Source organism: Schistocerca nitens, chromosome 1, assembly GCF_023898315.1.
Source record: "Schistocerca nitens isolate TAMUIC-IGC-003100 chromosome 1, iqSchNite1.1, whole genome shotgun sequence".
NCBI classification, from domain to species: Eukaryota; Metazoa; Arthropoda; class Insecta; order Orthoptera; family Acrididae; genus Schistocerca; species Schistocerca nitens.
This window is the reverse complement of record NC_064614.1, coordinates 146,892,327-147,469,042: the sequence shown is the minus strand read 5'-3', so window position 1 is coordinate 147,469,042 and position 576,716 is coordinate 146,892,327. Positions and strand designations below refer to the sequence as shown.

General features: G+C 41.0%; 1 protein-coding gene across 1 annotated transcript; it reads right to left on the bottom strand.

The window, feature by feature from the left end:
• Positions 1–168,114: 168,114 nt before the first annotated feature.
• LOC126243507 (WD repeat and FYVE domain-containing protein 3) lies at positions 168,115–492,356 on the bottom strand. Its single transcript, XM_049948168.1, has 55 exons — positions 492,155–492,356; positions 473,821–474,027; positions 471,406–471,651; positions 471,140–471,292; positions 469,440–469,632; positions 441,092–441,278; positions 439,359–439,525; positions 438,392–438,594; positions 431,868–432,016; positions 421,221–421,348; positions 415,020–415,187; positions 407,637–407,752; positions 398,263–398,502; positions 394,268–394,413; positions 393,956–394,103; positions 384,484–384,675; positions 367,428–367,609; positions 363,451–363,785; positions 359,325–359,540; positions 353,997–354,169; positions 342,650–342,878; positions 338,858–338,994; positions 338,331–338,514; positions 337,918–338,189; positions 333,686–333,918; positions 331,542–331,787; positions 324,271–324,491; positions 309,156–309,346; positions 308,547–308,695; positions 303,227–303,428; positions 297,109–297,282; positions 295,776–295,977; positions 290,799–291,003; positions 285,182–285,274; positions 282,325–282,481; positions 275,361–275,525; positions 274,970–275,250; positions 273,470–273,590; positions 268,834–269,011; positions 265,576–265,742; positions 264,109–264,347; positions 256,847–256,963; positions 250,722–250,860; positions 250,324–250,535; positions 249,959–250,091; positions 249,308–249,461; positions 248,691–248,925; positions 242,079–242,302; positions 238,466–238,719; positions 220,015–220,242; positions 218,094–218,285; positions 211,533–211,740; positions 184,405–185,109; positions 177,097–177,406; positions 168,115–169,020 (listed from the first exon to the last, which is right to left on the bottom strand). The coding sequence occupies exons 2-55, from the start codon at positions 474,016–474,018 to the stop codon at positions 168,903–168,905; spliced, it is 10,815 nt and encodes a 3,604-aa protein (XP_049804125.1). The 5' UTR covers positions 474,019–474,027; positions 492,155–492,356; the 3' UTR covers positions 168,115–168,902.
• Positions 492,357–576,716: the final 84,360 nt, after the last annotated feature.

Sequence of the window (576,716 nt, the reverse complement as noted above, 5' to 3'; positions counted from 1 at the left end):
TCATTTCGCTAGCTTTAGACGCCTGTAGAAATCGCAGTCAGAGACCCAATGCCAAGCGCTACACAGTGCTGCCAACACAGAAGCAGCCCACTTACACGTGTTTCAGCACTTTTTGTGCTATCTTCAGTGGTTTATTTTTTATTTTCTTACTTACATGGTGCTACTGGACATTTACGTTGGTAGCTAGTCTGCTACATACTCTACAATTTCTCATGCCTTTGATGTTGTAGTGCTTTCTCATATGTAGTTGGCGAGGTGAATGGGTTGATTCCGTGACCTATGGTCGCTTGACACTGCACTGCTGTGTCTTGCATAAGGCGGAATTCCTCGTCCTATTTGTTACGATGTTGATCTGCGTGTACTATACTACAAACCTCTCATAGAATGATATTACATGTGTCCTTTACTGGCCGAGCTGGTGACGTTTGCACGGGATCCAAGCATGACAAAAAGGAGGGTCTTACTTTCGTATTTTCGTATCTCTTACTCCTTTTGCCAGTGGTAATTAAAAGGGTTCCGAGTGAGCCAACAATCTCGGCCACACCGGAAGCTATACGGCCCTGAGTAAATACAGCGCGGGCTCCTGCCTCGGTAAAATAACAAACTCGGAGTAACAAGACGGGCACACTGTACATTCACACGAGACTGAATAAACAGGACAGCAAGAAAGGCTTCCAGCTCACTGCGTCTCTAAAGCGTCTGTTTCGTTTTCCAAGTCTTCCGAGCTAAGGTACAGCGGTGTGATGTTAAACGTGAGACGTTCGCTCTACTGGGAAGCACCGTGTCGTTGAGAGAAATAGACCGTCGTAGAGAGGTTGGAATGACGACTTACCAATTTTCCCACATTCACTCGCTGCTTCGAATAAAATGGTAGCTGCAACGCCCTCTGTATCTAGTACTGCGACGGACTTTTGCAAGAAGAAGAACCGAAGAGCACTGTGCAAGTTTCCTGCTATTTTTAGAAATGATTTTGACTAATGTAGAGTAAACCTAACATTCCCATTCCCTGATATCAAGGAACCGTACCTCGCAATAACCATTATAGCAGTAACACATTAATAAACGCATCCCGACGAAACAAGCGACTGAGTTTAACAGAGCAGTAAATACTTAACATTATCCAAGCACCCTAAAATATACCACGGATTAGTACAAGGAACTGAGTAGCACTAAACATGGAAAATCAGTGAAAAGATCCTAAAAATATTTACGTGATCTCGTGAACAAGATACAGTAGACCACTGTGCCATATGGATGTAGACCCAAATACCGTAATCACAACAGTGGAATACGTACATTGATGCGCCAAAGAAACTGGTATAGTCATGCGTATTCAAATACAGAGATATACAGGGTGTTTCAAAAATGACCGGTATATTTGAAACGGCAATAAAAACTAAACGAGCAGCGATAGAAATACACCGTTTGTTGCAATATGCTTGGGACAACAGTACATTTTCAGGCAGACAAACTTTCGAAATTACAGTAGTCACAATTTTCAACAACAGATGGCGCTGCGGTCTGGGAAACTCTATAGTACGATATTTTCCACATATCCACCATGCGTAGCAATAATATGGCGTAGTCTCTGAATGAAATTACCCGAAACCTTTGACAACGTGTCTGGCGGAATGGCTTCACATGCAGATGAGATGTACTGCTTCAGCTGTTCAATAGTTTCTGGATTCTGGCGGTACACCTGGTCTTTCAAGTGTCCCCACAGAAAGAAGCCACAGGGGTTCATGTCTGGCGAATAGGGAGGCCAATCCACGCCGCCTCCTGTATGTTTCGGATAGCCCAAAGCAATCACACGATCATCGAAATATTCATTCAGGAAATTAAAGACGTCGGCCGTGCGATGTGGCCGGGCACCATCTTGCATAAACCACGAGGTGTTCGCAGTGTCGTCTAAGGCAGTTTGTACCGCCACAAATTCACGAAGAATGTCCAGATAGCGCGATGCAGTAATCGTTTCGGATCTGAAAAATGGGCCAATCATTCCTTTGGAAGACATGGCGGCCCAGACCAGTACTTTTTGAGGATGCAGGGACGATGGGACTGCAGCATGGGGCTTTTCGGTTCCCCATATGCGCCAGTTCTGTTTATTGACGAAGCCGTCCAGGTAAAAATAAGCTTCGTCAGTAAACCAAATGCTGCCCACATGCATATCGCCGTCATCAATCCTGTGCACTATATCGTTAGCGAATGTCTCTCGTGCAGCAATGGTAGCGGCGCTGAGGGGTTGCCGCGTTTGAATTTTGTATGGATAGAGGTGTAAACTCTGGCGCATGAGACGATACGTGGACGTTGGCGTCATTTGGACCGCAGCTGCAACACGGCGAACGGAAACCCGAGGCCGCTGTTGGATCACCTGCTGCACTACCTGCGCGTTGCCCTCTGTGGTTGCCGTACGCGGTCGCCCTACCTTTCCAGCACGTTCATCCGTCACGTTCCCAGTCCGTTGAAATTTTTCAAACAGATCCTTTATTGTATCGCTTTTCGGTCCTTTGGTTACATTAAACCTCCGTTGAAAACTTCGTCTTGTTGCAACAACACTGTGTTCTAGGCGGTGGAATTCCAACACCAGAAAAATCCTCTGTTCTAAGGAATAAACCATGTTGTCGACAGCACACTTGCACGTTGTGAACAGCACACGCTTACAGCAGAAAGACGACGTACAGAATGGCGCACCCACAGACTGCGTTGTCTTGTATATCTTTCACATCACTTGCAGCGCCATCTGTTGTTGAAAATTGTAACTACTGTAATTTCGAAAGTTTGTCCGCCTGAAAATGTACTGTTGTCTCAAGCATATTGCAACAAACGGTGTATTTCTATCGCTGCTCGTTTAGTTTTTATTGCCGTTTCAAATTTACCGGTCATTTTTGAAACACCCTGTAAATAGACAGAATACGGCCTTGCGCTCGGCAACGCCTATATATAACACAAGTGTCTGGCGCAGTTGTTACATCGGTTACTGCTGCTACAATGGCAGGTTATCAAGATTTAAGTGAGTTTGAACGTAGTGTTATAGTCGGCGCAAGAGCGATAGGACACAGCTTCTACGAGGTAGCTATGAAGTGGGGATTTTCCCGTACGACCATTTCACGAGTGTACCGTGAACATCATGAATCTGGTAAAACATCAAATCTCCGACATCGCTGCGGCTGTAAAAAGAGCCTGCAAGACCCGGACCAATGACGACTGGAGAGATCCGTTTAACGTGACAGAATTACAACCCTTCCGCAAATTTCTGCAGATTTCAACCCTGGCCCATCAACAAGTGTCAGCGTGCGAGCCATCCAACGAAACGTCATCGAAGCCGGAGACCTACTCGTGTACCCTTGATGACTGCACGACGCAAAGCTTTACGCCGCGCCTGGGCCAGTCAACGCCGACGTTGGACTGTTGATGACTGGAAACATGTTACCTGGTCGGTCGAGTCTCGTTTCCAATTAGCCGGTTCTGTGGCAGAGCGGTTCTAGGCGCTTGAGTCTGGAGCCGCGCGACTGCTACGGTCGCAGGTTCGAATCCTGCCTCGGGCATGTATGTGTGTGATGTCCTTAGGTTAGTTAGGTTTAAGTAGTTCTAAGTTCTAGGGGACTGATGACCTCAGATGCTAAGTCCCATAGTGCTCAGAGCCATTTGAACCATTTTCGTTTCCAGTTGTGTCGAGCGGATGGACGTGTACAGGTACGGAGACAACCTCATCAATCCATGGACCTTGCTTGGCCAGCAGGGGACTGTTCAAGCTGGTGGAGGCTCTGTAATGGTGTGGGGCGTGTGAAGTTGAAGTGATATGGGATCCCTGATACATCCAGATACGACTCTGACAGGTGACATGTACGTAAGCATCCTGTCTGATCGCCTGCCTCCATCCAAGTCCATTGAGCATTCCGAAGGACTTGGGCAACTCCAGCAGGACAATGCGACACCCCACACGTCCAGAATTGCTACAGAGTGGCTCCAGGAACACTATTCTGAGGGTAAACACTTCCACTGGTCACTAACCTCTGCAGAACTGAACATTAACGAGGATATTTGGGACGCCTTGTAACGTGCTGTTCAGAAGAGATCGGCATCCCCTCGTACTCTCACGGATTTATGGGCAGCCTACAGGATTCATGGTATCAGTTCCCTCCAGCACTACTTCAGACATCAGTCGAGCCCATGCCATAACGTGTCGCTACACTTCTTCGTGCTCGCGGTGGTCCTGCATGATATTAGGCAGGTTTATCAGTTTCTTTGGCTCTTCAGTGTACGAACTAATGAATAGCTGCTATCAGTACGAGAAAGTCCATTGAATCTCGTTGCAGTTCGAATAACTAGAATAGGCATGGTTTGCCAAGTCACGCCAGACACCTCGACATAATCCTCTGAGATTCCTTGTGTGTTCTGGCATTGTTATCCTGAAGGAGAGGGTGCTGCAGTTGTGGACGAACTCTTCGAATTCGAAACGAATAGCGAGTACGCTATTTTTCACGCGCCGACGTAGTTACGTTACACATCGCCATGTTACACACTGCAATTCGGAGCCCTCTAGCGGCAGAGGCCTGCAAATATGCAGACATGAAGAATAAAGACGTAGAATGTTAATAACGTTCGCTTTATCTAAAAGGCTTTAAAAGTTTTCCCATAAAAAATTCGGAGGCGTCTTTTCAGCACGCCATTGTGTGCCTGAAATCTCATGCATGCATCCATACATGTCTTCATACTACAAACTGAAAACGAAACGAAAATCTGTTTCCTCAGTTTCAATTCTTTAAATAGTATTTTAATACAAAAATCTTAGGTAGCATGAGGCTATTTAATAACAATTGGGAATGTGGTTTATTAAGATTCTTTGGGGACATTGCTTTCATTGTAAACATTAAAACACAGTTTTAGTTGGTCGAGTTAAACCACTGGAGTATTCCGCACTGCAACTTCAGAAAACAGCTTCCACTTCAAACAATATATCATATTTATACGATAATTGGTAGTGTGTAAAATGCATGTCAGTCTCACGAAATTTTCACAAATGGTTAAGGAATCTGGACATAGCTGTAGCAATATTTAGTTGCTTGCTGATCAAAATCTAAATCTGTAATTATTGAAGACTTTTATCCCTATTCTTTTTATTTTTGCATATTCCTCTACACTAACATTGAACTTCATGCTATACGAAATAATAATAGCAAAACACAAAAAATTGTTTGTTTACTTTTATTTAATTAACTAAAAAGGTTATTGGAAGACAGATATAATTGCTTTTCAGCTTTTCGTGGCAATTGTACTGCTGATGTTTCCTGAAGTTACAAAACTTTCAGTTACTCCTAACATATTTTCCACCGCAATGTCCTCTCTCATTACCATGGTACCTTTTACTGTTTTTCCCATGAAATCATTAATAATTTTCATAAAACAAGATACATTTGATTTCAGTGAGCAAATTAACTTGGAGTAGGTTGCTTTTCTCTCTCAACCACTCATGTACTATTTTTTTGTTATTTTTGAAGTTTCTGTGTTACGTCACATGCTGGTGCTTATGGTACCTTGGTTTTATTAGATTAGATTTACTTTCATTCCAATTGATCCTTAGTGAGAAGATCCTCCAGGATGTGGAACATGTCAGAAAAACAACAATACATGACAAATATTTACAACTAAAACAAATAAGCTAATGTACCATTCCACAGGTCCCTAGTGGAATGATCGTCATTTTTTAATGAACACTATATGAAAGAGGCATTTTACAAATACTAATGCACTGAATTTAAAATAAAAAAGTTTTTATTAATTATAAGGCAATAAACATGTAATACAACTACTATAATACTTATTTACAATGAACACATTACTACACTGAAATGGTGCAGAAGTTAGATTGTACTTACACACACACACATTTACAACGAACACATTACTGCACTGAAATTGTGCACAAGTTACATATATATATGCATACACATACATACACATATACATACACACAAATCAGTTAGTTTTACTGAGAAATTCATCAATGGAGTAGAAGGAGTTGGCCACCAATAACTCCTTTAGGCTTCTCTTAAACTGAATTTCATTGGTTGTTAAGCTTTTAATGGCTGCTGGCAAGTTATTGAAAATGTGTGTTCCTGAATAATGCACACCTTTTTGTAGAAGACTGCGTGACTTTAAATCCTTGTGAAGATTATTCTTATTTCTAGTATTGGTTCCATGAATTGAGCTGTTGGTTTGAAAAAGTGATATGTTTTTAATGACGATTTTCATTAAGGAATAAATATATTGGGAAGCAGTAGTTAGTATCCCTAGTTCCCTAAAAAGGCTTCTGCAGGATGTTCTTGAGTTCGCACCACATATAACTCTCACTGCACGTTTTTGTGCCCGGAAAACTTTAGCTTGGCTTGATGAATTACCCCAAAAATAGCCTCATATGACATTATGGAATGAAAGTAAGCATAGTATGCCAGCTTTTTCATTTTTATATCCCCTATGTCTGACAAAATTCGCATTGCGAACAGAGATTTGTTAAGACGCTTCAGCAGTTCTGTGATGTGCTCCTCCCAGTTGAATTTATTATCAAGCTGTAATCCCAAGAATTTAACACTGTTCACTTCTTCTATCTTCTTGTCATCGTATGTTAGACATATACTCGTGGGACACCCCTTACAAGTTCTGAACTGCATGTAGTGTGTTTTTTCAAAGTTTAGTGACAAAGAATTGGCTAGGAACCAGTGATTAATGTCCACAAATATTTTATTAGCTGATCTTTCTAAGACTACACTTGATTTGCTATTTATTGCAATGTTTGTATCATGGGCAAACAAAGCGAACTTGGCATCTGGTAATGTTACTGATGAAAGGTCATTGATATACACAAGAAAAAGTAAGGGCCCCAAAATGGAACCTTGTGGGACTCCACATGTAATTAGTTCCCAGTTGGATGATGCCTGATAGCTTGATACATGTCTCTTTCCTAATAACACCCTTTGTTTCCTGCCAGAGATATAAGATTTGAACCAATTTGCAGCATTTCCTGTTACACTATAATATTCTAATTTACTTAAAAGGATATTGTGATATACACAGTCAAATGCCTTTGACAGATCACAAAATATACCAGTTGCCTGCAATTTATTTTCTAATGAATTAAGCACATTTTCACTGTAAGTGTAGATAGCCTTCTCAATATCAGAACCTTTTAGAAATCCAAACTGTGACTTTGACAGTATGTTATTTGAGATTACTTTTTCGAAAATTTTTGAGAATGCTGGCAACAGTGAAATTGACGGAAATTTGATGCTATTTCTTTATCTCCTGTCTTAAACAGTGGCTTAACTTCAGCATATTTCAACCATTCAGGAAATATTCCACTTATAAATGACTGGTTACACAGATAGCTTAATATGTTACTTAGCTCAGAATCACATTCTTTAATTAACTTTGTTGATATTTCATCATACCCACTAGATGTTTTTGATTTTAAAGATTTTTATGATGGACATTATTTCTGTTGGGGTAGTGAGGGTCAAATTCATATTATGGAAGTTACTTGAAATGTCTGGTCTGAGGTATTCCATAGCAGCATCTACCGACCCTGACAACCCCATGTTTTCAGTAACAGTTATAAAATGTTTGTTAAAAAGTTCTGCAACACTACACATCTGTCACCAATGTATCATTTACTCTTAATGCTATTCGTTCCTCTTCATGTCTGGTTCTACCGGTCTCCTCCTTCAATATATCCCATATTGTCTTTATTTTGCTATCTGATATGACTATCTTTTTCTTGTAATATATTTGCTTTGACATCCGTATTACAGTCTTTTATATTTTGCAGCATTTCTTGTAATGTGCTATAGCATCAACATTGGAACTGTTTCGGATTGACAGATACAGTTTTCTTTTTGTTTTACAAGATACCCCTATTCCTCAAGTAATCCATGGCTGCTTTGTAGACTTTGTTCCAACCTTGGTAAGTTTTGGGGGAAAACAGTGTTCAAATAAGGTAAGCACTTTATTAGCAAAAGTGTTATATGTTTCATTCATGCCATGAGCACTGTAAACATCAGTCCAGTGAATGTCTCTGAGGAGTGTCCTAAAATAATCAATTTTTGGCTTATTGATTACCCTCTTGAGCTCAGATTTAACAGATTTTATATCCTGTTCAGTATTAACATTTAACAGAAGGAACTGCATGTCATGGTCTGAGAGGCCATTGACTATTGGTTTTGAAATATAATTTTGTTCATTGGACTTTTCTATAAAGATATTATCAATGGCTGTTTGTGAGCAAGTGGCTACCCTACTGGGGAACTCTACAGTGGGAATTAAGTTGAATGATAGTGTTACTAACTCAAATAAGTTCTTATTGGGAGAGTCTGTAAGGAAATCTACATTGAAATCACCAGCAACCACTATTTCTTTGTATTTGGTTGTTAAATGGGCCAGTACAGCTTCAAGGTGGTTTACAAACAGATTAAAGTTACCTGCAGGTGCTCGATATACACTTAATATTATGAAGGATTTTTTGTGACATTCTAATTCTGTTGCACATGCTTCCATATGCTGTTCTAGGCAAAATTTATGAATGTCTATGTTCTTAAATTTATGACAGTTCTTGATGAATGTGGCAACTCCTCCTTTCTCCATTTCTGATCTACAAAAGTGAGATGCTAACCTAAACCCTGTAACACTTAAAAGTTCTATACCAGTGGTCACATGATGTTCAGAGAGGCAGATTATGTCAGCTGGGTTGTAGACTCTAATTCATCTATGCAGATACTTAATTCATTAATTTTATTTCTCAGTCCTCGAATATTTTGATGCAATAAAGATAGCTGACATTTCACACTGACTGAGTTAAAATTGGGTAGAGTTAAAATATCTGCTGACTGTTGAAAATTCTTAACCAATAGCTATTTATGCTGATGCAATAAGCTGGAATTGTTTTTTGATTTCTTTCTCAAACTGAAGGTTTGTCTCAGTTCTAACCTCTCTTAAAATTTGCTTTCTTTCTGTCCTCCCTACCCTAAAAAAGGGTCTTTTCTGAACCCTATAACCACTGGTATTTTACCACTCATGACAGTGCCTCCCCCCTTTAACTTTCTTGCTATTTCCCCAGCCAGTTTACCCTTCCCCTTCCTGTTGAGGCGAAGGCCGTGGCTAGTATAATCCCACCTACAGAGAGAATCAACAGGAACCACACCAATGTGTGATCCTGCACCCGACATAAGCAGCCGTTCCAGCTCCAAATTAACTGTCTTGACAGAAGAGTTCAAATAAGGTCGGTCATGGCACCCAAGAACAGATACAAACTCAACACTAGTATGCTTAGATGCTGATGCAATCTTCGCCAGTTCACACTCTATACTGCACCCAGGATCTCTGTCAATACTGTTACCTGCCCCACCCACTATAACCACGGTGTCTTCCTTAGTGAAATCTTTGCAAAGTGATCCTAAATCCTCTGTCACCTGCTCCAGACCAGCACTAGGTTTAAAAAAATTGGTGACCTGGTATTCTGATCCTAGTTCATCCTGCAAAAGTTGGCCAAAACCTCTTCCATGGGAACTACCTAACAACATCACTTTCTTTCTCTTTACTGATTTCCTTACATTCTTACTTTTCAGTTTGCTGCTGAAAGTTTGTTGTGCCCTGTCTACACCTGCAACTGCTTGAGGCTCACCAGCTTCTAACTGAAGCAACAGGTCAAATCTATTTTCCACATTCACCACGAAGCTGTCAGAGAAAGTTCTAGTCCTGTTCCTCCTGTTGCCTGTTGCCACTTCCCACCTCTCTTTACCCTTCTCCCTCCTTAACCTGTCAAGATCTCCCCTGGCCTAACTCAGCCTGAAGTGCGGCAATTTTCCCCTCTTGGTGGTGTACAAAATTGAAGCTTCTAAGTCAATGCAATCAAATGACATGGCTATTTCTGTCCCATATTTTAATACTCGTAAACTCATTCATCAAAATCTGTACGGTGCTTCCTTCTGGCCTAGAATCACGAAATTTGGCAAAAAGGAGGGTTTCACAGTACAACTAAAAATTAAAAAAATGTAATTATATCACATGAAAGAATCTCTCATTTGTCATGTATTATCCGACATCAAACTTGAAATTAAAACAATTAGTAGTTCTGAATTCAGTATTATTGGGTCAAAAAGGTCAGACATTAGGCAAGGATTGACTTTATTGTTCATATCATTGGTTTTGGAATTTATCCATCATCAGATATCCGAGAACGATTATTGCCCATTGATACACTGTTTCAAAATGTATGTAGAACAAACATTCACAGACCAGACATGAACCTTTCCTTTCACTTCACTCTCAGTTATCTTACCATAGATTCGCCATTCAACTTCTGAATATTTTATAGCTTAAAGTAAAATCTTCATCACATCAATTTTATCATTTTTTAAGTAGTATCATTGTGGTCCAGTCGATGCCCAATTTGTAACCATTTATTATTTCCAAATTCATCAGTCCATTTGCCTAACATACATCCTGTTTCTGCAATGTTTTCGCCATTATCAATGTATATTACACTGTCCATATCAAAATCTACAACTGCTCTCCTAGCTTTTCTAACATATCATACACCATAAGTCTTGCAGCTGATGTAGAAAATACTGGTATAACAATATTTATAGCTTTGTTATTTTCCGAAAAACAATTCTTAAAATTGTCCTTCATCTGTACCATATTTTCATTAATTATGATCGATAACCTGCTAGTATCGCACAAAATTATTGTAAATCTGTAACACACTATGTTTTACTCATATTTTGTCATCTTCCAATATTTTCCTTTAATGAACTCTGACATATCACAGCAACAGCTTGCTTTCCCGGACTTTCATTTATCTTGTCATAACCGAATTCAATGTCGTTTTTTCTTTGACTGTTTTGCTATATAACTCCTAGGAATCAGTCGTGAAGGCTGGTTTCTAAATTTATTTTGATAAGGTCTTCTAAAAAATGTTTAAACAACTTGTTACTTTTTGTCTAAAATCCCATACTTCATAAATATCTAAAATTTTATATCCATTTTCCTAAGCTTTCTTTAATTCATCAGTTGCCTAAACCCCCAAAAAAACTTCTTTAGCTGTTGTTGTGATTACATTTCTTCTGCACATATGCCTCACAATGGAAACAATAGTTTTTCATTTATTATCGATCTTTATTTGTACTGGCAAAACTGGATTGTATAATCCTCTAGGTGCCAATACTTCACATTTTATGAAAATATACCATTTTTAGTATAATATCTTGGTCTGTATATTTTTGTTGGATGTCGCTCAGGATAATAGTCATAATATTGCACAGTTTGGTAAAGACAACAGACATAATATATTTTATTTTTGTGATAATGCCATCTGCTTTAGCTCTTACTTTTATTGTGTTTGTACAACCACCATAACTGGAGTCTCTTGGATTTTTAATTTCTTAAGTCTTTATATTTTACTGAATTAATCCAATCACATTTCCATATCTCTACTGAATTATATTCAGAATTTCTTATTCTTCTACTTCTTGTTAAAGTCTTTCGATGTGGGTTATCCATTGATTCATTTTTTATTTAGTCGTTTCAGGTTTTATAACCACGCCAAAAACAACCATGATGTTGATAAAGAGTATTGTTTTCTTTATCAAAACTATCTGCTTTTGCTCCAGCTATACTTACTTCACCACCATTAAGGGCATGATGAACTTTATTATTGTTGTCTGCCAGCTTGTCATGCCAGGGTGCCTGGGTTAGATTCCCAGCTGGGTTGGATGTTTTCTCTGCTCAGGGACTGGGTATTTGTGTCATCTTCATCATCATCATTTCATCCTCATCGACACACAAGTCGCTGAAGTGGCGCCACCTCAAAAGACTTGCACCAGGCGATCGAATCTACCATCTGTAGGGATGCAGCCTACTCACGCTGTATAAGATTCACATCAGTCTTTCCATTGTGTGCCAGCCTAGTCCGCTGTAACTAGCTCTGACGTCATAAATGTTGCGCAATACTTTAAAAATGTAGTAAATAACCTGAAACGTTTCTAGCATGTCAGGAGTAAAACTAAATCAATATGTGTTGAATGTCAGTTCAATAACTTTAACCATTTTCAAAATTTGGACGTTTTTCTGCAAAAATCATTGGCGCAACATAAGAGAGCTAGAGACTTAAAATTTTTTATTTAGATTCCAATTTAGTAGAAACAGTATTCTGGATCTCACAAATTAAAATTTTAGTTGACATTCATGATTTTCTGGTTTTTGTCTTAAAAATTAAGGAAGCAAGATAGATTAAGTAGGCTAATAAATAAGGCTAGGATGTTTATATTTAAGTAGAATGGAGATCCGCTATAATCAAAAAGATGTGAGAAGTTTCAATTGAATAACTATAAAACTATAGCGATAGCGTATCTCCGAAGGGCAAGTTCAGAGCTCGTCTACTGCGTGTAGTGTAATTAAATTAATTCTCTCGCCCAAAATATTTTACTTAGCCACGTCAGACTTTTATTATGATTACTTACCTGTGTGGTGATTGCACATTTAAATTGAGAGCTTCATCGGCCATCAGCAAAGAAAGCAATGATTTATTCAATAACTTAATGTGGTGCATTACTAGCCCAGCGGCTAGTCGGGAGAGCCGATTTGATCAGGCGTTCCCTTAGCCGTCCGCACCGCGGCTTTATATATAAGAACGCTGCGCGAGGAAATAAGGCCCCAGTTCTCTCCCGAAGCTGAATAGCACGCCACCTGTGCCGCGAGTCGCGTCGCGTCGGTATCACTGCTATAAACAGCCTCGGATGCCGTATTAAGTTACTAGGGATACGCGTAACCATGATATCGTTTTCGAGTGAAGTGTTAATTCTGGGATGACTTTAATAATCTATCTTCACTTAGCGTATGTCGTATTTTCACGTGCCGCCGCGGGACAAACATTCTACCATTATTTAGCGTGGCGTTTGATGAACATTATCATCAAATTATGGCGAGCATTCACTTAAACATTTAGTTTGAACAGTTATAGTTGCATCAGTGCGTTAGACTCTGAACTGCTCTGGTAGTTCGATTGTGTGGATTCCTTTGGTCTGTGACTTTAAGAATATACTGAACAATTTTTAGAAAATCGTTTTTGATTATGAATCCCAGACAATCTCCTAATTCCTCAGAGCTATAAGCTGTAGCTATAAGTGTGTTTCTCAGATGAAGTGGGCACTAGGAATTCTAATTACAGGCTTCACGCTTTGCTAATCACTTTCTGGTTGCCAATATTGTAGTTAGAGAGCCAGTGTTGAGATCGGCAAACAACATTAAATAAATAATAGGAACATTTAAATAACAATAATTCTACCCGCCGCCCCACATATGGTTAATCGGCCAGGAAATGCATAATTTCCACATTACATTTTAAATAACAACATAAAATCCACCAGCCGCCCCACATATGGTGCATTGGCCGGGAAAAACCATCCATCAAACAACAACATAAAATCCACCAGCCGCCCCACATATGGTGCATCGGCTGGGAAATGCATAATTTCTACATTACAAAACATTAAATAAACAACAACATTCATTCCACCAGCCGCCCCACACATCCAGGAGGCACTCACCACACAACAGTTCATTATTATTGTTTAGAATGTTAAGTCAAGCACCAGACTGTTTACCATAATTTTCTTTTTGTTCTTTATCTAGCACAGCAGTTCTTGCATTAGGCAAATATTTAGATCTGTATATAGCCATACAAACTCCAGAACTTTTTAGATAACAGAAAGGATCTATATCAGCTTTTTCCATGAACTTTTCCTTAGTACTAAACAATCTCTTCTTAATATATCTACATCAGACTTACAGTACTCATTAATTTCTTTCCTCATGTTCAATGTATAGTTTTCTTCAACTTTTTGACTATGCCATTTGAGAAATATTTCTCTTTCTTTTGGTAGTATCAGTACAATAATTCTTGACATCAGGGATATGCTCTATGTAATTTTCATTTTCTTGTGTATTGATCAAATGTGAAAAGCAATCTTTCTTCAATTCTTTCAAATCAAGAGTATTTGGGAAGCTATTAAGAGGTCCTTGTAAAAGATTGCCTATATCTATAAGTTTTAGTTCTAACTGCTTAATCCTCCAATAATATCAGTTTAGTTCCTGTGTAAATGGAGTATTGTTTTATTGTATTTTCAACACAATACTTCAGAATAAATCACAAATCATAACTTTTAGCATAATGAACTCAGGGGACACCACCGTAACATAGCACTGTCTGTGCAGGCAAGGAGGTTTGCGTGCTCTGGATCTGGAGGGCTATGCCAGGGGTAGCTTAGCTACCAGAAGGATCGCCCAAACTGAACAGACCGAAAGGGAGGAGCCACACAAAGTGAGTGCCACAACGATCTACCGATATCCTGCATTCTATCCTATCCGATCCTAAGGCTATCCTTTTACCTTATCATTCTCAATCAAAATTGTAGCGTGAAAATTTCAATGGCTTTTGGGGCAGAAGGAGCTGGCCAGACATTTCAAAAGAAGATCTGGCAAATCCCAGCGGTCATCAAGGCGGATGAATCTTCTTACAACAGAGTGGCATCTGTACTCCCGTGGAGCGGTCACAAAAGGCGTCTGAGCCCAGTGCGGTGGCCTGATTACACCCTCTGGGGCTAACCACCTCGGTTATAAACACGCTACTGGAAACGCGTTAGCGAAAGTCGAAACTTCGGCTTGTGAAGCAGTCATGAAGCTTGTGATAATTCCAAATACTTCCCTCGTAGGCCGAGGTCAACGCAAGCAGGCTATCGTATTCTGGAGAGCCTGAATCATGTGCGAAACAAAACTGTGAACCTACCAGTACCTCAAAATCCAATCTAAATCACGGACACAAAATCATATCGAAGCAGACTTTTAAAATGGGAACCATAAACATACAGGGAATGATGAATGTGGGCAAACTAAAGCAAGTTCTTGACAGTACGAGAAAACTTGGGATTGGCATACTGGCAATACAGGAAACAAGATACAGGGACGAAAGTGCGATGGAATCAGAGGGATATGTAATTCTGAAAGGGAAACCCAATGTTTGGGGGCCAAATCAACCTTTTATATTTGGCACGGCCTTTATGGTGGATCATAGGTACCTGGATAGCATCACTGCATGGAAAGGCATAAAAGTGACGCTGTCATATCTGCCAATGAAAATAGGAAACAAAACCTATGTACATGCACCTATGTACATGCACCAACAAATGAGAAGAACAATAAAGACAGCAAGAACTGAACATATTTGGTCTACTTTGGATCAATAAAGACAACAAGAACTGAACATATTTGGTCTACTTTGGACAGTGACAGATGTGGACAAAAGAGGTGTCACTATTTTGCTAGGAGATTTTAAAGCGCAAATAGGCACGGAAAGGAAGTTTAGAGGTCCTGTGGGGGATTATCCAGGCCATAGGACAACAAACTAGAATGGTGAGAGATTATTGGACCTGTAGAGGAGACACAAGATGAGAATAATTATCACCCATTACAAAGCAAAGGCAAGCAATAAAACAACGTGGATCAGGCCTGAAACAGGATTGAGGAGAAACAGCTAAATCATGTAGCAATCCGTGATAAGAATCACAAGAGATTATGAACATGAAAATGAGGAAAAATAGCAGGATGGAATCATATCACTACCTTGTCGATATAAAATGCAGATGGATACCCAACAGAGCAAGGAAACGCAGGACCATAAACACTCACAGAATCGCCCTAGATCTTCTGGAAAAGCACAGAGCAGAATATGCAAAGAGAATGGTAGTTCAGAGTGATTGGAAGAGAGTGAGAGATATGATGGAAGAAGAGACAGTGCGACTGGCTGCTAACAACAAGAAATGGAAGCAAAAGTGGTGGACAGATGAACGTGAGAAAGCAGTCGAGATCAGAAGGAAAGTATGGATGAAATGGCAATCGTGTAAAAAGCAATGAGACTGGTCGACCTTCCAGAATGCGAGAAAAATTGCTAGCAAAACGATCAGGAATACCAAGAGAAGTAGACGGAATGAGAAACTTGAAAAAGGAAACACAGCCTACAAGAAACATAAATTACGAGTCTTTTTCAGAGAAATGAAGAGCAGAATTAAAGGCTTCGAAGCAAATGAACCCTTCGTAATAGGACAAGATTGCACAATAAATATTGGCGAGAAAGAGGTGTGCGAAGAAATGGCTAGGTACTTTAGGGATTTGCTGAATGCAAAAAACACCAACAGTAGAGTGGACACACTTAAGCTCTAGGGATAAAAGTCAGGAAAGTCTAGACAATGTACCCACCAGGGCAGAAGTAGCAGAGGCAATTAAAAACGCCGCGCGGAGTGGCCGCGCAGTTTGAGGTGCCACGTCATGGACTGCGCGGCCCTTCCTGCCGGAGATTCGAGTCCTCCCTCGGGCATGGGTGTGTGTGTTGTTCTTAGCATAAGTTAGTTTATGTTAAGTAGTGTGTAAGTCTAGGGACCGACGACCTTAGCAGTTTGGTCCCTTAGTAATTCACACACATTTGAAAATTTGAACAATTAAAAACCTCAAAAACAACAAGGTATCAGGCAATAATGGTATCTGTGCTGAAGAGATCAAGTGGAGTGGGCCAATAGAAAGAAGTATGTATAATATAATAATGGACATCTGGAGAAATAAGAAAATACATATAGACTGGAAAGAAGCCATTATAATGCCACTACACAAGAAAGGGGACAAGAAAGTACTGGATAACTACAGGGGCATCTCTCTCTTAAGCATAGGGTGCAAGGTTTGTCGAGAATCTTGCTGAACAGTGTTGAAGAACAACTGGGGCTCATAATAGCAGAGTACCAGTGTGGCTTTAAAAAAAGGGAGGAACTGTACAGAACAGATATTTGGAATAAAAAGGGTAACAGAACACAGACACAGGAAAGTAAAAAAGATACTAGTGACAATTTTGGACCCCCAAAAGGCCTACGCTTCAGTGTGCGGAAGTACTCTGCCTGATGTGTTAGAAGATAGAGGACTGGATGCTACAACACACGTAATAATAAAGGTAACGTTAAGCGACACTGCTGCCAGGATCAGGTATCGCAGTACTCTGTCAGACAGCTTCGAAATAAAAACATGAATCCGGCAAGGGGATGGACTGTCACCAATATTCTTTAACCTGGTTTTGGACAAAGTAGTGAGACAGTGGAGGCAACTAAATAGTAACATGAAGATCAAAGGTATGCAAATAGGGTGCATGGTCAAATATAATGCAACAGTCGACTGCCTGGCATTCGCAGATGACATGCCACTCTTAAGTGAGACAAAAGAAGAGGCAAAGACAGTACCAAAAATCTAGCCGAAACAGCAGAAAAGGTCGGACTGAAGATTGCATATAAGAAGACCAAGACATTGAACACTGAGTCTGACTGGAAGATAGATGGCTAAGTGGTTGAGAAAGTCGACAGTTTTCATTATTTGGGGGTTGCATACAGACCTACAGTAGCGCAGTAGATAGGGCACAGCTTTTGTAGAAGCTTCGGTATGTGGTGAAAACAACATATGGCAAGAAAAATCTGTCATAGAATGCCAAATTGCGACACTGCACAACAACTATAAAAAATGCTGCTTTGTGTCTGTCAGAAACGATCACATTCGGCAAGAGAGCCTGTAAACAGTTGGAGAAGGAGGAGCGGAAAATTTGGAGAGACATATGGGGCACCAAAAAACATCCGGAAATCTGGATACACGGAACACGACAGGGACTGTATGAAAATATTGAACCCATATCGAGCGAGATACGGAAGAGGAGGTTACGTTTTGTTGGGCACATCGTGAGGATGGACGAGGAGAGGTTGTCCAAGAACATATGGAATGCAACGTGTCATACGTGTAACAACTGGGTCAAGGAAGTCAGAGATGACTGGAAGGCTGTAGGAATAAAAGAAAGGAACCTGCAGGCAGTAGTACAGGACAGGGAGAAGTATAAAGGGTTGGTGGATGGTCACAGGTGCCCGGACACCAAAATTAAATTTGTATGAACAGAAGAAGAAAGAAACAGAAGAAGCGAGAGGATGAAAAGGTACTGGGAAGAAACAAGAGGTGTAAAACAAACCACACATCATCCTGAAGGGTCCTAACGAAGCAGAAGAAGAGCTACAAATGTGTAATTCTGATGTTTATCAAGTATCATCCATTTGGAGAATTCATTTGTCTTAAATTTTTAAACACTATCATCTTTAAAATTGTGTTCTGTTATTAGATTTGGAAAAAATATACCATTTTGTAATTGAGCTTCGTAATCAAACCAATCATATCTCTCAATATATGTACAAGGAATTCTCAATAGTATTTATTTTTCACAACATTTAAAATATTTACCTCTAATTATTTTTTTTACATTTCCAGCATCAGAAAACATAACAATATTGGTATTCTTCATTAATGTAACAGCCACCTTTACTACAATTTTGCCACCCTGTGACTGTAATTTCATCATCAAACTTTCTTTCATGTGTACCGCCTTTTTTCGTCCTGTATTGCGTTTAACACTGATGATTTTGAATATTTACAACTAGATTACAGTTTCTACATTTTTATGTCCTTCAGATCTCAAACAAATGCACTTCCACTCTTCATATTTATAACTGAATCTCAAGCTCCTTCGTGATTGTTTATTCTTCATTGTGACAATATCTGTTGCAGTTTTCACAATATATTCAATTGTCGACAGTATTGTGTTCTGCACTTCTTCATACTCTACATACTTTTCTTTCTACTTTGTATACATATTTTTTTCTGGTCGTTGTATGTCTTGTTACATCTATCACAGAAAATGTGATGATTCTAAGAAAGCTGACATACTGTTAATTACATAAAAACGGTTTTGATTTTTATACAGACATATCTTTATTGGTTTCTCTGGACTACTATAGATAACTGAATCGAAATTCTCAAAACATACAACACTTATTTGGATATCTAGCAGTTGCTTAACTTTTTTTTGTCTACCCTAGTACATCCTTCTTCATTATATTCCCCTAACTGGTTATATAATATGTTGGTTAACTCATTTTGTTATTTGTATTCATCTTCTCTATATTGAGGAAATATCTGTTAAAGAACGGAATAATGGGACCTTTAGAATGCAAGGAAATATAGGAATTACGAAACAAAAAAGCCTTCAAAGTGGGAAATCGCTTTGGGGACCTAGAAACCACACAAAATTCACATTTCTGGCATGAGGACACTTTACAGAAGACTGTAAAAACACGCACCACCAGGCAAGAATCTAATCTGATCATAATAGGTAACATAGACGAAACGACAGTCAAGATTACCAGACTAACAAGGGGCAATAATAACGAATTCATAGTAGGAACATTGAACGTACAAACGCTGAGAACCATAGAGAGAGAAGAAGAGCTCGAAAATGCACTAAAAGAAATAAAATTCTATATACTCAGACTGTCCAAAGTAAGGAAAACAGGGAAGCCATCATAGAAAAATCAAACGGCGATCTGCTGTATTATAAGGGATCAACCCCAGAGGCATAAACTTCATCATCAACAGCAATTTAAAATCATCCATACAAGAATTAATGGGAGTGTCAGCAAGAACAGCACCTTTGAAACTTACCATACAAAGTCATCAAATAACAATCATACAGATATATGCCCCAACAGAAACGAGTACCGATGAAGAATTAGAAGATTTCTATTAGAAACTAGATGACACTTTAGAGAGATATCAATCACGAATAAACCTAATAATTGGAGATTTCAACAGTCAAGTCGGCACCCACAGTAATGATGATGAAGAACTAGAGGAGAAAGAATGGTACAATTAGCTCAAGAACACAAACTGAAAATAACCAACACCTTCTTCAGGAAAAATCAAAACCAAAGATGGCAAGACGAAAAACTAAATAGATTACAATCTAAGGGACAAAAAAGAACATGCAAGTAATCTCACAATTAAAATTTAGCACAGACCATAGAATTGTGAGGGCAAAAATAAAAATTCCAAAGAAATGAAGAAATGTAGGAAAAGCAAGCAAACCAGAAATAGAAAACCTGGACACAGACAAATTTAAACAAGAACTACAGAAGCAACTACAAGAAGCAAATACCATTACAAAACAAAACACTCAAGAAATGTATAACGCACTAGAAAAAATCATGTACCAACCTCACAAGGACACAAGCAAAGACGAACAAATGAAGAAAAGTAGAAGCCAGAGTACCTTACAGCTAATCGACCACAGGTGGAATAGAGATATTTCAGACAGGAATAAAGAAGAATACGCAAAACTAGACAAAATAACGAAAACGGAAATACAGAAAGATTCCGCAATCATCGATCAGCAACAACGAGACAAACACTAGAAACAAACAAATCAATTAGAAAAGCGTGGATATGCGCCCAGAGCAGGAAAAAATGGATACTAGGAACGAAGAATCAGGCGGGAGAATATCTGAACACAAGAGAGGATATACTCAAATCAGTAACGGACTTCTACAACGTAATTTAAACAAGTTCTCTACCAAACAAAGCTACAGATCGCTGCCCATCCAGACCCAAACACCACTGAAACCATATCCGCTATAATACACAGCGAGATTAGAACAACCATCATTAAATTGAAAAATGGAAAGTCACCTGGAGAAGACAACATACACAATGAGCTTTATAAAGAAGCCCAATATCTCCTAACACCAATCATCACAGAAGTGTTCAACAAAATCATACAAACTGAAAACATTCCCAACCAGCGGAAAACAAGTCCAACTGTACTGTTGCACAAAATAGGTTCGAAAGATGAGATAAACAATTACAGACGAAAATACTAACAACACGATTAACAAAAACACTAGACGAGAACCAAACCTCAGAACAATCAGGATTCCGCAAAGGATTTAGCACAGTGTACCATATTCAAACCATGAATCAGATAATAGAAAAATCGGCAGATCGCCACCTCAAAATATACTTTCCTTTCGTTGATTACAGCAAAGCATTCGGTACTATTGAACACAAAAACATACTTCAAGCACTAAGAAATCAAGAAGTAGAAGCAAAATACATTCAATTACTAAGAAACATTCAAAACAACAGCTTCACTAGAGCTAAAACCAAAAAGACAGGCCAACCTTTCCACACGGAAGGGGGAGTTAGACAAGGGGACTCCATCTCTCCAAAACTATTTACTTGCATATTTATATACTGCAAATCTCCCTGCACATGAGTTAAGGAAGTCTGATCCAAATGCAGGTTTGATTTCTGCCTAGTATTAACTGAGTGAAGAAGGTAATACCGTTAACAAGAAATGATACTATGGACTATATGTATTGAGAGGCCAATGTCAATATACCCACACTTGTGAACAGGGGTCGACAAGACGTTCGCGAAGTTACACCACTTATTGCCTGAACCGCCCGTTTCTGAGCCAAAAATATCATTTTAGAATGGAAAGAGTTAACCAAAAATATAATACCATATGACATAAGCGAATGAAAATAAGCAAAGTAGACTAACTTTCATGTCGAACGATCACTCACTTCAGATACCATTTGAACAGTAGAAATTTGAACTGTTCAGTTTCACTAATCATAAGGCCTTCTGTGGAATTAAAACGTCAGGTTTTGTTGAATTGTGTGTTAGAAACTGTAAAAACTGAGTCTTACTCTGATTTAGTGTTAGTTTATTTTCTACGAGCCATGAACTTATGTCATGCACTGCACTATTTCAAACCGAGCCAATGTTGCACACAAAATCCTTTACTACCAAGCTAGTATCATCATCAAACAGAAATATTTTCGAGTTACCCATAACGCTAGAGGTCATATCATTTATATACACCCCTGGAAATGGAAAAAAGAACACATTGACACCGGTGTGTCAGACCCACCATACTTGCTCCGGACACTGCGAGAGGGCTGTACAAGCAATGATCACACGCACGGCACAGCGGGCACACCAGGAACCGCGGTGTTGGCCGTCGAATGGCGCTAGCTGCGCAGCCTTTGTGCACCGCCGCCGTCAGTGTCAGCCAGTTTGCTGTGGCATACGGAGCTCCATCGCAGTCTTTAACACTGGTAGCATGCCGCGACAGCGTGGACGTGAACCGTATGTGCAGTTGACGGACTTTGAGCGAGGGCGTATAGTGGGCATGCGGGAGGCCGGGTGGACGTACCGCCGAATTGCTCAACACGTGGGGCGTGAGGTCTCCACAGTACATCGATGTTGTCGCCAGTGGTCGGCGGAAGGTGCACGTGCCCGTCGACCTGGGACCGGACCGCAGCGACGCACGGATGCACGCCAAGACCGTAGGATCCTACGCAGTGCCGTAGGGGACCGCACCGCCACTTCCCAGCAAATTAGGGACACTGTTGCTCCTGGGGTATCGGCGAGGACCATTCGAAACCGTCTCCATGAAGCTGGGCTGCGGTCCCGCACACCGTTAGGCCGTCTTCCGCTCACGCCCCAACATCGTGCAGCCCGCCTCCAGTGGTGTCGCGACAGGCGTGAATGGAGGGACGAATGGAGACGTGTCGTCTTCAGCGATGAGAGTCGCTTCTGCCTTGGTGCCAATGATGGTCGTATGCGTGTTTGGCGCCGTGCAGGTGAGCGCCACAATCAGGACTGCATACGACCGAGGCACACAGGGCCAACACCCGGCATCATGGTGTGGGGAGCGATCTCCTACACTGGCCGTACACCACTGGTGATCGTCGAGGGGACACTGAATAGTGCACGGTACATCCAAACCGTCATCGAACCCATCGTTCTACCATTCCTAGACCGGCAAGGGAACTTGCTGTTCCAACAGGACAATGCACGTCCGCATGTATCCCGTGCCACCCAACGTGCTCTAGAAGGTGTAAGTCAACTACCCTGGCCAGCAAGATCTCCGGATCTGCCCCCCATTGAGCATGTTTGGGACTGGATGAAGCGTCGTCTCACGCGGTCTGCACGTCCAGCACGAACGCTGGTCCAACTGAGGCGCCAGGTGGAAATGGCATGGCAAGCCGTTCCACAGGACTACATCCAGCATCTCTACGATCGTCTCCATAGGAGAATAGCAGCCTGCATTGCTGCGAAAGGTGGATATACACTGTACTAGTGCCGACATTGTGCATGCTCTGTTGCCTGTGTGTATGTGCCTGTGGTTCTGCCAGTGTGATCATGTGATGTATCTGACCCCAGGAATGTGTCAATAAAGTTTCCCCTTCCTGGGACAATGAATTCACGGTGTTCTTATTTCAATTTCCAGGAGTGTATATAAGCAACAGGAGCGGCCCCAACACTGAGCCTTCCCCCCCTCCCCCTCACTTGACTATACCCCACTCAGACCCCCCATTACAGCCATTCTCAACATTCTGAATTATGACCTTTTGCTGTCTGTTGCTAAAGTAAGAGGTGAACCAATTGTGAGCTAATCTCTATACTCTATAATGGTCCACCTTCTGGAGCAACATTTTGTTATCAACACAATCAAACACCTTAGTTAAATCAAGAAAAATATGCCTAGCGTTCGAAATTTTTTTAACCCATCCAGTACCTCACAGAGAAAAGAGAATATAGCATTTTCATTTGTTAAGCGACTTCTAAAGCTACACTGTACATTTGATAGCAAATTGTGTGATATAAAATGATCAATTATCCTTAAATACACAGCCTTTTCAATAACTTTAGCAAACACTGATGGCATAGAAATAGGTCTAAAATTGTCTGCATTACCCCTTTCTCCCTTTTTATAAAGTGGCTTTACTACTGAGTACTTTAATCGTTCAGGAAACCAACCATTCCTAAAGGAAATTTACAAATATGGCTAAGTACAGGGCTAACACGTGCAGCATAGTACTTGAATATTCTGCTAGGCACTCCATCATAACCATGAGAGTCCTTAGTCTTCAGTGATTTAATTATTGACTCAATCTCCCCATTGTCAGTATCACAGAGTATTACTTCAGACACCAGTCTTGGAAAGCCATTTGCCAAGAAAGTTATATGATTCCCTGTAGAAACTAAATTTTTATTTACTTGACCAGTATTGCTCAGAAAATGATTGTTAAATATTGTACATATATCTGATTTATCAGTAACAAAAATATTTTTACTACATACTGACTTTATATTGTTGATCTTGTGCTGCTGGCCAGACACTTCCTTCGCAACTGACCATATGGTTTTAATTGTATCCTGTGAATTAGCTATTTTATTTGCATTCCACATACTCTTTCCTTTCCTAATAACATTTTTAAGCACCTTACAATACTGCTTGTAATAGGCTACTGTAGCTTGTTTGTGACTACTTCTAACATTTTGATATAATTCCGACTTTGTTGTACATGATATCCTTATCCCACTAGTCAGCCACCTGGGCTGCCTATTACTGCTAGTACCCTGTTTAGAGCATTCTAATTAAAAGCAACTTTCAAAGAGCATAAGAAATGTGTTAAGGAAAAAAATATATTTGTTATTGGCTCTGTAACATCCTGCCACTCTTATTCCTCAACAAGGTTTAAAAAACTCTCTATTGCTGTTGGATTAACTTTCCAACACAGTTTGTAATTAAATATGACATTTGTTTGAGTACAAAAGCCTTTTTGTGTTAAACATTTGTGCATCCTGATCTGAAAAGCCATTCACCCTTTTACTAACAGAATGCACAACTAATAATGAATAATAAATAAAAATATTGTCTATGGCTGTGCTACTATTCCTCTGCACCCTAGCTGGAAAAAACACAGTGTGCACCAGATCATATGAATTTAGGAGATCTAACAACATCCTTTTTCTTGTACAATCATATACAAAATTTATATTGAAGTCACCACATCTAACTAATTTCTGGTACTTCCTACAAAATGAATCAAGAACCCACTCTAGCTTGAGCTGAAATGCTCTGAAGTCAGAGTTAGGGGACCTATGTTGTTGTTGTTGTGGTCTTCAGTCCTGAGACTGGTTTGATGCAGCTCTCCATGCTACTCTATCCTGTGCAAGCTTCTTCAGCTCCCAGTACCTACTGCAACCTACATCCTTCTGAATCTGCTTAGTGTATTGATCTCTTGGTCTCCCTCTACGATTTTTACCCTCCACGCTGCCCTCCAATGCTAAATTTGTGATCCCTTGATGCCTCAAAACATGTCCTACCAACCGATCCCTTCTTCTAGTCAAGTTGTGCCACAAACTTCTCTTCTCCCCAATCCTATTCAATACCTCCTCATTAGTTACGTGATCTACCCACCTTATCTTCAGCATTCTTCTGTAGCACCACATTTCGAAAGCTTCTATTCTCTTCTTGTCCAAACTGGTTATCGTCCATGTTTCACTTCCATACATGGCTACACTCCATACAAATACTTTCAGAGACGACTTCCTGACACTTAAATCTATACTCGATGTTAACAAATTTCTCTTCTTCAGAAACGATTTCCTTGCCATTGCCAGTCTACATTTTATACCCTCTCTACTTCGACCATCATCAGTTATTTTACTCCCTAAATAGCAAAACTCCTTTACTACTTTAAGTGTCTCATTTCCTAATCTAATCCCCTCAGCATCACCTGATTTAATTTGACTGCATTCTATTATCCTCGTTTTGCTTTTGTTGATGTTCATCTTATATCCTCCTTTCAAGACACTGTCCATTCCGTTCAACTGCTCTTCCAAGTCCTTTGCTGTCTCTGACAGAATTATAATGTCATCGGCGAACCTCAAAGTTTTTACTTCTTCTCCATGAATTTTAATACCTACTCCGAATTTTTCTTTTGTTCGCTTTACTGCTTGCTCAATATACAGATTGAATAACATTGGGGAGAGGCTACAATCCTGTCTCACTCCTTTCCCAACCACTGCTTCCCTTTCATGCCCCTCGACTCTTATAACTGCCATCTGGTTTCTGTACAAATTGTAAATAGCCTTTCGCTCCCTGTATTTTACCCCTGCCACCTTCAGAATTTGAAAGAGAGTATTCCAGTTAACGATGTCAAAAGCTTTCTCTAAGTCTACAAATGCTAGAAACGTAGGTTTGCCTTTTCTTAATCTTTCTTCTAAGATAAGTCGTAAGGTTAGTATTGCCTCACGTGTTCCAACATTTCTACGGAATCCAAACTGATCTTCCCCGAGGTCCGCTTCTACCAGTTTTTCCATTCGTCTGTAAAGAATTCGCGTTAGTATTTTGCAGCTGTGACTTATTAAACTGATAGTTCGGTAATTTTCACATCTGTCAACACCTGCTTTCTTTGGGATTGGAATTATTATATTCTTCTTGAAGTCTGTGGGTATTTCGCCTGTCTCATACATCTTGCTCACTAGATGGTAGAGTTTTGTCATGACTGGCTCTCCCAAGGCCATCAGTAGTTCTAATGGAATGTTGTCTACTACCGGGGCCTTGTTTCGACTCAGGTCTTTCAGTGCTCTGTCAAACTCTTCACGCAGTATCTTATCTCCCATTTCATCTTCATCTACATCCTCTTCCATTTCCATAATATTGTCCTCAAGTACATCGCCCTTGTATAAACCCTCTATATACTCCTTCCACCTTTCTGCCTTCCCTTCTTTGCTTAGAACTGGGTTGCCATCTGAGCTCTTGATATTCATACAAGTGGTTCTCTTCTCTCCAAAGGTCTCTTTAATTTTCCTGTAGGCAGTATTTATCTTACCCCTAGTGAGACAAGCCTCTACATCCTTACATTTGTCCTCTAGCCATCCCTGCTTAGCCATTTTGCACTTCGTGTCGATCTCATTTTTGACACGTTTGTATTCCTTTTTGCCTGCTTCATTTACTGCATTTTTATATTTTCTCCTTTCATCAATTAAATTCAATATTTCTTCTGTTACCCAAGGATTTCTATTAGCCCTCGTCTTTTTACCTACTTGATCCTCTGCTGCCCTCACTACTTCATCCCTCAGAGCTACCCATTCTTCTTCTACTGTATTTCTTTCCCCCATTCCTGTCAATTGTTCCCTTATGCTCTCCCTGAAACTCTCTACAACCTCTGGTTTTTTCAGTTTATCCAGGTCCCATCTCCTTAAATTCCCACCTTTTTGCAGTTTCTTCAGTTTCAATCTGCAGTTCATAACCAATAGATTGTGGTCAGAATCCACATCTGCCACTGGAAATGTCTTACAATTTAAAACCTGGTTCCTAAATCTCTGTCTTACCATTATATAATCTATCTGATACCTTTTAGTATCTCCAGGATTCTTCCAGGTATACAACCTTCTTTTATGATTCTTGAACCAAGTGTTAGCTATGATTAAGTTATGCTCTGTGCAAAATTCTACCAGGCGGCTTCCTCTTTCATTTCTTCCCCCCAATCCATATTCACCTATTATGTTTCCTTCTCTCCCTTTTCCTACTGACGAATTCCAGTCACCCATGACTATTAAATTTTCGTCTCCCTTCACTACCTGAATAATTTCTTTTATCTCGTCATACATTTCATCAATTTCTTCATCATCTTAGAGCTAGTTGGCGTATAAACTTGTACTACTGTAGTGGGCGTGGGCTTCGTGTCTATCTTGGCCACAATAATGCGTTCACTATGCCGTTTGTAGTAGCTAACCTGCACTCCTATTTTTTTATTCATTATTAAACCTACTCCTGCATTACCCCTATTTGATTTTGTATTTATAACCCTGTAATCACCTGACCAAAAGTCTTGTTCCTCCTGCCACCGAACTTCACTAATTCCCACTATATCTAACTTCAACCTATCCATTTCCCTTTTTAAATTTTCTAACCTACCTGCCCGATTAAGGGATCTGACATTCCACGCTCCGATCCGTAGAACGCCAGTTTTCTTTCTCCTGATAACGGCATCCTCTAGAGTAGTCCCCGCCCGGAGATCCGAATGGGGAACTATTTTACCTCCGGAATATTTTACCCAAGAGGACGCCATCATCATTTAGTCATACAGTAAAGCTGCATGTCCTCGGGAAAATTTACGGCTGTAGTTTCCCCTTGCTTTCAGCCGTTCGCAGTACCAGCACAGCAAGGCCGTTTTGGTTAATGTTACAAGGCCAGATCAGTCAATCATCCAGACTGTTGCCCCTGCAACTACTGAAAAGGCTGCTGCCCCTCTTCAGGAACCACATGTTTGTCTGGCCTCTCAACAGATACCCCTCCGTTGTGGTTGCACCTACGGTACGGCCATCTGTATCGCTGAGGCACGCAAGCCTCCCCACCAACGGCAAGGTCCATGGTTCATGGGGGGACCTATAAACAACAACAATTAGAAGTTTAGTTTCACTAAATTCAACATCTCCTGCACAACATTCAAATATCTGTTCAGTGCAGTGCCATGATATGTCTACAGACTCAAATGAAATACTGTTTTTCATGTACACAGTCACTCCCCCACCCCGCAAGTAACTCCTTGAAAAACAACCAGCTTACCTGTATCCTAGAAAAGAAAGCCTCTGAATTGTCAAATTATTTAAGTGGTGCTCCAACATATCAATAACTGCAGAGTCAACATCTATTAGCAGTTCACTAACTTTATCTCTAATACCTCACATTACCTTTTGATGAACTATGCTAATCGCTTCTCTATTTGGAAACATGACATCCTCTGAAGGAGAGCCCTTAGAGGGACTTCCTTTAAGCAGGTATACCTATCACCTGACTTCATTCTGAAAAAGGTGCAGCACTAACACCAATTACCACAGCAATTGTTCCATGAGTGATCCCACCACGACCACCCACTACACTGTCATCGATAAGCTTTGCCAGCCTCCCCTTCCCATACCTATTGAGGTGCAGTCCATGCCTAGTGAAACCCGATCTACTGATAGACCCAACTGGCACCACTGAAATGTGACCCATGCCCTCTGCCATCAGTGCCCTCTCCAGCCCCATGTTAACATGCCTAATAGCCACATTAAGATGAGGCCGATCTTGATGCTGAAACATCTGCCTGAAATGCTCATTAGTGCCATCAGTTTTAGTAGCTATCTAACCAGGTCACCATCTACATCATATTCCCCATCCCTAACAAGACTGTTACCTGCTCCACCCACTATCACTGCCTGATCCTCCTTCATAAAATTCCTACATAACTCCCCTACGCTGTCAGTCACCTGAGCCAACCCTGCACTAGGCTTCACAATGCTGGTGGCTTGGTACTCACTCCCTAACACTTCCTGCAACTGCTGGCTCACACCTCTATTGTGTGAACTACCTAGCAGCATAACCTTCTGTTAGACTTTGCAACTAACCTAGGCCTCCTAACTGCTGAGGACTGGTGAATGTTCCTTACATCTACAGCATACTGGAGGACATATTCAGGAAACTAAAATGGAATAAGAAAGATGGAATATGCCTCAATGGTAAGAGACTAAGAAATTTGAGATTAGCTGACAACATAGTCCTCTTCGCCAAAACTGCAGGCGAACTACAATCAATGCTACAGTAGCGTAACACACAACGCAAGATGGCAAGACTCAGACTGAACAAATCTAAAACGCAAGTAATGACAAATGGATCAGACACCCCAATATATTCGTATCTTGAAGGAATGGAACTAATGTATGCATCACAATACATATACCTAGGCCAAATAAATTCCTTAAAAAACATAATGGAAAAAGAAATAAAACGAAGAGGTTCCTTAGCTTAGAAAGCTTTCTGGGTCTTTAAGTTCATATTGCTAGACAGAACCCTGAATAAGAGGCTCAAAATTGAGGCACTCGAAAGCTGCTTTTTCCAGTGTTATTATATGGATATCAGACATGGGCTCTCAAAGCCAAAGAGAGAAACACTCTACAGGTATGCCAGAGGAAAATGCAGAGGAAAATCCTTGGCATCTCTCTGGATGACAGAATATTAAACACCTCAATACACAAGATGTCAGCAAAAGTAGACATAGCACAACAGGCTACGAAGACCAAATGGAAATGGGGCTCCCACTTGGCGGGCTGCAAGGCGACAGGTGGACAGCATGAGTTACCACATGAGACCCCTATATCGACAAGAAACTCCCAGAAAGACCAAGACGCAAAAGGTTGGACTTATTCAGAACACAAGCAGGATCACAGTGGACCAGCATAGCCTGAAACAGAAAGGAGTGGAAAGAACTAGAACTTTAACTAATTGATCAAGTGTAATTCAACGTGCAGTGTGCATTAAGTGCAGTACCCTCTTATGCGGACTATCTCACCGCATGAGTCTAAAATCAGTTACCCCTACTTGTAGGAGGCCTTTGCCCTCAATGGGACAACACAGGCTATTTTCATTCACTCATTCATTCATTCTAATTTTCTTAATCTCACCTGCAGTTAGTTCTCCACCCCAGATATTATCATTAATTCTTGTAATACATCTTTTAGTCTTTTTGTTCTAAACTAAATTTATTATTTTTTTCACCTCTACTGCCCTAGGAATTGCTGAGATCTGACTATTAAATTTGGTATCTACTATATCAGTAGACTCATCAGATCATACTATAACCCTGATTTTATTGCACAAAACTGGAACAGACTGGTGAATATTAATTGATGCTTTATATCCTGTAGAAATTGGATAAAATGTTTTTGGATTTGCGGTTTTTGTATTTAACTTATCTTCTTTTCCTAAGTTAGTTCTCTTTTTAGCCACTTCTGCCATTTAATTGAGTGCCTTCATTACATAATCTGTTTTTGCATTAATAGTATTGAATTTACTAACATTAGTATAGTTAAAGACAATTTAAAAGTCATCAGACCATGCCTTAGAATTTTTCATCAAATCTTGATCTTGTTTCTTTAATCTAAAATAATTTTGTTTTCAATGTTTTATCCTCCTTTTCTTGGTCAAATAGTTTACTGTGGAGTGGAATTATTTCATCTAGTCTCACGATTTTTTATGTTCTTAGTGTTTGAGTTTTTTCAAAAATATCGTCATCAAATTTGGAGAAGTATTTTATATTAGGCACACATTTTGGTTTTGATTTAGTCTTTTGGAATAATTCAGTATGTGATGGAAATTCCTGTAACATTACTAAATTAACTAATTCTTATTTCCTTAATTTGCTGCATCCTCTAACGCAAAGATTTTTAATTATAGCTTTGAGCACAATTACTCCCATAGCATTGAAATTTGAAGCATTTTAGTAGGGATAGATAAATTATGTAAAGTAATTAGCTTAATTGAACTGTCTTCTTTTACACATCTTTAATACATAAAATTATTTCTCCTAAACCATCATGAAGTTGAGTGACTAAAATTTCTCAATTTCCTCTCCATTTAACAGGGAAAATTTTTTATTGGGTTTGAGAAAAATGAAAAAAAATATGTTAAATTTAAGAAATTCTATAAAATAATTTAACAAAAGAGCAAATGTAATGATCATTTAATCTCATTTTCAATTAATTTTATATATGTGGCTGACCGTAAATATTTTCTAAGTTCTTTCTTAATTAACTTTTTTCTATATTTACATATAACTTTTCTATTTTCTATATGGTTTCAATGAAAAATTTTGCAACTACCTGCGAGCTTCTTCCTAGATATAGGATTTAAGTAAAACATCTGAAATCTTTAATTTCTTGACAATTAATAATTTTTTTACAACTTGTTTGTTGTACATTATCACCATTTTTATCTATACTAACATTTTAAAATGTTCAACCGATATTTGTTTTAATTAATTGTTATAATTTTAGGTGTAATATATTTTCCACATGCACAAAGAATTTTACTGCAGCTATTTGTTTGATGTCTGCTGACACATTCTTTATGTGTATGTGACATCTTATCCCTGGTATATTTATGTCAGTGGAGATTATCAATTAATTCTCCAGTACACAGTTTTTACACTTCTTGGATTTGATCATTTCCATTTAATAGAGGTAATTTGCATCAGATTTAATTAACATAATTTTGTAACTAGAGTAAAATTGCATGAAATGCAAGTAAAATTAGAAAATTTACAAAATGGTCAACCTTTATACACTAGCTTCAGGTAATTTGAAGTCATTTAAATTTTTTGGTTATATATTATTTTCATTTATCTTCATTTTTTCTTCATAATGGATTTCATTAAAGATTTTGTAATGGATCTGGGAGATGTGTTATTTTTTACTGGATCTGTCGATACCAAACTGTAAATGTTTTCTTATATTTTTTGTCAGAATTTTTTTATTATAATTTGACTTATTATATGTTAATTTACTTATATTTTTGAGAGTGAAAGCATATTGATTACTATTAGTAAATGTCTCGAAGAATAGCAAAGAGACTGATTACAAGTGGAAGCTTGTGTGTTGTGTAAAATGTCTTTGACGCTGGAGTCATCTTTGACTATAGTCAGTCAGCAGTTAACTCTTGGTGTGTGTTGACGGTAGAACAATGTGCAGGTCGCCATCATAAATAATTTTGAATTATGTTACTATTTTTTATATAAACTTTAAGAAGAAACTACATTCGAAGAAATTGTATTTGAAGCACCAAAAATGAGGAAAACACATTGAACCAGGTCATTTCTGCAGCCGACAAAGATGCATTGTGGAATCATACTTCCACTAGACAACTGAAGCCAAGACCAATACCGCCTTGTAATCATCTAATGGAAAAGGTACTGCCATGAAATATGCCAAATTTAAGTAAATAAAAAATAGTGAGCATATTTCAACTTTGTGTCTCAGCCAGGAGACCATATTTCAACTGGGGACTGTAGCTGGGATATTGTGTTCACGTGATCTTCAACAGTGCTATGAGGAAGAAAATTTTTGTGTGTTAATATCAGTTTTTTGAGAATGTGTGTTACAGTATTTGGGTTCATCGGGAAGTAAAAGTTTTGGAGAAGAAATGTTTCGGCAAAATAAATGTAGTTCATGACAGAAGAAGTAATTTCAAGAATTTTGGTCAACAATCAGATGGATGGAAAACTTGGATTTGCAACAGTATAAGAGTGTTCCAGATAAGTCACGAAACAATCTTTTTATCTTGTTTTGTATTGTTGTGTATAAATTTTTTTTCTTCACAAGACTTATGAGATTTTCGAGAGTATTGTGCCTAAAGTAGAAAGTAATAACCTAATAGACTTCGAAAATCAGGACAGGTCACATGAAACAGAAAGAACCGATCAATTCGATTTAAAAAGTTTTCTTGTAAATTTCACGAAAGAAATTAAACAATCAGTTGACGACAATAAGACTTACTGGGATGAAAAAATTGATAATATTTTGTTGCAAGTCCAAGCAGTCAACACCTAAGTGGGTGATCTTTCGAACAGAGTTGGCTGTGTTGAGGAAAAAAATGAATCTGTGGAATCAAAAGTAAATGAAATTGATGCTAAATTGAGCGATGAAATTAATACTGTAAAAAATGAGTTACTGGCAGATAGGGAAAGAGATTTAATTGATTTTAATGAGATAAAAGGGGAAATTAAAAATTTGGATGCGAACACAAACGTTTTAGTAAAAAATGTACAACAAGAAACTGACAATCATTTGGCTACTCTAGAAAAAAAGTAGAATGCCATGATTTAGAAACAAAAAATCTGTCAAAGAACTTAGCGAAAAACTGGAAAGTTTTGACATTGAATTTCAAAGCAAAAATCACAATGTCAACACATGCAATCTTGTATCTAATATTCCAGTGAAGCACTTTTCGGTAGATGGACCCTTACATCCCGTTGATTTTATACAGTATTGTAAGGATTGCTTTTTACCTCACTCACCAGATGATATGAAAATTAAATTTGTAAAAAAATTCTTGGAAGGGGAAGCTTTGACTTGGGCAAACCAGATTGTAACTGTGGGGATGACCTTTTCAGATTTGAATCAAAATTTCTGGAAAATTTTTGGGATGATCTTAAACAAACTAGAATCACAAGTGAATTTTTGAATGGGAGAAATTATAGAGAATCAGATGGGAGCATGAAACAATTTTGCAAAAGTGAACTTCAAAAACGTATTCATTTAACAAAACCTTTGGTTAACTTGATCAAAAGTGATACCTTAAAGAGAAAATTGCCATCAGCAATGCAGTTGGGTTTAGTTCATTGTCCTGATAGTAATGTAGAGCAGTTTCTCAATTATATTGAAAAGTTGGATAGGGTAACAACAAGAACACATTGTGTGTTTACTCAGAAAGGTAATGATCAAAATTGGGGAAATGATAACTTTCAAAAAAGGGAACAAAACAATTATCATGGTGTCAGTCAAAATTCAGGGGGATATAATAATTTTCAAAAGAAGGACCATAATTTTTATCCAAAACAAGAACAACATTTTCGCGGAAATAATCAACAAAATGGAGAACACTTTAGGGATCAAAATCACAGCAATTTTGCTAGAGATCAGTGCAATAGAAACTACCAACAATCAGGTAATGTTTGGCATAGAAATGGGAACAGAAATGTTGATCAGAGACATTGGCAGAACCAAAATCAGCAGTTCAAGCAGGAACAAGTTGTAATTCAGGAAATAAAAAACGAGTAGACGCCCCCTTGAAGGTCCACAGGGTTGAGGCAGGTGGTGAGCATGATGAAAGGACCAGTGGATGTGACTATCATAAACCCAAACATGACAATTCCAAACCTAAGCTATCACATGAGGTCATTAGTTGTTACTTATTGAAGAAATTTCAAGAGGAAAATAATGATGATATTGATAAAGATAAAATTTTCAGTACACAAGAATATACAGTAGATAAAAGTAATTGTGATTCATTTAATTTAACAGAGTTTTACACTTGGGCAGAAAAGAACAACACTTTGTCAGATGATGTAATTTGTAGTAGTTCAGAGACATATGTGAATGAAAGAGAGAATGCATGCTGTGAGAATGAAAATATTGGTGAAAGGGATCTGGTAACTTTAGAAAGGGGAAATTATATTTTGGGGAATAATTTGAATGTGTATGACCTGAATATGTATAATGATAATGATGTTGATGATAAAGTTGATTATGATTGTAATGGTATTGATGATGATGTTGAGGAAAGGTATTTCATTAGTTTAAATAGGGAGTTGGGTATACACATGGTTGAAAATGGATTAAATAGAATATTATAGAAATTCCCAGGGATGTTACCAGGATGAATAAGGCATGCAAGCAGGGTGTATGTAAAACTGTGAATTTTGATGTTGTTGGTAAAGAATCTGACTACACAAATAATGATGACACATGTATAACTTCTAGCCTAAGTGAAACTTTTACAGATACTAATGACACATACACATTTCTTATGAATCTGTGGCTGAACAGTGAAACTATTTCTTTTGACAAGAACTTTAGAAAGATGCTTATTAATGTATGTGAAACTGTATGTCCTAAGTGGTGGAAAAAGATGAGATATTTTATTTTTGAAAAAACAGAAGGATAAGTACTTCAATAGTATACAATATGATTTGGATGAAAATTCTTGGCTATTTGAGATAATAGAGAGTACTAATGACAATTTTGTATCTTGGGCAAATTTTATAACTGTGACAAATAATACATGTATTGATATACCATATGATTTTGATAAGTATAGGTTTGGGGAAATTGAAAGTGATTTATTACATGAGGATACAGGTTCTGAGCAAAGTGATCAATTTTGCAGTCCTTATATAAAAGTTCAAATTGGGTCACGGATTGGTAAATGTTTAATTGAGACAGGAAGTGAGATCTCGGGAATATCTTAAAGGTTAAGCAAGAAATTGAAAGTGGGGAAAGATTTTGTTGAAATGCCAGTTGTTGGGGTAAAGATAAAAGGTGCTACTGGGAAGAGCAGTAAATTGGTAAAAAGCCAGGCTTTAGTGACATTTTTAATAGAAGGCAAGTTGTTCACACATGGATGTTTTGTAATTCAGGAATTTAATGAGGATTTTCTTTTGGGTATGAATTGGATAGTAAAAGTAAATACAGCATTTGATTGGGTTGGAAGAAAACTGGATAGAAACTAGTGAAAGGGAATACATTCAGACAAATTTTGTGAACGCACTTGGTGATCAGAGTAATGGAAATTTTGACAGTATCAATTTACTAAAAGAAAATAGATTGGAGAATATTGAAACTCATAGATTTGATACTGATGAAGTTGAATTTGGGAATTTAGTAAATTTGAAAATTTCAGAAACACAAAATTTATCTGGGGAGCAAAAGCAACAGTTAGAAAATCTGCTGTGGGAATACAGTGATGTTTTCAGTGACATACCTGGTAGGGTAAAGGGATATCAGTGTGAGCTTCAGGTAAAACCTCATGAACCATTTTTCATAAAACCATACAGTATTGCAATATCAAAAAGACCTGCCGTTGAGAAAGAGCTGAAAAAGATGGAAGGTTGTAATATAATAGAAAGGAGTATTAGTGCATATAATAATCCTCTAGTAGTAGTTTCGAAAAAAGATGGTGGAGTAAGATTGGTTTTGGACTCTAGACACTTAAACAAAATTTTCTTCAGACAGACAGACCATCCCGAAAATATTGATGAGTTACTCTATAAATTTACAGATATAAAATATATGTCAAGTTAGGATCTAACTTCGGGTTTTCATCAGGTACCACTTTCGGTTAATTCTAGGAAATATACTGCTTTCTTGTACAATGGTAAAAGTTACCAATATTGTGTTGTGCCATTTGGGTTAAATTCTTCTGTTTCTGAATTTATAAGAGCTTTGGATCATGTATTGGGGCAAGAACTTGCGTCTAAACTGATAATTTATGTAGATGGCATTTTGGTTACAGGGCAAAATTGGGAGGCACATTTTTCGTTTTGAAGTCAGTTTATGAAAAACTTAGAAAAGGGGGATGACATTGAAATTAGAGAAATGTAAATTTGCAGTTTCTGAGTTAAGATTTTTGGGTCATGTTGTCACAGACAAGGGAATTTTGGCAGAGCCAGAAAAAATTAAAGCAATTTCAGAAATTCCTATTCCTAAGACTAAAAAACAATTAAAGTCGTTCTTTGGGTTATGCGGTTATTACTGAAAACATATAAGTGATCAGAGTCTGAATGCACCATGTTTAAGTCAGTTACTTAAGAAAAACACTGTTTGGGTTTGGGATAAAAGTTGTCAGGAAGAGTTTGATAAAATTAAGCAAGAGTTGAGGAAGCAACACTTATTACACAGACCTGATTTTAATTTACCATTTTGTTTGAACACTGATAGCAGTAATTATGGGCTTGGAGGAGAGTTATTTCAAGAAAGAGTAGAGAATGGAGTTAAGATACATTGTACCATAGCATTTGCAAGCAGAATGTTGCTCAAGCATGACAAAAATTATACAGTCACAGAGAAGGAACTTTTGGCAATTCATTGGGCTTTTACAAAATTTAGAATTTACCTTATTGGACATAAAACCATAGTATTTTCGGATCATAAAGCTTTGAGTTACTTACAAGAGTGCAAGTTATACCACAGTAGATTGACCAGATGGGCAATATTTCTGCAACAGTTTGACTTTGAAATCAAGCACATAAAAGGTTCTGAGAATGTAGTAGCTGATTCACTTTCAAGGTTACCAATTGGGAGAGAAAAGGAGATTTTTGAAAAAGAGGAGGAAAAGCAATTCAAAATTAGATATCTGAAAGGGGTGGAAAATAAGAAAACAATTAGAGCTATGTGTAACAAAATTAGAAAAAATCAAAATTTAGATCAAAGTTGGAAATTAATCAAAGACTGTTTAGGCAAGAAGGGGTATGAGAAACTTGATAAATTTTACAAATTACATAAGGGGATTTTATTTTGGAGAACAGATGTAGATTCTGATAATTGTAAACTGTGTTGGCCAGAGGCAGATGCTGGTAAGCTGATCGTTTACATACATGAAAGTTTTGGTCATTGTGGGATACAGAAGTGCATTCAAAAGATACAAGAAAATGTTTATTTTTACAGTATTGGAAAGAAGGTAAGAAAAGAGTAGGCAACCTGTGACAAATGTCAGAGAGTTAAAGTCAGCAATCAAAGATGTGGTGGAGAGATGCAAAACATTATTCCGGAAAAACCTTTAGATCTTATCGCAGTGGACTTATATGGAATGCTACCAAGGAGTAAAGGTGGTCACTGTTACATATTTGTTATGGTAGATATATTTTCAAAATTAATTAAACTATATCCAGTGAAAAAAGCTACTTGCCATGACATTATAATAAAAATTGACAGGGATTATTTCGCACAGGTGGGTAAACCAAAAGCTATATTATCAGATAATGGTTCACAGTTCACCTCTAAAATTTGGAAAAAGTTTATTGAAAGATCAGAATTGAAGCATATACTTATATCTGTTTATTCTCCATCCACCAATCCTGCAGAAAGATATATGAGGGTGATTGGGATCCTTTGTAGAACCTATTGTAGCCATAAACATCCAACCTGGTTTGAGCACATTCAAAATTTTGAAGATATTATGAATAGCCTACAACATAGTTCCACAGGATTTTCACCGTATGAGATTATGTTTAATATTAGACCTCCAAATCTTATATCAGAACTTATTGAATTTCCTAAATGTACACCTTAAACTATGCAAGGGAGAGAAGATATTGTCAGGGAAACTATGAGGAAACAAGGGGAAAAGAGGAATAAAAGACAAAACAATAGGGTAAAGTTAACCACTTTCAAAATTGGGGATCTTGTTCTAGTCAAATCTCATGAAAAATCAAAAATGTTAACTTCAGAAATTAAAAAATTCTTTGATATCTATATTGGGCCTTTTGAAGTCATAGAAAATCCACACCCTAATGCTTATCATTTGGTGTATCCTAAGTCAAAGAAATTATTTGATCTCAGGAATGTTGTCTCTTTGAAACTATATAAACAGAAATCATAATTTCGAAATTTAAATAACCTATTATCATCTAAAACAAAAGTCCTCCACTGGAATATGCTTGTTAGAACAAAACTACCTGTACAACCAAGTATGTATAATTGCATGTATAAATTAATAATTTGAAGTCACATGTTAATTGAAACTGATGAAAAAACACTGTTGTAACAAAGAATGAGAGAAAGATTTATTTTTACTTTTTTACAAAAAAAAGTTTCCCTAGTGATCATTTCTGAATTTTTCTAATTTTTGGAAGCTAAGTCTTCCCTGTGGGTGAAGGCATGCATGTGAGGACATGCATGCAAAGATATAAGTTTCAAAAAAATTTTAGATAAAGCCTCATGATATATGAGCAATTTATTGTTGTTTATACTGATGTTGTGGGGAGCGAAAGTACTCTTCACAAGAATGTGACTTGTAGTAATATTGTAGTAGAGAGGCAAGTGTACATAAATAATTGCAAAAAGTTTAGATAATACTGATGTATCTTTAGCTGTACTAAAAGAAGAAACTCATAAGCAAAAGAAAAAAATACAAAATAAGAAAAAACCATGACAAAAAAATAAAATTAAAAAAAAATCAGAAATAAAAATATATAAAAGGCAAATATATAGAAAAAAAACACTACACTATACATGTCCAGTATCATTTTTACTGTACAATATGTAAACATAATGAAATTAACATTAATATATAAAAAAACTATTTAAATCTTATTTTAGGAAATGAGTTTTACCTTTCTATTATTTTCAATCTGTATGCTGTATGTTAGAATATTTCTCTTGTATGTTTTATACCATGTATATTTGTCATGTCAAATAATTTCTTTACTTGAATTTTTTGTGTATGAGATTGATGGGGAAGAATCATTGCAACAACAGCCAGTAACAAATCCACAGATTCATAGAGTCCAAATTGGGAAGAGGTAATCAGACTGCATCATTAATGTACTAATTGTGTAATACAGATCTGTTACTGAGAGTGGTCGGGATTTTGTTGTATATGTCCATAACAACAAAAGCCCTGGGGAGCAGTTATAATGGATCTGGGAGATGTGTTATTTTTTACCGGATTTGTCGATACCAAACTCTAAATGTTTTCTTATATTTTTTGTCAGAATTTTTTTATTATAATTTGCATTATTATATGTTAATTTACTTATAGTTTTGAGACTGAAAACATATTGATTACTATTAGTAAATGTGTCGAAGAACAGCAGAGAGACTGATTACAAGTGGTAGCTTGTGTGTTGTGTAAAATGTCTTTGACACTGGAGTCGTCTTTGACTATAGTCAGTCGGCAGTTAACTCTTGGTGAGTGTTGACGGTAGAACAATGTGCAAGTTGCCATCATAAATAATTTTGAATTATGTTACTATTTTTATAGAAACTTTAAGAAGAAACTACATTCGAAGAAATGGTATTTGAAGCACCAAAAATGAGGAAAACACATTGAACCAGGTCATTTCTGCAGCCGACAAAGATGCATTGTGGAATCATACTTCCACTAGACAACTGAAGCCAAGACCAATACCGCCTTGTAAACATCTAACGGAAAAGGTACTGCCACGAAATAAGCCAAATTTAAGTAAATAAAAAATAGTGAGCATATTTCAACTTTGTGTCTCAGCCGGGAGACCATATTTCAATATGAAGTGTAATTATAAAGAATATTAATGGTAATCTGTATATCAATAATACCAAAATTTTATCGAAACATGAATCAATTAAGCAATATCAAGACATTTAAATAGAATAATTTTTTATTAATTACATTTCCATTATACATGGAGTGTACCCAGTCTTAAGTCATCAACTATGTTAAATATATTTGATTTTATTAAAAATAATAATTAGTGGCTAAATTTAAAGAGGAACAATTTGTTTCTCTCACCAAATTTGCTTCATGATACTGTTTTCATTAATCAAACATGTCTATATTTCCTTACTTCACACCATAGAAAAAACCTTAGTAATTATCTTATATTAAATTGTGTCAAACATCAACATGGCACAGCCTAAAGACTACTTAAGCAGCTATTTCATCAACAACAAGTTTGCACATAAGAATAAACAAGGATTAGTGGTAACTATAAACAGAATAATTACAGTTTAAAACTAATGTTGCAGAAATGTAAGAAAATGTCAATATAAACAAGTTGTTCATAACAAAGGTTAGAGAAAAATGTTGTATCAATTATGGAAATTTTAAGAGGAACGATTTATTCACCTCATTAAATGAATATCCACATACTGTTTGTCTTAATGAATCAGGTCTAGATGATGTCATAATAGGATAGGCTGAAAATTTTCAAAATAGGGTAACTGAAGAAGTTTTACCATCAATTCATAAATATAGAGTATATACAATTACAGAAATGTATCAAGGTCAAATAACGCACTTGGGAAACTTAAATAAAATTCGAAATGATACCATATGAAACTTATATTGAGTAGCTGATAACCTTAGAGAAATAATAAATGAAAAAGAAACAGAGAAATAGCTACACTATTACCACATGTTGTACCTGAAACACAATTTATGACCACTTTTTGTTCTTTTAAGATAATTTCATGATAACTGTGAGTATAATTATTATGTCATTAGAGTACAAAGAAGAAATTTGTAAAACCAACTGAACAATATTGGTGGTTATCATCCAAATTCTGAAAAATATTAAGGCTTGGCAATAATCCTAATTCAATAAATTTATACCAGAGGATGACAGAAAGATTGAAATTATTTACTGATACACTTGTTATCCTTGAGGGTGGCTACACAGTAGAAGGATTGGTTGGTTAATGGTACAATAAATCATCAGGTTGAGGTAGTATTATAATGTGTAATGTGATTCCAAAGAACAAAGATTCGCACCATGCATTTTTTTATTTTATTTCGTTGTGGACTATCTACTAATACAAGTTCTGGAAAGCCAGACTCGGAGGAGATTAAAAAGAATGTGTTCATACTAATGGTATACCAGCCACCAAGTATTTGACACCTGCAAATTTTATGGTATTGCAGGGTACATGAGTGTACACCCTGAACAACTATGCCAACAATGCAGGGCTCAGTATACCAAACCCCTGAATTACAAGACCTCCTTGAATCAAAAGGAAATAAAATCAAGGAAAAGAAAATGATATGGAATGAATCAATGAATACTTTAAAAGAAGTTAACTCAAAGATAAAATATAAATGCTGCACTAATTAACTCACATCACATTATTTTTCAATTAAAGTGAAAACCCAATTACTTTTTTCATAATTGGATTTGATATAACAACATCTAATAAACTATATATGGTAAATCCATCTGATTTAGTCAACTCAAATTTAAAATTGTCAAATAGTTCTCAACTTACATCATGCCTACTAACTTTTATTTTAATATCAAAATATATTTTGCCTTTTTTAAAAAAACAATGAGCAAGAAATAGCAATATAATCAATACCAAACAGTTTTAAAATTTCATTAATGAATTCCATTTATGTGTTGTAACCGCCCTGTTGAATTTTTAGAAACTTAGTCAGTTGGTGTCGTAATTTAGAAATGAGAGTTAATATGACTGTCAAATAATAAATATTTCACGTGAGGCTCTGTTACAATACAGGCAAAGGTCAAATATGGAAACTAAGCCACTGAATATTAAAGTAACATTATTTAGGAATACACCCAACTGACTGCACAAAATAAGAGAGCACAAACATTCGCAAGTGAGTGGTTCAAAATAAGAATTAATACTGTAAGGACAATGGGTCATAAGTATAGTTACATCAGTACACACTCAGTTGTATTCGAACATATGATCAGGATAGAGTCATCTAAATTCTAAGTACTATCATTCGCCGTGGCCTGGGTGAAAAGAATTGTGGTTAAAATGCAGTTTTTTCAGCTGAGAAAGAAAATAATCAGACTTCATAATTAAATGAAAAGAAAGATTGCAGGTTCTCATTTTCATGGCAAATTTGACTTGAATATTAGAAAATTAAGATAATAATAATCTTCCATAGTTACAGGAGCTGGGATACATGGTATTGTAAATGAGAAAATTGTGTTGTTTCAGGAGTTGCTTTCATTATTCAGTACAATTTCACTTAAAATTATGGAGCACATCGTTTATACATCTTATCACCAGGACATGAGAACAACAAAAGGTCACTATTACTACAACTAATAAACGAAGGGCGTAAATCTTTTTTTGTCCATCAGTGTTAAATACTCCCAAAATTTATCCTTGGTATGAGAGTCGCATAATTATCTATACTTTTATCAATAAGAAAAAATATTAAGTTTCTTTACAGTATATAAAAGTGTTATAGAACAATTTTTTCTTTAGTTACCAAACTATTTGTGATTTATCATACTATAGCCAGTTCACAAAGGCTATAACATCTTTATTCTTCAAAACTTTCCCAACAAGATACACATCAGGATCATTTTTTTTGTAGTTCTTGCTCATAAAAATTTCCTTTCACTTCTTCTCCATCTAAATCCTTTAATCTCTATGTGATTGGATTAGAAAGAATAACACTTTTAATTTTGAAAATTTCTGTGGCACAATTGGCTGTATATCCTTTTTCAAAAAGTCTTTTAAGTTAACTAATTCCAACTCTATCTCGCATTTTAAACTTTGGTTTATCCTTAGACAAAATGGCAGATGGCTTATAATTTTTGTCATTAACTTCTGTTGACATCATTTTAACGGTTGAATGTTTTTATTATTGTATTCATCAACTACTTTCACTACTAAGTCATCCCACTTATAATTTCCTTGAAAAGCAGATCTCTTCCACATTTTTTCCATTATTGCAGGAGATGTGCTATTATTCAACCTGCTTGGCATGTTTCAATTGTAAACTGAAAACACTTATCTTTGTTTCATAATAATTCTTTAGTTGGTTAGGGTCACTCATTTTTAATTTGAGACATGTATTTGATGACAGAACATCAATACAAGAATATTGTTTGAATAATGTTAAATGTGTATGTGCTTGAGGCTGATGTTACATACTTCTGTTACTTACGAGTCGTTGTGGCTCTCTCGATGTCGACCCTTGCCCTCTGTTTCGATCTTTGGCAGTCAGTTGTGACTTGAGTGCAAGGTGGCGAACTCTGGCGGGGAATGAAGGAGTCGCTGGAGAGAGGTGAGGCCAGCAAGTGCCTCGCCAGGTGGTCGCTGGCTGTCCTTGTGGTGTGCTGTGGATTGTTCAGGCAGCCCAGGGACTTGGGGGCTGTTGGCAGATGTTGCTACGTGGACCCAGTTCACTTATCTGTCACGTGGAGAATTTATGCTATCAGATGTGGACTCTTGCAAATGTTCTAAAGTGATTTTCCTGTGCTTACATCGTTTTATTTTAAAGACGTTTTCTGGGCTCTATATCAGTTCGTGTGTTTACCTCATGTTATTTTAAGTGCAGTTTGCTGTTTGCTCTTGAACTCTGAATTCTTATTCACGATTTATTGCGTGGGTCAGTGTTATGTTCCATTAAGTTCAGATGGGTACTGAATAGTAATTCAAGTTACCTGCACCAAGGTTTGAGTTCATTCACTTACCTTGAAAATCTGTGATCGTTATGTGAATTTGTTGTTGTACCCTCACTCAGTGCTAGCATTTGTTCTGTTCCAGGAATTTCTGGGCAGAGGTCAAATTCCACAGCCCTGTCATTCCATCAGATGTTTTTTGTGGAGCTTTAGGTGTTGCCTCAGCACCAGATATGCAATGCCTGTAAGTTTGGTGGCAATTTTGATGTGACTGTGACCCAGTCGTTTTAAGATTTAAATTTCCTTGGGTAATTAACTTGATTTGGCTGTAGTTCGCCATGTGCTTGTAATTTATATTTTGTATATCAACCTGAAATTGGAAATGTTGGGAGTTGTGGACTTAGTTGTGTTAATTTTATTTTGTGTGCACACGGTTAGTGTGTCCATAATTTAATATTTACTAATTTACACTCTGTACTCCTGGTGTCTACACTAACCTTGATTGCTTGTGGGCCTTGTACTGCTATGTGCAGGAGTGAGCATTCATGCATGGTTAGGGGTTGTGATCTGTATTTCACACTCCCATATTTTGTGTAGAGCGAAATATAGAACAATGTGCCTGTGAGCTTAAACTGAATACTGGCACTTCGATGTTTGTAGCTACATATAGGTCCCCAATGGGAAATTTTCAGCTATTTTTTTAAAATTTGGATTCTTTGTTTTGCTGTTTATCACACAGAGGGAAGTAAATTATTGTTTGTGGGGATTTCAATGTATATTTTCTGAAAGAGTAAGATAGATAGGTTGACCTTGAAGTATTACTTGATTCTATCAATTTGATATGAGTTATTGATTTTCCAACTCAGATGGTACAGGATAGCAGCAGACTGATAGATAATGTTTTTATAGTCTAAGATAAATTTAATCAAATAAAAACTTTTCCTGTTACGTTTCGGTATATGAAATAACTCAATATAGTAATGAAAAACAGTCATCCAAAATAGTGCAATCAATTGACAATTAAACAACTGAAAATTTTAGGGAAAGCTTGCAACAGTAGCACTGGGATGAGGCGTACAGGGAACCTGATGGTTATTTAAAATTTAACCTATTTCATGAAACCTTTCTCAGAATATTTGAAAACAGTTTCCCTAAGAAAACAGTAAAATATAATTGTAAGAAACCATCTAAAAAGCCATAGCTTACCAAAGCGATAAAAAAATCTTGTAAACAGAAAAAGGAAATGTATCTTATAGCTAGAAGTAGTTATGGTACAGAAGCAGTCAAACATCATAAAAACTACTACACTGTATTAAGAAAAGTTATTAAAAAGTCCAGAAGTATGTGCATTATGTCTGAGATTAGTACCTCTGATTCTAAAATCAAAACAATTTGAAATATTGTTAAAAGGGAAACAGGACAACCAACAGCACAGGTAGACTGTATTTCTATCACACTCCACAAAAAGTTTGTTAACAAAAAGTCAAAAGCAGAAAATATTTTTAATAATCATTTTTTAAGTGTTATAGAGAAAACAGAATCCAGCTATTCATTAGAAAATAGAAGAGTGTATATAGAAGAGGCAATACCTTCTCAATTTGACAAAATAGAAATTCAACCAGCTTCTCCTAGTGAATAATAAATTCGCTCATAAGTAAAAGCTCGCATGGGATTCATGGCAAACACAGTACTAAAAACGTGTTCCCAACACATAAGTAGAATTGTAGTAGCTCACTGAATCAGGGCATTTTTCCTGATAGACTGAAATGTGCTGTTATTAAACCATTGTATAAAGAGGAGATAGATCTGATGCTGGCAAATACCACCCAATCTCACTTCTGAAAGCTTTATCCAAAATTCTTGAAAAAGTAATATATTCAAGAGTAGCATCATATATATGTAAAAATGAAGAAGTAACAAAATCTCAATTTGATTTTCAGAAAGACTTTTCAACAGACAATGCTATAAGTGCTTTCACTGATCAGATATTAAACGCTTTGAATAACCAAACTTCACCCATTGGGACATTTTGTGATTTCTCAAAGGCTTTTGACTGTGTGAATCATGAAACTCTTCTAGATAAGCTTAAGTACTGTTGTATGAGTGGGACAGTGCATAAATGGCTTAATTCATATTTAACTGGAAGAATGCAAGAGGTTGAAATTAACAGTACTGATAGTCTGCAAGAATCAGTGTAGTTCCCTAAGAGGGGAGGTATCAGGAATGGTGTCACTCAGCATTTACTCTTGGGTCCCTTATTGTTCTTAATATATTTTAATGACTTGCCACTCTATATTCATGAAGTTGCAAGCTAATTTTTTTGCTGACGATACTAGTTGAGTAATGACACCCAACAAACAAGAATTAGCTGAGGAAATTGTAAACAATGTCTTTCATACAATTATTAAGTGGTTCTCTGCAAATAGACTCTCAGTAAATTTTGAGAAGACACACGATATACAATTCTGTACGTTAAATGGCATAACACCATTGATAAATGTAGACTTTGGACAGAAGTCTGTTGCTAAGACAGAATTTTCAAAATTTCTGAGTGTGTGCCCTGATGAGAAATTCATTTGGAAGAAACACATTTATGATCTGCTGAAACGGTTACATTCAGCTACTTATACTATTAGTATTAGTGCAAATTTTTGTGATAAACATATAATTCAATTAGCCTACTGTACCTGTTTTCATTCACTGTTTTAATATGGCATCATATTTTGGGGTAATTCATCATTAAGAGAAAAAGTATTCATTGCACCGAAGGGTGTAATCAGAATAATAACTGGAGCCCACTCAAGATTATCTTGCACACATTTGTTTAAGGAACTCGGAATATCCACCGTACCTTAACAATACATTTATTCACTTACAACATTTGTTATTAATAACACATCACAATTCAAAAATAATAGCGAAGTGCATAACTACAGCACTAGAAGAAGGATGATCTTCACTATTCTGGGTTAACTTTGACTTTGGCACAGAAAGGGGTGAATTATGCTGCCACAAAAATCTTTGGTCATTTGCCAAATAGTATTAAAAGTCTGACAGATAGCCAACGAATATTTAAAAACAAATTAAAAAATTTCAGAATGACAAATCCTTCTACCCAATAGATGAATTTTTAGATATTAAGTAGTAACTGTAAACAGAAATTATGTTGTGCAATGAAAACTTATGTTAAACTGACACATTCCACATCATTACAAAATGTCATATTCATGGTCTGTGGAGCAAGTATTAATATAATGTAGTGTAGAGGTGCACTGTTTGTCTCTCCACCAGCTGTCTAGCAGTCGGCCTAGTGAGGCACGCACTGTGTCTAGCGCTGTGTGCACCGGTGTTCTTGGAGCCTACTATGTGCAGGTAAGTTGTATTTGTTTGGTACCATCATGGTCTTTAACATGATTTTGGAGTGTTTGTCATAACAGCTTGTGCTCCCCAAGCAATCACAAAATTCTATGTTAGAGAAAAGCATTTTAATTTCATATATTACCATATCTTCAGGCTATATATTGAGATTGGTTTAATTTTACTTTGTTGTATTTTTATATTTCTAAAAGAGAAAAGGTTCATCTGTTAATCCTTTCCTAAAAATTTTGGTGGGCATGAATAATTTCATCTGTGGTATTCACTAAGACTATGGGGTCTCTTGTCCCCAGTAATAGCGATTATCACGTATTGTTCAATATTATTTTAATAAGCAGTGTTTGTGATCCCCTCGTAATCCTGGATCGAGTTCTTCTCCTTTATTGCCATCATCTTGTCCTTTTATGGGCAAGTTATTATTAGTATGACTGCACAAGGGGCATCTTATCTGTTGTAAATAAATTTCGGGAATTGTCATTATTGCTTCAACAGTTTGTTGATTGCTAAAAATGTTGTTAATTGGTTCGTGTGGAATGAAATGTTACTTACTGGTCTCTCACCCCCTAAGGTCATCCAAAAAAATTGTGAAATTATTTTAAAATAAATTATTATTTTCCTCTCTGAAACCGTCATATTGTTTAATTTTTTTAAAATGGTAAAACTTGTTTGAGTTTAAATAAACTTTATATTTTCTTGTAAGGTTTATTGCTTTTATGAATAAATCATTTCCTGTGCAATAAATGGTGAATGATGATCCAGACTCTAGGATCCAGTCCTTCCGCTAAAATCCTTATTGGCGATTTCGGGGTGCCGAGATTTCCCCGTTACATCTTAAACTAGTTTTCGCGTAAAGTAACGTCTTCTGGAACAAGATTTCAAAACACGTTGGCAGATGGATTGTGTGCACCTTCCCCTTCCTTTTCCCTCGCCTTGTCACTCCAATGTACAATACTTCTCGCTCGGGCATTAGGCGACTGGAGTGGAGATGAGCGAGGGAGAGCCAACCGCTGCGCGCCAAGTTTAAAAGCCGTACATTCAGAAGGTCATACGGCGTACTGTCAGAATTATGGCCCAAATTTTCGTGGCTGATATCTTGCAACTGTAATTTTTCGTTCTTAAAATATGAGGTCAAGTTGGTGATGCTTCCTTGCAAGACTGAAACTTTAATATTATACTTATCTGCCTAATTATTGCACATTTATTAACTTGTAACAGCAGTGGCCCATAAAAATTGCTGCTGTTGATACAAATCGAAATATGCCAAAGGAGAAGAAATTACTTTTTGTAGGTAACCACCTAAGAAGACCTAATTCCAGTTATCATATAAAAAAGAACCATTTTGTGTGTTGAAAATACTGAGACACAGGTTAATTAAGAGTTTAAAAATACAGCACCAGTAATTAAAGCTGAAAGAGTTTCAATCCGAAAAATATATCGTTGTGTGGTAAATCGATAATTTGCTGCATATCATTTTACCATTTTTTTTTTCTTTCGCGACTCTTTAACGTATTAGGAAGCCATTTAACAACGCCACCGCAGTGACTGAAACAGAGACTTGGGAAGGCAGTACAACACCTAAAAAAAGCAGCGGCTGTTCCTTCTCTGCCTATAGCAAAAAAAAAGCTACATCTGAGTTCTAACACTTTGGCATAAAAGCGAGATGGCCTTGCATTTCTCATTATAAAGGTTTCATCTAAGTTCAAATGTAAAAGCCGTGGCCAGTGGCGTATTTGCGTGTTTCATGGAGCAACGTTGTCAGGGCTCGCCGTGAGGGATGGTGGAAAGGAAACTGGGTGTGAACTACTGGATCTGTGCACTCAATGGCAGAGCAGCGGGCAGACTATTTGTTTCGAAGCAGTACTGTCACACTCTTACGTCAAAATATCACAACCTGAGAAATCGTAACACATTCGGAAGAGACGGGCAAATATTTTGTCAACCACGATTATTAACTGAATGTAATCTATGCTATTAGCCTCCAGCCTAACCGCAACCTCATAATGCACCACATATTTCTAAGAAACAAATATATATGGTACAGCACTTGCCCGCGAAAGGCAAAGGTCCCGAGTTCGAGTGTCGGTCCGGCACACAGTTTTAATCTGCCAGGAAGTTTCATATCAGCGCACACTCCGCTGTAGAGTGAAAATTTCATTCTAGAAACATCCCCCAGGCTGTGGCTAAGCCATGTCTCCGCAATATCCTTTCTTTCAGGAGTGCTAGTTCTGCAAGGTTCGCAGGAGAACTACTGTAAAGTTTGGAAGGTAGGAGACGAGGTACTGGCAGAAGTAAAGCTTTGGGTGGCTCAGTTGGTAGAGCACTTGCCCGCGATAGGCAAAGGTCCCGAGTTCGAGTCTCGGTCCGGCACACAGTTTTAATCTGCCAGGAAGTTTCATATATGATAACAGTTATTATTAATTTTTTGCGACCAAAACTATCGCATCCCAACGTAACCTTGGCCTCGGGCTAAGCTACAGATCAGTCTGTCTCCACAACCAGGTTTACCTTTCACATTCATCGGCTTCGACAAACTCACTAACAAATCGTTACATTCCAACGAACACACAACCTTGTTATTCGTAACATGTTGGGTAGAAACAGAGAAATATTTGTGACAACGAAGATTATAAATCTAATTGCTGCTCATTTCACTCATAGCAATTTAAGCTATGCTATTGGATCCCAACTTAACCGCAACCTCGTAATTCGTAAAAAATTCGGACAACAGCGAAGCAAAGAGTCGTATCCATTCCGGGGTTAGAAATTCACTGCCTCTTTTCTCGCCTCTCATTCATTAAATCATCGTCCCACTGGCCACACAACTAGAAAATTCGATGCACTTTTGAACGATATCTGTTTGTATTAGCGTTGTAATGACATTCAAAAACTGTAGAGCGCTTGTTGGCAAATCTTACATCGCATCATAGTTGCGTGACTTTTGAGTCACCGTACCGCATATTGACGACAAAAATTCAGTTGAGCGCATCGAATGTTCACTCCAGAGATAGTCTTACTCTATAGAAAAACATAGCGATCATAAACCTGTAATTGATACAGGACATGACTAAAAAAAAAAGCATACTTCGTTGCTATAATATACTTGTGATGCATCCATAAATACTGAGAAAGTTGAAACTATTTTATACTTCAAAAATTCTCAACTTCTTACTTTCTTACCGGCGATAATATAGTCACAAATTTCTCACTTTCACAGAACAAAAGACTACGAGGAGAGGGATCGTAACAACTTTGAAACTTTGTAAAGACGTTGTTCATATGAAATGGCAGTCTCACAGCAGTGACGAAAGAGACGTTTTTACCGTGGTAAACAGTTACATTCATTTACCGCTTGGAAAAACATTGACGGAGAAGAGAAGCCCAGCCATTTTTATTGATTTTAACCAGACGAGTGCATCTTTACTGCAATATGTAAAGCAAAACGTGTGTGCGCTGTCAAATGAGCTGGAATATTTTCCGTCTACTTAATTGCGAGGCGGTTGTGCTGGCCGTCGATCTGCAGTCCTTAGCTGAGTTTTTGTCGCCATGGATTGTGGAGATCCAAATCTATACGTTGTCAAGTCTATTGTCATTCTTGACGGAGGAGCCAACAGAATATATTCAAAATATTACAGCAGTGAATTCGTCGCCTTGAAGGAGCAGAAGGATTTCGAGAAACGCTTGTATTCTAAGATACTGAGAGAAGATCACGAAGTCTTCGTTCTACGTGGACTTGTCTGCGTTTTTAAGCATGTTAGCGATTTGCTCTTCTTCGTCGTCGGAGATTACGACGAGAATGTTCTCGCGCTGACTAACGTGCTAGACTGTTTGTGCGACGCCTTGAATAAAATATTCAGGAAACACGTAGAAAAAAGGACAGTTTTAAAAAATTTAAACATTTTGATGCTTACTGTGGACGAGATTTGCGACGGCGGAATTATTTTGGAAACTGACTCCTCTACAGTTGTTGAAAACGTTGTGCTCAAGCCAGAATATCTACCGTTTGACAGAAGTTCGCCATCACACAAAATTATGTGGGATACTATCAAATCGATGAATTAAAGTAGTCAAATCTCTCTTATCGTGGCACACTATCAATGGTTATTGTGTAATTCTGCTTTTCTTTCAATGAAAACGGTTCTGAATAATTAAATAAAAATTATTGTAGCCGTATTAATCGTGTGTTGTGAGTTTTCAATGAACTTCGGTCTATACGACGTACAAAATGTATCAAATGAGAAGTTGATGGAAAACATGTCGAAACGCCATTGTTAATTCCACATGCAAGATAAAACGATGAAAGAAGAAGAGGACTTTCGCCATTGATTTGGTAATAAAAATACTTAAATCTAACATAAGGTTTTAACGTGTCCTAGCATTGTTTAAAAATGTGTAAGTCGTACATTGTATCTTAAGGCAGAGAAACGATCAATACATCCGGTCCTTATCTATCATTTACAAAAGTAGGCCTTAATCTCAGAAAAACATTTTCATCAATTTCCGCAAGAAATGTAGGCCCTATGTTGTCAATGACTGCCTGCATATGTTCAGACCAAATGTGAAAGCTTTTCTCTTGACAAACTTCTATACTAAGCAACATAAGCCAAGCTTCATTACCTAAGAGTATTACAGTGGTTTAGAAATATGAATTAAGTTTAGGGGAAATGCTCTTCTTCCGATATGTGCTTTTCATGATTTATATACGTCAATCCAGGTAGATGCTGACATAGTTTTCAATAATAGACTATGGCAGTCACCTTCTCCATTCCCTGCACATCATTAGAATTTTTAACGTTTTTGCTGACACATTATTATTATTATTTCTTTAATTTCGTGGCATGTTCCAGAATAGTGTGGCATAGCAGACTTTTGCAGCACAACATTGACGGAATTAGTTCCAGTAACATGATAATTTTACTTTGGTGTTAAAATATTTAGTTATTGCACATTATTTGGCAAAGTCGCCATTATATGCATATGTAACACTTCTAATGAATAATTTACGGTTATTGAGTGATTGTGATCTAGCTGAGTCTATTTCCCAACATCGTTTATTCTCAACGTCTAAAAATGCACCCCTATGTAAACAGTCAACAGCAAGTTACAGCAATAATTAAAGTAATATACATCTTCGGCTTTGTAACAGTCAACATATAAATATGCTAGCTTAGCGGCTGATTCAAGAAAAATAGTTTTGAAGCTGCCTGGCAGATTAAAATTGTGTGCCAGACCGAGACTTGAACTAGGAAACTTTGCCTTTAGCGGGCAAGTGCTCTACCATGGTAGATCCCGCGAAAGACAACGGTACCGAGTTCGAGTCCCAGTCCGGCACACAGTTTTAATCCGTCAGAAAGTTTCATATCAGCGCAGACTCCGCTGCAGAGAGAAAATTTCATTCTGAAAATAGTTTTCCCATTATCGGAATTTGAGACCGTGTGAGAATAGAATCATTACGTTTGTGTTCAGCAGAAATCCCTCAATTACCTTACAACGCTTGGGATAAAATGGCCAGAATTTGCCAGTTCATTGCCTTTTTTTTAGCTCTTTTGCGGAAACGGAATGTTCTATCTGGTTCGAAATGACGAAAAAATAAAAACTGGTTGATTTCTGCTTCGGTAAATTATTAGTAATTTCGTAAGCAAGGAATAAATAATAATAACATGCTTTTTAGAATACGTAGTCTTAATCTTGAAACTTCTTTTTCTGATGCAGAAGTTCCTGCTACAGTTTAATAATTAAAACATCTTTATTCATGTTTAAAGACCTGTAAGATTACGGATTAAAGTTCATCTCGATCTACGAAAAAACCATATGGTATGAAATACTTTGGATAAAATATTTTAAAAAGAATGTGCGAAATTAATATTTTGTTAAATTTAATTGATGAAAAATAGAAATTTCGATGATTTTAGTGTACACTCTGCTATCTTGCCCCCGCCCCCTTCCTCGAGCGTTTGAGATAGGACGTCAAAAATTTTAAAAATCGATTTTTCACAAATACGTTCATTTTGTAGCGCACATCTTTCTGAAGGGTTTGTTATATAAAACACACATGTTCGAGGAAATGTAGAACATGTTATTTGGTCTTAAGTGTGGCAAAGTGCAGTGCCACGCCTCTTCAAACAGCGTTCTCCTATCGCACGTCAAACTTGTATATTTTGTAATGGAAGCCATCAAACCTATATTCAGGACAGTGGAAATTAAAATGTCCTGTGGTGCCTCTCCTGTTCCCAGTCGGCCGGTTTGACATCCTAAATGGTTCAAATGGCTCTGAGCACTATGGGACTCAACTGCTGTGGTTATCAGTCCCCTAGAACTTAGAACTACTTAAACCTAACTAACCTAAGGACATCACACACATCCATGCCCGAGGCAGGATTCGAACCTGCGACCGTAGCAGTCGCACGGTTCCGGACTGCGCGCCTAGAACCGCGAGACCACCGCGGCCGGCGTTTGACATCCTACTCCCTTTTAAAAATACAATTAATACTGGGTGGGATTATCTGTAACCGTTATAATAAGAACTCTTCAGATAATTTATACTCTTTATTGCCTATTAGCTAGTAACTTTCTCTTTCGTGTGACATAAAATTGAATGTAGGAAACAAAAAACAAAACAAAAAAAAAACCGTAAACACAAGAGACAAGGAAGACAGTTCACATTTCTTCAGTCCCAGCTTTTTTTTTCTCTCCAATCTTGCTACAGCTTTACACGGCGTGCTTTCCTTTCTGCGAAAGAATCCAGTATCTCATCAAAGTTCGTCACACGTTTTGTTACATGAAAAATCAAAATGTCCTTCTCTAGTACTGACGAAGCTGTCATCACGAATAGTACCTAAGGCTGGTGTGGTTATTCGATTTGATTGCGTCTATTTTGTCATATCTGCTAGATAAAACGAAATAGGCCTTTCTATAATATTGCAACAACTGTAACACATGCCAAATAAGCGAGACTGTTTTGGCCAAATGTTATTTTTATCTACCTCATTACATAAATAACACGACAGAATATAATTCATGAAGTACCAACATCAAATGCTTATTACGCTTAACAACAAGCAACAAGTTTTATGTTAGGAAATAGTTCCAAGTTTCATTCATACGCTACAGTTTCTCAAGCATGAGATCAAAAAGTGGTAGTACGCAATTTTTAAATTTGTAATCGTCATCAAACAAACTTGTCATCACTAATTCTGATTTTATTCCTGCCATTGTCAAAACTTATTCTCCGGTTAACTTCACTAATCCTCCCAGAACCACCGGTTCAGTTATCCCACGTTTATTCTCCGGTTAGGCGATGTTAGTTTGTACAATGCGTTTTCCGCGCTTTTCCGAGAAAAGCATTTAAGCGGTTGCTAACCAGGGACTCTACAACTGGCCTTAGTGTGTAGCGATCTGGCAAAAATTTTCTGTCAAAATTTCTTGGATACACCGAGAAGACAATAAGCAATCTTTCTTACCTGTTATTCCTGTTAGTCGTTTATTTCCACTCTGGTAGACTACATCTATGGAATTCGCTAATAATTATAACAACGCTGATCATTCGCACACCCAGTCCGCCACGAAACAAACAGCGATTGGCTCAAATGGCTCTGAGCACTATGGGACTCAACATCTCAGGTCATAAGTCCCCTAGAACTTAGAACTACTTAAACCTAACTAACCTAAGGACATCACACACATCCATGCCCGAGGCAGGATTCGAACCTGCGACCGTAGCGGTCACGCGGCTCCAGACTGAAGCGCCTAGAACCGCACGGCCACACCGGCCGGCAGGAAATGCATGGCGACGACTCTGAACGTCGTGTACAGTTATGCCACTGGGCACAAGAGAAGTTACGGGCCGATGACAGATTTTTTGCACGCGTTCTATTTATCGACGAAGCGTCATTCGCCAACAGCGGTAACGTAAACCGGCATAATATGCAATATGATGCAACGGAAAAGCCACGATGGCTGCGACAAGTGAAACATCAGCGACCTTTGCGGGTTAATGTATGGTGCGGCATTATGGGAGGAAGGATAATTTGCCCCCATTTTATCGATGGCAATCTAAATGGTGCAATGTATGCTGATTTCCTACCTAAAGTTGTACCGATGTTACTACAAGATGTTTCACTGCATGACAGAATGGAGATGTACTTCCAACATGATGGATGTCCGGCACATAGGTCGCGTGCGGTTAAAGCAGTATTGAGTAGCATATTTCATGACAGGTGGATTTGTTATCGAAGCACCATACCATGGCCCACACGTTCATCGTATCTGACGTCCCCGGATTTCTTTCTGTGGGGAAAGTTGAAGGATATTTGCTATCGTGATCCACCGACAACGCCTGACATGCGTCATCGCATTGTCAATGCATGTGCGAACATTACGGAAGGCGAACTACTCGCTGTTGAGAGGAATGTCGTTACACGTATTGCCAAATGCATTCAGGTAGACGGACATCATTTTGAGCGTTTATTGCATTAATGTGGTATTTACAGGTAATCACGCGGTAACAGCATGCGTTCTCAGAAATGATAAGTTCACAAAGGTACATGTATCACATTGGAACAACCGAAATAAAATGTTCAAACGTACCTACGTTCTGTATTTTAATTTTGAAAACCTACCTGTTACCAACTGTTCGTTTAAAATTGTGAGCCATGTGTTTGTGACTATTACAGCGCCATCTATCACAAAGCGAAAACAGTGGTCCAACTGAAACATTCATATTTCTTTACGTACTACAAGAATATGTAATAAAAATTGGGCTTCCTATTTAAAAAAACGCAGTCGATATCCGTTTGGCCTATGGCGGCGCTATCTAGAGGGCCAACCATAGCGCCAACTGGTTTCCCCCTTCAAGCTAGACGAGTTTCGTTCTTTGTAGTTTTTTCGTTTGACGCTTATTTCGTGAGATATTTGGCCCGGTCACGATCAATGGACCACCCTGTATATTTATGAAAAATATTGCATATAACAAACTAACTGTGTCATCGTGGTAAGTATACTACTTTCTAAAAAAATTGAAAACAAAACAAAATCTATTTCTTATTGGTAATGGCAGCTACTGTAAATTGTTTTTAGTATTGTTCATAAGAAACAACATACTTCATTTGCTGCTCATATATTGTAGTACATGTAATAAAAGATAAAGATCTACATTTAGGTTCGATTATTCGAGGGTTCAACTTACAATCAGACGAACAAAATATGTCCATCTACAGACACAACTACTAACAACTCCCGTAAAATTATTAATCACCCACACAATGTTTATTCTTGACTTCATTTTTGTTTCCTTGCGAGCAGCAAAGGCATTGCCTGCAGGAGCCAATGAATTTCATATCCTCTCCACCATTTTTGCGTGCTTTTTCCAGTGTGCCGACTCATTCCAGTCGTCAGAAATCGGTAAAAATCAGGAGCATTCGGTTAAATAGCATATTTGATTCAGCAGCTGTTCCTCGACCTATCAGATCCCGCATTACTGTAGCAATGTAGCAGCAGGAACCCCATTGTTTAACATGAGCCAACTGTGTGGCAAAAGGTGCTAGAACCGAGAGCAGTGTTGCCACATAAACCACGTTAGTGATAGGTGTCTGTGAGGTGGTAGTGGTTGCTTTACGCTGCTACTGGGACGAAATGACACTGTGACCATACCGTGCGCTTGCAGTCGCGGGCCGAGGAAAAGACTTCCTCTCGAAAGCAGAAAACAGGAACACGAGCGGATCTTTTCTGGTTAATTCTTATACCGCCTGGTTTTCTTCTTTTATTTCGGTCAGCTTTTGCGCCCATCTGCCTTTAGGTCCTTGGTGAGGCCACATCCCGCCACCTTTTCGGTACGGTCCTGGGTTCAAGTACTTACTGGAATAAATGTCTTTTGTAGATCTCGTATTTCGCAATATGTCCGTCCAGTTTTTGGTCGGGATCGTGTCCGTTACAGCTTTTCCATTAGACTCAGAGACGTGTTGCGGCTTGCAGTTCCGCTGAATCGTTTCCGATCCTTGGCACCATGTATCAACGAATGTGATTCAGTTGTTTGCATTATTGCAGTAAGCTTGGCAACAGTGAAGAGGTAATCGAAAGGCCATACTGGAGGAGTATAAACTGACCCACGGTTCTACGCGCTGCAGACGACAAACGCCTAAGAACACTGCTAGCCTACATGCAACAGTCGGGTGCTACCTACCACCGTTTAATTCGTTTGCCATGACTGTGAGACATGCACTGCGTGAATCCAACACTTCATTCGTTAATATAAGTAACACCTTTAATCAAATGGTTGTGATGTATTGTATTACATTGAACTGGGGACCTAGAAACGACGGAGATGTTTCGTCCCCGCCGTAGCCGTCAGTGGTGCATAACCCCACAACATGGTACAGCAGTCCACTCACCCCACCGCCGCCCCACACCGAACCCAAGGTTATTGTGAGGTTCGGCCCCCAGTGGACTCCCCCGGGAACGTCTCACACCAGACGAGTGTAACTCCAATGTTTGCGTGGTAGAGTAATTATGGTGTAAACGTATGCGGAGAAAGTGTTTGCCGACATAGTGTAACTGGGGCGGAATAAGGGAAACCAGTCCGTATTCGCCGAAGCAGATGGAAAACCGCCTTAAAAATCATCCACAGATTGGCCGGCAAACCGTACCTCGACACTAACCCGCCGAGCAGATCCGTGCCGGGGACCGGCACACCTTCACGCCCGGAAAGCAGTGAGTTAGATTGCACGGCTAACCGGGCGGGCAATGGTTGTGTTACTTGTGTTTTATGTAGGCATTTCAGACTCGGTTCACTGAAGTGATCTATCAAATTTAATTAGTTCATATTTAGAAAGATCAGGTGGTACAAGTTATCGTATTTTTCAATGTTTACGATTTTCCTGTCGTTTGTCGGAGAACTGAAGATACACCAGAAATACACTCCTGGAAATGGAAAAAAGAACACATTGACACCGGTGTGTCAGACCCACCATACTTGCTCCGGACACTGCGAGAGGGCTGTACAAGCAATGATCACACGCACGGCACAGCGGACAAACCAGGAACCGCGGTGTTGGCCGTCGAATGGCGCTAGCTGCGCAGCATTTGTGCACCGCCGCCGTCAGTGTCAGCCAGTTTGCCGTGGCATACAGAGCTCCATCGCAGTCTTTAACACTGGTAGCATGCCGCGACAGCGTGGACGTGAACCGTATGTGCAGTTGACGGACTTTGAGCGAGGGCGTATAGTGGGCATGCGGGAGGCCGGGTGGACGTACCGCCGAATTGCTCAACACGTGGGGCGTGAGGTCTCCACAGTACATCGATGTTGTCGCCAGTGGTCGGCGGAAGGTGCACGTGCCCGTCGACCTGGGACCGGACCGCAGCGACGCACGGATGCACGCCAAGACCGTAGGATCCTACGCAGTGCCGTAGGCGACCGCACCGCCACTTCCCAGCAAATTAGGGACACTGTTGCTCCTGGGGTATCGGCGAGGACCATTCGCAACCGTCTCCATGAAGCTGGGCTACGGTCCCGCACACCGTTAGGCCGTCTTCTGCTCACGCCCCAACATCGTGCAGCCCGCCTCCAGTGGTGTCGCGACAGGCGTGAATGGAGGGACGAATGGAGACGTGTCGTGTTCAGCGATGAGAGTCGCTTCTGCCTTGGTGCCAATGATGGTCGTATGCGTGTTTGGCGCCGTGCAGGTGAGCGCCACAATCAGGACTGCATACGACCGAGGCACACAGGGCCAACACCCGGCATCATGGTGTGGGGAGCGATCTCCTACACTGGCCGTACACCACTGGTGATCGTCGAGGGGACACTGAATAGTGCACGGTACATCCAAACCGTCATCGAACCCATCGTTCTACCATTCCTAGACCGTCAAGGGAACTTGCTGTTCCAACAGGACAATGCACGTCCGCATGTATCCCGTGCCACCCAACGTGCTCTAGAAGGTGTAAGTCAACTACCCTGGCCAGCAAGATCTCCGGATCTGTCCCCCATTGAGCATGTTTGGGACTGGATGAAGCGTCGTCTCACGCGGTCTGCACGTCCAGCACGAACGCTGGTCCAACTGAGGCGCCATGTGGAAATGGCATGGCAAGCCGTTCCACAGGACTACATCCAGTATCTCTACGATCGTCTCCATGGGAGAATAGCAGCCTGCATTGCTGCGAAAGGTGGATATACACTGTACTAGTGCCGACATTGTGCATGCTCTGTTGCCTGTGTCTATGTGCCTGTGTTTCTGTCAGTGTGATCATGTGATGTATCTGACCTCAGGAATGTGTCAATAAAGTTTCCCCTTCCTGGGACAATGAATTCACGGTGTTCTTATTTCAATTTCCAGGAGTATATATATATATATATATATATATATATATATATATATATATATATATAGTGATACCCTCACCGTAACTGATGAAAGCTTCATTTTTAGAAACTGAGGATTTCCTACACAGCAACATTGCAATAACAGCTTATTTTGCCAGTAATCAACGTCAACAGTTATAATTTAGTAACATCATTGTTTGGCATTTGCCTCTTCGGACGCAATGTACTCCATTACTCCTGGCAAAGACTGCCGCCATCTGACACAAAACAAGAAGAAGCGAGTTTCCACAAAGTCCGGATGTTATTGACATTCTTCCGCTATTCTGAGCGAAGCTGCCACGAATAAAATTGTCAAAAGTGACAGCCGCCGACGGCAATACTATTTTCGACTGTTGCACGCGTTACAGGAAACGTATTAATAAACTCCTGTGAGATCTATGTTACTACGTTGTAATATTAGGAAGTTAGACGTAAGTCAAGAACTTATTTTCGGTTTATTTATGATCTGGAATAAATACAAGGAAGGTGCAATTTCTACACACTGCTGAATTTTTAAGAATCTGTTGTTAACTGATGCCACGTATTCCGAAGCTTCACTTTATCTACAGTACATCAAACGGCCTGACTATCGGAAAATACGCAAAGCGCTAGCGAACATTGAGCCTGTGTTCCCTCACGTGAACCCGCTATCGCAGACACAACTGTGATTGCCATGTCTTCAGTGCAACCGTGTCCACATTATCTACATCCATACACTGCAAACCACTGTGAAGTGCATGGCAGAGGGTACAACCTATTGAACCAGTTACTACACTCCTTTCATCATTACAATAAATCTCATGTAAACATTACACTATGTATTCTTCCTCTTCTGCTGGAACCTCCGTTTCTGCTTGAGTGGCGAGCCTATTGTTAAAGTCACTGTATGGATGTGGTACGAGGTGCATTCAAGTTCTAAGGCCTCCAATTTTTTTTCTCCGGACTGGAAAGAGATAGAAACATGCGCATTGTTTTAAAATGAGGCCGCGTTCATTGTCAATACGTCCCAGAGATGGCAGCACCGTACGGCAGATGGAATTTTACCGCCAGCGGCGAGAATGAGAAATGTTTTAAATACTTAAAATGGCGACGTTTTCCTTACTTGAACAGCGTGCAATCATTCGTTTTCTGAATTTGCGTGGTGTGAAACCAATTGAAATTCATCGACAGTTGAAGGAGACATGTGGTGATGGATTTATGGATGTGTCGAAAGTGCGTTTGTGGGTGTGACAGTTTAATGAAGGCAGAACATCGTGTGACAACAAACCGAAACAACCTCGGGCTCGCACAAGCCGGTCTGACGACATGATCGAGAAAGTGGAGAGAATTGTTTTGGGGGATCGCCGAATGACTGTTGAACAGATCGCCTCCAGAGTTGGCATTTCTGTGGGTTCTGTGCACACAATCCTGCATGACGACCTGAAAATGCGAAAAGTGTCATCCAGGTGGGTGCCACGAATGCTGACGGACGACCACATGGCTGCCCGTGTGGCATGTTGCCGAGCAATGTTGACGCACAACGACAGCATGAATGGGACTTTCTTTTCGTCGGTTGTGATAATGGATGAGACGTGGGTGCCATTTTTCAATCCAGAAACAAAGCGCCAGTCAGCTCAACGGAAGCACACAGATTCACCGCCACCAAAAAAATTTCGGGTAACCGCCAGTGCTGAAAAAATTATGGTGTTCATGTTCTGGGACAGCGAGGGCGTAATCCTTACCCATTGCGTTTCAAAGGGCACTACGGTAACAGGTACATCCTACGAAAATGTTTTGAAGAACAAATTCCTTCCTGCACTGCAACAAACACGTCCGGGAAGGGCTGCGCGTGCGCTGTTTCACCAAGACAACGCACCCGCACATCGAGCTAACGTTACGCAACAGTTTCTTCGTGATAACAACTTTGAAGTGATTCCTCATGCTCCCTACTCACCTGACCTGGCTCATAGTGACTTTTGGATTTTCCCAACAATGAAAGACACTCCGTGGCCGCACATTCACCAGCCGTGCTGCCATTGCCTCAGCGATTTTCCAGTGGTCAAAACAGACTCCTAAAGAAGCCTTCGCCGCTGCCATTGAATCATGGCGTCAGCGTTGTGAAAAATGTGTACGTCTGCAGGGCGATTACGTCGAGAAGTAACGCCAGTTTCATCGATTTCGGGTGAGTAGTTAATTAGAAAAAAAATCGGAGGCCTTAGAACTTGAATGCACCTCGTATGTCGGTGGGAGGTAAGATGCTTCACCATTCTCGCCAACTGGCTCGTTGCCCCTAATAGCAACATGTCCCAGAATCCACTGTAGATGAAACGGTTGACCAGCTCTTTTGTTCGATAGAGACATCCCTGTATATCGTGTGCCAAGGGGTTCGCAGTTTTTCTTTCAGTTGTCCTCATAAGACAATACGGCACTTCACAAATTACACATTAGAATTTCGTCGATTATTTAGAGAATATCTCAGTGATTAATATCGAGGCTTCTGTTCCCAACAAGAGGGATAGTTGCCACGTCGTTCGGTCGAACAAAAATGTGCTCCTGCAGATATGTGTATTTGCGAAACATCCGTGTACTATTTGTAGCAGTTATCTCCACGAACCAATTTCGGCAGTATGGAAGCTCACAGACCAATCGAGGGTACGGATCTTTTAGTTACATGACCATCACATACAGCACAGTGAATTTGCGAAGATTTATTGTTTGACTCACATCATTTGCACTCTGACAAACCGATGTTAACATTCCAGGATATCATCATGGTATATAATATTGGTTTCTTCGACCAGTATGACTTTGTGCTAATCAGATTTGGTATGGCCACAGCTTTATCGAGTTCGATGAGAGAAATATCTCGAAATAAATTTCGTGTCGCAGCAGCGCGTGCGTCGGGCGAGAATCGATGCTGGAATTGTTTTCCTTTCGCGCTGACCAGCTGGTAGCGGAGGGGACGTGACGTGGGGCAGATCAACAAGTGAGGTAATCTTGCTTGCGTGCCGGGCGACGGAGGGGGGCGGCGGCTGTCTCTGAGCCGGGGATTTGGCGCCTAATTGAAAACTCGTGACAAGTGGACGCCGGCCGTGCAACCAGCGTCCAGCCCACGTGACACGGCTTAGCAGCGCCGGAACAACGCCCGCCAGAGTGATTCACTGGAGGCGGGAAAGCTGCAGATGCTGCAAGTTATTTCGCTCGATGGGGCTGAGACAAATTACAGCCCTGAACTTGCGCTTAAAAAGCTCAAGTTGGCAGTCTTACTCGAAATTACACTGAAGCGCCACAGAAATTGGTATAGGCATGCGTATTCAAATACAGAGATATGTAAACAGGTAGAATATGGCGCTGCAGTTGGCAACGCCTATATACGACAAGTGCCTGGTGCAGTTGTTAGATCGGTTACTGTTGCTACATTTGCAAGTTATCGAGATGTAAGTGAGTTTGAACGTGGTGTTATAGTTGGCGCACGAGCGATGGGACACAGCATCTCCGAGGTAGCGACGAAGAGGGGTTTTTCCCGTACGACCATTTCACGAGTGTACCGTTAATATCAGCAGTCTGGTAAAACATCAAATCTCCGACACTGCTGCGACCGCAAAAAGATCCTGCAAGAACGGGATCAACGACGACTGAAGAGACTCGCACTACGTGACAGAAATGCAGCCCTTCCACAAACTGCTGTAGATTTCAATGCTGGGCCATCAAGTGTCAGCGTGCGAACCATTCAACGAAACATCATCCATATGGGCTTTCGAAGCCGAAGGCCCCATTCGTGTACCCTCAATGACTGCACGACACAAAGCTTTACGCCTCGACTGGACCCGTCAACACCGACATTAAACTGTTGATGACTGGAAACATGTTGCCAGGTCGCACGAGTCCCGTTTCAAATTGCATCGAGCGGATGGACGTGTACGGGTATGGAGACAACCTCATGAATCCATGGACCCTGCATTTCAGCAGGGGACTGTTCAACCTGATGGAGGCTCTGTAATGGCGTGGGGCGTGTGCAGCTGGAGTGATATGGGACCCCTGATACGTGTAGATACGACTCTGACAGGTAAGCATCCTGTTTGATCACCTGTATTCATTCATGTCCATTGTGCATTCCGATGGACTTGGGAAATTCCAGCATGACAATGCGACACTCAACACGTCCAGAATTGCTACAGAGTGGCTCCAGGGACTCTCTTTCGAGTTTAAACACTTCAGCTGGCCACCAGACACCCCCCCCCCCCCCAGGTTTATTGAACATATTTGGGATGACTTGCAACGTATTGTTCAGAAGAGATCTCCAGCCGTTCGTACTCTTGCGTATTTATGGACAGCCCTGCAGGATTCATGGTGTCAGTTCCCTCCAGCACTACTTCTGACATTAGTCCACGCCACGTCGTGTTGCGACACTTATGCGTGCTCGCGGGGGCCCAGCACGATATTAGGCATGTGTACCAGTTTCTTTGGCTCTTCAGTGTATGTAATAATAGTGTTGTGTAAATGGGAGCAGAGAGCAGATGTCCAAACACCATAGCAGTACAAATAAAGATGGTTAATGCGAACTACCAAAGTTTTGGTAGCGGTTTTATTCTATAATATGTCATCGGTTAACTGTCACATTTAACCTTGAATGGTTATACATCATGAAAGATGACAGCTTTGTTTGGAATGTTTGCCTTTACGATTACCTCTGAATGCTTGAACAAATGAGCGGTGTGTTACCGTTTGGCTGCCAGAGATGCATTAGCAGCAGAGGTCGCGAGAGATAGAGAATGTGCTATAGGTGTGTTGATAGAGCGGTCGGCATATGAGGTGCTTTGATGCCGGACGTACTGAAGAGAGAATGAATTTTATTTGACATGTTCGCTGGTGTGACTGAGAATAGAGGGTGATTTCTCAGATGATTTTGTAGAGAGAGAGCACATTTGGAAAAATGAAAGGGCCTCCCTGGATAGACCGGTTACCTGGTGCAAGCCTTTTTAGTTTACGCCATTTCGGTGACTTGCGTGTCGATGATGAAATGATGGACAACACAACATTCATTCCCCCGGCACCGAAAATGCCCCACCCGGCCGGGGATCGAACGTGAAGCCATCACATGGCGTTCCACGGGTCACTAAGATATGGAGACAGACTTTTGAAAAAAATCTAACATAAACAGAGTTCTTATTTGCTGCAAGCGTTAGCCGTGTATTTATAGTACTGTAAATAATCTCTTTTGTTCAACAGTATCTACTTTTTAGTATCCACTCAAAGTATCAGTCATGAGTTCAGCATTTTAGTTATTATTCCTCAACGTTCACTTGCAGTCAAAAGTTTTTTATAAGAATAGCAAAGAGGAAATTTTGTAACTTAAGTATTGTGTGCCTGAATCAGCTTCCATTGTTCAAAATAATGCTAAAGAAAGGATATGGTCTGCAGGTTAATTGATCCATTTTTGTTCTGTTAAAGAATCGTAATAACATTTCAGTTTAAAGCAACCTTCTGATTTATTTGCCAACATTTCACTAAGTATATTCTCACAGTTTGAATGCAAATCCTGACATTACTGCACTGTCATACCTTGCACAACTGCGTAGACAGTTAGCTGCATTTATTCTTGTTTGGAAACAGCTTAAAGTAAATGATAAGGCAGCTAGCCGAGCAGTGATTCGTTTCAGGGACATGCAGTTCAGCGTCTCGTATTAAGCAGATAAGCAGACAGAACAGAGATGAGCTATCCATTGCAGGTAAGAAACAATAATAGAGCCTAAACATACTTTCTGAGATGAAGGTAGGATATAGTACTCATTTGCAGTCTTTTGTACATAATTCAGTAGTGCATTTTCTAACAGAGCAAAGTTTCAGTTTTCTCAGGAAGCCATCCTGTATACTGTTGATAGTGGTTCATTCACAGTTTAGAGTAAAGCCTAGTTTATACGACGCCACCAGGTTGCAGGCAACTATGCTACAGGCCACTGCACATGCGCGCCGCGCGTTTACGCAACTCGGTGAAACACTTTCGGCGTGTCCCAACTTTGGCGACACTAGTTGCATGAGTTTTGAGGTTATGTGTGTTCGTAGAGTGTAGACAAACCGAAATATGAAGTGGAGAACGAAAAAAAGTTCGCTTTTTGGATATCTATTCTTTGCTTAGGTGTTTGTGGGATTTCAGTGATGCTGATTACAAAAAAACGCAACATATTGCTGTTCCTGAGACCGTTATGTGCGATCATAACACAGATGGTTTAGCAGTATCTGAGCTGCAGGGCCAAATATGAGTTAGGAGCACATATACAGCTGAATTAAGAAAAATACAAGCAAGTAATTCTAGATGTTTCCAGAATGAGATTTTCACTCTGCAGCGGAGTGTGCGCTGATATGAAACTTTCTGGCAGATTAAAACTGTGTGCCCGACCGAGACTCGAACTCGGGACCTTTGCCTTTCGCGGGCAAGTGCTCTACCAACTGAGCTACCGAAGCACGACTCACGCCCGGTACTCACAGCTTTACTTCTACCAGTACCTCGTCTCCTACCTTCCAAACTTTACAGAAGCTCTCCTGCGAACCATGCAGAACTAGCACTCCTGAAAGAAAGGATATTGCGGAGACATGGCTTAGCCACAGCCTGGGGGATGTTTTCAGAATGAGATTTTCACTCTGCAGCGGAGTGTGCGCTGATATGAAACTTTCTGGCAGATTAAAACTGTGTGCCCGACCGAGACTCGAACTCGGGACCTTTGCCTATCGCGGGCAAGTGCTCTACCAACTGAGCTACCGAAGCACGACTCACGCCCGGTACTCACAGCTTTACTTCTGCCAGTACCTCGTCTCCTACCTTCCAAACTTTACAGAAGCTCTCCTGCGAACCATGCAGAACTAGCACTCCTGAAAGAAAGGATATTGCGGAGACATGGCTTAGCCACAGCCTGGGGGATGTTTCCAGGATGAGATTTTCACTCTGCAGCGGAGTGTGCGCTGATATGAAACTTTCTGGCAGATTAAAACTGTGTGCCCGACCGAGACTCGAACTCGGGACCTTTGCCTTTCGCAGGCAAGTGCTCTACCAACTGAGCTACCGAAGCACGACTCACGCCCGGTACTCACAGCTTTACTTCTGCCAGTACCTCGTCTCCTACCTGCAGAGTGAAAAACTCATTCTGGAAACATCCCCCAGGCTGTGGCTAAGCCATGTCTCCGCAATATCCTTTCTTTCAGGAGTGCTAGTTCTGCATGGTTCGCAGGAGAGCTTCTGTAAAGTTTGGAAGGTAGGAGACGAGGTACTGGCAGAAGTAAAGCTGTGAGTACCGGGCGTGAGTCGTGCTTCGGTAGCTCAGTTGGTAGAGCACTTGCCCGCGAAAGGCAAAGGTCCCGAGTTCGAGTCTCGCTCGGGCACACAGTTTTAATCTGCCAGAAAGTTTCAATTCTAGATGTGGCAATGCTCTCGACTACAGGACTAAAATCGCATCGTCCGAGTTGGCCGACACTTTGTTAAGGAATACTGTTGACAGGAGGGAAGCTACACAAATCAAGAGGCTGCATTCTTTATTCAATATTCATCTATTTAAAACGTCGCAGCAGTGATCCCTATTCACATATGTTAGAATTTTGAAATATTGGCACTGTACAGATCTATCTTCAAGAGAGTAGTTTGCACACCTTTCTCTTCTTAATGCGGCCTGCTTCGAATAATTATTGCTGTTAATGTTAATAATTATTACTGTTAATGTTAATAATTAATGGTGTAATCAAAAAGCGTCACCACCAACTAAAACCGCATCTTATAACATGCCGAGTGCTCTCGATTGTCAGTTCTGGCAATAGTGCTTCGTGCATTACAGTATCTTTACTTCTTATAGCATAATTAACTCTGTTTAGAAGAAACGTGAACAGTTCTCGTGACATTCTAAGATACACTCCTGGAAATTGAAATAAGAACACCGTGAATTCATTGTCCCAGGAAGGGGAAACTTTATTGACACATTCCTGGGGTCAGATACATCACATGATCACACTGACAGAACCACAGGCACATAGACACAGGCAACAGAGCATGCACAATGTCGGCTCTAGTACAGTGTATATCCACCTTTCGCAGCAATGCAGGCTGCTATTCTCCCATGGAGACGATCGTAGAGATGCTGGATGTAGTCCTGTGGAACGGCTTGCCATGCCATTTCCACCTGGCGCCTCAGTTGGACCAGCGTTCGTGCTGGACGTGCAGACCGCGTGAGACGACGCTTCATCCAGTCCCAAACATGCTCAATGGGGGACAGATCCGGAGATCTTGCTGGCCAGGGTAGTTGACTTACACCTTCTAGAGCACGTTGGGTGGCACGGGATACATGCGGACGTGCATTGTCCTGTTGGAACAGCAAGTTCCCTTGCCGGTCTAGGAATGGTAGAACGATGGGTTCGATGACGGTTTGGATGTACCGTGCACTATTCAGTGTCCCCTCGACGATCACCAGTGGTGTACGGCCAGTGTAGGAGATCGCTTCCCACACCATGATGCCGGGTGTTGGCCCTGTGTGCCTCGGTCGTATGCAGTCCTGATTGTGGCGCTCACCTGCACGGCGCCAAACACGCATACGACCATCATTGGCACCAAGACAGAAGCGACTCTCATCGCTGAAGACGACACGTCTCCATTCGTCCCTCCATTCACGCCTGTCGCGACACCACTGGAGGCGGGCTGCACGATGTTGGGGCGTGAGCGGAAGACGGCCTAACGGTGTGCGGGACCGTAGCCCAGCTTCATGGAGACGGTTGCGAATGGTCCTCGCCGATACCCCAGGAGCAACAGTGTCCCTAATTTGCTGGGAAGTGGCGGTGCGGTCCCCTACGGCACTGCGTAGGATCCTACGGTCTTGGCGTGCATCCGTGCGTCGCTGCGGTCCGGTCCCAGGTCGACGGGCACGTGCACCTTCCGCCGACCACTGGCGACAACATCGATGTACTGTGGAGACCTCATGCCCCACGTGTTGAGCAATTCGGCGGTACGTCCACCCGGCCTCCCGCATGCCCACTATACGCCCTCGCTCAAAGTCCGTCAACTGCACATACGGTTCACGTCCACGCTGTCGCGGCATGCTACCAGTGTTAAAGACTGCGATGGAGCTCCGTATGCCACGGCAAACTGGCTGACACTGACGGCGGCGGTGCACAAATGCTGCGCAGCTAGCGCCATTCGACGGCCAACACCGCGGTTCCTGGTGTGTCCGCTGTGCCGTGCGTGTGATCATTGCTTGTACAGCCCTCTCGCAGTGTCCGGAGCAAGTATGGTGGGTCTGACACACCGGTGTCAATGTGTTCTTTTTTCCATATCCAGGAGTGTAACTGAGAGAACTTCTTGGGTCTTCCATTATAAATTATTTCAGCACGGATGCTGAGCAACCGAGCTGACGTCTGTTCTTCATCTAGTCACGAATCTAAACATGTTTCTGTTTTTTTTTCTTATGCAGTGATTCCACGCAATTAGATTTAACTCCATCACAACTCGTGCCACGTGCAGCTGCCAAAACTTTCATTTCAGACACGACTCAGGGACCCTCATAACGACGAAACTGAAGTGTATACTGGTGGTGCCGTGTCTAGTTAAATGTGAAACCAGTTGCCTGCAACTCATTCCACGCAACGAGTGGCGCAACCCAATGTCGTCGTATAAACTAGGCTTAACATTCACCGCACACTTCGACAGTCGTTGACACAGACAATGTTCCTGTTCAAAAGTAGGTTAGCAGAAGCAGATCACAATACGTGGACGATATTGTAATCGGAATTTAGAATATCTGCTTTCACATTGCTAGCAATACAATGAGACACTGTATTTTTATAGAAACAAAAACAGGGTTCGTACTACTGCTAACGTGTAAAATGGTTCCAAGAAACATGGTTAAGTAAAAGATAGATTTGTCACACACAGTTTCCAAGATTCAGCACACAAATTTCAACCTTTTTAAAACTTTGATAATTCAACGGCACCCACCAACACGCAGTCCACAAAAATGGCGTCAAATCGGTTAGTTTGTGCTGGGGTAGTAATTACACGGTAGTATCTATTTATTTGTTGTTATTGCGTTTCTAGCATTTGTAGACTTAGAGAAAGCTTTTGACAATGTTAACTGGAATACTCTCTTTCAAATTCTGAAGGTGGCAGGGGTAAAATACAGGGAGCGAAAGGCTATTTACAATTTGTACAGAAACCAGGTGGAAGTTATAAGAGTCGAGGGGCATGAAAGGGAAGCAGTGGTTGGGAAAGGAGTGAGACAGGGTTGTCGCCTCTCCCCGATGTTATACAATCTGTATATTGAGCAAGCAGTAAAGGAAACAAAAGAAAAATTTGGAGTAGGTATTAAAATTCATGGAGAAGAAGTAAAAACTTTGAGGTTCGCCGATGACATTGTAATTCTGTCAGAGACAGCAAAGGACTTGGAAGAGCAGTTGAACGGAATGGACGGTGTCTTGAAAGGAGGATATAAGATGAACATCAACAAAAGTAAAACGAGGATAGTGGAATGTAGTCAAATTAAATCGGGTGATGCTGAGGGGATTAAATTAGGAATTGAGACACTTAAAGTAGTAAAGGAGTTTTGCTATTTAGGGAGTAAAATAACTGATGATGGTCGAAGTAGAGAGGATATAAAATGTAGACTGGCAATGGCAAGGAAATCGTTTCTGAAGAAGAGAAAATTGTTAACGTCGAGTATAGATTTAAGTGTCAGGAAGTCGTTTCTGAAAGTATTTGTATGGAGTGTAGCCATGTATGGAAGTGAAACATGGACGATAAATAGTTTGGACAAGAAGAGAATAGAAGCTTTCGAAATGTGGTGCTACAGAAGAATGCTGAAGATAAGGTGGGTAGATCACGTAACTAATGAGGAGTTATTGAATAGGATTGGGGAGAAGAGAAGTTTGTGGCACAACTTGACTAGAAGAAGGGATCGGTTGGTAGGACATGTTCTGAGGCATCAAGGGATCACAAATTTAGCATTGGAGGGCAGCGTGGAGGGTAAAAATCGTAGAGGGAGACCAAGAGATGAATGCACTAAGCAGATTCAGAAGGATGTAGGTTGCAGTAGGTACTGGGAGATGAAGAAGCTTGCACAGGATAGAGTAGCATGGAGAGCTGCATCAAACCAGTCTCAGGACTGAAGACCACAACAACAACAACAATTGCGGCCTTCAGTTTGAAGACTGGTTTGCTACAGCTCTCCACGCTGCTCCGTCGTGTACAAGCCTCTTCACCTCCGAATAACTACTGCGACCTGAGTCCACTTGAGCCCGTTTACCGTGGCCAAGCCCGCCTCCCTCTGCAGTTGGTAACACCCCCTTCCTCCCACTCTTCCCTCAACTACTGTATTAACTATTCCTTCATGCGTCAGGATATGTTCCCCTATCATATCTGAGTCAAATTGTACGTTAGCGCTCTTTTCTCCCCAAAATTTCGACACATTATCGGTTCAAACCAGACTGCAATTATAAGAGTCGAACAACACGTTTTTTTTTTCCTTCTGACAGTATTCATTCTGCCAGCCACCAATACATGATTTGTTAAAAATGAAAAGGTATATCCAGCCACATTCATCATACACACACACACACACACACACACACACACACACCAACGTTTATACAGAACAATTAAGTGACGAAGGGTTCTGCTTCCAAAAACTGATATATACAACGACACATCACCAGCTGTGAATAGCGTCTCCACATAGTAGGAAGCTGTTGTCCACTAAACAACAACCACTGCAGCAGATCGGCTCTAGCGTGGTATCGCAGTATGCAGCTGTGAATGATGTGGTCCACGTCCTCTCCCGTGCAACAATGGCAATCGGTTGTAGCCGTTAGATGTGCAGTCTGAACCGTCAGTGATTAAAACGGAAGCGGAACACAGCGACCAGAGACTTTCTTTAGTACATACCAAGGGAGCACCACGGTCGTGCAGGGATATGTGAGAGTATAGCTGCACAATGCCTTCCCCTTTGTTGATACGATAGACGCCACTTATTATTCCACAAGATTCGGGTCTGCTGCCGCACGTCTTGCAGACATCCCCGATGTTATTCAATTTGTACAGTGAGGATGCAGTGAAGGGTCCAAGGTGAAATTTGGAAAAGGAGCCGGCCGCAGTGGCCATGCGGTTCTAGGCGCTGCAGTCTGGAAACGCGCGACTGCTACGGTCGCAGGTTCGAATCCTGCCTCGGGCATGGATGTGTGTGATGTCCTTAGGTTAGTTAGATTTAAGTAGTTCTAAGTTCTAGGGGACTGATGACCTCAGATGTTAAGTCCCATAGTTCTCAGAGCCATTTGAACCTTTTTTTTTTTTTTTTTTTTTGGAAAGGGAATTAAAGTTTAGGTTGAAAAACCAAAAACGTTGAGGTTTGCAGAAAACATTGTAATTCCATCAGAGATGGAAAAGGACTACTACTTAAGATGGGTTAAAGGAGTGAATAGTCTCTTGAAAAGAGGTTATAGGAGACACCGACAAAAGTAAAAGAACTTTTCCGGAATGTAGTCGAACTAAATCACACAATGATGAGGAAATTAGGTTAGTGAATGAAACACAAAAAGCGTTAGAAGAGTTTTCGTATTTGGGCAGCAAAGAAACTGATGAATGGTGAGTTGGTGTGGATACAAAATGGTGACTGGCAATAGTAAGAAAAACATTTCTGGAGAAAAGGGTAATATGCTCAGGTCGAATACAAATTTAAGTGCTAGGAAGTTTTTCCGTAAATATTTGTTTGGAGTGAAACATTGGCGGCTCCCCCCGTCGGAGGTTCGAGTACTCCCTTAGGCATGGGTGTGTGTGTGTTGTCCTTCGTGTAAGTTAGGTAAGTTAGTTTAAGTTAGATTAAGAAGTGCATAAGCTTAGGAACCGATGACCTCCGCAGTTTGGTCCCATAAGACTTTACCACAAATTTCAATTGAAACATTGGCGATAACTAGTTCAGACTTTATTTCGCACCTGTTCTATGACATGCGACCTTGAGCAATAAATTCTCAGTCATATTTATATTACTATTGCATACGCCGCCATACCTACACAGGATGAGGTATTTAAAACTGTTTTTGGAAACATCTGGAAAACTATTCGTTGGATAAAAAGAAAGGTTATAATAGAAGTTGTTCGTCTCGAAGCGGGGTACACAGCGACACCAAACTCGACCCTCCCCCTCTGCCATACCCCCAGGGGATGGGAGGATGATCAATAAATAGGAATCCCCATGTTTTACTGCAGATTAGGATTCCCTGGGAAACAATACGTAACTTTTCTATATAACATTTGTTTCGTTGTGTGATAGATGGCGCTGTCAAAATGGGTTAAAAACCGCTGAAAATGACAATATCTGAAGAAATGTAGCTTTTGATGCGACGATAACTGATGTGGGTGGAATTTATGTTAAAGCAGTATGAGCAGAACACTTCTTTGCATAATTCCTGAGACTCGTGCGATATGTCGAGAACTAAACTCCTTTTTACTATTAAATCCGGTTTCTCATTAAAGATTTTAGAATAACTGCCTTTCTCACCCCTGTGATCCTACTATGGTTCAAATGGCTCTGAGCACTATGGGACTTAACTGTTGAGGTCATCAGTCCCCTAGAACTTAGAACTACTTAAACCTAACTAACCTAAGGACATCACACACATCCTTGCCCGAGGCACGATTCGAACCTGCGACCGTAGCGGTCGCGCGGTTCCAGACTGTAGCGCCTAGAACCGGTCGGCCACCCAGGCCGGCGATCCTACTATGATGTGTATTTCTTGAGATATTATTTTTCAAGGGTGTTTAACCCTTTTGATTTCTGTCGATTACGGCGCCAAGTACGAAGTAACGAAAAAAATGTTAAATACGAAAGTTACTTGTTTTTCCAGGAGAATCAGAATCGACAATAAAAAATGGCCGTTCCTGTCTAAGATTTCAAAGTCGGCCACCTCTGCCGTTTCCTGGCGTCATCGGATGTCACCGTTCAAGACAAACAATTGTTATTAGAACCTTTATTTAATCTGACTTTTAGTTTTCCAGATATGTTCAACAACAGGTTTAAAAGCCTCGCCATTTTAGTTGGTATGTAATGGCGGATTAAGTCTTCCGTATATCAGTTTACGACTAGTGACGGACAAAACAGGGAAATCTTAATTATCTATAAGAATGGCGTGCTACAACAGAACTTTGTGCCCATTGTCTCCTTTGTTGTCTTAAATATTCATTACAAGACGGCAGATCTAATTCCTAGGCCATATGGAGGCGGGAAAATAAGGAGATATTACATTATTTGCGAATTCAACAAGCGAGAACGTGCAGGGAGGGAGGGGGACAGATGCTCACTTTTCTTGCTATTACGCTATTGTAGGTCACGCAGGATACGGTGGCCGATGGGCAATGCCAGTTTTCGTCCATAGAGCTGGGCGAGTTCATTCGTTTGTTCAGAAGGGGAGGCCGACAAGCTTTTGCCACCTATCGGCCGGTCGGCAATGAAAGAATCGGCGTGCACAACCTGCAATGTTTCTCAAACGTTTTTGCAGAAACTGTTTGTTTAAAAAATTTGCTTTTTGCTTTAATTTTAGCCTTAAATGTCAAGTTCGTCATGATGTGCCCATTATTGGCTCTGAGCACTATGGGACTTAACTTCTGAGGTCATCAGTCCCCTAGAACTTAGAACTACTTAAACCTAACTAACCTAAGGACATCACACACATCCAAGTCCGAAGCAGGATTCGAACCTGCCACCGCAGCGGTCGCGCGGTTCCAGACTGTAGCGCCTAGAACCGCTCGGCCACTTCGGCCGGCATGCCGATTATTTCTTTAACGGTCATAGTGACTGTGATATTTATGTAGAAGTAAGACACTACGTGAAATTCGAAAAAGTTTGCGATGAACAATAGGGGTCGCTATGATTTTTCGTCTGGTGCATATTGCATAATATATTGCTGTGTACGAAATTTAGCTAACACACTGAATTTTTCTTTAGAGTTGGTTGAGGTTTCTGTCTGTCACCAGTCTCGTGAAAATTGATCTGATATAGAGCGCTCATTTGCGATCGGACGGCGCCAGCTATAAAACCAGAGCCAAATATCCACAACATTCCTCATGTTTCAAATCGATTTGAGATATCGAAATCAGGTTTTGGGAAATGATAGCACACAAAGAGGAGAGTATTTTTCCCTGTGGTTATTACGCAAAATTTCATTATCTACTGTGTTATTCCACTAGCTACAGGCATTTCCGACGAAAGAATGTTGTTTTTAAGAACCATCGATAGCTGGTGAAAGTAGAAATGCTGTGGGTTTTGGAACAACATAACTGAAGTCATTACACGTTTATTTTGTACCGACGATGTGCTTTTACATAAGATGGTGACATTGCTTTTCCTCAGTTCCTCACTTTACAAACTTAATGAACCACTGTTTCAGAATTCTCTCACAATTGCGTATGCACATGTTAGTGAGGTGAGATTGTGTAAGCTCCGCTGCATTTTGGCAAAAGAAGCAAATTTTAATGTGGCAAGCAGAGAAATGTTTATATTTTACTCAAAATTCCCCACTCATGACTCTTCTCTGGAAGTTACAAATGGTTAACAACCAGGCGAAAATGAATCGCTGTATTTTCGGCAGAAATCTTTTTAGGTACATGACAGATCTTTTTGAATGACCACCATTCAAGTGTGGGCGTGGAGGGGCCCTGCTTAATCATTCCCAAAAATGGGAGTGTAGGCTTGAGTTTAGAACGGCACTTCCCCTCCAGCGCTCGGAATTTCCCCTACAGCGCACTGAGCGCCCCCCCCCCCCCACTTCCCCCCTCCCACTACTGCCGCTCACCATAAGCTTCAACAGCCCACTGAGCGTCTAGCGGCCACAGCATTTTGCGCACACTTATACCCTCCATTGAAGAGTGTACTATGTCTTGCAGGTTGTAGATGTAACTGGGGACTTCAGAAACAAAGTTACATGACATGTCATCCCACGCTAAGAATATTGCGAGACGACGGTGGCTCAATGTCAGAAGAGAAGACATGTTACGAAGACGCAGTTCTTCTGTGGCACTGATAACCGGTGTGTCTCAGTGTGCGATTGAAGTGACACAGCAACTAGAAACGTACACCAAAGTTGAAGTTTCAGAGATAGTACGATTTTTGTGGGTGTAATGTCTAAGTTGCATGCAGTTTCACCAGCGGTTCTGGCAGTATACAAACCAGATGCAACCTCACGTTCAGCCATAGTGTAACGGTGCCAACAATTTGACGAAGGCCACAGAGGCATGCATAATGGTGATCGGCAAATCCAGATCTTGTGAGAAGCGATTTGCATCTAGGCAGAAGGAGATTTTCCAACGATGAGGACGTTCACAGAGCAGTTCTGGTATCACTCTATGAAGATGGAGATGATTTCATTTACACCTACATTACTCTCCGACCGAGAGAGGTGGTGCAGTGGTTAGGACACTGGACTCGCATTCTGTAGGATGACGGGTCAAACCTGCATCCGGCTGTCCTGATTTGGATTTTCCGTGACTTCCCTAAATCGCTTCAGGCAAATGCCCGGATGGTTCCTCTGAAAGGGCATGGCCGACTGCCTTCTCCATCCTTCCCTAATCCGATGGGACCAATTACGTCACTGTTTGGTTCCCTACCCAAAATTCAACCAACCATCATACTTCGCAACCCACCGAACGGTATGTCGCGGAGGGTATTTCTGGTACCAATAACTGATTCCACCTTCCTGTTCCAATCACGAATGGCGCATGGGAAGCATGATTGTCGGTAGCCTCTGTACTGACTCTTAATTTCTCGAATGTTCTCCTCATGGTCATTACACGAAACATTGGTGTGGGGAAGTAATAATGCGTGTGCCTCTTTCCGGAAAGCGCTCTGTCGAAATTTCAATAGCAAACTTCTCCTTAATGGACAACCGCTCTCTTGTAAGGTCTGCCACAGGAGTTTGTCGAGCATCCCTATAATGTTCTCACACAGACTAAACGATGCTGTGCTGAGCGCGCCACTCTTCCTTGGATGTTCTCCGCCGCCTTTATCAGTCCCACATCGTAAAGATCGCATATTGATGAACAGTACTCAAGAATCGGCCCAACAAGCGCCTTGTAAGCCTTTGCATTTGTGGATCAATTGAATTTTCTTTAGGCTGTTCTTATGAATCTCAGTCTGGCATCAGTCGTCGTCGTCGTGGTCTTCAGTCCTGAGACTGGTTTGATGCAGCTCTCCATGCTACTCTATCCTGTGCAAGCTTCTTCATCTCCCAGTACGTACTGCAGCCTACATCCTCCTGAATCTGCTTAGTGTATTCAACTCTTGGTCTCCCTCTACGATTTTTACCCTCCACTCTGCCCTCCAATACTAAACTGGTGATCCCTTGATGCCTCAGAACATGTCCTACCAACCGATCCCTTCTTTTAGTCAAGTTGTGCCACAAACTCCTCTTCTCCCCAATTCTATTCAATACCTCCTCATTAGTTATGTGATCTATCCATCTAATCTTCAGCATTCTTCTGTAGCACCACATTTCGAAGGCTTCTATTCTCTTCTTGTCCAAACTATTTATCATCCATGTTTCACTTCCGTACATGGCTACACTCCATACAAATACTTTCAGAAACGACTTCCTGACACTTAAATCTATACTTGATGTTAACAAATTTCTCTTCTTCAGAAACGCTTTCCTTGCCATTGCCAGTCTACATTTTATATCTTCTCTAATTCGACCATCATCAGTTATTTTGCTCCCCACACAGCAAAACTCCTTTACTACTTTAAGTGTCTCATTTCCTAATCTAATCCCCTCAGCATCACCCGATTTGACTACATTCCATTATCCTCGTTTTGCTTTTGTTGATGTTCATCTGATATCCTCCTTTCAAGACACTGTCCATTCCATTCAACTGCTCTTCCAAGTCCTTTGCTGTCTCTGACAGAATTACAATGTCATCGGCGAACCTCAAACTTTTTATTTCTTCTCCATGGATTTTAATACCTACTCCGAATTTGTCTTTTGTTTCTTTTACTGCTTGCTCAATATACAGATTGAACAATATCGGGGAGAGGCTACAACCCTGTCTCACTCCCTTCCCAACCACTGCTTCCCTTTCATGTCCCTCGACTCTTATAACTACCATCTGGTTTCTGTACAAATTGTAAATAGCCTTTCGCTCCCTGTATTTTAGACCTGCCACCTTCAGAATTTGAAAGAGAGTATTTTAGTCAACATTGTCAAAAGCTTTCTCCAAGTCTACAAATGCTAGAAACGTAGGTTTGCCTTTTCTTAATCTAGCTTCTAAAATAAGTCGTAGGGTCAGTATTGCCTCACGTGTTCCAACATTTCTACGGAATCCAAACTGATCTTCCCCGAGGTCGGCTTCTACCAGATTTTCCATTCGTCTGTAAAGAATTCGCGTTAGTATTTTGCAGCCGTGACTTATTAAACTGATAGTTCGGTAATTTTCACATCAGTCAACGCCTGCTTTCTTTGGAATTGGAATTATTATATTCTTCTTGAAGTCTGGGGGTATTTCGCCTGTCTCATACATTTCGTCGAGGAATTCAGCGACTGGTACGATGTTCCAGCTGTTGATTACAGAGACTTTTGGACTATGTTGACAAAAAGTGAGTGTCACGTATCTATGCACTCTGAAGTGTGAAGCAACATTCAATAATTTTTTTTGGCCTTCCACAATAGTGTTACCTACCCTTTGAAATCCCGACGTATTAGCAGTGGAGACTATACCGCGCGGAAGCCATTATGGCTGTCGATGCCGCGACACGGCTGCGTCGTTTCGTAACAGCGCTGCCACGGCGTATCAGTGCGGGACCTGCCCTTTAGAAGGCGGAGCGTCAGAGCGTGTTCTGTTCGCAGCCCGCTGGGAAGGCAATGTCCCCTGGAGCCCGGCGCGCGTGGCCGGCCGGCCGCCTCTTTTTTTTTATTATACAGCGTCACGTCGCAAAAACAAAAACACGCGTCAGGAAGCGGCTAGGCCGGCGGGCGCCGGCGCGGACACGTCCGCAAACAGGCGCCTGGCGCCAAAAATCCCCGCCACTTACCTACGGCCCATTTGCATCGGCCGGGATCAGCGGCGCCACTGTCCAGTTCCCACCCCTCCCCCATCCCCCGCCCCGGCGCTTACCCCTGCCTCTTCTTGCCTGCGGATCAGAGCGACCGCGCGAGATCGCCAGAGCGCTGCTTCGGGGAACACTTTCAGCCTCATCTGTCCGCTACCAACGCACTCAACTGCGCACCAGAAACAATAGGTTACGCGATCAAAAGTACTGGGACACGGATGACTGGATGTTAGCATCCACCCTTCGCCTTTATAATGCCTTGGGCTCTGCTGGTGACACTTTCAATCAGCCCATATTCCCTCGAGAGTCTAAACCAGAGAAATAGTGATCTTGGACACTGGGGCCTGGAGCGAACTCGACTTTCCAACTCAACCCAAAGGTGTTCCACTGGGCTGTGATCGGCACACTGGGCAGGCCAGTCCAGTTCAGGAATGGTATCGTCCACCAACCATCGCCTCACAAGTGCTGCTCTATGACAGTGTGCACTGTAACGCTAATACAGTCCTCATCTCTGAACTGTCCCTCTACTGTACGCAGAAAACAATGCTGTAAAATGTACACTACTGGCCATTAAAATTGCTACACAACGAAGATGACGTGCTACAGACACGGAATTTAACCGACAGGAAGAAGATGCTGTGATATGCAAATCATTAGCTTTTCAGAGCATTCACACAAGGTTGGCGCCGCGCCGGTGGCGACACCTACAACGTGCTGACATGAGGAAAGTTTCCAACTGATTTCTCATACACAAACAGCAGCTGACCGGCGTTGCCTGGTGAAACGTTGTTGTGATGCCTCGTGTAAGGAGGAGAAATGTGTACCATCACGTTTCCGACTTTTATAAAGGTCGAATTGTAGCCTATCGCGATTGCGGTTTATCGTATCGCGACATTGCTGCTCGCGTTGGTCGAGATCCAATGACTGTTAGCAGAACATGGAATCGGTGGGTTCAAGAGGGTAATACGGAACGCCGTGCTGGATCCCAAAGGCCTCGTATCACTAGCAGTCGAGATGACAGGCATCATTTCGACGACGTTTGCAGCAGCATGGACTATCACCTCGGAGACCGTGGCTGCGGTTACCCTTGACGCTGCATCACAGACAGGAGCGTCTGCGATGGTGTACTCAACGACGAACCTGGGTGCATGAATGGCAAAACGTCATTTTTTCGGATGAATCCAGGTTCTGTTTACAGCGTCATGATGGTCGCATCCGTGTTTGGCGACATCGCGGTGAACGCGCATTGGAAGCGTGTATTCGTCATCGCCATACTGGGGTATCACCCGGCGCGATGGTATGGGGTGCCATTGGATATACGTCTCGGTCACCTCTTGTTCGCATTGACGGCACTTTGAACAGCGGACGATACATTTCAGATGTGTTTCGACCCGTGGTTCTACCCTTCATTTGATCCCCGCGAAACCCTACATTTCAGCAAGATAATGCACGACCGCACGTTGCAGGTCCTGTACGGGCCTTTCTGGATACAGAAAATGTTCGGCTGCTGCCCTGGCCAGCACATTCTCCAGATCTCTCACCAATTGAAAACGTCTGGTCAATGGTGGCCGAGCAACTGGCTCGTCACAATACGCCAGTCACTACTCTTGACGAACTGTGTTATCGTGTTGAAGCTGCATGGGCAGCTGTACCTATACACGCCATCCAAGCTCTGTTTGACTCAATGCCCAGGCGTATGAAGGCCGTTATTAAGGCCACGGGTGGTTGTTCTGGGTACTGATTTCTCAGGATCTATGCACCCAAATTGCGTGAAAATGGAATCGTCCAGTGAATACCCGTTTATCATCTGCATTTCTTCTTGGTGTAGCAATTTGAATGGCCAGTAGTATATTCATATGCTTCCGCCCGCATTTCACTAAGTACAGCAAGGGTCCCTCACCCTAACTACAATTAACAGCACGTCATTTGTACTTCACCATTGGGCCTACACTTGGTCGCAGGTAACGTTTTCTGTGCGTTAGTCAAACCCAAAGTCTGCAGTCGGATTGCCACTGGGTACGCCATCTTGAATCAACACATATCACTGGTTTCCAGCGATCCACTGTCCAATGGCGCTGCTCTTTGCACCACCTCAAGCTTCACATAGCGTTGACTACCGAAATCTGTGGCTTAAGCGACGCTGCTCACCCTCTGAACCCCATTTTTTTTAACTCCTTACATACAGTCAACGTGCTAGCTGGACTGCTGATCGCTCTTTGGTATACATGAGTGATTCCTTTCACTGATGTCTTATAATTTTCTACAACCAACCTCCTCAGTATTCGACAGTCCCTGTCCATCAATACATGAGACTTGCCTGTTCTTGGTTTAGGTGTGGTTGTTCCTTCACATTTCAGCTTGACAGTCGTATCATCAACAGTCGACTTGTGCAGCTCAACGAGAGTTCAGATACGCCTGATGGATTCGCTTACTTAGGTGACTCGCAGCGACTAGTCCAGCTCGAAGTCACTGAGTTCTTATGACCCACTCATTCTTTGCTTTTACTCTGGCGGACAAGCCTGTCGTGACGTCCAATGGTCAATTTCGAGTTTCATCAGGACGTCTGGATAGTTTTCGTTGAATAGGATATTCAGCTCAAAAAAACAAAAATGAAATGTGCTTATAGCATTACAGGCCGGAGACCCCACCTGGGGATTTCGGCTGTCTGGTTCAAGTGTTTTATGCAATGCCATCACGGCGACTCTTGGGGCAGTGATGATGAAATGATATGAGGACAAAATACAGAGCCTGTCCTGACAGGAGAAAATCCTCTACTAGGCTAGGAACCAAAACCAGGACTCGACCAACCAATAGGGCACAAGCAGTCAGCTCAGTATTACTTCAGGTGGGCAGGAGGACATGGAGGCGAGGAGCAGAGTTGCCACGTCCCACACAGAACACATGCGTAGTCATACGTTTCGCTCAAATCGCTCACACAAATTACTCCATGTATAAATATGGAACTCACATGAGCGCCTTCTGGAAGAATTGCAGTGTGTTTTCTTCTTCCTTCCTTGTTGTGAGGATCCTACAGCTGTCGCCGCCTCCCAGATTCTGTCGCCAAATGCGTCGATCTCACCATTCTTCTCCATCCTCTTCCATTCCTCTCCTCTCCATCACACTTTCCGTGGTCTTCCTCTTCTTCTCCTTCCACGAGGTTGCCATGATATTTCTCTCTTGGGCCGTCTGTCTCCATCCATTCTTATGACACGCCCAAACCATCCTAGCTTTCTTCTATTTTATTCGTAATGCAACAATGAATCTGTATTCTTTCCCTTATTTCCTCATTTCTTACGTAGTCAAGTCGGCAAATTTCACAGGCACTTCTCAAGTGGTCCATGACTAGAGCCCTAAGCCTCTTTTTATTTCTTTCAGTGAGTTCCCAGTACTCATCCCCACAGCTCGTTATTGGTTCCACGATACGATAGCATAAATGAATTTTAACCTTTAAACACATTTTTGAGGAGCAAAGTACAGGGTTTAATGTGTGGATAGCCGCCCTTCCATGCCTCATCCGTTGTTGGACATCTCGGTCACGTCTTACGTCACGTGATAAGATACTACCCGGATGTTTAAACTCTTTACGCACTTTAATAAAATGTCTGTCAATGTCCAGGTTACTTCCATCTTCTCCACAAATTCCGTCTTCTCCAAATTAATTTACACCCCATTTACTCTTCCAACAACTTCCTATGCGTGTAAGATCTATCATGTTTATAGTTTGCTCCACTGACCTGCTAATCAGCGTAGAAAAGTGTGAACATACACTGGATCCCTGCTTCAGTCCCGGTGTCGCGCCCAGCGAGCGGTCTAGACGCTCATTGGAGACTGGAGAAGGTCCGTCCAGTCAGCTAACGTGGAGGTGGCTAACTACTAGTCTGAAAGAGTTATGGAACTCGATCGAGAAATAGTTGAACAGCGACAAGACTTGAATAACTACAATCTTTAATTGCTCGTCTGAGCAAGAATTGGATAATGACTTGAACGAAACGACGCTTCTCCTCATCTCAAAATCGGATGCAGATGACGCTGTCGTTTATCGATTACTAAAGTCATCAGAAGATTAAAACAAATTGGAAAACGATTTTGAAAATATCTGTATGGTGCTAAAATTGGCAATCGACCCTAAATAACGGAAAGTGTGTGGTCATCCACATGAGTGGCAAAAGAAATGTGTTAAACTTCGGTTACACGATAAGTCAGTCTAATCTAAAGGCCGTAAATTCGACTAAATACCTAGGAATTACAATTACGAACAATTTAAATTGGAAGGAACACATAGAAAACGTCGTGGGGAATGCTAATCAAAGACTGCTTTTTATTGGCAGGACACTTAGAAAATGTAACAGATCTACTAAGGAGACTGCCTACACTACGTTTGCCCACCCTCTTTTAGAATACTACTGCCTGGTGTGGGGTCCTTACCATATAGGATTGAAGGAGTACATCGAAAAAGTTCAAAGAAGAGCAGCAAGGTATTGTATTATCGAGAAAGAGGGGCGGGTGTCACGGACATGATAGAGGATTTTGGATGGACATCATTAAAACAAACGCGTTTATCAAATGGTTCAAACGGCTCTAACCACTATGGGACTTAACATCTGAGGTCATCAGTCCCCTACACTTAGAGAACTTCTTAAACCTAACTAACCTAAGGACGTCACACACATCCATGCCCGAGGCAGGATTCGAACATGCGTCCGCAGCTCGTGGTCGTGCGGTAGCGTTCTCGCTTCCCACGCCCGGGTTCGATTCCCGGCGGGTCAGGGATTTTCTCTGCCTCGTGATGACTGGGTGTTGTGTGGTGTCCTTAGGTTAGTTAGGTTTAAGTAGTTCTAAGTTCTAGGGGACTGATGACCTCAGATGTTAAGTCCCATAGTGCTCAGAGCCATTTGAACCTTTTTTTTGTAACGGACTCTCCCACGGGCTACGCCGTCTCCGCCTTTATACTGTGCCGCAGGCGATAGCCAACTCTTCAGCGTTGGCGATTCCGCACACCACCCTGTGGGGCCTTGTATATGACCACATAAGGCCACGGCCAACGCACTGCCGTGAATCGCGGCTCTACACGTAAGCTCACCTGATACCTCATCTACATCTACATGGATACTCTCCAAATCACATCTACACTCCTGGAAATTGAAATAAGAACACCGTGAATTCATTGTCCCAGGAAGGGGAAACTTTATTGACACATTCCTGGGGTCTGATACATCACATGATCACACTGACAGAACCACAGGCACATAGACACAGGCAACAGAGCATGCACAATGTCGGCACTAGTACAGTGTATATCCACCTTTCGCAGCAATACAGGCTGCTATTCTCCCATGGAGACGATCGTAGAGATGCTGGATGTAGTCCTGTGGAACGGCTTGCCATGCCATTTCCACCTGGCGCCTCAGTTGGACCAGCGTTCGTGCTGGACGTGCAGACCGCGTGAGACGACGCTTCATCCAGTCCCAAACATGCTCAATGGGGGACAGATCCGGAGATCTTGCTGGCCAGGGTAGTTGACTTACACCTTCTAGAGCACGTTGGGTGGCACGGGATACATGCGGACGTGCATTGTCCTGTTGGAACAGCAAGTTCCCTTGCCGGTCTAGGAATGGTAGATCCATGGGTTCGATGACGGTTTGGATGTACCGTGCACTATTCAGTGTCCCCTCGACGATCACCAGTGGTGTACGGCCAGTGTAGGAGATCGCTCCCCACACCATGATGCCGGGTGTTGGCCCTGTGTGCCTCGGTCGTATGCAGTCCTGATTGTGGCGCTCACCTGCACGGCGCCAAACACGCATACGACCATCATTGGCACCAAGGCAGAAGCGACTCTCATCGCTGAAGACGACACGTCTCCATTCGTCCCTCCATTCACGCCTGTCGCGACACCACTGGAGGCGGGCTGCACGATGTTGGGGCGTGAGCGGAAGACGGCCTAACGGTGTGCGGGACCGTAGCCCAGCTTCATGGAGACGGTTGCGAATGGTCCTCGCCGATACCCCAGGAGCAACAGTGTCCCTAATTTGCTGGGAAGTGGCGGTGCGGTCCCCTACGGCACTGCGTAGGATCCTACGGTCTTGGCGTGCATCCGTGCGTCGCTGCGGTCCGGTCCCAGGTCGACGGGCACGTGCACCTTCCGCCGACCACTGGCGACAACATCGATGTACTGTGGAGACCTCACGCCCCACGTGTTGAGCAATTCGGCGGTACGTCCACCCGGCCTCCCGCATGCCCACTATACGCCCTCGCTCAAAGTCCGTCAACTGCACATACGGTTCACGTCCACGCTGTCGCGGCATGCTACCAGTGTTAAAGACCGCGATGGAGCTCCGCATGCCACGGCAAACTGGCTGACACTGACGGCGGCGGTGCACAAATGCTGCGCAGCTAGCGCCATTCGACGGCCAACACCGCGGTTCCTGGTGTGTCCGCTGTGCCGTGCGTGTGATCATTGCTTGTACAGCCCTCTCGCAGTGTCCGGAGCAAGTATGGTGGGTCTGACACACCGGTGTCAATGTGTTCTTTTTTCCATTTCCAGGAGTGTAGTTTGCTCCACTGACCTGCTCATCAGCGTAGAAAAGTGTGAACATACGAGGTGCGGCTAGAAAATAACCGGACTGATGCTGGAAAAAACATTTATTTACAATTATTTACAATTTCATGTTATCTCCTTCAATGTACTCTCCTCCTCGGTCTCTACACCGCTCCATACGAATTTTCCACTGTTCGTAGCAATGCTGCAGATCATTTTCGGTAAGTCCATACATTACTTCCGTCGCTTTTTCTTTTACTGCTTCAACAGTCTCAAATCTAGTTCCTTTCAAAGCTGACTTGACTTTAGGGAAAAGAAAAAAGTCACAGGGGGCCAAATCAGGTGAGTAGGGTGGATGATCTAAGATGGGAATGTTGTGTTTTGCCAAAAACGTCTTCACTGACAACGCACTGTGTGATGGGGCATTGTCTTGGTGAAGGATCCATGACTTTTTTCTCCACAAATCGTTCCGTTTTCTCCGTACTCGCTCACGTAGGGTAGCCAGGACGCTAATGTAGTAATGCTGATTCACTGTTTGTCCCTCTGGTACCCAATCAATGTGCACATCCCTTTGATGTCAGTTTTTGCTGACAATGGTCTGCCAGTGCGAGTGTCATCACTGGTGTCTTCGCGGCCATCTTTAAATCGTTTAAACCACTCAAACACTTGTGTTCGCGATAAACAATCATCGCCGTACACTTGTTGTAACATTACAAACGTTTCACTTGCAGATTTTCCTAGTTTGAAACAAAATTTGATGTTAACACGCTGTTCTTTCTGTACACTCAACATTTTCCGACGCACAGACAAAACGTCAACTACTTAAAACAGACGCCACGGGCAGACTGAGTGCAGGAGGCAGATGAAACTCGAGCAGTAGGCGGAGCGAGACTCACGTGACAGGCCACTCGACTTTCAGCCTTATTGCATTCGTTTTATTGTTTCACCAGTACTAGTCCGGTTTTTTTCTAGCCACACCTCGTACCCTGGATCCCTGCTTCAGTCCCGGTGTCGCGCCCAGCGAGCGGTCTAGACGCTCATTGGAGACTGGAGAAGGTCCGTCCAGTCAGCTAACGTGGAGGTGGCTAACTACTAGTCTGAAAGAGTTATGGAACTCGATCGAGAAATATTGAACAGCGACAAGACTTGAATAACTACAATCTTTAATTGCTCGTCTGAGCAAGAATTGGATAATGACTTGAACGAAACGACGCTTCTCCTCATCTCAAAATCGGATGCAGATGACGCTGTCGTTTATCGATTACTAAAGTCATCAGAAGATTAAAACAAATTGGAAAACGAGAGAACTTCTTAAACCTAACTAACCTAAGGACGTCACACACATCCATGCCCGAGGCAGGATTCGAACATGCGTCCGCAGCTCGTGGTCGTGCGGTAGCGTTCTCACTTCCCACGCCCGGGTTCCCGGGTTCGATTCCCGGCGGGGTCAGGGATTTTCTCTGCCTCGTGATGACTGGGTGTTGTGTGGTGTCCTTAGGTTAGTTAGGTTTAAGTAGTTCTAAGTTCTAGGGGACTGATGACCATAGATGTTAAGTCCCATAGTGCTCAGAGCCATTTGATTCGAACCTGCGACTGTGGCAGCAGCGCGGTTCCGGACTGATGCGCCTAGAACCGCTCGGACACCGCGGCCGGCAAAGGCGTTTATCGTTGCGGCAGAATCTTCTCACGAAATTACAATCACCATCTTTTTCCTCCGAATGCGAAAATATTTCGTTGACGCCGCCGTACACAGGGAGAAACATTCATCATCGTAATAAAATAAGGGAAATCAGATCTGGAACGGAAAGATATAAGGGTTGGTATTTTCCGCGCGCTGTACGAGATTGGAATAATAGAGAATTATTGTGAAAGTGGTTCGATGAAACCTCTGCCAGGCAGTTAAATGTGATTTGCAGAGTTGCCATGTAGATGTAGATGTAGAGGGAGGCATGAGTTTGAGCAGAGCCAGAGCGAATAATACAAGTTCAGGCGTCGGGTCTGATATACGCAGACATCCCTCCTGCCTGTAACGGACTGCCGGCCGTGGTGGCCGTGCGGTTCTAGGCGCTGCAGTCTGGAACCGAGCGACCGCTACGGTCGCAGGTTCGAATCCTGCCTCGGGCATGGATGTGTGTGATGTCCTTAGGTTAGTTAGGTTTAAGTAGTTCTAAGTCTAGGGGACTGATGACCTCAGATGTTAAGTCCCATAGTGCTCAGAGCCATTTGAACCATTTTTTTGTAACGGACCCTCCCACGGGCTACGCCGTCTCCGCCTTTATACTGTGCCGCAGGCGATAGCCAACTCTTCAGCGTTGGCGATTCCGCACACCACCCTGTGGGGCCTCGTGTATGACCATATAAGGCCACGGCCAACGCACTGCCGTGAATCGCGGCTCTACACGTAAGCTCACCTGATACCTCATCTACATCTACATGGATACTCTCCAAATCACATCTAAGTACCTGGCAGAGGGTTCATCGAACCACATTCACAATTCTCTATTATTACAATCTTGTACAGCGCGCGGAAAGAACGAACAGCTATATCTTTCCGTACGACCTATGATTTCCCTTATTTTATTGTGATGATCGTTTCTCCCTATGTAGGTCGGCGTCAACAAAATGTTTTCGCATTCCGAGGAAAAAGTTGGTGATTCCAATTTCGTGAAAAGATTCTGCCGCAACGAAAAACGCATTTGTTTTAATGATGTCCACTGCAAATCCTGTATCATTTCAGTGACACTCTCTCCCCTATTTCGAGATAATACAAAGCGTGCTGCTCTTCTTTGAACTTTCTCGATGTACTCCGTCAATCATATCTGGTAAGGATCCCACACTGCGCAACAGCGTTCTAAAAGACGACGGACAAGGGTAATGTAGGCAGTCTCTTTAGTAGATCTTTTACATTTCCTAAGTGTCCTGCCAATAAAAAGCAGTCTTTGGTTAGCCTTCCCCACAACATTTGCTACGTGTTCCTTCCACTTTAAGTTGTTCGTAATTGTAATTCGTAGGTATTTAGTTGAATTTACGACCCTTAGATTAGACTGACTTATCGTGTACCGAAGTTTAACGGATTCCTTTTACCACGCATGTGGATGACCTCACACTTTTGTTATTTAGAGTCAGTTGCCAATTTTCGCACCATACAGATATCTATTCTAAATCGTTTTCCAATTTGTTTTAATCTTCTGATGCCTTTACTAGTCGATAAACGACAGCGTTATCTGCAAACAACCTGAGACGGCTGCTTAGATTGTCTCCCAAATTGTTTTTATATATAAGAATGAGCAAAGGGCCTATAAAACTAACTTGGGAAAGGGAAATCACTTCTCTTTTACTCAATGAATTTTCCCTTCATTTTATACGAACTGTGACCTCTGTGACAGGAAATCACAAATCCAGTCACATAACTGAGACGATATTCCATAGGCGCGCAATTTCACTAAAAGTCGCTTGTCGGGTACAGTGTCAAAAGCCTTTCGGAAATCCAGGAATACGGAATCAATTTGAAATTCCATGTCGATAGCACTCAACACTTCGTGCGAATAAAGAGCTAGTTGTGTTTCACAGGAACGACGTTTTCTAAATCCGTGTTGAATGTTTGTCAATAGACCGTTTTCTTCGAAGTAATTCATAATGTTCGAACACAATATCTGTTCCAAAATCCTGCTGCACATCGCCGTTAATGGTATGGCCCTGTAATTTAGTAGATTACTCCTACTACCTTTCTTGAATATTGGTGTGACCTGTGCAACTTTCCAGTCTTTGGGTATGGATCTTTCGTCGAGTGAACGGTTGTATATGATTGTTAAGTATGAAGCTATTGCATCAGCATACTCTGAAAGGAATCTAATTGGCAAACAGTCTGGACCAGAACACTTGCTTTTATTAAGTGATTTAAGTTGCTTCACTACTCCGAGGATATCTACTTCTACGTTACTCATATTGGCAGTTGTTCTTGATTCGAATTCTGGAATATTTACTTCGTCTTCTTTTGTGAAGGCATTTCGGAAGGCTGTGTTTAGTATCCCAGCTTTCGCAAAACTGTCTTCGGTAGTGCCTCCATTGCTATCGCGCAGAGAAGGCATTGAGTGTTTCTTGCCGCTAGCATACTTCACATACGACCAGAATCTCTTCGGATTTTCTGCCAGATTTCGAGACAATTCTACGTAACATTCTCGCCCAACGCCCTTCCTGTGGCGTCTCCTTTGTACTCTGAGTAGTTTCTGGAAAACTTTTTCGTTCTGGCTGCTGTTCTGTTGCCTTTCAGCTGTTGCACTTTTTTTTTTTACAAATATGCGACACCATGCCCGTGCACTTTCTACACCACAAGTCCAGTGCCTTCTTCACATACATCGTAAAGAATCTTGGAGGTAGACAGCAACCTTGCGTCAGTCCTTTAGTTATTTTGAAGGCCTCTTTAGAAATTTCTTTCCCTACTTTAATGACACATTCTGCTGAATTGTGGAGGTTTATGATACTTCTCACATAAAGTTTTGACAGTTCCTCTGACCACAGTAACTCGAACAATAGCTTTATTAGCACTGTGTCATAAGTTTTCTCATGATGTGTCTTGCACTAAAGATGTTATCTACACATGACCTGTCTCTTCTAAAGGCACTTTGTCCTTCCATTTCCTTCACAAACTTCTCTATTCTTGATTTTAAAATCCTCCCGTAAAGCCTGCTAATACTACTTGTGACACTTATGCCATGGGGCATATATACGCTAAGTTTCACTCTGCTGGAATATCCTCCCCATCCTGCGTACATTTACTAAATAACTTGCTTAACTATTCATACAGAATTCTTGGTTCATACCTCGCCAATTCCATTGGTAAACTTCCAGGCCCTGGTGTTTTTACTGATTTTGGAACAATTTATTTAGGGATTGAGTATATTTATCACACTGATGCAGAACACATCCTCTGACATGCTTGGTGTCGCGCCACACAGCCGACAAACCTGTAAACTACTCCTAAATAACGCTCTGCGGACACACAAACGACTCATAAATTACCGAAATAATTTCAGTACAGACATGCAAACTCCTTCCCTAACTAATGCAGTACACAGATGTGCAGACACGAAATCAACTCTTAAACTGTCTAAATAATGCATAGCACAGCCTAGAGACCTGCACGAAAAATAAAGCAAGAGACACACAAACAACGTATACAGGCACCGCCTGCCGCCCCCGTCCACTGGACCGCGCGGGAGGCTAGCAGCAGACCCCGCGAAGTGATGCAGCCATCAACTGCCAAGCCACACACAGGTGCCAGTTCGGTTCCCTCAATCATGAGGTGATGGCATCCCCTTCATACTTGACATTTGAGGAATTCCTCTTGAAATACGTGATGAGCTAATTGCTGAGCGAGGCTGCAGAAATCCATTGCAGAGTAGCACAAGCTGCTTTCTCCCTAGTGCAGGGCTTCACAACATACGTGCTCGCGGAGCTAGCTGTGAGCAGCAAGGCGCGAGCACCGAGCAGCGCGAGCACGCTACCGGACCAGAGCGGAGAGTGGGGAGAGTCAGGTGGGGCACACAACAGCTGCCGCCAGTCAATGTAAATCCGCGGCCACCTGCAGGCATATCACTCACGAATTATTACTGCGACAAATGAAACAAATAAAGGAGAATCTACACGTGCCACATAATTTTATTAGCTTAGTGTATGCCTCTACATTCGTATTAATTTGTGAACTGTTACACAATAAAAGGTGCCACTGAAGTGTGGGATTCTCGGTTATCTTGTACTTTTTGCCCTTTACAATTGCGTCTACGTTTGGAGTAATTGTTCTCGTGCATTGTAGGCGCAGCGTGCAGTTTAAATTTTGATCAGAGAATGCGTTTCTCAGGCGCTTCTTGTTACATTTCATTGTAGAGAACAGTTGTTCATAAACATACATGGAACCGAACATTGATATTATTGTAGCCGCTGGTGCACCGTCTGTAGAGACTGAAACTAAAGAATTCCACGACAATCCTATATTTTCAACACTACTTAAAATATCACCTCCGGTTGTAGTGTTCTTAATGGCTACTACATCGAGGAGCTCCTCCCTCACCTGAAGATCTCTATTAACACCTCTAATAAATATGGCAAGCTGCGCTGTTCCAGTGATATCAACACTTTCGTCCAGAGCTAGAGAATACGCCATAAAATCTTTACAGATATTTGCAAGTTGGCTCTGGACGTCGTCTGTCATGTCCTGTATGCGACGCATAATGTTCATGTTAGATAATGGCACAATCCGAAACTGTTCGACTTGAGATGGACACAAATGTTCTGCTGCAACCACCAAACATTCTTTTATTAAATCGCCATCAGTGAAGGGGCGCAGGGATTTTGCTAAAAGCAAAGCAATTTTGTAACTCACTCTGAGAGCTGCCTTAGTTGATTTTTCTTCGTCGGCCAGATCTTCTTCGGATAGCTTCCTTTTAAGTTTAATAGCTTCCTGTGCACGATCTGGTCCATCACGTTTTCCACTTCCGTAGTCTTTCGCGTGGTACGACATATAATGTCGCTGCAATTTAAATTTCCTAAAAGAATTCAGCTTTTTGTGACATACTAAACATTTTGCAACACCATCTTTTTCTGTAAACAGATACAATGCCTCCCAGTGGGGGTTGAACTGCGAAAGCATGGTTGGGGTTACACAACGGCGACTTGACATGATTCTTAACCAGCGAAATGACTGTTGGAGCTGATCGTAGTACTTTAAACGTTACACAGTCGGCGCGAATTCAATAGGCACGCTACGGCCCTATTCAAACGTGCGCGCGCATTTCCCCTCCCTCCCTGCTCCGCGACCTTGCACCTGCTCGCGAGCACGCGCCTGAGCAGACGCCAGTACTCCTGCTCAAAACCGGCCAGTTGTTAAGCCCTGCCCTAGTCATTCTAATGGACCATGCGTGATGTATCTACCCCCGCCTGCATACCCAGCATGGCTCACGGTTCGCGGTGGAATGCACGTCCTGCTGTCAATATACCTCTCAAAAAGGTTAAACGTTCACACAGTTAAAAGGCCCTTCACACTTGCGAAAACATGCTTAATCATAAAAGCATTCTCCTTGTTTGGAAATAGATCACTGTCTAAACACAGAAGGGGACTTTTCAGAACAATTAAGCAAACGGAATTCGAAGCACTGTCATACAGAAGAGAAAAAAATGTCATGACCCAAAACGTATCCATATCATGCAATAGATGGAGCCACCCAGAGGCGGGCTAAGGGTGTGTGACGTGTGGCATCACGTGTCCTCACGTTCGAAGACTACTTGCAGTGCCTGTACGCTGGTGTTCACGGTGCTCTAACACAACCTCTGCACTTGATACAGAAAACTACACTCCTGGAAATTGAAATAAGAACACCGTGAATTCATTGTCCCAGGAAGGGGAAACTTTATTGACACATTCCTGGGGTCAGATACATCACATGATCACACTGACAGAACCACAGGCACATAGACACAGGCAACAGAGCATGCACAATGTCGGCACTAGTACAGTGTATATCCACCTTTCGCAGCAATGCAGGCTGCTATTCTCCCATGGAGACGATCGTAGAGATGCTGGATGTAGTCCTGTGGAACGGCTTGCCATGCCATTTCCACCTGGCGCCTCAGTTGGACCAGCGTTCGTGCTGGACGTGCAGACCGCGTGAGACGACGCTTCATCCAGTCCCAAACATGCTCAATGGGGGACAGATCCGGAGATCTTGCTGGCCAGGGTAGTTGACTTACACCTTCTAGAGCACGTTGGGTGGCACGGGATACATGCGGACGTGCATTGTCCTGTTGGAACAGCAAGTTCCCTTGCCGGTCTAGGAATGGTAGAACGATGGGTTCGATGACGGTTTGGATGTACCGTGCACTATTCAGTGTCCCCTCGACGATCACCAGTGGTGTACGGCCAGTGTAGGAGATCGCTCCCCACACCATGATGCCGGGTGTTGGCCCTGTGTGCCTCGGTCGTATGCAGTCCTGATTGTGGCACTCACCTGCACGGCGCCAAACACGCATACGACCATCATTGGCACCAAGGCAGAAGCGACTCTCATCGCTGAAGACGACACGTCTCCATTCGTCCCTCCATTCACGCCTGTCGCGACACCACTGGGGGCGGGCTGCACGATGTTGGGGCGTGAGCGGAAGACGGCCTAACGGTGTGCGGGACCGTAGCCCAGCTTCATGGAGACGACTGCGAATGGTCCTCGCCGATACCCCAGGAGCAACAGTGTCCCTAATTTGTTGGGAAGTGGCGGTGAGGTCCCCTACGGCACTGCGTAGGATCCTACGGTCTTGGCGTGCATCCGTGCGTCGCTGCGGTCCGGTCCCAGGTCGACGGGCACGTGCACCTTCCGCCGACCACTGGCGACAACATCGATGTACTGTGGAGACCTCACGCCCCACGTGTTGAGCAATTCGGCGGTACGTCCACCCGGCCTCCCGCATGCCCACTATACGCCCTCGCTCAAAGTCCGTCAACTGCACATACGGTTCACGTCCACGCTGTCGCGGCATGCTACCAGTGTTAAAGACTGCGATGGAGCTCCGTATGCCACGGCAAACTGGCTGACACTGACGGCGGCGGTGCACAAATGCTGCGCAGCTAGCGCCATTCGACGGCCAACACCGCGGTTCCTGGTGTGTCCGCTGTGCCGTGCGTGTGATCATTGCTTGTACAGCCCTCTCGCAGTGTCCGGAGCAAGTATGGTGGGTCTGACACACCGGTGTCAATGTGTTCTTTTTTCCATTTCCAGGAGTGTAGTATTCGATCGCGAGGTCACGACATGTACACTGTGCTGCAATCTATAGTTGGATTGTCACCTTATGACAATAAAAGAGACATTTTTGATGACGGGATCAAAACCTTCCCACAATCACACTATTTACTTGAAGCGCAAGAGGGGTGGGGGACTCCGACGGTGTGAATGAGAGAGAGTAGTGGTTGAGTGATGGACTGAGTGAGAGCTTGTACCTAATAGTATGGCTCTTTTATCATAGTTTAAATATTGTATGTGAGATGTATGGCGTGCCTGAATGTATGTGTGCTCATGTGCGTCTGTGTGTATGCTTCTGAGTGCGTTTGAGTGTGGATGTCTGTGTAAATATGTATGCCTGTCTGCACATATATTCTGTTTTCTTTTCTTTAAAATAAGAACCATAATAACTAGGCACGACTATATAAGCAGTATGTGCTGGGAAAAAAAATATAAAAAATTATTTTAAAAAATAAAAAATTGCAATGTATATAAAAGATTTAAGAAACTGTACCAAAATCATTTAAAAATTTTTAAAAAATGTAAGTGAAGGAAAAATAATAATTTAGGTATTCCTCGCTTTTGAACTACATGTGTGTGTGAGAGTGTATGAGTGCATGTGTAAATAGATTGGTTTTTAAGTTTCACCTACTGATAGCTATCCAAGTCATACTATTTCCAGCCAGTTCATTTTAGTGCAGCTGTTTGGGATGAACATTTCAGTGGCACTGTATTATTAAATTATTGCATTATTAAATTATTTCAGCTGCTTGAGGTGGAAAATGTTTAGAGCCACCCAGTTCAGAGTATAAATTAAGTCTTCTGTTTGGGTGGAATTTCACTAGTAATAATATTAGTGTAAGAGGAACTATACCTCTGCAATAGCTGTAAACAGTACTACAATGTAAAGTACAAGGAAAATTTCAATCAGTACTATTATTTTTGAAAACTATGAACTGTAAATAAAAAAAATTACAAGAACTGTGAATTTAAAAGTAGTATTACTACGTGTATTGTAAAAACAACAAGATTTGTGTATGTAAAGCTGTATTACTACTGTGAGTACTTATGTCTCAATAAAAAATTGTTATTCGTTACCAAACGTCTTTTTGTTATTTCACAAATCCCTTCCCCTAAAAATTAATATAAAGGCTAAGCAAGATGCACAATATATTAGTTTACAGCATGAGGGAGGTGACGTTTAAGATGGAGGAAAACAGAATGTATGTAATGATTGCATGGAATTGCGCCTATCATGTTGCATGTACAAGTTATTGGGAACAGGCGGCGCGTGATCGTATCCGCTTCCAAAGACATGTAGCAAACATGGCTGAAAGTATATCTCCTGTACTTGAACAAAGTCACAGACATAAGATCTGGGCAAAGCTACGTGCTATCTAAATAGGAGCTATGTAAAAAAAAAAAAGAGAAAACACATAATATGAGGTAAAAAATTAATTTATTTTCATTAATCCAACTTAAAAGTAATTTTACATTTTCATAAGAAGACACAACTCCATTTTCCCACATCTTCTTCTTAAGCTTATGGATAGCAGGGAACCCGTAGAATTTCAGGTCTTGAATAGATGCAGACTTGAAGATTCGCTGCATCCTCGCCTTTGACGTAGATGATGCTCTCAGGATGATGGAATATTGGAAGTGACGTCATCATTTCTTTATAAGGTATACTAGAATCGTCTCAGTGGAGTCCATGAAAGAAACGTGTTAGCCACTTTGCATTCCTCCGTGTTTTAGCATAGCTCACATCCTTAAAAGGCCTCGGTGATACGATTCTTGCTGAGAATATCTCTATTATACCAGCGTCTTCTGTGTATGCTAAAACTGCAACATCTTTAAATCCGAATTGTCTACACTCATTATCATAGAAACCTTAAATCTCGGCAACGACGTTCACACTGCAAGCTGCCATTGTGAAGTGCTCTGGGCATGCCACAGCACTTGATCATTTTATACAGCACGCTGCACAACACCAGTAAGTGGGCAATAGTTAATCACACTCTTATGTAGAACTAGAGCATACGCTGCAGTGTGTTCTGGCAAATTTGATGAAGATTCATATTCGATTCGTACATCTATCGGTCCTGATTTAACTATCTCATTCTGCTTAGAACAGTGTGTCACGACGATTGGTGCTAGCTCCTTGAATTTCCGTGGACTGAGTAGGCATCCTTCTTCTTCAACACCTTCATAGTAAGAAGCACGGAATCTTGCATACATGTCAAATGCAAAACTGTATACATTACGAACCTACTGTAGCAGTAAATTGTTATACGGATAGAACTCGGAATTCCAGTAGACTCGGGCATTAGTTAAATTACAGTTGTCAAATACGGCGGAATCATTTGCTAAACTCTCCCTTCTATTGGTCTGGAGTGCAAGTATAATGAATCTTGATTTTCCAGCTGCACTGGGGTTTTAATAGCCCATGTTTGTCTGCTCGCTGTCGGTAGCACCGGGTACTCAAAAACCTTCCATGAGCGGAAAGTTGATGGCAGATATGTACGGGTATTCAGAACATTTAAAAGCTTCAAACGTTCCTCGTCTGCCATAGTGATGTGCGGCATTTACCATATAATTTTATCGATGATTATCTGATTCTCCTCTTGAGTTGCTATCTGTTGCGCTCCACACCAGAATAAACTCCTGTTTAGCATTCATAAAAATTCGCTGCATGTCCTCAAAGTACCCCACAAGCATTTTTAGTGGTGTGCATGCAGTAAATCGGCGGTACTCTTCAGCTGTTCCGCCCACAGGCTCGTCTATGAATCATCCTGCGTTTTATAAGCCATTCAAATCCGAGAATGAGGATGTGGTTTAAGTTTTAAGGGTTGATGCTATGCTGGCATTACGTGTACGATCAGTCTCTACCCCATTAAGTTCATAACGTTTTTCCTGCAACAGGAATGCCAAAGCATTACGTCTAAGCCTTGGATGACAATCCTAATTTCATCGTTATTGTTAAATGTCGTTGAAGCATAAGGTTTATGCGAGAAGTATTCCTGACTTATGATTCGCTCATCATATTCCAGTGGGTGAGATATATTGAGCGACGACATCATTGCGAGGTTTCAACCCTACTGATTTAAGAACCTTGTAGTTCGCACGTTTTATCACCTTGCGGTTCTGCTGCGAAGCGCTATGCTGTGCGCTGCGTGTGCTGGTTTTATACCTTACGCCCGTCTTCGCGTGGATGTACTCGCACAATGATTTCCTCACCACGAAAGTCAACAAGTTGGTTATTCTGATCCACAACACGCAGCTCCGGATAGTCCATTGTCTGAACTGTAGCTGGGAGGTATGTAGCGGTGGTAGGAGTCTCAAAAATCTTATACCCCGTTACAACTGATGGGAAGAATCCGTAAATTGAATGAACCAATCTATCGTTGAGATATGAGTTCGTTGCAATGTTACACTCAACACGGATTGTACTGACAGGGAGAATATCCACTGTCTCATCAGATTTGTAAAATTTATCGGGATCCGTCTTCAAAACCTGTCCCTTTGTGAAACCCAGTAGTGGGCCTATTGAACCTTTCTGCTTAAAGTCAATCGAAGCATCCACCGTCCTTACTTCAGATTTAAGTGTACTGATGTTTGCACGGAGCTCAATCCTTTTCCAAATGGCTCTGACACTATGGGACTTAAATCCATTTTCCAGACTGTTTTTAAACTTCGTTTAAATCGTCAATATCGCATGCACCAGGTTCAATTTCTACGATTTCTTCTTTACCATTAATTTCCAGGTGCAGTTTATTGTTAGCCTCTGTGATATTTGGGATGGTGGTGTATGTCTCCAGTCCAATCAGCGCGATGCTCCAATCTCCAACGTTTAAATCAATACCTGGGAAGTAATTCGCACGTAGTACAGACGATCGTTCTTTTAACGTCAGAGTGTACGACATTGCATCTAAACGTAGACTGGTGAATGGGTGCTTAATACCCGGCCTTATACGAAGGGCTTATTTCTATAGTGGTACAAGTCCATTTTTGTTCATTCTGAGATAGAGCCCTAAAGTTCAATGAGCGCTGCAAAATCTGCAGTTGAGATACCAGAAATATTCAAGCATATACACTTGAATATTTCTGATATCTCAACTGCAGATTTTTCAGCGCTCATTTAACTTTGGGATGAACAAAAATGGACTTGTACCACTATTGAAATAAGCCCTTCATATATCATTCGTAAAAGTCAGAAGGAACATGATGCATAGATGACCACACAGGAATGTATCAAAGTCTTGGTAGCGTCGAAAATTGTAGAACACATGTGTTCTGCCTGTGAAGTATCGTTGTAATTCTTCTGGGGGGTTGCAGGTCGCCGAATGAGTCGAAATACACTCCTCGAAATGGAAAAAAAGAACACATTGACACCGGTGTGTCAGACCCACCATACTTGCTCCGGACACTGCGAGAGGGCTGTACAAGCAATGATCACACGCACGGCACAGCGGACACACCAGGAACCGCGGTGTTGGCCGTCGAATGGCGCTAGCTGCGCAGCATTTGTGCACCGCCGCCGTCAGTGTCAGCCAGTTTGCCGTGGCATACGGAGCTCCATCGCAGTCTTTAACACTGGTAGCATGCCGCGACAGCGTGGACGTGAACCGTATGTGCAGTTGACGGACTTTGAGCGAGGGCGTATAGTGGGCATGCGGGAGGCCGGGTGGACGTACCGCCGAATTGCTCAACACGTGGGGCGTGAGGTCTCCACAGTACATCGATATTGTCGCCAGTGGTCGGCGGAAGGTGCACGTGCCCGTCGACCTGGGACCGGACCGCAGCGACGCACGGATGCACGCCAAGACCGTAGGATCCTACGCAGTGCCGTAGGGGACCGCACCGCCACTTCCCAGCAAATTAGGGACACTGTTGCTCCTGGGGTATCGGCGAGGACCATTCGCAACCGTCTCCACGAAGCTGGGCTACGGTCCCGCACACCGTTAGGCCGTCTTCCGCTCACGCCTCAACATCGTGCAGCCCGCCTCCAGTGGTGTCGCGACAGGCGTGAATGGAGGGACGAATGGAGACGTGTCGTCTTCAGCGATGAGAGTCGCTTCTGCCTTGGTGCCAATGATGGTCGTATGCGTGTTTGGCGCCGTGCAGGTGAGCGCCACAATCAGGACTGCATACGACCGAGGCACACAGGGCCAACACCCGGCATCATGGTGTGGAGAGCGATCTCCTACACTGGCCGTACACCACTGGTGATCGTCGAGGGGACACTGAATAGTGCACGGTACATCCAAACCGTCATCGAACCCATCGTTCTACCATTCCTAGACCGGCAAGAGAACTTGCTGTTCCAACAGGACAATGCACGTCCGCATGTATCCCGTGCCACCCAACGTGCTCTAGAAGGTGTAAGTCAACTACCCTGGCCAGCAAGATCTCCGGATCTGTCCCCCATTGAGCATGTTTGGGACTGGATGAAGCGTCGTCTCACGCGGTCTGCACGTCCAGCACGAACGCTGGTCCAACTGAGGCGCCAGGTGGAAATGGCATGGCAAGCCGTTCCACAGGACTACATCCAGCATCTCTACGATCGTCTCCATGGGAGAATAGCAGCCTGCATTGCTGCGAAAGGTGGATATACACTGTACTAGTGCCGACATTGTGCATGCTCTGTTGCCTGTGTCTATGTGCCTGTGGTTCTGTCAGTGTGATCATGTGATGTATCTGACCCCAGGAATGTGTCAATAAAATTTCCCCTTCCTGGGACAATGAATTCACGGTGTTCTTATTTCAATTTCCAGGAGTGTAGTAGACGTTACTTGTAATTCTTTTTTTAACATATGCTACGCAGTGAGTTCTAGGTCCTCCTTCTACATCCAGATTCACGATTCCACATTCTCCTGATTTCCACATAGTCTTCAGTAATGTATTCCGCATAAAGACACCTCGAAATGTTGAATTTCTTTGTAACAAACTTAAGCCGATCCTTATTTGTAAACGCCCTATCTGGTAGGACTTTTTTTCTTTTTATGACGAGACCTAGTCCTTTCGTCCATAGTTTCAAGTATAGCCCTTTTCCACTGGCTGCTGCCTCCATCATGCGGTTATGTCTTCGTGCCTCCTTCAGTTGCTCCTGAGAGCTTTGTGCATTCTTGACTGTCGTGACAATAGCCACAGCACCCCAGCCAGTGAACCCTCCGCTGAGAGACCGGCTAAGGCAGGAACAAGAAAGGCAATAATTCCACCCGACGTCTTGGGTATTGGTAGAACCATGGGTGGTTTAATCGAACTTTTTTCTCACTCCTTTCTGCTTCAGGGCGCTTTTAGCTGCTTACTACGCTGTCAGGGTACAGTTTTTCATTCACCCTTTGGTTTTCATCTTCTTCCTTAGCGCCCTGCGTGAAGCGCTCATAACTTGGGTGAACTTCCTCAGATCCAAACCCAACGTAACTTTACCACGCATAGTTTTTTCAACTGCAAATGCTGCAGTGCGTTGACCTATACCCACATCATTTCTCGCACTTTTTGCTTCAGCCTTTATCAACTAAAATTCGATCGGCAGTATGACGATCTTTATTTGCTGCGTAAGCGATGTCGTGTTCCATACACGTTTGGTCGAGTAGATTTATTCCCTCATCACCGCGTGCCAATCGTTGTGGAAGTTTCGTTCCAGGTCGACAATAGTTATATCCAGGAATGTGTAATTCGACTGGTAGTTTGTCGAGAATACCGCCTCCTCCTCCTCTAATGCGTCTCCTATCACGCTTGTTATGCCACTGAGGTGCTTGTGGTCTGCGCTCCCCGTTATATAATAAATCGTCACCGTCAATCCAGCTATTCTGTGATGTGGGAAAACCAAGCCATTTAATCAACGCTCTATTCCCTCGACGCCGTATGACCCTCTCCACCAGATACACATGTGGTTCCGAGCTCTTCTGCAACTCTTGTGTGTAAATGCATCCTGTGATTTCAGTGTGACTGTTGTCCTTTGAGGGGTAAGTTCTAGGATTCGTTCTCTGCACTTTGGAAACTATGAATATATCGATTAACTAGTTTGGTATGTATGACTTTTCAAATGTTGTCATGTGTTTTGAAATACGTACTAAATCACCTACATTAAATTGCTGTTTGAACGGATCTACCATTTTAATACGATTATATACTGTATCTAGAAGTCTGTTATCACAAATATCGATTGGTCTCATTTTTATTGTGCGATGTTTGGTTCGATTACACTGTGCAATTATTTGCGGGAGGATATCGATCCATCTGTGTGACGCACGAAGATTGGACTGCATCCATATATGGGTTTTCACTGTTCTGTTCAGACGTTCCACGATACTCGCCTTCTGGTGGGTGAACGTCGAATAGTGATGTATTCCATACCACTCCATCACAGCCTTGAAATATTTGTTGTAAAACTCACCGCCGTGATCTGTTTGAACGTTGTCTGGGCTTCGATTCGTCCCCGTCTGCAACAATCCTTCAAACGCATGCACGACTTGCTTTCCTGTTTTCGCTTTCAAGGTAATGCCCAGGCATATTTAGAATAAGTATCAATGACTATTAAAATATATTTGAATCCGTTATTCTCACGTGAATATTCCCTCATGTCGAGAAGATCCTCCAGCCTTTAATCCTAACAAATCTTCGAGGGTATGTTTTGCATGCTGGTTTGAGTAGTTCTCGAACTACAGTCTCCATACTTATTCGATGATGCCTCTCTCGCTAAGCTCAGAAATTATTGAAACAACTTCATTCGAATGAGCCGTATTACCTTCGGCAGTTGATGCCGTGAGTAGTCGTAGCCGGTCTATTAGCTCATTGGGGTCGTCGATATACACTCCTGGAAATGGAAAAAAGAACACATTGACACCGGTGTGTCAGACCCACCATACTTGCTCCGGACACTGCGAGAGGGCTGTACAAGCAATGATCACACGCACGGCACAGCGGACACACCAGGAACCGCGGTGTTGGCCGTCGAATGGCGCTAGCTGCGCAGCATTTGTCCACCGCCGCCGTCAGTGTCAGCCAGTTTGCCGTGGCATACGGAGCTCCATCGCAGTCTTTAACACTGGTAGCATGCCGCGACAGCGTGGACGTGAACCGTATGTGCAGCTGACGGACTTTGAGCGAGGGCGTATAGTGGGCATGCGGGAGGCCGGGTGGACGTACCGCCGAATTGCTCAACACGTGGGGCGTGAGGTCTCCACAGTACATCGATGTTGTCGCCAGTGGTCGGCGGAAGGTTCACGTGCCCGTCGACCTGGGACCGGACCGCAGCGACGCACGGATGCACGCCAAGACCGTAGGATCCTACGCAGTGCCGTAGGGGACCGCACCGCCACTTCCCAGCAAATTAGGTACACTGTTGCTCCTGGGGTATCGGCGAGGACCATTCGCGACCGTCTCCATGAAGCTGGGCTATGGTCCCGCACACCGTTAGGCCGTCTTCCGCTCACGCCCCAACATCGTGCAGCCCGCCTCCAGTGGTGTCGCGACAGGCGTGAATGGAGGGACGAATGGAGACGTGTCGTCTTCAGCGATGAGAGTCGCTTCTGCCTTGGTGCCAATGATGGTCGTATGCGTGTTTGGCGCCGTGCAGGTGAGCGCCACAATCAGGACTGCATACGACCGAGGCACACAGGGCCAACACCCGGCATCATGGTGTGGGGAGCGATCTCCTACACTGGCCGTACACCACTGGTGATCGTCGAGGGGACACTGAATAGTGCACGGTACATCCAAACCGTCATCGAACCCATCGTTCTACCATTCCTAGACCGACAAGGGAACTTGCTGTTCCAACAGGACAATGCACGTCCGCATGTATCCCGTGCCACCCAACGTGCTCTAGAAGGTGTAAGTCAACTACCCTGGCCAGCAAGATCTCCGGATCTGTCCCCCATTGAGCATGTTTGGGACTGGGTGAAGCGTCGTCTCACGCGGTCTGCACGTCCAGCACGAACGCTGGTCCAACTGAGGCGCCAGGTGGAAATGGCATGGCAAGCCGTTCCACGGGACTACATCCAGCATCTCTACGATCGTCTCCATGGGAGAACAGCAGCCTGCATTGCTGCGAAAGGTGGATATACACTGTACTAGTGCCGACATTGTGCATGCTCTGTTGCCTGTGTCTATGTGCCTGTGGTTCTGTCAGTGTGATCATGTGATGTATCTGACCCCAGGAATGTGTCAATAAAGTTTCCCCTTCCTGGGACAATGAATTCACGGTGTTCTTATTTCAATTTCCAGGAGTGTATATATACTGCGGGAGTCGATTGCTCACTCTTTCATGCTGAATGTCAGTACCACCACCACTGCTGTTTTTTCCACCATCCAAAATAGGTCTTATAATGGATTTGTATTTCACATTGCTTCGCCTTTTTGCATTCTTATGCAGATCAGTTAAAAGCAATATTTCACGATACATTTACAGGTCTTGTAAGGGGTCCGTAGGCCCTTACTATAAATTTGCACTCGGCACAGGTCGATAGGGCGAACAATCGATTGTGTTGTGTTGCGAGAGCGAGTGTGGAGTTGAGCAAGTGCCATGTTGCGGGTAGAGGTGTGTGGAGGTGTTTGTTGAAATACAAGGCTTTAACGGAGAAGGGAGTCGCCATCGCTGTGGTTAGACCCCTTTGTACTAGAATAATACCGGGAAGGTGAAGAAGTATTATTACGAAAGTGGTCAGTGACATTTCTAGGGCCGATATTTGGTTTCGCGTCTACCGCGCCGGCATCACCTTGGATTGCAGTGTTGGATTGCAGTGTTGGATGCAGTGATGGATTAGCGTGTGACGATAATGGAAAACGAAGAAGCCTGTGCTGAGATAAGCCGTAATTAGATATGTATGACGAAGGCAGTGGCTGTCTCCTTTTTTTGTGTTTTTGAGACGAATATAGGTTCGTAATTAGTGAATCTGTGTTGGTGTTTTTCTTGTTACCGGACATTTCATTATCATAGTATTGAACAGGACGAACAGGAAAGTAACAACTTCCGTAGCAGTCAATTCCGATTACCAGCCCCATTAGGTTCACGGTCACATTAATAATAAATATTGGGCTGCTATTCGATCAGATCGGGACGGGACCCAACGGAGGTGTTACAATCTTTAGGCGAATAATTTACAGTTTTTGTGAGTCTGAGGAAAATAAGGTTCAGTAGACTAGGTGTTCCTTGAAATTGTTTATCGCCGATCTGTATCGTTTTTTCATTTAAAGTTATAGGCTGTGTGCCCAACATGTATGGTTTTTCACCACTAACACCGAATGTTTTGTCTATTCTAGCGTCGCTGTGACGGTTAATGAAATCGGCAATAGCATCATCGTCGTCGTTACGGAATTTCGTTGCGAGTTCATTGAGAATTCAGTAACTGGTTTAAAGGTTTCTCGCAGTGTCTGCTTCCGCTTCAAATGCCCTAACCTCACCAACCGTAACTTCTCGTGAACGGCCTTTCGTACCTCGATGACTTTATGCTTAGTTGACATATCTGTGCATACTAATCAGACTTCTGTGCAGCGTCAGGTTTTATATATCCGCTCTTCTTCTTCTTATGCTGTTCCCAGTTCTCGGTAACAGCTATTTTCCCTTCAGTTAAACTGCCTGTTTTCTTTTCAATTGTGTTAGCCCGTTCGTACAATGTCCCGTTCTCAGTCACAGCTACTCCCCCTTCAGCTAAACCGTTTACTTTCTTCTTGATTGCATTAACCCGATCATTCAGTGTATTGTTCAGTCTCAGAAGGGTTTGACAATACGTCTCTAGTTCCTTGCGCACACCTCCAACTTTACGTTCGAGAGTTTGAATTGTCACGTCCACGTACAAGCGATTGTTTTGTCTATGTCCACTCATCCTATCAAACTGAGCTCCGGCATGAGTGCGAATTTATCCATGGTGATTCGTACACTGATGTACTCACCTCTTTGCATAGCTATATATTTATATAGGAACTCCTGTAAGTTCCGTCTGTACCTGCCATCATTCAGTTTTCTTGTTTTATCAATAACGAGAAACCCATACTGTGATTGATTCCAGCAATCTGCACATATCTTTACAAAATCATTGAACGATATGTCGGTTCCTACATGAGCCTGGTAAATGTGTTTTAAATTCAGATTGTCCTGTTTGAATACTATAATTAGGTTTGTGTTATCCCTCACCAGCTGTTTTGGGATTCTGGAATATGCCTGACTCAGATAAAATTCATCAACAGCCATATGGCGACCGAAACAGAAATATCGCCTAGTTTGATCTTGGTTTTCCACAGCAACACCATCAAATATGAACATTGTGTTTGGCTTTGCTTTTTCCGGTGGGGGGATATCACCGCTTTCACTGTATGTCACACCAACTACACCCTGCAGAAACTCATGTAATAGTTGGTATTTGGGCTGAAACAGTGTTTTTGAAAATACACATACAAGCGGACTCCATCCGGATGTGTTAGCAGCGACATGAGAACATTTGTCTTGCCGCAGTTGGATGGACCTACAATTATTGCACGTATGTTGTCGGGAAGGAGTGCGCCATTCTTTTTCTGCTGGTCTTCTTGCGCACCGTCACAGCTCCAGTCGCTTACAACAAAGTCTTGATGCTTCACCCACCCTTCCATGATACCTACTACGACAGGTACTGGCGTGCAAAGGGTTTTTATAGAAAATAATGAACACTACGCCCTTTCCACGATACCGACGATTTCAGGTACTGGCGTGCAATAGGCTTTTACGGAGAATTTAGTTAAATGACGTAATTTCCTGCTGTTGCATGTTTCCAGTGAAAATACTGGGGCAATAGCTTTAGTACTTGCAACATAATAAGAGGTAGGAAATAAAAAACACATACATGATTACATACATTTTTTTATTCAGTAATAATACACAGGCTACACTACATTAACTGGTTCTTTCTTTATCTTAATGCTAGTACAGAATATAGAAAATATAGCCTTCTTGTAAGCACAGAATTCAGCACATATTGCTCTAAAATTTATTGGCAGTACATTAGTTTTCGCAATGTCTCTGTACACAACTTTGACACAAGGCAGCCATCTGTTCAGTCTTTCCAACACAATTGATAGTACTATCTGTAGATCGAAAAAGTTTTGAACGGTGGAGTGCTGTAGATAATGGATATGTTACCTGATTTCACACGGAGTGCAGAGTCATTGTACACTGTTGTAATGGCTAGAGTTAGAGCAGCACAGAAAATGTCCGGAGGAGGACGGCTCGGGTGATACTCGGCGGTCAACTGCTGTATGATATACGCTTTTGTACGACAGAGTTCATCCTGTTCCACCTCCGTAAACCGCACTTTAATACTTTTAGCTGCATTCTCGATCTCTATCACAATACGCCACTCTCTGCCTGTGGTTGCTCCTATACCAATATGTAAACGTTTGGAACCACAAGCAGTTAAATTATACATTGAAGGGAAGAGTAGTGGTGCACAGGGCTTAATTGGTATCTTCTCATCCAGTACATCCTCACTCTGTCCATGCAATATCACTGGAATATTTTGCGATGGCGTTTATGATGGAGGCCAGTACCGACCTGCATCATGCTGATTGGAACCTCCGGTGCACTTCAGCGAGTCAGGGGCTGGCTGGATGTCTTCAACCGACAATAACAGTTGACTGTCAAAAACTGGTTCTAAGAACTATGGGACTTAACATCTGAGGTCATCAGTCCCCTAGACTTAGAATTACTTAAACCTAACTAACCTAAGGACATCACACACGTCCATACCCGAGGCAGGTTTCGACCCTGCGACCATAGCAGCAGGTTATTTCCGGACTAAAGCGCCTAGAACAGCTCGGCCACGGCGGCCAGCAGCTGATTGTCCTGCTCCATCAAGCTGACAAGGTGTGCGACGTGATCTCATGATGCTGTCGCTGCTACAGGTCCCGACGGGCTGGGACACCTCGCTGTTGCAGACCCCGACAGGCTGGAGGACGTCGCATCCACAGATGAGCAAAGAAGAAAAACCGTTACAAGTGATGACAGAAGCACAAAGACCCTCACACGGCAGTAAACACAGAGATTAGGCAGGGGATACTTACTCTTCCGCGGATTCTTCGTATTTCATTGTTTCTGTGGCTGGACGGCGCTGGACGTTCTCGACTGGCGCCTCATTCTGGATGACTGACCGCAACTGAGGCTGCAGAGCAGCTGGGCCCGCCTTATATCCCCGTTGTGATCAGATGCTGCGTTCCTGTTGGCTACTACCAATTTCAAGGGCCTCTGGTGATTTAATTGCGTTAGGGGGTTGCAATTGGGCTTTCTGCCCAGTAGGACCAGGGTTCGAGTCCGAGAAGTGATACCGCCAATTTTAATTTATCGACAATTCCCGGATGGGAGTGGGGTGGGATATCAGCACAGCCCTAGGACCAAGAAATTGCCACGAAAATTTGAAATTCCTGCCAAAATTCGAAATTCTCGCCAATAGGGTAGGTTGGGGGAGGGGGGTTGGGAGGGAGGAGGAGGGGGCTGGGGCCCACGTGCAGCTGAGAAAAACACGTGACGTCATCCGGGGGCCGGGTTGGGTGTAGTCAGGGCAGGGGTTACCAGGGGCGGGGGCGATTAATTGATCAATTTAATTAATTTGCATATCAATTTGATATCAAAAGTCTCCTAAAAACGGCTTAATACTACTACTACAGTCGGCTCGAACGAATTCAAGCAGCCCGCTGAAAACATCTTTTAGAAACGAACGAACTGTGCAGTCGACAGAACCCTCTCCCCTCTCCATTGTTCCGTGCTGGAATTGGTTTTCGTAACCGAGTACCGCCACTGTCACCAGACTGAGCGGTATTTTGCCATTTGGGCTCTTAATAACAGACTTTTGAAGAACTGCAACCATCGATCTTTGGGCAATATTGTTGATCTCCGCGATTTTTGGGCGACACAGGCAAATCCACGTGTATTTTTATGCAATCATTTTAACGTAATGTCATTCGTAATATGGTTTTCCGTTCCGTTTCCTTGTAAATACTGAATTATTGCAACCCCAAGGTTCTACCAGTGTTCAAATAACGACTCCAGTTGTAAAATTAGATAACTTCAGGTATAGTATTGTAGTAGTGTGTATATATTTTTAACTTACCGTAACGCTAGTGGACGAATCGAAATCTGGTTTCCTCTTCAATCTTGGTAAAAACTTATTCATAATTAGAAATTATCATAACAGTACACTGCACAAGAACAACAAACGCAGACCTTACATTAAATTCAAATACAAGTAACAACTGAACCGATTAACAAAACAACAACCGAGCTCAAGTAAGGCCGACAATGTACAGTAGCTGGTCTTGGCTAAATGAGGGCTTAGCCATAGCCGCTCGTGCTATCGATATATCGATAGTTTAAATCTATGGGATGCCTTGTTGACTATCGATTGTGCGTATCCCTGTTTAGTCGCAAGACTGAAAATCAAAATAACTTTCAGTACGCTACACGGCCACTAGATCGTGTGTAACTTAATTTATGTGATAGGGGAGGGGGCCCTGGAACCCATCGGTCCCCCCTCCCCTCCTCCTTTGGCTACATCCCTGAAGTCAGCGATAGCTAAGGAGTCCAATATCGATACGCTACAACATAAGAGATAGCGGCACTCCTTACACTGCACTCGTCCCTCAGTACCTCAAAGAGCGCCCATTTGGCTTTGTTGAGCGCTACTTTGTGTTTTGCGATCAAACTTTCTGCTTACATTTATCTTTATCGGATTGGAAAAAAAGGAATAATCGTAGTAACGACATACACTGTCTCAGAATTATAAGCAACACTTAAGGATTTCCTGCATGCAGTTACACTACTGGCCATTAAAATTGCTACACCACGAAGATGACGTGCTACAGACGCCAAATTTAACCGACAGGAAGACGATGCTGTGATATTCAAATGATTAGCTTTTCAGAGCATTCACACAAGGTTGGCGCCGGTGCCGACACCTACAACGTGCTGACATGTGGAAAGCTTCCAACCGATTTCTCATACACAAACAGCAGCTGACTGGCGTTGCCTGGTGAAACGTTGTTGTGATGCCTCGTGTAAGGAGGGGAAATGCGTACCATCACGTTTCCGACTTTGATAAAGGTCGGATTGTAGCCTATCGCGATTGCTGTTTATCGTATCACGACATTGCTGCTCGTGTTGGTCGAGATCCAGTGACTGTTAGCAGAATATGGAATCGGTGGGTTCCCGAGGGTGATACGGAACGCCGTGCTGGATCCCAACGACTTCGTATCACTAGCAGTCGAGATGACAGGCATCTTATCCGCATGGCTGTAACGGATCGTGCAGCCACGTCTCGATCCCCGAGTCAACAGATGGGGACGTTTGCAAGACAACAACCATCTGCACGAACAGTTCGACGACGTTTGCTGCAGCATGCACTATCAGCTCGGAGACCGTGGCTGCGGTAACCGCACAGGTAACCTGCACAGGTAACCTGCATCACAGACAGGAGCGCCTGCGATGGTGTACTCAACGACGAACCTGGGTGCACGAATGGCAAAACGTCATTTTTTCGGATGAATCCAGGTTCTGTTTACAGCATCATGATGGTCGTATCCGTGTTTGGCGACATCGCGGTGAAAGCACATTGGAAGCATGTATTCGTCATCACCATACTGGCGGTCGGCGTGATGGTGTGGGGTGCCATTGGTTACACGTCTCGGTCACCTCTTGTTCACATTGACGGCACTTTGAACAGTGGACGTTACATTTCAGATGTGTTACGACCCGTGTCTCTACCCTTCGTTCGATCCCTGCGAAACCCTACATTTCAGCAGGATAATGCACGATCGCATGTTGCAGGTCCTGTAAGGGCCTTTCTGGATACAGAAAATGTTCGACTGCTGCCCTGGCCAGCACATTCTCCAGATCTCTCACCAGTTGAAAACGTCTGGTCAATGGTGGCCGAGCAACTGGCTCGTTACAATACGCCAGCCACTACTCTTGATGAACTGTGGTATCGTGTTGAAGCTGCATGGGCAGCTGTACCTGTATACGCCATCCAAGCTGTGTTTGACTCAATGCCCAGGCGTATCAAGGACGTTATTACGGCCCAAGTTGGTTGTTCTGGGTACTGTTTTCTCAGGATCTATGCAACCAAATTGCGTGAAAATGTTATCACATATCAGTTCTAGTCTAATATATTTGTCCAATGAATACCCGTTTATCATCTGCATTTCTTCTTGGTGTAGCAATTTTAATGACTAGTAGTGTCAGACTGAGCTCCCGATATAAACTCCATTCACACTCAGCCGGTCTTATTAATTGTCAACACTTACCAAAATATAACTCCGCTATTGTGAAGGTACACCATTTGATTTCTTGCCTATTGAGTGGATAGGGTTCTTTAACTGTATAGTTTAAGTAAATAAATGACTTTGGCCCTGCGATATCTGAGACACGTAAGTGATCGCTTATCAGTATCAATGCAGGAATGATCTAGAACTGCATCTTCCTACGAAATCACATAATAATCACTACAAAGTCACTTATTACAATCTTTATCTTTTTACATGGAAGTAATGATATCTCACAAGAAAACATATTCAGCGATTGATGAAAACAGTAAACTAATATCTTGGCGAAACTGGATTAAGTATCTGGAATGGTAATTGAAACACAATATTTACTACTTCGGAGATCATACCGCAATTGCCATTTGTCAGCACATACAACAAGAAAATAGTACAGAAAGATTTGTGCGGGCATCTATTGCTGGCGTTGCAAGCAGGTTGAACTTCTGATTGCAAATAAGTCTTAGAAATTCAAACTGGAATTACTGGACATCACTGCATAAACTTCACCTTTCCCTATCGTTTGCTTCCCTGTTACGACTGTGTCTTGGCACATTTGTGGCCTGCAAATGCCAGGTGCGGCGATCATTGGCTCGGTACCGATAGCTTGTCTCCGCCAAAGTCTAAGTTCAACCTCAGATGGATGATCTAGAACTGAAGTCCAGGAGAGAAGTGACTGTCTGCAAAGCGCTTCCGACAAGCAAAACTTTGAGCTCTGGGATTTTAAACACTGATAATTCTGGTTGGCAGAATACTAGATTTTGTAAGTGCCAGCCAGTAAGATGTCTTGTGAGACACTGGCTTCCCCTCTGTTACTCGTGTTTCAGGTGGTTAGCCGGCTAAAAAGCCCGTTAGTCTCTGTGTTCCAAAAACGCTTTACTCCCTCTCTCTCTGCCTTCCTTCGTGCACTGACCAATTCTGTTAGATTCCGTAAGCACAGTCGCACTCTCTTCTCCCACTCCTAGATTGTTAATACACTCCTGGAAATGGAAAAAAGAACACATTGACACCGGTGTGTCAGACCCACCATACTTGCTCCGGACACTTCGAGAGGGCTGTACAAACAATGATCACACGCACGGCACAGCGGACACACCAGGAACCGCGGTGTTGGCCGTCGAATGGCGCTAGCTGCGCAGCATTTGTGCACCGCCGCCGTCAGTGTCAGCCAGTTTGCCGTGGCATACTGAGCTCCATCGCAGTCTTTAACACTGGTAGCATGCCGCGACAGCGTGGACGTGAACCGTATGTGCAGTTGACGGACTTTGAGCGAGGGCGTATAGTGGGCATGCGGGAGGCCGGGTGGACGTACCGCCGAATTGCTCAACACGTGGGGCGTGAGGTCTCCACAGCACATCGATGTTGTCGCCAGTGGTCGGCGGAAGGTGCACGTGCCCGTCGACCTGGGACCGGACCGCAGCGACGCACGGATGCACGCCAAGACCGTAGGATCCTACGCAGTGCCGTAGGGGACCGCACCGCCACTTCCCAGCAAATTAGGGACACTGTTGCTCCTGGGGTATCGGCGAGGACCATTCGCAACCGTCTCCATGAAGCTGGGCTACGGTCCCGCACACCGTTAGGCCGTCTTCCGCTCACGCCCCAACATCGTGCAGCCCGCCTCCAGTGGTGTCGCGACAGGCGTGAATGGAGGGACGAATGGAGACGTGTCGTCTTCAGCGATGAGAGTCGCTTCTGCCTTGGTGCCACTGATGGTCGTATGCGTGTTTGGCGCCGTGCAGGTGAGCGCCACAATCAGGACTGCATACGACCGAGGCACACAGGGCCAACACCCGGCTTCATGGTGTGGGGAACGATCTCCTACACTGGCCGTACACCACTGGTGATCGTCGAGGGGACACTGAATAGTGCACGGTACATCCAAACCGTCATCGAACCCATCGTTCTACCATTCCTAGACCGGCAAGGGAACTTGCTGTTCCAACAGGACAATGCACGTCCGCATGTATCCCGTGCCACCCAACGTGCTCTAGAAGGTGTAAGTCAACTACCCTGGCCAGCAAGATCTCCGGATCTGTCCCCCATTGAGCATGTTTGGGACTGGATGCAGCGTCGTTTCACGCGGTCTGCACGTCCAGCACGAACGCTGGTCCAACTGAGGCGCCAGGTGGAAATGGCATGGCAAGCCGTTCCACAGGACTACATCCAGCATCTCTACGATCGTCTCCATGGGAGAATAGCAGCCTGCATTGCTGCGAAAGGTGGATATACACTGTACTAGTGCCGACATTGTGCATGCTCTGTTGCCTGTGTCTATGTGCCTGTGGTTCTGTCAGTGTGATCATGTGATGTATCTGACCCCAGGAATGTGTCAATAAAGTTTCCCCTTCCTGGGACAATGAATTCACGATGTTCTTATTTCAATTTCCAGGAGTGTATAAACCAACAGGGGCTGTCTTTAAATTTATTTAACACTCATTTAGTTTGGCGTCACTCAACCAGTTGTCGGCGTCTCACGCTCTACAGAGAAATCTCGACTCTCTGTTCCCGTTCCATTCTCTAAGGTACTATCTCGCAGCCCATGTTTCTTTTTTTTTTTTTTTTTTGTGACGTTTGGCCTCCGCCGAGTCCTCCTACAAAAGCAGCTGTTCCGGGTCTCTGTACGTTAGGTGGCACGCATCATCCGGACATGGCCTGTCGAAAACTAACTATGCTGACCTGAACATTCCTGAGATCAACTCTGCATTGTCTGACGGCAGATGCACGGTGCCAGCTTTGTCGGGATCAGCTTTCTTCCCTCTCTCACCCACTAAACAAACCACGGCTCCAGCCGTGCCAAGAGCTGCCTCGCATTTCCCTTCACACGGGGAGACAACGGCGTTCAGCTTGCTTTCCCAGTGGCCTCTCATTTAGCTATGGCTGGCTCTGAGCACTATGGGACTTAACATCTATGGTCATGAGTCCCCTAGAACTTAGAACTACTTAAACCTAACTAACCTAAGGACAGCACACAACACCCAGCCATCACGAGGCAGAGAAAATCCCTGACCCCGCCGGGAATCGAACCCGGGAACCCGGGCGTGGGAAGCGAGAACGCTACCGCACGACCACGAGATGCGGGCATTTAGCTATGCATGCAATTTACTTTATGGAATCAAAATCCAAGTTGGTATGTATTGCCAATCACTAGAACTAACACATATTGTATTACAAAATGGGCGTTAATTTATTCCAATTCAACTTGTCTATCTGTAATGGGTTTTTCACATGTCACAGAACAGTTTGATGAAAATTATGTAAGTTATAAGCACTCTCTTCGTCATCCACAAGCAGTTTTTTCTTTGCTTGCCCTCTTAAGTTAACCTGATTCTCAAACTAACAATAATATCAGCTGCATGAATTCTCCTCTTATCGATTTCCTTCAATATCGACTGCGTGAAAGCTCCTGAATAAAATCCTAGTCTCCTTAGAGTCCGTAGTCTGCCAAGATCAGCATAGTTAAATACTAAACAAGCATCATACGCTGCAACTTCATCGGCAGTTGTGGGAATAAATGTTGTCCGGGGACACGGCTTTCTTATCAGAGACTTGTAAATTTCATTAGGGTTTTGAGTTTTTCCATGCAGACACTTTTGTAGAAGTTCTGGACCTGCCAAAAACCAAAACATTCCCCACAACATTACTGCATAAAACTGGAAGAAAACACTGCAGAAATAAATGAGGAAATACAGGAAAATAAAGGGGCGTGATTCAGTGCAAGCTGTTGTTAATTATTATTTTTCTCACACTTAAGAGTGGAATTGGAATTTAATATTCAAGAATTTAAATTTCAGTACCATAAGCCCATGACTACTATGACGGAACTCGTGATTACACAATATGAAGCCGCAATTGAAAACGTGATTTTTATGTAATTCGACTTTTTGTTTGAAGGGGGCAGGACTAGGCAGCTGCTAGGACTGCTACGCATCTTTCATGCGTCTCAGAAAAGTCTCTACGTTACAGAATGTGGTCACACAGTGACCGAAATCGATCTGTAAAATAAAGGATTTCAGTATTTAGGAACGATGCTGCCATTTATCCAAAATATATTCATTAACATTGACAATACTTACGCGAATGGACAGTGATTGTTGTTGCTAGAACCGAAATGGTTTGCGTGTAAATGAGTTTTGTCAACTAATGGTCTATAAAGTTATTATCTTGTTTGTAACTTAATTAACTACCGAGCGCGTTAAAAAATTACATGTGATCCTGGAGACTTTCAAATCGTTTATGACGTGAGGTGTTGTTTTCGCCCGAACCGTGAAATCGAGCAAATTTAGTGAACTGTATACTGTTTCAAAACTGTGCATGAAACAAAAACAGAAACATATGTGTATAATAATGAACTTTGTAGTCGCACACATACGAACGTGGATTTATCAACAGGTATATCCGATCGGGCTGTGTCTAAAGGAGTGCAACAAATAATAACATTACCGCCTGGAGAAGCCTGTACTAAGCAAGAGGAAGTATCCATGACGATTTCACCACTGATGGAGCTACATTAATTACGCCGCCAGCACAAACGAACTGCCGGTGACGTCACAACACATCGACTACAAAAAGACAAGCTTCAATTCAACGCGCACTCCCATTACGAAGACTGAGCATTTTATGTGGTTATCCAACGGCCTTGCCACAGTGGTTCAAATGGCTCTGAGCACTATGGGACTCAACTGCTGAGGTTATTAGTCCCCTAGAACTTATAACTAGTTAAACCTAACTGACCTAAGGACATCACACACATCCATGCCCGAGGCAGGATTCGAACCTGCGACCGTAGCGGTCTCGCGGTTCCAGACTGCAGCGCCAGAACCGCGCGGCCACTTCGGCCGGCTTGCCACAGTGGTAACACCAGTTCCCGTCAGATCACCGAAGTTAAGCGCTGTCGGGCTCGGCTAGCACTTGGATGGGTGACCATCCGGTCCGCCGAGCGCTGCTGACAAGCGGGATGCACTCAGCCCTTGTGAGGCAAACTGAGGAGCCACTTGATTGAGAAGTAGCGGCTCCGGTCTCGTAAACACGTAGGACCGGGAGAGCGGTGTGCTGACCACATGCTCCTCCACATCCGCATCCAGTGACGCCTATGGGCTGACGATGACACGGCTCCCGGTCGGTACCGTTGGGCCTTCATGGCAGGTTCGCGATGAGTTAAGTTTTTTTTTTTTATTTTATGTGATTTCAATTATAATTTCCTTCACTTCTGTAACAAACTATTTCTTAATATTTGCTGTCCTTATATAAATGTAGTTTCTGTGAGGAGTCTCTCAGTGTTGACTTTGTTGATTCCACTTTTAACAGCAGTCTTTACTATTGTGCTTCTCCGTCATATTCCTTCATGTTACAGTAGCTGTTTTTACACTTATTTTAATGCTTATTTTGGAGGGAAGTGCTTTATGTAGTACTGTATCAAGTGAATTCACGTATTTTGTTGTGATATGTGTCGTCCCACGTAAATTATGGTGTCCGCCATTAGATTCCGAGTGCCGACTAATCATAGTAAGACTACTAGTTCATTATTGGTGCAAGGATCGCTAAGGCCCCCTTCACAAGGGCTCCCAAAAACGGATTTCCTAAACTGATTTCCCAGCACCGCTTCTGAATGGTCATGTAAACATTTCAATATCGATTCTGGAAATACGCTCCTAGTTGTCAGCTTTCCAATTCTGGAATTGATTTTCGCTCCCACGTAAACGCAACCGATTTTGAAACGTGCCTGGGTTGTCAAGTTGCGTCTTGTTTTCAGAATAGTCGATTAATATGGACTTGTTGTGCAGTGAAGGAAAAGAAGTAACATTAGACTGAGCATGAAGCTGTCTTCCAGTAATATTTAAGTGAAGAGAAATAACCATTTGTTGACTGAATCAGAAACTTGATAAGCTGTTTTCCAGACACCATATTTAACTGGGCTAGCAAAGCCGATTCAGAGTTTAACATGTAAACACGACATCGAAAAACGATTCCCGAAATTCGGTTTTCGTCTTTCGGAAGATGTATCAAATGTCAACGTAGTGTAACAGCGGGAAATTTGATTTTGACGGCTTTAAGATAGGTAGTCTAGTAGAAAGTCATATTTCTGTGTAGTAATGACTAGGTGCGAGTTTGTTTCACTTTCCATTAATGATTACACGTAATTACGGCCATTGCCTTAAATTGTTTACGAAATTATTTTTAGGCATTTTTTGTGTTTTATGTTCTTTGGATGTTTTACATAAAGTCTGACGTGATTGCTTTAGCTAATTTTTGAAGTGAAATGGTTTTCTTTCGGTTTAAATAATCAAAATAACGCAAAGTAGTTTTCTGAGAACCGTTTTCTTCACACTGTCCAATTGAAACCACCGTTTGATCGCCTGAATAGAGGACCGTGGATTAGTGGGGAAGTGCAATTTTCATGTTCATCATCAATATATTAAGAAAATTACTAAGATAGAGAAAATCTGTAGAAGTTCAGGGCGGTCACTTTCAAATTCAAGCTGCAGCTAGGCCGACGCGTTAGGAAACTAGTCCCGCCAGTGTTCGGAAAACTGACGTCAGCACAGGGTCACCAACCTGTGCGCCAAGAGTCACAGCTACCCCTCCGGCCGAAAGCAGCAACAACCATTTGCATTGGTATCGCCACTGAAGTTAGCTGGCGAGGTTAAGCAATTCTGCTACCTTGGAAGCAAAATAACCCATTATGGGCAAAACGCGGAGGACATAAAAAGTATTAGTAGTATAGGCAAAATGGGCATTCCTGGCCAGAGAAGTCTACTGGTGCTAAACACGGGCTTTAATATGAAGATGCAATTTCTGAGAATCTAAGTTTGGAGCACAGCTTTGTATGGTAGTGAATCATGGACAGTGGAAAAACCGGAACAGAAGAGAAGCATTTAAGATGTGGTGCTAGAACAGAATGTTGAAAATTTGGTAGACTGATAACGTAAGGAATGAGGAGGTTCTCTGCAGAATGGACGAAGGAAGGAAAACATGGGAAACACTGACAAGAAGAAGAGACAGAATGATAGAGCCTACTGGCATGTTAAGACATGAGGGAATACCTATCATTGTGTTAGAAGAAGTTGTAGAGGATAAAAACTGTAAAGGAAGACAGAAACTGGAATACGTCCAGCAAATAATTGAGGACGTAGGCTGCAAGTGCTACTCTGAGATGAAGAGGTTGACACCGGAGAGGAATCAAACCAGTCAAAAGACGGCGACCTCATGGCTAACTACTTTCTTATTTTGTGTTTTGTAACCGGATCTCGCTCCAGCTACTGCCGGGTCGGGGTTTTCTCTTTTTTTTTTCAATTTCTGCTCTCATACTTTCTTGTTTAAGGTCCTTTCTAATGTCTACGTTCCTTACGCTGCCCATTCTTGTTTCTCCCTTAACTGCTCTGAGAAATTTCATTTTCCCTGCTTGCAGTCTGCTCCAGCCCCTTTCTGTCATTGTCCTTGTTTTTTCCTCCATAGGTGACAACAGGGAAGTAATAACACTTATTCATAAGGAGTTTTGCTTTTTCTGAATCTTCCTTGTTCCAAATCAGGTGTTTTATTGTTTTGTAGAAATTGGCTCCTTCTGTAACCTCGTATTAATTTCGTTGGTTATTCTTCCATCACTAGATATTTCACTCCCTAAATAAGTGAAACTGTCTACCACTTTGAGGGGTTCTCCATTCAAACTAATATTCCCGTTGACCCCTTTGTCTCTTCCAAATACCATTTCTTCACTCTTATCTTAATTTATTTTTAATCCATACCTTTTCATTATTTCCTTCCACACATCAAGTTGTTACTGTGCATTTACCTCGTATCGCCCCATATTACCGTATCATCTGCTAAAATCATCTTTTTTTCTTTTTATTTTACTATATCTTTAACTGGCCTATTCATTCCCTCCATCACAACATTAAAAAGTGCAGGAGATAGAATAGTTCCTTGTTTAAGTCCTTGTTGCCCAGTGGTGTTCTAATTCTACTTCCTTCTGTGATTCTCAATTCCCAAAACTGATCGCATTTTTTCTGATCATCACTCTCTCTGAGCACTGGACGAGTTTTCGCTGCTTCTCGTGTGATTCTCATTGTTATTCACGTATATCTATTGTGTCCTGTAGTAAGCATGCAGCTCGTCATATACCCCGAATTGTGGACTGGCTAAATTCTATCCTGGTGCGGCAAGATTACTTATTTCTCTGCTTTTTCTGTTTTTTATGTGATTTAATTTCAGTTCACTGCCTGTTAATGGCCTGTCATTTTCCCCTGTTCCATTCATAATTACGTCGGTTATCCAGCCATGCTGAGGTGATGAAGGTTGATGTGGGGGAGCAGAAGATTAACAAGTGAATTTATTTTTTTTACTGCTGATAGGGAACCAGCCCCCCCCCATGAACCATGGACCTTGCCGTTGGTGGGGAGGCTTGCGTACCTCAGCGATACAGATAGCCGTACCGTAGGTGCAACCACAACGGAGGGGTATCTGTTGAGAGGCCAGACAAACGTGTGGTTCCTGAAGGGCAACAGTCTGGATGATTGACTGATGTGGCCTTGTAACAATAACCAAAACGGCCTTGCTGTGCTGGTACTGCGAACGACTGAAAGCAAGGGGAAACTACAGCCGTAATTTTTCCCGAGGGCATGCAGCTTTACTGTATGATTAAATGATGATGGCGTCCTCTTGGGTAAAATATTCCGGAGGTAAAATAGTCCCCCATTCGGATCTGCGGGCGGGGACTACTCAAGAGGATGTCGTTATCAGGAGAAAGAAAACTGGCGTTCTACGGATCGGAGCGTGGAATGTCAGATCCCTTAATCGGGCAGGTAGGTTAGAAAATTTAAAAAGGGAAATGGATAGGTTGAAGTTAGATATAGTGGGAATTAGTGAAGTTCGGTGGCAGGAGGAACAAGACTTCTGGTCAGGTGACTACAGGGTTATAAACACAAAATCAAATAGGGGTAATGCAGGAGTAGGTTTAATAATGAATAAAAAAATAGGAATGCGGGTAAGCTACTACAAACAGCATAGTGAACGCATTGTTGTGGCCAAGATAGATACGAAGCCCACACCTACTACAGTCTCGTACAAATTTATATGCCGACTAGCTCTGCAGATGACGAAGAAATTGAAGAAATGTATGATGAAATAAAAGAAATTATTCAGATTGTGAAGGGAGACGAAAATTTAATAGTCATGGGTGACTGGAATTCGAGTGTAGGAAAAGGGAGAGAAGGAAACACAGTAGGTGAATATGGACTGGGGCTAAGAAATGAAAGAGGAAGCCGCCTGGTAGAATTTTGCACAGAGCACAACATAATCATAGCTAACACTTGGTTTAAGAATCATGAAAGAAGGTTGTATACATGGAAGAACCCTGGAGATACTAAAAGGTATCAGATAGATTATATAATGGTAAGACAGAGATTTAGGAACCAGGTTTTAAATTGTAAGACATTTCCAGGGGCAGATGTGGACTCTGACCACAATCTATTGGTTATGACCTGTAGATTAAAACTGAAGAAACTGCAAAAATGTGGGAATTTAAGGAGATGGGACCTGGATAAACTGAAAGAACCAGAGGTTGTACAGAGTTTCAGGGAGAGCATAAGGGAACAATTGACAGGAATGTGGGAATGAACTACAGTAGAAGAAGAATGGGTAGCTTTGAGGGATGAAGTAGTGAAGGCAGCAGAGGATCAAGTAGGTAAAAAGACGAGGGCTAATAGAAATCCTTGGGTAACAGAAGAAATGTTGAATTTAATTGATGAAAGGAGAAAATATAAAAATGCAGTAAATGAAGCAGGCAAAAAGGAATACAAACGTCTCAAAAATGAGATCGACAGGAAGTGCAAAATGGCTAAGCAGGGATGGCTAGAGGACAAATGTAAGGATGTAGAGGCCTATCTCACTAGGGGTAAGATAGATACTGCCTACAGGAAAATTAAAGAGACCTTTGGAGATAAGAGAATGACTTGTATGAATATCAAGAGCTCAGATGGAAACCCAGTTCTAAGCAAAGAAGAGAAAGCAGAAAGGTGGAAGGAGTATATAGAGGGTCTATACAAGGGCGATGTACTTGAGGACAATTTTACGGAAATGGCAGAGGATGTAGATGAAGATGAAATGGGAGATATGATACTGCGTGAAGAGTTTGACAGACCACTGAAAGACCTGAGTCGAAACAAGGCCCCCGGAGTAGAGAACATTCCATTGGAACTACTGACGGCCTTGGGAGAGCCAGTCCTGTCAAAACTCTACCATCTGGTGAGCAAGATGTATAAAACAGGCGAAATACCATCAGACTTCAAGAAGAATATAATAATTCCAATCCCAAAGAAAGCAGGTGTTGACAGATGTGAAAATTACCGAACTATCAGTTTAATAAGCCACAGCTGCAAAATACTAACACGAATTCTTTAGAGACGAATGGAAAAACTAGTAGAAGCCAACCTCGGGGAAGATGAGTTTGGATTCCGTAGAAACACTGGAACACGTGAGGCAATACTGACCTTACGACTTATCTTAGAAGAAAGATTAAGGAAAGGCAAACCTACGTTTCTAGCATTTGTAGACTTAGAGAAAGCTTTTGACAATGTTGACTGGAATACTCTCTTTCAAATTCTAAAGGTGGCAGGGGTAAAATACAGGGAGCGAAAGGCTATTTACAATTTGTACAGAAACCAGATGGCAGTTATAAGAGTCGAGGGGCATTAAAGGGAAGCAGTGGTTGGGAAGGGAGTGAGACAGGGTTGTAGCCTCTCCCCGATGTTGTTCAATCTGTATATTGAACAAGCAGTAAAGGAAACAAAAGAAAAATTCGGAGTAGGTATTAAAATTCATGGAGAAGAAATAAAAACTTTGAGGTTCGCCGATGACATTGTAATTCTGTCAGAGACAGCAAAGGACTTGGAAGAGCAGTTGAATGGAATGGACAGTGTCTTGAAAGGAGGATATAAGATGAACATCAACAAAAGCAAAACGAGGATAATGGAATGTAGTCTAATTAAGTCGGGTGATGCTGAGGGAATTAGATTAGGAAATGAGACACTTAAAGTAGTAAAGGAGTTTTGCTATTTGGGGAGCAAAATAACTGATGATGGTCGAAGTAGAGAGGATATAAAATGTAGACTGGCAATGGCAAGGAAAGCGTTTCTGAAGAAGAGAAATTTGTTAACATCGAGTATAGATTTAAGTGTCAGGAAGTCATTTCTGAAAGTATTTGTATGGAGTGTAGCCATGTATGGAAGTGAAACATGGACGATAACCAGTTTGGACAAGAAGAGAATAGAAGCTTTCGAAATGTGGTGCTACAGAAGAATGCTGAAGATTAGATGGGTAGATCACATAACTAATGAGGAAGTATTGAATAGGATCGGGGAGAAGAGAAGTTTGTGGCACAACTTGACCAGAAGAAGGGATCGGTTGGTAGGACATGTTCTGAGGCATCAAGGGATCACCAATTTAGTATTGGAGGGCAGCGTGGAGGGTAAAAATCGTAGAGGGAGACCAAGAGATGAATACACTAAGCAGATTCAGAAGGATGTAGGTTGCAGTAGGTACTGGGAGATGAAAAAGCTTGCACAGGATAGAGTAGCATGGAGAGCTGCATCAAACCAGTCTCAGGACTGAAGACCACAACAACAACAACAGGGAAACAGCGACGGGCAGTGCATTTCCTTCCATCTGATAAGCCTACAGCCCTAAACCAAACTACACACCGGGATTTATAATTTCATATTCTTCCACACTTCCACTGCGAATAAGAATGCCGTCAGCCAGTTATCATTGATATCCTCCCAGCGTGAATTTTAATCCTACTCTTAAAGCTTTCTTTTATTTCCGTCATAGCTTCTTCAACGTATATACACTATGTGATCAAAAGTATCCGGACACCCCCGAAAACATATGTTTTTCATATTAGGTGCATTGTGTTGCCACCTACTGATAGCTACTGCATATCAGCGAGCTCAGTAGTCATTAGACATCGTGAGAGAGCAGAATGGGGCGCTCCGCGGAACTCACGGACTTCGAAAATGGTCAGGTGATTGGGTGTAGATTTCCACACTCCTAAACATCCCTAGATCCACTGTACCTGTTGTGATAGTGAAGTGGAAACGTGAAGGGACACGTACAGCACAAAAGCGTACAGGCCGACCTCGTCTGTTGACTGACAGAGACCGCCGTCAGCTGAAGACGGTCGTAATGTGTAATAGGCAGATATCCATCCAGACCATCACAGAGGAATTCCAAACTGCAACAGGATCCACTGCAAGCACTATGACAGTTAGATGAGAGGTGAGAAAACTTGGATTTCATGGTCGAGAGGCTGCTCGTAAGCCACACATCGCGCCGGTAAATGCCAAACGACGCGTCGTTTGGTGTAAGGATCGTAAACGTTGGACGATTGAACAGTGGAAAAACTTTGTGTGGAGTGACGAATCACGGTAATAATGTGGCAATCCGATGGCAGGGTGTAGGTATGGCGAATGCCATGTGAACGTCATCCATCACCTTGTTTAGTGCCAACAGTAAAATTCGGAGGCGGTGAAGTTATGATGTGGTCGTGTTTTTCATGGAGAGGGCTTGCATCCCTTGTTGTTTTGCGTGTCACTATCACAGCACAGGCCTACATTCATGATTTAAGCACCTTCTTCCTTCCCCCTGTCGAAGACAATTCGGGGATGGCGATTGCATCTTTCAACACGGTCGAGCACCTGCTCACAATGCACAGCCTTTGGCGGAGTGGTTACACAACAATAACATCCCTGTAATGGACTGGCCTGCACAGAGTCCTGACCTGAATCCTGTAGAACACCTTTGGGGCGTTTTGGAACGCCGACGTGGTGCCAGGCCTCACCGACCGACATCGATACCTCCCCTCAGAGCAGCACTCCGTGTAGAATTGGCTGTCATTCCCCAAGAAACCTTCCAGCACCTGATTGAACGTATGCCTGCGAGAGTGGAAGCTGTCATCAAGGCTAAGGGTAGGTCAACACCTTATTGAATTCCAGCATTACCGATGGAGGGTGCCACGAACTTGTAAGTCATTTTGAGCCAGGTGTCCGGATACTTTTGATAACATAGTGTAGATTGAACAGTAGGGGAGCAACACTTCATCTCTAGCTTATTCCTTATTTAGTCGAGCATTTAGTTCTTGGTCTTCCATTATTATTGGTTCTTGAGGATACTGCATATTATCCGTGTTTCCCTACATCTACATCTATACTTCGCAAGCCATCTTGCGGTGTGTGGTGGAGGGTACTTTCTGTACCACTGTCACCTCTCCCTTCTCCAGCTCCAGTCGCGAATAATTCGAAATAAGATCAATTGCCAGTAAGCTTCCCTGTGGGCTCGAATCTCTCTAGTTTTAGCTTCGTGGTCTATCCGCGAGATATACACTCCTGGAAATGGAAAAAAGAACACATTGACACCGGTGTGTCAGACCCACCATACTTGCTCCGGACACTGCGAGAGGGCTGTACAAGCAATGATCACACGCACGGCACAGCGGACACACCAGGAACCGCGGTGTTGGCCGTCGAATGGCGCTAGCTGCGCAGCATTTGTGCACCGCCGCCGTCAGTGTCAGCCAGTTTGCCGTGGCATACGGAGCTCCATCGCAGTCTTTAACACTGGTAGCATGCCGCGACAGCGTGGACGTGAACCGTATGTGCAGTTGACGGACTTTGAGCGAGGGCGTATAGTGGGCATGCGGGAGGCCGGGTGGACGTACCGCCGAATTGCTCAACACGTGGGGCGTGAGGTCTCCACAGTACATCGATGTTGTCGCCAGTGGTCGGCGGAAGGTGCACGTGCCCGTCGACCTGGGACCGGACCGCAGCGACGCACGGATGCACGCCAAGACCGTAGGATCCTACGCAGTGCCGTAGGGGACCGCACCGCCACTTCCCAGCAAATTAGGGACACTGTTGCTCCTGGGGTATCGGCGAGGACCATTCGCAACCGTCTCCATGAAGCTGGGCTACGGTCCCGCACACCGTTAGGCCGTCATCCGCTCACGCCCCAACATCGTGCAGCCCGCCTCCAGTGGTGTCGCGACAGGCGTGAATGGAGGGACGAATGGAGACGTGTCGTCTTCAGCGATGAGAGTCGCTTCTGCCTTGGTGCCAATGATGGTCGTATGCGTGTTTGGCGCCGTGCAGGTGAGCGCCACAATCAGGACTGCATACGACCGAGGCACACAGGGCCAACACCCGGCATCATGGTGTGGGGAGCGATCTCCTACACTGGCCGTACACCACTGGTGATCGTCGAGGGGACACTGAATAGTGCACGGTACATCCAAACCGTCATCGAACCCATCGTTCTACCATTCCTAGACCGGCAAGGGAACTTGCTGTTCCAACAGGACAATGCACGTCCGCATGTATCCCGTGCCACCCAACGTGCTCTAGAAGGTGTAAGTCAACTACCCTGGCCAGCAAGATCTCCGGATCTGTCCCCCATTGAGCATGTTTGGGACTGGATGAAGCGTCGTCTCACGCGGTCTGCACATCCAGCACGAACGCTGGTCCAACTGAGGCGCCAGGTGGAAATGGCATGGCAAGCCGTTCCACAGGACTACATCCAGCATCTCTACGATCGTCTCCATGGGAGAATAGCAGCCTGCATTGCTGCGAAAGGTGGATATACACTGTACTAGTGCCGACATTGTGCATGCTCTGTTGCCTGTGTCTATGTGCCTGTGGTTGTGTCAGTGTGATCATGTGATGTATCTGACCCCAGAAATGTGTCAATAAAGTTTCCCCTTCCTGGGACAATGAATTCACGGTGTTCTTATTTCAATTTCCAGGAGTGTAGGTAGGAGGAAGCAACGTGCACTCTCGGAATTTTAACAGTAAACGACACCGTGATGCAGAACGTTTCTTCTACAGCGTCTTCCATTGGAGTTACCTGATCACCTCTATGAAGCTTTCATGCCTTCTCTATTTCCTCAATCATCCCATCTGGTATAGGTCCCATACTGCGAGCAATGTACAAGTATTGGTCGAACGAGGATATTGATAGTACCCCCTTTGCTGATGGACTACATTTCTTGAGGATTCTTTCGATGAATCTGTCTGGCATCCGTCTTTCCTGAGATTTGTTGTTATGTGATCTCTCCACTTCATATCGTTCTGTACGGATAATCGTAGATATTTTATGGAAGTAACTGCCTCCAGTGATGGTTCTGCAGTTGTGTAATCATAAAGGAAAGGGCCTTTTGGTCTATATACTAGCAATACTTTACATTTGTTTATACTGATGTTTAGTTGCCACTCCCTACACCAAGTTCTTCCTGCATTTGGCAACAATTTTCTAGCGTTATGACTTCTCTGTGTGTAACGGAATCAACTGCAGAAAACCCCATGGGACTTTCGACGTTATCTGCTATGTTATTTATATGTACAAGGTGTCCCAAACAAACACCGATGAGCTTTAGGGACAGTTTCCTTACACTAAAACAAGAAAAAATGTCTAATAAACATGGTCTCTAATATGCATAGCTGAAAAGGTACGAGCACTTGTTCCATACAAGAGATATGTTTCACACGTGCTAAGATGAACTAGTGTTCATACCTCTTCAGGTATCTGTTTTAGACTCCATGTTTACTGGACATTTTTTTCTTGGTTTCATCCACACTATCTCCTCCGAAAAAATGGAAAGCAAATCCATTGTAGTAGAAGAGATCAGTATCGTAGTATGGAAGATGAACAAATGCCCATAGCTCTTAAGGCATGGTTTGGTATAAGGAACCTGTCCCTAAAGCTTTTCGGTGTTTCTTTTTGGGACTCCCTGTATTGTGAAAAGTAATAGAGCCTTAACACTCCACTGGGGCAAGCTCGGAGTCAACTTTGCGTGTGAAAATTTCTCTCCATTGTAAATAACGTGCTGTGCTCTGTTTGGTAGACACCGTTAAGTCCAGTCACACAGTTTAATTTTTTTTAAATTTATTTTGATCCAACATCAACAGATTACAAAAAAAGGTTTTTTTTTTTGTTCCAGTCTTCTGGATAAGTCAGAGCCTTTCGTACTAGGGTTACATATTTTTGGCTGGCACTTTTATCTACACAACTTTTTCTAAATTTTGTTGAGAGAACAGAGTTACACACATGGACTATACATAAAAAAATTGTTATTGCCATACTTAGATTAAGGAATCTACAGTTCGTGACACAGTATTCATATCTGACATTCAAATATTTACACTTTGTGACACAGTCTAAGATCTGAGATTACATATATTTTTAGCTAGATGGTCTTCCATCATACGACTGTACTAAATCTAGAAACTCATCTATTGAATGTACATGATTGTTTAGGAGCCTTAATTTTAATTTTGTTTTTAGTTTTGTAATGGGCAATTTGGAGATATTCGGGTGGAAGCAATTCAGTAGTTTCATGCCTGCATAGTGAGGGCTTTTCTCATAAAGTGTTGTTCTATGAGAGATGATGTGGGGTCTCTGTCTACCTCTAGTGTTGTGATCGTGTATTTCTTTATTAAGTGTTTTGTTATTGTTTAGTGCCATAATGATTATCTTCAGCGCATACAGGTTATGAACAGTTAGTATGTTAAATTCTGTAAACAAATTTCTGCAGGACTCCCTGGCACATTTCTTTCCCATAATTCTAAGTGCCTTCTTTTGTAAAATAAGTACACTTTTCATATTCCTTTACTGCTGGATCGCCATACCTCTATCCCATAGCTTAGATGGGATTCAAATAGTACAAAATATATTTGCCTCAGAGTGGTGATGTTGCAAAAAGGTGTCAGCTTTCTTAGGACATATATGGTAGTACATAGCTTTTTTGCAAATTTCGTTCACATGATCAGACCAGTTTAACTCCGCATTAAGTGTCAGGCCAAGAAATTTGGTCGAGTATTGTTTTTTAATGTATTCGTCACCCATTAAGATTTGGTTTTCATGAGTTTTTTTGCCTTCCAAGATCAAATTCAATATAGACAGAATTATTTGTGTTTAATTTTAGTTTGTTTTCATTAAAATACTGCTGAATTAAGCCTGCTGCAGTATTGGATTCCCCTTCGAGCTGCGAATAGCTTGGATTGCAGCATATTAACGTGGTATCATCTGCATATAAGATAGCTGTTGCATGGTTTGTTATGGACTGAATATCATTAACATAAATAATAAAAAGAAGTGGTCCTAATATTGACCCCTGTGGAATACCAAAATTTATGTCAGAGGTGTTTGATTTGTATGATCCCTCTGTAGTGCTAATAGACACAAACTGCTTCCTATTTGTCAAGTAGGACCTCATCAGATTATGGGCTGTGCCTCGAATGCAATAATTCCACAGTTTGTCCAGCAATATGGTCGTATCAACACAGTCAAATGCTTTTTGTAAGTGCAGAATGACGCCACATACATGTTGTTTATTATCTATTGCTTGAGTGACACCTTCGATTAAGTTGGATGCTGCTGTAATGATGGACGACCCCTTGACAAACCCATACTGCCCCTTAGAAATCACTTTTTTGCATACCAGGAAGTTCCAGATTCTTATGTATATTACTTTCTCAAAGATTTTGGATATTATTGGAAGAACAGAAATGGGTCGAACGTTTTCTACTAGATCCCTGTTGGTCTTATGTTCCGTACGCTCGTATTTTGTTCGTATTTAGGTGGCTGTGCGGAACTGTATCGAATGTCCTCCGGAAGTCAAGGAACATGGGAGTTGTCTATCTGCTGCCTTCTGGGTCACGTGGATGAAAGAAGCGAGCTGGGTTTCACACGATCGTTGTTTCGGAACATATGGCTTATTCCTATTTTTGCCAGTGTTTCTATCTTGCAAAGTCTTACATTGTCAGAATTTTTCCAGATCGACAAATCCTATGAAGGTATCTAGATTTTTCTGAACTGTTGCTTCCATTGTCAGTCGCACCGTTAGAAATGCCTCTCTGGCGCTCTTACCTTTCCGGAAGCCAAATCGACCGTGATGTAACAGAGCCTGAGTTTTCTTCTCCATACTTTTTAACATCCAGTGATTGTGTTCTTGTTGTGGTCTTCAGTCCTGAGACTGGTTTGATGCAGCTCTCCATGCTACTCTATCCTGTGCCAGCTTCTTCATCTCCCAGTACCTACTGCAACCTACATCCTTCTGAATCTGCTTAATGTATTCATCTCTTGGTCTCCCTCTATGGATTTTTACCCTCCACGCTGCCCTCCAATGCTAAGTTTGTGATCCCTTGATGCCTCAGAACATGTCCTACCCACCGGTCCCTTCTTCTTGTCAAGTTGTGCCACAAACTCCTCTTCTCCCAAATTCTATTCAATACCTCCTCAATAGTTATGTGATCTACCCATCTAATCTTCAGCATTCTTCTGTAGCACCACATTTCGAAAGCTTCTATTCTCTTCTTGTCCAAACTATTTATCGTCCACGTTTCATTCCATACATGGCTACACTCCATACAAATACTTTCAGAAACGACTTCCTGACACTTAAATCTATACTCGATGTTAACAAATTTCTCTTCTTCAGAAACGCTTTCCTTGCCATTGCCAGTCGACATTTTAGATCCTCTCTAATTCGACCATCTTCCGTTATTTTGCTCCGCAAATAGCAAAACTCCTTTACTACTTTAAGTGTCTCATTTCCTAATCTAATTCCCTCAGCATCACCCGACTTAATTCGACTACATTCCATTGTCCTCGTTTTGCTTTTGTTGATGTTCAACTTATATCATCCTTTCAAGACACTGTCCATTGCGTCCAACTGCTCTTCCAATTCCTTTGCTGTCTCTGACAGAATTACAGTGTCATCGGCGAACCTCAAAGTTTTTATGTCTTCTCCGTGGATTTTAATACCTACTCCGAATTTTTCTTATGTTTCCTTTACTGCTTGCTCAATATACAGATTGAATAACATCGGGGAGAGGCTGATTACTGAACGAAAACTGCACTGAGAAAATGGATTCCGAGGCGAACGAAGTGGTCGAGGACTAATTTGCGGGTGGGAAGCTAGGCGGCGAAGCGAGGGTCAGCGCTTTGGTGCGGACTCTGCGTGTCAGCAGGTGCGTGCGTGTGCGTGTGTGAGCGAGCTCGCGCTTCGCGGCGGGCAGCTCATTGTCCGGCGGGCCCGTGCGAATTCATCTGCGGCGCACATGTTTATTTCCCGCCAGGGTACACAAAGCGCTCTTCATTATTTTGCTTTGTCGATGGATGGGCCGGCGATTTTGTGATTCGCGCTCCGCACCCGCCGCCCGCTCCCCTCTCCCCCATTCCCCTTCCCACCCCCCCTTCCCCTCACACCACGCACCTACCTGCGCGTTCGCCTGCACACCGTGGCCGCCGTCGCTACCGCCGCGGGGTCCTGTTTGTTCCGATGGGCCGCACGTGCGAAGCAAAACAAGCGCCCGTGTTGACTTTGAGTTGAATCGCTGTTTGCTATTTACCGGATATATTGTGATAACGCGGTATTTCCATTGCAACTCGTTCCCCAGTTTTCAATCAGGATGCGAAGCCTGCGGGGTAGCCGTTGCAGCCGCTGCCGCCGCGTCCGAATGCTAATCCACGGCGGGGAATAAAGATAAATACGGGATTACCATTGTTTATTACGCGCGGGGGAAATCTAAAACGGCTGTTCTCAAAACACTAATCCGGGCTCCGGCAAAAAAAAAAAAAAAAAAAAAAAAAGGAGAGAGAAGAGAGAATGTGCGTCCGCGCTCTGGCCGGGGAAAGAACGAAAGCGCGAGCCGCAGCCGAGCGGGTCGCCTAAATAATTTATCCGCGGGAGGGAGAGAGGGAGGGAGAGAGGGTGGGTGGCCGATTACGGCCCCTAATGGCGCCGCTGCTGCCCTGGCCGCTGCGGAGCGAACCAGGTAGGCGCCAGAAGTGACGTGAAGGCAGCCGCCACGCAAGAAGAGTCCATTAGGCACTGGTGTACAAGTCGTGGGGTATGCTCGTGCCGAGCACCTTTTGCACGAGCGACTTTCTTTGTTTCAGTCAATTGCAGCGCCTCTGGCGTATTATTATGGTATTACTCGTTCATTCTAAGTGAAGCCCCCCCCCCCCCCTCATTCTCCTCGGGACCGGAGCTGAGCTCTGTACACTCGCTTTAAACTCGTCAGTGGGTCGCGGCCCACGAGAAAGACAGGCCGCGGCGCGTACGTCACGAAGGTAGGCCTGAACTCCCTCGCTTAGCTCAGCAGACCAAACGCGTTTCTGAAGCTGTTAACTCGCAGCTGGGCGTGTAAGTACTAACGAGAATTGCATCTTCCACTGGAATCTGCTATTATGAAATCTTACTGATTAAAAGTGCTACAGCAAAATTTAATTTAAGATCAATACTCGATATAAATGGTATAATGGCTTGTTTCTGGCATTTAGTCTCTTCTGATTAACAGTACTCATTACATGTTGGAAGTGGTGCCTTATGCAACTGATAATAATTTTAGCATGGTTTTATTTTATTGTACGCCAGTACAGCCGTAACAAATTATAAGTAGGCACATGGACTTCCCCTCAGTATAGGACTAATAATAGTAAGATTCCACAATAGCGGATTCCAGTAGAAGATTCAGTTTTCGTTTGGACGGACACGCCTAGTTATGAGTTAACAGGTGCAGAAACGTAGTTTTTCTGCTGATTTGAGGGAGCGAGCGAGCGCAGGACTACCTTCGTGACGTATGCGCCGCGGCCTGTCTTTCTCGTAGGCCTCGCCAGCGGGTCCTGTGACGTCATGTCCCAACTTTCGTCGTCTCCGTACTGCCCATTTAAGCGTAAACTCGTCGCTCGAGTCCGTCGTCGAGTACAAGTCTTCTACAAGACTGTAGATAGGGGATCTACAAGAGTGTAGATAGGGGAGCCAGTGCACAAGTTTAACCGTTTACTCACTGCATCGCAACTACATACACAACTGTTGGGTATGCCGATTATTAACAAATAGCTGTACCCCAACGCACATTGCTGTGGCTGTCTCGTTAAATAGGAAAGAAACGAAAGAGAGAGCACCTCCTATTCTCCTTCTTCCCCCTGTTTCTGTCCATCTGCTCCTCCACACCCCTCTTTCTGCCCACCACATCCCCTCCCTCTCTGTCAGACTTCTCCTATCCTCTCTTCTCCCTCTGTCCAACTCCTCCCTTCCACTCTCTGTGTCCATTTCTTCCCACCCTCCCATGATCTCCTCTTCCCCCCTCTCTGAACTTGAGCCTTGTTTTCTATTAATAAATGGCTCTGAGCACTATGGTACTTAACTTCTGAGGTCATCAGTCCCCTAGAACTTAGAACTCCTTAAACCTAACTAACCTAAGGACATCACACACATCCATGTCGGACGCAGGATTCGAACCTGCGACAGTAGCGGTCGCGCGGTTCCAGACTGAAGCGCCTAGAAGCGCTCGGACACACCGGCCGGCTACTATTAATACAATGGAAATTTGTGGTAAGGACTATGGGACCAAACTGCTGAGGTTATCGGTCCCTAGGCTTACGCACTACTTAATCTAACTAAAACTAACTTACGCTAAGGACAACACACACGCCCATGCCCGAGGGAGGACTCGAACCCCCGACGGGGGGAAGCTGCGCAAACCGTGACAAGACGCCTCAGACCGCACGGCTACCCTGCGCGGCTACTATTAATACAAATTCAGATGCTGCAGTCGGAATGTTTAATAAGGAATTGTTTAAAATTCGAAGAAAATCGGTCAAGAACTTCTCGAGATTTTTGCTAAGAACATTTCACTATTATATATTTCACATATCGTGTGAATCATCTAAAACTTGCATCTCAAATATTGCAGAAATAGGAAGAGCTATTGATGGACTATTAGTCAGGGGCTCTTACTGTTAGCCAATCAACAGATTGTTGTAATACTTAGAAAGTACCAGGTTCCTCCTATTCTGCAGAGGAACGTCTTCTAGCATACGTGGAAGATGGTCTGTTAGGAGGCTGTGATACTTGTACTTGTTCAGTGTTCCATCTATGAAAAATGGGCCTATGACCTGATGGTTCACTATCCCACACCACACATTTACACTCCATGGACGCTGACGTTCCACCTGATCAAACCAAAGGGGATTGTCAGCAGACCAATACTGCATGTTTCGGCGGTTTACCTGGCCTTGATTGGTAAATTTGGCTTCATCACTAAACAAGATACATAATACTTCTGGAGTATCCTGCCTTAATGCCCTTGTACAGAAGTTGGAACTATTCTTATAATCGTTTCCATGCAGCTCTTCATGGAGAGAGATGTGATGAGGATGGAACCCATGTCAATGGAGAATCCTTCGGACGCTTGCCTGACTTACGCCACTTCCTCGTGCGATAGCGCGGGAGCTAAAGTGCGGATCAACTACAACAGCAGCAAGAACATTAATTTCCCTCTCTTCTGTCGTCACTTGTTTCCTTCTGTTACGTTGTCTAGGTGCTACACTACCACTTTCAAGTAATTGGTTGAAGAGGTTGAGCCGGCCGAAGTGGCCGTGCGGTTAAAGGCGCTGCAGTCTGGAACCGCAAGACCGCTACGGTCGCAGGTTCGAATCCTGCCTCGGGCATGGATGTTTGTGATGTCCTTAGGTTAGTTAGGTTTAACTAGTTCTAAGTTCTAGGGGACTAATGACCTCAGCAGTTGAGTCCCATAGTGCTCAGAGCCATTTGAACCATTTGAAGAGGTTGATAAATAACAGCAGAGATGGTTGACGTTTATCGGCATTTACAATCGAGTGCGTATGGGACATCATCGGACAACAACTCCAGCGTCATCCACAAACAGCATTAACCATCCCTGTATTGACCGACCAAGTGCAACAGACATGGAACTCCTACGCACAGACTGACATGCGTCACCTGTGCAACACAATGCATGCATGTTTGCGTGCTTGCATTCAACATTCTGGTTATTAATGTACCAGCATTACACATTACCAATGACTTACCTCGCGCTAATATTAACCTGTGATCTTACAATGTTAATCACTTAAGTACATTAGCTAGACATATGTATTCCCAAAATTTAGTTACTCTAGATTAATTATTTTCTGCTGTTGCAATTTTTCCTGTCAGTTTATATGTAAGTAAGTATGTATACGAGGTGCGACAATAAAGTAGTGAGACATGTGGAAAAAATGTTTCTTAGCGTGTTAGTCAAGTTTAGTGTTGTCTCCTTCAAAGTAGTTCCCTTCTGACTGCACACACTTTTTCCAGCGCTTCTGCCATTGATGGTAACATTTCTGGAACTCATCTTCTGTAATATCCTCCAGGATCCTCGTCACAGCTTTTTGGACATATTGTGTTGTTTGAAAATGGTGTCCCTTGACCGCCGTCTTGACTCTTGGTAATAGAAAAAAGTCGCATAGTGCGATATCTGGTGAATTAGGTGGCTGTGACAGTATTGAAATTAGTTTTGAGGTTAAAAATTGCTGTACTGACAGAGCAGTATGTGATGGCACATTATCGTGATGCAGAATCCAATTATTAGACGAACCATTTCCCGATTGATGTTCAGTTCTTCTGCAATCATTTTCACGGATAATCTTCAATCAGATCGTATGAGTTCACGTACCCTGGCCAAGTTGACATCCGTCCATGAGTTTGATAGTCGTCCAATGCGGTCTTCATCTTCAACATTTGCTCTGCCTTCACTAAACATTTTATGCCAACGATAAACTTGAGCTCTTGACATAACGTCCTCTCAAAAGGCCTTCTGAAGCTTACCGTAAGTTGTCGTCGCATTTTCACCCAATTTAATTAAAAAAGAAATGGCATACCGTTGCGCAATATTATGCGGTTCCATTTCTGTGACGAGAGACTCAAACAGTTGTTAACTTATTACAGCACAACTGACGACTGAGCAGTTGCATCGATGTGCCACTTGGACTAGAAGCAGCTTATAGACCAAGGTCAAAGATATTGTGCCTACACAAGCCTGCAGGGTTGCCACATCTTGCATAGAAAATCAGTCTCATTACTTTATTGCCGCACCTCATAGATATGTACAGGGTGATTCAAAAAGAATACCACAACTTTAGGAATTTAAAACTCTGCAACGACAAAAGGCAGAGCTAAGCACTATCTGTCGGCGAATTAAGGGAGCTATAAAGTTTCATTTAGTTGTACATTTGTTCGCTTGAGGCGCTGTTGACTAGGCGTCAGCGTCAGTTGATGCTAAGATGGCGACCGCTCAACAGAAAGCTTTTTGTGTTATTGAGTACGGTAGAAGTGAATCGACGACAGTTGTTCAGCGTGCATTTCGAACGAAGTATGGTGTTAAACCCCCTGATAGGTGGTGTATTAAACGTTGGTATAAACAGTTTACAGAGAATGGGTGTTTGTGCAAAGGGAAAAGTTCTGGACGGCCAAGAACGAGTGATGAAAATGTAGCATGCATCCAGCAAGCATTTGTTCGCAGCCCAGGAAAATCGACTCGCAAAGCTAGCAAAGAGCTGCAAATTCCACAATCAACTGTATGGAGAGTCCTACGAAAAAGGTTAGTTATGAAACCTTGTTGTTGTTATTGTGGTCTTCAGTCCTGAGACTGGTTTGATGCAGCTCTCCATGCTACCCTATCCTGTGCAAGCTTCTTCATCTCCCAGTACCTACTGCAACCTACATCCTTCTGAATCTGCTTAGTGTATTCATCTCTTGGTCTCCCTCTACGATTTTTACCCTCCACGCTGCCCTCCAATGCTAAATTTGTGATCCCTTGATGCCTCAAAACATGTCCTACCAAACGATCCCTTCTTCTAGTCAAGTTGTGCCACAAACTTCTCTTCTCCCCAATCCTATTCAATACCTCCTCATTAGTTACGTGATCTACCCACCTTATCTTCAGCATTCTTCTGTAGCACCACATTTCGAAAGCTTCTATTCTCTTCTTGTCCAAACTGTTTATCGTCCATGTTTCACTTCCATACATGGCTACACTCCATACAAATACTTTCAGAAACGACTTCCTGACACTTAAATCTATACTCGATGCTAACAAATTTCTCTTCTTCAGAAACGATTTCCTTGCCATTGCCAGTCTACATTTTATATCCTCTCTACTTCGACCATCATCAGTTATTTTACTCCCTAAATAGCAAAACTCCTTTACTACTTTAAGTGTCTCATTTCCTAATCTAATCCCCTCAGCATCACCCGATTTAATTTGACTACATTCCATTATCCTCGTTTTGCTTTTGTTGATGTTCAACTTATATCCTCCTTTCAAGACACTGTCCATTACGTTCAACTGCTCTTCCAAGTCCTTTGCTGTCTCTGACAGAATTACAATGTCATCGGCGAACCTCAAAGTTTATACTTCTTCTCCATGAATTTTAATACCTACTCCGAATTTTTCTTTTGTTTCCGTTACTGCTTGCTCAATATACAGATTGAATAACATCGGGGAGAGGCTACAACCCTGTCTCACTCCGTTCATAAACCACTGCTTCCCTTTCATGCCCCTCGACTCTTATAACTGCCATTTGGTTTCTGTACAAATTGTAAATAGCCTTTTGCTCCCTGTATTTTACCCCTGCCACCTTTAGAATTTGAAAGAGAGTATTCCAGTTAACGTTGCCAAAAGCTTTCTCTAAGTCTACAAATGCTAGAAACGTAGGTTTGCCTTTCCTTAATCTTTCTTCTAAGATAAGTCGTAAGGTTAGTATTGCCTCACGTGTTCCAACATTTCTACGGAATCCAAACTGATCTTCCCCGAGGTCCGCTTCTACTAGTTTTTCCATTCATCTGTAAAGAATTCGCGTTAGTATTTTGCAGCTGTGACTTATTAAACTGATAGTTCGGTAATTTTCACATCTGTCAACACCTGCTTTCTTTGGGATTGGAATTATTATATTCTTCTTGAAGTCTGTGGGTATTTCGCCTGTCTCATACATCTTGCTCACCAGATGGTAGAGTTTTGTCATGACTGGCTCTCCCAAGGCCATCAGTAGTTCTAATGGAATGTTGTCTACTCCCGGGGCCTTGTTTCGACTCAGGTCTTTCAGTGCTCTGTCAAACTCTTCACGCAGTATCGTATCTCCCATTTCATCTACATCCTCTTCCATTTCCATAATACTGTCCTCAAGTACATCGCCCTTGTATAGACCCTCTATATACTCCTTCCACCTTTCTGCTTTCCCTTCTTTGCTTAGAACTGGGTTGCCATCTGAGCTCTTGATATTCATACAAGTGGTTCTCTTCTCTCCAAAGGTCTCTTTAATTTTCCTGTAGGCAGTATCTATCTTACCCCTAGTGAGACAAGCCTCTACATCCTTACATTTGTCCTCTAGCCATCCCTGCTTAGCCATTTTGCACTTTCTGTCGATCTCATTTTTGAGACGTTTGTATTCCCTTTTGCCTGCTTCATTTACAGCATTTTTATATTTTCTCCTTTCATCAACTAAATTCAATATTTCTTCTGTTACCCAAGGATTTCTATTAGCCCTCGTCTTTTTACCTACTCGATCCTCTGCTGCCTTCACTACTTCATCCGTCAGAGCTACCCATTCTTCTTCTACTGTATTTCTTTCCCCCATTCCTGTCAATTGTTCCCTTATGCTCTCCCTGAAACTCTGTACAACCTCTGGTTCTTTCAGTTTATCCAGGTCCCATCTCCTTAAATTCCCACCTTTTTGCAGTTTCTTCAGTTTCAATCTGCAGTTCATAACCAATAGATTGTGGTCAGAATCCACATCTGCCCCTGGAAATGTCTTACAATTTAAAACCTGGTTCCTAAATCTCTGTCTTACCATTATATAATCTATCTGATACCTATTAGTATCTCCAGGATTCTTCCAGGTATACAACCTTCTTTTATGATTCTTGAACCAAGTGTTAGCTATGATTAAGTTATGCTCTGTGCAAAATTCTACAAGGCGGCTTCCTCTTTCATTTCTTCCCCCCAATGCATATTCACCTACTATGTTTCCTTCTCTCCCTTTTCCTACTGACGAATTCCAGTCACCCATGACTATTAAATTTTCGTCTCCCTTCACTACCTGAATAATTTCTTTTATCTCGTCATACATTTCATCAATTTGTTCATCATCTGCAGAGCTAGTTGGCATATAAACTTGTACTACTGTAGTAGGCATGGGCTTTGTGTCTATCTTGGCCACAATAATGCGTTCACTATGCTTTTTGTAGTAGCTAACCCGCACTCCTATTTTTTTATTCATTATTAAACCTACTCCTGCATGACCCCTATTTGATTTTGTATTTATAACCCTGTAATCACCTGACCAAAAGTCTTGTTCCTCCTGCCACCGAACTTTACTAATTCCCACTATATCTAACTTTAACCTATCCATTTCCCTTTTTAAATTTTCTAACCTACCTGCCCGATTAAGGGATCTGACATTCCACGCTCCGATCCGTAGAATGCCAGTTTTCTTTCTCCTGATAACGACGTCCTCTTGAGTAGTCCCCGCCCGGAGATCCGAATGGGGGACTATTTTACCTCCGGAATATTTTACCCAAGAGGACACCATCATCATTTAATCATACAGTAAAGCTGCATGTCCTCGGGAAAAATTACGGCTGTAGTTTCCCCTTGCTTTCGGCCGTTCGCAGTACCAGCACAGCAAGGCCGTTTTGGTTAATGTTACAAGGCTAGATCAGTCAATCATCCAGACTGTTGCCCCTGCAACTACTGAAAAGGCTGCTGCCCCTCTTCAGGAACCACATGTTTGTCTGGCCTCTCAACAGATACCCCTCCGTTGTGGTTGCACCTACGGTACGGCCATCTGTATCGCTGAGGCACGCAAGCCTCCCCACCAACGGCAAGGTCCATTGTTCATGGGGGAAGTATGAAACCTTATCGTCTGAAATTGGTTCAAGCACTGTCTGCAGCTGATAAGATTAAAAGAATCGATTTCTGTGATTTTATCCTTGCTCAAATGGAAACAGATGAATCTTTCGTTTCAAACATTGTGTTTAGTGATAAAGCAATTTTCCACACTAACGGGAAAGTCAACCGTCACAATGTCTGTATATGGGGCACTGAGAATCCGCGGGAAACAACTCAGTATGAACGTGACTCGCCTAAGGTGAACGTTTTCTGTGCCATTTCAGCCAATAAAGTTTTTGGTCCCTTTTTCTTCGAAGGTGCTACTGTAACTGGACTACAGTATCTGGAGATGCTAGAGGATTGGCTGTTCCCTCAGCTCGAACAAGAAGCACAACAATTCATATTTCAGCAGGATGGAGCGCCACCACATGGGCACTTATCTGTCCGTAACTACCTGAACGTCAACTACCCGAGGCGATTGATCGGCCGCCAGGCAGCCCGTGACAGAGCACTTCATCACTGGCCTCCAAGAAGCTCTGATCTTACCCCCTGCGATTTTTTCTTATGGGGGTATGTTAAGGATATGGTGTTTCGGCCACCTCTCCCAGCCACCATTGATGATTTGAAACGAGAAATAACAGCAGCTATCCAAACTGTTACGCCTGATATGCTACAGAGAGTGTGGAACGAGTTGGAGTATCGGGTTGATATTGCTCGAGTGTCTGGAGGGGGCCATATTGAACATCTCTGAACTTGTTTTTGAGTGAAAAAAAACCTTTTTAAATACTCTTTGTAATGATGTATAACAGAAGGTTATATTATGTTTCTTTCATTAAATACACATTTTTAAAGTTGTGGTATTCTTTTTGAATCACCCTGTATTATAGTTCTATATGTTAAGTATTAACATGTACATACATAATACTTAAGTATGTTTGTATATAGTTATATACACAGGGTGAAGAAAAATTTACGCACTCAGACTTCGCAGTGCAATTCCTCACCTCACATACTATCAATACAAAAATGTCTCTCACAAAATTTCGTCCTCTGCATATTTTCAGCAGTAAATGGACGTTAAAGATTGGCAATCTGGCAACACTGTAATCACATCTACGGTAACTCCCTCTGTCAGCGTCTATCAGAAGTGCTCTGTAGTTGGTGCAGTGGATAGCGTTTTGGGTTAGCATGCAGGAGGTCAGGGGTTCGATTCTGGGTCGTGGTGTATTTGTTTCCATTTGCCATTCTCTCTCTGCCAGAAAATACTGTAGTAAGCACCATTTCTTATATCACACATATCTGACGCTTACAGAGTACAATGTTTTATAACTGTGACCACCACATGGTAGAGCACTTGCCCGCGAAAGGCAAAGGTCCCGAGTTCGAGTCTCGGTCGGGCACACAGTTTTAATCTGCCAGGAAGTTTCATATCAGCGCACACTCCGCTGCAGAGTGAAAATCTCATTCTGGAAACATCTCCCGCAGGCTGTGGCTAAGCCATGTCTCCGCTATATCCTTTCTTTCAGGAGTGCTAGTTCTGCAAGGTTCGCAGGAGAGATTCTGTAAAGTTTGGAAGGTAGGAGACGAGATACTGGCAGAAGTAAAGCTGTGAGTACCGGGCGTGAGTCGTGCTTCGGTAGCTCAGATGGTAGAGCACTTGCCCGCAAAAGGCAAAGGTCCCGAGTTCGAGTCTCGGTCGGGCACACAGTTTTAATCTGCCAGGAAGTTTCATATCAGCGCACACTCCGCTGCAGAGTGAAAATCTCATTCTGGAAACACCACACTAAAGTTGTCAGACAAGTCAGAAATAGACAGTTGAAACAAATGACCTATCATAGGACAGATCAACTACAAAAACACTGTCAGTTTCGAGATGCTATAGATGATTGTACAGTTAAATACCTCGACATCTACTAGTCATTTATACTACATGCAGTACGTCCGCCGAGATGTAACACATTAGCAGACAGTGACAATAATAATTTCCATATCAATGATCGCATGACGTTTAAAAGCACACGTTGTCCTCAGAGCAGATCTCAAAGTGACCCCCTGCACGTCCAAACATTGTGCGACCCACTGTATCATACAGGTCTGGACTCTTCGCAACATGGCTGCATCCGCAGATACAAGAACAGCATCAACACGCACTGTCAGATTAACATCTGTCGACGGAGGAGAATACACGTGCTCCTTCAGGTGTCCCCACAGGAACAAATCCAGGGGATTTAGGTCAGGTGAATGCGGAGGCCACATAACTGAATCTCGCCGTCCAACCAGTCCGCTCCAAATGTTCCGTCTAAATATCGTCGCACATTAATTCCAAAATTTGGAGGTGCACCATGATGTTGGAACCGTAATCTCTGTCGAACATGAAGTGGAAAATCTTCCAGCGCGTCAGAAATATGGTTTGAGAGGAATGCATATACTTTCGTGCAGTCAATTGGTCAGGTAACAAGTAGGGACCCAAACTCCTGTCTCCCACTATTCCAGACCATATTTTGATGCCAAAACGGACTTGATAACCACGGTCGCGGGTAACGTGCGGGTCGGCGCCACGCCAATGATGGGCACTGTGCGTTCTGAAGACTCCCTCAAGGATGAACGCTGCTTCATCCCACCGTATTAGGCCGAGTCCTATGTGAGCAACAGAAGCGAGCAACAGCGCGCGACAGCTTCAGCCGACAAAACACAACCGCAGGTGTAGATACGGAAGGGTCCTACGTGAGCGACATCTGTGTCGCTGCCTGTCTCCCGCTGCAACTAGCGACGTTTGAATTCAAACGTGTTTGAATCTTGTCGCTGGAGCAAGCGCGACACAGAGCGACAGTCACGTGTCTTCTTGGCAAAGCAGCCACGCCAATGATGGGCACTGTGCGTTCTGAAGACTCCTTCAAGGGTGAACGCTGCTTCATCCCACCGTATTAGGCCGAGTCCTACGTGAGCAACAGAAGCGAGCAACAGCGCGCGACAGCTTCAGCCGACAAAACACAACCGCAGGTGTAGATACGGAAGGGTCCTACGTGAGCGACATCTGTGTCGCTGCCTGTCTCCCGCTGCAACTAGCGACGTTTGAATTCAAACGTGTTTGAATCTTGTCGCTGGAGCAAGCACGACACAGAGCGACAGTCACGTGTCTTCTTGGCAAAGCAGCCACGCCAATGATGGGCACTGTGCGTTCTGAAGACTCCCTCAAGGGTGAACGCTGCTTCATCCCACCGTATTAGGCCGAGTCCTACGTGAGCAACAGAAGCGAGCAACAGCGCGCGACAGCTTCAGCCGACAAAACACAACCGCAGGTGTAGATACGGAAGGGTCCTACGTGAGCGACATCTGTGTCGCTGCCTGTCTCCCGCTGCAACTAGCGACGTTTGAATTCAAACGTGTTTGAATCTTGTCGCTGGAGCAAGCGCGACACAGAGCGACAGTCACGTGTCTTCTTGGCAAAGCAGCCACGCCAATGATGGGCACTGTGCGTTCTGAAGACTCCCTCAAGGGTGAACGCTGCTTCATCCCACCGTATTAGGCCGAGTCCTACGTGAGCAACAGAAGCGAGCAACAGCGCGCGACAGCTTCAGCCGACAAAACACAACCGCAGGTGTAGATACAGAAGGGTCCTACGTGAGCGACATCTGTGTCGCTGCCTGTCTCCCGCTGCAACTAGCGACGTTTGAATTCAAACGTGTTTGAATCTTGTCGCTGGAGCAAGCACGACACAGAGCGACAGTCACGTGTCTTCTTGGCAAAGCAGCCACGCCAATGATGGGCACTGTGCGTTCTGAAGACTCCCTCAAGGGTGAACGCTGCTTCATCCCACCGTATTAGGCCGAGTCCTACGTGAGCAACAGAAGCGAGCAACAGCGCGCGACAGCTTCAGCCGACAAAACACAACCGCAGGTGTAGATACGGAAGGGTCCTACGTGAGCGACATCTGTGTCGCTGCCTGTCTCCCGCTGCAACTAGCGACGTTTGAATTCAAAAGTGTTTGAATCTTGTCGCTGGAGCAAGCGCGACACAGAGCGACAGTCACATGTCTTCTTGGCAAAGCAGCCACGCCAATGATGGGCACTGTGCGTTCTGAAGACTCCCTCAAGGGTGAACGCTGCTTCATCCCACCGTATTAGGCCGAGTCCTACGTGAGCAACAGAAGCGAGCAACAGCGCGCGACAGCTTCAGCCGACAAAACACAACCGCAGGTGTAGATACAGAAGGGTCCTACGTGAGCGACATCTGTGTCGCTGCCTGTCTCCCGCTGCAACTAGCGACGTTTGAATTCAAACGTGTTTGAATCTTGTCGCTGGAGCAAGCACGACACAGAGCGACAGTCACGTGTCTTCTTGGCAAAGCAGCCACGCCAATGATGGGCACTGTGCGTTCTGAAGACTCCCTCAAGGGTGAACGCTGCTTCATCCCACCGTATTAGGCCGAGTCCTACGTGAGCAACAGAAGCGAGCAACAGCGCGCGACAGCTTCAGCCGACAAAACACAACCACAGGTGTAGATACGGAAGGGTCCTACGTGAGCGACATCTGTGTCGCTGCCTGTCTCCCGCTGCAACTAGCGACGTTTGAATACAAACGTGTTTGAATCTTGTCGATGGAGCAAGCGCGACACAGAGCGACAGTCACGTGTCTTCTTAGCAAAGCAGCCACGCCAATGATGGGCACTGTGCGTTCTGAAGACTCCCTCAAGGGTGAACGCTGCTTCATCCCACCGTATTAGGCCGAGTCCTACGTGAGCAACAGAAGCGAGCAACAGCGCGCGACAGCTTCAGCCGACAAAACACAACCGCAGGTGTAGATACGGAAGGGTCCTACGTGAGCGACATCTGTGTCGCTGCCTGTCTCCCGCTACAACTAGCGACGTTTGAATTCAAACGTGTTTGAATCTTGTCGCTGGAGCAAGCGCGACACAGAGCGACAGTCACGTGTCTTCTTGGCAAAGCAGCCACGCCAATGATGGGCACTGTGCGTTCTGAAGACTCCCTCAAGGGTGAACGCTGCTTCATCCCACCGTATTAGGCCGAGTCCTACGTGAGCAACAGAAGCGAGCAACAGCGCGCGACAGCTTCAGCCGACAAAACACAACCGCAGGTGTAGATACGGAAGGGTCCTACGTGAGCGACATCTGTGTCGCTGCCTGTCTCCCGCTGCAACTAGCGACGTTTGAATTCAAACGTGTTTGAATCTTGTCGCTGGAGCAAGCGCGACACAGAGCGACAGTCACATGTCTTCTTGGCAAAGCAGCCACGCCAATGATGGGCACTGTGCGTTCTGAAGACTCCCTCAAGGGTGAACGCTGCTTCATCCCACCGTATTAGGCCGAGTCCTACGTGAGCAACAGAAGCGAGCAACAGCGCGCGACAGCTTCAGCCGACAAAACACAACCGCAGGTGTAGATACAGAAGGGTCCTACGTGAGCGACATCGGTGTCGCTGCCTGTCTCCCGCTGCAACTAGCGACGTTTGAATTCAAACGTGTTTGAATCTTGTCGCTGGAGCAAGCACGACACAGAGCGACAGTCACGTGTCTTCTTGGCAAAGCAGCCACGCCAATGATGGGCACTGTGCGTTCTGAAGACTCCCTCAAGGGTGAACGCTGCTTCATCCCACCGTATTAGGCCGAGTCCTACGTGAGCAACAGAAGCGAGCAACAGCGCGCGACAGCTTCAGCCGACAAAACACAACCGCAGGTGTAGATACGGAAGGGTCCTACGTGAGCGACATCTGTGTCGCTGCCTGTCTCCCGCTGCAACTAGCGACGTTTGAATACAAACGTGTTTGAATCTTGTCGCTGGAGCAAGCGCGACACAGAGCGACAGTCACGTGTCTTCTTAGCAAAGCAGCCACGCCAATGATGGGCACTGTGCGTTCTGAAGACTCCCTCAAGGGTGAACGCTGCTTCATCCCACCGTATTAGGCCGAGTCCTACGTGAGCAACAGAAGCGAGCAACAGCGCGCGACAGCTTCAGCCGACAAAACACAACCGCAGGTGTAGATACAGAAGAGTCCTACGTGAGCGACATCTGTGTCGCTGCCTGTCTCCCGCTGCAACTAGCGACGTTTGAATTCAAACGTGTTTGAATCTTGTCGCTGGAGCAAGCACGACACAGAGCGACAGTCACGTGTCTTCTTGGCAAAGCAGCCACGCCAATGATGGGCACTGTGCGTTCTGAAGACTCCCTCAAGGGTGAACGCTGCTTCATCCCACCGTATTAGGCCGAGTCCTACGTGAGCAACAGAAGCGAGCAACAGCGCGCGACAGCTTCTGCCGACAAAACACAACCGCAGGTGTAGATACGGAAGGGTCCTACGTGAGCGACATCTGTGTCGCTGCCTGTCTCCCGCTGCAACTAGCGACGTTTGAATTCAAACGTGTTTGAATCTTGTCGCTGGAGCAAGCGCGACACAGAGCGACAGTCACATGTCTTCTTGGCAAAGCAGCCACGCCAATGATGGGCACTGTGCGTTCTGAAGACTCCCTCAAGGGTGAACGCTGCTTCATCCCACCGTATTAGGCCGAGTCCTACGTGAGCAACAGAAGCGAGCAACAGCGCGCGACAGCTTCAGCCGACAAAACACAACCGCAGGTGTAGATACAGAAGGGTCCTACGTGAGCGACATCTGTGTCGCTGCCTGTCTCCCGCTGCAACTAGCGACGTTTGAATTCAAACGTGTTTGAATCTTGTCGCTGGAGCAAGCACGACACAGAGCGACAGTCACGTGTCTTCTTGGCAAAGCAGCCACGCCAATGATGGGCACTGTGCGTTCTGAAGACTCCCTCAAGGGTGAACGCTGCTTCATCCCACCGTATTAGGCCGAGTCCTACGTGAGCAACAGAAGCGAGCAACAGCGCGCGACAGCTTCAGCCGACAAAACACAACCGCAGGTGTAGATACGGAAGGGTCCTACGTGAGCGACATCTGTGTCGCTGCCTGTCTCCCGCTGCAACTAGCGACGTTTGAATTCAAACGTGTTTGAATCTTGTCGCTGGAGCAAGCGCGACACAGAGCGACAGTCACGTGTCTTCTTGGCAAAGCAGCCACGCCAATGATGGGCACTGTGCGTTCTGAAGACTCCCTCAAGGGTGAACGCTGCTTCATCCCACCGTATTAGGCCGAGTCCTACGTGAGCAACAGAAGCGAGCAACAGCGCGCGACAGCTTCAGCCGACAAAACACAACCGCAGGTGTAGATACGGAAGGGTCCTACGTGAGCGACATCTGTGTCGCTGCCTGTCTCCCGCTGCAACTAGCGACGTTTGAATTCAAACGTGTTTGAATCTTGTCGCTGGAGCAAGCGCGACACAGAGCGACAGTCACGTGTCTTCTTGGCAAAGCAGTGGAACGGACGCGGCGGCAGCTATCAATTACTTAACATCCTACTTCAAGAAAACGATTCGGCGAAAAAAATTGATTCTTCCGCAACCTATAGCTTGATATCGTTAAATGATAAAGGTCAGAATTTATTTTTGTTATTCGTCTTAGTTACTGTGCTACACTAAATTGAGTACATAGCTGCAAGAAATTTTTAAGAATTTGCAGAGGTAAAATCACATTGTGTAGATTTTCCGTATCGTTCATTTAAGGCCATACATTATTGCGTATGAAACGTAACGAATATATCTAAATTGTATTTAAAGTTGAGACCGGAATGACATCTCTTTTCATTCTTCAGATATTAGTTCTTATATCCGCGGACTGGTCGCTCGCATCGCGTCCGAACCTTTCCTGCGCTTCGGGAATCAAGTGGTCGTAGAAGTCGTCGTATCTCATAAAAGGTTCAAGATATCGAAACGACGATTTTTGGAAATGACAGCAGGCATATAGGACTTTTATCATATGATTAACACTCGATACGTTTTTGTAAACGCGTGAGCAGAGCGAAAACGAGACTCCCTATAACTTACACATGAGGTTTTGTCCAGAGGTCGGTAAGGCAAGGATGTCCGCTCTCGACGGACATTACCACTGCTCTCGACCTACTGCTGCGGAAAACCGACAGCACCATCTGCGGAATCACTTTGGATGGCACGACAATAAAATGCAAAGCCTACGCCTTCCGAGACTTTGAGCATGCGGCAGGGGCAAAAATTAACCAGGTAAAGACCGTACTCCTGCGGCTCGGCAACAAACGCGTAAACGAGGATGGTGCGTGGTACTCTGGGGTCGAAACGCATACATGCCTGGGGCTGTAATTACACTCGTGTCCCACTAAAATAGCGGCACAAAACTGGCGTACACTACTGCACAAAGTAAGACGCCTCGCTACAACTAACGGGAAGTCAGAGCTGGATTTATTCCGAAAGGCGAGACACATAAAAGAGTAGCTACTATCAGAAGTGTGGTTTCTGGCGCAAGTGACAAATCCGCCAAAAGATGTAGCGAAAGCCGTAGAAGGGACCTTCTATGGTACCGGTAAATCTTCAAAGTGCAGCGCACAATGTGTACATTGGGAAGACACGAAGGGGGACTGGGCCTCACCCACTTGTAGAGAAAATGCGCGCCACTCTTGATCCACCGTGCAAGTACCACGGCAGAAAGAAACCCAAACCGCTTAACGGCCGCCATTTTAAACACATGCCGGCCAGAATCAGAAAGAGCGCCGGTAAGGACAGTAAAGATCCCATTCAAATCGAAGATATCAGAGAATGTTTCCCGCAAAAAGCGTATGCAGCGGAAACAGCCAACGACCGACGCAGAAAAACAACTAGAAAACGGTACGCAGTACTGAAAGGAGAGGCGCGACACAACAAAATAGAGACGAAAAAACCCAATGTAAAATGGAAACAAGTGTTGCAAAAACTGGAAGAAGCTGAAATTCCAAAATCAAGACAATCTGGTACAAGGTCATCAATACCACCGTACCAACAAACGAAAAAACTAGCTGCAGTCAATCTCAGACCGTCCAATAAATGCCAAGCACCTTAGACCATTGGTTCCAAATGGCGAATGCAGCAAAAATATGGGAAGCGTGCAAAGGTATGCTGGCGCTAATAAACAGAACAGACACCAGAAAACACTTTCCAAAACAAAAAAGGCAAAGCGCACTATGGATTTTAGGCCAGACTGTGTGCTGAATAATCAGACTAGAACAAAAAGACTTAATGGACTATCTAACACATCTATGAGAAGAAAATAAGAAAGACGTGATTGCCTAGAAGTTCGGGACAGACTTAACGAACTTCCTGAAAGTAGCACTCGAGGCGGCCTTCAAGAAAGCCATGCCCCGTTTGCCGCAAAACACCAACAGCGCAGTGACCCAGCGTAGTGTGTTACGTGTTTTTTGTGCTAGTGTCAGTGACTAGCGAAAAGCGGAAATAAGCAAAATCAAAAAGAAAGTAAATACTCTCCATCTACCTAATAAGTGGAAAATGATCTGGCAAACCACTTTTAATTTTGTTAAAATATTCCCCTTTCTCTTTGTATTTTAAACCAAATCTAACCATGAAGTGTTTTGTTTTATTTTGTTTAGTTGTGTATGTCCCTTTAGTAAATACACTGTGCGTATTCAAATACATAGATATGTAAACAGGCAGAATACGGCGCTGCGGTCGTCACCGCCTGTATAAGACGACAAGTGTCTGGAGCAGTTGTTAGATCGGTTACTGCTGCTACAATGACAGGTTATCAAGATTTAAGTGAGTTTGAACGTGGTGTTATAGTCGGCGCAAGAGTGATGGGACACAGCATCTCCGAGGTAGCGATGAAGTAGGGAGTTTCCCGTACGATATGGACTTTCGTAGCCGAAGGCCCGTTCGTGTATCCTTGATGACTGCACGACACAAAGCTTTATGCCTCGCTCGGGCCCGTCAACACCGACATTGGACTGTTGATGACTGAAAATATGTTGCCTGGTCGGATGAGTCTCGTTTCAAATTGTATCGAGTGGATACACGTGTACGAGTATGGAGACAACCTCATGAATCTGTGGATCTCGCATTTCAGATGGTGGAGGCTCTGTGATGGTGTGAGACGTGTGGAGTGATATGGGACCCCTGATACATCTAGATACGACTCTGACAGGGGACACGTACGTAAGCATCCTGTCTGATCACCTGCATTCATTCATGTCCATTGCACATTCCGACGGACTTGGGCAATTCCAGCAGGACAATGCGACACCCCACAAGTCCAGAATTGCTACAGAGTGGCTCCAGGCACTCTTATGGGTTTAAACACTTCCGCTGGCCACAAAACTCCACAGACATGAACATTATTGAGCATATGTGGGATGCCTTGCAACCTGCTGTTCAGAAGAGATCTCCTACCTCTCATACTCTTACGGATTTATGGACAGCCATGCACGATTCATGGTGTCATTACCCTCCTGCACTACGTCAGACATTAGTTGAGTCCATGCCATGTCCTGCTGCTGCACTTCTACATGCTCCTGGGGACCTTAGACTATGTTAGGCACATGTACCAGTTTCTTTGGATCTTCAGTGTATATGTACCACCAACCCTACATAAAATACGAAACCTCCCAAACACAAACCAGCCTCACATGCGAAAATTTTAAATTATAGTATAATCTTACTTTTGTTTGTTTGTTTATAAGAGTTGTCAAGTGTGCCACCAACCCCACATCTAATTTGAACCACCTATATATAAACGGAACGAAAACTTTTTTACTTGAATTCCCATGTGCAATACGTTTCTTAAAAATTTCTTAGATCTTGTTAGTCATACCGTTGTTGTTACGGTCTTCAGTCCAAAAACTGGTTTGATACAGCTCTCCATGCTACTCTATCCTGTGCAAGTCTCTCCATCTCCAAGTAACTACTACTGCAACCTACATATTACTGAATCTGCTTACTGTATTCATCTCTTAGTCTCCCTCTACGATTTTTACACCCCCCCCCCCCCGGATTCCCTGCAGTACTAAACTGGTGATCCCTTGATGCCTCAGAATGTGTCCTACGATTCGGTCCCTTCTTCTAATCATATTTTACACAAATTTTCTTCTGCCCAATTCTGATCAGTATCTCCTCATTAGTTACATGACTTAACCATCTAATCTTCACCATTCTTCTACAACACCACGTTTCAAATGGTTCTGTCCCTGTCTAGACTGTTTATTGTCCATGTTACTCTTTCATACATGGCTACACTCCACATAAATACTGTCAGAAAGGACTTACTGACACTTGATTCTATACTCGATATTAAGAAATTTGTCTTCTTCAGAAACTCTTTTCTTGCCATTGCCAGTCTCCATTTTACATCCTCCCTACTTCAACCATTATCAGTTATTTTGCTTCCCAAATAGCAAAACTCATCTACTACTTTAAGGGTCTCATTTCCTTATCTAATTCCCTCTGCATCACCTAACTTAATTAGACTACATTCCATTTTCCTTGTTTTGGTTTTGTTGATGTTCATCGTATATCCTCTTTTCAAGACACTGTCCATTCTGTTTAGCTGCTCTTCCAGGTCCTTCGCTGTCTCTGACAGATTTACAATGTCATCGTTTGTATTTCTTCTCCCTGGGCTACAATTCATACTCCAAATTTTTTTCTTGTTTCCTTCACTGCTTGTTCAGTATACAGATTGAATAACATTGGGGATAGGCTACAACCCTATCTCACTCGCTTCTCGACCACTGCATCCTTTTCGTGTCCCTCGACTCTCATTACTGGTTTCTGTTCAAATTGTAAATAGCTTTTTGCTCCCTATATTTTACTCCTTCTGCCTTAAGAATTTGAAAAAGAATATGCCAGTCGACATTCAAAAGCTTTCTTTAAGTCTACAAATGGTATAAACGTAGGTTGCCTTTCCTTAACCTGTCTGCTATGAGAAGTTGTAGGTCAGTACTGCCTCGGGTGTTCCTACATTTCTCCAGAATTCAAACTGATCTTCCCTGAGGTCGGCTTCTACCAGTTTTTCCATTCTTCTGTAAAGGATTCATGTTAATATTTTCCAGCCATAATTTATTAAACTGATAGTTCGGTAATTTTCACACTCGTCAGTACCTGCTTTCTTTGAATTGGAATTGTTATATTCTTCTTGAAGTCTGGAGGTAGTTCGCCTGTTTCATATATCTTGCTCACCAGATGGAAGAGTTTTGTCATGGCTCGTTCTCACAGGGCTATCAGTTGCTCCAATTGAATATTGACTACTCTTAGGGCCTTGTTTTGTCTTAAGTCTTTCAGTGCTTTCTCAAATTCTTCACGCTGTATTCTGTCTCCCTTCTCATCTTCATGTATTTCTCTTCCAGTTCCATATTATTTCCCTGAAGTATATCTCCCTTGTATAGACTCTCTATATACTACTTCTGCTTTCCTGCTTCCCCTTCTTTGCTTAGGACTAGCTTTCGATCTGAGCTCTTGATGTTCATATAGGTTGTTCTATTTTCTCGAAAGGTCACCTTAATTTTCCTGTAGGCATATAGTACTTGATCAATTGTTCGTCTTCTGAAAAAGTGAGCCTAGCTTCCTATGAGCTACTGTTACTCATCGCAAAGGCCAAGAAAAGTAAAAAGTTAATCATACTATAACCGTAGATTGTTACTGTTTGCATGCATTTTTCATTACTTTTAAATGTGTTACCGAGTTCACACAAAATAAGACCCTCCCCCCCCCCCCCCACCCCAAGGATATAAAGGATTGTGATACCAAAAACCAACTTACATAAGACTTCAATAGAATGTAGCAAAAGTGCTGAGTGTTATTCTACTTTCTTCATAAAATTTTGCAGTTGTATAAATATTAGCATGTTTGACAACATAAAACTTGTAACATGATCACATTATTCGTGACGAATTCTAAATGACAAAAAGGACATTCGATTAAAAGCACAAATAAAAGGGAATTTCTTAAAAAGAAAAAGAATGAGACGAAGAGTGAATGAAAAGTTCTTTAAAAAACTTGTTTTTTGTTGTTTGTTTACTCGTATGCAAATACATAACTGAATAAAATTTTGCGAATGTTAAAAAAAAAAAAAAGATTCTAAACCGAGTCATGGCACAAATTTTAATTTGTTTCTTCAGCTTCTGTCATTATCGAAGATTATATAAATTGCTCTTGAAGTAGTCGTTAGCTCTGTGCAAAATAGCATTTGGTTTTTAATTGTTTTGTTTTGTACCTATCGAACACAAACTAACAGTTCGCAACAGTCTGCAACATCTGTACTCTCGTCTAACCATATTGCGAAAAATTCTAATTCTTTCACAGCCTGCACTATCTGATTTGTTATGTCTTCGGCTATGTCATCAATCCAATGTTTCACAGAGTCGTCAGAAAACGGTATTTGTGGAAGTTATTGTTTACTTGATAGTCGAAGAACAATATCAGCGGCTTTAAACAAATAGGGTTTGACTTTTCGTAGCCTTTGCGACGAATGGCGGTAGCTCATAGGAGATCGCTTTTTCAGAAGACAGAGCAATGGATCAAGTACTTTCCAACTTCATATGTTTCAAAGTAGCACATTATGCAGCAAAAAACTCCATCAGCTTACCTTTTAATCTTTTCATGTGCACATTTTTCTCAGCTTTATACATGAGACTTGGCGGTTCAATGACTTGCTATGAACTAAGCCGCACCACGGAAAAATGAAAATTTTTTAGGCATCCATTTTTTTGAAAATATATGTAGGAGGATGACTTCCCACGGACCGTGAAATGATACTATCAAGTTTTTAGAAATTTTTTTATTATAAAAATTGAAACTCCATAACAAAATAAGAAATCTATATGATTGCTAGATTATCTTTTATTCACAAAATGTTAACAAAATTTTAATTACTCGATGGTATTTAACAGTCTGAAACACAGAACTACATACAAAACGACATTGCAATTGGAGCATATTATTCTTGTTCTTTTTTCCTCATTTCTTGTACTGCACATACGACAATGCCTATAGTTCACAATTTTGTTTGGCAGATGTTCACCCACGGAAATCTGAGTTCATCCTGGTACACCAGTGCTGTCCAGTTTTCTTTTTCTTTTTAAATGAACACAGGCGGACACCGACGTCATTTCTGTGATGAGAATCCTGACAGCAATTCTCTTGCTAACTGTAAAATCAATGTTAGCTGATCTCCATTACCATCCAACTTCATACTGTCCTCGATTCTGATCAAAGAGATCCACAATGCCAGTTACACTATTGTAGAAACGTATGTCCTAGGGAGATGTTGCTGTATACCCAACTATTACTGACCTTGTGTCTTGCCACAACCGCAACGACTGAATCTTTGATCAGTGCCTTGAACTCGTCTCGTGAAAGTTTGTCGTTTTTCTTCATTTTCTTTCCAGTTCTTTTATGTTGACTCTGACAGTACCTACAGAATATATTTCTTTACCCAAAAGTGTTTTCATTAGGGTGCACTAAGTGAAATAGTTGTCAAATGCAACAACAGATTTACTGTTTTACAAAGGTGAACACAATACAACTCCATCACCAAGAGGGATATTGGCATTATTGTCTTCCCCCTTTCTATAATAGCTCCGAAACTTCGGTCTTAGGATCAGCCAAGCACCAAACCTAGTACCCTCTTTTTATATTCTTCATGGGCATATATTGTTTTATCATTATATGTCTCTAAGAAATTACTGTTTACGGCCTCAGTTAGTAGATCACTTCACACAATTTATCACATGCAGGACCACCTTCCCCAATGCCTTCGAATTATCGTTGGGACGAAGTCTTCTGAAATTTTTTGAACCTTTTTGGAGTCATCATTTTCGACACTGGTTCAACAAGCAAAAGAGTATCTTATTTCCAGTAGTCTGGTAAATATTGCAGTTTGTGGATGCCCATAATGTTGTTGTTGTTGTTGTCTTCATTCCTGAGACTGGTTTGATGCAGCTCTCCATGCTACCCTATCCTGTGCAAGCTTCTTCATCTCCCAGTACTTACTGCAACCTACATCCTTCTGAATCTGCTTAGTGTATTCATCTCTTGGTCTCCCTCTACGATTTTTACCCACCACGCTGCCCTCCAGTGCTAAATTTATGATCCCTTGATGCCTCAGAACATGTCCTACCAACCGATCCCTTCTTCTAGTCAATTTGTGCTACAATTTTCTCTTCTCCTCAATTCTATTCAATACCTCCTCATTAGTTATGTGATCTACCCATCTAATCTTCAGCATTCTACTGTAGCACCACATTTCAAAAGCTTCTATTCTCTTCTTGTCCAAACTATTTATCGTCCATGTTTCACTTCCATACATGGCTACACTCCATACAAATACTTTCAGAAACGACTTCCTGACACTTATATCTATACTCGATGTTAACAAATTTCTATTCTTCAGAAACGCTTTCCTTGCCATTGCCAGTCTACATTTTATATCCTCTCTACTTCGACCAACATCATCAGTTATTTTGCTCCCCAAATAGCAAAACTCCTTTACTACTTTAAGTGTCTCATTTCCTAATCTAATTCCCCAGCATCACCCGACTTAATTCGACTACATTCCATTATCCTCGATTTGCTTTTGTTGATGTTCATCTTATATCCTCCTATCACACTGTGAATTCTGTTCAATTGCTCCTCCAAGTCCTTTTCTGTCTCTGACATAATTACAATGTCATCGGTGAACCTCAACGTTTTTATTTCTTCTCCATGGACTTTAATACCGACTCCAAATTTTTCTTTTGTTTCCTTTACTGCTTGCTCAATATACAGATTGAATAACTTTGGGGGACAGGCTACAACCCTGCCTCACTCCCTTCCCAACCTCTGCTTCCCTTTAATGCCCCTCGACTCTTATAACTGCCATCTGCTTTCTGTACAAATTGTAAATAGCCTTTCGCTCCCTGTATTTTACCCCTGCCACCTTTAGAATTTGAAAGAGAGTATTCCAGTCAACATTGTCAAAAGCTTTCTCTAAGTCCACAAATGCTAGAAATGTAGGTTTGCCTTTCCTTAATCTATTTTCTAAGATAAGTCGTAGGGTCAGTATTGCCTCATGTGTTCCAACATTTCTGCAGAATCCAAACTGATCTTCGCCGAGGTCGGCTTCTGCTAGTTTTTCCATTCGTCTGTAAAGAATTCGCGTTAGTATTTTGCAGCTGTGACTTATTAAACTGATACGTCGGTAATTTTCACATCTGTCAACGCCTGCTTTCTTTGGAATTGGAATTATTATATTCTTCTTGAAGTCTGAGGGTATTTCGCCTGTTTCATACATTTTGTTCCCAGATGGTAGAGTTTTGTCAGGACTGGCTCTCCCAAGGCCGTCAGTAGTTCCAATGGACTGTTGTCTACTCCCGGGGCCTTGTTTCGACTAAGGTCTTTCTGTGCTCTGTCAAACTCTTCACGTAGTATCGTATCTTCCATTTCATCTTCATCTACATTCTCTTCCATTTCCATAATATTGTCCTCAAGTACATCATCCTTGTAAAGGCCATCTATATACTCCTTCCACCTTTCTGCTTCCCTTCTTTGCTTAGAACTGGGTTTCCATCTGAGCTCTTGACATTCATGCAAGATGTTCTCTTTTCTCCAAAGGTCTCTTTAATATTCCTGTGGGCAGTATCTAACTTACCCTTAGTGAGATAAGCCTCTACATCCTTACATTTGTTCTCCAGCCATCCCTGCTTAGCCATTTTGCACTTCCTGTTGATCTCATTTTTGAGACGCTTGTATTCCTTTTTGCATTTTTATATTTTCTCCTTTCATCAATTAAATTCAATATTTCTTCTGTTATCCAAGGATTTCTACTAGCCCTCGTCTTTTTACCTACTTGATCCTCTGCTGCCTTCACTATTTCATCCCTCAGGGCTACCCATTCTTCTTCTACTGTATTTCTTCCCCCGTTCCTGTCAATTGTTCCCTTATGCTCTCCCTGAAACTCTGTACAACCTCTGGTTTAGTCAGTTTATCTAGGTCCCATCTCCTTAAATTCTCACCTTTTTGCAGTTTCTTCAGTTTTAATCTACAGGTCATAACCAATAGATTGTGGTCAGAGTCCACATCTGCCCCTGGAAATGTCTTACAATTTAAAACCTGATTCCTAAATCTCTGTCTTACCATTATATAATGTATCTGATACCTTCTAGTACCTCCAGGATTCTTCCATGTATACAACCTTCTTTTATGATTCTTGAACCAAGTGTTAGCTATGATTAAGTTATGCTCTGTGCAAAATTCTACCACACTGCTTCCTCTTTCATTTCTGTCCCCCAATCCATATTCACCCATTATGTTTCCTTCTCTCCTTTTTCCTACTCTCGGTCACCCATGACTATTAAATTTTCGTCTCCCTTCACTACCTGAATAATTTCTTTTATCTCATCATACATTTCATTAATTTCTTCATCATCTGCAGAGCTAGTTGGCATATAAACTTGTAATACTGTAGTAGGCATGGACTTCATGTCTATCTTGGCCACAATAATGCGTTCACTATGCTGTTGGTAGTAGCTTACCCGCACTCCAATTTTTTTATTCATTATTAAACCTACTCCTGCATTACCCCTATTTGATTTTGTATTTATAACCCTGTATTCACCTGGCCAAAAGTCTTGTTCCTCCTGCCACCGAACTCCACTAATTCCCACTATATCTAACTTCAACCTATCCATAATGATGTGCAACCCAATAAATGCTTTGATTTCAGAGTCTCTTTTGTCCACCTAGCTCTTTGTTGTTGCAGATGTTTCAGAGCTCATTTGAAAACTTTATCACTCTTGGGATGCATACAAATTCGTGCTTTCACTGAATATATCAAGAAAATACTTGTATGGACAATTCGTTTTAGAGAATGCTTTCTTTGGAAATTCTAAGCTTTCTCTAACAGGATCTATGTCTAACGCTTAGGCAGTGTTTCATCCCAGTTAATTTCAGGGCTCTTATCACACAGGGCTCAATTTTTGTCGACCATGTGGAAGAACTTGAGACCAAACACACTCCATTGACTGAAACACTGTTTCCTACTGAGGGCACTTGTTATTGAAAAGCAGCAAGAGATTGTGGATTGATGTTCAGTATATTATTTTCCTCATCTGTTGAAATATCGTCTGGTTCAATGTCGGAAAGTGACTTGTCCTCAAGAAGTGAGAAGAGATACTCTAGCACGTCTTCCTTTCTGGTACATTAATTCTGTAATGAAAAATACCTAAGCTAAGTGACTATGCCTAATAAGACCTCAATCAATAGGCATATTGTCTACAGTAAAAGTGTGAAACAGTGCTACTTATATGGCCAACTTGGACCGCGGGAGCAAATATTACCACATGTCTACTACATATTTTTAATGTGTTACGAGTACCGTAGACTAGACATTTTCTGTCGTGCGTTGACATCAAGAAAATTGCACTAAATATGAAATAAGTACCGCGGAGTTACTTAACAAACGCCACTGTCTGCAGATAAAGAGAAACAACCACGGAATAACACCAAAACGAGGTCTTTCTGCCACCACATAGATCACAACATACGTATAATATTCTGTGAATTTGCCAGTGTGACTGCTGACAGCGGCGGAAATTTTAACGTGTTTCTCATTCTTATCCACAGATGGCATCACTAGTAAGACGTGGGAACGTAACGTCGAGTTCTTTGACCCTGGAGAACATGAAAAGTGTGTGGGAAGGTGTCTTCCCATTGCCCATGAAATGTTATAGTGCTATGGTAAGTCCACTGATAGCGTCGAGACAACGTCTCGTGGCATCATTGCCCACTACTTCATAACAAATAACATATTGCGGCTAGTGGACACCATTGTTTTTTGCAGCAAGAAAACCGTATTTAATGCAATCGTCACTGTATTTGCGTTTCTGCGACAAACTTCGGATAAAAAAAAAAAAAAAACAATGCAAGTCGACAGTTAACTTTCACATCAAAAGTACACATGACTAAACTGCTTGTTTGATCGATACGCTTGAACAACACGGTCCAAGACCTGAGCACCACCACTGCTTATTAACAAAGCCACTACTGGCAACAATTGTTATATGGTTGAAGCTGGAGAGCCAACACTGCTTAGAAACATAGCCACTACTGGCAACAATTGCTATATGGTCGAACCTGTGAGAAATTCCATACAGACGTCAGTTGGCACGAAGTGTTTCGAATCGGGCCGACTTTTCGCACGTATACCGTTCTCGTACGCTATGAATTCCAGAGGTCGGACTTGTTACGGTCAGTTACTGCGCTTGCTTTCAGACCGATGATCTAAAGATGTAAATGATTGTCAGGGTACACAGGAAATACTCAGAACCTAATAGACAGTTTGTTGCAAGAACGAACATATTTGTCTTGATTAAATAGCTATTTTTTTTAAATAAAATAATGCGTTAGTAGCGCTTGCCCCCTTCATAAGTTCCCCTGTGGGTGGATCTCACCCCACATTTTGAAAACCAATGGAGTAGGTAGTCGTATATGTTCATTTGAAAATGCTAGTAATTTTTACAAAAACACCATTTATGACAACTTAGTTTCCCTTCACTGATTTCACTGCATGGAGTTCTTTCTAACACAGGGCAAAACTCTCTTCCTCGATTGTCTCCCTTCACCTGTGCCATCTCTCTTCCGTATAAAACAGTAATCAGCCACCACATTTGCAATCCACCTTTCCTGCTCTCTCTCTTTCCCATCTCTGTGATGGTCTGGTGGAATCGTTTTCCTTGTTCTTCACTGATGTCACCAAAGTTTGCAGGGGGAAAAGCAGTATGTGAATGTAGAAAATGGAGATTCACACTCATGTGACGTCCGAATTTCATGAAACTCTGCAACATTTTCTTAACCATGGGTTTATAGTTTTGATTCTTGTTGTCCAAAAAGTAGGAGACTGCTTCTTTAAAGTAAAGCCCTTTTTTACACTGAATTCACTGTACTTTTAACTAATTGTCTTTCATTCAATTTCTGATCTGCGACCCGAGAAACAATCCTTCTTTAAGTTTCTCATAAGATGCATCTGAAAATCTTGTTACCGAGTACAGGGAGTTGTCATAATTTTTTTGCAAGTGCTTTTGTAAACTGTTTCATTAATTCAAGCTTGATCTGGAGAGGAGGTAATAGTATCTTGCCTGGTTGAACAATTGGTTCATTTCGTATAATCTGTGAACCGGGTTGTAGGGTTTTTGTTTTGGACCAATTAGTTAACTCGCAATGCTTGCCTCTGTCTCTGCTGCCCCAGTCACAAATGAAACCAAGCACTATTTTTTCCCCCCCCCCATAGCTGGACTATTGACCAAGTAACATGCCAACTGCTTTCAAAACTCTTCGTTGTCAGATGATTTTCTTGGTTCAGATATTTCAACACAGCTTTGAGGCTTTCATATGTCTTCTCCTGGTGTACTGAGTTTACGGCAACTTCTGTCTTTATCACCAAGCCTTATACCAAAGCATCTGTAGTAGACATTTTTCACAAAATTATTAATGTCCTGTATTTGCTTAACAATTACATAGCTGTCACAAACATAACAAAATATGTTTGCAGTTCATAAAACATTTGCAACAACCCATTTCTAAGAAACTGTGAAAGAACACTTAACAACATAATTACAACCTCACAACCTTATAGCATGTCAACAATGAACCATAAAGCTTCCTGCCTAACAGTCACAAGGGTGTGACAAGAGTAGCAAATTACTCCATTTTAACAAAATAAAATTTCTATTACTTTGCAATAGAATTTCTCTCTGTCGAACTTTGGATTAAATGGAAAATGAGTTTACTTCATTTGTGGAAAAGAAACTGTGCATGACAAAAAGAAACTAATGACAAATCTGAAATCAGCACAGAAAAGTACTTTAGGAACAGTTATTATCACACAAGTATCAAACATCATGTGATTCTTCAGTTTCTCTTGGTGTATTTGTTGATCGAACAGTCCAAAGATGTACTGGCAAGTCATAGTGTCCAACGGGCGCAATGTTTAGGCGATCAGACATGTCGCAGTCGTTAGGTGTGCTGGCAAACTGAGCTTTTATTTATTTATTTACATTTTCTTTGCGTGGAGCCATCGTAATGATGGCTTTTTCAAAAGTCCCAAGGGCATGTGGCCAACTTACATCCCCTCCCACTGAAAAGCGTTCCCCTGCGTTCCGCACCCTCAGCATCAATATAGTTGCTCTGCCCGCTGTGGTCGTAAGATCATTGCGTTTGTTGAGTGTCTTCTTAAAGAGACCCAGTGCTGGTTCTGAAGTCTTGCTTGGATTATAGCCAAAGCCCAGATTGATAAAATTATCCCCAATCCAAATTTCAATGGAATCTCTAATGACACTGTCCCAGTATTTGGAAGTTGATGCTAAAATCCTGGTACATTCGTATTCCATAGCATGCTCCCCTGAAGAACTGTGTTTCAAAACCACCTACTTGTTGGTGTACACTAGTTGAGTGTGCCTCTGGTGTTCTCGGCATCAATCTTCTATTGTGTGCAGTTTGCCCAAAATAGGTCTTACCCCACTGGCACGGTATCTGACATACCCCGGCCTTCCACGAACCGAGGACATCTTTTACACACCCCAATAATGCCCATGTTTTACTGGGCAGGCAAAAGCCATTTCTTACACGGCACTTTTTCAGTATGCGTGTCACTTCCCATTAGTGGGCCAGTGTACAGTATAAAGGCTGTGGCTACCACACAACAAGGTCATCTGTCCCATCAAATAAGGGAAGGAAGTTGGTGGTGCCCTTCAAAAGGAACCATCCCAGCATTTCCCTGAAGTGATTTAGGGAAATCACAGAAAACCTAAATCAGGATGGCCGGGTGAGGGTTTGAACTGTCATCCTCCAGAATGGGAGTCCATTGTGCTAACCACTGCACCACCTCGCTTGGTATGGGGTGGGTTATCATCTGCTGATCAGCACATTCTAGTTGCTCTGTTCGCAGTGTCTCTCTTTACTTCCTCACTAAAATACCTAACAAAAGCTAGACACGCCGAACTTGTATATATTTGACAGTAAATTACCATAAAAGCGGCACCTGTCCAGCCAACGCCAGACACCTTGGAGCCTTAACTGCACGGCTTCGTGAAATTGTGGCTCTACTCTCACACACGTGGACTGCAGGCTGCACTTTACTTGACACAACCATCAACCAATGACACGTGCATACAGTCGCACAAAACGATATGGTTTGCACGGTTGACCATCGCACTGAACTGACACCAGACATGCAGGTCAAGGGCAGGTCAAGGGCGTAGCTTCAAATGAGAACAGGAGAATTTGACAAGCAGACAAACACCCCTTATTTTGGTATAAGGGATATGACTGCCATACCTAGGGAAGGCAAACAGACCACCAACTGCTAAGGGAAGCCATGACAGCTCAGACACTATGGACTGAAAGTCTACATGTCATCAGGTCAGAGGCTGTAGGCAGAGAGAGGGAGATCCTTCTGGAACTGACACTGTGCTCGCACCCTCACTTACCACACCTCCCATTTGCTGCTGTAGGTAATGCCTGTAGAGCTTGCCTACCCAACTAACTGGCACAAACTACTTGTGGCCTACAACATAGGATAGTTCTGGTGCCCAAGTCAGGGGAGTAGTCCTGCAGACAGACAGCTTTGAGTGTGAAAGAAAGAAAATTTTATAAAATGAAATCATTAATAAAATTATTCCCAAATTTCTCCATGCAGCTGTCTGCCTGCATGCTACATTTAATATGCACTCTATTAGTTGCCAGCAAGGTAATGGAAATGTGTGTTCCTGAACAGTGAACCAAGACCAGGGGGATAGATTCTGTAAAGATGTTCCTGAAGTCACAGCATAGTTTGTATTACACACTTTTTGGTCCTCGAAAACTTTGGCTCGGCTTGACGTGTTATTCTGAAATGTTCCAGCACAGCATCACGGAAGGAAAGCAAGAAGAGTAAACCACCATTTTTTATTTTTACACCTTTCATAACAATTTTATTGCGAACAAAGATTCGTTTAAATATTTAATCAATTCTGCTAAATGCTCCCCTCAACTGAATTTATTATTAAGTTTTAATCTCACAAACCTAATACTGTCAATCTCTTCTATTTTCATGTTTTATGCACATGTTGGATGGAAACCTCATGTAGACTGTGTGTTCACTAGTTAGCCATTTTTAGCTAACAATTAATAAAGAAAAGGCAATATATATCTATATGTACAGTTGGAATAAATCCAGTTTATTTAATGTTTAAACAAAACGACGTGTATATTTTAAATTTTGTGATTGTTCAGTGAGCTTAACAGCATCAGCCATTGTAATTTTTTTGTTTCAACCATGTTGATTTCTATATTTTTAGTTTCAGTTGCACAGACGTCACTGACTAGAGGTCAATTTTGACCTTAGTTCAGAAACTGAATTCAGTTCAGGTATCTTTCCTGTTGTATAACTTTAACTTGCCTCAACTAAATGACGGTCAGTGTTGTTCTAAATTAGCACAACTCATGCGTGGCAACATCCCTACATTCAGATATCGACACAATTATTGTGCTTCAAATGAATTATACATTGTAGATACACAGTATTTATTGTTGAAAGTTTCATGTGGTAAAGATGGAGGGAAGTATGCAGAAAAAGGCACTGTTCAATACTTCTTCATATCCAAAAAACATTCATACAGTAGGGACCGATGACCTCAGCAGGTTGGTTCCTTGGTAAATTGCACACATTTGACCACTCATACAGAAGGCCATGTTGGGTCAGTATAAAGACATAATAAAAGACAAAAACTGGTAGTTAACACATAAAAAGAAAGAAAAAAAGAGCAATATAAAGAAAGGGATCAAGAAAGCAATGTGGTATTTTGCATATTAACGAACATTCCTAGTGCAAAAGCAGTGGTAAGTGAGGGAAAAAATCTGACACTAATTCATTTATTATGTACGCTATTTCTTTTCATCAACACGCATGCACTTTTCTGAGCTGTTTAAGCATATTTTTGGTAGTTAAAAATTCAACATGAATCATGTAGTTACTGCTCTAGGAAGCTTTTTTGTCAGAAATGTTACACCATTATTGTCTGCTGTCAAACTTCATATACTTTATTATTCAATGCAAATAGTTTGAATTTGGCTTCCTTACTCTGCCGCTGAAGTGTCTATGAAATGTCTAAACCAATTATATTAATTATGAGTCTTTACCAAGAATTGTTATGTCATCAGTTATTATCTGGTCCCATTACTTACATCTGTGATAACCTTAAAGAGCATAAAAACGATTTCGAACTTCAGTAATATGGAAGCCGCATATTCACATGTTTACTTACCATTTTTTATGTTATCAACAACTTTATTTCTTTTTGACATGTATTGGCACAAAATGAACAATTTCTTGGTAGTGTTACTGGGTTGTGAACTAAAGTTTTGCCAGTCAAAGCTGATTGTGGTTCTAATCTCAGTTGCTTTATGCAACCAGGCCTTAGTGTAATAGTCTCACAACAGGAAAATTTTATCCTCTTCTCTGCCCTTTTTTGCCTCTTGCTGCCAGCTTTCTGTAACTATTTTTTTCTGAACCAAATTATTTAACTCCAGTATAATTATGTATAAGATGTCCTTTTCCCATAAACAATAATACTGTCTATATTTATTGCCATAACTCTTCTTTCCACATGATAAGAATGCATCCACACAACATATGATGACAGAAATAGCTTGCTATACTCCAATTCTCTTCTGTGCCTCCTCTCTCACATACATACATACAAACATGCATGCACCACATATCTCTCTCCTACTGAAAGAATCAAAATATTGTGCATGCCTTACAGCCATCAAATATGAAACTGGAGTACAATTCAAGATGTTACATACATGATTTTAACCATAAAAACAAAGAACAATGTTTCATAAGTTTTTTATTACACAGCTTTTCACTTAAACCTCCCATGAGTCTTTGGCATTTAACATGCTATTAAAGAATTATTGTGCTATACCATGCCAAATGACATGTAAGAGAGCTGCCGTTAACACCCATGTGAAATTTTAACAAGTAATACTTTTTTGTTTATTGTTTACCTATTATTTGCACTCGACTAGAAGAATTCTATGCAATGCTTATCACACACATTGTTATATCAACATTATGTACACAGCAATGAAAGAAAAACAATGCACATTACTATACAAACATACATTTCCTAACCATAAAAAAATAAATTACTAATAAAGACATGGCCCCCTAGTTGTTTTAATTAGGTACTAAACATAAACAGTCTATGTCAAGGAGGAGATGCCTTCATTTATGCAATCCCTGTGTACACAGGTCTGTTTAATACAAAAATGGAATGCAAAAATTCTGTTCTATTAATGTTGTACCAAATATCACTTCTACTTCATTCTTTTAGTCTCAGTGTCAGAGGGCTAATTTACAATTACTTTGTTACATATTTAAATTATCATTACAGTGGTCACAACACACAGAGGCGACAGAATAGTAGTGCTACAAAGACAAAAACAAAACACTAGAGCAGTTTCTGTGTTATCCATTTCAGTTGCCTTCTCATTTTATCTTCCAAATTTGTTTATTTTACTCTTGTAACCACAGAAATAAAGCCTTGTACATTGCAATGATCTTCTCACAGTAATAAATCTTGAAATGGAAACATTTGTTGAACACTTGGTTAATTAAATCTGCATTGTCTCGAAACTGCTCCAAAGCTCTGTTAAACTTAATTGCCATTCAACAATTTCCAGTCTTTTATTTTTAATTCACTTCAGACTTGGGTACAGTTAGGTACACTGTGTAAAACATACTTTAGGCATTCTTAGCAGTTTATTCTTCTGTTTCAAAATGTTATAAATGATTAATTCTTGTCAAAATTCTGCAATTTCTACTAAACTAATGTCTATGTTCTCAACAATCATCATAACCAGTACTATTCTATATAGCAGATCAATTCCATATTCCAGAAAACAATCCAACTTTTGAACCTTTGACTTTCTTTTTCTCTTTTACAAAAACTGAGCTGGCTAAAAAGGGAATGTGAGGGGCATGGTGTGTGTGTGTGTGTGTGTGTGTGTGTGTGTGTGTGTGTGTGTGTGTGTTAGAGAGAGAGAGAGAGAGAGAGAGAGAGAGAGAGAGAGATGTCACACCACTACATCATCCATGCCTACTATTTGCGTACCTGGAAGAGAGAGAAATTGCAAAGGAGTGTGATAGCCTGATGATTAAGTGAATGCCTTTGCCAATGAGTAAAATATTTGATCTAAGATATGATACGAGAAAAGTGAGTAGAATGAGGGAGGTACAGTTTTAGAACAAGCAAAAACAGTAGAGGGAACTGTTGCCTCATACATAATAGTGTGCTCTAGGAAAAAATAAAATTGTTAGACATAAATAAATATACAAAAATTTGCAGTTGCGTGGACACCAAAGTGTGCAGACAATTTGCAAGGAAGGACGAACTTACAAATGTGAGCAGCAGTCAGAATGACCAGTTTATTTAACAATTCAATTTTTTGGCCATTTAAGCTCCACAATATAGCAGAAAGTATCACAATGCACCAAATAATCCACAATGTTCAGATTTTTAAAATAAAAAATAATGGGTTGGAATGACGCCAAGAGAAAGAAGACACAGGTAGTTGGTAGAAGAAAAATGATATTTTATAAATGACAAATATGATATTTTATAAATGACAAATATGATACTTTGGACAATTGATGTTGTTCCTAAACTATCAATTTATTCTTCAGAAGTATGATCATAATTTTTAATCAAATCAAATAGCAGCTAGGAGGAAACAAGGCAATCTCAATGGTACTTACACTTTCATAATTCAGTAGTAAGAAGTAGAATGACTCAGCAAGGTCAAACAGTACGTCTGTTTCACAAAACTCAATTAAAATATGGCCAAAATAAACAAAATAATAGCTTACAGGAACAGATAACAGCAGCTGAGCAGATTTTTCAGCCTTTTCATTTCTCGGAGATTAGGGTTATGAATTTTTCACTTGAGTATAAAAATTGTACAATTTGTATTACGTAGAATACACAGAAAATAGTCATGTTTTGATATAAGTCTGGCAGTATACAAAAGCAGCATTACAATGTCAAAACATTTTTATTTCTGTACTACCCAAGTGGTTTCGACTTCTTCCTAGTTTACTAAAATACTGTAGGTATGTGCCAAGCTTGCTCACATGTATTGTGAATATAAGTACAGTTCTGCAGTTACGTTACATCTCTTATATTGCACAGTCATTTATGTGTTGGTGTGATGACTGTCTTCACAGGTTTTGTTAAGTATAATAAATACCTGTAATACATAAAGAACTCGTATATATTATTTTTTGGGCTTTACAACAAAAGTACTAAATAATAATTTAGTATTAAGTGTACAAGGGAATCACAATTTGAAGACTGATCTCAATTGAACAAAGGATCAGTTATATGATAATTATGACATAACACAATGACTGTCATGACACATTTACTTTGAAAACAACAGCACAGCACAGCACAGAGGACTGAATTCCTCTTCAGCTTTTGTATTCAAAATGTGAGAGAGAAAGAGAAACAGAGGAAAAGAAAGAGAAGGGAGAGGAGGGTGAGGGTGGGTGAGAGAGAGAGAGAGAGAGAGAGAGAGAGAGAGAGAGAGAGAGAGAGACTATGTATACTGAGCCATGTTGTAACTGATTTGTTTTCTTTGGGCTATTTTCACTACTCTAGTTCATATTTTTGGTTTTTCATGTTAAGATTCATAAGTTCAAGTTATGAACAAAGTAAAAATTTGTTTGAATGGAACAAAATACAATAACAGACCTGTAAACCAATTAGAAATACAGACAAGTAGTAGCTGACACAGATGATGCCATACTTGTAAGCACTGCAAATGAGTTGCCTAATTAACGACCTAAGTGAATAAAGTGGTGAAGAGTCGAGGGCAAGAAAATAACAACAAATACTGTGGTCTCTTATCTGCACCATGATAAAAGATGAATTTGGAACAAAGCAATATTTTGAGAAGAGGGATGTAATTGCTATGTCACACAGGACAAAAATAGCCTACTTTCACTTGTGAAGTATGTGTTCTTTGTAACAGCTGCTTGGTTGATCATCTGTTGAGATATATTCTGAGTCACTAAGAACCAAATATTTAAAGGCTACACTTTTTCAGAAGGTAAATGTAGACTTGTGTGATGCAGCAAATGATGTACTTAATTTAGAAAACATTTTATGATTAAATGTTACTTGGTTATGCTTTATGTATTGTATTTTTTAAACACAGAATTTAAAACCATGGGTTGATGAGAAACAAGCAATAAGAAACAGAATTAATCTTTCAGACTGCAGCAATTTCATACTGTACTGAGACCTCCTGAAGCTTCAGAACGTAATTATTATTTTTGTTAAACATTCAAAGAGTCAAAAACGATATTTTAGGGTGTATGATGATGCATACCTAAATTTACAAAAGTGTACAAGCAAACTATGATAATTTAAAATTAACAGCTTAAAAGGATCTAACTCACATCGTTCCAGCAAGTGTAAGAAATGTAAAATGTGTTTGGTATCACTAGCATTAAAACACAATTTATTAAAAATAGATCCACACTGAGTGCCATTTCCAAACTGTCATATAATGTTAACAGAAGTAAATTAGAAATGCACATTATCTTCTGGAATTCTCTATTTTATGAATGACAAATGCATTTTTGGTCTACTTTCCAGATTTAGCTTTCAAGGTGAAGGGTGTCTAACATATACTTAACAAAACTGACACCAAAACCCAAAATATTCAAGTCTATGTTGAATGCAAAAATAGATAATGACTTAATAATTAATGTGTTGCTCATTAAGCTATGGATTAAATTCAACAAGCAAACATCTAAGTAGCAACATATGAGAGTATAAACTAATATATTGTTTACACCAGCCACACAATAATTACACAAGTCAAGTGTTTGGTAACAGCATTTTTATAAGCTTCTAGATAAATCATCCTTCTTTTAATTTAATACTTCGTTTAAATAATGATATACGCAACATGCCATAGCCATCTTCCTCAGGTACCGCCATTTGTAAACACACTTTTCTCTGTCATGATTTGTTCATCTATACTATAAGTTAATGACAAAGCTACTGCACTGTCTACAAAGTGAATGGACAGACATTATCTTCTATATGTACTTTCCAAATTAACTAGCAAGACATTATAGGCCTAGTAATCTCCTCTCATAGTATTGAAAGATGGCAGTAGGCAAAAAATAAAAATAATGTTTCCAATCTAAAGCAGGAAAACACACAAAAGTTTCAACAGACATAAAATTACTTAAAAATCCTAGAATATTGCAAGAGATCAAGCAAAAATTATAATTTAAATTAAAGTCCATTTCATTTCATATTAAAACTAACATAAAAACACTCCAGATTTGTGCTAAGTAATGTCATTCTGAAACTTCATAATTTGTGCTAATACCTCAAATGAACAAATAACTCAAATTTTCAGCAAATGAACTAAGTGTATCTTTACTATGACAGAATGTATAGAACACACTTCCTCATTTTTTTTTTCATTTCTTTCCTGCTTGAAAGTATTAGAACCATTGAACGTAATACTGGCAAATTTTGCTGGCAACAAAAATATTTATTTTATTTATAAATACTGTCCACCATCTAAGACTACCAAGTGGAAAGAATGCCAGTATTGGAGTGCATAATTCCATATCAATACTTTTCTTGTAAATACTGGGAGACTGCCGACACAGTATCAAAACATAACTTCCTTTACACAAACCAATATTTAGGACAAAATGTAGATTAATAGCCGTATAACAAAGATTAACTGAAAATTTGAAAATTACACTTAATAACTGTAACAACAATTCTCCTTTCAGAAGAACAAAACTAGCAATTAAAATTCTTCATTCAGAAGAAGAATAATTATTATTACAAAATGTAAATTAACAGCTTTATAACAATGATTAACTGAAAATTAAATTTTAGTAATTGTAAAAACAATAAAGACCAGTTTACAAGGCTATTCTAACAATAATAATTTAAAAAGAATCACAAAAAAGCTGAAGAAACAAAGTTCATCGTCATATTCAGCTCCACCACAAATCTAATGGAACTTAAAGAAATATTTGTGGAAATTCCACTGCTGTCAATTTACTATGTATTTGTAACTATGACTTATTATCCAGACAGCATGAGAAAGAAAAGGAGGGTGGCAGAGACTGACACAGCCATGGGTCATTACAAAAACAAGAACAACAACAAAGGGAGGAAAAACTCACAATTATTAGCATTCGAGAATTAAAATCTGAAGCCATTTCTAGTTATTAAAATTTCACATAAAACTAGCATCTGACTTGGAGCATCAAATGGCACTGACTGTACATATGACTGTTGAGACTGACATTTATTAACACCCTGCAGCAAATTAAACTTACAAAATACAGTACAAAAGCATAACAAAACTATGATACATTTATTATTTGGTGTTCATACAACTTGTCTTCCAAAAAGACAAAGCATTCTTTTACCCCTGCTTCCTCACATTTATGCCCAATAATTTGACAGTTGCATTACTCATAATTCCAGCTTTACCAATACATTAATCAACTAAGTAACAAAATCCATTATTGTTTGTATCATCAATACTGCTAGTCATAATACAAGTTGCACATTATGGAAATGAAAGAGGATTTCATATGATACAGTACCTCCTGAGGTGAATTGACATACACCAGGCAATGGTGTGAACTACTATTCTCTATGAAGGATGCTGATTGCTGTGTATCACTAACACTGGGAACTATGTACCACTATCACCTGAAGCGTGCTGGGGCCGCAACAAAGTATAGCAGCGTTGGCACACACGAACTGGCTTCAGGATACGAAGTTTCGATATTTCTGATTCGAAACGACTACACCTGAAGTTTGCAATAAATTACAACAAAGAATTAAACTTTTGAAACCATAATTAGTGTATATAAGCTATTACTTATGATAATATTATACTACAGAATGTTAGAAATTTAAGGTCATGCCTGCATACATCATGCTAACCTCCCTTTTGATAGGTCACTACGAAAGTGACGGAAGTAACAATGATAAAATTATTTAATTGGATAAATAGATTTTTTTATTTATCCAATTAAATAATTTTATCAATAATTGATTGTTTTAGAAGTAACAATGAGTCTCACAAAACACTGACTCAACATGTATTTAGACTCACAACAACAAAATAAGTTTCATCATTCAGAGACCCTCAGTATCTTGACAGGGTAACATAATTATCAATAAAAAATGAAGTAAATGCTGTTATGTACTTAGAATGCTCAAAAATACCTACAGCAAAGAAACAGTGATGAGTGCCTATTCTGCATTTGTGTACAGTCTACAGCGATATAGTTTCTTATTTTTGGGTATTTAAAGCCTAGTAGAACACTCCTTTACTATTAAAAAATGAGCAATAAGAATTATAAAAGGTGTTACACATAGGAAGTCCTGTAGGGAAATATTGAAAGAACTGGAAGTTATGACTCTTCCATCTATATATGTGTATGAAAGTATATGCCCTTTGAAATCCCATCCCCGGTTCTTTCTTTCTTTTTTTTTTTTTTCTTTTTAAACAGAGATTACCATGACTGTGAACTAGACACAGAACTGACTTTCATAGAGAAGTACATAAGAAAGTCTAGTATCACAAAAGTGCAATGTATGAGTATCATCCCAAAATCTGTTTTAATGCCCTTCCCTTAAAAATTAATATATATATATATATATATATATATATATATATATATATATATATATATATATATATAGAAAGATGATGAGACTTACCAAACAAAAGCGCTGGCAGGTCGATAGACACACAAAAAAACACAAACACACACACAAAATTCTAGCTTTCGCAACCAACGGTTGCTTCGTCAGGAAAGAGGGAAGGAGAGGGAAAGATGAAAGGATGTGGGTTTTAAGGGAGAGGGTAAGGAGTCATTCCAATCCCGGGAGCGGAAAGACTTACCTTAGGGGGAAAAAAGGACAGGTATACACTCGCACACACACACATATCCATCCACACATACAGACACAAGCAGACATATTTAAAGACAAAGAGTTTGGGCAGAGATGTCAGTCGAGGTGGAAGAGTAGAGGCAAAGAAGTTGTTGAGACAGAGGTGAGGTATGAGTGGCGGCAACTTGAAATTAGCGGAGATTGAGGCCTGGCGGATAACGAGAAGAGAGGATATACTGAAGGGCAAGTTCCCATCTCCGGAGTTCGGATTGGTTGGTGTTGGTGGGAAGTATCCAGATAACTCGGACGGTGTAACACTGTGCCAAGATGTGCTGGCTGTGCACCAAGGCGTGTTTAGCCACAGGGTGATCCTCATTACCAACAAACACTGTCTGCCTGTGTCCATTCATGCGAATGGACAGTTTGTTGCTGGTCATTCCCACATAGAATGCATCACAGTGTAGGCAGGTCAGTTGGTAAATCACGTGGGTGCTTTCACACGTGGCTCTGCCTTTGATCGTGTACACCTTCCGGGTTACAGGACTGGAGTAGGTGGTGGTGGGAGGGTGCATGGGACAGGTTTTGCACCGGGGGCGGTTACAAGGATAGGAGCCAGAGGGTAGGGAAGGTGGTTTGGGGATTTCATCCCTATGAAATCCCCAAACCACCTTCCCTACCCTCTGGCTCCTATCCTTGTAACCGCCCCCGGTGCAAAACCTGTCCCATGCACCCTCCCACCACCACCTACTCCAGTCCTGTAACCCGGAAGGTGTACACGATCAAAGGCAGAGCCACGTGTGAAAGCACCCACGTGATTTACCAACTGACCTGCCTACACTGTGATGCATTCTATGTGGGAATGACCAGCAACAAACTGTCCATTCGCATGAATGGACACAGGCAGACAGTGTTTGTTGGTAATGAGGATCACCCTGTGGCTAAACACGCCTTGGTGCACAGCCAGCACATCTTGGCACAGTGTTACACCGTCCGAGTTATCTGGATACTTCCCACCAACACCAACCAATCCGAACTCCGGAGATGGGAACTTGCCCTTCAGTATATCCTCTCTTCTCGTTATCCGCCAGGCCTCAATCTCCGCTAATTTCAAGTTGCCGCCACTCATACCTCACCTCTGTCTCAACAACTTCTTTGCCTCTACTCTTCCACCTCGACTGACATCTCTGCCCAAACTCTTTGTCTTTAAATATGTCTGCTTGTGTCTGTATGTGTGGATGGATATGTGTGTGTGTGCGAGTGTATACCTGTCCTTTTTTCCCCCTAAGGTAAGTCTTTCCGCTCCCGGGATTGGAATGACTCCTTACCCTCTCCCTTAAAACCCACATCCTTTCATCTTTCCCTCTCCTTCCCTCTTTCCTGACGAAGCAACCGTTGGTTGCGAAAGCTAGAATTTTGTGTGTGTGTTTGTGTTTTTTTGTGTGTCTATCGACCTGCCAGCGCTTTTGTTTGGTAAGTCTCATCATCTTTCTTTTTAGATATATTTTTTCCACGTGGAATGTTTCCCTCTGTTATATTTATATATATATATATATATATATATATATATATATATATATATATATATATATATATATATATATATATATATATATAAAAGCTGCACATTTTTAAAAACAAGCTTAAGAAAATGCTTATAAGTGAAAGCTTTTACAGTGTTGAAGAGTACATGAATTTTATGAGTTCGAGAGCAACCATAACTCAAGTTAAATGTAGTCATGTGTCACTGGATGTAGTATAAATGTAGATTTTATTGGTTTATGTACTTGGTTATCTGAATGATCTGCATATTTATCTGCATGATTTGCTTCTGTTTATGTATTTAATTAACAGTATGATTTGTATGCAGACATTATTACTTAAAGTTTTTTATATCAACATATGACAAGTCCTAATCACAGAATTTAAGGAGACAACCATTCAACTAGATTACAAATGCAAACTTTATGATCATTTTTGAATGTAGTACGATGGTAAAGAGAAGAGCAAACTGAATGAAAGAATATATATTCCATTTAACTATTTAATATATTCATACGGAGAAAACTTCACCTACTGGACAAAACAACTAGCAGACTATTCAAGATATTCTGAGAAGAATGTTGTGTTACTGAACTTGGACTGTAATCACTCAGCATTTTTACACAAAGAACAAAAAAGCCTTCCTCTCATGTGGACAAGTTATGCAAACATATATAACAACTTGTCTGTTGCTTAGCTACTGAAAGCACAGAATCAGGTATGCCTGGAACTGTACGAATGAAGATGACACAGATCCTCAGCAGTGTGATTTATCAGTGTCTGAGGAGCCACTGGAAGGACAGAAGCTGGCCAATCACAAGAGTGGTACAACCAATGCCACTGAATTGTCTCGAGGCGTAATTTTATGATGTGGACACTCACTTTCAAACAACAAGAGGTATACAGACAAGATTAGGGCAAGACTGTCAGTGAACAAGAACAGCCAGAGAAAAATTAGCTCATGTTCGCAGCCCACTGTAATAGGTGGCACACAATGATGACATGCAGAGTATCAAAATAAAATGTTTGCACTTGTGTTTGTGAAGGCATGAAGCACATTAGGCCATAAGATTATTGGCCTATATTGACTGTTCCATAATGGCACCAGGGAACTGCCTGAAGCCACTGGGCACGAAACTGTTGTGGATAATACAAATCAAAACATAGGATGAAGCTTAACAACCAATACATTCACCCATCCAGATGTACGAGACAACCAAGTATCGTAGTGGTGTTCCGACTGGGTGGACATGAATTAACATTGGACAATACAAAGATCTTAACATCTACTAATTAGGCAACAAAACATAACAATATTTATCCATTTAGGTAATATTATTTTCAGTACAGGAATACGAACTACTGAAAAACATTTTGCACCACGTGCATATTTGCAAACTTCTTAGGGGGCAAATTCAAGGGGAACAGAGAATGAAAGAATAAGTTTATCAAACATACAAAATAAAAAAAAAAACACTTTACTTTGAAATAAAACAAAACATAAAGCAACATAAAGGCACTCTGTTTGAAAGGGGGTATCTTTCCTTGTCTACCAAATCAAAGTCTGCTGCTAGAGAACTTTTAATCCTGTGCTGCTACATCTCAGTGCACTGTGACATGCTTTCACCTACTTGACATGTATCTCAAATGTAGTAAGAATAAAACAAAGAGCTGTATTTACTGGATTTATACATATGTGACTGGTTGCAATTTTACAAGAGACCAGCTTCAGGGCTCTGAGCATAACAAACATGTAATTTCGCATAACAAACCTGTAATTTCTCATACTGTACAAAATATGACCTGTGAATATCTGCAGTTACTTTCAAAAAATCATATATTTACTAAATTAGACTGAACCAATTCCAGTTACATAAGTGCATGTCACATAATATTAGGTCGGTGCACAAGTTTGTAGCATTTTTCCATAAGTTTAATAAACACAACAGACACACATAAAAGAGACGACAGTCATCAGTAATAACTTCTCTTTCACTATTTACAACAGTCTGCCAACATTTTTGCAATTCCACAACTGTGGAAATCACAGTTTCAATGTGAAGAATTCTTTGAGCAATGTTTGAAGCACATTTTCATCCAGAAAGGAAGGTCCTTGAAGGTTGTTCAATAGAGAGCAGAAAAGGTGAAAATCAGATGGCGCAATATCAGGTGAATAAGGTGGGTGCAATATCAGGTGAATAAGGTGGCTGCAAAATGACTTCCCAACGCAACTCCTATATTGTGTTTTTTGTCAGTGTAGCAGAATATAGGTGGGCATTATCATAGGGTAGCATTACATTCATGCAGTCTTGCTGGTTGTTACTCCGGGAGTGAATCTGAAAGACATCTCAGTTGTTGACAATAACTATCATCAGTGATGGTTACATCTCAGGGAAGCAATTCGTAATACACCACACCGTCGCTGTTCCAGCAGATTTATAACATTATCTTTTGTGGATGCATGGCGGTCTTTGTATGGGGAGTTGCTGCTTTATTTTGGCTCAGCCATTCCTTTCTTTATTTATATTGGCATAAAGACATCATATCTCACCACCTGTGATAATATAGGATAGGAATGGTCGGTGTTGTTGTTGAGCAAGCAAAGAAGCACATATGGCCACCCGCTGAGTTTTGTGGTTTTGGCTTAGAGCATGTGGTATCCATACACCTTATCTTTGAACCTGTTTCATTGCATGCAAATGTTGCACAATGGTGAAATGATCACAGTTCATCACATATGCCAGTTCTTGCATACACTGACTGGGATCATTGTAGATTGAGGTGTTTAAATGCTCGTCATCAAACCCTGAAGGTCTTCCTAAATGTGGAGAGTCACTAATGCCAAAACAATCCTACTTAAAATGAGAAAACCATTTTCCTACTGTGCTCTATCCAATGGGATTTTCACCATACATGGCACAATTTTGTTTTTGGCTACCTCTGCCACTGTCACCCCTCTAATGAAAAACAAAAGAATATGTCGGAAATGTTACGGTTTCTCCACTTGGAACTCCATTTCCTGGCATCCACATCTCCACTCACTATCTCCAAATCACAAAATGACAATATGTAAACTTAGACAGCAACAGCGAACTACAAATAAAACGTGTCAATCGATAAATAAACTCACAGTAAGTGGAACACCAATATGCAAAACAAAAATGCTAAAAACTTATGAACCAACCTAATAATTATGATACAAGACACTGTCTATACAACACACTACAAATTTCAGGTGGTCCCTGACAAGCCAAACTCATAGCATGTCGGGAGGTACTGGGAGCAGTTCCATTCAGCTCATTCCTGCATCCTGTAGATAGGTATTCAGAGACTGATGTCATGCGCCCATGCATTATTGTCTCAGAAGATGAACTCATGATCAAAATGTCCAGTGAGGACTGGACAATAAGTTGGAAGATCGTGTCCTAGTAAGGTACATCCCTTAAATTCCCTTTGATATCAATGAGAGCTGTCTGTTACCACACACGGTAAAGACTCAAAACATGACTGAGCCAGCTCCCTGCTCAACCTGTGGTACTGTGTGCCTGAAATACACACTCCCTTTATCCCTTTATCCATATTCTTTTATGATGATCGTCAGGCGTCTGACAAATCTACCACTTGTCGGTGAAGAAAACCGGACACCATTTATTCACGTTCCGTGCCCCCCTCCTTCATGCACCACAATGATGGGATGTTTGAACTGTTGTTTACAATGGATAACTATATGCCACATTGATGTTGTGGAGATGGGTGCATACTGTCTGGGCCAAGAAGGACCTCCTAGTTGACTCCAAAGAGGTGTACCTATGAGCCATAATTTGTAGGTAGGGGAGTTGTTGAATGAGGGTAACCACTAGAAAGTGATGGGACTCTTCAACTTCTCCCTGTGTCATTCATGACAAAATAGTTCACAGGTGAATGGCTCGATGTCAGTGTCCAATGGGCACGATATTTCAGCAAGCAACCAGGTTGCCATTGTCAGACGCACTGACAAAATGCCTGCTTTGGAGCTGGTGTGAGGCTTCTATCTCGACTCTCCCTTTGACCTGCCACTCTGTCTGCAGTCCTTGCCCATGGATAGGTCTGCCAGCTCGTTCCGTCCGCTGTGTGGCCCAGGAATGTGTGCCATTACTAAGGACGTAGCAACTATCACAGTCAATCAGCTGTTCTGTTGCTTGAATCCCAACAGATTCTTTAACACTGTCCCAGATGTTTGATGACTGTGTCAGCACCTTGTTGCGGTTGTAATCCACTCTGTGTAATTCAGATAGACGGTGTTCTGTGATTGCCAACTTGTTAGGCTACTTCAGTAGTGTGTGCCATTGGTGTTCAAGGCAGTGAACTTTGAAAGCACATATCGTGAATCGAGTGGCAAGTCGGAGGATGGTAGGGAGGGGAGGGGGGAGAGAAAAGCTGCACAGCAGCTTTTAGGCAGGCAGCCCATCAGACAATGGCAACACTGTCTCATGGTAAAATATTGTGCCCGTAGACACTGACACCCAACTATGGGTGGTTTCGACCATCTTATGTCTCACAGTAATACGTGAATGTTCAAATGATGGTGCTGTATGCCGTCTGGCAGGTAACAGCTTGTGGTGACAAACCTCCTAATTGTAAAGTAACAATCTGTGCACACTCCAGACACACTGATGGACTGTGCGCTGCACACAAGTCATCCACACTGTACCATTCAAACTGAAGACATCACGTGTTTACTGAACTGGACTGTACTGAGAAAGCAGGATTAATTTTACCTCCATTGCACAGGTGGCTAAGCATAGCTATTTCCTATGGTCAAAAGAGCATTGGGAACTAAGTTTTTGATTAAAAAAACTGAAAACTATGTGAGCCACAAACATGATGCAAAAAAGATTTTAGAAAATTTTATAGACGAAAGCTATTCAGAAAGTAGATTACATTTTTGCCTACAGCAACAATCGGCTGTGCTACAGTGACCTTGTCACTGTCTGAGCATCTGTCCATTCAGTCGGCATCCAGCTGTGCATCTGCTTCCAGAAATGAAGACCTGGCTCGCAGCACAGCACTTCGACAATAATGCGAACCGTGGGAGAGTGTTACTAACCCACTGAAGTCTCAAGTTGGAGACTTTCATAATGATGAAATTTCAAAGCTTCTTTGCTCTTATGATAAGTACCTGAATTTGTGTGTAGACTACATTGAATAGTAGTATTTAATTGCCACTTTCAAAATGAGGATAAAACATAATAATTTTTCCTACACCTGTTTAGTACTGAAATGTAATCTATTTTCTGGACAGCTCTCGTACATTAGCACAAGTATTGGTTTTTACAATGAACTGTGAAAGATTCTAAAATGGCAATGGAAATAACACACACCTCAACTAACACAGTTATTGAGACAGAAAATCTGCAAGGAAATGAGGAAATTTATCACAATATAAGAAAATCTCACAATGATACCTGGAGCAGTAGAGTCCTCCGCAACTACGGCAATGGTGACGGCGCTCGTAGAGTGTGAAGCGCACTCCGCAGCCTGCACAAGTGTCTGTCCCTTCGTCCTTGACCCAGTGATCAGCTACTGTCCGCCCCGGCTGATCAGACACACTCCAAGAAAACACTCTACCTCGTGCATCCCCCACGAACACAGCACGGTGATCTCGTGACACCGCGAGAGCCGTCACTGATGCAGGTTCTGCGTTGTCCTTGCGATCGTAGGCTGTGTGCATTGTTAACTTACTGCGGAACACTAGCTGCCTCTGCCAGCGGAAACCTACGATATATAAACAACATAGCTCAAATATAGGAATGTATAGGACAGCCAATTACAAATATTAATTTGTTACCTTCAATACATGCTAAAACAAACCCAAACCCAAAAATTTAAATCTTATCAAATTCCAAGACACTTGCCCATCCATTAATATATATCCGATCTATAATATGAATTAATATAACAATTTTATTATTATGTAATAGGATAGTATTTATAAGGGAACTTTTCAGAACTGGCGAATGATGCATAAATGTGGAATACATGTCATAGATGCTAATGAATGCATTACATACAGTCAATAATTGTTAAAAACTGCAAATGATGCTGTTCATTTGTTGTTTTATAGTTTGTGTTCATGATAAGAATGATTTTTTAGGACAGTTGAGTTTTTGGTTACGAATCGACAATGTGTGTTGACCAGTGAAGTACAGTCATCTAATTGGCACGAGGGAAGCATTTTCTTTGGGGTAAATTGGTTGCATGCTGTTGTGATCAGTAGTTCAGCTACAAATAATGTTATTTTCACATTTTAGTTACCCTAAGTTTCAGAGGGAAAAGGCAAAACCATTACTTACTGCAGTAACATTTAATCTAGGTAAAGGATGATGTTTGGGAAAAACAGTGATCATCAGTTGACTGTAAAGTAAACTAGGTCTAGAGCAGTTTGTTCAGTAATTGTTCCATTCATTATCTGGAATTGGTAGCTGTCTATAGGCTGCACAGTGTCCAACGAGTTCAACCGCCACTTTCTTTATTTTTTTTTTTTTTTTTAGCTATGTGGTGGTAGGTTGTCTAGAGTGGTGGAATAGATTAAATTGTATTTTGATAAAGAAATGGAAGCTACTGTTAATATTTTTCATATAGTTAGAGATGTTGTATGAAGCCAGTGGTACTAAGCCCCACATACAGACAGTTTTGGTTACTGATTTGGGAGTTCATGTTTTAGAACTGTAGGAAGCAAGGAACAGCATTATTTTCTGCTTAAAGAATGGGCTGCTTTGAATATCCATGTTTATTGTAACCTGTCTATTTTGTTGTGGTGAGCTGCCAAAATTTGAGGTGGAAGAGATTTGCTTCATTGAGTAGTAAGTAAGTTGAATGTGGCAGTGGCAACTAGCCTTTTCTTTTCTTTTTTTCCTCAGAAAGACCAAAGGTAGTTTGATTCAGAGAACACTTTAGTACTAGAAGATTGCAAATGTATGCAAGGAATGACAGAATAAAAATGCATATTTTTCAGCATAAAAAAAATCAAAAAGCGTGTTATGTAACAACCATCTGTCCAGGTAAGCTACAGAAATGACAACAGCTTCAAAAAGAAAGAGGAAAGCCTCAAGGTGAATGGATCCTTGATTCCCTTGCTGCAACGAATGACAGTTGCAGATAACAAGGTGAGAACCACAGTGGTAATGACCTCGGAAATACCTCAGACGTTGGCATCAGAGAAAAGCACTTGAAGTAGCCCTGAAGAAATGGATTATAAATTTTGCCAGCCATATATATATATGACCTGACAGATAGGGTGAGCAGCAATTTATAGCTGTTTGCTGTGGTGTACAGGAAGATGTTGTCGTCTAGTGGCTGTACGAGTAGTCTATAAGATGACTTGGACAGAATTTCTAGTTGGTGTGGTGAACAGCAGCTTGCTCCAAATGTAGAAAAACGTAAGTTAATGTGGATAATACAAAATTGTTAAGGCTTTCGTGGCCACTTGTTAACAAACTGCCTATTGGCTTCTGTCTCGGGTTCTTCGGCCGACGTTCATCTAATGATTTTTCTGACGTTTCGCCAGCACGAGTGGCTGGCATTGTCAAAGCTTCACCCTCCATTGCCGGTGGTGAACTGGAGGCGAGCTCGCGGCCGCAGACTATATGTACCTGGCGCGCCAACGTCCGAGGGCTTCTCCGCGGTCATTTCCGGTGCGGTTCTCCTCTTGCTACCTGCGACGGTCGTTCGCTGCAGTACGGGAAGCCAGGATCCGTTTACCTTAAGGCTTTCCTCTTTCTTGTTGAAACTGTTCGCGTGGTTTTGGATTTCTACAGCTTCTCTGAACAAGCGCGTGTGATAGTGCTTCTCTACAGCCAGAACTTCCGTGTCGGCGAATTTTATTACGTGGTCGGTCTCATTCAGTGCGTGCTCTGCCACGGCCGATTTCTCCACCTGCCCCAACCTGCAATGTCGCTTATGCTCTTTGATCCTGGTGTTAATGGATCGTCCAGTCATTCCGACATAAACTTTTCCGCATGTGCAAGGTATACGGTATATTCCCGACATTGCAAGTGGGTCTCTTTTCTCCTTCGCCGATCTAAGACACTCTTTGATCTTCCTTGTCGGTTTGAAAATCGTCTTTACGCCGTGTTTGCGCAATATACGGCCGATTCTGTCCGTCACTCTGGGAATGTATGGCAGAAAGGCTGTACCCGACATTTCATTTTCTGGTTCTTTACTTCGCCGAGTGTTTAGCTCTGTTACACTTCTAATGTAATTTGTGGAGTACCCATTGCTCCTCAGAACAGTTTCCAGGTGTTGCATTTCTCGTTTGAGGTGTTGAGGCTCACATATTCGTCCTGCTCTCGTTACGAACGTACTAATCATGCCTCTTTTCTGGCTCGGGTGGTGGTTTGACAGTTTGTGCAGGTATCGGTCTGTGTGTGTCGGTTTTCGATACACGCTGTGTCCCAGGTTTTCGCCGTCCCTTGTGACCAGCACATCTAGAAATGGCAGTTTCCTGTCCTTTTCTACCTCCATGGTAAATGTTATGTTGGCATGGAGGCTGTTCAAGTGTCTTAGGAATTCACCGAGCTGTTCTTCACCATACTTTCGTGGTGTGGAGCCATGGTGAAGAACAGCTCGGTGAATTCCTAAGACACTTGAACAGCCTCCATGCCAACATAACATTTACCATGGAGGTAGAAAAGGACAGGAAACTGCCATTTCTAGATGTGCTGGTCACAAGGGACGGCGAAAACCTGGGACACAGCGTGTATCGAAAACCGACACACACGGACCGATACCCGCACAAACTGTCAAACCACCACCCGAGCCAGAAAAGAGGCATGATTAGTACGCTCGTAACGAGAGCAGGACGAATATGTGAGCCTCAACACCTCAAACGAGAAATGCAACACCTGGAAACTGTTCTGAGGAGCAATGGGTACTCCACAAATTACATTAGAAGTGTAACAGAGCTAAACACTCGGCGAAGTAAAGAACCAGAAAATGAAATGTCGGGTACGGCCTTTCTGCCATACATTCCCAGAGTGACGGACAGAATCGGCCGTATATTGCGCAAACACGGCGTAAAGACGATTTTCAAACCGACAAGGAAGATCAAAGAGTGTCTTAGATCGGCGAAGGAGAAAAGAGACCCACTTGCAATGTCGGGAATATACCGTATACCTTGCACATGCGGAAAAGTTTATGTCGGAATGACTGGACGATCCATTAACACCAGGATCAAAGAGCATAAGCGACATTGCAGGTTGGGGCAGGTGGAGAAATCGGCCGTGGCAGAGCACGCACTGAATGAGACCGACCACGTAATAAAATTCGCCGACACGGAAGTTCTGGCTGTAGAGAAGCACTATCACACGCGCTTGTTCAGAGAAGCTGTAGAAATCCAAAACCACGCGAACAGTTTCAACAAGAAAGAGGAAAGCCTTAAGGTAAACGGATCCTGGCTTCCCATACTGCAGCGAACGACCGTCGCAGGTAGCAAGAGGAGAACCGCACCGGAAATGACCGCGGAGAAGCCCTCGGACGTTGGCGCGCCAGGTACATATAGTCTGCGGCCGCGAGCTCGCCTCCAGTTCACCACCGGCAATGGAGGGTGAAGCTTTGACAATGCCAGCCACTCGTGCTGGCGAAACGTCAGAAAAATCATTAGATGAACGTCGGCCGAAGAACCTGAGACAGAAGCCAATAGGCAGTTTGTTAATGTGGATAAGTGGGAAAAAGAACAACTTGAAACAGTCACATCAGTAAAATATCAGTGCATAATTTTACAAAGTGACACGAAATAAAATGAGCATATCAGGTTGGTAGAGGGAAAGATTAATGCTCGACTTCATTTCTTTGGGAGAATTTTGGGTAAATGTGGCTCATCCATAAAGGAGACTGTGTATAGAATGGTAGTACTACACATTCTTGAATACTGTTTGAGTAATTGGGATACCCACCATGTCGAATTAAAAGAAGACATTGAAGAAATTCAGAGGCATGCACCTAACAGGCTCAATCAGCAGGCAAGTGTTATGGAGACACCGCTCTTTTTGCAAGGCACTATTGCAGAAATTTAGAGAACTGGGATGTGAGGCCAATTGCAGAACAACTCCACTGCAGCCAACATACATTTCACAACATAAGGGCCACAAAGATAAGACGCGAGAAATTAAGGCTCATACAGAGGCATATGGACAATCTCCTCTCTCTCTCTCTCTCTCTCTCTCTCTCTCTCTCTCTCTCTATTTGCAAGTGGAACAGGGATGGAAATGACAAGTAGTAGTACAAGGTATCCTCAAATGTAGATGTCGATGTAGATGTAGGAATAATCTGTGGTCACTAGTTAGAATCCAGTGTGCCATCATCAATGGAGGGGGAATCTTTGACAACACTAGCCATTCGTGCTGGCGAAATGCCAGAAAAATCACTAAACAAATGTTGGCCAAAGAACCGGAGGCAGAGACTGTAGACAACATGCAGTTTGTCGATATGTGAGCAAAAAAGCCTCAATAATTTTGACATTTGGTTTGTTAGGCTGACCTGCAGCATACATTTTATTAGGTATAATATATATTTCTGAATATGATTCATTCTCTGAAACAAGCTTACTGAACGTTGACTGCTATAGCATAACATCTAATTACTGTGGATAAGACACAGAAGACACAGAAAAAGCAATTTGTTGCTACTATCAATAAGTGATTAAAAACACACTGATATTCATAGGTTCTTCAGTAACCTAGCATACACGCCCAAGCACTGCATCTTACTGCAGTCATTTGTTCTCACCTTTAACTCGGCAGTTGTACTGTGTGAAATATTCTGAATCATTCGACATTTGCTGCACAATGAGATCAAGAAGTTGCAAGCAGGTACTGCATTTTCCATCTCAGGTTTTTCAAAAATTGTGGCACACTTTTGCGGTAAACTGGGTTTCAGTGCTTGTTACATATTCTCATACATACAATAGTACTGAGTGGTATTGAGACATTCAAAGCATGTATGGTAGGTTTTCTCAGTGCTGTACGAATTACTCTGCATTTCTGTTTGGTATTGAGTGTGAAACACACATGCCAGCTGTTCATGCTCTGTTAGAATGGTTGCCTTTGAAGAGGATGTTATTGAACACATTAAAGAGGAACCATCCTCCAGCATTCTCAAATTGGTGCAAGTGTTGGGCACTCTTCATGCTAACTAGAGATGCACACCCGTACCAGTTTGGTAGGAGTATTCACAGTGCTGCATACTATAGCTCCAATTCTTGACCTTGGTGCTATTTAATATGCTAACTTATGTAACACTTATATTTTTGCAAACGAAAGTACACATGCATAATTGGTTAGAAGTAACACAGGTTCAGTATGAATGTAAGGGTCAACATAATTTGTAATCAGATCATTAGGAAATTTCTAATCCAACCAGACTAACATAACTAATTTACCCAATTTTTCTCAGATATGTTCTTCCTGCTCTGTTGGATGAGGTGCCACTACGAGTTTGTCAGATAAATGGGTGCAAAATGCAGGAGCTTCATCTTAGCTCCATGCAAATGTCTGGCACTACCTTATAAGGATCCTATCCTCCCGCATTGGTACACTTGTTGCATTTTGTGGCTTTTTTTGTAAGTTTATTGATTACCATTGCTGCAGATTGTGTATTGTATTACTGGAGCTACTGATTTAGCCATATCCAGCCATTTAAGAGTAATCTTATACCACTGACAATGCGTCCCCAAACTATTCTTGCCGTTTTGTGCATGCCAGAATAGTGCGAGAACATTGAGCAAAGCAGTGCAGTAATGAGTATGTGTTGGTCAGATGCCCTTGCTCATGTATTGGGGTTAACTGTTTGCACTGCATTCTTACGATCTTCAAGTTTCAATGTGGAATGATTAACACTGTATCGTGACAAAAAAATAGTTGTATTGCATTTGAAATGAGTAATGATGTCAGTAACAAACTGTACAGTCAGTGATTCACTAATAACTGACATCAGTCTAACATTTTAATGTCCGCTTCCTAAAAATTACCAGCAAGAGAAAGTATGTAATCCATGAGGTGAAGAGAAGAAAGGCGGCATCTATCATTATGACACACCAGCCAGTCGTGTTACAACCTCAACACTTGATACCAAAATAGATGGATTGATAGAAGGGAACTGGACTTATTACTATCACTAGTGATGACTATTCTCATGATGGAGATAATGCAAGCTGTCAATGGTAGCTTGCATTCCTTAAAATCATGGGCACTGTGTCATTTAGAGTATGAAAAGAGAGCACAAAAAGAGACAGCAAGAAGAAATATAATTACCACTATTAATAAAGCAACCACAATGGCAAATCCAATTTTGAGAGGAGTCAGAAAATGTTATGGTTTCATTTTATCACTTTTCCTAAAAATTGTACTGACTACCGGTATGTTCATGGTGAGTAATAACTCGAAGCTAAAACTAAATCCAAATTGTAAACTAAAAGTTTGGAGTCAGTTTTTAATACCACATGAAATTTGCATTTTACCCACACCTTTTGCTGCAGAAGGTCATAACAACACACAGCAACTAATTAATATTTATCTCTTTGTATAATGTTGTTACCTCAGTTAAAATAATGGCACAGATACAAGGTTTTTGCGCAAACCTGACACAAGACTAACAATGGATGTGAACACGGATATGTATCAGTGGCTGATTGCATCCAAAATGAAAAAGACTGCGATTCTTAGGCTTGAAGTATGCTCCACTATATTAACTAACAAAGAAATGTATATTTTACTTACCTTCTCTCAGTACATTCTGCATATTTCTGCGGCAAATCCTGTTATTGGGCACACAGCTGGTGTCGACACTGGTCCTTGTTGTAGGCGAACTTTCAATCGTGTCTGCATGCTCCACAATAATAAATGAATCGGGAAGGCTAGTATCACTTTTGCTCGCACGAATCCTAGCACCCTCCTCACCCACTGCCACGACTCCGCCGGCAGGCAGAGGCCCGTCGAGACCCGCCGAGTTGCTGTCGCTCTCCGACAGAGCTGCCGACATTATCAGCGTGCTGCCTTCACTTTTGCGGAACTGTGGGTTAGCACGAGCCGACGACCTGCGGCGCAACACCACTGGCGAGCCTGCGGAGTCTGTGCTAGCACCTCTGACGGCGTGCTGTCGGTGCAAGTCGCCCTTGTGGAGGCGCTCGGCCTGACAGGGTGAAACTTCGCGCACCTCGTCCTTCCCAGCTTCCTTTCCCACATCGGAGTTGTCAGGGTCGTTAGCACTAACAGACCTCTCCCTGGAACGAGTGTCACTAGTCTTAGCAGCAACACTGTCTTCTGTAAACACTTCCTCTTCTTGAGGTACCTTATCGTCATCACTGCAGGCCTCTTTCTCTTCTATGCTGGCAGCTTCTAGTTCCTTCTTAGATGTGTCACAAGCTGCCTCAGGTGCATCCTCATCTGACAAACTGCTCTCAGAGCCACTCTTATTTAGCAAACCTGTTTGGAAAACAAACCAATCTTTTAAAGTCAGCAACACATTTACATGACAATAGCAGTCAAAAAATTATGAGACTTAGCAGTACTTATGACACAAGAGATGAATTTACTTACCAACAGCCAGAACAAGAACAACTGCAGGAAGATTGACAAAGAAGTTTAAAAATACAGTTGAATTTCTGGCTTTCATAACTCTCAAAAAATTCTTTACCCTACAGAGAAAAAGGAAGGTCAAGGGAAAAATAACACAAGGTGCTGAAGGAAAGTAAAAGCCACTCCACAATTCCGATCAGGTGATACATACGGCACAAAAAATGAGGTATTATTGAAGCAGTTGATATATTTAATTAGTGATGATAAAATATGACCATATCCATTATAGTAGATAATATGTTTAAGATTTAGATGTGATGGGAAATCCTTTGATAAATTTTTTAATTTTTGTACCTGCATCAGATTTAAAGTTTTTAATAGTGTTTTACGCAATGGAAAATCCAGGATGGAAGTGTGGACACTGTGGTTTCAGTTGCCTGAGACTGCAGTCCTGTGTGTGAGTTGCGTTTGCACGAGTGTGTGTGAGCACGTATATGTGTGTATTGTTGGCAGAGGCCATTGGCCGAAAGCTTTAAGTGTCAAAATCTTTTTCTTGTGCCTATCTGCGACTCAGCATCTCTGCTATATAGTGAGTGGCAACTTTTCTTTACATAATATTGTTAATGGTGGTTTACATTGTCATCTTTGAGAACTGACAGTTTTAACTGAAAAGGAATTTGTTATCAAAGTATGTTCGAACAGTTTCTTAGTCTCAGCTGGCAGACAACTGTTCTACATGCTCTCTGCCTGGTGTAAATTTTATGAAATGACTGACAGAATGGCTATGGTTTCTTCCTTTGTCTACAGCAGTGACCCAATTCTTTAAGGAGCATTTTGAGGACTGTCTTAAATCTGAATCACATTCATCCATCCTCCTCCTTTTGTTTGTTGATGAGGACATTTTTGATTTGGCTGCATGGTGCTGAAACTCCTCCATGGTCTAAATATGTTGAAACACAGATTTACAATAACTTACAATCAGAACCATTTGGAGGACTCCAAGATTAAAACTCTATATGTAAAAGGCAATGTTCTGACTGACTGACTCATCATTGCCCAGCCCGAACCACTAAGGACAGAAACTTGAAATTTCCAAAGGTGTGTTGTTCTTGTACAGTAGGCATTGTTTAAGAAGGGATTTTTCAATGTTCCACCCCTAAGGGGCTGAAAGGTTTTTTGAAAATATGTTGCTATTATGGCAATTTTGAAGCTGGACCTATGAAAACTGGTATTAGGTTTCTTCAGTCAGAAATAAAGAACACATGTTTCAGCACTTTTGGAAATTTAGCCACTATGGGGGTGAAATAGTGGGTGGAAGCTTCTTTTGAAAATAAATCATATTTAAAGAACAACTGAAGTATTTTTAAAGCTACATCTATGAAAATTTGTATTTGACTTTTCAGTTACAATCAAAATTTGGAAATTTAACCCTTTGACTGCTGTTGATGAGTTTACTCATCATGCTGCGTGCCGCTCCTGGGTGCTAATGACGAGTATAGTCGCGGCCGCTGGTTTTCCCCTGAGCGCTGTTGACGAGTATAGGCGCCCCACTACCCGAGTGCTTATGACGAGATAACTCGGGCAGCGTACTTCCCATCCCATGTCTCAGTAGCCTTTCACAGTTCTGGCCGCTAGCTTGTCTGTTGTGAGCCTAGGCTTTGCACTACAGTTCACTGTTCATCGGAATTTACATCAGTTTTCTTCGCATCCTGTATTTTACAAGGAAAATGGTGAGACGTCATAGTTGCACTGAGGAAGAAATCAAGGAGATTCTTATGAGGAGCGATAGTGAGGGTGAACTACTTGATTTTGACGAAGGTGATAGCTCTTCCACAGAGTCCGAAAGCTCTATTCATCAACTGTCCACATCAGCAGGGGTGTCAAAGCAGTCTCATGTTTCAACAAGAGATGTTAGTTGTTCTGAATCTGAAGAATCAGAAAGTGATAGTGAAACGCCTATGAAGAATGCATGTCTTAGTGATATATTTGACTGGAAAGAAAATGACTTTCAGCCAGTTAATCACGCATTTGATGATATGCTGTCGGGACGTGTGTCAAATAGGGAATGAGTCAGTTTTCATGTTATTCTTTACACAAGAACTGATGAAATATATAGCTGAAGAAACGAATTGGTTTTATTTATTCACCAAGGAGAATACTCCCGAATCAGTGCATTCTTGAATCTCAAAGTGGAAAGATACTGGATATGAAGAAATGTATTGTTTCATAGCTGTTTGTCTTCTGATGCCTCATGTGAAAAAACTGAAAATTAGTGAATACTGGACCAGAGATGTTCTTCTAAATAAGCCAATTTTTAGTGATCTTTCGTCAAGAGACCGCTTTTTGTTACTTATGTGAATGTTACGTTTCAGTGACAACTCTGCCAATACTGGAGGAGACAGATTATTCAAAATTAGGAACATTGTCAATAAAGTTTGTACAGCTTTCCGTTGTGCATTTAATCCAAATCAGAAACTCTGCATCGATTAAAGTTTGTTATTATTCAAAGGACGCTTATCTTTCAGACAATTCATTCCATCGAAACAGAGTAGATTCGGTATAAAAACATTTGTGTTATGTGATTGTAAGACTGGCTATGTCTTGGATTTCATTGTTTATACAGGGGCATCAACAGAAACTGAGTTCCACAATTTGGGGAAAAGTGGTGACATAGTGGCTACACTTATGAAGCCCTATTTAGAACATGGACATACCCTCTATGTTGATAACAGGTACTCAAGCCCATACTTGTTTGCCTGGCTTCACAGTCATGGGACGAACGCATGTGGTACTATCCGTAAGAACAGACGCAACATGCCAAAACTTCAGAAGAAACTGGAACGTGGAGATATTCAATTTACCTTTACTGATACAATGCTTGCTATAAAGTGCTGTGACAAAAGGGAAGTGTGGATGTTGACCACATGTAACACCACAGAAATGGTTGACACAGGAAAGATTGACAGGAATACTGGAGAAAAAATTAAGAAAGCACAAAGCATTGTAGATTATAACTTGAATGTGGAAGCAGTTGACCATTCTGATATGCTGCTTAGCTCTGTCGGATGTATACGGAGAACAATGAAGTGGTATATAAAGTTCTTTTTTCACGTTCTAGATCTGCGTGTTTTAAATGCTCATGTCCTACACAGATCACTAACAGGTTGTAAAATGACGATAGAGTTTCATCTGTTACTGGTAAAGGAACTTACAGAATCGTCTGCGTTAGAGCGCAGAAAAGCTGGCAGAGGAAGGTGTTCTGATGATAATCCTCTAAGATTTGTGGGAAGGCATTTTCCAGACATTATAACAAGTGAGCAATCCAAGAAAAGTGCACTAATGCGTAGATGCATTGTTTGCTGGAAAAAAAAGTGCGTCAAGAAAGTAGTACAAATGTAAAACTTGCAAGGTACCATGGTGTGTCGTACCCTGTTTTGAAAAAACCACAAAACACAATTACTAATTGCAGCATAGAACGAATACAATAATGCTATTAGAAAAAAACTTCGGAAAAAAAATTGTAAAAAGGGAAAAACAAAATAAAAATGTTTTTAACTTCACCAGTACCGGTCCAAAGCCGAGATCAAAAAGAAGGACGGGAAACATATTCACAAAGTGTATAAGTAACGCCTAAATTTACAGTTCATGACTTTGAATTTTCTCTATAAGTGAATTTAATGTCCTAACAAAAAGACAGAGATTTCACAGTTTTCAAATGTTGGAAAATCTGTTGAATACTTACGTGCAACAATCACAAGTATTGTACAAATTTCGTCAAAGATCAGGTAATTACAAAGCGCAACAAATATTCGGGCAATTCAGCGATACAAACAGTGGGCTATGTGAAATTTCTTATCACACCAGAATACGAATTTAACGACGTGAAGTAAAATTGTTCTTACCGTTGCTCACAGTAAATTCCGATGTTGTAGTGCGATATGAAAGATGATCTGTATGTCGCTTTCTCCTATAAATAAAGTAATACGATGTTCTGAACAACAAAAATAACGTACAGTAATCTATAATCTGTGGCTTATTTTATCCATCCTTGAGTTAGTACAGTGAGGAACGCATAGATAAATGCAGACATTATAAACGGGTATCCAAGAAAGAACAATGAACTATTGATGTAAAGCTAACGAATCACGTCTCTTTTGGCATAATCTATGAAAATAGTGCAAAAAAACTACAAGCAAGATATCATTCTTGGTGACGGAAAATAGTTTTACCAGACAGTTTGATTCTGTAGTAATTCACCTGCAGGGGAACTACGTAGTGAGAGCATTTACGAGTATTCTGTATCAGCCGTGAGAGGACACAATATTTCGCGTGGAGTCGCAGTCACTGCAGAAATATTCAGCCGATGACAGTGCAGGCCGCAGCGCCTCAGCGTGCCAAGCGGATCGTGCGCCTCCAGCAGTCAAAAGGTTAACCCCCAAGGGCGTAAAATGGGAGATGAAATGATTTAACAAAATAATTCATTGTGAAATCTTTTTTTAAAGCTAAATGTGTTAAAATTTGAATTTGGCTTATCAGCTGGAAATAAATAAATATATTTTTCACTGTTTAAGGAAACTCAACCCCTATGCGGGTGAGATTGTGGATGGAAGTTTGTATGGAAATATTTCATTATGCAGTCATTTTGAAGCTAAACCCATGAAATTTTCTATTTGGCTTCTCTATTTGAAATAAAAAAACATATGCATTTCACTGTTTTTGAAGTTCAACCCCTAAAGGGATGAAATAGTGGCTGAAATGTAATTTCTTAGACTTTCACGACGATTTGATGACATCTCGTGGAAATCGGGTTTTCTGCCGGATATCAGCGTCTTCCAAACACGATATTTCGACGCCATTACTTGACGTCTTCATCAGGTGTTCCCTGAGACTGGCTGCTTGCTGGACCGGGTCACATATTTATGCCTGCCCGGTGCCTGGTGTTCTGTTTGCCATTCCCTAGTCGGTCCGCGCCCGCGGTTCGCCTATCCTGCCGCTCTAGGTGTTCCCTATTCCGTCCGCGCCCACTCTGGCCGCCTCCTTCTGTGGTGGTGGCCTCCTGGTGTTCCCTTCTCGGTCCGCACCCGCGAGTGGCGCTCCCCTGCCGCTCTGGACGTTCCCTTTTCCGTCCACGCCCGCTCTGGCCGCCTCCGACTGCGGCTGAGGCTTGCTGGTGTTCCCTTCTTGGTTCATGCCCGCAGTGTGCGGGTGTCTGAGGCTCGTTGTTGGAGTTGGAAACATATTTTCTCCGGTATTGCTTCAGCAGTTCAAATGCTGGGTTCCATGCAGTGCTTAGCTGGTATCCTGCTTCCCAATTAATCAGGTTTTGTGCCATCTTTATCTCCATAGATTCAGTGATGACACTATCCCAGAACCTGGGGGTCTGGACCATGACCTTGGTGTTCTCATAATCCATGGAATGTTCCAACTCTAGGCAGTATTGTGGCCTGCCTTAGCCTGGTATGTCGCTGGTGTTCCTTACATCTGACTTCCACCGTTCTAGTCATCTGGCCAATGTAGGACATACCGTATTCACAAGGAATATTGTAAATGCCAGGCTTCCTTAAGCCCTGGTCATCTTTGACTGTTCCAAGTAAAGCCCTGATTTTGCTAGGTGGGCAGAAGACACTCTTGATGTTATGTTTCATTAGTATTCTGCTGATCTTGGCAGAAACAGGCCCGGCATATGGTAAAAATGCTTCTTGATCTCTTCTTCTTGCTCGTTCTCTGGTGTATCCTGACGTCTGGCGGGATGTAGAGCTCTGCGGATGTCCCTGGATGAGAATCCGTTGTTAGCAAACACTTTTTGAAGATGTTCAAGTTCCCCTGCCAGGCTGTCAGAGTCAGACAGTGTCTTGGCTCGGTGTACGAGTGTTCTAAGCACCCCGTCTTTTGTGCTGCGTGGTGGCAGCTGTCGGCCTGTAGGTATAAGTCTGTGTGTGTTGGCTTTCGGTACACACTGTGGCTGAAGGTGCCATCCGCCTTCTTCTTCACCAGGACATCCAGAAATGGAAGCTGACCGTCCTTTTTTAGCTCCATGGTGAATTTAATATTCAGATGCCTTGAGTTCAGGTGGTCCAGGAAGTCTTCCAGTTTTTCGCGACCGTGGGGCCAAATGACAAATGTGTCATCAACGTATCTCAGGAAGCATGTTGGCTGGTAAGTGGTAGTTGTAAGAGCCTCGTCCTCGAACTTTTCCATAAACAGGTTGGCTACTACTGGTGACAAGGGGTTACCCATCGCCACCCCTTCAGTCTGTTCATAGAATTGACCTCCACATAGGAAGTAAGTCGATGTTAGAATATGCTTAAACAGATCCAGCACCGCTCCATCAAACTTCTCACTGATTAAGTCAAGCGTGTCCTTAAGGGGCATTCTGGTGAACAGGGACACCACGTCAAAACTGAGCATTAAGTCTGCATCTGAGAAACGTAGGTTTTTAAGACGTTCCACAAAGTCCCGTGAGTTGCGGATGTGGTGTGCACACTTCCCTACATATGGTGCCAACATTTTCTTGAGATATGTTGCAGCTGGGTATGTGGCTGCCCCAATATTGCTCACAATGGGTCGTAGTGGTACACCCTCTTTGCGGATTTTTAGGTAGTCCATAGAGTCTGGGTGGTACTGGTGCCTTGGATTTCAGTTGTTTGATAACTTTCTCAGGCCAGCCAGTTTCCTTCAGCAGAGACTTGGTTTTTCTGTCCACCCTATCAGTTGGATCCTGCAAGCCGGGTCCTCCAGAAGTCGCCGGATCTTCAGGTCATAGTCACCTTTCTGCAGTATGACTGTGGAGTTCCCTTTGTCTGTCGGTAATACCACTATGTCGTCATCTTCTCGTAATCTCCTGAGGGCCATCCTCTCGTCTCTTGAGATGTTAGACTTAGGCGGCACGGACGGAATAGGGAACGTCCAGAGCGGCAGGGGAGCGCCACTCATGGGCGCGGACCGAGAAGGGAACACCAGGAGGCCACCACCACAGATGGAGGCAGTCAGAGTGGGCGTGGACGGAATAGGGAACACCTAGAGTGGCAGGATAACACGACCCGCGGGCGTGGACCGACTAGGGAATGGCAAACAGAACACCAGGCACCGGGCAGGCATAAATATGCGACCCAATCCAGCAAGCAGCCAGTCTCAGGGAACACCTGATGAAGACATCAAGTAATGACGTTGAAATATCGTGTTTGGAAGACGCTGATATCCGGCAGAAAACCCGATTTCCACGAGATGTCAGTGGCTGAAATGTTTTATGAAAATATTTCATTGTGAAAGCATTTTGAAAGCTAAATCTTTGAATATTGGTATTTGGCTTTTCAGTTAGAAATGAAACAATACATGTTCTGCTGTTCTCGTTTTTGAAAATTCAAGCTCTAAGGGGAGTGAAATAAGGCCAGACTGATGCATTGACTCATCATTGTCCAGCCCAAACCTCTAAGGACAGAAACTTGAAGTTTGGACAGGGTGTTGATCTTATACTGTAGGCATCGTTTGAGAAGGGATTGTTTGAAATTCCATTCCTAACAGGGTGCAATAGGGGATGAATGACTCTTTCAAAATAGGTCACCATTAAAACAATTTTGATGTAGAACTAAAAATATTGGTGTTTGGTATCTCAGTAAGAAATAAAAAAAATACAGGTTTCAGCATTTTTGGATATTCAATCACTAAGGGGGCAAAATAGTGGGTGAATTTTTAGAAAAATAAATCGTTATTAAAGAACTACTAAAGATTTTTAAAGCTACTTCTATGAAAATTGGTATCTGACTTCTCATTTAGAAATAAAAGAACACGTGTTTCACTGCTTTTGATGTTCAACCCCTGAAGGGTGAAACAGGGGAGAAAGACTTTAAGAAAATATTTCATTATATTAAAAAAAGTTTTAAAACTAAATCCATGAAAATTGGTATTTCATTTCTTGGTTACCTTGGTTACATATAAAGAAATATGTGTTTGGGGGGGGGGGGGGGGGGGAGTTTCTACAGAAATATCACCATAAAAATGCAAAAGGCACGATTCACAAAAACCATAGACTTCAACTACCAGAATTGCTTTTTTGATCAGAAGTGCATTTAGAAAAGACCATGCTTCCATGATCTTAAATAGCATGACTACTTTAGAAAGTGTTGCAATTTGTGAACAACATCAAAATTCTATTAAAGAAAAACAGAAAAATCCCTGCAGACATACAGTGTACGCAAGTGAAGAGGTGGACGCTAAGCTAGTACTGAAATAAATTTGTTCATGAAGAATAATTTTGGTGAATGATAGTCTCTCTACGATGCTGCTAAGACAAGTCATTCGGCCTATTTTCCAACAACTCAAGAAGACAAATGACATACCACACCTGGTAAAAGAGTCTTCCTCTCAGGATTTTTTAGATTTATATCATTAATTATAGCTGCATCAGCTGAGATGATGTTCAGTTATACACCCAAGATCCAAACATTGTGCAGAAACCAGAGTTCCTCACAGTGTGTAAAATGTCCTAACAATTTAAAGGTATGCAACTGGGTGATGAATATGACAACTGCTGATATTTTGACAGTTGCACAGCTCATCATTTTCAAGGCTCAAATGCAATGACAGAGTGCTGTGCAAGGAAATTTAAAACCTCGGTAGGTGGTATGTAAGAATGCTGTATCCTTTCCAGTGAACTATATATCAGCAGGAGGTAGGTGGCAATCTGTAGCTTCCAGAACTTCCTGCAGTCTCCCATCTTTTTTGTGGTGGGCAGGACATTATCTTGCCATGACAACAATCGAGACAGTAGCGAGTGCGCAAGAGCAGTAGTGCGGGCAGACTCGGTCGAGGGAACATGTAGTGAAAGAGCTGTGAATCACAAATATGTGAAGTTGGCTTAAGTCTTTAATAATGCATTAATGGGAATATGTTGTTGGAATAGGAATGTAGAATCATCCGTGGCTTCACTGTGGTGAATGACTTTCTATAATTATCCATATCATTAAAGTCAATGACTGCAATGCAGTCCAATGTGTTTTTCATTGTTTGAAGATAAATAAATTAATATTATTTTATTCTGGAGGGGTCTTACCATATTTCACAATTGATTTTGTAGTAAACAGCTGCTTATGCCAAGGTCAGTCAGGCTAGAGTTTCATTTTTTAATGCACATCATGATTGAAGTAAATCTCTTTCCATATAGTCCAATTTCCAACCATTAGCAACACAGTCAGAAATTTTAAAATTATTGGCTTACAAGTGGCATTCATGCCATAGTGCAATTTTCATATTTAACAAGCACAGAAAGGAAACTTACTGAACTACGCAAGGCAACGATAGGGTATGTACTTTGCGTGTGAACACAGACAGTTACTAACACATGCACAAGAAGTGTGTGTCAAAGCATGAATACCATCAGCAAACAGAAAACATGATGGATTACAGTGGCATAAAAAATAATATCGCAACACATCAATGATGGTAGTACAGCAGAGTGAGCTACGTTCTCAACCAGAAACAAGAGTGAGTGTCACAAGAAAGCTTTATCACTGTACTGGGTTGCATGTGGCATTTTTGCTTAGCCACTGTTGAGGAGAAGTGCATTTTGTGGATATGTTGTGAATAAACTAATGCATTACATCAGAAAATAAGAATCAAGTTAATGAGACTCAAGTACTAGGAAGTCATGTACGAAAATATCAAGAGAGGTAGTGAAAGTAAGTTAAACAAGTTGGGAACCGAAATTGTCACGGCTACGACAAAGGTAGATGCAGATTGAGGAATTACAGAAGTGTCGGGAACTACTGCAACAGAATCTTATTTCATGGATGATGCAGGGGAAGTGAAAGACAGTAGTATATAAATCTTGTGAGCATGGCTAGAAATTTTATAAAATAAAGGAAATAAGACAGAACAAGAACCTACACATATAAGCACTGGCAGCCAAGGGCATTTAGATATGCGAACACTCTTAGTAACAATAATGGGAAAGATGGAGGAGAACACATTCTACTTGAAGGGAATAGATAAAAATGTAGATGAAAACACTAAACACCTTGATAAAAAGATAGATGAAAACACTAAATGCCCTGATAAAAATAAAGATGATGACACTAAAATACTTCATAAAAAGATATGAGGAAAAAACAGCTGGAATGAGACAAGCAGATTTCGTCACTAACTGGTTAGAACAGATCGAAAAATATGAGGAACGAAGTCATGTGTACAAATAAAACATCCTGCAGATTGGAGGAGTTGTGACGGGTTGCACCAGAAGGAATAGCAAGCTCAACACTAATCTCTATAAAATATGAGACAAAAAACTTAGCAAAACAGGTAACTAAAATTAGTGACAGAAGTGAGACAAAAATCACCAAGATCAAGACGGAATTAACAATGGCTGCTAGCACAGTGACAACTGATGATAAAAACTTGGGCAACATTGTAATGGATATTTGCAGAAAGAAGCTGGAAACCTCACTACAGGAGCAAATAATGTGGTATTAACTGATTTGGAAGAAGTACAAGCTTTCAATAGAGATTGCAAAAGATGCCAATCAGGAGTAAGACTACACCCAATGGCCTTTTTGTGCAGGTCTAAAGGAGTGCTCTCCAAGAAATGGGCAGATGTAAAAAAGATAGATCACATTGCGAGGCGAATGGAAGACGGAACAGCCAACTGAACAGATTCTCTAAATCTAGACAGTATGATGTATGATGAATTTGGGAAAGCTTTCATAGAGAAATCTTGGCCACAAGAAATGCAAGAAGAGGTCAAGGATGAACTGAGGCTACAAACATACAACAGAAACATACAACAGATAGACAGATGGGTTGCTAGTTGGTACGCTGGGAAACTCACTAGAATTAAAAAGACATCTGGTCACATCAATGGGAGAGAAAACAATAGGATGGGCAATGAACAGAGCACTGGCACAATATGGAGATATTTCATATGGTCTTAATACAGAAAATATATATAACTAGATAGATAAAATATCCACTCACCAAGTGGCAGCAGGAGAACACACATATATAAAAGATGCTACAGTCTGCTAGCTTTTGGAGCCAGTTGCAGCTCCTCCTGGCAGAAGGGCTGAAGGGGAAGGAAGGAAGTGCAGGATAAGGGCTGGTGAAACCCTGACCCATGGTTCTGGGTGACTTTTGCAAACTCTATCCCTTTTCCTAAACCTCACCAGTCCTTTTCCTTCACTCTTCTTCCTTCTCCTTCAACTCTTCTGCCAGAAGAAGCATCCACTGGCTCCAAAAGCTAGCAAACTGTAATAGCTTTTATATTTTTGTTCTCTTGCCACCATTTCATGAGTAGATATTTTATCTATTCAATTATATTTTCAAAAACTGGTTATTTTCATTGGTCTTATGTCTGAGAAAGAAGCGCAAGCAACATTTATTTCAAAATGTGTAGAAGAAAGAGCGCAACAGGAAGGCCTTGATAATAATGGGAATAACTGAGGTCTGAACTACTGAAATCATGAATACAGAAACGAATGGCTAGCACCTTAGTGGGGCAGCAACAGGCAGCCACACAAAATGTGGAATGCGGGCGGCAGGAAGGCACAAGTCTAAGGCTGCAGTGAATACATCAACTTCAGCGTGGGCTTTCACGCACACAAACAGGAGATGGTACAACTGGCAGACGAAGTGAGGCATGAAGAGTGCCATGAGAAATAGGGACAGCACAAACGAAATTTTGTGGTAACGAGAGGCAATACACTGCACCAAAAGGATAGGAAGAATAAAAGCATGCCATTCTGTACTATAAAGAATGGAAGACATAATGTGGAAATGAAAGATGTTTAGAGAAATAAAGTTAAAGAATTACTCAAGGATATGCATAATGCTGCAAAGCAGTTAGAGAATAGTAATGAAATAAGTAACAATATAGTGCCTAAGGTAAATAAAGAAAACTGCTGGCAGTAGTAAAGTCATGTAACTTGCACTTGTAATACTGAGCCACTGAGTGAGCTTGCAATGTTTTTCTGAAGCAGTCACAGATGTACATGCAGAAGGCAGGTGGGTGCGACCACGGGAAAACAGATCGGTACATGTCGGCTGCTGAACCAGAAACCATAATTAAAGAAGTGCCATGAGATGTGAATGAAAACAAGATGAACATCACAACATTATCTAAGATATTACCCACAAATACAGGTGTACCACATGTATACATGCTGCATGTTGCACCTCCACAACCAGATCTAGCAGTAACGATGTGAAAATAAATTTCCATGCTATGAGAAAGAAAAAATGAACTGGAAAAAGGAAGATTTATGCGAAGAAAATAATTTTTTTTGAGTCCCTGTGTTCTTTGAAAGAGAAGGAATTAGAAGCTACCAAAACAAGAATGACAGAGTTAGAAAAGGAAAAAAGTTCAACTTCAAAAATCAGTCAGACATAGTGAGGAGACAGGAAGAAAGGTGATGGTGCAAAATCCACGAGTTTCAAGTGTATTCAATTTAGAACACTACATCAAAAAGAAGGTGAATGACAATGACACAAACAAAACTTCAAACAAGGCCGTGGGGAAAGCACGAGGACAAACACAGAATCAATACAAATGGAAATGCAGACATTAATGAATGACGTTAGTATTTGCCATACTCCCATCGAGGAAGAGAAAGAAGAGAAAATTACGGCAAGATATGTGAAGGACAAGTGGAGAAAATGACGATGCTGCATAATTGTGCTGTGCTCTCCCACAAAGACACCAACAACAAGGAGCATTACATTTGTTTCTAAAACAATAAATGTGGCACAAAGGAATTATTTACAAATTGAGAGAGGTGTTGGATACCATATACTTTGTCAACAAGTTTCATATAATCGATAGCAGTCCAGCACTTGCAACCTCTATAGACTCGCTGGCACTTGCAGTGCCGCTGTATGGCATGGACAGAGAGAAACTTGCAGATCACACCAGCCGAGTCAGCTACAGGTCATGAGAGAAGTCAGATTAGAATGGCCTTCAGCTCGCTAGGTTCGCAGCCTCTAGTTCAAGCATGTATTACTCATGTAATACCAACATTGTGTTATCTTGCTTTTTGTATAATCCAGTTAATGTGTCATTTGCATTAAAGAAAGACAGTTGTTATTAGTTATGTTCCTGGAGTGCAGTAGCAGGACAAAGTTAAGTAAAAGTTATTTACTAAAGTATTCCAGTACTAATTATTATAGAATGTTCCAGATTCCTACAAACACCCCACTCGTGCTAGCCTCTATCATCCCACTGCAAATCCCAGGGGTACCAATTGAAAAGCATTCTGCATTTGTGTGAGGTCATGACATGCTCTGCCACCGACCTTCACATCAACAGCCAGACCTGTACCCAGCATTTCAATGCCCTGACCACCTCTGGCAGAGTGTGCATGTTGATTTCACTAGACCATTCCAGGGAGCAATGTGGTTGCTAGATGTTGATGCTCTCTCTAACTTTATATTTGTGGCACAAATGGTTACAGCTACTATCCATTCCCTGACCATCATAACTGCGATACATCTACATCTACATCTACATGACTACTCTGCAATTCACATTTAAGTGCTTGGCAGAGGTTGGTTGGTTGGTTTGGGGGATTAAAGGGACCAGACTGCGACGGTCATCGGTCCCTTTTTCCAAAAAAAATTAAAACCGCCCAAAGAGAATAAAAACGAACAGGGAAGACGTCAGACGACACGGGACAAGAAAGACTCCGACAGAGATCAGACAAAACGAAATAAAAGCACACGGTGGTTGGCCGACCACAGGAACAAAAAAAAAGGAAAAGCCAACCACCGAGAACACATTAAAAACTCAGTTGAAAACCGTAGGCGAAGGCCAGAATCAACACAAAACAACAAAATAAAACAAACACTCATATTAAATGGTAAAAACCCCCTGCCCGAATAAAACGTAAAACTAAGTCAGCCATAGCCGAGTCATCTGTTAAAAGGGCAGGGAGCGTTTCACGCAGTGCGAACGACTGCCTGAGCACAGCTAAAAGTGGACAGTCCAATAAAATGTGGACCGCTGTCAAAACGGAGTCGCAGCGACATAAAGGTGGGTCCTCTCGTCGCAATAAGTGGCCGTGCGTCATCCACGTGTGCCCAATGCGCAGCCGGCAGAGGACAACAGACTCCTTGCGAGAGACCCACAAGGAGGAGCGCCACACACCGGTAGCCCCCTTGATGGCCCGAAGTTTGTTGCGTGAAGGCAGGGCGCGCCATTCGGTGTCCCAAAGGTCCAGAATTTTGCGGCGTAGGAACACTCGCAAATCTGTCTCCGGGAGGCCAATGTCCAGAGATGGTGCACTAGTCGCCTCTTTCGCCAGCCGGTCAACATTCTCGTTGCCGGGGATCCCAACATGGCCTGGGGTCCACACGAAGACCGCAGAGTGGCCGCAACGCGCAAGAGTATGCAGGGACTCATGGATAGCCATCACCAGACGGGAACGAGGGAAACACTGGTCGAGAGCTCGTAAACTGCTCAGGGAGTCACTACAGATAACAAAGGACTCACCTGAGCAGGAGCAGATATACTCTAGGGCTCGAAAGATGGCGACCAGCTCAGCAGTGTAAACGCTGCAGCCAGCCGCCAAGGAACGTTGTTCGGAATGGTCCCCTAGAGTAAGCGCATAACCGACTCGACCAGCAACCATCGAGCCGTCAGTGTAAACAATGCCAGAGCCCTGATACGTGGCCAGGATGGAATAAAAGCGGCGGCAGAAGGCCTCTGGAGGGACTGAGTCCTTCGAGCCCTGTGCTAAGTCTAGCCGAAGGCAAGGGCGAGGAACGCACCACGGGGGTGTACGCAGAGGTGCCCGGAAAGGAGGTGGAACAGGGACAAACCCAAGCCCGGAGAGAAGCTCCTTGACGCGTACAGCGATCGGACAACCCGACCGAGGCCGACGTTCTGGCAGATGGACGACTGACTGCGGGAACAGGACACGGTAATTTGGATGCCCGGGCGAGCTAAAAACATGGGCAGCATAAGCAGCCAGTAATTGTTGGCGTCGGAACTGCAGTGGAGGGACACCTGCCTCCACTAGGATGCTGTCCACAGGGCTGGTGCGGAAAGCACCAGTGGCAAGGCGTATCCCGCTGTGGAGAATTGGGTCCAGCACCCGCAACGCAGATGTGGAAGCTGAGCCATAAGCCAGGCTCCCATAATCCAGACGGGACTGGATTAACGCCTGGTAGAGCCGTAGGAGAGTAGATCGGTCGGCGCCCCACCGGGTGTGGCTAAGGCATCGCAGAACATTTAGATGCCGCCAACATGCCTGTTTAAGCTGCCGAATATGAGGCAGCCAAGTCAGCCGGGCATCAAAAACTACACCCAAAAACCTGTGTGTCTCCACCACAGCAAGGAGTTCGTCTGCAAGATAAAGCCGCGGTTCAGGATGGACTGTTCGGCGCCGGCAGAAATGCATAACGCGGGTCTTAGCAGCCGAAAACTGAAACCCATGCGCTACAGCCCAAGACTGCGCCTTACGGATAGCGCCCTGTAGCTGACGTTCAACAGCTGCAATGCCAGTAGAGCTGTAGTAAAGGCAGAAGTCGTCAGCATACAGGGAAGTGGAGACGGAATTTCCCACGGCCGCAGCAAGCCCGTTAATGGCTATTAAAAACAGACAGACACTTAAAACAGAACCCTGTGGCACACCGTTCTCCTGGACGTGGGAGGAACTATACGAGGCCGCGACTTGCACGCGGAAGGTACGATACGACAGAAAATTGCGGATAAAAATCGGCAGAGGACCCCAAAGACCCCATCCATGAAGCGTAGAAAGGATGTGATGACGCCATGTCGTATCGTACGCCTTCCACATGTCGAAAAAGACAGCGACCAGGTGCTGACGGCGGGCAAAGGCAGTACGGATGGCCAACTCCAGGCTCACCAGATTGTCGGTGGCGGAGCGGCCTTGACGGAACCCACCCTGAGACGGAGCCAGAAGGCCCCGGGACTCCAGTACCCAATTCAAGCGCCGGCTCACCATCCGTTCAAGCAACTTGCAAAGAACGTTGGTGAGGCTAATGGGACGGTAGCTGTCCACCTCCAGAGGGGTCTTTCCAGGTTTCAAAACGGGGATGACAATGCCTTCCCTCCATTGCGACGGAAACTCCCCCTCGACCCAAAGACGGTTGTAAAGATCGAGAAGGCGCCGCTGGCAGTCCACTGAAAGGTGTTTCAGCATCTGACAGTGGATGCCATCTGGCCCAGGAGCGGTATCAGGGCAAGCAGCTAGGGCACTGCGAAATACCCACTCACTGAATGGAGCATTGTAAGATTCTGGGTGGTTGATGAGAAACGAAAGGCTCCGACGTTCCATCCGCTCTTTAATGGAACGGAAGGCCTGGGGGTAATTCGCAGAAGCGGAACTCATAGCAAAATGCTTTGCTAAGCGATTTGCAATGACGTCGGAGTCAGTACAAACTGCTCCATTCAGTGAGAGCACAGGGACGCTGGCAGGGGTCCGATAGCCGTAGACGTGTCGAATCTTGGCCCAGACCTGCGATGGGGTGACATGGAGGCCAATGGTGGACACATACCGCTCCCAGCACTCCTTCTTGCCTTGGCGGATAAGGAGGCGGGCCCGCGCACGCAGCCGTTTGAAGGCGATAAGGTGGTCGATGGAGGGATGTCGCTTGTGACGCTGGAGCGCCCGCCGGTGCTCTTTAATCGCTTCAGCGATCTCAGGCGACCACCAAGGCACAGCCTTCCGCCGAGGGGACCCAGAAGAACGGGGAATGGCAGATTCGGCGGCAGTAACGATGCCGGTGGTGACCGATTGAACCACTGCATCAATGTCATCATTAGAGAGAGGCTCAAGAGCGGCAGTGGAGGAGAACAAGTCCCAGTCAGCCTTATTCATAGCCCATCTGCTAGGGCGCCCAGAAGAGTGACGCTGTGGTAGTGACAGAAAGATCGGAAAGTGGTCACTACCACACAGGTCGTCATGCACACTCCATTGGACAGACGGTAAGAGGCCAGGGCTACAGATTGAAAGGTCAATGGCGGAGTATGTGCCATGCGCCACACTGAAGTGTGTGAAGGCACCATCATTTAACAGCGAGAGATCGAGCTGCGACAATAAATGTTCAACGATGGCGCCTCGACCTGTTGCCACTGACCCACCCCACAGAGGGTTATGGGCGTTGAAGTCGCCCAATAGCAAGAAAGGAGGCGGCAATTGGGTTACCAGTGCAGCCAGGACATGCTGCGAGACATCACCATCCGGTGGAAGGTAAAGACTGCAGACGGTAACAGCCTGTGGCGTCCACACCCGTACAGCGACAGCCTCTAAAGGTGTCTGGAGAGGGACAGGCTTGCTGTGCAGGACATATATGCAGACGCCACCAGACACCCTTTCATAAGCTGCTCGGTTCTTATAATAACCCCGATAGCCACGGAGGGCGGGGGTACGCATTGCTGGAAACCAAGTTTCCTGGAGAGCAATGCAGAAGAAAGGGTGAAGGCTGATAAGTTGGCGGAGCTCAGCTAGATGGTGGAAGAAACCGCTGCAGTTCCACTGGAGGATGGTATTGGCCATTGCGGAGAAAGGCGTGACGGGACTGGGAAGGCAGATTACGCCGCTGGGTCACCTGCCGCATCCAATGGAGCACCCGTGCAAGTGCTATCCATTGCGTCTGAGGGATCAGGGAGATCGAGGTCCTCAGCGGACGCAAGGATCTCCACCTCATCCTCAGATGCAGAGCTTTTAGGTAGCGGTGGAGTAGGTGCCACCGCAGGTGTCTTGGACTTACGGGTCTTCAAAGTCATTTTCTCTCGCTGTTCCTTTGGTTGCCGTTGGTGAGAGGGCTTATCGGAGTCAGTCTCTGGGACCGAAGTGGATCGCGAAGCCCGTCGACCAGCGACCTGTGGCTGCTTCAGCCACTGGCAGGTGTCTGCTGTGCCGCTGGTAGGAACCTGGGAAGGGAGTGACCCAAGGGATCCCTTCCGAGCGAGAGAAGCCGAAGAAGACTTACGCTTCTCCGGCTGAGAAGGGGGGACTGGTGTCCCCGATGGTTTAGTGGGTGCTGCTCCCGAGGTAGATGGTGTGGGAGCAACAGCAAGAGAAGGGGCCCCCATTGTCAAGGGGGCAGGTGAGGTCCTCTGATTCTGAGAGCTGACTGTATATCTTGCAGCTGAAGGAGCTGGAGCAGGAGTGACAGTGGAGGCATAAGATGACATCATGCGCACGGGATGTAGCCGTTCAAATTTCCGCTTAGCCTCAGTGTAAGTCAGTCGGTCCAGGGTCTTATATTCCACGATTTTGCGTTCCTTCTGTAATACACTGCAGTCCGGCGAGCAAGGGGAATGAGGCTCTCCACAGTTGACACAGACGGGAGGCAGAGCACATGGAGCATCGGGATGAGATGGGCGTCCACAATCTCGACATGTGAGGCTAGAAGTACAGCGAGAGGACATGTGACCGAACTTCCAGCACTTAAAGCACCGCATCGGGGGAGGGATATAGGGTTTGACGTCACACCAGTAGACCATCACCTTGACCTTCTCTGGTAAGATATCACCTTCGAAGGCCAAGATGAAGGCACCGGTAGCTACCTGATTGTCCCTCGGACCCCGATGAACACGTCGGACGAAATGTACACCTCGTCGCTCTAAGTTGGCGCGCAGCTCGTCATCTGACTGTAAAAGGAGATCGCGGTGAAAAATAATTCCCTGAACCATATTTAAGCTTTTATGGGGGGTGATAGTAACAGAAACATCCCCCAACTTCGTACAAGCGAGCAAGGCTCGTGACTGGGCAGAGGATGCCATTTTTATTAAGACTGACCCTGACCGCATCTTGGACAAGCCCTCCACCTCCCCGAACTTGTCCTCTAAATGTTCGACAAAGAACTGAGGCTTCACAGACACAAACGATTCCCCGTCAGCTCTGGTACAGACGAGATACCGGGGCGAATACCTGTCGCTCTCATTCATAGCCTTTCGTTCCTCCTATGGTGTGGCCAGGGAGGGGAACGATTTGGGGTCATACACATTAGCCTTAAAGTGAGCTTTGGAAAGCTTAGAGACTGCTGACGGCTGGCCACCAGCAAGAGAAGATGTGCCACGCTTCATTGCATGTCATCCGCCCTGATGCCACCTACTCCGACCAAGGGCCCTCCCCACGGGCGCCACCCAGCCACAGCAAAGGCCACCTGGCAGGATGGCCAGTGCCGGGAGTCCCGATGCCCCAGGGAGATGGGCATCTACTCCTTGGCATACGTGGGGAGTTAACGGCACAGGCATCAGTAGAGCGATCCCTGTGTTGTCAGGGGGCTACAACCAAGAGGGTACATGGCGGCCCCACCACAACGGACTGGCTACCGTGCTGGATGTTAGGTGACATGTGGTCCATGGTCGCCGTCAGTGCAGAAAATGGCCCTGCACAGTGCTTGGCAGAAAGTGCACGCAGGAGCGTATCCATGCCCAAGCGATGGAGAGTGGGCAGGACTGCAATGCAACGACGAATAAGATTGCGAAATTTCTCAACGCAAGATGGACACAATGCACCAAGTAAGGCGCCCTTCCCCAATTGGCTCGCTCTTCGGAAAAATTTTGAGGTATGGAGGTCAAACCCGACAGGGGACCATCACATAAGGCCGAAACGTTTGAGACTCCTTTTAGTCGCCTCTTACGACAGGCAGGAATACCGCGGGCCTATTCTTACCCCCGAACCCGCAGGGGGAGCTTGGCAGAGGGTTCATCGAACCACAATCATACTATCTCTCTACCATTCCACTCCCGAACAGCGCGCGGGAAAAACGAACACCTAAACCTTTCTGTTCGAGCTCTGATTTCTCTTATTGTATTTTGATGATCATTCCTACCTATGTAGGTTGGGCTCAACAAAATATTTTCGCATTCGGAAGAGAAAGTTGGTGACTGAAATTTTGTAAATAGATCTCGCCGTGATGAAAAACGTCTTTGCTTTAATGACTTCCATCCCAACTCACGTATCATATCTGCCACACTTTCTCCCCTATCACGTGATAATACAAAACAAGCTGCCCTTTTTTGCACCCTTTCGATGTCCTCCATCAATCCCACCTGGTAAGTATCCCACACCGTGCAGCAATATTCTAATAGAGGACGAACGAGTCTCTTTAGTGGACTTGTTGCATCTTCTAAGTGTCCTGCCAATGAAATGCAACCTTTGGCTCACCTTCCCCAAAATATTATCTATGTGGTCTTTCCAACTGAAGTTGTTCGTAATTTTAACACCCAGGTACTTAGTTGAATTGACAGCCTTAAGAATTGTACTATTTACCAAGCAATCGAATTCCAACGGATTTCTTTTGAAACTCATGTGGATCATCTCACACTTTTCGTTATTTAGTGTCAACTGCCACCTGCCACACCATACAGCAATCTTTTCTAAATCGCTTTGCAACTGATACTGGTCTTCGGATGACCTTACTAGACGGTAAATTACAGCATCATCTGTGAACAACCTAAGAGAACTGCTCAGATTGTCACCCAGGTCATTTATATAGATCAGGAACAGCAGAGGTCCCAGGACACTTCCATGGGGAACACCTGATATTACTTCAGTTTTACTAGATGATTTGCCGTCTATTACTACGAACTGCGACCTTCCTGACAGGAAATCATGAATCCAGTCGCACAACTGAGACAATACCCCATAGGTCCGCAGCTTGATTAAAAGTCGCTTGTGAGGAACGGTGTCAAAAGCTTTCCAGAAATCTAGAAATACGGAATCAACTTGAGATCCCCTGTCGATAGCGGCCATTACTTCGTGCAAATAAAGAGCTAGCTGCGTTGCACAAGAATGATGTTTTCTGAAACCATGCTGATTACGTATCAATAGATCATTCCCTTCGAGGTGATTCATAATGTTTGAATACAGTATATGCTCCAAAACCCTACTGCAAACCGATGTCAATGATATGGGTCTGTAGTTCGATGGATTACTCCTACTGCCCTTCTTAAACACTGGTGTGACCTGCGCAATTTTCTGATCTGTAGGTACAGATCTATCGGTGAGCGAGCGGTTGTATGTGATTGCTAAGTAGGGAGCTATCGCATCAGCATAATCTGAAAGGTACCTAATCAGTATACAATCTGGACCTGAAGACTTGCCCGTATCAAGCGATTTGAGTTGCTTCGCAAGCCCTAACGTATCTACTTCTAAGAAACTCATGCTAGCAGCTGTTCGTGTTTCAAATTCTGGAATATTCCATTCATCTTCCCTGGTGAAGGAATTTCGGAAAACTGCGTTCAATAACTCCACTTTAGCGGCACAGTCATTGGTAACAGTACCATCGGCACTGCGCGGCAAAGGTATTGACTGCATCTTGCCGCTTGTGTACTTTACATATGACCAAAATTTCTTTGGATTTTCTACCAAATTTTGAGACAATGTTTCATTGTGGAACCTATTAAAGGCATCTCGCACTGAAGTCTGTGCCAAATTTCGCGCGTCTGTAAATTTTAGCCAATCTTCGGGATTTCGCGTTCTTCTGAACTTCGCATGCTTTTTCCGTTGCCTCTGCAACAGCGTTTGGACCTGTTTTGTGTACCATGGGGGATCAGTTCCATCTCTTACCAATTTATGAGGTATGAATCTCTCAACTGCTGTTGCTACTATATCTTTGAATTTGAGCCACATCTCATCTACATTTGCATAGTCAGTTCGGAAGGAATGGAGATTGTCTCTTACGAAGGCTTCTATTGAAACTTTATCTGCTTTTTTAAATAAAATTATTTTGCGTTTGTTTCAGGTGGATTTGGAAGAAACGGTATTGAGCCTAGCTACGACCTTGTGATCGCTAATCCCTGTATCAGTCATGATGCTCTCTATTAGCTCTGGATTGTTTGTGGCTAAGAGGTCAAGTGTGTTTTCGCAACCATTTACAATTCGCATGGGTTCAAGGACTAACTGCTCGAAATAATTTTCAGAGAAAGCATTTAGGACAATCTTGGAAGATGTTTTCTGCCTACCACCGGTTCTGAACAAGTATTTTTGCCAACATATTGAGGGACGGTTGAAGTCCCCACCAACTCTAACCGTATGAGTGGGGTATTTATTTGTTACGAGACTCAAATTTTCACTGAACTGTTCAGCAACTATATAATTGGAGTCTGGGGGTCGGTAGGAGCAGCCAATTATTAACTTAGTTCGGCTGTTAAGTATAACCTCCACCCATACCAATATGCACAGAGTATCTACTTCGACTTCTCTAAAAGATAAACCACTACTGACAGACACAAACACTCCACCATCAGTTCTGCCTAATCTGTCTTTCCTGAACACTGTCTGAGACTTTGTAAAAATTTCTGCAGAACTTATTTCAGGCTTTAGCCAGCTTTCTGTACCTATAACGATTTCAGCTTCTGTGCTTTCTATTAGCGCTTGAAGCTCAGGGACTTTCCCAGCACAACTACAACAATTTACAACTAAAATTCCGAATGTTCCTTGATCCAAGCATGTCCTGTATTTGCCATGCACCCTTTGAGATTGCAGCCCACCCCATACTTTCCCGAGGCCTTCTAACCTAAAAAATTGCCCAGTCCACGCTTCCCCACTACCCGTGTAGCTGCCAGCTGAGTGTAGTGAACTCCTGACCTATTCAGCTGAACCTGAAATCCCACCACCCTATGGCGCTATTCAAGGAATCTGCAGCCAACACGGTCGAAAAACCGTCTGAGCCTCTGATTCAGACCCTCCACCCGGCTCTGCAGCAAAGGTCCGCAGTCGGTTCTGTCAACGATGCTGCAGATGGTGAGCTCTGCCTTCATCTCGTAAGCAAGACTGGCAGCCTTCACCAAATCAGATAGCCACTGGAATCCAGAGAGAATTTCCTCAGATCCAAAGCAACACACGTCATTAGTGCCGACATGTGCCACCACCTGCAGCTGGCTGCACACTGCACTCTTCATGGCATCCGGAAGGACCCTTCCACATCAGGAATGACTCCACCCGGAATGCACATGGAGTGCACACTGGATTTCTTCCCCTCCTTAGCCACCATATCCCTAAGGGGACCCATTACCCGCCTAACATTGGAGCTCCCAACTACCAATAAGCCCACCCTCTGCAATTGCCCGGACCTTGAAGGCTGAGAATCATCCTCTGAAACAGGGCAGGCAGCTGCATCTGGCTCAGCCAGAGACAGTACCTGAAACCTGTTTGTCAGACGCACTGGGGAGGCTTTCTGATCAGCCTCCAGGGACGTCTTTCACTGCCTGCCACGCCTTGGAACGACCTCCCAATCAACCACAGGCGAGGGCTCAGCCCCACTGCGGGCAGCAACCAGGGCAACCACAGCGGCAGACCGATCTGGGGACAGACTTCCACCTTAGTTTCTGACAACATCCCTCAATTCACGGAACCTGCATTTCAGAATTTTTATAAAGACAATGGGCACTAAGCACCTGACCATCGCCTCCTTCCAGCTCATGTTCAATTTGGAAGCTGAGCATATGGACAGGACCTACAAAAATGCAGGTGTGCAATATAATGATGACAGTTGACACTGGGAAAACAGTCACCAGCTTCCACACCACCTAAGGTCCACCAGTGCGAATGGACGGAGCCCGACCAAAATTTTACATGGGCGCAGACCTCACACCCTCTCCGACCTGCTGTGCCCAAGTCAGTGGACCCACTACCCATGCACACAGCCATATTACCTTGTGGGCTCCCATGCATAGCCTTATACTTTCAGCTGGGACTGCAAGACAGCCAATGTGCCATCGGCAGTATTAGAGGGCAACAAATGTTTGAAGTTGCAGTCGACCAGCAACAGCTAGTCCGGCATCCGAATGAGCTCTGTTTGCGAGACGTACCTCTTGTTCATTCCATTTAGCTGCTGACTGGCTGCTATCTACGCAACCATACACAGGACATGTCCACCCAACAGCCTGTCTGCTGCCCCTGCAACCTCAGCTCTGTTTTAGGTGTCAACAGCAGATTGACAGTGACCAGCAATTGGAGGCAATGGAGTTGGAACCACTTCCATCCCATAAGCCACCACAAGCTCTTGCCAACACCAGTTACACCTCCCCACACAATCAACAGAGGTGGAGTGTTTTCAGACTTACGTGCCCATGGAGGCCAAGTCATCCTCATCTCCAATATAGTCAGCATCCACTCCCTTAGGCAACACCAAGCTGCGACCCAAATCCCATTGATCAACTGGAGTTGGCATCAACCTGAGTTGGCATCTGATCTGGCAGATCACACTGGGAAACAACCGCATGACACTTTGGAGGGGATTACCGCACTTCTCTCCCTCCATCCCCCCCCCCCCCCTCACCTTTCCTCAATGAAGTCAGCACACGCTGGGCCATTTTAAACCCCAAGTGCTGATTAAAAGTGGGGGCGGGAAGGGGAGAGGGAGGGAGGTGTGGTTAGAATCCGATAGTGTTTCGAATACCTCTCGTAGCCTCAGTATTGATATGGTGGACAGGTCAGAGAGTCTGAATACTCCAGCTGCTGCTTGCTCCCGTGGAGGTTGCATGAATAGCAGAAAACATATTATGTGGGCCTGTTTACTGACGCGAGAGTGCTGATAAATGTTGCAGCCCCACACTTGCCAGTCAGTGTTGCTAGTTCACTGAAAACTTAAGTACACACCACTAATTAGTAGGGTGTCTGACCTCACCTGTATTATGTTTTTATTCGAGCTGCTCGCTGCTGGAATGTTTGTGTATGCATATAATGAGTTTACTAAGCTCTGGACTTTTTTGTTTTTGGCTAGTCACTCATTTCATGATCTCAACTGCCATCAACCTCAAGAACTGTCCACCAGTCTTTGTTTTGCTGCCAGTGTGAGTGATTCCAAACTGTGTTCAACCTACAGCCTCATAAGCAAATATGAGGTTTGTTTTTCAAGTAAGTACCATTTTGAAATTAAAAAAAGACGTGCTAAGATATCTCAATATGAAAGCCTGTACCTTAATCTACTTTTCTACATAATTTCAGTCAATATTGAGGCACTTGTCATAATGTTGTACCAGTTTTTGAATACCCTCTTCATAGAAGTCTGCTGCCTGACTTGTTAACCGTGCATCACCACTGTTTTGACTTCGTCGTCGTCTTGAAGACACTGACCGCCCAGGTGTTTCTTCAAGTGCAGGTACAGGTGACAGTCACTGGGCGCAAGATCGGGGCTGTACGGAGGATGATCTAGAGATTCCCATCGAAAAGATGTGATGAGATCTTTGGTCTGATTCGCCACATGCGGACGGGCATTGTCTTGCAGTAAAACGATGCTCTTGCTCAACTTCCATGGACTGTTGCTTTGACTCTGGTGTGACATAGGCCACCCATGTTTCATCGCCCGTAACAATTTGACTTAAGAAATCATCATGGTCGTTGTGGTACTGCTCAAGGAAAGTCAATGCACTGTCTAAATGTTTGGTTTTGTGCACATCTGTCAACATTTTTGGTACCCAAGGTGCACACAATTTTCAGTAATGCAAGTGCTCGGTCACAATGCCATACAAAACACTACAAGAAACATTTGGAAAGTCGTCCCGCAAGGAGGAAATCATAAAGCATCTGTTTTCTCTCACCTTATTGTCCACTTCCTGCACCAAATTTTCATTAACAACCGGACACCCACTCCGTTGTTCGTCATGCACATTTGTGCATTTGTGTGGCCATCTTTAAATGCCCTCACCCACTTTCTTACCATTCCATCACTCATAATGTTTTCTCCACAAACTGCACAGATCTCATGATGAATATCAATCACTTTTAGGCCTTTAGCACTAATAAATATTATAACAGCCCGTACTTCACAGTCGGTGGGAATCACGATTACCAGAGGCATCTTAAACACTCAGTACACAACGTAAACAAGGAAGAATAAGACTGTAATGGCGCCAATGTGTACATTAAGGTAGAGGCTTTCATGTAAAAATACAATTATTGAGATATCTTAGCACGTCTTTTTTTAATTTCAAAACAGTACTTACGTAAAAAAAACCACCTCGTACGCAGAACTATCGTTAGGGTGTTTTTTAAATTGGACTACAACTGGGACTACACCTCTATTTTTTATCTCTTGATGCTGACAGCCTAAAGAATGTTATGAGAACTTGTTTACTTTCCAACTGCATCAATGATGCAACTGGCTTCCCTCCATCTCTGGTGGTGTGTAAATTCCTTGATTTTTGCACGATATGATCACAATGTAATATGGCCAACTGTGCCACATAAAACACCTGTACCACCAGAACACCGATTATAATAGCTCCTGACAATAATGCAGGGAACTCATCAAAAAAATTGATGATCATTTAAAGCTAATGAGGCAAGAAAACAGTGAGAGCTATTTAGATGTAATGATCAAATATTGAGGAACTATGTACTCTTGTAACTCAAAGTTATTCATACCTTGGGAGTCTGCTGTAAAGTCAGCTGATATACTCATTTGCTTCACTAGATCTTGGACGCGAATGTTCCTGGTGTCAGTGGGTGCACACGGTTTGCCGTCACTGGAATCCACGTCTGCAACCTCTGACACCAGATTACTATCACTTCCTTCTTTCACCAGTGGTCTTGTTTCTTCTTTTGGTACTTGGACATAATCAATGGACCACATCTGAAATTGGTAAACCACATCAGAAAGATGTAAAATGTTAATTCAAAAATTGTTTCACCATAATAAAATTTATAAATTACAAAAACATGAGGAAAGGTAAGAAATGTGTCCCCTGTGGAACATGACAAAAAGTATTGCACAGATAGAAAAACCACAATTTTGCAAAAATTTAATGAAGAATGAAATTCAAATCACAGACATTTCCTTATTCTGAAATGAACATCAAGCATTACAGTCTGATACTTACAAGGGAACCTCCCCATCGCAACCCCCTCAGATTTAGTTATAATTTGGCACAGTGGATAGGCCTTGAAAAACTGAACACAGATCAATCGATAAAACAGGAAGAAGTTATGTGGAACTATGAAAAAATTAGTAAAATGTACAAACTGAGTAGTCAATGCGAAGACAGGCAACATCAAGGACGATGGCAGTCAAGGAGCGTCGTGGTCCCGTGGTTAGCGAGAGCAGCTGCAGAACAAGAGGTCCTAGGTTCAAGTCTACACCCGACTGAAAATTTTAATTTTTTATTTTCAGTTTATGTGACAAACTATTATGTTTTCATCACTTTTTTGGGAGTGTTTATCACATCCACAAGAAAACCTAAATCGGGCAAGGTAGAAGAATCTTTTCACCCATTCGCTAAGTGTACAAGTTAGGTGGGTCGACAACATATTCCTGTCATGTGACGCACATGCCGTCACCAGTGTCATGTAGAATATATCAGATGTGTTTTCCTGTGGAGGAATCGGTTGACCTATGACCATGCGATCAAATGTTTTCGGTTCCCATTGGAGAGGCACGTCCTTTCGTCTACTTATCGCACGGTTTTGCGGTGCGGTCGCAAAACACAGACACTAAACTTATTACAGTGAACAGAGACGTCGATGAACGAATGGACAGATCATAACTTTGCGAAAATAAAGAAAGTAAAATTTTCAGTCGAGCGAAGACTTGAACCAAGGTCCTCTTGTCCCGCGGTTACTTACTCTAACCACGGGCCCATGGCGCTTCTGCGCTTACAGTCTCCTTGATGTTGCCTATGCTACCCATGGACTACTCAGTTTGTATATTTTACTAATTTTTTTCATAGTTCCACACAACTTCTTCCTGTTTTCTCGATTGATCTGTGTTCAGTTTTTCAAGGCCTATCCACTGTGCCAATGTATAACTAAATCTGAGGAGGGTGCGATGGGGAGGTTCTCTTGTTAGACACACACCGTGGTTGTCAGTATGTTATGTAGTTCATTAAATGTAAAAGGTTTACAACAGTTATTTTCAAAATAGTGCTTATTTGAGTGACTTTATAAAGTATTGATCTTTAGCCTTATCCTTTGTGTTTTGTGCAATCTCCAGACATTGAGATTGAGGAGGAGATCCTGTCAATATTCATTCCTGATACAAGAAATTATAAAACAATAATAACTAAATGATTGCTTATACTCTCAAACAGAAAAGTTTTAGCCAACTGAAAGCAATTTCAATAAAATGATTGTGTGTTTATATTAGAGAATGAAGGCTTATTTGTTTAATATTAATTTTATTTTGGTACACAACAGACATAAAAAATATAGGAGAGTCAAGTATATAAGTACTTGCATATGAGATTGGAGAACTGTAACTCATTTAATTCAAATTTGTTAAGTCAAATTAATGGTCAATGACATGGTCCCCTATGAGGTCTATGCTGGTTTAGAAGTAGTTTCAGTGCCTATTTAAGTAAGTACTGGTTGATTCTCCACACGCAACTAAAGCAGTTAAAATAGAAAATACACCAAATAAAGTCTTCAGATGTCGTTTACCAAAAATGTACATGGAACGTAATAGGACAGTTACAAGTAAACTGGAAAGTAAAAAGTAGTTGCAATGTACGCAGATGTAAAAGACAGATTGTAGCCTTTGATATTAATTTGTAGTTTATCTTGAAGAAGAAAACAAACACATACGCGCACCCCCCCCCCCCCCCCCCCTCCACACACACAGAGAGAGAGAGAGAGAGAGAGAGACTCTGGCCATTGTGTCCAGAGCCATGGACGTGTGTGTGCGTGTGCGTGTGCGTGTGTTGGCGCGCGCCCCATCCTATCACGAAAATTACATTACAGTGGGTTCAAACTACAAATGGTTTAAAATTTATGTACCAAAAGCTCAGAATTTTTTAAGAAGTTATTTACAATACTATAGTTGTGCAACTAATTTCATAAGAATTTTGAAGCTTTCTAAACTTAAAATCTTAAACCATTTGTAGCTTGAACTAAATGTAATTTAATTTGTGATAGATCTGAGGATTGGCAGTTGGCCCAAAATCAGTCACGTGGAAATAAAGGCAAGTGATCTGGAGACTGAATGTGGACACTTTTATATAATTAATGATTGCTTACCCTCACTGATGACTATACCCAGTTTTGGGAAATACTTAAGTAGTTTATTTATAAGTTGTATATTTCTTAGTTCACTATTTTGAAATCGAAATTCATAAATTGTTATGTAGAAGAAATCAGTATTCAGTACAACAAATTATTTTGAATTTCTTCATCTATACAGAACTTGCTGACACCCTTTGAATATTATGAATATTTAATTCTTCACTATAACTAAGAAAATATGACCATGACTATGATGTATAAAATGTTGCTAATTGTTATTTGTTCATACAAGCACCAGTGCTAGACCAGTCTGTGTATCAGTTACGAAGTAGTCATGGAGCAGTTTTTTTGAGGCAGTTTTGTCACAGTTTTTGTACAATTTTTGTACAGTTTTTAAATCAGACAAGGCTGTAATAAAAAGATTGGCAATACAAGTCTGCATGACATCAAAGATACAGTTTTGTTGCCAAAATGGAAAATATATCTGGATCCACTCCTAAGTGAGAATAAAAAACATGACTATGAGCCAAAATGAACAAGATTCTTTCTAGAGTTAATTAATTGGTGTCATTTCTGGTGACTGTTCACAAGTATAAAGCTGAAGGCTAGGTTAGAACACAGACTCAAAATTATGTGGTCTAGCCGGGATCGGATTCTGTGACCTCTGTTTCCAGGCAAGCACTTTACCGCTAAACCACCAGGTACGATTCTAGAATTAATAGTACATAACTTACGGCACCTTTCAATGTAACACCATCTACATCTTGTATATAAGGAAACATTTTGCAGTGTCTCTCTCATTCAGAAATCATATTTGAATGTTGGTCGGTTGTGAGAAGATTGTGTTACACCTCGCATAAGAAATAGAAATGTCTACACAATCATATATTGGAATTAAACAGCAACTGTATTGTGGCCTATCAAGTCCGCTGTTTCTTGTTGTACAATACTGCTGCCTGCATTGGTTAGAATATCATAACTGTCATGTCAAAAAATGGAAATGAGCATGCAGCATTGTGGGCCGAGAGTCCCCCCCCCATTCGTGGAAGTTCAGCCGCCAAGGGCAAGTACTTATTGCATTCGACGCCACATTGGGCGACTTGCATGTCAGAGATGATGAGGACAACAACACAACACCCAGTTCCTGAGTGGAGAAAATCTCCTGCCTCAGCCGGGAAACCAACCCTGGCTCCTTGGCGTGGCATTCCGCCGCGATGGCCAGCTAACAGGGGCAGACACTATCATGTCAATATGGAATTTATGGATTCAGGAGGAACGTATTCAGTGCAACGAAGGATGGCAACAGCTGCACACCAGTCGCCAAAAGGGAGACACTGTTTGTTTGGCCATACAGACTGAGTCAGAAAATTGGCCAGGCTTTGCAACGACATCTGGAGCACTGGCCTTTCAGTACAGTGGCTGATACGCTGCTTCCCTTGATGGAATCCGAGCACAGTTCGACTCAATGCTCAGCTGCATTAGAGCCAATGCTGCTGTTGCTGGCAGAGGTGGCAGCTCTGAGTTCTGAATTTTACATGCTCTACACTCCACAGTCACCTACAACCATAATCATGTATTCTTTCTACTACACTGTCTAAGCACAATATCTCTCTCTCTGTCTCTCTCTCTCTCTCTCTCTCTCTCTCTCTCTCTCTCTCTCTCTCTCTCTCACACACACACACACACACACACACACACAGACAGAGAGACAGAGAGAGAGAGAGAGAGAGAGAGAGAGAGAGAGAGAGAGAGAGGACAGACACTGTGGTCTCCAGGCCCTAAGGCCCTAGCGTCAGAAGTCAGACTGACTGCAAATCTATGTCTCCTCTGTGCGGCAGGTACCAATCTGTCAGTCCCACGTAGTTGTCATTCTATTCCAGATTTCCCGTAAGTGTAAGATTTCATTACTTGCTGCCCTTCCTGGTGTTGCATGTTTAATCGGCAACAATTTTTATCCAGAACACGTAAATCTGCTGAGGCATGGTTTTAACTAAGTTACAGCAGCAATGTGGTTGATTCCCTTGACGTACCTGATACATTCTCCTGTGCCCCCCAGATGACATTCTTTGTATAGCATGGTATCACAGATTGCATAATTGGCAGGCACAGCTGCTTGGCAAGGCTGACAGTGATGGCCACTTCAAAAGGGCACCTTAGCCAATGGAACTACTTTGCCAGCCTTCCCCAGAAGCTAATCAAATGCTGGAGGACATCATCAATGAATAAGCAGCTTGTCAACCCAGCCATTGGCTGCCAATCGTGCAGACTGATTATGTTAATCGTGCAATAAAATAACCGGCTCTGCTGGGCCCTATAGTCACTCTATAACCAGTTCACAGTAACTTCACGACATGACCAGTTCACAACATGATCAGTCCACAGTTGGAGTCCGCTTTAAAAAGCTTGCAAGCTACCATCTACGCCAGTCATCAGTGAGTTGTATGGCCATCAGTACACTGGACCTACAGGAAGTTATCTTGGAATACAACTTGGTATAAATGAACTTGTAAGAGAAACTATCAGACTTGTACTTTTTTGTCAGGTTGCAGACATAGTTACTAGAAGTTACCTGCTTCAGAAAGTGCTGTTTGTGTTCAGTTATACCAGAGTTCTACACTCGTATTGCCTGTTGTAATAAATGCAGTTATTGGGCTTGCATTGTTTAGTTGTGTAGTTCTTTCTGACACTACACTGGCACAGTTGGTAACACACATTCCCACTTATCAACATACTGTCTCGCTTACAGCAGAGCACTCGCAAGCTACACTGGTGGCTCTGAGCACTATGGGACTTAACATCTGTGGTCATCAGTCCCCTAGAACTTAGAACTACTTAAACCTAACTAACCTAAGGACATCACACACATTCATGACCGAGGCAGGATTCGAACCTGCGACAGTAGCGGTCGCGCGGTGCCGGACTGAAGTGCCTAGAACCGCTCGGCCACAGCGGCCGGCTACACTGGTGTCAGTTCATCACTGTGACACGAGTACTGACCAACAGAGCAGAGGCACAGCTGACACATATACAACAGTATGCAAGTGAGTTTTAACATTTGTAGGTGGTGAATGACAGGAATTTTTTATACAGTTACAAATGTTTTTCTGTGACCTTTGAAAGAGCCTACATGAAAAGGTTCAATGATATAACATATGTGGAACTTTATTAAATGGTAAGAAGATAACAGTACCACATACTACTGTCCCACGATTAGGAAATGACATTTCACATTTAATATGCGTTGCTGTATCAAATATAATCCCACATGCCACTCAGGTATGGTTCACTTGTACTCTGCTGATGTAGCGAAAAGACAACTTGCTCAGAAGCTACTTGTATGAGTGTCAAGAAAGAGAAACTTGTTTTTGTTTCTAATTAATGTTACCAAGCAGTGGAGCGATTGTATGCTGAAAGGTATCCTCATCATCACAAGCCCTCATGGTCTGGCTTTGCAAACATTATAAAATAGTTCAGGTACTGGAAGTGTGAGAAAATAAAATATACCAATGAAAAGTGACAGCAACTGAGAGAGGGGCAACAAACATTTTAGCAGCAGTGACAGAATGCACGTCACCAAGAATGGATGAATTTATACGTTTTTGTTTTTTAGTTCTGAAAAAGGTCATTGTTTGAAAGCTCAGCAACAGCAATAATTTCACAATCATTTATGTGCTCGTCGACTGCTCAGTGGTATGATAAGATGAAAATTTAAACTTCCCATTTAAGCTCGGCTATACTGTCAATTACATAATATGCCTAGAGAAAAATTGTGACCTCCGATCATTTCCCTGGATTAGATTAGATCAGATTCAGTTTTCGTTTCATAGACCCGAAAAATGAGAATGTCAAAGTGAAACATTAAAAAGAGAAAGGCCTGGATTAGCATAAACATCCAGTAGTACATGCTATGCAGGAACAATTTTTTTGCAGAATTCTTTATTTTAGTATTTAAGTATTTTCAGCATTAACACAGTAAGTTTATTTACTTACCCTTGCCACACCATCTGTCGAGCCAGTCATGATCACATTCTGCGAGTCCCACTCGTGGGTCTGAGAAAAGGCAACACACAGTATTTGCTGCATTCTATCTGCTCTCCCAACACACGTATTGACACTTGCAAGCTCGTCGCCGTTTATACTCCACAAATGTAACCATGTCCCTGCACAGGTTGCTATCTCACCCTGCAAGTCCAAAATTACAATTATTAATAAAACACTTCACATTCTGGAAAAATAATGTATGTAAAGTCCAAAACTGAAATTCAGAAAGACTAAGGATTCTCATGTAATGTATAAACAAAACTACTAATGACATCCTCAGATGTGAAAATACATCAGAATTATACCTATTAGTCCCATTTCGAACCCAAAATAGTCGTAGAAACAGAATATAGTTAATACAGTTGTAAATTAGGGTTTCATTTGAAAATTGTATTGAATGGGTCAGTCATCGGAGAAAACAAGTGCTCTGAGATTAAAATGGTTATGAGAAACCTGAATCTAAATGTGATGATTAAAAAAAACTGGAAATGTTAACTCTCAAGGATGTCAGATGCAAAGATAAAAGTTATGTTAGAAAATGGTGTTTAATTAAACAAAAATGTTATCCTTAATACTTGAACAGAAACATTTATTGCAACAATGAAAATTTCTTTGACAAAACTGAAACAATACCTGGGATATAAAGTTATTGGTGGAAAACAAGAAGCAGCAGACTGCTGGTTAAGTCATGAAGCACTTTTCTGCACTCACAAACCAGTTGAAATTTTGAATCTAGTCTTAACGTTTGACTGATACATATTTAACAGTTAATGATGAGGGAACAGGCCTTATTGGAATTGTGGACAAAACTGTTCTAGATGTGATTCTGTTCTGTAATGATGTTTCTCATGGTGTTGAATACTATTGAAATTCAATATTTAGGTTTGCAAAGCAAATGCCTTGTCAGCAACATTGCAAGTGTTATAAATGAACAGATTACACTGAGTTAAAAGTTAATTTCATGATTTTGTGTTACTGTTACATGGTGCTATGGTGATCATCTTTCAAAGAGCAAGTGCGGCAGCAAAAGGTGAGTGGTGAGCTGCACTTAATTTACTGCCATATATGAGTACTGAATGGGAGATGCATTGTTGGTTGTTGCGTGTCAAGAATGAGTGGCTGTTCAGCAGAGACCTATGAAGAAATGGCTCTTGGAAAGAAGGAATGAATCAGCAATAAGAGTTTAATGAGCTGTGCCTGTCAATTTCATACAGACTGAGCACAAGCTTGAATTGGGCAAGGATGGTGAAAGACATCAGCCTCATCCTTCCTAAGGAAACCATCCAAGAATTCTCCTTAACTGATTTAGAGAAATCAAATAAATTCTAGATTTGAATAGTTCAACATCTGACCCATACACTTCCTGAATGATGAAAGCGTTCCTTAATCAATGTAACTCCCCACTTGATGGTAAAACCATGTTGTCATTACTCTTGCAATTACTTTTTGTAATTGCTTGTTGGGATGTTACGCTTCAGGAAAATGGCAGTAATATGATCAATATGCAAAAAATCTAAATGGCGTGGACAAAAACTAATAGGTGAATGAAAGTAATGACTAAAGTTTATTATTCAGAGATCAGAAAGCTGTATATAAAGAGAGCAAATATCAGTGTCAGTGGGACGAAGGACAAGACAGGGAGAAGGAAAGAAACAGTAGACAAAGCAACAACTGGAAAAGCTTATACGAGGATAGGATGTTTGCCCTCTTCATAATAAATTCACGTAATTTACAATACCTTTGTGTGGAATGCAAGTTAATGATTAAAAAATAAACATTCAGAAAGCAAACCATCACACACTGACATTTGAACTATACAATAAATCAATGGATGTATGACAGTAATGATTTTAAGCACAGCTTCACTTACAGTTAGTTCATTCACAGCAACAGCAGCTACAGGAGCAGCATGGCCCCGTAACTGCCGAACAAAGATGCGTCGTGACAAGTCCCACACAATAGCTGTTGCATCTCGAGAGCCTGACACAATCACATTGTAGGCTGGGCTTGCAGCCAGGCATGTCACTGCATCAGTATGTCCATAAAGGCACTGCTTTATGTTTAACTGTTTCTTGTTGTACTCCCAAATGGTCACAACCTAAGCGAATATTATACAGTACAGTGAATTAATCTGAACAGAACACAAAAATTATTGTTATTAAAAAAAAATTACATCCTAAAATTACATCTTCCTTCAACTACGTGAATAAAAAATGTACACACATAAGTTGCTGGCTATTTTTCTGTACAACAGAGTGGAGCAACCTATCAGTCCCTTACAAAATTTCCATCAGTTTTCAATAACCAGTATAATGTAAGCTGTGCACCATCAGGATCTTTTCACAAACTATCACGAATAGTTTTCACTCTTTCATTTTTTCATATGTGCGATGTTGAAGCCCCAATTATACCTCGGACACGTACACCTTGTTAATCACCTCTGATGCATACACCTTATTATTGGCAAAATGAAAGACACTAACATAGGACAAAAATTTGCTTTTGTGCGACTCTTGCATAAAGTAACAAAAGATATCGCTTTTCAGAGAAGACATCCATCGAAATGATCTGGACAGATAGAAGTCATCTGAACAGTATAAAATCAGTGTTATAGTGATTCACAAGCAGACTACCTTGGTGTCAACTGTTGATTATATTTAAATGGCTCTGAGCACTATGGGACTCAACTGCTGAGGTCATTAGTCCCCTAGAACTTAGAACTAGTTAAACCTAACTAACCTAAGGACATCACAAACATCCATGCCCGAGGCAGGATTCGAACCTGCGACCGTAGCGGTCTTGCGGTTCCAGACTGCAGCGCCTTTAACCGCACGGCCACTTCGGCCGGCGATTATATTTAAACTCAGGACACTTTTACAGTAGTGTGTGTGTGTGTGTGTGTGTGTGTGTGTGTGTGTGTGTGTGTGTGTGTGTGTGTGTCTAAAGGGTGAAAACATCCTCTGAAAGGTAATATGACATATTTGGTTTTAAGTTAATATATCTGAAACCATGAGAGATAAAAAACAAGTTTAATGGTAATAACATTCTTAAAGATAGTACAATCAAATTTTGCAATAGTGATATTTTGCAAAATACGCCTACTACCATCAGTTAATTTTACAAAATTACAAAATTTTTATGATAAAAATGAAAGAAAGTATGATGCTAAACTCAATCATGTACAACAATGATGGCTTCTGAAATTCCATTTTTGGAAAAAACCCATGGTAGTATTTTGTAAACTATAAAATTGTTACAAAATGTGATTATACCATTTTCTCGACTTAATTACTGTTAAATGTATCTCAAACAATTTGGTAACTTCCACGGTTTTGAAGATAATCCCCCAAAACAAAATATAGTGAATTATTTTCAAGGGGATGTTTTATCCCCTAAAAGTAAAACTAGGCACTTATAAAACTCTGTGTGTCTTTTACAAGGAAATCTGCCGTCTTGTCCGTCACCAAATGTTACAAGAAAAAGTAATTATTTTATTGCATTTAAGCTCAGGTTATTAGAGATGTTTGTAAAATCTAAGGAAATGTTAAGCAATTTTCATGTTGCTGAAAACAAATCTGATGTGAGCATTGTAGAATTAAAAATGACGGATCCATAATGGTGACCTGATCAAAATAATTTTATCCTGCTCTTTGCTGATCCCACGAATAACCTACAAGGAGGTAGCAACAATTTACTCCCATTTTATTTTCTTGTTGTATGGGCCCACAGCCTCTATAAATTTATTATCATCTTGCTTTCTGGTGTTAGAATTTTAATTCGCAATTCCAATTCCAGCATTAAGACATTTTCAAGGACAAGATTTATGCTTGAAAATGGCTTGATGCTGAAATTGCAATCGCAAAATAAATCCTAACTGCTGAAGGCAAGACGAAATACTTTAAAAAAAATTTCCATTTCATTTTTTTCATTTTTTTTAAGTTTATGTTTTTTATTTATTATTCTTTTGCACTATTTATCTTGTTTCTATTTGTATTTTTTCCACTTGCGTGAAAATACAAAACAGAAAATAAAAGATATAGAAAACTAAAAGGAAATGAAGAAATGGATAGTTGCTGAGAAGAAATAATAAAGACCAATTAAAGAAAATAATTAATGTAAGTTAATGCCAGGTGGGTGGCAGGAACCATGGACAAGTTCTAGTGTCAGCTCCCACCTGCACAGTTCTGAGAAACTTGTGTCTGGGGGGAAGAATCTAGATGGCGTGTGTGCTGAAACAGTATCTGAGGTCACGACTGTCATGTTGTAGAGCATGCTCTGCAACAGCATAGTGTGCGTTGTCTGAATACATCCACTGTCTATGCCCATTCATCCTAATTGACATCTTGATGGTAGCCATACCAATGTTGAAGGCCGAACAGTGTTTACATGAAAGCTTGTACACAGCATGTTTCATTACACGGGTGGCTTTCCCTCTGACAGTATATGTTTTGCTAGTTGCAGGTCTGTTTTTTTAGTTTTCTATGTCTTTTATTTTCTTACCTATCTTTCCCCCTCTCTCCTCCCCCCCCCCCCCAAAAAAAAAACAACTCTACCACATTTAATGTGGTTAGCTTTCTGCTCTTATAAACTCTAGGATGATGATTGTCAGTAATCACTGTCTTGCTTATTATCCTATCTTCCACCTTTATGCTCTCAGGTTTTCAAATCTTGTCCTGTGCAGCCCCCCAACAATCAGTCTTTTCTTCTCATCCTGTCCATTAAGTCTACCCCGACCTGGGATCTGAGCAACTTTTCCAAACTCTCTCCATTTCCTAAACCTTGCCAGTCCTTTTCCATAATTCCTCCTACTTCACTTTCAACCCCTCTGCCAGAAAAAGGAACCACTGCATTTGCAACCTTACACATTTCTTTAACCTGAAATGCTGCCACTTGGTGAGTAGATATTTTTTTTTATTGATTGGCGACTCCATGGAGTGTCCTGTGCACCACAACCAGATAATGGATATACTTAGAAGGAGAGACAGCATTGGTTGTATTTTTTGTTTTATTAACCACAAAATCGATTTTCGGTCACTTAGTGACAAACATAAAAAAGCATATCACTGAATGAATGGCAGCTGAAACAGTTCTCAGTTTATGTGATCGCTCTAAGCTTATTGACACCAGTGCCTACCAATTTAAATTATATATTACAGCACTGAGGATGGTCACTAAGTGACCGAAAATCGATTTTGTGGTTAATAAAACAAAAAATACGACCAATGCTGTCTCTCCTTCTAAGTATATTTTTTTTACCTATGCAGTTAAATTATATTTTGAAAGACTGATTATTTTCATTGATGCTGTAACACATTTTAATTCATATGTAAGACCTATGCTATAGCATTACTTATTATTTATCCACTTCTAATGGCTATATTTAACCTCTACTGTAGTTGGAGGAACTAATGGTTCATTGTCAAGTATGTCTAGTAGCAGCAAACATAAAAAAGCATATCACTGAATGAATGGCAGTTGAAACAGAAAGGACACTAATGAATGATATATTAGTTGTTAAGAACTTATCAGGTATTTCTTGGATTACAAGAGTATTCTCGCAAACAGTAGAAACAATTTCTTTCCTGTTTGCCACAAACACGGTTTACTAAGTGTCAGGACACTTGAGATAATAAAAACAATGTACGGTGGCCAAGAACCACTATATTCAGGGCCTCAAACAGCTGGGAATGCTGCAAAATGCCTCCCAACTGAAGCCAAAATGTACTCAAGAAGGAAAGAAATACTATTAACATATGCTGAATGGCAGAGCTTGGTTGTATGTCTGTAAGTCAGTTATTTTTAAGGACAAAGTTGGCTGGCAGTAAATAATGTGGAGATAGATTTGGACAATATACTGAGATGGCAAAGGTCGTGCGGTAGTGATATGCACATATACAGGAGGTGGTAGTATTGCATACACAATGTACAAAAGGGCAATGCTTAAGCAGAGCTGTCATTTGTACTCATGTGTTTCATGTGAAAAGATTGTGGCCCCACAACGGAAATTAACAGGCATTGGAAGTGGAATGGTAGTTGGAGCTATACACATGGGACATTCCATTTTGGAAATTGTTAGGGAATTCAATATTCCGAGATCCACAGTGTAAAGGGTGTGCTGAGAATACCGAATTTCATGCATTACCTCTCACCATGGACAACACAGTGGCCAATGGCTTTCACTTAACAACTGAGAGCAGCGGCATTTGCCTAGAGTTGTCTGGCAACACTGTGTGAAGTAACTGCAGAAATCAATGTGGAATATATGTCGAATGTATCCGTGGGGTGAAACTTGGCGTTAATAGGGCACGGCAGCAGACAACCATCGCGAGTGCCTTTGCTAAGAACATGACATCGGCTGCAGCTCTTCTCCTGGATCGTGACCATATTGGTTGGACCCTAGATGACTGGAAAACTATGGCCTGGTCAGATGAGCCCCAGTTTTAGTTGGTAGGAGCTGCTGATAGGGTTTGAGTGTGATGCACACCCCTTGAAGCCACGGACACAAGTCGTCAACACGGCACCTTGCAAGCTTGTAGTAGCTCCATAATGGTGTGGACTGTATTTACATGGAGTAGACTGAGTCCTTTGGTCCAACTGAACCGATCATTGACTGGAAATGATTATGTTTGGCTATTTGGAGACCACTTGCAGCCATTCATGGACTTCATGTTCCCAAATATGGAATTTTTATGGATGACAACACACCATGTTACCAGCTGTTAGTGATTAGTCAAGAGAAAATCCTAGACAATTCTAATGGATGATTTAGTCCTCAGCCTGCCCAACATGAATCCCATTGAATATTTATGGGACACAATCGAGAGATCAGTTTGTGTACAAAATCCTCCACCAGCAACAGTTTTGCAATTATCGATGGCCATAGAGGCAGCATGATTCAGTATTCTGCAGGGGACTTCCAACAACTTGTTGAGCCCAGGACACATCAGGCTACTGCACTATGCCAGGAAAAAGGAGGTGTCTCCATGACTTTTGTCACCCCATTGTAATACATTGAAAAATAAGAATGAGAAGGAAATATTTGCACATTAGGCATATATTGTATAGTTTGTGAACTAATTCTTGATTTGCTATTAGAAGGGAGGGCACCAGGACTACCTCAGAGAGAAGAACTGACCAGCGGGAGCAGGGCCTGCCCTGCCTGCTTTATAGAGTGCATCTGATGTAAGTATGTGTTGTGTTTTGGAACTTGCCTCCGAGTCTATATCTTCTCTACTTGTGGACAGTAAATCATTTTTCCTCAAGAGGAGTCATAGGCAGTGCCAACAATGGACCAGGGACTGATCCCTCCAGTTTCTAGCACAAGCAGCATGAGACCAGTACACCTAAATGAAACATGGTAGGCACAAACAATAGCTTCCACGGTGCTACTATACTCTTGACAATTAAAAGCTGGCAGTCGCCAGACATAAAGTGCCTACTTTCAACAGAACTCTACCAAATTATATATATATGAGTATTGCTGCTTTTTGATAATACTGTAAACTCTTGACACTTCGTGTGAATGATTTTACAACTGATCACTAATTCTTAACATTCTCATCTATTACGAATGGTGACTGATATGAGAGTTTTGGAGTCCCATAGAGCAATGTTCATTCTGAGTGGATAGGGCCATCATAAAAAGAAAACCATGTGCATTCCTTACAGAGTTACCTACAATGGTAACCGACCATAGTGTGTACTGCACCCCTGAGCCAATTAGGGTGGCCCTGCACTTTCAGTCCTGCAGCACAATGTTGTCATAGATTCTCCAGATCAGGCCTCCCACATGTCTCAAAACCACCTGTCTGCTGATGGTTCCAGCAAAAATGCTGCCTTATGGGAGTGTGCTGGTCAAGATTGATTTTTCCTGGAAGAAAAGGAGTACGATCTCACAACCCAGACAACATACATTCATTTCTTCCAGCATGAGGCACGGTCTGTAACTGGCAGCAAACCATGTCTTCAGTTGTTGGCAGAAAAGCCTCCGACATGTTCAATGGGTCACCCAGGTGTACACGCTGAGAACAAGTGTTTATTCTTCCGAGTGCCTGCCTCCAATTCCTTCAGAGATACTATTATTCACTGCATGTACGAGTGAATGAAGATTAATTGGTGCCTCTCCTTCTGCAACTATTTCAGTGTGGCGTACAACGGTGAAGGATTTCATTAAAGCAGGAGTGAGTCACAATAGCTCAGGTGCACTGCCACCAGTTTCACCCAAGATTTCCTACTTGTTGGTAGAAGAAGATGAGTGTACGATGTGCAGCTCTCCCCTCACACAAAGCTTCCTCTGTACATGACAGTATTTACTACTGTCATTGATACATATCCACAATAAAATGAACAAGCAGTTTGCAAGCTGCTGATTCCCCCCCCCCCCCCCTCCCCCGGAAAGGAAGTCCATGGGAGTAGTTCATCTAACACATCAAACTGCATCAGTTGCCAGTAGCACAAATTTTGGCAAACTTGTTGTGCATCTAGAAACAGAATTTGCATTTGGGTTCATTTCTAATTAAAATCAATGAACTTGTATCCCAAAGCAGTACTATGTACATTCACAGAGAAACAAGAAATATCGAAGTTAACGAGAAGAGCAGATAAAATCGAAAGTTTCCACACCATGTATAGTTATGGATAGTAAAAAATATTTTAGTGAGCAAACTAGTCCTTATGTGTACTTAAGCTGTACAGATTACCTGAATTATAAATCTCTCTATCGAATATCTAACATGCCACAAAATTTCAGTTGGACAATGTAGAAATGTAGTACTAACCACATAATATACACTGTAGTTAAAGAGAAATAACTGTTTCAAACGAGATACTACTGCCCAATTTGTGGATATTACAAATGTTAGTCACAACCGCCAATTTAGTACATATTAAATTATGCACAGCTTTGAGAATTATAAAAAATACATGGTATATCACATTTGCGGCCATACACCTAACTGCACACCTGACAAGCATGCATGTGAAAGTACGCTTGAGCATGTGTAGGGTAAATGTGCACTAGTATCAGGACTGTAGAAGCTGCTTGATCAAATTTGAATTATGCAAGCTTGCGCAAGTATGCGAGTGTGTGAATACTTGAGTGAGTGCGCCAAAAACAGGGAGGCTCCTACAAGCATACATCAGTTGTGATACAGTTTTCATAGCAGTCATGTCAAAAAGTCTAAAACATTTCAACCTTGCATCGTTGGAAGACTTTATTCATCTAGAAGACAGACTTTACTGTGGAATATCAAAACAAATGTGCATCATTGTAAAGCAAAATGGGACACCGCGTACCATTTCCTTCTTGTTGAATATAAAGCAATTTATCCTGCAGCAGAAAAAGATGAAATAAAAACAGAAAACAAATTCACCGAGATCAAATTACGATGGGGGGGGGGGGGGGGGGGGGGTTATTGGAAAGTAGTTATAAATTAGGAGCTGCTGCATATCAGGTGTACAAACAGTGCCATGGTATTTTCACAGTTAGTACATAATTTAGAAGACAAGTGATATAAGTTTTCCAAAATACTGGGAGCTAGTTATAATGGTGCAGTCAGAGTTGAAAATATTCGCTTTTATTTGTTTATACAGAACTTATGTGTGTAGTTTTATTGTACTTATTCTGATGTTATATAGTTCAATGCACAATATTTTGCACCCAATGGACTTGCCCTCCTTTACAAACGACTTCATGAACTCTTTAATGTGGTTAGCATCAAGTGCAATGTTTCCAGCAACAGACCTTTGTAATGGTAACATGTACAAATTATCCGATGTTATGCCAGCATGAATTCTGCCATACTCCACATCATCACAATCAAGAGATTCACAAGGTGCAAGGGTTTGACCCATCATAATCATTAAATAATTATGTAAAGCAACAGTTACTTTTATTACTTTATCAACCTGGCCTACTTTCAAATTTTTAGCTGTGTGAAAAAACCTAAGGAGTGCTGTAAAATTCCAGAAATGTGCTCAATAACGTGCCCACTGCTTAACTGGTAGCTGTAATTTTTCTTATTACAGAGTTCAAGTCACACTGCCTGAATGGTTTTAGTGAATCAACCTCCAAAGTAAAAGCATCATCTCCTACAAATACATATGGCACTTTTCATGAACTATTTGCCACTTTAGTTCCTCAAATTTTTAAGTCTCCTCAAAATTCTTTATTCTGAAGAACACCACCACCCAATATTCTACTATCTGTGCTGAAATCTAACACAAAAAATCTATAATTTACATCTGCTATGGTAAGCAGGACCATTCTACGAGTATATTTGTAATTAAAATACAATGAGTGACTTACTGCTGAAGAAATTATCTCTGCATGTTTTCCATCAGTGCAGCAAAGTAAATACAGAAAATTCCATCTTTCTGCAAAGTCATTTGCTATGTTGGGCCAGTCATGCGAACACACAGTCATCCAAGTTAGACATATTTCAGGTATGAACTGATGCTTGTACAAGTATGCTTGAGCCGTGTGGGGGTGAGAGGTATTTGTGCTTGATTGTGTGAAACGCTTGATCATGTGTGCTTTTCAAGTGTGTAGTTACATTTACAGCCACCTTAATGCACACAAATTTTTATACAACCAATAAACAACAACAGAAAAATGATACCAGCAGCCAGTTTAGTCCACACATAACACATTAAAATGACAATATTTGAAGCCAATTTCCCAAAACCAAGTGATCACACTAGCTCACAAAGGAAAAACTGAATGTTGGCTACAAACATACATAAGAAGAGACACAAATGAAAGTACAACCATTTTTCTTACTTAGCCTCTGTATGTACCATATATTCTACATTAATGTGCAGAATTTGTACTCTAAAACTTAAGTTTAGCCCACTAAGACAATGAAAAATGTAGACCACACTCAGAGTGTATGTTCCTACTGGACCCATTCATTCAAAGCAGCAACCACCACCACCACCACCACCACCACCTCCTCCTCCTCCTCCACAATAAACTTCGTATTATTCTTCCTGCTTCTCTATATTGCCTGATCTTCCATGCTTTTCAATGTATTACCATCTGTCTTCTTATTCTGGATAGGGCGCTATATTCTGTGCTGTGACTCTTTCTTCATTCTCATATAAGAATGTGCATGCTAATTCTAGTATTCTCTCTCTTAATAGTCTCATTGGTTAATGGTTGCTGTTCAGATTGTTTTCGGTATTTAACAGCAGATGTCATACATTATATCTGATTGTGCCCCAAACCATACATTTCAGAGTTTCTCCATAGTACACACTGTCAAAGTATGATCATCACTGTAGTGTCTTACATGTATGTATCCACCATCTCAAAATAACATATTTTGCCACTCAGAATGTCAGAGATCACATGCGTCTGAATATACCTTATATCTAAAAACGAAGATGATGTGACTTACCATACGAAAGCGCTGGCAGTTCGACAGACACACAAACAAACACAATCATACAAACAAAATCCTAGTTTTCGCAACCAACGGTTGCTTCATCAGGAAAGAGGGAAGGAGAGGGAAAGATGAAAGGATGTGGGTTTTAAGGGAGAGGGTAAGGAGTCATTCCAATCCCGGGAGCGGAAAGACTTACCTTAGGGGGAAAAAAGGACAGGTATACACTCGCACACACACACCCATATCCAATCACAAATACACAGACACAAGCAGACATTTGTAAGGGCCTTTACAAATGTCTGCTTGTGTCTGTGTATGTGTGGTTGATATGAGTGTGTGTGTGCGAGTGTATACCTGTCCTTTTTTCCCCCTAAGGCAAGTCTTTCCCCTCCCGGGATTGGAATGACTCCTTACTCTCTCCCTTAAAACCCACATCCTTTCTTCTTTCCCTCTCCTTCCCTCTTTCCTGATGAAGCAACCGTTGGTTGTGAAAGCTAGAATTTTGTGTGTATGATTGTGTTTGTTTGTGTGTGTATCGACCTGCCAGCGCTTTCGTATGGTAAGTCACATCATCTTTGTTTTTAGATATATTTTTCCTGCGTGGAATGTTTCCCTCTATTATATGAATATACCCTATGATATTTATGGTATCTGGGGAATGAGAGTCAGTACACTGGCATACATACCACCAACTCATTTTCAAGTGCACAAATGAATGTGGACACCTTGTCCTCGTTATGTGCTAATGAGCATAATATTGCCACGTTGATGTGTGTGCCTGAAAGTAAGCACGAGTTCGAAACAGGCTAGTAATGCTTAGATTAAAAAATTAGATTAGATTAATGCTTGTTCCATGGCTCATGAATATGACGCTTCATAATGATGTGGAACATGTCAGTTTCATGGAAGTTTTTTTACATGTTTTTGTGACATTAATAATTCATATCTAAAAATTCGACTGTTGAGTAGAAGGTGTTGTCATTCATAAATTATTTTAATTTGTTTTTAAATGCTGATTGGTTATCTGTCAGACTTTCAATGCTATTTGATAAGTGATCAAAGACTTCTGTGGCAGCACAACTGACACCTTTTCCGCGCCAAAGTTTCATTTTACCCAGAACAGTGAAGATCAGCCTTAGTAAAGTACTCATTTAAACTAACAGCCTGATGGAAATCATATCATACTTTGAGTACGTTGGAGTACAAGTTGCACTCTACAGTTCAAGACAACCTGCTACCAGATGGTAGGAGCAAACTGCTTGCACAGAATGCTAGACATTCAGGTCCCATGCATCATATTGTTCAGCTGGATGATCAACGTCATCAAACCACAGGGTACATCTGTCACTGTAAATTTCTTTAATACATTTTCCTTTTTATTTAATTGCATTTCCTGTTTTTGTAAGGAGATAGCATATATAATCATTATCAATCTAACTGAAACAGAACTGCTGAAATGACCGCAGAGTATTTTCAGAGGAGCCTTCTGGACTCTTTGCTGAATATTGTTGAAATGTGACAATGAAAACTCCAAGTTGGAATATCAAGAATATTATGAAAAGGATAGACTGCTGCTCACCATAAACACGACATGTTGACTTGCAGATTGGCACAACGAAAAGACTGCTTTACACATTGAGCTTTTGGCAATAGCCTTTGTCAGAAAGGGAAACACACACATCCACACCTCACACACATGACCACTATCTCTGGCCATTAGAGCCAGAATGTAACTGTTGCATTGAATGAAAGCAGCAGTCCGGAATGAGGCAGAGAGGGATAGTAGGGTACACGTGGGGGCAGAGAAGGGTGCTATCTGGCAGAGCGTGCAGGTACCAGACAGTGGCAGGACAAGGTTGCCAGGCACATCATCAGGAGCCTGTGGGGGAGGGAGGAAGGGGGGTGGGGGACGAGGAGCCGAAAAGTAGAGGAGCAGAGAAGGGGAAAAGATCAGTGGGCGCACTGACAGAGAGCGGCACACAGTGGGGGTGATGGGACGTGAATTTGGAGGAGCTAAAGGGACAGAGGGGGCAGAAACTGTTGGTGGAGAGTGGATGAACAATAGATTTGCTGTAAGTTAACGCCGGGATAATTTTAGGTGCATAGAGTGTGTTGTAAGGATAACTCTCACCTGCATGGTTCCAAAAAGCTGGGGTGGAGGGGAGGACGCAGATGGCATGGGTTGTGAAACAGCCATCGAAATTGAGCATGTTATGTTCAGCTGCATGTTGTGCCACAGGATGGTCAAGTTTGCTTTTGGCCACAGTTTGGCAGTGGCCATTCAGCCTCATGCACTGCTAGTTGGCAATCATATTGACACACAAGGCTGTGCAATAATTGCAGCAGAGCTGGTATACGACATGGCTGCTGTCACAGATGGCCAAGCCTCTGTTGGGGTATGATAAGCCCATGACAGACTGGAATAGGAGCTGCTGGGTGAGTGGACCGGCCAGGCATTGCACCAGGGTCTTGGGCCTGAGTGTGGCATATGGATGGACTAGGATGTTGTGGAGGTTGGTTGGATGACAGAACACCACTTTAGGGGTAGTGGGAAGGATTTAGGTAAGATGTTCCTCATTTTCTTTGGGGAGGGGGGAGGATTGAAGATGTGAGTCAGGCAGCAGCAGCAAGCTGAGACACACGTAGCAACAGGGAAGTAACTGAGTTTGTGACTTTTACGAATTCCTAACCAGGAGTAAACTTTATATCATCATCTGTGTGTTTTAATAGTTTAGTCTCTTGAGTTTCTGCATGTTAATTTATTATCTAATAGCCACAGTTCTTGCATTTTCGTTTGCATCAGAAAGTAAACCAATTTTTTGGCATATTATGCGTTCCTATCAGGAGTGAATAATTTAGTTTCACCTGAGTGCTTTGGTAGTTAGGTGGTTGAATCTCTGGATGTTAATCTAATTTCTTAGACACACTTCCTGCATTTTCGTCATGTCTACAGTAGAGTTTCGCAGCACGTGCCGATAGTCTGTTTATCTGCATAATTTAGTTTTCCATGGTCTTTAGTATGGACAGAGACTGCAATTGGTGTGTGCGCATGTGAGCTATGTTGGTAACACTTTGTTCTCAGTTCCAGGCGGTGATGGCCTCGGTTACACAGCTTGAGGCTGCATTGGATGTGCACCACTGTAGTGGGCCGGCCTTGGGGATCCAACAGATGTCCAGCACGTCCAAGTACTCTGATTGTCCTCAACAGCGGCCAGCCCAGTTACTGCTTGCACTGAGGTTGACCCCTCACCTGTGGTTGAGTGGGAGGTCGCCCCAGGGTGTAGCAGGCAGTGAAAGATTTCCCAGGCGGCTGCATGTGAGGCCTCCCTCGTTTGTCTGAAAAACAGGTTCCAGGTGCTGTCTGTGGCTGACACTGTTGCTGAGCCAGATGCCATCACTTGTCCTGTTTCAGAGGAAACCTCTCAGTCTGCAAGATCCGTACAATCACTAAGGATGGGATTATTGATAGTTGAGAGTTCCAACATTAGGCATGTTATGGGGCCCCTTAGGGACATGGCTGCCAAGAAGAGAAAGAAAACCAATGTGCACTCCGTGTGCATACCGGGTGGAGTCATTACAGACTTGGAATGGATCCTCCCAGATGCCATGAAGAGCACAAGGTGCAGCCACATGCAGGTGATGGCTCACGTTGGTACCAATGATGTGTGTCACTTTGGATGAAAAGAGATTCTCTCTGGTTTCCAGCAGCTAACAGAGTTGGTAAAGGCTGCCAGTCTTGCTTGCAAGATGACTGCAGAGCTGAACATTTGCAACGTAGTCGACAGGACCGACTGTGGAAACAGAGTCGTGTGGAGAGTATAAATCAGAGGCTCAGATGGTTCTGCGACTGTGTAGGCTGCAGATGCCTTGACTTGAGCCAAAGGGTGGTTGGGTTTCAGGTTCCGCTGAATAGGTCAGGTGTCCACTATACGCAGCAGGCAGCTACATGAGCACCAGGGACTGTGTGGTGTGGACTGGGTGGTTTTTTAGGTTAGAGGGTCTTGGGAAAACACAAGAAGGGCTTCAGTCACAAAGTGTGCAGGCTAAACACAGGAAGAATGTAGACACAGGAACCATCGGTATGACAGTTATAAATTGTCGCAGCTGTGTTGGGAAAGTACAAGAGCTCCAAGCGCTAAAAGAAAGCACTGATTCTTGAACTGTTACAGGCACTGAAAGCTGACTAAAGCTGGAGATAAGCACAGCCAAAATTTTTGCGAAGAACCTAAAGGTGTTCCGAAAGGATAGGTTAAACATGGTTGGTGGTGGTGTGTTTGTTGCTGTTAGAAGTAGTTTATCTTGTTGTGAAATTTAAGTAGATAGTTCCTGCGAGTTAGTATGGGCAGAAGTAATTGTTAGCAACTGGAATGAAATAATAATTGGATCCTTTTACCGACCTCCCAATTCAGATGATAGAGTTGCTGAAAGGTTCAAAGAAAACTTGAGTTTGATTTCAAACATGTACCTGACTCATACAATCATAGTTGGTGGTGACTTCAATTTATCCTCAATATGTTGGCAAAAATACATGTTTAATTCTGGAGGTAAGCATAAAATATCATCCGAAATTGTGCTAAACATATTCTCTGAAAGTTATTTCAAGCAGTTAGTTCATGAACCCACGCGAGTAGTAAATGGTTAAGAAAACACACTTAACCTCTTAGCAACAAATAATCCTGAGATAATAACAAGCACTAAAATGGATACAGGGATTAGTGAACACAGGGTTGTCATAGCGGGACTGAATATTGTAACCCCCAAATCCTCCAAAAATAAACTAAAAATATACCTATTCAAAAAAGCAGATAAAAATTCACTTGACACCTTCCTGAGAGAGAATCTACACTCCTTCCAAATTAACAAGGTAAGTGTAGACAAGATGTGGCTTGAATTCAAAGAAATAGTATTGGCAGCAATTGAGAGATTTATAGCAAATAAATTAACAAACGACGGAGCTGATCATACTTGGTACACAAAATCGGTCAAAACACTGTTGCAGAAACAAACAAACATGCCAAATTTAAACAGATACAAAATCTCCAAGATTGGCAATCGTTTACAGAAGCTCGAAATTTAGCGTGGAATTCAATGTGAGATGCTTATAATAGTTTCCACAACAAAACTTTTTCTTGAAACCTGGCAGAAAATCCAAAGAGATTCAGGTCGTATGTGAAGTATGTTAGCAGCAAGAAACAATCAATGCCTTCTCTGCGCGATTGAAATGGAGATACTATCGAAGACAGTGCTGCCGAAGCAGAGTTTCTAAATGCAGCCTTCCAAAATGCCTTCACAATAGAAGACGAAATAAATATTCCAGAATTCGAACCAAGAACCAACATGAGTAACGTAGAAGTAAATATCCTCGGAGTAGTGAAGCAACTTAAATGACTTAATAAAAGCAAGTCTTCTGGTCCAGACTGTATACCAATTAGGTTCCTCTGAGAGTATGCTGATGCGTTAGCTCCATACTTAACAATCATACACAACCATTCGCTCGATGAAAGATCCGTACCCAAAGACTGCAAAGTTGCACAGGTCACAAAAATATTCAAGAAAGATGATAGGAGTAATCCACTAAATTACAGGCCCATATAATTAACGTTGACATGCAGCTGGATTTTGTAACATACATTGTGTTCAAACATTATAAATTACCTCGAAGAAAATGATCTATTGACACAAGTCAACATGGATTTAGAAAACATCGTCCTTGTGAAACACAACTAGCTCTTTATTCGCATGAAGTGTTCAATGCTATTGACAAGGGATTTCAGATTTATTCCATGTTTCTGGATTTCTGGAAGGCTTTTGACACTGTACCACACAAGCAGCTTGTAGTGAAATTGCGTGCTTATGGAATATCATCTCAGTTATGTGACTGGATTTGTGATTTCCGGTTAGAGAGGTCACAGTTTGTAGTAACTGATGGAAAGTCATTGAGTAAAACAGATGTGATTTCTGGCGTTCCCCAAGGTAGTGTTATAGGCCCTTTGCTGTTCCTTATCTATATAAATGATTTGGGAGACAATATGAACAGCCATCATAGATTGTTTGCAGATGACACTGTCGTTTATCTACTAATAAAGTCATCAGAAGATCAAAACACTCCAAAACGATTTAGAAAAGATACGTGAATGGTGCAAAAAGTTGCAGTTGACCCTAAATAGCGAAAAGTGTGAGGTCATCCACACAAATGCTAAAAGGAATACGTTAAACTTCAATTACATGATAAATCAGTCAAATTTAAAGGCCAAGCCATAAATTCAACTAAATACATAGGAATTACAATTATGAACAACTTAAATTGGAAGGAACACAAAGATAATGTTGTGGGGGAGGCTAACCAAAGACTGCGTTTTATTAGCAGGACACTTAGAAAATGTAACAGATCTACTAACGAGACTGCCTACACTACGGTTGTCCGGCCTCTTTCCAAATGTGAAAATATTTTGTTTACGCCGACCTACATACGGAAAAACGATCACCACAACAGAATAAGGGTAATCAGAGCTCATACGGCAAGATATAGATGTTCATTCTTTCCGCGCACTATATGAGATTGGAATAATAGAAAGTTGTGAAGGTGGTTTGATGAACCCTCTGCCAGGCACTTAAATGTTATTTGCAGATTATCCATGTAGATGTATGTCATGGTAAATTTGTTTGTGGACTAGGCCTAGAGAATAGTGCCTGTCTGTAAGGGTCTTTGTGAGATCTTCTGAATACCAGGCAGTGGAGTTCTTGTCACTGCAAATACACTGTTTCCAAGTGACCAGGCATTATAGGAGGCATTTTTTGGGTGGAAGGGATAGCAGCAGTAGAAATACAGGCACTGCTGGATGTTGGTGGTAATATGGACTGAGGTGTGAATGGAGCCATCGGAGATGTAATGGTCAACATCCAGAGAGGTGGCAGGCTGGGTTGAGGAGGAGATGGTGAAAAGAATGGGAGAGAAGGTGTTGTGGTTGTGAAGGAATGAGGATAGAGTGTGTGAACCCTGAGGACAGATTATGGAGATATCATCAATGAACTTGAATCAGACCAGGGGTTTGGGGTTTTGGGGGGCTGGGAAGGTCTCCTGTAGATGGCCCACAAACAGGTTGGCCTACGAGGGTGCCATGCGAGTGCCCACAGCTGTGGTGAGAATTTGTATCTACATTCCCTTCAAAGGACAAATAGCTGTGTGTTGGGGTGAAGTTAGTAAGATGTCTGAGGAATGAGGTAAAGGGGTTTGGAGTCTGAAGAATGTTGGAAGAGGTAGTGTTCAATAGCGGCAAGACCATGGGCATGAGGGAGAAATGGCATCAACAGTGACATGTAGAGATCCAGGATGTTATTGGGTGGGGCTGATGGAGGGTCAGTGAAGGAAGTCGTTGCTATATCTGACGTGAGAGGCTAGATTATGGGTACCTCGTTGGAGGTGTTGATCAATGAAGGTAAAATTTTTTTCATTTGGGGCACAATAACCAGCTAGGCTGCTTTACAACCCAGGCCATCTGGATCCTCATCTCCACTCCCAGCTTTTCTGAACTTTGCAGATGGGATTATCCTTACAACACATTCTTCGCTCCTGAAATTATCCCAGCCTCAACCTAGGGTAACTTACTGCTTCCAGACTCTCCACCCAACAGTTACCCCCCACCCCCCTCCCCCTTATCACCTCCTCCCAGTTCATGTCCCCTCACCCTCATTGTGCACTGGTCTCTGTCAATGCACCCACGGGTCTTTTGCCCTTCATTGATCTTCTCCTTTTTTGCTTCTCGCCCCCCACCCTCCTCTCTCCTGGCCCTTACCCACAGGCTTCTGATGCTGTGCCTGGCAGCCTTGTCCTGCTGCCCTCTAGTCCCTGCACAATCTGCCGAACAGCACTCCCCCCATGCCCATACTTGGCTATACCTCCCCATTCCACACCCCATTCCAGGTTGTTGCTTTTGTTCAATGCTGCAGTTGCAATTTGGCCACAGTGGCCAGAGTGCTTTTCTGAGGAAGGCTTTGCCCGAAAGCTCAATGTGTGAAGAGTCCTTTCATTGGTTCAATCTGCAACTCATGTGTCACTTTTACAGGGAGTAGCAATCCATTCTTTTGATAATATTATTCTTAAACTGACAGTTTTTAATGCACAGGGGAACAAGTGCCAGTAGTGCTCACAAGACACACTATAAAGTTAACTATTTGTAGCACATATGTGATTCACTTGCAGAATATAGCATAAAAAATGACACATCTCACTTCACATGTTGCAGTCATTTACCATTTCACATCACAAATCTTGTTCCTCGATTTTGTGCACCAAGGGGACATTCAAACACTCTTTACAGTCTCTCTGTTCTACACTGTACTCTTCCATCTGGATTTTTTACTGTCTTTGATTTCACTATTCTTTCCTTGGTTTTCTGAACTTCCTCCTCCGTTTCCAGTTTACAGATATTCAATCTTACACACGTTCAATTCAAATAGAATCCAATATTTCCAAACGTAACATATGGGGCTGAATGGAACAAAGCACTGCCCAGTTCTAATTTATGTAGCAACAACCAGTGAAATTTCAACGCACCCACCTGGATGGAAGCCCAAGAAGATTTCATCAGCATCAACCAATTCTCAGGATAAACAGTCTCACACAAAATGCCCCCGGCATTGAGGTGATGTATTTTACAGCACTAGCAAACTTAAGCATTACAGGGGACATGGTTTGTAGTGCAATTAATTATAGTAACAAGTAATTTATGTTACTTCAGATGAAATGGTAGACCTACATACTTTTGGGTACTACGTTAACAGTAACATTGTTCTCTAATTTTTCCTTAACTTAGTTCTTCTCAAGAAAATTAAAAACACAATTTAGCCAGAATAATTGATTGGAAAATTGATACATGTTCAAGGGAATCTAGAAGAAATATACTACAGAAGAGATTAAAAGTTTGTATAACTTACCGTACTAGTACCAGCTGTGATAATTAGCTTAGGAGAGGGACACACACAAGCAACAACTTCCCCATTGCTCTGTACCATTGCCTCAGAAACAAACACAGCCTTTTCACTGTCATAATTACCAATGCGTAAACTGTGATCTGCAAAGCCCCAAGCCACGTATTTGTTGTACGCCGGAGGTACCAATACTTTGTTCTGCTCCACTGCTAAAATGTTTTTTTCAGCATGTAAGATTTGTCCAACTGGGCCCTTAAGTTCTGCAACAAGATAAACAATTTATTAAACATAAAATAATGGTTATAACTAATTCTTTACAATGACATTGCCAGTTTATGATAAAATGTAAACTGTTTAACTCAACAGAAAATACATCCAAACCTAAATTTATCCCAACACTGAAAGTGTAATAATTACAAAATATAATAATGTTTATGTTATTGATCACTGCTTCAACATAGACACTAAGCAGTGTCAGGAGAGCACCTTATCTACTGAAAAATTCACCATAAGCTTGTAATTCAACTGTTCTTGTGAAATGTGTGAAAGATTACAAATTAACCCTTAACCGGAATTGTGGGTCATATGGACCCGCCGACAACAATAAAACATCTGACAATGGAAACGCATGGAGTTGCAGTTCCACACACCAGTGTAATCTCAGTACATTGTGAGGTGCACCAGGGACTGGGAGTTCGCTGCTTGAAATTTACTGGAAGTGGAGGTAAGTGCCATCCCTTGGTCCAATTTGACCCTCGATTCCAGATGTAGGATGTTTTTATTTTGTGGTGTTTCAGGCACTTTATTGACACAATGCAGCGGGGTCTCACTGAGAAAGAAATCTGTGAATTATTATTAGATGAAAATTATTTAGACACAGAATCTTTAAGTGATTTTCGACCTTGTTCTGAAGAGAACGTAAGTGACGATGACAAAAGTGGCAATGAAAATATACAACAAGAAATTTCCTCCGATTCAAGTAATTCATCGTCTGCTGATTCAGTTGAGAGAGATAGCCGGCTGTCAAGAACTGCATATTTTCGAGGTAAAAATCGATTCAAGTGGCCTACTCATCCACTAGCTATGTCCAGAGTCAAAAACCACATCATCACTCACCTGCCTGGTCTCATCGATACAGCTCGTGAAAAACGAAACATGTCACCAATTTAATCATGAGAGTTGCTGATTCAGATGAAATGATCACACATATTTGCACTAACACTAATCAGAAAATAACAGAATATTCAGAAAAGTATAAAACTAATGCTACTTACACTAACCATGTAAGTATTATGGAAATGAAAGCATTTATTATTTGGGTTGTTGTTGTTATCAGGTGTATTCAAATCTGTTCATGAAGATATAGTAAGTTTATGGGCAACTAATGGAACAGGCCGAGATTTATTCAGAATAACGATGTCAGTAAAGCAATTTATGTTCTTGTTATCTTCTTTGAGATTTGATTATGTGAATTCTAGGGAAGAAAGAACAACTACTGACTGCACTGCTCTCACCTCAGAAGTATTTGGAAATTTCATTCAGAATTGTCAAAACAACTATAGTTGCTCAGAATAAATGACAGCTGACGAAATGCTTTGCCCTTTTAGAGGGAAATGTTTTTTCAGGGTTTATATGAAATCGAAGCCTGATAAATATGGCATCAAGATTATGTGCCTTTGCGACACTAAAACACACCATTTCTACAATGCTTTTATCTATACGGGCAAAGTAATCACAAATAAAACAAGCCAACTTTCAGTTCCAACACAAAATGTACTTCAGCTTGCAGAACATTTATTTGGAACAAACAAGAATATAACTGCCAATAACTGGAGCTTTTCTGTGGAGCTGCTTGACAAACTGATTGAAAATGATTTGACTTACATTAGAACAATGCGCAAAAATAAAAGGGAAACACCACCAGAATTTTTAGCCAATAAACAATGGGTTGGATCTATGTATTTGGTTTCATGAAGGATAAAACATTGGCATCTTATGTCCCAAAAAAAGAATCTCATCAATGCACCATGACAATTCAGTCAATGAAAACAATGGAAAACCTGAGATAATTAAATTTTACAACAGAACAAAAGGTGGTGTTGATACATTTGATCAGAAATTCGCCAATTATTCAGTCTCTAGAAGAACTCAACAATGGAAATGTGTAATTTTTTCAGCAATATTGAATGTTGCAAGTGCAAATTGAATCGTATTACGGAAGGCATCAAATGGTGGGAAATATGAAACGTAATCATTACATAAAAGAAATTGGACTAAATTTGATAAGGTTATTTACATAGAAAGAAAGATGGAGTATTCTTCAGTTTCAGTAGATTTGAAGAGGAGGATAGATAATTTTCTAGGAGCAGCTGATGAACCACAAAATGACCTACAATTTGAAAAGTCACCATGTAATCAGAGTGGTTCACGAAAAAGAGGTAGATGTTATTAATGTGGTCCTAGAACTGACTGCAAACAATCACAAAAATGCAACAAATGTTTTAAATTCATCTGTAAATGACATGCAGAAAAAAATGTGTTGTGTACCAAGTGCCATTCTTAGTTCAGGTGCTGATATAGATAACATTTGGACACTTCCATGTTTCGTTTTCTTTATTTTTGTTTCTGACTGATGGCATAAAGAGTCCCTATTTATGTTAAGGGGAAGTATGAGAAACTACAAAGTATATCTAGGTTTTTTAATCTAAGCCTTTTTTGTAATCATGTAGCATTCCAAAGTAAGGTACTAAAAATTCTTGTATAATATGACACATAGGACTTGAAGTTTAAAAAATAACACAATGTAAAAGTTTTGCTCGATAATACTTGATTTATATTTGAAATAAAAATCATTTTGATACAATCATTATGCATTTACATATGAATTATTTCTTTTATGGGGATTATGTTGAATTTTTAGTCAAGTGTCCATTTGGACCCGCGATTCCAGTTATGTTCGTCAAAATATTGATTCCAGTTAAGGGTTGATAAAAACAGTTTGAGAGATTTTTCCTTTAGGGAATTCTGTAAAATCTGAAAGAGAAATTTATTTATTAACTTACTAAGTCTTGTTAACCTTTACATTTATTTGTTTGTTGCTTATTTGCAGACATATATAGTAGTTATTGTCTAACAAATTACCCCTTCACTGATTGTTATTTGGTTCTGTGATCTTCCTCTCCAGGATATTTAAGAATAATCTGCATATAGGAAAAATCCTTTTTAATTCATTCTCTAAAATCAGATGCAAAGTCTGAATGTTTGACAATCCATGTTTCAGTAGCTAAGTACAATGAAAACTTCAACACTACCACGTTGTAAAGCAATATCTTTGAAAACAGGGTGAACGTATCTCGGATATCAAATGGGGCTAACTGCACACTGTCCTTCGTAAATTGCTGTTGCTGGCATTAGTGAATTAACATATCTTAAAGAGCCAGCATCCAGTGAGATTCATATGACTGTTGGTTGCTGGTACTGCAGCATCACCTCTTGTTCTTAGAGTAAACTAACTCTCAGATTTTTGTCAATACAAAGAAAGATCATGTTTTACCAAACAAAAAATGAATAAAACTGTACAAGGTAGGCTATACCAAAATCATTGCATAGTAATTCCTACCTTTGATGGGTTGTAGTGAAGGTCGAAGATTATCCAGGTTATGAAAGAATAACCTGTCTCCTGTCGTAAAACTCAGGCCTGGTGTTATTGGGCCTGGATCTATCACTGATGTACGATGACTTATTTTTTTAGCTGGGTGAGGCTTCTTGAAAAGCTGTTTTGGAATCTGACCAAAGTTGTTGATGAAACCAATAGTAGCATTCTTCTTCAGAGGATCATCAATACTGAAAAAAATTTGAAATAATATATTCAGTTAATGTGACTTCAAAAGTGTAGCACCTGAATAGGCTCAGCTAAAAAATTAATATATTTTTCAAACACATTGACTTTTATCAATGTCTGACCATCTACTTTATCAAAACTCCATATGAGAGTAAAAAAGAATATTTTTTGAAATTATGTGATTCAGGTCACACAGGCATGACCCCCCACCCCTTTTTTTTTTTTTTTTTTTTACACCGCAAATCTTTGAGAGTTAAAGAAATATTTTATGGTACACTGTTGACACTTTTTTAATCTTTTTTTTAATTTAACAAAAAAAGTAGGCTAGGTGTGGTGGGAAATGAAAGCAACAGTAGGTTGCTCCGACCTGGGAAAAATGAAAGTGGAAACCAATTCAACCATGTTTTGCTAAATATTTGCATATTCCAAAGTAGCAATCGGATAACGAAGTCTTCAGATGAAAGAAAAACGTGAAAAGTCACTCCAAAACTGAGGATTTCTCACAAAATTTGATTGGATTTTAAGAAACCCCATGATCAGATTGTGATGAGGCTCAGTAATATCTCTACCAGACAGAGGGACAATAGCAGTGGAAAATGAGTCGGAGCACTGTGATATCTGTCTCCCTCATAGGTGAATTTGATTTCATAATAATTCTTCCAATGAATTCTACTTTACTGGCAGATGTATATGATTAAATGAACAACAATAAGGAAAGAATAGATTTCTACTGCACTCATAGAGGAGGTGCTGAGTCGTAGACAGACACAATAAAAAAGAATGCTGGAAATATTCAGCTTTAGAACAAATTTCTTCTCCAGAAGTGGAAAAACACACACGTATTCACACAAGCACAACTTGCGCACCCTTGCCCATGTCATCGGGGTCTGAAATCCGGACTGCAGCTGCATCTGACATGTGCAGCAGTGTAGCTGGGCTAAAGTGGTCCATGACCAACTGTTATATTTGATGTTGCTAAGGGCCATAACATCTAAATATTTACATGAAACTGGACAGTTTTCCTTGGAGAGGGGAAAATAAGCACTATCCTTCCTTGAAAGTGACACACATGGCAAGGGGGGGAGAAGGGAGGGGGGAGAAGAGAGAGGGGGGAGGGAGGATGGGGCAGAGAGAGAGAGAGAGAGAGAGAGAGAGAGAGAGACTGTTTTTTGAAAATTTGGTAGATGAAATTATGCTTTCAGATTCAGTGAATGGTTCATATCTGTCTTATGTTTGATTTGTTTCCATATATCGGTTGCTTTGTTATTAATGTTATTCCTTACTTTTAGTTCGCAATCCTGATCGGAATGCTTTCAGAGGTTGTAATTACACCATGGGAGACCCATATCATCCTTCACTAATACATAAGGAACACGATTATTGTTAATGCCTGACAAGACAAATGTGTTCGATCCATGCATATTCCACATTGATAACCTCACAACTAAAAGTTTTCTGCTGGTTCCGCATGTGATTTTTATCATATTTACTAAATTAATTTATTTCCCTGCCTTCTTAAAATTTCTTCCAAACCTAGTAACCTGCTTGTGACAATATTACGAAAAGGATAGACTGCTACTCGCTGTATAATGGAGATACTGAATTGCAGATACACACACAACAAAAACACTTTCAAACAAGTAAACTTTCCACCAAAACAGCCTTCATTGGACAAAACACACACACACACACACACACACACAGTCTCTGGCTGCTGAGGCCAGACTGCGAGCAGCAGTGCATGATGGGAGAAGCAGTCTGGGCAATGGGGGTAAGGAGGAGGCTGGGGCAGGGAGGGAAAGGGATAGCAGGGTAGGGGTGGGGGATGGTAAAGTGCTGCTTTTGGGAGCATACAGGGACGAGGTGGAGAGAGGGTAGAGCAGGTAGGTGTAGTACGGAGGTTAGACAGAAGGCGGAGGTGGGGTGGGGGGGTGGGGGGGGGGGGGGTGGCAATGGAAGGGGAGACAAGTAAAAAGATTGTGGGTGCTTTGGTGGTGTAGATTGCTGTGTAATGCTGGAGTGGGAACAGGGAAGGGGGGAGGTGGTTGCAGGGCAATAACGTATGAAGGTTGAAGCCAGGAGGGTTACGGGAACGTAGGGTATACTTGCAGGGGAGTTCCCACCTGCACAGTTCAGAAAAGTTGATGTCAGCAGGAAGGATAGAGATGGTACAGGCTCTGAAGCAGTCATTAAAATGAGGAATGTTGAGTTGGGCAATGTTCTCAGCAACTGGGTGCTCCAGCTTTTTCTTGGCCACGGTTTGTCGGTGCCATTCATGTGGACAGATAACTTGTTGGTTGTCATGCCCACTTAGAATTCAGCACAGTGGTTGCAGCGTGACTTGTAGATCACATGACTGGTTTCACAGGTAGCCTTGCCTGTGGTGGGATGAGTGATGATTGTGATCAGACTGGAACAGATGGTGGGGGGAGGATGCATGGGACAGATCCTGAATCTAGGTGTATTACAGTGATATGAGCCCTGAGGCAAGAGTTGGGAGCAGGGGTTGTGTAGTGACGGACAAGGATATTGTGTACATTTGGTGGCAGCCGAATACCACCGTGGTTGCATGGGAAGGATAGGGGGTAGGACATCCCTCATTTCAGAGCATGATGAGAGGTAGTCAAACCCCTGGCAGAAAATGTGCCCCAGTTGCTCCAGGTCTGGACACTACTGAGTCACGAGGAGAACGCTCGTATGTTGCCAGACGGTGGAACTTTTGGGAGGTGGGGGGTGACTGGAGAGATAAGGTAAAGATAGTAATTATGGTCAGTGATGGCCTTGGTATGTTTTGAGAGGGATCGCTCATCACTAAAGATGTGATGGCGACAGGTGCCTAAGCTGAAGAGAAGGGACTGCTTGGGATGGAATGGATGGCAGCTGTCAGAGCAGAGGTAGTGCTAGTGGTTGGTAGGTTTGATATCGACAGAGGTACTGATGTAGCCATCTGTAGTGAAGTCGAGGTCAACATTGAAGAACGTGGCTTGTTGAGTTGAGGAGGACCAGGTGAAGAAAATGGAGGAGAAGGTGTTGAGATTCTGGAGGAATGTGAGGATGTCCTCACACTTGATTCAGATCACAAAGATGTTGTAGATGCCTAATCAGAGGCAGGGCTACCTGTGAAATCACTCATGTGATTTACAAGCTGCAACCACTGTGCTGCATTCTATGTCATGACAACCAACAAGCTGTCTGTCTGTATGAATGGCCACCAACAAACTGTGAGCAAAAAACAGCTCGACTACCCATTGCTGAACATGCTGCCCAAAACAATGTTCCTCATTTTAATGACTGCTTCACAACCAGTGACATGTGGATCCTTCCTACCAACAACAGCTTTTCTGAACTGCGCAGGCTGGAGCTGTCCCTGCAGTATATCATACTTTCCTGTGACCGTCCTGGCCTACACTTTCATTAGTCATTTCCTCAACCCATCTATCCTCTTCCCTGTCGTTCCCACTCCAGCACTACATAGTATCCCCCCTCCACCCCCATCTAAAGCAGAATTTTACTGTTCCCCATCCCTCTCCTGCTACCCCCTCCCCACCCCAGCCTCCTCCTTACTTCCACTACCCAGATTGTTTCTGTCATGCGATGCTGCTAGCAGTCTGGGCTCGGCAGCCCATGCATGTTAGTTGTGCACGCATGTGCGTGCATGTGTTGTCTAAATTCCATTGAAGGCTTTTTTGGCCGAACACTTACTTGTTTGACAGTCTTTTTGTTGTGCCTGTCTGCAGTGCAACATCTCTGCTATTTGTTGAGTAGAAACTATCCTTTTCATAATATCGTCATTATTCTGTTCTGGATTTTCCACTGTTTGAGCAACGTAATTGTCATATATTTCTTCTTCTTTAATTGAGGCAAAGTGGCTTAATTGTTGAAAAGTCCAGGATATCACAATACTATTTGGGCTCTGTAACTGTTTGAGATAAAATGCACAAATCTGCAAATTTGATGTCAGTATTAAAGACATGGATATCCCAATCAGTAGATGTCAAATTTAAATTGCCTCTTATTATCATGGCACGACTGACAAAAATTACACATCTACTGTTCTCCTGTTTTCTTTGCTGCATTTATTCACTTAATCATTCAACAAAAGTGGCCAATTACAGTAACCATACTAATATTTAATTTAAATTCTTTGTATGACCTAATAAGACATACTTTCCTCTCTGCAACACATAATCTACAAGGTCAATATTTAGTAGCTCTATAGTAACTGAAATCTAACCAAAACCACATGTACGCTCCATCCATACTTTGCAACTCAGCTGCTGCTTTGTGTTTGCAGCCACTCCCACCCCAAATCAGAGAAGCACCACAGTCCTCAGCCTTATAGTGCAGATCACGCTATCAGAATGGAGTTAAATAAAAATAACTTGCAATGATCAGAGTATCACAGCAGCATACCATGTCAAGTTCTGGTGCCTGAATCTTGATAAAATTTAAACTGGTTTGTACACATAGACCACTTAGCAAAAAAACTGAATATCTTGGCATTTTCAGTGTGTATTTTGTCAGCTGACACAGACACCGGAAAGATAATCTGTAAGTTCTACTTCAAGTCAGTTATTCGTTATGGCATAATCTGCTGGGCAAACACAGAATATGCTATGGGGCTCCTAGTATTACAAAGCAAAATAATTAGGACCATCTATGTTGCACACACACACACACACACACACACACACACACACAATATTTTGTTTCCATCACAACTACTGCACAAGAGAGGATTTTAGACTTCTGCCACACTGTTTAAAACTGGATATATGTGGTTAAAAATGTACAATAAAATAAATGGCTGTAATACGTTTAACACTGTGCTTGGTTCACTGAAAAGACTGTTCTTTACTCTTCTGATGGAAGAGTGTTGTTCTTCTATGAATAATCCCTTAAGGATAATAAGGACAGTTTATTTTTATTTTATTTATTTATTTATTTATTTTGTGTACTGAAAACTGAAAAAAAAGATAAGATCCAAAATAGAAATAATCATAATAATGCAAAATTATTATAAAATTCCTGAGAAAACAGGATTGTGTGTTCATGGAGAAAAGACAGAATATCTGTTTCATAAGTAAGAAAATCTGACGTAATGTACATTTGGCTGCTTATGGATTCACTTTCAGGATAGTTGACTCAGCTACATAGGGAGCCTTTTTAGTAACAACAATACAATGGCTACAGAAACAGATACCCATCTAGCAACAACAAACAAAACACTTTTTAGTTTTAGTAAAATCTTAGAGAAAAGAGCACTTACTACTAACTTCAAGTGCCCTTACACGTGTTGTAGCAGTAAAATTACACAGATGTGGACACGGGAGACAGTATTTGAGTGGTTGTGTGTGTGAATGTGTGTACTGTTGCTACAGAAAGAACCAGTACTCCAAAGATAGTGTGAATATTGCTTTCTCTTATATGTTCCTGTGCTCCACACAATGATTCATTGTAGGCAAGATGTCATCTTTCCTTTATTTTAAATATTGCTCCAGCCAGGAATTTCCATTATTATAGGAAATCTCATCTCAGAAACCCATATAAAATAGTGTATACTTTTGGATTTCTCCTAAAACTTTTCTTATTGTAAAATTTAACATGTATCTTATACATCAAACTATTTGAAAATTGTGTGGAACGAGATGAATAAGTCACATTTCACACTCTAAAATGAGACAGGTGACATATTATACTTCCTTCGACATACATCTCACGAAATGACCATGACAGGAAAATCTGTGGAAATGGAACTCACAAGTAGGTATTTTGTCAGTCAACCTTCCCATACATTACTTGTGAGTGGTGCAGAAAAGAGGGGTGTGAGATGGGAGTGTGTGAATACTGTAATAACAGAAGTTCCCTCCACCACTCTACATAATGTACTGTTTGTCCACAATAGTAAAAAGCTTTTTAGTTTTGTTGCCAGTAGCAGTGAAAGTTGACAACAGCTGAGAGAAACTAATTTGTGTACAAGCATTGGAAATGTTTCCACAGGTGTCGCCTCTGCTTTCGTATAAGCACAAAACACAGGTAACATTGCCAGCAGTGCGGGAAGGACTTGGTCCTACCATTCCCTCACCGTTCCTCTTCCTGAGGCACTTCTTATGAGTGGTAAGACATGCCTCCTGCCATTCCTGACTGCCACCCCATAAAGACTCTTCATACCATGGCCAAAAAGTAGTTTGCAGAAAACATTAGCCTAATAAAAAAATTTTTAGAAGTTTGTGCAACAACTATAAAATTATGTATAAGTTGTGCACTGACAATGTTTTATCAAATGTTGGTATGAGCTTATTCAAATTGCCAGCCAAATGCCAAATTGTCTGGTTTATGTGACATACAGACTTGTTTATAAGAACTAATGGAGAAGTGTACAAAACTGACTTGTAAATGTCAACGTTTCCTTCATAGAAGAGATGGTGGAACACATTAACAGCCTCAACAGCAGCCTGTCCTTGCTGCTTGCATCCAAATATCAGGTCAATCCACTCGTGCAGATGCTGCGACACGTAGTCACACTCAAGTGCCAGCCGGTGCACCCGTATGAACTCTCTCGGATCTTCCTTGGCCCAAGGTGGCAACACTACGTCACCCAACTGAACACCATTCTGCTTACAACCTGTAAACAGTAAAATATTCACGTAATGTTAGAGGTTGCATCTTTTTTAATGGCACACACCCAGTAACACAAAACAGCTGTTTTTGGTGAATAATTTCCATAGAAGGTAATAATAAACATAAATTACAGATCACATAGAGTATGGTAAAAAAATGTTATTTAACATGCTTTATTGCAGCTACCACCAATTTAAAAAAAAGGGGGGGGGGTCATGCACATGAAATCCCACAAGTACACACTACACAGGATTATGGAAAAAGCTGTACCAGAGATGATGGAGCAAGCTGTACTTGTATTATGGAATGCCTGGTAACCTAACACAGAAGAAATTTAGATGACTATGGAACATATGGAGAGAAAAGTTTAAGTAATACATTCTCACCTAAATCGAAGTTATTTGAATTACAAAGGAACTCTGGGAGATAGAAAAATTCAGGTATCAGTTCTTTAACATCTGCCATATTATGTTTCGACGCTGATAACCATGCTTCTCGTACTGAGTGGAACATGCGATCAGCCAAATCAAAATGTCCTCCCTGTGGTAAAATACAATTTATGTCAAGAAAATATCAGTAAGTAATAACAAAATACAACACTCAATTATTTTCATAAACAATTACTTTCACAGAACTTAACACTGTAAAGTTTGCAAGCCATTCTGAAACACTTAACGTCCATCTTGTTGCTAGACTTCAGGTATCCCAATAACAATAAAATCCACTACAACATACTACAACACTGATGATCAGACAGATACAAATTACTAGTTGGCACTGACTGAACATATGCCGTACAAGTATTGCAGTGATCATGTTACACACACACACACACACACACACACACACACTCTCTCTCTCTCTCTCTCTCTCTCTCTCTCTCTCTCTCTCTGACCCTTTTGCAAATCATACACCTCATCATATAGCTCTAATCAACAGGACATAGTTTAAAAAACCAGCTGTATTGAAATCATTGTGACACGAGTGACTATTTCTCAAATTATTAGCAGTTTACCTTTTAATAACATGAAGCTCACCTGCAAACGAAGGAAATGCTGAGTAAAAGGTTCCATTCTCACAAGATAAGAGCACACAATCATGGCTGATGAATAATGAGTGCCATAATGATAAGGTGGAGTCTCACCATGAGGATCGTCCCATTCCTTATACCTAGGAAAGTAAAATGTCATAGATTGGATCATAGATAACACGATTCCTTCAAACATCTTGACCTTTTTTTGCACTTGTTCACTTGTTTTGCTTTATGAGGCAACGATATAGTGCAAAATGGGAAATTTGGACAAGATAAGCCTCATTTTAAATCAGCTTTATGGAATGTGTGAGGGGGGAGGGGGGACATAGAATATAAATACATAAAATCCTAAAACTATAAAAAAATTACCTTTTTTTGAACTGTTCCAATCTCTCTGGACTTTGAGCTCCCATCGGCTTTGTGAAATCCCTGAAAGTTTGCGAGTCAGTCAGATCTAACTCTTCACTCTCATAGTCAGCTAGTATCCATGGGAATACAGGGTACTGCATTAGATCATTATATGATCTGCCAGCTAAAGTATTCAGATGCATCAGGTACTGGAAATTGGAGATTTCACCACGCTGGAAAAAAGCAGTGTTTCAGGACTGACGATCAAATTTGAGGGGGAAAAGTCTATAATATTATAAAAATGAGGGGGAAAAGTCTATAATATTATAAAAATGAGGAATAAAACATGAGCATTAACAATATGAATAAACTGTTTATATCATTCCATATGAAATTAAGTTTAACTGTGAGCAAATTACCACCCATCTCTGTGTGACAGACGTCTCTCCGATTAGAGTTGAAAGTAAGCCTGCCCCTTGTTCCACGTTTGCCGTTCTCTTTTGACCAGCTACAGATTGCTGTGCACTATCTGCAATGGCTGTGGCAAATGTCATAAACCTGCAAAAGTGATTTTTTTGTTATTTTTACAGAAAAAAACAGTTTATACCAAAATGCAAGGAACTAACATCTTTAAATGTTCAAAAAATGATTATGTTGAATTCTGTACATGAATTATGGACAAACAAATATCGTCATTGTCACCATCGTCATCATCATCATCATCATTATTTATTATTATTATTTCTTCTTTCTCTTCTCAGACGTTATGTCTGGTCAAAAATGGAAAGTGACGCGGACCTTGATCAAGCGTGACTTCCTTTTAACTGTTCAGTATATGTTACACTGCATTTAGGAATTTTCGGGTAATGGAACATGTATCAATAATTATAGATTTCTGTAGTTGTATATATATGCTTGGATGTAGCTGTATTGTGTTGATGTACTGGTGGATACTGTGTGGTATGACTCCTGTAGTTGATAGTATAATTGGTATGATGTCAACTTTATCCTGATGTCTTTGACTTCCTCAGCCAGTTGGATGTATTTTTCAACTTTTTCTCCTGTTTTCTTCTGTATATTTGTTGTATTGGGTATGGATATTTCGATTAGTTGTGTTAATTTCTTCTTTTTATTGGTGAGTATGATGTCAGGTTTGTTATGTGGTGGTGTTTTATCTGTTATAATGGTTCTGTTCCAGTATAATTTGTATTCATCATTTCCAGTACATTTTGTGGTGCATACTTGTATGTGGGAACGTGTTGTTTTATTAGTTTATGTTGTATGGCAAGTTGTTGATGTATTATTTTTGCTACATTGTCATGTCTTCTGGGGTATTCTGTATTTGCTAGTATTGTACACCCGCTTGTGATGTGATCTACTGTTTCTATTTGTTGTTTGGAAAGTCTGCATTTATCTGTTGTGGTATTGGGATCTTTAATAATATGCTTGCTGTAATATCTGGTGTTTATTGTTTGAGCCTGTATTGCAATCATGAATCCTTCTGTCTCACTGTATATATTGCCTTTTCTTAGCCATGTGTTGGATGCGTCTTCATCGATGTGTGGCTGTGTGAGATGATACAGGTGCTTGCCATGTAGTGTTTTCTTTTTCCAATTTACTTTCTTCATACCTGTTGATGTTATGTGATCTAAAGGGCTGTAGAAGTGGTTATGAAATTGCAGTGGTGTAGCCGATGTATTTATATGAGTGATTGCTTTGTGTATTTTGCTAGTTTCCGCTCATTCTAGAAAGAATTTTCTTAAATTGTCTACCTGTCTATAATGTAGGTTTTTTATGTCGATAAACCCCCTTCCTCCTTCCTTTCTGCTTAATGTGAATCTTTCTGTTGCTGAGTGTATGTGATGTATTCTATATTTGTGGCATTGTGATCTTGTAAGTGTATTGAGTGCTTCTAGGTCTGTGTTACTCCATTTCACTACTCCAAATGAGTAGGTCAATATTGGTATAGCATAAGTATTTATAGCTTTTGTCTTGTTTCTTGCTGTCAATTCTGTTTTCAGTATTTTTGTTAGTCTTTGTCTATATTTTTCTTTTAGTTCTTCTTTAATATTTGTATTATCTATTTCTATTTTTTGTCTGTATCCTAGATATTTATAGGCATCTGTTTTTTCCATCGCTTCTATGCAGTCGCTGTGGTTATCCAATATGTAATCTTCCTGTTTAGTGTGTTTTCCCTTGACTATGCTATTTTTCTTACATTTGTCTCTTCCAAAAGCCATATTTATATCATTGCTGAATACTTCTGTTATCTTTAGTAATTGGTTGAGTTGTTGATTTGTTGCTGCCAGTAGTTTTAGATCATCCATGTATAGCAAATGTGTGATTTTGTGTGGGTATGTTCGAGTAATATTGTATCCATAATTTGTATTATTTAGCATGTTGTATAGTGGGTTCAGAGCAAGTCAGAACCAGAAAGGACTTAATGAATCTCTTTGGTACATTCCACGCTTAATCTGTATTGGCTGTGATGTGATATTATTTGAAGTTGTTTGGATATTAAGTGTGGTTTTCCAATTTTTCATTACTATGCTTAGGAACTGTATCAATTTAGGATCTACCTTGTATATTTCCAATATTTGTAGTAACCATGAGTGGGGTACACTATCAAAAGATTTTTGGTAATCAATGTATGCGTGGTGTAGCGACCCTTTTTTTTTGGTTTTAGCTTGATATGTCACCTCTGCATCTATTATCAGTTGCTCTTTACATCCTCGTGCTCCTTTGCAACAGCCTTTTTGTTCTTCACTTATAATTTTGTTCTGTGTTGTATGTGTCATTAATTTCTGTGTAATGACTGAAGTTAATATTTTGTATATTGTTGGTAGGTATGTTATGGGGTGATATTTAGCTGGGTTTGCTGTGTCTGCTTGATCTTTAGGTTTCAGATAAGTTATTCCATGTGTAAGTGTATCAGGGAATGTGTATGGGTCTGCAATGTAACTGTTAAATAATTTAGTTAGATGTGAATGTGTTGAGGTGAACTTCTTTAGCCAGAAATTTGCTATTTTATCTTTTCCAGGGGTTTTCCAATTGTGAGTAGAATTAATTGCTTGGGTGACTTCATGTTGCAAAATTATAACTTCAGGCATTTGTGGTATCATCTTTTATGTATCTGTTTCTGCTGGTATCCACCATGCATGCCTGTTATGTTGTATCGGGTTTGACCATATGTTGCTCCAGAAGTGTTCCATGTCTGTTATGTTTGGTGGATTGTCTATTTTAATGTGTGTGTTATCTATTGACTGATAAAATTTCTTTTGGTTTGTGTTGAATTTTTGGTTTTGTTTCCTTCTATTTTCACTTTTTTTGTATCTTCTAAGACGTTTGGCCAATGCTTGTAATTTCTGCTTCTTTTCATCTAATTGCTCTATCGCTTCTTGTTGTGAGATTTTACCTAACCTTTTTCGTTTTTTTTTCCCCCCCTGATATTTCATTTCTTATAAATTGTGTTAGCTGTCCGATGTCTTTTCTCAGTTTTTCTATTCTGATCTGTAGCCTGTGTTGCCATGCTGGTTTTGTGGGTTTCTTCTGTGTGTTGGTTGGTTCTGATCTCTGCCTAGTGTGTATATTTAGTGTAGTGAGTGCTCCTATATAAATCAGTAGTTGTAACTCTTCCATAGTTGTGTTTTCATTTATTTTGTTGTGTATGATTGTGTTGATAGTTTTTATTGTTGTTTCGACTTGTGGGTTATTTGGTGGTCTATGCAAGAATGGTCTAATGTCTGTATTTGTGTCTTTGTATTCTATATATGTCAGCTGAAATTTTTCTTCTATATCTAACATGTGTGTCATTTCGTGTTCTATTTGTGCTTGTTCTGGTGGCTGTCTTAAGATTTCGTTTTCCTCTGATTGTTTAATTGATGCGTGTTGTTCTTTGTTTGTTTGCTCTGGGATGTTTGAGTCCATTACTGTATTTTCTTCTTCTTCTGATTCCACATTATTTTGTTCCAGTATTTGTTGTACCTGTTGCTTGATGTTTTCTAATTCTGACTGGGGTATCCTGTTATTTTTGATTATTACACGGATCTGATCAGCTAGTCGTTGTTCTGTTAAAAATTTTAATTCTGGGTATCTGGTAATAAATGTTGTGTATACTTGTGATCTGTATCTAGTTGTGTTGGTTCCTAGGTTTGTTGCTAGGTAATAACAGAACATGAGGTGTCGATTAACTTCATCTGACCATCTCATTCTCTGTCTTTGTTTTGCTTCTAGGGTGGTTGCAGGAAGCATATCCTGCAGAACACCTCTATTTGGATTTAAATCATTTTCCAGTTGGGTAGCAGTGTTGTTACCATTGTGGGCGGGCATAGGGTTCAAACGTCGTCCCCGACCATGACGGCGCTTGTCCGAGGCTTCTTTAGTTCTGTCCTGAACCAACTAATCACACTAAAAGGGGGGTTAGCCCTATTAGTGGTTTGTTCTTTTCGTCGCCTTTTATGACTGGCAGAACATACTGGAGGCCTATTCTTTTCCCGGGCCTCCACAGGGTTTATTATTATTATTATTATTATTATTATTATTTTCAATAAACTGAATCAAATTTGAATTTACACATATCATGGTTCCCTTTTTTGCAACAGAATTGAAATTCCATCTAGTCTTCCTGGTTTTGATTTCGTATGATATTTCAAATAACTGTTGCCACAACACATGATGAGGTGGCCTGCAAGCTTAAACAAGCATGGGAAACCAAAGGTTGACCATGCCTGCTTTAGAGGGCCATTTTCTCTTCATTTTGCTGTGTCATTCATCATTCATCAGTTGTTACACCTATGCTGAAGTCAGCATATGTAACTACTTTCTTCTGCAGTTTTTCTTTTTTTAATTTACCTATCGGCACTTCACATGTACAATTGAAAATATTAAACAACAACTGCTATTTTCTCAGCATGATCATTCTCGGTGGTTAGCACATATAAATTGATCGTGATGATGAAACTATCATGAAAAAGAATTTGAAATTATGTGGATCTAGGGATAGCTGAAAAATATGTTGCAATACTACTATGATTCAATATGTGGGCAGAAGAATTAAAGAGAAACACAGAATTATGAAGTTTTAAAATCTGCCACCAGCTTCCTAGCATTAGTAGGTGGAACATAATGTCTCCAGGGATATCTATTCACTACATCTCATTAAAGCTTGACTGATATTATATGTAGAGAACAGTCAACTTTTCAACAATGTTTTGAAAATTACTAGCATGGAAGGCAATTTCATTTTCCTGCTTTAATTTTTTCATTGTGAAACTTCTACATATAAATCTCATGATGCCTTTTGCAAAGAATATGTGACACAAATTTAAAGTAGTTGAGTGATCACTTTACAATACTGTTACTACTTTAACCTATATGTATATCTAAAAACAAAGATGTATCCAAAAACAAAGATGATGTGACTTACCAAACAAAAGCGCTGGCAGGTCGATAGACACACAAACAAACACAAACACACACACAAAATTCAAGCTTTCGCAACAAACTGTTGCCTCATCAGGAAAGAGGGAAGGAGAGGGAAAGACGAAAGGATGTGGGTTTTAAGGGAGAGGGTAAGGAGTCATTCCAATCCCGGGAGTGGAAAGACTTACCTTAGGGGGGAAAAGGACGGGTATACACTCGCGCACACACACACATATCCATCCACACATATACAGACACAAGCAGTTTTTCCCCCTAAGGTAAGTCTTTCCACTCCCGGGATTGGAATGACTCCTTACCCTCTCCCTTAAAACCCACATCCTTTCGTCTTTCCCTCTCCTTCCCTCTTTCGTGATGAGGCAACAGTTTGTTGCGAAAGCTTGAATTTTGTGTGTATGTTTGTGTTTTTTTGTGTGTCTATCGACCTGCTTTTCGTTTGGTAATGGTTCAGGGATTCCGGACTGGAGCAGATTCGTTTGCCACGAAGACCTAGGCTGTAGGGAAGGGACTGTTTGATGTGGAATGGGTGGCAGCTGTCATAATGCAGGTACTGTTGCTTGTTGGTGGGTTTGATGTGGACGGACGTGTGAAGCTGGCCATTGGACAGGTGGAGGTCAACGTCAAGGAAAGTGGCATGGGATTTGGAGTAGGACCAGGTGAATCTGATGGAACCGCTAATTTCAAGTTGCCGCCACTCATACCTCACCTGTCATTCAACATCATCTTTGCCTCTTCACTTCCGCCTCGACTGACATCTCTGCCCAAACCCTTTGTCTTTAAATATGTCTGCTTGTGTCTGTATATGTGTGGATGGATATGTGCGTGTGTGCGAGTGTATACCTGTCCTTTTTTCCCCCTAATGTAAGTCTTTCCGCTCCCGGGATTGGAATGACTCCTTACCCTCTCCCTTAAAACCCACATCCTTTCGTCTTTCCCTCTCCTTCCCCTCTTTCCTGATGAGGCAACAGTTTGTTGCGAAAGCTTGAATTTTGTGTGTGTGTTTGTGTGTCTATCGACCTGCCAGCACTTTCGTTCGGTAAGTCACATCATCTTGGGAAACATTCCACGCGGGAAAAATATATCTAAAATTTAAACACGATATTACCTCTGATACACCTTGTTACGCTGCTTTTTTTGAAATGCAAGTAAGTAATTGCGGCCATCTCCAGAAAACACTTCAAGAGCCATAGGTTGGAGAAGATAGCGCCTTTTATGAACTTCCCTGAAACAATGTTGCAATTTAATGAAATGTTCACCCGGGGATCACATAAAAGTTACAATTACCATTGATATAAAAGGTTATGACCTACAGCTAATATGAAGACAGATACGTCCAGCAACATAAGCTTTCACCTGCTACATCATACACCACATATGTTCACAAATAAAAGCCACTACACCTAACAAAACCTTGTTATTCTATACAGAGTTCTGAACCATCTTGAAAACTAGCAGCTAGAATGAGTCCAACCATGTGAACTATCGACACACAACCAGCATAGGTTCAGAAAAAAACATTCTTGTAAAATGCAGCGGCTCTTGATTCATGTGAAGTAATGAGTGCTACTGATAAGGGCTCTAAAACTGATTCTGAATTTCTAGATTTCCAGAAGGCTTGTGATGTACTGCACAAGTGGCTAATCAATTTGCAAGCGTATGGAGTTCAGTCTCAGTTGTGTGATTGGATTTAGGACTTTCTATCAGAAAGGTCACAATTAGTAGTAACTGAAAGAAAGCATCTTCTGAAACTAAAGTTAGAATAACAGTTCTCTGAGGAAGCATTATAGGCCCTTCATGTTTTTAATCTAGACAAACAATTTACGAGACAATCTGAGCAGTTCACTTAGACTTTTATTACTGAAGCTGTCACATACTATCCAATAAAGTAATTAGAAGATGAATACAAATTACAAAATGATTTAGACAAGAAGTCAGCATTTTAAAAATGTGGCAATAGACCATGAAATATAGGAAATGAGAGATAAGACACACAAGTACTAAAAAAAATTTTTCAACAATATCATGAGAAGGAAAGCTGCTACTCACCATATAGAGGAGATGCTGAGTCGCAGATAGGCACAACAAAAACTGTGGTTTCAGTTGCCTGGGACTGCAGCCCTGCGCGCGCGCACGTGTGTGTGTGTGTGTGTGTGTGTGTGTGTGTGTGTGTGTGTGTGTGTGTGTGTGTGTGTATTGTTGACAAAGGCTATAGGCTGAAAGATTTAAGTGTGAAAATCTTTTTGTTTTGCCTATCTGCGAATCATAATCTCCCCTATATGGTGAGTAGCAACTTTCCTTCTCATAATATTGTTACATTCCATTCTGGATTTTCCATTGTTTGAAAAAAAAAAGAAAAAGAAAAAGAAAAAAAAAAAAGAAAAAGAAAAAAAAATTCTTTACATGATAAAATCAAATTTCAAAGTTGTCACTTTCACTAAATACATAAGGATTACTATTATGAATAATCTACAATGTAATCATCACATGTGGTGGGGAAGGTGAACCAAAGACTGTGTTTTGCTGGTGAACACTTAGAGAGAATGCCATAGTGGGCTGGGATGGCAACCATTAAAAAAAGTGGGCGGGCGGGATTTTTCAATGTTTTTAGGTGTTAATTTTCCTCACATGCTATCTGAGAGTGGTACAGTCAAGAAATACAGTATTCTGAAAATGGTTCTTCCACATCTGTTGTAGAGTAATCATGTAGATTTAAATGTGGAATTCTGACCTGAGCATATGACACAACCTCTATGGCAAAACTGTTGAAACACTGTGAATCTCTGAACAATATTTCTACCAATCTCTGGCAATTTCTTGAATGGGAGAAGATCGGAAATCACCTATATAAAATCCAGAGTTTGTTCTCACAAACACTTTCACATTCCAATTTCCCATCTACCTTACAGGCACATTTGCTGTCAAATAACTGGAGAAGTACACTCAGACAGAGATGTCAAACCTATTGTTCTCTTGTTTCTACTTTGAAATACCACTATCCACCCAAAGATCCTTTAAACTTGTTCAGTTAGTTATGTTTTCCACAAATCATTTGCAAGTTTCTTATCAAAATTAAGGGGAACAGGATAGGGTTACATAACTTGATTTCAAATAATGGCTACATGCTGGCTATTTACAGGTTACTATGTGACAAAATAAGCGGCTTGACCAATCTTTAGAGTGCTACATGGAGGTGTGTGATGGAGAGCCAGTTAGTTGCGTGTGGCAAGGCTGGGTGAATTGGGAATATTGGACAGGGCCACAGCACGAGCAAAGTGGATGAAGACTGGCTTGTCCACAGACAGGGCACGGCACCGGGCAAAACCTAAGTCTAACACGCTTGGCAACAAAGGAGGTGAATGCCAAGATGGCCTGGCAGCTGAGTGTGTTAAATTAAAAGTATTGTATACCTACTAAAATTGCCAAAACTGCCTATTGCCAAGATACAGAAAATATGAGGACATTTTTGGAATTAGCGGAAGCCCTAAATGCAATAAAATTATTAGCATATTTATCTGTCATCTTGTTTAACAAATACAGGATGAGCTCGCTCATTGTGCGATATCCATGAAAAGAAATTGTTGAATTATTTTTAATTTTAATTAAACTTTAATGAAACGGAATTCTGCACACAAACACACGTTTAGTGTCAGCACGTTGACACAGCGGTTGGGTCTACGCGGAAATGATGTATGTAAATATGACTTGTCATGTTTGTAAGAAAAAACATTAAGAATGTACTGAGTCTTGTAGTGCCACAGTGATGAGTAGAACACAGACAAGTATTTGACTAGCTTCTGTGATTTCCTTTCTGAACAGAAGTAAAATAATAAATTAAAAACATAAAATATAGATATTGGTTATGGGATAAGACACAAATATAAAAGGTAGATTTAAGAGCATGTGTATTAAAATATTATAATTTATACAAAAGAGTGTAAAGTGTATAAGGGGCATTCAAAAAGAAATGAGCTGGAGGCATAACTACAGAAGCCAGTACCTGTATGTTTGAAGTATTGGCCCTGCCTGTTGAGACACTTGTCCCACTGTGACACAAGGATGTGATGACTGTCTAATAAAATTCCCGGGGCTGTGATGTTAACCAGTTCCGCACGTACAGCTGGACATCGTCATCAGAGGTGAATCGTTTGCCCCTCAGAGCCTTTTTAAGGGGACCAAGGTTGTCCCCTACTGATTCTCTTCCTGCAGCACGGGAAACAGTGAATGCCCTGCATTACTTGCAAACCTTGACCACCCTTCGTCAAGCAATCAAATCAAAATGACCAGGCAATCTCACTCGTGGGGTCATTCTGCTCCACGACAATGCAAAGCCTCATACAGCCTACACAGTCGCAGCACTTCTGCAGAAATTCAAATGGGAGGTTCTCAGTCACCCTCCAAACAATCTGGACCTCTCTCCCTGTGATTACGCCATTTTTGATCCCCTTAAAAAGGCTCTGAGGGGCAAATGATTCACCTCTGACGGCAATGTCCAGCTGTACTGCAGAACTGGTTAACATCGCAGCCCCAGGAATTTTATGAGACAGTCATTCACCGCCTTGTGTCACAGTGGGACAAGTGTCTCAACAGCCATGGTCAATACTTCTAACATACAGGTACTGGTTTCTGTATATTTCCGATAAGGTGGGCCAAGGAAAGTAACAGACATGACTGCAGTAGGTGGTCATGTGACCAACCTCTGGAGTAGGCAAGCACAAGAGCCTTGTAGTCTTTTTGTTGCTTTGGTTGGATAAGTGAAGATGGGCTTTTGATCTTTGTTGTTGGAAGAGCAGAGGTCTTTTTAAACAAGTTTCAGTGGAACTTTGAGAACCTTACAAAATGTTGAAATTGTTACACGTGCTACAAACTCTGACATTCATTAGTATTTGGAACTTCTCATTTGGTGCTCTGCATGACACACTGAATCATTTATCTGCTGCAGGTTTATTTAGAAATGTATGGCCACCTTTTCATACTCCCTTTGTCTGATTATTTACTTGCAAGTGAAATTACAAGTTGAATTTAAACCAATCCATTAAACTACTTCATTATCCTTTGGGATACTACACCTCATTTCATTAGTAATAATTCTGATTTAATATATTTGGAAACACTTGCCTAATTCTATAAAATTATGGTGATTATTACACAAAGCCACATCAATGCTTAATTGTTTGGACCAAAAGGCAGCAGCACACCATCTACCATTACATGCAGTCATGTCAAAGTTATTCTAGGTTGTGCACTTGTATAATCACTATAGGTTGGTACTGACAGGGCCACAGTGATCATGCTGTTGGTTCACTTGTCAGAAGGTAGACAGTGAGCTCAAGTCTAAATAGTACACAGGCTTAACATACTGGTCCTAAATACAACTCATGTAACTAGTAATAAACCTAATGATTTAAGATTCACATGGTACCAGGTTTTGAATAAAAATTCATCTAACCCACACTGCTTTCAATCAAGTGATGTTAACTCTCACTCTGCACAAAACAAAGAACATAAAACTATAATCAATTTTGGCACCCTATCCTCCAAAAACATGCAAAGGTCTCAGTTCTCTCCAAAGATCTCTCCTTTGGCTCCTCATACAGTTTAAATTTTAATTTTCAGAAGATTCACTTTCCTTCGTGCTAACTTATCAGAGCTAAGCTAAAGAGAAGTTAAAAAATTGTCTCACTTGTTTCATACAGCCATCCGAATGAGACTCTCCCCCACTCCCACAAAATAACCCCCAGCAAACCATCCATAAATTCAACACGTTCAACCTTGCACCAGCTTTGTTGCTTACATTTTTATTTTTTGTACCATTCGCACCACCACTGAAAGAGCTGTCATTCACAGTCTTGTATAGATCTTGACCTAATCATCTCACTGTAGACGAAGTTCCAAGACTTTCACAATTAATCTGGTAGAAAATCACTTCCAGCTGTTCAACATTTGCATCCAGAAGTCTTTCTATAGTGATCCAAAAAATTCTAGCTTGATCTCCAATGCTTCCTCTTCATTCCTTCTGAATCTCTATATCCTCTCTTCAACTTGTTCACGTTCACTTCCACTTGGTGGAGCTCCCTTCTTGAATACTGACTTCAATATTTATTCCTTCATAAAAATCACTGTCTATATTAAACCAACCAATAATGTCTCCACTCTGATAGCACCCTGCCCCATTCCATTCCAAAGTGTTCTACACCAACAACTTCATACTTATGCATGCTGCATCTGCTGTGACAAACATTCCAAATAGGTTGAAAATCTTTTCAAAACTAATGGAGACAGGCACCCTAATCCACATGTGGTTCATAACACAAAAGATCTCCGATACCCACATCAGAACTAATCCTTATGGAAGTACTATTCCGCCATACATCAAATTTAAGAAAATCCTTGTCCAGACTTATGGGAATCCTGGTCTTGATGACTTGGCTCAACAAGTCGTATTCCAGCAAATGGGTTAGATGAAAGAGTTGCTGGTGTATCCACACAATACTTTGTACTCACTAAAATTCACTACCGTTAGAAGCAGGTTATCTGTGAAAGCAGCCATCTCAAACACCAACCACAAGCACTGAATAATATTATATGCGGGAATTATCATAACTCAAATGGCTTCCATATCAAAGCCCACAACTTAACTGTAACTATTTAGTAATGAGATAAATTTCACAAACCATATACCATTCAAATTGATCCCGTTACAACACACACACAACCGCAATGCTGGCAAAAGTAGTTGCAAAAAGTACATTAAAATTTAATATTTTGTACTTTTCCTTGTGCATTTAAGAATGAACTTTAGTCTAGGCCAATGGTTCTGAACATGAGGGTGATTACCCTCCTGAGGGGTAAAATGTAATCTTCTGAGGGGCGAAAACAAAAGGCTTGGACTGTCTTTCGGTCACAAGACAAAATTATTTTTAAAAATAATTACTGTTATCACTATTCTGTAAGACTGTAATACTGATTAAATAAGTTTTCCAATACTATACCAGAGAAGGAAAACGCGCGCGCGCGCGCGCGCGCACACACACACACACACACACACACACACACACACACAAACGCAACTTGCACACACATCTGCAGTCTCAGAGAGCTGAGACCACACTTCCTCTCTGAGACTGCAGATGTGTGTGCAAGTTGCGTTTATGTGAGTGTACGTGTGTGTATGTGTGTCTACTGCTGACAAAGGCCTTAAATGGCTGAAAGCTTTAATTGTGTGAATTTTTTTGTATTGTGCCTATCGCGACTCAGCATCTCCGCTATATGGTGAGTAGCAACTTTCCTTCTCTGGTATTGTTACATTCCATCCTGGATTTTCCATTGTTTGATTATTACCAATACTATATTTATTTTTCAAATGCTAGCATTAATGTGTGGCACAGTGAGCTTGATGTTACAACTTGTGAAACAAAGTAATGATGATCATCTGCATATTGTCCACCCACAGCACATGTACTGTGCATGATACATTTATGAACGTAAAATTGAAACCTATACATCACATATACTCCAATATCTCATGAAAAGACCTTCTCAGAATTGTATGTAATTCCCAAAATAGACTAGAAATGACTTCAATATTCAGTTTGCAAAATAAACAAACTAATGGATAGCAAAACACAACAGTAACTATGTAATGGCTACAACAGTGATGTAGGGTCTACAGTGTATTATTATTATTATTATTATTATTATTACAAGCGGCAGTAGTAAGACACGAAGTTCTGGTAGCCTGAACTGTTCCAGTTTAGAAGTATAGAGAGAGAGAGAGAGAGAGAGAGAGAGAGAGAGAGAGAGAGAGAGAGAGAGTTAGAAATTAGCAGTACCAACTGCCTCATCGACTCATCAGTTACTGATTTTGTACACATTCAGATACTAAATGTCATTTATCTTCTGTCATTTTAAAGGTGAAAGGGTTTGTAGAAAATTCCTTTTCATTCTCAAATACAGTTAGGCACTGATGCTGATGATGACAGGGAGGAGAACCTAAAATTTTATTTTCACTCAGGGGTAATGGTCTCAGAAACGTTGGAAACCATTGGTCTAGGCCTTTTAGAATCCAGGACGAAAACTGACTCTGGGTAGTGACGATTCAAATGTAGTTTACACCAAGAGCTACGGGATTTTACTTCAAGTGGATACTGAATGGCTTTGTGAGCCATGGAGACTTTATCAAGGCCATTTCTATGGTACAGTGCGCAACCAGGGGAAATCTGGTGACTTTGGACCACACAAAAACCTGTATAACTCATGCACAATAAGGAGTTGCCATCAGATGCACCTCCAAAGATAGTTAGCAAGTCTTAATACAGAAGTAATCAACATGTAGTCTCTAGAAGCATTACAAATAACAAGACTTCTCACCTTATATCTTCATAAGCAAATTTTGAGCACTGTCTCATAGCTCGTGAGCGTCTTGGACTGCCAGGACTCGGAAGAATTGGATCGTGATCATGTTCGGGTAGTAATTCTATATCACGTATATCACGTGATCTATCAACAGTGAAGCCATCTATTACATAAAAGTGTTCTTTACCAAACAACAGAACCCCTTCAGTTGTGTCCAGGCCTTGAATACGTGCACATCTAAACATGTAACTGATCTGCAAAAAGTAATTAGTCTTTTAGTACCTGTGAATCAACCTTATGATTAAAAGCAAGATCAATAAGTAAAATGGAAAAAATAAACCTTTTTACAACGCATGTAGAAATAATGGAAAATGAGAGGTATTAACTAAAGATGCTACATTAATTCTAAATGAACTTTCCACCAGAATGAGCGCCTGATGAAACAAATAGATACTGACTAAACAAAAAGCTTCAAATTCATTGCATAAATATTGGACCGGGCAAAGGGTAATCAAGTTTCCTCTTTTAACAGGACAATTTAATCCCTAATTTCATAACAATTTTAAATAACTGCATGATAACAGATGTCAGTTAGCCCACCCAGATAGCCAAGTGCTTTAAAGTGCCTGCTTCTGGGATATGAGGAGGTGCAACCAAATCTGCCTCACAGATTAACCCACAAGTGTTGATGTACCTGCCGGTCCATGTCGGTGAACACCAAGTGGGTCTCCACATTCTGCCTATGACACATGATGTGCAAATACTTTAAAAAACAATGTCACATCTGACCATAGGATGAACACTACATGCAGAAAGGAAGGGTACATGTGGATTCCTCCATGGGGGAGAGGGTGCAGGGGAAGGTTCTGGCAGGACTGTTAAAATACCTTTTTGAGTGCTGACCCCATTGTAATAATAGCATATATATAGGTGCAGTTGGAGATGTATCATATGAGTGCAGGGGAAGGTTCTGGCAGGAGTGTTAAAATACCTTTTTGAGTGGTGACCTCATTGTAATAATAGCATATATATAGGTGCAGCTGGTTCTCCATTAACGTTGGAGATGTATCATATGAGGACTGACCTGGCACTGGCTGGACATTGGGCACCCGAGAGGAAGGAACGGACTTCTGTTAGAGAATTAAGTGAAAGTATTGTCCCCTTATCTCAAGAATAATGCAAATCAATTAAATTTTTAAGTGCATCATTCAATATACAACAAAAGAGAGATTTGCTTTTAAAGGAAAAAAAAAAAAACTGAAACACTGAAATTAACAAAACTGTAGTTGCTCCTCACTTAATTTTCTTCTTCTTCTTGTTCTTCTTTTCTTTGCATATTTAATTCTCTCGCCCTCTGATGAAAACTTTACATGATCAAATTTTAATAATTTAAAGAATAAAATATACAATATTTAGCTCAACAGGCACACATAGGTGTATTTCTCACACAACATGGATGTGCACATTATAACAGCACATTACCTTTTCTTGTTCTTCCAGTAAACGAGGAAGTGTATGGTTATCTGGAGCAGAATCCTGATCTTCAGTTCCTGTTGTGTCTGTTGCATCATCGTCTCCAGCATCTTCAGGTTCTGATATAGAACGATGCACACCATGCCTTTCCAATGCACATGGCACATGGTGCAGACCTAGACAAATAAATAATGCGTTGGATGTAGGTACACTAATATCACAAAAAATAGTACTCAGGTTAAGGACCCAAGGAATTAAACTACTGATAATAGTAATAATGGAATCTTTCAGTACTGTTTCTTTCATAATAAAAAAGTGATATCTTGAACTGCCATAAGTGAAACATGTCAATGTGATGAGCACAAATGCCCACATTCCATCTTAGTGTGACTTAATATGTAGCATCTGTCAATAAGAGTAATCAGTTATTGTAGAAGCAAACATGGTTGCTGTGTGAGCAATGAAACAAAAGTAGTAGCAGGTTTAATTAAGAGAGAGGAATCAGAATTCAGATCGATATCTGGAATGGGGCAAGCTGGCAAGGACCACAGAGTGGGAGAAGGGAATGGTTCCAGAGTGAACTGAGTTGGGTGTCGGCATGGTGTCGCAGTGACTTGCACGAGCCAGGAGGTGGAGGAAGACAGCCACAGTAGAGGTGCAGAAAAAATGCAGTATCCATAGGTGGTACCCCTTCACATTGTGAAAGGTGGACTGGTCCTACCAGTGTCCTCCAGCAAAGAAAGGTAGGAGACAAGGTACTGGCAGAAGTAAAGCTGTGAGGACGGGGCATGAGTCGCGCTTGGGTAGCTCAGTTGGTAAAGCACTTGCCCACGAAAGGCAAAGGTCCCGAGTTCAAGTCTTGGTCCGGAACACAGTTTTAATCTGCCAGGAAGTTTCAAAGAAAAAAATGTTCTTTCAATAAATAATTAAGGCGAGGCAGGATGCAGTGGCAAAAATTAGATAAAATCAAAATACTGTAATTCAACAGCTACAGAGTTAAACTGAAGTACATTCAGCTTTATGGAACAGATGGTGGCTGACACAGTGGTGCAGTGAGAGGAAAGGGAAGCAGGTACACCACTGTTAGGGACTCTTGACTTCTGGCTATGAAAGGGACAGATGGGCATAAGTGTCGCTAGCCCAAATCTCACAAATAAGCTTTGCATTTTGCTCAAATAGAGCCAGAATGTGTGCAGTCACTTGCATGTAGGTTGTGCAATTTTATAACAGTGAATTAAAAGTTTGCTTTGGACTGTGATGATGACAGAGGCACAAATGAATGTAGTTCACTTAGCAGAGCTTACTCTGTGCAACAACACAGATGCCACCAGTCTTGGTAAGTCAGGTACTGTGCTCTCTCCTGCTGCTTACTTCTTATTTGTGGTCAAGCAATGATCGATGATAAATTACTGGTTACAATTGCAACTAATTTGAACTGTGTTAGTGGGGCATGACTGGGTAGTTCCTTAGCATTCCTCTGGAAAGGTCCTGGCATTGTGCAGGGAAGGCATATGTGGCAGAAAGAGCATTATACTTGTGACAGTACAGTTGGTATTATCCTTATTGTGACAAGATTTATTGCAACTATGAACCAGATGGAAGGCTGCACCAGTGGCATAAGCACCACACAGCAAGGCATGACCACACAGCCACCATCAATGTGGATTCTGAGTCGCACAGTACAGAAGTGGTGTTGTTTGTAAAAGTCCGTAAGAGGGCTTTATACAAGCCAACACACACGAAGGATGTACGTGACTTTTATCAGAACTTTGTTACTTTCTTAGCGACGGCAAACCTACACTTACCCGAGTTCGTCTTATGATTCGGTAGTGATACACGATTCCCAGGGTGGTGAACAGTGCACGAGTGGCTGCACAGCACATAAAGTCAGACATGTTACAGGGTGAAGTCAGACAGCAGCTACTGGCCAAGCAGCAGCAGCAAAAGGGGAAGTAACTGATTTTGTGACATTTTACGAATTCGTAACAAGGAGTGAATAATTTAGTCTCACTTGTGTGCTTCGGTAGTTTTGTTTTTGAATCTCTACTTGTTAAACTAATTTGCTAGACACATTTCTTGCATATTTGTCAGAGTCTACTAGAGTTCCATGGTGTGTGTTGATAGTCATTTGTTTGTCTGCGCAGTGTAGTTTTCCATTGCCTTTATTGTGGTTAGGTACTATGATTGCTGTGTGCGGATGCGAGCTGATTTGATCACACTTTGCTGTCAGCTCCAGGCTGTTTTGCCTTCAGTTACATGGATTGGGGCTGCAGTGGGGATCACTGTTGTGGACTGGCCGTGGGGATCCAAGGATGTCCAGCATGACCCACATGTCTGGCATTCGGTCCACACTGGTGGCCAGCCCAGTTACTGAGGTTGACTCCTCACTCATGGCCAACTGGAAGGTCACCTCAGAATGTGGCAGGCTGCAAAAGACTTCCCCAGGTAGGGGAGGCAAGCACAAATGTAAGGCCTTCCCGGTTATTCTGACAAACAGGTTCCAGGTACTATCTGGTCTGATGATGTCCCTCTGCCAGATGCAGTTGCTTGTCCTGTTTCAGAGGAACCTCTCACACTGCAAGAGGTGGGTTGTCACAGAGGGTCAGATTATTGGTAACACCATGTTGCTGACAACAATAATAATTATGCAGTTAAAAGGAATGATGATAAATAATTTTAAAGTAATTAAAAATCTGTCACTCTGCAGTGGACCGTATGCTGTTTTAAGACTTCCTAGCAGATTAAAACTGTATGTGGGGCTGGGACTCAAACCTAGAAGGAAGGAGGGAAAGTTACGGTTCAGCATCCTACCAATAATGATATCATTGGATGTAATGGGGAAGGAAATCGGCCATGTGTTGTCAAGGGAGCCATCTCAGCATTTGCTGGAAGCTGTTAGGCAAAAGGTTTATTTTACACAGTTTCTCACCTAACAATGACTTTCTGCACCTTTATGAAATTTTGGTTTTGGGAAGGTATGTATTCCAAAATATTCTTGGGGCATTCATTATTCGGCCATTCTTGTGTCTTTTTTGTTAAGAAATTTAATGACAATGTATTAAGCTATGGATAGTCGTAAAGTCTTCTTATTTGCTTTGCTACTGAGTGGTCATAATCCACGAGGGGAGTGAACTTTGAACTTCAGACTACACTCAAGGCCAATGAGTGAGCAAATGACTGTGTGAACTTCTACTCAAAATTATAATGTTCAGTCTCATAAATAAGTGAACTGCATCACACTTACCTAATGAACTGCATAACACTTACCTAAGTCTCTGATGTCGTCACCATTCTCTGGCAGCTGTATGTCTGTTGTAGTTTCTTCTGAAGGAAGAGCAGCTTCCATGATGGGATCACGTTCACGCTCAAACAAGGTCTGGGGGCGGTATTTCTGATAAAACTCTTTACTGTCCCAACTTGTTGCAACTTTGTATTTCAGTGCTCTCTATAAAATACAAGAAACATACATAATACAAGAAACAAACATTAAATCATAATGCTTAAAAAATAATTAATGAAATAAATAAAAAAATTAATGAAATAAACTGAAAAATCACTAAGGACCATCTGCACAATAAATCAATGATAAAAGATAAATACAAAAATATAAATATAGGGGTACATTTCTTTAAATCAGTATAGGTTCAGCTTCCTTGGTCAATACTTTTCACACTCTGCAATGTAAACTGTACTTTGTTGCAAAGTGCTAGCATCAGGATTGCTCGCATTTGGCAGTACTTTTATTAACTCCATACAATATGAGTGGTGACAGAACATCTCTGCCTCACTGAGGAGAAAGTCCAAATTTGGCATAGCATAACAATAGTTCAGTGACTGCCCTTCAAACTTAAAAAGTATCTGTTGGAGATAGGGATGAGACATTGGAAGTGGAATATTAAGAGTGTGTCCCAAGCTCTGTGTTTTAGCAAAAAGAGTGTTGTGTGTTCCAGCCTCTAATGCAGTTGGTGAAAGAAGAACTTTATCTCATATACACAAAGCAGGCTCAATCCTAAACAAGTCAATAATATTCTGACAGTTCAATGTGATTACTATGTTAACAGAGAATAATTTGAATACATGTTTCTTGCTGTTAGATTTTTGATTTCTTTGTTCATAATATTCACACTAATGCTGGCAGATTTTCTTACATAAGCTATAATTAATAAAATTATAATTAATAAAACAAAGCATGTTATAACGAAACAGCAATGTGATGTTCCAGTCAGTGAATAACCATCACTACATCGGCTGGTAACCAGTTAACATTCCAGTGAAACTTTTAATGGTTTCTAAAATTTTGTGACTGTTTGCTTCAAGCTTTTATCTCCTGTAAGCAGATATTTGAAAAATTCGTATTTGCATAAATTCAAATACAGATGTGAATTCCAACTCAAAATGCGAAAGAGCGAATTTACCTAATAAGTGATATTTTACAACCAGTTGTGTCCAGACCAAATATATTATCAAAGATAGTTTGAAGTAAGTTTATTTTCTAAATATAAATATCAAGAACATAACCAGTTTGGAAAGATATTGAGTGTAATAATGTTTTTCCAGAAAAGAAAGAGCACCAACGCAATGGTATATCAGTGTGCTCAATGCTCTAATGCCACAATGATTATGGGCAGTTGAGGCTGTGTGTGTAAGATACACACTGCACAATGTACACCAAAGCACTAAGCCATAGGACCTACCATCTTGGAACACAGAAAGGCATATGTTAGTCTGCAAGCAGAAGTTTAAAAGTTGGTACAATGCGGGACCTTTTCATGTGGCAGTTTTAGGTAGTGAGTATTTTGAACTGTGTTTCTAAAACTCAGAGGTTGGGCCTGAACCATGTAGTTTACAGCATTGCCAATATCAACAAGCAATTGCACAGTAGCCATTACCAAATGTTTTGTGATGTGTGTTGCTCACTGCTTTTCAATTTTGATAATTCTAGTTTGTCTACATTTGAAGCCAACTGATAATTTATAGTGCCTGCACTTTACACTATAGCGAATCGAAAACAAAACATGTCAATGTATTTTGACCATGCTGAAAGTCTCCCCCAAATGTGCAAATAGAGTTATTTTTGATTATTACAGAATAAAAACTGTCTTGGTTATTTTTGGTTCTGTTTCTATGCTAAGTTCTTCATTGATTCTATTTGTACTGCTGTCAAATATGGGATATGGGTTGCACATGAATGCCATAAAAGGTCGAAATAAATATCCTGCAGCTTTTGTAATTATCAGATTGTGTGGGAAAAGAAAAATGATGTTGAGGGACACATTAAATCAAAGGACTGTGCTCACCGGTGGGAAAATGTTGCTGTTACACCTACATCTACATCTACATCCATACTCCACAAGCCACCTGACGGTGTGTGGCGGAGGGTACCTTGAGTACCTCTATCGGTTCTCCCTTCTATTCCAGTCTCGTATTGTTCGTGGAAAGAAGGATTGTCGGTATGCCTCTGTGTGGGCTCTAATCTCTCTGATTTTATCCTCATGGTCTCTTCACGAGATATACGTAGGAGGGAGCAATATACTGCTTGACTCCTCGGTGAAGGTATGTTCAACTTCAACAAAAGCCCGTACCAAGCTACTGAGCGTCTCTCCTGCAGTCTTCAACTGGAGTTTATCTATCATCTCTGTAACGCTTTCGCGATTACTAAATGATCCTGTAACGGAGCGTGCTGCTCTCCGTTGGATCTTCTCTCTCTCTTCTATCAACCCTATTTGGTATGGATCCCACACTGCTGAGCAGTATTCAAGCAGTGGGCGAACAAGCGTACTGTAACCTACTTCCTTTGTTTTCATATTGCATTTCCTTAGGATTCTTCCAATGAATCTCAGTCTGGCATCTGCTTTACCGACGATCAACTTTATATGATCATTCCATTTTAAATCACTCCTAATGCCTACTCCCAGATAATTTATGGAATTAACTGCTTCCAGTTGCTGACCTGCTATATTGTAGCTAAATGATAAGGGATCTTTCTTTCTATGAATTCGCAGCACATTACACTTGTCTACATTGAGATTCAATTGCCATTCCCTGCACCTTGCGTCAATTTGCTGCAGATCCTCCTGCATTTCAGTACAATTTTCCATTGTTACAACCTCTCGATATACCACAGCATCATCTGCAAAAAGCCTCAGTGAACTTCTGATGTCATCCACAAGGTCATTTATGTATATTATGAATAGCAACAGTCCTACGACACTCCTCTGCGGCACACCTGAAATCACTCTTACTTCGGAAGACTTCTCTCCATTGAGAATGACATGCTGTGTTCTGTTATCCAGGAACTCTTCAATCCAATCACACAATTGGTCTGATAGTCCATATGCTCTTACTTTGTTCATTAAACGACTGTGGGGGAACTATATCGAACGCCTTGCTGAAGTCAAGAAACACGGCATCTACCTGGGAACCCATGCCTATGGCCCTTTGAGTCTCGTGGATGAATAGCGCAAGCTGGGTTTCACATGATCGTCTTTTTCGAAACCCATGCTGATTCCTACAGAGTAGATTTCTAGTCTCCAGAAAAGTCATTATACTCGAACATAATACGTGTCCAAAATTCTACAACTGATCGACATTAGAGATATAGGTCTATAGTTCTGCACATCTGTTTGATGTCCCTTCTTGAAAACAGGGATGACCTGTGCCCTTTTCCAATCCTCAGCAGAAACAATCATTTATTGAAAGCTTAAATTTGAGAAGAGTGTTGAAGTTTTGCTAAAGCAAGTATTCCAGTCAAATTGTTTCCCAGTCATCCCTTTTTTCTAGCTGCCAATTTCTGGGCACTAAGGCCTCATTTCAGGCATGTAGCGTGACTATCTTTTTAATATGTACATCTAATGATATAAAAACAGAAAATATTTAGAGGTGAATTTTGTCAAAAATATGTGCTACATTTTCAGGTCCCTACCTATGAGTCACAATTAGATACTCTCACACTACACTATATGTGTTAAGTACAATCGAAAATGATCTGAGCATAATTCCGTAAGCTAGTGGGAATATTGGGGTCCAGGTGGAGTGTTACAGACAAATCTGAGCCAATCTGATGGCATCAGCCCTCCTCATTGTGCCTCAGTTGGTCACAGTACGCCCACTCTGACCTCAAGTGTGTCACAAACATTTAGTCAGGCAGGAGTGGGCAATGTCTTCAATTTGCACAGACTTTGCTATAAACGCTATAGTATGCATATGCTTTTCACTCCACCTACTATTGACTGAGAGGAACATAAATACATTGTCCATTTGTGAAAGGACCATTGACATGTTCAATTGTATCCATTGCATTAAGAACATGTCCTATGACTAGATCCCAGATGATAGGTCCACTCATTCAGGTGTCCGTTAATGATTTTGTCAGGATTGTGTATCAGCTGTGTGTGACAATGGGTGAGTGTTCTCCTAATGAAGCAGTGCTTCAATATACAAGGACACACAAAATGTCATGCTGACCAGAGCTGTGATATAAAGAATGTGATTTCATGTTAACACAGGTGACATGATGATCTGAACATCTTATCATTTATTTTGGAACTATCCACATTTATCATTTTGGCATTATTCACAATTATCATAAATTTAATATCTTAATATGTTTCTTAAAATTCCTGACATTGTATTTTTTTCTTTCCGTCTTTATATTTTGGAAATGTCATGATGGCAACACATGCAAGTGTTCATGTTTTGTCAATACACTTCTCTCAACGAAAGAGAATGTGATAGACAATAATAATATGAGCAGTTTAATTTACACGTTTACCAAATATTTGCTGATTTTATGACTTGTGGTAGTGTGACCTACAAATGCTCAATCATTTCATGTCTTCAAATACTACACACACTACTGTCTTACTAATTTTGATTCAAGGCTTTGACTTACTACTTTACTTACATTGTCTCCAATTTCAAGCTCAGGTCTGTAAGGATAATGTATATAAAACAATTCATTTTTCATCATCTTCTTCCTCATTCTACATGGCCCCTCAGTCATATCTAGCATCCACTTATCTAACCTGAAATGAAAACAAAAATAAAAAACTTAGAGCAAGTAAATAATTCCCTGAATTTGAGGGGAAAAACAACATTGTGGTACTGAGATCAGTAAGTTCTGTAAGTAGCACAAAAGAACACTATGAGAAACATTACTAGCATTTGAAAGATCAAATTAAGAAAAAATTGTGATGTAAAACAATTCATAAAATAAAAAATAAAACATGCAAACAAACAATAACAGTGATGCTTATTGTATGTGCCCACACATACTTTTCAAATCCTCCCTTACTGACACTTTTCGTAGCATTGGACAGGTTTCTGTATATGTATGTCCTATAAATTTATAATCTTCGATGGTAACAATCAATGACAGTTTCTCTTACTGTGACAACGCAGTTAAACTGCACAAGTCATCACTGTGAACATAAGCTGTCTTGGCCTGCAGCTTCAACCCTGTCCACCAATTCTTCAGCCACTTATGGTAGACACCTGCTTTGATCTTTACACCAGCTTTGTTTCTCTCAGTCTACAGTACACAATTTAATCCACCTGGTTCATTCATTACCTTGTCTTCATAAATGTAACAGATTTCATAGTTTTTATCAAAGGTGTCAAGTTTCACTCACTTCAAATACGAATCGCTGTGTGAATCTCATACACAGTAGTAGTTTTGATTCTGGTATCTTCATAATGATTTGTCATCACTCAAGCATAGACTGCTGTTCAATGAAAATGGTGTATACTCCAGTCAAACAACCTTTTGTGGTGCCTGACCAGTACATCATCTGCACCACATGACTGCCAGAATTCATCAACAGCATTTGTTTTTCCAGTAGACTCAAACAGAAACCAATTAAAATGAGACAAAATACTTATGTAGTAATTCCTTAAACACAGCTTGTTACAGTTGTTACACTTTGCAGATGACAGTCTTTCTGAAAGAAAGAATATTCCAATGATTGGCATGGTTGATCTTAATAACTTACAGCCCTGGAATACAGTCTTTCAATGTGAAAAACATTCCAAATGTGAGTATTGCTCATAATCAACTTCAGTGATGGGAATTACTACGAGTGACAGGAAAACGGTTTTATCAGGGAGGAGACTGGAGTGAAAGATGTAATTATGGCCATACTGAACATGAAACTGAGGTGGGCAGGCTTCTTGAAGGATGATATATGCAGGCTTCTAGAAGGACGATATATATGTAAGACAAAACCTCAAACATAAGAAAAAATTTGTAGGTTACCATTCAATATGATTTCTACTGATAAAGCAACTGTTAGCTCAATATACTCCCCAACATAATTGGTCATGCACAAAATGCATGGCTGCAAAAGCAATCTAAACCAAAATTTTCCACAAAACTTTTACAATTAACATCAACTCTCCGACTTACCGACTGCTTGTGACTGGCCCCCAAAGGCCCCGCTCTCGTGTCAGTTCCGTCTCAGTCTGCAGCCACTCCTCGAATACATATCGTTGAGTGTGAGTCTGAGTCTGGTGATGCATCTTTGCCCGTATTTCTACCAACTCCCTTACCAAATTGACATGGTTGAGAGTGTACGTGGCAACATCAACCATAGATAGATGGGACTGCTTTACACGCAACGTTTCCTCCTTTTTCACCTTCGTTCGACTTGCCAAGCGAGTCAGCCCACCAGTAACTTTCTGGATTTTCTGCAAGGTAGAAATAAATTCTGAATAATACTGATAAATGATCAAATTTTTAGAAAATGTTTTTAATATCAGTAACAAGAAGAAACAACAAGTGAAAAATGTCCACTTACAGATTGTATTTGATTATGTAATTCCCAAGGAACCCTATAAGATGCTTTTCTTTCCATATCCACATAATTGAGCCACAGGCGGGTAGCTGATTCGTACACCTGTTCCCTTACAGTGGTCAAATCTGGAGCTTTGTTGTTTGGTGAATTAAGTGTTATTTTAAATACCTATAATGAAAAGAAAATTAACACATTTTAATTATATTCATGGTAATGAACCCTGATAATATTATTCATTATTTTCAACTATAAAGTGTTGTAAGTGATATGGATTAAAATTTTACGTACTCTCACCTCCTTCCCATGTTAATCAAGTGATTATGCAAGAACTAATACAGTAGGTGTATGCTCTCAAATTAAGATTCAATATAATTATGCAAGCATTTTGAAAGTTTCTTTTGTCTACAACAGAAAAATAAGAGCACCTCTGCTTTCTTACAAGGGTAATCCCAAAAGTAAGGTCCCCTATTTTTTTAGAAGTACAGAACTCTGTTTGTGCGGCAGTTGGTCACACTGTTATGAAGAGTGCTTCACACGCTGTGTGCAAACATGCGCACGCCACACTGAGGTGCTCAGTCTTGGCTTGGCAGCCGTTGAGAATGGAGCTACCGTTGGATGTTACCGCCAAGTGCGAATTGTGCGCAGTTATTCAGTTTTTGAACACAAAGGGCACTGCGCTGATTGAAATCCATCACCAATTGACAGAAGTGTATGGTGAGTTGTGCATGGATGTCAAAAATGTTCGTAAGTGTTGTAGAGAGTTTGCAGCTGGTCGGACCGAAACTCATGACAAACAAAGGAGTGGGAGACCATCAATTTCTGAGGAGACAGTGTTGATGGTTCAGCGAAGCATGTGTGAAGATCAGCGGATCACCCTGGATGATCTCTGCACGTTGGTTCATGAGGTTTCCCAAAGCAATGCTCACAGAATTTTAACAGAAACAATGAACTACTGGAAGGTGTGCGCAAGATGGGTGCCACGAATGCTGACTGAGGACCAAATGTGGCAATGAGTTGATGCTTCCCGTGCCTTTCTTCATCGCCTTGCAGCCAAACAGGACACCTTTCTGGACTCAATTGTCACGGGTGATGAAACCTGGGCATACCACTTTACACCTGAGACCAAGCAACAATCACGCCAGTGGCGACATCCTTCTTCGCCAAAGCCACGGAGCTGGTGGCGAGCTGGTATGACATGGGCATACAAAAACTGCCACAGCGTCTACAAAAATGCATCGACAGAAATGGTGAGTATGTCAAAAAAGATCTAAATGTTCAAGCTGTAAACTGATGTAAACCATTGTAGAGATAAACAGGTCTATGTACTTATAAAAAAAATAGGAGACCTTGCTTTTGGGATTACCCTGGTATTTTATGTCTGAAATGTGCCTCGTAAACCAAAAAACAGTTAAACACGACAAAGATGTGTCAAAGGCAAAAGGAGAGAGATACTGAACATATCACCAGGAAATCACATCCGTAAAATGTATGATTGAGTAAAGATTTGATGTATTTGTCATTTAGTGGATTTCCACTCATTTTGTGGAAGAGTAAATACAACAAAACACTTACTTATTAAAAAGCCTATCATTGTTTAAAACTGTTGATTTGATGCTATTTCATTGTTATTTCCCATGTGTAAGGTCTTTACATGACTGAAAAACTTTCAAGCATCATTTACTTAATAATTATTCTCAGCTATACTGAAAATTCGCAATTTCAACTTCAGACCTGAGATTTTAATATCACAGAAATGAACATTTATCAAGTAAATTAAGAAATATTTGACACCACCTAATCAAAGAGATTATGTTGTAATGATACATTACTTTCAATTCACTACCCTTATTCAGTGGAAGTAATCAAAGATTATCCCATTTTAATGTTACTAAAAGTCACCCAGAAAGACTTAATGGACAACTGTTAACAGCAATAACCTGGGGAAAAAGAAGCACCAAATATTTAGTGAAATGATTTGTCTAACTGTAAGAAATAACATAGATTAGAGAAACATTTAACATGCCTTTGAATGATACTGAAGATCATGTACAGTAGATGACATACTCAAATGTTAGTAAGGAGATCAATGAGTGAAATTCCATCACACAAATATCCTCTCGTATTCTTTAAAATTGTACGATTCTAAGTTAAACATCCAACTTTAAATTCTCAATCAGCACCACATTTCCTGTGCATCATTTCGAGAATCATTCAAAGGAACCAAATGTTTCGCTAATCTATTATATTTCTACTATGAGACAGATCACCTCACAATACATCTGACTGTTTCTTTTTCTCTGTTCTTTAAATTTTCAAATTAGGTTCAGACAAGCATGAAATATAATATATTTAAATATATATTGATGTTGTTTTATTATTATTATTATTTATTATTATTGTTGTTGTTGTTATTGTTGTTAAGAGTTCATAGACCACGAAAAAACGGGCAAGTTTCAATTTATGCTGTGGGTTGATTATTTTTTGTCATTTCATTTACAAGACTATCAACAGCTATTTCTGAAATATTTCAGATTTTCCCTGAAATAACTAATTAAGTTTTTCTTAATGACCCTGGTTACTTTCTGACAAATTAAATCTCTTTTTTCCAAAACTAGATCTCCACTGGCCAGTTTGATACCCCATTTTCTAATTTCTCACTATTCATTTGTCTATGAAAATTCAGACAAGAGTTTCCCCTCATATACTAATCAAGTTTTTTCTTAAGTACCCTTATTACTTCCAAGATGTTAAAACTTTCTTTGCAAAACTAAACCTGGTTAATTTGATATCCCTTTTGTCCACTTCTCTGTCTTCATTTCACTATGAGAATTCAGATAAAAATCCACTGTGCAATTTCTAGGCAGTCTAGTTTTCACTCTGTGCAAAAACTCCAAAAAGTGGGCACTAGTAAAGTTGTTATAAAGTGCACAACTACGTCCACAAACAATCTAGCAGATAAACACAAGATAAACATTTATAGCATGTGATTTATGTGGTATCATTTAAACGATTATGCCTACTCAATGCTGCAATCAAACAAAAGACTTGTGATGCCCATGGTTTTATTTACTTCTTTTTTTTTTTTCATTTCAGATGGTCTGTTATCCTATGTCTGAAGTGCCTTTTTAATTCCTTTTGGAGAGTTAATTTTCTGTCATATGACATTTATATTAGTGCTGAATTTTCAATTTGTTTTTCAAGTTTGGCTTTATAACGTTCCAGGCTTATGGTTACCCCCCCTGCATTATGTATTACTAGATCAATACTCTTATATCTCCAGCTGTAATTAAATTCAATTACTTTTCGATAATAGGAAAAAGGCTTTTAGAAGAATATTAGCAATACCAAATAATAGTAGTTACCATACCCTCTGTATCATAAACAATCAAAATCAGATTCAGGAAATTAATATAAGGAAAATGTTCAGATAAAAGAATAATATACTTCGTTCTCATCATCTGTAAATGGTAGGAATTAAATCTCGAGCCTAGTTACCAAAATATAGATAACTGATCATTTAGCATTGTTAGAATGATTATTTCTGCAATTTCAATACTGATGTGATTTTTGTGTGTTTAGAAAATGTCTTAAACTTGTTCTTGCAAAGTAGGGAATATTATAGAATGTTTGATAACGTTGTTAAACTATTTCATATTATAAATTATGTTTTGCATTATTATAACCAGTAGTACATTATAGGAAGAGTATAAATACTCGGCCTCGAGTATTGTTAGGACAGATGAGTGTTGGACACACTAGAGGACAGATCTGAGCATACAGTTGAGATAAGTTCTTGGTGCATGATTCAGGTTATGATTTACAACAGAGCAATTCGTGTATTTGACACTCTCTAAAATAGCATATTAGAACAGTGCAGTGACAGATTATTTCGGAGTGTTAAACAGTTTGATTTAACATCACAAAAGGCATAATGATATGTGACTTTATATTCGTACTTTGTTGAGTATTAGTGTTGAACAATGCAATAGATCTCAAACACTCATTTCTATCAAATTACTGCATCTGAACTATTTAATATCACCAGTGTAGTATGTACTACCATCGATTAGCTGTAGTAGTAACAACGAGGCTTATTACACCAAAGATTGATCATGAGTTCATAAGACAGGTTTTGAAGTGAATAAATAATATATGTCCTTACTTTACTTCAGTTGTGGTCTACATCACTGTAGTGAAATCCATTATAGTATCCTGTATTTATTGAATAAGCGTATTTTAGGTTGTGTATGCAGTCATCGAGGGACACCGAAGGCAAGATATTCACAAGTATTTAAACCATTTTTAACTACTCACTAACCAGTGGGACATTACAGATTCTACATTTTAACAGGTATTATTGTAACTGCTTGTAGTTTCATTTATTTTCATTCAAATTTGAAAAGCATTTGGAGCTGTGTTATCAAATGACAACCATGTCATTATTACTTCGGATTTTAAGTTGAATTCTAACAGGTTTGAAGACGTGAATTATCTTGCACTGGTATCAGTTCACAGTGTGCAAGTTAAGCTTTTAGCCATGATCCAATGGTCTGGTGTGACCAACAAATCGGTTTTCTGGCAGGCAACTGTGTTTTGCTAAATTATTTTGACAAATCCAAATAATCATTTTGGCAATATATTTACACATTTTGAAATTAAAATTTAATTTGGATACATTATATTAGTTTATACTCAAACTATAAGGTATAAGTGTGAATCAGGTGGGGACTGCATTTGGTGATCTGATTACCTTTTCAATGTTATGAAAAAGATAGATTGCTACTCACAACATAGAAGGGACGTTGAGTCACTGAGAGGCACAACAAAAAGGCTGCTAAACATTTGTGTTATCGGGCAAAAGGCCTTATTCTGCTTGTGGGAGCACGCAGAGACATGGTGGGGACAAGGTAGGGCAGCTAGGTGCAGTTGGGCAGTTTGAAAGACAGAAGGGGAGGGGGTGGCAAGGGTATGGGTGGGGGAGTGGAAAAGGAGAGTAATCAAGGAGGGAAAAAGACTAGCAGGTGAGTTGGTAGTATAGAAGGCTGTGTAGTGATCCAGTAGGAACAGGGGCTAGTGAAGGTTAATGCCTGGGGGGTTTGGGAACATTGTGGTCCGGCTGTCTCTTGGTCACAGTTTGTCAGTTGCCATTCATGTGGACAGACAGCTTGTTTGTTGTCACGCCTACATAGAATGCAGCACAGTGGTTGCAGCTTATCTTGTAGATCACATGGCTGCTTTCACAAGTAGCTCTGCTTTTGATAAGATAGGTGGTGTCTGTGACTGGGCTCAAGTAGGTAGTGGTGGGAGGATGTATGGGACAAGTCTTACATTTAGGTCTATTGCAGGGATATGAGATATTGGGCTAGGGGATGGACAAGAATACTGTATAGGTTTGTTGTGTGGCAGGTTAGCAGCATGTGAGGGGCAGGGAAGATGGGTAGGATATTCCGAATTTCAAGGCATAACTAGAGGTAGAGGACTATAGTCAACAACCTGGCATAGAATGTGATTCTGTTGCTCCAGTCCTGGGTGGTGCTGAATCAGGAGAGGAATGCTCTTTTATGGCTGGACAGTTGGTATGTGGGAGATGGTAGGTGACTGGAAAGACAAGATACTAGAGATCTGTTTATGTACAAGGTTGGGAGGGTAATTTTAGTCTGTGAACGGATCACCGAGACCCTTGGTATATTTGGAGAGGGACAACTTGTGACTACAGATGCAAGAGCCATGAGAGACTATGCTGTATGAAAAGTATTTCTTGGTATGGAATGGGTGGCAGCTGTAGAAATAGAGGTATTATTGATGGCTGGTAGGTTTGATGTGGACAGAGGTACTGATGTAGCCATCCCCAAGGTGGAGGTCAACATCAAGAAAGGTGGCTTTCGGGCTGAGGAGGACTAGGTGAAGCAAATGGGGGAGAAGGTGTTGATGTTCTGATGGAATGTTGATATGGTTTCCTCACCCTCAGTCTGGATCATAAAGATGTCATCAATGAATCTGAACCAAATGAGAGGTTTGGAATTCTGGGTGGTTAGAAAGGTTTTCTCTGGATCGTCCATGAACAGGTTGGCACAGGGTGGTGCCAAGCAGGTGCCCATTGTCATATCACAGATATGTTTGTAGGTATTGCCTTCAAAGACGAAGTAATTGCAAGTGAGGATTTAGTTGCTAATGGTGACCAGATAGGAGGTTGTAGGTTTGGAGTCAGTTGGGCATTGGGAAAGGTAGTGTTCAATAGTGCTGCTATTGAACACTACCTTTGCTAGCTACTGGCTACTACCTGTGGATTGGGAATGCTAGCGTAGACGGTGGTGGCATCAACAGAGATGAGTATGGTGCCTGTGATAAAGGTACAGGAACTGCAGAGTCAATGGAGGAGACAGGGCTTTGGGTTCAGTCCAATTGGCAGGGTTGGTGACAAAAAGGTCTTGCCACTGTAGGACTGGGGGAAGGAGAAGTTTATCAATGCAGGAAAAGACAGATTGCTACATACCATAAAGAATACACCTCAAGTTGCAGACAGGCTGGCCCAAGATGCTGGAGTTGGCAGTCGTGTGTGCCTGAGGTGTGCTTGCTGCTTCATCTGTGTGTGTGTGTGTGTGTGTGTGTGTGTGTGTGTGTGTGTGTGTGTGTGTGTTTTATTGCCAAAGGCTGTGGCCAACAGCTACATATAAGTGTCTGTTTAATTGTGCCTGTCTGGAACTTGGTTTGAGAAGGAGAGGTTTACTTTTTCAGAAAATATAACCTTTTATCTTACACTTTATTTGACACCCACTACATTTGATGCACTACAAATCATTTCCTGTATGTGTATTTACTTATAACAATGGTGAACAGGGATGATATTTTCATGCTTGTTTGACTACCATTTCAACGTGGATAAAGCTAAAGTTTTCCATTGTTGTTCATAAACAGTAATTAACATAATTTATGAAGTATGAAGTAATAAGTAGTAATTAAACAGTACCTCTTCAATTGCAGGTTTCTTGCACACGTACAGCTCTTCCCAGACTCTTCGTGCAGCCACTGCCATCAGGTTGTGGCCCTGGTGAGACGTCAACCTATCCTCTGTTTCATCTGTCTGAGGATTTACATGCCACGTTGTTTTTATGTTTGTGTCCAACCTGGAAAGAATTTCATCAATTACTTAAGTTAGACACATGAAAAAAATCTACCTATCCCTTAATAAAAAACACATGAGGAAACAACAAAACATAAATTGTATATATGAAGACAAATCACCACTCAATGGCCATTTGCTGCTCAATACATACAAATTTTTCCACTCCAAATTTCCTAGCAGAATAACTGAATAGTTACACCCAAAAGCAAATGTCTCGGAAAACTCATATCAATATGACCTGAAAAGGTTCTGGTCCTATGCAAAACCGCAAAGCAGGTCTAAGGCTTCCAGTAAAGTAGTTGAACGTAGCAAACCAAAAGCTGAAGGTTTAATTTCACGTTTAAGAAATTATTCACACAGGAGAATCGTATAAACATACCACAATTTGACCATTAAACAGACTCCCATACGGGTGGTAGTAATAAGCATCCATGGCATAGAGAAACAACTGAAAGAGTTGAAAAGAAATAAGCCTCCATGTCTAGGTGGAATCCCAATTCTGTTTTAGAATGAGTAATCTACAGCATTGGCCCCTTAGTTAGCTTACATTTATTACGAATCTCTCACCCAACACAAAGTCCCAAGTGACTGGAAAAAAGCACAAGTGACTCCTATGTATAAGAATAGTAAAAGAACAGACCTGCAAAATTACAGACCAATATCCTTAACATTGGTTTGTTGCAGAATTCTTGACCATATTCTCAGTTTGAATATAATAAATCTCCTTGAGACAGAAAAGCTTCTGTCCACAAATTAGCATGGTTTTAGAAATCGTTGATTGTGCGAAACTCTGCTTGCTCTTTTCTCACAGAATATACTGCAAATTATGGATGAAGAGCAACAGGCAGATTCCACATTTCTAGATTTCAAAAAAGCGTCTGACATATGGAACAGGTTCCCAGATACGCAAGCGGCTCAAAGGCTTAAGTAATAGAACCCAGTGTTGTTGACCTCGAAGGCGAGTATTCATCAGGAAAGAAGGGTATTGTTAGGAGTGTACCAGGCGATTGTGATAAGAGTGTTATTATTTTCTCTCTATATCACCAAGTGGACAGGGTTGTTTGCTAATGATGTTATGGTGTATGAGTTGGGTAACTGCAGGAGGAGACAAAGTGGCAGGCAGATTGTTTAATTGGTAAGATGAATAGCAACTTGCTCTAAATGTGGGAAAATGTAAGTTCATGCAGCTGAATAGGAAAAACATACCCGCAAAATTCAGATACAGCATTAGTAGAGTCCTGCTTGATACACTCATGTCATTTAAATATCTGGGAGGTAACGCTGCAAAGCAATATGAAATGGAATGAGCTTGTGAGGGTAGTGGTAGGAAAGAGAAATGGTTGATTTTTGTTTATTGGGGGAATTAAGGGAAGTGTGGTTCATCTGTAATGGAGACCATGATAGGATGCTAGCACAACCTAATCTCGAGTAGTGCTTGAGTGTTTGGGACCCAAACCAGTTCAGATTGAAGGAAGACTTTGAAGCAATTCAGAGGCAGACTGCTAGATTTGTTACCGGTAGGTCTGAACAACATGCAGGTATTATGGAGATACTTCAGGAACTCAAATGGGAATCCCTGGAGGGAAAGCAATGTTTATTTTGCGGAACACTATTGAGAAAATATTGAGAAGTGGCATTTGCAGCTGACTGCAGAATAATTCTAGTGCTGTCAATGTACATGCACGTAAGGACCATGAAGACAAGATACGAGAAATTAGGTCTCACGTGGAAGCATATAGACAGCTGTTTTTCCCTCACTCTCTTTGTGAGTGGAACAGGAAAGGAAATGACTAGTAGTGGCACAGGGTACTGCCTGCCACGCACCGCTGGGAAGTGATCTGCATAAAAACTTGCACCAAAGAAGCTGAAAATAAAATAGCTGACATACCAAATTATAGCAGAAAGGCAATACCATGGTGAAAGTTCCAGACTGCAGACTAGTGGCTACTGAAATAGCTGCATTATGGGCAGTGTCAGGCTTAATTTCTCATGAAGTTGTGTCAATAGGAGAAAATCTTTGTGAACCTAATGTTTCATGTACTTGGAATTTGCACTCATTTGAGCTCTCTTTTTGACTGTTGCAACTTTCACGAACACTATTATAACCATAGATACGAGTGGCATCTGATTTCAACAGAGCACATAGCACACAACAAATTTATGCAATCAAATGTTAAAACCTTGTTGCACACATAAAATGAAAAGAAGGGAAAAAATAGAAGTATAATCTTGTAACAATACTCTAACAGTAAATTTCTCAGCAAGCTATAGGATGTAGGTGAATCTGTCTGCAGTTTATCCAAGATAAAGTCATATCAGGTTAATACAGTGTGTGTGTGTGTGTGTGTGTGTGTGTGTGTGTGTGTGTGTGTGTGTGTGCGCGCGGGCGTGTGTTGGGGGGGAGCTAACGGTTACTTCCTGCAAAGAGAGCAATATTAATTACCGACTGACTGTATTTAGACACGTTTCTTTCCAGAACTGTGTACCATTACTGAAAAATAACATTAGATATCACAAGTAGGGCAGGAAAAAAAAGATGATGTTATCTTAATAGATAACATAATGTATATTCATAAGTTTCCCCCAGAAAATGCTGTTCTCTGAACAGTATTTGTATGATTAAAAATTTATCTTTTTTTTTCTACTGTGTTTTCCAATACAGCATAAGTTGAGATTTACGGAAACACTGTTATATACTCACATAATTTTCATATCAGATGTGAGTTGCAATAAACAGTACGTTAGGCAGCCGACAAAATCCAGTTCATGATTTCCTGCACCAAAGATTAGACCTCTGAAATCATTAAAGTCCAGAATTAAATTAAATACCTTTGGAAATACTACTCTAAGTAAAAACAAAAGATAAGGTAAATACTGTATGTAATTGTAAACTGCAGAGAAGCAAAGTAAACACAAATACGATGTCTGTAATGGCAGATCCAACAACCTTAATTCCAACTGCGAGACAAGATAATTTCGACATCTGTGCCACTATGTAAGTCATTTGGATCAACTTCGTCATCACCGGATACCTCAACCTTCTCAATGTATGGTTTCCTTTGACTTTCCCTGAACATTTTTCAATACCTTGTAATACAAAATTATTTCCTGGGTGCTGCTTTCATACAACTTTAGTTACAGTCTCTATTTCTTAAAATTTACCTTGAGTTATTCCGTATCTTTTCCCTCCCTCTTCTCCATCTCACTATCTTTTATCTTGCCATTATTTCATTCATTTATTTAGTGATGTGATTATTCTTGGCACAAATATTATGAATATTCCCTCTCCTCTCAATTATTTCCATTCCATTAGCTCTCTTTTACAGTTACGAAGACCATTTCATTCACCTCAGAACACAGTTCATCGTCTCTGATAACATTTAAATCACTAGAATTTTCAACACGCTAACCCCCAAATAGTTTGCTGGGAACAAACTTTTGATTGCAAATCTTATGAGCAAGTGTTTGATGTATATCTCAAGAACAAACACGACTGTTTTCTGTACTGGCACATATTCACTGCCACTTTCTGCTGCATGTAATGCAGCATAATTTTATTCATCTAATCCTTTTGAAAGTCTACAAATGTTCCCTTCTCTTTGGATGAATGAAGTCCCAGGATCAATTTATTGACATTCAAACAAATATTTGTGTGTGATTGTGGATCTGCCATAACAGCACAATCTGAGTTTACTTTTGTTAATACCAGCAAAGTTCTGCCTGTGTAACTAAAGACAGCAATAAGATACTTTCTTATCTAACAGAACACAACTTGTAACCATTTTAGTGCCAACACGTTGATCATGCTTCCCCAAATTTCTCTCCCCCACCTACGAGAAAATAATCCCTTAAAATGAGGATATCTGTGGCTGGATTGGGAATTCTTTGATAGGAAGGACACATAATATTTTCTTAGATGGAGACTCATCAACATATGCATAAGTAATTTCAGCTGTGCTCCAGGGAAGTGTATTGGGACCCCTCACTGTTCACGTTGTACAATAATGACTTTGCAGACAATATTAATAGTAACTTCAGGTTTTTTGCAGATGGTGCCATTATATACATTGAAGTACTGTAGAAGAAAGCTGTACAAATATTCTATGAATTTAGTATCAATGAGTCAAAGTTGGAATCAATAAACTCATACAAATACCTGGTTGCAACACTATGAAGGATTACGAAATGGAACAATCACATGGGCTAAGTTATAGGGAAAGCTTGGGGCTGACTTTGGTTTACTGTTATAATACTAGTGAATGCAATCAGTCTACAAAGGAGTACAAAAGATTTGTGTGACCCATCCTAGAATACTGCTCACATATGTGTGACCTACACCAAATAGGACCAAGAATATTGAATGTGTACAGAAAAGGGCAGTACAAATGGTCACAGGTTTGACCTGTGGCAAAGTGTCACAGAGATGCTGAAGAAACTGAAGTGGCAGGCACTTGAACATAGGTCCAACTGTCCAAAGAAAGTCACTTCACAAAGTTTGAAGAACTGGCTTTAAATGATCACTCTAGGAATGTACTACAATTCCCTATATATCACTCTCAAGGGAATCAAAAGGACAAGATTAAATTAAATACAGTGTGCAGAGAGGCTTTTAAGCAATCCATACATGAGTGGAACAGGAAGAAGCCCTAATAACTGGTACAATAGGAAGTATCTTCTGCCATGTACTTCAAAGTGGTTTGCAGAGGACGGGTGTAGATGTATATGTAGACACGTTCATTGAAAATTGACCCCTGCTGCTTTGTATTAATATTTGCTCTATAACATAAATCAGGATCTCCACTGTTTCTATCAGTGCCGGTTCCACACTGACGAGTCAAAATGTTATGATGACATGCTTAATAGTGTGTTGGTGCACCTTTGTGACTCTGCACGGCACGGATTCGACAAGTGTTTGGTAGGTTTCTGGAGGTATATGGTGCTAGGTGTCTACACAAAGATCGTGTAATTTTTGTAAATTATGGTCTGGTGGTTTGTGGGTGTGGAGTTGGTGCCTGATAGCATTCCAGATGTGTTCCACGGGGGTTCAGCTCAGGTGAATCTGGTGACCAAGACGCCAGTAGAAATTCACTATCATGCTCCTCAAACCACTCCAACACAATTCTGGCCTTGTGGCACGGACAGTCATCCTGCTGGAAGGTGCACGCCACCACTGTCGGTGAAGACGTCACGCACAAAGGGATGGAGGTGGTCAGCAATAATTGCGTACTGCACAACTGTTGCGGTGCCTTTGATTAGTACGACATGTCCCGTATAAGATGAGGTAAATGTCATCAATAGAATAATACTGCCCCCACCAGCCTGTGTTTGAGGCACAGGACAGATAGTGAGCAGCCGTTTTCTTGGGTTATGGATATCTGCACAGGACCATCAACGTAGTGTAACAATAAAAGGTGATTCATCCGACCAGGTGACACTGCCATCCATCCGCAGTCCAACTTTGATGACACTGTGCTCACTGCAATTGTAAATGATGACATCACTGGGTCAACATGAGAACACAGAGCTTCGTCTGCTGTGAATCTCCACATTCGACACTGTGCGCTGAACTGTGTGCTCCGAAGCACTTGTGCCCGTACCAGCATTGCACTCTGTCATCAGATCTGCTGCAGATGCCACTTATCCTGCTTTACAGAGTGGGAAAACCTCTGAGCTCCCCTTTCATTCTGTGATAAAGTGTGCACCTCTGGCACCTTGCAACCCTCTCCTGTACTCAACCATCCAGGAAAAAGTTTCCACAGGTTCTCACAACAGTAGCACGTGAACAGCTGTTCAGCTTCACCACCTCCAAGATGCTTATTCCCACATGCCAGGCCATAACACACTGCTCCTTGTCAAAGTCGTTTATGTAAATGGATTTCCCCATTTTTGGCCCCTACAGTCACTAGAACTATACCAATCTGTAATCCATTCAGTTACACAGTATGTTGCTCCAAGCTGCCCTTCAACAAATGAAGTGGAATGATGACTTTCTGACATGGAAACAAACACCTCAGGTGGACATCTAGATCAGCAGTGCACAATCATACCACAATTGATGAAGTTCATAAGTTATATGAAGTAGCAGCAATAGTAAACACGATCAGAGAAAGCCTTCTAAGATAGTATGGGCATGTTCTTAGAGCAGACACAATAACAGTAGCAAAGACTAGTTTTAGTTTGAGAGTACATGGTAAACAGCCTGTAGGACAACCTATGTAGCAATGGCTTGATAGGTTGCACAGAGATATCTACATTTCAGGCCTGCACCCTCATTCGGCACTAGATTGGATTAAATGGCAACAGAGCGCCAAAACAGTGGACCTCGCCAGCAAGAAGGACAAATGCTAAGAAAGAAGACGACTGTCACTAGAATGATTCCCCATTTGTGCATCATAACCACAATGCCACCAGGTGACTCATAATTTCACAGTTGGTTGGTTGGTTGATAGTTATGGGACTAAACGACAAGGTTATCAGTCCAACAACGTAGGAAAAGAGAGACTGCTACTTACTGTATAGAAGATACATTAAGTTGTACACAGGCACAATTAAAAGACACTTAAAAAAAGCTTTCAGCCATGGTCTTCATCAATACAAGAAGGACACATATCATTCATACACACAAGCAAGCACACCAAATACACACATGACCGCCAATTGCAACAGCTGGAAGATTGTTTGAAGGTGATCAGTCCCTCAGTCACAGATAGCTCATCTGATGTTAGTGATGTCCAGCAGAAATTTGTTTGACTTATGAAAGTATGTAGGAGTGCTGAAATTGAGCCACTGAAAACAATACTGATGCAAAAATACTGATGCCAGAGCTGAGAAATAATTTAAAGAGGAGTGAGTGTATGGGTCAGACTGGCACATAGGTCAGAGGAGACAAGGGGTCCCCAACGACTCATATGTGGTGAGAGAAATCTTGCCAATTAAGAGGATAATAGTAACAGTGAGAAGGCTAAAAAGGTAATGGAAATCAAACGAAACTTCCTGGCAGATTAAAACTGTGTGCCTGACCGAGACTCAAACTTGGGACCTTTGCCTTTCGTGGGCAAGGTAGAGCTCTTGCCCGCAAAAGGCAAAGGTCCCGAGTTCGAGTCTCGGTCTGGCACACAGTTTTATTCTACCAGGAAGTTTCATATCAGCGCACACTCCATTGCAGAGTGAAAATCTCATTTTGTAATGGAAGTGAGTCAGACCAACAATAGTAGAATGAGCAGAAAGAAATAATCAGGCTAGTGGGTGGATGGGGCCAGTGTGCATCGGGACTCTGGAAGTGACAGGGGCCAAACAAGCTGACAGTCAAAATGTTCTCACTCATCAGTGTAATGCTCTTGTCTGTAAAATCCTGTGTTAGAGAAACAAGCCTTTCGGTCCAGTTCACTCAATTATACCTCCATACACCCCATTAACACACTCACTCAGAGCTTGACAATGAAGGATGGAACACACATTTCCTGCAAAATTATTTGAAAATTGCAATTAATTCCTGCATTCGCAGCAGCTGGGAAATTAATGTGTCATCAGGCAAGAGGCAGCATTTTCTGGAAATCCATTTCCTACTCACCCTCTTCAGGTGAAGACTGAAGAAGACTTTGCCATAATATGATGAGTACAAAACATATTGAAAGATAGCTTCAAGAAAAGCACTGTAACTTAGCTGATAACATGAGATGTCAGAATAAAATTCACTGAGGAAGCCCGCATTCTCATGATGTAATTTTGGTAACATTATCCAACTTTCATATTGTAGAAAATATGTTTGGGATGACAGGCACCTCTGCTTAAAATGTTTACTTGCTTCCCATGTTTCTCTGATAAAACATGTCTTATAGTCTATTATTTATTTATTTCACATACAGGTTTTTAAGTATAACATTGTATAAAATATAAACAATAACATGTCATTTACAGACATTTAAAATTTTAATATAATCAATTGCGTCATTTGTTACCTTGTGAGTGGCATAGAGATTGCACCACTGACCCGAGTATTAAGTCTCATAGAATTTTATATAGGAAATCTGATGGAGTAGTACCAACACAAGTTTTCTTTTGGGGGGGGGGGAGGGGGGGAGAGAGAGAGAGAGAGAGAGAGAGAGAGAGAGAGAGAGAGAGAGAGAGAGAGAGAGAACAAGGTGGAGGGGGGAGAAAAAAAGGAAAAAAATTACTGCTTTGTGCTGGCTGGCACTGAATAATTGAAGAAATTCTTTCCTAAGCAAAGGACTGGCCAGAGTAGTAACCAAATTAATTAACAACAAGCAGTTTCTTTCCAATGAGTACCATGGGACAAACAACAACATCACTCAACTTACCGATGCGTGGTAAGTTTGTGGAGTGCCTCCAGTACAGCCATCTGGTCAGCTATGTTTTCTGTAGAGCGGGACAATAGGAACAATATAGTGCGATTCAGGCAATGGTAAAGACCTTCCAAGGAAACTGTTGATGGGCGACGCTTTGCCTGCATTATTAATTTCACCACGAACTCAAATACTTCATGTGGATCTTTTGCAAAAGTACCTGCAACATCACAGAAAGAATGGCAAAAGTGGTTTTAAAGCACTGAGATAGTCATCAAATTAAATGCATTGCAGTAAAGCTGCATAATACAAAAATATACAATCATAAATATAATTAAATCTCATCAAATAACTACAGAAACATATCTACATATTGGGAAGCATTTATTGTAGTTATTTTCATCCTTGTAATAGCAATTTTTCTCATCATCATTATCAAGTTTTTACACTGTTGCTACTTTAATTTTAAACTCTATAACATAACATAACACTGGTCTTGTCTTCCAAAATGTAAATACTGATATTTTGAATTATCCTGTAGAGTGCAATGATGCAATGACAAAGAGTAGAACTGAATTCGAGGCCTTATACTTAAAAATATTTATGCTGAGCTTGAAATTTAAACTATTTTTCTACGTAAATCAACTGGTTTCTAGGCTACAATCTGAAATTAATTACATTTCTCATTATACTGTTGTTAACTAAGTTATTTATTTAGTTAGTTACACCTTCCATGGGTCATTTTGCATGATATATTGTAAAGATGTGAGACGAATCAATTTACAGAATATTCTACTTATTGTGAACATGATAAATAATGAGTGATGTTATATCATTGCTTCACATTCAGTGGAAGTAGGGGGAAGGGTCTGGAGAAAGGAGGTTGCCTTTCTCATTTTAGTTTGCATGGGTTGCCTAAATCACTTCAACTGAATAGTAAGGTGGTTTCCTGTCTAGCATAATTATCCATTTCTGTCTTCCAAAGCTGAACTACTGAACATCAGAGAAAAAAATAATTTTGAACTGGGGGGAAGGGGGGGGGGAGGGGGAGGGGGGAGGTGAGGTGAGAGGTTGGTCCATTCCTGTACTACTCCCACTCCCAACCCAATTTCACAGGAGCCATATCCCCGTGGAAGACCCACGTGCCCACGTGCAAGACCTGCCCAGTCCACTCATCTAGCACTTCCTACTCCAGTCCTACCACAGGCCTATCCTACACCATCAGAGGCAGGACCACCTGTGAAAGCAGCCACGTCACATACTATCTTGCGGAAATCAGTTCACAGCTTTTTATGTTGGAACATATGTGCATAAAAATCCTACACCAAGATTTATAAACACTTTTTTTTTTAATCAACAGATCAAGTACCTCCCCATTGACAATGTCAAAGAATAACATTTTTATGTTGGTATGACAACCGGAAATGAATGGTCACTGCTAAATTGTTGTCAACGACGAAGTTGACCAGCCAGTGGTGTAACATGCAGATCAGCACATCATGCTCGACTGCAATGGCTGCTTCACAACTTGCACTATCTGGATCCTTCTACACGCAACCAGTTTCCTCAACTAGACAGGCGGGTGTTACCCTTATCCTTCACTCCCATAACCCTCCCAGCCTCAATCTTCACTAACCCATTACTCCACACCCACCCCTTCCTCTGTCCTGTCACCCCCTCTCAAACCATGTCACTTCCTTCATGCGCTGCAACCCACTGGCTCCAGCACCTGGACATCATATGCCTAGACCGTGCATTGGCTATACATCCCTCCCGCATTCCTAGCTGGCAAACTCGCTGCATCCCTCTTAGCTGCACATTCTGCCAGAACTTGTACAGTAAATAAGCAACAAGTTTCCTAAAAAGTTATTTTATGAAATAGAAGAAGGTACCCAGATGGAACTTTTTTAATTATAGCTTTACTCTCTATACTTAACTTCTCTATCCATGTGGTTACATGATGTCCAGACAAGCACAGAACATAATCATTTCCAAATTTTGTAAACCTTCTACACAAACAAGAAGCTCATTTGGCTCACTTCTTAATCCCGATATTCTAATGCAATACGCTAATACTACTTTTCAGTGATTTCTTACACAATTTGTCTGAGTCTTCCGCCACTGTAATTTCCTGTAAGACTAACTGCCTGAACCCTTTCTCTATCCCAAAAAGTGCCTTTCTGACACCAGTTATTGCAAGGGTTTATGCAATTGTAGCCCCTGTATATTTTTGGCAAGATGCTCAGCTAGGCTACCCTTCCTTGTCTTATCAGCAATAATGATAATACCTTCAGCTATATGTACTTTTTTATTTATTTGTAACGGGTTTTGGTGATACAATCCACCATCTTCAGGCCCTTAGATGCAGCAACTAATATCATTTATCATTTATTATAGACAATATCATAAAAGCTATATATACTTTTCAATGATGAAATGTTAATTATTTTACGACAAGGATAGATAGCTACTCATTGCATAGAGGAGACATTGAGACAAAGACAGGCACAATGCAAAGATTGCTAAACATTTAAACTTTTGCACAAAAAAGTCCTGCTTCGGAAATAGAAAATATACACACATGACTGCTGTCTCCAGCCGCTATGGCTGCCTCCACGTGGGCACCCCACTGAGGAAAGTGTTACTGAATGTGTTACTGAATGTGTGTGTGTGTGTTTTTTTTTTCTGAATTGGGACTTTTCTGTCCAAAAGCTTAAATGTTTAGCAGTCTTTTCATTGCACCTTTCTGTGATTTAGCACCACCTCTGCATGGTGAGTAGCAATCTAGCCTTTCCATATGGACTTTTCATTGTTTGAAATGCCTACATTGGACTGAACCAATTTTCATTATACATGTGTGACCACTACAGTATTAAAACTGTAAAAAAAAAATTAACTACAGTGTCTCCACTGCAACAAACCCATATAGTTATTCAACAGTGTCTAAAACCTATTAGGCTACAATAACCTTAGGAGCAGGGCTGTATTCCTCTTGTGTTGGCCACCTAAAACTTTCAAATGCTGTGTACAATGTGTCACTTGCATGGCACACAACTAATCCATACAGCTAAAGGTATTATTTTTGTGCGTTCATCCTGCACTGATCATGATGCTGTAAGACCCCCAACAATGCCATGCTGACACTTTATGAGGAGTTGCTGATCATGTTTTGTCCAGGACACCCACTGGTTACATAGGTCTTTAGCCGGACTGTTACCTACGCCACCTACTATGATCACCTGATCTCTTTCACCAAACTGCCTGTACAATGGCCCTATGTCCTCTGTCACATAGTGAAGACTGGCACTTTGATATGCAGAATTCGGCCTACGCCACTCTAACAACTAGTACCTACCAGAAGATTATTTTCTTCCTAGTGCCTTTTGTTCCTGATTTAGCAGTAGTTATTTGTTTATCACATTACTCTATTTTCTGCTACATCTAGATGAGCTCCTCTCCAATTTCTCAATGCAAAAAGTCACACTTATTGTCTAATGTAACGAGACAAATCTGCAGCCACCTTACCCTCATGAGGTAAAATATTCATTTTGTGGACAGCAATCAACAGCACAACATAAGGACATGGGAATTTCAATGTAAGTGATCTAAAATTCAAACAGTTCTATCTTTGAGATTTGTTTGCATTGTTTTCATTTGTTATTACGTACAGTTACAGTTGAACAGGCCGTTTTCTGCTGTAGGGCATCATCACCCCAATGAACTTTTGCCATTACAGAAAAAAAAAGCAGCCAGCAACTGTATATGAAAACAAATATAAACAGCTCTCTGAAGATGAACCTGTCAGTTCAAAATTGGTAATGGGGCTACTTCTGTAAATAAACAGCATTATTAACAGTGCCTGGTTGCTGTTTTCTTCTTTTCAAGAATCAACTTGTATTTTTCACACAGCCACAGTCTCAAAATATCCGGTTTTGACAAAACAGGAACACATTTAATACAGTCAACAGGCCCATATAAAGGTACATGACACTGTAATAACTTTCAGGGAGGGGTGAGGAATAGGTTGGGGAAGGTATGGCAGCTCATCCAGATCCCAGGATGAGAAGACCCACCTGTTGTAGCTGGACATTTGGTCAAACATTAATGCCTGGGAACAAGTAAGGAAGGCTTGTTTTTAAATACTGATATTGTAACCATTACAAAGCAACCATCTCCAAACAATATCTCTGCTGGTATATAAAATGATAATTATTGCCTCAGTTCCTTATAGAAAGTATATGTCACACTTAATTTTCTTTTTTACCACACCTGATACTAACCAACAATACACTGAAACTTGTATTTAGTATGAAGTTATGTACAATCACAAATCTTGTTTTGCAAGCAGCAGTATAATACCTTTCTATTGACCAAGAAGACTAGCAGTTGGCTGTATTTATATAACATATGCAACACTGTTTAAAAACTGAACTAAACACAAATGAGATACTAGTTAAGGCTGCAGTAAAGCAATTTACAAATCATAAACTTCATGTGAGTGAGTTACTATGAATAGTTGAAATTTTGTAAACTGCTGCTGCTTTAAACATTTGGCAAATTCTGACAGTAGGTGCTGATTTTTCTAGTGATTTGCTAAATGACATACCTCTTTACACCTCCCCTAACCCCTCAAGTTTTTGAACAGATTTTTTTTTTTCACTGATGTTCATTAGTTCACCTAAGCAAGACAAAGTACATAAACATGCAATTGTGCTAGAGAGGCAACTATCTCACTATTCAGCTGAAGTGATTTACGGAAACAGTGAAAACTAAAACCAGGATGACAGCACCCCTCTCCTCCCCCCTACTATTCACAAATAAGAAACCATGACAGAGCTTCACTCTGAATCACATTCACAATAATTACATTTAAGAATCACATAAAAGATTTGTGACAACAGTAAGAGGGAGACTAGCAAATTATTGAACAGACAATTTAATATTTACAGTGCATAAAGTTTAGAATGCAGAAACTGCAATAACGTGACTCACCCTGCCAAAGCTTGTCCACAATACGTGAAGCGAGGTAGCACACATTGGGAGCAATGTACTGAGGCGCACCCCCAGGGACTACCGGCAGTGCAGCCTGCTCCCCAATGAGGACATCGGCCGCCAGCAGATGCTCCATCAGAGTTCCCAACACTTCCGTCTGATAACGTGTCTGCTGAGACATGCTTGCATTCTCCGGTGATGCCTGCACAGAGAATGACACTCAACATTTAATTTGTTTCATATATCCTAAAAAATTCTATTCTAAGCAAACAGACAAGTTCCTATTAAGAAAAAGGTTTTATGCAGACTTCAGTACAAAACAACACAACCTTAAGAACTAAAAATTGACAACAAATAGGGAGATATCAGGAACAAAAAAATCAGTCCATGATGGAAAATATTTGTGTTCTCTCACTGTAATAAAATTTTGTAATTTCACATTCAGTAACAAAAGAGTTTGTCTGAATAAAGGTGTGTGTGCAAGTTGCGCTTGTGTGTGTGTGTGTGTGTGTGTGTGTGTGTGTGTGTGTGTGTACTGCTGACAAAGGCCTTAATGGCCAAAAACTATGATTGTGTGAATCTTTTTATTGTGCCTATTGCAACTCAGCATCTTCACTATATGGTGAGTAGCAACTTTCCTTCTCTCATATTGTTACATTCCAACTTAAAATAGAACATTATCCCACTAAGTCTCCTATGACACAAAACTATCAATTCAAATTTTCTGAACCGGAAGCAGGCTGCCTGCTAAAAGGATCAAAGATCATACTGGGTAACATAAAACATTTTGAAACAATCTTATATTGGGTGAATAATATTTCAATATGGATTCTGCATAGCGGCAGAGTAACCAGTGTGGTGGCAGACAGTTTGTATCTTGTGGTTATTTCCTTCATCAGCTTTCTTATACGTACTGATGTTGTCAGAAAACTTCGGGATCTTTTACACCTGGTGGATAAGATGAATATTGAAAAGCTATCTGAACGTAGTAAAGCATCATTCATAGCAAGTTCTAAACATCAGTGCTATGTCACATAAGCATAACAAATTTCATAAAAACTTTACATTCAGTACTTCAGTCAAAGAACAAAGCTATTTTAAATTAATAGTACAACAATGTATATTCTACAGCTGTCCCTCAATGGCCATTAACAATAAACGTTTTCTGTTCTTTTTGCAAATAGCATGTAAATCAAATCTGAGCACAGTAATTTTGCAATTGTTAAAATAGTTAACAGTACTAAGCAATATCAGTGGACACAATATTTCAATACGCACCTTATGAATAATCTGTAGTAGCCCAGAAGAACAATTTATCAACAAATCTACATACCTCAAGGACTAAGTCAATTGCAAGAGGACCTTTTCCAGGTGATGGTAGTGATAGCGAGTCCACTACAATCACGCGCAGGAAGTCCATCACAAATTTCCTTGCTGGGTGGTTGCTCAAACCCGAATCCTTTGATGGAGATCTAACAAGGACAGCGGAGTCAGAGCCAGGATAAGTCTGAGGAAAGATAAATATCATGTTCCAAGATTACAAAATTGTCATAATAGTGACTGACATGTGTGGTTACTAAAAATGTGAAGTAGCAGGGAATATATACTTATCCATATGGTGAAACAAGAAGGGACAGTAGCCTGAAAGCAAGATTCACTTTATTATGTAATTATGTTCAGTTACAATAAATGCCATAAAGGAATATAAGAGTGTTAGGAATTATAAAGATATTTAAGCATTTCAAACTTGATAGTTGGGCTGTTACAAGAAAATGGGAAAACAGGAAACTAAGAAAAAGGTAAAGTATACATATAAGGAAGAGTACCTACACACACACACACACACACACACACACACACACACACAAGGTGCATATAAATTCTATAATACTAATATTAGTATGCCACATGTAATTGCAAAAGAATAGCAGAACCTGAAATGGCAAAACAAGTACAGAAAAGGATGAGGAAACAGAATGAACTAGTATACAGCAGAAAATTTAAGGACAGGTTATAACATATTTACATATTGAAGGTAATCTGAAGAAAATAGAACACAGGAGGGAAAAGAAAGTTTTAGGAGCAGAACTGAGAAGAGGGAAAGGGAGGGGAAACAGCTATAAATTAAGACTACATGGGTGAAAAGTATTGAAGGTTGGTTCAGATCTTCAAAGTTAAGAAGCTATAGAATTACAGTATTGAGAAGCGTGTCTAACAACAGCCCCAAGAGATAAAAAAAAACTGTTCCTATATTTTACACAGTATAATAAGCAAATGAGAACTTTTGAAAGGTTTTAAAGCTGTGCCAAAAAAATTAGCAGCTTAAAGACTTAATAGAGAGTTAATTTTAAAAACAAAATATGACAATTCTTCAAGCAAAAATCATTATGGTCTACTGCAACTGCAATCAATTTCTTATAAACACAAAACTCATGGACTCAATATCATTTTATAGACCCATGTCTTCTGTGCACCTTCACTAAAAATTCCAATATGCTTGCAACTCCCACAGGTGCAAATAGAAATCCATGTGCCCTTCCGTCCTACCCTAGACTCTAGAGCTGTCAGTATTCTGCACGCTAACAGTGTCAAGGAGCATCGGAAACAGTATCATACCAAACAAATGTACACAATATTCAATTTGATATGTTGGTATGATGTGATTATTGAGTTCCTCCTGGCGTATTTGATAATCAAAATATCCACGGGTGTACTGCCGGTCTACAGTGTCCAACGGGCACAATATTTCGGCGATCATACATGCCGTCATCATCAGGTGAACGTGCCGGTACGGAGATCCATACACTACGGCTGTTCAGGGGGAACTGGCATCGGTCGCAGCGGCAGTCAATTTAAATACCCTCCGCCCATGGCGCACTCCCTCTGCCGTCCGTGCCCCGCACCACGGTCACGTGGTGGAACAGATAGCGATGGTGTCTGAGATGACATCGGTGTGATGGCTCTGTCCGCCGTGGTCGTCACAACTATACGTTTGTTCGATTTACTCTTGATTAACCCGATCGCTGGTTCCCAAGCCTTGCTAAGATTATAGCCACAGTCACGGTTTATGAGGTCGTCAATGGCGCGAATTTCAATGGCCTCTCTAACAATGCTGTCCCAGTATCTCAACGTCTGTACCAGAATCCTCGTACGTTCATACTCCATAGCGTGATTTTCCGACAAACAATGTTCAGCGACCGCCGACTTGCTCGGATACATCAGTCGAGTGTGCCTCTGGTGTTCACGGCATCGATCCTCGACGGTACGCATCGTCTGACCAATACACGACTTGCCACATTGACATGGAATCTGGTACACGCCGGCCTTCCTCAGACCGAGGTAATCTTTGGCACTCCCCACCAGTGCACGAGTTTTATTCGAAGGACAAAACACAGTTCCGACCCGGTGTTTCTTCAAAATGCGGGTGATTTTCCCCGAGAGTGCGCCTGTATATGGAATAAACGCAGCGCCTACCTCCTCCCTCGTGATTTCATCCATTTCAGCCCTATGTAAGGGGCCCATGTAAGGGCGCGCACTCTCTCTGACGCAGAGAGTCTAACCCAGGAATTGGAACATCTGAGAACTGTATTTCGAAAAAATGGGTACTCAGAGTGGCAGATTCAACATGCTCTCCGCCCAACCACTACAGCACAACCTGTGGAGATGGATGAAATCACGAGGGAGGAGGTAGGCACTGCGTTTATTCCATATACAGGCGCACTCTCGGGGAAAATCGCCCGCATTTTGAAGAAAAACCGGGTCAGAACTCTGTTTTGTCCTCCGAATAAAACTCGTGCACTTGTGGGGAGCGCCAAAGATTACCTCGGTCTGAGGAAGGCCGGCGTGTACCAGATTCCATCTCGATGTGGCAAGTCGTAAATTGGTCAGACGATGCGTACCGTCGAGGATCGATGCCGTGAACACCAGAGGCACACTCGACTGATGTATCCGAGCAAGTCGGCGGTAGCTGAACATTGTTTGTCGGTAAATCATGCTATGGAGTATGAACGCACGAGGATTCTGGTACAGACGTCGAGATACTGGGACAGCGTTGTTAGAGAGGCCATTGAAATTCGCACCATTGACGACCTCATAAACCGTGACTGTGGCTATAATCTTAGCAAGGCTTGGGAACCAGCGATTGGGTTAATCAAGAGTAAATCGAGCAAACATATAGTTGTGATGACCACGGCGGACAGAGCCATCACACCGACGTCATCTCAGATACCGTCGCTATATGTTCCCCTGCGTGACTGTGGCGCGGGGCGCGGACGGTGGAGGGAGTGCGCCGCAGGCGGAGGGTATTTAAATCGCCCGCCACCGCGGCGATCGAAGCCAGTTCCCCTTGAGCAGCCATAGCGTACGGATCTCCATACCGGCACGTTCACAGGAGCTCAGTCCGTCAGTTCACCTGATGATGGCGACACGCATGATCACCGAAATATTGTGCCCGTTGGACACTGTAGACCGGCAGTACACCAGTGGATATTTTGATTATGTTGGTATGATCATTACAAAGTATATTCCATGAATGAATGAATGAATGAATGAATGAATGGACATAACCAGACAATTCTTCACAAATCTCTCCTAGGCTTTTAGATGTTGATAATTCAATAACTATAGTAGTCATATTAACAGGCAATAAAGAATTCAGTTTTGTAATGAAGCCAAGTACCCACATTCTCAAAAACTACTTGACTTTAGAATGAGAGATTCATCTGGGGAAAGGAAAGGAGGTAAATACAGAAGATTGATCACCTGTGCAAAATGTGGTAGTCTCAGTGCTTCCACAGCAGTTTGACTTTTTTGCTTTGTTTTATTCTGTACAAGTTGCCCCCAGGCCCCCTAACACAAGTAATTTTTATTATTTAAATTTTACAAAGTAATCGCCTTTCTTATATGTCACCTTTCAGTTGATGTGACAACCATCAAACAGTTTGCACTGGAATAGGCCAAATCATCATCAGCAAAGCCACTCTTCCAATAAAATCGTGTCACAGGATCACTTGACTTGTAAAACTGAGGGCTCTCGGAGCTGTGACTGAAAAATCTGCCTCTCTTCTGTTCCAAGCCACCACTTAGAGCAAGGGTTCCCACACTTTTCCTCTGACAGAACAGTTTGAGAATCCTGGTACTTTGGTGAAACACATTGTTTATTTTAAAATGAGAAAAACTTGTTTTATCCAGTGATTACTTCATTTTTAATTCACAACTAGTGACACAGAAATCATATTCCTATTTTAATAGAATAAACAACTTGTTTAATTCAACTCTTGTGACATGGCTTCACCGTTTCCAGTTCTTTGTGTCCATAAGCTAGTAAGTGGAGTGCGCACTGAGTTGAAACTCACAGCTTCACCTCTGCCAGTACTGTACACATGGCACTGGGGGAAGTAAGGTTGTAAAGGCAATTGTGATTCCAGCTCAGATTGCTTAGTCGACAGAGTGCTTGTTGCCAAAGGCACAGGCAAAGGTCCCATGTTTGAGTCCCAGTCCAACCCACAGTTTTTATCTGTAGGAAGCTTCAAATGAGCGCACACTAAAATGCAGAGTGAAAATTCATTCTAGCAATGGATAATGTCTCAAAAATTTATCATGTGATGCTGAGGAAATTAGATTAGGAAGTGAGACACCAATAGAAGTAGAGACCAAAATAAATTACAACTGGGAAAGTTATTTCTGAAAACAAACACAGAAAAAAAAAGAATCGCTGTCACTGAATATATATTTAAGTGTTAGGAAGTCTTTTCTGAAGGTACTTTTCTGGAATGCAGCTTTGTACAAAAATGAAATGTGGATGGTAAACAGTTTAGAAAAGAAGAGAGAAGAAGCTTTTGAAATGTGGAGCTACAGAAAAATGCTGAAGGTTAGGTGAGTAAAATGTACAACTAAAGAGGAGGTACTGAATAGAACTGGGAAGAACAGAAATTTGTAGCACAATCTGATTAAAAGAAGGGATCAGCTGATAGAACACATCATTATGCCTGAACAGATTGTCTACAATTTTGTGTTGGAGGGCTGTGTGTAAAGGGTGGCAGGGGGGGGGGGGAGGTGGGGGGAGAGAGCAGAAGCAAGCTTGTTCAAATCAGAAATCAACAGCAGCAAAATGTTCGGAGTTGAATATATATTGGAAGGATACACTAGACAACACATTCAATTGCTGTGAAAGACTTAATAATATCTAGTGAGAGAATTATAGTAGTGGCAGAGTGTGTCACAACAAATTTTGAGTACCTTGCACATAAATAAGTTAAGCATGTTGGCATCTTTTCAAACATTTTTTACATCTGTGGAACAATTAAATTAAGTGATAGCAGAATAACCAAAACCATGGGCTTTTATGGATTTGCACACAAAAAGGGTATTGTGCCACAAGAAAACTGAGCTTGGAGGAGAAACTAATTTCATTTTCAAATTCTGCACCAAGGACATACTTAAATTCTTTCTAACCAAAAAAGATAGTGATCACTGTTGTAAAATTACATATACTAAATCATAAAAATTGAAAATCAAATGCAGATGACTAAAGATAACTTAAAATTATAGAATGACCAAAGGACTACAATCATGTGATCACGCTATAGAAGAGTGGCTGAAGTTAACAGAGGTTGTTAGTAAGACTGGGTTGAACAGTCGAACAAAGAAACCCTAAATTGAAAATAGTGTTCAGTTATCCTTGGTTGCCTGATCAAATAAATATTGGCAATATCACTGTCTGTAAAAAATAGAACTGGACAGAACAAAACAAGATTTGTTAGGTTGCCAAGGCTCTCAGGCATTGCGTCGGATGATCCCACTGAAATTTCATAATATTTCAGTGCAGCCCCCACCCAATCATCATCATCATCATCATCATCATCATCATCATCATCATCATGTGGCATGTTGCCAGAAAATCTTACCAATACATACCACTATGACTGAAGATATGATTTTTTGCAACATTATGTACCTTCACTCATGACACACGCAATTTCAAAGATTGCGCACATACAGTTCACAGGCTTGCTTATGGAGACCACCTGGGTTGGCCCCCTGGTGCACTCTGGTGAGCAGCCAATGAAATAGTATTATTCAAGCGATCACAAACGAGTGCTCGACCCATTCTGTAACCTGAATTACTGTTGTCCATTCAATTTGCTCAGTGCTAAACACTACCTGTACTTCATTATCTTATGTTGGCTCTATAAAGTTCTATGTTCCATAAATCACATTTATTGTTGCTATAACACAATACTGTAGTATAAATGACAACATCCAAGAGTGAAAGTAATTACTATGTTGGAAAAAACTTTAAAAAACATAAGAGATTTTCTGTTAATATAGTTGTGATACTGCCAACTACCTGCACACCCCCACAAGTATATAATGACTGAAAGGGGAGAGAGAGAGAGAGAGAGAGAGAGAGAGAGAGAGAGAGAGAGAGAAGAACCAGACAGACCACTGACCTTTACTTCATCTCCGGGTGTTGAAGCTGCACTACCTGCTTCACTTCCAGCTTGCCTGGGGAAAAGAGTGCCTGCCAATGCCCCCAAAACTTCACCAGTCATGCACACTGGTGTGAAATCTGCCATATTGTGGTATAAAAAGAATAGGAACTGTATAATTGTCACTGGGTAATCCCGCAACCATTCAGGTAAACTATCTGGGCTGTTAACAGAACAGAATAAAACACAATAATTTGCTAGATGACTGTTATATACATATTATATTATTATTATTATTATTATTATTATTATTACAATAATCAAATCTTTAACTAATTTTTGATCTTATGATTTACAGATATTATCACTTCTTTCCTCAATAAGAATTGAAGAGATAAATCTGTAGGAATTTGATGGAAAACAAAGGTCTTGTTAAGTATGCTGTTCCCTAACATTTTTAATCAAGCATTTTATGTTAATTAGGCTAATTCCCCCCCCCCCCCCCCCTGGACACCTGTTTTGCCTCAACAGCCACCCGCATTATCAGCATGCAGTTCACCACATCACATGGCAACGGATATAAGTTGTAAATACAACACATCCAAAATGTTTGCGAGTCACTCTGGATTGTACTCTGACCTACAAGCAGCAATGCGAGAATATGAGAATGGAGCTGGAAGCCGGAAATAATATCCTTCACAAAATCACTGGAAGCACATGGGCCTCTCTATCACAAACCCTGAGAACGACGGGACTAGCAACATGTCTCAGTGCTGAAGAGTATGTGTGCCCAGTTCTGTACAAATGTACCCTACAAACATAGTGGACAAGGTGCTACACAAAAAAAAAATGTAGGCTTATTGCAGGTTGTCTTAACCAATTAACTGTCATGATCCCAATTTCAGGATTTGTTTTTGTAATAGTAATTTTGCATTTGTAATTGTGTTGGCAAAAATTGTTACTATTTTGGGTTGCTCTCCAGGCCTTTGTCAAGCTTGTGCATTGATTGTTTGTTAGATGTTGTTACAGTGCAAGATTATTTGTGTGAACACACACAGCTTTTCGGCATTCCAAGTTTTGAACATTTTCAAAACAGCATAAGTTACACTCCTGGAAATTGAAAAAAGAACACCATGAATTCATTGTCCCAGGAAGGGGAAACTTTATTGACACATTCCTGGGGTCAGATACATCACATGATCACACTGACAGAACCACAGGCACATAGACACAGGCAACAGAGCATGCACAATGTCGGCACTAGTACAGTGTATATCCACCTTTCGCATGGAGACGATCGTAGAGATGCTGGATGTAGTCCTGTGGAACGGCTTGCCATGCCATTTCCACCTGGCGCCTCAGTTGGACCAGCGTTCGTGCTGGACGTGCACACCGCGTGAGATGACGCTTCATCCAGTCCCAAACATGCTCAATGGGGGACAGATCCGGAGATCTTGCTGGCCAGGGTAGTTGACTTACACCTTCTAGAGCACGTTGGGTGGCACGGGATACATGCGGATATGCATTGTCCTGTTGGAACAGCAAGTTCCCTTGCCGGTCTAGGAATGGTAGAACGATGGGTTCGATGATGGTTTGGATGTACCGTGCACTATTCAGTGTCCCCTCGACGATCACCAGTGGTGTACGGCCAGTGTAGGAGATCGCTCCCCACACCATGATGCCGGGTGTTGGCCCTGTGTGCCTCGGTCGTATGCAGTCCTGATTGTGGCGCTCACCTGCACGGCGCCAAACACGCATACGACCATCATTGGCACCAAGGCAGAAGCGACTCTCATCGCTGAAGACGACACGTCTCCATTCGTCCCTCCATTCACGCCTGTCGCGACACCACTGGAGGCGGGCTGCACGATGTTGGGGCGTGAGCGGAAGACGGCCTAACGGTGTGCGGGACCGTAGCCCAGCTTCATGGAGACGGTTGCGAATGGTCCTCGCCGATACCCCAGGAGCAACAGTGTCCCTAATTTGCTGGGAAGTGGCGGTGCGGTCCCCTACGGCACTGCGTAGGATCCTACGGTCTTGGCGTGCATCCGTGCGTCGCTGCGGTCCGGTCCCAGGTCGACGGGCACGTGCACCTTCCGCCAACCACTGACAACAACATCGATGTACTGTGGAGACCTCACGCCCCACGTGTTGAGCAATTCGGCGGTACGTCCACCCGGCCTCCCGCATGCCCACTATACGCCCTCGCTCAAAGTCCGTCAACTGCACATACGGTTCACGTCCACGCTGTCGCGGCATGCTACCAGTGTTAAAGACTGCGATGGAGCTCCGTATGCCACGGCAAACTGGCTGACACTGACGGCGGCGGTGCACAAATGCTGCGCAGCTAGCGCCATTCGACGGCCAACACCGCGGTTCCTGGTGTGTCCGCTGTGCCGTGCGTGTGATCATTGCTTGTACAGCCCTCTCGCAGTGTCCGGAGCAAGTATGGTGGGTCTGACACACCGGTGTCAATGTGTTCTTTTTTCCATTTCCAGGAGTGTATATTACTATGTAAATAACTGCTGTTCATGGACTGTTTATTTCCAAGGCTTATCTTATTTTCCCACAAGTGTTCTCTGAACTTCGATCCCCATTTGGGGCTCATGGCAGGTCCCGCCTAGTATGATAGTACGACATTTTGTTTTTCTTTTCTCCCCAGGCACAATGAGTCATTATAAAGTACTTTCTATAATAGAAATGGAAGACCCTGCAAATGACCCCAATTTCATGGCTGCTTCTGATGATGATGGTGAAGTGAATGGGCCTACTGACTTTGTCAAGCTCTCTCCAGAATGCACAGATCAGATGTCAAACCACAACGGTATCGACAAAAATATATTGGAAGAAACCCTTCCAAGCTGATGTTGCAGTTGCCCTGGATGCTCATACTAATGAAAAAAGAGAGCATGGGGAAAAATACAAGCCATCACAAGAACAAAATTAAAGCTAACATCACTTCTAACTGAACAACAGTAAATGCAACCAACAGTAAAACCTACCCCAATGTAGCATAAACTGAACAGCACAAATGCCATTTGGCAGCAGTACTAAAAGTAAAGTTTGCAGTTGATTGTGTCGAATACTTTGATGAACAATTAATGAACTCGAATGCGGGTGAGGGTGTCCAATATGCTACACAGAAGAATCATCACAGCTTAGATCCAATGAATACAAAAAAAGTTCTTTGTTATACTGCTCTTCATTAGATACCATGTGGCAGTGTATGAGCTGCAATAGATATCTCAGAATCAAGTGCTACCTTGACTTCAATGATAACACACATCTCAACAAAACCCCAGCTGTCGAAAGGGATGAACTTTTCAAGATACATCCCATGATGGACTTTCTGAATAACAATTTCATTAAATTTCAAGTTCTTTCTGATAGCCTGAGCACTGATGAGAAGAAGGTTCGATATTATGGACGCCATTATTTGAAACTATTGAGATTCAGATTCAAACAGCGGGCTATGTACAGTTCGCCTCATCTACTGCCTCACGATTGAAAATATTCCACTGCTCCAATTTAGAAGGATGGTGGAAAGGGCATGTTGTGCACAATCATCCACTGCTTCTCATCAAAAAGTGGTAGGACATCCATCATACCCAAAGGCATTGACATCCTGTGTTCCAGGACTTTCCAAACTGGACATGTGATCGCAAGCATGACATTGGGGAAACAAAGGAAATATTGAATTTGCATAAAAAAATGCAAGGAACCAATGCTTTGTGCCCAATGGTCAACTCCATATTGAATGGCACAAAAATTAAATGAAAATGTAAAAGGAGAGTGGCATATGTCATTATCCCCATTTGGGGACCAAAGTTTTTCTTTTCATTTTACAGTCTTATTCCCAGTCTCTATGTCAATAAGGCAACCTAGAATTACATGTAGATTGAAGGAAAAAAATCATCAGGTAATGGATTAAGCTCATGCCACTTGTAAAACTCTACCAACTAGCTGTCTAGTGCCACTAGACTTTCATCATGAAGTAGCTGCCAACACAGAAAGAACAAATCAGTCTCCTGAGGAAAACCATCCATTACATAAGCACATTCCAGCAGCTGCAAGATTGAGGTCCAAACCACTGTTGAGGCCAAGAAGAAGTTTCCTCAAGACCACTTCAGTCTCACAAGCAGCAGCAGCTATAGCAAGAACACAATTGTGGATCTCTCAAACCGAGAATAACTCCACCTGGCCTCTCCCTTTGGAGACCCTCCAACCTGGTCATGAACAAAAATGGATCATGTGAAGGTCACTCAGCTGTCTTCATTCTGGAGTTGGAAGATACAGGAGTAATCTCAGAAATGGCTCTTCAACTATGCCCCACATCTTTAATAGCGGAAGATCTGCTTACAGCCCTGGGTGCAACTGAAGTTACACGATTTTGGTCAAGAGTAGTGTAGCTTGGTAATTCTTTCTTTTATTTCTTTGTAATGGTAATTACCACAAATTGTGTTTGTTTTCTGACTAATCAATAAATAACAGCTCTCCTTAAGATTTTTTTTAATAAAGTCATTCTAGCATCCTCACAATCTGGAGCTAAAAACCTCTGTTTCCTGCAACATACAACATTCCTTTGCTATGCAGGGTGGTGGTCACTGAGTCACCAAAACTGGCCGAGAGTTTTAAAGTAACATGAAACTGGTGGAAAAGATAAACTTTCACAGCTTGTGACAGTACACCCCTTTGGGGACTAAAGGATGATATGCATACAAGTGCACTCATGAGTCTGAGAGCTGAACAGGTGTGGTTGCCAAGCGTGTCTTTGGCAGAAGCGAACATCAGAAGCGAGGAGGCAGCTCACGGCTCAGCCTGCAGATGACAGCATGTGTCATGTGCCTGTCCAAAGTGATTTGTCAACCTATATTTTTGTCAAGGTGGAAGGAAAGGAGGTAGCCGAGTTTGAATGGACACATGTGGTGCGATCCGTGGTCCTCTGTGTCCACTGTGGAAGCATGTGGCAGAGTAACACACTTTTAAAACTATAGTCGCAGTAAAAGGTGCATGAAACACCAAAGCTAAGTAAAAGTTAAGCATATCAGATTAAGGGTCTTGTAGAGACCAAAACAGATTAGCCTAGGCTGAAGCACATGACGCATTTAGTTTAGGAGTTCCACAGCCATAAAGACATACAAATTATCATAAATTAAGAAAATCAGTAACTTCTGTTATATTGACTATAGAGCCAAGTGATGCCCCAAAATAAGTGTAAAGTAAAGTAGAATGCTGGTCTGAAACCAAACATTAGGAATTAATATTTATTTATGAGTTACTAGTATATTTGGCATGTAATTTTAATAAAAATATCGTTAACAGTGGTAAAGATACCACATACCTTTTGCCCTCCTGGTTAAGCATTGTTCGGACCATTCCCAAAAGAACTATGATAGCTTCAGAACACAGAGACACCCGACTTGCCACACTTGTCACCGATTGGCTAACAGGTACACCAAACATGAAATTCCATACACTGTCCAGGTCAAGCTGAAAAGTAAAACAGTTACTCTTTAAAGTCTGGGAATAGTTTTCTTTTGGTTATATATACACATTCATAAAAATATGCAAAATTTCCATTATCATTTTTCTTTTCTCTCAGTATCCTTCAGTTAGCTGCTGCTTATATATCTGGATGCCCTGGTTAATGTTTCTAGGAAAAAGCATATATATGACAGACATTACCTACATACTATATTTGCTTCAGCATTATGACTTGTAAACATTGCCATTGAACATGTAAGTAAACTAAGTCTTCTTTAGCTATTTCAGCAACATAATTACACTCTCCAAACAACACACTCAAACTACTGATGCAGTTATAAGTTAGATGAATCTCTTCGCGCGATATATTTTTACCAACCAAACGTCATTCATTCACAACATTGACATGTGTAACATCTCCTTTTAAAAACGACATATAAATTACATGCAACAGAACAGTACTAACCTTCGAGTCTGCAGGAAGCAGCTTCACCGGTTGTCCCATCATTAAAGCCATAAGAAGAAAATAAACCTCTGGTACATCAATGTGCAGAGGCATTAAGTACCCAAGCCTCTGAAACCCAGGCACTCCCAGTGCTTCTGCTTTTATTTCTCTACAAAATGGGTACTTTGGCGTAGATGGTGTAAACTGACAACCTAATAAAATAAAATTGTATATGAGGAAGATGTTGAAATACCTATATGAGCCATGATTGTCATTTGAAAGCACACATTTTTTTGTCTGAGTATAAAGCAAGCAAATAATCCAAAAACAATTACCTCCCCATGTCACACAATTTACGGGCACTCTATGTGCATTTCACATATTAATAATGATTGTAATTGCAAGACTAACCGCAATGCCAGTGTGCAGTGCCCTCAATGTTGAAATCAATGGGATTCCATTTTTACAAAACTTATAGCCTCTTTCCCAGTTAAGAAGGTTTTCTGCCATGTGTATCTGTATGGACTCTTTAATAATGATACCCCAAAAGAAAATTACTAGTTGCCAAAACTATTATTTTATCATAGTCCACTGCATGTCTGGTGCATAAGCAATGTTCATCAATGGCAGAATTCACTGGTTGCAAAAGGTGAATGGTACACTGATGTTCTTCTATGCCTCATGTGTACTGACAGTACCCTGTTGAATGTCAAAGTATTCATTTTCCTTAAAGACTGCTCCTAAGGTGGGTGAGCTCCTAAGTAGACTGTCAAAATTTGGAACTGTGTCTATCTTTTGCACAAGTGTTTTAAGAACAGACATGGTTCATGATGGATTAAGAAACTTTAAGTCTGCAAATTCAAACCCCTATGAATCGGCTTATAGTAAACTGATGACTCAGAGTGTCATCTTTCTTCTACATCTTCATTTTCATCTACATCTACATACACACTATGCGAACAACTGTGAAGTGTATGGAACAGGGTACATGCCACTATACCACTTATTACAGCTTTTCCCCCTGTTCCATCCACCTTTGGAACACAGGAACAATGATTGATTGCCTGCCTGGGCACACTAATTAGTCCAATCTACCTTATTTTACAGACCAATGATTGAATATAATAGAGGGAAACATTCCACGTGAGAAAAATATATCTAAAAACACAGATGATGTGACTTACCGAACGAAAGTGCTGGCAGGTCGATAGACACACAAACAAACACAAACATACACACGAAATTCAAGCTTTCGCAACAAACTGTTGCCTCATCAGGAAAGAGGGAAGGAGAGGGAAAGACGAAAGGATAAGGGTTTTAAGGGAGAGGGTAAGGAGTCATTCCAATCCCGGGAGCGGAAAGACTTACCTTAGGGGGAAAAAAGGACAGGTATACACTCGCACACACACACATATCCATCTGCACATACACAGACACAAGCAGACATTTGTAAGGGCAAAGAGTTTGGGCAGAGATGTCAGTCGGGCGGAAGTAAAGAGGCAAAGATGTTGTTGAAAGACAGGTGAGGTATGAGCGGCGGCAAATTGAAATTAGCGGAGATTGAGGCCTGGCGGATAACGAGAAGAGAGGATATACTGAAGGGCAAGTTCCCATCTCCGGAGTTCTGACGGGTTGGTGTTAGTGGGAAGTATACAGATAACCCGGACGGTGTAACACTGTGCCAAGATGTGCTGGCCGTGCACCAAGGCATGTTTAGCCACAGGGTGATCCTCATTACCAACAAACACTGTCTGCCTGTGTCCATTCATGCGAATGGACAGTTTGTTGCTGGTCATTCCCACATAGAAAGCTTCACAGTGTAGGCAGGTCAGTTGGTAAATCACATGGGTGCTCTCACACGTGGCTCTGCCTTTGTCGTGTACACCTTCCGAGTTACAGGACTGGAGTAGGTGGTGGTGGGAGGGTGCATGGGACAGGTTTTACATCGGGGGCGGTTACAAGGGTAGGAGCCAGAGGGTAGGGAAGGTGGTTTGGAGATTTCATAGGGATTAACTAAGAGGTTACGCAGCTTAGGTGGACGGCGGAAAGACACTCTTGGTGGAGTGGGGAGGATTTCATGAAGGATGGATCTCATTTCAGGGCAGGATTTGAGGAAGTCGTATCCCTGCTGGAGAGCCACATTCAGAGTCTGATCCAGTCCCGGAAAGTATCCTGTCACAAGTGGGGCACTTTTGGGGTTCTTCTGTGCGAGGTTCTGGGTTTGAGGGGATGAGGAAGTGGCTCTGGTTATTTGCTTCTGTACCAGGTCGGGAGGGTAGTTGCGGGATGCGAAAGCTGTTTTCAGGTAGTTGGTGTAATGGTTCAGGGATTCCGGACTGGAGCAGATTCATTTACCACGAAGACCTAGGCTGTAGGGAAGGGACCATTTGATGTGGAATGGGTGGCAGCTGTCATAATGGAGGTACTGTTGCTTGTTGGTGGGTTTGATGTGGACGGACGTGTGAAGCTGGCCATTGGACAGGTGGAGGTCAACGTCAAGGAAAGTGGCATGGGATTTTGAGTAGGACCAGATGAATCTGATGGAACCAAAGGAGTTGAGGTTGGAGAGGAAATTCTGGAGTTCTTCTTCACTGTGAGTCCAGATCATGAAGATGTCATCAATAAATCTGTACCAAACTTTGGTTTGGCAGGCCTGGGTAACCAAGAAGGCTTCCTCTAAGCGACCCATGAATAGGTTGGCGTACGAGGGGGCCATCCTGGTGCCCGTGGCTGTTCCCTTTAATTGTTGGTATGTCTGGCCTTCGAAAGTGAAGAAGTTGTGGATCAGGATGAAGCTGGCTAAGGTAATGAGGAAAGAGGTTATTGGTAGGGCGGCAGGTGATCGGCGTGAAAGGAAGTGCTCCATCGCAGCGAGGCCCTGGACGTGCGGAATATTTGTGTATAAGGAAGTGGCATCAATGGTTACAAGGATGGTTTCCGGGGGTAACAGACTGGGTAGGGATTCCAGGCGTTCGAGGAAGTGGTTGGTGTCTTTGATGAAGGATGGGAGACTGCATGTGATGGGTTGAAGGTGTTGATTTTTTCCTTAGAAAAATTGCCACCAAATTTCAGGTGTGTCTTACTCTCGAAATTAATACAAAAGTGCCCAATGTTTGATTTAGAATTTCCACTAGTCTTCAAAATAAATGGCCAGATATTTGATGCTGTGGGAAACCTACCCCTATCTAGCAACACTGGATTCAGCTGGCAGCAACAGTGCACCGATGCGACAAACATGAGTTGCGAGGATTCACAAGCTTGCTAACACTGTCTCCCTCCCACCTCAAGAAGAAGGGGGGAGGGGGAGGGGGAGGGGGAGGGGGAGGGGGAGGGGGAGGGGGAGGGGGAGAGAGAGAGAGAGAGAGAGAGAGAGAGAGAGAAATGGATGAGGAAGGCTAAATGTGCAAATAGAGGACTGAATGCAAAATGGATGATGATGATTTTCAGGGATTTTAAAGGTCAGTTTGATTTTATACACTAAGAAGTTTTTTTAGTCTGACATTGCAATCTAATGACAAAATAGTAAAAATGTTATTTTTTAAATTAATTGCTTAAAAATTAATGTATATCTTACAGTCAGTAGGATATAGTAGGTCCCTCAAGCTCTAAAAGAGTGATATGTGAAGGGTTTAAGTATATTCCTACTGAGATAATTTAAAGCTGATTCTTAAAATTTTGTAAGCAGACTTTCTTGGGATAGTTTATGACAAACTTCAAGAGCATGCCATTGCAGTTTCTTCAGTATCTCTGACACTCTCCTAAAAGTCAAGCAAACGCGTGACCAATTGTGCTGCCCTTCTATGTCAGCATTCAATAACCTCTGTTAGTCCCATTTGATGCAAGTCCCACACACTAGAGCTATATTCTACGATGGATCGCATAAATTATTTGCAAGCAATCTGCTTTGTAGACTGATTTCATTTTCCCTGTACTCTGCCAACAAACCAAAGTCTACCATCTGCTTTACCCATGACAGAGCCTATGTGATCATTCCATGTCATATCCCTAATTTGTACGTGCTAACCGATTCCAACTATGACTCATTCATATTACTGTTATGGGACACCACATATATATATTTTATGAGCATTTAAAGCACACTGCCCATCTTTGCAGCACTTTGAAATCTTATTAAGGTCTGACTGAATATTTAAGCAGCTGCTTTCATACAGTACTTCATTAAAGGTGTGCAAAAAGTCTGCAGTCACGACTAGTGTTGTCCACAAGATCATAATATGCAACATGAGCAGCAAGAGTCCCAACATACTTCCCTGGGGCACAACCAAAGTTACTTCTATAATTGACAACAACTCTACATCCAAGATAACAAGCTGAGTCTTCCCTACCAATAAATCCTCAATCCAGTCACGAATTTCACTTAGTATCCCATATGATTTTTACTTTCGATAATAAGCATAAATGTGGTACCAAGTCAATGCTTTTCAAAAACTGAGACATACTGCATCTATGTGACTGCCTTGATCCATTGCTTACAGAATTTCATGCAATAAAAGTGGAAGTTGGGTTTCACATGATCGATGTTTGTGGATTCCATGCCGATTGGCACAGAGGAGGTCATTCTGTTCAAGATACCTGATTATGTTTGAGTTCAGAATATGCTCCAAGATTCTACAACAAATGGATGTCAAAGATATTAGATGACAGTCCTGTGGATCACTTCTACTACCCTTCTAGCAGACAGGTGTGACCTGTCCTTTCTCCCAATTACTAGGCACGGTTTTCCATCTAACTGGAATATCCAAAACCAGCAAACAAACATCTTTTTCTGTTCCCACAGTAAACCAAATGTTCTCATGAACTCAAAATTAATATAAAAATGTCCAGTGTCTGATTTAGAATTCCCGCCAGTCTTAAAAACTGGCCATATATTTGATGTCGTGGGAAACCTATCTCTATCTGGCAAGATTGGATTCAACTGAAAGCGACAGTGCACCGATGCAATGAATGAGCTGCGGGGATTCACAAGCTTGCTGATACTGTCTTCCCCTCCCCCCCCCCCCCCCCCCCACTTTGCCATCACAAACGAAGAGATGTGTCATTGCAGTCTACAGTGCCAGTGAACTTTAATCAAAAGTGATTGTGTTATCAGTAACAGTACAATATTTTTGTTAGTAGCTAATTATCTCAGTAGGTGGGACTATACCAGGCACGGCCTACATCTCAACAGGAAAGGGAAGGGGAAACTGGCTGGGGTAATAGCAGGAAATTTAAGGGGGGCCAGTGGTTACAGGTGTTGGAGCAGCACCTTTTTTAGGATAGGTAAGACAGAAAGATGTCAAGTTCTACGAGAGGTCAGGATTGAAACAAATCTTCAGTTTAGGAAAGAAATTAAACAGCACAATTCTAGCACATTGGATCACCAATCACAGCTATCAATTATAAATTTTCACTAATCACCAGAAATTTTATCTCCACCAAGTTGTATCTCAGTCATAGGTAATTGCATTGATGAATTAAAGTCACCCAACCCAGTTGACATAATCTGCCTCTCTGAACACCGTGTGACCACTGGTATAGGAACTAGGCCTAAGCACAATGAGAAACTCAGACAGGAGAGTACTGCAAATGTTAGAATAAGGAAAGGTTCTCATAAAAGTATAATTAAAAATAATGTAAGTATATTTCATCAAAATATTGGGAGTTTAAAGAATAAAGTAGATGAGCTTCTGGTTTGTTTAGAAGATTTAGAAGCTGAGAATGAAATAGATATACTATGCCTGTCTGAGCATCACATTGTTACTGATATGGATAAGGTAAATGTAAGTGGATATAAGCTCTCTGCACATGTAATGAGAGAAAATATGGAGAAAGGAGGAGTTGCCATATATGTCAAAAGTTATCATTGTGCAAAAAGTATAGAAACAAAAAAGTTTTGTGTAGAGAAACATATAGAAGCATGTGCCTGTGAGCTTAAATTAAATAAAGGCACATTTATAATTGTAACTGTATATAGGTCCCCATCAGGAAATTTTCATCTATTTCTGAAAAATTTGGACTCCTTGTTGTGCTATCTGTCAGACAGGGGGAAGCAAATTATTATTTGTGGGGACTTCAATGTAGATTCTCTGAAAGAGGGTAATAGGAAAAATGACCTTGAAGTATTACTCGGTTCTTTCAATTTGACACCCGTTATTGATTTTCCTACTCGGGTGGTAAAGGATAGCAGCTCACTGATAGATTACTTCTTTATAGACCAAGATAAGTTTAACCAGATAAATGCTCAGCCTGTTGAGAATGGTCTTTCTGATCATGGTGCACAGCTAGTTACAATATATGACATAGCTCCATTCAGCAATACTAAACAGTCCTCCAAAGTAGTACTTTCAGTCAACGATTTAACAATTGCAAATTTCAGGGAAAGCCTACAGCAGTTAGACTGGGATGAGGTGTACCGTGAACCTGATGCCAATTTAAAATATAATTTATTTCATGACATTTTTGTAAATGCATTTGAAAACTGCTTCCCCAAGAAAATAGTTAAATATACTCGTAAGAAACCTTGTAACAAACCATGGCTTACTAAGGGTATAAAAATATCTTGTAACCGGAAAAGGGAAATGTATCTGACAGCAAGAAAGAGTAGTGACCCAGAAACTATCAAAAATTATAAAAACTACTGTGTTATATTAAGAAAAGTTATTAAAAAATCCAGGAGTAGGTGTATCATGTCTGAAATCAGCAACTCTGATAATAAAATTAAAACAATTTGGAATATTATTAAAAGAGAAACAGGTCAACCAAGAGCAGAGGAAGACAGTATTACCATCAAATTGAATGAAAACTTTATGAACAAAAAGTCAGAAGTTGAAAATATTTTTAATAATCATTTTCTAAATGTTGTGGATATAGTAGGATCCAGGTGTTCATTAGAAGATGCTAGGCTGTTAATGGAAGAGGCCATACCTATGCAATTTGATACAACTGAAATCTCACCCACTTCTCCCTCTGAAATTAGGAAAATAATAAACTTGCTTAAAAGCAAAAACTCACATGGAATTGATGGCATTCCCAGCAAAATACTAAAAGCTTGTTCTCAACAGATAAGTAAGATTCTCAGCCACCTGTGTAATAGCTCTCTGGAACAGGGCATTTTCCCTGATAGACTGAAATATGCTATTGTTATACCTTTGCATAAAAAGGGCGATAGATCTGATGTCAACAATTACCGTCCAATCTCCCTTCTAACAGCTTTATCCAAAATTTTTGAGAAAGTAATGTATTCAAGAGTAGCTTCACATATCTGTAAAAATGAAGTACTAACAAAATGTCAGTTTGGTTTCCAGAAAGGTTTTTCAACAGAAAATGCCATATATGCTTTCACCAGTCAAATTTTGAATGATCTGAATAACCGAACACCACCCATTGGGATTTTTTGTGATCTCTCAAAGGCTTTTGATTGTGTAAATCATGAAATTCTGCTAGACAAGCTCAAGTATTGTGGCATGAGTGGGACAGTGCACAAATGGTTTAATTCGTACCTAACTGGAAGAGTGCAGAAAGTAGAAATAAGTAGTTCTCGTAACATGCAAAGATCAGCACATTCCTCAAACTGGGGAACTATCAAGAATGGGGTTCCACAAGGGTCAGTCTTGGGTCCTTTGTTGTTCTTATTATATATTAATGACTTGCCATTCTATATTCATGAAGAGGCAAAGTTAGTTCTCTTTGCTGATGATACTAGTAATCACACCTGACAAACAAGAATTAACTGATGAAATTGTCAATACTGTCTTTCAGAAAATTACTAAGTGGTTCCTTGTAAACGGACTCTCACTGAATTTTGATAAGACACAGTACATACAGTTCCGTACAGTGAATGGTATGATGCCATTAATAAATATAGACCTTAATCAGAAGCATATAGCTAAGGTAGAATATTGCAAATTTTTAGGTGTGTCCATTGATGAGAGATTAAATTGGAAGAAACACATTGATGATCTGCTGAAACGTTTGAGTTCAAGCTACTTATGCAATAAGGGTCATTGCAAATTTTGGTGATAAACATCTTAGTAAATTAGCTTACTACGCCTATTTTCACTCATTGCTTTCATATGGCATCATATTTTGGGGTAATTCATCACTGAGGAATAAAGTATTTATTGCACAAAAGCGTGTAATCAGAATAATAGCCGGAGTCCACCCAAGATCATCCTGCAGACATTTATTTAAGGATCTAGGGATATTCACAGTAGCTTCTCAGTATATATACTCTCTTATGAAATTTGTTATTAACAACCAAACCCAATTCAAAAGTAATAGCAGTGTGCATAACTACAATACTAGGAGAAAGGATGATCTTCACTATTCAAGATTAAATCTAACTTTGGCACAGAAAGGGGTGAATTATACTGCCACTAAAGTCTTTGGTCACTTACCAAATAGTATCGAAAGTCTGACAGATAACCAACAAGTATTTAAGAAGAAATTAAAAGAATTTCTGAATGACAACTCCTTCTAGTCCATAGAGGAATTTTTAGATATAAATTAAGAAAAAAAATAAAAAAAATATTTAAAAAAATTAAAAAAATAAAAATAAAAAATAAAGAAAAACAAAAAAACACAATAAAATAAAGTTGTTATATTAACTTAAGTATGTTGTTAAATTAACCTAATTATGTCATGTATTGGAAAATTCAACTCGTTCCACATCATTACGAAATATCGTATTCATGATCCATGGAACTAGTATTAATCTAATCTAATCTAATCTAATCTTAATGGTCAGTACCAAATAAAACAGTGGTGCCTCGAGGTGCAGTAAGAATACTGTCCAGAACAGTAATTTGCCCTGTAAATAACTCTACACATGGTCCAAAATGAGAGTGAGGACACACAATAAAATCACTAACTTGGTAGCATGAGCTTCCAACAAATATTTTAATACCACAGGGTGCAGAGAAAAGAAGATAACGTCTCTCATGGGAGATTGAAACATAGACGGGAAAAACGATGTTGGAGGCAGTGGATATGAATAGTAACTAGCTACTCAGTGTTCACCAGCAGTACCACAAATTTGCCACCTCAAGACGCAGAAGTGATTGACATCTCTCGTGGACTGCAATGGCAGGATTCAATAAATTGGTACACAGTCTTCATGTGAGTGTGCTGGCCACAATGCCTGGGAGCTCGAATCTTGTCTAGTACCGACATGGGCACATGCACTTGCTGGTGGGAAAGAATGTCATGCACAGAGTAATGAACAGCTTTATATACTGTACTGTAGAGATGCCACAGCACTGGCAAATTTCATGACTTTTTCAACAAGCATCTGCTGAGAATGGACTCTGTACTGTGTACTGCACTATCAGAGATATGAAGTCCATAGATACGTGGCATGTCCGTCACAGTGTGTGCTCGAGATCAAACTCTGGTGTTGTACCGTAACCCCAAAGAGAAGTAGAGAACTGAGAGCTTGGTTAGGTCAACACAAGTTTCTTGGTCTAATTAGCCAGCAACCACAACAGACGTAGTGAGGGTCCTATATCATTATATTTCAAGATATTTGTCAACATGTGTAACATTCGAAAGTAAATTTATCGATCTTCGTCATTCCTGTGTATGTTGCAGATACCTCTGGCTTATCCGAGGCAGAATTCTAAGGTAATCAAGTCTGATTGTTGATGCTGGTTGCGAGCACTAAGCATGGCAGACTAATGGAGTGCAGTCTGAGAGTCCAAGCCTACAGGCTGGACTGAGATAATAAGTGGGCCAGCACCGTTCTGATGAAATTGTTAATTTGTTTGGAATATGATTACTTGTGCAGCATTTGTTCTCCTTGGAATTTCAGTGGGAAAAGATTGATGTCATACGGTGGCATGCAGAGTACTGCTAAACTGTGTGTGTGTTTAAAATTGCTTGCTATGAGTAGTGTTCTCAGCAACAGACGGTAAAGTTCGTGATCTGCTAACGATGACTGTTCTTATTTGAACCAGTCATTATTCACTTTATTAAATTATCAGCCATTCGAATGTGTCTCCTTTTATTAATGGTGTAGAGAAAGGCGATAATCATCGTACAATACCATGCACCCAATGGTGGTCTTATTAAGGGTGTTCAGTCACATGGCAGAACCAGAGTTTTGGGCAGAAGCAGACAGCGGTGTATGAAGAAAGAACCTCACTGCAGATGGCTGCAGAGAGCTAGGTGTGTACGGTTAGGGCTTAACTGCTGAAACCAATGTGCGATGAAGGGCTGCCACAAAGCCATACCTCCAATCAACTTAAAGGTCAGGTTATCCTCCATTTAGAGCAGGGCTTAACAACTGGCCGGTTTTGAGCGCGAGTACTCGCGTCTGCTCAGGCACGTGCTCGCGAGCAGGTGCAAGGTCGTGGAGTGGGGAGGGAAGGGAAATGCGCGCGCACGTTTGAATAGGGCCGCAGCGTGCCTATTGAAGTCGCTGTTGTGTAACCCCAACCATGCTTTTGCAGTTCAACCCCCATTGGGAGGAATTTTATCTGTTTACAGAAAAAGATGGTGTTGCAAAATGTTTTGTACGTCACAAAATGCTGAATTCTTTTAGGAAATTTAATTTGCAGCAACATTATAGGTCGCACCACGCGAAAGACTATGGAAGTGGAAAATGTGATGGACCAGATCGTGCACACGAAGTTATTAAACTTAAAAGGAAGCTATCCGAAGAAGATCTGGACGACTAAGAAAAATCAACTGAGGCAGCTCTCAGAGTGAGTTACAAAATTGCTTTGCTTTTAGCAAAATCCCTGCGCCCCTTCACTTATGGCGATTTAATAAAAGAATGTTTGGTAGTTGCAGCGGAACATTTGTGTCCATCTCAAGTTGAACAGTTTCGGATTGTGCCATTATCTAACATGACCATTATGCGTCGCATACAGGACATTGCAGACGACGTCCAGAGCCAGCTTGCAAATATCTGTAAAGATTTTATGGTGTATTCTCTAGCTCTGGACGAATTTGTTGATATCACTGGAACAGCGCAGCTTGCCATATTTATTACAGGTGTTAATAGAGATCTTCAGGTGAGGGAGGAGCTCCTCGATGTAGTAGCCATGAAGAACACTACAACCGGAGGTGATATTTTAAGTAGTGTTGAAGAAAGTGTTGGAAATATAGGATTGTCGTGGAATTCTTTAGTTTCAGTGTCTACAGACGATGCACCAGCTATGACAGGGAAAAAATCAGGTTTCGTTGCGCTGTTGAAGGAGAAAATGCAAAAACTGACCGTGCCGGATGAAATAAGGGGCGTTCACTGTGTGATCCACCAGGAATACTTATGTGCAAAGAGTATCACTCTAAAAAATGTGATGAGTGTTATTGTTCGTACAACCAATTACATGAGGAAGCATGGGCTACAACACAGGCAATTTAAAAGCTTTCTTGAGGATGTAGAAAGCCAGTATGGTAGTCTGCCTTATTACAGCGAGGTCCGCTGGCTTAGTCGTGGCGAATTATTAAATCGATTTTTTTTGCCTATTAGATGAGATAAATATGTTCATGGAAATAAATAACATGTGTGTTCCTGAATTGAAAGAGGCTTCATGGAAATGTGATCTCGCGTTCTTAGCAGATTTAACTAGCCATCTGAATGCTTTGAACATTTCACTACAAGGTAAAGATCTGCTAATTACTCATTTCATAGATCGAATACGAGCTTTTAAAATGAAATTGACACTTTGGGTGAGTCAGCTGGAAACAGGAAATCTAGCTCATTTTCCTAAATTATCATCCATGCAAGATGTTCACAAAGACTGTGAACGTTATTCATATAGTTTAGTTGCCCTTAAAAGAAGAATTTGATCAACGCTTTCAAGATCTGACAGCACTAGACAGTGATTTTGATCTGTTCTCCTCTTCATATTCAGCGAATATTGAAGAGATTCGTCCTGAGCTGCAACTAGAAATTATTGACTTGCAGTGTGGCAGAGAATACAGAGACAAATTTTAGAACAAGAAAACCATTTTGGAATTCTACAGACACTTCCCTCAGGATAGATTTCCTCGTTTGCACAAACTGGCGTCTACAATAATATCAATGTTCGGTTCCACGTATGTTTATGAACAACTGTTCTCTGCAATGAAATGTAACAAGATGCGCCTGAAAAACGCATTGTCTGATCGAAATTTAAACTGCACGCTGCGCCTACAATGCACAAGAACAATTATTCCGAACATAGACGCAACTGTAAAGGGCAAGAAGTACAAGATAACCGAGAATCCCACACTTCAGTGACACCTTTTATTGTGTAACAGTTCACAAATTAATACGAATGTAGAGGCATACACTAAGCTAATAAAATTATGTGGCACGTGTACATTCTCCTTTATTTGTTTCATTTGTCACAGTAATAATTCGTGAGTGATATCCCTGCAAGTGGCTGCGGATTTACATTAACTGGCCGCAGCTGTTGTGTGCCCCACGTGACTCTCCCCACTCTCCGCTCTGGTCTGTTGCACGCAGCGACTGTTATTTTTACTTGTAAATAATATATTTCAGCTATCAGTCATCCTTTGGAATTTTTATTGGCAGATCTAGATTTCAGCTAGAAACTAGCCATTCTCAATGCACTATCATTTTTGATCAATGAATATTCAATGAACTGTGGATGAAGCCCGACCAACAGGCACTACATGCATTCATCAGAAATATAATGCATTGAGAATGGCTAGTTTCTAGCTGAAATCTAGATCTGCCAATAAAAATTCCGAAGGGCGACTGATAGCTAAAATCTATTATTTACAACTTAAAGGTTGTGAGGTAACAGTACCGTCACATTAACTTTTTCTCTCTGGAGATTATGTGACTACTGGAGGAGTTGTTAAGAGTGCAAAGTCTGACACTGCTGAGAGTTACTCATCCACTGAGCATATAAAGAGAAATGAGAAAAACAATTTTTCCTACTAGTAATTCATTTTGTGATTCCATTATTAAAGAGTCCATTATGGAGGTACGTACAGCAGAAATACTTATTAACTAGGACAGCAGCTATCAGTTGGTTAATGCATGGTATCCCATTATTTCCACAATTTGTTCTCAGTTAAGCCAAAAGTGTGCCGATGGCCACAGTGAATATCAACCAGCCAGACGACCGAATTTGAAATTTACAGCATAAAGGGTGCTACCTCCTGGTGGTGTGGTCGGTGTTGCAATCAGGATTGTGATGCATGCCCCAAACACATACTGTGCACAAATAAGTAGTGTGATGTGGGTGGCCAGTGTCAACGTTTGATAGCTCATCTGAAGATGTCTGGCTGGTGCCCAGATGAAGTGCCGCGTGTGGTAGTAAATGACAAATGGCTGCCCTCTTGAAACATCGAGTATTCAGTACAATGGGAAAATTTCAATGTCACATTTGTGACAAATTAAAATAATAGGAAGTAAGGGAAAGAAGAAGCAGTGAGTCAAACCATGAGACATACACAGAAAACTCAATTGGTGGGAACAATGCCGGTAGAATGGAGAAATCCAGGTTTGAGTTCCAGTCTAGCACACACTTTTACTAGCCACAAATATTAAATCTGGTTTATTTAGCACTTCCATAGCTAAATTAGACCAGGTGCAGCACAGAAAATTCCTTATGTGGGCACACACATTTATGGATACTGTTAGGAAAAAAAAAAAAAAAAAAAAACAAGCCCTTCAAGAGCCACCAGGACAAAAAAAAGCCCTTCAAGAGCCACCAGGACACCAGAAACATTGAGGAAGTAAGGTTTGCGATTTTGAATTACCCCAAGCAATCTGCATACAAACATGCACTGCTCTTGCAATTTCTGATCACACAGTAAGGCAAAGTCTTCATGAAGGCTTGAAATTTCATCCATATAAACTGGCAGTGGTTCACACACTTAATTCACTCAACTTTGTTTCACAAAAAATGCATGTGATGCCTTGTTAATGCACACAATTCTGTTTCACAAAAAATGCACGTGAAACCTTGATTGAAAACCTGCCTTATGATGCCCTTGTGTTATTCAGTGACAAGGCACATTTTAATTTTCCTGAATGTGTGAATAAAGAAAACATGCAATACTGGAGTGGTATGAACCCCCTAAGAATTTCATGGGCAGCCCCTGTGTATAGAATGTCTCACTGGTGTGCAATATCTAAAATTGGCATTATTGGCCCAAGGTTTTTGAAAAGAACAATACAGCAGTTACCATCACTTCTGAGTGTTATGTGCAGATAACTGAGGAGCTTTTTGTCCCTGAACTTGAAGAAATGGATGTGGGAAATGTCTGGTTCTTTTTGGTCTATCTTAACTTCTTAGTGTACACAAATCGTCCAAGGATCCAGGATGAGCTGTGGAACAATATTTGTGCTGGTATTGCCAACACAGACAGAAAGATGCTGGATGGCGTGGATCGATACTTCTGCTTTTGTCTCTCCAAATGCATTGAGCAGAATGAAGGCCACCTTCAAGATACCATTTTCAAAACCTAATGAAATAAAACTCTGAATGTACTTCTGTGTAAAGAAATGAGAATTAAACTGACATCACCAATACTTTGTTTTTGTTTTTTTTTATCCTTAAAAAAAATAAGAAGAAGAAAGTCTCTGCATCACACCCTGTACTACCTTATACTCAAGTTGACAAAAGAATTTCCATTCTGAGACACCAAGAACACAGTCAAATAAAAATTAATGTTGACTGTGCACTTGATTAAGTCTAGTATTTTTGACTTCTCCACATGTAGAAAATAAAATTAAGTTTGTGGTCTCTCCATGACTTTCAAAATTATACAACATATGAAAACAAATACCATATACCAACACCTAACATAAAAATTGTGTGAAACATAACTTGTAACTGAATTCTTTGTCCAACACAAAGTTTTTAATTGGGACAAGAATGTTAATTGCACAGTTGAGCCAACTACATGAAAACACAGGGCTGTAGGTACATCAGCAGTAAAGTTCACTAACTGTATCCTCTGTGACGTGCCAAACTGCTCTTTTTTCCCTCCTTTTAGAATTTATCATTGGTAATTTCTTAAACACAGTCAACTGATGACAGACACTGCTAAGGTCAACAAAAATTTTTAAGTCTAACTTGTAGAGACAAAACAAGGTGATATGTTTCACATCATAACAAATTCAATAGCAGAACATCAATAATTAAACTGATGAGATAGATCAACGTACCCAGAACACTAGCTGCCATCTTGTTACGAGTCACTAGTTCGGCATCTCTCAACCATCCTCCACAAGAACTACCTTCACGAAATTTCTGCAGCAATGGTGGACAGGAACACAGCACCACAAGTATCCTGAGACCCCAGACAACTGTTGACGGATGCAGCTGGCCTTGGAGGAACAAGAGCACCCAGTCTAGACCAAGTACCTGGACGACCTCTTCGCAGAAACTGTTAATGAAGCACAATGTCGTCACTAAATTATAGAACTGTAATTAAACTCCTCACTCTGATTTTTCAATTACAATTAGACAGTAATAGGAGCAACATTATATAAATTGGATATTTAATTAATAAAAAAAGGCCAGATCAGTAATTTGACATCTAAAAAATTAAATTTCATTTGAAAACCAAAATTTATTCTTCTGTAAGTAATTCATGTCAATATTTTACAACCATGACTTATTAAAGTGACGGTTTGGTAATATTCACACCTATCAGCACCTGCCTTCTGTGGAATGGGGATTATTACATACTTCTTGAAGTCCGAGGGTATTTCTCCAATCTCACACATCTTGCACACCGGGTGGAATAGTTCTCTCATAACTGGCTCTCCCAAGCATCTCAGCCGATCTGGCAGAATGTCATCTAGTCCAGAGTCTTTCAACTTAGTTCTTTCAGTACTCTGTCAAATTCTTCTCACAGTACTGTAATAACCATCTCATTTTCATCTACTTCCTCTTTTTTTTCTATAATATTGCTTTCAGGTTCATTTCCCTAGCATAGACTCTCTATATACTCCTTCCACCTTTCAGCTTTCCATTCTTTGCTTTCCATATGAGCTCTTAATATTAATACAGCTGTTTCTCTCTTCTCCAAAGGCCTCTTTAGTTTTCCTATAGGCAATATCTACCTTTCCCCTAGTTACATATAATTCTATACCCTTGCATTTGTCCTCTAACTGTTCCTGTTTAGCCATGTTGCACTTTCTCTCAATATCATATGTTATACGTCCGTATTATGTATCACCTGCTTCATTCGCTGCATTTTTATATTTTCTCCTTTCATCAGTTACATTATATATCAACTGTATTATTGATGGATTTCTACTAGGTTTTGTCTTTTCAGCTGTTTGATCCTCTGCTGCTTTCACTATTCCATCTCTCAAAGACACTCATTTGTCTTTCACTGAATTCCTTCCTGCTGTCTCACTCAATCATTGCCTAATGCATCCTCAAACTCTCAACAACCTCTGGTTCTTTCAGCTTATCCAGGTCTCATCTCCTTAAATTCCTAACCTTTCTATACAATTTCTTTAGTTTTTATCTGCTGTCCATAATCAATTAATTGTGGTCAGAGTCCACATCTGCCCTGGAAACATTATCTTACCATTATACAATCAATCTGAAATCTTACACAGTTTCCATGTCTCCTCCATGTATACAACCTTCTTTGATGATTCATAAATCAAGTGTTACCAATGATTAAATTATGCTCTAGCAAAATGTGTTGATAGCCTCCTCAATATTGGAACCCTTTAAATATCCGAACTGTGACTTCAACAACATATTATTTGCTGTCAGAGGATTAAGAAGGCAATTGTAAATTATGTGATTTGTCAACTTGTCCTCACAATGATGCAGTTTACACATGAATATCTAGATGTTGATGTCGAATGGGCGCAATATTTCAGCAAGCGAGCATGCTGCTGTCATCAGGTCCACTGATGAATTGACTGCCTATGAGCCAGGGTGTTTTTTTTTTCTCCCCGCCACCCCCTTTCCCTCCAACTTGCCACTCGATCTGCCAACTGTGCCCAGGAGCAAGTATGTGGCTAGAATTCCCCCCCCCCCCTCCCACTGTCTCACTTCTCAGTCCACAGTTCATGCCCAGAGGTGCATGCTACAGTTGTAGCCACAAATGATGGTGGTCGAGTTTAGGCTTGTTCTGCGCACCTACATCGTGCATACTCCGACAGCCAATGTGCTTTCAGTAGTGTATTGAGTGCTCTGCTAATGAGAGCATTAAATGTGATCACAGCAAGTTGTTTAGCAAAATTCTATTTCATTTGTAGCGAGTTGTCACCACCGATGATGGTGGTAACTGATAAATTCTGCATAAGCAAGCAAGAAACATAATTTACAGGATATAAGCTTCCTTCAAGTGGAAAGTACATGCAGGCGCGTACCGCAACTGTCTCTCAGAATCATCAGCAATGCCATTCCCGTCTGCCCCTCGACATGAGCAAACGTCCATCGTTCGTGGGTCAGATTATAGTGGTTTCTCTGTGGTTGCTCTTCCTGTCCCTGAAGCCAGTTCGTAGTGGGATATCTACTCCGCTTGTGCCATTCCTAGGCAGTCAGTTCATCAGCAGATCTGATGATGACAACATGGTCACTAGCCAAAATATTGTGCCCACTGGACACTGACATCTAGCCGTTCACCCATGGACCATTTTGTTGATATTATATGTTTTTTAAAATTTTCAAGAATGCTAGAAAACTGCAACTGGACAGAAATCTGAATCTGATTTGTTTCTTTATTTTCTTTCTTGCACAAAGTCTTAAGTTCAGTACATATCAGGCAATGTTTCAGTGACAAATGACTGGTTACACAAATAACTTAATATGTTACTAAACTCAGAAACACAATCTTTCATTAACTTTGTTAATATTTTACCGTAACCACTAGAAATACTTTTATTTTAGATTTTATTGTGGACATTACTTCTACTGGTGTAATGTGGGTAATATTCATATTAATAAAGTTATTTGTAATGACTGGTCTGAGATGTTCCATCACAGCATCTACTGAACCTGAAAACCTCATGTTGTTGTTGTTGTTGTTGTTGTTGTGGTCTTCAGTCCTGAGATTGGTTTGATGCAGCTCTCCATGCTACTCTATCCTGTACAAGCTTCTTCATCTCCCAGTACCTACTGCAACCTACATCCTTCTGAATCTGCTTATTGTATTCATCTCTTGGTCTCCCTCTACGATTTTTACCCTCCACGCTGCCCTCCAATACCAAATTGGTGATCCCTTGATGCCTCAGAAAATGTCCTACCAACCGATCCCTTCTTCTGGTCAAGTTGTGCCACAAACTCCTCTTCTCCCCAGTTCTATTCAATACCTCCTTATTAGTTAGGTGATCTACCCATCTAATCTTCAGCATTTTTCTGTAGCACCACATTACGAAAGCTTCTATTCTCTTCTTTTTCAAACTTTTTATTGTCCATGTTTCACTTCCATACATGGCTACACTCCAGACAAATACTTTCAGAAAGGACACTTAAATCTATACTCGATGTTAACAAATTTCTCTTCTTCAGAAACGTTCTCCTTACCATTGCCAATCTACATTTTATATCCTCTCTACTTCGACCGTCATCAGTTATTTTGCTTTACTACTTTAAGTATCTCATTTCCTAATCTAATTCCCTCAGCATCACCCGACTTAATTCGACTACATTCCATTATCCTGATTTTGCTTTTGTTGATGTTCATCTTATATCCTCCTTTCACGACACTGTCAATTCCATTCAACTGCATTTCCAGGTCCTTTGCTGTCTGACAGAATTACAATGTCATCAGCAAACCTCAAAGTTTTTATTTCTTCTCCAAGGATTTTAATACCTACTCCGAATTTTTCTTTTGTTTCCTTTACTGCTTGCTCAATATACCGATTGAATAACATCGGGGATAGACTACAACCCTGTCTCACTCCCTTCCCAACCACTGCTTCCCTTTCATGTCCCTCGACAATATAGTGTTGCATTTTACATTTATCCCATGAGCACTGTATAAATCACTCCAATCTATGTCTTTGAGTGCCTTAAAATAATCAGTTTTTGACTTATTGACTATTTTCAGTAACAGTCATGAAATGCTTGTTAGTAAGTTTTGCAACACTGGGCACATCTGTTGCCAACATAACATTTACTCGTACTACTATCTGCTCCTCTACATCTCCGATTCTACCAATCTCCTCCATCACTATATCCCATATTGCCTGTATTTCTGTTTTCTGATGTGGTTATCTTTTTCTCATAATGCATTTGCTTTGACATCTATATTACTAGCTTCAGTATTTTGCACTGTGTCTTGTAATAAGCTATAGCACCAACATCAAAGCTGTTTGTTGCTGACAGGTACAGCTGCTTTTTGTGTAATAAGACACCTTTTACCCTTGGTTTCCTTGTAGACTTTGGTCTAATATGCATCAGTCTTGGTGGAAAACAGCTTTAAAATACGATAAGCATTTTATCAATATAGTGTTAAATTTTACATTTATCCCATGAGCACTGTATAAATCACTCCAGTCAATGTCTTTGAGTGCCTTAAAATAATCAATTTTTGACTTCTTGACTATTCTCTTGAACTAAGAATTTGTACATTTTACATCCCAATGAAAACACTGATGAAAAAAAATTGCAACATCAAGAACAAGTTGTGCAGTGTAAACAAAAGATGGCAGGCGGGTTCCTAAATCTGAAAGGTGATGCTTTTTCCAGTTTCACACCAGTCGCAGAAAAGTGGCGTTTGTAGTGCCACTATGAGGAAGCAAAATCATGTTTGCTTTGAATACATGCTGCAATGGTTGTGATCATTAGTTACCTTTGAGACTGGACACGGTGAGTTGATGTTAATCAAGAATGCCTTTAAGGCAACAAAGATGCCATTATTGACACCTCACTGAGTTTGAATGAGGTCATGTAATAAGGCTACAAGAAGCTGGATGATTTTATCTGCAATATTGTTGAAAGACTTGGCAGGAACGTAGCCACTGTACACGATTACTGGTAGTGGTGGTCACAAGAAAGTATAAATGAATGAAGATTGAACTCTGGACAGTCACCTGGCACTACCACAGGGAAGGCCATTGTGTTAGGTGTGTGGCTCTGTCGCATCATACTGCATTTGCACCAGCAACTTGAGCCGCAATAGGCACCACAGTGACACTGAACTGTTACAAATGAGTTACTTGAAGGACAGCTCTGAGCCAGACACCCGGTAGCATGCATTCCACTGACTCCAAACCCTCGCCATTTGTGACTTCAACGGTGTCAAGTGAGAGCTCATTGGAAGGCAGGGTGGAGGCCTGTTGCATTTTCCGATGACAGATGGTTCTGCCTCAGTGCCAGTGATGGCCATGTGTTGTTATGAGGAGGCAAGCTGAGGTCCTGCAACCAACCTGTCTGCATGCTAGACACACTGGAATTACACCTGGAGTAATTGTATGGGCTGTGATTTCATATGACAGGAGGATCACTCTCATGATTATCCCATGCATCCTGACTGAAAGTTTTTATGTCAAGCTAGTGAGTCTATCTGTTGCGCTGCCATTCATGAACAGCATTGCAGATGGTGTTTTTCAGCAGGATAATGCTTTTCCACATAACACTGCTGCAACCAAACATGCTCTACGGAGAGTAAAAATGTTGCTTTGGCCTGCTCGCTCACCAGATCTGTCTCCAGTGGAGCACATATGGGACATCATCAGACGACAACTCCAGTGTCATTCACAACCAGCATTAACTGTCCCTGTATTGATTGACCGAGCAAAACAGGCATGGAACTCCATCCCACAAACTGACATCCAGCACCTGTACAACACAATGCATGCACGTTTGCTTGCTTGCAGTCAACATTCTGGCAGTTACACTGGTTATTAATGTACCATCATTTCACATTTGTAATAACTAATCTCACAGTTACATTAATGTCTGATATTGCAATGTTAATCACTTAAAAGTGTTACCTAGACAAATGTGCACCTGAAAAGTAATTATTCTTTGGTGTTATGATTTTTTTTTCTCCTGTCAGTGTATTAACATTTCCAACCCTCCTGACGGAAGAATTCAAGTGAGGTTAGTCATGGCGTCTCCCAACACGTACAAACTCAACATTAGTATGTCTTGATGCTTGAGCAATCTAAACTGATTCACACTCTACATAGCAACCAACATATTTGCCAATATTTTTGCCTGGCCCAACCACAGTGTTTTCCCTGGTGAAGCCTTTACAAAGGGATCCAAAATCTTCTGTTATGTGGCCCAGACCAGCACTAGTTCATGCTGCAAAAGTTAGCCTGCACCTCAAGCATGAGAACTACCAAACAATGAAATTTTCTTTCTCTTTGCTGGATTCCCTAAATTCTTACTGTTCAATTTATCACTGAAAGTTACTTGTGACTGTCTACACTTACTTCTGCTGAAGGGCCTCCAGTTGCTTACTGAAGCAACAGGTAAAACTTATTTTTCATATTCACAAAAAAGGTGCCAGATGAAGTTCTCAGCTTGTTGTCATTCTCTACCCTTTTCTACCCTTGTCCCTCCTTAACCCGTCCAGATTTTTCCTAGCCTTATCTAATTCAGCTTGAAGTGCAGCAATTTTCCCCTGGTGTTCCACTACCTATCCATCCCCACTACACTATTCTTAAAAACCACTGAAGAGCTGCATTTACTTCCCCACTTTCCATGTCTTTATAGTCGCAGCTGAGGCTCTGTTTTCAGAATAATCCCTCCAAAACCTGGCTGGAGTGAAATATTTTTATTTTCTAACTGTTCACTGTATCTAACCTCTTGCCTATTCCAGAGACTGAAGCAACTTCTCCTCTCCACAGCATCTGTGTATGCACTCTTTCCAGTTTGCCAATTTTAATCAGACAAAGCAAGTGATGAAAATACCAAAAGACATAATTTAACAGTGTTAGTGATCCAGCTGTGGCTGGTAAGTGGAAATACTTCTTCTGTCACGTAGATCATTAATGTTTATTTTCACCCTGGATTTCTGTAGTTTTGTGTGTTTCTTGCCAGTGGAGCATCAGGCAAGTGTAAAAGACCATTAAAAGCCCTCTCTACATACGTCATCTTTTCTAAATGTGTCTGTCTATTTCACAAAGTAGGCAATCATTACTTCCACATGATATCAGTACAATACCATCACTTGCTTCTCTTAGCTAGATCACAATTGCCGCAGATAATCAGTAGATAGTTTCTCTTTGTCTTTAAACAACACTTGTACTTTGAAACACAGTATGTCCTTCAGAAACAATTGCTCAGATGACAAACTTAACAATCTAAATTACTAGAAGTAGTAGTAGTAGTAGTAGTAGTAGTAGTAGTAGCAGCAGCAGCAGGAGTAATAGTAATAAACAGCACCACAGCCAGAGGTGGCTCTATGTGATCAATCCAAAATGCATGTCCTTATTACTGTAACTAAAAATGCTAAATTTCTCTACCTCTCTGACACATATATCTTACAAAATATGATCATACTCACGTTGTACTAACAGCACTCCGTGGTGTGAACAGGAGAGAGTGGAGCAATTGTAAACATCGATTACGTAACACTATTCCTGTAATCATGTCAGATTCTTCATCTCCATATATGGGTACTACTGCCATGAGACTCAGTTCATCTCCAGTAATGGCAGGCTGTTGCCTATTCTGACCTTCTTGCAAGGTTATCTTCTTCTCATCTGCTGTAGGTGAAGTGGGAAGTGTTGCTGCTACAAATTGTCCAAACCTATGGAAAATATTAAATCCTTACTGTACACAGTATTTTCTTCTTTTAAACAATTGAATTAAATAACATCCTTAATACTAAACCATATTTTAATTTATTTTAAAATTCACAAAGCAGCTGCAACTTGTGGTTTTATTTATGGTGAGATGTTCTTTACTATTCTGAGCTATGGCTATGCCCATGTGCACATGTGCACCTAATATGGCTAAATGAACTGTCCGGACTGATAATCTGCTATTATTAGATTTTGAGTGAGTATTTTTTGTTTCATATAAACACTAGGCAGACAAACACATACTTAAAATGTATCTATTGATAAGAAGGCCACATAGGACAATGGAGTGTAGTTACCGTACAGCTACACACAATGGAGATACTACCTTATGGTGAACTCAAGAAATCTGACACACTTAAACTAAACTAACCATATCTCACAATATAACTGTTCACACCCTAATTGGGAGACAAAAGGATGGTGAAAATAGGGAAGAGCATTTGCAGACCTTGAGTCATGCAACAACTCATGCCAAAATAGTTCAATGAATAATAGCATTCTCATGAAAGGCAAAGGTCCAGGTTTGAGTTTTGGTCTGACGTACGATAAAAAGTTTTGTAAAAAGCACAGTCATGGCATACTGAAAGATTCATTCTGGAATGGTACATACAATGTTGATAATCTATTCTCTACCATGTCTGTTCTCTCTGAGATGCTAGAGTAGCAACATATCAGGAGAGGGGCAGCTTAACATACAGGAAAAAGACACTTACAAAATGGAGCTTTTATTCAGCCTGTGGGGCATAATTTAATAATTCCACATGTAAAAATGTTGACCGTGAAAGGTATGAATTATTCAGTTTTGAATTTGGTGTGCACAGTTTGAATCTATCAGGAAGGCTTTCCCTCTCAACATGTCCGGTAAGCCTTCCCTGATCCCAGCTCTGGGCGACTTCCCCGAAATCTACCCCTTTTACTAGACCACTCCAGTCCTTTTCCTTCATCCCTCTTCCTTCCCCTTCAACCCTTCTGCCTGAAGGAGACACTGGCTCAGAAAGATTGCCTAATTAGAATCTCTTACGTGTGTTTTCTACCACTGTTTGGTGATTAGATTTTTTTATCCATCCAATTACCTCATTTTATCAGGAAGTTTTGTTACAAACAATCCTGTTTGAAGAAAATCTGCAACTGAGCATTATAACAGAGGTTGAAAATACCGCTTCAGTTGTAAATTACTTTATTTTCACACGACCGGTTTCGGACTGTCATAATGCAGTGCAGAACAGCATACGCAGCACACTGTGCCTGGTAAACGTGGTGCTTGGGGACCACAGCACAGCAACGACACCTGAGGATGGGCTTATAACAGTCCGGAACCGGTCGTGTGAAAAGAAAGTAATTTACAACTGAAGCGGTATTTTCAACCTCTGAGGAAGTTTTGTAACAGCACTGATCAGCTACCATGTGAGAGAATCATTCAGGGTATACCTTACCATCTAAGTCCTGGAACACAGAGGAATCTGCATTTTACCTCTGTAGTACTATGGATGAACTGTTTTGAATGACACAGACATTCTTTAATGTTCAGAGCACAGTTCCAATTTTAAAAAGTTTATGAACTATGCAGCAAATATTTACTTTATATTAAATAACATTTTATTTAACCACAAACACAACAATACTGCAAGAATTTGACGTTCATAATACTGATAACAATAAAAGGTAATTACAGCCTATTTTACCAACTATGCAAGCATTTCAAATTTATGGTAATGAGCAACTAATGCCATGAAAATGTCATTTTTTATTGTAATTATACGCTATGAGCTACTGTTATTGCTAGAACACTGGCATTACCTCAATATTTTTGTAACAAAATTAGTAGTAATATATTACCACTGACCCTAGAAGGTCAGAATGCCTCGGCGTTCCTGCCAGAAGGGTGCCGAGCAGTTGTAACAAGACCTGTCGTGTGGGAGCACACGACACAGAAGGCAGGACTAACAACAGGCGGGGCACTAGGCCGAGGTCTCTCACTGTCCGCAAATTGGCACGCTTCTCACTAGACTCCGAGACTAGCTCCAGGAGGTGCTCGAACAGAGAACGCTGGAGTTCACCTGGTGCTTCGTGCCAAACCTAAAACATATTGCTGAAATCACAACTACTTTCCAAATAAGGATTAAAAAACTGCACATCAATCTGACAAGTTCACACACCACGACTTTTGCCTGACATCTTCTCTACAGGTCTGTCCCTGATGGAATGTAACAATATTATGAAAAGGAAAGTTGCGGAGATGCTGACTCACAGATAGGCACAACAAAAAGACTGTCACAATATAAGCTTTCAGCCTGCAACGCCTTCGTCAAAAACACACACACATGTGCAAACACAACTCACACACATAGTCTCAGACAACTGTAGCCACACTGCAAGCAGCAGCAGCAGCAGCAGCAGCAGCAGTGTATGATGGGAGTGACGACTGGGTGGGGTTAAAGAGGAGGCTGTGGTGGGGAGGGGGAGGGGGAAGGGGAGAGGTGGGGGGGGGGGGCTAGCGCCGAAGGAGAAAAGCAGCCAACCTTGTACAAAAACAAATCTCCCATGCTTTATAGTTCCAGTCTCCTACCACCTCCCAAAGGCCCACCATCTGGCCACAGAGGAGCATTCCCCCCACAACTCATTACTGCCCCGGGACTGGAGCAACTGCATTACATTCTCTGCCAGGGTTTCGACTACCTCTTGACATGCCCTGAAATGAGAAATGTCCTGCCCACTATCCTTCCCACCCCTTCCTTATACAATCCCTGCTCCCAACTCCCTACCTCATGGCTCATACCCCTGCAATAGACCTACCGTATTTACTCGAATCTAAGCCGCACTTTTTTTCCGGTTTTTGTAATCCAAAAAACCACCTGCGGCTTAGAATCGAGTGCAAAGCAAGCAGAAGTTCTGAAAAATGTTGATAGGTGCCGCCACAACTAACTTCTGCCGTCGAATATATGTAGTGCTACACAAGCATGCTTTGTGGGCACAAAGATAAATACTGGCGCCAAAACCTCTGCATCAGTAAATAAATTTTAAAAAAAGGTAGAAGACGAGCTTTTTTTTTCTCCGCCCCGAGTTTCGACCACTGCATTTTCATACATTATCCAACGAAGTAAATACAAAATCCGTATTGTTCATCTTCGAATGTAGCAGAATTTCAATGTACTACGAAAATCTGATTGGCAAGACTGTTAGGGATGTTTGTCAATATGGCCAACTCTACGTTCCGAGTTTTTTCCTACCTGTGAGAAGAGATGGTTGCTAATAGGAACCTGATGAAATGTGAATCACATGCAGTATTCTCTTCACCATAAGAATAATACGAATATAAACATTTTGCCATGTATTCTTTCGTGTTTGCTGCTATCTCATTTAAATCCTGTCTGCGTAATAAACTACGAAATTAGAGTGAGACAACAGCAAACGCGGAAGAATATACGTATCGTGCCATGTTTATATTCATATTATTCTTATGCCTAATAGTGATACAGTGAGAAATGAAGCACGGCAACAGACTAGATTTTAAATGTAAGATGACTAATTTCTGTGCAGAATTTGATGTACTAAAGAAGCGGCCGCAAAGATTTTCAAACGGAGGAAAATTTTCGCAAAACTCTCGTTCAGAACATGTTCTATCATACGGATGTTCTATCATACGCATTTGGTTCTTGTTGATCATTATCAAAGAAAGCAGCAGTGTAAGTAACAACAAATAGCAGTCGCTTGCCATTGTTTCGCTAATGAGACGATTCCTCTTTTTTTTTTTAAGCGGCAGTAGCGCGCACAAAAGCAAGTCATGCCGCGAGCGGCGACAGGCCGTAAACAAGCACTATCAAAATGCGACAAACAATGCATTACACAGTACAGTAATGCATTTTCAGCTTAGAGTGACGTAAACACCTATAACAAAGAAAACGGCACTTATCAGATCAAAGCAAAATAAGCAATCGATTCAAACCAGACGAAGCATGTGAAAAAGGAAGGGTACCCGTATAAATACGGACAGAGCGCCTGACGCATAGCAATGGCTACCTGGTAAAGCTTAACTGCTAAGCTTATGACTCAAACCAAACTACTGTAGCTGTATCGTCTTTCATTCGACCTAAATTGTGTCTCATATTACAATGGACCAACTTTGTTTCGATTTGGAGGTGCGGCCTTAAACTTTTCTCTCCCCTTGAATTTCGAGTCTCAAATTTCAGGTGCGGCTTAGATTCGGGAAATTTTTTTTTCCTTTATTTCGAGTCTCATTTTTCAGGTGCGGCTTAGATTTGAGTGCGGCTTAGATTCGAGTAAATACGGTAGATGCAAGACCTGTCCCATACATCCCCCCACCACCACCCACTCTAGTCCGGTCACAAACCACCTTTCCCATCAAAGGCAGGGCTACCTGTGAAACCAATCATGTGATCTACAAGATACGCTGCAACCACTGCGCAGCATTCTATGTGGGCATGGCAACCAACAAGCTGTCTGTCCATATAAATGGCCACTGACAAACTGTGGCCAAGAAACAAGTGGACCATCCAGTTGCTGAGCACGCTGCCAAACATGACATCCTTTATTTCAAAGACTGCTTCACAGCCTGTGCCATATTGATCCTTTGCACCAACACCAGCTTTTCTGAAATGCTCAGGTGGGAACTTTCCCTGCAGTATATCCTACATTTCTGAAATCTTCGTTACTCATTGTCCTCACTCATCCAGCCTCCCTCTTCCCATACCAGCATTAAACAGCCCTCATTCCACCATCACACCCAGTCTTTCTACTTCTCTCCTTTTCTGCCTCCATTCCCTCCCCATCTCTCCACTGCCTTCCGTCTAACTTCCCAACTGCACATAGCTGCCCTACCCTCTCTCCACCTCATCCCTGGCACTCCCCAGCTGCACTGCTCTGTCTTTCACCCCTGATGAAGAACTCACAAGCCCAAAAGCTTTATTTGAGACAGTCTTTTTGTTGTGTCTATATGCGACTCAGCATCTCCTCTATATGGTGAGTGGCAACTTTCCTTTTCATAATATTGTTACAGGTGTGTACCTCTTATCCTGAGCTCCGAGTGAGCTGACATTCCTTTGAATCTTCACAAACCATTTCCTCTCCCCCTCCTCAGGAAGGAGCTATTAGTTTTTCTAACTAGGGAGTTTACCATTTTTACTTTTATATGTGTCTATCAGCAGTACTATACACTTCACTTCCTGAAGGTTAAGTATTGGCCAACAGTTCTGTCACAAAGTAAACATTCCAATGCATAGGTGTCATAACAAGCTGATCATCAGCCAATGACATTAAAAATTTTACCTAGTATTACTAATGACTCGTTTCTGAAAATGGTGTTTTGGTGTTTTGGAAGAAGGAGAAGTCATTTAGAAGTTCATACAAACACAACTACAGAAAAAAATGAGCTATTTCTTTTGGGATGGTAGGAGTGGTGAGAGTAATCTGAATTGTCCTGAAAATATTGAAAGCAAGATGCAGTATGTGGCTTTAAATATATATTTAGTACTCATTACAATAAAACTGACCCCCTCCCTCCCCTTAATTCAGTTTTTCTCCTAACACATATTTATAAGTAGCTAGTGATATTGTTTAGTTGAGGGAATCAATGAAATATTAGAATCTGAGGAACATATGTTCACAGCACACAACTCAGTAAGCTCTGCCTGGCTAACAACTAACCGTCCTGATCCAAAATGCCAAAGGTGTGTTAAAAAAAAATAAATAAATAAATAAATAAACAAATAAAAAAATTACACATTTTCATTATATTTTCATCTTTCTTTCATCATTTGCCTTCACGCCATTAAGGGAAAGAATAATTTCAATTGTTAATGTTCCTGTGTTGATATAATTGTCCAATAAAGTGAATGTAGTTTTTTAGCTCTTTTTTTTAAAAAAAAATATTTTAAAACATGTAAATGGAGAGGATATTTCACAAATTATAAAGAAGATGAACATAGAGATTCACAACTGCACTTACTTTTCACTGTATTCAACGAAAACAAAAATTATGAGCCAAAAAATCTGCATTTTAAATTTGCATATAAAATTATCCTGCCTATAATAAATCTACCAACAAGGCAATATATGTACCTCCACATCACAGAGGAGATCATGGAATGCAGTTGTGTTTGGAATAGTAGAACTTTCACGGCCACTGTCAACTGTTCCAACAAGGCTGAAAGTTAAATGTAGTATGTGGCTATTCAGAAGAGGGCGCTTCTTGCGCAACAGCATAGCTAATGTCTGGTACCCACGGCGACGGTCCATTTCTAACTGTGCTGATCTGTTGCTGCGAACAACACACACAAGTGCCTTGACTGCAGCGTACAAACTTTCCACATCTTGAGCCATAGCGATTAACCCTGTACCGAGAAAACAAGCTTAATTAGCTCATACGGTCTGACAGACACATGTGAGAAAACACTGAAACACTAATACTATTTTAATGTCATTCTACCTCTTCTTTGTGGAAAATGACTTAACATCTACCTACAGTTTCATACCTAGTAGAACAGAACAGCCTCCAACATTGTCCACCATTTTGGTAACTGGTCTCGGGGAGAAGACACGCACTCCCAAGTACCCGATAACAACACCTCCAAGAGAGCGTGCAGGGCCACTCAAATGACCGGCAGAGTTATGCAATATCCTAATTGGTGTAGCATTTTCATGAGATGACATACCGAGCTGAAACACATTTTGCAGATTTATGTCAAAACTTTAACAAGTTTTTAATGTAAGGCAATAATCTCCAAACATTTTCAGGCTACAACTTCATTATTTCAAGTGAAATTCCCCGCACTGACAACTTTAAGCCCTGGTTCATTCTGCAAATCTTCAGTAAACATTAAAGATCACAAAATACACTACAAGGACACAATATATTTCTGACAACACAATACCCTAGACTTAAAATTCATAACTGGCACAACCAGTTTGATAATGCATACTACACATTTAACATTAAATACACACATGCAATACTAATGCACCTCTACATGAAAAAGAAGGGGAAAAAAGTCATACATACCTGTTTGGCAATTGCTTTATTGTCAGCTCTACTGTACACTTTTCTGATCTTTGCCAATGTAAGCTGTGACACAGCTTTTGCATTTAATCCAAATATTACTTTCTCCTCTGCGATTAATGATGGTAGTGGTTCAATCCCTAACAAAAGGGAAGACCACTGTAAAACACAAAAACTACTACAACTGACAAAATATTATTTTATCTATCAATTTTCTCTTTTAGGAATACATTAGCCCACCACCTAGTAGTCTAAAACGAATAGCAGTTAAGGCATTGCTTTATAATGTTTATGAAAAAGGTAAAAACACATTTTTATTTATAATCATTATTATATAATTTCCCAGTACGATGTACCACAATTGAAAAGGAGGCATGCAAATCCTGCTACAGGAAGAAAGGTGTTGACTAATTGTAGCAGTGCACAAGTGTTTCCACATTACATTAACCTAATATTAGATCTATAAACTAAAAGATATATTATTGCATGTGAAGAATTAGTAATAACTAATCGTGCACACAGGCACTTGAAAACTAACTTGAATTTCCAACTTTCAGAATTTCTGAAATCCCTTCATCAAGATTAAAGGCACGAGTTAGGTAAGAAACAGCAAAAAGAGGTATAGTTGCCGAAGAAAAGGATAACCACCTTGTCATTCACCTGACCTACGTAATATACTTTTCACACCCAGCAACACACTTAAATCATGCCTCCTTACCTATGTGACTGAACCCATTGTAAATCTGTTCTGAGAAAACAGGCAAGAACATAAATCATAGTTTCACTATTGTTACAAAACATGTAACTAAAAGAATGGACACTTGCTAGTGTATACATGTTATCTGTCAGTTACCATGCATGTCTGACCTAGCTTTTTATATTGATTTCACTGGTACTTAGATATTATTAAGAATGAGTGGCCACAAGAAAACTGCCTACAAAAACAACACAGAACAATGTATTGCTGAATAAGTTATCAAACTTAACAGCAGTCATGGATTCTTATTTTATGGCTCATGCCATCTGGCTTCCCTCACTCATTATTTCTTCAAACTTGTGGAAATGGGAATCCACTCCCCAACACACGTTTGGTTCCCATCATCAATTTCTGGGTGTTGTGTGATGTCCTTAGGTTAGTTAGGTTTAAGTAGTTCTAAGTTCTAGGGGACTGATGACCATAGATGTTAAGTCCCATAGTGCTCAGAGCCATTTGAACCCATCATCAATTTGATTTTAGTTCACACTAATGTCCTCCCCCATGAATAACCCAGTTCTTAGCATCAACCTTCTCCCCCCCTCCCTCCCTCCCCCCCCCTCTCTCTCTCTCTCTCTCTCTCCCTCTCTCTTCCCCTCTGCCTCTCTAACTGTGCTGTCTTTGTTACATGTACTTTTTATTAACTTGACACATTTATTTTACTTATTTAATTATTTAATTAATTTTCTCAATTACCTACTGTCCCTCCTCATTCCAAATTTTTTCTTTCTTGCTGCCTTCATTTATCTTTTGCTTTACCATGCACCCTGTTACTCCTTTTCCAGTTGAACAATAAATGAAATATGTGATAGGTTCTAAATATTTCAACAAATATTTGCAAAAACTGACAGGTTTATCTTTTTGAGAATGATCACTCCACTGTATTTTTGCATCTTTAAGACTAACATTTTCTCCCTCCAGCTTGTATGAAATGAAGTACATATAGTGCTACACTCTCATTTTTCTACTTGACTGCTCTGCCACTTCTTTAAAGATGACAGAGAGAACTCCCATTAGAACACTTGGGAAGTTGGCGCCACACAATCTTAAGTATTATTAACAAAGAAAATAATTATTGATAATATAATGTAAATGGACAGATAAAAAAAATCTACTCAACAAGCAGTGACAGGGGAGCACACACACGAAAGGATTTAACTTTCACAAGCTTTCAGAGCCAATGGCTCCTCCTCCTGGGGGAAGGACTGAAGGGGAGTAAGTCTCCCCTGACCTGAGGTCCTGGGTGACTTTTCTAAACTGTTCTTCTTTCCCTAAACCTCTCGAGTCCTTTTCCTTCACCCCTTACCCTTCAACTCTTCCACCAGAAGAAGGAGCCACTGGCTCCGAAAGCTTGTGAAAGTTAAATCCTTTTGTGGGTATGTTACCCTGCCACTGCTTGGTGAGCAGATTTTTTTATCTGTCCATCTACATTATATTATACGTAGTGATTAAGTATAGCAGTACCCCCTTCACACATTTAGCTCAAATAATTAACCACAGTCTTTAGGCCAGGTGTCACACTGTTTTCCATCAGAATTGCCTTGTGGTAAAAACAGCATCCGTGCAAAATATCCTACACTTCTTTTAACAACAAGCTACTCCTGTGTGTGACAGATATTGCTAGAAACATCAGAGCATACCAAAAATTTGCAAGAGAACTGTTCCTCAGTTTGTCTTTAGTCAATGATTCAGATTGATTTTTCTTTGAAGATCACTTCAGTTGATTTATAAAGGCTGACTCTAAGAGACTATTTCATGCATAAATAGTCAAAATACAGTCTGATATATTAGAAATGATGGAGCAGTATAATAAATAAGGTAAAAGAATAATCTCCATTCAGATGAAGAGTCATACTACAGCATCACATAATGATTCCGTTCGAAGTCTGCAAGCAACTTTAGGATGATTTATCACAGTCACATAAATGGCAGTACATACATACAACAGTGAAATCAATGGCCTCAAATGTTATCACCCCTTTCTTAAACCTTACCGAGAACTGATAAATCAGAGGATCACAACATAAATGTTAATTACTATTATTGTACTATTACAGATGTGTGAATAGTTGAAGCTTTTAAAACAACCTGATACATCAATAACATTTTGAAAATGTTCTTGACTGCCTGATATTTCAACTGAGAACCAAGAACCACTTGGTTAGCCAGATGTTCACATAACAGTGTCCTGAACTGTTTCACTCACCACATACTTTCTTTCATTTTTGCATCTGCAAAATTCAGTAGGCTAGGTTTTCCCAAATAGCTCGCTTAGCCTATCACTATCATTTTGTGTAACGAATTAGTTAATTTATCACATTTCACTCAGGCCATAATGACTGCTGCAGCCTCCAGGTGACAAATTTTTTCCACTTTCTTGTGTGTCCTGCTCATAAAATTAAGGATTCAAGCAGATTACCATGCATTCCAGAAATACCGTCATTGATTTCAAAACGATTATCATCAATTTCTGAACCACATTCTTCAAGCACAATCAGAATTTCTTCATCAGTCAAACTGTTCCCCATTTAACAACAAACTTTTGCAAGCAAGACAACTATGGAAGTGAAGTACACCAACGAATATGTGATTACACCTGTAATAAGTTTTCAAAGTTACACAGCACTTTGTGGAAGTAGGGACATCCATTTTGTGGCTCTCTAAAGTACTAAATGAGTGAACAACTGACTTCCAGCCATCACTGCTTGGAAACAATGCATCGTGAAGTAACAGTCAAGAAAGCAGCACTGAGAGACTCTTCGAATGCCAACTTTTAGGGAAATCACAACACAATGCAGTTTCTACGGGTAGTGACCAGAATGAGTTAATTCATGCACAAGCCTTAGATCTGCCAATTTCTTTTAACTTTGTCTGTACAGAGAATGTTACTTGTTTTTGTTGCATACATCCTGAGCTAGGTTTTACATTTGCACATTCTTCGTCATTGAAATTTTTGCAATATAAAAATTCTCTTTTAAATAGACAAACAAAAATAAAGTACAAGTGGTTCAAATATTCATAGTAATTAAAATGCAATATACCATTAAGTTCTGGTGCTTGTAAACTGCCCATATAGTGTGGCCCTAGTTGATGCAAAAGAGAGACAGTCTGTGGGCTCAGAACCTCTTCCAGCAAGTGGCAAGGTCCTTGTTTCCAAACAAGTCGTGAGTTGCGACGCCAGACTGGCGGCGTGCCTATGTACCCGTACACTGATGATGCCACAGTCAGATTTGCTGCACCACCTCCTGGGTTCTGCGAGATGTAGTGTAGCTAGACAGAAAAAGAGAGAGAGGGATCTCAGTCTCTATTATTAATAATCAATGCATAACAGAGGTGACACATTACAGGAAATTTGTTAGCTATAAATGCAATTTGTTGAAGAAAAACATTACATCAACATCATCTCTTTCATGGTCAGAAAACAGCACAATGGTGTAATGTTTCATCTATAAATCAAACACTTGTACACTGCATAAATGTGCTGAAACTATGAAGTATTTATACATGCACAGTCTGAGATTATATGACAAGTTGCGATTTTATCTGAAGAAAAGTGAGTTGTATAAACTTAGTCAGTTGACATCATTTGACAAGTACATTTCTCCCACGTGCTTCAGCAGATACTACATGCATGTGGCCTTCTGCCATGTGCGTCCCTCTAGCATCACAGCTTGGAAAGTTAGAGTGCTTGGTGCAGACCAGTCATATGGCCACAGGTGTTCCTTCCACATACTTCAGTGTAAATAAGTACACGGCTTTCCATTTCAATTTGTGAAGTGACTTCATTGAAAGTTTACAAGAAAGACCACAATTCTAGAGATGAAAATAGCAACAAAAGCGTAACTATTTTGTGCATTTATTTGTGGTAGAGGCCTCTCTTTCACAGTCGCAGTTCTACAAGTAATATGGGATTTTATGGCTGTAATAAAGTATCATATGGACCACACAAAGTTTGCTGTTTATTTAAAGCATCTTATGTGGTGACTGCAAAAAAATAAAAGGGAAATACATCTGGTCCAAATAAGACTTTATTACAGTTTCAAAAGGTGTAAGAACTCTTATATTTCTTATAATTGTTACAATTACTGAAGTTTCAAGAACAAGACTGGGCTCAATTTCCAATGAATATCTAGGAAACTGAAAATACGATGACATTGCCCATTTTCCTACAGCAGAGGAAATGATGTGACTGATTTCTAATGAAAAAATGCTGTGTCCTTCCACATCTTTCAAGACCCAATGTAAGGCAGTCATCAATCCAAAGACTGTGTTGAACACCATAGTGCTTTATAGGCATGGCAATGTTAGAGGTGGTATGCCATCACCTTCTGCTGACCTTCTGCTGACTTACCAACCCAGTTACAGGTGGGCTTTTTCAGATCAATGAATATTGCCAAAGATGAAAGAACTGATAAGGAGCAGTTTACCACTGAGCCATTTCGAGATCTATCACACCAAAACATCGTTCTGAACCTGCATAGCTGTTAGTGCAGAGTTTCTATAATATCCTACAAAGTATTTAGTACCTGTTATTTAAGCAAATGTATGTACTTTTTCCAGCAGAGTGCCCATTACAGCCCATCTGCTGAAGCAGCTGCAGCACATTTAAACTTGGCACAAGTGATTTAACAAAGATTCCACTAAATTCCAAAAATGCAAACTTCTGTTAAACTTTTCACTACAAGCATTAATTCTGTTGTTGTTGTGGTCTTCAGTCCTGAGACTGGTTTGATGCAGCTCTCCATGCTACTCTATCCTGTGCAAGCTTCTTCATCTCCCAGTACCTACTGCAACCTACATCCTTCTGAATCTGCTTAGTGTATTGATCTCTTGGTCTCCCTCTATGATTTTTACCCTCCACGCTGCCCTCCAATGCTAAATTTGTGATCCCTTGATGCCTCAAAACATGTCCTACCAACCGATCCCTTCTTCTAGTCAAGTTGTGCCACAAACTTCTCTTCTCCCCAATCCTATTCAATACCTCCTCATTAGTTATGTGATCTACCCACCTTATCTTCAGCATTCTTCTGTAGCACCACATTTCGAAAGCTTCTATTCTCTTCTTGTCCAAACTGGTTATCGTCCATGTTTCACTTCCATACATGGCTACACTCCATACAAATACTTTCAGAAACGACTTCCTAACACTTAAATCTATACTCGATGTTAACAAATTTCTCTTCTTCAGAAACGATTTCCTTGCCATTGCCAGTCTACATTTTATATCCTCTCTACTTCGACCATCATCAGTTATTTTACTCCCTAAATAGCAAAACTCCTTTACTACTTTAAGTGTCTCATTTCCTAATCTAATCCCCTCAGCATCACCCGATTTAATTCGACTACATTCCATTATCCTCGTTTTGCTTTTGTTGATGTTCATCTTATATCATCCTTTCAAGACACTGTCCATTCCGTTCTAATGCTCTTCCAAGTCCTTTGCTGTCTCTGACAGAATTAAAATGTCATCGGCGAACCTCAAACTTTTTACTTCTTCTCCATGAATTTTAATACCTACTCCGAATTTTTCTTTTGTTTCCTTTACTGCTTGCTCAATATACAGATTGAATAACATCGGGGAGAGGCTACAACCCTGTCTTACTCCCTTCCCAACCGCTGCTTCCCTTTCATGTCCCTCGACTCTTATAACTACCATCTGGTTTCTGTACAAATTGTAAATAGCCTTTCGCTCCCTGTATTTTACCCCTGCCACCTTCAGAATTTGAAAGAGAGTATTCCAGTTAACGTTGTCAAAAGCTTTCTCTAAGTCTACAAATGCTAGAAACGTAGGTTTGCCTTTTCTTAATCTTTCTTCTAAGATAAGTCGTAAGGTTAGTATTGCCTCACGTGTTCCAACATTTCTACGGAATCCAAACTGATCTTCCCCGAGGTCTGCTTCTACTAGTTTTTCCATTCATCTGTAAAGAATTCGTGTTAGTATTTTGCAGCTGTGACTTATTAAACTGATGGTTCGGTAATTTTCACATCTGTCAACACCTGCTTTCTTTGGGATTGGAACTATTATATTCTTCTTGAAGTCTGTGGGTATTTCGCCTGTCTCATACATCTTGCTCACCAGATGGTAGAGTTTTGTCATGACTGGCTCTCCCAAGGCCATCAGTAGTTCTAATGGAATGTTGTCTACTCCCGGGGCCTTGTTTCGACTCAGGTCTTTCAGTGCTCTGTCAAACTCTTCACGCAGTATCTTATCTCCCATTTCTTCTTCATCTACATCCTCTTCCATTTCCATAATACTGTCCTCAAGTACATCGCCCTTGTATAGACCCTCTATATACTCCTTCCACCTTTCTGCCTTCCCTTCTTTGCTTAGAACTGGGTTGCCATCTGAGCTCTTGATATTCATACAAGTGGTTCTCTTCTCTCCAAAGGTCTCTTTAATTTTCCTGTAGGCAGTATCTATCTTACCCCTAGTGAGACAAGCCTCTACATCCTTACATTTGTCCTCTAGCCATCCCTGCTTAGCCATTTTGCACTTTCTGTCGATCTCATTTTTGAGACGTTTGTATTCCCTTTTCCCTGCTTCATTTACTGCATTTTTATATTTCCTCCTTTCATCAATTAAATTCAATATTTCTTCTGTTACCCAAGGATTTCTACTAGCCCTCGTCTTTTTACCTACTTGATCCTCTGCTGCCTTCACTACTTCATCCCTCAGAGCTACCCATTCTTCTTCTACTGTATTTCTTTCCCCCATTCCTGTCAATTGTTCCCTTATGCCCTCCCTGAAACTCTCTACAACCTCTGGTTCTTTCAGTTTATCCAGGTCCCATCTCCTTAAATTCCCACCTTTTTGCAGTTTCTTCAGTTTCAATCAGCAGTTCATAACCAATAGATTGTGGTCAGAATCCACATCTGCCCCTGGAAATGTCTTACAATTTAAAACCTGGTTCCTAAATCTCTGTCTTACCATTATATAATCTATCTGATACCTATTAGTATCTCCAGGATTCTTCCATGTATACAACCTTCTTTTATGATTCTTGAACCAAGTGTTAGCTATGATTAAGTTATGCTCTGTGCAAAATTCTACAAGGCGGCTTCCTCTTTCATTTCTTCCCCCCAATCCATATTCACCTACTATGTTTCCTTCTCTCCCTTTTCTTACTGACAAATTCCAGTCACCCATGACTATTAAATTTTCGTCTCCCTTCACTACCTGAATAATTTCTTTTATCTCGTCATACATTTCATCAATTTCTTCTTCATCTGCAGAGCTAGTTGGCATATAAACTTGTACTACTGAAGTAGGCATGGGCTTTGTGTCTATCTTGGCCACAATAATGCGTTCACTATGCTGTTTGTAGTAGCTAACCCGCACTCCTACTTTTTTATTCATTATTAAACCTACTCCTGCGTTACCCCTATTTGATTTTGTATTTATAACCCTGTAATCACCTGACCAAAAGTCTTGTTCCTCCTGCCACCAAACTTCACTAATTCCCACTATATCTAACTTTAACCTATCCATTTCCCTTTTTAAATTTTCTAACCTACCTGCTCGATTAAGGGATCTGACATTCCACGCTCCGATCCGTAGAACGCCAGTTTTCTTTCTCCTGATAACGACATCCTCTTGAGTAGTCCCCGCCCGGAGATCCGAATGGGGGACTATTTTACCTCCGGAATATTTTACCCAAGAGGACGCCATCATCATTTAATCATACAGTAAAGCTGCATGTCCTCGGGAAAAATTACGGCTGTAGTTTCCCCTTGCTTTCAGCCGTTCGCAGTACCAGCACAGCAAGGCCGTTTTGGTTAATGTTACAAGGCCAGATCAGTCAAACATCCAGACTGTTGCCCCTGCAACTACTGAAAAGGCTGCTGCCCCTCTTCAGGAACCACATGTTTGTCTGGCCTCTCAACAGATACCCCTCCGCTGTGGTTGCACCTACGGTACGGCCATCTGTATCGCTGAGGCACGCAAGCCTCCCCACCAACGGCAAGGTCCATGGTTCATGGGGGAATTCTAAGAACATCTATTCTCTGAGAATATTGTTGTCTGGTGCTTAACATCAGTTCTGAACTGTGGTCTTGTCGCAAATTTTTTTTGGCAAAACTCTACAAGAAAGAGAATCTTAATTTCTCCATATGTTGATGCAATACTCCTATGAGGGCTATAATTGCATTGATTTGATTATTTCCTTGGATGACATTCACAGAGTGATGCAAAAATTTATAAATAGTGTACATGAATTGCACTATGAATTGTACAGCAGCTAACACTGCTGGTGCCCATCCCATGAAAGGTAACGTTTTCTTAGAATTTTTTCACAATGTAGCATCATATAACCCATACTCATTCTCTTTTATTATGCACCTCCAATCAATACAAGTACTACGTGATATGGCAAATCTCTTGCATCTCCGCAATTTCTCCCTGTTCTCAAAGAATCGAAAGCCTATTATTTTAAAGCTCGTGTTTCAGAGTACACGAACTGAAAATTGCTATGAATTTTGTAACTGCCTCTGATTTTTTTAATATATATTGTCTGTATGTGTGGATGGATATGTGTGTGTGTGCGATTGTATACCTGTCCTTTTTTCCCCCTAAGGTAAGTCTTTCCGCTCCCGGGATTGGGATGACTCCTTACCCTCTCCCTTAAAACCCACATCCTTTCGTCTTTCCCTCTCCTTCCCTCTTTCCTGATGAGGCAACAGTTTGTTGCGAAAGCTTGAATTTTGTGTGTATATTTGTGTTTGTTTGTGTGTCTATCGACCTGCCAGCGCTTTTGTTTGGTAAGTCTCATCATCTTTCTTTTTAGATATATATATATATATATATATATATATATATATATATATATATATATATATATATATATATATATATATACAAAGATGATGTGACTTGCCGAACGAAAGCACTGGCAGGTCGATAGACACACAAACACACACATAAAATTCAAGCTTTCGCAACAAACTGTTGCCTCATCAGGAAAGAGGGAAGGAGAGGGAAAGACGAAAGGATGTGGGTTTTAAGGTATATATATATATAAACAAAGATGATGTGACTTACCAAACAAAAGCGCTGGAATGTCGATAGACACACAAACAAACACAAAATTCAAGCTTTCGCAACAAACTGTTGCCTCCTCAGGAAAGAGGGAAGGAGAGGGAAAGACAAAAGGATGTGGGTTTTAAGGGAGAGGGTAAGGAGTCATTCCAATCCCGGGAGCGGAAAGACTTACCTTAGGGGGAAAAAAGGAAAAAAGGACAGGTATACACTCGCACACACACACACACACACACACACACACACACACACATATCCATCCACACATATACAGACACAAGCAGACATATTTAAAGACCAAGTTTGTGTTTGTTTGTGTGTCTATCGACATTCCAGCACTTTCGTTTGTGACTAATATATATATATATATATATATATATATATATATATATATATATATATATATATATATATATATATAGGGAAACATTCCACGTGAGAAAAATATATGATGTGACTTGCCGAACGAAAGCACTGGCAGGTCGATAGACACACAAACACACACACACAAAATTCAAGCTTTCGCAACAAACTGTTGCCTCATCAGGAAAGAGGGAAGGAGAGGGAAAGACGAAAGGATGTGGGTTTTAAGGTGTCCATTCATGCGAATGGACAGTTTGTTGCTGGTCATTCCCACATAGAATGCATCACAGTGTAGGCAGGTCAGTTGGTAAATCACGTGGGTGCTTTCACATGTGGCTCTGCCTCTGATCGTGTACACCTTCCGGGTTACAGGACTGGAGTAGGTGGTGGTGGGAGGGTGCATGGGACAGGTTTTACATCGGGGATGGTTACAAGGATAGGAGCCAGAGGGTAAGGTGGCATGTTTAGCCACAAGGTGATCCTCATTACCAACAAACACTGTCTGCCTGTGTCCATTCATGCGAATGGACAGTTTGTTGCTGGTCATTCCCACATAGAATGCATCACAGTGTAGGCAGGTCAGTTGGTAAATCACGTGGGTGCTTTCACATGTGGCTCTGCCTCTGATCGTGTACACCTTCCGGGTTACAGGACTGGAGTAGGTGGTGGTGGGAGGGTGCATGGGACAGGTTTTACATCGGGGATGGTTACAAGGATAGGAGCCAGAGGGTAAGGAAGGTTGTTTGGGGATTTCATAGGGATGAACTAACAGGTTACGAAGGTTAGGTGGACGGCGGAAAGACACTCTTGGTGGAGTGGGGAGGATTTCATGAAGGATGGATCTCATTTCAGGGCAGGATTTGAGGAAGTCGTATCCCTGCTGGAGAGCCACATTCAGAGTCTGATCCAGTCCCAGAAAGTATCCTGTCACAAGTGGGGCACTTTTGTGGTTCTTCTGTGCGAGGTTCTGGGTTTGAGGGGATGAGGAAGTGGCTCTGGTTATTTGCTTCTGTACCAGGTCGGGAGGGTAGTTGCGAGATGCGAAAGCTATTGTCAGGTTGTTGGTGTAATGGTTCAGGGATTCCGGACTGGAGCAGATTCGTTTGCCACGAAGACCTAGGCTGTAGGGAAGGGACCGTTTGATGTGGAATGGGTGGCAGCTGTCATAATGGAGGTACTGTTGCTTGTTGGTGGGTTTGATGTGGACGGACGTGTGAAGCTGGCCATTGGACAGGTGGAGGTCAACATCAAGGAAAGTGGCACGGGATTTGGAGTAGGACCACGTGAATCTGATGGAACCAAAGGAGTTGAGGTTGGAGAGGAAATTCTGGAGTTCTTCTTCACTGTGAGTCCAGATCATGGAGATGTCATCAATAAATCTGTACCAAACTTTGGGTTGGCAGGCCTGGGTAACCAAGAAGGCTTCCTCTAAGCGACCCATGAATAGGTTGGCGTACGAGGGGGCCATCCTGGTACCCATGGCTGTTCCCTTTAATTGTTGGTATGTCTGGCCTTCAAAAGTGAAGAAGTTGTGGGTCAGGATGAGGAAAGAGGTTTTAGGTAGGGCGGCAGGTGATCGGCGTGAAAGGAAATGCTCCATCGCAGCGAGGCCCTGGACGTGCGGGATATTTGTGTATAAGGAAGTGGCATCAATGGTTACAGGGATGGTTTCCGGGGGTAACAGATTAGGCCACAAGCAGACATATTTAAATAAATAAATTCTTTGTTTTTAGATATAAATTATTTAACAGTTACATTGCAGACCCATACACATTCCCTGATACACTTACAGATGGAATAATTTATCTGAAACCTAAAGATCAAGCAGACACAGCAAACCCACCAAAATATCGCCCCATAACATGCTTACCAACAATACACAAAATATTAACTTCAGTCATATTTAAATATGTCTGCTTGTGTCTGTATATGTGTGGATGGATACGTGTGTGTGTGTGTGCGCGCAAGTGTAGACCCGTCCTTTTTTCCCCCTAAGGTAAGTCTTTCCGCTCCCGGGATTGGAATGACTCCTTACCCTCTCCCTTAAAACGCACATCCTTTCGTCTTTCCCTCTCCTTCCCTCTTTCCTGATGAGGCAACAGTTTGTTGCAAAAGCTTGAATTTTGTGTGTATGTTTGTGTTTGTTTGTATGTCTATCGACCTGCCAGCGCTTTCGTTTGGTAAGTCACATCATCTTTGTTTTTAGATATATTTTTCCCACGTGGAATGTTTCCCTCTATTACACTTAATATTGAAAAATATACAAAGTAGATCCTAAATTGATACAGTTCCTAAACATAGTAACGAAAAATTGGAAAACCACACTTAATATCCAAACAAATTCAAATAATATTACATCACAGCCAATACAGATTAAGCGTGGAATATATCAAGGAGACTCATTAAATCCTTTCTGGTTCTGCCTTGCTCTGAACCCACTATACAACATGCTAAATAATACAAATTATGGATACAATATTACTGGAACATACCAACACAAAATCACACATTTGCTATACATGAATGATCTAAAACTATTGGCAGCAACAAATCAACAACTCAACCAATTACTAAAGATAACAGAAGTATTCAGCAATGATATAAATATGGCTTTTGGAAGAGACAAATGTAAGAAAAATAGCATAGTCAAGGAAAACACACTAAACAAGAAATTACATATTGGATAACCACAGCGACTGCATAGAAGTGATGGAAAAAACAGATGCCTATAAATATCTAGGATACAGACAAAAAATAGGAATAGATAATACAAATATTAAAGAAGAACTATAAGAAAAATATAGAGAAAGACTAACAAAAATACTGAAAACAGAATTGACAGCAAGAAACAAGACAAAAGCTATAAATACTTATGCTATACCAATATTGACCTACTCATTTGGAGTAGTGAAATGGAGTAACACAGACCTAGAAGCACTCAATACACTTACACAATCACAATGTCACAAATATAGAATACATCATATACACTCAGCAACAGAAAGATTCACATTAAGCAGAAAGGAAGCAGGAAGGGGATTTATCGACATAAAAAACCTACATTATAAAGATTCACATTAAGCAGAAAGGAAGCAGGAAGGGGATTTATCGACATAAAAAAACCTACGTTATGGACAGGTAGACAATTTAAGAAAATTCTTTATAGAACGAGCAGAAACTAGCAAAATACACAAAGCAATCACTCATATAAATACATCGGCTACACCACTGCAATTTCATAACCACTTCTACAACCCTTTAGATCACATAACATCAACAGATACGAAGAAAGTAAATTGGAAAAATAAAACACTACATGGCAAGCACCCGTATCATCTAACACAGCAACACATCGATCAAGACGGATCCAACACATGGCTAAGAAAAGGCAATATATACAGTGAGATGGAAGGATTCATGATTGCAATACTGGATCGAACAATAAACACTAGATATTACAGCAAGCATATTATTAAAGATCCCAATACCACAACAGATAAATGCAGACTTTGCAAATAACAAATAGAAACAGTAGATCTCATCACAAGTGGGTGTACAATACTAGCAAATACAGAATACACATGACAATGTAGCAAAAACAATACATCAACAACTTGCCATACAACATAAACTAATAAAACAACATGTTCCCACATACAAGTATGCACCACAAAATGTACTGGAGAATGATGAATACAAATTATACTGGAACAGAACCATTATAACAGATAAAACAACACCACATAACAAACCTGACATCATACTCACCAATAAAAAGAAGACATTAACACAACTAATCGAAAAATCCATACCCAATACAACAAATATACAGAAGCAAACAGGAGAAAAAATTGAAAAATACATCCAACTGGCTGAGGAAGTCAAGGACAAGTGGCATCAGGATAAAGTTGACATTATACCAATTATACTATCAACTACAGGAGTCATAGCACACAATATCCACCAGTACATCAACACAATACAGCTACATTCAAACGTATATATACAACTACAGAAATCTGTAATTATTGATACATGGTCAATTACCCAAAGTTCCTAAATGCAACATAACATATACCGTACAGTTAAAAGGAAGTCACGCTAGATCAAGGTCCGCGTCACTTTCCATTTTTAACCAGACATAATGTCTGAGAAAGGAAAGAAATAATAATAAATCTTACAAAGGTTCTAAAAGTTCACATGTGTTCTTTTTTGAATTACAATTTGCTCCATTTTATTGATGGTATATGAAGTGGGATACCACAATATACCACACAGAGTGTACGTGCAGAGGAAAATGTACACATACACAACGGTGTTCTTTCTACATAAAGTACATGAATGTATACACAACGAATACTGTATCCTCTAAATTACTTTGTAAGAACTTTGATATGTGATACCCACCAAACAGAGAAGGCAGTGAGGAGCAGAAAGGTAAATTTAAAAGTAAACTATCTCAACTCAGTATACCCAGAGATGACAGAAGATGGGCATTTGAAAATTGTACATGTATGAATGTGTGTGTTTTTTGTATCTGAAGAAGGACTTTGTCCAATAGCTTATGCTGTTTTTAAATCAGCCTTTCTGTTGCCCAACACCTTCTCCACATGGTGAGCAGTAGTCTGTCCTATGCACATAGTTCAACAATAAAGGAAATTCATAGATGGAGAAATATGTAAAATACAGAAAAGGCAAGCACTCACCTATAGAGGAAAAATGTGTGGCACACTGATTGCGTGTCTGGGCATGCAGGTATGCACTTTTACTGGAGAAAGTGCATATCTTGAAGGCTACTGTCAATACTGTGTTGCTGTGCACCAAACATTGGTCCACTATATAGGTGAGTGGTTGCCTTTTCCTTATTTTATGTACTATTCTCACTGCTGTTAATCCATCCCAGATTTTCCATTGTTTCTAAGAACTTTACACTTACAAATGTTATAATTCACTATAAAATAATTTCAAGAAAACTACACACAAGAAAGTACCTTTCTTGTATGCACAGGGCGTCCATCAACATACAGAGAAAATGTAGAATTCTTAAGGACAGCTCTATTGACAATTAGCACTAGATGGTGCCATTGACCTTCTTGCAAAATTTCTGGACACCAAATTCTCACACCCGAGTCTCCCATTGGTTCTGGTTCCCATTCTCCTGCATCTGAAAATAAAAAATGTGTGTTTACACAAATGGAAAAAAAAAAACATGGAGACTGATCTGAAGATCCTCAGAGAAAGCAACAGTCTCTATCAAAAACTCACAATAGATGAGAACTACCACATACAAAAAGTAATAATACAGGGAAAGAGAGTCCTGAATGAAAATATAACATTGTGCAACAAAACACAGTTTGGAACACTCAACGAACTATACAAAAATGACTCCCCACAAAAACATAAAAAAAGCTTCCGTTTTCTGGGTTTTCAACCCACCTCTCTTTCCATTCTCTCTCTCTCTCTCTCTCTCTCTCTCTCTCTCTCTCTCTCTCTCACACACACACACACACACACACAAACACACATTCAAAATCAGCACCATAACAAACACAAGCCCAACGATGAACAAGTGAGCAACAACAATAACATGACACATCTCATTCAGTGTGTTATCAGAAGTGTCTGTGCAGATCACATTTTGCCGCATTTTGTGTAAGTGCACGTGAGGTGAAGTAGTGAGCGGAAATTTGTGATAAACTGAGTGAAAGCAATTCACTAAACAGCAGGTGAATGAGACACCAACCAGGGACACGAAACAGGATGGAAAATGTATGCGCAGAAACGTACATAACCTCTTCCCTCGAAACAGCTCCACACAAATACATAATAATTTTCTTCATGGCTAGTTTGCAGATGACTTGCTATCAAAAAATCGATAAAAATGAGCACTTAAATCGATCTATAATAATACAGTTCACTTAGCGATGTAAATTTAAGATTAGTGTTCAAACAAAAGGAAGCAAATTGGAAATATTGTATTTCTTAGGCCTACAGCAGTTAAATTATTACAAATGTGATATTGTACTTTACAGTAATATAATATGACCCACAGAAGATGACACATTGGTGTCGAAACATGTCTGGGAAAATATAAAAAATAAACTAACTGTGTTCGCATAAGGCCGATTTCCAAAACCACCCAGTTTTTATATCGCAAACACGGAAGATAGAAAAGAATAGCTTCAAACCTTAGTAAGAAAATAACTGTTTACTCAGTAAAAAATGCTCTCTGATTATAATGCATAACATAGCGCCTTACAGAAGGATACTCCTCAACGGAAATTGGTTAGGATAATTAATGAGTCCAGGACAATCATTTTAAGAACAGCTTACAAGAAATGACCTGGGATGAAATTTATAATGAACCAAATGCTAACATAAATTTTGATCTATTCTATGGTAAATTTATATCATTATTTGAAAACAATGAATCAGAAAGGACATTAAACAGCCATGTAAAAATCCATGGATCACTAGAGTGATTAAAGTACCCTGTGAAAGGAAAACGTATCTGTTGGCAAGAACAAGTAGATATCCTGGAGTAGTTGCACACTACAGAAACTACTCAAAAGTGCAAAGGAAGGTTATTAAAAAAATAAAGGAATATGTATATAGTGTCAGATAATAGCAATTATGACAACAGACTTAAAGCAGTATGGAATGGAGTGAAACTAGAGACAGGACAACAGACCACACAAAAAGTTAACATCACTACAGAAATGAATGGAAGGGCTATAAATGATGAGCTACAGGTAAGATATATATTTAATAATCATTCCTTAAATAGAGTAGAAAGTATAGGGCAAACAGTTCAAGACAAAAATCACAGTAGTATGTTGAAAAAGTAACTCTCATAAAATTCAATCACATGAATGTACCACCAACTTCTTCTTCTGAATTTAAGAAAACTATACATTCTCTCAAAAATGAAAGCTCATCTGGTTTCAATAGTGTTTCCAATAGACAACTAAAGTTTTGTTCCCATACAATAAGCCTGGTCTTGTCCAAAACGTGTAATGTGTCACTAACTCGGGGCATTTTTCCAGAGATGCTGAAATATTCTGTCGTTAAAACCCTCTTTAGGGAGGTAGTACGAGAGATGTCAGTAACTACTGACCTGTTTCACTGCTAACATCATTTTCCAAAATTTTTGAGAAGATTTATTCTAGATTGGTATCTCACCTTAGCAACAATAATATCCTCAGTAAATCACAGTTTGGGTTCAGAAGAGTTGTCTATTGAAAATGCCATTTACACATTGACTCGTCAAAGTTTACAAGCATTACATAACAAAATAGCACCAGCTGGTATTTTCTGCAACCTATCTAAGCTATTTGACTCTGTGAATCACAGTTTCTCCTAAATAAATTGAAGTTTTATGGTATTGATGGTATAGCCAACCAATGGATAATGTCACCTCTAACCAGAAGAAAGCAGGAAGTTGTACTTAGTAATTCAACCAATGTAGTCTGGGGACATTATATGGGAAAAATCACATATAGGTTTCCCCCAAGGCTCAGTCATTCTTAGGTCCACTATTACTCCTCATATACGTACACGATCTTTTGCCTAATATACAAGTACAATTAGTTATTTTTGCAGATGACAATAGTATTGTAATCAGTCCTAGTATACAAACTGAAACAGAAGAAGCAGTAAACAATTTTCTTAAAAGTATCACCGACTAGTTTTTTGTGAATCATCTCACAGTCAGTTTTAAAAAGACACAACATATTCAGTTCTGCACTTCTATGGGCACTACACCAGTGATTTCCTCACCACATGGAGACGAAATAATAAATAAGGCGGAAACTTCAAAATTTTTAGGTGTCCATACTGATGATAAACTGGAAAAAGCACTTCTGGAACTCCTAAAACATGTTGGCAGGTTTCGCACTTGGGTCTTCTGCAGGGATATGATCCTTGTGGCAAGGGGTTGGAATTGGAAATTGGATAGGAATGGACTAGGATGTTGTAGAGGTTGGGTGGGTGATGGAACACCACTTTAAGAGGGGTGGGAAGTATCTCAGGTAGAATGTACCTCATTTCAGGGTATGATGATAGGTAATCAAACTGGTGACAGAGGATGTGGTTCTGTTGTTCCAGTCCGCGGTGGTACTGGGTGATGAACGGGTGAATGGGACACTTCTTTGTGGCTGGTTTTTGGGGGTGGTGGGAAGATTGGGGGTGTGAGGGGAAATGGTACAGGAGATGTGTTTGCACACTAGATCTGGGGGATAGTGCCTGCCTGTGAAGGCCTTGGTGAGACCCTCAGCATACTAAGCAAGGGAGTTTTTGTCAATGCGGGTACGCTGTCCCCAGGAAGCCAGGCTGTATGGGAGGGATTTTTTGGAGTGAAAGGAATGACAGCTGTAAAATGCAGGTGTGGTTGGTAGGTTTAATGTGGACAGAGGTGCGGATGGAGCCATCAGAGAGGAGGAGGTCAACATCTAGGAAGGTGGCACGCTGGGTTGAGGAGGACCACGTGAAATGGATGGGAGAGAAAGTGTTGAGGTTGTGAAGGAATGAAGTTAGGGTGCCTTGATTCTTTTTACATTCATATTTAGATATAAAGGAAATGGCTCAAAATGTTCCAACAAGAGCCACTTACTTCCATGGACATTAATAACTTGATTGAATTTTATATATATAGTAATAGAAGACTTTAGGACTAACTCAAGTGCCCACCACCACCACCACCACCACCACCACCACCACCACCACCACCACCACCACCCCTTAGTGATAGGGTCTAAAAATCTGCTGCATTTTGGCTTTAGTATAGGGATATTGCTGCCAATTTTGACATAACTCCTCAACCCCCCCATGCGTGAACATTGTTTAAATCTTACTCTATTAATTTTGTTCATCACATTTTCTCTTTGCGGTCTTTCCCTCCCAACAAACTCCCAAGTTTCCACTATTCATTATTGTTCTTGTGACCTTTGTACTTGTCCATTAATAGCAATACAACAAATGAGTTGATGTTTCAATAGCTGTATCACAAATATTATCAGTATCCCCATTTAACAATGTTTTCAGTAGCTGTTTAATTCACCTGTGGATAACTTTTACAAGGATATTGGACTTGTCATGGTATTGCAGTTAAAAAAAAAAAAAAAAAAAAAAAACAACAAAACATAAGTCACATATACAGGCATTTACATAAATACATGTCTAATTTGAGAAGGATGGGATGGATAGTTGACCAGGCTTTACAGTGGAAAATAATTTAGTGAAACCACAGAAAACCTAAATCAGGATGGCTGGATGGTAACTGATGCCTCAGTCCTCCTGAATATGAGGCCAGTCTGTTTAAAACAGTGCAAGCTCACTGCACATTACAAACACTATTTCATAATGTAGCACTGCACACACTATTTCATAATGTAACACTACATACACTATGAACTAACATCAGGCCCATCGTGGCAATGTTTAGCTTTGATATTGTGTATGCAACTTCCCATATGCTTGTCTCAATGTTAGTGCTATCTATTGCAAAGCCTGGAGTCAGGGTTTCAATTTACAGAAAAAAAAAAGATGGATAAATAGAAAGAAAGAAAATGTTATAATGCAAAAGTTTTGTGTAAAAGACAGAGATGATTTACTATTATTATTATTACACAGTTCTGCTAATTTTTTTACCAAGCCCATTCTCTGTGTTAGCTAAGAAATTCTTCACAGGGTATAATCTACAATGTAACAGGTCTTTTTGACTGCCTTTTAAGTAAATTCATTTTAGTAATCTCTTTAAAATTGATATTGGTCAGAAGCTGAATACAATTTTATTAGCAACTGTAATAAAAGCTGTCAGCAACAGTCCCAATCACTGATATAAACACTGAAGCACTGTTTTGTATTTATCTCCACTTACAGATTTGAGGAAAACTGATTACAACGATAATGTGTAAAAATTTCAAGCATAGGGATTTCAAATTATACAGCTCTCATGTAGTAGCCTTAATGTAAAAGTAATAATAATAATAATAGAAAAACATTACATAAAATTTCTTGAAAGTTTACAAAAAGAAAAACGTGAGCATTAATCATATAATTTTATGATCATACAAACTTGAAGAAAGAAGGAAATGTAAAACAACGAAAGGCAGCCATTTGCCAGCAGATTAATGATGGATGGTGCATAACTATTCTTAAAAAATAAAATTTCTTATCATTCCTAGCTTCTTGTTTGATCTCATAATTTCTTTTTATATTAAAAAACTTTTTCCTTAAATCAACCACATTACATGAAGCCCTAGACCAATATGTGAATTTTATATGCAACTATAAACAAATATTAAAACTAAATTACTTACTACTATGGGGCATCACAGTTTCTTGAGTGGAAACAATCACAGCCTTGTCCCTTGCAGACAGCACTACAGCTAAACAAATTAGATGATGATCACGGCCATTGCGAACAAGTGTGAGCAACCGAACACAGTGTGGATCTGTGCGCGGATCCGAAAACTTGTCTACACAAATCCATGACGAGTAGCTCAAACCGGTCTGTGGTGGGAACATTCTGTCACCTAAAATCCAGATACAAATAAAATTAAAATGTGATACAAGAAATAGCTCTTGTGCATGAGTATAGGTATGAAACTTCAGTGGTTAACAATGCAGTTACCACATTCAAGGAAATTAAAAATGTTAATTAGCAACATTTATCAATTAAATTTGCAAAGCATGTACTAAATATTGTAACAATGAGAGAAAACTGCTGGCTCTATGACCTAGAAAATTGTGCTGTCAGTCCTCAAACATTTGCAGCTTCTGCATTTTCCTGTAAACTTTCAAAACATTTGTCATTGATCATTTGTTACTCAACCAAGCAATGGCCCAGAAGTCAGTAAGTTTAGGAGATAATTCTACGCTATGACTACACTTACAAAATCAGAAGGTGTCATTACTTGCAACTCACTTTTGTGCATGACACAAACTTCAAAAGTAATTTATTTTCAAGAAAAAAGCAAATGGTTTCAAGAGAGCACATAAAATAAGCTAAATTGTAGTGTCAAATAGACAATATTTTTATAGCCACACATTTTATCATCAGACGCATTGATTATCTAATGTGCTTACAGATACGATATTCCACACATATCATAAGTATTTGGTGTAACAATTGGTTTATACACTCCTCTTGGCCGTAAGGAGAAGGCAATTGAGAGTTGGAGTTTGAATGCATAAGTTTGTGAGATGGAAAAGACAGACGAGACAACTAATCCACATATAATACTACAAGTACATACAGAATAACATTTTTCGTGACAAAGTGTTGAATGAGTGATTGCTGCGACCTGGATTTATGGAAGGTCAGAAACTACCACGTGAAACTAGTAAGTACTGTCTTTTTTAAATATTTTCTGTAGTAGTTTATTTGGCCAATAAGTCCAAATAAGGAGTGAATTCAAACGTGCCTAGAAAAATTGGGTGCCATAGACTGTTAGAACTATTATGGTCCATTTAACATATTGTGCCACACATGGCGTGTCAACTGAAAAATAAGTCCATGTCTAACATACAAGATGTCCATAATTCAAGTTTCAGTTTCAAAATTCTGTTAACACAAAACCACTGCTCACCAATGACATCAAATTTGAACAGCATATTATTGAAGCAAGGGGAAACACCATGGGGAAAAAAAAACAACAACAACAATTTAACCAAAATCGGACCAATAGATGGCACTGTAAACATCGGAATATGCACATCAGCAGATGTGTTGGAACATTGCTGTTCCTTGGTTTGCATCTGTTTTTCCCAACATGACTGTCTCCATGAAGGATCACGCACTGCTGATAAAGCTCTTTTACAAGAATGGTGACTGTGCGCCAGCAGCCCTACAGAAGTTCCAGACATTCAAGGGTACAAAAATAGGCATTGGTCTGATGCCTGCTAAGACTCTGGAGCAAATGATTACAAGATTAAAAAAGAAAGGTTCTTTCGAAGTGCAATGTGGCAGAGGATGGAAAGCCACTGATCCAACGTTTGTCGAAGATGTGGCCACAGCATTGCAGGAGGGATCAAGCGGTGGTGTGCAACTACGCAGTGCACAGGGAATTGCTCGAAGGTTTGACATGCCATTGAGAGTGGTGCATAAAATCCTATGAAACATCCTGCACTTCTATCCATACAAAATCACCCATATTAAGAAGTTGCTTCCTGCTGGCCTGCCACCAAGATATACTTTTGCCCTGGAATTTCTTACTTGCACGGAAGTAGACAATGAATGGCAATGAAACGTTCTGTGGGCAGACAATGCCCATTTCCATCTCCAAGGAAATTGCAGAGTATGAGCAACAGAAAATTCGTTTGCTCATCAACTGGTACAACTTTATTCTGCAAAGGTGACTGTGTGGTGGGGGTTGATGGCACTTTGTGTCACAGGGCCATATTTTTTCGAGGAGACAAGGCCTTCCAATCCTGTTACCTCATCACAGGTAAATGCTGAGAGTCTTTTCTACACCAACACCATTCCAACCCTTCAGCAGCGTGTACATGTGGGTAGGATCATTTTTATGCAAGATGGCACTCCTCCGCGCATTGCACAGCCAGTGAAGTGGCTGCTGCAGAGGCATTTCGGAAATTTAGAATTATCAGCCATCATTTTCCTACAGCCAGGGTGACCTCATCACCAGACCTCAGTCCTTGTGACTTTTTGCTGTGGGGTTTGCCGAAAAGTATTGTGTCCGGGCTCCACTTATAAATGTAGCTGAATTGAAGGCACGCATTTCACAACACATTCTGAATGTGACCCGTAAGACATTCCAACCTGTTGTGGAATGTGCTGTTTCTTGATTTCAACTTGCGGCAGAAAATGGTAGACAGCATATTGAACATGTCTTGCGCTAGTCTCATGACAATTAGAAACCGAAGTCATTTTGCTTTTTATGTGGTTTTTGGTTCCAGAATGACTAAAAACTGATTGCAATTCATCTACCATTTGTGGCTGACTCCATTTACGTTAAGACACTTGCAGCACCAGTTACGTTAAGACTCTTGCACCACCATCTACTTGTAAAATTGTCTTTACATTTTTTTGTGGATGATGTTTCCACCTGTGTCAATAATATGCTGATCAGATTTGACATCATTCTGAGCAGTAATTCTCTTTCTGTAGCATGTAGAAACTGAAACTTTAATTATGGACAACCTGTGCTTACAAGAGAGAGGTGAAAAGCTATTATTTATCAGAATTGAGCTGCTGTCAACAATAGACAGGTCTGCTGCAGATGAATACGATTTCAGAAGATCCAAGAAAAGAAGAGTCAGTAATAACATGAATGTAGCTTACTGTCAAGGATATGTGCTACCATAACAGACAAAACACATTTCAAAGTTTAAAAATGTAGAGCTTTGCAGCAATAAAAAAACACAGTACATCAGGAAGAGGCTGTCAATTTTAGGGCTGACATTCTGCAAGACCTTACAAACAATATGCACCAGAATGAATTTTCACTCTGCAGTGCATTGTATGCTGATTTAAAACTTCCTGGTAGATTAAAACTGTGTGCTGGACCGGGACTTGAAGCTAGAGCTCTTTGTCTTTCACAGTCAAGTGCTCTGCTGACTTAGCTATCCAAGCATGACTCAAATGCGGTACCGGTGGAAACAAAGCTGCAAAGGTGGGGTGTGAGTCACATTTGGATAGTCCAACCGGCTGAGCACTTGTCTGCAAAAGACACTGTTAACTCTTGGTCCAGCACACAGTTTTAATCTATCAGCAAGTTTCAATGCACTGCAGAAATACCCACACACCTACCTTCAAAACTGTTTACCTACTATAGAAAAACTCAAATTCAAAACACATCTGTCCTACTCACATTCCATGACATTTAATCATTCTAATATTGACATTCCAGCAAATGGCTATTTCCTCATAGCATTTATTGGTGATGAGATGAATTGTTTTGAAGTCACTCCATTTCCTTCTATAAAAATTGCCACCTCTTTCAAATCAGCCTCCTCCTTTCATGCTCTGCCTCTCCCTCTGCAATAAATATCTGTTTCCATTCATATACAGTTCTCACTCTTCTAATGTTTGCAAATCACAACACTTTCAGAAGTGATAGTGACCAAACATTCTCTGACTTTAATTGCACAATTTTTGTCTGTAGTTATGAACAATATAAAATGTTCAAGCATTACTTCTTAGGAAACATGACAAGAAATTATTTACATAGTAAGATAATACTCATCTGGAAGACAGACACAGTAACATGTTAACTTGAAATCCTGCTATAGAAAGTATAAACAGAATATTACACAAGTAGTACAACGTAATGTTACTTTTATCAACATCTCAGTTTCGGATCCCTCTGTGACTGAAAGCATAGTTCATACAAAAGATTCATTTAAAGTCAAATTACACAGATAGGTAAAAAAATATCACAAAATTCACTTAATTGTGCAACAAAATCTATAAACAGGATTCACCTGATCCAATGCCGCCAACAACACTTGTATCAGCTGGGACTCCTAAACCACCCACAGTGACGACAGGTGGTCCTGATGGGCTCTGAGGTGCTACACTTGGCAGATATAAACATCCAAAACCCTCAGCTGACATATCGAATTCAACAAATGGAGGCAGTATGGAGCTCCCATGCACAGTACGAAAATCACGTGGCGTTGTCATAGATACAAGAGTTTTCACACGTGTTAACGGAACAGGACCACCAGGCTTACAATGAGGCGGTCGCAGTGGATAAATACGGTCAACATCATCCATGGAAATGCAGCACAGTGGATCGCCAAGTCGAAGAAATTCTCTGCAAAAGTAATCAGTAGTCCCTTACTAGTGGGAATCATCTACACAAGAACATTAAAGATATATTTCAAATGAAAAGCTATTTAAATAAAAGTTATATATTTGCAAATGAGGTTTTAAATGTATGCCTTAAATGAATGCTTTTTTTCTTTTTTTACAGAATTATTCTAAAATTGTTAACACTGCCTTAGCTATAATGATGGAGTTCACAAAATCCAAAGAACAAATAATGATTGCTTGGAAAGACTAAAAGATTCAAGGACATCAGACTTTCTAATTTAAGTCATGCGGTCAATATGTTGTATTATCTGAAAAAGATTAATGGTACAATTACTGTTATCTTCTTGCAAACAGTAACTGTTTCAATTTCAAACTAGAGCCAAAGTGATAAATTACCAACTGTTTGTTACTAATTGTTGAAATATGCAGCAGCCAGATATAAAAAATATATAAAAGTAGCAGTTGTGTCTATTATCTAGCACTGTTATTTATTTAATAAAATGACAATACCAAATGTTGTCTCTAAGCATTGTCAACAATCTGGACATCTTTGTCCTACTATATTTCATACACCATTATGACACACTCTGGTGACTCATATTTCAGGATAGCAATCCCACTCTCCAGAAGCTTGTTTCATGAACATGTCTTAGTTTGGTTTCCTAATCTACCTCCAATCAACCAAAAATAAGAAATGCAAGATTTTTCCAATTTATGACAGTATCCGTTTGTTATTTACATACTGTTCAGAAGAAGACTGAGCAGCTGTACCAGCTCAGGTAATGGTGACACATTTTAAAATAGCCCACTGCTTAGTGTAAGCAACTGGATAGATAAAAAATCTTCATGCAAAGCAGCAACAGAACAAACATATAAACTATATTGCAGTTTGCTAGCATTCTGAGCCAGCAGCTCCTCCTTCTGGCAGAAGGTTTGAAGGGGAAGGAAAAGGGGTGATGGAAAAGGACTGGTGACATTTAGGAAAAGGGGTAGAATTTGGAAAAGTCACCCAGAACTCTGTGTCAGAGGAGACTTAACAGTTGTGATGAGAAGGAAAGACTGATTGTTGGGGACTGCATCAGATGAGACTGGAAAATCTCTTAGCTTAAAGGAGAGAATAGGGCAACATGCAAGACAAGGACTACTGCTAAAACATCATCCAGGAGTTAATAAGAGCAAAAAGCTAAGTGTATTGGATTTGATAAAGATGGCAGGGGGACAGCAAAAAATAGACATGTCAGAAAATTAAATATGTAGAAAGCAAAAAGGGAGTGAGGTAAGGAATAGTTACTGTAAAGAAATGCTGAGACTGAATGAATTAATGTAAATTAAGGGCAGGTGGGAGGCAAGAACCAACGAAACCATGTAGTACCAGTTTCCACCTGCAGAGTTCTGAGAAACTGGTGTCTGGGGACAAGACTGCAGATGGCACATGTGGTGAAACAGGCACCGAGGTCACAACTGTCATGTTTTAGAGTGTGCTCTGCAACAGGAGATTGTGTGTCGACAGTGTATGGCCTCTGCCTATGCCCATTCATTCTGGTAACTTGGTGGTAGTCATGCCGACGTAAGAGGTCAAACAGTGTTTGCATAACACCTGGTATACAACTTCTTGTTTGATGGGGTACATTTTATACTGGCTCTTATGCAAATGCTGTAAAAATGTAAACTTTCACAGCCAGAAATGTCATAATTAATCAAATGTTCTGGGTTATTATGCTCTGGTCAAATGGATTTCACATTAAAACTCAATGTTTCATCCCCATCTGCAGAGGACATTTTCAAGGGGGATCGTAGCTTCTTTGAATGTGCAATTCACATCATGGTTCAGTAGCGAGCCATGAGAATTTTAACGTGAAATTGATTCGATCACAGTATAACAGCCTGGAACATTTTATTAATTATGCAAACACTGTTTGGCCTCTTATGTTGGCAGGACTACCACCAAGTTAACAGTTAGGGTGAATGGAGACAGGTAGAGAATGTATACTGGCAACACACGATATCCTGTTGCAAAGCATGCTCTAAAACATGACATTCGTGACCTCAGTGCCTGTTTCACCACACGTGCTATCTGGATTATTCCCCCAAACATCAGTTTCTGTAGGTGGAAACAGGCACTACATGATGTCATTGGTTCTCACCACCCACCTGGCCTTAATTTACGTTAATTTCTTCAGTCTCAGCATTTCTTCACAGTAACTATTCCTCTCTTCATCCCCTTTTTATTTTCTACTTACTTCATTTTCTGACTTGCCTATTTTTTCACTGTCCCCCCCTCCTGCCTCTATCACATCCAAAGCACTTAGCTTTATGTTCTTATTAACTCCTTTATGATGTTTTAGCAGTAATCTTTGCCTTGCATATTACCCTCTTCAACCTTTATGCTCCCAGGTTTTCCAATCTTGTCCAGCACATCCCTAGCAACCAGTCTTTCCTTCTGTCCTCATCCCATCTAGTAAGTCTCCCCTGACCCGGAGTTCTGTGTGACATTCCTGAGCTCTACTCCTTTTCCTAAATGTCTCTAACCTTCTCACTCACCCATTTTCCTTCCTCTTCAGCCCTTCTGCTGGAAGAAAAACCCACTAGCTCCAAAAGATAGCAAACTCTCATATGTTTTATATGTGTGTTCTCCAGCCACTGCTTGGTGACTAGATTTTTTATCTATCCAATTACTTATATTTTCAAAAATTGATTATTTTTGTTGATCTACTACTTAGTGTCTGTTGCTCTTTACTGTTTCATTGTTCTGCTCACCACGGAAGATCACAAGTCCACGGTTCCTTGTCACTACTGACAGTTACCATCCCATTTTACTTTGGATTTGTCTCAATTCTCAGGTTAACAGCCACCACCGACAAAGGTCTAGACTACATTTTATTCACATTTCCATAACATTAAATTCAATTTCTGATATTAACATGTACTACTATTCTATGTCTTTGGTTCAGTCATTACAAAGTGTGTCGGCTTAACCTCATGACTGTCAGGCACTTACTTCTTTAGTATTATGTAGTCTATCACTGTTCCTTAGAGTCAAGTTCTACCAGATATGTACCACTTCCAGTTTGCATTATGTGACTCTGAATCTTGTGTGTGTCATCAGCAATTCAGACCATTTGCACTTTTAGTTCCAGTTCTTACTGTCTGTATTCTTGATAAAGTTTTTGCCCCATACTTCTGTTGTCTCACAATGTATTTGTTTTCCACATTTCTTAAACATGATGTACATCATCTAATCTACTGTTTATTTTTTAAGTATATTGCGGTTGTTTTAACTTCATCTTGATTTATTCATGCTGCTAAGCTGATCTTTGTTATTTACATCGTTTGGCCAGAAAAGTTTTCTCTTCCAATGAAATACAATATGACATAGGAAGTGTATCTTCACATCTAAGAAACTCTGTTCATCACAAACCTTCACAGTCAGTCTAGCAACATATTATAATGTTTTTTACAGCATCAGGCCACCATTCTTTTATTAAGTGATTCCACTTTAATCCAGAGAGTGAGAAATGATATCATTGGTAACTACTTTATACTGATTTCTGGCAAAAAAAAAAAAAAAATACTAATGTGACACTGCGTACAATTAAAGAATACTGATTTCACGAAATATGACACACAGACAACAGATTCTAACCTGAGATCTCGTGGTTCTAGAGTTTGGGCTGCTAATCGCTCCAACATGTACTGAAGTGGAGGGTGAAGAGGATGCGTGTCTTCTTCAAGTGCTGCTCGGCCGCATGCTAACAACTGTCCAGGTAGCCCAGCTTCACACATTATCTGCTGATTTCGCTCTGATCGAACGAGACTCTTCAGTACCTAACACAAATAACACATTCTTTCACCAAATGATCAAACACACAAATCTAACTAATAATGAATTATGCCAAAGTGATTAAAAGCTATTTATTGCATATGAATTAGAAATTAATGATCTACTGGATACTGTAAAATGCAGATAAGCCTCAATACTACACTTGCCATATTTTTGTGGGTTCCACAATCCTACATGACCACATTTATGTACTTAAAGGGCTCATCTGAAAACTGAGACAAGATCTGATCCTGCAACTCTGTCAACATGATGTTAAATCTTAATCTTTGTTTCTCTGATTACATGAACACAATCCTTTAGTTTCACACACAAAATGGAATGGGCACTGCAAGGTCATTTTTGATAGTCACTTTTTGGGTGGCTGAAATTACTGAATTCACTCAACAACTGATGGCTTGAAATTGCTACATTACTCCAGACAAGTATAAAGACATTATTTTTAACTTGTAACACTTTTTGAGAAAAGCTGTCAATCTCTCTACATATGAGGCAGCAGAAAACACACACACACACACACACACACACACACACACACACACACACACACATAAAAGACAGTTGTAACTGGCAAGCTTTGGGAGCTAGTGGCTTCTTCTTCAGGCAGAAGGGTCAAAGGGGAACAAAGAAGGGTGAAGGAAAAGGAGATTACTGCTCAAACATCATGCATGAGTTAAAAAAAAGTGAAAAGCTAAGTGCATTGTATGTAATAGAGGTGGGAGGGTAGGGGGTGGGGGGGGGGGGGGGCGCAGTGAAAAATAGATGGGAAAGACAATGAAAGATGTAGAAAACTAAAACAGAGTGAAGCAAAGAATAGTTACAGTGAACAAACATCTACATCTACATGGTTACTCTGCAATTCACACTTAAGAGCCTGGCAGAGGGTTCATTGAATCATTTTCATACTACTTCTCTACCATTCCACTCTCAAATGGTGCATGGGAAAAAGAAACACCTAAATCTTTCCGTTCGAGCTCTGATTTCTCTTATTTTATTATGACGATCATTTCTCCCTACGTAGGTGGGGGTCTACAAAATATTTTCGCATTCAGAAGAGAAAGTTGGTGACTGAAATTTCATAAATAGATCTCGCCACAAAGAAAACCACGTTTGTTTCAGTGACTGCCACCCCAACTCGCGTATCATATCAGTGACACTCTCACCCCTATTGCATGATAACACGAAACGAGCTGCCCTTCTTTGCACTTTTTTTATGTCATCCGTCAATCCTACGTGATAAGGATCCCATACCGTGCAGCAATATTCCAGAAGGGGACAGACAAATGTAATGTAGGCTGTCTCTTTAGTGGGTTTGTCACATCTTCTAAGTGTTCTGCCAACAAAGCGCACTATTTGTTTCGCCTTCCCCACAATGTTATCTATGTGGTCTTTCCAATTTAAGTTGCTCATAATTGTAATTCCTAGGTATTTAGTAGCATTGACAGCCATTAGATTTGTGCGATTAATCGTATACCCAGAATTTATCGGATTTCTTTTAGTAGCCATGTGGATGACCTCACACTTTTCTTTGTTTAGTGCCAATTGCCACTTATCGCACCATACAGGAATTCTCTCTAGATCATTTTGTAATTGGAATTGGTCATCTGATGATTTTATTACACAGCAAATTACAGTGTAATCTGCAAACAATCTAAGGGGGCTGCTCAGATTATCTATCACCTGGATCATTTATGTAAATCAGGAGCAGCAGAGGGCCTATGACACTACCTTGCGGAACGCCAGATATCACTTCTGTTCTACTCGATGATTTACCGTCTATCACTACGAACTGTGACCTCTCAGAGGAAATAATGAATCCAGTCACACAGCTGAGACGATACTCCATATGCACGCAATTTGATTTATAGTCGCTTGTGTGGAATGGTGTCAAAAGCCTTCTGGAAATTTAGGAATATGGAATCGATCTGAGATCCCTTGTCGACAGCACTCATTACTTCATGGGAATAAAGAGCTAGCTATGTTGCACAAGAACGATATTTTCTGATTCCGTGTTGGTTATGTATCAATAACTCATTTTCTTCAAGGTGATTCATAATGTTCGAGTACAGTATATGCTCAAAAATCCTACTGCAAATTGTGGTCAGTGATATGGGTTTGTAATTCAATGAGTCACTCCTATTTCCCCTCTTGAATATTGGCGTGACCTGTGCTACTTTCCAGTCTTTAGGAACAGACCTTTCATCAAGTGAGCGGTTGTATATGATTGCTAAGAAAGGTGCTATTGTGTATGCATACTCTGAAAGGGTCTCGACTGCTATACCATCTGGCTGATTTCAATTGTTTCACAACACCTAAGATATCTTCTTTTATGCCACTCACGCTAACAGCTGTTCTGGTTTCGAATTCTGGAATATTTACTTCGTCTTCTTTCATGAAGGATTTACGGAAAACTGTATTTAGTAACTCCGCTATAGTGGCACCATCATCGGTAACATTTCCATTGCTATCGTGCAGTGGCGATATTGACTGTTTTTTGCCACTGGTGTACTTTACATACGATCAGGATCTCTCTGGGTTTTCTACCATATTTTGAAACAATGTTTCATTGTGGAAACTATTAAAAGCATCTCACATTGACGTCCGCACTAAATTTCAAGCTTCCATGACACTTTGCCAGTCTTGGGAATTTTGCGTTCTTCTGAATTTGGCATGCTTTTTTCGTTGCTTCTGCAACAGTGTTCTGACATGTTTTGTGTACCATGTTGGATCAGTCCTGTCTCTTATTAACTTATGCGGTATGAATCTATCTATTGCTGTCGACACTGTATCTTTGAATTTTAGCCATATCTGGTCTACACTTACATAATTAGCTTGGAAGGAAGGCATCAAGCGAATTTTTATCTACTGTTTTAAATAGATATATTTTGCATTTATTTATAGTGGTTTTGGTAGATATGGTTTTGAGCTTCACTACAATCACCGTCGTGAAGGTCTCTATTAGATCAGGATTATTTGTGGCCATGGGGTCAAGTGTGTTTTCGCAACCATTTACAATTCATGTGGGCTCGTGGACCAGTTGTTCAAAGTAATTCTCAGAGAAAGCATTTAGTACAATTTCGCAAGATGTTTTCTGTCTACCACCGGCTTTGAACATGTATTTTCACCAATAAATCGAGGGTAAATTGAAGTCTCCAATAATTATAACTGCATGAGTGGGGTACTTATTTGTAATGAGATTCAAGTTTTCTTTGAACCTCAGTTATTATATCATTTGAGTCAGGGGGGTCGGTAGAAGAAGCCAATTATTATTTTGGTATGGCTGTTGAGTATAACCTCTACCCATAGTAATTCGTAGGTACTATCTATTTCAACTTCACTACAAGATAAACTACTACCAACAGACACAAACACACCACCACCTACTTTACTTAATCTATACCTTATGAACACGGTTTGTGCCTTTGTAAAAATTTAGACAGAATTTATCCCCGGCTTTAGCCAGCTTTCTGTTCCTACAATGATTTCAGCTTCAGTGCTTTCTATCAGCACTTTAAGCTCTGGTACTTTTCCAACACAGCTAGGACAATGTACGTCTACAATACCAACTGTTGCTTGATCGATTCCCGTCGTTTCTTTGTCCTGTACCCTTTGAGACTGGAGCCCTTTTTGATCTTTCCCGAGACTGTCTAACCTAAAAAACCGCCCAGTCCACGCCACACAGCCCCTGCTACCCATGTAGCCGCCTCCTGTGTGTAGTGGACACCTGACCTAATTAGCTGAACCTGAAAAACCCACCACCAAATGGCGCAAGTCGAGGAATCTGCAGGCTACATGGTCGCAGAACTGTCTGAGCCTCTGATTCAGACCCTCCACTCGGCTCTGTACCAAAGGTCCACAATCAGTCCTGTCGATGATGCTGCAAGATGGTGAGCTCTACCTTCATCTCGCTAGCAAGACTGGCAGTCTTCACCAACTCAGATAGCCATCGGAAACCAGAGAGAATCTTTTCCGATCCATAGCAACACATGTCATTAGTTCCAACATGAGCCACCACCTGCAGTTGCCTGCACCCTGTACCCTTCATGGCATCTGGAAGGACTCTTTCCACATCTTTGATGACTCCGCCCAGTATGCACACAAAGTGCACAATGGCTTTCTTCCCGTCCTTAGCTGCCATATCCCTAAGGGGATCCATCAGTGGGCAGTTCCTAAAACCTGTTACGGAGGTGTAAGAGTACAGCCTTGCAGCCAGCACCAACTTTCGCCTTCTGCCCAGGGATTCGCGACCCCACCACGGTTTGCTAATCACCGTCAGGCAAGTGTCGACTGGCAGGAACGTTCGAATCCAAGGGCACAGTGGCATCAGAGATCCCAGGTGCTACTACAGGTTCCAGAGGCACCAAAGTGCTCGCCTCGGGTGTCCCAATGTCAACGCGGCCCAGGGCAACAGCCTGGAGCCTGTCGACCACAGCCAACACAGCTTCCAGCTGTTTACTGATGGTGGCCAATTACCCCTGAATTCGTACACAACAGGCGCAGTCCCTATCCATCCCTAACTATTTTTTTCCTCTCTTTTATCTCACAGGCTATTCAAAACAAACAGATGACTGACAATTACGTGAATTTACACTATACAGGTACTAAAATGCGATGCTGCAACTCTCAAATACTATAATAAGCCCGAAATTTGTGAATTAAACTATGCAAGTACCTAAAAACACACAAAGAAATTAAGAATTAAACTATGAAATAAAAAATTGAGCTAAGAGTGTGGCTTGCTGCTGGCTGCTGCTTATCCAACGGCGGCAAGGAGCTCACTCAAATGCTGAGACGGAGGAGTTTTGATAGTGCAAAGTCATGTTTTCAAAAAGAATTGCACGTTTTCTAATTTTTCCGACTTTTTCCTTGCTTTTTTTTATTTATTTATTTTTTTGCCACTCCCACTATTTCTAACTCTCCAAACTGTCCTCTCTTGCCATCTCATACTACATCCATTCTTTTCGAAAACATGCCTGCGTAGTATCAAAACTAAGGCCCCACATTCTTTTCTCTGAAACTTGCTTGTCCCTTGGAGTTACTCCAAAAGACCTAACACTGAAAGTCCCTATTTCCTCATCTGCAAAATCCTGCAGTTATCTGCTCCTCATGTTTCCTTGAATGGTATCATCTGCCAAGCCAACTTCAAACTGCAACAACATGCCAGACTTCACCTCAAAAAGCCATCCCACCTTCTCCTAAACTACCTGAATAATGATGTTTCCCTTCCTGTTCCTCTGCAGCTCCCTAAACAGCCACACCATCAACTACCACACCTCTCCAACAAACCGAACTTGGCCAACCTCCTTAGCACCCCACAGCCTTCACCACTGCCTCCCAGACCAAGAATAACTCATAGTCCCAAGAATGAGTCACAACAGTACAGTGTCCTTAACCTCTCGTCTCCTGAATTATCTGTATTATCTACAGGCCTCACTTTCAGTCCTAAACCTGCATTTGATCATGCTGCTTTTGTGAAGGACCACCTTTCATTCACACGTAATATCCATTTGAAATATCACTTTACAACCCAATCCCAAAATCTTTCAACAGCAAACCTGACATTGAACCCTGTCTTGAACAGTTCAGATCACGATCCCAACTTGATCCACCACCACTACCTCAAAATCATCCCTTACAAGCCTTCCAAGAATTCCTTACATCCAGCATTGCTTCACTACCCTTCTTCAGATCCCTACAATATGACCCTAACCAAACCTGTCCTCTGCAGAGCTCCAGGCTCTATGTTCCCTAAAAGCTGATGACTCCATCACTATCCTCCCGTCAGACAACTGATGTACTGCTATAATACTTGAACGAAAGGAGTATATTAGTGAAGGTCTACGCGAACAGTCTAACACCTCTACATGCAGTGTCGGTCATCAAAATTCCATACCTGTGATTCAAACTCACCTACAGTCCCTCCTTAAAATCTCAGGCCCCTCACAAGCACTAACACCTCCATCCATAGAACTTCTCACCCCTTCCAAAACCACGCAACCCCACCTTTTACCTTCTTCCTAAGATCCACAAACCCAATCATCCTGGCTATCCTATAGCTGCTGGCTTCAAAGCACCTACAGAACGTATGTCTGCCTTAGTTGTTCAACACTTGCAATCCATAGCAGACTCTCCTCCTACATCAAAGATACCAAACATTTCCTAGATCATCTGAAATCCGTGCCTGCCACACTCCCACCACATACCTTGTTTGTCACCATTGATGCCACCTCCCTCTATAACAACATCCCCCACATACATGGCCTGTCTGCTGCTGAACATTTCCTCAGTCAGCATCCAGCTGATTCCAAACCTATGACATCCTCCCTACTCACCTTAATCAACTTTGTACATACCAACAACTACTTCACATCTGAGGGGCAAACATACAAACAGATCAGGAGGTACAGCCATGGGAACCAGGATGGCTCCTTCCTATGCTAAGCTTTTAATGGGTCACTTGGAAGGGGCTTTCCTGGAATCCATAAGTCTTCAGTCCCTGGTTTGGTTTAGATACATTGATGACATCTTTGTCATATGGACTCATGGTGAGGCTGACCCGCTAAAATTCCTGGAATCTCTGAATACCTTCTCCCATTTAAATTTCACATGGTCCTACTCTGAATCCCATGCCACTTTCCTTGATGTTGATCTCATCCTCGCCAAAAGCTAGCTACACACTTCCATCCACATTAAATCTACCAACAAATAACAGTACTGAGATTTTTGACAGTTGCCTTCCCTTCCATGTCAAATGTTGTCTCCCTTACAGCCTTGGTATTCAAGGCAAACACATTCGTTCAGATACAGACTCTTTACAGCAATACACCAAGTTCAGTTTTCCCCCCATGAACCATGGACCTTGCCGTTGGTGGGGAGGCTTGTGTGCCTCAGCGATACAGATAGCCTTACCGTAGGTGCAATCACAACGGAGGGGTATCTGTTGAGAGGCCAGACAAACGTGTGGTTCCTGAAGAGGGGCAGCAGCCTTTTCAGTAGTTGCAGGGGCAACAGTCTGGATGATTGACTGATCTGGCCTTGTAACACTAACCAAAACGGCCTTGCTGTGCTGGTACTGCGAACGGCTCAAAGCAAGGGGAAACTACGGCCGTAATTTTTCCCGAGGGCATGCAGCTTTACTGTATAGTTAAATGATGATGGCGTCCTCTTGGGTAAAATATTCCGGAGGTAAAATAGTCCCCCATTCGGATCTCTGGGCGGGGACTACTCAGGAGGACATCGTTATCAGGAGAAAGAAAACTGGCGTTCTCAGGATCGTAGCGTGGAATGTCAGATCCCTTAATCGGGCAGGTGGGTTAGAAAATTTAAAAAGGGAAATGGATACGTTAAAGTTAGATATAGTGGGAATTAGTGAAGTTCGGTGGCAGGAGGAACAAGACTTTTGGTCAGGCGAATACAGGGTTATAAATACAAAATCAAATAGTGGTAATGGAGGAGTAGGTTTAATAATGAATAAAAAAATAGAAGTACGGGTAAGCTACTACAAACAGCATAGTGAACGCATTATTGTGGCCAAGAAAGCACGAAGCCCACGCCAACCACAGTAGTACAAGTTTATATGCCAACTAGCTCTGCAGATGACGAAGAAATTGAAGAAATGTATGATGAAATAAAAGAAATTATTCAGATAGTGAAGGGAGACGAAAATTTAAGTCATGGGTGACTGGAATTCGGTAGTAGGAAAAGGTAGAGAAGGAAACGTAGTAGGTGAATATGGGTTGGGGGGAAGAAATGAAAGAGGAAGCCGCCTGGTAGAATTTTGCACAGAGCACAACTTAATCATAGCTAACACATGGTTCGAGAATCATAAAAGAAGGTTGTATACATGGAAGAACCCTGGAGGTACTAAAAGGTATCAGATAGATTATAGAATGGTAAGACAGAGATTTAGGAACCAGGTTTTAAATTGTAACACATTTCCAGGGGCAGATGTGGACTCTGACCACAATCTATTAGTTATGAACTGTAGATTAAAACTAAGGAACTGCAAAAAGGTGGGAATTTAAGGAGATGGGACCTGGATAAACTGAAAGAACCAGAGGTTGTACAGAGTTTCAGGGAGAGCATAAGGGAACAATTGACAGGAATGGGGGGAAGAAGAAGAAGAAGAAGAAGAACAAGAAGAATGGGTAGCTTTGAGGGATGAAGTAGTGAAGGCAGCAGAGAATAAAATAGGTAAAAAGACGAGGGCTGCTAGAAATCCTTGGGTACCAGGAGAAATATTGAACTTAATTGATGAAAGGAGAAAATATAAAAATGCAGTAAATGAAGCAGGCAAAAAGGAATACAAACTTCTCAAAAATGAGATCGACAGGAAGTGCAAAATGGCTAAGCTAGAGCTAGAGGACAAATGTAAGGATGTAGAGGCTTGTCTCGCCAGGGGTAAGACAGATACTACCTACAGGAAAATTAAAGAGACCTTTGGAGAAAGGAGAACCACTTGTATGAATATCAAGAGCTCAGATGGAAACCCAGTTCTAAGCAAAGAAGGGAAAGCAGAAAGGTGGAAGGAGTATATAGAGGGTCTATACAAGGGCGATGTACTTGAGGACAATATTATGGAAATGGAAGAGTATGTAGATGAAGATGAAATGGGAGATATGATACTGTGTGAAGAATTTGACAGAGCACTGAAAGATCTGAGTCGAAACAAGGCCCCGGGAGTAGACAACATTCCATTAGAACTACTGACAGCCTTGGGAGAGCCAGTCCTGACAAAACTCTACCATCTGGTGAGCAAGATGTATGAGACAGGCGAAATACCCTCAGACTTCAAGAAGAATATAATAGTTCCAATCCCAAAGAAAGCAGGTGTTGACAGATGTGAAAATTACCGAACTATCAGTTTAATAAGTCACGGCTGCAAAATACTAATGCGAATTCTTTACAGACGAATGGAAAAACTAGTAGAAGCTGACCTCGGGGGAGATCAGTTTGGATTCCGTAGAAATACTGGAACACGTGAGGCAATACTGACCTTACGACTTATCTTATAAGCTAGATTAAGGAAAGGCAAACCTACGTTTCTAGCATTTGTAGACTTAGAGAAAGCTTTTGACAATGTTGACTGGAATACTCTCTTTCAAATTCTGAAGGTGGCAGGGGTAAAATATAGGGAGCGAAAGGCTATTTACAATTTGTACATAAAGCAGATGGCAGTTATAAGATTCGAGGGACACGAAAGGGAAGCAGTGGTTGGGAAGGGAGTGAGACAGGGTTGTAGACTCTCCCCGATGTTATTCAATCTGTATATTGAGCAAGCAGTGAAGGAAACAAAACAAAAATTCGGAGTAGGTATTAAAATCCATGGAGAAGAAATAAAAACTTGAGGTTTGCCGATGACATTGTAATTCTGTCAGAGACAGCAAAGGACTTGGAAGAGCAGTTGAACGGAATGGATAGTGTCTTGAAAGGAGGATACAAGATGAACATCAACAAAAGCAAAACGAGGATAATGGAATGTAGTCGAGTTAACTCTGGTGATGCAGAGGGAATTAGATTAGGAAATGAGACACTTAAAGTAGTAAAGGAATTTTGCTATTTGGGGAGCAAAATAACTGATGATGGTCGAAGTAGAGAGGACATAAAATGTACACTGACAATGGCAAGGAAAGCGTTTCTGAAGAAGAGAAATTTGTTAACATCGAGTATAGATTATGTGTCAGGAAGTCGTTTCTGAAAGCATTTGTATGGAGTGTAGCCATGTATGGAAGTGAAACATGGACAATAAATAGTTTGGACAAGAAGAGAATAGAAGCTTTTGAAATGTGGTGCTACAGAAGAATGCTGAAGATTAGATGGGTACATCACATAACTAATGAGGAGGTATTGAATAGAATTGGGGAGAAGAGGAGCTTGTGGCACAACTTGACTAGAAGAAGGTGGTGGTGGTGGTTAGTGTTTAACGTCCCGTCGACAACGAGGTCATTAGAGACGGAGCGCAAGCTCGGGTTAGGGAAGGATTGGGAAGGAAATCGGCCGTGCCCTTTCAAAGGAACCATCCCGGCATTTGCCTGAAACGATTTAGGGAAATCACGGAAAACCTAAATCAGGATGGCCGGAGACGGGATTGAACCGTCGTCCTCCCGAATGCGAGTCCAGTGTGATAACCACTGCGCCACCTCGCTCGGTGACTAGAAGAAGGGATCGGTTGGTAGGACATGTTCTGAGACATCGAGGGATCACCAATTTAGTATTGGAGGGCAGCGTGGAGGGTAAAAATCGTAGAGGGAGGCCAAGAGATGAATACACTAAGCAGATTCAGAAGGATGTAGGTTGCAATAGTTACTGGGAGATGATGAAGCTTGCACAGGATAGAGTAGCATGGAGAACTGCATCAAACCAGTCTCAGGACTGAAGACCACAACAACAACAACAACAACAACAACAACAACAACATGAGGTGTGATTGAAAAACTAATTGAAATTTATTCATTTTGCGAGATTTATACAACCAATAATTTTTTATGGTTGCATATTTCAGCAATTTCAAATATTTTGTTTATGGCTGCCAGTCAGAAAGATTACATGTGTTTTCAGGTGCTTGGTGAATTTTTACTTTAGAAAAAGATGGATCGAGGAATTTGCATTAAATTTTGCTTGGAAAATGGAATAAAGTGCAACACCCCATTCGATATGGTGACTGTGGCTTTTGGCAAATCTACTGTGAGTAAGACAAGAGTTTATGAGCGGTATAAACATATCAAAGGGCTTTGACAAGACGTTGAAGACAATGATTGCCCTGGATGCCCTAGCACATCAATTACTGGTGACTTTGTGGAAGAAGCAAAGAAAATTGTTCTGGAAAATCTCCGAATCACCACTTCAGAGAGGTTGCTTACAATGTCAGCATATCTGTTGTGTCATGCCAATCAATGTTTCTGAATGTTTTGGGCACACAATATGTAGCAGAAAAGTTCATTAAAAAATTGTTAAATTTCGACCAAAAATGACAAGTAGACATCGCTCAGGAATTGCTGAATGAAGTTGACAACTTCTAAAGGAAAAAGGTGACAAAACATGGGTATATGGGATGTCAAAACCAAGGGCCAATCGTCCGAATGGAAACTGCCTGAAGAGTAAACAACGAAAAAATTCATGAAGTTCGATCACATATGAAGGTTCCTCTCACTGTTTTCTTTTACTACAATGGGATAGTGCATCTTAAGATCCTGCCTTATGTTCACATCGTCAATAAGGAATATCACCTGGAAGTTATGTGCTGTTTGCATGAAGCAATCTGAAGAAAACAACCGGAATTATGGTAAAACCACCTGTGGAAATTGCATCACGACAATGCTCCTGCTTGCATCTCAATGCTTGTTCATAATTTTTTTGGGGGGGAAAAAAACCTTGTGTTGCCTCGGCCACCGTATTTGCCAGACACGGTCCCCTGTGACTTCTTTCTATTCCCAAGGCTGAAGAGAACCATGAAAGGATGTCGTTTTGGCACCACTGACGAGATAAGAACAGAATCACTGACAGAGCTGAACACCATAATGGAAAAGTGAGTTTCAGAAATGCTACCAAGATTGTGGAAAGCACTGGTATAAATGTATCATATCTGAGGGGGACTATTTTGAAGGAGACAATGTTGTTACTGATGAATAAATAAAGATTCTTTATGAAAAACAAAAATTACTTTTTGATCACACCTCATACATCCTTTTCAGATACGAGATGCATTCAAGTTCTAAGGCCTCCGATTTTTTTTCTAATTAACTACTCACCCGAAAACGATGAAACTGGCGTTACTTCTTGACGTAATCGCCCTGCAGACGTACACATTTTTCACAACGCTGACGCCATGATTCCATGGCAGTGGCGAAGGCTTCTTTAGGAGTCTGTTTTGACCACTGGAAAATCGCTGAGGCAATAGCAGCACGGCTGGTGAATGTGCGGCCACGGAGAGTGTCTTATTGTTGGAAAAAGCCAAAAGTCACTAGGAGCCAGGTCGGGTGAGTAGGGAGCATGAGGAATCACTTCAAAGTTGTTATCACGAAGAAACTGTTGCGTAACGTTAGCTCGATGTGCGGGTGCGTTGTCTTGGTGAAACAGCACACGCGCATCCCTTCCCGGACGTTTTTGTTGCAGTGCAGGAAGAAATTTGTTCTTCAAAACATTTTCGTAGGATGCACCTGTTACCGTAGTGCCCTTTGGAACGCAATGGGTAAGGATTACGCCCTCGCTATCCCAGAACATGGACACCATCATTTTTTCAGCACTGGTGGTTGCCCGAAATTTTTTTGGTGGCGGTGAATCTGTATGCTTCCATTGAGCTGACTGGCACTTTGTTTCTGGATTGAAAAATGGCAACCACGTCTCATCCATTGTCACAACCGACGAAAAGAAAGTCCCATTCATGCTGTCGTTGCGCGTCAACATTGCTTGGCAACATGCTACATGGGCAGCCATGTGGTCGTCCGTCAGCATTCGTGGCACCCACCTGGATGACACTTTTCGCATTTTCAGGTCGTCATGCAGGACTGTGTGCACAGAACCCACAGAAATGCCAACTCTCGAGGCGATCTATTCAACAGTCATTCGGCGATCCCCCAAAACAATTCTCTCCACTTTCTCGATCATGTCGTCAGACCGGCTTGTGGGAGCCCGAAGTTGTTTCGGTTTGTTGTCACATGATGTTCTGCCTTCATTAAACTGTCGCACACACGAACGCACTTTCGACACATCCGTAACTCCATCACCACATGTCTCCTTCAACTGTCGATGAATTTCAATTGGTTTCACACCACGCAAATTCAGAAAACGAATGATTGCACGCTGTTCAACTAAGGAAAATGTCGCAATTTTAAGTATTTAAAACAGTTCTCATTCTCGCCGCTGGCGGTAAAATTCCATCTGCCATACGGTGCTGCCATCTCTGGGACGTATTGACAATGAACGCGACCTCATTTTAAAACAATGTGCATGTTTCTATCTCTTTCCAGTCCGGAGAAAAAAAATCGGAGGCCTTAGAACTTGAATGCACCTCGTAAAAGCAAGTTAATCAAGTAATTCACACACATTGTTTAAACGGTTTTGGTGGAACAATATGTGGTTCACTATGAGGTTTCTAGGTATTATACATAAAAAGCACAGTTTAAGTGTGTATGTATGTCCACGATCTGCCCCCAAACCTCTGGATCGATTTCAACCAAATTTGCACAGAAACAGTATGCATCACATATATCAGCACTGTAGGATTTATAACCACCTAGATCCAACAGGAGCAGAGATACGGCCAAAAATGTGTTCTTCCCAGGCCATTGTATAGAGGCTGTTTTGCATGACAAGCATGTTGTGTGGGAACAATATCGGCCTGCGAAAGGAATGTTGCGGGAGCAGTATCGGCCTGCTTTATGGAACTATATTGCAGGGGCTACATGAGCTAATGAGCACGGCTGGAGACAGATTAAGATGGACAGAGGAGGGGATGGACAGACAAGGAGGGGAGGAAATGGACAGAGAGAGACAGAGAGAGAGAGAGAGAGAGGGGGGGGGGGAGGGGGGAGGAGGGGGTCATGAGGCAGGTGGAAGGTGTAGAGATGTAGTGGGCAGGTGGAAAAGGAAGAGGAGAAGATGGGGTGTAAAGAGAGAGAGGAAGGGTGATTGGTCAGAGGGAAGGGGGAGGAAGATATGGTCAGAGACAGGGGTGGAGAAAATGGACTAAGAGAGGGGGAGGACGAGATGAAGAGACAGAGAGAGCGAGGAGGATGTGGTGGACAGGCAGAGGGAAGAAGAGGCAGACACAGAGAGAGCCAGGTATAGGTGTATTCAGTATATGTGTTGAATACATATATGGGTGAAACCATAGGGAACAGGACAGTATTCAATGAATGTTTCAGACTTATTAATTATTTATGGCAGTGGAGTCAAGTATGAAATAATTAAGATGTGGCAAGGGACTAGTTAGTAGCCAATGAGTTGTCTCCTTCCAGTGTCAGGGCTTTCAAATGTTTTCCTCCCCTCCAGCACCTCTGCATATACCATCCTCAATTTGTTCCTCAACTTCATCCAGATTAAGCAATCATGAAAAATTCCGAAAATTAGAGATTCATCAGTTCTTTTAAAATTGTGTGTGTCTGCAGACTCACTCCAGTTGTTACTACTGTGGCAAGTAGTATGAAGATATTTCTTTTCTGTTACAAATATTCTTAATTTTTCTTTTTTACTTTAATTCTTGCTATAATCTGTATTAAAAAATGTGAAAATCCTACACACACATGACACTCAACACTGAATTAAAACAGGACTGGAAACTGTTAAACAAGAGCAAGGTATAGTCTTACAGATGTCACAGGTTTATGCTTGTAGATGTTTTTTGATATAGTCTTTGCTCCCCCATTAATAGTGGACCTTGCCACCATCTCATGGTGGACAGAGGGAGGAGGGGCAAGGGTTACGTGCCTCAATCCTTAACAATGCAGATGGCCACACTGCAACATTGGAGGGGTATCTGTGCAGAGGCCAGACTAGCCTTTGGCTCCTGAAGATGGGAAGCAGCTTTCTAAATCATTTCAGGGGCAACAGTCAGAAAGATTAAGTGATCTAGCCTTGGAACATCAGCCATCATAGCCCTGTATGTTGGTGCTGCAAATGGCTGAAAGTAAGTACAAACTATGTTGGTACATTTCACCAGTGACATGCTGGTCTACTGTATGATGACGACAGCATCCTCTTGGGTAAAACTTCCAGAGGTTAAACAGTATTTCATTCAGATTCCAGAAAGGGACTACTCAGTAGGATGTTGTCATCAGGTACAACTAATATAGCTTTTTCTTGGTCAGAACATGGAATTCTAGAGTCCTTAATTGATTAGGTAAGTTCAAGAATTTAAAACAAAAGATCAATAGTTTAAACTTAGATATAGTGGGAGTGAGAAGTTAACAGTAAGAAATGAACTTTTCATCTGGTGAGTATGTGGTTATACAATACAAAATTAAAGATAATGCCGGACTAGGTTTAATAATGAATAAGAAAACAGAGATGTGGACAAGTTACTATGAATATCATAGTGAATTCTTTATTGTAGCCAAGACAGACACAAAGCCATATTCACCACAGTACAAGTTCATACGCTTACTAGAGCTCCGCAGATGAAGATTGAGGGAAACAGAGACTACTTCAAAAATAAGTGAATTCTTTAGTTAAAGAATGCACTCTATAATTATGAGGCCATGAAAATTTCTCATTGTCCTCATAGTTTGCCCTCTGTTTTATATCCCTTCCATAAACTAACACATTTTTCTACACTTCGCTGATACATGCCATCAATTTCACAGAGGTTTCACTCATTTGGTCATAGATTTGACAGTACAAGTCACAGCCTCCACTAAAATATAACAATTTAAATCATAATATGTTAAAAGATACATTTTATATTGGAAACAACATACTGAATGCATCATCTGGTAGCTGGCAGATATGACATCAGGCAAGGGGGCAGAATGTAGCTCAGAGAGCAAGGAGTGCTTGGCTGCCACGAGGGTAAAATCTGTTGTATAAGATCATGTATGGTTCCAATAAATGTGCTCAGTGGAGATCAATCAGTCACAATTATTCTTCAATGTTTAAAGTTTCTATTTCTATAAACTACCTTTGTTTGCCCGATGGACTATATAACAACAAAAATAATCAATTACTGACAATATAACGTAATCACACAGATAAAAAAAATCTACTCACCAAGCGACAGCAGGAGAACACACACACACACACACACACACACAAGTTTAACTTGAGTGGTGAAGGAAAAGGACTGGAGAGATTTAGGAAATGGGGTACATTTCGCAAAAGGCACCCAGAACCCCAGGTCAGGAGAGATGCATCGGAGTGATGAGAAGGAAAAACTGATTGTTGGGGACTGCATCGGATGAGATTTGAACACCTGAGAGCTTAAAGGTGGAAGATACGGTAGTATGCAAGACAGAGATGACTACTAAAGCATTCTGCACGAGATGATGAGAGTCAAATATTAACTGCATTGTATGTAACAGAGATGGTGGGGCAGACGGCGAAAAATAGCCAAGTCAGAAAATGAAAAATGTAGGAAACTAAAATGGAGTGAAGAAAGGAGTAGTTATCATGAATAAATGCCGAGACAGAAGAAATTAACATAAATTAACCACATGTTCTTGATTCCCACCACCCACCTGGCCTTAATTTACATTAATTCCTTCTGTTTCAGCATTTCCTCATAGTAACTACTACTTTATTCACTCCACTTTAATTTTCTACATCTCTCATTTTCTGATCTATTTTTTGCAGTCTCCCCTCCCACCTCAGTTACATACAATGCACTTAACTTTTCACTCTTATTAAGTCGTGCATCGTGTTTTAATAGTAATCTCTGTCTTTCATATTACCCTATGTTCCACCTTTAAGCTCTTAGGTTTTCAAATCTTGTCTGGTTCAGTCCCCAACAAACAGTCTTTCCTTCTCACCCGTCCGTTAAATATACCCTGACCTGGGGTTCTGGGTGATTTTTCTGAACTGTACACCTTTTCCTAAACCTCTTCAGTCTTTTTCCTTCACCCCTCTTCCTTCCCCTTCAACTCTGCTGCTGAAAGAAGGAGCCACTGTCTCTGAAAGCTTGCATAAGTTAAACCTTATTGCCTGTGTGTTCTCCTGCCACCACTTGGTGAGTAGATTTCTATATCTATACAATTACACTATATAGCTTTGTTTGTACCACAGGGAAAACGTTATTCAATCTTCTTCACACAACATAGAGAGCGCATGGAGGTTGTGAAGTACCTGTTATTGATTGACGCTAGCCCCCCAATTCATTGCACTGTTACTCACAAAGTTATTTTAATCAAAGAACATCATCTTAGATGCTTACCTCTGAAGCATACATCTGCAATGTGAGTGACAGCTGGTCACAGTCTTGATGGTGTATTGAAGGCAGGAGATGAAGCATGGCTACAACCACACCTGGGTGGACAATAATTGGGTCCGGCGCAGGTGGATTCAAGTTTAGAGAATTCACCACCGCACGACGAGCTGATACTGGTGACTCTGGAGGACGATTCGACTGCAAACACCGTTCATATTAGATCCACAACAATTGACTGGGATTGTTGTTGCAACTTGTGACTATACACAATACTTTTCTCATATTAAGCATATATAAGCACCTGCATATGGTTAATTTACTGTTAAATAACTGGCTATACATGGATTGCTTTCTACTTAAATTAAGTGTTGAATTGGATAACATACAGGATGGAACACAAAGCATACAATAGACCACAAAATACTGATTTTGAAATATGGTGCACTATAAATGAAGTTATTGGTAAATAAGCGATTTCATTTGTACCTGAAAAATTAGAGTGCAATGGATGGAGATCTCTCAAACAAAATCTAATTACATGCTAAAATACCTGTCCAAGCCAGTTTCCCCAGTGTCAAAAGTAGAAAAACAGTACTGTTTGCTGATGACAGTAACATTCTAAACAGCGAAGAGTCACCAAGTGTACTAAAAGAGAAAGCTGAAGAAACACACACATGTATGCAAGTGGATAGAAAACAATAAATTAACCCTAAGTGTAAAAAAAAGACACCGATGAACAGCATTCGTTTCAACATAAATAGAAAACCCAAAATTAATTCTCTAGAAGTGAAAGATGAGCCAATAGAATGGGTAAAAAGTGCAAAACTGCTAGCAATGCATGCCCCTCTCAGTTAATGGACTTGGCATGTTACTGTAATCAGGAAGGGAATAGTTTAAGCATGCAATGCACTTTGAACAATAAATTCAGTGGGTAATAGCTCATCCAATAGAACAAAGTATTTTGCATATGTCTATCCTGTGATTATGTACAGCATAATCTACTGGGGAACAAATAAGTAGAATATACAAACAATCTTCAAGCTACAAAAAGAGCTGTATGTATTACAACAAAAAGCAGCAAGAGGACTCACTGTACTGAGGTGTTACACTCTACGAGAACCTTGAGTGTTCGATGTGAATACATTTTAGCAAACAGTGATCCACACAAGAAAGATATCAAGCAGTACTCAACAAACACGTCTCTATGTCAACATGGAGCCAGAGCCAGCTAGCACTTACATCTCAGTTGAAGAAATAAAATGCAAGCCAAAAATAGTGTGCTATATAAGAGAAGTTAGATAAATGATCAAAGACAAAAGTGAAATATGTGCTCCAACTATAATCTAAAAAATTATCTGTAAAATTTCTTTTGTTTTCAAGGATTACCAGAAATGATAAATAAATTATGCTGACAATTATGCTAATGTTTAACTGTGATGATTGAGAGCCATTTTACAATATATATTCAATAGAAAAATATACTGTACAAACATGTAACACAGTAAAGCAAATATTGTATATCTCTATTTGAGAAGAAGAAGAAGAAGATGATGATGATGATGATGATGCTATTATTATTATTATTATTATTATTATTATTATTATTACACAACCTCAACAACTGGAATAACATAAAAAGAAAACATCAAATCACTTTGTTTTACTGTACACTAACCACTATGTACCAACAGACAAATTGTCGCAAAACTCCATATACGACACAAAAATAACATCAAATAAAATCTTCCAATTTGTATCAAATAACGATTTCAAATGCAATTGCAGAAAGGAGAAGACTAAAATTTCCTTGCTGCTGATGGCAAGCTGTGAACTCCATACTGCAATGCAGTCAACACAAAATATTAGCTACTTTCATATGAGGTTACACTAAATGTTTTATTTTTATATATGTCTAAAAAGGGTTCCTTAGATGTAATTCTTCTAATCATATAAAATAAACCTTTACACAGCTTTTTGTAATACGAAATGTGATGCACAGCTAAATATTTTTGCATTAAAGGAAACTAGTCACTGAAAAGCAGACATGTTGCGTCATTGAGGGACACACAAAAATGAAAGAAAACTTGTTAGCTATGGGAGTAATCCTTTACGAGCTAAAGTAGTACACACACACACACACACACACACACACACACACACACACACCTAGCTTTTGTGCCCCCAGTGAAAGAATGAAATAATGAAAGAATTTATGCTTTTGTTTGATCAACAAATCCAACCAACTGCATGAAACCTACCTCCCATATCAAGGACACTGTCCACTTTATTCACCAACTCTCCTTTTCACTCTAAAGCCACCACCTCATTCCTCATACAACTTATCAATGACATCCTTATTCACAACTATTTTTCCTTTGGAGGGAAGGTATACAAACAAATCTTCAGCACAGCCATGGGCACCCACATGGTACCCTACTATGCCAATATGTTTATGGGACAGCTAGAGGAAACCTTCCTAGCTTCCCAAAAATCCCAACCCCTAGTCTGATCCAGGTTCACTGATGATATGTTTATGGGCTGGACTTGGGACCAAGATGTCCTATCTTCATTCCTTCACAACCTCAACACCTTCTCATTCACCCACTTTACCTGGCCCCCCTCAATCTAATGCGCCACCTTCCTGGATGTTGACCTCCATCCCTCTGATGGCTCCCATCTACCCCTCTGTCCATGTTAAACCCACTAGCCATGAACAGTGCCTTTATTTTGACATCTGCCATTCCTTTCACACCAACAATTCATATCTATACCTCCTAGCCAACTGTGGATGACATATCTGCAGTGACAAGAACTCCTTTGCCCAATACGCTGAAGGTCTCACAAAGGTCTTCTCACAGAGGCAATCCCCCCCTCCCAAGACCTAGTTCACAAACAGATTTCCTGTGTCATATCCTCAGACACTACCAGTCCTCCCACCGCCTGCAAGAAGCAGTTGCAAAGATGGATCCCCCTCGACACCCAATGAGCCGTGCGTGGCTCATGCTCGTGCCATCTCTTATTTTACATCCAGTTTTTTTTTTTTTTTTGTTGTCACCTCATTATGTTAAGTTTTAATTTCTGTCATCACTGAGTTTGCTTTGTCTTCCCGGCAGCAGCAGCAGCAGCAGCACCTATTGATATAGCCCTCATGTGTTATCTTTGCTGCCCTGCTATTACTTCTCGGTTGTCGTCTGTTGTGGAGTCAGTGGCAGCATGCCAGGAGGGCAGTTCGGACCTGCCAGTTGTGGAGTTGGAACACGGCACTAGTGTGCCGGGTGAATTGGCTTACCGATTTTGTGTGTGTGTGTGTGTGTGTGTGTGTGTGTGTGTGTGTGTGTATTAAATCCCGGTGACTGCACAGCCATTGCTAAAGTGTTGTTCAAGTCTTCGTGCAAGTGTTTGTCAAACTGTGTGTGTAGTTGGTGTCATTTCCACTGACAACTTGTTTTAAATGTTGTCAGCGTACTGGCAGTCAGTCAGTCAGTTGGAGCGGATCAGCAAGCAAGTCTCCGTACGGCCCAGTCGGCTGGGCCCGCTGTTGGGCTCTATGCAGTGTTGGAGCGTGTGAGGGCTGTTCAGACTGCTACGAGGTTCGTGGCTCACCGACCAGGACATAAAAGTTGAGTGGTGTTTTGTTACCGAAGCCACGTCTGTTCACATTGTCCCCTTGGTTGGTGGTTCGCTGTTGGCAGTAGTCCTGGGAACAACAGCGAGTGTTCGAGTTGGCGAAAATTTAGCCGCCGTGAGGTGGAATTAACTATATTTGTCGGTTTGAAATTCAAGTGCACCAGCGGAATTTTCTGCCTTGTGGCTGTTAGTGTTCCGGTTTCCTGCCCTGGTCGCTAACTTAAATTCAGGCAGTGTCCTTCCTCACCTGTTGTTGCTGTCCAACATAGTGTGTAGTTTTGGACAGCTTAATGTATTTTTGGTTGTGGGCAGCTATGTCTGTAATGTTTTGGCTTTGGAATTCTCATATACTGGTTGGTGGTTAGCAAGTCGTCTTGTCAGTGGGCCCCTGACTGTCCCTTGGTTGTGTTGCCGACAGATCGAATACAGTTGAGCAGACTGCTAGTATCACCTAAGCGAATGTTAAGATTCCAAGGGCAGACCGAGCCCCCTGGAAACTGCTGAGTTCCGTTACCTATATTGCCTTCTTATTAGTGTTTAATTGTGTATTTTTAATGGCTCATAGCTGATGGTTGGAATTTGTATGCTTGTAATTGTGTTTTTAAAAACAAAGGCCTTCAACTGTTTTAAAAGTAAGTTTTTCTAAATTGGAAAAGTCTTACGTTATCTGAAGATAAAGCTTGGGCCTTCTGCCTGTTGAAAGGTTATTGCAGTTATGTTGTTTTAAAAAGCATTGGCCTTCAGCCACTTTAAGTTTTAAGGTTCTTACTTATCAAGTATTACATTCTTTCAAGGTAAAACTAAAGGCCTTCAACCGTTTTGGAGTAAGGTTTCTTATTGGTCATAAAGCTAGGGCCTTCTGCCTATTGAAAGGTTATTGCAGTTATGTTGTTTTAAATTTATCGGCCTTCAGCCACTTTTAAAAAACTTAATCTATCTGACTAGTTAACTCTTACATTGCTTGGCCTTAAATACTATTTAAGGTAAAAGCCTAGAGCCTTCTGTCTCAAAAAAAATATTTATAGCAGTTGTATTTAATTCATAGGCCTTCAGCCGTTTTAGAATTAAAGACGTTTTCTGTCAGTAGTCGAGCTTAGAAGTTGTGCTGTAATGTTTGCACAACTAAATAAAGTGTTATGTTTGGAGTGTAACTGACAGCCGCTCATTCTGGCCCCCTTCCACAATTCCTACTACTTGTCCTGTCCTGCGGGTTTATCAGGGTGTCTCACACAATATCACCCTGGACTGGAACTACTGAACCACATCCTTTGTCAGGGCTTTGATGATGTATCATTCTGTCCAAAAAAAGAGGAACATCCTAACCAAGACCCTTCTTATCCCTTCATAAAATGGTATTCCATCGCTCACCTAACCTACACAACATCCTAGTCCATCCCTATACCAATCCCAATGCGAACCCCTTGCCACAGGGATCGTGTCCCCTGGGGTGGACCAAGGTGCAAGACCTAACCAATCCACCCACCCAATACTTCCTAGTCCAGTCCTGTCACAGGTTTATCCTATCACACCAGAGGCCGCGCCTCCTATGAAAGCAACTGTGTTATACACCAACCCTGCTGCAAACAGTGCACAGCTTTTTATGTTGGTATGACAACTGACCAGCCGTCCACCAATATGAATTGCCACCGACAAACTGGAACAAATTTGACCATTTGGTGGCACAACAGGCATCTGAGTAGGACATGCTAAACTGCAATTGCTGCTTCACAACCCAGACCATCTGAATCCTCCCCTCCACCACTAGCTTCTCTGTACTACACAGATGGGAGTTATCCTTTCAACACATCTTTCACTCCCATCATCGCCGTGGCCTCAATCTCTGGTAACCGACTGTCCCCACACTCTCCATCCAACAGTTTCCCCATCCTGCCACGCCCTCCAAGTTCATGTCGCCATATCACCTTCAGCGTGCACTGGTCACCTTTGGCTCCGACAACTCTGTGTCACATGCCTAGCCCACGTATCCGACACATCAACCTCTTGCATTCCTAGCCAGCAAACCAGCTGCCTCCCTTCAAACCTTCAGCCACCCATCCCCAATCCCTCTCCCTGCCTCCCACCTCTCTCCCCTCTACCCATTGCATTCAACACAAACCCCACTACAACCTATTCCACCTGTTGAAATGTACCACTAGCACTGTTCATTCAGCCAGCATTATGTAGTGTAATTGTGTGTGTGTGTGTGTGTGTGTGTGTGTGTGTGGTGTCTCCCCAGCTAGAAAGTTTTTTTTTGTTTGTTTGTTTTGTGTGTGTGTGTGTGTGTGTGTGTGTGTGTGTGTGTGTGTCCCTCAAAGACTCAATGCTTCAGCTTTTCAGTGAGTGATCTCCTTAAACCTGAAAGTACTTACATTCTATCAGAACTTTCATACAACATTTGTCCCACAGATATCAGTTACAAATCAGTATGAAAAACCACCAACATTTCCTCAGTTTTAGAAAAAGAAGTTTTAGGCCTTATCTTGCACATGTGTTCAATTGTTAAATGTTCCCAAATATTCAGACAATAAATAATAATTCACCAAAGACAGCATGGAAAGTGTTCAACATATGTGAGTCAAATGAGATTGATTTACTGTGTACTGCATAAGCTGAAATTTTGATGCCAATTTTCTTTCAAAACACAGGTGATCAAATAATAACAGTCTTCATGTTATATTAACTAATAATTTTGACAAACAGGGAAAACCAACTTTGAATCCTAGTTAACCTGCATGAATAAGGACATCATCCAGAAGCTCAGTGATGTATCTATCTACATCTATGTGATTATTCAGCTATTCACAATAAAGTGCCTGGCAGAGGGTTCAATGATCCACCTTTGAGCTGGCTGTTTACCGTTCCACTCTCGAACGGCACACAGGAAAAACGAGCACTTAATTTATTTAATTTTTTTTTTTTTTTTTTTTTTTTTGTGTGAGCTCTGATTTCTCTTATTTTATCATGATGATCATTTCTCCCTATGTAGGTGGGTGCCAACAGAATGTTTTCACAATAGGAGGAGAAAACTGGTGATTGAAATTTCATGAGAAGATCCCGTCACAATGGAAAACACCTTTGTTTTAATGATTGCCACTCCAATTCACGTATCATGTCTGTGGCACTATCTCCTGTATTTCGTCATAACACAAAACGAACTGCCCTTCTCTGTACTCTTCCGATGTCATCCATCAGTCTAACATGATGCGGATCCCACACCGCACAGCAATACTCCAGAATAAGACGGACAAGCACAGTGTAAGCAGTCTTTTTAGTAGACCTGTTGCACCTTCTAAGTGTTCTGCCAATGAACCGCAGTCTTTGGTTTGCTCTACCCACAACATTATCTATGTGATCGTTCCAATTTAGGTTATCTGTAATTGTAATCCCTCTAAGTATTTAGTTGAATTTACAGCCTTCGGATTTGTGACTTAACGTGTAATCAAAATTTGGTGGATTGCTTTTAGTACTCATGTGAATAACTTCACACTTTCCTTTATTCAGGGTTAGTTGCCACTTTTCCCGCCATACAGATATCTTATCTAAATCATTTTGCAATTCATTTTGGTCATCTGATGACTTTACAAGATGGTAAATGACAGCATCATCTGCAAACAATCTAAGACGGCTACTCAGATTGTCTCCTATTTCCTTAATGTAGATCACGAACAAAATGGTTAGAAGGCACTTGTGAGGAATGGTGTTGAAAGCCTTCTGGAAATCTAAAAATATGGAATCAATTTGACATCCCCCGTCGATAGCACTCATTACTTCATAAGTATAACGAGCTAGTTGTGTTTCGCAAGAACGATATTTTCTGAATCTGTGCTGACTATGTGTCAATAAATCGTTTTCTTGGAGGTACTTCAATGTTCGAATACAGTATATGTTCCAAAAACCTACTGCAAATCTACATTAGTGATATGGGCCTGTAATTCAGCAGATTACTCCTACATCCCTTTTTGGGTATTGGTGTGACTTAGCAATTTTCCAGTCTTTAGGTACGGATCTTTCTGTGAGCTAGCAGTTACATATAATCGCTAAATATGGAGCTATTGTATCAGCATTCTCTGAGAGGCACCTGACTGGTATACAATCTGGACTGGAGGTCTTGGCTTTATTAGGTGATTTAAGCTGCTTTGTTACACCAGGGATATCTACTTCCATGTTTCTCATCTTGGAAGTTGTTCGTGATTGGAATTCAGGAATATTTACTTCATCTTCTTTGGTAAAGGAGTTTCAGAAAACTGAGTTTAATAACTCCGCTTTAGAGACACTGCCATCAGTGATTTCAACATTGTGTATCGCGAGTAAAGGTATTGATTGAGTCTCTTGGGGTTTTCTGCCAGATTTCAAGACAGAATTTCGTTGTGGAAAATATTAAAAGCATCTTGCTTTGAAGTACGCACTATATTTTGAACTTCTGCAAAACTTTGGCAGTCTTGGGGATCTTACGTGTTTTTAAATTTGGCATGCTTTTTCCACTGCTTCTGCAACAGCGATCCGACCCGTTTTGCGCACCATGGGGGATCAGTACCATCTCTCAACTGCTGTCGATACTATCTCTTTGAAGTAATTCCACAACTTTTCTATGCTTACATGGTCAGATTGGAAGGAGTGACGACTGTCTCTTAAAAAGATGTTAAGAGCATTTTTATCAACTTTTTTAAATAGATATACTTTGCGTTTCTTTTTGATGGTTGTAGGTGTTATGGTATTCAGCCTAGCAGCAGCTGCCTTGTGATCGCTAATCCTTGTATTTGTCACAATACTCCCTATTTGTCCAGGATTATTTGTTGCTAAGAGGTCAACTAGGCTTTCGTAACCATTTATGCTTCGAGTGGACTCATGTATTAATTGTTCAAAATAATTTTCTGTTAAAGCATTCAGTACAATTTTGGGTGACATTTTATGCCTGCCGCCGGCTTTAAACATATAATTTTTCCAGCATATTGAGGGTAGATTGAAGTCACCACCGACTCTAATTGTATGAGTGGGGTACCTTTTTGAAATGAGACTCAAGTTTTCTTTGAACTGTTCAGCAACTGTATCTTCTGAGTCGGGGGGTCGGTAAAACGATTCAATTAATAGTTTAGTCTGATTGTCAGGTATAACATCTACCCACACTATTTCATAGGAACTATTTACTTCAGTTTCACTACTGACAGCAATAAATATTCCACCACCAACTGTATTTAATCTATCCTTTCTGAACACTGTTAGATCATTTGGAAAAATTCTGGCTGAACTTATTTCAGGTTTTAGCCAGCTTTCTGTGCCTATAACTATATGAGCTTCAGTGCTTTCTATTAGGGCTTGGAGCTCTCATTATTTCACAACACAGCTACGGCAATTTACAAGTACAATACCAATCGTTTCTACAACTACCTTACTGTGTTTTACCTACCCCCTTTTACATGGATGCTCTTTCTGTGGTTCCCTGAGACCTTCTAACCTAAAACCCTTCCACACAGCATATCTGCTACCTGTGTAGCCACTTCCTGTGTGTAGTGGACTCCTGACCTATTCAGCGGAACCCGGAAACCCACCAGCCTTGTTTATGTGCCTGCTGACTTCTCAACACCTTAAAACTATACAGCCAATGTTACCCTTACTTCTTTCATCATTTGTGTTCCATCCAGAACTTTCCAGCATGATGCCAATTTCATATAAAGGGCTGAAATAGCAATCAGTAATTGAAAACAAGACAAAATAGAAAATTACAGACAGCCCAGCAGAAACAAAAAGGAATGCGGAGGGAGGGAGGGGGAGGGGGAGGGGGAGGGGTAGGAAGATACTCAAAGTAAGGAGCAGCTGTATTAAGCTTTCTCTACTCAATTTCCCTTTTCTGTACCTCTGACTGATGCCTTCGATGGGTTGGAGATTTGAAGGTTACGGTCGACATCAAGTTAGGTTTTTCAAATGCGTCAAGAGCCACATCATACAGCATCCGAAGAACTAAACATGCGTATGACAGCTGTACTGGAATGTGATCTGGAATGCTTAAAAAGGAACACAAGTGGCGTTAAGCAAAAGAATAGCAATTTTGTTATACAATGAGAAAACTGTACTCATATCTACTGCTTACGCAAATAATCTGTGACAACTCTACTATGCTTATGGAAACAATCTGTGACACAGCTCAATCATGGATACTAATTATTACCTTGGTTCGAGAACATTCCCTGTAAATAAATTATGGAATGTATTTTCCTCTTTCGAAAGCAGTGTGTCATCACACTCTTCTAATTGTTGCTGACTAGAAAAACAGCCCAAGAGCCTCAGAGTGTCACAGAGACTTGTTAAGCATATCTGGAAAGAAAGAGGGACATTTATCATAATTTTAACAGTCTTTAAAGCATAGTGATACAAGCTAAAACAGAAAAGAATATGTAATTTCTGCTGTCGTGTCATCTTAAGAGCATCACTGTCAATGTTAAAGAATAAATGTCTTTAAAAAGCTTGGGATTTGTGTCTTATACAGGAGCAATGATTAAAGATTCAGAAATTATATTCACTGCTGAATGGACAACAAAAATGTTTATGTAATTGTATACATAGTTTCTTTAATGACACTGATTTGGGGAACCACTAAACCTAATTTCCTTCCTTAATTTTCTTGTATTGAAATTAAATTTTTTTTCCAGAACAAACTTTTAAAAAATCTGACTGAATGTGATTCTGAATCTTGTTTCATATTTTCATCAGCTCATTAATACAAAAGGTTTCTGCTAACAAAGCATTTGTGAAAGGAAAAGCAACTGTGGTACATCCGGTAACAAATAAAGAGTGTGTCCACAACGAGCTCTAAAAAATCAACAACAGGATAGAGCAAGGGATCTGTTGTTTATCAAATAATCAGATGATGTTTTAAAAGAAAAAGAAGAAAAAGCATTTAAAAAATGCAGTTGCTGCAGACAGTGCACAATGGTATCCCCCAAGCAGCTCACAAGTGATAAAAATAGACTGACTATTTTGTAGCATTCCTCAACAGTGTAAAATGTTCTCTTTCAACTGTTTCTGTACCTCAGTAGTGTCCTAGAGTTGACCCAGCAATACTGTGGCTATCTTATTATTGTGGATGGAATGTAATAGTCAAGATCCATAGAGAAGTAAATGTTTTCATATACTTGAGGCAGCCAATAATGATTCCTACACTGTCAACACATTTTAAGAACCAAAACACTTTCTACATTAAAAGCACTTGATTACTGTAAATGACTTCCTAGTGGAATAATTTTCCAGCACTGAGTCATGTGCACTGAGTGAGCTGCCATGATGGCCAAGACAACAGGCTCATGTTTGGGACGAGTGAGGTTAAATCTCCCCCTCTGCCCATCCACATTTAAATTTTCCATGGTTTCCCTAAATTGTTTAATGTAATATCTGGTATGTTTCCTTTAAAAAGGGCACACCCAATTATCTTACCTATTATTTCCCAATATGAGCTTATGCTTTGTCCCTATTGACCCCATCATCAACAGAACACTGAACCCTAATTTCCCTTGAGAATCTTTGAGTCATATACCCCACATGAAAATAATCAGCTTACCAATGCTATTATTAATTTTCCAAATATCAAGCCACCTTGTCTCTCAAAACTCTCTTCTTAGCACAGTATGGACTATGCTTCTCAGCATCGTTAGTTTATTTGAAGTAGTAGTAGATATAAGGTAATATTTCTCATACAGAATAAAAGTTAATTCCATCCTAATTTTTAATTAACAAATTGCATAAGTATCAAGTTTCCTGTGTCTACCAAATATAATTTAAAAATGGATAGATAATTGTGTAGGAACAATATGGTGTAGATCAATTACATTCAAAGCAAAACATGAATTTCTATCTGTCTGAATCTGCTTACTGTATTCATTCTTTGGTCTCACTTTATGATTTTTATCCTCAACACTTCCCTCCAATGTTCAACCGGTAATCCCTTGATGTCTCAGAATGATCCTATCAACCAGGAACTCCGTTTGGTCAAGTTTTGCCACAAATTTCTTGTCTCCCCAGTTCTACTCAGTACTTCCTCATTAGTTATGTGGTCTACCCATCTAATCTTCAGCATTCTTCTGTAGCAACACATTTCAAAAGTTTCTATTCTTTTTTTTCTAAACTGTTCATTGTTCATGTTTCACTTCCATACATGGCTACACTTCAGACCCATACCTTCAGAAAAGACTTCCTAACACTTAAATCTTTATTCAGTATTAGTAAATTTCTTCCTTCAGAAATGCTTTTATTGCCATTGCCAGTCTACATTTTATATTCCCTCTACCTTGTTCATCATCAGTTATTTTCCTGCCCAGATGGCAAAACTCATCTACTGCTTTAAGTGTCACGCTTCCTAATCTGATTCTGTTAGCATCACCTGATTTAATTCACCTGATTTAATTCAACTGCATTCCATTATCCTTGTTTTGCTCTTCCACCTGAGCTTTTCGTATTGTCTTTCCCCCAAATGCCTCTTTAATTTATCTTTCCCCTAGAGAAATATGCTTCTAAATCCTTACATTTGTGCTATAGCCGTTCCTGCTTAGCAATTTTGCACTTCCTATCAATCTCATTTTTTAAATGTTTGTATTCCCTTTTGCCTGCTTCATTTGCTGCATTTTTAAATTTTCTCCTTTCATCAAATAAATTCAATATCTCTTGTGTTATCCAAGGATTTCTACCACACCTTGTCTTTTTACCTACTTAATCCTCTTCTGCCTTCACTGTTTCACCTCTGAAAGCTACCCATTTGTCTTCTACTATATTCCTTTCCCCTGTTCGAATCAACTGTTGCCTAATGCTTTCTCTGAATTTCTCAACAACCTCTGGTTCTTTCAACTTACCCAGGTCCCATCTCCTTAAATTCCTATCTCTTTTCAGTTTCAGTTCCAATCTACAGTTCATAACCAATAACATGCAATTAGAGTTCACCTGCCCCTGGAAATGTCTTTCAATTTAAAATCTGGTATCTAAATTTCTGTCTAATCATTATACAGTCAATCTGAAACCTTTCTGTGTCTCCCAGTCTCTTCCACATATATAGCCTTCTTTTATTATTCTTGAACCAAGTGTTAGTGATGATTAAATTCTGCTCTGTGCAAAATTCTACCAGGCAGCTTCCTCTTTCATTCCTTTCCCCCATTCCATATTCATCTACTATTTTTCCTTCTCTTCCTTTTCCCACTATTGAGTCCCAATCCTCCATTACAAATTTTCATCTCCTTTAACTATCTGAATAATTTCTTTCATCTCATCATAAATTTCTTCAACCTCTTCATCATCTGTGGAGCAAGTTGGCATGTAAACTTGTACTACTGTGGTAGGCATGGGCTTCGTTGTCTATCTTGGCTATGATACTGTGCTCACTATGCTCTTCATAGTAGCTTACCTGCATTCCTATTTTCTTATTCATTATTAAACCCACTCCTCCATTACTCCTATATGACTTGGTATTTATAACCGTGTATTCACATGATCAGAAGTTCTGTTGCTCCTACCACCAAACTCCATTAAATCTAACTTCCACCATTCATTTCCCTCTTCCAATTTTCTAAACTACCTGCCCAATTAAGGGGTCCAAAATTCTACACTCCGATCCGCAGAATGCCAGTTTTGTTTCTCCTTACAACGATATTCTCCTGAGTAGTCTCTGCCCAGGGTCAGAATGGGGGACTATTTTACCTCTGGAATATTTTACCTAAGAGGATGCCATCATCATTTAACAATGCAGTAAAGCTGCATGTCCTCGGGAAAAATTAAGGCTGCAGTTCCTCCTTGCTTTCAGCATTCAGCAAGCACAGCAAGGCCATTTTGGTTCTGATCTGGCCAGATCAGTCAATCATCCAAACTGTTGCCTCTGCAACTACTGAAAAGGTTGCTGCCCCTCTTCAGGAACTACACATTTGTCTGGTCTCTCAACAGATAGCACCTACGATTCGGCAAGCCACCCACCGACAGCAAGGTCCGGATTCATGAAGGGGATACATACCAGTGTCACAGTGATGAAAATGATTAATAACAACAAAGGAATTTGGGAGTGGGTCTGTTATAGATACAAAATAATGCTGTTAACATTAATACAAGAAAGAGGACAATTTTTATTGTGTTAAAATATCATATGGACAGACATATAGCAACTACTAAATATTTATCTGAAAAATTACATACCTCATTATGGAAAAATTTGGCATTTGCAGGTTCGAAGCGCATGGCAACAGTAACTGTATTAAAGACCATGTGCAGTAAATGCAGCACCTGGGTGTACGATATACTCTCCCAGGGTTGAGATGGCTGTCCAGAGAGGCAGCCCTCCATAGAGACCAAAACACTCATTACGTACACAAAGCCACCAACTTTGCGAAATACCGTACGGCATCGATGGCTTTCACGCAGGCAAATCAGCAATGACTATAAAAGAGAATACATCATCAAATTAATTTTGTTAGTAAGAAATTTTGCCCAGTTCAAACACTTCAGCAACTTGGTAATAAATGGTAATAACTTGCAGTACTACTATACATGCACAAATAATCTGCGCATATTTTTTCCTGAACGTATGGACGAAAAATTGGGGTGCACGGATTAATTGTAATAAGGTTAGCACTGTTCTGCCCCCAACAATAGACTGTTATACTATAGCGTTGCTGGAGCCTCAGACTGTGATGTGTCAATAACGTGTTAGAAGTGAATTATTAAGCATGTGTTAACTTGTTAATTATTGCTACAAGTTCTTGTTATTACTCATACACAGCTAAAGAAAGACTTAAAATTATTGAAAAAACAGAGAACACTGGAATCCGCAACAGGAAGAAAGTACGATGTGAGTGAGGGTTGTATTCACGACTGACAAAAAAACAAAATGTGGCTTCAAGAAACGAACAGTAATCACTGGGCATTTCGTTGCCAAAAAGTGAAGCACCTGGACCTCGAAAAAAGGCTTTTTGTATATGTAGATGACAATTGACAATATGGATGCAAGGTGACTAGTGAGATGAGCAAACTCAAAGCACTGCTTTAGCCAGAGAACTAGACATCACCAGTTTCAAAGCTAGCTGGGGCTGGCCACCAAAAGTTTTAAATTGAAATGGATTATGCTTCTGGAACGAACAACACTATCATCGCTCAAAAGCTTCCAGGCATTACAAGGTAAAAGTAGTGAATTTTCATCACAATGTGATAAATTTGTGCAGTGGACATTCCTATACACAGGGTGAGTCAGGAGGAAATGTACACGCTTTAAGGGGCGATACTAGTGGCGATTCTGAACAAAAAAACTCCTAATAAACATATGCCTTTTCTTAAACGTTTCTGGGTAAACCAACGAAAACAACTAGGAATGGGAAAGATGTAGCATCGTCCTTACTAACCTTGTCAGTATGCAGGATGGATGGAGAGGTTTGTATGGGCGCACGACAGCAAGGTCTTCAAGCGCCTGCTCAAAACCAGATTGAGATGGATGTCAAGAAAATACCCAGAACAGGAAGATAAAACAGATTGTAAAACACAGGTAACAAAGGTTGTAAAACTATGTGCATACCCACAACGAAGCATTGGACGAAGCATGGCACCAGCAGTAAAACATGGACTACACAGGAAGAAAGCTAAAACAATGGAAGTGGCTGGCTGACCACAAGGAAAAAAAGGGAGGAGCCAGCCACTCTGCAAGCCTAAAAGTTTAGATCAGAGTCCAGACACATTGTAAAACTGTAAAACGCTAGATACATTCGTCTCATCATCAGCTAAAATAGAGGGCAGATCCCCAACAATTTTTGCCGCTGCCCTTGCATCACGGTATAACGTGCATTCCATTAAAATGTGGCAGACAGAGATGTGCACACCACAAGCATCACAAAATGGGGGATCCTCCTGCCGTAATAGAAAGCTATATGTGAGAGGACAGTGTCTGATCTGAAGACGTGTAAGGGTCACTTCATCCCGCCAGAGCAACTAGCAGGAGGAACGCCACGGCCGAGTTGCTGGCTTCACCAACCACAGCTTATTGGCCATCACCTCCAGTCATTCTTCCTCCCACAACTGCATGCACTTCCTGTGGAGTGCAGAAATGACAGACTGCAAGGCAATAGGATACTGTGCTACATCAAGCTCTCTGCAAGCCTCCTCGGCAGCTTGATCGGCCTGTCCATTGCTCCATATTCCGACATGACCTGGCACCCAGCAGAATGACACCTGCTTACCCCACTGGTGGAGCAAGTACAGTTGGTCATATATCAGCTGGACCAACTCCTCAACTGGGTACAGATTCTGCAATGATTGTACAGCACTAAGGGAATCGGAGCAGATGAGAAACCGATTGCCCCGATTACGATTCAGCTGCTCCAATGCCTTCAGGATCGCATGGAGCTCCGCTGCAAAAATGGTATATTCATCAGGCAGGCGAATCCTGGTGACATGATCAGGGAACACTACAGAACAGCCACGGAAATTCCCTTGTTTGGAGCCATCAACAAAAACGACGGTAAAACCATGATGCACACCTAAAACTAAAGCCTGGGTCTCTAGAGGAGCCATGGTGGAAATCTGCTCCAACCTCAATGTAAAACATTAAGACCAGCCATATCCATTGCAGAAAAGCAATCCTGTGCGCGAATGCCATAGGGCCTCGTTGCTTGTTGCCAGTTATGAAAAATCCATGCCAGAGGAAGCTGAGCAACGGTATGGTATGCAGGTGTGTATGGTGTGGACATAGTTTTATATGCCTGCTGCACCATAAGTAGCCATCGCTGCATATGAAGTGGTGGTTCACCAGCCTCTGCACAGAGGCTTGGTATGGGGCTTGTTCTGAATGCCCCAGTGGCCAACCTAATCCCTTCTGGTGCACAACATCCAACATCTTTAAATAAGAAGGTCTTGCAGACCCATACACCATGCACCCATAATCAAGCTGAGATTGCACAAAAGCCCTGTAAAACTGGAGCAGACAAGTCCTGTCTGCTCCCCACGTACTGTGGCTAAGACATTTTAAAATACTTAAAGTCTTTAAGTGACCGTTGTTTCAGGTCTCTAAGATGAGGTAACCACATAAGCTTCGAGTCAAAAATGAGCCCCAGAAATCCCACTGTGTCTTTAAAAGTAAGGACAGTGTCCCTCATTCTCAATCCAGGAAATGTTAAAATCGAACAAGAATGGTGAAAAAGAACACACACGGACTTCCCGGTGGAAAACTTAAAACCACTCTTCTGCGCCCATTGATCTAAACATCTAAAGGTAAGTTGAAACTGACACGTTGTTGTTGCGAGGTTTGAAGAAGAGGAAAAAACAGAGAAATCATCCACAAACAAGGAACACTGGACAGGACTTTTCACTATGGGCGTAATGCTATTAATAGTTATGGCAAAGACAGTCACACCTAAAACGCTACCTTGAGCGGCACCGTTCTCTTGCTCAAAGCAATCAGGCAGGACATCACTGACTTGGTATCTAAAATATCGTGGCGAGAGGAACGACTGAATAAAAATGGAAAGACAACCACGATAAACCACATTCGTGAAGCTGCTCTAGGATAAGACGCCCGTAGTACCATAGGCCTACCCGACGTCAAAAAATACACCTAGAAGGTGATGACAGCATAGGAAAGCTTGTTGTATAGCCGCCTCCAGGAGGGCAAGGTTATCAAAGGTGGAATGAAACCTCCTGAACCCACACTGAAAGCGACTAAGGAGTTGCCACGATTCTAAGATCCAGACAAAGTGGCGGTTGACTATCCGCTCCAAGGTCTTTCCCATGCAACTAGTGAGTGCAACACTTCGGTACCTACTTGGGCATGCGCAGTCTTTTCCAGGTTTCAAAAGAGGAATTAAAACTGCCTCACGCCACGAGTCAGGAAAGTGACCTGATGCCCAAATGGCATTAAAAAGTGCGAGAAAGATACCTCTGTTGCGCCTTGGGAGGTGCCGTAGCATACTGTAATGGATCCTGTCGTGACCAGGGGATGTGTCACGAGCCACAGACAATGCACAATCCAGCTCCCACATGGAGACTGGTCAGTTGCAAATTTCATTAAAGGTGGACTGGAAGTCCAAACTACACCTCTCAGCAACCGTTCTATGGTGATGGAAACCCTGATCCTGACTGGCTGTTGTAACAGTGGCAAAATATGCTGCTATAGTCTGGGCAATGTCTCGTGGATCCATGTGGAGAGTGCTGCTATTCATTACAGCAGCCATGGGCACCTCCCTCCTCTCCCACAAATTCTCCTGATGCTCTCCCACACAATGGAACTTTTGGTGTAACGATTAATGGTATTCAGGAACTGTTGCCATGACCTCTTCCTGCTCTCTCGAATAATTTGGCGACCTTTTGCCCTCGCCACTTGAAAGGCTGCAAGATTCTCAGCAGTTGGTTTACATTGGAACCTATGCAGAACTGCACACCTGGTCCTGATTGCAGAGTGGCATTCTGAACTCCACCAAGGGGCAGGTTACCTCTTCTGGTGGCTCATGGACTGTGAAATGGATGCTGCAGTCGCGTGGTGGACCATTTTGGTAATATGATCCACCCACACCTTGACATTCGCACAGTGTTCGAACTGGGCCAACTGGCTATAAGTGTCCAGTCGGCTCTACTGAGAACTCATCGTAGGGATTTCATTTCGGGGCCTACACCATCTGGCATGTGAATCCAGATTGGGAAGTGATCACTTCCATACAAGTCACTGGCCACTTCCAATTGAGCACTGTGGGCAAGAGCTGGAGAGCAGAGCGAGAGATCAATGGCAGAGAACAACCCAGTCCCTGTGCAGAAGTGAGTGCTCTGTCCCGCATTTAGCAAGAGTGCACAGGATGACAGGAGGAGCCTCTCAATCGCTCTACCCCTGGGACAGGTAATTGTAGAGCCCCAAAGCACATTGTGGGCATTAAAATCACCACAGATGATGAATGGCTGGGGGAGCTGCGTAATAAGGGCAGTGAGGGCCCTTCATCAAGGGCATCATGTGGGGGAAGTAAAGGGAACATATAGTCAATGGATGATGCACGTGCACAGACACAGCAATGGCTTGTAAAGTTGTCACAAGTGAGAGAGGTGAGGAGTGGCAGTCCATCCTGACGAAAAGATCTACACCCCCTCCAGTTCTCTCTCCACACAGGTCATCCCTTTTGCGGAGTGTATAGCCTTGGAGCGCAGGGGAGTATGAGGGATGTAAATAAGTCTCCTGGAGACACACACACACACACAGTGGACTACCCTGAGAGAGTACACGAAGTTCCTCCACATGTGTCCTGAACCCCTGCAAGTTCCACTGAAGTATGGGAGCCATGTACAATGCGGGTAGCACCTTCATCCTATCTTTCTGACGGGGTGGGGATACTGCAGCAGGTGGAGGGGCAGTCACGGGGCAAGATGATTGCCCCACACGTACATCATACTCCATCGGCTCTGGGGAAGAGTCAGAGGAAGCACATGTAAAATGACTTCGACATGGTCAGACGGTTTACCACATGATCTGACCTGCTGTGCCTGCTTTATAGGAGCTTTTTGCATTTTGTTGGGCTTTGGTGGAGCTGGCGTGGGAGTGGTAATGGCCGTACTGGGCTTCTGAACAGCCTCAGCTGTTGGAGGCGCCAGGGGCTGGCCCAAGTTGGCCACTGTACCCTTCTCTGCTGTTCGAGCAGAGGCCACAGGCTCTGAAACATTTGCTGCCTCGCAAGTGCACTGACATCTGCAGGTGTTAGTGCCAACACTCGCCACCTCCGTCTGCATATAGGCATCTGCTTTTGGAGTAGGCTTCTGAACCATTGACGCAAAAGATGTAGCAAATGTGGGAGGCTGCATCGACTTGTAGATACTTTTGGCCTCACCATAGGGGATATGCTTGATTGTTTTTATTTACTGGACTTTGCATTCCTCTAAAAAGATTTAGCAGTCCCTACTCCAAATGGGGTGGGTTCCAGAGCAACTGATACATTTGGCTGGAGACGAGCAACCAACTTCTTCATGAGCGGCCTTACCACAATTGCCAAAAGTCGCTTCACCTTTACATCCTCAGGTGGTATGACCAAAGCGCTGGCATTTAAAACAGCACATTGCGGTCGGGAAATAAGGCTTCACACTAAGGCGAAGGAAGCCAGCCTTAACATGCTCAGGAAGTTTCGTGCTACTGAAGGTCAGATTAAAGGAGTCGGACTTAATAAGATGCCCATCAACCCTTTTCATGATCTATTGCACGTCAACTATACCTTCTGGAGCCCACTCACGTTGCAGTTCCTCCTTGGAATGTCTACTATATCCTGGCATGTCAAAGCACCTTTGCTATAATTCAAGATGCTGTGTAGCTCAGTGTCTATGGCATATTTCCCAAGGCATTTAGCAGTGTGGAGGTTAGTTGCCAGCTAGGAATTGGAAGTTTCCACTAGCAAGGTCCCATTGCGCAAGCACTGCACCAATTTTAAGGAGCCACAGATTCCCTCCAAACCCTTTTGTATATAGAAGGGCGAAACCTTCTCGAAACACTACCCTCCTCCTGTTTCACTATGAGAAACACATTCTGAGGACCAGAATGCGTTCTGTTACTGAAGACTGGACTCGTCAAAGAAGCGCCGGAGTCAGGGGGACTGACTACGAGAGTCCTCTTGATAGACTGGGTGTTAGAACCTTCCATTGGCCCACCCTTTCCACTGGGAGGAGAAAAAGAAGATTTCATAGGATACATTTCGGTCCCACAAGCAGCTACGGAAGGAAGAGTCCACTCACACAAAGCCCCACGTGCCTGAATAAGCCTTATACAACTGAGGTGTGGCAAGTTCTCCAGAGGTTGCCCGCTAATGACTGTTCCACCTCAACAGCCATGCGTCTCATCAGCACGCAGCACACCTCGAGATTGAAGTTTTTTTTATAGAGGTTTATTACATCCTCGCGATCCGGGCAGTCAAGCCAAGATCCCTATTCGCTGAGACACACAACGTTCCACTGCCGCACTGCACAGTGGTCACTGAAGCATGCCCACAGCTTACTGTGACAGGGGACTGGCGGCGCTTACCAGTCCCCAAATCCGGAATCCCGGGGTTGCCAAGCCCGTACCCAGAAAATGAATGGCAAGCCCCTCGGGCCCTGCCAGTACACAGTTCACTTGCGCACGGTGCAATTCTTTACCTCAAGTCTCAGTGCACGGTACTACTGTGTTGTTACATGAACAACGAATACAGTATTGTGTACTGAAAATGCCACAGATCTTCACACTTGCAGAGTACGCTAACATGGTGTTCGTCTATGGTTTGCTGTGCAAGAATAGCAACAACGATTTCCAAATTGCAGAGTGCCAGATAGCAGGGTGTTTAACAGAGTGTTTCACAGATAGCGTGAGCATGGTATGCTTCCCAGTGTAAATGTTGTCTCTGAATGTCCTGTACAACAAACTCTTAATGAAATTCAGAACATTCTTCAAGCAGTGGAACTCAATCTTACTACTAGCTCTAGAAAAACTTTGTATTCCACAACACGAATGATACGCAGAGTACACGAGCATGGTCTGTATCCCTTTCACCGGCAGAGTGTACAACATCTGCATGAAGGAGATACTGTCGCCCGGCAAGAATTCTGTCGATGTATCAATGCCAATGAGCAATTAATTCCACATATTCTGTTCACTGACAAGTCAACATTTATCTGCAACAGAATCAACAACACGTGCATCTCTCATGTATGCGCAAATGTGCATGCTACTGTGGAAACGATTTTTCAATGACATTTCTCAGTCAACGTGTGGTGCGGTATTATTGATGACCAACTCATCAGCCCAGTTATTTTAGACAACTGTCTCACTGGGAAACGGTATCTTGAGTTTCTTCAAAATGTGTTACCAAAATATGTGGAGAATATCCCTTTGGCAACATGAGCTCGTATGTACTTTCAGCAAGATGGAGCTCCTACACATTCCGTACGGCCAGTGACACAGTATCTCAACACAACGTATCCTGGTAGTTGGATCAGTCGCTGTGGAGTCATTGCTTGGCCACCGAGGTCACCCAATCTTACCCCATTGGATTGCTGTTTGTGAGGGTGGTTGAAGAGCGATGTCTACAAGCGCAGAGTGGACACAAGAGAGGAACTTCTTGCTTGTATTTTACATGCTTGTGCCCAGGTAAAGGAATGCAAAACTGAGCTCTGATCGGCGACACAACACCTGTCTACAAGAGCAGTAACATGCATTGAAGTTGACACGGGACTGTTCGAACATCTTCTGCGAGGAAACATACACAATTAAACAAACCATAACATAACAGTATCTTAATTTACCGTCACCTGCAACTTTCCCATTCCTAGCTGTGTTCATTGGTTTACCTGGAGACATTTAAGAAAAAGGCATATGTTTGTTAGCAGTTTTTTTTTTTTTTCAGAATCACCAGTAGTATCACCCGTCGAAGCATGCACCTTTCCTCCTGACTCACCCTATATAATCGCATACTGGTAATGCGGATCAAACTCCAGTCTATTTTGAGATGTCACTCGACAACCAAAAACCAGAACAAGTAATCCAGCATCATGATATGAACTGGAGGCAACGAGAAGCAAAATTGTACAGTGAAGATGTTTGTAACTGGCAATGGATGAAAGCTAACACCTTATGTGATACCTAAAGGGAAAACTATTCTGAAAATATCAATGAATCCAAAAGGGTGGATGGACAATGACCTCTTGGTTGACTGGGTGACTCACATTTGGCAATGTTGCCCTGGCCGTTACTGAATTTACATAATATGTTGGTCCTGGACAATTTCTGCAAACATACAGCTGAGGAAGTGCGAGACAAATTACAAAAAGAGAAAACTGAGTTGGTCATTATCCCTGGAGGCCTAACATCTGTCCTGCAATCACTAGATGTGTGTATAAACTGTCCATTCAAAGCCGTATTTAAACAGTGATATATGCAATGGACAGCCAATGAAAACCACAAGTTCACATCAAGTGGAAAAATCAAGCGGCTGAATTTGTCCCAGATTTGTGAGTGAGTAAAATGAGCATGGGACTTCATTCAGCTACCACTAGTGGAAAAATATTACAAAAAATGTGTTATCACAATTTTATTGGACGGATCCGAGAATGGCGCTTTATGGAAAGGTGGCGATGACAAAATGATACTACCACAACAGATGATGGCAAAAAAGGCGGTAAATAGAATCATTATGTTAGAACAATTATAGGTAAATAAAAAACAAATCAAAGCCAATATCCTCCCGCCCTCCTCCTTAAAATTGGGGTGCACAGATTATTCAATGGCACAGATTATTCGTGTGTATATGGTATGTGTGACTGCCATAGGCAATTGTAATATCTGGTATTTACTGAATGCTATGAGGTGGAGAGAGAAAATTTTCTGGTGCAAAAAACTTGATGTTCATGGTTAGCTTTGCAAGATCATAAACTCTGCTGGTGGTAGTGGAGAATGCATTCAGTGGGCCTACAGTGACAATAATTCACCAGCAAAGGCAACTGGTTTAGACAGCCAATGCATTCCTGCCCCTCATAACATTTCCGTAGAATAGCTTTTTTCTCCTACCAGTACACCATTGAAAAAATTGATAACAGACCTTCAAAATGTGGGCTTTTAGCTGCAGCGCTGATGCTGGTGCGGAATGCATCATGCCCAGGAGAGTTCCCATGTCATCATCACCTCCAGCACCAAGCAAAAGTTCACGAACAATTCCTGAAAGATACGTCACAAAATAGTACAGAATTAGAGAAAATCTTTTGTGCATATTACATGTTATTGAAAATTAGATTTGGCAGTTACAAAACCAGTCACATATCACAGTTGTATACTGGCTACTGGTTGTTTGTTCTGAAAATTGGGATGCGTACAATGTTATGACATTCAATGTGTAAAATCTTTTACATTTTTAAACAGATCAAGGAAGACAGTGAGGTTAAACATCTCACTGACAACATTCTAGGTGGAATTTCAGCTGAGAAGGACAGGAAAGGTATTGTGTACGTCCTTGTTGAAGGGTTCATCTTGGCATTTACCCAAAGTGAATTTTGTAAACATATATCTGCATCTTTTTTTAGTTAAGGATAACAGGTACCAGAATAATCTTCCTTCTCACTATTCTATTCACAGAAAGAAGCATACACTGTGGTAGCCCTTTGCCCAAGCCCAAATTTCTCTAATTTTACTATCACAGTTGTTACACTGGATGCAAGATGCAACAAATGATATGTTTCTTGTTTCAAAATGGAATATGGGCTCTTTGAATTCTGACAGTACAGCATTTTTTGGAGCAACTGCCAATGGTGTTTGTTAATCCTTCTTTACAAGGGTCTCAGAACAACAAATTATACTCAAGAATTGGTCACACAAGGATTTTGAAAGCAACTTCTGCATAGGTAATTTAAAATTCGTTAGGAACCTTCCTTTAAATCACAGTTTGGCATCTTACCTCTCGACACACAGATTCATGTTACCAATCTATATTAAATTTCTCCCGATAGAAACCACTGTATACTTGATAGTTGTGACTGACTCTCCAACTATGTAATCAAATGATACAAGGGATTTTCAATTATTTATGCACATTACATTAAATTTTAGTAATTTTGGGGTTATCTGCAGGTCTTTGCACCAAGTGCAGACTGCAAATCAACATTATCCACAAAGTCATTTATATAATGGTGTGAACAGAACTGTCACATATCACTTCCTTATGACATGTCATTTGCTGCTTTTGTTTCATACAATGTATCCATATTAACAATGTGATATTAACATAAGTTTCCCGGGAAGTCTTATCTGGCCACATGCCTGTCTCAATACTCCATATGCATATATTTCAGTTGCTGAACTGTGTTGTGAAGCTGTACTTACGGGTTTCTGGAAATCAAGAAATGTGCCATCAAGCAAGACCCCTCCACCTACAAACTTGTACACTAAGTGAGTGAAGAGAGCAAGCTGACCTTCACACAATCTCTGCTTTGAGAATCTGAGATGGTTGCTCCCAGAATGATACTCTTGAATCTCAAAAAGTTGTCACATGCTAGGCGTTCGAGTCCTGCATGGTATGCAGGAGAGGTGGGAGACGAAGTACTAGTAGAAGTGAAACTGTGAGAGTGGGCCATGATCCATGTTTGGATAGTTCAGTCGACAGAGCGCTTGCCCGCGAAAGGCACAGGTCCCGGTTTGAGTCCTTGTCTGGCACACAGTTTTAATCTCCCATGAAGTTTCAAGAGTTATGGGTGTTTATTTGGTGTGTAAGTATTACATTAATCAACCAATACTCACACGACTGCAAAACGTACAATCAAGCTGGTGGGTTATGAATTTAGCTGCTACTGCAAGTGAGGATGGCTTTCTTGTCAACCAACACAGTGGTCCACGATGTGTACAACTATCTTTTTGACTGAGAAATATCCATTACTTCAGTCATATTACAACTGATTTTCTGGCCTCCTTTCAAAATTGCCCTGCATCTATACACATGCTCTGCAAATCCTCTCCTTCACTGTTGAAGTTCATTTGACTAAACTCAAATAATACAATCCATCAGCAAAAGAAAGATACTGCAGTTATGTTCCATTAACACACATTGTTATTATATACACGACTGTTTTTAAATATATGGTTGTCCATTGTCAAATTTCTTAAAATGGGCTATAGGTAGGACATTACTTTAACATTCACTAAATAATAACAGAAATGCCCAATTTTATGATACATTATAGGTACAAAATTTATAAATACTAGTATGTTATGAACAGCTATCTATGCAGAGGGAAACAACATTGACCCCAATGAATTAAAACCACCACTTTAAGACTCAGTACTAAACAACAACAAATAGCTTCGAAAAACACAGAATTAAAATCTACAGAAACAAAAGATGATTAGGAAAAATAAAATCGTACAAATTCTTGACAAATAAGCTATCATCTGTGTTGCACACTAAAATAAGTTAGATACAGTGATCTGTACATGTCCATGACAGAAAACTGATTACCTTTCAAGCAAATGACTGAAATTAACATACTCAAGGTTGTAAAATGTGGTTATTCAAAAAGAAGATATCCAATGGCTGCCAGATCAGATACACTCAACACACTAATGGAGAAATCAAGGGATGCCAGGTGGCGTCATCTCTATACAATATACAGAGGTTGGACAAAAACATGAAAACAGCACAAGAAATGCATGCTTAAATATACACTCCTGGAAATTGAAATAAGAACACCGTGAATTCATTGTCCCAGGAAGGGGAAACTTTATTGACACATTCCTGGGGTCAGATACATCACATGATCACACTGACAGAACCACAGGCACATAGACACAGGCAACAGAGCATGCACAATGTCGGCACTAGTACAGTGTATATCCACCTTTCGCAGCAATGCAGGCTGCTATTCTCCCATGGAGACGATCGTAGAGATGCTGGATGTAGTCCTGTGGAATGGCTTGCCATGCCATTTCCACCTGGCGCCTCAGTTGGACCAGCGTTCGTGCTGGACGTGCAGACCGCGTGAGACGACGCTTCATCCAGTCCCAAACATGCTCAATGGGGGACAGATCCGGAGATCTTGCTGGCCAGGGTAGTTTACTTACACCTTCTAGAGCACGTTGGGTGGCACGGGATACATGCGGACGTGCATTGTCCTGTTGGAACAGCAAGTTCCCTTGCCGGTCTAGGAATGGTAGAACGATGGGTTCGATGACGGTTTGGATGTACCGTGCACTATTCAGTGTCCCCTCGACGATCACCAGTGGTGTACGGCCAGTGTAGGAGATCGCTCCCCACACCATGATGCCGGGTGTTGGGCCCTGTGTGCCTCGGTCGTATGCAGTCCTGATTGTGGCGCTCACCTGCACGGCGCCAAACACGCATACGACCATCATTGGCACCAAGGCAGAAGCGACTCTCATCGCTGAAGACGACACGTCTCCATTCGTCCCTCCATTCACGCCTGTCGTGTCACCACTGGAGGCGGGCTGCACGATGTTGGGGCGTGAGCGGAAGACGGCCTAACGGTGTGCGGGACCGTAGCCCAGCTTCATGGAGACGGTTGCGAATGGTCCTCGCCGATACCCCAGGAGCAACAGTGTCCCTAATTTGCTGGGAAGTGGCGGTGCGGTCCCCTACGGCACTGCGTAGGATCCTACGGTCTTGGCGTGCATCCGTGCGTCGCTGCGGTCCGGTCCCAGGTCGACGGGCACGTGCACCTTCCGCCGACCACTGGCGACAACATCGATGTACTGTGGAGACCTCACGCCCCACGTGTTGAGCAATTCGGCGGTACGTCCACCCGGCCTCCTGCATGCCCACTATACGCCCTCGCTCAAAGTCCGTCAACTGCACATACGGTTCACGTCCACGCTGTCGCGGCATGCTACCAGTGTTAAAGACTGCGATGGAGCTCCATATGCCACGGCAAACTGGCTGACACTGACGGCGGCGGTGCACAAATGGTGCGCAGCTAGCGCCATTCAACGGCCAACACCGCGGTTCCTGGTGTGTCCGCTGTGCCGTGCGTGTGATCATTGCTTGTACAGCCCTCTCGCAGTGTCCGGAGCAAGTATGGTGGGTCTGACACACCGGTGTCAATGTGTTCTTTTTTCCATTTCCAGGAGTGTAAATGCAGGTGCTAGATATGCCTGCAGATTGTTCTGTTGTATCTGACCACGTCCAGTGTTCTCAATATGTTGTGTCAGTCATGCTTATTACAGTGTTCTGTGTAGTTGTGAGTGCGTTATGTCAGGGCTAAGTGAAATTTGAACATGAGATGTTTCCGTAACCAACACAAAGGAAGTGTCTGGTGTTTCAAGAGAGACTGTATTGAACATTTATACCAGGAAAAGTGGAAAAGTATTACCGGCTAAGTCACAATGCAGATAAAAGTGCATGTTGAGTGATCTGACAGGAGGTCACTGAAGTGGATTGTGATGAAAAATTAGACAACAACTGCTGTAAAAGTCACTGCAGAACTGGATGACACATTCAGGAACCCTGCCAGCACCAAAACAAAATGAAGGGAGCTCTACATACTGGGAAATGCAAGGTGAGCTGGAATGCCAAACTACATATCAGTGGTGCAAATGGCCATAACACGAAAATGTGGTGCCAAATCCATAAAATATGGGTTGTGGAGCCATGGAAGAAAGTTATTTGGTTGGATGAGTCTTGTTTCAAATTGTTTCCAGCTTCTGGTTGAGTTTACATCTGAGTTATGTTGTCCCAAGCATATGATGCAGAATGCTTGTAGCTAAGAGTGAAACATGGTGGAGGTTCAGTGATTGTTGTGAACCCATATCATGGTGTTTCATGGGTCCCATGGTACTATTCACAGTCTCATTACTGTTGAAGAAGACATGACCATTTCAGTCAAACAGGTTCATCCCAAGATACAATATTTTTCCCCAATGATGATACTGTACTCCAAGAAACAGGGTCCTTGTTCACATAGCTTGCACTGTACACAACTGGTCTTGCAAGCACGAGGATGTCACATCTTCCCTGGTCACCATAGTCACCAAAATCTCAATTATATTGAGACTTTGTCATCTACTTTGGAGAGAAAGGTGCGTGATCGCTAGCCACCTCCATCACAGTTACCTAAACTTGCCACTATTTTGCAAGAAGAATGATTTGAGATTCCCTTGAAAACCATACAGAACCTGTATGTAACCACTCTGGGATGACTAAAGCTGTTTTGAAAGCCATCAGTTTTCTTATGATGTATTAGGCACAGCAATGTGTTGGGCTTTTTGGCGTTTCGATATTTTTATCCATCCCCTGTACTGATTGTGCCCACAATAAGCTCTCAGTCCATAAAACTATCATAAAACTCACGAGAAAGAGAGAACTGAGAACTTTTTAAGACCCATTGGTTACGAGAATCCCACTTCAAGATTCAAGTGGGTTACCAGTAACACAATTTAGCTTGTTCACAAGGCATTGAGCATGAAAAAAGCTACATGTTCAGCTCATTTCACTCAGTGTGAGAATAATGTCAGACCAATCCGTTTGCATTAGAGAATGATGGGTCACCAATCTGAGATGACTGAGTAGGCAAAGTTTACAAGAGTTTTACTTCTATGCATAGCATCCTTTGTTCTGTTTCCATCCAATAGAATAAGACGGAGCCATTAGAACATACACTGTTCTCTCATAAATCTGTTCTATAGACCAATATTATGAAAAGGAAAGTTGCTACTCACCATATAGCAGAGATGCTGAGTTGCAGATAGGCACTATGAAAAGACTGCCGCAATATAAGATTCTGGCCAATGGCCAACAAAGACTTTGTCGAAAATAGACAAAACAAACACACACACACACACACACACACACAATGACTGCAGCCTCTGGCAGCTGAAGCCACAGTCGTGTGTGTGTGTTGCGTTTGCATTTGCATGTATGTGTGTTTCATCTATTTTCAACGAAAGATTATATTGTGGTAGTCTTTTTGTTGTGCCTATCTAATAAAGAGGAGGTATTGAACAGAATTGGGGAGAAGAGGAGCTTGTGGCACAACTTGACTAGAAGAAGGGATCGGTTGGTAGGACATGTTCTGAGGCATCGAGGGATCACCAATTTAGTATTGGAGGGCAGCGTGGAGGGTAAAAATCGTAGAGGGAGACCAAGAGATGAATACACTAAGCTGATTCAGAAGGATGTAGGCTGCAGTAGGTACTGGGAGATAAAGAAGTTTGCACAGGATAGAGTAGCCTGGAGAGTTGCATCAAACCAGTCTCAGGACTGAAGACCACAACAACAACAACAACAACAACATCTGTGACTCAACACCTTCGCTATATGGTGAGTAGCAACTTTCCTTTTCATAATACTGTTACATTCCATCCTGGATTTTCCATTGCTTGATTGTTCTATAGACCACTAGCAGGCATTTCTGTTAGGTATATCAAAATCACTTGTTCAAAAATAGCTTAACAAAAATACAGCTTCCTTATCAATTTTAGCTATATGGATATTAGACTATGGTCCGAGGCATGTTGTGTGGCTAACATTTCATCTCTTAATACTGGAGACATTCTCAAATGTTATAAATTCTTTGTAATCATACAATGATTGGGGGATGACATTCTGTCATGTCACCCGGCTGGTGCCGAAAAATCACAGAATCGCATTAATGTGGGTTATGGCGCTTGTACAGCAGGAAAGATGGTGCTGTTTTCTTTATTTGGCAATAAGGCTCACAACCTGTTTAGTTTCAGTCCTCCTGCTTTTCTGTTAAAGTTGCTTTTGTATTTTTGAATTTCTATTGGATCTTGATAAAATTATAGTATCAGGGAACTGAATATGGTGGTTTCCTGGTCCCAGTGCATGATCTGCCACTGTCAACTTATCCGTATTGTCATGACAACAATTGATCTTGTGTTCTGTAAGCCAGGTGTCGGCAGTTTTCAGTTCCGATTCACACTTGACTGCATGTGCAAGGGAATTTGTACACTCCTGCTGCAGCAAATGGTGGGCTTAGATCCTCCACAATATTAAAATATTAATGTAACTCTCTTGTCAGTTTACGCACTATGACAATACTCCAACAAAGTATCTTACTTTCTGTATTACAAGTTGGGAGATGGCGTTGTAACATTCCTTTGAGATTTTCATTTTACAGTTGGAGCTATGGCACTGATCCAGCTACTGAGTGTTGTAGTTTGAATTTACACAGATGTATTTCAACTGTCATTTCAATTCAAACAATGTAATTAAAAGAATTTGAATCTGACCACAAAGAGAGGTATTTTTTTAAAAATCATTGCTCAATTCTTCACTGCTTTATGGGTGATAAGATAGCCTACAGAAAATAAAATGAACCTTTGGAAAATTATGATTGCAATTAATGCTAGTCAATAACCAACCATAAAAATTGTAAGTGACAATTAGTTAACTACACATGCATTATTGCTGCTGTTTCTTCATCTTGTTGGGCTTTATGGAGCATGTCAAGTCAATAATACATACCTAATGCCTGCTGCCTGCATTCAGAGTAAGGAACAAGATTGTGGGCACAGCGAGCACCACCACTTTCTCTGAAAACTGCTGCATTACTTGCATTTGAATGCAATAACAATGTTAGGGCTTCCATTACAAGCATTCCCAGTTTTTCACTTGGTGCTGGAATCTCATACTCTGCAATTCATTAAATAAGATAACTATAAATACCCAGCAACTGTTCCATATAATCACTAGTAATGTATATTCAGCACTAAATTTTTGCCAAACAGGCATATTGGAACTTAAAAGTGATAAAAAACACACCTCAACAGGAGTCAGCAAAACAATAAAAAAGTTTTACAATTGTAAGAGCATAAAAAATCATCTCATTTGATTCTCTGCCTTAATATATACACATTCAATTAAAACACCATCTAGAAATGAATTAATTACTAATAAAATTATTGCTCAGTTACGAGCTGTTTTACAAGATTAACACCACACAAACTTCATAAAAGAAAGTGTACACAAATAACTTTGCATTATGCATTCCAGAATGGCACAGTTTATACTGTTTTATTACAAAGCAATTTACTACACTCTATTTCTTTTATTACACTAGTGAAACAAGCGTTATGCATTCCAGAATGACACAGAGACAAAACAACAGAGAAGTGAACATAGTTTTAAAACCTTACAGGTGTCTCTGTCTAATCTGAAGACCTAGTCATTGCACCAAAGTAAATTAGAAGAAATGGAACAAACAGAAAAAATGGGAAAAGACAAATAGTAACTCAATTTAAATTTTTAATGTGAAGAGTACAAAATTAATATCATTGCTACGAGAAATTTCACTAATATGTACAAATACATATTTTTAATACTTGTAATGACAGTAAAGTGAAGAGTGAATATAAACTTGTGAAAGCAATCAGTCATAAATACAGTGGAACTTCACTTAAGGAGCACCTCCCACAATGTACAATTCACATGTCGTTCATGTACAACGGGGAAAATTTTCAACAATATGAACACCTATCATTGTCTTTAGTACATACTGTAGTCTGGATTTGGCACTCTTTCTGGTACCATCTTAGTATAGCTTGTAATCACACATTTTTGTAAACTTTTGTACACAAAGTGTTTTGTTGTGTGCAAATTTTAATAACCTTCATATAAAAGTCCCTGAAGATACAGCCGCAAGAAGACAACCGTAAGAGAAAGAAAATGAGCTTAGGAATAAACGTAAAATCATTGAAAAATGCAAATGTGGTGCGAGCGTTTCTGATTTAGCACACACATACATTCGGTCTACCTCAACTATCTGCACTATCCTCAAGAACAAGGGACAAGATTAAGGAGATAGAGGTTTCAAAGGGAGTGATAGGAGTATCTAAACAATGGTTTCGTATTCTAGATTATGTTGAAAGGCTGCTCCTTATATGGACAAATGAAAAGCAATTGCAAGGTGACACCATTAACGACGTCATCATTTGTGAGAAGGTGAGAATGATTTTTGCTGACCTCATTAAAAGGATGCCTCGATCATCAGCGGCCAAAGAAGTTTTTAAGGGAAGCTGTGGGTGCATCAAGAAGTTTAAGAGAAGAACCGACATCCACAGCATTGTGAGGCACGGCGAAGCTGCCAGTTCTGACACAAAGGCAGCAGAGAACTTCACCAGCAACTTCAAGATGCTGGTAGATTCTGAAGGTTATCCGACGTAACATGTTTTTAACTGTGCCAAGAAGGGTATATTCTGGGGAAAAAATGCATACTTTTATAACAGCAGGGGAGAATGCATTGCCAAGTCACAAGCCAATGGAAGGCCATCTCACACTGCTAATCACTGCCAATGCAAGCAGCAACTTGAAAATCAAACCATTGCTTGTTTACCATTCAGAAACTCCATAAGTCTTCAATAAGCGTAAAGTCCGGAAGAGCAGGTTAAATGTGATGTGGAGGTCCAGTAACAAGGCTTGGGTGACACGTGATCATTTTTCTGATTGGATCAATGAAGTGTTTGGGCCTTCAGTGGACAAAGATTTGCTTGAGATAAATTTGCAACTCCACGTCTTGGTTATTATGGACAACACTCCTGCCCACTCTCCAGGCCTACAAGACCATCTCCTTGGATAATTTCAATTCATCAAGATCCAATTTCTGCCTCCCAACACCGTTCTGTTACTGCAGCCAATGGACCAACAGATTATTTCTAACTTTAAGAAGCAAACAACAGGAAATCCAGGACGGAGGACAGAATGGATAGCTGCTACTCTGCATCTCCCCTATACGTTGAGTAGCAACTATCCTTTTTATGATACTGTAACTTTAAGAAGCTCTATACCAAAGCACTTTTCGAGCACTGCTTTGAGTTGACTGAAGCTGCCACTCTCACTCTCAGAGAGTTTTGGAAATATCACTTCAACATCATTGCCTGCGTCAAGATGATCAAAAAGATGTGGGAAGGGGTTACCAAGAGAACTATCACTTCTGCTTGAAAGAAGCTTTGGGCAGAGTGCATTGTCAAATGTGACTCTGAGGCATTTGAGCCAGTACCTGTGGAGCCTGTCGTCAATGAAACTGTGTCTTTGGCCAAGAGCATGGGACCACAAGTGGATAACATTGATATCAATGAGCTTGTGGAAGATCACAACCAAGAAATAACCACCGAAGAGCTTATGGTGTAGTGTGTTTCACAGCAGGAAGCTGTAAGATTAGTTCAGAGGAGGAGGAGGAGGAGGAGGAGGAGGAGGAGGTGGTGGTAACAGCAAAGCGGCTATCTTCTGGTGCAATAAGAGAAATGCTGAAAGCATGGGAATCAGTTGCATCGTACAATGAAAATCATCACCTCAATAAAGCAGTGGCTACAAGCACAGCAAATTTGTTTGACAATAATGATGTCTTACATTTTTGCCAAGTATTGAAGCATTGACAGAAACAAATGACTATATATAGCTTCCCAGTAAAAAAGAATTAGTTATGTACTATGAATAATAAAGTATATAATACAGCATGTATAATATTCCTCGAATAAATGGCATGGATAAAATAATACTTTTATTACTTTTTCTGTACGGGATGCGTATTTTACATTAATTTATATGGGATAAATTGCTCACTTAATGAGTGTTTAGCACTATGAGGAAGATTCTGTAGTGAATTATGCTCACTATGCAGAATCCACTGTTTCCTTTAATTAGAAACTGCAGAAAAATAAATTGTATCAATTATATGGACATACTATATGAACCAGACTTCCTAGACTCTTTATCATTCTTCCAAAAAAATCTACAGGAAGGTACTGTGAGTGGGGGACAAAACACACACACACACACACACACACACACACACACACACACTCACACAGAGAGAGAGAGAGAGAGAGAGAGAGAGAGAGAGAGAGAAAGCTATCTGAAAGGCTATAAATAGGAAACAAGCAAAAACAAAGAAAAATGTAATAACATAAAACTAAAGGGCATAGGTAGGTAAATAAATGATCCACAGGAACAAGTAAATTGTGAAAATGAATACGTTTTCTTTATTGCAAAATAATGACAAAATTACTGTAAGAGGTTATACGACATGTACAATGATGTAGCTCACCACACAGATTCAGGTCAGGCAAACAGGGCAAAAATTAAAAGCCAACAGTCATATGTGACCAACCAGTTAATGTAGTGAAAGAATACATAAACAGCTTAATAGTTTAGGTAACTACAGAGTATCTAAAACAAGTGAAAGTCATATCTCTAATAAAGTTAGTATAGAATAGACAAATTTACAAGCCTGTCTCTCTGCTGTAATCACTCCTAAAAGTTATAAAATCAATTGTGAAAGACAATCTAATGTATTTCCTGAACAAATCTAGCCTTCCCAGTAAGTGCAGATTGGTTTCCGAAGTGACAGAAGCACAGAATCAACCTCAGTGGAATTTACTAAAGTACATAACAGCTATATTTTACAATCTATCCAATGCCTTTGGCACTGCTGGGCATAAAATTCTACTGATGAAGCTAAAACTATTAGAAATAAGAGGAGTATCAACCCCAGGAAACAGAGTGCAGAGGGTAATGAAAATTTAATAAAAAATTGATCAGCTCCAAATACATTAATGCAAGGAATGGCGTTCCTCAATGCAGCAACATAAGACCATTATTCTTCTTTATACATTGATACACACAACTCACTTTCCACACAATGTCAGGTACAGGGGAAAAATCTCTGTGCAGATGAAAGCAACACTGTAATTACTGCTGAATCACCAGAACTCCTGGTACAGAAAGCAAATGGAACCCTCAAGGATGTTTACAGTTGGTGAATTACCAATAAACTGACATTGGCAATAAGCTTTACAAAAACATACCCTAAAACTGGCAAAGAAAATAAAGAGAAAAGAATTGTAGCTTTGGTGGTATATTAACATCTCACATGTAATTTATAAAAGCTGAGGACAAGCAGAAGATTTTACAAGTAAAAGATTCTGATGAAAATCTTAGGACCATTAATAAAAGATGGAGTATTTCCCCTTAAGCCCAAATGCAAAAATCTACAGGCAAATCCCTAAAATCATGATGATGTATAAAAAATGCAGCTTATGAGACATGTAGAAAGAATGGACCAAACAAGTTAACCCATCAGATTCACACGTTCTTGAAACACAATATCGGTACAAACAAACAGAAAAAAAACTTAAGAATTGTGTTTCAGCTACAGGACAGACTTGCAACCTGGAATGTCAAAATGAGAAAAGAGAAGGAGCAAATAAAACATATGGATGAAGAAATGGTAGTGCTTTCACTCGTTGCACATTTCATTTTTTATATTTGCTGCTGTATATTACAAATTGTACAGGATGGTATTTTTAAGGTATGCTAATGGGAAGTTCAGGAAGAGATGATTTTGTGTAGTATGAAGTTACTTTTGTGGAAGAAGAAGAAGAAGAAGAAGAAGAAGAAGAAAACAAAACTGCAACAGAGGCAGATATTTATTTACCACTGAAGTAAATCAGTACTTGACAAAGACTGGCAGCTTATACAAGTAACTGAAAAGATCCACAATTCTTCAACTATGGTATCAACAATAAATCCATAGATTCCATCACAAAGGCCAAATATTTAGTACTTTCTATCCTATCCTATCCTATCCATTTCAGTTGATATAACGATATGAAAGCAAGAGTGTGGAAAAGAACTGACAGATTGAAATTTTGAAAAAAACGTAGCTAATCTACAAATAAGGGGCCTTACGAAGTACTCTTCAACCCACTTCAGGATATTCATTGTGGATTTGTTTAGCAAGCACTAAAATAAGTCAGACATATTCCACAAACTCCAAAGACTGTAGGGCATCAAAGAGTAGCATTATGAAAAACTTACTCTTAATTTTACAGGAATTTATTCACAGAATGAACATATTACAAGCTCTAAATATGTCAGTAACACGACTACAGTGAAATAATAGAAACTAGCGAAAAATCATAAACATACAAGCAATTAGGCTTGGTGCATAATGGGCATCCAAGTAGTCAAGTAATAAATGAAATATCAAGCAAAAATAACTCTGGTACACCATGCACCTTCTGTTAGATGAGTCTTTATTGCTGAGCAGAGATTATACTAGAGGTTGTTGACAGCAATTGTGTGACCATTGACGAAGGGGGAACTGCAGACACACACCATTTCAAAGTATTGTTGCAAAATGACTGAAATATCGGCACACACATCATACACATGGTGTGTCAGAAATAGTCTGAAAAGCTGGTAACAGCACTGCAGGGGAGGTTGTACTGAGAAACAATTGTTAAGAAACCACTTTGCAGTTACAGAGTTATTTAGCACAGAAATTAGCCAGTCAGGCCATCACTACAGGCAGCCTACTGTAGGTGGTATTGCCAAACGTGTTCGCCATTTGGTTAGCTGAAACTTGAATTTGCGCACACAAGGATGTGACTGGCTAACTTCAATGCTAGATAACTAGGAAATGGCAAAGGTATCGAATTTTTTTCTTAACAATTATCACTCAGCACAACCTAACCTGCAACATCCTTACAAGCTTTTCATGATGTTTCTGATGTTATGTCACTAAAACTAAAGTATTACTCGCCATTACCCTTCTAACTGGGTACTATACACAGGGTTAACACTTTCATAAATAATATTTCTGCAATAATAAATTCTAGTGTACCACACACAGCCCAGCAGTACTATGCCTTCAAAAACTCTACCAACCTTTGCCTTCATCCACTGCTTGCTTCTTCTCTTTCAGCAGTGCAGCATACCTGTGCAAGCATGTCACAAATACTTCCAAGATTCCAACTTCTCTGTAGACATTCTTGAAAATTTCATTGTGTTTAGAACTGGAATACAGAAGGGTCTCTCCTTAACAACAGCATATATCATCAAAGGCATAACTTTCTCAAACTGTTAACCCTGAAGTAAGATTCACATCCTTTTCTTGTACAAATGTTTTAGTCACATATTTATGACTTAAATTAAATGAGAATAAAAGCAATTAAGAAGGGCTTGATAACTGAAATTTGAGAAAGTTCTCAGTGAATTATACAAAAAATTGTATAAATAGGCATCATACACATTTCCACAGTTTCTGTAATCGAAACTATTCTTTGATCTACATGTCTGATAAGGAACAGATGTTAGAAGCTTTCAAAACTTGGGTCTGAGTAAACGGTTCCATTCTTTTCTTTAAGCCATTACTGCTATTTTATTTACCACATACACGTACTTCCTTTGTGGCACTATGCCACAAAATATAAACAAACATTGGAAACTCCAGGATGGAATATCAACAATGTAGGAAAAGACAGAGTGCTACTTACCGTATAGATGACACATTAAGTTGCAGATGGACACACAAGCCTTCAGCCACAGCCTTCATCAGATCAAGACAGAGCTGCCCGAGTTGGTGGTCATGTGTGTGTGAGGTGTGTTTGCTTGTGTGAAGGAATGGTGTGTGTTTCTGTTTTTTGTTCTGACACAGACTGCAGCTGAAACCATATATGTAAGTGTCTTAATTCCAACCTGGAGTAGCAATCTATCTTTTCCTATGTTGCAGATAAAAACAAAGCCTTTTATGATCAATAATTAGTGCTTTACATTCTATCCAATTAAAATGTCCACATTAAAGTGAGATACATAAAGTTCAATGAACAAAACATTTACAAACCTCAGAAGGTTTTCTGGTGTTACAGTTCAATGGCCATTGGTGGTCCAGTTAAGAATTCATCTGACCATGTAGCAACATCTTTGGCCTTGTTTACCGTATTTACTCGAATCTAAGTCGCACTTTTTTTCCAGTTTTTGTAATGGAAAAAACCGCCTGCCGCTTAAAATCGAGTGCAAAGTGAGCGGAAGTTCTGAAAAATGTTGGTAGGTGCCGCCACAACTAACTTCTGCCGTTGACTATATGTAGCGCTACACAGGGATGCTTTGCAGGCACAAAGATAAATACTGGTGCCAAAACCTCTGCGTCAGTAAATAAATTTTTTTTTAAAAAAAAAAAGGTGGAAGACAAGCTTTTTTCTCCACCCTGAGTTTCGACCACTGCATTTTCATACATTATCCAACGAAGTAAATACAAATTCCGTATTGTTCATCTTTGAATGTAGCAGCATTTCAATGTACTATGAAAATCCGACTGGCAAGACTGTTTGGGATGTTTGTCAATATGGCCATCTCTACGTTCTGAATTTTTCCTACCTGTGAGAAGAGATGGTTGCTAATAGGAACTTTTATGAATTGTGAATCACATGCAGTATTCTCTTCACCATAAGAATAATACGAATATAAACATTTGGCCATGTATTCTTTCATGTTTGCTGCTATCTCATTTAAATCCTGTCTGCGTAATAAACTACTAAGGTAGAGTGAGACAACAGCAAACGCGGAAGAATATATGTATTATGTCATGTTTATATTTGTATTATTCTTATGCCTAATAGTTATACAGTCAGAAATGAAGCACGGCAATTGACTAGATTTTTAAATCTAAGATAACTCTAATTTCTGTGAGGAATGTAATGTACTATGGAGGCATCTGCAACGATTTTCAAACGGAGAAAAATTTTCGCTAAACTCTTGTTCAGAACATCTTCTATCATACGCAGTCTATTATTCGGTTCTTGTTGATCATTATCAAAGAAAGCAGCACTGTAAGTAACAACAAATAGCAGTCTCTTGTCATTGTTTCGCTAATGAGACGATTCCTCTCTTTTTTTCTTTTAATTGTAAGCGGCGGTAGTGCGCACAAAAGCAAGCCATGCCGTGAGTGGCGATAGGCCATAAACACTCATTATCAGAATGCGACAAACAATGCATGACACAGTAAAGTAATGCATTTTCAGCTTAGAGTGATGTAAACACCTATAACAAAGAGAACGGCACCTATCAGATAAAAGGAAAATAAGCAATCAATTCAAAACAGATGAAGCACGTGAAAAAGGAAGGGTACCCATATAAACACGGACGGAGCGCCTGACGCATTGCAATTTCTACCTGTTAAAGCTTAACTGCTAAGCTTATGACTCAAACCAAACTATTGTAGCTGTATCGTCATTCATTCGACCTAAATTGTGTCTCATATTACAATGAACCAATTTTGTTTCGATTTGGAGGTGCGGCCTAAAACTTTTCTCTCTCCCCTTGAATTTCGAGTCTCAAATTTCAGGTGCGGCTTAGATTCGGGAAAATTTTTTTTCCTTGATTTCGAGTCTCATTTTTCAGGTGCGGCTTAGATTCGAGTGCGACTTAGATTCGAGTAAATACGGTATGTGTGTAACAACTGCTTAATGCTTCAGCTATACAGAGTTGTTACCTATATTTCTTCCTTCATTTGTATTCCAGACAGGACTTTCCATTATCATATGAATATAATATTTTATTGTTATATCAAGTTCCATTAAATTACTTTCACTTAAAAAAATGGGTTAATTTCTTTACATATAGCCTTGGATACTTTAATTTCAAATATTATTTTTTTGAATTAATCACATTACTGATTTTTGCTCAGACTTTTATTTCTACTTAACTATAGAGTTTACATATCTAAAAACACAGATGATGTGACTTACCAAACGAAGCGCTGGCAGGTCGATAGACACACAAACTAACACAAACAAACTAACACAAACAAACACACAAAATTCAAGCTTTCGCAACAAACTGTTGCCTCGTCAGGAAAGAGGGAAGGAGAGGGAAAGACGAAAGGATGTGGGCTTTAAGGGAGAGGGTAAGGAGTCATTCCAATCCCGGGAGCGGAAAGACTTGGGGGGAAAAAGGACAGGTATACACACACACACACACACACACACACACACACACACACACACATATCCATCCACACATATACAGACACAATCAGACATATTTAAAGACAAAGAGTTTGGGCAGAGATGTCAGTCGAGGCGGAAGTGCAGAGGCAAAGATGTTGTTGAATGACAGGTGAGGTATGAGTGGCGGCAACTTGAAATTAGCGGAGATTGAGGCCTGGTGGGTAACGGGAAGAGAGGATATATTGAAGAGCAAGTTCCCATCTCCGGAGTTCGGATAGGTTGGTGTTAGTGGGAAGTATCCAGATAACCCGGACGGTGTAACACTGTGCCAAGATGTGCTGGCTATGCACCAAGGCATGTTTAGCCACAGGGTGATCCTCATTACCAACAAACATTGTCTGCCTGTGTCCATTCATGCGAATGGACAGTTTGTTGCTGGTCATTCCCACATAGAATGCGTCACAGTGTAGGCAGGTCAGTTGGTAAATCACGTGGGTGCTTTCACACGTGGCTCTGCCTTTGATTGTGTACACCTTCCGGGTTACAGGACTGGAGTAGGTGGTGGTGGGAGGGTGCATGGGACAGGTTTTACATTGGGGGCGGTTACAAGGGTAGGAGCCAGAGGGTAGGGAAGGTGGTTTGGGGATTTCATAGGGATGAACTAACAGGTTACGAAGGTTAGGTGGACGGCGGAAAGACACTCTTGGTGGAGTGGGGAGGATTTCATGAAGGATGGATCTCATTTCAGGGCAGGATTTGAGGAAGTCGTATCCCTGCTGGAGAGCCACATTCAGAGTCTGATCCAGTCCCGGAAAGTATCCTGTCACAAGTGGGGCACTTTTGTGGTTCTTCTGTGGGAGGTTCTGGGTTTGAGGGGATGAGGAAGTGGCTCTGGTTATTTGCTTCTGTACCAGGTCGGGAGGGTAGTTGCGGGATGCGAAAGCTGTTGTCAGGTTGTTGGTGTAATGGTTCAGGGATTCCGGACTGGAGCAGATTCGTTTGCCACGAAGACCTAGGCTGTAGGGAAGGGACCGTTTGATGTGGAATGGGTGGCAGCTGTCATAATGGAGGTACTGTTGCTTGTTGGTGGGTTTGATGTGGACGGACGTGTGAAGCTGACCATTGGACAGATGGAGGTCAACGTCAAGGAAAGTGGCGTGGGATTTGGAGTAGGACCACGTGAATCTGATGGAACCAAAGGAGTTGAGGTTGGAGAGGAAATTCTGGAGTTCTTCTTCACTGTGAGTCCAGATCATGAAGATGTCATCAATAAATCTGTACCAAACTTTGGGTTGGCAGACCTGGGTAACCAAGAAGGCTTCCTCTAAGCGACCCATGAATAGGTTGGCGTACGAGGGGGCCATCCTGTACCCATGGCTGTTCCCTTTAATTGTTGGTATGTCTGGCCTTCAAAAGTGAAGAAGTTGTGGGTCAGGATGAAGCTGGCTAAGGTAATGAGGAAAGAGGTTTTAGGTAGGGTGGCAGGTGATCGGCGTGAAAGGAAGTGCTCCATCGCAGCGAGGCCCTGGACGTGCGGAATATTTGTGTATAAGGAAGTGGCATCAATGGTTACAAGGATGGTTTCCGGGGTAACAGATTGGGTAAGGATACCAGGTGTTCGAGAAAGTGGTTGGTGTCTTTGATGAAGGATGGGAGACTGCATGTAATGGGTTGAAGGTGTTGATCTACGTAGGCAGAGATACGTTCTGTGGGGGATTGGTAACCAGCTACAATGGGGCGGCCGGGATGATTGGGTTTGTGAATTTTAGGAAGAAGGTAGAAGGTAGGGGTGCGGGGTGTCGGTGGGGTCAGGAGGTTGATGGAGTCAGGTGAAAGGTTTTGCAGGGGGCCTAAGGTTCTGAGGATTCCTTGAAGCTCCGCCTGGACATAAGGAATGGGATTACCTTGGCAAACTTTGTATGTGGTGTTGTCTGAAAGCTGACGCAGTAGAGTTTATATTACTTGTTTCTATTTGGGCCTTTAATTTTCACTTGGTGTATTGATTGAATTAGAAACATTTGATTGGATACGTTTCTTCAGTTGTGATATACATTTTTTTTTTAATGCTGTTCATAACTGATAAACCACAAATTTCATTTGTAAAAGACTTATTATCATGACTTGTTTGAAATTTTAATCTGAGAGAGAAATGTTTAATTTAAATGATTCTATGATCAACTGCATATGAAATTTTTGTGCAGTTTTACTTACATTTTCTCTCTTGCAATTGGGGAGATTACTGTCTGTCTAGTGGAAAAAATTCAGTTGATGTATTTTCTTATGTTAATATTTATAATTATGAACAGAATATTCTGGTATTGTTCTTACAATGTTATTTACAATTCCTTGTACTGTATTTTTAACTTAACGTAATTAAAGTAGAAACCAATGAATTTCTGCACTGAAAAGAATATAAAACTAGGTAACTGTACATCTCGTAAACTATTTTCGGTGGTCCTAGAATACCTAATTGGATAATAAAGGGAATCCAAGTTCTGGGTAAAAGATTACATAACTTGAGCTTTGTTGATAATATTGTTCTATCTGAAAATAAAATAGAACAACTTCAAATACTGGTTAGCAAACTAACATTAGTCTGCTCCAAAGTTGGTCTAAAAATGTATTATGATAAAACCAAGATCATGACGAATGAATGAATGAATGGACACCAGAGGGAAATACAGGTTGAAGAAAAGGCATGTGATTTCTCATCCAGATCCAAGGAAAAGCTTATCTAGCAAAATCGGATCAGCTTTGTTTTTAACACATGTATGAAAACAAGGACCCGGCAACACTATGACGCCATGCAGCACTTCAAAATGGACAGAGGAACATGCATCACCCCACACTACTGTACCAGCCATCGCAGCTCACTGAGTACACTGCTGGGGCGTCAAACCCACATCCACCATGGAGCTACAATTAAAAATGTTGATGTTGCAATATTAGTTTTATTTGTTGTACCTAATTTCGAGCCTTGTGCTCATTATCAAATCATCCAGTAAGTTACACTATCCATCAAGACAGCCACATGACTGTTTATTTTACTTAAACACATCATTGTAAAGTAGTGCATGATCAAACTTCAGTTTGTTTCTAGTTATTTACAAGGCGCTCTCCATTTTATGTACTGTAGTCTCTACTGCTGTCTTTTCCTGGATGCTGTTTGATAAAAATTCTCCTAGATATTTAAAACAATCTAGTTTAGATATTGAGTTGTCATTTTTGCACATTTTTGATATGCATTACTGATGTCTACCATGAACTGTGTTTTTCAAATGGTATTTATAATCCTGTTTTTGCTGCTTGATGTAATAGTCCTGCAATTTGTTGTTCTGCACTTTCAAATGAATCTGTAATAAGTGCTATGTCTAGACAATCTACAGTGATATTTTTTGGCTTTACTCCTAATTGTATCCCCTTACTATTTATGGTCTTCCTGCAATCTCTATGCACTTTCTGTAAAGCACTGTTAAAAAAAAAGTGGTGACAAACCATCTCCTTGTCTCACTACTGATTTTAATTTACAACTTTCTCCCATAAATTTCACTTCTGATGTTGTTTTGGTCAACACTGTTTTATTTCTATTGCTTTTTTGTCTTAGTCCAAACTGTTCTGAAATGTTGAGTAGCGTATTTCTATCAACAGAATCATATGTCTTTTTGAAATCTATGAATGTTATATCAAGCTTATGATTTTTCCTAATTTCTAAAATGTGTTTTAATTTTATGACTTATGAAGAGGCATTTAAACAGTCATTCTTTGTGCAGTCCATACGTGACTGGAAAGAAGTCCCAATAACAGGTACAATGGGACGTAATCTCTGCCATGTACTTCACAGAAGTTTGGAGAGTATAAATGTACATGTTGACATGTTCTACACACTATCTGCTTTTCCTAAACACTCCCTGATACTCCCCTAATTGTGGCTCAAGTATTCTTTCAGTTCTGCTTCAAAGTGCCTCCAACAAGACCTTATTTGACAGTGGCACCGACACTTGTTGGGGTCTGTTTTATCTCCCTTTTTATGTGGGTCATGTATTAAGGGGCTCCGGAACGCCCTATACTTGCAATGTTAAAATAATGCTTATAAATTACATCTTTCCTCACAAAGTATTTGAGGTAGGAAGTTGAACTTTTTACAGATTATTTATTGGAATATGGGCTACAACTTAACACAGGGATATTACAAAATTTTAGTTCAGTTATTAAAGATGATTTTTTTTCAATTGTAATGAAAATTCACAACATTTTTTTGCAATTTTTTATTTATGTATTCAAAAATATACAGTTTTTTGGAAAAAGGCTGTGTTAAATTATGCAGAAGGTACTGTGTAACATTTACTGAAAGTTTGAAACAAATATGTTTGGAAGATGCTTAGAAAACATGTAATTAGTATGAGAAAATAAAAGTTTTGGGAATCGAGCGACAAAGATTGGATTAACTTTTTTAGTGCATTCCAGGTCCATAGGATGGATTATCTTCATCCTCTGCAAACTCCTCCTCCAGCTTCCTCTTGTTCCTCCTCCTGTTTACCCTTGCTTGTATTTCTAGACTCTTTACAGCCCTGTCTACAGCCCGAAGGCATTCCTTGTCTAAAGCAAGCATCGCTCGTACCGTGTTAGAACCTATCTTCATTCCCATATTTCTAAATACCTTGCACCTTACAATGTTGCCACCATTGAAAGTCGCAACAGCATCATACACACCAAAGTGAAGTGTTTCTATTCCAACAAATACAGTCTTGGGGATTCTCGACCATATAACACTATTTACACTTTCATCGGGGTTTTGAGTTTTTCCGTGAATACACTTTTTCAACAGTTCAGGTGCTGCTAAGTCTCTGAAAATAGGTTTTATCACCTCCATTATTGCATGAGGCAGACTATGCTTATGAGTGTACACTTCACCAGATAGCAATCCTTTGTTATATTTACACCAACTGTCTTCTTCTTTGGGACACAAGCTATGTTGGAGATTTTCATCGTCTTTATTGTTTACAGTAATAACACATACCTTTGGCTTTCCAACGTTTCTCCTTTTCTTAAAAGCCTTCAGAGGATTTCTAATAACTTTACGTTTACTCATTATTACACTTCAACAAAACAGAGACTCTAGAAACAGAATTAATTACGAATATTTTCGAGATAACGACAGAATAAATAAACATGAAACAATCGACAATCACACCAGCGATATATATTGAACCATCACAGGTTAGCCACAACACATACTTTATCTCACATCACTAAAATGTACCTGATGAACACGGACGTTAATAATAACACCATTTGACAGCAGTTTAACAGCGCCACAGTGGGTCACGCCCATGTAGAACACATTTCAAAAAAATTTAAAAATAGTTGTAGTCTTCGGAATTGAATAAATTATATATCTATTAAAAGGTAATAGTCTGCAGAGTCAGAAAACACAAAAAAGTAAAAATTGAACTTTTCATGATTTTGAGCCTTTTCGGAGCCCCTTAATGCAGACATCCAATCCAGGAGGCAGCACATTTGTTTCCCAGATTTATGAATTATTTTTGCTAGGCATACTATCATATTGTCTCTAGAATGCTTCCAGAAGTCCATAACTAAATTGTCTTTCCCAAATGCTTCCTTATTTTTAAGTTGTCTAATGATTTCTTCAATTTCTTTGAATGTTGTTGGCTTCAAATCTTGTTCTTTTCATACTTTATTGTCAAAACTGAAATTTTTGTGTAATGCGCTGCAATTGCATAACTGTTTGAAATATTCAGTAAGTATTTCACAGCGTTCAGAGCCACTGTATGTAGTTTCGAACCTTTTTTGAATGTCTAAATTGTAAGCTTGGTGGTATATATTTTCTTAAATTAGTTTTAGACACTCTGTAGAAGCAAGGCACTTGGAGTAAATGCCCATTCTTGCAGAACTGGTAAGATCCTTGGCAGATGCTGACAGGTAACGATATTACTGAAGCATCAGTTCAAAAAGTCATGGCTGCAAAATACTAACTTGATGTATCTACAGAAGGAAGGAATGACTGGTAAGAGCTGAACTTGGGAAAGAGCAGATTCAGTTTTGGAGAAATTCAGGAATACATAAGTTAACACTGACCCTAATACTTATCTTGGAAGATGGTTGAAGAAAGGCAAAACGGAACTTGTAGCTTTTGATCGTGCTGGCTAGAATATGCACTTTAGAATTTCAAAGTTATCACCGATAAAACAGAGGGAGCAAAAGTATAACAATAATGGGAACATATAACGGAAAACAGTATTCTCAAATTTGCTCTTTTTCTAGGAGAATCACATACATTCACAGAGACAACCATACAGACACATATTGCTGTGATCACACGGTTTTCTGTCACATGTTTCTATGTGCCACACACCAATCCACTATAGACACTATTTGGGCAGCAAAATAACTGATGGCATCAAGAATAAAAAGAATATAGTATGCAGATTGGTAGTAGCATGGTAAAGCACTCCTAAAAAAAAAGATATACTGATATTAAATTTACATTCATTTGTTAGGACATGTTTTCTGAAAGTATTTCTTTGCAGTGTAGCCTCATATGGAAGTGGAGTGGGGACAAACTGTATGGACAAGAAGGTAATAGAAATTTTTCAAATGTGGTGCTACAGAAGAATGGTGATGATGGATAGACAAAGTAATTAATGAAGAGAAACTGACTCGAATTTGGGAGAACATAAATTAATGACACACTGCAACTAAATGAAGTGATAAGTTTAGAGGACACATCCTGAGACATCAAGGAGCCACCAATTTGGTAATGGAGTGCAGTGTGGGAACAGTGAAAATTGTAAAAAGAGAGATCTACGCTTGAATACAGCAAACAGGACCAAATGGACATAAGGCACAGTGGTTATGCAGGTGTGAACAGACTTGCACAATGCAGACTGGTGTGTAAAGCTCCATCAAACTAGTCATCAGATTGATGATGACAAGGATGAGACACAAGATATCAGTTTTGTAGGGTCATTTGTCAATCTTATTTCTTCATTTCTTGTTTGTTTTACTGTTTCTCATTTCTAAGTGGTATACTTTTTTGTTGCATTTTCTTAAAAAATTTAGTAATGATTACATTTACATAAGAAATACTTTTTTATATTGTATTTTACACCTCCAAGTATTATACCATACCTTCAGTTCACCTCTCAACAACAGATGATCAAATTTTTATTGTAGTTTATAATTTGATGATAAGGCTATAAATGGTTCCCTTGTTGTAGCTATTTGTAAAGATAAAGTAATGAAGACTAAACAACATCATCAGTTTATTATTTCGATTTTTTACAAGTTACTATTTTTTAGTTTTTTTATATTGTCTTGTTTCTAATTCTGTGTTTTCTCTATTTGTTTTCTTAAGGCATTATATCTTTTACAGGATGTGCTGTATCTATACATTACATATTATAACTTTTAAATACATTAGAGGTAGAAAGTACTTCATCTGTGAAGCCCATGGTTTTTCTTTTCCCCAAAAGAAGTGATACACCATATAAATTATATCTTTTTCTTGTACTGCATAGTTTTAGGGGAAAAAACTTGTAAGTACTTTAGGTCAAAACTGAAGTATTACCTTAGAATGTTGAGCAAAGTTTGCATACATATTATGCTGCAACTGACAGAAGACTGTGCCTTCAGAAGTATTGACAGTGATATGAGTTCTTTGCAGGGTACAAAATTCAGTTGAAATACTATAAATTCCAGGAGCTGGAAAAATTTCTCCTGAAAAATAACAAAGGATAAGTGCCATTAGTGCCATAATTTAAACATCAGATCAAGTTCGTTTTACGTAAGATACCTAGATAGTTGAATACACAATTTCATTATTAACATCAGAGTTAAATTTATAAGTCTCAGTACATATACATAGTATTTTCTATTCTTATATTATCAAGACATTGAATCTTCAAGCATGGTGACACATTTAGAAATTTTAAAAAAATGGTCAGTTTAGAAATTAGGTAACAGGTGCTGGCAGAACTGAAGTTGCAAATGCTTGGACGGTTTAGCTGGTAAGAGCACTGTCCATGAAATGCAAGGTTCCAGGTTTGAGGATTACACTGTATTTCACACTAGTTAACTATACATGGCACCAGATGACACCATTTCTGCATTTCAGCATGTCCCATAACTTCTAATAATTGTGGAAAAATCTGCTTTTAGATAGTATAGTGTCCGATTCTAACCTCAACCTTCTTGGCTTCTGATAGAAGATATCACATGTTGCCTCCAAATATTTTTATCTTCCACTACTCCCTCCCAATAATTTATGCCCGTCCTGTTGCATACTGTTTCAATTTCATTTACCCATGTACTCCTAGTTCTCCCTCTTGGTCTCTTACCAAATGATTTCTCCACGAATATTCTTGAAACTACTTAAGGGGCTCCGGAACACACTATACTTGCAATGTTAAAATAATGCTTATAAATTACATCTTTCCTCACAAAGTATTTGAGGTAGGAAGTTGAACTTTTTACAGATTATTTATTGGAATATGGGCTACAACTTAACACAGGGATATTACAAAATTTTAGTTCAGTTATTAAAGATGATTTTTTTTTTCAATTGTAATGAAAATTCACAACATTTTTTTGCAATCCTTTATTTATATATTCAAAAATATACAGTTTTTTGGAAAAAGGCTGTGTTAAATTATGCAGAAGGTACTGTGTAACATTTACTGAAAGTTTGAAACAAATATGTTTGGAAGATGCTTAGAAAACATGTAATTAGTATGAGAAAATAAAAGTTTTGGGAATCGAGCGACAAAGATTGGATTAACTTTTTAGTGCATTCCAGGTCCATAGGATGGATTATCTTCATCCTCTGCAAACTCCTCCTCCAGCTTCCTCTTGTTCCTCCTCCTGTTTACTCTTGCTTGTATTTCTAGACTCTTTACAGCCCTGTCTACAGCCCGAAGGCGTTCCTTGTCTAAAGCAAGCATCGCTCGTACCGTGTTAGAACCTATCTTCATTCCCATATTTCTAAATACCTTGCACCTTACAATGTTGCCACCATTGAAAGTCGCAACAGCATCATACACACCAAAGTGAAGTGTTTCTATTCCAACAAATACAGTCTTGGGGATTCTCGACCATATAACACTATTTACACTTTCATCGGGGTTTTGAGTTTTTCCGTGAATACACTTTTTCAACAGTTCAGGTGCTGCTAAGTCTCTGAAAATAGGTTTTATCACCTCCATTATTGCATGAGGCAGACTATGCTTATGAGTGTACACTTCACCAGATAGCAATCCTTTGTTATATTTACACCAACTGTCTTCTTCTTTGGGACACAAGCTATGTTGGGGATTTTCATCGGTTGAAGAAGTATGAAAAAAAAGAGCCCAAACAGCCTTCTTCATTTCGTCGACACTTTGTGTATTTTGCCTAATAGCCATTCCATAATAGTTCTGTATTTTGTCAATTACACTGTCAGTTAACCTTCCCTTCCCATCCAACCCTTTACCATCACTGAGTTTTTGTTTTTTGTACGAAGCTTTCAGTCGCCGAAGTCTTGTTCCCATTCGCTTCTGTACGTGTCCAATACAATCAAATTTCTGCACTACAACATCATCACCATAGGGCTTCAGTCCTTGAACAAGTTTGAAACTTTTAGAATCACCATCACCAAGGTAATTAACATATCGCACTTTATCACACGCCTCAGAACGCTGGAATATACTGGCAACACCAGCCACTTCCATTCCTCCACTACTGCCACTATAGTTAGCTTTGCAATTATTTTCATGTGTACCTTTATATTTTTGTGGACATCTACAATACTTTGATATTACTGCTACATCTGAAACTTTCCCTGTATACATACTGGTGACAGATACTACACCATGAAGAGATGTGTCCCCATTTATGCCAGGTACCATCGAACGCTGCAGTCAAATCTCTGTTACCATTATTTTCCATTACTGCCTCTTAAACAGCGTTCTTCATAGATTCTATACAGACATCTTCTACTTTAGACCCTATTAATTTATTATAGGTCGTAAACTTGGTTGGGGGATTTGGAAGATTAATGATGCCACAGAAAATTGCACCTGCAGTAGCACCCTTACCAACTGAACACAAGGAATAAACAAATCTAATGTTGTGTTCGTAGATTTTGCTACCATTTTCTTCAGTTGCAGTTACTGAAACACTGTTCCAAAAGGTGGTCATGTATGAACACTTATCACATTTCAGTTGTATTTCACTAGCAAGTCCTACGTGCTTTATTATGGAGAGTTCCAGACCAACTTCACTACAATGAATACATCTTACACAGTTTGAAAAAATTCCTTTGAGAACCGACATATCAAATATTTCATTCACATCCGATTCGCCCATAAAACATTCATAGTTTTCACTCATTGAACCAAGCTTCTTCTGTGAAGTATTTTCTTTCCCACTTTGACTGCTATGGGCAGGTGTACTTGAGAGGTTAGGTTCACTCACTTGGTTATCGTCTTTATTGTTTACAGTAATAACACATACCTTTGGCTTTCCAACGTTTCTCCTTTTCTTAAAAGCCTTCAGAGGATTTCTAATAACTTTACTTTTACTCATTATTATACTTCAACAAAACAGAGACTCAAGAAACAGAATTAATTACGAATATTTTCGAGATAACGACAGAGTAAATAAACATGAAACAATCGACAATCACACCAGCGATATATATTGAATCACCACAGGTTAGCCACAACACATACTTTATCTCACATCACTAAAATGTACCTGATGAACACGAACGTTAATAATAACACCATTTGACAGCAGTTTAACAGCGCCACAGTGGGTCACGCCCATGTAGAACACATTTCAAAAAAAATTTAAAAATAGTTGTAGTCTTCGGAATTGAATAAATTATATATCTATTAAAAGGTAAAAGTCCGCAGATTCAGAAAATGCAAAAAAGCAAAAATTGAACTTTTCGTGATTTTGAGCCTTTCCGGAGCCCCTTAATCCGCTTCCATTTTCATCAAATCACCTGTCGATTGAAGTCTTTTGTAATTATTGCACTCATTATTGTTGCTCGTCGTGATAGCATGTAGGTTTTGGTGTTGTGTATTCTCTTCCAGCTTTGGGATTCATTATCATAGTACAGACCAAGGATTTTCCTATAAACTTTGTTTTCAAATATTTGGAAGTGATGTCCTTCCATTTTAGTTTAATTACATGTTTCTGCTCTGTAGTTTAGGACTGGTCTGATGATTGTGTTATATAGCTTCATTTTAAACAATGAAAAATCCAGGATGGAATCACAAAATATTATGAAAAGGACAGACTGCTACTCAAAATATAGAGGAGAGACAGAGTCATAGACAGGCACAACAAAAATCTGCTACACCTTGGAGCTTTTGGAGAAAAGGCTTTCTTTTAAAGTAGAAAACACATGCACATTCACACAAGCACAACTCTCATATACATGACCACTCTCTCTGCCGGCTGAGACCCCTGCCTGCCTGCGACTCAATGTCTTCTCTATTTGGTGATTACCAATCTATCCTTTTCATAAAATTATAGCTTCATGTTAGTTTTACTTGTCAGTAGTATAGACTCTAGAAGTTTTGTATAGAGCAGTATGATCTATTAGCATTCTGCAGTCTGATTTTCACTTCACTTGTCTCTGATTTCATTTATGTATCATTGTGCCCAGAAATTTGAACTGTTTGACACTTTTGAATTTTGTTTTCCAATTATTAAATGCAACTGATTGTCTTGTTCATATCTCCATCCTTGACCTATATTGCATTTTGCTTTCTTATCATTTACTTTTAGTACAAGATTGGATGCTTCTTCTACAAGCTTCACAAATAACTGCCTAATCTCTATTTCACTGTTTTCAATGAGCGCTACATCATCTGCATTTGTTAAAACTTTATTTCTTTGGAGGATCCCAGAAGACACTAGCTTGAGCTTCCTTACAACTCTCTCCACGGCTGCATTTAAGGGGAAACAGAGATTCCCCATGTCTTGGTCCCTTTTTATTTTTAAAATGGTCAGATTTTATTCTATTTAGCAAAGTACTAGTCATATTTTCACTAATGCACATTTTACAAAGATTAAGAAGATTGACTGGAAATCTCAAGTCATTACATTCCACAGGCTTTGTCTGTCAATAGAGTCATAAGCTATCATAAAACTGGTGAACAAGTAATATAATTTTTGTTTACTTTCCTGTATTTTTCATTTATTGCTTTGATTACTAATATATTATCAGTAGTGGATCTATTTCTTTGAAAGCCATTTTGATAATCCCGATAATATTTTCTGTGTATGCTTTCACATGGTTTAGCAATAAACAACAATAAAATCTTACAGACTGTGTTAACTCCTCATATTCCTCGATAGTTTCTGAAGTGTTCCCTGTCTTCTTTTTTATGTACTGAGACTACTGATTCTTTCCAGTCTGCTGGTATGTTCTCAGTTTTCCAGGTTAACTGTATCACGTGAAACTAACATCTGTGCAGTGGTTCTTCTCCATATTTTAATATCTCAGCAACAATTCTGCTGCTCCCAGTTGTCTTGCCATTTTTTAGGTATTTCATACTTCTCAACACATCTCCACATGTCAGTTCTGGAATTTAGTTATCATTAGGGCTGGTGCTGGAACTTGTAATTGGTGATTCTGGATCAGAACAGTTCTGTAGATTGTCAGAGTATTCCTTTCTTGTTGATAAAATTCTGCATGGTTCAATAATTATATTTTCATCCATAACCTTCATCATCTCACATTTGTAATTAAAGCCTCTCCATTTAGATCAGTTGTGGCCAGAGAAGCTATGTGCCAACTGTAGGCTTGATGGACAAGCACTCCAGTACCCTGCATCAGAAATTGAGTACCAGTCATCTCATCATACTGCAAACGTAAGGTCTAATTTACCTAGTACCCTAACTATGCCTATCTATAAATCAAGATAACTCGTGAACTCCCCCTCTGTTGCTGCTATTTGGCTCTGGAATGAGCTACCCTGCACTCTGTGCACAATTAAATGCCCTGTTGCTCTAAAGGAAGAGCTGAAGCACTGCCTCCTGTCACCCTCTAACAACTCCCCAAAAATTAACATGTATGGTCAGTTTTCACCCCGTCTAACAGTAACGTAAATGTGCCTGCCTTCTCCCATTCACACTTCTTGTTTTTTCATTTCTCAGTCAGTCACATCACTTTACTTTCTTTTCACCCTTTTTAATAGTATTGTGTAAACCCCCCCCCCCCCCTCTCTCTCTCTCATGCTCATGGCTGTATACTTCACAGTTTACAACTGTCTCCCTTTATCTTGTCTCTATTTTTGTACCCATGGACAAATGTACTGTGTTTTCTTTCTCTTTCATGCTACAGTAATCACAAAAGTTGTATAAAGTTGTAACTTGTGTTTATTATAATGAACATAATATGTATAATGGCTGGTTAGATGTGACAGAGGGTCTGATGTCCCAGAACTTACCAGGTTTAGTAAATCAACAAATACGTAAATAAATATTACAGCCACTTTCCTCCCACACCCCTGACTCAGGGCACATGAAAAACTCATTACTGATTATGACATGTTGCACAAAATGAAATGCTGAAGCATTTCACAGTTTTTGTCATATTTTTATATCACCGGTATTGCAGTAAGAAGATGTATGTGAATTTTGAAAGTATTTTCTACATCCTTATACTTCATTTACAAATCACTTCTCACTAGACATCCACACACACACAGTTTTCCTTCTGCAACTAAAGTTTCCAGACATCCATCTTCAGGACAATATCCTGCATAGCACTCAAATTGTCGTACAATATAGAACAGAGTCCAGAAATGCTCCTTGCAATTTCTGTATGCATTCCAATTCATTTAAATTAAGTCGTCATAAATGGCATGAAAATAGTTTTGATACATAGTAGAGAATGGTGCCCACTGAGGTTCCCACGTTGTGTGGAGTACCTAATTTGTAGTTCACAATGCCATTTCTGATGTGCTTTGCTAATGAAGAGTCAACCTTTATGATCGCATGAATGAAGGATTATTAAAAAAACCAGAAAACTTGTACAACATTTAATGATTTCTAAATTAAAAGTCATTTTATCTGAATAATTTTCATGAAGTTTACCTGTATTTCTTGTGTTTTCAGATGAATTTTTTCGGCAAATTGAGAAAGGGTGTTCTGGCCCTCAAGTATAAAGTAATTTGCGTTATCTGCATGATATACACTAGAAATTGCATCAAGAATGGTGCAGCACAATGCAGGGCAGTTTGATTTAAGAAAAACAGATTGTAGTACTTGAAAGGCCTGTATATTTCTCACACTGGCTCCTGTAAGAATGAATAATTAGTTTCAGTTAATGAGACAAATTAAAGCAAAACTGCATAAGCTCCATGAAAACTATATTTAGGTGTAGATGGACATAAAGATTGAAAGAAAATTCTACATATCAGGCAGCAATAGGCATGAAAGTAAAGGTTTTTGCAAACACTATCTCCTGAACTTTAATAAAATTAGTTTGGATACACGGCTGCAACATGAAATAAAAACGAGATTTAACGTTTCAACATTGCAACGGTACTTGGGGGGTGATGAAATTTTTGAGTAGTCTAAGGTTAAAAAGGAGAGCCATTAAGGGAAACACAACATACCCTTTTTCTCTTATTCTTTCAACAGTGTCTCCCTCGGCCCATATTGATGGCTCCACCAAATACTTGAACTACTCAAATACCTCCAGCTCTTTTCATGTTTGAAAAGCAATATTTCTGGTTTTTTGTTTTTCCTTTCTTACTTTTTTTTTTTTTTTAGTTCTACCACTACACAGTTAACAGCTGCCTACTGCGAGTATTATTTCTTTATCTTTTTCATGTTAAATTTTAGATATCCTATGTAAATAGATGTTGATGCCAAAAGAAATACTTCACTATTTTCAGTGGCTCAATAGAATATTTCAAACTGATTATGTATATTAGATTGTGCTAAAATTACACCTGTAATGCATGTAGTTATTAGCTAATGTTAAGACAGTAACAAATGCACTGCCATTATGTTTGACAAGTATTTTTAAAATAAACTCTCCAACTGTTTCCCTTACCTCTCCCTGAAGGCTGCGGCAATGAGAAATTGCTGATTTTAAAGAGGGAACCCATACTAGCCTGGCTAGGGCGTAGTTCAATGTAACCACACATCGCAAGAGAAGCCACCATCAGAACCAGGTTACGGATGGCTTCTTGAGATTCTGGGCTAGTGTCATGTTCTAACCTAAAACATACACAATTTATGTGTCAGTCCAAAAGAGGCAAATAATATGCAGTGTCATTAAGTGCACGATTTTTCCCCTCTCATAGTTCACATTTGCACAATGCATTAATAATGTAAATAATATCCGCTAGTAAGTTTGAATTTCTTCAATTTTCAATGTGTCAGATTATAAGATATCTATTGAAAAATAACACAGATCTGATTACCATATAATGTATGATACTAGAGCCAGAAACCACGAAACCGCTGGAAATCTCTTACTTAATATGCTCAAAGGAACAGCATTCCTAACAATTTTCGACCATAATCTTGCAAATATGCAGATATGTTTGACAGATCCATGCCAAATATGAAAACAGGTTGGTTAATACAATAATTACAAAGCCCAAGACAGTCTTCAATAGTTTCGAATATTCTATTTCACAAATTTAACACTGGGCTTCTATGAGCAATTACACTTCTCATTATTAGCAGTGCTATCAGTCACAGCATGTAGTCATATTTTATTTTATTCACTGTGCACTAGTTCTAACACTTACATTGCACAAGGTTAGTGAAACATCACAGTTTAAAACTCAAACTCATTGCAACAAGTCAGTTCATATGAAGTAAATAATTTCTTCATAATGTAACAGTTCAAAGTGGTCCTCAAGGGCATGGCTTCAACCCAGCACCATACTGAGCATTTTCCTAATGTTTCCATCTGTAACTGCATTTCGAGACATCATTCACATGGGCCTTCTTCAAGGTATGTATGGTGACATCTGAATTCAGCCACCCATTTCTTAACTGTTCAAAATTAAGGAGTAAATTCATTAGAAGCCTTCACACTAACTTTGGAGGAATTTATGCAATCACGAATTCATTCGGCATATAGAACTTTATGACTGCATGGAATATCGGTTCATAAATTTGAACAATATATATATATACACACAACTATTTTAAAAAGCTGTATTAATAAAACAATGCTGGAATCCTTAGAGCATTTCCTGGAATTAAGACAGGCAACATTAGTGTGTTACAGATAAGTCAAAACACTTTCTGAATGTAAGTTGTCTCTACCAAGATGTTTATATTATTTTATCCAACCCTTGCTCGATACATCTATTTGCTATTTTTACCAGTCCTTCAGCTTTACTTATTCTGGGTGAGCACCAAGTCTCAATAAATTTCAACAATGAGCTCTTCCCACAAGGCACTTTATGAAGCACTAGTAGCCAGTTTGAGCATGTGCTCATAACTAAATGCACAATAGGATGATACATCCACATCCACTGTGCACTTGAGAATGAGCACACACTTGAAACTGGCTTAATAAAGTTTTCTCTTTAAATAACAGCCTGGTGGTAACTATGTCGTCCTTTAAATCCTTCAATTTATCAGTACTTCCTATACATAGGTCCTTTTGAAACACAATATGCAAAAGCTGACTTTGCATTGAATTTTATAAGCATTTTACAGTGAGGCAAGCAACAATGGGAATCACACATTGTTCGTAACAGAATGTTTAAGCTGCAAAGTCATTTAAAGAAACTCAGAAGCTCTGTTCAAGCAATGACTTACTTCAAAAGGAATTCGGACAGGAAAACATAACCCTGACAGCTGCGAAAATCATCAAGCAGTGTCTGAGAGACTTCACTGGAATCTTTCAGGAAGCAGAACACAGTTACAAACATCTCAACAATTTCTAGGGGTGTCAGTTCTTGAACTCTTTGCATATTTTCAATACAGAGAGCTACACAACCCTTATCTGAAACATAAAATGTTACATTAACACTGCAATGCACGAGTACACAAACAAACATTGAAAGTAAGGAATAAGCAAGCTTTTAAGACGACTCACAAGACAAACAATGGCAGTAAAATTTTGGAATATTCAATGCACCTAACACGAAATATTTTATATAACACACTTCTTGCCTATAATTCTGCCTGATCATTGAATGAATATAAAATCCTTTCCTCTCTGCTTCAAGAACCATCCATCATATACCCCTGTGGCACAGTTCTTTAACATTCACAGTTTCTAAAGAAAAAACATAATGATTTCAGACCCAGAAATAACAAGTCAAAACTGTCTTTTCTTTGAGAGAATAGAGTCATATTAAGATGTTACACATTTCTCCTATACTTGCGTTATGTCTTTGGCACTGAAAAATGATGAAGCAAAATCAAGATGGTTTGTTCCACTGCTATGGATTCTAAGATTTATTTGTTTACAGATTTTTTTCTGTGGAGCCATCACAGTGACAAACATTTACTAATGTCAGAAATGATAGCATTACTATAATTAAACTTGCAAAATATGTTTTATACTGCAACCGTTGTACCTTATATCTATGTTATACATTTATTACATTACAGGTGAAATCCCAATGGTTCACATTTAAAAACAGTGTCTTAAAATTCTTGGATGAATATAAACATTTTTCTATCAGAAAAGATTTTAATATGGTTGTAAAATTCTTTCCCTGCATACACCTTAAGAAGTCCGATGAGTGGGCTTCCATCTGTCATTTTTAGCCCAATGTTGTTCTTTCCTGGAAACTGTTAAATTTGTCCTGGTGTTGTGTTCATGTACATCATTGCACTTGATAACTTATGTGTAAAGAATAAATTTTTAGGTATTTGTGCTGCATAAACACATCATGACACGAATCTCTACAGCACATACCATGTATAAGTCTTACAGCTCTTTTCTGTAGGAGCATTATTCTTTTTAAGTGTACATCAGCTGCACAGCATCACAGTTCAATCACATAACTAAGGAAGTGGTAAATTGTTCCATAATATACTATTTTTCAATGTTTGGCTCGATACTATCTTTGCAAGCTGGCTGAGAGAGTATAAGGTATAACTGACTTTTCCACATACAAAATTAGTGTGGTTGTTTCATCACAGATTTTCAACAACATACATACCTAGGAATTTACAGCTTCCATTTTCTGTAGCTGAGATGTTGCATATAAGGGGCATTCAAAAAGAAATGAGCTGGAGGCATAATAACAGAAACCAGTACCTGTATGTTAGAAGTATTGACCCTTCCTGTTGAGACACTTGTCCCACTGTGACACAAGGTGGTGAATGGCTGTCTCATAAAATTCCTGGGGCTGTGATGTTAACCAGTTCCACACGTAAAGCTGGACGTCATTGTCCAAGGTGAATCACTTGCCTCTATGCTGATGTTCTTCTCTGACCAAGATGATCTCCTTCTGATTCACTTCCTGCACCACAGGACAACAGTGAATGCCCAGCATTACTCACAAATCTTGACGACCCTTTGCCAAGCGATCAAATTAAAACGACAAGGCAATCTTACCTGTGGGGTCATTCTGCTTCGCGACAATGCATAGCCTCATACGGCCAACATGCTCGTGGCACTCCTGCAAATAGGAGGTTCTCAGCCACCTTCCATACAGTCTGGACCTCTCTTCCTGTGATAAAGCCAGTTTTGGTCTGCTTAAAAAGGCTTTGATTCATCTTTGACGACAACGTCCAGCTGTACATGTGGAACTAGTTAACATCACATTCACAGGAATTTTATGAGACAGCCATTCACCGCTTTGTGTCATAAAGGGACAAGTGTCGCAACAGCCAGGGTCAATACTTCTAACATACAGGTACTGGTTTCTGCAATTATGCCTCCAGCTCGTTTATTTTTGAACGCCCCTTATACATTATTTACATTGTCGTCATGAGAACCGCCCATTTGAAATACCAGTAATTGAGCTTTGGTGACATTCACCTTTATACCCTGGTCATTGAAGTACTTCATTACTTCTGTTAGACCGCTAGTAGCAAAAGATTCTAGTTCCTTACATTCTCTCTCATATGCATAGCTTATTATATGGGCATTAATGGGCTGTGCAATGCTGTTAATATATATAGGAAGAGAAAGGATTGAGCTGTGAGGTACACCTTTTATAATCTTTTCACTAGTGGACTGAACGTTCATAATTTTATCATCTAGCTTGAATGACAGTTTAGTCCATTGCTTATGATTCAGCAGGTATGTGGCTCGAGGATTCATGGACTTCAGCTTTCTTTTTCAGAAGTAACCTATGGTTTACCGTGCTAAAAGCTTTTGTCAGGTCTAAAAATATACCTGCAGTCTACATCATCTGGTCCAACAGACAGTAAACTTCTTGGAAGAACTGCGTAAATGCTGTGGTTGTACTTAGATCTTTTCTGAAGCCATGCTGCAAATCTACAAGCAGTGTGTTTTGAGAAAAAGGCACTTAGCTGGGAAAGGGTAATACTTTCATATATCTTATTAAAGGTGGGTCTGGAAACGTCTTCCTTACTTCCCTTTTTATACACCAGTTTCACTACACTTATTTTTAGGACAGTTGAATACATATTGTCTCTCATGCTGCAGTTAGTCAGGTAAGTAAGAGTTCAGAGATTCTTTTAAGCACACCCTACTAATAGCACTGGATATGCCATCCCATCCAGATGAAAATTTTTCTTTAGCATGCATCTGCCTTGCATACTTCCTGCTCATTCACTTCCACACATTCAAATTCAGTACACCGAGTGAGGTGACATGGGTTCTCTACCTGTGCATCTATAATGTGGGTTTACTGGTCAACAGAAATGAAGTAGTTATTAAAAATATTGCATGTAGTTTCTGATTACATGCAGTATTTGGGCCATTTTTTTCAAGAATATTACATATAGCATTTGCAAGTTTTTCAATGTTACCAGCAAGCCTTAAGCTGAATGGTTCAGTGTTCATCTCGCTAGGACATTTGCGGTACTTGCCAATCAGCTCCCATGATGTTTTACTTATGTTGTCAGACTGTTCTATTGGTTTACTGTTAGTCTGCTTCCTTAGGTTAGCAATTTAAGTTTTAAAACTTTTCTTTGCCCAACTGTATTCTTCCTTAAAAGCCTACAGAGCAGTAGCTTTATAAAACAGGTTTAGATTGTATATACTCTGCCTGAGCCTAATGAGATTTTGTAGGAGTTCCCATTTTGGCAGTTTTAACTACCTTCAGGATTTCTCTGACTGGACAGCAATATTCATAATGTCTCACAAGGGTTGAGTACAGCTCATTCAATTTGTCATCAGGCCCTTTCTTTCACCCGATACACATAATCATTTCTCATTTGCTAATTTGTATTTAAGAATGTTAATGTTTAAGGTATTCAGAGTTTGTTTCTGTAGAACAATTTTCGTTATTTTTAGCATAACTGAATTCATGCACTCTATAATCTTACAGAAGTGGTCAGAATAATGAAAATCTAAGCTACTGTAACTTACCTTACCTTTGACATCTTTGTTGATTACAGCATAATCCATTCTAGTGGAGTATGTGACTGTCATTTTATTGTCACAGTTTACTATATTTATAAGATTGTATGAGCTTAATACATCACTGAGTTTCAAGTTTACTATACTATTTGAATTTGCTTTTATTATAACCAATCACAAATGATTTTCTATTTTTGCAAACCACACATTCAATGCAGCATTTTGGTTCATTGTACACTTAGTCTGAAGTTTACTGTACAGAGTAAGGTAGGTGGATCTTACATCCACATTACAGTAAGCTGAATTGGGTTGGTTTCAATTGTGTGTGAGAGAGGCACAGCCATTATTCTTCAAGATCGTTTAATTCATTTCTATGTTTATCATGTAACAATAAGGATCATTTTTGTCAGAGAATACATACCCTCTTATCTACAATTCTTGGAGCCACACAGTGTGAAGGGAGGACAGTCCTTTTAAGATGTAAAGAAATTAAACTGATTATCTATTTTTCCTGAAATACTCCTGCAGGATGTCTATAGATAACATTGCTAGAGTATGATTTCATTTGTTACAATCACAGCAGTCACTGCCTATTATTCCAAGTAATAGGGATGGTTGTCGAACCTGTTCAAAATAAGGGAATATCCATACATGCATTTCCACTTGTGACACTGAGTTGGTGGCCTATGGCATTCTTCCCCATCTACAATCAAGTTTCAGTGGGGGCAAAGACATGATAAAACAAAATGGTATATTCTCTCTGAGCAAGAGAAGACATTTGGAAGGCATCTTAGGAACAGTTCCGGCATAATGAAAAATTCAAATGTCCTATGGGATAATCAATAATAAGACCACCTCAAATGTTTACATACCACATTTATTAGCAACCTAACAAAAACTGAATGGAGGTTTTCACCATACCAAATGTAGCCATTCCTGTTGCTGAAATACTCTTCTTGTGTAAATATAATGTAACTGGATAGATAAAAAATCTACTCAATAAACAGCAGTGGGAGAACACACATACAAAAAAAGTTTTCCTTATGCAAGCTTTTGGTGCCAGTGGTTCCTTCTCCCAGCAGAATGGTTAAAGGGGAAGGAAGAGGGGTGATGTAAAAGGACTGGAGGGATTTAGGAAAAGGGGTACAGTTCAGAATGAGCAGGAAAGACCGATTGTTGGGGACTGCATCAAATGAGATTTGAAAACCTGAGAGCTTAAACGTAGAAGACAGGGTAATATTCAAGACACAGATTTCTGCTAAAACATTGTGAAGGAATTATTAAGAGTGAAAAGCTAAGTGCATTCTATGTGATGGTGGAAGCAGAATGGCAAAACTAACGCAGGTCAGAAAATAAAATATGCACAAAACTCAAACACAGTGAAGAAAGGAGTAGTTACTATGAAGAAATACTGAGACAAAAGAAATTACTGTAAATTAAGGTCACATGGGTGGCGAGAACCAAGGAAATGTTGTAGCGCTAGTTCCCACCTCCGGAGTTCTGAGAAACTGCTGTCTGGGGGAGAGAATCCAGATGGTACATTTGGTGAAACAGGTGCCCAGGTCATGACTGCCATGTTGTAGAGCATGTTCAGCAACAGGATATTGCGTGTTGCCCGTATACACCCTCTGCCTATGCCCATTCATCCTAATTGATTACTTGGTGGTATCATGCCGATGTAAAAGGTCAAACATGGTTTGCATAACGGCTGGCATATGCTGTGTCATTTACAGGTGGCTCTCCCTTCGATAGCATGTGTGTTACCAGTTACAGGGCTGCTATATGTGGTGGTAAGAGGGTGCTTAGGGCAAGCCTTACAGCAGGGATTGTCGCAGGAGTACGAGCCATAGGGTAGGGAGATGGTTGCAGGAGGAGCTCCAGATACTCCAGAGTTTGGGAGGGTGACAAAAAGCTATTCTAGGTGTGGTGGGCAAAATCTCAGACAGGATGGATCTCATTTCACAGCATGATTTAAAGAAGTTGTGGCCATGTCAAAGCAAATCATGCCCTGAAATGAGATCCATTAAGGCCACCCATCTAGCCTTCATCCATTTCTTCAGTCTGAGCATTTTTTCACAGTACATTTTAGTTTTCTACATCTTGCATTTTTTAACCTGTCTATTTTTTGCCGCCCCCCCTCACACCTCTGTTACATTAAGGAGGCAGATGGCAAAACAAGAGAGGAAGTAAAGAGATCCCAGCTTGCTATGTCACCACTGGCTCCTCCAAAAGCTTGCATAAATAAAACATTTTTTATGTGTGTGTTCTCCCATTGCAATTACATTATATTGTCGAAAGTTGATTATTTTCTTTGTGATCTTCTTGTGTGAAGCAGGTCTCATCATCAAACAAGACATGTGCAACTTCCTGGCAGATTAAAACTGTGTGCCGGACCGAGACTCAAACTCAGGACCTTTGCCTTTCACGGCAAGTGCTCTACCAACTGAGCTACCCAGGCATGACTCACGCCCCGTCCTCACAGCTTTACTTCTGCCAGTGCCTCGTCTCCTACCTTCCAAACTCTACAGAAGCTCTCCTACGAACCTTGCAGGACTAGCACTCCTGAAAGAAAAGATATTGCGGAGACATGGCTTAGCCACAGCCTGGGGGATGTTTCCAGAATGAGATTTTCACTCTGCAGTGGAGTGTGCACTGATATGATACTTCCTGGCAGATTAAAACTGTGTGCCGGACTGAGACTCGAACTCGGGACCTTTGCTTTTCGTAGGAAGTGCTCTGCTTGAGTCTCGGTCCGGCACACAGTTGTAATCTGCCAGGAAGTTTCATATCAGCGCACACTCCGCTGCAGAGTGAAAATCTCATTCTGTAAGACAAGTGCAAATCAGCAATTCTTTGTTACAGAAGACCCAGATTAAAATGAAAAGCTGATACAAAATCATTTGGTACCCGTCCTAGCCTCGACATCCACGTGGCATTTGCCCACAACGCTCGGCATACTGGTACGTGAGGTGTGCTCACAGTCTAAGTTCGTATCCTAGGCAACAGATAGGGACCCCACGCCTCCTCTCTAACATTTCCCGCTATAGCCCTCCCTCACCCCTGAGGAAGTAACTAATAGTTCTGGAAGCTTTTATGTTTTCCTGTCAGCAATACTGAACATTTTGCCTCCTGAATGAAAAGTGCTGGCCAGTAATTTCGTGTCTTATTAATTACTTTCATCAATAGAATTTTCCTTTGATGCAACAACATTAGCAGAAAATATTACATGAACCTTTCCCCTGAACTATGTCCTCTCATTTGACTGAGCCTCGCCACTGTTTCAAGGATGGTTAGATATTAGAGATAGCGATAAAACTGCGCACTTGCAATTTATTATATGAGTTATGTCTGCCAGAGAACTGCAGTTGACACAACTGAATACTTATCTTCAGTTTCCTCTAATCTACTCAATGCACAATAATGTCAGTGGCCAAAGGTATATCAAAAAAGTCCTTATACAAACAAATATATAAACGAGGAAAAGCCACTGTCACTTTATTCAGCACTCTCAACATTTACACACAAAAAATTCAATGTCTATAGAATGTGTGCCGCAAATAGACAAACTAACAAATATATTCAAACTCTTACTGATCTACTGCCCCAATGATTACACGTACTCTAAATGAACACTTTAAACAATATGTAAGGTAATATGGATTGCCTGACATAAAATATTTGTTCTACAATTTCAATTGTTCCTCTGACTGTACTACGTGGCAGACAAATTCATCATCCTTAGGAAACCAAATACAATTTAAATATTTAAGATCTGTTTCAAAAAGATAACAAGTATAATTTAATTCTCACTCAGTGCATCCCATTCTCATTCTTAGTCATCAGACACCCAAACAGACAAGTAAAATACATAAAACTCACTTTACAATCATTTTGTAAAATCAATTGTAAAAATACAAGGATTGGTAACAATGTAGAAGCTGAAATAAGTGCACTAGCCAGCCACTCTGAAAACATAGTCTAATTCTTTGATTTGTAGAGGTGCTCATACATAACATAAAATATTCAAACAAGTAACACATTCATTTCACGGTCATACAACATAGAGCTGGCCAGCTGATAAACCAAATATCTCTTGTAACAGCATAAATCACATTCTGTTAAAACATGATGTACAGATATGAGTACACCTCAAAAATTACACACTAGTCTGTTCTATCACTGGAGATGGAACTTGTGCATCACAGGGAAATGATGGTTGTAGATGCACACAAAAACCAGGTGGGTAGAGCAGAGTCTGACTAGGGAAAATTATGTTATGGGGTCCCCAAGCATTTGTCCAAGGCCCCTACAATTTCTTATATACCTTGATGATCTACCTTTGCCCCCCAACAAAACAAGTAACTTCACAATTTTTGCTGTTTATACAAGCACTGTGACTGACAAAATATCTGGCAACATAGAGACTAAAATCAACCAGTTGCTTGCAGATATTCTGAATTCATTCACAGTAAACTCACTTGCAACAAATCTCAGGAAAACAAATTACAGCCTGTTCCATCCTGACCACAGAAGTATAGCGTCCCCAGCGAAATAATAAGAAAGGACTTAAAAGACAATATTTATAAAAAAAGAGACATTTAAAAATTGAATAACATACATTTGTCTCAAGTATCCGTATTATAATAATTTCTCTGAGTAAGTTTCGAGGGCAAAGAAATATAACAAAATGATCTAAAGAGACGACAAGATAGGCTCTTTTGTTAATTTTTTAGTCGTCTTCACTTCTTCTTTTGTCTTGCCTGCGTGTAGACGGACATCTTGCGAGTGCTGGCAAATGTAAGCATATTTTACACTAATTAAGCAGATAATATATTGATTTAATATTATTTTCCGCTTTTAATTTGTAAGAGGTGATCCTGATTTCATGTCTACCTTCCTTGAATTAACCTGCATTCGAGTAATTCACAGTGCAACAATCGATGCGGCTGATGCAGCCAACAACGCCATTACGTGGTGATATTAACTTATAAAACATTAGCGAAAGCGGAAAACATGCCCGCCATAGCCGGTCCCAAGCCCGGTTGAAAAAGGAGGAGGGGGAGGAGTAACACCTCATAAAAAAACCTTGGTTCACCTGGCCCGGGCGATAGTACCTCGTGAGGGCCCCTTGCCAGGGACACGGTGAAGACCTCAACGGCAGTGAAGGCAGAGATGAAGATCAACGGTACGGCGGAACTAGCGGAAGAGGCAACCTTGCTTTTTGGGATACTATAAAAGCTATCGTCCAAGGTTATTTGGACAAAGGGCATGACGGTTCCACAGGTTAGTGGCGGTAACCCTACAGCGTCTGTTCCACATGTTAGTGGCGGCTGATCTATAAAACTGAGAAGTGGAACTCTGAGCTTAACCAGACTGAATCTCAATTTCAGTCACAAACCCAGTCCAATTAAATCAACATGGATACAGCACCTTCAAAGACAAATTACCCCAGTGGGTCAAATCCCACGGTTGAAAAACCGCAAGTGGTCTATTCGGATTCTGGGGAGACCACAGAAGTGTGCATGGAAGTAAATCGGAGTACCTCAAAACCCCGTAATAAGAAAATCAAACCAAAATCTAGAATTTGGCTAATGACATTTAATGTAAATTCTCTCTTAAAAATGGGAAAACTAAAAAACATCCTGGACAAATCCAGAGAACGTAAAATCAAAATTATTGCATTTCAGGAATCACGATATACAGATGAAAATCGTTTTGATTCAGAAGGATAAAGGATATACAAAGGAAAACCTGGAAAACGAGCCATGGCAAATTGTCCACAATTTGGAACTGGATTTATAGTAGATACATCAATACTTGATTCAGTCGCAACTTTCAAATCTTACTCGGGTCGACTCTCCACGATGACAATAAAATCAGCTAATAAGATATACACCCTAATCAACGGACATGCACCAACTAACATCACTAACAAAAACAAAATAGAAGAAGTAGAAGAATTCTGGAACCAATTAGATAATGTTCTCCAAAAAATCCCAAATAACCATGTCAAAATCCTTATGGGCGATTTCAATGCACAAATCGGTAAAGAAAAGAAATATCGATATTGGGTAGGTAAATGGTCAGGGCATACACAGACCAACCGGAATGACATGCGACTCATTGAAATCTGCAAAAACCATGACCTATTTTTCAAATCAACATTTTTCAAGAAAAGAGCCTCGAAAACGAAAACTTGGATCTCACCTAATCCATTACTAGGTGAATATCAGTTGGATCAAGTAATGATCTCCCGCGTAAATACAGTAGAAATCATGAAACTTAAAGTCCTTAATGGACTAGACCTAGATTCCGACCATTACCCAACAAAATTCTCCCTAGATGTCATTCCAGAAAAAAGAAAATTCACTAAGAAATCTCCACACCGTAAATATGATGTACAAAAGATAAATGGCAATGAACAATTTACAAAAGAAACACAATATTTAAAACCACAAAATTGGCAACAACTGCAAGCAGGACTTTTAAATGCAGCTGAAACTGTAGCACCGCAAACAAGAACACGTAAAAACCCATGGTGGACAGATGAGTGTGACCAACTGATAAATCTCAGACAACAGGCGTGGCAAAATTGGTTGTGCAACAAAAATCAAAAGACCCTGGAAGATCTCAAAGATACCAGGAAAACAGTCACAAAAGCAATACGAACAGTCTGTAAACAACACGAAGACAAAAAATTGCAAGACATAGAAAATATTTCAAGAAAAACAATTCCCGAAATTTCTACAGAGTATTCAAACAAAAATTAACAAAGTACTCTCCTCCATCACTCCAGTTCAAAAATGACCATGGGGAAATTGCTCATACCAACACCGAAAACTGTGAAATTCTTGCAAAATACTTTTCTAAATTACTGAATTGTGAAAAGCCTGCAGAAAAATTTGAGTTCCATCATACACAACGAAACCCAGACTCAAAGCCACCAAGTTTACAAGAGATTAAAGAGATAATTCAGTCACTGAAAAATAACAAAGCATCAGGAGAAGACCAAATCATCGCAGAATTATGGAAAAATGCAGGAGAAAATCTTATTGCATAACTCAAAGAAATTATACATGAAATCTGGAAAACTGAAAAAATCCCCACAGATTGGAAGACTGCAATCATACATCCTCTGTACAAAAAAGGAAGTAAAACAGACCCCAACAACTATCGTGGAATCTCTTTATTGTCAATAACATACAAAATTCTGTCTAAAGCCCTACTAAACCGCGCAGAACCTCAGCTGGATTCAAAACTAGGCGAATACCAAGGTGGGTTCAGAAAAGGTCGATCTTGCGTAGAACAGATCCTTAACTTGAAAAACTCAATGAAATATTTACATAGTACTTCAAACAAAAGTTATGTCATCACGTTTGTCGACTTTAAAAAAGCATATGGCAGTATAGACCGAGAATCCCTTTTTGAAGTATTAGCAGAATTTGGACTAGATCAAAAGACAACAAACATCATAAAAGAAACACTCGCGGAGACCAAATCCAAAGTAAAATTTATTGGAGGATTGAGCACAGAATTTGAAATAGTCACATGGAGTACGACAAGGAGATGTACTGTCCTCAGTGCTCTTCAATTGTGCTCTTGAAAAAGTTGTTAGAGAATGGAAAAAAGCAGGTGCACCAGCACACAGACTGGGACCAAGACATAAGGGCATATAATTACACTGTTTAGCATTTGCTGATGACATGGCACTGATCGCACAAGACATTACTGATGCACAGAAACAGCTAGAATTATTACAAGAACAGGCAGCTAAAATAGGATTACAAATTTCATTTGAAAAAACAAAATTTATGACTGACGTCAAAGATGCACCTTCTGATCTCAAAATTGGTAATAACTACATCTCTCGAGTAAAAGAATTTAAATATTTAGATGAATGGATTGCAGAAAATTGTAATGAAAAGAAATCTGGCAGATCAAGAGTCCAGAAAATGGAGACGGCGTTTCACTTAACAAAAAACATTTACAACAAAAAGAGTCTCTCGTGGAACTGCAAAATACGACACTACACAACAGTAATTAGACCCGAAGCTCTCTACGCATCTGAGACACTAAACCTTCAACACAGAACACTAAAAGAGGAATTAGAAGTGAAAGAACGTAAGATAATGAGGAAAATCCTAGGACCAAGAACCCAATGCAGAAATATATAAAAATATCTCCAAAATAACAGACACAATGCGCATGAGAAGAATCCAATTCATGGGGCACTTAGAAAGAATGGACTCAACAGGTTAACGCACAAAATCCATACATTTTTAAAGAACAAAACTACAAGACCGAACTGGTACAAACAGACGGAAAAAGACCTGAGAGAATTAGGGTCTCCAAATCTACATTATAGAAATGAAATCAGAAAAATCACAAACACACGGGGTTTTGAGGAAGAAGAGAGAAAAACTAATCGACATACATGGTCTACGCAATGAAAGCTAGCCCATTCGTTGTTTATGAAGGAATACTGGTTGAAAAGGAAGGCCAACAAATGTTGATTACGCGTGGTCCTAAGTGATCCATCCGCGAAGAAGAAGAATATACATTTTTCTCCACAGCCGACCAACGTTGCAGAAAATACGTAACTTTAAGATTCTTATTTTCAGTACAACAGCCGAGAGCCAGAGCCAGGACTCCGACTATAATGCAATGGTTAACGGAGGTAAGAAAAAATACTCTCACGCGTGTGTGGGCCACAATTGTAATTAATAACTAAAGATTTTTTGCTTTAAAGTGAACTGACAAGCCAAAGAAATTAACATGAAAAGTTTACTCCATTGTTCAACTTTTATGCTCATGTTCTAAGATTCAGCGAGTCTAACGTTCATTAACGTAACAAAAAATTTATACTGAAGATTAATATTGTTAAAAAAGAGAACTTCACAAAAGTATTTAATTATAAATCAAAATAAAATGAAATACCATTTTTATTAAGGCCCAACACGTAAGTCAGCAACAATCAACATTACCAACAAATAATATATTAAATTACGACGACCAACAGACGCGAGAGAAGCTTACACGAGATTGTTATTGCACAGGAAGGACAGCAATTACAGAGTGTAAACTAAACAATAGTTGGCAGGCTTAGATTGGAAAATTGTATCCTATAAATCCCGAACTGGCTGTGCTCAGCAGTGTTCGCCATCAGTATAATTTCCAATATCAGAGATATTTGTAAATCAAAGTCTGCTTATTCTGGTTATTTCCATTTAGTTGGCATAGTCCATATCAATTCAGGCAGGCTAGGAAAAAAATCTTACCTTCATAGTCTCAGATGTTATTGAATTTAGTAGATCTTAAAGTGAAGAACTAAGTAAGGAAGACATATTTTTTGTTTTCTCCAAAAAAATTTCTTCTCCGAGACACAGCCCTCCAAAGATGACGCTGCACATACCATTTCGAAGAAGCGAATTTTCGAAACAAATTTAAAATTCTGTATCCCTGTAACAGTTCTAGATATTTTGTTGGTGTTTTTTATTTGAAAGATAAATGCTTTATGATTACAAAGAAATCCTCCATTTGGACTTATCTGTCAAAGTTCTTTTACTATACTGTTCTGAACTTTTTTATAATTTATGGATTTTTTCTCAAAAATGCCAATCCATAAAATTTTGATTTTTTTTTTTTTCTTCTTCTTTTCTGTTGATTAGTACCATATAGTTCCACATTCCCTGAAAACGAGAGCTTCCATTTTTAGGTTTAAGAGGTTGTATAAACAATTGATATTTTTGCCATACATAAAACCTGTTTTATTACCACATTATCATGTAACAGGCTCATAAAAATCAAAACCTAGCCTTATTTAACATAATTTTAGTTTTGAAACCTGAGTAAGAGACTCATTTTTCAAGCATTTTAAATGGTTCCAAAATGTACGTGAAAGGTCCAAAGACTTAAAGGTTTCAGTTTATACAACTTCTGTGCACTCTGTTTTGTACTGAAATTAGCCAGTCAATGAACTAAAAATTTGTAACCTGCTTCAATATCTTCCTTTGATATAGTGAGATGCCCTCCTGTTGAACCAATAGGAATTGGAGCACTTACAATCTTCAAAACATTGTGAACAGGAAGTGATCACTGATGGCATTGTTGCTGTCCTTCAGCTGGTAACCTATATCTAGAAGCTGGTCCATGTGGTAGAATAAAGTTCACTACAATTTCTTTTAACTCATAACTGGTGTCTATTAATCTCTGCAATCCACCAGTCAGTCAGTCAGTCACAGTCACACATACACCACAAACATTCCTATTCTCAGGTTTGAATCTGAATACTATACTGCTGTTTCTGAGGTGTTGGCCAAACTAATGAAATTTCTTCTTTCTTGCTCTTTAAAGTGTGTGCAATGTGAATTCGCCCATCACTTTGAGTCCAAAAATCTGTCTTCCGAATTCCTTTCACAAGAGTAGTTTGTTTGGACCATTCTTCTTTTTTCTGCTCACGGAATTCTTCAATTTCCTCTTTGGAGGACAGAATGAGGGCTGCGGATGTGTAAGATTTCACAAGTCTCATAAAATCCTCAGCATTCTGAATTGCAGCTGTATTTGATCTGGAAAGATTATGTTTCGTAGCATGGTGCTTCAGCAGATCTCCTACACCATCACAAGGCCACTTCCCATGACCATTAGCACTGTATACCCAGTCAGTTGGCAAAAGCAACTTACTCAATTCAAACAGCTGGTAACGATTTTTAAAATGACTAGGAGCGACATCAGAAATAATGACGACCTTCTCTGCCTCTGTTTGCAGTTGAAGAATTTTGTGCATTGCTAGCAAAGCATGTGCTGAGTCATGTTCTACGTTATCACTTATAACTGCAACACTTGTGGTCTTGTTTTGAAAATGTGTCACTCCTGTAAAATTGAAACCTGGTCATTATTCCAATGATACACTTGTACCTCTTGTGGGAGAATTACACACCCGTTCTCAGCAAAATCACAGTGAAGCACTAAACATAGTTCTTCAGCCTGTACGCACCCTTTCACTTCTACAATGTGTTGTTGTTGCAATTTCTTCAGATGCTGGTATGTTACTGCTTTCACTAACCATTTACCAAGTTCAGTTTTCCCCCCATGAACCATGGACCTTGTCATTGGTGGGGAGGCTTGCGTGCCTCAGCGATACAGATGGCCGTACCGTAGGTGCAACCACAACGAAGGGGTATCTGTTGAGAGGCCAGACAAACATGTGGTTCCTGATGAGGGGCAGCAGCCTTTTCAGTAGTTGCAGGGGCAACAGTCTGGATGATTGACTGATCTGGCCTTGTAACATTAACCAAAATGGCCTTGCTGTGCTGGTACTGCGAACGGCTGAAAGCAAGGGGAAACTACAGCCGTAATTTTTCCCGAGGACATGCAGCTTTACTGTATGATTAAATGATGATGGCGTCATCTTGGGTAAAATATTCCGGAGGTAAAATAGTCCCCCATTCGGATCTCCGGGCGGGGACTACTCAAGAGGACGTCTTTATCAGAAGAAAGAAAACTGGCGTTCTATGGATCGGAGCGTGGAATGTCAGATCCCTTAATCGGGCAGGTAGGTTAGAAAATTTAAAAAGGGAAATGGATAGGTTAAAGTTAGATATAGTGGGAATTAGTGAAGTTCGGTGGCAGGAGGAACAAGACTTTTGGTCAGGTGATTACAGGGTTATAAATACAAAATCAAATAGGGGTAATACAGGAGTAGGTTTAATAATGAATAAAAAAATAGGAGTGCGGGATAGCTACTACAAACAGCATAGTGAACGCATTATTGTGGCCTAGATAGACACAAAGCCCATGCCTACTACAGTAGTACAAGTTTATATGCCAACTAGCTCTGCAGATGAAGAAGAAATTGATGAAATGTATGACGAGATAAAAGAAATTATTCAGGTAGTGAAGGGAGACGAAAATTTAATAGTCATGGGTGACTGGAATTTGTCAGTAGGAAAAGGGAGAGAAGGAAACATAGTAGGTGAATATGGATTGGGGGGAAGAAATAAAAGAGGAAGCCGCCTTGTAGAATTTTGCACAGAGCATAACTTAATCATAACTAACACTTGGTTCAAGAATCATAAAAGAAGGTTGTATACCTGGAAGAATCCTGGAGATACTAAAAGGTATCAGATAGATTATATAATGGTAAGACAGAGATTTAGGAACCAGGTTTTAAATTGTAAGACATTTCCAGGGGCAGATGTGGATTCTGACCACAATATATTGGTTATGAACTGCAGATTGAAACTGAAGAAACTGCAAAAAGGTGGGAATTTAAGGAGATGGGACCTGGATAAACTGAAAGAACCAGAGGTTGTAGAGAGTTTCAGGGAGAGCATAAGGGAACAATTGACAGGAATGGGGGAAAGAAATACAGTAGAAGAAGAATGGGTAGCTCTGAGGGATGAAGTAGTGAAGGCAGCAGACGATCAAGTAGGTAAAAAGACGAGGGCTAATAGAAATCCTTGGGTAACAGAAGAAATATTGAATTTAATTGATGAAAGGAGAAAATACAAAAATGCAGTAAATGAAGCAGGCAAAAAGGAATACAAATGTCTCAAAAATGAGATCGACAGGAAGTGCAAAATGGCTAAGCAGGGATGGCTAGAGGACAAATGTAAGGATGTAGAGGCTTGTCTCACTACGGGTAAGATAGATACTGCCTACAGGAAAATTAAAGAGACCTTTGAAGAGAAGAGAGCCACTTGTATGAATATCAAGAGCTCAGATGGCAATCCAGTTCTATGCAAAGAAGGGAAGGCATAAAGGTGGAAGGAGTATATAGAGGGTTTATACAAGGGCGATGTACTTGAGGACAATATTATGGAAATGGAAGAGGATGTAGATGAAGATGAAATGGGAGATAAGATACTGAGTGAAGAGTTTGACAGAGCACTGAAAGACCTGAGTCGAAACAAGGCCCCGGGAGTAGACAACATTCCATTAGAACTACTGATGGCCTTGGGAGAGCCAGTCATGACAAAACTCTACCATCTGGTGAGCAAGATGTATGAGACAGGCGAAATACCCACAGACTTCAAGAAGAATATAATAATTCCAATCCCAAAGAAAGCAGGTGTTGACAGATGTGAAAATTACCGAACTATCAGTTTAATAAGTCACAGCTGCAAAATACTAAGGCGAATTCTTTACAGACTAATGGAAAAACTAGTAGAAGCGGACCTCGGGGAAGATCAGTTTGGATTCCGTAGAAATGTTGGAACACGTGAGGCAATACTAACCTTACGACTTATCTTAGAAGAAAGATTAAGAAAAGGCAAACCTACGTTTCTAGCATTTGTAGACTTAGAGAAAGCTTTTGACAACGTTAACTGGAATACTCTCTTTCAGATTCTGAAGGTGGCAGGGGTAAAATATAGGGAGCGAAAGGCTATTTACAATTTGTACAGAAAGCAGATGGCAGTTATAAGAGTCGAGGGGCATGAAAGGGAAGCAGTGCTTAGGAAAGGAGTGAGACAGGGTTGTAGCCTCTCCCCAATGTTATTCAATCTGTATATTGAGCAAACAGTAAAGGAAACAAAAGAAAAATTTGGAGTAGGTATTAAAATTCATGGAGAAGAAGTAAAAACTTTGAGGTTCGCCGATGACATTGTAATTGTGTCAGAAACAGCAAATGACTTGGAAGAGCAGTTGAACGGAATGGACAGTGTCTTGAAAGGAGGATATAAGATGAACATCAACAAAAGCAAAATGAGGATAATGGAATGTAGTCAAATTAAATCAGGTGATGCTGAGGGGATTGGATTAGGAAATGAGACACTTAATGGAGTAAAGGAGTTTTGCTATTTAGGGAGTAAAATAACTGATGATGGTCGAAGTAGAGAGGATATAAAATGTAGACTGGCAATGGCAAGGAAATTGTTTCTGAAGAAGAGAAATTTGTTAACATCGAGTATAGATTTAAGTGTCAGGAAGTCGTTTCTGAAAGTATTTGTATGGGGTGTAGCCATGTATGGAAGTGAAACATGGACGATAACCAGTTTGGACAAGAAGAGAATAGAAGCTTTCGAAATGTGGTGCTACAGAAGAATGCTGAAGATAAGGGTGGGTAGATCACGTAACTAATGAGGAGGTATTGAATAGGATTGGGGAGAAGAGAAGTTTGTGGCACAACTTGACTAGAAGAAGGGATCGGTTGGTAGGACATGTTTTGAGGCATCAACGGATCACAAATTTAGCATTGGAGGGCAGCGTGGAGGGTAAAAATCGTATAGGGAGACCAAGAGATCAATACACTAAGCAGATTCAGAAGGATGTAGGTTGCAGTAGGTACTGGGAGATGAAGAAGCTTGCACAGGATAGAGTAGCATGGAGAGCTGCATCAAACCAGTCTCAGGACTGAAGACCACAACAACAACAACAACAACAACAAAAATTAGTTTATTTTCCTCCCATGCCACATATGGACTTTCTGCAGAGTTATCTGCAATGTCTTCCAGGCCAAGTGTCTGTATCCTTTTCCAGGGCAGTCACCACATTCTTGAAACAAACAAGTCTCTAGCTTTATGTCACAGACTACTAATAACTTCACACACCCAACCAAGGTGTCGTATGTCACGTGCTCCAGTAAGTTCTTCAAAGTTAACACACAAAGTTCAAAATCCGCACAGTACACACATAAACATACATCTCTAGGTGGGTGTGGAACTACCCACTTAGGTCGTAGTGCATAAAAATTTGATCTTCCAATATGTGAAGTTGTGTAGTTGCTCTTATAAATTGCTAAAGTTTCTTTAATACTGTGAGACATGTACCTCTTCACTGTCACAACTTTTTGACCTTCAACTGTTACAGTTATAATGTCTTTTTTGTTGGCACTCTGGCGAGAACAGTCCCATTTATCTTCCAGATGAAATGAGTGAACTATTTGAACTAGAGCTGCTGCTACAGGATGACCATAATAGGGATCTGGTCTTCCAAAGACTCCTTTTACAGACCTCACATTTCTTGAATTGTCTGCCATTTACTTTGATACTGATGGAACATAGTTCAAATTTGTTTTCTTTGAAAATGTATCTGGAATAATAGTTAAAACTTGCACCTTTTCACTGTAGGATGCACAATATTCAACAGCTGAATTGATATTTGTGAAAAATTCTTGGCAAGAGGTGCAAGAATGCTTTGGTTCTTTTTCTTCTGAAGATGTAATTTCTACTTTGAAGAGTGTGATCAGTTTTGCTGTAGTGTATTCATCCACAGCTTTAGTACACTGCTGGCCACCGTAAATGCAACACCAAGAAAGACAAGAGGTAGCACAACAAAATTTATTTTGTAGATAACATGTTGACCAAGTATCAAATGATTACGTTTACAGACGTCTGTGACATGTGGTTCCTGCCAGAATCAGTAGCCAGAGTAGCCGCCATTGTTGGAGATCACCGCTGCCACACGTCTCGGCATTGAGTCAAAGAGACGTTGGATGTGTTCCTGGGGTACAGCAGCCCAAGCAGCTTCCACACGTTGCCAAAGATCATCTGGTGTGGCAGCTGGGGATGTAATCTGGGTCACTCGTTGAGCAACCATGGACCACATGTTTTCTATCGGCGAAAGATCCGGAGAGCGAGCCGGCCAGGGAAGCAATTCAATCTGGTTATTGACAAAGAACCTTTGGACTATGCGTGCCACGTGTGGTCGCGCATTATCCTGTTGAAATATGGCTGTGGCCGAGCCCTGAAGGTAAGGAAGGACAACTGGCTCCAGCACCTCGGATATGTAGCGCCGGCTATTTAAAGTACCGGCAATGCGTACTAGAGGCGTGCGAAAGTAATATCCAATATCGCCCCATACCATAATACCCGGTGCAAGACCAGTGTGGTGGTGCATAATGCAGCTGTCCAGCATCCTCTCTCCACGGTGTCTCCACACTCGAATCCGACCATAGTGGTGCTGCAGACAGAAGCGTGCCTCGTCAGTAAAGACAACGTCATTCCATTCTGCCGTCCACATCCGTCTGTCATCACACCATTGGCGACGGAGACATCTGTGGTTCTGCGTCAATGGTAGACGAAGCAATGGACGTCTTGCGGACAGACCACTCTGCTATAAACGGCGTCGAATGGTACGCGCAGACACTGGATGATGCGTTACAGACGCAATGTGCTGTGCTATGGTTCGGGATGTCACTGAGCGATCCGTCACTGCCATGCGCACAATTTGCCTATCAGCACGTGCAGTGGTGCACCGAGGTGAATGCGATCGACCACGTCGGTCCGTCGTACCCTCCTGCATCCAACGGTCACATACCCGCATTACAGTTGTTTGGTTTCGTCCAACACGACTAGCGATTTCTCTGTATGATAATCCACAATCTCGGTAAGCCACTATCCTTCCTCTGTCGAACTCGGATACTTGATCAAACGATGTTCGCTGTTGTCTACGAGGCATAACTGATCGTCTTGTGAAACAACCACAAGGTAAACACACGTGCCGAATGTACACTCGTCGAAATCGCCAAGCCTTAAATGGCGCTATGAGGTGGCGCCACAGGCGCGCGTGATGTGCGTCTGCGCTGAAATTCTAATCAGTTGCATATCTCATCGCTGCAAACACATGGTGTAAATTTCACGTGATTCGGATGCTTCCTTCAGGGTGTTGCATTTACGGTGGCCAGCAGTGTAATTTCTCTGTGCTTTCTTGATTCATAGAGCTTATGACTCGACTTCACTGACCACGGTTTCTTAACAGGACTAACCTAGTTGACTGATTCAGGGTATTTAATTCTTCCTCTATTGATGCAAAATCTGCATCATCCGCACCACGGGAAGCTTCACCTTGTTCAGATACTATAACTGTTGTTATTCTGTCAAAATATTTAGAACACAAGAAGTCGTCACTGGAAACATCTTCACTTTGAAACTGAGTCTTCAAATGAAAACACTTATTCCCAACCTGAAAAAGTCTGTGTTTTTGTCTTATATAGCACTCTCTTATGGATATGCAAATAGTCAGCACACTTCACTCTCCTGTGGCCCCAGTCAGAAGACATGTCAAACAGTCCTTTCCATAAAACACAGTGCAACTGTGTCGACTGGCAAATTCCTCATGAAAACACAGAGCTCAATGGATAGTCTCAGATTTCTTACAAGCCTCTTCAGTAAACAAATTAGCACTGAACAACTACGATACAGAAACCTGCAATGAACCATGACAAAGAAACTGACAAGAAACTACAACAAAATGAAAGAAATATCTGCAACAGTGAAAGTGAAAAGAAATAATTGCAACAAAGAAAGTGATAAGAAATAACTGCAACAAAGACAACAGAAATAAACATTGTAACAAAGAAATTAGTAAGAAACAACTTCAGTGAAGAAATAAATTTACCCTTGAAAGTTAAAAAAATAATTGTTTAAAATAAAACCTGTCCAACTTAAAAGTGGAAGTTCTCCTTTACAGAGAATATAGTACTACATGGTACTAATCAACAGAAAAAAACTAACTTTTCTGGATTGGCACTCCTGAAAAAAAAAAAAAAAAAAAAAAAAAAAAAAAAAATTCTCTAAATTATAAAAAAAATTCAAAAGGCAACAGTAAAAGAACTTTGACAGATATGTCCAAATGGAGGATACCATTTTAATCATAAAGCAATTATATTTCAAATAAAAAAACTCTAACAAAATGTCTAGAACTGTTAAAGAAAGACAGCATTTTAAAAAAAATTCTGAAATTCGCATCTTCAAAATGGTCTTTGGAGACCTGTATCTCGGGGCAGGAATTTGTTTGGAGAAAACAAAAAATTGTGTGTTTCTCACTTACTCCTGAATTTTAACATATGTTAAATTAAATAACATCCAAGACTGTGAAGGTAACCTCCCCCCTCCTGAAGTGATACAGATTATGCCAGTTATGGAATAAACTCCTGGAGCAAATCCCAGCATAAAAATAATTATTTATCATGCAGGAGGTCACCAGAATTAGGTGTATAGCACCCCCACCACTAGAAGGAAATTATACCTACACTGTGGCAGAAGAATTTGTCCAGTTTAGAAAGGATTAAAATACATCAGCACCAAAATCTTTAACGCATTTCCAAGTAAAATTAAGTCCCTACGAAACAATAAATTATTCAAGAGTAAATTAAAAAAGCTTTTGTTTGAAAACACTGTTTTCTGTAAATGAGTCTCTTTTTAACAAGAACAAATAGGTCATTTCTCACACACTTCTATTTGTTGTTCCTGCACCAATTTTACATTTTATTGTAAACATCACAACTTAAATGAGAATATTAAGTACCACAAAAAATAATGGAAATAACATACAGAAAGAATAGATAATGAATGTATTCCAAAACAGCTGCTACAGTACATCGCTAAAGGGAGGAGTAACATTGGTAGACCTACGAGAAGATGGATGGATCAAAAAAGTCACAGACCAATTGATCTAACACTTGACCAAGAAGAAGATTGAAGAAGAAGATTTCAAACATTTTGTTTATATCTTACAACACATAATACCATTCTTTTCTACTAGTTTAATCAACATGAATCTCTATGTAAACCCTTAATTATAGTCTGCAAATCATAGTTAGATCCCTTCTTATCTATAAGTGAAATGATAAACAATTTGTATGCAAATGATATAAATGTAAATTGATGTAACTGGGCGGATAAAAAAATCTCCTGTTCCGTAAATGACATGCATGTAATAAAATACATGTTTTGGCTTGTTCCACATCCTTGCATCTGCATACACTTATGAGTCTGTGGAATTTGCATCACAAATAAAGAATTTAAGGCATGCAAGCAAATGACACATTACATCACAGTATTTCCCACACACAAACCCTTAACTATTTCACCTCATTTCTCTGAATTTCTAAATATCCTGGCACCCCAAACAATGAATTATCTGCCACTGCTGCCAACCTAATTCTGTAATCATTAACACCTTTAATGATTTTAACACACAATGGTCAAGCTGATCTATAAGGCAACTGTGCATCCATATTCAAGGTAGGGCTACACAAAAGCCTTGCAGTACTTCACCATACAAGTTTGGTCTGGTCTCATGAAGTGTAATTGAGTCATGTTCATATGTATTCAATGAGTTTTTGCTTGTAACCCGTAATTCATCAGGTGTGACTATCGTTATATAGACCCACAAACTGAAAGAAGTTTTAAAATTGAAAACAGTATTTCCACATTTCGAGTGAAAGTAAGTTAAAAAGGTAAAAGATAACAACAATGGAAATTCCTGGACATAATAATATGCAAAATAAAGGAAAGGCAGCCCCTATATCTGACTGCTTGGTAGTACATAGAAACACACAATAGAAGACAGTATTTACACACTAGGCAAAGGTAATAGGAATTGTTAAACAGATTTCAGTGAGAAAAATTTACAACTTTTGCTACTTGCCACTAATCAAATCATATTATCAGTTGCAAGTGCTGAGAGTTGTTGTAAGCCTGGAGAAGGAATAAAATATAGCAGTTACCCACAAACAAGAAACATAAGAGGGATAGACTGAACTGCGGATGTAATGCCATTAATGGCTGCAGCAAATATTGTTATGCTTGAAATACATCTGTAAAAGATATCATTCTCTTTCTCACATCTCTGCAAAAAAGTATCACACACCAATATAAGCACACAAAAGACTTTCTGAAGATGAATACAGGTGCAAACAACCCCATTTGCAGAGACTTCTAAACTACAAATAGTGTTGTAGGTGCTCTCAAGAAAGCTACACCTAAAGGATGTTGTCAGTTGTATTTTAGCCTCCAGTAGCACAAGGTAGCGAAGAACTTTATATTGAAAACAGTCATGCAGATTTCTTTTTTGTAGTATTCTGTAACAAGCTTTATTGGAATCAATCACTGCTTCCAGAACCTCCTACCATAAGGAGAAAAGGTATTTCTGTTCCGAAGTGTTGGAATGCTGGTGGTGATCAAAGTAAAGTACCCTGCCATATACAGTATAGCCGATGTCTTTGCAGTGAAATTGTGTCGACAAACACCTACTACAGTAAAGCATTATAGGTGACCTGGATTGCTTGCAAAAAATTGTCTATATGGCTTTCCCATATCTTTGTAGAGCCAGTGAGCCATGAGTCCAGAAATACTTCCAATGACCTCTTTCTGCCCCTCTGATTATTCTTGAAGCCTTTGTCCTCACAATCCTCTGCATAAGTTCAGAATTTGAACTGTTATGGAGCCTCATGACTGACCTTTGTAGCACAATAATATTAGTCACACTACCCAAGACATGCACGCTGCCCCTGAAGTTCCCTTGAAGACTCTGGGATACATGTATCAGTGATGCAGTGGATAACACTTACAGTCTGATCTACACAATCCTTGGGTACTCTCTCTGTGTTTTAAGAAACTGACATTTGTCTGCACAGCATTCATTTTGCTCAGCTGAGCATGCATCATCATGGTGAGACTCGATAGGTCACTCAAATTGACCCCAACATGCAACACACAGATGTCATCATCTGTGGTAACTGGCGTTTTATTGTCTGATGGGTTTTACTTAGCTTTCATGGCACTACTTCATTTTCCGTACTTTTCCCTTGTGACTCAATGGCACTTTTGAGGCCAACGGACGTTATTTTCAGCTGTTGCCTTCCCAATGGTGTCCCTATTTCAGAAGTTGAGGATTTACTGATCACTAGAGCTGATTTGGATTCAACTGCAATTTTTGTGTATTTGAACTAGGGCCTGTTTGTGTTTGTTGCCATATATGGAATGCTTTTATTGGTGCCAACAATGGCTATAAAAACATATGGGGCTGGAGATACTTTTACATCTTTCTTGCCTTGGGGTATCACATAAAATTATCAACTTTCAGGCTTTTTTTCTTTTATCTTCCAGGAAGAGATGAAATTTTCTGCTGCACACTGCATGTATGGGAGTCTGAGATGTATGGTGTTAACATTTAGTCTAATAAATCCAGATGTAATATAAGCTGACAATATGGAAATTTTAATGTCAATGTAAATGAAACTCTTTTCTCAAAAGTACTATCTACCTGACACATTAAATTGCGCACTTCCATTTATTTGTTTATCTAACACTGCCCCCCTAAAGCCCTGCAGTGTCACTGCATATAATATCACTGCATGTTACCACACCTTTGTTAAAGTTGAAGACATGATGCAGTTCTGTTATAACTTAGTACTTTCTCCCCATTGTTTTAATTTCAAGAAATTGACAACCTTTTGCAATGTCACAGTTACAAAAATCAGTTGGCAGTTTCTTAATGGATCTTAGGGACTTGGACTATGCTTTAAGGCCCTTCCCAATATAGGAAGATAAAAAACTCTCTGAAGTACCTTCCTTTCAGTTAGTTATTACAAATAAAAATCTGATGTGCTAAGCATGCCATGTTATGATGTGTCAGTTTAATTCTGAAGACACGTGAATAGGACAGCACTGTCTTCAATGACTTTGTTGAATGAGTCATCTCCAGTGTTCTGTTACGTGTTCTTTTTAAGCATACAATGAGAGTCTACAGAGTTTGCAGACTTTCTAAACTGCTACCCCCACCTTGCTGCTTCATGTTGCACTGAACCAAATGAAAGTCTATATTCATGCATGAAAGTGCATCCACTGATATACAAATGGTGTTGAGAGAAGCTGAAGCATTCACTCACAGGTATGCTTCAAAGCAAGGAAGACATCTGGAACTGTGCTCTCCACAACTCCTGCAGTGTGCCTACAAAAATGATTTCGAGAAAAATGAAGGCAGAATACAGCAAATTGATGCAAAGGACACAAGAGTGTTTTAACTAAACATTAACAATGTAGTAAAAGACAGATTGCTACTTACTGTAAAGGAGACATCAGTTGCAGACAGGCACAATTAAAAGACATATAAAGAGAGAGAGAGAGAGAGAGAGAGAGAGAGAGAGAGAGAGAGAGAGAGTGTGTGTGTGTGTGTGTGTGTGTGTGTGTTTTACTGACGAAGGCTGTGGCCGAAAGCTTTTAATTGTGCCTGTCTGCAACTTTACATGTCTTCTTTGCGGTATGTAGCACTCTGTCTTTTCTTACATTGTTAATATTCCTACCTGGAGTCTCCATTGTTTAACTAAACATTATAAATTGAAGCTGGGTCTTTCTGACATAAGAAGTAGAGACTATCAAAACAAGTACAAACCCAATACAGCATTACACAAAATATGCTGTACTTCAAAGGAATGTATACCACTATAATTAAAGAAGAAAATAAAAAATCTGCTTTCACATTATCACAGTAGTGCCAAGAAGGATACATCAATGAGACCTCGAATAGAAGTGGTGTTGGTAGTGAGGATGCGTATGTACCGAAAGTATAATTTGACAGACTTTGGTTCACCATTGCCCTCGAATCATAGATTGGCTTATCACATCTTGGAAGACGTAATCGTTTTTCTCATCACGGCATCCTTTACACTAATTTCTGTTGCACAGGGTTTAGCAGTAACCAGTGACTTTCCTCACTCATCATCAATCAATTTGAAATAAGTATTCATCCTACAAAATTAGTTATTTTTGAAGAAATGTCATGCTTTCCCTCTCCTCCCGTCAGCTCAACAATTTCTTCACCCATAACAACTGGTTTCTTGTTTTCAGGTTGTTCGCTGCCAAGAGATATGCAGTGCAGAGAAACTAACTTCCTTTTAGCAATCAACAACATGACTCCCTTATCTCTGTGCGCACTGCAGTGTCTACATAAGTGCACTTTGTGGCATGTCAAACCACTCACGGCTTTCCTATTCACTTTAGCATGTGCTTTATTGTGTGGTTTAAGGAACATGTGAATGGGCACTTACTGCCCAACAATGAATGTCTTCTCATTCTCACAAGAAGCTACAACAATTAAATTTAGACTTAGATGGAGTTCTGCATGCCTGAGCAAGTCTAATTCAACTTAAATGTAGCAAGTGCTACAGAGGTATCTTGTTAATATCGGTTTCATCTCAACAATCATCCAGACCATTAGTATGTAGTCCAAATGGATATTTTGGGCTTTTTAGAAATGTTTGCGCCATCCACACAATTAGGCCACGGTCTGTGTGACACACAATGTTCCATCATTTCACTGAACAGTGGTAAGTAAAGCACATCCAAAATTAGCAGAAACAAAAGACTGGCAATGCTGACCATGTCCCAGCTTGGAAACCCCAAGTTGTCTAAATTCAAATTCAGTCAACAGTGACCAAAGTCCCTGAAGTATTATTTACATATATGTGATGTCTCAAAACCTATACAATGAACTTTACACATCCTCCTGAGTTTGCCTTAAAAGTTTGCACTCACTGTACTATAGTTGATATACAAGTTTATACTTACCAATTGTTTTCAACAATATGGAATCACATCTTTGTTATAATATGAAATCACATTTTTGTTATTAATTGTGTGATTATTATCTGAACATGCATAAGGCAAGTCACAAGTTGTGTAAACCTAACATGTACAAATGCAGGTACTATGAAGAGCAAAGTAAGTCTCTACTGTGGACAAATTGTAACATGTAATCAATTAATCAAAGCAATCAGTTCTATTAATCGTACTCAAATACGTAAAATTGGAAGATAGTAATAGAGAGTGATTACAAGCATACCTCCTACTTTTGTAACACTTTTTTTTTAGACAAGGATAAAAACAAACTGAAAAACTGTACAAAAGCAGATGTTATGAAAGAGACACACACAAAGCATATGAGAGAAACAGAGAGGCATATAGCAGTGAAGAGTGAACTTCTGGAATATTTATATGTTAAAAGCATTTCACAGATGAGTCATGGGTGCAAGCAAAACCTACAATAGAGAAACACAGAAGGAAGGAAATTAATGACTACACATAAATGAAAAGTTAACCAGATAACTGGTTAATGCACTATGCCTTGACTTACCACTGCAACTTCCCCACTCATCACTGCTCAGACAAACTAAGCTGCCAAGTTAACAATTTTCATTATGATACACCCTCCTCCCTCCTCTCCAGTGAAACACATTTATACAACCTGGAAGCCACAAACCAGCAGCTTAAAATTCCCTGACAGATCTCATATCTTTCTCTTACACGTGTTAAAGGTCACGTTATTTTGCTATATACACTTAAAATCACAGAAACTGTTTAATTCTTTAGAAAACAGTTCTACCACACTAGTGAGTGAATGAGTCAGTCGTAAGAATCTCAATTCCCCACTGAATCCTACAGAAAGCAGACATATTATCCCTTCTAATTTATATGCCAAATTAGAAACGCCCCTGACTTTTTTTGCTTCTCTCCCTATTTTTATTTTGAGAGATACAGTAAGAAATTTGAAAATTTTCAACATGATACTACTGCAGTTATGTAGCAGTATTCTGCCAACGCATTACACTCAAGAGAGTTTTAACACTGCCCAAATTAAACAGGAGTTTTAAATTTAATATCAATATCGCTTCTCTAGTCTACTCTACTTCAGTACCGCCTATTGTTCCTCATAGATCTGGCATACCTACCCAAAATAAGATAAAGAAACATAAAAGCTGATATTATTTTTCCCCTTTCTTCATTTTTTATCAAGTACTCAATATTCATTCATGTCTCAACAAAGCAGAATGATACTTGCCATGTCAGCCGATCCTTAATGATAAGCTGATCTATGTGTGCTATGTTGATTGTCTTTACTAAGTATAATAATAAGTATAACGTAACTACTGACTGTGTATGTAACTGACAACAGGCTGAGTGAGACCGTGCCGCGACAGTGTCATCAGGACTTCTGCCGCGCTCTTGCGCCACATTACATTATGCGGAGGACACCAGCTAGTTATGGCAGAGAACAGAAGTGTGAGATCGTCCTTGCGAGCAAGTTCCTCTGCAGGCGCCGTGTGGCTACAGAGCCTCACAAGTACCTGCAACAAAAGTAGAGTACAGAAGAATGCTAGAAAACTACAAATCTGAACAATAATTAGAACAATATTAACTGCAATATTAAAGTTTTATCAGCTAATAAAGTAAGTCAAATGAAAACTGAGCAACTGGGAAGAAGTATCGTCTTCTTCCCCAGGCAGGGAATGTGTGCATCCTCATTGCCTGCATGCAACATTATTCACATGAAAGTCAGTGAAAATTCTCTAAATGTTTGCGAATCTTGTTGAGGTGGGAAATCTAGAATTCACCAAGTGGGATGTGAGAAACTGCCTAAAATCCACATGCAGGATTACTTACTCCGCCAGGTGGATTTGATCTGGGGCCAGCACACCTTCCCATCCTGGAAGTCGTGCTTAAATACACACAGCTATCCAGGTGAGCAATTGGGAAGAAATACAATCAACAATTTATTGACACCAAAGTTATCTATGTTTTCAAACATTTACCCCTCTTAGAGAGAGAATAATTGAACTACTACTTTTGTAAATCGTTAAGATGCTGACAGAATAATATGTCTCATTGGATCCCAATATTGACGTTGATCATATACCAAAAATGAGAAGTGATGAGCAATGCATTAAAATTAAGAAGCAGTGCCACCACCCCAAACCAGAGGGCACTGCCCCCCCCGCCGCCCACCACGTACACGCACGCACGCACACGCACACACACACGCACACGCACACGTGCATGTGCCCTTACATTGTGTAGGGATACAGGTGTGTGTGTGTGTGTGTGTGTGTGTGTGTGTGTGTGTGTGTGTGTGTGGGCGCGCGCGCGCGCGCGTGCGCCCGAGAAGCTCTCCATGCTACTATATCCTGTGCAAGCTGCTTCATCTCCCAGTACCTACTGCAGACTACGTTCTTCTGAATCTGCTTAGTGTATTCATCTCTTGGCCTCCCTCTACGATTTTTACCCTCCACGCTGCCCTCCAGTACTAAATTGGTGATCCCTTGATGCCTCAGAAATGCTTCTGCTATTCACAAATAAAGAAACGCGTGCGGGTGGGGGGGGGGGGGGCACACCAAACTCCCATGAGATTTACTGTAGACAACACACCCTTGTTTGAAATAAACAGTTGCATCCATTCAGTAAAGCCAAGACAGAGAAACAATGTATGTATGGAGAGCAGATCTTTGTTCACTGTTCAGTAAATGTTTGTTACTTGGAATTATCAACATGTCTCTACAACAGCTGGAATCAGGCAGTGACAACCACATATTTTCAAGACAAAAGTGACATAATTATTTATATGCCTTGAAACAATACATCTGGAGATACTGACCAGTGTAAGTAATTTGTCAAAGGTCGTTAGGGAATGACAGATGCAGAAGTTAACATCTGTGTGAACATAAAGGGAAATAAGAAAATGAAATTCCCTTAAATTATATTGTTATGTGGATACTGAATACTTTACATATAAATAATGAAATGTCAATAGGAGCACAAGCACTAAGCATATCAAGAGATTTTTTGGCATGTAAATACCTGTACAAATATCTTTTGTAACAAAATTCTTCTCTCTCTAGGAGTAAAATCACTTCCAGTTTCAGCTGTCTCTGGGTTTTCTATCTCAGGAAGATCAAAAAAGAGGTACAAGCATTTAACAAGTGTGGAAGGCACTGCTACAGACGTCATAACCTGAAAGTCATCAGAATTAATCTGAGATAACACAGTTTGTAAACCAAATACACAAACAAATGAATGTTTTGTTCAACTGAGGACTGTTTTAAATGAATATTTTTGTTCATTACCTGCACCAGTGAAGCATCACCAGCGGCTAGAAGATTAAGAGTCGAAAGCAACATCCAGCCATTACTTGACTCCTCTGAGTTTTCTATTTCAAGAAATTTCACAATGGCACAGCTAGCTGCCTCAGTCGACTGATTTGAAGCTCGACGCCTCATTTCTGACACCATGAGTCTGGATACTTGTTGACAAAATGCTAGAATGTCACGGAACTTTTCCATCATGTCAGCTGATGGACTGTTGCCAAATACCTGTAGCATAGATCATTAAAACTTATGTGACATTAAAGTAAACACCTTATCAGCAACCACTTTCAAAAAATTACATGAAACCTAGCACAATCTGGAACAAGTGTAAAATGAAATAAGTTATGCCACATATTCAAATCAAAATAAAAGCACGAGTTGAATGAAGGGCCTCCCAAATGCACTAAAATTATCAGAAACAGTACAACATGACAAAAATTATCTTACCTCAGTTTTTCGCTAAAGTACAAACAAATGGTATGACTCACTGTAATCACAGAGCAAAATTTGAGATGAGTAGAAGAAAGTCATACTTCACTCAGCTACAAAATTTATGGCACCAAAAGCTACAAAGCTGGTCAACACTTTAGGGCCAATTGTATGAGCTATTTAACATTAGGTTAAGACAGAAAATGACCTCACATCAATATTAATGTGGAAATCGTGTTGTATAAACATTAATCGTAGATCACAATGCCACGAAGTCGGATCATATTTGACTCGTGAAAATTTGTAGTGCATAGTCAGATTCAGCTCTAATCGTCAGTTTATAGTGTAGCTGCACTATGATTCATTGCTTTTCTTTTTAGCAGATATAAATTGAAATAATAAAAAAATTGTTATTAATATTAAAAATGGCAACTAAATATGTAATTATGCTATTCTCACACTGCTGATGCTCAAAATATTTTTTTTTAAATGTGGAAGGTTGGGTCAAGAAAATTACTGGCTACCAAGTGTACTTAATGATCAGTCTCATAACAGTTCTTGGAAGATGACTCATAATTTATATGATTAGTTCAATGGCATTTTATACACACTCAGCAGAGAGTAAGAAAGGAAAATTTGAAATATTTGCAGTGAACAATTAAGTATGGAAATTCTGAAAGCAGCTGATAGTGTTTCAACATCATGTATGTACATTCCCTTTCAGATTGAGAAGCAGTAACTATGCAATTCGTATCAATTTTTAACTACCAAACATGTACTTAATCTACTATGACAATTCCAAGTGTGTTGCTAAATAGGACATAACCAAGAATTTTGAAACAAACTAACAACATACTAGTGTTTCACTCGTTTTTGTGGCTCAGGGGTTGTGTTGTGGACTTAGGTATTGAAAATCACATGTTCGAACCCATGTCAATTATTGACCTTTTTTTTCCATTTGTTACTACTATCTCTACTTTACTGGTCATAGAGATATTTATAACGACATTAACAAGACATTCCACACCACTGAGACCATGCCATATCATACTCTCCTTTTTCAGGGCATTCTGGGCCACTGCTGAGCAAAATTCTGTGTGAGACCACACTATGCGAAGTGAATTACCTTGTTTCCTTTTGTTTACTTTACAAATATCTGATCAATCAAAGGTGTCACTGAGGATGACGTGACATGACCCAACGAGCTCCCGACATGTTCCATGAAAGGGTGAACCCATTCTTGGAGTTAAATAACATTTAAGCTGATGTTTTGTTTGGAGAAAAGTACTGTAGAGTAGTTGGAACTAAGGCTCAGGGACTATCTGATGAAACAAACCAAAAGAAACCAACCACTGACTGCAATGAGCATGCTGCTGTTAATCTTAAGATTTTACGCCACAGGAACCTTTCAAATAGTGGCTGGTTATCTGTTTAAAGGATACATAGCAACAGCTTGCAGAGCTATCCATAAGGTATCGGCCTTATTTGAGAATTAAAGTTAACAGCAACTTGCCTTTACCTTGTTGACCATAGTGACTTTATCTGGTCTCTCTCTTTTTTTACTCGAATTGAGAGAGGTTTGACAATCACTCCTTTTTCTGTTTACTTGCTCCCACGGTTATAGCACGACACCTTCAATAATGAATGTTGCTTATCGACAATGTACAATAAATATCTGCGGATGACGCACAATAATCATGTTGATAGCCAATTTTAGCCATGTTGCCAAGCATGTTACGTGCTACCTAAGATCAAACTGAATCTGCTTCGGTGGACCCAAGTTTAGCATTATACAATAGAGCCGACTTCTGAACATAGTTCAATTTCTGATCTAATGTCAAATTTGATCTCCAGTCAGTGATGTTTATAAGATCACCACCACATTTCATGTTTAAATGATTCATAGACTACGCTAATATACAATATAAAAGTAATTACAGTAATACTTTTCTTTGGATAACTTACCTTGCAAAACAGTGGCAACATATTATACAGCTTATCATCACGTTCTTTTTCAGTCAGTGGGTGTGAGGGATGAGTATATTCAGAGAATAACTTCTTAAGGTGCATTAATCCCAGAGCTGTATGCTGAGGGTTAGAGTTAGCTTCATCTTGTGACATGGAGGGGAGGGTCCCTCCCCGAAACTTCCGCATTATGTTCATTCTGCTGTCCTGCAATTTCACACAAAATTTTCAATATAGTCCAAGTTTTGTAACAACAGCAACAGCAGCAACAACCACAACAATAATGGACCATTACCTAACAAATGACTACATAAAATTCCTGTCAAATTAAATACACATTTGACAATACCGAAAACGGCTACAAATTATATAAATAATAATTTCAGTTAAAAGACAGTATATATCAGCAGTGTCAGCTTCTAAGTAGTGCAAAAATTACTTCCTTGCATCTCTGTAATGAGTATAAAAACTCACAAAAAGCAGGTGGTTCAATATGCAGACCATGTGTACCTTGTTGAATTCTTTGAGCTACTCATTTTAACACGGCAACAAATCCTTGTGCCACACGGCCTGGTAAACAGCACAAAGTCAGTCTCTTACCATGATTTTGGTTTTTGTTTGGACTGTGTTTTGAACACTTTGAATTACTATTTGCAACTGCCTCAACAGAATCAGAGTAGTCCATTCAGCATCACATACTGTTCCAGACTGCACACTATGAACATATCAGCTACACAAATAAGTCAAAACACAATCAAAGAAAACAACAGCAATTGAAGATTTCCGCTGTTAGATGCAATAGTAGAGTGTCTGCAGCTTGTAATGCCCTAAATTCATGGCATTCTAGATTCAAATGTAACATAAATGCAGACACGTCAATCGTTGTTTTGTTGTGGTCATCAGTCCCGAGACTGGTTTGATGCAGCTCTCCATGCTACTCTATCCTGTGCAAGCTTCTTCATCTCCCAGTACCAACTGCAGCCTACATCCTTCTGAATCTGCTTAGTGTATTCATCTCTTGGTCTCCCTCTACGATTTTTACCCTCCACGCTGCCCTCCAGTACTAAATTGGTGATCCCTTGATACCTCAGAACATGTCCTACCAACCGATCACTTCTTCTAGTTGAGTTGTGCCACAAACTCCTCTTCTCCCGAATTCTGTTCAGTACCTCCTCATTAGTTATGTGATCTATCCATCTAATCTTCAGCATTCTTCTGTAGCACCACATTTCGAAAGCTTCTTGTCTAAACTATTTATCGTCCATGTTTCACTTCCATACATGGCTACATTCCATACAAATACTTTCAGAAACAACTTCCTGACACTTAAATCCATACTCGATGTTAACAAATTTCTCTTCTTCAGAAACGCTTTCCTTGCCATTGCCAGTCTACATTTTATATCCTCTCTACTTCGACCATCATCAGTTATTTTGCTCCCCAAATAGCAAAACTCCTTTACTACTTTAAGTGTCTCATTTCCTAATATAATTCCCTCAGCATCACCCGACTTCATTCGACTACAATCCATTATCCTCGTTTTGTTTTTGTTAATGTTCATCTTGTACCCTCCTTTCAAGACACTGTCCATTCCGTTCAACTGCTCTTCCAAGTCCTTTGCTGTCTCTGACACAATTACAATGTCATCAGCGAACCTCAAGTTTTTATTTCTTCACCATGGATTTTAATACCTACTCCGAACTTTTCTTTTGTTTCCTTTACTGCTTGCTCAATATACAGATTGAATAGCATCGGGGAGAGGCTACAACCCTGTCTCACTCCCTTCTCAACCACTGCTTCCCTTTCATGTCCCTCGACTCTTATGACTGCCATCTGGTTTCTGTACAAATTGTAAATAGCCTTTCACTCCCTGTATTTTACCCCTGCCACATTCAGAATTTGAAAGAGAGTATTCCAGTCAACATTGTCAAAAGCTTTCTCTAAGTCTACAAATGCTAGAAACGTAGGTTTGCCTTGTCTTAATCTTTCTTCTAAGATAAGTCGTAGGGTCAGTATTGCCTCACGTGTTCCAACATTCCTATGGGATCCAAACTGATCTTCCCCGAGGTTGGCTTCTACTAGTTTTTCCATTCGTCTGTAAAGAATTCGCATTAGTATTTTACAGCTGTGACTTATTAAACTGATAGTTCGGAAATTTTCACATCTGTCAACACCTGCTTGTCTGAGGGAATTTCGCCTGTCTCATACATCTTGCTCACCAGATGGTAAAGTTTTGTCAGGACAGGCTCCCTCAAGGCTGTCAGTAGTTCTAATGGAATATTGTCTACTCCCGGGGCCTTGTTTCGACTCAGATCTTTCAGTGCTCTGTCAAACTCTTCACGCAGTATCGTATCTCCCATTTCATCTTCATCTACTTCGTCTTCCATTTCCGTAACATTGTCCTCAAGAATATCGCCCCTATATAGACCCTCTATATACTCCTTCCACCTTTCTGCTTTTCCTTCTTTGCTTAGAACTGGGTTTCCATCTGAGCTCTTGATATTCATGCAAGTGGTTCTCTTTTCTCCTAAGGTCTCTTTAATCTTCCTGTAGGCAGTATCTATCTTACCCCTCGTGGGATAAGCCTCTACATCCTTATACTTGTCCTCTAGCCATCCCTGCTTAGCCATTTTGCACTTCCTGTCGATCTCATTTTTGAGACGTTTGTATTTCTTTTTGCCTGCTTCATTTACTGCATTTTTGTATTTTCTCCTTTCATCAATTAAATTCAGTATCTCTTCTGTTACCCAAGGATTTCTACTAGCCCTCGTCTTTTTACCTGCTTGATCCTCTGCTGCCTTCACTACTTCATCCCTCAAAGCTACCCATTCTTCTTCTACTGTATTTCTTTCCCCCATTCCTGTCAATTGTTCCCTTATGCTCTCCCTGAAACTCTGTACAACCTCTGGTTCTTTCAGTTTATCCAGGTCCCATCTCTTTAAATTCCCACCTAGTTGCAGTTTCTTCAGTTTCAATCTACAGTTCATAACCAATAGATTGTGGTCGGAGTCCACATCTGCCCCTAGAAATATCTTACAATTTAAAACCTGGTTCCTAAATCTCTGTCTTCCCATTATACAATCTTTCTGAAATCTTCTACTATCTCCAGGGTTCTTCCATGTATACAACATTCTTTCACGATTTTTGAACCAAGTGTTAGCTATGATTAAGTTATGCTCTGTGCAAAATTCTACCAGGCGGCTTCCTCTTTCATTTCTTAGCCCCAATCCATATTCGCCTACTACATTTCCTTCTCTCCCTTTCCCTACCGTCGAATTCCAGTCACCCATGACTATTAAATTTTAGTATCCCTTCACTACCTGAATAATTTCTTTTATCTCATAATACATTTCATCAATTTCTTCATCATCTGCAGAGCTAGTTGGCATATAAACTTGTACTACTGTAGTAGGCATGGGCTTCGTGTCTATCTAGGCCACAATAATGCGTTCACTATGCTGTTTGTAGTAGCTTACCGGCACTCCCATTTTCCTATTCCTTATTAAAGTTACTCCTCCGTACAGATAATAATTCACACAGTTTGTTTTAAGTCTGCTGAGTTGGAAAAGTTAATTACTAAGATGGCATCAATTCAAGATAAGGTGCATCTTCTGTGATATGCCAAGATTTGATCGATCACTATGGTGCAACGAAGTTTCTCAGCGTGTCTCACAAAACATCACCAAATTTTGATAGGATAAAAGTGTAACAGATAGTTTTTGGACACAGTACATCTGTGTAAAACATTTAATGTGGAAAGTGTTTTATTTCAGATAGAGGATGTCTTCAAATGATCATGCACAGTCCAAGGAAGTCAACCTGGTATACTTCACACAAATTTTAAAACCCTTACAAAACTGTGCATGATATCCTGCAATAGCATCTTTGGCTGTGCGCATTAAAAGTGCAGATCCTGCAGATGCTGCTGGCTACAGACAAGACACAGCAAAACAATTTGGTTTACAATGTGCTGAGACATATTGAGAAAAAGAATGTTATTCTGAGAAAGATTGTGTTGCCTATTACAGACACATTTCACTAACGGAAGGCGTAATGTCTGATGTAGGGTCCACAGTGTTCATGAAAACATATCTCACACAGCAACAAAATTTATGTCTGTTGTGGACTGTTTCGTAATATGATCATTGGGCCATTTTTATTCACAGAAGAAACCAAAAAAAGTGTCAAAATACATAAGTCTTTCTATTGCTTGTACAAATACAGCCACATCTTGTTTCAGCTGTATGGTGTTGATGTTCTGTTCCACCAGGCACTAGAAATGCCAGGGGATCTACCAGAAACTTCTAGGGGAAAGTGGATGGGCGATTACTATGCCACTTGAAAATTGCGTCCCTCTATTATTCTGAGGCTACAATAATGATCATGTTTACAATACTGAAGTGGCTGATCTTCAAATCACCTGGGACCAGACTGCAAATGCCATCACCACCATAAGTACGCAAATGTTACAGTGAATTTGGGTATATACTGGGCATTCTCTGTACACCCAGAAGAGCCCACATTGCAGTGCTATGGTTGTTATTGGAAAACAAACTTTACATCTCTGCAAATTCGTAAATGGGAACACATGAAAATTTTGGTTCATATCAGGAATCTGTCCTCACTATAGGTAGCAAGCTTTTAGTTTTTAAAATGAGTTATACATAGCACCAAGAATGAAACTTCATAACTTTTTCTATCACTAAGTGTGTCCTTTACCACTGACCATAGGTTGGTTGGTGAAGCATGGGCATGGATATACAAAACAGCACTGAGAAAAGCAGCACAGCATTCACCAACGGTTGCTACACTGATACTTCATGTAGTATTGTTTGATCAGCAGCACTAAAACTAATGAGCCAATATATTCTGCCATCTACTCAAGCAGGGAACCAGGAGAAAAGAGAACAAATGCCCCCCCCCCCCAACACACACACACACACACACACACACACACACACACACACACACACACACACAGGTGCATACGCTTATGTGCACTTTGTTACAACTGGTGTACTGCCCCAGTTAAATTGTACCTCAGCATAGATGAATGATATAATACTGTCACATCGAAACCACAATCTACTCCAAATCCATAGGTACGGTCATCAATGAAGTACAAAATGTAAAACTGAAAGCATGTTTATTACTGACAATAACATGCAGCCAGAACAGAACGATCTCCTGGACAGAAAATGAAGGTATATTTACAAACATCAAATAGTCCAGATCAAAAAATAAATAAATAAATAAAAATAAATAAATAAATTGCAAACATAAGACATTTCAAGAACATTCCAGAAATGATAGATATTGAATAATAAATAACTGCTGATGGGTGGTTTTGAACCAGTGACTTTCAGCCAGTAACGCTTATAACTACACCACACAGCAAGCAGCAGAGTCTGTGGTATCACTACCTGTGCTGGACAAACAGCAACCCACTGTTTCAAAAGTCCTCACTGACCTATATTTTGTCAATGGTCCCCTGTATGGCGGCACTTGTAGATCCTCATGTTCTGGTCGTTATCATTACTTTCTATTCAGTGTAATGAGCATCAAAGGTAGACCCTCCTGTTGGAGCTCAGTGACCAAGTGAGTCTTCAGTTTGCTCCTTCCCATTGTTGATCTGTACTTCTGGACTGTAATAGGGCTTCATACAGAGGACACTGACAACATCTCCATGCCTTTGTCTTCTTGACAAAGGGTCGTAGTCCTCAACTTCATATGTCACATCCGAAAAGCAATGAAGGAAAAGATACAGCACAGAGTAGCACTTTACTAACTTTTACAATAGTCAAACTTTCCGCCGGGGTATAAAAAAACCATACTAAGTTTCCCGAGCTATCTCTCATTGTCAGTGCTTATTTTTAAAGCAGTCTTGGTCTTTCTTTAGGCGTCTGCGGTCTGTATGTGAGCCAGCTGCCTTGCTTCTTTGGTCCTGGTAATGAGGAGTTTTGCATAATTATCTTGAGTATAATACAGTTGAAATGGCAGCAGCATAATGATCACCATTTCAGGCTTGCAGCTGTGGAGCAAAAAGAATGGTGTGAAGCCCATAGTGTCTTGCCGCGCTCTGTAGCATGCGTTGTATCCCTATCTTTCTGTTCAACATCAAGATACACAGACAGCATATTTGCCAAAGTTTTATTAAAGTGTTCTGTGTGGCCATTCGCCTGTGGCCATTGTCATGATGTGGGTAATGTTGCAACATGAAATTATCTCCAATTTTAGTCTCGACTGGGAAACTTTCCCATGATCAGAGATCATCACACAAGATGTGGCATGCTCCAAAATGATGTCCCCTACAAGGAACTTTGCAATTTTCGGCCTTCAGCAGCTGGCACAACTTTGCTGACAGCATAACAAGTGAGCTCATTGGAGACTATTACCCATCGATTCGAGTATATCAACTGTGGCAACCTCCACAAGAGGTCAATCTTAATTTGGTGGAATGGTGCTCTACAGGCAAGATTGGTACCAGATGCCCCAAACTTAATTGCAGCACGTGCTTCTGTCATCGGCATTGCTTAAAGTGGCTGACACAGTGTCTAATGCACTGATAGAGACGTGGCCAGTGATACTGGGGTCTCATTTGAGTAGAGTCTTCACCAAACTCTGTGGATCAGATGTCAGAACAGCACTGTGGAAATCCTTCATGACTGCTGGCTGCAGATGAGCTGGGATGACGAGTAACCATTTGCGCCCCATCACGTCACAGACCCTCTTATACCACGGTCCAGTTATTAACTGGTACCCTCTTCTAGTTGGTTCCTCATTCTCCCCCTTTTCAGCAGCAATGATGACAGATTTCGTACACACTGCTGTGTTCCGTCAAAGCATTCCTTAAGTGGCAGTCAATGTCCTTGTGTATGTTTTTGTGTACCATTACAACATCTTACTCCTGAAGCCTCAGTGCCCAGATTGCCGGTTAACCAGATGGGTCCTTCAGACTACTCAGCCAGTACAGAGAATGGTGAGTCATCACAATGATGTATGGTTTGCCAAATCAACACAGCCAGAACTTGTTCATGCCCCAAACAATTTCCAAGAATTCTTTCTCAGTTGTACAGTAATTCTTCTCAGTCTTGGACAGTACTTGACAAGTGAAAGTTATCATCTTTAGAGCACCTAACTGAATTTGTATTAGAACTACTCCTATCCCAAAGCTGCTAGTGTAGCATGAAGTTGTGCCTTGGCATTCAAATTATAAAATACTAGAACCGGAGATAATGTTAATACCTCCTTGAGGACAAGGAAAGATCTTTCTTTCGCCTCATTCCAAGAAAGTTTGGCATCTCTCTGCAGTAGTCCTCGCAAAGGATGTGGCTTGATAGAGAATTCTTTAATGAACTGCTGGTGATATGAGCACATCCCAAGAGAACTTCTCATATCACGAATGTGCCATGCAATCAGATAGTCTTTAAACGCTCTTATTTTCTCTGATCAGGGCAGACTCCATCGCCATTCACTAGGTGCTCAAGATTTATATTTCTTGGATGACAAAGAGGCACTGTTTTAGATTCTGGTGGAGACATGCAGTTTGAAAACTCTTGAACACAATTGTCAGTCAGTTTAGAGGTTCTTCAAATGACTTCAAAGAAATGACAAGCTCATCCATATAACAAAGATATGTCATACATTTAATATGTCAAAGCAGGTTGTCCACCATAGATTCAGTGACTGGAGCATTACATAGTCAAAACAACATATCTTTGAACTCAGAGGCCATCAAGAGTTATGAAGGCAGTCTTTTCCCACTCAGCCGCATCAAACTTTATTTCCCAGTAGCCTGTTTGTATCTTCATAGTTGAGAAATACTTTGCTCTTTCAAGCAGTCCAGAATGTTGTCAATGTGTGGCAATGGATACACATATTTCTTCATGATTTTGCTCAGCTGTCAGTAGTGATTGCAGAAATACTGTGTGCTGTCCTCCTCCTCCACAAGGACTACAGGAGAGGACCAAGGACTCTCTGAAGGTTCAATGTCGTCACCTTGCAGCAGCCTCACCACTTCCTACCAGATTAATCATTGTTCAGCCAGTGACTTTATATGAGCACTGGTTAATTGGTGGACAATCCCCAGTGTTAATCTGGTTTATCACTGCCCGCTTGGTCTGTCTTTCTTCCATCCCGGATTTAAAAGCATCCAAAAATTGATGCAGAATGGTTATTACTCACCCACATTGTTCCGTGGTCAGGTCATATCCTACTGGCAATACAATAGTAGCTTCCTCCCTTGCATTGTCTGTAGTGCACTAAACTTCTGTTCCTAGACTGGTTTGATTGCCCCTATGGACACACCTTTAGGGATTAGTTGTGAATGCTCACGACAATAAGTGATCCAAAATTCTCCTTGACATCCAAAATGCTTATAGCAATTACTGGGATGTATATTTCTTTTGAGTTGTTTTTTGCAATAGACAAAATCTTTGCACTATAGCTGTGCATCTAAACTGACAATTGGAATTCATCTCAATTATGATAGTGAGATAACAATGTCTTCAAAGGCAAACAGATGCCCCGAGCAATCTTTGTTATATGTGCTCATTGAAACAGCTTTGTGAATCTGAAGCTCTGATCTTCCACCGTCTGTGATTGCTTGTGATGCCTGCAAGAAGTTCCACCTGAGAATAACATAATGACTACATTCTGTTAAAATGATAAATTTGGAGGGCTCTTTTGTATTATTGATAGTTATTTCACAATACATGTTCCTGTTTGCTAGGGATATTTCGTATTTGCGACCTTCAGCACAATCACTTTTCTATCATATAACATAGTCTTCTTTAGCTGGCAACAATAAAGCATTTGATATTAGAGAAAAAGAACCCCCTGAGGCAACTAGTGCCTGTACCAGTTGCTCGTTGATGAGGCTGTCAATGAGATTTCCTGTCATCTTGATAACTGTTGTCCTTGGAAGTTTTTCAGCTATGGTGCCCTCACCTTCATAGAAAGTCGTCTTGCTTAGTTTTCCCGAATTCATCAACTACGTGAGCAGATGGTATCTTGGTAAGATGATGAGGAATGGCTATGGCATGCTGGCAAGTAACCTTGTCCAGGGTACAGTGACAAGCTTTGACCCACAGTTCAACTATATTATCTGCAGCTGACCGGCTTGAATAGGACTATTGAGATGGTTGACGTCTTGCAGCAAAATAATTGTTGAATGTTCATCTTCTTTCTCTGTTGTAGTGTACAATGTATCAAGGATGCCCACAGTGAAAACAGATTGGTGTATTGTCCTCTGTCCTCCAAATGTCTGTTATTCTATAAGGTCTTGGTGGAGGAGTTGGTTGTACCTAGCTTCGTCAGATGCTGGGTTGTCATTTGGCAGCGATGGCATAATCGTGAGCTGGCTAAATTTCATTTTTCATGATGTGTTTAACTGGTGCCAAAGACCAAGACACCTGTTCAATGTTGTCCTCTACCTCCTGACATATGTGGGTCAATATTCACAGCTGCTGTCTCTTGTGTACTCAATCCAACATTTATGGCTGCCACACACCTGTTGTATCTTTTATCCTATGATCTGACTTGTGGTCATCTATCACAACTGTCTTAGAGACCACATTTGGGAGCCGATCATGCTTCTTATGTCCGACTCCCTTCTGCTGCATTTCCTCAATGTGCTGGGGCCATCTGATGAATTATTCTGTTGTTGTGACATCGTACATCAGAAGAGCTTGCTATGTGTCTTTGGCAACTCTTCCATCAAATGTAAGATGTTTTCAGCTTCTGTCATATTTGCATTTATAATGCTGCAAAGAGCCAAAACTTCCTGTATTTATGACTGTTGTCTCACTATGATGTTGGGCCCTGTTCCTCTGTCATTGTGCTAAGTGGACTTGCTGTTGATTGTCAGTAAATGTTTTCTTTGGTTCAGCCTGAAATTTGTCCTAGCTATTGAGCTTCTCTTTGTCATTCTCAAACTGTCACCGGACTGTGCCACCCAAATGAAAGTACGCATTTGCCAACCACACCATGTTATCCCAATTGTCATATTTGGAGACTCGGTCAAATCCTTTCATTTCTTTATATGGGTCTTGCCTGATGTGCAGGTGACTTACTGCTACTTGGGAATCCACATTTCCTGAATCTACGAATCTTAGCAATGATAAACTCCTTGTATTCCACTTCCTGTCCATGAAGGTGATGACTTATGTTGACTAATTGGAGCCACAGACATGTACATGTTTTCAGGTCCCACGTCTCCGCCAAACAATGACACACCACACCCACAATCAAGTCTAAATGTGAAGGCAGGGTTTTCAGTTAAGCATAACTCTGAGAACTGAAATCACATTCATCACTGACACCAACAAACAGGCAGAATAGAATTGATCTACTGGATAGAGAATGCAACTATCTCTACAAAAACCAAACATTCCAGAATGCTAGTATTTATACAAACATAGAATATTACAGGTACACAAACACCACAAACATACACTATTACAAGTACATTCCAGTAACAACAAATACTAAATAACAAATAACAGCTGGTGGTCAGGTCTGAACCGGTGACCCACAGCATATTAGCCAGTGGTGCTAACAACTACACCACACTGCATGCACCAGAGGTTACAGCAATGTTATTGTCATTTGATCTGAGAAACAGCTGAAATAGTTAAAATTGAACAAAATCCATGGAGCAATGGAATCCGTATCAGATTCTATACATAACTAAAGACTGCAGGATGACTCTACTGCGACAAAAGTACATTTTGTGTAAGGACTGGAAAGACAAGACAAGAGAAATTAAGGCTTGCATGAAGACATATAGAAAGTCATTTTTCACTTGATCTATTTGGGACTTCTTGGAACAACATCCAGGAAGTGGTAGTACCGAAATTGCACAATGTGCTCATTTTTTTGCACCTCTAACAACTTTAATGTTGATGACAGGCCATATTTCAATCTTTGTTCCTGTGGTAACACATCTTTAAGAAAGAAAGTCTTCTTCCCTATAAAATGTGCTGTAAGAATAATATGTCATGCTCATCCATGATCGTTTTGTAGATGTCTGTTTAAGGGAGTTGGGCAATCTGACTACTGCTTCACAGCATATTTATAACCTCACAAAGTCTTTTGGAAATAGTCCACTGCAGTACTAAACAATGATGTACATTATTACAATACCAGAAGAAAAAATGACATTCACTACTCCACAATAATGTTGTCTTTAGCATAAAAGAAGTGCACACTGCTGCAAGTAATTTTTTTTATCACTTATCCAGTGAAATACAATGTCTGATGGACAGCAAAGGAAAATTTGGAAAGAAACTGAAGAAGTTCCTCCATGAGAACTACTCCTATTCCACAGAAGAATTTCTGTCATTGTAACACATAAAAATTGGTAGGCAGCAATTACTAACTCACATCTCAACATTCAATAGTAAAAAAAATAATAAAAATAAAAAAAAATTCTAAATGTTCAGCATGCCAATTTACAAATTAATTTGTGATGAGAATGTAAAATGACTCATTCCACATCACTCACATTTATCGTGGAAATTATCTGGGGAACAACTAACCAACCCATACTACTAATTAAAAGGCCATATCTCTTCTCTGTTCTTCATTATGAAAAAGAGAATAGTGCAAACAAAACATAAAACTTTAACTAACTAATATGTCTTCTCAACAGTGAGACACTAAAAGAGTTCAAGTTGCATAATTAATAGCCTACCATTAAAAACTATTAATTATTGTATAACAGTGCTTCACTCAGTATTATGTCATCTGTGGAAGTAAAATGTTTCGCTAAGTATTATATCATTTATGGGAGTAAAATTAGAAAAATATAAGTATCACTGGCAAACTATACTTTTTGTTGGTAATAAATTTGTAAATTCAATTACATGAAAATAATTGTAATGTGCGACTTCAATGTAAATGTCAAATTCCACAAAAATTAATTAATACCAAAGGATCCAATATTTCAATATTTAAATCTTACTGGCTATCTGCTCCCACTGTGTTTTAAATTACAAGCTACCTGAAACAGATTGTTTGTGGACTGAGGAACATTGCAGTAGTTTTAGTAGTAGTAGTAGCTTTATTCATCCATAGATCTCTTTTTACAAGAATACAGGACATGTCAAAGTATTTACCACACACACACACACACACACACACACACACACACACGTGATCTCTGGGCCATTTTCTGTACCACAATTTCCCATCTGCTACCCTGAAAAACTGAGCCAGCATTCCTCTATAATGAGTGAGATGTTGAACTCAGAAGGAGGAAGAGGTGTTAGTATTGTGCTATGCATAGCTTGGGGGTAAATTTTTCTAGAAAAGGAAAAAAAAGAAGGAAAAAACAGTGTCAAGGAGTTATGTGGAATGTTGGATGTTTTATAATCATTATTATTATTTATTTGTGTAACATTTTATTTACAAAACCCCTACTCTGTTTTATCTATGTAATCCTTCAATGTATAAAATGTATTGCATAACACGTACTTTTTAGCTGCCTTTTTAATTAAGTGTATTTTTGCAATTTCTTTAATCTCTTTTGGTAATTTATTGTACAGTTTTATTCCTTGGTTGAAAATGCTGTTTCGAGTTTTGTGTTTATTTTGTTCTTGGTAAATGTAAGTTGAGTCTAACTCTTGTTTCATGGTCATGGACAGAGCGGTTTGTGCAGTAATTACTAATGCTATTTTTGATGGGTACAACTGACTGGCAAATGTAGTCACATGGAGCAGTTAAAATCCCCAGTCTTTTAAACAGATCTTTACAATAAGCTCGACTATTATTTTTGAAAATTGTGTTCATATTTTGTGCATTTGATCCCCGAAAAAGGAATGTCATAGCTAAGAACTGAGTGTACATATGAACAGTATGCAACTAAAAGACACTGCATGTTACACACTGATGATAGGGTTCTAAGGGCATAACATGCTGATGACATTCTGTTTGCAAGTACCTTTGTGTGTTCACACCACTTCAACTGAGAATCAATATTCATTCCTAGAAATTTTGCATTTGTTACACAGTCTGTAGAAGTGCCATCTACATTTAATTTAACATTGTCATTTTCCCTCTTCAAACTGAAATTCATGGCATTAGTTTTCTTTGTGTTCAATGTCACTTTATTGCTCATTGACCATTCATAAACTTTCTTGAGAGTTTCGTTTACTTTCTCTGCAAGGAGTTCTCATTTTTTCAGTGACTATAATATTGCTGTCATCAGCGAAGAGAATTTTTTTGCCATGAGTAACATTACTGGGGAAGTCATTGATGTACATCAGGAATAGTATTGGTCCTAATATGCTACCTTGTGGAACCCCTATATTAATGTATTTTGGTTCTGATAAGTGTTTCACTAAATGTTTAGAGCTATTTGAAGTGTGTGTTATCTCTACTATTTGTACCCTATCTGCTAGGTATGATCGAAACCAGTTATTAGCTACCCCTCTTATTCCTAAGGCTTCTAATTTATTGGTCGACTGTATCAAAGGTCTTAGAAAGATCCAAAAATATGTCTCTGACACACTCATCTTTGTCAAGAGCATCAAGTACAACTTCTGTGAATTCTACTATGGCCGACTCCGTATTTTTGCCAATTAAGAAACCATACTGTGATTCACTTAAAAGAGTGTATTTTTTCAGGTAATTCATTAATCTGTCTTTCATAATTGCTTCTATTATTTTTGAGAACAGTGACAGCAGGGAAATGGACTGGTAATTTTCAATGTCTTCTGCATTACCTTCCTTAAGCAAAGGTACAACTTTTCCCTGTTCTAACTGCTCTGGAAATGTCCCTGATGTGAAGGATTCATATATTTTATTTGTTAAGGGGCCTTGTATAATCTCAATGCACTGTTTCAGTACAGATATTGGTACTTCATCTAAGCCTACTGAGTTTTTATTTTTTATTTTTTGAATCGTTTGACTGACTCATTCTCTGTGGTTGGGAGTAACATCATTGTATTTAGTGCAACATCATTTACAGGTGCTATATTTGTTTCGGGGAATTTTTGCTGTAATTTCTCTGCAGACTTCTTAATACCTGCTGTTGTCCATCTGTTTTCATGAGATGATGATATAGATGTGCATACTTTTGGAAATGCCTCTCTTCAAAGTTTAATTTAAATAAATATTCACATTGGTTTACTCACACACTTCATCCCAGTTTTGTTTTGCTAGTCATTTTGAAAAATCTTTTATTTTGGTTTCTGATAGATGTCGATTGTAGGCTTGTAGTTTAGGGAATGATTCAATGCCTGACTTTACTATTGTTATTTGACAGAGATGGTCTCATAGTCTGAGATCTTTCACCGCTACATCACATTTTTCCCTGTCCATATATGTGGCCACATGGTCAATTACTGATGCACTATTGACCACTAGGGACATGCCAAAACATTGAAGAATATTTATGAGGGTGCTGCTGGATTCATTTATGATATGAGTGTTGATGTTTATGTTCATGTCCCCACACAGAATTATGTTGACCTTTGTACTTGAGACTTTATCTAGAACGTCTGATAATTTATTGAAAAAAGTGTCCACACTACCACTGGGAGATCTATACACACAGAAAATGATTAATTTCTTGGTATTATCAAGCCTTGTTAATTCAGTAGTAGATATTTCAAAGTGTTTGTCTTCACTCACTGTACTGAGGTCATGTCTCGATTTGAAATGCATTTGTATTCTTATATAAATGCATGATCCTCCACTCCTTGAGGCAGTTCTGCAGTAAGAGTTTGCCCTTTTATACAATGATAATACTACATGTTGGGTTTCTGTGTTTCTACACCAGTGCTCGGTAACACAAACTACTGTACAGTTCAAACATTGGAGCTCAACTTCTAATAGTAGTATTTTATTTTTTATTGATTGCATGTTCTGATGGAGGATTGTTACATCTGTGAAATGTCCCACATTACTCTTTTCAATGGATTCTTTTTCTTTGTGACATGTGGTATGTGTGATATTTACAGTGTTAAAATCTGTCTTGTGAATGATTGTTCCAGTACTTTTTAAACTGCTGGAAATACTCTTTAGGCAGGGGAACCTGATGACAACACACTTTTATGAATCAGCTGTACCAAACTTCCCTTCTCAGTTCTGTTTAGATATAGGCCATGCCTAATGAAACCCCATCTGTTGATAGTCCCGATGGGCACCAGAGAAACATGAGCAAAAGTTGGTATACGGCTGAGACTAACCAAATGAGGCAGTGCAGCAGTTAAGACACTGACCAGTTGCTCTGTCTGGAAGAGTTTATTCATGAGTTTTCTAAACCACACAGGCAAATGACAGGATGGTTCCTTACTAAAGGCCACAGCAGACCACTGTCTTATCCTCATAAAGCATGTTATGTATGCTGTATGTTGTATATTTTGACCTACTGATTTGCACTGTAGTGTATTACCTTGACAAATTGTATTTAATTGTGAGAATATCTGGGAAAAAATAAAATAAAATAATGTGAGACAAGTGCTGCCAACCCACGGTAGGAGGACCAACACAAAGCATAGCTTCCATTCTAAATTACAACAACAAGAAAGATTGGCAGACTCTTAACCAGGGAAGGGATCTCCTGGCCACCCAGAAAAATTAAAGAAATGTTGCAACCTGTTAAAGATAATCTCAGCCTGAGATCACTAGGGATTCATAATATTCCTTGTGTGTATGGTAGCAATTATGACAGACAGAGTACACATAATTAAACAAGAGAAAATCCAGGATGGAATGTAACAATATTATGAAACTGAAAGTTGCCACACACACACACACACACACACACACACACGATTGCAGTCTCTGGGAGCTGAAGTCGTGTGTGTGTGAGTTGCGTTTGCATTTCGTGTGTGTATTGTTTGACAAAGGCCTTGTTGGCCGAAAGCTTATTTGCGACATACTTTTTGTCATGCCTATCTGCAACTCGGCACCTCCGCTATATGGTGAGTGAATAAACATACAATTATGTTCCAACAGATGATGATTCTGGCTCACACTATGAGTTATTGGGAAAGTGGTGGACATTAAGACACACTGGTTGCATGGAAGTATCCACTTTTAGTTTATGGACGCAGAGGTTGTCACCTCAGCATTCACCATCTCTTCAGTGATCATGACATAATGTGGCCAATCAGATGCCATTCTCTGGGCATAAAAGTGAGAGCCTCACCAGTTTCAAGAGCCAGACTTAGCACTTGATGACACTGATGGAAGCAGTTCTTAAAAGCTTAGGATTTACACAAATCTGGCATGGCAAATTAACTGAGAAATATTTTTCAAAGATTCTATTATGAAACACTTTGTACTCATACAAGAAAACTGAAGATTTGCTATAATGTATAGAAATGAGCAGCACATTAACTCCATCAGGAACTGCTGCACAGAATAAAATTAGTGTCACAACAAAATATTTCAACTTGAATGTGAAAATAGTTTTCTCTCTCAAAGTTTGGAGCTTTACATGGAAAATGGTTAAAAAGTGTTACCAAAGCAAATATTGCTTTCCTGTCACATGTTCACTGAATGACTGCTGCAGTTCCTTGGGTTGGAGTCTTCATTTCAAACCACAAATCCCTTGTGGAATAGGCTATATACACAAAGATGACGGAGTTAGAATTTTGGGAGACTTTATTTAACTTTATTTGCATTACAAATATCCTTTGCTACTGCACTGGCTACTCCAAAGTATGACCCCATAGAAAATAATAGGGTAAAGGTTGGGAAAATGAGCAAGCTTTTATTTATCAATGCCAGTGACAGTGAAGATCATTCTCATTGTTAAGACACCAGGATTCACTTTCTGCACAAGATCCTGAGATAATTGTCAATCAAATGCTGTTATCTGGTCATAAAAGTGAGGTCCTCGCCAGTTGCACAATAATCGGTCTTAGTTCCTGACAATGCTGATGGAAGCAGTCATAGCTGCCGATACCCAAAAGCATAAACCTTGAGATGAAAAAACAATATTTTTGAAATGCTGTTCAAGATGACAGAAATCAATGTTAGGAGAGACTATTATCAGATGAATTGGACAAGGAAGTTATGAATATATTTTACAATAAGATAATGAGGGGGAAAATGCCCCAACCAATTGAATCGAAGGGAATGATGGTTAGGTGCATTTTACCACGTGAATTATTGCTGAAGACTCTAAGAAAATGCATACTGTACAGAAAGAATTACAGTGGCAGTACTTGTTATGAGTAAATAACGCAAATTCAAGATGTAGGATGCACCAGTTAAGATGAAATGAGGACAGCTAGCGAGTGACAAGAATGGAGAGCTGCATCATACCAACGGTAGGGTGTGAGCCAAAAAGAAGAATGTTAAAATCAATTTAAAATAATGGGCATCTGTACAACTAATGTATTGTTCTACTCATTTTACTAAGGTATGACGCTCCTCTTCTCGTTCTTTCGTGTTTGCTATTTAAAAAAAAAAAACTACTTGTGTTTTCATAAGGCTGATTTCCGAAATAACCCAGTTTTTTATGTATTGTTGCTACAACTACACATTTATACACCCAAACACAGAGCAAGATAATTTTCAATTACTTTACGGATGAAAAGCTACAAAAATTATTTCACCAGCAAATTTCATATATTTATAACTTAATGTAATGAGTCACAGGTGTATCAACAAAGTAATGGAGTTAAATGCCATAAAACATGTTAATGCACAGGTTCTATGAAATGTAAACAAGACATACAGCACCAAAGATGCGGAATGATGAATGGTTTACACCCATTTTCATCTTACCTACACCGTTTTTATCAGAGATTTGTGGGAGCATTGCATAAATAGCTAGTGCACACTTCGATCACAGTCAGACGATACGGGGCAATGATAACAGCAAAGTCTGTTTTTCCAACTTTTGTTCCCAATGACAAACAATTTATGAAAAAAGGCACTTAAAATGTTATGTGATTCTCGTGCCGATACTGAAACGGATTGCGACTACAACTTATTAGTAGGGTCAAAATGTTCACGCGACATGTAGAGGTACTGCTTCGGGAAAAATATTTTCCAGCTGAATATAAAATAAAGTGATACATGAAAACGCACAATCTGCGTGTAATGCATTCGATTCAGTGGCTGGTTCATTTTCTCATTGGTTAAATAATGTTAAGGAGGATGCAGAAACTTGAGAATTATTGAGTCATATGTCTTACACGGATATTCCAAAACAAACTTATCTCTTCTGAACTTTTTACTAATCAATAATGACAGCATATCCAGTCCAGTATGACTGGTGAGCGGCGACTTCAAGTTTGACAGGCTACATTATTTATTCTCTGTAAAAGTGAGCGCCTTACACTGAAAGCACTAATATTGCACAACTCACCAAACAGCTCCTCTTTTCACGTCATCTTCATTATACATCCATTGATTAAGACACTGTTTTCTGTTTACAACAAACAGTTTTGACGTTCATTCTCACTGACATTACACGGAAATAACCTACACCGCCACTGAAACTGACATCACTGACAGTTGACACTAATATTGTCATCTGTCGGCCATACGAAAAGTAGCAGTATGATAAAAACGTTAAATAATATCAACATGAGTATGGAACTTTACATATTGTCATTTCTTATAATGCCATCCCGCCCCCTGAACAGCTAAACAGCTGATGTTAGCCATCTTGATTTTCATCGACTAAATATTTTCATCACAGATAAAAACCCTAGCTACTCGGTCTCAGATACGTCATTAGGGAATACTTTCTTGTAACAAATACGTCTCTGACCAGTGACATTATTGAAGCTGAGGGCGGGACACTAGAAATTAAATGTTGGCTACCCAGTTATTTCTATAGGTGACGTTTCCCTAAGCGTTGAAAAGCCCCAGTGCGTAAAGACCGGTCCATACTCAACGATCTGTCTGTGTAAACGTCTGCGCACACCACATCGGCGCAGACCGATCGTAGCGTGGGGATTGTAACTTTGTGCAGAAATGACATGCGCGCAAACCTGGAAATCGGACTTGGAGGTTTCGGCAAAATTGCAAAGGGAGTGCATAATCATATATACAGAGGCAAATATTAGCGTGTTGACGGCAAATTGCGGCTAATCAGGAGGGTGAACTCTATTGTTCTCTTCTTTGTGTGTACACTTGAATTTTAAATGACCGATATGCGTCGGTATCCTACAGAGTTCATTGCTGAATCTATTAAAATTTATTTAAAATACAAATACATTTATGAAAAGTTAATAGAAAGGTATGGAATAAGAAGCCAGCTGCTTATAATTACTTAACAAGGAAGAAAATAGCAGTTGACCATGCAGCAAACAAAACAAGTTTTCTCATGTCCTGATCAAACATTTATTTTTTCTAAAAACACCTTACGCGTTTCGAGTTTATTGTTTTAAAAGGTAAGTTATGTCAGTCATATATGGCCGCTTTGTCTCACATCATTTTCATGCAAATTGCAGCTGATAACAAAAATAATAAAAGTTCATTCACCCTGATTAGCACAAAAGCGAAGCAAAGTAACACAATCTATTGAATGTGGCACCTAGAACAACCAAATAAATAAGGCACGTTTATTGTATTTTGATCTCACAGGCTTTCTGGTCGACCAGAAAAACGAAAACAACCAGCAACGAGGTTAAGATAGAAATTGGAGAGCAAATATCAGATTAAATGGAATGAGAAGATTTACAAATGTCAATAGGTATTTATAGGTCTCCATGTCCATTCTGCAAATCATTTATTTCTCTATTCGGTTTTTCAACTGAAGACAATTTCCATTGTATAGATGTTGCCAGCACATGTGCAGTTTCTATTATATTTATACATATAACTTATTGCAGACATATTTTAATTTAGTCAAAACTTAATTTAACAGCCCTTAAATGAATATGTGAAACTATTTCAAGATTTGCATAACATAAACTGTATTAGATACAAGAATGATAATCACACTTTAATATCCTTAGGCATTCACATAGTCCTCTTCACATATTTATAATCAGACACTTTCACCATACCATCGTTGCATCATCCAGCATGCAGTCAGTAATTTTCACCATCTTACACCCTAGAAGCCTTCTTTGCAGCACCATGTCTGTTCAAGACACTTGGAACAAAAAGAAAAAAACAGAATGCAAGCAGCAGCATGACCATTCTTACGTAGTGAGAATATACAGCTATTTTATATTTATGAATCATGTTTTATGATAGTATTTTAAACATAGCTGCGCTACAGCAACGGTTCCACGTCAAAAGATTAAAAAACAGCCGACCAGTTGCAACTGGTCGGCTGTTTTTTAATCTTTTGACATGTTTTATGAATACATAATACACTCCTGGAAATTGAAATAAGAACACCGTGAATTCATTGTCCCAGGAAGGGGAAACTTTATTGACACATTCCTGGGGTCAGATACATCACATGATCACACTGACAGAACCACAGGCACATAGACACAGGCAACAGAGCATGCACAATGTCTGCACTAGTACAGTGTATATCCACCTTTCGCAGCAATGCAGGCTGCTATTCTCCCATGGAGACGATCGTAGAGATGCTGGATGTAGTCCTGTGGAACGGCTTGCCATGCCATTTCCACCTGGTGCCTCAGTTGGACCAGCGTTCGTGCTGGACGTGCAGACCGCGTGAGACGACGCTTCATCCAGTCCCAAACATGCTCAATGGGGGACAGATCCGGAGATCTTGCTGGCCAGGGTAGTTGACTTACACCTTCCAGAGCACGTTGGGTGGCACGGGATACATGCGGACGTGCATTGTCCTGTTGGAACAGCAAGTTCCCTTGCCGGTCTAGGAATGGTAGAACGATGGGTTCGATGACGGTTTGGATGTACCGTGCACTATTCAGTGTCCCCTCGACGATCACCAGTGGTGTACGGCCAGTGTAGGAGATCGCTCCCCACACCATGATGCCGGGTGTTGGCCCTGTGTGCCTCGGTCGTATGCAGTCCTGATTGTGGCGCTCACCTGCACGGCGTCAAACACGCATACGACCATCATTGGCACCAAGGCAGAAGCGACTCTCATCGCTGAAGACGACACGTTTCCATTCGTCCCTCCATTCACGCCTGTCGCGACACCACTGGAGGCGGGCTGCACGATGTTGGGGCGTGAGCGGAAGACGGCCTAACGGTGTGCGGGACCGTAGCCCAGCTTCATGGAGACGGTTGCGAATGGTCCTCGCCGATACCCCAGGAGCAACAGTGTCCCTAATTTGCTGGGAAGTGGCGGTGCGGTCCCCTACGGCACTGCGTAGGATCCTACAGTCTTGGCGTGCATCCGTGCGTCGCTGCGGTCCGGTCCCAGGTCGACGGGCACGTGCACCTTCCGCCGACCACTGGCGACAACATCGATGTACTGTAGAGACTTCACGCCCCACGTGTTGAGCAATTCGGCGGTACGTCCACCCGGCCTCCCGCATGCCCACTATACGCCCTCGCTCAAAGTCCGTCAACTGCACATACGGTTCACGTCCACGCTGTCGCGGCATGCTACCAGTGTTAAAGACTGCGATGGAGCTCCGTATGCCACGGCAAACTGGCTGACACTGACGGCGGCGGTGCACAAATGCTGCGCAGCTAGCGCCATTCGACGGCCAACACCGCGGTTCCTGGTGTGTCCGCTGTGCCGTGCGTGTGATCATTGCTTGTACAGCCCTCTCGCAGTGTCCGGAGCAAGTATGGTGGGTCTGACACACCGGTGTCAATGAGTTCTTTTTTCCATTTCCAGGAGTGTATCTTAATAATTGTTAGTTTGAAAGTATTCTTTCAGGCTATGTGGAAATAAAACAACTAAATAACCTCTTAATTTATTTTTGGATACAGATGTCTTGTCAATGCATTTTATAATTTGTATATAAACTGTATGAAATGTGTTCAAGAGCTATGAAGCCTTTTTTGGTTATTTTGAGATGCTTCCTATATAGATAAAAATCACTATTTGTCAAAATACTACCATATATGTCTATTTAACTCATCAATGCCATTTGCTTTCAAGTGCATAATAGTTATATATATATATATATATATATATATATATATATATATATATATATATATATATATATATATATATATATATATAGTGGAGGGACAGTCTTTATACTAAATTCACTGAATTAATTTCTGTAGGGTTGTCTTGGGGTCAGATTTGCAGATTTGCAATGCATCAGACAGCCTTCTGAAGCTTCGCTAACCTATGTATATCCATATGTGCTGCATTACCCTAGACTATAATGTGGTATGAAAGGTGAGGGTAGAGTAGTCCATAGTATGTTGTTAACAGTATGTCTATATATACTGTCCCATATATTGTCCCATCTTTCCCACTAAGAATATACTAGAGGCTTTTTTTGAGCACATTTTCCTGATATCATTCACCCATGTCAAGTGCTTATCAAACACATCACTCAAAAATTTGTGATACCCTACTTCTACCTATTTCAAGGCAGATATTGTAGTTTTATTTGTTTGTAATTGTACATATTTTGTCTTATTTGCATTTACAAATTAATTGTTTTCACAAAAATTCCCTCAAATTTGCAGGGGTGCTTGATTCTAGTCCTTCTACTGAGACATTTTGCCCTACTATATTATTGTAGTGTCATCTACAAACCGTTACTGACTGCTGATGGTATACTGTCTACATACAGAATGAAAAGTAGGGACCCTAGAACTGATGCCTGAGGTACAGCAAATTTACTGTAGTTGATTTGGCATAAAGTGACCACCCACATTTGCAGTGGGCTGGGTGCAGCAGCTTCATGTGCCTACCTCAACTAACAACATAATGTGATTTTGCAAATGTCTCTGTGGCTATGCCTCAGTGTTGTCACAGCTCTGTAGACGGCTACTGTTTTCACCTGCAGTCACTAAAACTTTGCAATTGCGAGCTGCCAGAGACTTTTGTATGCCATCTCGACTATAACTGAAAATATAACGCATATTTACTGTGGTGCCATTTGTTTTATTCTATGCTTCTACCCACTCTTCTTTGCTTTCCACAAATGACTTCATGTTAGCTGCCTTGCCCCTCATACCATAGCACCTTATTTCGGGTATTAGTCTGTTGTGACATACACAATCAATAGCCCTTGAAAAGTCAAGGCAAACTCCATAGACTTTTCCTTGCTCTTCTTACACCCCCGTAACATCAGCTACAAAGTTAGCCATAACTGTGGTGGTGAAGCTACATTTTCTGAAACAGTGCTGTGCCTCACTGAGTATGTTATTTTCCCATATAAAAAGTAATAGTGTATCTCTTTTAAGACAGTTTCCGCATTTTAGTAAGGAAGATGTGATTGTAGTTGACTATACAGGGTGGTCTTTGATCGTGACCGGGCTAAATATCTCAAGAAATAAGCGTCCAACGAAAAAACTACAAAGAACAAAACTTGTCTAACTTGAAGGGGGAAACCAGATGGCACTATGGTTGGCCCGCTAGATGGCGCTGCCATAGGTCAAACGGATATCGACTGCGTTTTTTAAAATATGAACCCTCATTTTTTATTACATATTCGTGTAGTATGTAAAGAAATAGGAATGTTTTAGTTGGACCACTTTTTTCGCTTTGTGATAGGTGGCGCTGTAATAGTCACAAACATATGGCTCACAATTTTAGACGAACAGTTGGTAACAGGTAGGTTTTCTAAATTAAAATACAGAACGTAGGTACGTTTGAACATTTTATTTCGGTTGCTCCAATGTGACACATGTACCTTTCCGAACTTATCATTTCTGAGAATGCAGGCTGTTACAGTGTGATTGCCTGTAAATACCACATTAATGCAATAAATGCTCAAAATGATGTCCGTCAACCTCAATACGTGTAATGACATTCCTCTCAACAGCGAGTAGTTCGCCTTTCGTAATGTTCGCACATGCATTGACAATGCGCTGACGCATGTTGTCAGACGTCGTCGGTGGGTCACGATAGCAAATATCCTTCAACTTACCCCACAGAAAGAAATCCGGGGACGTCAGATCCGGTGAACGTGCGGGCCATGTTATGATGCTTCGACGACCAATCCACCTGTCATGAAATATGCTATTCAATACCGATTCAACAGCACGCGAGCTATGTGCCGGACATCCATCATGTTGGAAGTACATCGCCATTCTGTCATGCAGTGAAACATCTAGTAGTAACATCGGTAGAACATTACGTAGGAAATCAGCATACATTGGACCATTTAGATTGCCATCGATAAAATGGGGGCCAGTTATCCTTCCTCCTATAATGCCGCACCATACATTAGGCCGCCAAGGTCGCTGATGTTCCACTTGTCGCAGTCATCGTGGATTTTCCGTTGCCCAATAGTGCATATTATGCCGGTTTACGTTACCGCTGTTGGTGAATGACGCTTCGTCGCTAAATAGATCTGTCATCGTCCCGTAATTTCTCCTGTGCCCAGTGGCAGAACTGTACAAGATGTTCAGAGTCGTCGCCATGCAATTCCTGGTGCACAGAAATATGGTATGGGTGCAATCGATGTTGATATAGCATTCTCAACACCGACGTTTTTGAGATTCCCGATTCTCGCTCAGTTTGTCTGCTACTGATGTGCGAATTAGCCGCGACAGCAACTAAAACACCTACTTTGGCATCATCATTTGTTGCAGGTCGTGGTTGACGTTTCACATGTGGCTGAACACTTCCTGTTTCCACTTGGATGATGTCGTCCAGGATACCGAGCAGCATGCATAGCACACGACCATTGGGCATTTTGTTCACAATGGCCATACATCAACACGAAATCGACCTTTTCCGCTATTGGTAGACGGTCCATTTTAACACGGGTAATGTATCACGAAGCAAATACCGTCCGCACTGGCGAAATGTTACGTGATACCACGTACTGCACGAATATGTAATATAAAAATGGGGGATCATAATTTAAAAAAAAACGCAGTTGATATCCGTTTGACCTACTGCAGCGCCATCTAACGGGCCAACCATAGTGCCATCTGGTTTCCTCCTTCAAGCTAGGCAAGTTTCGTTCTTTGTAGTTTTTTTCGTTTGATGCTTATTTCGTGAGATGTTTGGCCCGGTCACTATCAATGGACCACCCGGTAGTTTGCAAGGTTTTTCTTATCGCCATTGTTATAAGTAGACACATACTTACTCTTCCTGATACAATGCCACAAACGTTTCCTACAATCTCCATATTTCATTTCTCACCTCCCACACGGTTTATAGGTAAGATAGCGGCGTGTACAGGTGTATGCGATTTTACTGCAAAAATGAATTACCATAATGAAGTCAAAAAGATAGCTTGTGAGAAGTGCAAAAGTGAATTCTCAAAATTCAGTGACCGCGTTTCAAGTTAGCACTATGTAATCGACGATCTAAGAAGAGAAGAAGACGAGCTGAAGCACGAAAATATGCAACTGAGGCATGAAATGCCGCAGGATAAAGCCGATAAATCGTCTGAATCGGAGCAAAATTTTACCAGTTTGCTGCAGTGTGGTGCCCTGTAGCTTTTATTAATTTTACGGATATAAATTGAACTTTTAAATACAGTTAAGTTTTGTAATAAATCATTTAACATTTCAATGAATAAAAGAAAATGAGAAAAAATGATAGTAGAAGCAGGAATCGAATGTGAGCCAACAAACTGTCAGCAGTGTGCTTGACCACTGGGCTACTGCAACGGTACATGAATTTCCTACTCAAGAATCTCTCATAAGCTATGCATAAATCTTTAGATGGTGTTTTAGCTTTTCCTACGGCCCACTCAGGCGAAATATTTTAGGATCTTGACTGGAGCATCTATCTGCTTCTACTCACACAGTTTCAGCCAAATTGGTGAGCCTCATCCCATCCCCTCCTGTTGTCAGATTTGTGTTTGGACTAGGTCTGCCTAACTTTTTAAATCTCACTTTCTGCACCAAAGATCAACTAGAAAAGGACCTCTTTAGCAGATCATCTACAGAAAATACTTTTATGCTAAATTTTCTCATATACTCTCTTCTTTACCACAATATATAGGCGATTTACTTACAACCTTAATAATCATAACAAAATTGAATACTGTATATTAATACTACGTACATAAATTGAATTGTTTGAATATATTTAAATTTTAGAATTAATAGTAACATTAGGAGTAATAAAATGAAAAAATAATGATGGGGTGGGAGTCAATGAAGTGCCAGTCACTGCACTAGACTACTTTTTTTTCTTTATAAGGAACCGTCCCGGCGCCCAAAGGGAAGCGTAGGAAACGTGAGTGGAGGCACACAGAATATCAATCATTTACTCAGTCATTTAATTCTTTTTTATGTTTTTTAATTATTATTAATACTACCAAGAATACCATAAACTGGCGTCAAACGAAGTAGGGAGTGGCAAGTCTCCAGACTCGGTGAGAATATCGATGCATAGTTTTTCAGAGAAGAACATTGTGATAACCAGATAATAACCGATTCTAATTAAGAAAGACAATACAAAGAAAACTGGAAAAAATTGACTGCATTTGGGATTGCGGACAACTGCACAATGTCGTTCATTAAGGGTGTGCCAAAAATCAAGGATATTTTTCTCGTCCTCAGCAAACAAGTAGTGAACTGTGTGTCTACAAATGCACTTCACAGAGCTCGTCTTTGCTTACGTGAAGTATCCCGCGTAAAGAAAGAGGAGTAGTTGTATCTAATGAGTAGTCGTACAGGTAATTAGGAACAACACCTGTCGCACCTTTAACCACAATAACCAGACACCTCTTGCCAATCTGCATACCAGACGATGCTCGTCTGTGTCCAAAATATCACAGGCGACACAAAACGGAGCGTCTGTGAGGTGAATCCTGTGAAGGCGTGACCGGCATACCTGCTTCCCATTGACAGTAAGTTACCACGCAGACTGAACATCAGTGTTAAGATAAGGAATCCAAACGGCACGCCAGTCGACGTGGGGATGCTTCCCCTCAATCACATTCGGTGACATGTACTGCTGAAGAAAGCCATAGAGCGCCTTCGTGTACGTCACGTGCACTGGCATTACCACAGTACGAACGTAGTTTAGGTCGGGGAACAAGTGGCAGAAGTAAAAGAAGGGCGGTGGAGCGTCCGGAAGCTGGATAGGTGCTGAGAGTGTGGTGCAAGGGCCTCCAGCAACAGGCTGGTAAGACAAGTAAGACAACGGTGCCACAGAGTCATTTGAGAGCTGAGGAAAAGGGCTATCGCTCTGTCTGGGACATGATATAAACCTAAAGCGCTCGTGCACCAAGGCGGTGTGGAGGTCTCGTGCCTTACCTTGAACAGGAATCCATGGTAATCATACACTGAAGAGCCAAAGAAGCTGGCACACCTGCCTAATATCGTGTAGGACCCCCACGAGCATGCAGAATTGCTGCAACACAACGTGGCAAGGACCCCACTACTGTCTGAAGTACTGCAGGCGTGAACTGACACCATGAATTATACAGGGCTGTCCATAAATCCGTAAAAGTAAGAGGGCATGGAAATCTCTTCTGAAAGGCACATTGCGAGGCATCCTAGATATGTTCAATAATGTTTATCTTTGGGGAGTTTGGTGGCCAGTGGAAGTGTTTAAACTCCAAAGAGTGTTCCTGGAGCCACTCTGTAGCAATTCCGGATGCATGGTGTCTCCCATTGTCCTGCCGGAATTGCCCAAGTCCGTCAGAATGCACAATGGACACGAATGGATGCAGGTGATCAGACAGGATGCTTACGTATGTATCCCTATCAGAGTCGTATCTAGATGTGTCATGGGTCCATATCTTTCCAACTTCATACGCCCAACACCATTAAAGAGCCTCCACCAGCTTGAGCAGTCCCATGCTGATATGCAGGATCCATGGATTCATGAGCTACACGTCCAACCGCTCGATACAATTTGAAACGATACTCGTCCGATCAGGCAAAATGTTTGCAGTCATCAACAGTCCAATGTCGATGTTGATGGCCCCAGGTGAGGCGTAAAGCTTTGTGTCATGCTGTCATCAAGGGTACACGAGTGGACCTTCAGATCCGAAAGCTCATATCGATGATGCTTCGTTGAGTGGTTTACGCGCTGACACTTGTTGACGGCCCAGCATTGAAATCTGCAGCAATTTGCGGAATGGTTGCACTTCTGTCACGTTGAACGATTCTCTTCAGTCGTCGTCGATCCCGTTCTTACAGGAACTTTTTCCTGCCGTAGCGATGTCAGAGATTTGATGTTTTACCAGATTCCTGATTACATGGTACATTCGTGATATGGTCGAAAGGGAAAATCCCCACTTCATCGCTACCTCGGAGATGCTGTGTTCCATCGCTCGTGCGCCGACTATAACACCACGTTCAAACTCAACTTCAAATTTCTCTGAGCACTATGGGACTCAACCTCTGAGGTCATCAGTCCCCAAGAACGTAGAACTACTTAAACCTAACTACCCTAAGGACATCACACACATCCATGCCCGAGGCAGGATTCGAACCTGCGACCGTAGCAGTCGCGCGGTTCCAGCGTTCAAACTCACTTAAATCTTGATAGCCTGCCACTGTAGCAGCAGTAACCGATCTAACAACTGAGCCAGATACATGTTGTCGTACATAGGCGTTGCCAACCGCAGCGCCATATTCCGTCTGTTTACATATCTCTATATTTGAATACGCATGCCTGTTCAAGTTTCTGTGGCGCTTCAGTGTATGAACCCAATGACTCAAACAAGATGCAGTGGGCCTTATACAGAGGAATAGGTTGTGTCTATCACACAAGGTGGATATGTGATGTCAAATGTATACCTTAATACTGTGTCCATTCCACAAGATTGAGGACTTGTAAACGATGATTTAGCATCCAGTAATTGGGACAGTAAGCGCCGGCAGTTGAGGGCCATCATGCGCCACAGATCACTCGTGAAATCAGAGAGTAGCAGCTGCCCCCAGGAATCCCCGCACCTATACCAATGCTGCTCGATTTGCAGACTTTGATGCAGCGACCAGAAACTTCGCCCTAGTTGGCAACCCATGCCGGTAATTCCCTGAGCTTAGCACCGAAACGAAAAACGATTACAATATCGTCTGAATAGCTAGTACAGCTGAATACATAGCCACGGAAGGACTCCCAGAGAAATGCTGATGGACACAGCAGAGCAGTGGTTCCATGGTGAAAGCACATAGCAGTGCACAAGTGGGCAGATTTGACGCACCAAATGGTGGCTCAAGATGGGAGGAGTGAGACGGCCATTGTAGAGGACACAGGGCGTAGCTCCACGAAGGGAATGCATTACGACGTTGGCAGTAGCATCAGGGTATCCCATACTGCAGAACATCCCTGCCAGGCAGTCGTGATCGACCCAGTCGAAAGCCTGGCTAAAGTCAAAAGCTGCCAAAGTCCAGGCACACGACGAGCATGAGCAAGAGTGATTATTCCCCAACAGCTACAGACGGAAGTGTAGATTTTATTGGCACTTCCCAAACAAGTTTGATAATGGGAGACCATGTAGAAGACCGTCTGTTTAATCCATGGAGCCAACAGCTGGGTAAAGATCTTTGTGTCGCAACATCAAGGGGCTGTAATCGCACGTCTGTGAGGCTTTTGGATGAGAATGAGGAGACATCAAGGAACCTGTCTGGGACCTACACGAGAGTCGAAATTACGTTCTGACAAATTTCCGTCCACACCAGCACTATTAAGGGGCGAAATGTTCGATAAAATGCCTATGGAAGGCCATCAGGGCCAGGCGACTTGTTCGTAGAAAAGTGGAAATTTGTAGTAAGATCTTATGGGACCCAATTGCTGAGGTCATCGGTCCCTAAGCTTACACACTACTTAATCTAACTTACGCTAAGGACAACACACACAACTATGCCCGAGGGAGGACTCGAACCTCCGATGATGGGAGCTATGTGAACCGTGACAGGACGCCTCAGACCGCACAGCTACCACCCGCGGCACTTGTTCATAGATCATGCCTGGATAGTATCATGGACTTCATCCTCTGTGATAATGGCGAGCCGATCTATCATTGCAACTCCAGGAACTGAGCCAAAGGAGAGTCGGGAGACTGCCGTAATGTTGGCAAGGTGGTGACATTGTGCCAAGTACAGCATAACATAATGTGCAGGGAGGGCAGACCCTACATCATGTTGGGTATCTAAACACCACCCATCATCAGTCGTAAGAAAGTTAGTCAAAGTGTTCTGACAATGGTACCATTCAGCTACCACGTGATATGTAGATGGAAGCTCCTGCACTAACATGTGTGTGCACACCCTGACCATAGTTCCTCCAAGGTGACTATGAGAGAAGGATGTGAGCTGTGCCTTGGCATGATTCAGCATTGACTGGCATGCAGGCGAATATGGTGTCATTGTACATTTCTAGAGAATTGTGCAATGGAAATTCTAGGTTCGTTGCTACCATGCTGTGACCTCCCTTTCATAACTAATCAAGGCCTTGTGGGGGGGGGGGGGGGGAGGCAGGGTTTGCATAGAGCACCCATCACGAAAGGGCGTCGATGACAAGCTGTTCACGCAGTCACAATGAGCTGCCGGAAAAGTAAGGTGGATTGTGTTCAGTTTCTATAGACCCCGGCCATGCTACACCCTTTGTCAGCAGAGACTGATTTTATTTATTTTTTTATTTACACGTCAAGTTCCGTAGGACCAAATTGAGGAGCAAATCTCCAAGGTCATGCAACGTGTCAGTACATGAAATTACAACATAAAAGTAAATACAGATAAAAACAAATGTTTATGAAGCAGAAAAAAGTCTATCCATAAGTTTAAGTAAACGAAATTAATAATACAATAAGAATCAGCTTAATTTTTCAAGGAACTCCTCGACAGAATAGGAGTGACACATGAGGAAACTCACCAGTTTCGATTTGAAAGCGCGTGAATTACTGCTAAGATTTTTGAATTAGAGTGGTAGCTTACTGAAAATGGATGCATCAGTATACTGCACACCTCTTTGCACATTTCTGCCGAGTATTATCCGGCCGGAGTGGCCGAGCGGTTCTAGGCGCTACACTCTGGAACCGCGCTACACTCTGGAACCGCGCGACCGCTACGGTTGCAGGTTCTACTCCTGCCTCGGGCATGGATGTGTGTGATGTCCTTAGGTTAGTTAGGTTTAACTAGTTCTAAGTTCTAGGGGACTGATGACCTGAGAAGTTAAGTCCCATAGTGCTCAGAGCCATTTCTTCTGCCGAGTATTAACTGTGTGAAAGCTGCTTATTCTTGGGAATAAGCTAATATTGTTAACAATAAATGACAGTAAGGAACATATATATATTGAGAGGCCAATGTCAAAATACCCAGACTCGTGAACAGGGGTCGACAAGAGGTTCGTGAACTTACACCACATATTGCCCAAACCCCCCGTTTCTGAGCCAAAAATATCCTTTTAGAATGGGAAGAGTTACCCCAAAATATAATACCATACGACATAAGCGAATGAAAATAAGCAAAGTAGACTAATTTTCGTGTCGAACATCACTCACTTCTGATACCGTTCGAATAGTAAAAATGGCAGTATCGAGTCTTTGAACAAGATCCTGGATATGGGCTTTCCACAACAGCTTGCTATCTATCTGAACACCCAGAAATTTGTTCATTTCACTAATCATATGCCCATCAGGTTTTGTTGAATTGTTCGTTAGAAACCGCAAAAACTGAGTCTTACTGTGATTTAGCGTTAGTTTATTTTCTACAAGCCATGAACTTAGGTCATGTACTGCACTATTTGAGACCGAATCAATGTTGCACACAACATCCTTTACTACCAAGGTAGTGTCATCAGCAAACATAAATATTTTAGAGTTACCTGTAATTCTAGAGGGCATATCACTTATATAAGTAAGGAACAGGAGTGGCCCCAACACTGATCCCTGGGGCACCCCCAACTTGACAGTACCTCACTCAGACCCCACATCACAGTCATTCTCAACATTGTGAATAATGACCTTTTGCTGCCTGTTGCTAAAGTAAGAGGTGAACCAATTGTGAGCTACTCCCCGTATTCCATAATGGTCCAACTTCTGCAGCAATATTTTGTGATCAACACAATCAAATGCCTTAGTTAAGTCAAAAAATATGCCAAGCATTCGAAACCTTTTGTTCAGCCCGTCCAGTACCTCTCAGAGAAAAGAGAACAAATCATTTTCAATTGTTAAATGACTTCTAAAGCCGAACTGTACATTTGGTAGCAAGTTGTGTGATATAAAATGATCAATTATCCTTACATATATAGCCTTTTCAATAACTTTTGCAAACACTGATGGCATAGAAATAGGTCTAAAATTATCTACATTATACCTTTCTCCATTTTTATAAAGCAGCTTTACTACTGAGTACTTTAATCACTGAGTACTTTAATCGCATATTCCGCCAAAATATCTCCTCAATTATTTGTTCACCTTCCTCGACGGAACAAATTAAAGATGCCTATCTCCTTCCCACCTAATTATCTATTTCCTTCCTATTTCTTCACTCCCTTTCGTCTACAAGAATGAACTTCCTCCTCCTTCACACTACGTCTTTAAGAGAGAATCTACTACTATTTCGTCAAATTATCCACATGCTGACCTCTATTTCTCTCCTTACTTTCATCTCTTTTCCCAGAACACATTTCGTTTCTACAAGAGTTACTTTAGTTCTTGTTTCCTTGTCATTTCTTCATCATTCTCCATTTACCTTCCCTACAACATTTATTTTATTTATTTAATTGAAATAAGTACAAGTTAAAAATTTTATCTGTGTGCATTTTGCTATCTTTCATAGTCTTTAATTTCTGAACATTTAATACAACTAAATTCTCGTTTGGAGTTACACTTTTTTCTTTTGTTTAACTTTTATATACTCTTAAATGACTCACGTGGTGCAAACCTAATGATTTCCCTGTTTTCGGATTAATCAATTCGACTGCATTATCATGGACTACTTTACTTACATCCATGGGGCCTTTGGAAATAGAAAGGAATTTATTTTCAACGCTGTAACCTTGCTATTGTTTGGTGCTAATTTTACAAAATGTCGATGTTTTACTTTAGGTACTGGTGGGACTTCACTTCTAACTTGGGTATTACCACTGGTCTTCGTACCGTTAATATCCTCAATTCTGTCTTTTACCCGGATTTGGTGGCTTCAACTCGACTTCTTCTGCCGGTTCATTTCGCGTGTCTTGTCCCACTGAATCTTTATTTTCCCCAACCTTTGTGCGTTCTGGCCATTGCATAGCCACCTAAATAACCTGGATTTTGTTGCCGAAAACGTCTAAACATTCCGCCTTCGTTCGCACGGGGATTGTATCTCGCCTCATAGTTACCACCGTAGTTTCTAGGACCAAATCCACCATTGTAACTCCATTGCCCAACAAAAGCATAATTGTTATTTGCCCTCTGTGCATTTGCAAAACCACAGTTTTGTTGTTATCCTGTGGGCGATTACCACTCCTTCCAAAACCATTACCTTTTCCTACTTTATTATCGCCATTGGAATTATTATTATTAAAACCTGATACATTGTTGTTATGCCCCCTATTATTGTTTTCTCTGACTGAACGCTGTTTCTTTGTGTCATCTTCACTGAATATTAATTCAAGTTCTCTTAACATTCCTTTAAATGCTTGTATATTATCTCCTGCCCTACCAATCAATGACTGCTTATTACGGCAACTTCATTGTGCACATCCGTATCAGTTCCCCGTCACTGTATGGATCATCTAAACACTGATTCTATTTTGTCATTTCCTCGAAAAATCTAACGGGTTTCTTTTCTCCTGAATTTTCGGACAACTCTTTCTGTAATAACTCACACTTTATCCTGTTTTGTGTTTCTGTCGACCAGTATCGCTCCAAGAATGTGGATTTAAATTGGTCATACGATTGACTGTTTACAGCTAATCTTTGCATGGATTCCGCTATTGCGGCGTCCATATGCCCACAAATGAAGTCAAGTTTATGGCTAAGTGGCCAATGCTCTGGTAAACCGATCTGAAATTGATTTGTAAATGTGCGTGGATGTAAGCCGTTCCCGCTTTCTTTGTAATGTTGGAATTTTCTGACTGTCAAAAAGTGATCGTTGTCAAATTTTTCTCTTTCACTATACGGCGTTTGTGTTTTCACAACATTACTCGTTCCCTTCGACTGTGTCATGTTCTCTTGTACTTGTTCTACCAAATTTGGGTCTTGATATGACGTATTTATGTCCCATCTAGCAACGTGTCTACGCAGTGGTGTGGTAGTTATCTACGCCTTACCGTTCCTCGTGTATCGGACTGAATGATTCGTTTACATTTCCCGTTAATTGTCAGTTTTTTGCCTTTCTATTATATTCATATTGTCTTGGGGTCTATAAACTGTTGTACTGTAACTTTGACATTGCGCAATTGGTACATGTGTCGCTGCTTCTCGCTCCCTTGTCTGCTGTGACCGCACATCACCTGCTTCGCTCACCTGTGTTAACTGTTATTTTCCTATTTGTTTTTGCTTCGCTTCCGTATTTATGGACGCAACCTCTTGTGGATATACAATTGGAATTTCATGACTTTTTGTGTTTCTGCTACTGCTACGGAAGACTGAACAACTGACTTGTTTCTTTCTGGATTTCTGTCCACCACTATGTCGGATGATACTATCGATTCCGTCACCCCCCCTACCGTTTTCTGTACGATTCTCGATACACTGTTTCAATTCTGTACGAAGGTCTTCATACAGTTCTGATTTTTCGAGACTATGTTTTCAATTCGTGAGTGGAATAGTTTTAATTCTTACGCGCTAACTTATCCATTCTTTGATTAACGTTAGACACTGCATCCTGCACCTGGTCAACGTCAGAATGCATCTTTTTCTAATCGGCCATTAACGACTGTATAAGCTCGCGTGAGTCTCTCGCATCTCTCCGGATTTCAGTAAAATGTTCATTAACCTTCGTTAGTAGTTTTTGCTGTTCTTCGCGGAGTTTTTCGAACCTAGCGTAGGTTTCAAATTGGAGACTACTTAAGGTGACATTGTTTGCCTCTAACCCTGCATCTGTTGCTGTTTTCAGATTTGCTGTTTCGGTTTTTAAGTCTTCTAACCTTGCATTTGTTGTTTCACTCGTTCGCTTTACGACCATAGTGAGTTGCTTCAATATTGCGAACACACTATCTGACTCTTCGCCATCGCCACCTGTCACTATTTGATGTAAATTTTGCCGTTCGCATCTTTCACGTGGCGTTTCAACGACTTCTGTGCACAGTGCGGACGCACTTACACACATTCTTTCTGTTGGAAACTGTCCCGTTTGGTTCAAAATTACTATATTTGGTTCAACATACCGACGTTGCTAGTCCTTTGACTCTATTTCTGACCCACTAGGTCGGTCATTTGTTTTCGTGCATTCTCGGACTGATACCAATCGTGAAGCTGCTACCATTCCCTCTGCATTGTGACTACGTCCCGTTAAGGACTCGCACTCGAGACTTTTTGGTCTACGTCTGTCTCTATCTTGTCAAGATCTTCAGTTTGACCTATCTGCGACACACTCCGTTCTTCTGCCATCTCTGATCGTCTAGCTAACCTCTGTCTTTCTCGAATTGCGCTAGCTTGCACTCTCGTCATCATCAAAATATATGGTCTTACACATTTCCAAAATATCATAGAAAGTTTTTTAGATCATGTACACATCATTAGCAACACCGTTCACTGTTTGTGGATTTTCAAACCAAACCAACAAAGCCGTGAATAACTTCGCGCTCCAGCAAGGCCATGCACAAGCTGCTACTACACAATGGCAAATGTTCTTTTACTTGCTAACACAACTTCTCTACACTTTGGATCACACATTTACTGTATTCTGTCCACTATACATTTACATACATTGGGTAGCCTCATCACAAAACACCACGAAAAAAAATATTTTTTTTTTCAAAATTCAAAAATTTTTGTTTTTCTTACTAATTTTTCTAATTGCCATCCAGGCAGACTAATAGCCATCTTGCTAGTGTCGCCATTTGTAAGGTGCAATATTTTTGGTTTACTTATTCTGGGATTGAAGACAACTGTGCAAGTTGAAATGACATGTTTAATGTCGCAATATTACCACAAAAATACACGCTTTTACACAGTTTCCGATGTGACAACAAAAAACAGTTGTCAGGATATCGCATCTCTTCAGCATCAAAAAGTGAAATAATCCTAAACTCAAGAATATTAAATATTAACTCTCAGAAGGTTAAATTATCCTAAACACGACAATATTAGAGTTTAACTAGAAGTTTCTTTATAAAATTGTCCCTACACTTGCGTTATGATATTGGTCAGTACTACGAAAATCGTCCGATTCCGGTTCAAAGTTCGGTACTCTTTTTAGGATGACAATCAAGTCACGGTGGATGGTTAGTTATATGACAAATTGAGCAAAAGATTACCCAAGGTCGCTCGAGTTTGCAGTGGATGCAAGCTGGTGAAGCAACAAGTTTATGCCTCTGCACGCGGTATCTACCTTAAGCTGCGATGAGCTGTCGTCTGCTAGGCCGCTCTCTTCCGCAGAAATTCCTTTAAAACTAATTATACCTCTGCTGAATTTTCCAGTAGAGACTTCCCCTATGCTTCTTATTATGTAAGAGAACATGTACTCATCCCTAGTCTTAGAATGTGGCGATATACACGAGCATGATTGAAGCAGTGTGCATATTATAATGCCCCCTCAGTTCTCGCAAGAACAATTAACTAATTGGCTGGTTCGTTTCTCCACAGTTGGATTTAAACGATGCTACAGCTAATTTCTAGCTGGATATCAGCTGCTGTGAACGCAGTGTTCACACAAATTACTCCTCTGAGTCGTACAGAGTGTTATGCGCTCCATTCTGCGCTTGATGCCAGTTCAGAGAAGAGTCCCCGAAAATTTGCAACTCATAGCCGAACTGTCTCCCCACCTGGGTTCTTTCGAATCTTCACGTCACGGCTTTTTTCGACCAATAGGAGCATTCCTCTTATTTTGAGGAAACTCTCTCTACCAATCGCAAGGTCCCTATAATTTAGTTGCGTCAAAACTTTGGCTCTTTTCTCCTTTCTAGCGCATTTCCGGCAATCGGATGTTTTGTGCCCATTCCAGATGCCTCAATGCATACTTTGACTCTCTCGTGTGTGTATCACTCACTGGACACATAATCGAAAATGCGTCACTGGACTTGTTTCGTATCCATTTGGAATTCCTAAACGCAGAGCTTTCTTTCCTGTCCTCACTCAGATGGGCCGCTATACTTACTCTCCCCATCTGAGTCACCTGGTCGGTCATTGACTTTCCGCCTGGGACACCCCTTTAAGTGGTTTCCATGGTACTCCCTGTAGCGCGGCCTTGCCTCTACCCTCGTCCCTCTGAATTCCAAACTAAAACGCCTCTCACTGCTGGTTTCACATTCCACTCAAACATGCATTATAGAAACGGTGTGTTAATTACCGTCGATTGGGTGTCATCCCTTTTTGCATTACATATTGATAGGCAAATTTGCTTATTACTGCCAAATTATGTTAGGTATCATATTCACCTTCCGTTGCGATATACAAAGCTCTCATGTAAGGTTCGAATCTGACTTTCATTCTTCTGCCACCTTACAAGAGCATCTAGTTAAATACATCGTCCAGCAATACATCACGATTCACTGTCCCCAAGAGTTTTCACTCTGCTCGTGCCAAAGATGGTTGGTCGCTCTAGAACGAATAACCCCACAGGGTCCCATGCTGGGACTACAGAGCACTGGGTTGTGTCGCGCTCAGTCTGTATCGACACATGCAGGAGTGCCAGGCAGTGTTGCTGATTGCAGCTGTCTGCAGAGGGGCTGACCGGACCATTTCACGTGGAGCGTGCAGGAGCATACGTGACCGATCACGTCTTGGCTGGCGCTTGTGTGAGGCGCCATCGGACCATTTCTCGCAGAAGAAGAAGTTGCCGGCAGATGTTGTACATGTGGCAGGGGGCGATGTGTCGCAGCAGTCGTCTGGTGCTGCTATACTGTGACGTCAGAGGTGTTGGTGGGACGGTTGTCAAGTTGGGAGACGCGGCAGAGCTGACTCGAAATGTCTGCTCTGGTCGTTTGTAATATGGTCAGATGCACCAAAGTGCACAATCCATCGATCCCACAGAGGTGGCAAAGAGCTTTGAAAAGGGCTGACTAGAACTCCCCTGGTAGGTCGTTGTACGGTCAGGTGCACCAGAGTGCACAGTCCATAGTTTGACAAAAGTCCGTATGATGGCACTGCTGTGGTATTCTGGAGGGGGAGCCTCGCGTACACCCAACGAGTCGTTCTATCAATGGCAGATAATGTAACGAAATCCTCTGGACTCTAGTAGTGGCCCAACGATGTCAGTGTGGATGTGAAACATGGTGATAGGGTGGGAAAGTCGGTTAATATAGGTTGAGCATGCCACCCAATTTAGATTTGTTGGTAGGGCAAAGAGCATCGTGCCCAGTGGCGACAGTCACGTTTTAGATCACGCCATACAAAATGGTCCGTAATCAGTCATGTCGTTGCCCGGGCACCCGGGTGGCTGAGGTTGTGAAGTCTGTCAAATATTTTGCATCGCATGTCGAGAGTGATCAGTGGTTGTGGTTTTACCAGAGAGACATCACAGATTAATGTCATGGTTGTCAAAGGCAGGGTGCATCATTCAGTCCAAAGACTCGCACTTCCATCAATGAGTAGTTGAGTGGCGGCATGGAGGGATAATGGTTCAAATGGCTCTGAGCACTATGGGACTCAACTGCTGAGGTCATTAGTCCCCTAGAACTTAGAACTAGTTAAACCTAACTAACCTAAGGACATCACAAACATCCATGCCCGAGGCAGGATTCGAACCTGCGACCGCAGCGGTCTCGCGGTTCCAGACTGCAGCGCTTTTAACCGCACGGCCACTTCGGCCGGCCATGGAGGGATAGTTTGTTTGTCCTGAGCCATGCATTAACAGTCGTATTGTCGGGAGATTGCAGAAAGATGTTAGAAATAATTGGCGATGATAAAATTGCCTCTGTGCACATGGCCGGCCGCTGTGACCGAGCGGTTCTAGGCGCTTTAGTCCGGAACCTCGCTGCTGCTACAGTCGCAGGTTCGAATCCTGCGTTGGGCATGAATGTGTGTGATGTCCTTAGGTTCGTTAACTTTAAGTAGTTCTAAGTCTAGGGGACTGATGACCTCAGATGTTAAGTTCCATAGTGCTTAGAGCCATTTGAACCGTGCGCATGTGTGATGTTGTTCTTTTATTGACCAATAAGATCCAAGTGACGAAAACGTTGGGAGATGGGGTCTGTGAATAGATTGTGAATGACATCGACCAAGGCTTGTGACCTGTAAACACTGTTACATGGCGACCTTCTATTTTTTCATTGAAATAACGCACAGCAGAGTCAATTGTGAGCAGCTCATGGCCGATGCTGACCATTTCGACTGTGTGGCCGACAGCTTTCGGGAATAAAATCAAGGTGGTTTTGGCACACCATTAACAATCTGTTGAATAATTGCTCCAATTGTGTTGTCGCTCATGTCATTTGTAAATGTCAACAGTGTATCCGGTTGTGGCTACGCCAATGTAACAACTTTTTAGTGTGGTGAAATGCTCCTGTCATATGTGGAGTCTATGGTAATTTCCTTTTCCCATGCTTCTCTCTGCCTTTCAAAACATCTGTTAGAGCGATCTGAACTCAGCTGCCTGCGGCGGTAAAAGGTGAGAATCCCGAGGAATCGTTATAGCTCGTGGTCCGTTTCTGGATGAGGAAGTTATTGCACTAGCAACATAGTTCAGTTTTCGGTTTGATCCCAATGGTATTACGAGTGTGCCTGAGGAAGGTGACTTCCATCTGCTGAAGTTGTGATTTCGGTTTGTTAATGAGCAGTCCAACCTCGTCCAATAAGAATAAAACTTGTTCTAGGTGCTGTGAATGCTCGCCTGGGGAATGCGAAAAGGTGAGTACATCGTCGTGATGGGTATAGCAATAAGGGAAGCGGAGCAGAAGATATTCAATGAGCAGATGCCAAGTCTGCACAGCATTTCTAAGCTCGTAGGGCATAAAGAGATATTCAAACATTTCGAACAGAGTTATAGTGGCACTCTTTTGAATGTTGTCGGTGTGCATCGGTGTTTGTAGTCGATAACGCTGAAAATTTCAGAGCCTGCGAGGGCATGTCTAAAGTCCTGTATGTTGGAAATGGGCTGTTTCAGAACTGAGCACCCTGTAATCGTTGCACAATCTGGTAGAGCCGTCCTCATCTGCATCTCATATACATCTACATGATTACTCTGCAATTCACAATAAAGTGCCTGGCAGAGGGTTCATCGAACAACCTTTAAGCTACTTCTCTATCATTCCATTCTCGAACGGCACATGGGAAAAACGAGCACTTAAATCTTTCCATGCAAACCTGTGATTCTCATTATTTTATTATGATAATCATTTAACCCAGGTAAGTGGGAGCCAACAAAACGTTTCACACGCTAAGCAGAAAGTTGCCGTTTGAAATTTCACGAGAAGGTCCTACCACTGCGAAAAACGCTTTTGTTTTAATGACAGCCACACCGATCCCTATATCATATCTGTGGCACATTCTGCCTTCTTTCGCGATACTAAAAAACGACCTGCTCTTCTTTGAGCTTTTGTAATGTCCTCTGCCAATCCTATCTGATGCATATCCCACACTGCACAGCATTATTCCAGAAGAGGGTGGAGAAGTGTACTGTAAGCAGTCTCATTTGAAGACTCTAAAAGGGACCTGACTGGTATACAATCTGGACCGGAGGCATTGCCTCTCTCAAGTGCTCTAAGCTGATACACTACACTGAGAATGTCTACCTGTAATACTCGTTGGCAGTTATTATTTATTCGAAAACTGGAATATTTATTTCGCTTCTTTTGTGAAGGAATTTTGGAAAACCCTGTTTAGTGACTATGCTTCAGCGGCGCTGTCGTGAATAACATCTCCATTGTTATTGTGCAGCAAAGTTATTGACTGGTGTACTTTGCGTATGACCTGAATCTCTTTGGGCTTTCGCCAGATTTCGAGACACAGACGCTTCTGAGGAGCAAGATTGATTCCGGAGGACTAGGGGCTATCTGAAGGGAAACGGTTCCTACTTGAAGAGGTTCATTAACTAAGTTGTAGATCTGTTGGGGCTAACAGCGGTGGTTTATATCGATTTGAGTCCATCTGCAGTTCCTATCGTACGCATCGTTGGATCACAAACAGTACAGGCATGTACGCATATGAGACAAGATAGGGAGTACTGTCAACAGACGCCGCGCACTGCAGAGTACTGACCTTCGGGTGGCTGTTGGCAGCCGGTATCGTCTCTGTTGGCATGGTGTATGCTGGCTGGGGGGGGGGGGGGTTGGAGGGATGGGGTGTGACTGTGCAAGGGAGACAGGGCCGTGTCCAGCTGTTTGTTGACTGCCATGTGGAGCTCCTTGTGTGCTGCTGCTAGGGCCACAGTGTCAGTAGGTAGCGACATTGAAGCTGGTCGTTTTCTACATGGACAGATTGCATCTGCGTGTTGCGAGCAGTATAGCATCAATGTGTATGGAGAATGTCCTCTGAAAGTTTGGCACATTCGCGGACAATAGCGTGGACGGTGTGATCGAGGGGGAGAGCGATGGGCGCCGATTGTCGAGGCATGAAAATGGCAGGGGTAGCTTGGACTCGTTCATGTAAGATGTGGTTGATGAGTGTGGACTGTAAGAGATTGGGAGAGCTGGTGACGCCGTAGAAAGTCGATTTCCATACCCGGTTCCAGCACATCAGTAACCAGGAAGGTCTTTTGACACTGGAGTGTGTCTGACAGGTGCATGGTGCCATATACTCTAATGTTATAGTCATTAGCCACCTGGAGCATGAGGATGGACAGAGGCTCGAAAGTCAGAGTGGAGGAGTGGAAGCAAGGCTGCGTCGGTTAGTAGGTATTGGTTCGATGCTCTGTCTAAGACAAAGAGACGTCGATAAGCAACAGCTGAGCCCAGCATTTGAGTATTAGATATTCAGGTGGGTTGTAGACGACTTGGTGAGACGTTGCAAGCCGGTTGGTCTAAAGTGACTTGCTCGTGGAATCTGGCTGTCTGTAAGGGACCAGGCATATGCGTGTGGCATCGCCGAATTGTGTATGATACCAGCAGTGAGCAGGACGTAGAGCCAGTGTGGGTTGTGTGATGCTGTTGCCGTGCATAGCTTCAGGCGCTGGTGCGCGACGCTGTGCAAGCAGCGAGGAGTGCTGCGATCTGCCGTGATCGTGGCTGTTCCTGTCCAGTCAGCTGCGCTCGTGCAGTGCAGAGGCAAGATCTAGGACAAATGTCCCCATAGACGTAAACAGTTTTAGTAGAGAGTTGCCTAGTGGTCACGGCGAGCGCCTGAACAGGTCAGAAAAGAAGTATTAGGTGCCCTTCTGAATGCAGCGATTATGGAAGAACTCAACTTTATGAATGCCATTGCACATAGAAAATCTACTTTAGACAAATGGCTTTAAGAATCATATGACAAGAAAGCGTCCATGAACTCATCAGCTATGAATTCTTTTTTAGACAAAACATTGTAACTGCCTCTGGAAAGCATCAGCTGATAATCTTCTGCCAGAAAATTGGAGGCTTGGACAATCGATACTGTAAGCCTATAGTTCTAGAATCATCACACAGAGAAAATTGCAAACCTTTAGTTCCAGAGTCATCACAGAGTATCACTACTTCATGTAAAAAGCAGGATCCTAATGGCTTAAAGAGAAAGCAAAAGAGAAACAAATTAGCTACCCGCATGCAAGTCTGGTATGACTGTAATATTCTCTCTGAAATTCTGAAGGTAGCAGGGGCAAAATGCAGGGAGCGAAAGGCTATTTACAAGTTATACAGAAAAGAGACGGCAGCCATCTTGAAGTGGTTGAAAAGGGAGTGAGACAGGTTTGTAGCCTATCTCTAGTGTTATTCAATCTGCACACTGAACAAGCAGTAAACGAAAGCAAAGAAAAATTCGAAGTAGGGATGAAGGTTCAAGGAGAAGAAATAAAAACTTTGAGCTTTGATGATGACATTGTAATTCTGTCAGAGGTGGCAAAGAACTTGTAAGAGCAGTTGAATGGAATGGACAGTGTCTTGAAAGGAGGGTATGAGCTGAACATGGTGGTTCAATAAACCCTCTGACAGGCACTTAAATGTGATTTGCAGAGTATCCATGTAGATGTAATGTAGAACATTCACAAAAGTAAAACAACGATAATGGAATGTAGTCGAATGAAATCAGGGGATTCTGAGGGAATTAGCTTAGGAAACAAGACACTTAAAGTAGTAGATGAGGTTGGCTATTTGGGCAGCAAAATAACTGGTGATGGCCGAAGTAGAGAGAATATAAAATGTAGGCTGGCATTGGCAAGAAAAGTGTTTCTGAAGAAGAGACGTTTCTTAACACTGAATATAGAATTGAGTGTTAGGAAGTCTTTTCTAAACTTACTTATTTGGAGTGTAGCCATAGATGATAAACTGCTTAGACGAGAAGAGAATTGAAACTTTTGAAATGTGGTGCAGAAGAATGCTGATGATTAGATGGATACATCATGTAGCTAATCAGGAGGTACTGAACGAAATTGGGGAGGTACTAAACAGAACTGGGGAGCAAAGAAATTTGTGGCATAATCTGACTAGGGGAAGGGATCAGGTGACAGGAGGCTCTCTGAGAAATGTAGAGTTCACCAGTTTAGTATTGGAGGGAAGTGGGGAGAGGGAGGTAAACGTAGAGGGAGACCAAGAGATGAATACAGTAAGTAGATTCAGAAGGATGTAGGTTGCAACAGTTATTCAGAGATGAAGAAGCTTACACGGGACTGAGTAGCACGAAGAGCTGCATCAAACCAGTCTTCAGAATGAAGACCATATCAATAACAAGATGCAAGTCGAGATTTTCAGTATTGGAAATAAATTATTATACTTGGAACAATTTTTAATATAAAAATGTAATGTATTGGGTGTCTAAGAACATTGGCCCACAGAAAGTCAAGTACATTTTTTCATACCTAACGATTGCATTCTGACAGTTACAATGTGTAGAAGTGAGAGAAAAAAATATTTGGGAGGGTTGCAGTATTTACCAGATAATATACACTCCTGGAAATTGAAATAAGAACACCGTGAATTCATTGTCCCAGGAAGGGGAAACTTGATTGACACATTCCTGGGGTCAGATACATCACATGATCACACTGACAGAACCACAGGCACATAGACACAGGCAACAGAGCATGCACAATGTCGGCACTAGTACAGTGTATATCCACCTTTCGCAGCAATGCAGGCTGCTATTCTCCCATGGAGACGATCGTAGAGATGCTGGATGTAGTCCTGTGGAACGGCTTGCCATGCCATTTCCACCTGGCGCCTCAGTTGGACCAGCGTTCGTGCTGGACGTGCAGACCGCGTGAGACGACGCTTCATCCAGTCCCAAACATGCTCAATGGGGGACAGATCCGGAGATCTTGCTGGCCAGGGTAGTTGACTTACACCTTCTAGAGCACGTTGGGTGGCACGGGATACATGCGTACGTGCATTGTCCTGTTGGAACAGCAAGTTCCCTTGCCGGTCTAGGAATGGTAGAACGATGGGTTCGATGACGGTTTGGATGTACCGTGCACTATTCAGTGTCCCCTCGACGATCACCAGTGGTGTACGGCCAGTGTAGGAGATCGCTCCCCACACCATGATGCCGGGTGTTGGCCCTGTGTGCCTTGGTCGTATGCAGTCCTGATTGTGGCGCTCACCTGCACGGCGCCAAACACGCATACGACCATCATTGGCACCAAGGCAGAAGCGACTCTCATCGCTGAAGACGACACGTCTCCATTCGTCCCTCCATTCACGCCTGTCGCGACACCACTGGAGGCGGGCTGCACGATGTTGGGGCGTGAGCGGAAGACGGCCTAACGGTGTGCGGGACCGTAGCCCAGCTTCATGGAGACGGTTGCGAATGGTCCTCGCCGATACCCCAGGAGCAACAGTGTCCCTAATTTGCTGGGAAGTGGCGGTGCGGTCCCCTACGGCACTGCGTAGGATCCTACGGTCTTGGCGTGCATCCGTGCGTCGCTGCGGTCCGGTCCCAGGTCGACGGGCACGTGCACCTTCCGCCGACCACTGGCGACAACATCGATGTACTGTGGAGACCTCACGCCCCACGTGTTGAGCAATTCGGCGGTACGTCCACCCGGCCTCCCGCATACCCACTATACGCCCTCGCTCAAAGTCCGTCAACAGCACATACGGTTCACGTCCACGCTGTCGCGGCATGCTACCAGTGTTAAAGACTGCGATGGAGCTCCGTATGCCACGGCAAACTGGCGGACACTGACGGCGGCGGTGCACAAATGCTGCGCAGCTAGCGCCATTCGACGGCCAACATCGCGGTTCCTGGTGTGTCCGCTGTGCCGTGCGTGTGATCATTGCTTGTACAGCCCTCTCGCAGTGTCCGGAGCAAGTATGGTGGGTCTGACACACCGGTGTCAATGTGTTCCTTTTTCCATTTCCAGGAGTGTACAAAATTTTCTGAAATAAATGTAAGTTCATATTCCTCTGAATTAAATGGAGAATTTAATTGTTAAAGGCTGATCGATAACAATATCACAACTGTTAGTTGAGCTCCAAATGGAGACATTAAATTGTCTTTTAAGGAATTCGAACAAATGATGAATAAAATATTAAAATTCAAAACAACTGTTAAAATGTGTGGTGATTTCAACATAGAGTTTTTAAGCTGAGATGAACTCAACTCAAAAACATATTTAAACCTATTCAGATCATTCCATTTACATTTACTAACAGTAGTATTACATGTGGGAATGCCTATTTGGACAATATTATAGTTAATTTCTCAAGAGAACTATACAGTGTCAGTATAGAACATGACTGTTTCACAGATCATAATCGTCTACTCCTCACTACCATTACGCACAATCAAGCATGACATGGGTTAGAAGTCAGAAGCGTGCCTTAGAAACGTAAACTGAGACTTTGTTTATGAATACGATGTAGATAAATCAACGGTTGAAACACTCTTAATTTTTTTAATAAATTATAGTGCACAGCAAACAGTCGTCCGTTTTTTTGTAAGTTTTATCACGCAAATCTAGATTTCGGCTAGTGCCTAGCCATTATCAGTGCACTATTTTCTAATCTTCTTTCTTGAAAGAAATGTGACTGACGCCCGAACAACAGGGAACTAACATGCATCGAGATTAGAAAATAGTACAGTGATAATGGCTAGGCACTAGGCGAAATCTGGATTTGCGTAATAAAACCTACAAAAAAAAAAAACGGACGACTGATTGTTGCACTCTATAATTTAAAAATCCAATAACAGACGCTGAGTGTACCCGCTTTCCTAATGGAAGGTAACCTGACACTCTTCAATAATCTCTTTAAGTTATGCTGGATGGTTATAATTAAAGTGCAACTACTCACGGAGGTCCAGTGTGGGCTGTAATTATCGTATGGCAGTGAAACTTGGTAGATATTCTAATGCATTAATAAGGAACCAATTTATGCCGGAAAACAGTTATTTCCAAGTTTGACCATCAGGTACATGTCTGGCACTGTACTTATTTGTATAACAGTATGACATCCACACTGTCATTTGACAAGCCATAGCGTGAGTGGACAGTATGGCTATTGAGGATAGAGACCGTGTGCTGTTAGTGAAACCGTTTTATCTGAATGGCAGCAATTAGAGTGCTGCATTGAGAGACTATTGCTGGCTGAAGTGTCTGATGAGGGGCTGATGTCATTAAATGGTTTAATGAAGATGATAACGAAATTTTTGAAAAATTTTGTAAGTTTGGTATGGCGTCTGGAAGAGGATGGCGTTCTATCCCAGTGGACGTTATTGGCGAGGTTGCTGCTGCTATAACTGACAATGCAGCACATTCCCCATGTAGAGCTGGTACTTGTGCAGTGTCACGAGAATTGTACATCCCATAGTGAACAGTAGAGAAGTTTTATGGTCTATATTATGCTGGTACTCCTACAAGATCCAGAGGGTGCACCAACTGAAACCTCATGATCCTCAGCAACTTTCTGAATTTGCACTTCATTTCTGGCACAGGTCGAAGTTGATGACACATGGCCAGGCAATATCCTATGGAATGACAAGGCAAATGTTACACTGCAGGGTGTAGTGAATACACAGAACCGCCGAATCTGGGGTACTGTTAAATCATGTGTTGTGGAAAAAGATCAATTGCCCTGTGGGTCTGTGGTGTGGATCCACAGATATCTTTATTCTCAGTCCATTGTTCTTTGAAGGGAACACACCCAAGGGCCAGCTGTATCACGATGTCTGCACATTATGAAGACCTTTTTGTACAGCATACGATTCCTGCTGTGGAAGAGCCTAAATGGGTGGAAACCACAGTTTTCATGTGAGAGGGGTCAACACCTCATATCACTCGCGCAGTGAAAGATCTGCTCAACGTAACCTACCATGAACATATTATCTCCAGAGGTTTACCAGATGCACGGCCTACTAGATCAGATCTAAATCCATGTGCATTTTGGCTCTGGGGATATCTAAAGGAATGCGTTTCCCAGGGACACTCTCAGTCTCCAACTGATCTGAAGGCCAGTATACTGGAACATGTTGCTCAGATTCGACCAGAATTGCTCTGAGCAACTATTGATCACTACGTTTTACAGATGCAGCATCTCATCGACGTCTCCTGTGTTCGTATTAAACAAATTGTGTAAGTGTTAGTTAATAATAAAATCAGTATTGTACCTTTCTCATTTGTGTAACCATCTCTGCCCACGTCCTGTTCCTAATCCATTACATATGGAAACATTTTTATACATCTTCCTAGCATTCACAGCACGATATTTGCAAATGTTGGCCAAAATTGGAACTAATTTTTTCCCAACATGGATCAGTACAACATTAATGGATTAGTATATCTACCAAGTTTCACTGCCACACAATAATTTAGACCCACACTGTACCTCCATGAGTAGCAGCACTTCAATTTATCATAACCAGCTGGTACATCCACTTGTGGTATCGTTGTACACCACTGGAAAGAAAGAGTACCAAAAGCGAATAGAATTGGTAAGAAGCTTAAATAGTACACTGATGACATTGCTACTATGAGGTAAAATATGCTCTCACTACAAAATTTATGAAAATAATAGGAAATGTGGCATGATGCAGTATGATATTTATTATAAAGTATACCTGCAATGTGAAATACCTTATACAGCCAAATTTAAATTTGCCAAACAAGCTGCCTATGAAAATTACATAGACGTAGCTTCCAACAAATGCAAGGTTGCTTGGGATATTACAACAAAAGAATTCAGTTTTACCCAAACTCAAGATGTTCTGGTTGTACCACAAGAGCTTAATAGATACTTTACTACAACAGCAAATGAATCAAGATAAAAAATTTGCCAGTCAACATATCAGCAATTGGCATACTTGTTGATCAGCTTTCTAGGGGGCATGAACTTTATTGGGGTATTGTCACACCCCCAGATAAAATGAAACGCCGTTTCAAAATTTTCAAGCTCGACAAATATGGATTGCTACTGGCTATCTAACTACACAATAAAAAGGACAATACACCTTATTTGTAAACCATTTGCTTTCATTATGAATAAATGTCTAGAATTTGGAGTTTTCCCTGTTCAGTTCAAATTTTGAGAAATTATACCTACACACAGAAAGAGAACTGCCAACCAATGTCTATTGCTAAAATCTTTTCCAAAACATTTGAAGCAATTTCTCACATGCAGCTTGATAACTATTATGAGAAACATGACCTTTGTAATACATAGCATGGTTTCTGACAAGGAAAAAGTAGCACTTCCGCTGTTCTTGAAATTGTTAGTCAGACATTAACTGCATTTGAAAACAAAAATAAGGTGTCTCTTGACTTACGTAATATGAGTAAGTTATTTGACTGTATTTGCTTTGACATCTTACTTGACGGACTATAGTATTAGGGAATAAATAATTCAGTATTATTTATAATTCATCCTTATCTACACAATAGGAGACAATCTGTGTCAATTCAGAATAGGAATCTTGCCTGAAGAAAATCACATCTGCCGGGCCTCACAGCTCTGTCCTTGGGGCATTTTTCTTCATTGTTGCAATTAATAATTTGCCAAATTATATTGGGCTTCAGTCAGTTAGCTGCTATGATGATGATATCGTATTGATCACCACTGATCTAGATACATGAAGGGTGCACCAAAAATCACAGGACGCTCTCTTCATAGCACTAAACTGGATCTCATCTAACGAACTATTGTGTATTCCAGAGAAAACTCAGCATCTACAGCTGGGACTAACTAAAGAAGCAAAATCAAAAACTGTAAAACTGCTTGGAATACATATTGATTCCAAACTGAACTGGAAACCCCATGAATCACATCTGCAAAAAGATATCACAGGTGTCCTATCTGATATGGAAATTAGCTGACCTGGTGAGTAATAAATATCTTAGGACAGCTTACTTTGGGCTTTTCTGATCTCACATATCATATGGGCTGCTGCTGTAGGGTCACTTGTATCATGTCAATGATGCACTACTGATTCAGTAAAAGATGCTAAAAATAATTTGTAAGGTTGGTCCATAGCAACACTGCCATCCTTTATTCACTAAGATCAAAATATTGACAGTGGTAATTCTTTATATCTGTTCAACACTGGTATTTGATAAAAAAATAACATAACATAGGTTAACACCAGAGAGAATATACATTGTCATGACACAAGAAATAACATTCCTAAGCATAGCCTAAGAAAAACAGGCGACTCTCACAAAGTGAACTGTTGGAAATTATTTAATAAATTGCCACGTTCTGGTTTAAATACAGCTCTCAATATTTTTAAAAGTAAGCTGTATAGGTGATTAACAGGCAATGCATTTCATGGTTTAAGAGAATTCTTGCATACTTGTAGTGTAGAAATTGAGTATGAACATTATGACTGCAATTCTGTACAATTGGATAATGTAGGATAAATAATTTGATCATGAAATGTAAATGTTAAGATAATGGTTGCTGTCTTGTATCATGTTATCAATGTAATGTCTATTCCACTATAGTTAGTCAATACAAACAAAGAATCTGAATCTAAATCAACTTTAATATCCTCTGGTGACTAGTTAGTAGGCCATCTTCTTGTTTAGGAGTTAACACCCTTGTTTCAAGTCATTGGTTCTGTAGCACATTCACTACTACTCCCCTGAAGAGATGTGTAATCACCAGAATTATTGCATCCAGTTGGACATTCTTGGTTTTGCCGAAACCTGGGAGAGAGGGATTTGCATCATTTTCCCTTCCCCATTGAAAAGGGAGGGTGTACACGATTCACCAATACATCTATATTGCCTTACAATATCCTATACCTTGTGCAGTCATAAACACCCATAATTGAAACCCCAAAAACATAACTCATAACACTAACAAAATAAATTAGCAATACAGCCCCAATATCTTAAAACAGTTATAACCTAGTTTCACCCATTACTCCTAAACGAAGTTATACTCTGATCACATTGCTATTCATTGACATGATCTAAGTGCATAAGGTATTTTGCGTATACTTTGCTCATCCTTCCTTACCTCCTTCCTTCCTTTCTTAGATTTAACGCCATATATCTGCAAAAGAGCATCCAGCTTCCTTAATTGTCTTTATGCGTCCCACATGCACAATGCAAGTCTTTGTTGGTAATTGAAACTTGACAGTGATAGGTGACATCATTGCAATGACATGATATAGTCGATCGTATCACACCACCAACTTGTTTATTTTACCCTAAGGCGTGTAGGGATTCATCAGTGACCTCTTGACCAATTCTGTGCTGTGGTAATTTATCTATTTGCTCTTTATGCTCGGGTTCTTTCATGTTTGCTTCCAAACATCTTGGAAACATCTTTGCAAACTTCTTTACTTGTTTCCCATTTTTTCCGCGCTTAGGCTTAATCACCTCAAAAATGGTTCAAATGGCTCTGAGCACTATGAGACTCAACTGCTGTGGTCATTAGTTCCCTAGAACTTAGAACTACTTAAACCTAACTAACCTTAGGACATCACACACACCCATGCCCGAGGCAGGACTCGAACCTGCGACCGTAGCAGCAGCGCGGCTCCGAACTGGAGCGCCTAGAACCGCACGGTCACAATCACCTCAAAAGAAGAAGGCATCTTTCTACTGTGTATTACCTCATATGGTGAAAGACCAACACTGCTGCATACTTTAGGATTGTATGCTGACAAGATGTATGGAAGGTAAACTGTGGCCCACGAAGATAAGAAACGAGAAATCAGGGCTCAAACGGAAGCATATAGGCAGTTGTTTTTCCCTCGCTCTATTTGTGAGTGGTACAGGAAAGGAAATGACAATTAGTGCTACAGCCTACCTCCACCTCACACTGAGCGTTGGCTTGCGGGTATGTATATAGATATATATTCCAATCGTTGTGATGCTTGTTCATAACTGTGTAATATGGCTGGACATCAAATTAGTCATCGAGGAATACTATAGCTGAGATTTTCTCGGATCCCAAGGTAGTTCTGCTGGCTGAATTTATGGGGAATAGTACGACAGTCACTTCAGATGCCCACTGTGAAATTTTAAAGAAACTTAACTTAGCCATTCAAAACAAACGCGATGGCATGCTGACATTCAGTGTTGTGTTTTTGTATGACAATATCCGTCCTCACAGAGAAAATAATAAAACTTTTAAAGCAATTCAAATGGGGCGTTTTTGATCATCCCTCATAAGGCCCTGACAGCGTCAAGTGTTTCTCATTTACAAGCTCACATGATGAAATGGCTTCCGTCGCAGCACTTCAGTGATGACAAGGAACTTCAGAATACCATGAAAGATTGGCTATGTGCCCAGCCAGCAGAATTTCACGAAGAAGAAATTTGGAAATTAGTGAAATGCTATAGCAAATGCTTAAATCTAAATGGCGACTGCGTTGAAAAATAGCAAAAAGCTGTAATTCCAAGATGTATCAAATAAAAACTTTTTTCCATGTAAGTTTTTATTTACAGCCAGACCGAGGTTAGTTCCTGAACCGCCCACGTACAATTTCGGACAGACTACTCAGCGTCCTGTGCCCTTGTCCTCCACCAAAATTTCTCATCTACATGACGATAAGTCGTTTTTAACTAATCACGACTCATTCAGCTTGGCAACCTCGACAAAACTTCGGCTGTGTCCTGATTAGTTATTGCTCGTGTTTCTGGCCTCTATCTAACAGTACAACAGGAATGAAGGACATCAAACATTGAACATAGATGTGGGTACAAGAACAAATTACACTAGTCCTTACTAAGGATCACATCCAACGTGATTCAGAGCACTGATGTACAGGGAAGCTACGTTAAACATATGATAATATAACATGCGATAAGTTGAGAAGTAATTAAGATATTTATTGACGATGTGTTTCTGCTAGTATGGCAACACAAAATGTATTTTTACATACCTAATACACCTTGATACCACACCATTAGTGGTGCGACGTACGTCTAATCTGTATTCCACTTTTCTCCAAGTGTTTAGCATTACTGCAGGAAAAACATTTGCTATAGCTGCACGAATGCGATGGTGCAGATCTAATAGACCATGAACTGGTATCTGGTTCACTTGATTCCTGGTAAAGCCCTACACAAAAAAATCAAGTGGAGGAGTTTCTGACTTGTAGGAGACAAGCAATCGATAGACGACGTCTCCTAGACCAGCAGTCTGGGAATTCAAGTTCCGAGAAATCCCTCACAATATCCGCAAAATGGCATGGTGCGCCATCTTGTGGAAATCTCACATCACGAGGAACCTGTGGCACAGCAAACAGCCCCAACATATCTGCATACGTTGCGAGGAACTTCTTGGATCATGAGTTCCCAGATCACTGGACCAGGAGAGACAGTCCACTGATTGTTTGCCCCTAGAAGTACAGACATTCCGCCACTTAATTTTTTTTCTGTGGGGGCTTATCAAGAATGGAGTGTACTAGACACCAGTTGGTGATCTACCAGATGTGCGCCATCACATTCGTGCTGCTATTGCAAACGTTATGCTTGCAAGGTGGCTAAAAATTTGGAGAGAAGTGGAACACCGGTTAGAAGTCTGTCGCGCCACTAGTAGTGCACATATATGTGTGTATTAGGTGTGTAAAGAAACATTTTGAGTTAGAATACGTGTAGAATCATGCTGCCAATAAATATCTCAAGTATTTCTCAAGTTATTACGTTTTACATTATTGTATGCTAAACCTGGACGCCCTGTACTTCAAGGCCATTCCATGAGCATTTACTACACTCAGCTGGTACCACTTGTATGCATGTAAGCCATGCGAAGCCAAATTACAATACTGGCACCTCACTGGTCGTAATTAATATTCCCTATAATTACACATAAACTGTGACAAACCAGTAGGCTCCTACCATTTTACAAATCTGACCTTTAAAATTTGATTAATGTCCCATATAGTCACCAAGGTTGCAAACAAAAGAGAACAAAAAAAGTAGAGCAAAAAGTCATGCAGCAAAGTCGCACTGCTGGACTGCAACTGTGGCTGAAGTCATGGTCCCAGACCCAGCTGGAGATGTCAGTGACCAATTCTGACATAACATGCAATGACCAGGTTAGTCAGCCCTTGAGGTGGGTGGTGGTGAAGAACAGACTGACACAGGAGGGCCGAGAAGTTCTAGGCACTTCAGTCTGGAACCGCACTGCTGCTATGGTTGCAGGCTCGAATCCTACCGTGGGCGTGGATGTGTATGATGTCCTTAGGTTAGTTAGGTTTAAGTAGTTCTAAGTTCTAGGGGACTGATGACCCCAGATGTTGAGTCCCATAGTGCTTAGAGCCGTTTGAACCATTTTGAACAGGAGGACGACGTACCACCACTGCAAGAGAGGGGTGAGCAATGGTGAGATGAGTGGATGCTTGTAGCAAGCCCAGGGAGATGGCAATTAAACATTTTTGATAAGGTAAACGGTTGTTATTTATAGTACAACAGTACTCGAAGTGCCACTCTAGGCAGCAGCTCTCACAAGGCGTCAGTAGTTGCATCTGCTGAGGTAAGCGCTGACTGGTATGTGACTTGCAGCCACTGGAGTGTGGTATCAAAGGAAGCAGCAGTGTCAGCACTGGCAGTGCTGCAAGGTCGATGATCCTACGGTGCGTCAACCACACGGTCGATGGGCTACTAGCAGCTTTTGTAGTAGTTGACAGTGCAAGCACGACCACTACGTAGACTACGTGCACAAAGGGCAGACCGCCAGTGGCAGAGTCTGCCCACTGGAACGGTGTAGGCAGCAAGTAGTTTGCCTGCAGAAGTGGGGATAGACTAGCAGCTCCTCGCCCCCAGTCATGTACTAGAGGCCACCAGAACGCGCTCCATTTGCAGAGCTCTAAGTCACCATGGATCTCGTAGATCAGTAGACATGAAGACAGTGGACCATACGAGATCCCACTCATAACTGGATGCCGACATACTGGGACACATCAAACTGAAACTGAGGAATATTTATACGGGCCGGGCCCATGCTTGTTCTGCTATTGCACTGGCTTCTTCCACATGAGTCGTAACAGAACTTTGGCCTTTGCATGAAGTAAACGAGCCATCCATGCCAGGGGCACACTGTCTCTCTACTGTGCAGGTACTTCTGCTCCTCTGGTCGCTTAGTTAGTTGGCAGTGCGAAGCAAGTGCTTTGATGGCGCAGCTGTAACACTTGCTACATCAGGGAGTCCTGCTGAAATTCTGCCTGGCTGTCATATCCTGACCCCTTCCTTAGCTTCTTGGGTTACCAGGGAATGTACCTTAATTTTACCCAGCTCTGCTGTTATTCTGGGCGCAGCAAAATAAATATAGTGTCAGTTTATAGATCGCAAAGCCATGACGAAACAACAGCAGGATATGGTTATTTAATTCGCTAGCGCATCCAAAGATACTATTAGGTGATTCTAATGTTCATCATTCTGCTTGGGGTTTAGACCAAAAGCATTGCATCAGAAAAATTAATTTGCAGTTGTTTATGAAGATAACTTAATCGTTTTAAAAGACAGTTCCCCAACAAAGATAACCGCATCAGACCAACGATTGAGTGCTTTAGGTAAAAGTTTGTGCAACCAAGTTTAACATCAGACTGTGAATGGGAGGTAGTTGAAGAAACTGTTGTATCTGACATCTACTGACCATTCTCACATGTGTTACAGAGGCGAAATGTGCTGTCATATGCGCAGCCTGCAAGTGGAACATTCAGAAAGCATACTGGAACAAGTAAACTACTACACCTTCAGAAATACACAGACAATTCAGAATATGAAGAAACTAAAAGAGACTAAGTGAGTTTGATTGTTTATAGTGAACAACTGCACTGATAACCACCCCACAAAAGAAACCCTTTGCTCTGAAAACCAAAACATTGCCAGCACGATTAGATGTAGAATAATGAACTGCTGGAACGAAAGGAAGCACTAAAACTCTACAGCAAGCGCGCTTCTGAAGAAAAATTACATGAACTGCGGGCGAAAGCAAAGCTTTTATTCGGACAATAAGAAGAAGTCTAAATGGATGAATTTCTGCTACAATCTTAACAAAGGTGTACTATGACCGTCTCCACCCTCTTGTTGTCCAATGTTTAACATAGAGATGTTTGGAGTAAGTTAGTATTCTGGACGGCTGGTCACAGTTCCATAACACTTGCCATAATGCAGTGAGTGCAAGGACAGTCGAATTTTAATAACCAGTTCCATTAATAATAAAAACATTCGTCTCTTTGTTCCTCTTCTTTGCTGCATGTCGTTGGCTGGTTGTTCTCTTCCTTTCTGTGGTTCATCTTTCTGTAATTGTCTAGAGGATGATCGGGATACCACAGTCTAACATAACAACGCGACACTCACTGCTGTAAAAGTTGTTGCCGTTTGACAGATGGAGCGACACTAGCGCGCCAAGCGGCAGGTAAGGTGAACGTCAGACGCGTCGTAAGCATAATGTTTGTTTGCATTCATTTCCCACGTCATTTCCGAATTATTCGAGTTATTTTCTTGCCTCCAAGAATTTGTGTAGTATCAGAAGGCATATACGTTTCTAAAAATTATTCTAAAATATGCGCAAGTATGGACAAAAACCATGAATAGAGTGGCAAGTTACAACACATTCGTGAAGAAACACTTGTGACATTGGACAGAATTGCGGCTTACCACGTTGATATCAAAAGAATATAAACACACAGATTCACATGTAAGAAGAACAGACATGTACCTGTACATGCGAAAGCGATCGACAGCTCGTTTATCGTTCTGCAGGCTTACTGTGTTTGTCATTTTCGCCTGTTGCCACAAGTACGACCTTCATCTTTATATTATTCTAAGTGGGACAAGCAACTGCCAAATAGTGGTAGACATACTCTGAAAACATTATAATGAACTGATTACATTACATTTCACGAAAAACCAAATATTTGAGTAATTTTCAAACAATCTGTCTGTAGGCACTTTCCTTGTCCCGTAATAGTTTCGCTTCTGCACATTCTGACACTTCACACGCTTCTGTAAGACACGAACAGCTGTACTTAATTTAACCACTTCATCGTCAAAGCAGTTCTGTGTTGATGCAAACGAATCTGGCACTGATACATGGAGAGTCGAACTGGTTGCTTCTGTCTCATAGGACTATTTTACAGCTTTAGATTGACTGTCGAATCTTTGTGGCAGTTTCTTCTTCATCGTCAGTTTAGGGGGCTTATTTGGAATGTCAAACAGTGTGGGTACTGCATTCCAAACGAGTTTGTTATTGTCTGCGTTCAAGAACTGGTTTTGTTCGAAATGTAGCGAACAAAACCTAATATTATTATACAGGTAAACTGGGTCTTTCTTCATAAGGTCTTCTCGTCTGCTATTAACAAGCCATTTTCTGCTCCTAAAATTTTTCCTTTATTGTTATTTTAATACCTAAACAACAGGTAGGCTGTCAGCAGCATGCTACGCCGCTCTTCAGCCATAGTGTTGACAAGAACAGAACACAGAATGGAGAATCAGTATGAACAAAGTGACGTGCAAAAAAGAGTGGTCACAGATACACAAAAAACACGGAGCCGTTCACACTCGACGAAAACGACACTGAAAACATGGTGACACGGCGCACAGAACACTGGTGAATCCGACGGCACAAGTGAATGGAAAAGCGTGACGGCAGACACTAAAAAACACAAAACGACGTCACACACAAGAGACACAGATGGCGATGATCTCCGGCGTGCGAATGTTCACTGAGCGTGTGCGAGTCCGGGGACCTGCCAAGAGAGGAGGAGGGGGGGGGGAGAGGGAGAGGGGAGAGCAGAGATGCCACAGTCAGGGGAGATAGGGGGTAGGGAGGAAGGGGGAGGGGAAGCCCGGGAGAAGAGGGGTGGAGGGAGGGGACGGGGGAAAAGGAAAGAGAAGGGAAGGGAAGAGAAGGGAGGGAGGGTGCCGAAAGGAAAGGACACCGAAAGTGGGGGGTATGGCAGGGTCAAAGTTGATAGGAGGGGTAGATGGAGGGGAGGAGGACATCATCAGGGAGGGGGAGCTGACGGAAGCCACCGTGGGAGAGGGTAAGGAGGGTGGAGAGATGGAGACCGGGTGGGACGTGGGAATACAGGCGCGGCAGCAGGCGGCGGTGGGAGAGGATCGGGGAGACTAGTGGGTGAGGAGGATCGAGTTTACGGGAGGTGTACAGGATCCGTATCCTTTCAAGGAAAAGGAGGAGGTGGGGGAAGGGGATGAGATCGTACAGGATCCGTGTGGGGGAGGGGAGACGGGTGCGATAGGCGAGGCGGAGAGCATGGCGTTCACGGATTTGGAGGGATTTATAAAAGGTAGGGGGGGGCGGAGATCCAAGCCGGATGGGCGTAACAAAGGATAGGGCGGATGAGGGATTTATAGGTGTGGAGGATGGTGGAGGGGTCCAGACCCCACGTACGGCCGGAGAGGAGCTTGAGGAGACTGAGTCGGGAGCGTGCCTTGGCTTGGATTGTCCGGAGGTGGGGAGTCCAGGAGAGGCGACGGTCGAGGGTGACGCCAAGGTACTTAAGGGTGGGAGTGAGGGCGATAGGACGGCCATAGATGGTGATATAGAAATCAAGGAGGCGGAAGGAAGGGGTGGTTTTGCCTACAATGATCGCCTGGGTTTTGGAGGGATTGACCTTGAGCAACCACTGGTTGCACCAAGCGGTGAACCGGTCAAGATGGGATTGGAGAAGGTGTTGGGAGCGCTGTAGGGTGGGGGCAAGGGCAAGGAAGGCGGTGTCATCGGCAAACTGGAGAAGGTGGACGGGGGGGGGGGGGGGTGACGGTGGCGGCATGTCCGCAGTGTACAAAAGGTACAGAAGGGGGGAGAGGACGGAGCCTTGGGGCACACCGGCGGAGGGGAAAAAGGTGTAGGAATCTGTGTTATGGATGGTGACATAGGAAGGACGGCGGGAGAGAAAGGAGCCGATCAGACGGACGTAGTTAATGGGAAGGGCGAAGGTTTGGAGCTTGAAGAGGAGACCGGAATGCCATACGCGGTCATAAGCACGTTCGAGGTCCAGGGAGAGGAAGATTGCGGAGCTACGGGAATTAAGCTGTTCGGAAAAGAGATGAGTGAGGTGAAGGAGAAGGTCGTCGGAAGAGAAGGACGGCCGAAAGCCACACTGGGAAACGGGAAGGAGGCGGTGCTGGCGGAGATGCTCTGCTCCTAAAACGAAACATTCATCATTTATACACATATAGTTTGCAAGTGAATCCTGACGATACAGTTTTGTAACATGATGGTATATACCTCGCAGGATCCTTAGGAAACCTAAAAAAGACAGCTGTGGTGTCTTCTTCCCTTTTGTTGCTGCAATTTATTGCGCTACAAACGCTCCCGATGGTAAAAACCATTGTATAAATCAAAATAAACAATCACTATTCACTTTCACGATCGCGCCGAACTCACAGTTCAACCTACCGGCCGCTTGGGGCGCTGCCGGCGCTGTAGGCAACAAAATAAGAGGCGAAGTGTCGCGACTGTTATGTTAGACTGTGGGGATACTAACAACGTGAATAATATATAACAACAATGTGAAATCTGGTGGACTTTCTGTAGGAGTACACATATATTTCCAGTCATTTCACTTTTCAATACAAATCAATAAAACACTCATAACTCGTTCTCCATCCTCGCACTTCCGGCTTGTACAACCAACTACTCCAAAGAAAAAAGATTTTCTCCTCCCTTTTTTTCCCGTCATCTGTCCAGTTTCCCCCACCTGCTCTCGGCTGTGGAATGCCATATTTGTGTCAACTTTTTAGTGCAGTATTTAAGTGAGTGTTCAGTGTTGTGCGTCTTTCCACAGTGTTGCGAACAGAAATCATGCTGTCACTGGGTGTGCATTTTATATCTCTTGCGAACAAAAACCAGACTGTCGCCGTGTTAATCGTCTGTCTATTATTTTTCTGCTTCCTGTGTATTTTATTAACATCATCAACCCTGTGTTTTATGTTTTAAGTTCCAGAATTTTCTGCCATTTTACCTTTAAGTCACCGTTTTTATCACCAACTGTTATTTTTTTATTATCTTCATCTTTTTAAAACAAATTCTGTAGGCTGCAGAGCGGCGTAATAAGCTGCTGCCAGCCCGCCCCCTTCAGGGGGAATCGAAACTCAATAAAGGAAAAAAAAAAAAAGAAAAAGATTTTCCTCTAACCACAAGTAGCAAGGACATTACTGTCATATATATCGATCTATTTATGCAAAATAATCTTTGGGACTTACATTTCATAGATAAAATACAATTAATTGTCTATATGTTTGAGAAGTCCATAATAATCATCGGAATTACATAAAGTATTTATAAACGTTGACATTTAAACATTTTCACATAGCTTTGTAGTTGTGGATTTTTTGTTTTTACTGTGGTATTGTTCACTTCATATAATACAAGATCGGGTAGTACATTTATCTCACTATAACCAGTTTTATCACAGTACCCAGCTCAACCATCTGACAAGGAATTAACCGTACACATATAGTGTGTAGCCTGGAACAAAAATAGTACAACAGCTCTACTGAAAAAAGTAGTGGGTGACTTCTTGAATCATATGACGTCAGATTCAGCACTCAGTTAAACAATACTTTAATGGGGAAGAAGAGAAGGAGACCATTTCATGTACGAATGCTTTACTGTTGGGGAGATGTTGTGCCCCAGACAGTGACAATATACAATGGCGCATAAAAGTTAAGGACGAAAGTAATTTTCACACGATGTATCGCTGCCCAGTAAGATAGTCCGATAAAACTTGCACAATACACAGAAAGAACTGCTAGAGTATAGTGCAGATGTTAAATGACAGAAATACGTAATGGGGTAAACAGAAATGACACTTTTATGCAGAGACAATAATTACAGTAAAGTCACCGCAATTTATCCGCTGGACATTAAAAAGGTGGGGCGCGATTCTGAACAGGGGGTGTGATCACCATGGAAGGCAGTGGGCTCCCATACTGGCCAGAAGGTTGGTAAGGAGTTCTTGTGAGTGCGGCTGACAACTCCTGGATGATCGTTGGTGCATGTGGACGTGCTGCAGGTCAATACACTCGTACAACGTTATGCCTCTCTGCACCATAGCACATGAACCACCCAAACTATCACGTTTCACAATGCTGGACAGACCCTCACATGAAGAGAGGTAGGAGCACGTAATGCACCCAGGAACACTGTCGAACATGATCGTTTTGGTGGACCAGGTGTTATGGTACAGGGAGCCATAACGTTGTAGGAGCATGCTTACCTCCAAATCCTTGAATACAGTACATTCAGTGGTCAATACTGTTTTAACACTGTACTCTTTTCTGATGTGCATCTTTTCAGGGTTGCATTCGGCCCTATCTTCTCGTTTATGGATGACAATGCACGACTGCATCGAACAGCACAGGTGGAGGAGCTCTTGGAATGAGAGGATATTCGGCGAATGGACTGGTCTACCCATTAACCTGACTTAAATCCTATCATGAAAGTGTGGGATGCATTGGGGACATGTCTTAATAGCAAATTCACGTGGACCAACTCTTTACTAACTTGTAGACAGCGTGGGAGTACATTACAGGGCATACAATCCCATCCATCATGGTCACACAACCCATTAAGTAACATGTCCAACCTTTTGTAATGTCCATGGGACCAGCATAAACTGCAGAGAGTTCGGTGAAATCATTGTCTTTGAGTGAGCGTCATTTCGGTTCATATCATTGTGTATTTCTTTCAGTTACCTTCTGTATTACACTGCAGCAGTTCATTCGATGTATGGTGCATGTTTCGTTGAGCTACTTTACTTGGCAGTATCACACCATGCGAAAGTTACTTTGGTCCTGAGGTAATGCACACCACTGTAAATTGCCGCATACTCTCATTCTTAACACAGAAGATAGGAACAATTTCTTTAGTATTTTAATAATATTTAGAACAAAAGAATTGATATTCTCGAATGAAAGACATCACGAATAGTACCGATAGGAAAACACAGCAAACCGTCTAATGAAGCAATCTCATATAGGCCACCACTGGTCCAGAGCTGTGGTGAAATACAGACTTGAGTGGCGGTATGAGCTACACAAACTGTTCCCTGAAACACATTTTGGTTTTTGGAGAGAACATAGCACCTGAAAATCCATGTCCACAAATCACAAAGTCTCAGCAGGAACCTTGTCTTGCACAATACCCCTCTTGCACGGGGCAGTATATTCAGTGAGTGTCAATGGTTTTAAAATTTTGCAGTATGCCTCTCTATATGGCACAAACTGTCAAATGCGCGGTAAATAATGAGCATGTGAGGGTCTGGTGCTGTAATCAATACAATAATTTTAATAATGTATGGTAGTGTGATAGACAAATTTTAATTTTCGACAGACTGTCAACAGAATACGTGGGGACCCTGTGACAATAAAGAATATCACTGGTAGTCGACTGAGACCACATGGAAGCGATCTGTGACTGGCAGTTCTTTTAATGGCTTTTGAGGACACAGATGTATTGTGCTTGTAGCGCCTTAGTGAAAATAAAAATTGTGCTTACTCGAATTGTTGTATTTTTGTTACACATCCTACATCTCATTTGTAGTGTAGCACTACATTAGTGACCTATGAAGACAATGTTCGATCTTATTCGAAACATATGCTGTTATTGCACTACTACAATGCTGTCGTTGTACTCCCATCAGGTTGAGCATTTCACACATCTGGGCTGCAGTTCTCAAGCTATGGTACACAGGGTTATGGCCAAAACCCTTCACACACCACAAGTTATTATAAGCGATAGTGATATTCTACACGATAGTGCTCCGATAGTGAACAATGGTGCTGAACAATGGAATGCATCTGCGCTACTGTTCCCACTCTACAGATGTTCCCATGGTAACCTATTTGACTGAGGACATATATTAAGCTCCCAACTTTTCAGCCAGGTTAGCCAAGCATGTGGGTTACCATTATGACAACATTTTTGCTCCAAGTAATGTCATCAGTTATAGCACAAAGTCCGTCACACTAGTCATGTGGGTAAACACGTGACCAGGATCAGGGATGTCATCCTCACTCCACCCTCAGGTAATAAATACGAGTTCACTAAAATAGCACTCCTTCACCACCTCATTCATTCCCTCAAAAGAACGTTTACACCAGATTTAAAGGACAGAGCTCTGTCGCAACTATATTGTCGGTTATGCACGCAGATTCATTTGCACTTCATGCTTCATTATATATGATGGACATTATGGGTCGTCAAGCTGCTCCTGCAAGTTCAACTGGCATGGTCACCCACTGACAAGAGACATTAGGTGCAGGACTTAACCTTCCAGACAGGATATTTTCCATCATTCAATATCCACAATCTATTAATAACGTTGACAACAATGGCACCAAACGTGGCTCGAACCGTGGCAGGAACACAGCTGACCTTCCGCCTAATACAAGCCAAGCTGACTTCACCCGACCTCCACCGACTCTGATGTCACTGCTCCTGGCCGGACCAACGGGCTACATGCTGCTACAATAAACCTCCACCCACTGGCCATCTACGCCACACTTGTGTCTGCGCAAAATCGCTTCTGCTGGTACCACACACGATCCATTGACTCTACTCAGAACAGTCGCCAGCAACATGACTTCCCTAACTCGAGGCACACTACACAGAAGGGAGCACTGGACTGTGCAGGATGTCTAAGCCACCTAGACATGTGGAACAATGACGCTGACCCCCTCCTGCCTCATTCTCACCACAACAGACTCTTCATTCTCGGCCTCCTCAGTGGCCAATGCTTCTTTGTGAACTCTGGCTCAGAAGTCAGTACTTCGCCACCCTCTTCTTCATTCCTCATGTCCTCATTTCTGTCTGCTCAACCGTCCAGCTCCACGGATCAAACGACCCGATAATCCGAGTCTACAGATCTCAGATCTGCTCGCGGGACATTGGTTTTGACGACGTTTTGACCTGGGGGTTTCCAGTTGTGGATATGGGTGAACCAGTCGTCAGTGCAGACTTCCTCCAACACTTCCGTTTGGTTTCCTATCTGTCTTGTCGCATTTTGATTGACACTGCTAGCGGCCGCTCTGCTACCAGTGTCATTGTCCATGCCTCCTCGGTGGCCTGGAAAAATGGTGCCGCCCACTTCACACAGCAGCTTCCGCCACTCACTGTAACACCCAACCGCCATTGGTGCCTTCAGGACTACCTTCTCACCTCTGATTGTGTTCAGAAAGCACAACAGCTCTATTTTGACACAAATGTGACGAACATCCACCTGCAATATGACAACGATGCTGTGCAGTGCAGAATTCACGAAACTAAGGAAGAACTCGGGGTGCCACAGCGCCGTCTCGCCCAGTTACGTCGACCATCTTTGCCAGATTCCGACGGCCCATCCACCTCTGTGCACCAAGAGACCCTGAAGTTCTTGTGCCATCTGCAAGTAGACATACAGCAGTGTCTTCATCTGCTGACACAAACATCAGTACTACACCTTTCGCCTGTCACCCTTCTAATATGTCTCCATGCTCTTCCCTACAAGACCAGTTTGTACAGAGCGCCCTTAAAAATGGAATGGTTCATAAGATAATCACTACATGCAAGCACAGAATGTGTACATTAACTCTGGATTTACTCCGGGTCACTAAGGCAGTGGTAGACAAACTCCTACAACCTGGCATTGTATGACCCTCCGACAGCTTCTGGGCTTCACCCATCAAACTGGTTCCCAAAAAATCTGGATCTGTTAGGTTGTGTGGTATTACCTGCAAATACCTATGTGCCTGGACGATATTCACAAAATGGCTATTACGAGTATCATGCCTTTTGGTTTGTTTGTGTTTATATTTATGCCATACGGATTTAAGAGCGTCTTTGAAACATGGCGACGCTTTACTGATGCTGTACTGTTAAAGTTTCCAGTCTGTTATGTCTATCTCGACGACGTCTTGAGTTTCTCGCCGAACTATGACTCCAATAACACAAGTCCCAAACACGTTTTCGTTGCTCTCTCTGACGTGGCGTTGTGATCAACGAGGAGAATTGCCAACTCTGACAAAAGGAAGTCGTTCTCCTCAGCCATGTAGTTAACGTATTTGGCATTCGCCCTAGACCACAATATACAGATGACATACAACAACTACTGCCACTGCAGGAATAGCAAGAACTACACCAGTTTCAGGGCTTGGTAAATTTTTGGCGAAGGCACCTTCCATAGACAGCTTTGCTTTGGGTGCCACTCACTCAAGCCCTCACTGATAAGAACATTACTGGCAAACACAAACTCTTGTCATGTCAGAGGTGCAACATGCTTTCGAATCCATTCAAGACCGCCTCGTCTGAGCCATTATTTTGGCGCACCCTCTCCCCAGCTCCCAGTTCATCATAACTCTGGATGCTAGTGACTCCACTATTGGCACTGTCCCGCAATAAGAGGCGAAAGGTTGTCCAATAGGCAATCTATTTTTCCCTCACACAAACTTTCACCTTCGCAATGTGAGTGGTCAGTGTGTGATTGAAAGCTACTAACAGCTTCAAAGGAGTACGTTACTTCAGGCAAGACGTCATGGACGCCATCTGATTTTACATGGACCGCCATCTACTCACTGATTCTATCTGAAACCTATCCAAGGACACTTGTCCCCGATGGTTTCGGCACTTGTGTTGCTATTAACAGCTTCAAAGGAGTACGTTACTTCAGGCAAGACGTCAAAGGGCGCCATCTGATTATTTACATGGACCGCCATCTGCTCACTGATTCTATCTGAAACCTATCCAAGGACACTTGTCCCCGATGGTTTCGGCACTTATGTTGCACTGTTTACCATCATCTGAAAGGTGTGGACACGTCATGCCAGATTACTTCTTGTACATCACCATTATGTCATCTCACTTACACTATGAACAGTTTATTAAAATGCAACAGCAAGACCAGCAGTTACAGGACAGGCTCTTCCTCATGACTGTTACACGAACCTATGGATCAAACTTTGGCCTATGTTGGGCATGACCCATCCAATCCTCTGTAATGTTTCGCAAAAATGGTCTTATGCTCTTGTTCCCGAACCATTCCACAGTGTCATCTTTGACCAGTTACATAACTTGTAGCACCATGATGTACTTCCACTATGTGCCTGGGGGTGGCCCAATGTGAAGAAGGCCCAATGTGAAGAAGGATTCTAAACTTTGGGCTCATGTGTGAGTCCCATGCCAAAAAAACAAGATTTCACGCCACACTCAACCACCTGGGTCGCTTTGAAGTTGCAAAAGACGTTCCCAGTGTGTGCACCTTGATCTCATGGGACCAATACACATTTCTAATGGCTATAGTTACATGCTTTCCTTCATCGACCATCGATGAGTCCACCGCCAAAGCAATTACTGACAATGGCGCCGCCCACATGACACAGCAGCTTTGGTTGTCCCATGTCTATAACAACCGAACAAAGTCAGCAATCTGAATCCACCCACTTCCTTGAATTGTGCAACATGGTCGGCACCCATAGATTTAGAACGACAGCCGATCACCCACGGAGTAACAGGCTCATCGAACGGTGGCACTACACCTTAAATGTGGCTCTCATGTTCCACGGCGGATTTTGGATAGACATTACTGTGAGTACTCCTATGAGTGGATACTGCCCACAAACACGACCTTGGAGCTTCGCCCACTGAAATTTTATACGGTGAAGTGCTCTACCTGTCTGCGGCCTTTGTTGTCCAACAACCTACAAATACACCTCCAGACATCCCCAAGCTCGTATCATGAGTAAAACGACACGTCGCTCACCTCCACATACTTCCCCCTCTTCTGCACTCATTGTCTAAAGTTTTCCTTCACAAGTCTCTAACAGACTGCAAGTTCGTGATGTTCAACAATGGCACAATACGACTAGCCCTGCAACCCCCATACTTGGGCCCCCACAGATTCACTCGACAGCACAAAAAGCAGATCATCCCTGAATTCCAATGTGTAGGCGGCGAATGAATGTATGCAACCATCATAGCATAGCTGTGTCGCAGGTCCTCTAACCCTCTGCAATACAGCTGTTCTACTACACTCCTGGAAATTGAAATAAGAACACCGTGAATTCATTGTCCCAGGAAGGGGAAACTTTATTGACACATTCCTGGGGTCAGATACATCACATGATCACACTGACAGAACCACAGGCACATAGACACAGGCAACAGAGCATGCACAATGTCGGCACTAGTACAGTGTATATCCACCTTTCGCAGCAATGCAGGCTGCTATTCTCCCATGGAGACGATCGTAGAGATGCTGGATGTAGTCCTGTGGAACGGCTTGCCATGCCGTTTCCACCTGGCGCCTCAGTTGGACCAGCGTTCGTGCTGGACGTGCAGACCGCGTGAGACGACGCTTCATCCAGTCCCAAACATGCTCAATGGGGGACAGATCCGGAGATCTTGCTGGCCAGGGTAGTTGACTTACACCTTCTAGAGCACGTTGGGTGGCACGGGATACATGCGGACGTGCATTGTCCTGTTGGAACAGCAAGTTCCCTTGCCGGTCTAGGAATGGTAGAACGATGGGTTCGATGACGGTTTGGATGTACCGTGCACTATTCAGTGTCCCCTCGACGATCACCGGTGGTGTACGGCCAGTGTAGGAGATCGCTCCCCACACCATGATGCCGGGTGTTGGCCCTGTGTGCCTCGGTCGTATGCAGTCCTGATTGTGGCGCTCACCTGCACGGCGCCAAACACGCAGACGACCATCATTGGCACCAAGGCAGAAGCGACTCTCATCGCTGAAGACGACACGTCTCCACTCGTCCCTCCATTCACGCCTGTCGCGACACCACTGGAGGCGGGCTGCACGATGTTGGGGCGTGAGCGGAAGACGGCCTAACGGTGTGCGGGACCGTAGCCCAGCTTCATGGAGACGGTTGCGAATGGTCCTCGCCGATACCCCAGGAGCAACAGTGTCCCTAATTTGCTGGGAAGTGGCGGTGCGGTCCCCTACGGCACTGCGTAGGATCCTACGGTCTTGGCGTGCATCCGTGCGTCGCTGCGGTCCGGTCCCAGGTCGACGGGCACGTGCACCTTCCGCCGACCACTGGCGACAACATCGATGTACTGTGGAGACCTCACGCCCCACGTGTTGAGCAATTCGGCGGTACGTCCACCCGGCCTCCCGCATGCCCACTATACGCCCTCGCTCAAAGTCCGTCAACTGCACATACGGTTCACGTCCACGCTGTCGCGGCATGCTACCAGTGTTAAAGACTGCGATGGAGCTCCGTATGCCACGGCAAACTGGCTGACACTGACGGCGGCGGTGCACAAATGCTGCGCAGCTAGCGCCATTCGACGGCCAACACCGCGGTTCCTGGTGTGTCCGCTGTGCCGTGCGTGTGATCATTGCTTGTACAGCCCTCTCGCAGTGTCCGGAGCAAGTATGGTGGGTCTGACACACCGGTGTCAATGTGTTCTTTTTTCCATTTCCAGGAGTGTATGTACTGAAAATGTTTATATGCACGAACCAGGATGGTTTCACAAAGCATCGCTCGTGCGAAAAGCAGTTTGCATTTTACTCACGTGATATACTGAGAGCTGTGGATGAAGAACAACAGGCAGAGCCTATATTTCTAGATTTCCGAAAATTACTTGACACTGTCCCCCACTGCAGGCTGTTTAAAAAGGTACGAGCATATACAATAAGTTAACAGATATTTGAGTGGCTCGTAGACTTCTTAAATAATAGAACCCAGTATGTTGTCCTCGACGGCGAGTGTTCGTCAAAGACAAGGGTATCGTCAGGTGTGCACCAGGGAAGTGTGATAGGACCGCTGTTTTTCTCTATATACACACACTGAAGTGCAAAAGATACTGGTATAGGCACACATACTCAAATAGAGAGATATGAAAACAGGCAGAATACGGCGCTGCGGTGGGCAACGCCTACATAAGACAACAAGTGTCTGGCGCAGTTGTTAGATCGGTTACTGCTGCTACAATGGCAGGATATCAAGATTTGAGTGAGTTTGAATGTGGTGTTATAGTCGTCGCAAGAGCGATGGGACACAGCATCCCCGAGGTTGTGATGAAGTGGGGATTTTCCCGAACGGGCATTTCACGAGTGTACCGTGTACATCAGGAATCCGGTAAAACATCAAATCTCCGACATCGTTGCGGCCGGAAAAAGATCCTGCAAGAACGGGACCAACGACGACTGAAGAGAATCGCACAACCGTGACACAAGGGCAACCCTATCGCAGATTGCTGCAGATTTCAGTGTTGGGCCACCAACAAGTCACAGCATGCGAACCATTCAACAAACCATCATCAGTATGGGCTTTCGGAGGCGAAGCCCCACTCGTGTACCATTGATGACTGCACAACACAAAGCGTTACGCCTCACCTGGGCCCGTCAACATCGACATTGGACTGTTGATGACTGGAAAGATGTTGTCTGGTCGGACGAGTCTCGTTTCTAGTTGTATAGAGCGGATGGACGTGGGGAGGCTCTGTAATAGTGTGGGGCGTGTTCAATTGGAGTGATATGGGACCGCCGCTGATACGTCTAGATACAACTCTGACAGTTGACACGTACGTAAGCATCCTGTCTGATCACCTGCATCCATTCACGTACATTGTGCACTCCGACGGACTTGGGCAATTCCAGCAGGACAATGCGACGCCCCACACGTCCAGAATTGCTAAAGAGTGGCTCCAGGAACACTCTTCTGAGTTTAAATACTTCCTCTGGCCACCAAACTCCCCAGGCATGAACATTATGAGCATATCTGGGATGCCTTGCAGCGTGCTGTTCAGAAGAGATCTCCACCCCCTCGGACTCTTAAGGATTCATGGTGTCGTGGTGTCAGTTCCCTCCAGCACTACTTCAGACATTAGTCGAGTCTATACGACGTCGTGTTACGGCACTTCTGCGTACTCGTGGATTTCCTGCACGATATTAGGCAGGTGTACCAGTTTCTTTGGCTCTTCATTGTAATTTTTGACGTTATGAGGAGCGTGGTTTATGCATTAGAAAACGGAGTCTGAACAGAGTAAAGTCTAAAATTTGTATCATTATGTTTCGTTTGCCTTTAATAAAAAGATGAAACCAGTGGAGGCAATTTGAAACACCTGTGCACTGTATGGACGGAGTTCTATCGAGAAAGTCAAGTGTATCGTTTCACGCACGATCTTTTTGAGATAAATCAATCACCAGACTCAGGAAGACAAACAGGCGTTTATGAAGAACGTTTCTACGATTTACTACTATGGCCAATGACAATGTATCCGATAATTAGCAAGTGTGATGATCATTAACCTTAATGCGACACTTCCTTCAGTAGTAATATTGAAGTTAAAAGAAAGGAAGGAGGATTACGGTACAATGTCTCATTGAAAACGTGATTAGACGCGAAGCAGAATCTCGAACTGGGAAGGATGGGGAAGGAAGTCGTCTGTGCCCTTCCAAAGGATTGATCCTGACATTTGCCGTAATAGATTTAAGGAGATCAACGTAATCCTGAATCAGTGTTGCCCGGTGGCGATTTGAAGTTTTGTATGGTAACTTCATAAGGAGAAAATCATGGATACGCCATAACAAACATTTTCTCAAAGAATGGCCTGTGTACTTCCACAAAATGTATTGTTATTGATATACATCTGGTGGTACAAAGAAGATGTTTTGTGTTATGAACTGCTTCACAGGGATGTGTCCTTTGCAGTTGATATTTATTGCCAGAAAATGAGATACCTTGCTGATCCAGAGCATCAAATGCGAACAGGAAGATAGCAGCAAGGAGCTTGGTTGGCAAACACACCTATCGTACGAACGTCTTCTAATCTGGCACCTGCATTTATTTACCTTTCTCGCCGCTTATCAGTCAGCAAGGGAGTTAGTTCGAACTCAGATTACAATTTTTCTCTTGGATTTGAATCCTTCCAGATGATCCTGTCGCATCATTTCGTAGTTTCCTCACGATGCCAAACTCCTCCAAGCCTCTAGGAACGGCGCGATCCTAACTACTAGTGAAACGCAATTCGATAGTTGACACCTCTTCGTGTGGGATCAACAACGACGATATGCGTGGCGTTGAAGTCCCAGGCAGCAAAGGACTACTCATTGTGTTACCTCTAGCCAAACATATGCACATTTCGCTACTGGTGAAGAAACAATAAATATTTCATGTCTATTCCTAGGTATAAGACAGTAGCGAAAGAAATCCCCACCAGGCAAAAATCATCTGTAACGTCGTTTCAGATTCCAGTATCACGCTATTGGTCGCTGTATTTAATATCCGACATCTGATAGCGCTTAATTAATAATTCATATAAGTACTGGGTTCTACTCCCTGACCATTGCAACAGTTTTATTTCATGGCGTTTCACACTTGCGTGTTACACTTTTGTTACATACCTTTCGTGGTTACCTCGCAGGGGCATCATGGCGTTCCCGGTGAAGTGCTAAACGTCTCTTCATTTATTTCCAAGTTCGGACATTCGGCGTTGTAAACTGATACTGGTGGAAATATTGATATTTTACGTCTCTTTATGTCTAGTTGAATCTCGATCAGACACATAACATTTGTTTGGTTAACAGTGGGTTCAAATTTAGATCAGAAACAACGAGTCGTTATGTAACTTAATGGGTGTGATTAGACTTCAGAAGTGTCTTGTAAAGAAGTTTGATTTACAAGGGTTAAGGACTTTCTCATCTCTAATATCGTGTTTTCTAATATTTGTTGTATCGTTGTTTACATCTGGACTGACTGTCGTACAGAGCAGTGTTCTTTAGTGGATTCTTGTGGTAACTATTGTGTATAGTCAAACGACTGTACACCACAGGGTTTCAGCATTTAGAGGACACGCAACACAGCTGCTCTATGTGGCGCCCTCAGTAGTCATTAGACATCGTGAGAGAGCAGAATGGGGAGCTCTGAGGAACTTCGAATGTCGTCAGGTGATTGGGTGTCACTGTTTCCGAAGTGCTAGTGAAGTGGAAACGTGAAGGGACACGTACAACACAAAAGCGTACAGGCTGACATCGTCTGTTGACTGACAGAGACCGCCGACAGTTGAAGAGGGTAGTAATGTGTAATAGGCAGACATATATCCAGACCATCACACAGGAATTACAAACTGCATCAGGATCCACTGCAAGTACTGTGACAGTTAGGCGGAAGGTGAGAAAACCTGCTCTCACCTCCCGCTTCTCTGCTGACAATGTCCTCAACATCAGGGCTCAACGCCTGATGAACTCTCTGCCACCCCTCTGACCTCTGACACCACCATGCACTCATGCTTGAGCCATTCCCAATACGTACCGTTGCGCCTTCACAACTACTACCCGTACCCCACACAGCGCACATCACCTCGCAGCAGATGCTATCATGCTCTTCGTGTCCACACGATGCCCTGACAACCTCTCCATCTCCACATTTTCTAATCGCCATGTGCTCCACACGTCTCCCCTCACAGTGTTCCACACTATGGGGGTTGGGGGAGGGTGAGGGGTTCTGTTGGAACTCTTGAACGACAAAACGTTGGTGGCGGTCGGATGAGACCACGCGTGACAGATCTTTGACTGTCCAGTTCACTTAGTGGCTTCTGCATTCTCAGATGTGTTGTGGTTGCACTGCCTTACCGAAAATAAAAAGTGAGCATATTCGGATTCTGGTTGTGTTATTATACATTTTACATATTAACCATTATGTAGCACTATAAATATAATGCAATGATTTTCGTTGATGATACAGTTCACATCGCCCACGAAACTTTGACATAATCTGTGGCTGTTCAGCGCCCCATAGAAGTCTCCCTACACTGCTCAGTAATAATGTCAATAACATAGTGGTTTGGAATGTTGGATGATAAAGAGACTGCTGCTGTTATAATACCTCTTAATACTTTACCGCAGCAGTAAAAGAAAGTTGAATGAAAAATTTATTCAAGCAGTGTAAAAAATTACCCACGAAAATTTGTTGGGAGAATTGAGGTTGTACGAAAAAAAAGATAATCATAACTTTCGTGTTTCAATAGTTCAACACATTTGACACACTACTGGAAACATGCCTTTACGTAGGCACCTGTCCTTGATCTCTTCCTCTGGAATCTGGAGTACAGAGCTTTCATTCATTATAAAATTTTCATACACTTCTGTAAGTGATCCCGTGACTCAGCTAAAGCTCTCGTTTAGCTAAATGTACGTTTATGTCGCTGATCGCGATGAGACAAATGGTTCAAATGGCTCTGAGCACTATGGGACTCAACTGCTGAGGTCATTAGTCCCCTAGAACTTAGAACTAGTTAAACCTAACTAACCTAAGGACACCGAGCGAGGTGGCGCAGTGGTTCGACACTGGACTCGCATTCGGGAGGACGACGGTTCAATCCTGCGTCCGGCCATCCTGATTTAGGTTTTCCGTGATTTTCCTAAATCGCTCCAGGCAAATGCCGGGATGGTTCCGTTCAAAGGGCACGGCCGACTTCCTTCCCCGTCCTTCCCTAATCCGATAAGACCGATGACCTCGCTGTCTGGTCTCCTTCCCCAAAACCAACCAACCTAACCTAAGGACATCACAAACATCCATGCCCGAGGCAGGATTCGAACCTGCGACCGTAGCGGTCTTGCGGTTCCAGACTGCAGCGCCTTTAACCGCACGGCCACTTCGGCCGGCTGATGAGACAATATCACAGCTTTAGAAGTTGCTGTATATTTTTAAGTATCAAAGTAAACTCCCTATAACGAATATTGAGTGGATAACCATCAATTCTCTGGAATTTAATAAGTTTGTAGTTACTAACATCTCAACTGATCGGAAATAATGATGGTCGAACACACTGTTTAATGAATAATAACCACTTTATTGAATATTTTGAATATTGCTTTACACAACGTAAAACACCTGCAAACACATTGCATTATCAACTGACTCTTTCTTCCTCGAAGAGCCTACAATTCCCAGTCTTTGGCGCGAGAAAGTTTGTTTCTTCACTCTGTCGATCTTGATTGTTTGGACTGCCTTTAACTTTTCATGTTGTTGTTATTGTCGTAGCTGCATAGTCCTCCGCTTGTGCCCCCCCCCCCCCCCCCTCCTCCCTCTTTCAGTGGAGAGCACTAGGGGAATGATGTATCGTACCTATCAGTGGGACAACAAACATGAAATATGTTCAAAGATACACAATAAAATATGTCACACAAAGGATAGACAATGCTTCAGTCCAATTAATATGTTAAGAGAAAGGAAAGTTACACCTGTACAACACATAATTAAAACACGTATAAGAACCTCATAGACAATAGAAATGTAAGACAATAGTGGCAACAGAATCAACACAGACTCTACAGCAGCATGGATGTGCCTGTGAGAGAAGTAAAGGTCAATAAAGGTGTCTGTGAAAAAACGCTTAAACAATGGTGTTTTAACATTATAACTGCAATTTATTTACCAGAGAGTGACAAAAGAAGCAATTTCTGCACAGGTACCTGCTAATGCACAGTTTTTGCACTATGAACAATACTTTAATTTTAACTATTTGACAATATCGTCCTGCGTCAACGTCCATAGCGTGTGTCGCTTCAGCTGATGTAACAGTATGGATGTGGTCCAGAACATTCAGCGGCGTCCCTGAGTGATGAGAATTCTCCAACCTCCCAGTAAGGTAGGTGCAGACGCTGAAACTGGCGACCCGGATGTTGTGTCACCATCTTGCAAAATTCACGTCACTTTCGGCGGATGTACTGAAACTGTTGATGGTCTTTCATGTAGGCTGACGTCAAAAGTATTATCACCTCAGGGTGTCAATTTTTGTGGACTCAGATATGGCCACTGGAGTGGCGATCTCACTGTCTCATCACGCAACATTACAAAATAACAGTGTTTCAGTTACTTGTGTACAAACACGTTTGCAGAACCGTGAGATTGCGCGGAAGGAGCGTGAATCTTGGCGATAAGCTAGTCGAAGTAATTTGGGCAAATCTTTGGAGACCGGTAATGATGATAGTTCAAACAGTTCTTCCGGCAGGTTTAGTGTGTGTCCATACAGAATTTCAGACAGGGAGATTTGTAAGTCTTTCAAAATTGATCTCACGCCTAGTAACACCCAAGGAAGACTTTCATATTACTCCCCACCCCCGTCCCCCACCGTCCCCCAGTGATACACTATTGCCACTGCTCTACCAACCCATTGCTTTGCAGGCGTTAGGTAGTGGTTCAAAAACGTTTCACTCTGCACATTTGACAAAGGTTTGAGGACAGTGCTGACTCAAACTGACGACCCTTGTCCATTGGAATAACTGTGGGGCATCCAAAACGTGCAATCCAATTTTCTACAGATGCTTTAACTGTTGATTCCACCATGATGCCTGGCAATGGAGTGACCTTGGCTCATCTCGACACTATGTCAAGATACATTAAAAGCTCCCTGATACTGGAAGGGGGTCCTCCAAGTCCATGTGAACTAGTTGTAGGAATTCTGAACGTGCTTGTAGCTGTGGTTGAGTGTGGTCCTATTTTACACCTTTAATCTTCCACAAATACATGTGTTCTAAGTCGGCACTGTTTTTTCATATCTGATCATACAAAACGTTCCATCACCAATCTCATCGATAGGTGTACTCCTGGATGAGCCAGTCGTGCAAGTTGCTGAAGATGGTTTTTCTGTGAGTGTTGGGCACAAATGGGTGAACACATCCTTGTAAAGTGTCACATAATAATTTGGTTATTATAACAATCATTTGTGCATGTTCTACTTTTAGTTTTGTTGTATTATTTTTTATTAACTGTTGGAGTTCCTCATCAGTCTCTTGTGCTGTCACAAGGTCATCAGGATCAAGGCAAGCTGACACAGAATTCATTCTTGAAAGGTGGTCAGTGACCATATCATCCACCTCCTTTATGTGCACAACTTCTGTGCAGAATTGACTGATCAATCCAATTACCTAAAAACGTCATGGTGAACAATCCTTACTGAGGTTTTTGATCGCCTACACCAGCGGGCGTTGGTCAGTAAATACTTTAATTTTTCGTCCATCAACGTTTGCCTTGAAATATTGTATGTAATGGCCTCATAAACCACCAATAACTCCCAATCAAATGCAGACCATTAGCACTGAGCTGTAGTCAACTTTAATTGAAAATAATCTCAATGGGTATTATCTCACTTCGTTTTGCAGTTATAACCAGCTTGATAGTAAAATTGGAGCACCCTTCACAAGGCTCTAATCGTCGAATGGTGTGCTGCAATGTGAGGTCTGCTCAAAACTCCAAGTTCTGTGTAGTTTGTAGAAAATCTGTCTCCTCTAATTTTCTTCATCCTGTGCTGATGCAATGAGAATGGCGTGCAAATCGCCGTCTGTGTCTGCGTCCTGAGTGACAACTTTTATTATTTACTGGTGCTCTAATTTATCCTTTGCTACTTAGTGTTTGATGTTGTGCATTCGTTGTTGTGAAGTATCTGCTGACTCAAGGTCACCACTGTTGCTACTGACGTTTCGGTGTATTGGAACTAATGACGGTCGAACACACTGTTTAATGACCAATATCTACATTTCATTCGATATAGCTTCACCCAACATAAAACACAAATACAGTACATGACTATAGCACGCTGACTCTTTTCACCTGAAGAAGCCATATTTCTCAGTATTTTGGGCGAAAAAAATCGTTTCTTCACTCCATAGATCCTGACTGCTTGGATTATCTTTAACTTTTGATGTTAACGTTCTTGTCGTTGCTACAAGTTTAATGTATGTAATTTAGATCTTGTGACACGACACGTCTCGAAACTGAGCAATTCATTTTTGTTAGAGATGTCCCTGCCTCCTGAATAAATTCTACCAGGTCAGCGTTGATCTATTACGCTATAATACTTTGTTATTGGCAATTATTTCGAAGGTTCCAAATCTACAAATGCAGTTTCACTTTAAACATAGTTGTGGAAATGTGTCATCCAATAATACGTGTACTAAAGGATTATAGTCAGGTAAGTAATATACATATACATACACATAAATATCTATATATATTTTTATCCATACCTTTCTTTATTACTTTATTATTACTTTACATTATTACTAGATCTGTGTCGTTTACGAGTCATGACCAGACAGACTGCGTCAAGATTAATTACATATATACATTTAAAAAAATATTCACAAAATTAAGACATTTATACTTAATAGAAACAATATTTGTTTGTCCATTCACTTTGGTCACTATTAAAGAATTCACCAATGGGCGTTCTTTCAGGTCCTGTGCTACTCTCCTTCTGAATGTTCCTAGCGGTAGGGATTGCACTTCTTGAGGCAGTGAGTTGAAAGGGCAACCACTGGAAAGCTGTCTTGCGTTCCCGTCAGTGGACACCTGGGTATTTCGATGCTCCTCTTGTTACGGGTATTGTGATTGTGTATATCTTGCCTCATGCTAAAGACTCCTTGGTTTCCTTTCACGCTGATGAGACATAAAAACACATATTGGCTGAAGACTGTCATAATTCCTAACTGCTTGAATATAGGCCTGTAGTGCTCCTGTCTTTTGCTTGATGTGATTAGTCTGAGAGCTTTTTTCTGTAGAATTAGCACATCCTTACAACCTGCAGAATGTCCCCATAACAGTAGGCAATAATTGATGTGGCTATAGAATAGGGCATAATACACTCCTGGAAATGGAAAAAAGAACACATTGACACCGGTGTGTCAGACCCACCATACTTGCTCCGGACACTGCGAGAGGGCTGTACAAGCAATGATCACACGCACGGCACAGCGGACACACCAGGACCCGCGGTGTTGGCCGTCGAATGGCGCTAGCTGCGCAGCATTTGTGCACCTCCACCGTCAGTGTCAGCCAGTTTGCCGTGGCATACGGAGCTCCATCGCAGTCTTTAACACTGGTAGCATGCCGCGACAGCGTGGACGTGAACCGTATGTGCAGTTGACGGACTTTGAGCGAGGGCGTATAGTGGGCATGCGGGAGGCCGGGTGGACGTACCGCCGAATTGCTCAACACGTGGGGCGTGAGGTCTCCACAGTACATCGATGTTGTCGCCAGTGGTCGGCGGAAGGTGCACGTGCCCGTCGACCTGGGACCGGACCGCAGCGACGCACGGATGCACGCCAAGACCGTAGGATCCTACGCAGTGCCGTAGGGGACCGCACCGCCACTTCCCAGCAAATTAGGGACACTGTTGCTCCTGGGGTATCGGCGAGGACCATTCGCAACCGTCTCCATGAAGCTGGGCTACGGTCCCGCACACCGTTAGGCCGTCTTCCGCTCACGCCCCAACATCGTGCAGCCCGCCTCCAGTGGTGACGCGACAGGCGTGAATGGAGGGACGAATGGAGACGTGTCGTCTTCAGCGATGAGAGTCGCTTCTGCCTTGGTGCCAATGATGGTCGTATGCGTGTTTGGCGCCGTGCAGGTGAGCGCCACAATCAGGACTGCATACGACCGAGGCACACAGGGCCAACACCCGGCATCATGGTGTGGGGAGCGATCTCCTACACTGGCCGTACACCACTGGTGATCGTCGAGGGGACACTGAATAGTGCACGGTACATCCAAACCGTCATCGAACCCATCGTTCTACCATTCCTAGACCGGCAAGGGAACTTGCTGTTCCAACAGGACAATGCACGTCCGCATGTATCCCGTGCCACCCAACGTGCTCTAGAAGGTGTAAGTCAACTACCCTGGCCAGCAAGATCTCCGGATCTGTCCCCCATTGAGCATGTTTGGGACTGGATGACGCGTCGTCTCACGCGGTCTGCACGTCCAGCACGAACGCTGGTCCAACTGAGGCGCCAGGTGGAAATGGCATGGCAAGCCGTTCCACAGGACTACATCCAGCATCTCTATGATCGTCTCCATGGGAGAATAGCAGCCTGCATTGCTGCGAAAGGTGGATATACACTGTACTAGTGCCGACATTGTGCATGCTCTGTTGCCTGTGTCTATGTGCCTGTGGTTCTGTCAGTGTGATCATGTGATGTATCTGACCCCAGGAATGTGTCAATAAAGTTTCCCCTTCGTGGGACAATGAATTCACGGTGTTCTTATTTCAATTTCCAGGAGTGTATACTGTTATGAGATATTGGTTACTCAATACACCTTTTAACCTCCTCAGAAGGTATATTACCCGGGAAAGCTTGGAGACACGTACACTGCGTGTTCATTCATTGTTAGTTTCCTGTCTATCATGAAGCCCAACAGTTTGACAGCCTCCATATTATCATGGCATCTGATGTTGTTAAGGGTGCATATTAGATGTTGTGTTTTTTCTTCATTCATTTTCATTTTATTTTTGATGATCCATTCATTAATGTTTTGGAAGAGTACATCTGTATCTTGGAGTGATTCTGCAGCAGTTCTTCCTTTGGAAAAAAGGGTGGTGTCATCAGCAAACTGTAGCATATTGTTGTTATAACCCATATCATTGACATAAATAAGGAACAGGAGAGGCCCTATCCTAACAAAGTACTGAGTGAAGGCGTCAGGGCTATCAGAATTTAAGGCTGAGGTGGGATTTTTTCTGCACTCGTTTACCAGATTCCAAGCTGCTTTGCATGGATTGTAAGCCTCTTTAATGAACCTGTCATTGTATCTCTTTTTTGCCTCCTCCACATGCTTTCTGTAAATTCGTTTGGCTCTTACATAGGTACAATGAAGCAGGTCTCTAGATAGGAGATCTCTAGCTGCTTTCATATGGTCGCTGAAAATTAGCACAATGCATTTTAATTTGTTTAGCTCAGAGGTATACCACATTCCCTGTGTTAGGTTTGTCCCTTCCTTTAATTTTGCCTGTAGGATACTTCTTGTGGATTTCTGGAAATAAATCATCAAATGTAGCTTTTAATGATTGGAACAGACATTCGAATACGGCAGTGGCCCCCATTCCTGCAATTTTTTGTTGCCAGTTTACACTTGACAGGGCTATTTTAAGGTCATTTAGTCTTTCTTCTTTTATGATCCTCTTACTAAATGTGTAACTGGAGTGCCATGAGCTTGGTTGCAGTTGACTCGAGCATTTCATACTTCTTTCCATTACTAATGCACTATGGTCAGCAATCATTCGTTCAACTACAGTGGTATTATAGTCCCAGATATTGAAGTTAGTAATAACTATGTCTAGGCAGGCATCACCTATTGTTGGCAGTCGGTTTGCAACAAACAGCCCATAGCTATTTATCAGTCATGAAGACTCTCTCTTTAGTGCTTCCATCACCTATATGTACGTTGAAATCTCCACACAGTGCAATTTTAGATTTAAGACATGTTAGGTAGGACAAACAGGTTTCCATTTGTGCAATAAAGTTTTCAAAATTACCATCTGGTGAGTGGTACACAGAGACAATAATAAGGTCAATATCTGTTAACACTAGTGAAGCTAAGTCTAGATCTAGGTCAGTGGAAAAGTTTTTTAAGTCTATTTCCTTTACACTAAGAGTCTTGCTTGCATATACAGATACACCACCATGAATTGTAGTAGTTCGATACCATGAATTTACCATGTCCAAATATTCAGTGGTTCTGTAATAGTCACCTTCTGCTTCATCTAACAAGTGTTCACAGATACATAAAACGTCTGGTTTGACTTCTACAATGAATGATAGAAGGTCCACCTTGGTTCTTAAACACTGCATATTAACAACTGCTGTAACTATGGGCATATAACTATCATCTCTACTATTACATCTGTGAGATATTATGGGGCCTGGGGTTTTTATTTCAGGCACTATTTTACTGGGACACTAGTCGATCTCCGGAATAAAAAACGCCTGACAACAATATTCTTTGGCCATAGTGTTGTGTTCATCACCTTGTCCTTTAGATGGAAGTTCACACCAATATCGAAGCTGCCGTTCACACCCTTTGTTTCCAGTTTTTCTACATGAAAGTTGCTATATCCTGGAAAGATTTTCTCAAGGAATTTGGTTACATTTTCAGTTGTTGTGCCTTTTTTCACTTTTCCTAAATGAAACCGTGCTCTTTTCTCGCCATATAGCATTCCTTGTTCTTCACCAGTGCCTATTATCTGATGTTTTCTCTCTCTAGTACTTGAATTTCTGACTGATGTTATGGCAGATGCTTCAGGTCTTTCTTCCTCTACACTTTTCTTTAGTGCACTTGCATACAGCATATTTGGTTGTACAGATGCATTCAGCTTCGTTTTGTGTATGTTGTTGGTTTGTTGTTTTCGTGTTGTGAATGATACTTGCTGGTCTGTAGATCGAAAAGTTCTTTTTCTATACTGTACAGCCATTAATTAAATTGTTTTAAAACATATTCCTTCGTGTTAAGACCGTATATGTCAGCATTCCGTGTATTTTCTGAGTAACAAATCATACGATTCGTTCTTAACATTTCTGTTTTAGTACTAATTTTTCCTAACATCCCACAATGCCGGCATTGGTTTTTACATTTCGGTGCACCCCAATACGAACTCATTTTCAACACAACAACAACGGCGACGACGACATCTATCCAGAGAAACTGCCCACAGACGGCATGATATTTTCAGACAGCGCGATATACACTCCTGGAAATTGAAATAAGAACACCGTGAATTCATTGTCCCAGGAAGGGGCACTTTATTGACACATTCCTGGGGTCAGATACATCACATGATCACACTGACAGAACCACAGGCACATAGACACAGGCAACAGAGCATGCACAATGTCGGCACTAGTACAGTGTATATCCACCTTTCGCAGCAATGCACGCTGCTATTCTCCCATGGAGACGATCGTAGAGATGCTGGATGTAGTCCTGTGGAACGGCTTGCCATGCCATTTCCACCTGGCGCCTCAGTTGGACCAGCGTTCGTGCTGGACGTGCAGACCGCGTGAGACGACTCTTCATCCAGTCCCATACATGCTCAATGGGGGACAGATCCGGAGATCTTGCTGGCCAGGGTAGTTGACTTACACCTTCTAGAGCACGTTGGGTGGCACGGGATACATGCGGACGTGCATTGTCCTGTTGGAACAGCAAGTTCCCTTGTCGGTCTAGGAATGGTAGAACGATGGGTTCGATGACGGTTTGGATGTACCGTGCACTATTCAGTGTCCCCTCGACGATCACCAGTGGTGTACGGCCAGTGTAGGAGATCGCTCCCCACACCATGATGCCGGGTGTTGGCCCTGTGTGCCTCGGTCGTATGCAGTCCTGATTGTGGCGCTCACCTGCACGGCGCCAAACACGTATACGACCATCATTGGCACCAAGGCAGAAGCGACTCTCATCGCTGAAGACGACACGTCTCCATTCGTCCCTCCATTCACGCCTGTCGCGACACCACTGGAGGCGGGCTGCACGATGTTGGGGCGTGAGCGGAAGACGGCCTAACGGTGTGCGGGACCGTAGCCCAGCTTCATGGAGACGGTTGCGAATGGTCCTCGCCGATACCCCAGGAGCAACAGTGTCCCTAATTTGCTGGGAAGTGGCGGTGCGGTCCCCTACGGCACTGCGTAGGATCCTACGGTCTTGGCGTGCATCCGTGCGTCGCTGCGGTCCGGTCCCAGGTCGACGGGCACGTGCACCTTCCGCCGACCACTGGCGACAACATCGATGTACTGTGGAGACCTCACGCCCCACGTGTTGAGCAATTCGGCGGTACGTCCACCCGGCCTCCCGCATGCCCACTATACGCCCTCGCTCAAAGTCCGTCAACTGCACATACGGTTCACGTCCACGCTGTCGCGGCATGCTACCAGTGTTAAAGACTGCGCTGGAGCTCCGTATGCCACGGCAAACTCGTTGACACTGACGGCGGCGGTGCACAAATGCTGTGCAGCTAGCGCCATTCGACGGCCAACACCGCGGTTCCTGGTGTGGTGTGTCCACTGTGCCGTGCGTGTGATCATTGCTTGTACAGCCCTCTCGCAGTGTCCGGAGCAAGTATGGTGGGTCTGACACACCGGTGTCAATGTGTTCTTTTTTCCATTTCCAGGAGTGTATTTCAGAAGTTTTTGATGTGCTCAAAATTATTGCGCTACTTCTCACCTCACTCGTACACGTTTTGTTCCTGCGTATTTAGGCCCCAGAAGCAGCTTTTGGATTTTGTAGAGTAGACATTTGAACAAGCAACTTTAGTTAAAGTAGCGGTTGTAATGACTGACGCCTTTTTTTAAATTTTATCTTTTATGTGAACGATGAATCTCCCTGGTAATAGAATTCGTTACCGGTACCTGTTTTGTGACGTATGTGGGAGCAAAGATTTTTCAGCCCAGTCAGCGACAATGCGAAGTGCATTGGGTATTGACGGTTCCGGGCTAGGTAGGCGTCGAGGAGAAGCAAGGTTTAGCGGGTCAGCCAAATAATTCACTAGAAGTGGCAAATCAAATCGATATAATCGGAGAGTGCTGACTGTTTCGTGCGGGAGATGGACCACATCACTGCAGAAGCCGAATGTCGGACCGTTTCACTGCAGAGAAGCTGAAACTCCCCGAAGCTGCGAGAAGTTAATTACTCGCCTGTTGACAAATCATCAAATGGCTCAAAGTTTACTGTTATTTCTAATAGATTTTGAGGTTTTAGTGCAAGAAGGGAGTGAAATTGTACTTAATTTTAAAACGGAATGAGGTTTGAAGGTCTTATATTCGCTGAACGCATACGAGAGAAGGAAGGAAAAATTGGATGTAATGTCTCGTCGTCAACAAGGTCGTTAGAGCGGAGTACAAACTTGGATTATTGATGAAAGTTAGAGAACTAAATCACTTTTTTTCCTTAGCAAAGGAACCATTCTGGCATTAGCTTTAAAGAGTTTAGGGAAGAATTCAGAAAACGTCAATCCACTGGACGCGTATTTGACCCCCGCTTGTTTAAAATGTCCATAAATGTTTGCATCACATCGCTCTATGAAACCAATACAAACTTTTAAATGTGGCGTGAATACCCTCTTGATTGTTTACATATATCCAAAGAAGAGCATGCGCTTTACTGCAACAAAGAGCATTAGCACAGAGGGTATAGGATTACAGTACTGCATTACCGGTAAGGGTATTCAGTTGTTGACTCGAAAAAGAGGCACAGGGCGGAACAATAAATGGAAAGTTTCACAGTGGTTTTCCATGTAAAAAATATTTGTGCTAAGGGATGTTGGGAATGTGAAAACTTACAAAGTTGTATTCCCAATAAGTAGAGTATTTGCATCTAATTTTCATCTACTCCCATAACGCAAATTCATTAATCAATTTAACGTGATAGAAACAACTTGTGAAGCGATGTTGAGCTACTGCTCTCCAATCCAGAGGTTTGTACTTTCAGTAACGTTTTTAAGCGCGGTACTGTATCTAAAGAAACAGCACAATTTGCAATGATCTAGTCCGTTAGGAGTTAAGGATTCAGCTGGGGTTTCGTGTAGCAGCGATTGTGACCCGAGAAACAGGATCTGGCTTTTATTGATTACCGATCCTACATACTCTTCTAAAAATGGTTCAAATGGCTCTGAGCACTATGGGACTCAACTGCTGAGGTCATTAGTCCCCTAGAACTTAGAACTAGTTAAACCTAACTAACCTAAGGACATCACAAACATCCATGCCCGAGGCAGGATTCGAACCTGCGACCGTAGTGGTCTTGCGGTTCCAGACTGCAGCGCCTTTAACCGCACGGCCACTTCGGCCAGCTATACTCTTCTCAGGCAACGTTTTCAAACTTGGCTCCAGTGTGGTAGTGGTAGTGCCCCCCCCCCCCCTTCCTCCAACTAAAATCTTGGTTATGGTATTACGCTAATCTGTAGCTATGGTCGAGGTCTAGGGTGGTTGAAAATGTCTGCCAGAAAATCCGATCTGGAACGTACTGAAATGTTTGTACTTGGTACGCCCACAAGATCAAGTAGCATACATAGACTTTTAAGAGAAGGTACAGGGTAGTTGTAATTAAACTTTCACATCTTGGGAGAACCACTGTGAGAGTGAAACTTTGTGGAAACATTCGTAAATGAATGCGGAAGAGAAATAGGAATAAACTGTTGAAGAAACACATTCTAATTTCCACACTAGAAGCAAACATTCATTAATTGCATATGATATTTACATTTCAGGTTACAGACGCACAATGTGACAACCATCTGCATCCATGATAGCCTGGAAATGCACTACTGAAGATTGCTGTACTGCTGCTCAAAGCAGTGGTTGACCATGGAATGTTCAAGTGTTGTGACACTGCTCGTGCACTGCTTGAAGATTGTACATTACATCCAGCATTCTCAGTGATGGCGGCATAACTTTTCCAACAATTTATGGTGCAGTTTGCTGTCAGCCTCTCTCAGAAGCAGTTCCCAAACAGCCAATTAATATGAACTTCTAAATCATGTTCTCCAACCCAAGTGTGGAAAATGGACCTCTCCATATTCCTTTAAGGCAATAATACTCACAAAGAGTGACAGTACTATTGTTATTGTTCTGGTAAAACAGGTTCACAAGTAAAGCCGTGCTCACCTTCTCCAGTCCCATATTGACTGACTACAGCTGTAATGCATGCTGATGCTTGTATTTCAACCCTACGTTGCATTACTTGAGCTGGCACCTAAACATAAGTCATGACACTTACACTACTAACGAGTAAACTCTGCAGCACACAGTCTAAACATAATTCCTATGAAGTTGGGTACCCGTATGGTAAATAGTTTTCCATCTACACTGGCTCAAATAGTGAAAGTTTAATTTTAACTACCCTGTATATAGGTACTAGTATTCCAGATGTTAACAGTCACTCTTTAGCCAAAACTTTTATGATTTCCAACATTTGAAACACAGTAGAGAACCCATGAGGGCAAAGAAAAAGTCACTGATGTAGTGTGTGCACCATGTAAATAAATGTACTTCCAGACAGAGTTTAGCAATAAATTTTAAGCTATCATCTTATCATCTTCAAAAGTAATATGTAATACATCCCAACTGTACAGTTGTTCAATAGAGTACAACATTGGACCATTCGCCTCTCCCCTCCAAACCCCCCCCCCCCCCCCCATCCTGAAATCTTAATTGTGGTGACAGATTGGTTTGTAGCATAGCCCTGGGTTTATGATAGGATGGAAGGTGATAATTTGTAATTTGTTTCTGAGTTGGCAAAGCCAATGATTGTGAATGTTAAACAAAGGTTGTGGTAACAGATTGATCTACAGCATAATCTAATGTTTATGTTTGCACCATATTTGATGCACTTTTTTCATAATGTATAAAGCTCCTAGATAATTTCAAAAATCCTGTATTAGACTAGGTACATGACCCCCATGAGTATTTTGATGTATACGGTGTACCAGATATACTACGAATAATGCAAGCAAGGGCCGCTGCAAAACTTTCACCAAATTGTTCATAAGAAGACTTCACGTTTATGAATTATTCTAAGTCTGAGGGAGAAGAGGTACCATTACCTGCATCTTGGATAGAAAACATGGTATTCTTTGAAGTTTTGAAACCAAATGATTTCCGAAGTATGCTCATGTATTTCTTTTATGGTAATAACTAATAAAGAGATGGATGGGCAGGCCACTACTTCCTTCAGCATGCTTATCCAACAATTCAGCTGATCAAAATATATAAGAAAAACAAAACTACTAACTTTCAATACCCTGATCCTTTCTTCAAGGTGAGAAAGAGGAAAGTGTCTGGGAGATAGGAAAGGAGGGTTGCTCGCTCTGAACCCAAATTAAGAGGGATCTGTGAGGTATAAGGAATGCAAAGGAGCAGTCTGATTATCATTTCCTTTCTCCCCCATATTTTTTCTCTTCTCATGCTGAAGAATATGTGAAAGGAAAAAAGATTAAGATTTAACATCTTGCCAATAATGAGGTCAGAGATAGATGACAACCCCAGTTAGAATAAATTGGGAAGAGAGTTTTCTAAAATAACCATCTGGCATTTATCTCTATCAATTTAGGAAAAATTCCACAAGCATAGCCATACTCTGTTCTAGATTGGCTGAAATTTGTCAATTTTTAGCCATGAGTGTTTTGTATCTGTCCATTGCCAAAATTAGCGATCTGAAAATATAGTGCCATTGTGTACAAAGCGATTGTCACGTCATGTTTTTGCAAACCAGCAACTAAATGTATAGTGTCAACAATGCATGAGGAATGTGCAACATCTTCCCACAACTCTGCCTCTTTCTCCCCAGCTGCAGATGTGTCGGGCTTTGGTGGACAGAGCTTACTTTCTCTGCTCCTGCAACCCCCAGAAAATTCAGCCAGGACATTGTGAACAAACTATAGGATTTCTTCCCATTCCATTCCTATATGGAATGCAGGATGAATGACAGCTTAAATGCTTCTGTGTGTGTATTCTCATAATGCTCTATTGTATTGGTTAAAAACAGTCTTGGTAGCAATTTTAGTTTTCTATTTTTCAACGACGCGTTTCGCCTTGTTTAGGCATCTTAAGGTTATCTTTTCTAGATGGACGCCAGAGACACCAAGATCTGCATAACCCGTTCCCATTCACAGGAGCGAGTAACAGAATAAGATGGGGGCTCAGGTAGTAAGCATAATGCACCACAGTATTATGCTTACTACCTGAGCCCCCATCTTATTCTGTTACTTGCTCCTGTGAACGGGAACGGGTTATGCAGATCTTGGTGTTTCTCGCGTCCATTTAGAAAAGATAACCTGAAGATGCCTAAATAAGGTGAAATGCGTCATTGAAAAATAAAAAACTAAAATTGCAACCAAGACTGTTTTTAACCAATACTGTTAAGCACTGGTTTGCTGTATGCCACATATGGATTTCAAGAATTCTCATAATGCTCTCTTTAATTCTGATTCCTGAAACTTTATAACTAAGACTTTTCAGCATAACTGACGTCTGTCTTCAAGTGCCTGCCAACTAAAGTATTTGAGGATGGTTGGTGACTGTCTTTTTGTGACACTCTCCTGTTAGCCAAACAAACACATGATAATTTGTGCTGCCCTTCTTTGTATATGTTCAACATCTCTTGTTAGTCCTGAGTGGGAAGGGAATAGTCCAGTCTTGTCAGAGGGTTATCCTGTTCCATCAGAGGCTGGCACCGTCATATAGCAGCTCTGCTGCCAACACTTCACAGCCTTTTATGTTGGTATCACTTCAACCAGCTGACCACCATGATGAATGACCACCCAGTGGCATGGCATGCAGCTGAGCAAAACATGCTCAATCTCAGTGGCTGCTTCACAACCTGAGCCATCTGAATCCTTCCTTCCATCACTAGCTTCTCTGAACTAGGCAATTGGGAGTTATTCTTACAACATACCCACCATTTCCGTAATCATCCTGGCCCCAGTCTCAGATAATCTACCATCCCCTCACCCTCCATCCAACAGTTTCCACTTGTCCATCCTGTCAACCCCTCCCAATTTGTGTCCCCACATCGACTACAGTGTGTGCCACTTTCCACTGTCCACTACAACTATACCTGTCACATTTCCCTCCCACACTCTTAGCCAGTAACCCCCCCCCCTCTAACCCACTAGCCTCTCACCTCCAGTCCCTCTCTCTGCCACCTGCCTCCCACTCCCTCTAACCACCCCATCTGAGACTTACTGTCCTAACAGCCCTCTTATTACAATTCTCTGTTTAAAATTCAGAATGAGCAAGAAAATTACCCTTAGGGAAAAAAAGTATCTGAAACATGCAAGGTGAGTCAAAAATAATCTTATTGTCCACCATTAACAGACCTAAATATACTAAGTGTTCCCTCCTTGTACTTATATGAAATAATTCTCTTCACAAATAATAGTCCTAAACTGTGTCTTCCAAATAACTTCCAGCACAGGTATGAAACTAGAAACAGAGCAACTTTCATAGTTCCTACATATAGACTTCATCTTTTCATGCAGACCCCACAGTATATGGGAATGAAAATGTACAACAAGCTAAAAATCATAAATTTTCAAAAGGTTGAAACTGAGTCTATAGAAAAAATGCAGGATGAGTCAAAAAGGACTTTGGAATGATATAGTAATTCAAGCAATATAGTCCAGGGACATAATTCTCACTGAGGAGAAATCACAAATGGGATTCCCCAAGGTTCAATCTTAGATCCACTATGTTCCTCCCACATGTAAACAATCTTCCATCTAGTATTCAACAAGCAGAATTAGTTCTTTTTGCAGATGACACTAATACTGTAATCAATCGAAGCATACATACAGAAACAGAAGAAAAGGCAAAATAAGTTCTTAAAAGTACCATTGACTGGTCCTCTGTGAATGGTCTCACCCTCAATTATAAAAAGCCACAACATATTCATTTCTGCATATGCAGAGAGACTAAAGCAATGATAAGTGTAACACATGGTGAGAAAATAATAAATAGGGTGACAGTTCAAAATTCTTAGGGGTCCATATTGATGGGAAATACAATTGGAAAAAAAACACATTTTTGGAACTCCTGAAACAACTTAGTTCAGCCATATTTGCACTTAGAATCATTGCAAATTTTGGGGAGAGACAAATCAGTAAGCTGACATACTTTGTATATTTTCATTCAGTAATGTCGTATGGAATAATATTCTGGGGTAACTCGTCTTTGAGAAAGAAAGTCTTTATTGTGCAAAAATGTGCTGTAAGAATAATAAGTGGTGCTCCCCACAGTCATCTTATAGACATATGTGTAAGTAGTTGGGCATTATGACTACTATTTCACAGTATATGTATTCCCTCACAAAATTCGTAGTAAATAGGTATAGTTATAATTCACTGCAGTCAATAGGAATAATGAGGTACATAAGTACAGTACCAAAAGAAAAACCGACATTCATTACTCCACATTAGCACAAAAAGGGGTACATAATGCTGCAACAAAAATTTTGATCGCATACCCAGTGATATAAAATGTCAGACAGACAGCAAAGTAAAACTTGATAACAAACGGAGAAAGCATGCCCTTGACTACTCCTATTCTGTAGAAGCATTTCTACCACTGTAATGTAGTAGTAGTAGTAGTAGTAGTAGCTTTATTCATCTGTAGACCTCTTTTTACAAGGATTTAGGACATGTCAAAGTATTTACAAGTTTAGACCAATTTAAAATAAGCTAATTCGTATACAATATTTACAGACCTCTAGTTTTACTCCTGGTATAAAATACTTTCTTTACAAATAACTTGATAAATAATGTAATGCCACACCATTCACTCATATCTCACTATAAGGCACTGCACACACTATACACACATTGTGTCATAACACTTCACTCACTACACATACACACACACACACACACACTGGTGATCTCTGGGCCATTTTCTGTACCACAACTTCCCATTTGCTATCCTGAAAAACTGAGTCAGCATCCCTACATAGTGAGTGCGATGTTGAGCTCAGGAAGAGGGAGAGGTGTTAGTGTTGTGCTGTGGATAGCTTGGCAGTAAGTATTTCTAGAAAGGAAATAAGAAGGAAAAAAATTTAATAGTGAAGGTGTTATATGGATGTTTTATAATCATTATTATTATTTGTACAACTCTGTTTTATCTAAGTAATCCTTCAATGTATAAAATGTATTGCATAACAGGTACTTTTTAGCTGCCTTTCTAAATAAGTGTACTTTTGCAATTTCTTTAATCACATTTGGTAATTTATTGTACAGTTTTATTCCTTGGTAGAAAACACTGTTTTGAATTTTATGTTTATTTTTTCTTGGTAAATGTACAGTGGTGGAAATATTTATTGCATCACCATGAATCACTTCATCTTTTTGTCTTTTGCAGCAGTGTGCTTCAGGTTATACCAGTCCCATTGTTGCTAAACTTTGTTGACATATTCTTGCCTTAATAATCTGACTTCTTCACACATGTTTTCCAACAATACACAACTCTTTGTTGCTGTCGTTTGGTTTTACAATGAAACCAGTGTTTATACCGCCGTTTTGAGTTGAGACTTTGCAGTGAGAAGATGGGCAGGTCAGTTGAATTAACACTAGAAAAGAAAGCTGCTATACTTGCTTATTCATCTGTTGGTCTCAGCACCAGAGAGATAGCCTCTAAGACAGGATTTGATCAGTCTACGATTTCGAGGTTACTGAAAAAATACAGGGAAAAAGGATATGTTGTTCCTGACAAAGGACGAGGTTGGAAAAGGGCTTCTACTACCAGACAGAACAGGGTATTGAAAAGGCTTTCGCTCAACGATCGTTGCCTGCCGTCAGCTGAACTAAAGCGAGACTGGAAAGAAATGTGCGACATCTCAGTAACCAGTAGAACTGTAAGAAATAGACTACTGGAGGCTGGACTTTCATCCCGTCATCCTAGAAGGAAGCCTTTATTGACCAAGATAATTCAACAACAGCGACTACAATGGGCAAAGGTGACATGGACACCAGAGATGTGTAACAAAGTAACCTTTTCAGACGAGTCCAAATTTAATCTGTATGGCTTAGATGGAAAAGTGTTCGTGCATCGAAGAAAAGGTGAAGAGTCTTTGCCATCATGCGTAACACATACAGTCATAAACCCACAAGGACAGATGGTCTGGGGGTGCATTTCCAGTCACGGAGTAGGTCGTCTAGACTTCATCAATGGCCCTGTCAACGCAGATGCATATATAAGCATCCTTGAAAGGAAGCTTATGCCAACCACTAGAGACCAGTTTGGAGATGTTTCTAATTGCATTTTTCAGGATGACTCTGCTCCTTGCCATAGAGCTTTGAAGGTGAGTCCTATGACTAATATTTGTAACAAACACAAAGCAGATTACTTTCTTGGTTAATTATGATGTGCTTCTACATTTCAGGTAAAATCTTTCCTTTGACAAAATAGGGTTCGAGTATTAAAGTGGCCTGGAAACAGCACTGTTCTCAGTCCTATTGAGAACTGTTGGAGGGTTATGGGAAATGCTATCACCAAAAAGAAGCCACAGAATAAACGGGAGCTGTTTGAGATGTGCGTGTGTAGTTTCATGAACTGAGTGAGGAGTTCTTTCCATGCCTTCATGATGCCAAGCGGTGATTAAAGTGTGTGGTGGAGCAACAAAGTAGTAAATGCAACAGTGTGTTCATATAAGGTAATACAAACACTAAAATCCATCAGTGTTTTGTTACAACATTAATATGCAGTGTTTCTTTCAACATTAGTATTCATATTTAAGAATAGCAAACAGAATAACTGACATATCCACTTATACTCATTTTTCAAGAAAGTATTAAATTATAAAAAAACAAACATTTTTATAGAAACAAAAATTAAGAATAAAAACAAATTGACAAAAATTATTGTGTATATTAATTTCTGATAGAAATCAAGAGACACCCAATTTAGGTCAGTGATTCAATGATTGTAACAAAAATTGTTAATTGTAAAAGGTGATGCAATAAATAGTTCCCCCACTCTAAGTTGAGTCTATCTCTTGTTGCATGGTCATGGACAGAGCTGTTTGTGCAGTAATTACCAGTGTTATTTTTGATATGTACAACTGACTGGCAAATGGATTCACATGGAGCAGTTAAAATCCCCGGTGTTTTGAATAGATCTTTACAATGAGCTCAACTAGTATTTTTAATTATTATTCTTGTGGCTCTTTTCTAGAGTTTGAAAATTGTATTCATATTTTGTGCGTTTGTTCCCCAGAAAAGAATGCCATAGGTAAGAATTGAGTGTACGTATGAATAATATGCAACAAAAAGACACTGCATGTTACACACTGATGATAGGATTCTAAGGGCATAACGTACTGATGACATTCTGTTTGCAAGTACCTTTGTGTGTTCACACCACTTCAACTGAGAGTCAATATTCATTCCAAAAAAAATGTGTGTGAAATCTTATGGGACTTAACTGCTAAGGTCATCAGTCCCTCAGCTTACACACTACTTAACCTAAATTATCCTAAGGACAAACGCACACACCCATGCCCAAGGGAGGACTCGAACCTCCGCCGGGACCAGCCGCACAGTCTGTGACTGCAGCTCCTGAGACCGCTCGGCTAATCCCGCACGGCCAATATTCATTCCAAAAATTTTGCATTTATTACACAGTCTATAGAAGTGCCATCTACATTTAATTTAACATTGTCATTTTCCCTCTTCAAACTGAAATTAATGGCATTAGTTTACTTTATGTTCAATGTCACTTTATTGCTTCCTATATAAATGTATTTGGGTTCTGATAAGTGTTTTACTAAATGTATGGATGTATTTGAAATATGTGTTATCTCTACTCTTTGATCAAAACCAGTCATTAACTACCCCTCTTATTCCTAATGCTTCTAATTTATTTAGTAGAATCTTGTGGTCAACTGTATCAAATGCCTTAGAAAGATCCAAAAATATGCCTGTGACACACTGATCTTTAAGAGCATCAAGTACAACTTTTGTGAATTCCACTATGGCTGACTCCGTATTTTTGCCACTTTGGAAACCAAACTGTGATTCGTTTAAAAGATTGTATTTATTCAGGTAATTCATTAATCTGTCTTTCATAATTGCTTCTATTATTTTTGAGAATGGTGACAGCACGGAAATGGGGTGGTAATTTTTCTATGTCTTCTGCATTACCTTTCTTAAGCAAAGGTACAACTCTTACCTGTTTTAACTGCTCTGGAAATGTCCCTGATGTGAAGGATTCATTTATTATATTTGTTAAGGGGCCTTGTATAATCCATATGCATTGTTTCAGCACACACATTGGTACTTCATCTAAGCCTACTCACTTTTTATTTCTTGTTTTATTTACTTCATTCTCTGTGGTTGGAAGTAACATTATTGTATTTAGTGCAACATTATTTACAGGTGTCATATGTTTTGGGGGGATTTCTTGCTGTAACTTCTCTGCAATACTTGAAAAATGCTCAATTACAAAGTTTGCTAAGTGTCGTGGATCATTTATTACCTTATTCCCCTCCCTTAGCAATATGTTATTCTGCATTTGTTTGCCTCTCCGTTTCCTTTTTTATAACATCCCAGACTGCTTTGCTTTTATTCTCTGCATTATATATTATTTTGTAATTAAATGACTTTTTTGCAGCAATCAGCACCTTCCTATAGATCTTTTCCTATCTGTGATAGAAATTGCAGAATTCTGAATCTTTGCGAATCTTTTTCATGGAACTGAAGCGTTTAAATGTTTGGGAGGACTTCTTAATACCTGCTGTTATCCATCTGTTTTTGTTAGATGTTGATACAGACATGCATACTTTTGGAAATGCCTTTTCATAGTTCAATTTAAACAATGTCCAGAATTTAGAGAATTTCATATTCACATTGGTTCCTTTATACACTTCATCCTAGCTTTGTTTTTCTGGTTCTTTTGAAAAATCTTTTATTTTGATTTCTAATAGATATTGTTTGTAGGCTTGTAGTTTAGAGAATGGTTCAATGCATGATTTTACTGTTCTTGTTTGACAGAGATGGTCTGATAGTCCGAGATCTTTTACAGCTACATCATATTTTTCCCTGTCCATATTTGTGGCCACATGGTCAATTACTGATGCAGTCATTGTAGTAACCCTTGTTGCACTAGTGACCAATAGGGACATGCCAAAACTTTGAAGGATGTTTATGAAGGCGCTGCTGGATTCATTTATTATATTAGTGTTGATGTTAATGTCCCCGCACAGAATTATGTTGACCTTTGTACTTGAGACTTCATCTAGAACTTCCGTTAATTTACTGAAAAAAGTGTCCACACTACCACTGGGAGACCTATACAAACACAAAATGATTAATTTCTTGGTGATATCAAGCCCTATTAATTCAATAGCTGAAATTTCAAAGCGTTTGTCTTCACTTACTGTACTGAGATCATCTCTTGATTTGAACTGTGTTCCTTTTCTGATATAAATGCACGATCCTCCACCCCTTGAAGTAGTTCTGCAGTAATGGTTTGCCCTTTCATACAATGATAATACTACATGTCGGATTTCTGTGTCTCTACACCAACGCTCAGTGATACAAACTACTGTGCAGTTCAAAGATTGGAGCTCAACTTCTAATAGTTGTATTTTATTTTTTAATGATTTCACATTTCGATGGAGGATTGTTAAATCTGTGAAATGCCCCATGTTAACTCTTCCCAATGGTTTGTTTTTCTTTGTGACATATGATATGTGTGATATTTGAAGTGTTAAAATCTGTCTTGTGAGTGATTCTTTCAGTATTTTTTAAACTGCTGGAGATACTCTTTAGGCAGGGGAACATGTTCTCTAAATTTATCCTAAAAAAGACCTACGTTTCCTACCTATGACAACAGGTATTTGACCATGTGTGGCCCGAGATCCACCCCCTATACTTTCACGAATCAGCTGTACGAATCTTCCCTACCCAGTCCTGTTTAGGTGTAGGCCATGACTAGTGAAACCCCATCTGTTGATAGTCCTGACGGGCACCAGAGAAACATTAGCAAATTTGGCTGTCCTCAGAGCCATCCCTAAACCCACATTGATTAACCTCACAGCTACAGCAAGGCATGGTCGATCATGACGCTAGAACAGCTCAATAAAGTGTATGTTGGTGGCATTAGGCAGGGAAGCTATCTTGTCCAGGTCACCACCTGTCTAAATTCTTTTCTGCCCACCCACTATCACTACATGGTCCTCTTTTGTAAAGTTCTTACACAAAGACCCTAGGTCCTCTATCACATGACTTAGCTCTGCATTTGGCTTGAAGATACTGATGGCCTGGTACGCTGTCCCTAAACTTTCCTGTAACTAAGGGCCTACACCTCGCCCATGGCTACTACCTAGTAGTAGCACTTCCTTCTTCCTAACACTTTGTACATTCCTAGGTCTAATATCATTGGGGGAAGTCTAAAATCATTGGGGGAAGTGGCAACAAAACGACTATTCACGTTGGTGTGTAGAATATATGAGTCTGGCGATATACCATCTGACTTTCGGAAAAGCATCATCCACACAATTCCGAAGACGGCAAGAGCTGACAAGTGCGAGAATTATCGCACAATCAGCTTAACAGCTCATGCATCGAAGCTGCTTACTAGAATAATATACAGAAGAATGGAAAAGAAAATTGAGAATGCACTAGGTGACGATCAGCTTGGCTTTAGGAAAAGTAAAGGGCCGAGAGAGGCAATTCTGACGTTATAGCTAACACTTGCATAGGATTTGTCGACCTGGAAAAAGCGTTCGACAATATAAAATGGTGCAAGCTGTTCGAGATTCTGAAAAAAGTAGGGGTAAGCTATAGGGAGAGACGGGGCATAATCAATATGTACATCAACCAAGAGGGAATAATAAGAGTGGACGATCAAGAACGAAGTGCTTGTATTAAGAAGGGTGTAAGACAAGGCTGTAGCCTTTCGCCCCTACTCTTCAATCTGTACATCGAGGAAGCAATGATGGAAATAAAAGAAAGGTTCAGGAGTGGAATTAAAATACAAGGTGAAAGGATATCAATGATACGATTCGCTGATGGCATTGCTATCCTGAGTGAAAGTGAAGAAGAATTAAATGATCTGCTGAACGGAATGAACAGCCTAATGAATACACAGTATGGTTTGAGAGTAAATCGGAGAAAGACGAAGGTAATGAGAAGTAGTAGAAATGAGAACAGCGAGAAACGTAACATCAGGATTGATGGTCATGAAGTCAATGAAGTTAAGGAATTCTGCTACCTAGGCAGTAAAATAACCAATGACGGGCGGAGCAAGGAGGACATCAAAAGCAGACTCGCTATGGCAAAAAAGGCATTTCTGGCCAAGAGAAGTCTACTAATATCAAATACCGGCCTTAATTTGAGGAAGAAATTTCTGAGGATGCACGTCTGGAGTACAGCATTGTATGGTAGTGAAACATGGACTGTGGAAGAACCGGAACAGAAGAGAATCGAAGCATTTGAGATGTGGTGCTATAGACGGAAGTTGAAAATTAGGTGGACTGATAAGGTAAGGAATGAGGAGGTTCTACGCAGAATCGGAGAGGAAAGGAATATGTGGAAAACACTGATAAGGAGAAGGGACAGGATGATAGGACATCTGCTAAGACATGAGGGAATGACTTCCATGGTACTAGAGGGAGCTGTAGAGGGCAAAAACTGTAGAGGAAGACAGAGATTGGAATACGTCAAGCAAATAATTGAGGACGTAGGTTGCAAGTGCTACTCTGAGATGAAGAGGTTAGCACAGGAAAGGAATTCGTGGCGGGCCGCATCAAACCAGTCAGTAGACTGATGACCAAAAAAAAAAAAGGTTTCTGGGCCTTCGTTGAAGTGTGCTGCACATTTCCTGCTCCTTGTTCTACCTGAGGCTCTTCTCTACTTAGTGTGGTCGGTAGGAATTACTAACTCAGAAAAAAAAAGAAGTTCAGAATGTAATTGAATGTACAGTCTTAGACATAAAAACTGACCGCCGGCCGGCCGCCACAGAGACTAAGTCCGAGTCGTTCGCTTAAGGTGGCCAATAAAACTGACCGCCCCCGGCAACTCTTAAGTCCGGCCATCTGCACAATCTGGCAACACTGTAAGACGCGGAAGTGTTGTCTACTTTCGAGATGATATGGATGGGGTGAGCCTGTGGTCTTACGGGAATCGTTGTGCATTCTACACTTATAGTCGCATATTCTTTTTTTTTTTTTTTTTTTAACACATTTCGGTCTAAAGTCATGAGTCTGATTGAACATCGAAGATAAATCGCTTAACATTCTACACACCAGCAATAACAAATACTTCCAGAAACAATTCCGCAGGACAGCTCGTGGCTGCGTCGCTATCATTCGTAACAGCTTACGTTCGAGTGTTTCCTCGCGCTGCAGCGGCTACCGGCCACCGGCCAGACGCCACCCGCCGCCTGAAATCCGGCGCCGCCCATGTGAGGCGGCGGCATGCTGTCAATGTATGTATCAATGCCATTTTCGAATTTGAAGTTCTAGTTATTATCTTGCAGTTAACCATTGGATTTTGCATACTTGAAAATCGGGAACTACAGTTAAGCATTGTAAAATTGAGTCGCAAGTGGGAAAAGGTGTAACTGCAACACAACGTTTACTTTTGGTATAACAGAGGGGTGAATGTAGAGCAGGCCTCTAGAAAGATTTGAACTGTGTTTGGAGCGAGTGCTTTTGGGAAAAATACGCCAGAAAAAGATATTATTATTTCAACAAAGATCGTTCTGGCATGAATGATTTTTCCACATTAAGGAAGTCTCGACTACTGATATACGTGACAGATTACTATTTTACCATCATGCGACATTTGCATTCAACAGGCAAAGTTCAGAAGTCTGGTGTAGGAGTACTGCATGCTCTAATTCGAAACAATAAAAATCAACGGAATGACTATTATTGAATGTCATCAGGTCGCTCATTGAGCATTCCTTTGCAGTACTGTTACTGGTGACGTGTTATGATGCCTTTATCGTTAACTTCCTAAGAAGAAATGAAACGCTGAGCCCCACCAAAAGACGTAGACTAGAGCAAAGAGTAGTGTGAACATAACATTTTACATCTCATAGCTTCAAAAGTATGTTTTGGACTACGATTTCAGCCCCAAGGGCTGGAATTTGTTGTCAACAACTGAGACACCTTTCGGTCACAGTATAAGAAAGTCGAGCAACAAAACTACATCACCTGTGCCACTGCATGATAACTCACTCTGTTGATTTGAGAAACAAAACTATCCAGGAGATTGATAGGAAAGTCGTCTCTCAGACACTAGTATTGATAGGTAAGTCCTCTCTCAAGCACTTGTCCCTCTCGTCGTATATTCGTAAAATTTTACCGTTCCCGCTCTTCATCGATCAACCGTCAAGGTAATTCATTTCTAGACGAAAATACTCTTAAAACTAATATGGTTTAATGACATCGTTAAAACAAGTAAGTTTCTACGGGCGTAGAATTTGTAAACAACTATAGCATTGTCAGATTGTTTTAGATATCGTGAAAGAAAATTCAGCTGCTGATTAATTTCTCTTTGATGATTACTGTTGCGTTTAGTAAACTAATGGAAAATGCAAATAAAATATTCACTTTACTAATACAAATTAAATTCAGCTTACTACAGAAACATCACGACGGCAGTCCATCGTAATAAAACATTAAGTTCAAAAATGGTTCAAAGGGCTCTGAGCACTATGTGACTTAACTTCTGAGGTCATCAGCCCCCTAGAATTTAGAAGTAGTTAAACCTAACTCACCTAAAGACATCACACACATCCATGCCCAAGGCAGGATTCGAACCTGCAACCGTAGTGGTCGTTCGGTTCCAGACTGTAGCGATGCTTTAAGTGTCTCTAAGACGATTGATCCTATTTTAACAAGAATTAGGAGGATATTACTGACTTTTGACTTCGAAAAGATCTGTATTTACTTCATTTCCTGTATCATTCACAAGTATTATGAAAATGTGGCATTTCATAGATAAAATTATGTATTCATAATAACAACAAATATGTCGGCAGAAAACAAAAGTGGCATTATGAAATAGGCAGTACCGTAAGGTTTTCGCTCTGACAGTAAGAGTTACTGAAAGTACCAAGACGAATTTTGCTCGAGCGCTGTCTTACGATTCCCTTATTGAGTTTGTATCAGCCAGCTTGTAGCTCTACTACAAAAGAATTAAAAATGTGGCTTTCAGCGAGGCTAGAAAGGCGAACGACAGCAGCTTGCACCTGGTAGCCAAGCATGTTACCTGAGAAATGGTATTTTCCTAAAGTGGGAAGACATCCTTTTGTGGTTGAATTGTTGGCAAATGTCAGCCAGACAAGTGCCGTTGGTCTAAGCGTTTCGGTGTGTTGAATTTGTACCAATGATTTTTCTACAGGTTTTTTCTGTCCCAAATAGAGAGTTGAAGTCTCCCATTAGTATTTTCACGTCATCTTGGTGAATTTTGCTCATAGTATTTTCAAATGTGTTCCAGAATTTTTCGACATTTTTGGTGTTTTTCTTATTTTCGATGTTGGTGTGGCCATGTGCATTGATGAGTGTTTATTTTTTACTTGGGCTCTGAATGAGCATAGTCATAAGCCGACTGTTGATGGGTGTGATTTCTTTGACAGAATTGATGATAGATCTGTGTTCGAGAAATGCCATGCCCAAGATTGGTACGCCTTTCGCTACCTTTTGTTTCATTTTGCTCTCGAATATGCAATGGTTTGCGTAATGCAAGGGTCAAATGGCTCTGAGCAGTATGGGACTTAACATCTATGGTCATCAGTCCCCTAGTACTTAGAACTACTTAAACCTAACTAACCTAAGGACATCACACAACAACCAGTCATCACGAGGCAGAGAAAATCCCTGACCCCGCCGGGAATCGAACCCGGGAACCTGGGCGTGGGAAGCGAGAACGCTACCGCACGACCACGAACTGTGGACGTAATGCAAGGTTTCATTGTGTTAGTCATGGTTCTTGAAGAGCAATGATGAGAATGTTTTGTCGGTCGATTTGTTATGTGAGATTATTTAGTTTTCGTATGTGGATCATGTATCTATGTTTAGTTATATAAAAAAAAACGTTCTTATGTGTGAGAAATCTTATGGGACTTAACTGCTAAAGTCATCAGTCCCTAAGCTTACACACTACTTAACCTAAATTATTCTAAGGACAAACACACACACACACACACACACACACACACACACACACACACATGCCCGAGGGAGGACTCCAACCTCCGCCGGGACCAGCCGAACAGTCCATGACTGCTGCGCCTAAGACCGCTCGGCTAATCCCGCGCGGCGTGTAGTTTTCAAATGCATGTTTTCTGCTTGTAGGGAAATTACAAGAGATCTTCAGTATTCTATGCCGTGCTAATCTGGACTCCCCAGAATCCGAAATTCCAACTGCCGCCTGTCGACAGCCGGGTTGTGTACCACCTAGGTTAAAGTTGACTTTGCTTGCACAGTTCATGTTTGCTTGTGTTTCATTGGTTTGGCCTGGGTGATACCAGGACCAGAGGGTGTTGAAGCCTTTGGAAGCAAATATTTTCAGCCAAGCTCATTGAGCTAACAGACGGTGACCAGAGTAGCGGTGGTTTTCACTCAGACGTGTCTGGATTTTGAGTTCAACGGATTGAGTAGCCGTTCAGGATTGTGTTAGTATTTGGTTCACCCCAAGTATTTGATTTCAACGGTACCACCCATATGGTGGAGGGATTACCTATCGCCCTACGGGATTTTTATTATTATTATTATTATTATTTTCATTATGTCATCAGCAAATCTGATATGGTGCATCTTCCCACCACTGAAATAGATGTGCATTGTTCGATTCAGTATTTCTATCACATAAATATGGGTTATATTTACGGTACATTGCTGCTAGTAGACATATTTCTCACTTTTTCTTAGGCAGTTGCTACCTGTTACTCCATCATAGGAATTTATGTGCACAGCATTGTTGCAATACAGACGTTCAAATTATTCAATTTCTGTAATTTCATTTCGACACCAGATCGTTCTAATCGGATTCAGCCAGTCAGGCTTAATGTGGATATACGAATACGACTCCCATCATTTGATGGACTGGGTAAACCACATTCTTAATCGGACGGTTGAATCTAGATCATTTATTTATGACAGGGCCTGAATTCTTAAACACTGTGGAAAATAATAATACAATGTGCTTATTACTAATATGTTATTTAAATATAAATATATGAACGAACGAGATAACAGTTTATTCACAGGAGCAGAGTCCCATCCATCATAGCAGAGCAGTGCGAGATTGGTTTCAGGGCCAAGAGAGGATAAAGCTGTTGCCGTTTGTTCCACGATCACCGAACATCAACCAGATAGAGAATATGTGGGCAGAGGTAACAAGGTCATTGCCATGTGGACCTGCAAATGCAAGCGACCTTTGGACGAATATAGAAAACGTGTGGTGGGAAGTAAACCATCACGCTACACTGTCGACGACTTAATGAAATCAATGCCTCTACGTCTTCGAGAAATCTTACGTAATGATCGTGGGTGGGTTGGTTACTAAAAGTATACTCGTCCACAAAACCCATGTGGACAATTATCTGATAGTCGGTCAAGCTTTGCTTTGTCGCAACTCTTTAGATACAAGTCCATTTACTTTCAGTCTCCTCCTTACAATTCTTACAATGCAAGGTAATTGAAAAATCTCTTCCGCTCGACGCCAACTGAGGAATTGATTGGTGCATGTGTTGTTCAACACACAGTAGTCGTCACCCTCACTGGAATCAATGACTGTTTGTGAGTGTGTGTATTTTCGTGTTCACGCACAATCTGAATCAATACTATTAACATTAGAGAGACAACCAACAATAAATATTGCATCAAATATGACTAAAGTATTTTAATGCGATGGGAAGTTACAAACTGAATTTTTACCCAACTCACGACCTGCATATTACGTTAAGGGGCTCCGGAACGCCCTATACTTGCAATGTTAAAATAACGCTTATAAATTACATCTTTCCTCACAAAGTATTTGAGGTATGAAGTTGAACTTTTTACAGATTATTTATTGGAATATGGGCTACAACTTAACACAGGGATTTTACAAAATTTTAGTTCAGTTATTAAAGATGATTTTTTTTTCAATTGTAATGAAAATTCACAACATTTTTTTGCAATTTTTTATTTATATATTCAAAAATATACAGTTTTTTTGGAAAAAGGCTGTGTTAAATTATGCAGAAGGTACTGTGTAACATTTGCTGAAAGTTTGAAACAAATATGTTTGGAAGATCCTTAGAAAACATGTAATTAGTATGAGAAAATAAAAGTTTTGGGAATCGAGCGACAAAGATTGGATTAACTTTTTAGTGCATTCCAGGTCCATAGGATGGATTATCTTCATCCTCTGCAAACTCCTCCTCCAGCTTCCTCTTGTTCCTCCTCCTGTTTACTCTTGCTTGTATTTCTAGACTCTTTACAGCCCTGTCTGCAGCCCGAAGGCGTTCCTTGTCTAAAGCAAGCATCGCTCGTACCATGTTAGAACCTATCTTCATTCCCATATTTCTAAATACCTTTGGCTTTCCAACATTTCTCCTTTTCTTAAAAGCCTTCAGAGGATTTCTAATAACTTTACTTTTACTCATTATTATACTTCAACAAAACACAGACTCAAGAAACAGAATTAATTACGAATATTTTCGACATAACGACAGAGTAAATAAACATGAAACAATCGACAATCACACCAGCGATATATATTGAACCATCACAGGTTAGCCACAACACATACTTTATCTGACATCACTAAAATGTACCTGATGAACATGGACGTTAATAATAACACCATTTGACAGCAGTTTAACAGCGCCACAGTGGGTCACGCCCATGTAGAACACATTTCAAAAAAAAATTTAAAAATAGTTGTAGTCTTCGGAATTGAATAAATTATATATCTATTAAAAGGTAATAGTCTGCAGATTCAGAAAACGCAAAAAAGTAAAAATTGAACTTTTCATGATTTTGAGCCTTTCCGGAGCCCCTTAAGCAAGACGTATTAACTCCATAGTATCGTTAGCAGAGACAGTGCGCTCTTGTTGTCGAGGCTCGCTACAAGTGCAGGGATTAGCAGTGCCCAATGCCGCCGCGATTTGTTTATGTTAGCTGAGCGTGGA

What these genes read in the sequence shown, in the direction of transcription:
- LOC126243507 (XM_049948168.1), bottom strand. Translation starts at nt 474,018, where the DNA reads ATGAACATAATGCGGAAGTTTCGGGGAGGGACCCTCCCCTCCATGTCA. An exon ending in TTGCTGTGAATGAACTAACT is followed by an intron (nt 218,286 to 220,014) that starts GTAAGTGAAGCT and finishes TTGGACTTGCAG; the next exon opens with GGTGAGATAGCAACCTGTGC. An exon ending in GCAGAATGTACTGAGAGAAG is followed by an intron (nt 177,407 to 184,404) that starts GTAAGTAAAATA and finishes TATATATCGTAG; the next exon opens with GTTTCCGCTGGCAGAGGCAG.